General features: G+C 50.1%; 3 protein-coding genes and 1 long non-coding RNA gene across 5 annotated transcripts; 3 read left to right on the forward strand and 1 right to left on the reverse strand.

Annotated features, from left to right (window-relative positions):
• Positions 1–794: 794 nt before the first annotated feature.
• Positions 795–2,873, reverse strand: LOC141074956 (uncharacterized). Its single transcript, XR_012227244.1, has 2 exons — positions 2,749–2,873; positions 795–1,850 (listed from the first exon to the last, which is right to left on the reverse strand). It is a non-coding gene; the product is annotated as an uncharacterized lncRNA (long non-coding RNA).
• Positions 2,874–2,877: 4 nt separating this feature from the next.
• LOC141074932 (uncharacterized) lies at positions 2,878–97,207 on the forward strand. Of its 2 annotated transcripts, XM_073562257.1 has the most exons (9): positions 2,878–3,015; positions 4,666–4,810; positions 5,129–5,308; positions 47,277–47,400; positions 58,535–58,632; positions 64,125–64,203; positions 64,310–64,407; positions 64,530–64,647; positions 96,031–97,207. In XM_073562257.1, the coding sequence occupies exons 2-9, from the start codon at positions 4,733–4,735 to the stop codon at positions 97,152–97,154; spliced, it is 1,899 nt and encodes a 632-aa protein (XP_073418358.1). In that variant the 5' UTR covers positions 2,878–3,015; positions 4,666–4,732; the 3' UTR covers positions 97,155–97,207. The 2 variants fall into 2 exon arrangements, with proteins under 2 accessions (XP_073418358.1, XP_073418359.1); XM_073562258.1 differs by lacking the exons at positions 58,535–58,632; positions 64,125–64,203.
• A 34,741-nt stretch (positions 97,208–131,948) lies between these two features.
• Positions 131,949–386,078, forward strand: LOC141074920 (uncharacterized). The gene is made up of 11 exons (XM_073562232.1): positions 131,949–135,508; positions 137,126–137,273; positions 137,592–137,771; positions 159,923–160,046; positions 170,569–170,666; positions 172,575–172,653; positions 172,754–172,851; positions 353,714–353,792; positions 353,883–353,980; positions 354,102–354,219; positions 383,944–386,078. Exons 2-11 carry the CDS (start codon positions 137,196–137,198, stop codon positions 385,644–385,646), a joined length of 2,655 nt encoding a protein of 884 aa, XP_073418333.1. The 5' UTR covers positions 131,949–135,508; positions 137,126–137,195; the 3' UTR covers positions 385,647–386,078.
• A 128,991-nt stretch (positions 386,079–515,069) lies between these two features.
• On the forward strand, positions 515,070–571,514 carry LOC141074922 (uncharacterized). The gene is made up of 9 exons (XM_073562236.1): positions 515,070–515,240; positions 534,964–535,111; positions 535,430–535,609; positions 546,098–546,221; positions 558,061–558,158; positions 558,237–558,315; positions 558,418–558,515; positions 558,637–558,754; positions 569,605–571,514. The coding sequence occupies exons 2-9, from the start codon at positions 535,034–535,036 to the stop codon at positions 571,239–571,241; spliced, it is 2,412 nt and encodes an 803-aa protein (XP_073418337.1). The 5' UTR covers positions 515,070–515,240; positions 534,964–535,033; the 3' UTR covers positions 571,242–571,514.
• The last annotated feature ends 5,202 nt before the right edge of the window (positions 571,515–576,716 follow it).

Below are 576,716 nucleotides of genomic sequence, written 5' to 3' on the forward strand. Positions count from 1 at the left end.
CCCAACACACCCTAACCCTAATCTCAGCCCTAGCAGGAAAATGTAAATACATTTTTTTTATTTTATTATTTTTCCCTAACTAAGGGGGTGATAACGGGGGGTTTGATTTACTATTTATGGCGGTTTTTATGTTTGGCAGCTGTCACACGCTAAAAAACACTTTTTATTGTAAAAATAGTTTATGCATCACCACATATTGTGAGCTATAATTTTTCCGTATTTTGACCCACCGAGTCATGTGAGGTCTTATGTTTTGCGGGACGAGTTGACGTTTTTATTGGTACCATTTTCGGGCACGTGACATCTTTTGATCACTTTTTATTTCGCTTTTTGGGACGCAGAATGAACAAAAACCAGCGTTTCATGAATTTCTTTTGGGGGGGTGCGTTTACACCGTTCCGCGTGCGGTAAAACTGATAAAGCGGTTTTATTCTTCGGGTCAGTACGGTTACAGAGATACCTCATTTGTCTTTTTTATGTTTTGTCTGTTTTATGCAATGAAAACTATTTTATATAAAAAATAATTATTTTTGCATCGCTTTATTCTGCGAGCTATAACTTTTTTATTTTTTCGCTGATGATGCTGTGTGGCGGCTCGTTTTTTGCGGGACAAGATGACGTTTTCAGTGGTACCATGTATATTTATAGCCGTTTTTTTATCGTGCGTTATTACACTTTTTGTTCAGCGGTATGATTGTAAAGCATTGTTGTTTGCTTTGGTTTTTTTTTTAAGGGGTTGACTAAAGGGGTTAACTAGTGGGACAGTTTTATAGGGCGGGTCGTTACAGACGCGGCAATGCTAAATATATGTACTTTTATTGTTTTTTTTTTCAAAATAATGAATTTATTAGGGAATATCTTTTTTTATTTAGCGATTTTTTATAAATTATTTTTACACTTTTTTTTCCCTTACATTGTCCCGGGGGGGGGGGCATCACTCATGTGTCCGATCACTGATTTGACAGTATGGACAGCACTTTGTCAGATCAGCGATGTGACAGGCACTGCTGCAGGCTTCCTCCATGCCTGCTGGCACTCAGGAAGCCGCCTCCCTGCAGGCCCCCGCGGCCATATCGGATCTGGGGGCCTGCAGGGAGGAGGACCCTCGGAGCGACGCAGCACATCGCGTCGCTCCGGGGGTCTCAGGGAAGCATGGAGGGAGCCCCCTCCTTGCGCGCTTCTTTCCACTGTCCCCGGTACACTGTGATCATGTTTGATCGCAGTGTGCCAGGGGTTAATGTGCTGGGGTCCGTCCGTGACTGCCCCTGACACCAGGTGCCGGGTGTCAGCTGTGATAATCAGCTAACACCCGGCTGCGATCAGCGGCGCTCCCCCCGTGAGTGCTGCTGATCGCGTTAGATGTACTATTCCGTCCTTGGGACTTAGGTCCCATGGACGGAATAGTACGTCTAATGTAGGAAAGGGGTTAAGGCACATTAGAGATTAATGACAAAAAACAAAATAAAACACATTTTGTACCAAAGTCCCCTGTTCTTTAGCTGCACAAATTGTACTGAGGTACTTAACACAAAATTCATTTCTCATTGAATCAGAGAGGGTCGAAGGCAAATACGGTAAAGGTGAGAAATACTGGACAAAGGAAATGAAAAGGTGTTAGACCCCCACAGGACCCACCCTAGCAAGCCGTGGGAAGAGGGGAATATCGGAGATCTCAGACTCCTCTATTGGACATCGGAGGGGCGCTGGGTCACAGCTATTGTGGGAGAACCCGGATGGTGGAGGCTCCAGCGCTGCACTTGGTGGAGAGAGGACACATGATGAAATGGCATCCAAAGAGGTCTCCACTGTGGAGGGCCCGGCGAGAGAAGATGGAGGAAACCCCCCAACACCTAGAAGAAAACAAAGACATTTAAGAAAAATCCTGACACGGCCGCCCCCTCCCAATATTCACACCGTGATCTAATGCCCATCAGCTAAAATGTACAACCTGAACATGAGGCGATTACTTCACATTCTGATCAGACTGTATGGAGCCCACGACCACATCACAGCGACCAAAACAGGGGAACCCTAGCCTTAAAGGGAATCTGTCGCCCCATTGTTGGCCCATAAGCTGCGTCCACCGCCATCAGGGGCTGATCTACAGCGTTCTGTAATGCTGTAGATCAGCCCCCGATGTAAAATGAAAGAAGAAAAATGAGTTATATTATACTCACCCCGGGATTCGGTCCAATGGGTATTGCGGTCCGGCGCCTCCCATCTTCATGCAATAACGTCCTCCTTCTTACTTCTGCTGCGGCTCCTGCGCAGGCGTGCTATATCTGACCTGTTGAGGGCAGAGTAAAGTACTGCAGTGCGCAGGCGCCGGACCTCTGTGACCTTTCCCAGCGCCTGCGCACTGCAGTACTTTACTCTGCCCTCAACAGGTCAGATATAGCACGCCTGCGCAGGAGCCGCAGCAGAAGTAAGAAGGAGGACGTCATCGCATGAAGATGGGAGGCGCCGGACCGCGACACCCACCGCCTCCCCAGTGAGTATAATCTAACTTGGTTTTCTTATCTTTCAGGTTACATCGGGGGCTGATCTACAGCATTACGGAATCCCATTAAAGGTGCGACCTTGGTTACAGCGGCAGCGCACCCCCTTCCCTAGGCAGAGCCCTAGCACGCAGTCCCATGCAACCTACACCACTTCCCCATGAAGACTACCAGCACGCAGTTCTACATGTGCAACATCACCCTCTTCTCCCCAGGCAGACTCCCTGCTCGTGCATGAACATCCACTTACTTGACTTGTTACCCCCAAAACACTCCAAATCCCGAACAAAATGTCCCGCTATGACACCCACAGCTTCCTCCTCTCTGCTGTATGGAGGAAGATGCACCGCCCCTTCTGGTCACATGGCCATGACGTCACCACAGGTCCTTTAGCCGACTTGGATTTAGACTCTCCCAAAATCTCATCTTCTCCTAAATATCAACGAATCTCCAGAGAACTGCGGGAGCCAGCACAGTACTGAGCGTGTCCCAGCACCTGAGCGACGGCAGCACCGAGGTGAGGAGCCAGAGACCGCGGGACAGGATCCGTCATCACTGACGTCTTGTAGATGTGATCGGAGCCTTAGTTACAGGATCCATCGGTCGTGGTCGGTGACGTCTTGTAGATGTGATCGGAGCCTTAGTTACAGGATCCATCGGTCGTGGTCGGTGACGTCTTGTAGATGTGATCGGAGCCTTAGTTACAGGATCCATCGGTCGTGGTCGGTGACGTCTTGTAGATGTGATCGGAGCCTTAGTTACAGGATCCATCGGTCGTGGTCGGTGACGTCTTGTAGATGTGATCGGAGCCTTAGTTACAGGATCCGTCGGTCGTGGTCGGTGACGTCTTGTAGATGTGATCGGAGCCTTAGTTACAGGATCCATCGGTCGTGGTCGGTGACGTCTTGTAGATGTGATCGGAGCCTTAGTTACAGGATCCATCGGACGTGGTCGGTGACGTCTTGTAGATGTGATCGGAGCCTTAGTTACAGGATCCATCGGTCGTGGTCGGTGACGTCTTGTAGATGTGATCGGAGCCTTAATTACAGGATCCATCGGTCGTGGTCGGTGACGTCTTGTAGATGTGATCGGAGCCTTAATTACAGGATCCGTCGGTCGTGGTCGGTGACGTCTTGTAGATGTGATCGGAGCCTTAGTTACAGGATCCATCGGTCGTGGTCGGTGACGTCTTGTAGATGTGATCGGAGCCTTAATTACAGGATCCATCGGTCGTGGTCGGTGACGTCTTGTAGATGTGATCGGAGCCTTAATTACAGGATCCGTCGGTCGTGGTCGGTGACGTCTTGTAGATGTGATCGGAGCCTTAGTTACAGGATCCATCGGTCGTGGTCGGTGACGTCTTGTAGATGTGATCGGTGCCTTAATTACAGGATCCATCGGTCGTGGTCGGTGACGTCTTGTAGATGTGATCGGAGCCTTAGTTACATGATCCATCGGTCGTGGTCGGTGTCGTCTTGTAGATGTGATCGGAGCCTTAGTTACAGGATCCATCGGTCGTGGTCGGTGACGTCTTGTAGATGTGATCGGAGCCTTAGTTACAGGATCCATCGGTCGTGGTCGGTGACGTCTTGTAGATGTGATCGGTGCCTTAATTACAGGATCCATCGGTCGTGGTCGGTGTCGTCTTGTAGATGTGATCGGAGCCTTAGTTACATGATCCATCGGTCGTGGTCGGTGTCGTCTTGTAGATGTGATCGGAGCCTTAATTACAGGACCCATCGGTCGTGGTCGGTCACGTCTTGTAGATGTGATCGGAGCCTTAGTTACAGGATCCATCGGTCGTGGTCGGTCACGTCTTGTAGATGTGATCGGAGCCTTAGTTACAGGATCCATCGGTCGTGGTCGGTGACGTCTTGTAGATGTGATCGGAGCCTTAGTTACAGGATCCATCGGTCGTGGTCGGTGACGTCTAGTAGATGTGATCAGTGCTTTAGTCACATTGTCATATCCACTTCAGAATGAATGACAGAAAACTAGAAACTAGAGCAGCAGACGTCCTCCTTTTTTATTACTTTATTCGTCCATAAATATCAGCACGTTTTGGCCTCACAATGGCTTCATCTAGCCTTATAAATAAATAGATGTGCATTCTGGATCTCACATTATATTGTCTCTTATATTTTCCATCTTCTCCTTCATCATGAAGACGCCGTCAGGACGAGATCCCTCCAGCTGATCCAGTGCTCATCCCTCCTCCTGAATGACCCCCGAGGATGGACGAGGACAGGAATGAGACCACCAGGAGATTATTCCACTGCGCCCTGGAGATCATCTCCCTGCTGAGCGGAGAGGTAACTCCTCTACATTTCTATCAGCTTTATTGTGTGATGTGACGAGTCCGACACCGGGAAGAGGAAATCCAGAATAGGAGAGAAGGATTCTTTACTGTAAGAGCAGGGATTCTGTGGAGCTCTCTGCCCGGAGGAGTTGTCATGGGGATTCCCTATAAGAGCTGTAGAGGGGCCGGGATGTCTGTCCGGAGTGTAATAATATTCCCGATTATGGCCCCAGATTACTGGAGACGGTTATTGATCCCGGGATTTCCACTGATTGTCAGATCTGGGGTCGGGAAGGAATTCTTCTCCCTAAGTGTCTCTCTCCATACACAGGATTACACAATAGTGAGGAAGACACCGGGGGACTGTGTGACTCCCATCATCCATCTCCAAGAGTCAGGAGGGCGGAGCCCGGGCCCCATCACAGAGCCTCCCCCGCACTCCCCGATACATGAGAGGAACAAGAAGATCCTGGAGCTCAGCAACAAGATGATCGAGCTGCTGAGCGGAGAGGTGACTGCTGGGACATTATACAGGACTGGAGGATTCTGGGTGATGAGCGGAGAGGTGACTGCTGGGACATTATACAGGACGGCACTGGAGGATTCTGGGTGATAAGCGGAGAGGTGACTGCTGGGACATTATACAGGACGGCACTGGAGGATTCTGGGTGATGAGCGGAGAGGTGACTGCTGGAACATTATACAGGAGGGCACTGGAGGATTCTGGGTGATGAGCGGAGAGGTGACTGCTGGGACATTATACAGGACGGCACTGGAGGATTCTGGGTGATGAGCGGAGAGGTGACTGCTGGGACATTATACAGGACGGCACTGGAGGATTCTGGGTGATGAGCGGAGAGGTGACTGCTGGGACATTATACAGGACGGCACTGGAGGATTCTGGGTGATGAGGGGAGAGGTGACTGCTGGGACATTATACAGGACGGCACTGGAGGATTCTGGGTGATGAGGGGAGAGGAGACTGCTGGGACATTATGCAGGACGGCACTGGAGGATTCTGGGTGATGAGAGGAGAGGTGACTGCTGGGACATTATACAGGACGGCACTGGAGGATTCTGGGTGATGAGGGGAGAGGTGACTGCTGGGACATTATACAGGACGGCACTGGAGGATTCTGGGTGATGAGCGGAGAGGTGACTGCTGGGACATTATGCAGGACGGCACTGGAGGATTCTGGGTGATGAGAGGAGAGGTGACTGCTGGGACATTATACAGGACGGCACTGGAGGATTCTGGGTGATGAGGGGAGAGGTGACTGCTGGGACATTATACAGGACGGCACTGGAGGATTCTGGGTGATGAGCGGAGAGGTGACTGCTGGGACATTATACAGGACGGCACTGGAGGATTCTGGGTGATGAGCGGAGAGGTGACTGCTTGGACATTATACAGGAGAGCACTGGAGGATTCTGGGTGATGAGAGGAGAGGTGACTGCTGGGACATTATACAGGACGGCACTGGAGGATTCTGGGTGATGAGGGGAGAGGTGACTGCTGGGACATTATACAGGACGGCACTGGAGGATTCTGGGTGATGAGCGGAGAGGTGACTGCTGGGATATTATACAGGACGGCACTGGAGGATTCTGGGTGATGAGAGGAGAGGTGACTGCTGGGACATTATACAGGACGGCACTGGAGGATTCTGGGTGATGAGAGGAGAGGTGACTGCTGGGACATTATACAGGACGGCACTGGAGGATTCTGGGTGATGAGAGGAGAGGTGACTGCTGGGACATTATACAGGACGGCACTGGAGGATTCTGGGTGATGAGCGGAGAGGTGACTGCTGGGACATTATACAGGACGGCACTGGAGGATTCTGGGTGATGAGGGGAGAGGTGACTGCTGGGACATTATACAGGACGGCACTGGAGGATTCTGGGTGATGAGCGGAGAGGTGACTGCTGGGACATTATACAGGAGAGCACTGGAGGATTCTGGGTGATGAGCGGAGAGGTGACTGCTGGGACATTATACAGGACGGCACTGGAGGATTCTGGGTGATGAGGGGAGAGGTGACTGCTGGGACATTATACAGGACGGCACTGGAGGATTCTGGGTGATGAGGGGAGAGGTGACTGCTGGGACATTATACAGGACGGCACTGGAGGATTCTGGGTGATGAGGGCAGAGGTGACTGCTGGGACATTATACAGGAGGGCACTGGAGGATTCTGGGTGATGAGTGGAGAGGTGACTGCTGGGACATTATACAGGAGAGCACTGGAGGATTCTGGGTGATGAGGGGAGAGGTGACTGCTGGGACATTATACAGGAGGGCACTGGAGGATTCTGGGTGATGAGGGGAGAGGTGACTGCTGGGACATTATACAGGAGGGCACTGGAGGATTCTGGGTGATGAGGGGAGAGGTGACTGCTGGGACATTATACAGGACGGCACTGGAGGATTCTGGGTGATGAGGGGAGAGGTGACTGCTGGGACATTATACAGGACGGCACTGGAGGATTCTGGGTGATGAGCGGAGAGGTGACTGCTGGGACATTATACAGGACGGCACTGGAGGATTCTGGGTGATGAGGGGAGAGGTGACTGCTGGGACATTATACAGGAGGGCACTGGAGGATTCTGGGTGATGAGTGGAGAGGTGACTGCTGGGACATTATACAGGAGAGCACTGGAGGATTCTGGGTGATGAGCGGAGAGGTGACTGCTGGGACATTATACAGGACGGCACTGGAGGATTCTGGGTGATGAGGGGAGAGGTGACTGCTGGGACATTATACAGGACGGCTCTGGAGGATTCTGGGTGATGAGTGGAGAGGTGACTGCTGGGACATTATACAGGAGAGCACTGGAGGATTCTGGGTGATGAGCGGAGAGGTGACTGCTGGGACATTATACAGGAGAGCACTGGAGGATTCTGGGTGATGAGCGGAGAGGTGACTGCTGGGACATTATACAGGAGGGCACTGGAGGATTCTGGGTGATGAGCGGAGAGGTGACTGCTGGGACATTATACAGGACGGCACTGGAGGATTCTGGGTGATGAGGGGAGAGGTGACTGCTGGGACATTATACAGGACGGCACTGGAGGATTCTGGGTGATGAGGGGAGAGGTGACTGCTGGGACATTATACAGGACGGCACTGGAGGATTCTGGGTGATGAGCGGAGAGGTGACTGCTGGGACATTATACAGGAGAGCACTGGAGGATTCTGGGTGATGAGCGGAGAGGTGACTGCTGGGACATTATACAGGACGGCACTGGAGGATTCTGGGTGATGAGGGGAGAGGTGACTGCTGGGACATTATACAGGACGGCAGTGGAGGATTCTGGGTGATGAGTGGAGAGGTGACTGCTGGGACATTATACAGGAGGGCACTGGAGGTTTCTGGGTGATGAGTGGAGAGGTGACTGCTGGGACATTATACAGGAGAGCACTGAAGGATTCTGGGTGATGAGCGGAGAGGTGACTGCTGGGACATTATACAGGACGGCACTGGAGGATTCTGGGTGATGAGGGGAGAGGTGACTGCTGGGACATTATACAGGACGGCACTGGAGGATTCTGGGTGATGAGTGGAGAGGTGACTGCTGGGACATTATACAGGACGGCACTGGAGGATTCTGGGTGATGAGGGGAGAGGTGACTGCTGGGACATTATACAGGACGGCAGTGGAGGATTCTGGGTGATGAGCGGAGAGGTGACTGCTGGGACATTATACAGGACGGCACTGGAGGATTCTGGGTGATGAGCGGAGAGGTGACTGCTGGGACATTATACAGGACGGCACTGGAGGATTCTGGGTGATGAGGGGAGAGGTGACTGCTGGGACATTATACAGGACGGCAGTGGAGGATTCTGGGTGATGAGTGGAGAGGTGACTGCTGGGACATTATACAGGACGGCACTGGAGGATTCTGGGTGATGAGAGGAGAGGTGACTGCTGGGACATTATACAGGAGAGCACTGGAGGATTCTGGGTGATGAGCGGAGAGGTGACTGCTGGGACATTATACAGGACGGCACTGGAGGATTCTAGGTGATGAGGGGAGAGGTGACTGCTGGGACATTATACAGGACGGCACTGGAGGATTCTGGGTGATGAGTGGAGAGGTGACTGCTGGGACATTATACAGGAGAGCACTGGAGGATTCTGGGTGATGAGGGGAGAGGTGACTGCTGGGACATACAGGACGGCACTGGAGGATTCTGGGTGATGAGCGGAGAGGTGACTGCTGGGACATTATACAGGACGGCACTGGAGGATTCTGGGTGATGAGAGGAGAGGAGACTGCTGGGACATTATACAGGACGGCACTGGAGGATTCTGGGTGATGAGCGGAGAGGTGACTGCTGGGACATTGTACAGGACGGCACTGGAGGATTCTGGGTGATGAGCGGAGAGGTGACTGCTGGGACATTATACAGGACGGCACTGGAGGATTCTGGGTGATGAGGGGAGAGGTGACTGCTGGGACATTATACAGGACGGCACTGGAGGATTCTGGGTGATGAGCGGAGAGGTGACTGCTGGGACATTATACAGGACGGCACTGGAGGATTCTGGGTGATGAGGGGAGAGGTGACTGCTGGGACATTATACAGGACGGCTCTGGAGGATTCTGGGTGATGAGCGGAGAGGTGACTGCTGGGACATTATACAGGACGGCACTGGAGGATTCTGGGTGATGAGGGGAGAGGTGACTGCTGGGACATTATACAGGAGAGCACTGGAGGATTCTGGGTGATGAGCGGAGAGGTGACTGCTGGGACATTATACAGGACGGCACTGGAGGATTCTGGGTGATGAGGGGAGAGGTGACTGCTGGGACATTATACAGGACGGCTCTGGAGGATTCTGGGTGATGAGTGGAGAGGTGACTGCTGGGACATTATACAGGAGAGCACTGGAGGATTCTGGGTGATGAGCGGAGAGGTGACTGCTGGGACATTATACAGGACGGCACTGGAGGATTCTGGGTGATGAGGGGAGAGGTGACTGCTGGGACATTATACAGGACGGCACTGGAGGATTCTGGGTGATGAGGGGAGAGGTGACTGCTGGGACATTATACAGGAGAGCACTGGAGGATTCTGGGTGATGAGCGGAGAGGTGACTGCTGGGACATTATACAGGACGGCACTGGAGGATTCTGGGTGATGAGGGGAGAGGTGACTGCTGGGACATTATACAGGACGGCACTGGAGGATTCTGGGTGATGAGCGGAGAGGTGACTGCTGGAACATTATACAGGAGGGCACTGGAGGATTCTGGGTTATGAGCGGAGAGGTGACTGCTGGGACATTATGCAGGACGGCACTGGAGGATTCTGGGTGATGAGGGGAGAGGTGACTGCTGGGACATTATACAGGACGGCACTGGAGGATTCTGGGTGATGAGCGGAGAGGTTACTGCTGGGACATTATACAGGACGGCACTGGAGGATTCTGGGTGATGAGCGGAGACGTGACTGCTGGGACATTATACAGGACGGCACTGGAGGATTCTGGGTGATGAGCGGAGAGGTGACTGCTGGGACATTATACAGGACGGCACTGGAGGATTCTGGGTGATGAGAGGAGAGGTGACTGCTGGGACATTATACAGGACGGCACTGGAGGATTCTGGGTGATGAGCGGAGAGGTGACTGCTGGGACATTATACAGGACGGCACTGGAGGATTCTGGGTGATGAGGGGAGAGGTGACTGCTGGGACATTATACAGGACGGCACTGGAGGATTCTGGGTGATGAGCGGAGAGGTGACTGCTGGGACATTATACAGGAGAGCACTGGAGGATTCTGGGTGATGAGCGGAGAGGTGACTGCTGGGACATTATACAGGAGAGCACTGGAGGATTCTGGGTGATGAGCGGAGAGGTGACTGCTGGGACATTATACAGGACGGCACTGGAGGATTCTGGGTGATGAGCGGAGAGGTGACTGCTGGGACATTATACAGGACGGCACTGGAGGATTCTGGGTGATGAGCGGAGAGGAGACTGCTGGGACATTATACAGGACGGCACTGGAGGATTCTGGGTGATGAGAGGAGAGGTGACTGCTGGGACATTATACAGGACGGCACTGGAGGATTCTGGGTGATGAGTGGAGAGGTTACTGCTGGGACATTATACAGGACGGCACTGGAGGATTCTGGGTGATGAGCGGAGAGGTGACTGCTGGGACATTATACAGGACGGCACTGGAGGATTCTGGGTGATGAGCGGAGAGGTGACTGCTGGGACATTATACAGGACGGCACTGGAGGATTCTGGGTGATGAGGGGAGAGGTGACTGCTGGGACATTATACAGGACGGCACTGGAGGATTCTGGGTGATGAGCGGAGAGGTGACTGCTGGGACATTATACAGGAGAGCACTGGAGGATTCTGGGTGATGAGCGGAGAGGTGACTGCTGGGACATTATACAGGAGAGCACTGGAGGATTCTGGGTGATGAGCGGAGAGGTGACTGCTGGGACATTATACAGGACGGCACTGGAGGATTCTGGGTGATGAGCGGAGAGGTGACTGCTGGGACATTATACAGGACGGCACTGGAGGATTCTGGGTGATGAGCGGAGAGGAGACTGCTGGGACATTATACAGGACGGCACTGGAGGATTCTGGGTGATGAGAGGAGAGGTGACTGCTGGGACATTATACAGGAGGGCACTGGAGGATTCTGGGTGATGAGTGGAGAGGTGACTGCTGGGACATTATACAGGACGGCACTGGAGGATTCTGGGTGATGAGAGGAGAGGTGACTGCTGGGACATTATACAGGACGGCACTGGAGGATTCTGGGTGATGAGCGGAGAGGTGACTGCTGGGACATTATACAGGAGAGCACTGGAGGATTCTGGGTGATGAGCGGAGAGGTGACTGCTGGGACCTTATACAGGAGAGCACTGGAGGATTCTGGGTGATGAGCGGAGAGGTGACTGCTGGGACATTATACAGGATGGAACTGGAGGATTCTGGGTGATGAGAGGAGAGGAGACTGCTGGGACATTATACAGGACGGCACTGGAGGATTCTGGGTGATGAGCGGAGAGGTGACTGCTGGGACATTGTACAGGACGGCACTGGAGGATTCTGGGTGATGAGCGGAGAGGTGACTGCTGGGACATTATACAGGACGGCACTGGAGGATTCTGGGTGATGAGCGGAGAGGTGACTGCTGGGACATTATACAGGACGGCACTTGAGGATTCTGGGTGATGAGCGGAGAGGTGACTGCTGGGACATTATACAGGAGGGCACTGGAGGATTCTGGGTGATGAGCGGAGAGGTGACTGCTGGGACATTATACAGGACGGCACTGGAGGATTCTGGGTGATGAGCGGAGAGGAGACTGCTGGGACATTATACAGGACGGCACTGGAGGATTCTGGGTGATGAGCGGAGAGGAGACTGCTGGGACATTATACAGGAGGGCACTGGAGGATTCTGGGTGATGAGCGGAGAGGTGACTGCTGGGATATTATACAGGAGGGCACTGGATGATTCTGGGTGATGAGCGGAGAGGTGACTGCTGGGACATTATACAGGACGGCACTGGAGGATTCTGGGTGATGAGCGGAGAGGTGACTGCTGGGACATTATACAGGAGGGCACTGGAGGATTCTGGGTGATGAGAGGAGAGGTGACTGCTGGGACATTATACAGGACGGCACTGGAGGATTCTGGGTGATGAGCGGAGAGGTGACTGCTGGGACATTATACAGGAGGGCACTGGAGGATTCTGGGTGATGAGCGGAGAGGTGACTGCTGGGACATTATACAGGAGGGCACTGGAGGATTCTGGGTGATGAGCGGAGAGGTGACTGCTGGGACATTATACAGGACGGCACTGGAGGATTCTGGGTGATGAGAGGAGAGGTGACTGCTGGGACATTATACAGGACGGCACTGGAGGATTCTGGGTGATGAGCGGAGAGGAGACTGCTGGGACATTATACAGGAGGGCACTGGAGGATTCTGGGTGATGAGCGGAGAGGTGACTGCTGGGATATTATACAGGAGGGCACTGGAGGATTCTGGGTGATGAGCGGAGAGGTGACTGTCTTTGACATTATACAGGACGGCACTGGAGGATTCTGGGTGATGAGCGGAGAGGTGACTGCTGGGACATTATACAGGAGGGCACTGGAGGATTCTGGGTGATGAGAGGAGAGGAGACTGCTGGGACATTATACAGGACGGCACTGGAGGATTCTGGGTGATGAGCGGAGAGGTGACTGCTGGGACATTATACAGGAGGGCACTGGAGGATTCTGGGTGATGAGCGGAGAGGAGACTGCTGGGACATTATACAGGACGGCACTGGAGGATTCTGGGTGATGAGCGGAGAGGAGACTGCTGGGACATTATACAGGAGGGCACTGGAGGATTCTGGGTGATGAGCGGAGAGGTGACTGCTGGGATATTATACAGGAGGGCACTGGAGGATTCTGGGTGATGAGCGGAGAGGTGACTGTCTTTGACATTATACAGGACGGCACTGGAGGATTCTGGGTGATGAGCGGAGAGGTGACTGCTGGGACATTATACAGGAGGGCACTGGAGGATTCTGGGTGATGAGAGGAGAGGTGACTGCTGGGACATTATACAGGACGGCACTGGAGGATTCTGGGTGATGAGCGGAGAGGTGACTGCTGGGACATTATACAGGAGGGCACTGGAGGATTCTGAGTGATGAGCGGAGAGGTGACTGCTGGGACATTATACAGGAGGGCACTGGAGGATTCTGAGTGATGAGCGGAGAGGTGACTGCTGGGACATTATACAGGACGGCACTGGAGGATTCTGAGTGATGAGCGGAGAGGTGACTGCTGGGACATTATACAGGACGGCACTGGAGGATTCTGGGTGATGAGCGGAGAGGTGACTGCTGGGACATTATACAGGACGGCACTGGAGGATTCTGGGTGATGAGCGGAGAGGTGACTGCTGGGACATTATACAGGAGGGCACTGGAGGATTCTGAGTGATGAGCGGAGAGGTGACTTCTGGGACATTATACAGGACGGCACTGGAGGATTCTGAGTGATGAGCGGAGAGGTGACTGCTGGGACATTATACAGGACGGCACTGGAGGATTCTGGGTGATGAGCGGAGAGGTGACTGCTGGGACATTATACAGGACGGCACTGGAGGATTCTGGGTGATGAGCGGAGAGGAGACTGCTGGGACATTATACAGGACGGCACTGGAGGATTCTGGGTGATGAGCGGAGAGGTGACTGCTGGGACATTATACCGGACTGCACTGGAGGATTCTGGGTGATGAGCGGAGAGGTGACTGCTGGGACATTATACAGGACGGCACTGGAGGATTCTGGGTGATGAGCGGAGAGGTGACTGCTGGAACATTATACAGGACGGCACTGGAGGATTCTGGGTGATGAGCGGAGAGGTGACTGCTGGGACATTATACAGGACGGCACTGGAGGACTCTGGGTGATGAGGGGAGAGGTGACTGCTGGGACATTATACAGGACGGCACTGGAGGATTCTGGGTGATGAGCGGAGAGGTGACTGCTGGGACATTATACAGGAGAGCACTGGAGGATTCTGGGTGATGAGCGGAGAGGTGACTGCTGGGACATTATACAGGAGAGCACTGGAGGATTCTGGGAGATGAGCGGAGAGGTGACTGCTGGGACATTATACAGGACGGCACTGGAGGATTCTGGGTGATGAGCGGAGAGATGACTGCTGGGAGATTATACAGGACTGCACTGGAGGATTCTGGGTGATGAGAGGAGAGGTGACTGCTGGGACATTATACAGGACTGGAGGATTCTGGGTGATGAGAGGAGAGGTGACTGCTGGGACATTATACAGGACGGCACTGGAGGATTCTGGGTGATGAGCGGAGAGATGACTGCTGGGAGATTATACAGGACTGCACTGGAGGATTCTGGGTGATGAGAGGAGAGGTGACTGCTGGGACATTATACAGCACTGGAGGATTCTGGGTGATGAGCGGAGAGGTGACTGCTGGGACATTATACAGGACGGCACTGGAGGATTCTGGGAGATGAGCGGAGAGGTGACTGCTGGGACATTATACAGGACGGCACTGGAGGATTCTGGGTGATGAGCGGAGAGGTGACTGCTGGGACATTATACAGGAGGGCACTGGAGGATTCTGGGTGATGAGCGGAGAGGAGACTGCTGGGACATTATACAGGACGGCTCTGGAGGATTCTGGGTGATGAGCGGAGAGGTGACTGCTGGGACATTATACAGGACGGCACTGGAGGATTCTGGGTGATGAGCGGAGAGGTGACTGCTGGGACATTATACAGGAGGGCACTGGAGGATTCTGGGTGATGAGCGGAGAGGTGACTGCTAGGACATTATACAGGACGGCACTGGAGGATTCTGGGTGATGAGCGGAGAGGTGACTGCTGGGACATTATACAGGAGGGCACTGGAGGATTCTGGGTGATGAGCGGAGAGGTGACTGCTGGGACATTATACAGGACGGCACTGGAGGATTCTGGGTGATGAGCGGAGAGATGACTGCTGGGAGATTATACAGGACTGCACTGGAGGATTCTGGGTGATGAGAGGAGAGGTGACTGCTGGGACATTATACAGGACTGGAGGATTCTGGGTGATGAGAGGAGAGGTGACTGCTGGGACATTATACAGGACGGTACTGGAGGATTCTGGGTGATGAGCGGAGAGGTGACTGCTGGGACATTATACAGGACTGCACTGGAGAATTCTGGGTGATGAGCGGAGAGGTGACTGCTGGGACATTATACAGGACGGCACTGGAGGATTCTGGGTGATGAGAGGAGAGGTGACTGCTGGGACATTATACAGGACGGCACTGGAGGATTCTGGGTGATGAGCGGAGAGGTGACTGCTGGGACATTATACAGGAGGGTACTGGAGGATTCTGGGTGATGAGCGGAGAGGTGACTGCTGGGACATTATACAGGAGGGCACTGGAGGATTCTGGGTGATGAGGGGAGAGGTGACTTCTGGGACATTATACAGGACGGCACTGGAGGATTCTGGGTGATGAGCGGAGAGGTGACTGCTGGAACATTATACAGGACGGCACTGGAGGATTCTGGGTGATGAGCTTAGAGGTGACTGCTGGGACATTATACAGGACGGCACTGGAGGACTCTGGGTGATGAGGGGAGAGGTGACTGCTGGGACATTATACAGGACGGCACTGGAGGATTCTGGGTGATGAGCGGAGAGGTGACTGCTGGGACATTATACAGGACGGCACTGGAGGATTCTGGGTGATGAGCGGAGAGGTGACTGCTGGGACATTATACAGGAGAGCACTGGAGGATTCTGGGTGATGAGCGGAGAGGTGACTGCTGGGACATTATACAGGAGAACACTGGAGGATTCTGGGTGATGAGCGGAGAGGTGACTGCTGGGACATTATACAGGACGGCACTGGAGGATTCTGGGAGATGAGCGGAGAGGTGACTGCTGGGACATTATACAGGACGGCACTGGAGGATTCTGGGTGATGAGCGGAGAGGTGACTGCTGGGACATTATACAGGACGGCACTGGAGGATTCTGGGTAATGAGCGGAGAGGTGACTGCTGCGACATTATACAGGAGAGCACAGGAGGATTCTGGGTGATGATCGGAGAGGAGACTGCTGGGACATTATACAGGACAGCACTGGAGGATTCTGGGTGATGAGCGGAGAGGTGACTGCTGGGACATTATACAGGACTGCACTGGAGGATTCTGGGTGATGAGCGGAGAGGTGACTGCTGGGACATTATACAGGACGGCACTGGAGGATTCTGGGTGATGAGCGGAGAGGAGACTGCTGGGACATTATACAGGACGGCACTGGAGGATTCTGGGTGATGAGCGGAGAGGTGACTGCTGGGACATTATACAGGAGGGCACTGGAGGATTCTGGGTGATGAGCGGAGAGGAGACTGCTGGGACATTATACAGGACGGCTCTGGAGGATTCTGGGTGATGAGCGGAGAGGTGACTGCTGGGACATTATACAGGACGGCACTGGAGGATTCTGGGTGATGAGCGGAGAGGTGACTGCTGGGACATTATACAGGAGGGCACTGGAGGATTCTGGGTGATGAGCGGAGAGGTGACTGCTAGGACATTATACAGGACGGCACTGGAGGATTCTGGGTGATGAGCGGAGAGGTGACTGCTGGGACATTATACAGGAGGGCACTGGAGGATTCTGGGTGATGAGCGGAGAGGTGACTGCTGGGACATTATACAGGACGGCACTGGAGGATTCTGGGTGATGAGCGGAGAGATGACTGCTGGGACATTATACAGGACGGCACTGGAGGATTCTGGGTGATGAGCGGAGAGGTGACTGCTGGGACATTATACAGGACTGGAGGATTCTGGGTGATGAGAGGAGAGGTGACTGCTGGGACATTATACAGGACGGTACTGGAGGATTCTGGGTGATGAGCGGAGAGGTGACTGCTGGGACATTATACAGGACGGCACTGGAGGATTCTGGGTGATGAGCGGAGAGAGGACTGCTGGGACATTATACAGGACTGCACTGGAGGATTCTGGGTGATGAGAGGAGAGGTGACTGCTGGGACATTATACAGGACTGGAGGATTCTGGGTGATGAGAGGAGAGGTGACTGCTGGGACATTATACAGGACGGTACTGGAGGATTCTGGGTGATGAGCGGAGAGGTGACTGCTGGGACATTATACTGGACTGCACTGGAGGATTCTGGGTGATGAGCAGAGAGGTGACTGCTGGGACATTATACAGGACGGCACTGGAGGATTCTGGGTGATGAGCGGAGAGGTGACTGCTGGGACATTATACAGGACGGCATTGGAGGATTCTGGGTGATGAGCGGAGAGGTGACTGCTGGGACATTATACAGGAGGGCACTGGAGGATTCTGGGTGATGAGCGGAGAGGTGACTGCTGGGACATTATACAGGACGGCACTGGAGGATTCTGGGTGATGAGAGGAGAGGTGACTGCTGGGACATTATACAGGATGGCACTGGAGGATTCTGGGTGATGAGCGGAGAGGTGACTGCTGGGACATTATACAGGACGGTACTGGAGGATTCTGGGTGATGAGCGGAGAGGTGACTGCTGGGACATTATACAGGAGGGCACTGGAGGATTCTGGGTGATGAGCGGAGAGGTGACTGCTGGGACATTATACAGGAGGGCACTGGAGGATTCTGGGTGATGAGCGGAGAGGTCACTGCTTGGACATTATACAGGACGGCACTGGAGGATTCTGGGTGATGAGGGGAGAGGTGACTGCTGGGACATTATACAGGAGGGCACTGGAGGATTCTGGGTGATGAGCGGAGAGGTGACTGCTGGGACATTATACAGGACGGCACTGGAGGATTCTGGGTGATGAGCGGAGAGGTGACTGCTGGGACATTATACAGGACGGCACTGGAGGATTCTGGGTGATGAGCGGAGAGGTGACTGCTGGGACATTATACAGGACGGCACTGGAGGATTCTGGGTGATGAGAGGAGAGGTGACTGCTGGGACATTATACAGGACGGCACTGGAGGATTCTGGGTGATGAGCGGAGAGGTGACTGCTGGGACATTATACAGGACTGCACTGGAGGATTCTGGGTGATGAGCGGAGAGGTGACTGCTGGGACATTATACAGGAGGGCACTGGAGGATTCTGGGTGATGAGCAGAGAGGTGACTGCTGGGACATTATACAGGACGGCACTGGAGGATTCTGGGTGATGAGAGGAGAGGTGACTGCTGGGACATTATACAGGACGGCACTGGAGGATTCTGGGTGATGAGCGGAGAGGTGACTGCTGGGACATTATACAGGACTGCACTGGAGGATTCTGGGTGATGAGCAGAGAGGTGACTGCTGGGACATTATACAGGACTGGAGGATTCTGGGTGATGAGCGGAGAGGTGACTGCTTTGACATTATACTGGACGGCACTGGAGGATTCTGGGTGATGAGCGGAGAGGTGACTGCTGGGACATTATACAGGACTGGAGGATTCTGGGTGATGAGCGGAGAGGTGACTGCTGGGACATTATACAGGAGGGCACTGGAGGATTCTGGGTGATGAGCAGAGAGGTGACTGCTGGGACATTATACAGGACGGCACTGGAGGATTCTGGGTGATGAGAGGAGAGGTGACTGCTGGGACATTATACAGGAGGGCACTGGAGGATTCTGGGTGATGAGAGGAGAGGTGACTGCTGGGACATTATACAGGAGGGCACTGGAGGATTCTGGGTGATGAGCAGAGAGGTGACTGCTGGGACATTATGCAGGACTGCACTGGAGGATTCTGGGTGATGAGCAGAGAGGTGACTGCTGGGACATTATACAGGACGGCACTGGAGGATTCTGGGTGATGAGAGGAGAGGTGACTGCTGGGACATTATACAGGAGGGCACTGGAGGATTCTGGGTGATGAGCGTAGTGGAGACTGCTGGGACATTATACTGGACGGCACTGGAGGATTCTGGGTGATGAGCGGAGAGGTGACTGCTGGGACATTATACAGGACGGCACTGGAGGATTCTGGGTGATGAGCGGAGAGGTGACTCCTGGGACATTATACAGGACGTCACTGGAGGATTCTGGATGATGAGCGGAGAGGTGACTGCTGGGAGATTATACAGGACGGCACTAGAGGATTCTGGGTGATGAGAGGAGAGGAGACTGCTGGGACATTATACAGGACGGCACTGGAGGATTCTGGGTGTTGAGCGGAGAGGTGAGTGCTGGGAGATTATACAGGACGGCACTGGAGGATTCTGGGTGATGAGCGGAGAGGTGACTGCTGGGACATTATACAGGACGGCACTGGAGGATTCTGGGTGATGAGCGGAGAGGTGACTGCTGAGATATTATACAGGACGGCACTGGAGGATTCTGGGTGATGAGCGGAGAGGTGACTGCTGAGACATTATACAGGACGGCACTGGAGGATTCTGGGTGATGAGCGGAGAGGAGACTGCTGGGACATTATACAGGATGGCACTGGAGGATTCTGGGTGATGAGCGGAGAGGTGACTGCTGGGACATTATACAGGACAGCACTGGAGGATTCTGGGTGATGAGAGGAGAGGTGACTGCTGGGACATTATACAGGACGGCACTAGAGGATTCTGGGTGATGAGGGGAGAGGTGACTGCTGAGACATTATACAGGACGGCACTGGAGGATTCTGGGTGATGAGCGGAGAGGTGACTGCTGGGACATTATACAGGACGGCACTGGAGGATTCTGGGTGATGAGGGGAGAGGTGACTGCTGGGACATTATACAGGACGGCACTGGAGGATTCTGGGTGATGAGCGGAGAGGTGACTGCTGAGACATTATACAGAACGGCACTGGAGGATTCTGGGTGATGAGCGGAGAGGAGACTGCTGGGACATTATACAGGACGGCACTGGAGGATTCTGGGTGATGAGAGGAGAGGAGACTGCTGTGACATTATACAGGACGGCACTGGAGGATTCTGGGTGATGAGGGGAGAGGTGACTGCTGAGACATTATACAGGACGGCACTGGAGGATTCTGGGTGATGAGCGGAGAGGAGACTGCTGGGACATTATACAGGACGGCACTGGAGGATTCTGGGTGATGAGGGGAGAGGTGACTGCTGAGAAATTATACAGGACGGCACTGGAGGATTCTGGGTGATGAGCGGAGAGGTGACTGCTGGGACATTATACAGGACGGCACTGGAGGATTCTGGGTGATGAGCGGAGAGGTGACTGCTGAGACATTATACAGGACGGCACTGGAGGATTCTGGGTGATGAGCGGAGAGGTGACTGCTGGGACATTATACAGCACTGGAGGATTCTGGGTGATGAGCGGAGAGGTGACTGCTGGGACATTATACAGGACGGCACTGGAGGATTCTGGGTGATGAGCGGAGAGGTGACTGCTGAGACATTATACAGGACGGCACTGGAGAATTCTGGGTGATGAGCGGAGAGGAGACTGCTGGGACATTATACAGGAGGGCACTGGAGGATTCTGGGTGATGAGCAGAGAGGTGACTGCTGGGACATTATACAGGACGGCACTGGAGGATTCTGGGTGATGAGAGGAGAGGTGACTGCTGGGACATTATACAGGACGGCACTGGAGGATTCTGGGTGATGAGCGGAGAGGTGACTGCTGGGACATTATACAGGACTGCACTGGAGGATTCTGGGTGATGAGCAGAGAGGTGACTGCTGGGACATTATACAGGACTGGAGGATTCTGGGTGATGAGCGGAGAGGTGACTGCTTTGACATTATACTGGACGGCACTGGAGGATTCTGGGTGATGAGCGGAGAGGTGACTGCTGGGACATTATACAGGACTGGAGGATTCTGGGTGATGAGCGGAGAGGTGACTGCTGGGACATTATACAGGAGGGCACTGGAGGATTCTGGGTGATGAGCAGAGAGGTGACTGCTGGGACATTATACAGGACGGCACTGGAGGATTCTGGGTGATGAGAGGAGAGGTGACTGCTGGGACATTATACAGGAGGGCACTGGAGGATTCTGGGTGATGAGCGTAGTGGAGACTGCTGGGACATTATACTGGACGGCACTGGAGGATTCTGGGTGATGAGCGGAGAGGTGACTGCTGGGACATTATACAGGACGGCACTGGAGGATTCTGGGTGATGAGCGGAGAGGTGACTCCTGGGACATTATACAGGACGTCACTGGAGGATTCTGGATGATGAGCGGAGAGGTGACTGCTGGGAGATTATACAGGACGGCACTAGAGGATTCTGGGTGATGAGAGGAGAGGAGACTGCTGGGACATTATACAGGACGGCACTGGAGGATTCTGGGTGTTGAGCGGAGAGGTGAGTGCTGGGAGATTATACAGGACGGCACTGGAGGATTCTGGGTGATGAGCGGAGAGGTGACTGCTGGGACATTATACAGGACGGCACTGGAGGATTCTGGGTGATGAGCGGAGAGGTGACTGCTGAGATATTATACAGGACGGCACTGGAGGATTCTGGGTGATGAGCGGAGAGGTGACTGCTGAGACATTATACAGGACGGCACTGGAGGATTCTGGGTGATGAGCGGAGAGGAGACTGCTGGGACATTATACAGGATGGCACTGGAGGATTCTGGGTGATGAGCGGAGAGGTGACTGCTGGGACATTATACAGGACAGCACTGGAGGATTCTGGGTGATGAGAGGAGAGGTGACTGCTGGGACATTATACAGGACGGCACTAGAGGATTCTGGGTGATGAGGGGAGAGGTGACTGCTGAGACATTATACAGGACGGCACTGGAGGATTCTGGGTGATGAGCGGAGAGGTGACTGCTGGGACATTATACAGGACGGCACTGGAGGATTCTGGGTGATGAGGGGAGAGGTGACTGCTGGGACATTATACAGGACGGCACTGGAGGATTCTGGGTGATGAGCGGAGAGGTGACTGCTGAGACATTATACAGAACGGCACTGGAGGATTCTGGGTGATGAGCGGAGAGGAGACTGCTGGGACATTATACAGGACGGCACTGGAGGATTCTGGGTGATGAGAGGAGAGGAGACTGCTGTGACATTATACAGGACGGCACTGGAGGATTCTGGGTGATGAGGGGAGAGGTGACTGCTGAGACATTATACAGGACGGCACTGGAGGATTCTGGGTGATGAGCGGAGAGGAGACTGCTGGGACATTATACAGGACGGCACTGGAGGATTCTGGGTGATGAGGGGAGAGGTGACTGCTGAGAAATTATACAGGACGGCACTGGAGGATTCTGGGTGATGAGCGGAGAGGTGACTGCTGGGACATTATACAGGACGGCACTGGAGGATTCTGGGTGATGAGCGGAGAGGTGACTGCTGAGACATTATACAGGACAGCACTGGAGGATTCTGGGTGATGAGAGGAGAGGAGACTGCTGGGACATTATACAGCACTGGAGGATTCTGGGTGATGAGCGGAGAGGTGACTGCTGGGACATTATACAGGACGGCACTGGAGGATTCTGGGTGATGAGCGGAGAGGTGACTGCTGAGACATTATACAGGACGGCACTGGAGGATTCTGGGTGATGAGGGGAGAGGTGACTGCTGAGACATTATACAGGACGGCACTGGAGGATTCTGGGTGATGAGCGGAGAGGTGACTGCTGGGACATTATACAGGACGGCACTGGAGGATTCTGGGTGATGAGCGGAGAGGTGACTGCTGAGACATTATACAGGACAGCACTGGAGGATTCTGGGTGATGAGAGGAGAGGAGACTGCTGGGACATTATACAGCACTGGAGGATTCTGGGTGATGAGCGGAGAGGAGACTGCTGGGACATTATACAGGACGGCACTGGAGGATTCTGGGTGATGAGAGGAGAGGAGACTGCTGTGACATTATACAGGACGGCACTGGAGGATTCTGGGTGATGAGGGGAGAGGTGACTGCTGAGACATTATACAGGACGGCACTGGAGGATTCTGGGTGATGAGCGGAGAGGAGACTGCTGGGACATTATACAGGACGGCACTGGAGGATTCTGGGTGATGAGGGGAGAGGTGACTGCTGAGAAATTATACAGGACGGCACTGGAGGATTCTGGGTGATGAGCGGAGAGGTGACTGCTGGGACATTATACAGGACGGCACTGGAGGATTCTGGGTGATGAGCGGAGAGGTGACTGCTGAGACATTATACAGGACAGCACTGGAGGATTCTGGGTGATGAGCGGAGAGGTGACTGCTGGGACATTATACAGCACTGGAGGATTCTGGGTGATGAGCGGAGAGGTGACTGCTGGGACATTATACAGGACGGCACTGGAGGATTCTGGGTGATGAGCGGAGAGGTGACTGCTGAGACATTATACAGGACGGCACTGGAGAATTCTGGGTGATGAGCGGAGAGGAGACTGCTGGGACATTATACAGGACGGCACTGGAGGATTCTGGGTGATGAGCGGAGAGGTGACTGCTGAGACATTATACAGGAGGGCACTGGAGGATTCTGAGTGATGAGCGGAGAGGTGACTGCTGGGACATTATACAGGATGGCACTGGAGGATTCTGAGTGATGAGCGGAGAGGTGACTGCTGGGACATTATACAGGAGGGCACTGGAGGATTCTGGGTGATGAGGGGAGAGGTGACTGCTGGGACATTATACAGGAGGGCACTGGAGGATTCTGGGTGATGAGGGGAGAGGTGACTGCTGGGACATTATACAGGAGGGCACTGGAGGATTCTGGGTGATGAGCGGAGAGGTGACTGCTGGGACATTATACAGGAGGGCACTGGAGGATTCTGGGTGATGAGCGGAGAGGTGACTGCTGGGACATTATACAGGACGGCACTGGAGGATTCTGGGTGATGAGCGGAGAGGTGACTGCTGGGACATTATACAGGAGGGCACTGGAGAATTCTGGGTGATGAGCGGAGAGGTGACTGCTGGGACATTATACAGGACGGCACTGGAGGATTCTGGGTGATGAGAGGAGAGGTGACTGCTGGGACATTATACAGGACGGCACTGGAGGATTCTGGGTGATGAGCGGAGAGGTGACTGCTGGGACATTATACAGGACGGCACTGGAGGATTCTGGGTGATGAGCGGAGAGGAGACTGCTGGGACATTATACAGGACGGCACTGGAGGATTCTGGGTGATGAGCCGAGAGGTGACTGCTGGGACATTATACAGGACGGCACTGGAGGATTCTGGGTGATGAGCGGAGAGGAGACTGCTGGGACATTATACAGGATGGCACTGGAGGATTCTGGGTGATGAGAGGAGAGGTGACTGGGACATTATACAGGAGGGCACTGGAGGATTCTGGGTGATGAGCGGAGAGGTGACTGCTGGGACATTATACAGGACGGCACTGGAGGATTCTGGGTGATGAGCAGAGAGGTGACTGCTGGGACATTATACAGGACTGGAGGATTGTGGGTGATGAGCGGAGAGGTGACTGCTGGGACATTATACTGGACGGCACTGGAGGATTCTGGGTGATGAGCGGAGAGGTGACTGCTGGGACATTATACAGGACTGGAGGATTCTGTGTGATGAGAGGAGAGGTGACTGCTGGGACATTATACAGGAGAGCACCGGAGGATTCTGGGTGATGAGCGGAGAGGTGACTGCTGGGACATTATACAGGACGGCACTGGAGTATTCTGGGTGATGAGCGGAGAGGTGACTGCTGGGACATTATACAGGAGGGCACTGGAGGATTCTGGGTGATGAGGGGAGAGGTGACTGCTGGGACATTATACAGGAGGGTACTGGAGGATTCTGGGTGATGAGCGGAGAGGTGACTGCTGGGACATTATACAGGACGGCACTGGAGGATTCTGGGAGATGAGCGGAGAGGTGACTGCTGGGACATTATACAGGACGGCACTGGAGGATTCTGGGTGATGAGCAGAGAGGTGACTGCTGGGACATTATACAGGACGGCACTAGAGGATTCTGGGTGATGAGCAGAGAGGTGACTGCTGGGACATTATACAGGAGAGCACCGGAGGATTCTGGGTGATGAGCGGAGAGGAGACTGCTGGGACATTATACAGGACGGCACTGGAGGATTCTGGGTGATGAGCGGAGAGGTGACTGCTGCGACATTATACAGGAGAGCACCGGAGGATTCTGGGTGATGATCGGAGAGGAGACTGCTGGGACATTATACAGGACGGCACTGGAGGATTCTGGGTGATGAGCGGAGAGGTGACTGCTGGGACATTATACAGGACGGCACTGGAGGATTCTGGGTGATGAGCGGAGAGGTGACTGCTGGGACATTATACAGGACGGCACTGGAGGATTCTGGGTGATGAGCGGAGAGGTGACTGCTGGGATATTATACAGGACGGCACTGGAGGATTCTGGGTGATGAGCGGAGAGGTGACTGCTGGGACATTATACAGGACGGCACTGGAGGATTCTGGGTGATGAGCGGAGAGGTGACTGCTGGGACATTATACAGGACGGCACTGGAGGATTCTGGGTGATGAGCGGAGAGGTGACTGCTGGGACATTATACAGGACGGCACTGGAGGATTCTGGGTGATGAGCGGAGAGGTGACTGCTGGGACATTATACAGGACGGCACTGGAGGATTCTGGGTGATGAGCGGAGAGGTGACTGCTGGGACATACAGGACGGCACTGGAGGATTCTGGGTGATGAGAGGAGAGGTGACTGCTGGGACATTATACAGGACGGCACTGGAGGATTCTGGGTGATGAGCGGAGAGGTGACTGCTGGGACATTATACAGGACGGCACTGGAGGATTCTGGGTGATGAGCGGAGAGGAGACTGCTGGGACATTATACAGGAGGGCACTGGAGGATTCTGGGTGATGAGCGGAGAGGTGACTGCTGGGACATTATACAGGAGGGCACTGGAGGATTCTGGGTGATGAGCGGAGAGGTGACTGCTGGGACATTATACAGGACAGCACTGGAGGATTCTGGGTGATGAGCGGAGAGGTGACTGCTGGGACATTATACAGGACGGCACTGGAGGATTCTGGGTGATGAGCGGAGAGGAGACTGCTGGGACATTATACAGGACGGCACTGGAGGATTCTGGGTGATGAGCGGAGAGGTGACTGCTGGGACATTATACAGGAGGGCACTGGAGGATTCTGGGTGATGAGCGGAGAGGAGACTGCTGGGACATGATACAGGACGGCACTGGAGGATTCTGGGTGATGAGCGGAGAGGTGACTGCTGGGACATTATACAGGAGGGCACTGGAGGATTCTGGGTGATGAGCGGAGAGGTGACTGCTAGGACATTATACAGGACGGCACTGAAGGATTCTGGGTGATGAGCGGAGAGGTGACTGCTGGGACATTATACAGGACGGCACTGGAGGATTCTGGGTGATGAGCGGAGAGGTGACTGCTGAGACATTATACAGGACGGCACTGGAGGATTCTGGGTGATGAGCGGAGAGGTGACTGCTGGGACATTATACAGGACGGCACTGGAGGATTCTGGGTGATGAGCGGAGAGGAGACTGCTGGGACATTATACAGGACGGCACTGGAGGATTCTGGGTGATGAGCGGAGAGGTGACTGCTGAGACATTATACAGGACGGCACTGGAGGATTCTGGGTGATGAGCGGAGAGGTGACTGCTGGGACATTATACAGCACTGGAGGATTCTGGGTGATGAGCGGAGAGGTGACTGCTGGGACATTATACAGGACGGCACTGGAGGATTCTGGGTGATGAGCGGAGAGGTGACTGCTGAGACATTATACAGGACGGCACTGGAGAATTCTGGGTGATGAGCGGAGAGGAGACTGCTGGGACATTATACAGGACGGTACTGGAGGATTCTGAGTGATGAGCGGAGAGGTGACTGCTGGGACATTATACAGGAGGGCACTGGAGGATTCTGGGTGATGAGGGGAGAGGTGACTGCTGGGACATTATACAGGAGGGCACTGGAGGATTCTGGGTGATGAGGGGAGAGGTGACTGCTGGGACATTATACAGGAGGGCACTGGAGGATTCTGGGTGATGAGCGGAGAGGTGACTGCTGGGACATTATACAGGAGGGCACTGGAGGATTCTGGGTGATGAGCGGAGAGGTGACTGCTGGGACATTATACAGGACGGCACTGGAGGATTCTGGGTGATGAGCGGAGAGGTGACTGCTGGGACATTATACAGGAGGGCACTGGAGAATTCTGGGTGATGAGCGGAGAGGTGACTGCTGGGACATTATACAGGACGGCACTGGAGGATTCTGGGTGATGAGAGGAGAGGTGACTGCTGGGACATTATACAGGACGGCACTGGAGGATTCTGGGTGATGAGCGGAGAGGTGACTGCTGGGACATTATACAGGACGGCACTGGAGGATTCTGGGTGATGAGCCGAGAGGTGACTGCTGGGACATTATACAGGACGGCACTGGAGGATTCTGGGTGATGAGCGGAGAGGAGACTGCTGGGACATTATACAGGACGGCACTGGAGGATTCTGGGTGATGAGCCGAGAGGTGACTGCTGGGACATTATACAGGACGGCACTGGAGGATTCTGGGTGATGAGCGGAGAGGAGACTGCTGGGACATTATACAGGACGGCACTGGAGGATTCTGGGTGATGAGAGGAGAGGTGACTGGGACATTATACAGGAGGGCACTGGAGGATTCTGGGTGATGAGCGGAGAGGTGACTGCTGGGACATTATACAGGACGGCACTGGAGGATTCTGGGTGATGAGCAGAGAGGTGACTGCTGGGACATTATACAGGACTGGAGGATTGTGGGTGATGAGCGGAGAGGTGACTGCTGGGACATTATACTGGACGGCACTGGAGGATTCTGGGTGATGAGCGGAGAGGTGACTGCTGGGACATTATACAGGACGGCACTGGAGGATTCTGAGTGATGAGCGGAGAGGAGACTGCTGGGACATTATACAGGACGGCACTGGAGGATTCTGGGTGATGAGCGGAGAGGTGACTGCTGGGACATTATACAGGAAGGCACTGAAGGATTCTGGGTGATGAGCGGAGAGGTGACTGCTGGGACATTATACAGGACGGCACTGGAGGATTCTGGGTGATGAGCGGAGAGGTGACTGCTGGGACATTATACAGGACGGCACTGGAGGATTCTGAGTGATGAGCGGAGAGGTGACTGCTGGGACATTATACAGGACGGCACTGGAGGATTCTGGGTGATGAGCGTAGAGGTGACTGCTGGGACATTATACAGGATGGCACTGGAGGATTCTGGGTGATGAGCGGAGAGGTGACTGCTGGGACATTATACAGGACGACACTGGAGGATTCTGTGTGATGAGAGGAGAGGTGACTGCTGGGACATTATACAGGAGAGCACCGGAGGATTCTGGGTGATGAGCGGAGAGGTGACTGCTGGGACATTATACAGGACGGCACTGGAGGATTCTGGGTGATGAGCGGAGAGGTGACTGCTGGGACATTATACAGGACGGCACTGGAGGATTCTGGGTGATGAGCAGAGAGGTGACTGCTGGGACATTATACAGGAAGGCACTGGAGGATTCTGGGTGATGAGCGGAGAGGTGACTGCTGGGACATTATACAGGACGGCACTGAAGGATTCTGGGTGATGAGCGGAGAGGTGACTGCTGGGACATTATACAGGACGGCACTGGAGGATTCTGAGTGATGAGCGGAGAGGAGACTGCTGGGACATTATACAGGACGGCACTGAAGGATTCTGGGTGATGAGCGGAGAGGTGACTGCTGGGACATTATACAGGACGGCACTGGAGGATTCTGAGTGATGAGCGGAGAGGAGACTGCTGGGACATTATACAGGACGGCACTGGAGGATTCTGGGTGATGAGCGGAGAGGTGACTGCTGGGACATTATACAGGAAGGCACTGAAGGATTCTGGGTGATGAGCGGAGAGGTGACTGCTGGGACATTATACAGGACGGCACTGGAGGATTCTGGGTGATGAGCGGAGAGGTGACTGCTGGGACATTATACAGGACGGCACTGGAGGATTCTGAGTGATGAGCGGAGAGGTGACTGCTGGGACATTATACAGGACGGCACTGGAGGATTCTGGGTGATGAGCGTAGAGGTGACTGCTGGGACATTATACAGGATGGCACTGGAGTATTCTGGGTGATGAGCGGAGAGGTGACTGCTGGGACATTATACAGGACGGCACTGGAGGATTCTGGGTGATGAGCGGAGAGGTGACTGCTGGGACATTATACAGGAAGGCACTGAAGGATTCTGGGTGATGAGCGGAGAGGTGACTGCTGGGACATTATACAGGACGGCACTGGAGGATTCTGGGTGATGAGCGGAGAGGTGACTGCTGGGACATTATACAGGACGGCACTGGAGGATTCTGAGTGATGAGCGGAGAGGTGACTGCTGGGACATTATACAGGACGGCACTGGAGGATTCTGGGTGATGAGCGTAGAGGTGACTGCTGGGACATTATACAGGATGGCACTGGAGGATTCTGTGTGATGAGAGGAGAGGTGACTGCTGGGACATTATACAGGATGGCACTGGAGGATTCTGTGTGATGAGAGGAGAGGTGACTGCTGGGACATTATACAGGATGGCACTGGAGGATTCTGTGTGATGAGCGGAGAGGTGACTGCTGGGACATTATACAGGATGGCACTGGAGGATTCTGTGTGATGAGAGGAGAGGTGACTGCTGGGACATTATACAGGAGAGCACCGGAGGATTCTGGGTGATGAGCGGAGAGGTGACTGCTGGGACATTATACAGGACGGCACTGGAGGATTCTGGGTGATGAGCGTAGAGGTGACTGCTGGGACATTATACAGGATGGCACTGGAGGATTCTGTGTGATGAGAGGAGAGGTGACTGCTGGGACATTATACAGGACGGCACTGGAGGATTCTGTGTGATGAGAGGAGAGGTGACTGCTGGGACATTATACAGGAGAGCACCGGAGTATTCTGGGTGATGAGCGGAGAGGTGACTGCTGGGACATTATACAGGAGGGTACTGGAGGATTCTGGGTGATGAGCGGAGAGGTGACTGCTGGGACATTATACAGGACGGCACTGGAGGATTCTGGGAGATGAGCGGAGAGGTGACTGCTGGGACATTATACAGGACGGCACTGGAGGATTCTGGGTGATGAGCAGAGAGGTGACTGCTGGGACATTATACAGGAGAGCACCGGAGGATTCTGGGTGATGAGCGGAGAGGAGACTGCTGGGACATTATACAGGACGGCACTGGAGGATTCTGGGTGATGAGCGGAGAGGTGACTGCTGCGACATTATACAGGAGAGCACCGGAGGATTCTGGGTGATGATCGGAGAGGAGACTGCTGGGACATTATACAGGACGGCACTGGAGGATTCTGGGTGATGAGCGGAGAGGTGACTGCTGGGACATTATACAGGACGGCACTGGAGGATTCTGGGTGATGAGCGGAGAGGTGACTGCTGGGACATTATACAGGACGGCACTGGAGGATTCTGGGTGATGAGCGGAGAGGTGACTGCTGGGACATTATACAGGACGGCACTGGAGGATTCTGGGTGATGAGCGGAGAGGTGACTGCTGGGACATTATACAGGACGGCACTGGAGGATTCTGGGTGATGAGCGGAGAGGTGACTGCTGGGACATTATACAGGACGGCACTGGAGGATTCTGGGTGATGAGCGGAGAGGTGACTGCTGGGACATACAGGACGGCACTGGAGGATTCTGGGTGATGAGAGGAGAGGTGACTGCTGGGACATTATACAGGACGGCACTGGAGGATTCTGGGTGATGAGCGGAGAGGTGACTGCTGGGACATTATACAGGACGGCACTGGAGGATTCTGGGTGATGAGCGGAGAGGAGACTGCTGGGACATTATACAGGAGGGCACTGGAGGATTCTGGGTGATGAGCGGAGAGGTGACTGCTGGGACATTATACAGGAGGGCACTGGAGGATTCTGGGTGATGAGCGGAGAGGTGACTGCTGGGACATTATACAGGACAGCACTGGAGGATTCTGGGTGATGAGCGGAGAGGTGACTGCTGGGACATTATACAGGACGGCACTGGAGGATTCTGGGTGATGAGCGGAGAGGAGACTGCTGGGACATTATACAGGACGGCACTGGAGGATTCTGGGTGATGAGCGGAGAGGTGACTGCTGGGACATTATACAGGAGGGCACTGGAGGATTCTGGGTGATGAGCGGAGAGGAGACTGCTGGGACATTATACAGGACGGCACTGGAGGATTCTGGGTGATGAGCGGAGAGGTGACTGCTGGGACATTATACAGGATGGCACTGGAGGATTCTGGGTGATGAGCGGAGAGGTGACTGCTGGGACATTATACAGGACGGCACTGGAGGATTCTGGGTGATGAGCGGAGAGGTGACTGCTGGGACATTATACAGGACGGCACTGGAGGATTCTGAGTGATAAGAGGAGAGGTGACTGCTGGGACATTATACAGGACTGCACTGGAGGATTCTGGGTGTTGAGCGGAGAGGTGACTGCTAGGACATTATACAGGACGGCACTGAAGGATTCTGGGTGATGAGCGGAGAGGTGACTGCTGGGACATTATACAGGACGGCACTGGAGGATTCTGGGTGATGAGCGGAGAGGTGACTGCTGGGACATTATACAGGACGGCACTGGAGGATTCTGAGTGATAAGAGGAGAGGTGACTGCTGGGACATTATACAGGACTGCACTGGAGGATTCTGGGTGTTGAGCGGAGAGGTGACTGCTAGGACATTATACAGGACGGCACTGGAGGATTCTGGGTGATGAGCGGAGAGGTGACTGCTGGGACATTATACAGGAGGGCACTGGAGGATTCTGGGTGATGAGCGGGTGGAGACTGCTGGGACATTATACAGGACGGCACTGGAGGATTCTGGGTGATGAGCGGAGAGGTGACTGCTGGGACATTATACAGGACGGCACTGGAGGATTCTGGGTGATGAGCGGAGAGGTGACTGCTGGGACATTATACAGGAGGGCACTGAAGGATTCTGGGTGATGAGCGGAGAGGTGACTGCTAGGACATTATACAGGACGGCACTGAAGGATTCTGGGTGATGAGCGGAGAGGTGACTGCTGGGACATTATACAGGACGGCACTGGAGGATTCTGGGTGATGAGCGGAGAGGTGACTGCTGGGACATTATACAGGACGGCACTGGAGGATTCTGGGTGATGAGCGGAGAGGTGACTGCTGGGACATTATACAGGACGGCACTGGAGGATTCTGGGTGATGAGCGGAGAGATGACTGCTGGGACATTATACAGGACGGCACAGGAGGATTCTGGGTGATGAACGGAGAGGTGACTGCTGGGACATTATACAGGATGGCACTGGAGGATTCTGGGTGATGAGCGGAGAGGTGACTGCTGGGACATTATACAGGAGGGCACTGGAGGATTCTGGGTGATGAACGGAGAGGTGACTGCTGGGACATTATACAGGATGGCACTGGAGGATTCTGGGTGATGAGCGGAGAGGTGACTGCTGGGACATTATACAGGATGGCACTGGAGGATTCTGGGTGATGAGAGGAGAGGTGACTGCTGGGACATTATACAGGAGGGCACTGGAGGATTCTGGGTGATGAGCGGAGAGATGACTGCTGGGACATTATACAGGACGGCACTGTAGGATTCTGGGTGATGAGCGGAGAGGTGACTGCTGGGACATTATACAGGATGGCACTGGAGGATTCTGGGTGATGAGCGGAGAGGTGACTGCTGGGACATTATACAGGAGGGCACTGGAGGATTCTGGGTGATGAGCGGAGAGGTGACTGCTGGGACATTATACAGGACGGCACTGGAGGATTCTGGGTGATGAGCGGAGAGGTGACTGCTGGGACATTATACAGGATGGCACTGGAGGATTCTGGGTGATGAGCGGAGAGGTGACTGCTGGGACATTATACAGGAGGGCACTGGAGGATTCTGGGTGATGAGCGGAGAGGTGACTGCTAGGACATTATACAGGATGGCACTGGAGGATTCTGGGTGATGAGCGGAGAGGTGACTGCTGGGACATTATACAGGAGGGCACTGGAAGATTCTGGGTGATGAGCGGAGAGATGACTGCTGGGACATTATACAGGACGTCACTGGAGGATTCTGGGTGATGAACGGAGAGGTGACTGCTGGGACATTATACAGGACTGCACTGGAGGATTCTGGGTGATGAGAGGAGAGGTGACTGCTGGGATATTATACAGGACTGGAGGATTCTGGGTGATGAGAGGAGAGGTGACTGCTGGGACATTATACAGGACGGTACTGGAGGATTCTGGGTGATGAGCGGAGAGGTGACTGCTGGGACATTATACAGGACTGCACTGGAGGATTCTGGGTGATGAGCGGAGAGGTGACTGCTGGGACATTATACAGGACGGCACTGGAGGATTCTGGGTGATGAGCGGAGAGGTGACTGCTGGGACATTATACAGGACAGCACTGGAGGATTCTGGGTGATGAGCGGAGAGGTGACTGCTGGGACATTATACAGGAGGGCACTGGAGGATTCTGGGTGATGAGCGGAGAGGTGACTGCTGGGACATTATACAGGACAGCACTGGAGGATTCTGGGTGATGAGCGGAGAGGTGACTGCTGGGACATTATACAGGACGGCACTGGAGGATTCTGGGTGATGAGAGGAGAGGTGACTGCTGGGACATTATACAGGATGGCACTGGAGGATTCTGGGTGATGAGCGGAGAGGAGACTGCTGGGACATTATACAGGACGGCACTGGAGGATTCTGGGTGATGAGCGGAGAGGAGACTGCTGGGACATTATACAGGACTGCACTGGAGGATTCTGGGTGATGAGCAGAGAGGTGACTGCTGGGACATTATACAGGACTGGAGGATTCTGGGTGATGAGCGGAGAGGTGACTGCTGGGACATTATACTGGACGGCACTGGAGGATTCTGGGTGATGAGCGGAGAGGTGACTGCTGGGACATTATACAGGACTGGAGGATTCTGGGTGATGAGCGGAGAGGTGACTGCTGGGACATTATACTGGACGGCACTGGAGGATTCTGGGTGATGAGCGGAGAGGTGACTGCTGGGACATTATACAGGACGGCACTGTAGGATTCTGGGTGATGAGCGGAGAGGTGACTGCTGGGACATTATACAGGATGGCACTGGAGTATTCTGGGTGTTGAGCGGAGAGGTGACTGCTGGGACATTATACAGGACGTCACTGGAGGATTCTGGGTGATGAGCGGAGAGGTGACTGCTGGGAGATTATACAGGACGGCACTGGAGGATTCTGGGTGATGAGAGGAGAGGAGACTGCTGGGACATTATACAGGACGGCACTGGAGGATTCTGGGTGATGAGCGGAGAGGTGACTGCTGGGACATTATACAGGACGGCACTGGAGGATTCTGGGTGATGAGCGGAGAGGAGACTGCTGGGACATTATACAGGACGGCACTGGAGGATTCTGGGTGATGAGCCGAGAGGTGACTGCTGGGACATTATACAGGACGGCACTGGAGGATTCTGGGTGATGAGCGGAGAGGTGACTGCTGGGACATTATACAGGACGGCACTGGAGGATTCTGGGTGATGAGCGGAGAGGAGACTGCTGGGACATTATACAGGACGGCACTGGAGGATTCTGGGTGATGAGCCGAGAGGTGACTGCTGGGACATTATACAGGACGGCACTGGAGGATTCTGGGTGATGAGCGGAGAGGAGACTGCTGGGACATTATACAGGACGGCACTGGAGGATTCTGGGTGATGAGAGGAGAGGTGACTGGGACATTATACAGGAGGGCACTGGAGGATTCTGGGTGATGAGCGGAGAGGTGACTGCTGGGACATTATACAGGACGGCACTGGAGAATTCTGGGTGATGAGCAGAGAGGTGACTGCTGGGACATTATACAGGACGGCACTGGAGGATTCTGGGTGATGAGAGGAGAGGTGACTGCTGGGACATTATACAGGACGGCACTGGAGGATTCTGGGTGATGAGAGGAGAGGAGACTGCTGGGACATTATACAGGACTGCACTGGAGGATTCTGGGTGATGAGCGGAGAGGTGACTGCTGGGACATTATACAGGACGGCACTGGAGGATTCTGGGTGTTGAGCGGAGAGGTGACTGCTGGGACATTATACAGGACGGCACTGGAGGATTCTGGGTGATGAGCGGAGAGGTGACTGCTGGGACATTATACAGGACGGCACTGGAGGATTCTGGGTGATGAGCGGAGAGGTGACTGCTGGGACATTATACAGGACGTCACTGGAGGATTCTGGATGATGAGCGGAGAGGTGACTGCTGGGAGATTATACAGGACGGCACTGGAGGATTCTGGGTGATGAGAGGAGAGGAGACTGCTGGGACATTATACAGGACGGCACTGGAGGATTCTGGATGATGAGCGGAGAGGTGAGTGCTGGGAGATTATACAGGACGGCACTGGAGGATTCTGGGTGATGAGAGGAGAGGAGACTGCTGGGACATTATACAGGAGGGCACTGGAGGATTCTGGGTGATGAGCGGAGAGGTGACTGCTGGGACATTATACAGGACTGGAGGATTCTGGGTGATGAGCGGAGAGGTGACTGCTGGGACATTATACAGGACGTCACTGGAGGATTCTGGATGATGAGCGGAGAGGTGACTGCTGGGAGATTATACAGGACGGCACTGGAGGATTCTGGGTGATGAGAGGAGAGGAGACTGCTGGGACATTATACAGGACGTCACTGGAGGATTCTGGATGATGAGCGGAGAGGTGAGTGCTGGGAGATTATACAGGACGGCACTGGAGGATTCTGGGTGATGAGAGGAGAGGAGACTGCTGGGACATTATACAGGAGGGCACTGGAGGATTCTGGGTGATGAGCGGAGAGGTGACTGCTGGGACATTATACAGGACTGGAGGATTCTGGCTGATGAGCGGAGAGGTGACTGCTGGGAGATTATACAGGACGGCACTGGAGGATTCTGGATGATGAGCGGAGAGGTGACTGCTGGGAGATTATACAGGACGGCACTGGAGGATTCTGGGTGATGAGAGGAGAGGAGACTGCTGGGACATTATACAGGACGGCACTGGAGGATTCTGGATGATGAGCGGAGAGGTGAGTGCTGGGAGATTATACAGGACGGCACTGGAGGATTCTGGGTGATGAGAGGAGAGGAGACTGCTGGGACATTATACAGGAGGGCACTGGAGGATTCTGGGTGATGAGCGGAGAGGTGACTGCTGGGACATTATACAGGACTGGAGGATTCTGGGTGATGAGCGGAGAGGTGACTGCTGGGACATTATACAGGACGTCACTGGAGGATTCTGGATGATGAGCGGAGAGGTGACTGCTGGGAGATTATACAGGACGGCACTGGAGGATTCTGGGTGATGAGAGGAGAGGAGACTGCTGGGACATTATACAGGACGGCACTGGAGGATTCTGGGTGATGAGCGGAGAGGTGACTGCTGGGACATTATACAGGACGGCACTGGAGGATTCTGGGTGATGAGCGGAGAGGTGACTGCTGGGACATTATACAGGACGTCACTGGAGGATTCTGGATGATGAGCGGAGAGGTGACTGCTGGGATATTATACAGGACGGCACTGGAGGATTCTGGGTGATGAGCGGAGAGGTGACTGCTCGGACATTATACAGGACGGCACTGGAGGATTCTGGGTGATGAGCGGAGAGGTGACTGCTGGGACATTATACAGGACGTCACTGGAGGATTCTGGGTGATGAGCGGAGAGGAGACTGCTGGGACATTATACAGGAGGGCACTGGAGGATTCTGGATGATGAGCGGAGAGGTGACTGCTGGGACATTACACAGGAGGGCACTGGAGGATTCTGGGTGATGAGCGGAGAGGTGACTGCTGGGACGTTATATAGGAGGGCACTGGAGGATTCTGGATGATGAGCGGAGAGGTGACTACTGGGACATTATACAGGACGGCACTGGAGGATTCTGGGTGATGAGCGGAGAGGTGACTGCTGGGACATTATACAGGACGGCACTGGAGGATTCTGGGTGATGAGCGGAGAGGTGACTGCTGGGACATTATACAGGAGGGCACTGGAGGATTCTGGATGATGAGCGGAGAGGTGACTGCTGGGAGATTATACAGGACGGCACTGGAGGATTCTGGGTGATGAGCGGAGAGGTGACTGCTGGGACATTATACAGGACGGCACTGGAGGATTCTGGGTGATGAGCGGAGAGGTGACTGCTGGGACATTATACAGGACTGGAGGATTCTGGGTGATGAGCGGAGAGGTGACTGCTGGGACATTATACAGGACGGCACTGGAGGATTCTGGGTGATGAGCGGAGAGGTGACTGCTGGGACATTATACAGGACGGCACTGGAGGATTCTGGGTGATGAGCGGAGAGGTGACTGCTGGGACATTATACAGGACGGCACTGGAGTATTCTGGGTGATGAGCGGAGAGGTGACTGCTGGGACATTATACAGGACGGCACTGGAGTATTCTGGGTGATGAGCGGAGAGGTGACTGCTGGGACATTATACAGGACGGCACTGGAGGATTCTGGGTAATGAGCGGAGAGGTGACTGCTGGGACATTATACCGGACGGCACTGGAGTATTCTGGGTGATGAGCGGAGAGGTGACTGCTGGGACATTATACAGGACGGCACTGGAGGATTCTGGGTGATGAGCAGAGAGGTGACTGCTGGGACATTATACAGGACGTCACTGGAGGATTCTGGGAGATGAGCGGAGAGGTGACTGCTGGGACATTATACAGGACGGCACTGGAGAATTCTGGGTGATGAGCGGAGAGGTGACTGCTGGGACATTATACAGGACGACACTGGAGGATTCTGGGCGATGAGCAGAGAGGTGACTGCTGGGACATTATACAGGACGGCACTGGAGGATTCTGGGTGATTAGCAGAGAGGTGACTGCTGGGACATTATACAGGAGAGCACCGGAGGATTCTGGGTGATGAGCGGAGAGGTGACTGCTGGGACATTATACAGGACGGCACCGGAGGATTCTGGGTGATTAGCAGAGAGGTGACTGCTGGGACATTATATAGGAGAGCACCGGAGGATTCTGGGTGATGAGCGGAGAGGAGACTGCTGGGACATTATACAGGACGTCACTGGAGGATTCTGGGTGATGAGCAGAGAGGTGACTGCTGGGACATTATACAGGACGGCACTGGAGGATTCTGGGTGATGAGCGGAGAGGAGACTGCTGGGACATTATACAGGACAGCACTGGAGGATTCTGGGTGATGAGCGGAGAGGTGACTGCTGGGACATTATACAGGACGGCACCGGAGGATTCTGGGTGATTAGCAGAGAGGTGACTGCTGGGACATTATACAGGACGGCACTGGAGGATTCTGGGTGATTAGCAGAGAGGTGACTGCTGGGACATTATACAGGAGGGCACTGGAGAATTCTGGGTGATTAGCAGAGAGGTGACTGCTGGGACATTATACAGGACGGCACCGGAGGATTCTGGGTGATTAGCAGAGAGGTGACTGCTGGGACATTATACAGGACAGCACTGGAGGATTCTGGGTGATGAGCGGAGAGGTGACTGCTGGGACATTATACAGGACGCACTGGAGGATTCAGGGTGATGAGCGGAGAGGTGACTGCTAGGACATTATACAGGAGAGCACCGGAGGATTCTGGGTGATGAGCGGAGAGGAGACTGCTGGGACATTATACAGGAGGGCACTGGAGGATTCTGGGTGATGAGCGGAGATGTAACTGCTGGGACATTATACAGGACGGCACCGGAGGATTCTGGGTGATGAGCGGAGAGGTGACTGCTGGGACATTATACAGGAGAGCACCGGAGGATTCTGGGTGATGAGCGGAGAGGAGACTGCTGGGACATTAAATAGGACGGCACCGGAGGATTCTGGGTGATGAGCGGAGAGGTGACTGCTGGGACATTATACAGGACTGCACTGGAGGATTCTGGGTGATGAGCGGAGAGGTGACTTCTGGGACATTATACAGGACTGCACTGGAGGATTCTGGGTGATGAGCGGAGAGGAGACTGCTGGGACATTATACAGGTCGGCACCGGAGGATTCAGGGTGATGAGCGGAGAGGAGACTGCTGGGACATTATACAGGACAGCACTGGAGGATTCTGGGTGATGAGCGGAGAGGTGACTGCTGGGACATTATACAGGACGGCACTGGAGGATTCTGGGTGATGAGCGGAGAGGTGACTGCTGGGACATTATACAGGACGGCACTGGAGGATTCTGGGTGATTAGCAGAGAGGTGACTGCTGGGACATTATACAGGAGGGCACTGGAGGATTCTGGGTGATGAGCGGAGAGGTGACTGCTGGGACATTATACAGGACGGCACTGGAGGATTCTGGGTGATGAGTGGAGAGGTGACTGCTGGGACATTATACAGGATGGCACTGGAGGATTCTGGGTGATGAGAGGAGAGGTGACTGCTGGGACATTATACAGGAGGGCACTGGAGGATTCTGGGTGATGAACGGAGAGGTGACTGCTGGGACATTATACAGGAGGGCACTGGAGGATTCTGGGTGATGAACGGAGAGGTGACTGCTGGGACATTATACAGGAGGGCACTGGAGGATTGTGGGTGATGAACGGAGAGGTGACTGCTGGGACATTATACAGGACGGCACTGGAGGATTCTGGGTGATGAGAGGAGAGGTGACTGCTGGGACATTATACAGGAGGGCACTGGAGGATTCTGGGGAATGAGAGGAGAGGTGACTGCTGGGACATTATACAGGACGGTACTGAAGGATTCTGGGTGATGAGCGGAGAGGTGACTGCTGGGACATTATACAGGACGGCACTGGAGGATTCTGGGTGATGAGAGGAGAGGTGACTGCTGGGACATTATACAGGACTGCACTGGAGGATTCTGGGTGATGAGAGGAGAGGTGACTGCTGGGACATTATACAGGACTGGAGGATTCTGGGTGATGAGAGGAGAGGTGACTGCTGGGACATTATACAGGACGGCACTGGAGGATTCTGGGTGATGAGCGGAGAGGTGACTGCTGGGACATTATACAGGAGGGCACTGGAGGATTCTGGGGGATGAGAGGAGAGGTGACTGCTGGGACATTATACAGGACTGCACTGGAGGATTCTGGGTGATGAGAGGAGAGGTGACTGCTGGGACATTATACAGGACTGCACTGGAGGATTCTGGGTGATGAGCGGAGAGGTGACTGCTGGGACATTATACAGGACTGCACTGGAGGATTCTGGGTGATGAGCGGAGAGGTGACTGCTGGGACATTATACAGGAGGGCACTGGAGGATTCTGGGGGATGAGAGGAGAGGTGACTGCTGGGACATTATACAGGACTGCACTGGAGGATTCTGGGTGATGAGAGGAGAGGTGACTGCTGGGACATTATACAGGACTGGAGGATTCTGGGTGATGAGAGTAGAGGTGACTGCTGGGACATTATACAGGACTGCACTGGAGGATTCTGGGTGATGAGCGGAGAAGTGACTGCTGGGACATTATACAGGACGGCACTGGAGGATTCTGGGTGATGAGCGGAGAGGTGACTGCTGGGACATTATACAGGACGGCACTGGAGGATTCTGGGTGATGAGAGGAGAGGTGACTGCTGGGACATTATACAGTACGGCACTGGAGGATTCTGGGTGATGAGCGGAGAGGTGACTGCTGGGACATTATACAGGACTGCACTGGAGGATTCTGGGTGATGAGCGGAGAAGTGACTGCTGGGACATTATACAGGACGGCACTGGAGGATTCTGGGTGATGAGCGGAGAGGTGACTGCTGGGACATTATACAGGACGGCACTGGAGGATTCTGGGTGATGAGAGGAGAGGTGACTGCTGGGACATTATACAGGACGGCACTGGAGGATTCTGGGTGATGAGCGGAGAGGTGACTGCTGGGACATTATACAGGAGAGCACCGGAGGATTCTGGGTGATGAGCGGAGAGGAGACTGCTGGGACATTATATAGGACGGCACCGGAGGATTCTGGGTGATGAGCGGAGAGGTGACTGCTGGGACATTATACAGGACTGCACTGGAGGATTCTGGGTGATGAGCGGAGAGGTGACTGCTGGGACATTATACAGGACTGCACTGGAGGATTCTGGGTGATGAGCGGAGAGGAGACTGCTGGGACATTATACAGGACGGCACCGGAGGATTCTGGGTGATGAGCGGAGAGGTGACTGCTGGGACATTATACAGGACGGCACTGGAGGATTCTGGGTGATGAGCAGAGAGGTGACTGCTGGGACATTATACAGGAGGGCACTGGAGGATTCTGGGTGATGAGCGGAGAGGTGACTGCTGGGACATTATACAGGACGGCACTGGAGGATTCTGGGTGATGAGTGGAGAGGTGACTGCTGGGACATTATACAGGATGGCACTGGAGGATTCTGGGTGATGAGAGGAGAGGTGACTGCTGGGACATTATACAGGACGGCACTGGAGGATTCTGGGTGATGAGCGGAGAGGAGACTGCTGGGACATTATACAGGACAGCACTGGAGGATTCTGGGTGATGAGCGGAGAGGTGACTGCTGGGACATTATACAGGACGGCACTGGAGGATTCTGGGTGATGAGCGGAGAGGTGACTGCTGGGACATTATACAGGACGGCACTGGAGGATTCTGGGTGATGAGCAGAGAGGTGACTGCTGGGACATTATACAGGAGGGCACTGGAGGATTCTGGGTGATGAGCGGAGAGGTGACTGCTGGGACATTATACAGGACGGCACTGGAGGATTCTGGGTGATGAGCAGAGAGGTGACTGCTGGGACATTATACAGGAGGGCACTGGAGGATTCTGGGTGATGAGCGGAGAGGTGACTGCTGGGACATTATACAGGACGGCACCGGAGGATTCTGGGTGATGAGCGGAGAGGTGACTGCTGGGACATTATACAGGAGGGCACTGGAGGATTCTGGGTGATGAGCGGAGAGGTGACTGCTGGGACATTATACAGGACGGCACCGGAGGATTCTGGGTGATGAGGGGAGAGATGACTGCTGGGACATTATACAGGATGGCACTGGAGGATTCTTGGTGATGAGCGGAGAGGAGACTGCTGGGACATTATACAGGACAGCACTGGAGGATTCTGGGTGATGAGCGGAGAGGTGACTGCTGGGACATTATACAGGACGGCACTGGAGGATTCTGGGTGATGAGCGGAGAGGTGACTGCTGGGACATTATACAGGACGGCACTGGAGGATTCTGGGTGATGACCAGAGAGGTGACTGCTGGGACATTATACAGGAGGGCACTGGAGGATTCTGGGTGATGAGCGGAGAGGTGACTGCTGGGACATTATACAGGACGGCACTGGAGGATTCTGGGTGATGAGTGGAGAGGTGACTGCTGGGACATTATACAGGATGGCACTGGAGGATTCTGGGTGATGAGAGGAGAGGTGACTGCTGGGACATTATACAGAACGGCACTGGAGGATTCTGGGTGATGAGCGGAGAGGTGACTGCTGGGACATTATACAGGAGGGCACTGGAGGATTCTGGGTGATGAGCGGAGAGGTGACTGCTGGGACATTATACAGGATGGCACTGGAGGATTCTGGGTGATGAGAGGAGAGGTGACTGCTGGGACATTATACAGAACGGCACTGGAGGATTCTGGGTGATGAGCGGAGAGGTGACTGCTGGGACATTATACAGGAGGGCACTGGAGGATTCTGGGTGATGAGTGGAGAGGTGACTGCTGGGACATTATACAGGATGGCACTGGAGGATTCTGGGTGATGAGAGGAGAGGTGACTGCTGGGACATTATACAGAACGGCACTGGAGGATTCTGGGTGATGAGCGGAGAGGTGACTGCTGGGACATTATACAGGAGGGCACTGGAGGATTCTGGGTGATGAGTGGAGAGGTGACTGCTGGGACATTATACAGGATGGCACTGGAGGATTCTGGGTGATGAGAGGAGAGGTGACTGCTGGGACATTATACAGAACGGCACTGGAGGATTCTGGGTGATGAGAGGAGAGGTGACTGCTGGGACATTATACAGGACGGCACTGGAGGATTCTGGGTGATGAGCGGAGAGGTGACTGCTGGGACATTATACAGGAGGGCACTGGAGGATTCTGGGTGATGAACGGAGAGGTGACTGCTGGGACATTATACAGGAGGGCACTGGAGGATTCTGGGTGATGAACGGAGAGGTGACTGCTGGGACATTATACAGGAGGGCACTGGAGGATTCTGGGTGATGAACGGAGAGGTGACTGCTGGGACATTATACAGGAGGGCACTGGAGGATTCTGGGTGATGAACGGAGAGGTGACTGCTGGGACATTATACAGGACGGCACTGGAGGATTCTGGGTGATGAGAGGAGAGGTGACTGCTGGGACATTATACAGGAGGGCACTGGAGGATTCTGGGGGATGAGAGGAGAGGTGACTGCTGGGACATTATACAGGACTGCACTGGAGGATTCTGGGTGATGAGAGGAGAGGTGACTGCTGGGACATTATACAGGACTGGAGGATTCTGGGTGATGAGAGGAGAGGTGACTGCTGGGACATTATACAGGACGGCACTGGAGGATTCTGGGTGATGAGCGGAGAGGTGACTGCTGGGACATTATACAGGACGGCACTGGAGGATTCTGGGTGATGAGCGGAGAGGTGACTGCTGGGACATTATACAGGACGGCACTGGAGGATTCTGGGTGATGAGAGGAGAGGTGACTGCTGGGACATTATACAGGACGGCACTGGAGGATTCTGGGTGATGAGCGGAGAGGTGACTGCTGGGACATTATACAGGACTGCACTGGAGGATTCTGGGTGATGAGCGGAGAGGTGACTGCTGGGACATTATACAGGACGGCACTGGAGGATTCTGGGTGATGAGAGGAGAGGTGACTGCTGGGACATTATACAGGAGGGCACTGGAGGATTCTGGGTGATGAGCGGAGAGGTGACTGCTGGGACATTATACAGGACGGCACTGGAGGATTCTGGGTGATGAGCGGAGAGGTGACTGCTGGGACATTATACAGGACGGTACTGGAGGATTCTGGGTGATGAGCGGAGAGGTGACTGCTGGGACATTATACAGGACGGCACTGGAGGATTCTGGGTGATGAGCGGAGAGGTGACTGCTGGGACATTATACAGGAGGGCACTTGAGGATTCTGGGTGATGAGCGGAGAGGTGACTGCTGGGACATTATACAGGAGGGCACTGGAGGATTCTGGGTGATGAGCGGAGAGGTGACTGCTGGGACATTATACAGGATGGCACTGGAGGATTCTGGGTGATGAGCGGAGAGGTGACTGCTGGGATATTATACAGGACGGCACTGGAGGATTCTGGGTGATGAGAGGAGAGGTGACTGCTGGGACATTATACAGGAGGGCACTGGAGGATTCTGGGTGATGAGTGGAGAGGTGACTGCTGGGACATTATACAGGACGGCACTGGAGGATTCTGGGTGATGAGTGGAGAGGTGACTGCTGGGACATTATACAGGACGGTACTGGAGGATTCTGGGTGATGAGCGGAGAGGAGACTGCTGGGACATTATACAGTACAGCACTGGAGGATTCTGGGTGATGAGTGGAGAGGTGACTGCTGGGACATTATACAGGAGGGCACTGGAGGATTCTGGGTGATGAGCGGAGAGGTGACTGCTGGGACATTATACAGGACGGCACTGGAGGATTCTGGGTGATGAGTGGAGAGGTGACTGCTGGGACATTATACAGGACGGCACTGGAGGATTCTGGGTGATGAGGGGAGAGGTGACTGCTGGGACATTATACCGGACAGCACTGGAGGATTCTGGGTGATGAGCGGAGAGGTGACTGCTGGGACATTATACAAGATGGCACTGGAGGATTCTGGGTGATGAGAGGAGAGGTGACTGCTGGGACATTATACAGGAGGGCACTGGAGGATTCTGGGTGATGAGCGGAGAGGTGACTGCTGGGACATTATACAGGAAGGCACTGGAGGATTCTGGGTGATGAGTGGAGAGGTGACTGCTGGGACATTATACAGGACAGCACTGGAGGATTCTGGGTGATGAGTGGAGAGGTGACTGCTGGGACATTATACAGGACGGCACTGGAGGATTCTGGGTGATGAGGGGAGAGGTGACTGCTGGGACATTATACAGGACGGCACTGGAGGATTCTGGGTGATGAGTGGAGAGGTGACTGCTGGGACATTATACAGGACGGCACTGGAGGATTCTGGGTGATGAGGGGAGAGGTGACTGCTGGGACATTATACAGGACGGCACTGGAGGATTCTGGGTGATGAGCGGAAAGGTGACTGCTGGGAGATTATACAGGACGGCACTGGAGGATTCTGGGTGATGAGCGGAGAGGTGACTGCTGGGACATTATACAGGACTGGAGGATTCTGGGTGATGAGCGGAGAGGTGACTGCTGGGACATTATACAGGACGGCACTGGAGGATTCTGGGTGATGAGCGGAGAGGTGACTGCTGGGACATTATACAGGACGGCACTGGAGTATTCTGGGTGATGAGCGGAGAGGTGACTGCTGGGACATTATACAGGACAGCACTGGAGGATTCTTGGAGATGAGCGGAGAGGTGACTGCTGGGACATTATACAGGACAGCACTGGAGGATTCTGGGTGATGAGTGGAGAGGTGACTGATGGGACATTATACAGGACGGCACTGGAGGATTCTGGGTGATGAGCGGAGAGGTGACTGCTGGGACATTATACAGGAGGGCACTGGAGGATTCTGGGTGATGAGCGGAGAGGTGACTGCTGGGACATTATACAGGACGGCACTGGAGGATTCTTGGAGATGAGCGGAGAGGTGACTGCTGGGACATTATACAGGAGGGCACTGGAGGATTCTGGGTGATGAGCAGAGAGGTGACTGCTGGGACATTATACAGGACGGCACTGGAGGATTCTGGGTGATGAGCGGAGAGGTGACTGCTGGGACATTATACAGGAGAGCACCGGAGGATTCTGGGTGATGAGCGGAGAGGAGACTGCTGGGACATTATACAGGACGGCACTGGAGGATTCTGGGTGATGAGTGGAGAGGTGACTGCTGGGACATTATACAGGACAGCACTGGAGGATTCTGGGTGATGAGTGGAGAGGTGACTGCTGGGACATTATACAGGACGGCACTGGAGGATTCTGGGTGATGAGCGGAGAGGAGACTGCTGGGACATTATACAGGACAGCACTGGAGGATTCTGGGTGATGAGTGGAGAGGTGACTGCTGGGACATTATACAGGACGGCACTGGAGGATTCTGGGTGATGAGCGGAGAGGTGACTGCTGGGACATTATACAGGACGGTACTGGAGGATTCTGGGTGATGAGCGGAGAGGTGACTGCTGGGACATTATACAGGACGGCACTGGAGGATTCTGGGTGATGAGCGGAGAGGTGACTGCTGGGACATTATACAGGACGGCACTGGAGGATTCTGGGTGATGAGCGGAGAGGTGACTGCTGGGACATTATACAGGACGGTACTGGAGGATTCTGGGTGATGAGCGGAGAGGTGACTGCTGGGACATTATACAGGATGGCACTGGAGGATTCTGGGTGATGAGCGGAGAGGTGACTGCTGGGACATTATACAGGACGGCACTGGAGGATTCTGGGTGATGAGCGGAGAGGTGACTGCTGGGACATTATACAGGACGGCACTGGAGGATTCTGGGTGATGAGGGGAGAGGAGACTGCTGGGACATTATACAGGACGGCACTGGAGGATTCTGGGTGATGAGCGGAGAGGTGACTGCTGGGACATTATACAGGACGGCACTGGAGGATTCTGGGTGATGAGCGGAGAGGTGACTGCTGGGACATTATACAGCACTGGAGGATTCTGGGTGGTGACTGTGTCGTTGTTGTCAGGTTCCTATAAGATGTCAGGACGTCGCTGTCTATCTCTCCATGGAGGAGTGGGAGTATCTAGAAGGACACCAGGATCGGTACCAGGCGGTGATGATGGAGGAGCTCCGGCCTCTTACACCACGAGGTGAGCAGCGCGGCTCCTTGTTGGCTCCGGTGGATGTGATGACGTCTCTCCGGCGTCCTCCTATAATAGATGAGTTTTCTCCAGACTTGCTCTGGTTTTCTCTACATTTTCTCCGTCTGACAACAGCTTTCATTTCCCTGATTATTTTCTTCTGATCTGTGAGTTGCGGTTTCTCCGCTGTCGTCTCGTCTTCATCAGTCTTGAGTCTTCGTTCTCTTCTTTCAGAATCTTTCTCCTTCCTTAGAGCATCGGTCACATTTTCTCTGCAGATGTCTCGTCCTTCTGTCCGTTCTCTCCTGTTAGTTCTTTTGGTCCCGATGTCTGTTGTGGATTGTTACTCAGCAGAGTTGGGGTTAATTTACTGATGATTTTCCCCCTAATCCGCTGTCGCTCGTCCGTCCCTCAGAATCGGTGCAGGCTCAATGTCGTGGTCAGCGTCCGGCTCCTCCCTCTTGGCTTACACTTGTGTGCCCCATGGGAAATAACAATGTAAATTTCATCTACCCAGATACAGAGGACGGGGTCTCTAGCGCCTCCTATAGGACGCTGAAATCCTAGAAATCAATATCAATGTTTCTCCTTCCCCCATGACGGCACCACGGAGAGAGGGGATCCAACCCACGGGGACAGGAAACCTACCGATAAAAAGGTGGTACCTCTCTCCCGCATTAGTTGGTTTCCTGTCCCCATAGGGAACCTACAGACTTACCAGATGCCGGGGCCGACCACTCTGGATGATGGCAGCGGGAGGACCCTGTCCCAGCTGGGGAGGTTGCCCGAGGCACCACCGCTGGGATCAGTGGGCCTCCAGGGTGTGCGGGGGGAGAGGCGGCAGCATGAAGATCCGTACTCCCTCAGGATGGCGTCCTCCATGGCGGCCGGAGCGGCCTTGGGCCAGAGCAGGTACAGGGGTTGGAGAAGCGCCAGCGGGCGCAGGTATCCCCCACGCGCGCCGGCAGCCGGGGGAGACGCTTCCGCCCGTGCAATGCACCACTGGGAGCTGGCGGTGGTGGGCACGCGCGGGGCGGAGCGCGATGTCACACTTGCCGGCAGGCCGGGGTAGACGCCGCCGCCCGCGCAATGCACCACTTGGAGCGGCGGTGGTGTGCAGGAGCGGGGCGGAGCGCGCGACGTCACACGTCGCAAAGTAGCTGGGGGCCGGGTGCGCACAGGGAAAAGAAAAAAACCCACTTTGTTCTGAAACTGGCCCCTCACTTGGCTTAAAAGCGCACAGGGGGCATAGCGCAGCCGGTCACCTGGCACCATGAGCGAGCCAGAAGAGCAGCCGCTGTTGGACGCGTCCTCAGACACAGGACACCAGCAGCAGTCACGAAAGTCACCACAGCAGCACCGTAAGAAGGAGACCAAGGAGTAGTCATAGCGACACTGCAGCAGCAGCCATTCAGAGTCCTGACGCAGCAAGGAGTCCGGGGGGGCAAGGGTCCCAAAGGACAAGCCGCATGTAGATCTGGGGCACACGTCTGATTCGGTATCCTTCTTCAGTCTGGCGAGTAAGTGGACTACGTGAACGTATATGCTATAATTAGGGCCTGTCCTCTTATAGGGGAAGATTTGCAGACAGAAGGCCAACCACAAGATTTGCCCACTTTGTAAGGAGGAACTCCCCACGGCATGGGAAACAATGCTCTGCCAGTCCTGCATTGAACATACAATATGCAAGGAATCCCCAGGGTTCGCTTCTGACCTTAGAGCCCTAATTGCCCACCAGGTGGATAACACCTTCAAAACCCTTCAAGGAAAAAGCAAAAAGCATAAGAAACTCAAAAGAAAGGAACCCGAGTCAGATCCTAGTCATAGGGAGACATCGGACACAGATAGCCCGTCATCCGGCTCCTCGTCCTCTGCGGATGAAGGTCGCAGCTGCGTCCCTATAGAAGAGACGGATAACTTAATAAAGGCTATCAGAACCACTATGGGGCTAGTAGACACCAGGCCTAAAAGAACCATTCAGGACGCCATGTTTAGTGGGTTGGAGCAGAAGAAGAGGAGGTCTTTTCCCATGAACGATAAAATCCAGGCGCTCAAACAGTGGGAGTGGAAAAGGCCAGAGAAAAAGGGCCTCCTAGCACCAAAAAGGAAATACCCCTTTGAGGAGCCAAGCTGTTTGTTTTGGGACAAAGCGCCGAAAGTGGACGTAGCCATAGCAAAAGCCTCGAAAAAATTTTCTCTACCGTTCGAGGACATGGGGACGCTGAAAGACCCTATGGACAAAAAAACGGATACATTCCTAAAAGGAGCCTGGGAAGCAGCCGGAGGAGGACTAAAACCCGCTATAGCTGCCACTTGCATAGCCAGAGCCCTGATGGTGTGGCAGGACCAGCTGGACAACCATCTAAGGAACAAAACGCCAAGGGGAGCAATCCTGGACTCCGTCCAGTTAATGAAAGGAGCAGCGGCATTTCTAGCGGACGCATCCGCGGATTCAATCACGTTGACAGCCAGGGCAGCCTGATTCTCGAATGCAGCTAGAAGGGCTCTATGGCTCAAGTGCTGGACGGGAGACCTACAAACAAAAACAAAGTTGTGCTCCATCCCCTGTGAAAGCGAATTCCTTTTCGGGCCTACACTGGACGATATACTTGAGAAAGCAGGGGATAAAAAGAAGTCTTTCCCTAACCCATCCGATTTCCCCTTCAAACGTTTTCGGAGCAGGAAATTTATCCAAAGGAAGCCACCTAAAAACTCCCAGGATAAGTGGGAAGATAGAAGAGGCAAAGGGAAGGGGTTCATGTTCGGGAAACCGGCAGACAAGAAGCAACCCCAATGAAGGTGTCTTCCAGGTAGGGGGAAGATTGAGCCTCTTCTTCCCGACCTGTGAAAAGATATCGAGCAGTTCCTGGATCCTAAGCATCGTAGAAACTGGTCTCAAATTAAAATTCCAGAGCTCACCCAAACCCTCTTTCGTAGTGACCCCACAGAGGCAGTCATTATAAGAGCAAGTTACAGTACAACAGGAGATTCAGACCCTGGTGGAGAAATCGGTGTTGCAGGAGGTTTTCACCAAGAAAAAGGAGAAGGCTTCTATTCCCCGATCTTCTTCCGGAAGAAACCAGATGGGACATTCAGGACGATAGTGAACCTAAAAAGGTTAAACAAATGCCTAGTGATTCCTCCATTCAAGAAGGAAACAATAAAATCTGCAGTAAAGATGTTGTTTCCAGCTTGCTACATGACGGTACTCAACTTGAAAGACGCGTACTATCACGTCCCCATACACACGGACTACCGCCGGTTTCTCAGAATAGCAGTCGCGATAGGGGGAGAAATAAAGCATTACCAATTCAGAGCCCTCCCATTCGGGCTGGCCATTGCCCCGAGAGTATTCACGAAAATCATATCAGAGGTCATGGCACACTTGAGAGAACAGGACGTCCTAATAGTCCCATACTTGGACAGCTTCCTAGTAGTAGGCAACTCCCCTGGTCATTGCAGAGACCAGTTGAACCAGACTATGGAATCTTTGTCCAACCTAGGTTGGCTGCTGAACCTACCAAAATCTTGGTTAATTCCGAGCCAAGTGCTAGAATATTTGGGCATAACCATAGATTCCATCAGGCAGGAGTGCCGGCTCACCGAAGGGAAAAGGCTACACATAGAATAGCTAGCAACAGGAGCAATAACACGGACACTAATGACACTCAGGAAGGCCATGTCCTGGCTCAATGACAGCCTGCCTACCAGCTGTCCAGTGGGCCCATGCTCATACAAGAGATCTCCAGTGGAAGATACTAGAGGCAGAGATTTCTCTTCACGGGAATTTAGAAGGGCAGTTAAACATCTCACCCGTAACAGCTCGCTCTCTACAGTGGTGGACGAAACCATCCAACCTATCCAGGGGGGTTCCTTGGGTGATACCGGTCTCTCAGATCCTTACTACAGACGCAAGCCCCAGGGGGTGGGGGGCTCACTGGGACAACCAGGTAGCACAAGGAGCCTGGACAGGGAACGAAAAGACAGCCTCCTCGAATATGAAGGAGCTATTAGCGGTGAAGCTGCCCCTCCTGTATTTTCTAAACTCCCTCAGAGGCAACCACGTAAGAGTGTTCTCGGACAACAGCACTGTAGTGACTTACTTAAATCATCAGGGGGGCACGAGATCCCGTACCCTTATGGAGGTGACAAAGTCAATTTTCCACTTTGCAGAGGGGAACCTAGGCTCACTGATGGCATTACACATAAAAGGGTCAGACAATGTGATGGCGGACTTTCTAAGTCGCACACAGCTAAGACAGGGCGAGTGGGAGTTGAACCAGGAAGTTTTCAATCAGATCACAAAGCTATGGGGAAAACCCAACATAGACCTATTCGCCAACAAGACGAATCGGAAAGTGAAAACATTCTGTTCCATAGACCCATCTGGGGACCCGATAGCCCTGGACGCCCTTATGATCCCCTGACACTTTCCCCTTGCATATGCGTTCCCACCAATAGCCTTAATTCCATCAGTTCTGAAGAATATTCGGGAGGACAAAGCAAGGGTAATATTAATAGCCCCCTTCAGGCCGAGAAGGACGTGGTTCTCTTGGTTGAGGAGAATGTCCATCTCCGATCCTTGGGTCCTCCCGGATATCCCGAACTTACTCTCCCAATGCCCAGTACTGCACCCCCAGGTGGAGAACCTACATATGACGGCCTGGAATTTGAAAGGGCTCTATTAACCAACAGAGGCTTCTCCCAAAATTTAGTATCCACTTTACTACGAAGCAGGAAGCCGATAACCACTAAACAGTACGGGAGGGTATGGAGGAAGTTCCTTTCAGTATCAAGGGCTAGTCCAAAGGGGAAGGTACCCATATCAAAGATCTTAGAGTTCCTACAAAGGGGCTTAGAGCAAGGCCTAGCTACCAGCACACTAAACTAGAACAACATGGGAAGGGAAGCAAAAGACCAGAAAAAGCCATACACCTGACAAATGCTATTGAGAACTCTGCTATTAGAAGTGGAAAGGAAGAACAAAGACGAAAGAATCTAATTAATAAAAATATTGGAGAAAGAGAAACCAATCACAAACTAAAATGTTTCTATACTAATGCACAAAGCATGGGCAACAAACAAGGAGAATTGGAACTACTAACACAGGAAAAGAAATATGATGTAATTGGAATCACTGAAACTTGGTGGGACAATACACATGATTGGAATACAAGACTAGAAGGATACAACTTATTTGCAAGAAACAGACTTGATAAACGAGGAGGGGGGTGTCGCATTGTATGTTCGAAACGCGTATATCTGCACAGAGATTGAAGTTTCAGAGACTGGGAGTTCTGTGGAAACTGTTTGGGTAAGAATACAAGGACAGAACAATGGAAAGGACACCATTGTAGGCATTTACTACAGGCCGCCTGTGCAAGCCGAAGATATAGATGAACTCTTTATGCATCAGATGGCCAAGTTCTCCAAAAAATATGACATAGTTGTCATGGGAGATTTCAACTATCCAGACATTTGTTGGGAATCTCTCTCAGGCAAAACTAACAGGTCAAGGAAATTCTTATCCTCTCTTGCTGACAACTTTATCTTCCAAAAGGTAAGGGAGAAAACAAGGGGAACTGCTACCTTGGATCTAATCCTTATAAACAGGGAGGAAATGGTTGAGGAGGTAAAAGTGGCTGGGACCCTAGGAGGTAGCGACCATGCTATTTTAGAATTTTGGATAACTAGAGGTGGAAGACCTGTGAAGACTCAGACGTCAAGGTTAGATTTCAGAAAGGCAGATTTTAAGGGATTCAGAAAAAGAATTGGAGGGATCCAATGGCTGGATATCCTTAAAGACAAAAATGTCCAGGAAGGATGGGAAATCTTGAAAAATGAAATTCTCAAAGCACAGTTGTTAACAATTCCGAAAAGAGGGAAGAATAGGAAGCATTTAAGGAAACCAGGATGGATGAACACAGAACTTAAGCACATGCTAAAAAGGAAGAAAAAAATGTTTATAAAATGGAAAGAGGGAGGCATATCTAAAGAAGAATATAATGCTGTCTGCAGAACCTGCAGGGCACAAATCAGATTATCTAAAGCTGAAAATGAACTGAGGCTTGCAAGAGATGTCAAAAGCAATAATAAAGGATTTTGGGGATATGTCAAAAGTAAAAGAAAAGTCAAAGATGCTATAGGATTTTTACAGGATGAAAATGATGAAATGGTAAGACAGGATGTTGAGAAGGCTGAACTTTTAAATTCCTATTTTGCATCTGTTTTCTCTCAGAAAGGAAATGCAACATCAACTGTTATTCACTGTCCTATTAAGGGAATAGAAGAATCCAGGATATCTATAAACAGAAAGATAGTGAGGAAACACTTAGCTAACCTAAATGAATTCAAGTCTCCAGGTCCAGATGAATTACACCCCAGAGTACTGAAGGAGATAGCAGAAGAAATTTTTGAACCCCTCTCCATAATCTTTGAAAATTCTTGGAGAACAGGAGAAGTGCCAGAAGACTGGAGAAGAGCAAATGTTGTTCCTATCTTCAAAAAGGGGAAGAAGGTGGACCCAGGCAACTATAGGCCGGTGAGTCTGACTTCTATACCAGGAAAGATCTTTGAACAAATTATTAAACAACATGTATGTCAATACCTGGATAAGAATGAAGTGATTAAACAGAGTCAGCATGGGTTTCTAACTAATAAGTCATGTCAGACTAACTTAATTTCCTTCTATGACGGTATCACTGATTGGGTGGATCAAGGAAATGCTGTAGATATAGTATATCTTGACTTCAGCAAAGCATTTGACAAAGTCTCTCATACAATCCTTATTGAAAAAATGACTAAGTATGGAATGGACAAGGCAACTGTTAGGTGGATTCATAACTGGCTTAGTGATCGGACCCAAAGAGTAGTCGTAAATGGCTGCACATCCAGTTGGAAGAATGTCTCAAGTGGGGTACCACAGGGCTCTGTCCTGGGCCCTGTATTGTTCAACATCTTTATCAATGATTTAGATGAAGGAATTGAGGGTAAACTGATTAAATTTGCTGATGACACAAAGCTAGGAGGGATAGCTAATACTAGAGAAGAGAGAGAGAGGATTCAAAAAGATTTAAATAAACTGGAGAAGTGGGCAGCAACTAACAGAATGGTTTTTAACAGGGAGAAATGCAAAGTACTACATCTGGGCAATAAAAATGAAAAAAGCATATATAGAATGGGAGGAATAGGGCTAAGTGACAGCACATGTGAAAAAGACTTGGGTATACTAATAGATCACAGACTGAATATGAGTCAACAGTGTGATGCAGCAGCAAAAAAGGCAAATGCAATTCTAGGATGTATTAACAGAAGCATACAGTCTAGATCACGTGAAGTCATTATTTCCCTCTACTCCTCTTTGGTCAGACCTCATCTGGAATATTGTGTCCAGTTTTGGGCACCACATTTTAAAAAAGACATCAACAAACTGGAGCAAGTTCAGAAAAGAGCGACCAGAATGGTGACCGGTCTGCAAACCCTGTCTTATGAGGAAAGGTTGCAGGATTTGGGAATGTTTAGTTTGCAAAAGAGAAGACTGAGAGGAGACTTAATAGCTGTCTACAAATATCTAAAGGGCTGTCACATTGTAGAAGGATCAACTTTATTCTCATTTGCACAAGGAAAGACTAGAAGCAATGGGATGAAACTGAATGGGAAGAGACACAGATTAGATATTAGAAAAAACTTTTTGACAGAGTGATCAATGAGTGGAACAGGCTGCCACGAGAAGTGGTGAGTTCTCCTTCAATGGAAGTCTTCAAACAGAGGCTGGACAGACATCTGACTGGGATGATTTAGCGAATCCTGCTTTGAGCAGGGGGTTGGACCAGATGGCCCAGGAGGTCCCTTCCAACTCTACGATTCTATGATTCTATGATTCTAAACGTTCAAGTGGCAGCCCTGGGGGCCCTATACAACTGTGACTTGGCAGGGAATCGTTGGGTGTCCAGGTTCATTAAGGCAGTCAGTAGATCCAGGCCCGTGTCTTCCCTAAACACCCCTCCCTGGGATCTAAACTTGGTACTCTCAGCCCTGACCAAGCCGCCCTTTCAGCCTATGCAGGAAGCACTGCTAAAATTAATATCTCTCAAGACCTCCCTTTTGGTAGCCCTCACATCAGCCCGTAGAATTAGCGACATCCAGGCCCTGTCAGCCTTCCCTCCATTTACACAGATTCTGGATGACAGGGTGGTACTTAGGACAGACCCAGCCTATCTGCCGAAGGTAGCGTCCCGATTCCACAGAACTCAGGAAATCTCTCTCACCTCCTTTTGCCCCAATCCCAAAAGCAAGGGAGAAGAGACCTTGCACACATTTAGATGTCAGGAGATGCCTTAGCAGCCACCAGGGAGTGTAGGAAGGATAGGTCTCTTTTTGTCCACTTCCAGGGGCCAAAGAAAGGGCGAAAGGCATCAAAGAGCAAGCTTGCGAGGTGGATAAGGGACGCCATCACCTTGTCGTATTCGTCAGAAGGCGCAGACATCCCAGGCAGAATAACGGCCCATTCCACAAGAGCGGTGTCAACTTCCTGGGCAGAGAGAGCAGGCGTCTCCATTGAGCAGATATGTAGAGCCGCTACTTGGTCTTCTCCTTCAACTTTCTTCAACCACTATCGGCTGGACCTAGCCACCTCCTCAGATTTAACCTTTGGTAGAAGGGTGCTGGAGGCAGTGGTCCCCCCCTAATAGTAGTCTCTGCAATTCTCTCCGTGGTGCCGTCATGGGGGAAGGAGAAAATCGTAGTTACTTACCTTTAACGGTATTTCTCTGATCCCATGACGGCACCCGTATATTCCCTCCCTACACGCGTGGGGTGCGCACTTATTGTAAATACAGTTTAGTCAAAAAGTCACGTGGTGTCTCCTCTACGCAGTTTAATGATTATAGAAATTCCTTTTTCTTAGAGTGTTGTGTTGCGGGAGAGAGGTACCACCTTTTTATCGGTAGGTTTCCTGTCCCCGTGGGGCGGATCCCCTCTCTCCGTGGTGCCGTCATGGGATCAGAGAAATACCGTTAACGGTAAGTAACTACGATTTTCAATCACTTCCTGATGGGGCAAATTTCCATATTTGCATTTTTTTTCCTTCCCTTCTTCCATAAGACATAACAATTTTATTTTCCATCCACAGACATTTGAGACCTTGGGTTTTTTTTGCTTCTTGAATTTTTATTTTTACGGTATAATGTGCTGAAAAACAGGAAAAAAATTCCAGATGAGGTGAAACGAGTAATAAAAAAAAATTAATTTCCAGAATTATATTTTGGGTTTTGTTTCTTGACATTTTTTGGGCGGTAAGAACGACCTCACTGCAACTTTCCTGGTCAGTTATGGTGAAACCAATTTTGTGAAGTTTTTTTATAATATATTTCTGGATTATAATATCAGCCCTTTCCCTGAGACCGATCACTTTATCTGCCGTTATCGGCGCTGTGTGACGGCTTCTCCTCTTTAATGGCGGGCTGACATTTTATTGGTACCATTTTTGTGATCTTTTGATCGTTGTGTTTTTGTTACATTTTTGTGTTCTTTATGTTTTTGATGTTTTTTTTCTTATGGTGTTTACCATGTGAGATAAAACCTGACGTGACAATGACAAATATGTTTATTTATACTTTTTTTTTTTGTTCTCATTTTTGGAGACAAAGCAAAACTAATGAGGATTACAACCTGAGATCCTATTCATACCGGGCTTTATACTGAAACCTTGGTGGCAGAGACAGGGGTGTTCTGGAAGCCAAAGGCGGTCATAGCGGGCTCTAATGCTGAGCTGGCTGTCAGTCAGAGCCGGCGGCGTGGTACCAGCCGCCGCTCTCTGCACACTGATTGGTGACTGTAGCTGCTCCAGCGGAAACGCCATGACCAGAAGTCGAAAGCTGCCGAGTGTAACTAAAGTTCATTTCCTCCCAGCAGCGGGGCTCTCAGTGCTGACACCGGGCAGGTTCAATATGTTATTAATCTGCAGGTTAACCCTATGTCTGCAGGTTATTAGCATTGTTTTACATGACAGGTTCCCTTTAAATGGCACTGTCAGGCTGTCAGTGGCAGTAAACTGGTTAAACAGTAGGAATCAGAGTTTGAGCCACAGACCTGTGCATGGTATCCTCCATGATTGAACACTAGATATCAGGAAGGGGTTAATGGGCCTTATCACATGACGTCAGAATGCACGGGACAGGGTGTCCTAGACTCAGGGGCTCAATGACAGCAAAATGTCAGGGGGTCCGCTCTTTCTCTTCATGGGGTCTGATCAGTACGATACAAGTGGGATGGTGACGCAGGTGTTGGCCCTGCAGGGACATCGGGCCGCACAAGGGTGAAAATAATAAGTCCAAGTCTCCCGTTTGTTCAGTAGAATATGTATTACGGGGCTTTTCTGTGGAATCTGACCAGACAATCTCTCCTTGGCTCCCCGTGTACATCAGTCAGCGCCCATGACCCCGGTGCCTGCTCTATAGTTGTCATTTCTACACATTGATAGAAACTAACCACTGCGTACCGGGTGCTCCCCAGAACACCGTCGTCCCGTGCACTTGCTGACTATTTTTGTGTTTATATCGAGGCGGATGTTGAGATTTATCTCTCTTTAAAAATGAATAAAATACAGTAACTTGTGTTATAATAGGAGGGCGGCAGGTTCTCTCCTCTTAGAGGATCCTGTCCAGGAGGGAGACCGTGTCCTCATGGTGACCTCATGATCTCTCAGAAAACAATCACTGGTAAATGGTAACCGTCCTTACCCCAATCTCCATAACGGTGAATTAGGAGAGAAGAAACCGCTGGATAGAAATGTGGAGCTTTCTCCAGCTCCTCTGTGGTTCCATCCCTGGTGGATAGGATTCTTGGAGAAGTTGTGTTTCTTAGTGTGGCTCCTTCATCTGACTGACGAGGGTCTTCTCTGTCCCTCTCCTCAGGTTCCTCATCCTCCGAGTGCAGAGGAGAGAGCATTAGGCTTTGGCCTCGCTGATTATCACTTCATACTTGGGCCCCACAATGTGCTGGGACCTCGGTACCGGTGGTGAGGACCACAACAATGTAATTTAGTCCCTGATACATAAACATAGAATTACTGGTTCTGAGTGACGTGTCTCATATATAGATAGATACACGGCAGATCATGTATTCAGTCTGTGTGTCTCCACAGATGGATCCAGGGGGAGAAATCCACCAAAGAGATGTCCCCGTCCTCTGTATTCCCAGGACTGTCCAGAGGAGAATCACAACATCCTGGAGGATCATCAGGTAGAAGACACTGAAGCCCCCATAACATCTGACTGTAATGACTCAGGGCTGGTGTCACAGGGGATTACGTCTAGGGGGCGCTGCAGGGTTAACAGGGATGGAGCGGACAGCGGTTCACGCACACTGCTACTAGCGGGGAGAGCGGGAGCCTGAAACAAGCTGGGTGCGCGAAGCACGGAGAGCCGAGGGAGGCGGAGTTAACCTGCCGGGAGGACGGGAGCGTGGGATCCGAAGCATGAGACGATAGTGTAGTCGGAGGTGAGCCGAGGGGCGGAAGTTAGACGGGAGAGTAGTCACGGGTGAGCTGAGGGGTCAAGGAACGAGGAAAGATGGAACAGTACAGAAGCGGAGGACAGAAGCAATAGTCAGGGGACAAACCGGGTCATACACAGCAGAGCTCAGTCAAACAGAGGCACAACGATTACAGATGAGTAACTTGGGTCAGCTCCTCTAGCCGAGTAAACAGAAGTCTCACTGACACCGGACCCAGGAAACACCAGAATTAAATAGCTGCCCCAGAACAAAAGAGAGGTAAACTAAATTAACTCTGACCTGACCAGGACTGAGACAGAATCACCCCGTCCTGAGTCATGACAGTGTCCCCCTCTCAACGGGGGGCCACTGGACCCCCAGGCTTCCCAGGAAACCTGCAATGAAAGGATCGAACCAAATGATTGGCATGAACCGACCGCGCCGGAACCCAAGATGGGTCCTCCGGACTATAACCCTTCTAGTATACCAGATGCTGAAGGGCACTATGGACCATCCGAGTATCCATGATGCGCTGCACTTCGTACTCCATCTGGCCATCTACCAAAATGGGTGGCGAGGGAACCAATGACCCCTCCTTAACAGCCCCAATGGTTTCAACAGGGCCCTATGAAATACATTGGGGATCCTAAAGGACGGGAGGCGCAACCGAAACACCACCGAGTTAGCTCCTTCCGTGATTTCATAAGGGCCAATAAACTTAGGCCCCAGTTTCGCTGAAGGAACCTTAAGTTTAATATTCCTAGTAGAAAGCCAAACTTTATCCCCAACCCGGAGCGTAGGTCCCACTGCCTGTCTTTTGTCTGCAAAAACCTTAAACTTCCTCTGAGCCTCCCCAATATTTGTTTGGACCTCCTGCCATAATTCCCCCAACCGCTGTACCACCACATCAGCCCCTGGGCAACCAGAGTCCAAACGGGAAAACTCCCCGATTTGTGCTTTAAACCCTTAATTGCAGAAGAAAGGGGACATGCCTGTGGAGTGATCAACCCGGTTATTGAATGCAAACTCTGCTACTGGTAAAGCATCACACCAGTCATCCTGTCTAGTAGTAGAAAGACAGCGCAAAATTTGCTCCAAAGACTGGTTGGTCCGCTCAGTCTGACGATTGGACTCTGGATGGTATGCGGCGAAAAGGACAACACAACACCCAAACTTTTACAAAAGACCCTCCAAAACCTGGACACAAACTGCACTCCTTGATCAGACACCACACTCAAGGGCACACCATGCAGCCGAACCACATGCTGCACAAAGAACCTAGACAAGGTCTCTGCAGAGGGCAAAGCCACTGTGGGTACGAAGTGTGCTTGTTTAGAAAACCTGTCCACCACCACCCATATGACAGTATTCCCCTTGGAAGAGGGAAGATTGGTGATAAAATCCATAGACAAATGTGCCAAATGTCTATCAGGAATTAGCAAAAGCACCAATTCCCCGGCCGGCTGGCTATGGGAGCTCTTAGCACGGGCACAAACTTTACAAGCAGACACAAACTTCCTCACATCCAACGTAAGCGAGGACCACCAAAAGACCCTCACAATGGCCCCATGAGTAGCCAAGATTCCAGGATGTCCACTCAGAGCCGAGTCATGGAACTCCCAGAGAACCCCGAGATGAAACTGAATTGAAACAGTTTATCCACCGGTTTAGACGGAGGAGCCTGTGACTCAGCTTCTCGAATCTCCCGTTCCAATCCGACGACACATGAGCCACCACCACCCCGGGTTGAAGAATGGAGGATGGAGGTTCGGGGGGAGATACTGGATCCAGACTCTATGACAAGGCATCGGCCTTAACATTCTTGGACCCAGGACGAAAAGTGATCTAGAACTGGAACCGGGGAAAAAAAAGAGACCACCTTTCCTGCCTCTTGGTCAATCTTTTAGCAGACACAATGTATGCCAGGTTCTTGTGATCGGTAACCACAGTAATTGGATGCACCGCCCTCTCCAAAAAATGCCTCCATTCCTCAAAAGCCAAATTAACAGCCAGAAGTTCCCGATTGCCCACGTCATAGTTCCTCTCTGCCGGGGATAACTTCTTAGAAAAGAAGGCGCATGGCCTCAGATTGGTCAATGTGGCTGGCCCCTGAGACAACACCGCCCCCACCCCCACCGCTGAGGTGTCAACCTCTACCACAAAGTGTTCAGATGGATCTGGTTGAGCCAGGACCAGGGCAGTCATGAAGCATTTTTTCAAAGACAAAAACGCCGCTACAGCTGAGGCTGACCAGTTCTTCACATCAGCCCCTTTCTGCGGCAAATCAATGAGGGGCTTGACCACTTGAGAGAAGCCCCTAATAAACCCCCGATAATAATTGGCGAATCCCAAGAAGCTTTGAAGTCCTTTCAGGTCACGGGGCTGTACCCAATCCACAATGGCCTGAACCTTCTTGGGATCCATACGAAACATGAAAACCACAGAAAGAGGAAAAATCCTCCAATGTTTGAGGAAAAAAAAACAAGAACAGGCAGAGATGCTTACCTGTATGGACAGGCCTCAATACAAATACTAACAGGGTGCAGCGGACCCAAATGAGATGGCAACTGCACAGGTGCAATAATACCTAATAAAACAGTCAGCCTACAATCAGGGATTGGCCGTGTGGCACACCAGTGCAAAAAAGATAAAATCCATATGTGGCAATGTTCACACAGGGAATGCAGAGTATATGGTTCACAGCCTCTTAGTAACACCATATAGAGGGGCTGCCCAGTGCCGTCGGGCCCAAATGGTTCCGTAAACTGTGGCCTCTGTTCACACAGGATGCATTATAGTTGGCACGATGCGCTGCGCACAAAAGCGCTAATGTGAAACCAGCCTAAGCATCTCTGCCTGTTCTTGTTTTTTTTGATCCATACGAAACCCCTCGCCGGATACAATGAACCCCAAAAAAGACAGTTCCTGGACAAAAATGAGCATTTCTCTAACTTAGCAGAGAGCTTGTTCTCCTTGAGTTTCTGGAGAACTGCTAGAAGATGAGCAATATGGTCCTGCTTATCAGATGAATAAACCAGAATATCATGTAAATATATAAACACAAACCACACAATGAAATCAGAGAACACATAATTGATGAAGTTCTGGAAGACCGCTAGCGCATTGGTCAGACTGAATGGCATAACTAAATTTTCAAACAACCCCTCAGAAGTGAGAAACGCAGACTTCCACTCATCCCCTTCCCATACCCATATAATGTTATATGCCCCACGCAAGTCCAGCTTTGAAAGCCATTTGGCCCTTGACAATTGGTTACACAAATCGGGAATGAGTGGAAGAGGGTATGTGTTTCTTACAGTAATCTTTTTAAGTTCCCAAAAGTCGAGGCATGGGCGGAGACCACCGTCTTTTTTTAACAAAAAAGAATCCTGCAGCTATAGGAGACACAGAAGGGCAGATATGACCCTTGCGGAGGCGCTCAGATATATATTCCTTCATGGCGGCCAGAAAGGTTGAATAATCTGGCCTTAGGCAATTTAGCCCCAGGAATCAGGCCAATAGCACAATCAAAAGGGCGGTACGGTGGTAACCCCTCAGCTTCACTTTCGGAGAACACATCCTCGAAGTCCTTCAGGTACTCCGGAATACCCTCCAGACCGACGGACGACACAGATGCAGACATCAGACATTTATTTACACAATTTGGACCCCACTTAACAATCTCTTGGGCCTCCCAGTCAATGACTGGATTATGACATTGCAACCAAGGGAACCCCAGAACCAACCCAGCAGTGAGGTCCAGAACAAAACAGGCTATGTGCTCCAGATGAACAGCGCCCACCTTAAGGATGAATTCTTTATAAACGGAATGGATCCCGTCCTTGGTAAGAGGTGTAGAGTCAATAGCCACAACCTTCATGGGCGTCCCCAACCTGACTGTCCCTATCTCACAATGGGCCATCAATTTAGAGTCCATTAAATTCACTGAGGACCCGCAATCTACAAAAGCAGAAGAGGGAAAAAAACAATTGTTCACACCAATTTCTACTTTCAGCAAAAATTTGAAAACTGAGGAAAAAAGTACCTGAGGGTCGGGGTAGCTGCCATGGAGAGCCGAGGGAGACAGAGCTAACAACCCGATGGGAGCGCGGGATCCGAAGCACGAGACCATAGCGTAGTCAGAGATGAGCCGAGGGTCGGAAGCCAGACGGGAGGATTTGAACCAAAGGGCTAGACGGGAGAGTAGTCACGGGTGAGCCGGGTCTAGGAACCAGGAAAGATGGAACAGTACAGAAGCGTAAGACAGAAGCAATAGTCAGGGGACAAACCGGGTCATACACAGCAGAGCTCAGTCAAACAGAGGCACAACAATTACAGATAACCTGGGTCAGCTCCTCTAGCCGAGTAAACGGAAGTATCATCGATACCGGACCCAGAAAACACCAGAATTAAATTGGAGCCCCAGAACCAAAGAGAGGCGAACTAAATTAACCCTGACCTGTGTTATGGAACTGCAACACAGGACTAGGGTAGAAGGGTGAAAACTGACCCTGCACTTTGACTAGGCTGATACCCTACGATGGAGTGGGCGACCCATTTCTTGCGAATTGACCCACCGACGATTCTAGGTTAATCTCAAGCGAAGACCTAGAGATAGGGGGAGGGGGGTCCCTGAAGGATCTAAGGACTGGGTGCAAAAATGGGTCACCTAATAGAAAACACAGAGAAGGCTGCAGAAACCAACTGAAAACAGAAACTAAGACTTGCAGAACCAGAGGTCCCAGCACTGCACAAATTACACACACAGAAGGCAAAGCACCAAGGCGGAGCTCAAGCGGATTAACACTGTTGTCCAGCAAGGAGTGGGAGACAGATGCTGGTTAATAAAAAGTGATACAAACACTAACTTTTGCTCCTGAGGAAGTGTACAGTGTGTACACGAAACGCGTAGAGTTTATGGAATAAAAAGGAAGTTATAATCACTGCTTGGTCCTTGGATTAACTCCTTGTGAACTTTGGACTGGAACAGCGCGATCCTGAAAGCCGGATTTCTCTCCTTCCTATATATGCAAACACCTGACGGAAGACAAACCCAGCACCAGAGGAAAAAGACTAGCAGCCAGAACAACACAAGAAAATAGCGGATAGTCAAAAACTTAACAGATTCTAACAACCTAACCAGGACGGAGACAGAAACACCCCGTCCTGAGTCATGACACTGACCATGAAGTGATGGGACCTGAGCTCATCTTACATTTTTCTTACATTTTTCTTTTTAGGGTGAAGATCTGATTGATATCAAGGTTGAGGTTATACATGGAGCACAAGAGGCGATCGTAATATGGGCCGATCAGCAAGGTGAGGAGGGGAGACTGTCATGTTTGTTCTGTGATCACCTACTACAACGCCCATGATCTCATCATCACATGACACAATCTATTCCATCACTGTGTGTTTCCTACAGATGGATCCAGGAGGAGAAATCCACCAGAGAGATGTCCCCGTCCTCTGTATCCCCAGGACTGTCCAGAGGAGAATCACAACATCCAGGAGGATCATCAGGTAGACGGCGCTGAGCCCTGTACCAGATGTGTATATGGGGGGACATTTCTGATCGAGGTCATAGATGTCACAGATTTTGGTGGTTTCTTGCATTGTGCTGATTGTTACATCTGATATATCAGGGGGAAGATCCGACTAAGAATAAAGTGAAGGATGAGACAGAAGAAGAGGCGATGACGAGGGGGGATCAGCCGTGTGTGAGTGACGTGAAAGTGGAGATTACGGGAGATGTTTTCACAGGTATGTGATAATGGCCAGCGCATGATGATGATGACAGGTGTGCGATGATGATGATGAGCAGTATTTGATGATGATGTCTGGCATGTGATGATGACCGGTGTGTGATGATGATGACCGGCGTGTGAAAATGACGATGTCTGGTGCGTGATGATGTCCGGCGCATGATGATGATGATCACTGTGTGATGATGATGACTGGCGTGTGATGATGATGACCAGTGTGTGGTATCGTGTGGAGTCTCTGGAGCAGTGAAGTTTTATCCGCTGTCCACATGACAGCAGAAGCGTCTGGTGATGGTGCAGCTGCTCCTGTAGTGTCTGGCGGTGCACCAATGAATAACAGGGCCACCTTCACACCTCTTCTTAATGATTTAGAAAGCACAAATTTAGTTTTCCTTTACCTTTGTTAATATTCCTTCCATCCTTTCTTTCCATATTTTTCATCCCATGTTGCCATATAAATGACTGAGCTTGCGATTTAGATGGAACCTCTGGCAGATGATTCCCTGTAATGAGGCAGATGGAGACACTGTGGATGCCAACCGGTGGTTCCTCAGTGTCCATCTTTTCAAGTGTGCTTAAAAGTGCGGTCGGCCACAGTTTTGTGCATCTCTGAAAAGACAGACAACGCTGAACAAAGGCTAGACAGTAACTGTGCTGCCCCATTAGTGATTGAATCCCTCGAGGATTCATCTGGATCACGTATTTTGTATATTTAGATGGAAACCCCAATGTAAGTGCTCAGCGTAGAGCGCAGGATAAATGTGAATCAAAATGTTCTGTAAAATGTTCCCAATGAAAGCTTTATCTCAATTCACAAAAAAAGCAAGTTCCCAATCAGGTCCGTCATCTTTTATGGAAATATAGAGGCTTCCACATTACTGGTAGCACAAAGGATCTGGAAAAAGCTATATGGCTCCCACCAACAGAAATCCAGCAAAATCGACACATCCGAATTCAAATACCCCCTCCTCATGAGCCCCACATTGTGCCTAAACCGCAGTTAGCGTCCACATGTATGGCATTTCTGTAGCAAGTAGAGACCCCTTAATTTACAGGGTGGGCATCTCCTGAAACACAAGTTGGTTATAATGTATGGGCACTATAATGTACAGGCACTACAATGTACTAGTTACTACAGTCTACAGGGCATAATGTACTGGGCACTACAATATATAGACACTGCAATGTTCCGGACACTACAATGTGTGGGCATTACTTTAATTGGTGTGACAGAGTCACTGGTAATGTAATAGAGTGGAGATAACAGGATTTTGGTTGCTTACAGTAAAATCTGTTTCTCAGAGTCTTCATTGGGGGACACAGAAACCGTGGGTGTGTGCTGCTGCCTCTAGGAGGTTGACACTATGCCATGAAAAAAATGTTAACTCCATCTCCACAGTATACACCCCTCCGACAGGCTGTAGGACAATCAGTTAGTGTTAGCGTGGGTGGTCAGGAGCGGGAGCTCCGAGAGTGGACCCTCTGGACCGTGGCACCGAGGGACCCCGGGCGAGCTGCCAGGTGGAACCGACCCCTATACAGGGACCGTTAGGAGCAGGCCCAGGGGTTCGAGTACCACGGTAGCCGGTACCGAGAGGGGCGGCTCAGGATGGACCGGAGTAAGACTGAGACTGGAGTAGGACGGCAGGAGCACTGAAGCAGGACTGGAGTAGGACGGCAGGAACACAAGGCAGGACTGGAGTAGGACGGCAGGAACACAAGGCACGACTGGAGTAGGACGGCAGGAACAGTGAAGGCAGGACTGGAGAAGGACGACAGGAACACGGGTAGCAGGACTGAGAAGCTGCTGTGAGGAGCAGCCGAGACAGGAACTGCAGGAGCAGAGTGTGCACGATGGAGCGAGGCCAGAGTGTCAGGAAACACAACGATCAGGCGCCTCCCTCAGGGGGGAGCGGCCTGATATGGCCCCGTCTGGTCAGCCATTGGTCCAAATGTGCTTCCGGGTCAGGGCACAGCCGGAGCATAAGAAGCAGGAAGGAGGCGCGGCCGCGGCCTATGGCGCATGCGCATAGCATGCAGGGAAGGCATCGGTCGCGGGTCTGTCTCAGGTGACCGCCGCGGCCGTCGGGTGGAGAGAGGCTGCGGCGTGGGAGCGGAGGGCGACTGCGGCGTGGGAGCGGAGGCCGGGTGAGTATGGCGGAGCGGTGTAACAGTACCCCCTCCCCTAAGCCGCCCCCCCGGAGATTAACAAGAAACCTCTTGAGGATACGGGGAGCATTAATATTCTCCCGAGGCTCCCAGGATCTCTCCTCAGGACCAAAGCCCTTCCAATCAACGAGAAAGAAAGTCCTACCTCTAACCCTTTTCACAGCGAGGATGTCCTGCACTTCAAAAACGTTGTCGGCACCCACCGGCTGAGGACCAAGATCAAGCGAGGAATGGAAATGATTCAGCACCACAGGCTTCAGGAGAGAGACGTGAAAGGTGTTCGGGATCCGGAGCGAAGCAGGCAACCTCAATTTGTAGGCAACTTCGTTAATACGTCCCAGAATTTCAAACGGACCGATGTAGCGTGGACCCAACTTGTAGGAGGGCAGTTTTAGTCGGACGAATTTGGAGGAGAGCCAGACCTTGTCGCCAACACGATACGGAGGAGAATCCAACCTCTTTTTGTCTGCATAGTTCTTCATCTGATCAGCGGATCTCTTGAGTGATGTGTTGGTCTCAGCCCAAATCTTAGAAAATTCCGAGGACAAGGCATTGGCCGCGGGTACCTCAGAGGCAGGGGTTATCGGAAGAGGGACACCAGGATGTCTGCCAAAAACAATGAAAAACGGAGACTTGGCCGAAGACTCACCAGCATGGTTGTTATAAGCGAACTCTGCCCAGGGGAGTAAGCTAACCCAATCGTTCTGGTGGGCGTTAGAGAAGTGGCGTAAGTATCCCGTAAGCGTCTGGTTGGTACGCTCTACTTGTCCGTTGGACTGTGGATGGTAGGCCGAGGAGAAGTCGAGGGAAACGTTCATAAGCTTACAAAGCGAACGCCAGAACTTGGAGGTAAACTGAACCCCTCGGTCAGACACAATGCGTCGAGGTAGTCCATGAAGCCTGAAGACTTGATGAATGAAGATCTCGGCCAGCTCCGGCGCTGAGGGAAGACCGGGCAGAGGGATGAAGTGAGCCATCTTGGAAAAACGATCCACCACCACCAGAATGACTGAGCAGCCCGCAGAGCAGGGTAGGTCGGTGATGAAATCCATGGCGATGTTCTCCCAAGGAACCGTAGGGACAGGCAACGGAAGCAACAAGCCAGACGGAGATCTCCGTGGTACCTTGTTCTTTGCACAGGATGGACAAGAAGCCACAAAATCGAGTACATCTTGGCGAAGTGAGGGCCACCAGTAGTGACGTTTGATAAGATCAAGGGTCTTCTTAGTTCCGGCATGGCCGGCCAGTTTGGAGGAGTGCCCCCATAGAAGAACCTTTTGCTTGAGATTCTCTGGCACAAGCGTCTTGCCAGGCGGAGGAGTAAGCCAGTTCACTGGAGCCACGGTGATGATCCTAGTGGGATCAATGATATGTGACGGTTCCTCCGTGGATTCGTGTGGTTGGAAGACCCTGGACAGGGCGTCGGCTTTGGAATTCTTGCTGCCGGGACGGAATCGGAGCTCGAAATCAAATCGGGCAAAAAATAAAGACCATCTGGCCTGGCGAGGGTTTAGTCTCTGGGCAGACTGGAGATAGGCCAGATTCTTGTGGTCCGAGAAGATGACAAAAGGATGGACAGCTCCTTCCAGGAGGTGGCGCCATTCCTCCAAGGCCAACTTGATGGCCAAAAGTTCCCGGTCACCGATCGAGTAGTTACACTCGGATGGAGAAAAGGCCTTCGAGAAGAAGCCACAAGGGTGCAGGCGACCGGAGGCGGTTCTCTGGGACAGCACCGCCCCGGCACCAGTCGAGGAAGCGTCCACCTCGAGTACAAAAGGTCGATCGCTCTCAGGGCGATGCAGGACCGGAGCCGTGGAGAAAGCCCGTTTTAGGGACAGAAAGGCCTCCTCTGCCTCAGGAGACCAATCCTTGGAAGTAGACCCTTTACGGGTGAGCACAGAAATGGGTCTTGTGATCGCGGAGAAGTGGGAGACAAATTGCCGGTAATAGTTGGCGAACCCGAGGAATCGTTGTATCGCCTTTAATCCGACGGGGCGAGGCCATTTGAGGATGGCAGACAACTTCTCGGGATCCATCCTTAGACCTGCGTCGGAGATAATGTATCCCAGAAATGGCAGAGAGGTCTGTTCGAAGAGACATTTCTCGATCTTTGCATACAGACGGTTCTCCCGAAGACGCTGAAGCACCATGCGGACACTCTTTCTGTGGGACGAGAGGTCCGGCGAGAAGACGAGGATGTCGTCTAAGTACACGACCACACAGGAGTACAAGAGATCCCGGAAGATCTCGTTGACGAACTCTTGAAAGACTGCAGGAGCATTGCAAAGACCGAAGGGCATGACCAGGTACTCGTAATGGCCATCTCGAGTGTTGAAAGCGGTCTTCCACTCGTCACCTGCACGGATACGGACCAGATTGTAGGCTCCTCTGAGGTCCAGCTTGGTAAAGACCCGAGCCCCTCTGAGACGGTCAAACAGTTCCGGAATGAGTGGAAGAGGGTACCTGTTCTTGATGGTAATCTCATTCAAGCCCCTATAGTCAATGCATGGCCGTAGAGTCCCGTCCTTCTTTTTGACGAAGAAGAACCCGGCTCCCGCGGGCGAAGAGGATTTCCGTATAAAGCCTTTGGCGAGGTTCTCTTGGACGTACTCGGACATGGCGGTGGTCTCCATGGGAGACAGAGGGTAGATTCTGCCCCTTGGGGGGGTTGAACCAGAAACAAGTTCAATTGGGCAGTCAAACGGCCGGTGTGGAGGGAGGACCTCTGCTTCCTTCTTATCAAAAACATCGGCGTAGGAGCTGTAAGCTGGAGGAAGACCCGGGAGGTCTGGAGGTGACCGTGGAGCGGCCGCCAGGCGGACAGGAGTCAGACAGCGAGCTTGGCACGGGTGCCCCCAGCGGAGTATCTCCCCAGAAGACCAGTCGAGAACAGGCTGATGAGTCCTTAACCATGGAAGACCGAGTAGAATGGCGTGAGAGAGCTTAGGTAAAACGTAAAAGGCTATCTTCTCTCGATGTAAGGCTCCGATTTGCAATTCCACCTCTTCAGTGACCAAGGTGACGGTCACCTGTAGCGGTTTGCCATCCACGGTGGCAATCTGAATTGGGTTAGATAGAGTGACTACAGGAATTTGGTATTTGTCTACCTCTTCCGGCCGAATGAAGTTACCCGCTGAGCCCGAATCCACGTAGGCCACCTCGGAACCACGCCTCCCTCCTGAAACCAAAAGCACAGAAATCGTAAGGGGTTGAGAGGAATCATCATCATCACCTAGGAAGGCCTCTCTTACCTGACCTAGGTGGAGTCGTTTCCCTGTCTCTTAGGACAGGTGCGGATATAGTGTGACGAATGACCGCAATAGAGGCACAGACCTTGTGCCCGTCTCTCTCTCTGACGTAACTCGGCCAACCTGAGATGATCTATCTGCATGGGCTCACCCGAAGAGAGGGAAGAAGATACGACTGAACGTGAGCTGGCCGACTGAGCGAAAGGAGGAACTGACCTGGAGGAGCGCCTGTCTCTCACTGACTCCCGAGCGCGCTCCAGGAAGCGCAGGTCAATGCGGGTAGCCAGCGAGATAAGGTCCTCTAAGGTGGACGGGGTATCTCGACCAGCGAGTTCATCCTTTATTTTACTAGAAAGACCGCGCCAGAATGCCCCCACCAAAGCTGCGTTATTCCAGCCGAGCTCAGAGGAAATAGTGCGAAAGCGAATAGCGTACTGTCCGACCGTGAGAGAGCCCTGGTGTAAGTTAAAGAGTGACTCAGTGAGAGAGGCTAACCGGCCCGGCTCATCGAAAACCTTACGAAACGTATCCAGGAAAACCGGGAGACTCGAAACGACCAGGTCGTCACGTTCCCAGAGCGGGTTTACCCAAGAAAGGGCCTCTCCCTCCAGATGGGACATGATGAAGGCCACTTTGGCCCGGTCCGAGGGATATTGCTGCGGCAGCCATTCAAAGTGGAGACTACACTGATTTAAGAACCCCCTACAGAGCTTGGGATCCCCGGTGAAACGAGGCGGCTTGGCGAGGCGGGGCGTCGGATGAGCAGCAGACGCAGGGGGAGGAGTCGGCACTGCAGCGGCAGCCTGGAGGGCCGACAAGCGACTATCAAAGGAGGCCATGTAGGACAAAATGTGGGTTTGAGTATCTTGCTGCTGGCCCAGCTCCTGTTGGAGACTGGCCAGCTGAGTGGCATTTCCAGGATCGGCCACCTGTAAGGCCGACAAACGGGTGTCCATCGACTTCATGATTGACATAATGCGCCCCTGATTCTCCCGTAGGAATAGCAACTCTTTCTGGGTAGCAGCCGTAGTACCGGCGGAGTCCATGGCCTGATCGTACTGTTAGCGTGGGTGGTCAGGAGCGGGAGCTCCGAGAGTGGACCCTCTGGACCGTGGCACCGAGGGACCCCGGGCGAGCTGCCAGGTGGAACCGACCCCTATACAGGGACCGTTAGGAGCAGGCCCAGGGGTTCGAGTACCACGGTAGCCGGTACCGAGAGGGGCGGCTCAGGATGGACCGGAGTAAGACTGAGACTGGAGTAGGACGGCAGGAGCACTGAAGACAGGACTGGAGTAGGACGGCAGGAACACAAGGCAGGACTGGAGTAGGACGGCAGGAACACAAGGCAGGACTGGAGTAGGACGGCAGGAACAGTGAAGGCAGGACTGGAGAAGGACGACAGGAACACGGGTAGCAGGACTGAGAAGCTGCTGTGAGGAGCAGCCGAGACAGGAACTGCAGGAGCAGAGTGTGCACGATGGAGCGAGGCCAGAGTGTCAGGAAACACAACGATCAGGCGCCTCCCTCAGGGGGGAGCGGCCTGATATGGCCCCGTCTGGTCAGCCATTGGTCCAAATGTGCTTCCGGGTCAGGGCACAGCCGGAGCATAAGAAGCAGGAAGGAGGCGCGGCCGCGGCCTATGGCGCATGCGCATAGCATGCAGGGAAGGCATCGGTCGCGGGTCTGTCTCAGGTGACCGCCGCGGCCGTCGGGTGGAGAGAGGCTGCGGCGTGGGAGCGGAGGGCGACTGCGGCGTGGGAGCGGAGGCCGGGTGAGTATGGCGGAGCGGTGTAACAGTTAGTGAAAAAGCAGTAGGAGACATTGTCATGTAAGCCAATCATATAATCACTGTAAGTAACATAATCATGGGAGGGTGCTGTGTCCCCCAATGAAGACTCTGAGAAACAGATTTTATGGTAAGCAACCAAAATCCTGGTTTCTCTTCATCTCATTGGGGGTGTGAGAATCATGTGGGAATAGTGGATGAGGGCAGGTATATCTCGCCCAGATTCCTTTCCTATGTGGCCTAGTCTGGTCAGTATCACACCTGCTTACTAATGGATAATGGGAGGTGGATATAAAAGGATGCCAGGTGGTTGTGTGAGTGTCTCAGCCTGGGAACACAGAGAGCCTGTCTGTGTGAGAGACACACGTGAGTGGAAGCAGTGGCCACTGCAACTGTCGTTTGGCTGGACGGGAGAAGCCCGCCAGTTGGTAGTTAGGTTGTACTTTGTTTAGTTAGTGCTGGACAGGCAAGGATTTGTTTTATGTTTTATTTCCTTTTGCATTGCTTTCACCGTTAATAAACCTGACCCAGGGTCAGTTACACCCGAATCCCAGCTCTGCGCCTGAGTTTCATGCTGAACGCACGTGACCTTTGACCCCAGCAAAGGCGATCCCGGAGTGTTTTATCACATTGTGGTGGAGAACGCGGGCATCACTGTTATACTGTTAGAGTGTTAGCGACTCCTGGAGTGGACCCTCTGGGTCGCGGCACCAACCCTCCCAGGGCGAGCTAGCCTAGTGAGGACCACCCCCTATACAGGGAGTGTCAGGAGCAAGCCCCAGGGGATACGATACCACGACTGCTGGCACCAGGCGGCCGGCTCACAGGAGATACGAGACTGTGTGACTGGAGGGTGCAGGATACTAGGGAACACAGGAGAGTACACGGGAGTGCGCTGAGTACAGGGTAGTGCTAGACGGGTACACGTGGGCACATAAGGCGTGTAGCAAGTAACAGAACACAGGAATAGAGTGAATGCCAGGAGGCACGGCGGAGCAAGAAACAAGGGACAGGATACGAGAGGATGTGCCAGGAGGCACAACTGAGCATGAAGCAACAAGGGTTCAGAGCAAGTGCTAGGAGCACCACAGAATAGCAGACAGAGCAGAGGACCTGAGAACAGCGCACAGCCAGGCTGGGACACAGCTGACCCAGCCAGGAAGCACAACAATAATCAGGCACCTCCCCTAGGGGGAGGTCGTCTGATATAGCACATGACTACTACTGGTTCCGGGTCAGGACCTGGCCCGAAAGCACATGACCACTAGTGGTTCCGGGTCAGGTCCTCCAATACCATAGAGAGGACCGAGCCCTATACAGCACTGACAGGAACGCGCAAGCGCAAACGTGACATGGAGGAGGAGACCCGGGGACGAGAGTTGCGCGTGCGCACCCGACGGGGACCCCTGAGGGACCGCAGTACCGGAGGGAGTGACGTCGGGGCCGAAGCCCCGCCTCCTGGTGAGCGCGGCATAACAGTACCCCCTCCTTTAAGCCCCCTCTCTCTAGAACTGGAAAATAGCACCTTGACACTAGGAGCGGGATCCAGACACTTCCTAACTGCATGAGGACCAATGAGATCCAGAGTCTCAATACGAGAAAATTCGGTCTCCTGCCATACCCTGGAGAACTCCACGGACAGAGAGTCGGAGGCAGGTATCCCCGAGACAGGTCGAACCGGCAGAGGCACACAGACATGCTTGGAGGCCAAAGTGGTGGTGCAGTCATTGGAAGTCAATTCATCCTTAGGAGGCGAGCTGTCGGAGGATGGTTGCTTGGGAAGTCTCTTCTTGGCACACGATGGGCAAGCAGCCACGAAGTCTTTGACGTCCTGAGCAATAGACGGCCACTAGTAATCGTGGGATAAACGGGAGAGTGTCCTCTTGGCACCAACATGACCGGCAGCCGGAGAAGAATGTCCCCAGGATAACACACCTTTACGGTTACCTTTAGACACAAAGGTCTCCCCTGGACGCTGGGGCGTCAACTTGACGGAAGCCACGGTAATTACCTTGGGACGGTCACTTGACGGAGATGGGGACTGACTCTCAGCCCCCCTGTTGATAATGTTACAAGTCACAGACCGGTTGCTTGAAGGATGTGGAGACTGACTCTCAGCCTCCTTCTCGACAATGTCACAAGTCACAGACAGGATGCTTGACGGATGTGGAGACTGACTCTCAGCCTCCTTCTCGACAATGTCACAAGTCACAGACGGGATGCTTGACGGATGTGGAGACTGACTCTCAGCCTCCTTCTCGACAATGTCACAAGTCACAGACGGGATGCTTGACGGATGTGGAGACTGACTCTCAGCCTCCTTCTCGACAATGTCACAAGTCACAGACGGGATGGTGGACGGCGGACCTATAACCGTCGAAGACGAGCAAGCAGGGTTCTTCGGATGAATGAACAACAGGCAACTCTTTTGACAGGACGGTCCCCAACGGAGTATATCACCAGATTGCCAGTCCAGGGTCGGCCCATGAATACGTAACCAAGGAAGGCCAAGAAGAAGGGTATGAGGCGAAGTCGGCAATACGTAGAAGGAGATCCGCTCCCGATGACATGTGCCAATCTGCAACTCAACTTCCACAGTGACCTGGTTAACGGTGTCCTGCAAGGGCTTATCGTCGACCGGAACTACTGACCTAGGAGACTCCAGGGATCTGACAGGGATGCGAAACTTCTTAACTGCCTCGAGACTAATAAAGTTACCCATTGCGCCAGAGTCCACAATAGCTTTCACAGCAAAAGTCTCGAAACCAAAATTCAGGGAGACAGGCACGGTCAGGGGCAGAGAGGAATCACATACACTTGAGGAGACCTCACTTAACAGTCCCAGGCGGAGAGACTTCCCCGGTCTCTTGGGACATGAGCGTAGAAAGTGGGAGGCATCCCCACAATAGAAACAGAGCCCTTGTGCCTGCCTTTTCACATGACGCCGTTGAGCTATCTGGAGGCGATCCACCTGCATAGGCTTGGGTACCGGATCTGCCGCAGATAACTCGGGTAACGGATGAGAAAAACTGCGAGTGGACGAAGAGAGGCGAGAGGACCCTCTCTCTCTGGCTGACTCGCGGGTGCGCTCCTGGAAGCGCAAATCAATGCGTGTCGCGAGAGAGATAAGATCCTCCAAATTGGTAGGGGTATCTCGGCCCGCCAGTTCGTCTTTGATCCGACCGGACAGACCACGCCAAAAGGCCCCTACGAGGGCATCATTATTCCAACCTAGCTCAGAGGACAAAGTGCGAAAACATATCGCGTATTGTCCAACCGATAGAGAACCTTGACGAAGATTAAAGAGGGACTCGGTGGTGGAAGCAAGGCGACCCGGCTCGTCGAACACCTTACGGAAAGTGTCCAAAAAGATGGAAAGCTGAGCGACGAGCGGGTCATCACGCTCCCAAAGGGGATTCACCCACGCAAGCGCCTTACCCTCTAAGTGAGAAACAATAAATGCTATTTTAGCACGATCGGTGGGGTAATGCTGCGGCAAAAACTCAAAATGCAAACGACACTGGTTCAGGAATCCGCGACACAACACAGGGTCACCACTATACCGGGGTGGCTTACATAGGCGCGGAAGCGAGTGTAGAAGCATGGCCTGGGCAGATTGTATGGAAACGAGCCGATTATCTACCGACGCTATATAGTTGAGAATCTGAGCCTGGGAGTCACGTTGCTGCGCAAGTTCCTGCTGGAGACTAGCCAACTGGGCAGCATTCCCAGGCTCAGAGGACTGAGAGGCAGATAAACCGGACTCCATGGACTTGAGAAATGCCATAATCCTAATCTGGTTTTCCCGGAGGAACGTCAGCTCCTTTTGGACGGAAGCCGCAGTACCAGCGGGGTCCATGGCCTGATTATACTGTTATACTGTTAGAGTGTTAGAGTGTTAGCGACTCCTGGAGTGGACCCTCTGGGTCGCGGCACCAACCCTCCCAGGGCGAGCTAGCCTAGTGAGGACCACCCCCTATACAGGGAGTGTCAGGAGCAAGCCCCAGGGGATACGATACCACAACTGCTGGCACCAGGCGGCCGGCTCACAGGAGATACGAGACTGTGTGACTGGAGGGTGCAGGATACTAGGGAACACAGGAGAGTACACGGGAGTGCGCTGAGTACAGGGTAGTGCTAGACGGGTACACGTGGGCACATAAGGCGTGTAGCAAGTAACAGAACACAGGAATAGAGTGAATGCCAGGAGGCACGGCGGAGCAAGAAACAAGGGACAGGATACGAGAGGATGTGCCAGGAGGCACAACTGAGCATGAAGCAACAAGGGTTCAGAGCAAGTGCTAGGAGCACCACAGAATAGCAGACAGAGCAGAGGACCTGAGAACAGCGCACAGCCAGGCTGGGACACAGCTGACCCAGCCAGGAAGCACAACAATAATCAGGCACCTCCCCTAGGGGGAGGTCGTCTGATATAGCACATGACTACTACTGGTTCCGGGTCAGGACCTGGCCCGAAAGCACATGACCACTAGTGGTTCCGGGTCAGGTCCTCCAATACCATAGAGAGGACCGAGCCCTATACAGCACTGACAGGAACGCGCAAGCGCAAACGTGACATGGAGGAGGAGACCCGGGGACGAGAGTTGCGCGTGCGCACCCGACGGGGACCCCTGAGGGACCGCAGTACCGGAGGGAGTGACGTCGGGGCCGAAGCCCCGCCTCCTGGTGAGCGCGGCATAACAATCACGTTGCAAGCATGAGCATGGAGGACGTGGTGAAAGCGCTGGTACAGTCCACCGCCGTCCAGCAAGAAGCTAATCGGGTGATGATGGCCCAGCTGAAGGAGTTGGTGGACATGACAGCTACCGATCGTTCGCTTCTCCAGCAGGTGGCGCAGCGCCTGGCAAGCCTACAGGAGGTTAACCTGGAAGCCGAGTCGAGAGTGATTCACGTGAGTCGGTACTGGCAGAAGATGACGACCGAAGATGACGTCGAGGCATACCTGACCACGTTTGAACGGACGGCGGTGCGAGAAAAATGGCCGAAGGCACGATGGGCCGGCCTGATTGCCCCGTTTCTTTCCGGTGAGGCCCAAAAGGCGTATTATGACTTGGAACCTGAAGCTGCACAGGACTTTGACAAATTGAAATCCGAGATCTTGGCCTGGCTGGGAGTGACGACCGCTGTCCGTGCACAGAGAGTGCATCAATGGACTTATCAGCCGGATAAACCACCGCGGTCACAGATGTTCGACCTGATCCACGTGACGAAGAAGTGGCTACAACCCGAGGTGTTGACAGCGCCAGAGATAATTCAGAGAGTCGTCATGGACAAGTACCTGAGAGCTCTACCGCCAGCCCTGAGGAAGTGGGTAAGCCATGGAAATCCTACGACGGCAGATCAACTGGTGGATCTGGTTGAACGTTACTCCGTGGCGGAAGGACTCCGAGACGACGCTACCGCACCTCGTTCTTCATCATCTCCACGGGGAACTGGTAAGACTGTTCCAGGGAGTAGGGGAGATGGAAAAATCCCTAAGACAGTGGGGGAGGAAAACGGGACTGCCCGCACTGCGAGGCCGAGAGTAACGAACTATGGTCTAAGCAAGGGGCCCGTTAGGTGTTTCCGCTGCCAAGAGATGGGACATATTGCTGCGAACTGTCCGGTCACTACTGAACCCATGCAGTGCGACGTCACAGACTCTAAAAACCGCATGTCTATGGTGGCACGGGTAGTGAGTGTGAATGCCGGTCAAAAAGATGTGGAAAAACATTTGTGTGATTTAACTGTTGATGGCAAAAATGTGGTGGCATTGTTAGACTCGGGAAGTGTGGTGACTCTGGTGAAGGCCAGTCTGGTGTCAGCCCCGACTGGACCATCAGACAAATTTTCTGTAACGTGTGTGCATGGAGACACCTGTTCGTACCTCACCGCGGTCATATGCATTACTACTTCCTATGGGTCTGTGCAACATAAAGTGGGACTCGTCCCGGCGTTATTGCATGATGTTATCCTGGGCCGGGATTTTCCCCACTTCTGGCAATTGTGGGAGAATCAGTTGATGCCCTCGGGTAATAGTGTACATGATTCTTCTCCCAGGGCGCGTGTGGGTCCCGAACCCCTGGAAGAGGTCTCCCCGGAAGACTCGGGGGAAGAGTCTGCTGGAAATGACCTACAGTTCCCGTTTTCAGTCATGGCGGGTGATACGGAGGAGACCGGGGAAGAGGAGGAGGCCGACAGCCGTCCACCTCCCCGTTTGCCGGATTTGGAAGTTCAGAAAGATGACTTCCAAAGCGAGCAAATAAAGGATCCTACCCTTTCTCAGGCTAGGACAAATGTAAAAGTGATAAATGGGGTACCCGTTGAACCTGGCTCTAGGCTGGCATATCCTTACATGGTTCTGGAGAATGATTTACTCTATCAGATAGAGAAAAAGGGGGAAGATACGGTGCAACTATTAGTCGTGCCAAAACCCTACCGGCGGCAGGTGCTGGACCTGGCCCACGGACATGTGATGGGAGGTCACCTGGGAGTCCAGAAAACCACCGAAAGGATATTACACTGTTTTGTTTGGCCAGGCATGCATCACGATATTCGAGTATATTGTGAGTCTTGTCCTGACTGCCAAGCCTCAGCACCTAAGCCCCGGTTCTGTAGCCCTTTGGTACCCCTACCTATTATTGAAGTCCCGTTTGAGAGGATTGGGATGGATTTAGTTGGGCCCCTTCCACGGTCTGCACGTGGACACCAACATATCCTGGTCATCTTGGATTATGCCACTCGTTACCCGGAGGCCATCCGTTTGCGTAACACGGCCACCAAGACGATTGCCAAGGAACTGGTGCATGTGTTTAGTCGGGTCGGTATTCCAAAACAGATACTCACCGACCAGGGGACCCCCTTTATGTCCAGGGTAATGATGGAGCTCTGCCGGTTGTTACAAATCGAACCGTTACGCACTTCCGTGTATCATCCTCAAACAGACGGGTTGGTCGAACGGTTCAATAAAACTCTGAAGCAGATGCTGAGAAAGGTGATAGACAAGGATGGGAAGAACTGGGACTATTTACTTCCGTATTTGCTTTTTGCCATCAGGGAAGTACCCCAGTCTTCCACGGGATTCTCGCCTTTCGAGTTATTGTACGCCCGACGTCCTCGCGGACTGTTAGACGTTGCAAAAGAAACCTGGGAGGGTCAGGTCACTCCGTTTAAAACAGTGATAGATCACGTCACACAAATGCAGGACCGTATTGCGGCTGTTATGCCTATCGTCAAAGAACACATGATACAGGCTCAAGGAGCCCAAAAAAGAATCTATGATAGGGGCGCCAAGATCCGTACGTTTGCACCCGGAGATAGGGTGTTGATCCTGGTCCCCACGGTGGACAGTAAGTTCCTGGCAAAGTGGCAGGGCCCCTTTGAGATCAAGGAAAGAGTTGGTGAAGTAAACTACAAAGTATACCAGGCAGGTAAACGGAAACCTGAACAGATTTATCATGTAAATCTGATAAAGCCCTGGAAGGATCGGTCTGCCTTGTCAGCGGAGCTGGCCCGTCCTGTCTGCTCACATACCGTACCGGAGGTACGGGTTGCAGAGACTCTCTCGGAGTGGCAAAAGACGGAAGTCAGGCAGTTTCTACTTCACAACCAAAAGTTTTTCTCAGAAAAACCCGGGCAGACTATGCTACTGAAACATGACATCGTAACGGAACCTGGTGTCACAGTTCACGTAAAGCCCTACCGAATCCCAGAAGCGCGCCGTGAAGCCGTTTCCCGAGAAATGAAGGCAATGTTAGAGTTAGGAGTCATTGAGGAATCGCACAGTGCGTGGTCCAGCCCGATTGTACTAATTCCTAAACCGGACGGCACCATCCGGTTCTGCAATGACTTCAGGAAACTGAATGCGGTCTCAAAATTTGATGCCTACCCCATGCCCCGGGTCGACGAGTTAATAGATCGGTTAGGAAAAGCCCGGTATATTACGACCCTAGACCTAACAAAGGGGTATTGGCAGATCCCACTGGCGGAGGCTGCCAGAGAAAAGATGGCATTTGCTACGCCGGAAGGTTTATTTCAGTATGTGTATATGCCGTTTGGACTGCACGGAGCACCGGCGACCTTCCAGAGACTGATGGATCGAGTCCTGAGGCCGCATAGGCAGTACGCTTCGGCCTATTTGGATGACATTGTCATTTACAGCTTGGACTGGGAGACTCATCTCCAGAAAGTACAAGCTGTGATTGACGACCTGTGGGAGGCAGGTCTAACCGCGAACCCCAAGAAATGTCACATCGGGCTAGAAGAAGCCCGGTATTTGGGGTATGTAATTGGGAGGGGTGTTGTTAAACCCCAGGTTGATAAGATTCAGGCGGTTCAGGACTGGCCACAACCTGTCAACAAGAAGCAGGTGCAAGCCTTCCTGGGGATCGCCGGCTATTATCGCCGGTTCATACCCAATTTTGCAGCCATCGCTACCCCCCTGATGGATCTTACCAAAGGGAAAGACTCTGTCATGATTAAATGGAGTTTAGCGGCTGAAGAAGCCTTCCATAGCCTAAAACGGGCACTTTGCTCTCAGCCCGTACTGGTGACTCCGGACTTCCGCAGCGAGTTTGTGGTACAAACGGATGCCTCTGATACCGGTATCGGGGCCGTACTCTCACAAGTGAGGGATGGAGTGGAACACCCAGTCCTCTATCTCAGCAGGAAGCTGAATAAACACGAGCAAAGGTATGCAGTCGTAGAAAAAGAGTGCCTCGCCATTAAGTGGGCTCTAGAGGCCCTCAAATATTACCTGGTGGGCCGAAAGTTCAGGCTGATCACTGACCATGCCCCTCTCAAGTGGATGCACTTGAACAAGGAACGGAATAGCCGGGTGACCCGGTGGTTCCTTGCCCTGCAGGCCTACACTTTTACGGTGGAGCACCGCCCCGGGGTACAGATGGGGAATGCAGATGCCCTGTCCCGAGTGCACTGTTTGGCGGGTGTCATTGCTCGACCGGAGTGGTCTGAGCAGAGGGGGGGGATATGTGAGAATCATGTGGGAATAGTGGATGAGGGCAGGTATATCTCGCCCAGATTCCTTTCCTATGTGGCCTAGTCTGGTCAGTATCGCACCTGCTTACTATTGGATAATGGGAGGTGGATATAAAAGGATGCCAGGTGGTTGTGTGAGTGTCTCAGCCTGGGAACACAGACCTGTCTGTGTGAGAGACACACGTGAGTAGAAGCAGTGCCCACTGCAACTGTGGTTTGGCTGGACGGGAGAAGCCCGCCAGTTGGTAGTTAGGTTGTCCATTGTTTAGTTAGTGCCGGACAGGCAAGGATTTGTTTTATATTTTATTTCTTTATGCATTGCTTTCACCATTAATAAACCTGACCCAGTGTCAGTTATACCCGAATCCCAGCTCTGCGCCTGAGTTTCATGCTGAACGCACGTGACCTTTGACCCCAGCAAAGGCGATCCCGGAGTGTTTTATCACAGGGGACACAGAAACCGTGGGACGTACAAAAGCAGTCCCTGGGGAGGGAGAAGACAGAAACTTCCTTCAGGTCGGAGAACTCACCACTGCCGCCTGAAAAATTCTTCAGCCTAGGCTGGCGTCCGCTGAAGTATAGGTATGGACCTTATAGAACCTTGAAAAGATATGAATGGACGACCAGTTAGCTGCCTTGCACAATTGCATGGCTGCTGCCCTATGGTGTGCCGCCCAGGAGGCGCCCACCGCCCTGGTTGAGTGAGCCTTGACCCCAACAGGGGACACCCTGTTCTTCACCCGGTAGGCTTCCAGAATTGCCATTCTGATCCAGCGGGCGATTGTCGCCTTAGAGGCCAGCAGGCCTCTTCTCACCCCATTGGGAATCACAAAGAGCGAGTCTGTTTCACTGTAAGGAGCAGTCCTAGCCAGGTAGACCCTTATTGCCCTGACCCCCTGATCAGGTCCAGCTTATTGAAAGAGCGCTCCAGAGGATGTGTTGGGGCGGGCCAAAATGACGGAAAGATTATATCCTCGCTCAGGTGGAAGGCAGATACCACCTTGGGAAGGATGGAAGGGGGGGGCGCAAAACAACCTTGTCTTGGTGCATAGTTAAAAATGGAAGGCAAAAGGACAGGGCCCTCAACTCTGAAATCCGCCTAATAAAGGTGATGGCTACGAGAAATACCACCTTCCAGGACACAAAGGATATGGGAGCTTCCCGGAGGGGCTCCAAGGGTGAATCTGTCAAGGCTTCCAAGACCAGGTTAAGATTCCATGGATCCGCTAGGGAACTGTAAGGAGGAGCTGTATGTGCCACCCTTTGAAGAAAGGTCTTAACCTGCAGGCTAGAGGCCAAATTCCATTGGAAAAGAATAGAGAGAGCAGATACTTGGCCTTTCAGGGAACTTAGGGCAAGACCGGCATCTAATCCTGCCTGGAGGAAAGTTAGGACAGATGGTAGGGAACAGGTTATAGGTGAGATGTGATTAGACTCACACCAGCCAAAATAAGCCTTCCAGGCTATATAATAGACCCTGAAGAAGATGGCTTCCTAGCCTGGATGATTGTATTAATGACTCGGTCCGAAAAAACCCCCGCTGCTCTCAGTATTGTGGTTTCAATGGCCAAACCGTCAAATTGAGCAACCGAGAATTCGGGTGGTAAAACAGTCCCTGTGCCAGGAGCGATGGTCTGTCGGGGGGTCACCAGGGGTGCTTGCGAGAAGATTGATAATTTCTGCGAACCAGGCCCTCCTGGGCCAGTAAGGGGTGATCAATATGACCGGCCTGATCCTCTTTAGCAACCTTGGTAGGAGAGGAAGGGGACGGAACAGGTAAGGGAGTCTGAACTGTGACCAGGGAATAACCAGCGCGTCGACCCCCTATTGCCTGAGGATCGCGGCACCTGGATACAAACTATTGGACCCTTCTGTTCTGTCGAGATGCCAGAAGGTCCACATCCGGAGTTCCCCATACCCGGCAGATTTGATGGAACACGTCCTGATGTAAGGACTATTTTTCTGCTGTGAGCCACTCCCGACTGAGGAAGTCGGTGGCTGTGTTGTCTATCCCTGGGATGTAAACTGCCGATATTGCCGGAATCGCGGCTTCCGCCCGGCTGAAGATTTGGGGACCGGGGACTCCTGGTTCCCCCCTGGTGATTGATGTATGCCACCGCTGTGGCACAGACCGTTTGAATCCAGACTGGCTGATCCTTGAGGCATCCTTCGCAATGTAGAAGTGCTGGAAAGACCACCCTTGGTTCTAGAATGTTGATCGACAGGGAAGATTCTCGCCTCGACCATCGCCCCTGGACTGCTAGGTGACGGAATACCGCACCCCAGCCCAGGAGACTGGCATCTGTAATTATCACCTGCCAGTGGACAGGGGGAAAGGACCGTCCCAGATAAACAAGGGGGGGGGGGGTCAGTCACCACTTGAGGGACTGCCTGGCCTGACTGGAAGGGAGGAAGGGGCGATCCAGTGAAGAGATGGACCTGTACCACTTAATGAGGGTGTCCCTCTGAAGTATCCTGGAACGGAACAGGACAAAGGGCATCGCCTCTGAAGCTGCCACCATCCTCCCCAGGACCCTCATGGCAACGCGAAAAGATAGGAGTCGGGATTCTAGCAGAGAGTAGATTCCCTGCCGGAGAGTAATCCACTTCCTTTCGGGAAGAAAGACCTTGGAGCGGCGGGTGTCGATTAGCATTCCTAAGAACTCTAGGCGTTGTGTTGGCGTAATGCAGTATTTTTTCCCTGTTGAAGAGCCAACCAAAGCGGGACAGCATGATTAAAACCGCATATAGGATTTCCTGAGCCTGATCGAAGGAGGGTGCTTTGACAAGAATATCGTCGAGATTTGGGACTAATACTATACCTCTGACCCTTAATATAGCTACCATTGCTGCCATAATCTTCGTAGAAATTGTGGAAGTTGTTGCCAGCCCAAATGGTAGGGCTGAAAACTGGGAATGCTGCAGCTGGACAGCGAAGCGCAAAAATCTTTGATGTCCCTAAAAAATGGGGCCGTGCAGGTAGGCGTCCTGAATGTCTATGGAGCATAGGAATTCCTGATCCTCCATAGAGGCAATCACCGGCCGGATCGACTCCATCCTGAAGTGGCGTAGGTGGACCCAATTGTTTGACATTTTGAGGTCTAGTATGGGACGAACCGAGCCATCCTTTTTTGGTATTACAAACAGGTTTGAGTAAAAGCTTGTAGAATGCTCCTGCTCGGGAACAGGGATGATTACTCCTGCGCTGAGGAGAGAGTCGATTGCCGCACCAAAACCTGAGGCCATGGCAGCGTCTCTTGGTGGTTGGGATAGAAAAAAGGACAAATCAGCCTGCCAGGCCTTTAGCCAGACCGTTTGCCAGATGGCTACCCTGTTGCTGGATGCTTGGGCTGCGCAGGATGCGGCGTCCAAGGCTGCTGATACCATACACTTGCCGACCAGAGAGATTTGGTATGTGAACTCCGTTAGTTCTGCTGGTGGGGCCCCGGCCAATATGCCCTGTCTAAGCTGCTTGACCCATTCTGAAACAGACTCATCTACCCAAGCTGAGGCGGAGGCCTTACACAATATAGCGGCTGCTGCCTCTAACGGTGGATCTTGCCAGTTTTGGTAGAGAGTCTGGACACTGGTGGATCCACCGAAGGTAAGGCGGGCCAGTTGGCAGTGAAATCTGGATATGAGATCCCAAAATGGCTTCCCCTCTGAAACCGCCTGGTTGGGTTTTCCCTTTCCCTGGCCAACACCACCTCAAAATCCCTGTGGGAGGCGAAGACCCTGGAGGGGGACCTATGCCGTTTAAATGAGAGAGCCTGATCATCAGGCTTCAATGTGGCATCCTTAATGTTAAGGTCTCATTGACTGCAGCAATTAGGTCTTGGACCATATCTTTGACGCCCTGGGACTGTTCCGGCCCGTACTCAGAACCCTCCTCCAGGGGTGTCTCTAAAAATGCCTCCTGATTCTGGGGATGAGGACCGGGAGGAGGCAGACGGCCAGAGAAACTCTGGCAGTGAGATGGAGTGAGAAGGGGACCTGGGTTGGTGGTCCTGTCTCAACTTTTTACGGCCTCTAGAAGGTCCAAAAAGTGACTCCTTTGATGCACCTGTGTCCACTGAAGTCTGAAGTGGCAATCTGTCAAGCACCGTTACCAGGTTCTATGATACCTTGGTAAGGTTAGCCACGGATTTAGATAAGGAAGAGGCCCGTGCCGGACACTCACTGTCTCCTGCGGCAACGGCTGACCCCTGGGCGGCAGGCAGGACGGCCTCATCCAGCTCCTGGGATAATGCGGGAGCTCTGGCAGGAAAGATGGGAGGGGGGCTGCACCTGCTCTCTAGCATAGGAAATATAGTGGGTCTGCTGCGCTCTGAGCAGAGTGGGGAGGACTGACCCGAAGGAAGCTTGTTATTGAGTGAGGTACGTACAAAATGTTTAACAATGGTAGCTGGAGAGGATGAAGAGGAGCGGGACTGCTCTCCTTTGGGCATACTGATAGGCCCTTCTAACTGGCTGACCATCGGGGGGTAAAAAGCGGACTTAGGGAGCAACAACTGTAGTGCAGTACTCACATCCCACATCCTGTGTCCCCACTGTAGCTGTTGCCCGAAGGCAGAGGAGAGAGAGAGAGGTGAACAGCTCTGGCGCCCCCGGCCGGAATCGGAGGGCGGGTCCCAGCCTCGGACTCCCTGGAGCACCAAGATGGCGCTGGTCCCGGAATAGGACCCCGGAGGGCTGGATCTCCCCCGGAAGCCGGGATCTGACATCGGACACACGCTTGCTGGACTCTGAAGTCAGTGGGGAGCCCAGGAGCATAACGCCGCCACGGGAGGAAGGATTGGAGGCCGCGCCGCAAACTGCATTCCTGCATTGCTTGAAAGCAGGTACAGGCTCTTGACATATGTTGGAGCCACGGGCTGTATGCAAGGAAAAGAGCTTCTCTTTTTTTTTTTTTTTTTACTTTCAATAAAAAATGCTGCAGCCTGTCACGGCACCGCCAGACTCAGGGCCTGCTGTCCCGGCCTCGGCCAGTAGGAGGCGCCGGACTATCACATCACCATCAGACTCAGGGCCTGCTGTCCCAGCCTCGGCCAGTAGGAGGCGCCGGACTATCACATCACCGTCAGACTCAGGGCCTGCTGTCCCAGCCTCGACCACTAGGAGGCCCCGGACTGTCCTATCACCGGCTGACCCGTGGCCTGCAGTCTCGGCCTTGGTCTCTGGGAGGCGTTGTGCTTCAACCCCGAGTGATGGCGGCGATAGTCATGAGGCTCCTGCGCAGGCGTCCGCTGGACGCAGGCTTCGCTCCTCGATCAGTCATGAAGGGGCTGGTGCATTACCATCCAGCCTGGTCCTGGGGGCGGTCCGGATGACATCATCAGGCCACGGGCCTGTAAGGGATGACCTGATCCCTCAAATACCTTGGGACTGCTCTTGCAGGCCGCCGGATATATTCTTGGTTCCCCTGCGTGTTACTGTGTGAATTGCTGTTTTACTGACTCTGACTTTTGCCTGGACTTCTGACTCTGCTTCTGCCTAACGATTCTGTACCTCTGCGACTCTCCTGGTTTATGACACTGACTTCGGCCTGGAATCTGACTCTGCTACTGTCTACTGTTTTTATACCATTTCTGCCTGACTGGTTTAGTCTCGGATATCATTGCCTTTGTGTCCTGTGTTGGAACACCTTATTGGCGACCGTCCTGCTCTGGTCTTTGCTCCTATTCAGACAGCGCCTCCTGGGCTCTGCTATAAATCCAGATCCCTGTATTGGGGTAAAGGGTATCAGTGTTTCTCGGGGTGTTGTCTGGCTGCAGCCCAGACCGCAGGCAGACGTCACATTATATCCGGCCACAAAAATAAAACGGCTTTTTGTGTCTATACTTAACACATATAAAAGCAGTTTTCCTTACCTTTTTTTTTCCTTCCTCCTGACTGAGCTGATTCTGGGCCCAAACACCTGTTACATTGCACAGCCTGGAAGGTCACTCTCAGGCTCAAGCATGCTGCAGCCTGGAAGCTTCAAGGAAAATGCTGGGTGTTGGAAATCCACATTCCTGGATCATCGCCCCCTGGACAGCGCTGGGGGTCAGGTATTGCCCGCAAATGCGGCCAAACTATTGTTACCAGTTTCCCTTTCTTTTGCTAAGAAACGTCTGTGTGTGAAGGCTTATGTGGATTGTGGTGCTGCTGGCAACCTTATGGATTTTTCATTTGCTAAGAGCCTTGGTGTACCTCTGTCAAGGCTTAAAGCGCCTATTCAGACTACTGCGATTAATGGTACATCTATATTCCATGGAGGCGTGGAATTCGTTACTGCCGAAATTTCTATGTCAGTGGGGACATTACATAACGAGCAAATGTCATTTTTTGTTATATACAATTTATCCGATCCAGTTGTGTTAGGCATGCCATGGTTGCACCAACATAATCCGGTTATTGACTGGCGCATAGGTGACGTTGTGCGCTGGAGTCCACGGTGTCAGAGTAACTGTATGCCTTTTTCAGTAAACCAGATTAAAATTAAAACACCTTCTATTCCATATGCGTTTAGGGATTATGAAGATGTTTTCTCTATAGTGGAGTCGGAGAAACTACCTCCTCACAGAGAATACGATTGTCCTATTGAATTGGTCCCTGGTGCCCGTCTCCCTAAGGGGAGAATATTCAACCTCTCTGGTCCTGAGCGTGTAGCCATGAAGGAATACGTAGCAGATAGCCTTCGAAAAGGCTTCATTAGACCTTCCACCTCACCTGTAGGAGCTGGGTTTTTCTTTGTAGAGAAAAAAGATGGTGGACTTAGACCATGCATTGACTACCGTGAGCTGAACGCCATAACAGTAAAAAATCAATACCCGCTGCCACTCATTCCTGATCTGTTTAATCAGTTACTGGGAGCTCGCTGGTTTACTAAGCTTGACCTCCGGGGGGCATATAACCTGGTCCGCATAAGAGATGGGGACGAATGGAAAACGGCCTTTAATACACCCCTTGGCCATTTTGAGTACCTGGTAATGCCCTTCGGACTCAGTAACGCTCCTGCAGTATTTCAGCACTTCGTCAATGATATTTTCAGAGATATTTGTGGGGTGTATGTCGTCGTATATCTGGACGACATTTTGATTTATTCCGCTGACCCTGTGACGCATGCTCAACACGTCCGTTCAGTACTGCAGAGACTGCGCGAAAACTTTGTTCGCGAAATTTGAGAAATGTGGGTTTTTTGCCGAAGAGGTGCAGTTCTTAGGATACATGGTCTCAGGCAAGGGGTTCCGCATGGATCCCGCCAAGATTCAACCCATTAAGGATTGGGTACAACCCAAATCGCTGAAAGCACTACAGCGATTTTTGGGATTTGCGAATTATTATCGCAAGTTCATCCGGGGATTCTCAGAGATTGCCAAGCCACTCACGGACCTTACCCGGAAAGGGGCGGACGTGACTAATTGGAATCCTGAGGCAACCAGGGCTTTTTCTACACTAAAAGAGTGCTTCGTGGCCAACCCGGTGTTGATTCAACCAAACTTGGACCACCCGTTTATTGTGGAAGTAGATGCCTCCGAAGTCGGAGTGGGAGCAGTCCTCTCACAAGGCACTGCAGCCCTCACTCAGCTTCGCCCATGTGCCTTTTTCTCCCGCAAATTCTCTGCCACGGAGAGAAACTATGACATTGGCAACCGAGAATTATTGGCCATCAAGTGGGCCTTCGAGGAATGGCGCCACTTCCTTGAAGGCGCCAAACACAAAGTTACTGTTATTACCGATCACAAGAACCTAACCTACCTAGAGTCGGCTACAAGACTAAACCCTAGGCAGGCCAGGTGGGCCTTGTTTTTCTCCAGGTTCGATTTTTTTTAATCACCTTTCGCCCCGGAACCAAAAATGTGAGGGCAGATGCCCTCTCCCGCAGCTTTTGTCACACACACACCGAGGACTATGAACCAGCCCCCATATTGGCTAATGGCATTGTCGTGTCGGCAGTATCTCTGGACCTTCTGGAGGAGATCCGTAGGTCATCAGAACAAGCTCCTGACACTACGCCCCCAAAAAAATTATTCGTTCCAGCTACCTTTCGCTTACGAGTGTTAAAAGAATCTCACGACTCCGTCCTGGCAGGCCACCCTGGTCTCAATAATACCACTAGGCTGGTAACCAGGAACTTTTGGTGGCCAACGGTGGCCAAGGACTGTAAGGAGTACGTCTCAGCGTGTGAAGTCTGTGCCCGCGCCAAGTCCCCCCCATAACCGTCCTGCCGGCTGGCTTCAGCCCTTGCCCACCCCTGAAAGTCCATGGACCCACATCTCCATGGACTTCATTACAGACCTGCCACCCTCCGAGGGGAAAACTTGTATTTGGGTGGTGGTGGACAGGTTCAGTAAACAGTCTCACTTTGTTCCCCTGTCCGGCTTACCCAACTCTGAAACCTTAAGTAAGTTGTTTGTTCTTCACGTTGTACGTTTGCACGGCGTTCCGGCAAATATCGTATCCGACAGGGGTACCCAGTTCGTCTCGAAGTTCTGGAGGGCGTTCTGTAGACGTATTGGTGTTGAGTTGTCCTTTTCCTCGGCATACCATCCCGAGACGAATGCTCAAACTGAGCGTGCCAACCAAACGCTGGAGCAATATCTCCGCTGCTATGTCTCAGCACATCAGTCAGATTGGGTGGAACATTTGCCATTGGCAGAGTTCGCTCTCAACAATAGATACCAAGACTCCATCAAAACCACCCCCTTCTTCTGTAACCTTGGACTACATCCGCGCTTTGGATCATTTTCGGCCAAGATGTCGGAAATCCCAGGGGTTGAGCAAAATATACATCGTCTAAAGACTATTTGGTCCGAAGTAAACTCTAATTTAAAAGGGGCTCAAATTAGACAGACTTCGGCAGCTAATAGACGACGATCCCAGGGGCCGCACCTGGGAGTTGGTGACAAGGTTTGGCTCTCTACAAGAAACATCAAACTTAAGGTACCGTCGGCCAAACTGGGTCCCAGGTTCATCGGCCCATATGAAATATTAGAGGTAATTAACCCGGTAGCGTTTCGGTTAAAGCTCCCGCAGTCTTTTAAAATTCCTAACGTTTTTCATAAGTCCCTCCTCAAGGTATACCGCTCCCCAATTCGTCCCGTCCGGTCCCCTCCTCCTCCAGTTTTTGTCAAGGGCGCCTTGGAGTACGAGGTCCAGGGCATATTTGATTCCCGTCTAGTGAGAAACTCGGTACAATATTTGGTGCATTGGAAGGGCTACGGCCCAGAGGAGAGGTCCTAGGTCCCCGCTAGTGACATTCGTGCAAAGCGGTTGATTAGGAGGTTTCACCTCCTCCACCCTGACAAACCGGGTTTTGAGGGTCCGGAGGCCCCTCTTAGAGGGGGGGGTACTGTCACGGCACCGCCAGACTCAGGGCCTGCTGTCCCGGCCTCGGCCAGTAGGAGGCGCCGGACTATCACATCACCATCAGACTCAGGGCCTGCTGTCCCAGCCTCGGCCAGTAGGAGGCGCCGGACTATCACATCACCGTCAGACTCAGGGCCTGCTGTCCCAGCCTCGACCACTAGGAGGCCCCGGACTGTCCTATCACCGGCTGACCCGTGGCCTGCAGTCTCGGCCTTGGTCTCTGGGAGGCGTTGTGCTTCAACCCCGAGTGATGGCGGCGATAGTCATGAGGCTCCTGCTCAGGCGTCCGCTGGACGCAGGCTTCGCTCCTCGATCAGTCATGAAGGGGCTGGTGCATTACCATCCAGCCTGGTCCTGGGGGCGGTCCGGATGACATCATCAGGCCACGGGCCTGTAAGGGATGACCTGATCCCTCAAATACCTTGGGACTGCTCTTGCAGGCCGCCGGATATATTCTTGGTTCCCCTGCGTGTTACTGTGTGAATTGCTGTTTTACTGACTCTGACTTTTGCCTGGACTTCTGACTCTGCTTCTGCCTAACGATTCTGTACCTCTGCGACTCTCCTGGTTTATGACACTGACTTCGGCCTGGATTCTGACTCTGCTTCTGCCTAACGATTCTGTACTTCTGCTGCCCTCCTGGTTTATGACTCTGGCTTCGGCCTGGAATCTGACTCTGCTACTGTCTACTGTTTTTATACCATTTCTGCCTGACTGGTTTAGTCTCGGATATCATTGCCTCTGTGTCCTGTATTGGAACACCTTTCTGGCGACCGTCCTGCTCTGGTCATTGCTCCTATTCAGACAGCGCCTCCTGGGCTCTGCTATAAATCCAGATCCCTGTATAGGGGTAAAGGGTCTCAGTGTTTCTCGGGGTGCTGTCTGGCTGCAGTCCAGACCGCAGGCAGACGTCACACAGCCTCTTACATCCAGCTCCCCCCGTGACAGGGAGCAGTTACCTGACGAAAAGATTGCTGTCCCAAATCTTTTCTGCAGGGCGTCTCACTCGATCATCAGGCTCTGGAGGGCAAGTGATGGGAGACGAAGGTCAGGACCAGGTACGATCACCTGAACACGAGCGCGTGTTAGGGGCTAGGGTCCTGCCAATGGGATCTATGAGGATACGGGGTGGCAGTACACGCCATACTCATAAACCCGGTGTGGGAATACAGATGTAGCCGATCTACTCTGTATCCCTCCATGGTTACCTGAAAAGGAACAACGCACATTGAGGTAGGCCTGGGTCTGCGAGAGACCCCTGTCCACCTCCTGCTGACACTAAGCAAAACTGATTGTCCTACAGCCGGTCGGAGGGGTGTATACTGCGGAAGCGGAGTTAAGATTTTTTTCATGGCATAGTGTCAGCCTCCTAGAGGCAGCAGCACACACCCACGGTTTCTGTGTCCCCGAATGAGACGAAAGAGAAATGTTTCACTACACCTAATGGCGTCAGTGATATAAAATCCAGAGTTGTATTTCCTCCAGCACAGTAAGTGTTGCCAGGGTTAAGCTGTGGGCTGGTTTTTAGGGGAACATTCATAGAGTGGGTGGGAGAATGTCCCCGCATATCTCCCCCTACAGAGCTAGCACCACTGTGTGCTGAGAGCACCTGGGTGAGGTCACAGTCATATGATCAGTCGCGTGGTGGAGGAGTCACATGTCTGGGCTTAAATGACTGAAGGGAAAAACTCTCAGTGTTCAGTGTGTTCGCCTGGAGAAGGAGCACTGCAGGAGAGTGCTGCATGGACTAGAGAACCTGAACCGTGTGTGTTCTGTCAGCCACTCACAGGAGGACTGTGTTTGTTCTGCCGCCATTTTGTTTTGTTTTCCTGTTTTGCCCAGAGGGCTGTATTTTCTTTACCACACCTGGGTTTATGCTGCCTACAATAAACCAAAGGAAGTTCTTAAAGCTGCAGTGTACCCGTGTCTACCTGCGTGTGCAGCCAAGTGAGCCGATCTACCACAATGGGCACTACAATGTACTGGGCACGACAATGTACCGGACACTACAATGACTGGCACTGCAATGTACTGGGCACTATAATGTACTGGGCACTACAATGTACTGGGCACTACAATGGCATAGTTGTATTTTCACTTATCAATATCAACACTGCTTGTTTCTGGAGAACACCCATGGAGTCAAATACATCACTGAACCTGTGAATAAATTCCCAGAGGGGTGCAATTTCCAAAATGGGGTTTCTTGTGGGGGATTCTGCTTTTCTAACACTTAGGAGTTCTCTATATGGAGTCCGCAAATTATTCTACGAAAATTTGTTCCCCAAGAGTCAAATAGCGCTCCTTTCCTCCGAAGTCTCGCCGTGCGGATACGCAGTACTGCACAGCATCATATGTCGTATTTCCACGTCCAGCAGAAATTGTGTAACAAATTATGAGGTCATTTTTACCCATTTCGCCTTGTGAAAAAGTAAAATCTGGGGCTAAGACAACATTGTAGTGGTAAAAATGTAATTTTTTTTTCCCTCACAGTTCAATGGTATAGCATTTTGTGAAACCATACCTCAAGACATATTCCTTGAGGGGTCTAGTATCCAAAATAGGAGCAGTTGTGGGGGGGTTTCCACTGGTTAGACACAGCAGGGGCTCTGCAAAAGGCGACGTGGCATCCACTATATATGTCATCTGATTTTGCGCTCCAAAATTCAAATGGTTCTCCTTCCCTTCCGAGCTCTTCATGCACCCCCATACAGCAGTATTCCCAAACATATGGGGTATCGCTGTACTCAGGAGAAATCGCACAACAAATTGTATGGTCCATTTTATGCTTTTTCTTTTGTGAAAATTAAAAATTTGGAGCTAAAGCAACATTTTTGTGGTGGTAGAATTAAAATGTATTTTTTCCTTCCACATTCCATTAATTCCTGTGACGCAGTGGAAGGGTTAATAAACTTCTTGAATGTGGTTTTGAACACCTTGAGGGGTGCAGTTTTTCGACTGGTGTCAATTTTGGTATTTTCTGTCACATAGGCTCCTCAAAGTCCCTTCAAACGTGAAGTGGTCTCTAAATGAATAAAGTTTTGTAAATTTTGTTGGAAAAAAAGAGAAATTGCTGATAAATTTCTTAACAAAAAAATTATGTTTCAAAAATGATTCTGATGTAAAGTAGACATGTGGGAAATGTGATTTATTAACTATTTTTGGTTATTTACCTATATACTCGTGCATAAGCCGAGCTTTTCAGCACATTGTGCCCAAAACACCCCCCCCTCGGCTTATACATGAGTCATTGTCCCAGAAATACAGTGAGGGAGGGGGAGTGGCGGAGCAGCAGGTCACAGAGGCAGGAGACAGCGGATAAAGCCTGTGCCCAAAACACCCCCCTCAGCTTATACATGAGTCATTGTCCCAGAAATACAGTGGGGGAGGGGGAGTGGCGGAGCAGCGGGTCACAGAGGCAGGAGACGGCAGCTAAAGCCTGTGCCCAAAACACCCCCCTCAGCTTATACATGAGTCATTGTCCCAGAAATACAGTGGGGGAGGGGGAGTGGCGGAGCAGCGGGTCACAGAGGCAGGAGACGGCAGCTAAAGCCTGTGCCCAAAACACCCCCCTCAGCTTATACATGAGTCATTGTCCCAGAAATACAGTGGGGGAGGGGGAGTGGCGGAGCAGCGGGTCACAGAGGCAGGAGACTGCAGCTAAAGCCTGTGCCCGCTGCTAAGGAGAAATGATTATTCACTGCGCTGGCAGTAAATATTCATTTCTCTTATATCGTGCACAGTTACAGCCGCAGCCGCCGGCTTTCAGCACACATCCTACTTACCTTCCTGCGCGCCCTCGCTGCATCTCGTTCGTTCCGACGCCAGCAGCTCTTCCGGCCGAGCAATCACGTGGCTCCACTCATTAAGGTAATTAATATTCATGCCTCTCCACTCCCATTGGCGTAGAGTGAATATTCTTTACCTTAATGAGTGGGGCCACGTGATCGCTCGGCAGGAAGAGCTGCTGGCGCCAGAACGAGATGCGGCGAGGGCGCGCAGGAAGGTAAGTAGGATGTGTGTTTGTTTTGTTTTTAATAGGAACCATGCATACAAGGATAGGGATGGGGGAGCCATGTATTCAAGGACAGGGATGAGGAGACAATGCATACCAGGACAGGGATGAGGAGACAATGCATACCAGGACAGGGATGAGGAGACAATGCATACCAGGACAGGGATGAGGAGACAATGCATACCAGGACAGGGATGGGGAGACAATGCATACCAGGCTTACACTCGAGTCAATATGTTTACCCAGTTTTTTGAGGCAAAATTAGGTGCCTCGGCTTATACTCGGGTCGACTTATACAGTAACTATGTTGTTTAATCCCTTAACGACCAGAGGTATGTTTGATTTGCGTTTCTGTTTTTCGCTCCCCTTCTTCCCAGATCCATAATGTTTTTTTATTTTTAAGTCAATATGGCCATGTGAGGGCTTGTTTTTTGTGGGACGAGTTGCACTTTTGAACGACACTTTTGAAAAAAAATTCAGAGTGCGGTGAAGTTGCAAAAAAGTCCAATCCCACAGTTGTTGTTTTTTTTTTGTTTGTTTTTTTTAACCATGTTCACTAAATGCTAAAACTGCCCTGCCATTATGATTCTCCAGGTCATTGCGAGTTCATAGACACCAAACTCCAAAATACTCTTTATTTATGAAAATATCAAAAATTTTACAAAAAATTAACTCATAAAATGACAACCAAAATTTACAACAAACTTGAAGTACAATATGTCACTAAAATCTCAGAATCAGTGGAATGTGTGGAGGCTCCCTAGTTATCTAATATATAAAGCTCAAGTGTGTGCAAATTTGGCACAGTCACACGTCAGGACCCCGAGAGAGTCCTAGGCTATGTTGTGAGGTGAAATTTTAACCCTGCGCGTTCCAATTCACCAAACAATTTTGCCCCTATCTACATAATGGGGAAAAAGTGTGTATCAAGCCCCGCCCCTCATTATGATGTCACAATGGTTGCCATGGCGACGCTGATGTCATCATAGGTTACAAGCCCCGCTGCTCATTATGATGTCATAATGGTTGACTATGGGATGGAGGATGTGTGATGGTTATATGGGCATTGGACTATGGGATGGAGCATGTGTATGACGGGTATATGGGCACGGGACTATGGGATGGAGGATATGTATGACGGGTATATGGGCACGGGACTATGGGATGGAGGATATGTATGATGGGTATATTGGCACGGGACTATGGGATGGAGGATGTGTGATGGGTATATGGGCACGGGACTATGGGATGGAGGATATGTATGATGGGTATATGGGCACGGGACTATGGGATGGAGGATGTGTGATGGGTATATGGGCACGGGACTATGGGATGGAGGATAGGTATGTTGGGTATATGGGCACGGGACTATGGGATGGAGGATAATTATAATTTGTTATAACTATCCACAGTTAGTTACTATGCCCGGGGAGCGCCGGGCTCTTTATCTAGTTACCATATAAAGTGACAGTGGTCAGAATGAGGCTCGGTCATTAACGTACGTAACTTACAAAGTGGCTTGCTCCTAAGGAGTTAATGTGCCTTCAGAGCTATTTCAGTCTTCTAAGGTTTCCTATGATGCCCTGGGGCATACTGAGGACATGATTATGGTGTCTGACTTGTGCCAATGTCACCAGTTTATGTGTTCTTCACTTTACCCGTCATTGAGTTATTGTTATGGCATGTAGCTTTCTTCCTTATTACCGATACATTCACTGACGTGAGTCTTCATTGTGAGCTCCATAAAATATATTTAGAAATCCCTTTAGTGTAGTTAGAAAAAATTCACATCCAACCAATCTTTCTTCATTATAGGAAATCCTTGTGAGAATAACGGTTTATCACTAAATTATAAGAAAGAAGATATCAGGAAGCATTCTAATGGAGAAAACCTCATTCCCCTTCATGGACCTCCTGGACTTCACAGCACTTCACTTTCCTATACTCCTCCTAATCATGAGGAACCCTCTCCTGAGCAATCTCACATTGTTACCACAATTCCAGGTGACAAAGTGGATACAAGATTTCAGTGTGACAAGCAACTTACTAGAAGCTCATATTTTTTAACTCAAGGAAAACACAAAGGAGAGAAGCCATACTCCTGTTCAGAATGTGGGAAATGCTTTACAAATAAAACAAAATTTGTTACACATGAGAGAATTCACACAGGAGAAAAGCCATTTTCATGTTCAGAATGTGGGAAGGCCTTCACAGATAAAGGGAATCTTAATAAACATCAGAGAATTCATACAGGTGAGACTCCATATTCATGTTCAGAATGTGGGAAATCCTACACAGATAAAGGGAGTCTTTTTAGACATCAGAGAATTCATACAGGAGAAAGGCCAGTTTCATGTTTGGAATGTGGGAAGGCCTTCACAGATAAAGGGAATCTTATTAGACATCAGAGAATTCATACGGGAGAGAAGCCATTTTCATGTATGGAATGTGGGAAGGCCTTCACAATTAAAGGGAATCTTACTATACATCAGAGAATTCACACAGGAGAGAAGCCATACTCATGTTCAGAATGTGGAAAGTCCTTCGTAGATAAACGGAGTCTTATTACACATCAGGGAATTCACACAGGAGAAAAGCCATACTCATGTTCAGAATGTGGAAAGTCTTTCGTAGATAAACGGAGTCTTATTACACATCAGGGAATTCACACAGGAGAGAAGCCATACTCATGTTCAGAATGTGGAAAGGCCTTCGTAGATAAACGGAGTCTTATTGCACATCAGAGAATTCACAAAGGAGAGAAGCCATTTTCATGTTCAGAATGTGGGAAGGCCTTCTCAAATAAAGGGCATCTTACTCTACATCAGAGAATTCACACAGGAGAGAAGCCGTATTCATGTTCAGAATGTGGGAAATGTTTTAGAAATAAATCACATCTTGTAAAACATGAGAGAAGACATGCTGGAAAAAAACTATAATTATGTTCTGTGTTTTATAAATTTTAATAAACATTGCTCAGTATAAATGAGTACACCCCCTTTGATAAGATTTAATTAATATCTCACTGAACTTCAGAACCATTTTGCCAACACTAAGTTTCATAGAACATTTTGTTGGGGGGAATATAATGGAGCGGAGCTGTGTGTGGGGGGAATATAACAGAGGAACTGTGTGTGGGGAGAATATGCTAGAGAGAAGCTGCGTGGGGGAATATGATGAAGAGGAGCTGTTTGGGCGGAATATGACAGAGAGGAGCTGTGTGTGGGGGGTAATATAACAGGAGCTTTGTGGGGGAATATAACGGAGAGAAGCTCTGTGTGTGGGGAATATGACGGCGAGGAGTTGTATGTGTGTAGAGAATACAACAGAGTAGAGTAGTGTGTGGGGGTATATGATGGAGAGGAGCCGTGTGTGTATTAGCTTCAGTGATATCAACCTAGGAAAATGCCCCAGCACAAGAAGTGGTTAATCGGCCATGTTTAGTGCTAGGTTGGTAATCGGTAATCGGCCATGTTTAGTGCTAGGTTGGTAATCGGTAATCGGCCATGTTTAGTGGTAGGTTGGTAATTGGTAATCGGCCATGTTTAGTGCTAGGTTGGTAATTGGTAATCGGCCATGTTTAGTGCTAGGTTGGTAATCGGTAATCGGCCATGTTTAGTGGTAGGTTGGTAATTGGTAATCGGCCATGTTTAGTGCTAGGTTGGTAATTGGTAATCGGCCATGTTTAGTGCTAGGTTGGTAATCGGTAATCGGCCATGTTTAGTGCTAGGTTGGTAATCGGTAATCGGCCATGTTTAGTGCTAGGTTGGTAATCGGTAATCGGCCATGTTTAGTGCTAGGTCGGTAATCGGCCATGTTTAGTGCTAGGTCGGTAATCGGCCATGTTTAGTGCTAGGTTGGTAATTGGTAATCGGCCATGTTTAGTGCTAGGTTGGTAATTGGTAATCGGCCATGTTTAGTGCTAGGTTGGTAATTGGTAATCGGCCATGTTTAGTGCTAGGTTGGTAATTGGTAATCGGCCATGTTTAGTGCTAGGTTGGTAATTGGTAATCGGCCATGTTTAGTGCTAGGTTGGTAATTGGTAATCGGCCATGTTTAGTGCTAGGTTGATTGAACAGCTGTAGAGTGAGGAGTCCAGAGGATAAATACACAGCCTTAGAGCTCATACCCATATGTGTGAAAAAAAAAGTTCCGATATCAGGACAAAAAAAACAGATGAGTGTCATGTGAGTACAATCCGATTTTTCACACCTAGCATCCGATTTACATCCGAATGCAATGTGATTTTAAGATGAGCTTTTACATAGAGAAATTTTCTAAGTCTTTTACACATAGTTTTCAAAGGAAATATTCTTCAAAACACACATATATATATTAGATATAAATGAAAAGCTGGTAATTCAGCAACTGTGTACAGTAAAATCACAGCGTGACAGGTTAGAATAGATATATACACATAGAATAGATAGAAATATAGATGTCAGTGACACACACACATATATGTTTATATATTACATAGAAGGAAAGCCGGCAATTCAGCAGCCACGTACCGTAATATCACAATAGGAGCCGACGGCATAGAATAGATGGGTTACATACAGTAAATAGAATAGGTAGATATATAGATAACAGGGACAGATACACTTAGTACAGCGCGTGTCCAGCTTACTGTACATGTATTTAATTATTAAAAGTAGAGATGAGCGACTTTGCCTTTTTTCGGGTCAAGTCGGGTTTCGTGAAACCCGACTTTCGCAAAAGTCGGGTCGAACGAAATCGGCCGATTATCGTGAAAAGTCGAAGGCCGACTGAAACACGAAACCCAATGCAAGTCAATGGGGAATTATAGTCGGCAGTGAGAGGAGGACAGGAAACACACCTACAGTGCCCTTTTGAATGCCAAAAACATCAATTCTGATTACTGAAGCTTTTCATCATTAATTTACTTCATAATGCTAGTTACGCACTGAAAAATGGGGGTTATTTGGCTAAACTTGTGGGGGGGTAGGGCTGGCTCCAGGTTTTCATGTGCCCTGGGCCAAAGAGCGCCCCTTTAACACATAGCACAACTCATGATGCTCCGATACCGCAGCATAGTACAATAGCGGCATAGTACAATGAAAAATACTTCACTTTTTACATCTCATGACTGATAACCATTTTAAATTCTCCAATAGCTCCAAAAACGGACAGTATATTACTCCATAGGGTATTATGGACACCGCATAGTGCGCTATACAGAGTAATGAGGCACATATATTTCTCCATACAGAATCATTGGTCCCATATAATGTTCCATACAGTATATGATGAGCTCCACATAATGCTACAGTGTATGTTGGTCCCCATGGATGAAGCTGCACTGTCTTATGGGCCCAAATAATGCTCCATATATAATGGGCCCCATTTCTAATGCTCTAGTGTATAATGGGCCCTGTAAATGCTGCTCCAGTGTCTGATGTCCACCTTTGGAATGCTCCAGTGTATGGTGGGCCCCATATATCATTCTCCAGAGTACAGTGCTCCCCAAAAATTGATGTCCCAACATTGAAAACAATTAAATAAGTCTCCTCGCTAGGGAATCCCTGTACTAGTCTGGGCGTACAGACGTGATGTCATTGCGCTCTCTGATCAGAATATCACTGTCAGGAAACGCGGAAGACGTCATGGCAGTGGAGCAGGGAGACGTAAGTATTTCAAATTTGCAAGTGCTGTGATCCTGAGCAAGTAGGGGGGCCCACTCGTTGGCGACGGCACTGGCACAGGGCCCCTCATAGTACGGCGGTGTGTCTGACGGCGGGTGTGCACCCCCACCGTCAGAGACACTTGATTGCACCATGAGGGACCCTGTGCCCGCGCCTAAGAGTCGGCCCACCCACCTGTCCAGGGCAACGGCACTCGCACGGTTGCGTGCGCTAGGTGGTGACCCCGACCATGGGGGGAGGAGGCAGCCCAGTTAGGGAGGTTTACAAAATGGCATATGTTGATGTGGGACATTCACCTGCTGCTAAAGGCGAAATTGGTCAAGTCCCAGGAAGAGGAGGACCAAAGCAAGCCATTTTTCTGGCAACCTATGTGTCATCAGGGTAAGGTGTGACAAAATCCTTGGAAACCCATGCATGGTTCATTTTAATGAAGGTTAGATCATCCACATTTTGGGTCAAGAGACGGGTCCTTTTTTCTGTCAGGACTGATCCAGCAGCACTGAAGACTTTTTCCGATAGCACACTTGCAGCTGGGCAAGCGAGCTCTTGTAAGGCATATTGTGCCAATTCAGGCCAGGTGTCCAGTTTAACGGCCCAATAGTCAAATGGGAATGACCTGTGAGGGAGAACATCGATATGGGACGAGAAGTAGTTTGTAACCATAGTTGACAAGTGCCGTCTCCTGTCACTTTCAATCGATGCAGTATTTCCAGTCGTGTGAGCGGGACTTGAAAAATCAGTCCACAACATGGTCATGAAACCCCTGTCTCCAACGCCACTTCTGATGTGTGCACCACCAACACCTCTTCCAAGCTGCCCCCGGCCCCTACGGCTCGTGTGAGAACCATCACCACTGCTGTGTGCTAGGAATGCCTCAACCGGTTTACCAGAGTTGCTTGTTAGCCAATAGTAGGTCAAGGTTCTCCTGTGGCATGATGTTTTGGAATTTGCCTTTATAGCGTGGATCCAGGATGCTGGCTACCAGTAGTCATCATCGTTCATCATTTTGGCAATGCGGGGGTCCCTTTTTAGGATCTGCAAGGCATAATCTGACATGTGGGCCAATGATCCCGGTGTCAATGATGCACTGCGAGTGCTGGGTGGAGGAGCACTTTCTGGCAAATCCACATCCCTCCAGTCACGCACAAACTCTGTACCAGACCTTGCCACACCAACATTTTCTCTTGCCCCACGAGAAGCATCCTCCTCCCCTAAATAATCATCCCCATCATCATCCTCCTCTTCCTCTACCTCGTCCAGGAGAGTTCCCGGAGCAGACAATGGCTGACTGTCATCAAGGCTTGCCTCCTCCTCTTCCTCATCATCCTCGACTGCAGACGCCTGCTCCTTAATGTGCGTCAAAGTTTGCATGAGCAGACGCATAAGTGGGATGCTTATGATGGCGTCGTCTGCGCTTACCAGCCGTGTGCAATCCTCAAAACACTGAAGGACTTTACAGAGGTCTTTCAGCTTCGACCACTGCACACCTGTCAACTCCATGTCTGCCCTCAAAGTGCCTGCCCGTGTATCCTCCCACAAATGCATTACGGCCTGCCTCTGTTCGCACAGCCGCTCAACCATGTGCAGGGTGGGTGGAGTTCCACCTTGTTGCTACGTCGATAATTAGGCGGTGCTTGGGAAGGTGGAGCAATCGCTGCAGCTTCTGCATACGACTGGAGTGTACCGGCGACCGGCGGATGTGCGAGCACAGTCTTCGGACCTTCTGGAGCAGGCCTGTTAACTCCGGATAATTATTGAGGAAGCACTGCACCACCAGGTTCAAGGTGTGAGCCAAGCAAGGTATATGTCTGAGTTTTGAAAAGGCTAGGACTGCCACAAAATTCCGGCCGTTATCACTAACTACCTTGCCTGCCTCAAGATGTAGACTGCCCAGCCATGACTCAGTTTGTCACTGAAAGTACTCGGCCAGTACCTCCGCCGTGTGTCTGTCGCCCAAACACATCATCTTCAACACAGTCTGCTGCCGCTTTCCACTAGCTGATCGATAGGGGGACACCTTGTGTGCAACACTGGCAGCTGCGGATGATCATGCGACTGCGTTCTGTGGATGAGCTTTCGCTTCTGGAGGAGTAGGAGGAGGGTCGAATGCCTACAGCCAACTGTTTCCTATACCGTGGGCTAGGCAGCACTGTCCCACCACCGCTGTCCCCAGTGGACCCTGCATCCACCACATTAACCCAGTGCGCAGTGATGGACACGTAATGGCCCTGGTCATGCCTACTGGACCATGCATCAGTTGTGAGGTGCACCTTTCCACTCACTGATTGCTTGAGTGCATGTTCAATGCGGTCTTTCACATGAAGGTGGAGGGCTGGGATGGCTTTGCGAGAAAAGAAGTGGTGACTGGGTAGGTCATAGCGTGGTACTGCGTAGGCCATGAGTTCGCGGAAAGCTGCGCTTTCAACCAACCGATAGGGCATCATCTCTAACGAGATTAGTTTGGCAATGTGGGCATTCAAACCCAGTGCACGCAGATGAGAGGATGAGTACTTTCTTGTCCTACTCATAGTCTCTGGTAGGGTGAGCTGGACTTGAGAGCTGCATATGGTCGAACTAGCGGTGGACATGGCAGACTGAGAGAGGGTTGATGATGGTGATGGAGTTCTTTTTGATGGCCTAGATTCAGTCTTTCGTTGCTATAACAGTGTGATTCCCTGACTGCTTTGGCCTTGCGACGACAACTCAACATTTGCTGCTGGTGGTGTGCTAACCAGTGGGCTTACAGTGGGGGAAACAATGTAGCGTTGCTGACTACCTTCTTTGTGATCAGTTGCACATGTAGCACTTGAGGTTTGGTGTTGTGTCCACGCTTGCAAGTGCATGGTGGTTAAATGTCTTAGCATGCAACTGGTATTCAAATTTCTCAGATTTTTCCCTCGGCTAAAGGTCTTTGCGCACTTCTTACAGATAACCTTTGCCTGATCATTAGGATTTTGTTCAAAAAAGTGCCACACTGCACTCTTCCTACTAGGGAAGACATTTTGAGGCCTTGCACGCTGTGCTAATTTGACCGTCTGGCCAAGCTGTCCTGCAACTCTTTTGGTTTTTATAACCCGTTTTTGGACTGCTCCGGGCCTGCCAGATAACAGCTGTTGTGATGTTGATGCCCGCTGCGGATGCTCCTCCTCTTCTGAGCTATTGGCAGCGGCACCCTCTTCCCCCAATGGATGCCAATCTGGGTCAACAACTGGGTCATCCATCACCTCCTCTTCAATGTCATGTGCACTTTCCTCTGTGTCACCGTGTATGGTGATATAGTATGCGGGAAGGGGCACCTGAGTTTCATCAGGGTCAGAATCTGGCTCTGTACACTGCGAGGACAATGTAGTGCTCTGAGTGAATGTACCAGCAGAATCATCTATCAGTGGCTGTGCATCAGTGCACTCCATGTCAGATTCATCTTGGTCTGGGTAATTTACGATTTGACTTCATAACCAAGGCATGGTATGTGAAAACAGCTCCATGGAGTAATCTGTAGTGTGGCCTGCCGCATCCTTCAATTTTGGTTGGGGTGAAGGACACAAGGAAAGGTGTGGTTCATGACCATGAGCCTCCAATGACGACTCAGTGCTTTTATTTTTTAAAACTTCAGAAGAGGAGTCGATAGAGCTGGAGGCTGAGTCAGCAATGTAAGCCAAAACTTGTTCTTGAAGCTCCGGCTTTAAAAGCGGTTTACCTACTCCCAGAAAAGGGAGCCTTCGAGGCCTTGTGGAGCCAGACGATGACGCAGGCTCAACACCTCCTGCATTAGGTGCTATTTTGCTTTTGCCACTACCAGCAGATTCACCACCAACACCATCATTACCAGCTGCCAACCCCCGCCCACTTCCACGGACTCTTCCACCACACTTCCTCATTTTTGGGGAAAATGTACCCAAAAAACCACCAACTATATGGTACTGTAAAACAAGGTACAAGGTGTATATAGGAGTGGGTAGAATTTGAATCTCTCTAGACTTCAGGACACAGTTGGATTCTGTCAGGCCCTGTTTATATTACACCGCAATGTGACAGTCAGATTCTGGATGGTGTAAGAAAGGTGTATAGATGACTGTGGAGAATTGGAATCTCTCTAGACTTCAGGACACAGTTGGATTCTGTCAGGCCCTGTTTATATTACACCGCAATGTGACAGGCAGATTCTGGATGGTGTAAGAAAGGTGTAGAGGACTGTGGAGAATTGGAATCTCTCTAGACTTCAGGACACAGTTGGATTCTGTCAGGCCCTGTTTATATTACACCGCAATGTGACAGGCAGAAATTGCCTAGTGTATGACAAACTACAAGGTGTATATAGAATTGGGCAGAATTGGAATCTCCCTAGAGTGTAGGTCTGTAAGAACGGACAAACTCCTCAACTTTTCCTTACAGAGTCACACACGTAGATAGCTTCAATTTGGCCGTGATAACAGCCGTTACACGGTACTGAGAGAGGAGCGTGCACGTACACCGCTGTACGGTGTATGTAAAATTGTCAAGCTCTGTGTTTTGTATACGGACTGACACACGCTGTCTCTCTCTAGTTTTGAATGTAATCAAACAGCAAATATACTACACTATTTGAAAAACAGACAAAACTATAAGGTGTAGCTCTGTAAGAACGGACAAACTCCTCGACTTTTCCTTACAGAGTCACACACGTAGACAGCTTCAATTTGGCCATGATAACGGCCGTTACACGGTACTGTGTGAGGAGCGTACACCGCTGTACGGTGTGTGAAAAAATGAACGCTCACTACCTCACCAGGACAAAACAATACAATTTGGATTGCTTTTAAAAAAGCAGTTTGAACACCAGTGTGCACACAGCAATGCAGCTAGCCTTAAAAGGCAGGCTAATCACCACCAGCGCTGCTGCACAAAAGCAAACATCTTCACCTTTCACCGCACAGTAACTACAGTGAAAAGCGCTAGCAGCAGAAGCAGTTTTTTTTTCTTTTTGCCTTCCTAACGCTCTCCCTACAGAATCAGCAGCTGCAGCAGCTCTCCCTATTCTGAGATCAGCATGAGTAACATGGCGGTCGGCCTCCCCGCCCTTTTATACCCCCTGTGACGCCACACAAAGCAAGGCAATCACTTGCATGCCCTTCTCCAAGATGGTGGTGACCGCTGCCAATGTCATCACATTGGCTGAAAAAGGGCGCAAAAGCATCTTTTGAAACGCGACTTTGGCGCGATGGTCGCCGACCTCGTGGCCGACCTCATGCTAAGGTCGGGTTTCGTTTCATGAAACCCGACTTTGGCGAAAGTCGGCGACTTTTGAATTTTTTCGACCCGTTTCGCTCAACTCTAATTAAAAAATTACTTTTCTGGAAAAAAAATGACTTGAGCTTGAGCTACCATGCAGTTTTCTTAACCAGCAGAGGGAAAGTCGATGGCTGGGGGACGATGTTTATATCCTGGGAAGTGGGTAATACCCTTGGAGCTTCCCAGGCTATTAACATCAGCTCACAGTGGCTATTAAAATGGAGGACACCACAAAAAAAATGAAGAAGGGTCCCCCTATGATTAATAACCAGCAAAGGCTAGGCAGACAGCTTCGGGCTAATGTTAATAGCCTAGGAAGGGGACATGGATACTGCCCCCCACCCCACGCAAAAAACAGCAGCTCTCAGCTGCCCCAGAAAAGGCGCATCTATAAGATGCAGCAATTCTGGCACTTAGGCTCGTTCTTCCCACTTGCTTTGCAGCGGTGGCAAGTGGGTTGATAGTTGGTAGGTTGATGTCACCTTTGAATTGTTAGGTGACAGCAAGCCCAGAGGTTAGTAATGGAGAGGCGTCAATAAGACACCCCCATTACTAACCCGATAGTCACATAGTATAAAAACACAGACACCCTGAATAATGTCCTTTAATTGAAAGAATGACCAGACTCCTTCATTAAATCTTAATTAATCCATACTCACTGCAAAACTCATTTCACAGATGCCATTGTCTCCTGCAAAAGAGTTAAAGGAACAATATTTCTTACCTTTCTGCAGAGAAGATGATAATCCATTTGTCCCACAACGGCTCTAGCTCTGCTACATCTAGATGGCAGACTGCTTGATTGCATGATGCGACCATACAGCCTGCCATCCAGCAGAGACAATGAGCAGCATCTGCTCCGTGTCTCCCTGTGAACGCCTATTATCTATATGATGGCACCGCGAGTGTGAAAAAGTTCTTCTGCTCACGGTGCCGTCAGAAAGGTCCTGCGAGGTCACAGTCAATGAACTCGCTTCACCTTTCTGACATTAGCGCAAGGCCAGGGGTTGAGACCCTTCTCCAACACGCCTGTCCATATTCTGGTCAGGCTCCGTACATAACAACTGAAGAGTAGACATGGATGTCTGACATTTGTTTGGTTCTCCAAGAATTTGAAGACTCTACAAAGATGGTGAGCAACGATGACACTATAGTCAGAGCAATTATCTAGCTTCTGTGCCTACTTAAACAGTCGCTGCTCACAATTTAACATGAAGCTTTGCATGCGGACCACGTGGGGATGAAGGAAGAAATAACAGAGCGCTTGTAGCCAGCCCAGCCTCCTCTCATCTGATCAACATAGATTGGGTAGCAATGAGGAGATGGATACTGAGGAAGAGGAGGAACAGAAGCTGGTGGCTAGCGCAACAGAGGCTAGTAGCCACATAATCTTCGTCCCATCTCTCCTACGTGGCTGAGGATTGGAATGGGGAGGAAGAGAGGGAGGAGTTTTAGAGTCGTCATCATGGTGGAGACAGGGAAGTGTTCGCTACATGGAACTTAGCACATATGGCTGATTTCATTTATCGTTTACTTTTCTGTGACCCTCACGCTAAAATTAATCTTGGCAAAAAAAAGACTGCAGGTTGTTCACCCAGCCAGACCCACACTACAAGGAGAACTTTGCATCTCTTTTTCCTGAGGCGGAGAGGTCTACTAAAAAGTTGTGACCTGTATTACTGTAGCAGCTGTGTCCAGTCCTTCCCCTACATGAAACAATACTCTTCCCCTCGGCATACCTGCATCTCCAGATTCAGCTTCACCCGGGCACTTCCCAGGCAATAACGGTCCCCCTTCTAGGTGACCCCCATGAATGGAGACACAGTCCGAGTCAACTTTAACACTTTCTTTACTTAGGATTTCGCACGTTATATCCACAGTTGGTACATTATAACATTTGCTTGTTTCCTCATCTTTCCCTTGCTTGCTGTCACTTCTGTGCAGTACACGCCCGGACCGGACCGTCCTAGACTGCTTCCCAGTTCCTTCCTGGTCTGACCTCGCTATAATGACATTTCCTTCAGCCTGTTTCGCCCCAGACACAAATTCATAAGTCACTACGTTTGGTGGCCCATGGTGAAACATCCGGCCCGTCTGTATCAATCTCGTCGAAGCTTCAACTCCCTTTATTTCCTTATTCCAGCCAACTACTGCCCTGAAAGCATTGGCCCAGGTGATCAGACGCCACATCTCCCTTTTCCTGTACTGACCCACTGCTAAGACCCGCAGTGGCCGTGGGTAACGTGGGCTATAACGACTTAACGTTATGTGGCTGCCGAGCTATCTGGTCCTATAGCCCATGTGGACACTTGGGTGCCCTGGCCCCGTCTGACCAAACCACTCTTCAGCACTAACCTTAACTCTCAGCAGCCCCTCCTACAATTAACCCTCTGTGAACCTCTTATCAGGCCCCACTAGTATACCCCATCTAGTGGCCCACAACATAATTACATCTACCCGGTCTATGGGGAGACTATGTACTAAGAGTGCCCTCCTATTATCCCAAGGAAGGATGCACTAACGTTCCCTAACCATACATGTACAAAAGGCATATAATATTTGCAATACTATAATACAGGAATACAAGGCAATATATTACAGTTTTCTATAAAATGGTAACACATTCATGTGGCAATACCATAAACAATGAGCGGTAATACATAGTTATACATGAAGCAAGACTGCAGGCAATTATCATAAAACACATCTGTAAACACTAAGAACCGGAAGACAATCAGAGGGAAGGGAACCATGAAAGACATTATATCTCACCCCCTTACACATTCATAGGGTAATACATCTTCTTGGGTACATTTAGTTACTATCTAAGCCTCAAAAAAATTTTCCGCTGTAAGACACACAGACTGTTTAGCGAAAGCGTGGATTGTGGACCCCTGTGCCACAAACCAGACTGACCCCGGAGGCGCATGATTAAGCAGCTACCTTGGTGTTTGCTGGAGCCTCTAGTGGTGAAGTCAGGCTTGTGTCGCAGGTAGCTGCCAAGTACCACTCCAGGGCTGAGTCTGGCAGTAGTAGCTGACCCCCAAGGGGATAGGACACCGTTATGACAGGTGCAGGCAAGTACTGTAGATATACTGTCTGGCTGAGCTGATGCCTACTGGCGATGTACAGGCAGACACAGCTAGTATGCAGGCAGATTGGTGCAGGTGGGCACAGCTGATAATCTGGCAGGCACAGCTGATAATCTGGTAGGCAGTTTAGACTGGAGAAACAGGAACAGTTTCGGGAAGGACTGGTAGACAGGCAAGTAGACTGGGATAGAGGGACGGGTAAGACCCAGTTCAGACTAGGAACAGTTTCGGGAAGGACTGGGACACAAATACTCGAAAACTCACTTCAAACTAGACAAACAAGGACAAGCAGGTACTGTACAGGTGAAGAACCGCAGGTGAGGACAAGCAAGGAAACCACAGACGCGGTCAAGCAGGACAACAAGGAAAAGTACACAAAGGACAGACAGGCTAGAGTTTACACTAGACCAGTACCAGGACAGGTACGAACAGGACAGACAGGACTAAATTCACATAGATACTTACAATGAAGTAGCAAGTGTAGACGAAGACCAATAACGTTGTACAGAGCTAGGTGCTGGTTCAGATACTGCAGTTTTTTTTTAGATAAGTGTCAATACAGGCACTGCGGGTGTTTAGAGATGCAAGCAGGTTCAGACTTCAAGTATAAGGAATATGGACAGGGACAGATAGCAGGTTAGGGAAAAAGCCAGACTAGGATACAAACCGTTTCAGGGAAAGGTGCTAATTCAAACAAGGACAGACATAGGTACAGGATTCAGGAAAGGTCAGATACATGTAAAGACTCAGGGTAAAAGCCTGGGTATGCAGCCCCTAGGGTGACAGAAACAGGCAAGATCAGAGACAGGACCTGGCAACTCAGTAGTTGCACACAGACTGAAATAGAATGAGCAAATACCCATCGTCAAGGTGGCCTCAAAGTCTGATGGGTACCTACACTGTGTGAATACCTCTCTAAGGCTGATGCACCTATTCACACTAGTCTGGATGTACCAGTCAGTTTTTTGTCTTTTGTATATTAGCTTGCTGACCGAGCACTCCGCCCTCCACCAGGTGGTAATTTTAATTACAGCAGGTCCCTACTAACCCATAATTACAGACATTGCTGACAGAGGTGTCCACAATCACCCAGGAATTCAGACATTAGCCTTAGAGAGGTATTCACACAGTGTAGGTACCCATCAGACTTTGAGGCCACCTTGACGATGGTTGATGGGCAGATATAATTTGGCCAAGTTATATGCTAAGCGTCTCATATTTTTTATCAAGGTTGTTTTTGCAGCATGTGGTCTGATTGCATTGGGTACCCCTGAATGTTGTGTCTGACAGAGGTGTGCAGTTTGTGGACAAATTTTGGAGAGCATTCTGTATGAAGTTGGGCACCCCACTCTCCTTCTCGTCGGAATATCACCCGGAGAGTAATGGTCAGACAGAACACACCAATCAATCCCTGGAACAAATTCTCAGGTGTCTGACCTCCGCCAGACAGGAGGATTGGTGTGATGCGTTACCGTTGGCGGAATTCACTTTTAACAACCTGGTGAGTCAGTCCACCAACATGTCCCCATTCCTGATTAACTATGGGTTTAATCTGCATTTTGGGGAGTTTTCACGGGTGGATTTCAGTTGTCCAGGGGTAGAGGGGTCCGTTCAACGGTTAAAAAACCTCTGGGCTGAATTGCGGCGTAATATCTCTCGGGCCCAGGGGAGGTACAAATATTTTGCTGACAAAAAGAGAGCCTCGGGACACATGTTTCAGGTGGGAGAGGTTTGGCTTTCCACACGTAACATCAACTTAAAGGTACCATCAGCTAAGTTGGGACAAAAGTTCATTGGTCCGTACGAGGTTATGGAGATAGTCAACCCAGTGGCATATGGGTTGCATCTCCCCGCCTCCTTAAAAATATCCAATGTGTTCCATAAATCTGTTGAAATCCGTAGGGTCTGTCAAAGAGGACTCCGAGCCTGTTGTTCCTCCAGTGCTGGTGGAGGGTCAATTGGAGTATGAGGTCGGACATATTGTGGACTCTCGGCGGGTGCGCCGCTCTTTGCAGTACCTGGTCCACTGGAAGGGATATGGACCAGAGGAGCGCTCATGGGTCCCTGCTCGCTCGGTACATGCAGATCGCCTGGTTCGGGCTTTCCATGCCAAATACACGGGGAAGCCTGGGGGTCCAGAGGCCCCCCGTTGAGAAGGGGGTACTGTCATGATCCCAGTGCAGGTTTTTGAGCTGCACGTCAGGGGTTAATGTCTGGAGCTCAGTGCAGGTTTTGACCTGCACACCTGGGGTTAATGATTGTGGCCTCTTTCTGGTTCTGGGAGAGCTTTTTAAACCCCTGGGAAGCTCCAATCCCTGTCAGTTATACTTCTGCCTTTGGCCCAGTGTGCTGACCTCTGTGTGCGTGTTCGTTGTTATAAGTTGTTTATATGGTTCTGACCCAGTTCTGTTCCCCGTTGTGCGTTTGCCTGTTGATTCTGTACTGTGCTATCCTCTCTGTGTATGACTCATTGCCTGTGATCTGACTACTCTCTGCTCGCCCCTCTTGTACCTTGCAGCTATCTCTGTGTATGACTCATTGACTACGTCCTGACTATTCTCCCTGTCTATGACCCTTGGTAACTTTGTCTCGCAGTTACCCTGCTAGGAGTTCTCTTGCAGCTCCTAGCTCTCTGCAGTTTAGGCCACGCCCCTAGCAGTCACGTGCTTCAGGTCCTGCTGTTCTGAAGTACGCATCTACTCGGCTGCTGCCCGCTCCACAGGTATCTTTGAGCACAGTTCGCTTTACTCAGGACACGCGCACTGGCTCAGTGAGCAAGTTCAGTGCAGTGTTTCTGACACCAGACCTTTAAAAACTTGGACATGGGCCAACACTTGTATACCAATACTTTTAATTTCCCCCTCCAACGACCTCTTCCCAACACTGAAGGCCCGCCAATGCCATTTGTTGTGGTTGGGGGATGAGGCCTAGCAGATGTGTGGGAACCTACTGAAGCCATACTCCAGTCGGGACTTGAACCACATGAAAAGGATTTTTAATTACCAACTGACCAGGGCACGAAGAACTGTTGAGTGCGCCTTTGGTATGCTTGTCTCGAAATGGCGCATTCTAGGGACAGCAATTAATCTCAAAATTGAGACAGTGGATGAGGTGGTCAAGGCCTGTGTGGTTCTCCACAACTACATAATGGCTAAAGAGCGACCAACCTTCAAACCTGATGAACCTGTTTGTAGCCTGTTGCCAGATTACCAGCATCACCCTCTGAGCACAACAAGGGAAGTCCAAATGAGGGATACATTCCCAAACTACTTTGTTTCTGAGATTGGACGCCTGGCATGGCAAGATGCAATGGTTTAGAAAAACTTTGAAATGTTATGTAATGTTATGGCCTTTAAATGTTTTATGTAAAATAAAAAGATTTAGTACAACGCCTGTTTACTTTCTTTATGTCCCCCATGCTTTACACTTCACCTGTTATCAGGCCTCTCTGTTTTTTTGCCACCTCATAGCTCCATGACAGACACAAGAAAAGGAAGAGAAGATTGTGTTTCATGGAGCTATGAGGTGTCTGTGTGTATACGGTGATTTGTGTGTTGTTGGTGACGAAAGAGACAAAGAGCAAGCAGTGATAGGGGGCAAACACCACAATTTTATTTACAAAAAAAAATTTTTTTTCCACAAAATGAGGGGAAAATGTTACGGACCCCGAGGTGTGGAGACGGGAGGATTGGTTCAGGGTGGAAACTGAAGGGGTTCCAGGGGGAAGTGGCTAATAGATGTTTGGGGTCTGGGAGATCAAGGATGGAGGTTGACACATTAGGAGTGGAAACATGGGACGGGAGAGACATTAGAAGGGAGGGACAAACTGGACATAACAGACACATTGGGAGGTGAGGGTGGTGGAGGGAGCACACCTGTCCTTTCCCACCTCTGTTCTCATTTCCTCTTTTTCTGCTTCCCATGTGTTTGCTGGCTGCTTCTTCTTCTCCTTGGAAGGGTGGGAGTGGTGGGTTCAGAAGGCATGGTGGCGGTGGGAATCCGTGCAGGAGCAGGACTCAGTGTGGTGGTGGAGTGGCTCTCAACTGCACTCGGCATGGTGGAGTGGCTCTCAACTGCACTCGGCATGGTGGTGGCGGCGCTGTAGTGTAGTGCGGCAGGACTGGGCATGGTGGTGGCCATACAGGGGTATGCAGCAGACTCAGTAGAGACGTAAACCGGGTAACTGGTGGCACAGTTGGAAATACATGTGCCTGTGGGTATAATCGACTCTGCTGCATAGCCTGAACGTAAGCAGCATTGCAGGCCTGCATCACATTCAGCTGAAGTTCATGCGTCAGGCTTTCTGCCATGCCCCGTTCTATGGCCATAAAAAATGATGTGCTGGCCTCTGGATGTCGGCTTCTAGATGGTCAGCATGGTTCCTAACTAGTGTTGAGCGATACCGTTCGATACCCAAAAATATCGTATCGGATGGTATCGCCCGATACGAAAAAAATATCGGGTATCGCCGATTCCGATACCGGAAGTCCCCGATTCCGATACCGGAAGTCCCATTCAAGTCAATGGGACTTCCAGTATCGGAATTTAAAAAAGCCCTTTATTTCCTTGTTGGCTAATTCTACGTAATTGAAAACAAATAAGAATCATGTAGAATGTATTGTGGGAGGTGGAGGAGACATTAAAGGCATAGAGGTTTATTCAAATCACATGGCATAGCATTAATTCCAATTTTTTTTTTCAAGACGTTCGGAGTTAAAAAGATATTGACTATGTTAACTTTTTTATATTTTGTCAGATATGTATGTTTCACAACTTCCATGCCCTTCACCTTCTTTTGTACTTCTCCCACACTTTCTCCTTCATGATCCGCAGCAGTAGCATTTTTTTCATCAACTTTTTCTTCACCTTATTCATCTTCTTCCCATTAATTTTTTTTTTCCATTCTTCATATTCTTCTTATTCAGTTATTATTAATTTTCATATGCTATTTCTTCATCTTCCTATTCTTCTTTTTCTTCATTTTCTTATGGTGACAGGCATTCCTGTAGTACTTATCTATAAAAGTTATAAGATTACACCTTACGTTCTGCCTGTCACAAAAGATTTACAACAGGATTTGTCCGCGTTCAGTTTGGCCTGCAGCAGCAGGCATTTTCCAGGGGTACCACGAGGAGGAACGGACTCACCCCCATTTACTGCTTAGTCTTCTTCTGCTTATAATTTTGATTTCTTCTATGCTGATTTTTAGTCTTATGCTTAATGTTCTTCTGCTTTCTGTTCTTCTGCTTTTGCTTCTTCTGCTTCTTGTTCTTCTGTCTTTTGTTCTGTATCTTGGTGGTTGTCTTCATGTTCTTTGTCCTCTTGGTCTTATTATTTGGGTCATATTTCTGGTCTTCTTTGGTGTGGTCTTCAGGGTCGTCGTCATCAGGGTCGTCGTCATGGAGATCAATAAGGATTACCAAAGACAATTTCAAAAAGCTTGATCTTGGAAATGTAGCAGAAGGTACAAGAAGGCTGAGAAACTGGCGAGAACCAGCTGACAGTACTGGAACCCGTAGTGGCAGCAGAAGGAACAATAGCCAATGGCACTACTGAGGAACAGCTGACGGTGCTGGACCCTGGTTACTATGCAGGAGGTACCTGTGCTAGAAACCACTACCAAGGACGAGCTGACGTTGCTGGACCTCGGATACCGAGATGGAGGCACCTAGGCCAAAGGCTCTGGCGAGAACCAGCAGACAGTGCTGGAACCCGGATGGGTAGCAGAAGGAACAAGAGCCAATGGCACTACCGAGGACCAACTGACGGTGATGGACCACGGTTACTAAGCAGAAGGTACCTGTGCTAAAAAGCACTACCAAGGACCAGCTGACGGTGCTGGACTTCGGATACCGAGATGGAGGCACCTAGGCCAAAGGCTCTGGCGAGAACCAGCTGACAGTGCTGGAACCCAGATGGGTAGCAAAAGCTACAAGAGCCAATGGCACTACCGAGGAACAGCTGACGTTGCTGGACCACGGTTACTAGGCAGGAGGTACCTGTGCTAGAAAGCACTACCAAGGACCAGCTGACTGTGCTGGACCTTCGGATACCAAGATGGAGGCACCTAGGCCAAAGGCTCTGGCGAGAACCAGCTGACAGTGCTGGAACCCGGGTGGGTAGCAGAAGGTACCCATCCAAAGCAAAGTAGCCAGGCCGCAAGCCGGCCGCAGTTACCGAAACCCACAGTCCTACAGGGGGTCCATGTCCCATTGGCACTACGGATCCAGCCTTCGGTGCCAGTTCCCGCAGCCCACATAGGAGTCACCTAAACTGCAGGCACCGTAGAGTCGGCTAACCCGGCCGCAAGACGACAGGACAACGGATTGGTGGCATAGTGACCTTGACACTACCCGGAAACAGCTGGCGTGCTGGAACCAGGCTGGGCAACAGGGAGTACCCGTGCCAAAGACACTGCCGAGAACCAGCTGACAGTGCTGGAACCCAGATGGGTAGCAAAAGCTACAAGAGCCAATGGCACTACCGAGGAACAGCTGACGTTGCTGGACCACGGTTACTAGGCAGGAGGTACCTGTGCTAGAAAGCACTACCAAGGACCAGCTGACGGTGCTGGACCTTCGGATACCGAGATGGAGGCACCTAGGCCAAAGGCTCTGGCGAGAACCAGCTGACAGTGCTGGAACCCGGGTGGGTAGCAGAAGGTACCCATCCAAAGCAAAGTAGCCAGGCCGCAAGCCGGCCACAGTTACCGAAACTCACAGTCCTACAGGGGGTCCATGTCCCATTGGCACTACGGATCCAGCCTTCAGTGCCAGTTCCCGCAGCCCACATAGGAGTCACCTAAACTGCAGGCACCCTAGAGTCGGCTAACCCGGCCGCAAGACGACTGGACAACGGATTGGTGGCATAGTGACCTTGACACTACCCGGAAACAGCTGACGTGCTGGAACCAGGCTGGGCAACAGGGAGTACCCGTGCCAAAGACACTGCCGAGCACCAACTGGCGTTGTTGGAACCCAGGGACAATCATGGTGAAGGCCGAGGCCTACTTGGTGGTAGTTTTAGATTGTTTGTAGGCTACAACAGACTGTCAACGTGCTCCAATTAGGCATCTGTCTCCACTCTGTTTCCAGGATTTCACGTGACCACCAACACCGGCAGTTTATGCGTACAGTAGCCGTCTGCCCAATCCACACGTGTTCCTGTGTTACTGGGGTTCTGTAATGTCAGCAGATCCCCTGATGTGTGTCTGCCACTGTCTCCTGCTCTGTCCACATTCCCACCGCTTGCAGTGGGAAGGTGGACAGCGCAGGAGACAGTGCCGGACACACATTGGGGGATCTGCTCACGTAACAGAACACCAGGAACACAGGAACAAGTGTGGAATGCGTGGACGGCAACTGTGAGCAGGAACTGGCGGTGTTGGAGGTCAGGGGAAATACTAGAGACAGAGTGGAGACAGAGGCCAAATCAGAGAATGTTTAAATCTGAAGTAGTTACAATTTGGAGGCAGCAGCAGTTTGCCCTCCACACAGCAGGGGATCAGCTGACGTTACCGAACCCCTTTCACATGAACAAGTGTTTTTTTCTGTGTGGACAGCACTTCCGAGCACCAACTGGAGTTGTTGGAGCCCAGGGACAATAATGGTGCAGGCCGAGGCCTACTAGGAGCCAGGTGTAAATCGGAGGTATTTTGACTTTGGAGGGAGCAGGACACTTTGCCCTCCACACAGCAGGGGATCAGCTGACATTACCGAACCCCACTTTCACATGAACGAGTGTTTTTTTCTGTGTGGACAGCACTTCCGAGCACCAACTGGCGTTGTTGGAGCCCAGGGACAATCATGGTGCAGGCCGAGGCCTACTAGGAGCCAGGTGTAAATCGGAGGTATTTTGACTTTGGAGGGAGCAGGACACTTTGCCCTCCACACAGCAGGGGATCAGCTGACATTACCGAACCCCACTTTCACATGAACGAGTGTTTTTTTCTGTGTGGACAGCACTTCCGAGCACCAACTGGCGTTGTTGGAGCCCAGGGACAATCATGGTGCAGGCTGAGGCCTACTAGGAGCCAGGTGTAAATCGGAGGTATTTTGACTTTGGAGGGAGCAGGACACTTTGCCCTCCACACAGCAGGGGATAAGCTGACGTTACTGACCCCCACTTTCACATGAACGAGTGTTTTTTTCTGTGTGGACAGCACTTCCGAGCACCAACTGGCATTGTTGGAGCCCAGGGACAATCATGGTGCAGGCCGAGGCCTACTTGGTGGCAGTTTTAGATTGTTTGTAGGCTACAACAGACTGTCAACGTGCTCCAATTAGGCATCTGTCTCCACTCTGTTTCCAGGATTTCACGTGACAACCAACACCGCCAGTTTATGCGTACAGCAGCCGTCTGCCCAATCCACACGTGTTCCTGGGGTTCTGTAATGTCAGCAGATCCCCGATGTGTGTCTGCCACTGTCTCCTGCTCTGTCCACATTCCCACCACTTGTAGTGGGAAGGTGGACAGCGCAGGAGACAGTGCCGGACACACATTGGGGGATCTGCTCACGTAACAGACCAGGAACACAGGAACAAGTGTGGAATGCGCGGACGGCAACTGTGAGCAGGAACTGGCGGTGCTGGAGGTCAGGGGAAATACTAGAGACAGAGTGGAGACAGAGGCCAAATCAGAGAATGTTTAAATCTGAAGTAGTTACAATTTGGAGGCAGCAGCACTTTGCCCTCCACACAGCAGGGGATCAGCTGACGTTACCGACCCCCACTTTCACATGAACGAGTGTTTTTTTTCTGTGTGGACAGCACTTCTGAGCAACAACTGGCGGTGTCGGAGCCCAGGGAAAATCAGGTAGTAGGCCGAGGCCTACTTGGAGCCAGGTGTAAATCTGAGGTTGTTTGACTGTGGAGGGAGCAGGACACTTTGTCATACACACAGCAGGGTATCAGCTGACGTTACCGAACCCCACTTACACATGAGCGAGTGTTTTGTCTGTGTGGACAGCACTTCTGAGCAACAACGGGCGTTGCTGTAGCCCAGGAAATAAAGTTCAGGTCATAGAAACATGAACACAACAGGAGACCTGGATCCTGTTGCCAGCCAATTATTTATTCTGGAAGAGGACTGGCAAATTCAGGTGAGATCCAGGCCTTGTTCATTTTCAGAAAAGTAAGCCGGTCAACATTATCAGTGGATAGTCGCGTGCGACGGTCTGTTACCACACCACCTGCAGCACTAAAAACACGTTCCGATAATACACTGGCAGCAGGGCAAGCCAGCACCTCCAATGCATACTGGCTAAGCTCTGGCCATGTATCCAGCTTAGAGACCCAATACTTGAACGGGGAAGAGCCGTCTGGGAGTACACTCACAGGGCAAGACAAGTAGTCTGTCACCATCTGACGGAAACGTTGCCTCCTGCTGACTGGAGCCGTCTGTGATGGTGTAGCCATTTGTGGCGGTCCCACAAAACTTTTCCACATTTGGGCCATACTGGCCTTGCCTTGTCCTGCGGCACTGCCTCTGCTACCTCTTTGTGCAGAGCTTCCTCCACTGCCTCTACCCACATGGCTGCTTTGAAAAGCACTACCAGCAACACTTGCGGGGGGAATGGAGAACATGATGGCCTGCACAAGTGTTTCTTGGTACTCCCGCATTTTTCGCTCCCGGTTCAACTGTGGTATGAGGCTTTGTAAGTTGTCCCGGTAGCGAGGATCTAGGAGGGTGTACACCCAATAATCAGCCGTATGGAGAATGTTGGCGATGCGGCGGTCATTTAACAAGCACTGCAGCATGAAATCAACCATGTGCTGCAGACTGCCAACTGGACCGGAAACGCTGTCCCCAACTTGAGGCAGCATCTCAGCCTGCTCAGCATCACCCCACCCTCGCTGTACACACTGACTACTAGAGCCTTGTGTACCTCCCTCCTCTGGAGAGATGTGTTCCTCCTCCTCCATTGACTCCTCGTCATCCTCCTCACTAAGTGTCCCCTGCCTGGGCCTTTGTGTGGAGGCACGTTGCGCAGACTTGCCAGAAGCAGATGGCATTTCTGACTCCTCATCCTCTTCAAAAACCTCCTCACTTAGTGCTTGTAAGGTTTTTTGAAGCAGACAGATAAGGGGGACAGTCATGCTGACTAGTGCATCATCTGCACTGGCCATCCGCGTGGAGTCATCGAAGGCAAGCAAAACTTGGCAGATGTCCCTCATAGTGGCCCACTCAGTGGTGGTGAAGTGTGTGCGGCGCACAGTGTGACTTGTTTGCGCCTGATGCAGCTGGTACTCCATTACTGCTGCCTGCTGCTCACACAACCGCTCCAACATATGTAACGTTGAATTCCACCTGGTGGGGAGGTCACATATGATGCGATGTTCTGGCAGGCGGAATCGGCATTGCAGAGATGCAATGCGCGAACTTGCCATGCTGGAAAGCCGCAAGTGAGCACACTCTAGGCGAACCTTGTGCAGCAGTGCATCAAGATCCGGATAGTCCCTCAGAAAGCTCTGCACGACCAAATTGAGCATGTGTGCCAGACATGGTATGTGAGTGAGGTTGCCTAGGCCCAGAGCTGCCACTAGATTTCGGCCATTGTCACTCACTACCAAACCTGGCTGGAGATTCGCTGGCACAAACCACACGTCGCTCTCCTGCTTGATGGCATTCCAGAGCTCCTGTGCTGTGTGGCTCCGATTCCCCAAAGAAATTAATTTAAGGACGGCCTGTTGACGTTTGGCCACACCTGTGCTCATATCTGGCCTAACAGGCTCATGCAGTGCTGATTCCAAGGAACTAGAGTAGGAGGAGGACTCAATATGTACAGACTGCATTCCTGCAATCCTTGGAGTTGGCAAAATACGTATAGAGCCACTCTTCAGATCTGTACCCGGCTCCACAACATTGATACAATGGGCAGTGAGGGAAAGGTATCGTCCCTGTCCATGGCTACTGGTCCACGCAGCGGTGGTCAGGTGGACCTTGCTACTGATGGCGTTTTAGTAGCGCATTTTTAATTTTTACCTCCACATGCTTTTGCAGGGCAGGGACGGCTTGCCTGCTGAAATAAAAGCGGCTGGGCACATTGTATTGTGGAACTGCCAATGACATCAAGTTCCGGAAGGTGTCAGTCTCCACCAGCCTGAATGACAGCATCTCAAGGGCCAGTAGTTCGGCAATGCCGGCATTCAGAGCCAGTGCTCGGGAATGGTTTGCCGAGTATGGTCGCTTTTTCTCCCATGCCTGTGCTACCGATTGCTGGTGAGTGGCCTGGGAGTGTGCTGATGACTGAGAATGTGGTTCAGCAGGTGGAATTTCACTGGGTCTCTGGACAACAGTGGCAGTGGTTCTTCCATGGCGTTCCAGTGAGGAAGCCGAACCAGCTGTGTGTGAGCTGGAGGAAGAGGCCCCAACACGAGCTGAAGAGGTGGTAGGTGCTGCTGAAGGTTGGCCTACATCTTCAGTGTGTCTGTGTAACTCCACCTCGTGCTTGGTACGCACGTTTCCACATATTTGTGGTATTGAGGTTGCTCACATTTTTCCCTCGTTTAACTTTCTGATGACACAGCTTGCATTTGACAAAGCAAATGTCATCTGCAACTGTGTCAAAAAAAGACCACGCACTGCAAGTCCTGGGAGCTCCCGTTTTCTGTTTTGGAAGAGGATTGCTCCTCACGAGTGCCAAAGTGGAGGCTACAGGCAACCAAGTCTGCCCCCGCCCTCTCCCTCCTCTTTTGGCCGTTCGGGGAATCTCTTCCTCAGAGCTGCTCCCACCACCTTCCTGTTCCTCACGCCATGATGGGTCAAGGACCTCATCATCTCCACTCCCCTCTTCAAGCACCGGCTGGTCCTGGGTTGTCTCGCCAGCACCGTACGCACCAGAAATTGGCAACTGAGTCTCATCATCATCAGATGAGCACTGAGGTGTGCTGACAATAGGCACTGGCCCACCCGCCTCTTCAGATTCAGAGGGACACAGCAGTTGCGCATCACTGCATACTCCCTCTTCTTCACACTCTAGAATGCTGCTTGGCTGGCCACCTCTTTCCAAGCCAACAGATTCTGAGAACAGAAGTAAAGATTGAGATGGCCTGGGCAATTTGGCAGGTGGTGAAGAGACAGATGGTTGCTCTTCAGTGCTCTGGCCCTGAGAGGATGCGGAAGTCATTGAAGTGGATGCGATAGCTGCCATCCATCCGACAACGGCTTCAATTTGTTCGTCACGCAGCAGTGGGGTACGGCGAGGTCCTACAAAGCTGCGCATGATGGACTGTTGCCTGGTAAAAGTGGGGGATGCAGGGTCACTAGTGGCCGCAGGAGACACCGAATCCCCACGTCCTCTCCCTGCTGAAACTCCACGGCCACGTGCCTTACTCCCTGCCTTCTTCATCTTGGTAGACTGATAGGCAGAAAAGTAAAAGGGGGGGCTTAGTGTTCTTATTCCTGAACACCTGCTAACCAGTATAAGAAACACTAGTTTGGCTAAGAGTGTGAGTACTACACTTTAATATGATCTAATGTGGCCTACACAACTGTAAAGTGGAGTGTTTGGTGAACTTTATTTCCTTTTTTTTTTTGGGGGGGGGGGGAAAGAAAAGGATGTGACCAAAGTTTGAAAGCTATAGTATCACAAACTTTTTGGAGCGATTACAATGCAGGAAGCTAACCTACAATGCAATTGATGAGGCTCCAAAAAATAGGGTGATACTAGCCTGGCTGGCCCTGAAGGGCACAAGCCAGCAAAAAGGCTCCTCTATCTAATCCTATATAGTGTTTGCAACCAACCAAAGACAATGGATGCGGATGGAAGCACACTAATATAGGAGCAAAAATCTGGACAAATTAGCTGCAAAAAAAGGACTATGTATGAGGCAGTGACACACGCTGAGCCGACTACAACCAGCGGTGGCTGTAGAACACACTGCAACGTGAGCTGCACTCACACACAGAGAGACCTATCAGACAGCCAAAAACAGTGCAGAGAAATGGGCTATAGCACTGAAAGGCTGCGCTGTCCACTCCTTTAGTGTTTGCAACCAACGTATATGGATACGTATGGAAGCACACTATACAGGAGAAAAAAAAAGCAGCAATAAAAGAAAAATGTGTATGAGGCAGAGACACACGCTGGCCGGCCTACAAGCAGACGTGCCTGCAGGACACACTACACAGCGTGGGTCTGCACTCACACAGCCCTTGCAGACAGCTATTAAAACAGCGCTGCTGGGCTACAAAAATGCTACAGTGGTGGATTATGTAGCCTGGGTAGAGCAATAGATATGTTTGATCGCTATTTCTAACTGTCCCTCACAGTCTTCAACAGCAGCCTGTCCCTAACTGAATTCACAGCAGAGTGACCAGAAATGGCGGCTGCTGCGGTTTTTATAGTGCATCATGACATCATTTCAGCAGCCAATCACAGCCATGCCAGTAGTTAACATGCCTACATGCCTAACAGGATGTGACCACACTTCTGAGGATCCCCATTGGCTGAATCAAATTGAGCGGGCTCCTAGCATTATGGGAACTTCCGATTCCGGTATTTGATATGAAAAAAGTATCGGAACTAAGTATCGGAATTCCGATACAGCTAATATCGGCCGATACCCGATACTTGCGGTATCGGAATGCTCAACACTATTCAGTCTATCTACCATCGACTTCATGCCATCCTGGAAAACTGTGCTCAAGTGTAGAAACTCGGGCATGACTGTCCTTTCCGAGGCATTCTGCTGCTGTCGGGAAGACCCAACATAAACAGAGGCGGAGGAGGCCTGGGACAGGGGAAGACCTGACGGACCAGCTGCCTGTTCTCCTGCTTGTGACGCCGGCCTACTTGTGTCACGGCACCGCCAGACTCAGGGCCTGCTGTCCCGGCCTCAGCCAGTAGGAGGCGCCGGACTATCACATCACCATCTGACCCGTGGCCTGCAGTCCTGGCCTTGGTCTCTGGGAGGCGTTGTGCTTCAACCCCGAGTGATGGCGGCAATAGTCATGAGGCTCCTGCGCAGGCGTCCGCTGGACGCAGGCGTCGCTCCTTGGTCAGTTATGAAGGGGCTGGTGCATTACCATCCAGCCTGGTCCTGGGGGCGGTCCGGATGACATCCATCAGCCCACGGGCCTGTGAGGGATGACCTGATCCCTCAAATACCTTGGGACTGCTCTTGCAGGCCGCCGGATATATTCTTGGTTCCCCTGCGTGTTACTGTGTGAATTACTGTTGACTGACTCTGACTTTTGCCTGGACTTCTGACCCTTCCTCTGCCTAATGATTCTGTACCTCTGCGACTCTCCTGGTTTATGACTCTCGGCCTGAATCTGACTCTGCTACTGTCTACTGTTTTTGTACCATTTCTGCCTGACTGGTTTAGTCTCAGATATCATTACCTTTGTGTCCTGTGTTGGAACACCTTTCTGGCGACCGTCCTGCTCTGGTCATTGCTCCTATTCAGACAGCTGGGCTCTGCTATAAATCCAGATCCCTGTATAGGGGTAAAGGGTATCAGTGTTTCTCGGGGTGTTGTCTGGCTGCAGCCCAGACCGCAGGCAGACGTCACATTATATCCGGCCATAAAAAATAAAACGGCTTTTTGTGTCTATACTTAACACATATAAAAGCAGTTTTTCCTCACCTTTTTTTTTCCTTCCTCCTGACTGAGCTGATTCTTGGCCCAAACACCTGTTACATTGCACAGCCTGGAAGGTCACTCTCAGGCTCAAGCATGCTGCAGCCTGGAAGCTTCAAGGAAAATGCTGGGTGTTGGAAATCCACATTCCTGGATCATCGCCCCCTGGACAGCGCTGGGGGTCAGGTATTGCCCGCAAATGCGGCCAAACTGTTGTTACCAGTTTCCCTTTCTTTTGCTAAGAAACGTCTGTGTGTGAAGGCTTTTGTGGATTGTGGTGCTGCCGGCAACCTTATGGATTTTTTATTTGCTAAGAGCCTTGGTGTACCTCTGTCAAGGCTTAAAGCGCCTATTCAGACTACTACGATTAATGGTGCATCTATATTCCAGGGGGGCGTGGAATTCGTTACTGCCGAAATTTCTATGTCAGTGGGGACATTACATAACGAGCAAATGTCATTTTTTGTTATATACAATTTATCCGATCCAGTTGTGTTAGGCATGCCATGGTTGCACCAACATAATCCGGTTATTGACTGGTGCATAGGTGACGTTGTGCGCTGGAGTCCATGGTGTCAGAGTAACTGTATGTCTTTTTCAGTAAACCAGATTAAAATTAAAACACCTTCTATTCCATATGCGTTTAGGGATTATGAAGATGTTTTCTCTATAGTGGAGTCAGAGAAACTACCTCCTCACAGAGAATACGATTGTCCTATTGAATTGGTCCCTGGTGCCCATCTCCCTAAGGGGAGAATATTCAACCTCTCTGGTCCTGAGCGTGTAGCCATGAAGGAATACATAGCAGACAGCCTACGAAAAGGCTTCATTAGACCTTCCACCTCACCTGTAGGAGCTGGGTTTTTCTTTGTAGAGAAAAAAGATGGTGGACTTAGACCATGCATTGACTACCGTGAGTTGAACGCCATAACCGTAAAAAATCAATACCCGCTGCCACTCATTCCTGATCTGTTTAATCAGTTACTGGGAGCCCGCTGGTTTACTAAGCTTGACCTCCGGGGGCATATAACCTGGTCCGCATAAGAGATGGGGACGAATGGAAAACGGCCTTTAATACACCCCTTGGCCATTTTGAGTACCTGGTAATGCCCTTCGGACTCAGTAACGCTCCTGCAGTATTCCAGCACTTCGTCAATGATATTTTCAGAGATATTTGTGGGGTGTATGTCGTCGTATATCTGGACGACATTTTGATTTATTCTGCTGACCCTGTGACGCATGCTCAACACGTCCGTTCAGTACTGCAGAGACTGCGCGAAAACTCTTTGTTCACGAAATTTGAAAAATGTGTTTTTTTTGCCGAAGAGGTGCAGTTCTTAGGATACATGGTCTCAGGCAAGGGGTTCCGCATGGATCCCGCCAAGATTCAGCCCATTAAGGATTGGGTACAACCCAAATCGCTGAAAGCACTACAGCGATTTTTGGGATTTGCGAATTATTATCGCAAATTCATTAGGGGATTCTCAGAGATTGCCAAGCCACTCACGGACCTTACCCAGAAAGGGGCGGACGTGACTAATTGGAATCCTGAGGCAACCCGGGCTTTTTCTACACTAAAAGAGTGCTTCGTGGCCAACCCGGTGTTGATTCAACCAAAATTGGACCACCCGTTTATTATGGAGGTAGATGCCTCCGAAGTCGGAGTGGGAGCAGTGCTCTCACAAGGCACTGCATCCCTCACTCAGCTTCGTCCATGTGCCTTTTTCTCCCGCAAATTCTCTACCACGGAGAGAAACTATGACATCGGCAACCGAGAGTTATTGGCAATCAAGTGGGCCTTCGAGGAATGGCGCCACTTCCTCGAAGGCGCCAAACACAAAGTTACTGTTATTACCGATCACAAAAACCTAACCTACCTAGAGTCGGCTAAAAGACTAAACCCTAGGCAGGCCAGGTGGGCCTTGTTTTTCTCCAGGTTCGATTTTTTTAATCACCTTTCGCCCCGGAACCAAAAATGTGAGGGCAGATGCCCTCTCCCGCAGCTTTTGTCACACATACACCGAGGACTATGAACCAGCTCCCATATTGGCTAATGGCATTGTCGTGTCGGCAGTATCTCTGGACCTTCTGGAGGAGATCCGTAGGTCATCAGAACAAGCTCCTGACACTACGCCCCCCAAAAAATTATTCGTTCCAGCTACCTTTCGCTTATGAGTGTTAAAAGAATCTCACAACTCCGTCCTGGCAGGCCACCCTGGTGTCAATAATACCACTAGGCTGGTAACCAGGAACTTTTGGTGGCCAATGGTAGCCAAGGACTGTAAGGAGTACGTCTCAGCGTGTGAAGTCTGTGCCCGCGCCAAGTCCCCCCATAACCGTCCTGCCGGCTGGCTTCAGTCCTTGCCCACCCCTGAAAGTCCATGGACCCACATCTCCATGGACTTCATTACAGACCTGCCACCCTCCGAGGGGAAAACTTGTATTTGGGTGGTGGTGGACAGGTTCAGTAAACAGTCTCACTTTGTTCCCCTGTCCGGCTTACCCAACTCTGAAACCTTAAGTTGTTTGTTCTTCACGTTGTACGTTTGCACGGCGTTCTGGCAAATATCGTATCCGACAGGGGTACCCAGTTCGTCTCGAAGTTCTGGAGGGCGTTCTGTAGACTTATTGGTGTTGAGTTGTCCTTTTCCTCGGCATACCGTCCCGAGACGAATGGTCAAACTGAGCGTGCCAACCAAACACTGGAGCAATACCTCCGCTGCTATGTCTCAGCACATCAGTCAGATTGGGTGGAACATTTGCCATTGGCGGAGTTCGCTCTAAATAATAGATACCAAGACTCCATAAAGACCACCCCCTTCTTCTGTAACCTTGGACTACATCCGCGCTTTGGATCATTTTCGGCCAAGATGTCGGAAATCCCAGGGGTCGAGCAAAATATACATCGTCTGAAGACTATTTGGTCCGAAGTAAACTCTAATTTAAAAGGGGCTCAAATTAGACAGACTTCGGCGGCTAATAGACGACGATCCCAGGGGCCGCACCTGGGAGTTGGTGACAAGGTTTGGCTCTCTACAAGAAACATCAAACTTAAGGTACCGTCTGCCATACTGGGTCCCAGGTTCATCGGCCCATATGAAATATTAGAGGTAATTAACCCGGTAGCGTTTCGGTTAAAGCTCCCGCAGTCTTTTAAAATTCCTAACGTTTTTCATAAGTCCCTCCTCAAGGTATACCGCTCCCCAATTCGTCCCGTCCAGTCCCCTCCTCCTCCAGTTTTGGTCAAGGGCGCCTTGGAGTACGAGGTCCAGGGCATATTTGATTCCCATCTAGTGAGAAACTCGCTCCAAAATTTGGTGCATTGGAAGGGCTACGGCCCAGAGGAGAGGTCCTGGGTCCCCGCTAGTGACATTCGTGCAAAGCGGTTGATTAGGAGGTTTCACCTCCTCCACCCTGACAAACCGGGTTTTGAGGGTCCGGAGGCCCCTCTTGGAAGGGGGGGTACTGTCACGGCACCGCCAGACTCAGGGCCTGCTGTCCCGGCCTCGGCCAGTAGGAGGCGCCGGACTATCACATCACCATCAGACTCATGGCCTGCTGTCCCAGCCTCGGCCAGTAGGAGGCGCCGGACTATCACATCACCGTCAGACTCAGGGCCTGCTGTCCCAGCCTCGGCCAGTAGGAGGCGCCGGACTATCACATCACCGTCTGACCCGTGGCCTGCAGTCCCGGCCTTGGTCTCTGGGAGGCGTTGTGCTTCAACCCCGAGTGATGGCGGCAATAGTCATGAGGCTCCTGCGCAGGCGTCCGCTGGACGCAGGCTTCGATCCTCGGTCAGTCATGAAGGGGCTGGTGCATTACCATCCAGCCTGGTCCTGGGGGCGGTCCGGATGACATCATCAGCCCACGGGCCTGTGAGGGATGACCTGATCCCTCAAATACCTTGGGACTGCTCTTGCAGGTCGCCGGATATATTCTTGGTTCCCCTGCGTGTTACTGTGTGAATTACTGTTGACTGACTCTGACTTTTGCCTGGACTTCTGACCCTTCCTCTGCCTAACGATTCGGTACCTCTGTGACTCTCCTGGTTTATGACACTGACTTCGGCCTGAATCTGACTCTGCTTCTGCCTAACGATTCTGTACCTCTGCGACTCTCCTGGTTTATGACTCTGGCTTCGACCTGGTATCTGTCTTTGCTGCTGTCTACTGTTGTTAGACCATCTCTGCCTGACTGGTTTAGTCTCGGATATCATTACCTTTGTGTCCTGTGTTGGAACACCTTTCTGGCGACCGTCCTGCTCTGGTCATTGCTCCTATTCAGACAGCGCCTCCTGGGCTCTGCTATAAATCCAGATCCCTGTATAGGGGTAAAGGGTATCAGTGTTTCTCGGGGTGTTGTCTGGCTGCAGCCCAGACCGCAGGCAGACGTCACAACTTGCTGCTTCGCTGGTGGATGGCTGGGACTGCTCCGAGGCTGTTCGCTGAAGGACTGCTCCAGAGGAAGAACCAGGCTCCAGGTGCTGTGAAAAGAAAAACATTACTGCCAAAAAATAACAATTGTACAAGCGCCATCTCCTGTGGAATAGAAAAATTCAACACAATGGAAAACAACACAAATACTTACATTCTCCGAGCAAGGACAGGCCTCGGGAAAGCCAGCATCCGGTGATACTTGTACTTCCTGAGCCTTGCTGCACCACCACTGCAAGCCTGGTTCTCCAGTCTCAGGTCCTTGTTGAAGAGATCCTTCATTGAAAGCCAACGGGTTCTGCCTTTGTTCACTGTGAAAGGGGATAAAGAAAGGGTTAAACAATGCACTTTAGGCCGGGATCACACAACCAGGGGTTTATCGCATCACACACGGTTGTGTGCTCACGGCCTTTACAGGTTCACTGCTGCGTCAGACATTACAATACTTACGAAAGTCCTTTCTGGCTCTTGGCGTAGCGTTGTCCCAGTCATCCATCAGCTCTTGGGCCACCTCATTCCACAACCGCCGAAGCACCACCATGTCCGAGTGGTCTCGCTCCCAGGTGTCCCACAAGGCGACTCCTCAACAAGAGATATCAGGAGGTCATTATCGATGTAGTGATCCTCCCGTTGTGGAACATTTATGTTGGACATAAACATGGAAAAAACCCCGAAAAAAAAAAAAAACACCAAAAAGACCAGAAAAAATATTAACACTCAAATAAAACCTTACACGCCGTCTGCCCACCGGTCCTTGTGCCTCCCCCTGGTCACTTGATGAAGTGTTCTGTAAAAGATAAACATGATCTTGGCACAATGTCCGGTGATACCGATCAGCTGGAAGGTACGCACTTCAGAATCCTGTCCTGTGTGCTCCGGGCTAGAGGCCATGCTGAAGAGGAGACAGAGATAACTGCACACTGCAGGGAGTCACAATCCAGAGGTCACACAGACATTCCGTTGTGCTCTTACATTTGCCTGGAGCTCAGTGCTGCCTCCAGTGTGTGGAGAGTGATGGGCAGTGACTGTGCGCTCCCTCTTTTCATCTCTTTGTGGGCGGCTAATCAGTATCTAGACAGGTTTACTCTGGAAAAACACAGGCGTGAAAACCGCTAACAGCCGTGTGTACAGGCGTAAGCATGCGTCCTCATAGACTGTAATGCATTGTTTCATCGCATTCCTTCACAAGCGGCCGCATGCGTCTGGTGGCGCCAAATTGCCGCATGTTGCGTTAGCCGCGCCCCGCCGCAAAACCCCAGACGACGCATGCGTAGTGAAACGCGGCAGAAAGCAGACGAGCGCACGCAAAACCCCAGACGACGCATGCGTAGTGAAACGCGGCAGAAAGCAGACGAGCGCATGTACCTGCGTCCACAGCGTTATAGGTAGGAAAACACGACGCATGCGAATGAATGCGGCATAAACGCTGCGGACACAACCGCCAATGTGAGGCCTAAGACGCGTTCTCTCTGATCCAGTGCAGCCCCGTCTACGCTCCAAACACTGAAGAGAATCTGCAGCCCTTAAAGGGATTTTCAGAAAACGTCCCAAACAGGAGCAGTCTGCTTCATAAACCCAACAACTTGTGCTTTACTCACCGTCCCCAGGTCCGGCGCGGAGTCACTGCTGCTGCTCCTGGTGTCTGTTACTGTCTGCAGCAGTGACGCCACGTCTACAGCACTGCAGCCAGTCAGTGGGCTCAGCAGTTTGTTTGTCAAATAAGAGCTCACTGATGGGCTGCAGCGATGTCGAGGTGACGCCATCTCCGCAGTGTTCACACTGGACCAGGGGATGGTGAATAAAGCTCAGGAACACCCTGCAGCCGGAGACAGGGGCCCCGACACTGGAACCTGTAGAAAGAGAAGGTTTATATCACCGCAGTAAATAACCTCGTCTCCAGGAACGGGAGAGGCTGATCTGTGTGACTGACTGCAGCGGTCATCGCCTGCTGGCATGATCGGAGTCCTGGCTGATCTGTGTGACTGACTGCAGCGGTCATCGCCTGCTGGCATGATCGGAGTCCTGGCTCATCTGTGTGACTGACTGCAGCGGTCGTCCCCTGCTGCAGTGATCGGCGCCCTGGCTGATCTGTGTGACTGACTGCAGCGGTCGTCCCCTGCTGGAGTGATCGGAGTCCTGGCTGATCTGTGTGACTGACTGCAGCGGTCGTCCCCTGCTGCAGTGATCGGAGTCCTGGCTGATCTGTGTGACTGACTGCAGCGGTCGTCCCCTGCTGCAGTGATCGGAGTCCTGGCTGATCTGTGTGACTGACTGCAGCGGTCGTCACCTGCTGGAGTGATCGGAGTCCTGGATGATCTGTGTGACTGACTGCAGCGGTCGTCACCTGCTGGAGTGATCGGAGTCCTGGCTGATCAGTGTGACTGACTGCAGCGGTTGTCTCCTGCTGCAGTGATCGGAGTCCTGGCTGATCTGTGTGACTGACTGCAGCGGTCGTCCCCTGCTGCAGTGATCAGAGTCCTGGCTCATCTGTGTGACTGACTGCAGCGGTCGTCACCTGCTGCAGTGATCGGAGTCCTGGCTGATCTGTGTGACTGACTGCAGCGGTCGTCCCCTGCTGCAGTGATCGGAGTCCTGGCTGATCTGTGTGACTGACTGCAGCGGTCGTCTCCTGCTGGAGTGATCGGAGTCCTGGCTGATCTGTGTGACTGACTGCAGCGGTCGTCACCTGCTGGAGTGATCGGAGTCCTGGCTGATCTGTGTGACTGACTGCAGCGGTCGTCACCTTCTGCAGTGATCGGAGTCCTGGCTGATCTGTGTGACTGACTGCAGCGGTCGTCCCCTGCTGCAGTGATCGGAGTCCTGGCTGATCTGTGTGACTGACTGCAGCGGTCGTCTCCTGCTGCAGTGATCGGAGTCCTGGCGCTGCACACACCACACATCGCTGGGCGCCCCCGTCACTTCCCACTGACCCTCTATATAAGGCCCTCGCCGTCAGCCACACAGTGTGCACAGGGGCACAGACGGCACCGCAGGGGGTCACACAAGGGTTAACGGCTGCACTCTCTGATCTCACACTGCAGAGAGAGCGCCCCCATCAGGCTCCGACCCCTGCCCCGGTCACAGCAGTGGCCCACAGATGGTATCCCGGTACCTAGTGACGTCACCACAGGTCCTACATCCCTCACACTACTGAGCTCCGCCCCTGATCACATGACAGTGACGTCACCACAGGTCCTTCACCACTTCTCTCCTGAGCTCCGCCCCTGGTCACATGACTGTGACGTCACCACAGGTCCTTCACCACTTCTCTCCTGAGCTCCGCCCCCTGGTCACATGACCGTGACGTCACCACAGGTCCTTCTCATCATCCATCGCATCAGATTCGTCCTGGAAAAGAGAAAATCTCATCTTCTCCTAAATATCAACGAATCTACAGAGAACTGCGGGAGCCAGCACAGTACTGAGCGTGTACCAGCACCTGAGCGACGGCAGCACCGAGGTGAGGAGCCAGAGACCGCGGGACAGGATCCGTCATCACTGACGTCTTGTAGATGTGATCGGAGCCTTAGTTACAGGATCCATCGGTCGTGGTCGGTGACGTCTTGTAGATGTGATCGGAGCCTTAGTTACAGGATCCATCGGTCGTGGTCGGTGACGTCTTGTAGATGTGATCGGAGCCTTAGTTACAGGATCCATCGGTCGTGGTCGGTGACGTCTTGTAGATGTGATCGGAGCCTCAGTTACAGGATCCATCGGTCGTGGTCGGTGACGTCTTGTAGATGTGATCGGAGCCTTAGTTACAGGATCCATCGGTCGTGGTCGGTGACGTCCTGTAGATGTGATCGGAGCCTTAGTTACAGGATCCATCGGTCGTGGTCGGTGTCGTCTTGTAGATGTGATCGGAGCCTTAGTTACAGGATCCATCGGTCGTGGTCGGTGACGTCTTGTAGATGTGATCGGAGCCTTAGTTACAGGATCCATCGGTCGTGGTCGGTGACGTCTTGTAGATGTGATCGGAGCCTTAGTTACAGGATCCATCGGTCGTGGTCGGTGACGTCTTGTAGATGTGATCGGAGCCTCAGTTACAGGATCCATCGGTCGTGGTCGGTGACGTCTTGTAGATGTGATCGGAGCCTCAGTTACAGGATCCATCGGTCGTGGTCGGTGACGTCTTGTAGATGTGATCGGAGCCTTAGTTACAGGATCCATCGGTCGTGGTCGGTGACGTCTTGTAGATGTGATCGGAGCCTTAGTTACAGGATCCATCGGTCGTGGTCGGTGACGTCTTGTAGATGTGATCGGAGCCTTAGTTACAGGATCCATCGGTCGTGGTCGGTGACGTCTTGTAGATGTGATCGGAGCCTTAGTTACAGGATCCATCGGTCGTGGTCGGTGACGTCTTGTAGATGTGATCGGAGCCTTAGTTACAGGATCCATCGGTCGTGGTCGGTGACGTCTTGTAGATGTGATCGGAGCCTTAGTTACAGGATCCATCGGTCGTGGTCGGTGTCGTCTTGTAGATGTGATCGGAGCCTTAGTTACAGGATCCATCGGTCGTGGTCGGTGACGTCTTGTAGATGTGATCGGAGCCTTAGTTACAGGATCCATCGGTCGTGGTCGGTGACGTCTTGTAGATGTGATCGGAGCCTTAGTTACAGGATCCATCGGTCGTGGTCGGTGACGTCTTGTAGATGTGATCGGAGCCTTAGTTACAGGATCCATCGGTCGTGGTCGGTGACGTCTTGTAGATGTGATCGGAGCCTCAGTTACAGGATCCATCGGTCGTGGTCGGTGACGTCTTGTAGATGTGATCGGAGCCTCAGTTACAGGATCCATCGGTCGTGGTCGGTGACGTCTTGTAGATGTGATCGGAGCCTTAGTTACAGGATCCATCGGTCGTGGTCGGTGTCGTCTTGTAGATGTGATCGGAGCCTTAGTTACAGGGTCCATCGGTCGTGGTCGGTGTCGTCTTGTAGATGTGATCGGAGCCTTAGTTACAGGATCCATCGGTCGTGGTCGGTGACGTCTTGTAGATGTGATCGGAGCCTTAGTTACAGGTTCCATCGGTCGTGGTCGGTGACGTCTTGTAGATGTGATCGGAGCCTTAGTTACAGGATCCATCGGTCGTGGTCGGTGACGTCTTGTAGATGTGATCGGAGCCTTAGTTACAGGATCCATCGGTCGTGGTCGGTGACGTCTTGTAGATGTGATCGCAGCCTTAGTTACAGGATCCATCGGTCGTGATTGGTGACGGATTGGAGAAGCAGGAAGCTCATCTGCATATTTCCGGTGCATTCTGGGAAGAGGAGAAGAGTCGCCTTAAGCTGATCGATCGCTGGGACTTGCCGGGTCTCGCTGTTTGATGACATCGCAAAAGCGCGCGCCATCACCCATCATACACTGCATCAGCAATACGGAAGAGAAGAAAATCCACATGGTCACCTGCAGCACATGCTACATGTTTACGGATCTTCCAACCCAAAAACTAAACTTTACCTGTCAGAAGTGCAAACTTGTTGCCCTCTTAGAGGAAAAGGTGCAGGGACTGGAAGAAAGAATAGCAACATTAAAGGTAATTAAAGAACATGAGGACTTCTTGGATGAAGCAGAAGCAACCATTCAGGATACGGAAAGTGAGAAAAGCTTCAGAGCACATACAGAGGCTGAAAAGTGGAGCCATGTGACGAAAAGAAGCAAACGGATCAAGTGGTCATCACCACCCACACAGCTTAGCAACCAATATGAAGCCCTCATGCTGCAGAACGAAAATGGCACAGCTCAGGATGATACCGTATCTACAAGAGAAGACACACTATCAACAAAAGTTACTCTGTCAACAAAACTGGAAGCAAATGACACTCAAAAACACTCACGAGCAACAAGCAGTGCGTCCGGAAAGAAAAGAAGAGTGGTAGTTGTGGGCGACTCACTACTAAGAGGCACGGAGGCAACTATCTGCAGGCCGGACATAACCGCACGAGAAGTTTGCTGGCTCTCAGGAGCAAAAATCAAGGATGTGGCCAACAGGATACCAACTATCCTTAATCCAAGGACGACTACCCTTTCCTACTGATACATGTAGGCACAAACGACACGGCAAGAAATGACCTACCAACTATCTGCGAAGACTTTGAAATTCTGGGGAAGAAAATAAAGGAACGGAATGTACAGGTTGTTTTCTCATCAATCCTCCCTGTCGATGGTCATGGCATCAGAAGATGGAATAGGATACTACTTTAGGGGTGAACAACTGGCTACGACGGTGGTGCAGGCATCAAGGATTTGGATTCTTGGACCATGGTGTGAATCACCTCTACGATGGACTTCTCGCAAGAGACAGGATGCACCTCACAAAACCTGGGAAACACACATTCGCCAGAAGACATGCCACACTCATCAGGAGAGCTTTAAACTAGAAGAAGAGGGGATGGGAGGAACAACAGCCGACAAGAACATGCAGCAGAAGGACAAACTAATCAAGGATACTAGATGTGGTAAAGAGGACCCAAGACAGGGTACTCAGAAGGAAGCTAAGAAAAAGGAAGCAAAACTTCTTTCCTGCAAGCTGACCAACGCAAGGAGCCTGACCAATAAGATTGAAGATCTGGAGTTGGTAATGTATGAGGAAAAATACGACATAGTAGGAATAACTGAGACATGGTTAGACGACAGCTATGACTGGGCAGCTAACTTGCAAGGATATGATTTGTTTAGGAGGGATCGTAAAAAAAGGAAAGGGGTTGAGTCTGTCTATAGATAAAGTCTACACTAAGAGAAGATATACAAGAGGGAAATGAAGAGGTGGAGTCTCTATGGGTGGAGATACAAGGAGGGAAAAGTAATAAAATCCTCATAGGGGTTTGTTATAAGCCACCAAATATAACAGAAACCACTGAGAATGTATTATTGAAACAAAGAGACAAAGCAGCAAATCCCAATGAGGTGATTATTATGGGGGACTTCAACTACCCCGACATAGACCGGGAACCTGAAACCTGCGTATCTCAGAAAGGAAACCAATTTCTGTCAGTGACCAAGGATAATTATCTGTCACCACTTGTGCAGGGCCCAACTAGAGGGACGGCCCTTCTGGGGTTAATGTTAAGCCACAGGCCAGATAGAATGACAGAAGTCCGAGTCGATGGCACCGAGGGAACAGTGACCACAATATAACACAATGCCACTTGTCCTTCAGTAAGGTGCCCTGGAAGGGGGTCACAAAAACACTGAATTTCAGGAAAGCAAAGTTTGATCAGCTTAGAGAGGACCTTCGCCGAATTGATTGGGACAATGTCCTCAAAAATAGGAGCAAAGAAAATAAATGGGAAATATTTAAATCAGTTTTACACACCCACTGCGAGCTAGCCACACCGTACAGAAATAAGAGGGCTAGGAACAGGAGAACACCAATGTGGCTAAATAAGGAGGTAAAAAGGGCAATAAATAACAAGAACAAGGCATTTAGGAAGCTAAAACAAGAAGGCAATGAAGAAGCATTAAAAAGTTATAGAGAAAAAAATAAAATGTGTAATAAACAAATACATTTAGCAAAAGTGGAAACTGAGAGACTCATTGCTAAGGAAAGTAAAACAAACCCCAAACTATTCTTTAATGATATAAACAGTAAAAAGATTAAAATTGATGGTGTCGGCCCTTTAAAGAACAATGAGGGTGAAATCATAGAGAGCGATGTGGGAAAAGCAAATGTTTTAAATACTTTTTTCTCAACAGTGTTCACACAGGAAAAGGATTTGCCAGGGGAAATGCAGAGTGATCATGTAAACTCCCCATTAAGTATTACCTGCCTAACCCAGGAAGAAGTGCAGAACCGCCTTAGTAAGATGAAAAAGGACAAATCACCAGACCCTGATGGCATTCACCCTCGGGTATTAAGGGAGTTAAGTAATGTGATAGACAGGCCTCTATTCCTTATATTTAAAGACTCTATAGAAACAGGGTCTGTTCCTTTTGAATGGCGGCAAGCAAATGTGGTACCAATATTCAAAAAGGGGTGTAAAAAGGAACCTGGAAACTATCGGCCGGTAAGCTTAACATCTGTTGTGGGTACCATTTTTGAAGGGTTTCTAAGGGATACCATTATGAAATATCTCAATGTTAATAAATGTTTAACTCCATATCAACATGGATTTATGAAGGATCGCTCCTGTCAGACTAACCTGATCAGCTTCTATGAGGATGTAAGCTCTCAAATGGACCCAGGAGAATCATTGGATGTCATTTATCTCGACTTCTCTAAAGCATTTGACACTGTCCCACATAAAAGATTGGTAAGTAAGAGGAGAAAGCTTGGGCTAATGGAAAATGTGTGTAGATGGGTAGGTAGCTGGCTTAGTGATAGAAAACAAAGAGTGGTTATTAACGGGGCATCCTCAGATTGGGCCAGGGTTACTAGTGGGGGACCACAGGGGTCTGTATTGGGCCCCCTACTATTTAATATATTTATTAATGATCTAGTGCAGGGTTCCCCAACTCCAGTCCTCAAGGCCCACCAACAGATCATGTTTTCAGGATTTCCTTTGTATTGCTCAGGTGATATTTGCTTCACCTGTGCAATACAAAGGAAATCCTGAAAACATGACCTGTTGGTGGGTCTTGAGGACTGGTGTTGGGGAACCCTGATCTAGTGGATGGCTTACACAGGAAAATATCAGTATTTGCAGATGATACAAAACTATGGAAGGTAGTTACCACAAAGGAGGACAGTTTGCAACTACAGACAGATTTGAGTAAATTGGAGAATTCGGCTGAAAAATGGCAAATGAGGTTTAACACATAAGTGTAAGGTTATGCCCATGGGAAGGAAAAACAGATGCTACAATTACTTACTAAATGGGAAACTGCTGGGGAAATCAGACATGGAAAAAGACTTAGGCATCTTAGTCAATAAGAAGCTAAATTGGAGTGCCCAGTGTCAGGCAGCTGCCACCAAAGCAAATAGGGTGATGGGATGCATTAGAAGAGGTCTGGGGACACGAGATGAAAACATAATTCTCCCTCTGTACAAATCACTCGTCAGACCACACTTGGAGGATTGTGTGCAGTTTTGGACACCGGTGCTCAAGAAAGACATTACTGAACTTGAAAGGGTTCAAAGGCGGGCTACTAAAATGATAAATGGAGTTGGTTCACTACAATACCCAGAAAGGTTATCAAAATTAGGTCTATTTACTCTAGAAAAGAGAAGACTTAGGGGAGACTTAATATATATGTACAAGTATATCAGAGGGCAATACAGAGATCTCTCCAATGAACTGTTTGTACCAAGGACTGTGACAAGAACAAGGGGGCATTCTCTTCGTTTGGAGGAAAGACAATTTCTGCACCAGCATAGAAGAGGGTTCTTCACGGTAAGAGCAGTGAGGCTCTGGAATTCTCTTCCTGAGGAAGTGGTGATGGCCAACTCACTGAATGAATGTAAGAAAGGAATGGAGGCTTTTCTTGTAACAGTATAGAAGGTTACAAATAACAGAATATTATAGGTAGATGGTGACCCAGCTTAGGGGAAGGAATTTTTTTCCCTATGGAGAAAATTGGCTGCTACTCTGTGGGTTTTTTGCCTTCCCCAGGATCAACAATGCAGAACAGCTGCACTAAAAATAGGCTGAACTAGATGGACATAAGGTCTTCCTTCAGCCTTCAAAACTATGTTACTAGGTCTTGTAGATGTGATCGGAGCTTTAGTTACATTGTCATATTCACTTCAGAATGAGCGACAGCAAACCAGAGCAGCAGACGTCCTCCTTTTTGGTTACTTTATTAGTCCAGAAAAATCAGCATCTTTTGGCCTCACAATGCCTTTATCAAGCCATATAGATAGAGATATGCATTCTGGATCTCACATTATATTGTCCCTTATATTTTCCATCTTCTCCTTCATCATGAAGACGCCGGCAGGACGAGATCCCTCCAGCTGATCCAGTGCTCATCCCTCCTCCTCCTGAATGACCCCCGAGGATGGACGAGGACAGGGATGAGACCACCAGGAGATTATTCCACTGCGCCCTGGAGATCATCTCCCTGCTGAGCGGAGAGGTAACTCCTCTACATTTCTATCAGCTTTATTGTGTGATGTGACGAGTCCGACACCGGGAAGAGGAAATCCAGAATAGGAGAGAAGGATTCTTTACTGTAAGAGCAGGGATTCTGTGGAGCTCTCTGCCCGGAGGAGTTGTCATGGGGATTCCCTATAAGAGCTGTAGAGGGGCCGGGATGTCTGTCCGGAGTGTAATAATATTCCCGGTTATGGCCCCAGATTACTGGAGACGGTTATTGATCCCGGGATTTCTACTGATTATCAGATGTGGAGTCGGGAAGGAATTCTTCTCCCTAAGTGTCTCTCTCCATACACAGGATTACACAATAGTGAGGAAAACACCGGGGGACTGTGTGACTCCCATCATCCATCTCCAGGAGTCAGGAGGGCGGAGCCCGGGCCCCATCACAGAGCCTCCCCCGCACTCCCCGATACATGAGAGGAACAAGAAGATCCTGGAGCTCAGCAACAAGATGATCGAGCTGCTGAGCGGAGAGGTGACTGCTGGGACATTATACAGGACTGGAGGATTCTGGGTGATGAGTGGAGAGGCAACTGCTGGGACATTATACAGGAGAGCACTGGAGGATTCTGGGTGATGAGCGGAGAGGTGACTGCTGGGACATTATACAGGACGGCACTGGAGGATTCTGGGTGATGAGCGGAGAGGTGACTGCTGGGACATTATACAGGACGGCACTGGAGGATTCTGGGTGATGAGCGGAGAGGTGACTGCTGGGACATTATACAGGACGTCACTGGAGGATTCTGGGTGATGAGCGGAGAGGTGACTGCTGGGACATTATACAGGACGGCACTGGAGGATTCTGGGTGATGAGTGGAGAGGTGACTGCTGGGACATTATACAGGACGGCACTGGAGGATTCTGAGTGATGAGCGGAGAGGTGACTGCTGGGACATTATACAGGACTGGAGGATTCTGGGAGATGAGCGGAGAGGTGACTGCTGGGACATTATACAGGACGGCACTGGAGGATTCTGGGTGATGAGCGGAGAGGTGACTGCTGGGACATTATACAGGACGTCACTGGAGGATTCTGGGTGATGAGTGGAGAGGTGACTGCTGGGACATTATACAGGACTGGAGGATTCTGGGTGATGAGCGGAGAGGTGACTGCTGGGACATTATACAGGACGGCACTGGAGGATTCTGGGTGATGAGCGGAGAGGTGACTGCTGGGACATTATACAGGACTGGAGGATTCTGGGAGATGAGCGGAGAGGTGACTGCTGGGACATTATACAGGACGGCACTGGAGGATTCTGGGTGATGAGCGGAGAGGTGACTGCTGGGACATTATACAGGACGTCACTGGAGGATTCTGGGTGATGAGTGGAGAGGTGACTGCTGGGACATTATACAGGACTGGAGGATTCTGGGTGATGAGCGGAGAGGTGACTGCTGGGACATTATACAGGACGTCACTGGAGGATTCTGGGTGATGAGTGGAGAGGTGACTGCTGGGACATTATACAGGACTGGAGGATTCTGGGTGATGAGCGGAGAGGTGACTGCTGGGACTTTATACAGGACGGCACTGGAGGATTCTGGGTGATGAGCGGAGAGGTGACTGCTGGGACATTATTCAGGACGGCACTGGAGGATTCTGGGTGATGAGCGGAGAGGTGACTGCTGGGACATTATACAGGACGGCACTGGAGGATTCTGGGTGATGAGCGGAGAGGTGACTGCTGGGACATTATACAGGAGGGCACTGGAGGATTCTGGGTGATGAGCGGAGAGGTGACTGCTGGGACATTATACAGGACGGCACTGGAGGATTCTGGGTGATGAGCGGAGAGGTGACTGCTGGGACATTATACAGGACGGCACTGGAGGATTCTGGGTGAAGGGCGGAGAGGTGACTGCTGGGACATTATACAGGACGGTACTGGAGGATTCTGGGTGATGAGCAGAGAGGTGACTGCTGGGACATTATACAGGACGGTACTGGAGGATTCTGGGTGATGAGCGGAGAGGTGACTGCTGGGACATTATACAGGACGGCACTGGAGGATTCTGGGTGAAGGGCGGAGAGGTGACTGCTGGGACATTATACAGGACGGTACTGGAGGATTCTGGGTGATGAGCGGAGAGGTGACTGCTGGGACATTATACAGGACGGCACTGGAGGATTCTGGGTGAAGGGCGGAGAGGTGACTGCTGGGACATTATACAGGACGGTACTGGAGGATTCTGGGTGATGAGCGGAGAGGTGACTGCTGGGACATTATACAGGACGGCACTGGAGGATTCTGGGTGATGAGAGGAGAGGTGACTGCTGGGACATTATACAGGACGGCACTGGAGGATTCTGGGTGATGAGGGGAGAGGTGACTGCTGGGACATTATACAGGACGGCACTGGAGGATTCTGGGTGATGAGCGGAGAGGTGACTGCTGGGACATTATACAGGACGGCACTGGAGGATTCTGGGTGATGAGCGGAGAGGTGACTGCTGGGACATTATACAGGTGGGCACTGGAGGATTCTGGGTGATGAGCGGAGAGGAGACTGCTGGGACATTATACAGCACTGGAGGATTCTGGGTGATGAGCGGAGAGGTGACTGCTGGGACATTATACAGCACTGGAGGATTCTGGGTGATGAGCGGAGAGGTGACTGCTGGGACATTATACAGGAGAGCACTGGAGGATTCTGGGTGATGAGCGGAGAGGAGACTGCTGGGACATTATACAGCACTGGAGGATTCTGGGTGATGAGCGGAGAGGAGACTGCTGGGACATTATACAGGACGGCACTGGAGGATTCTGGGTGATGAGCGGAGAGGAGACTGCTGGGACATTATACAGCACTGGAGGATTCTGGGTGATGAGCGGAGAGGTGACTGCTGGGACATTATACAGCACTGGAGGATTCTGGGTGATGAGCGGAGAGGTGACTGCTGGGACGTTATACAGGACGGCACTGGAGGATTCTGGGTGATGAAGGGAGATGTGACTGCTGGGACATTATACAGGACGGCACTGGAGGATTCTGGGTGATGAGCGGAGAGGTGACTGCTGGGACATTATACAGGAGAGCACTGGAGGATTCTGGGTGATGAGCGGAGAGGTGACTGCTGGGACATTATACAGGACGGCACTGGAGGATTCTGGGTGATGAGCGGAGAGGTGACTGCTGGGACATTATACAGGAGGGCACTGGAGGATTCTGGGTGATGAGCGGAGAGGTGACTGCTGGGACATTATACAGGACGTCACTGGAGGATTCTGGGTGATGAGAGGAGAGGTGACTGCTGGGACATTATACAGGACTGCACTGGAGGATTCTGGGTGATGAGCAGAGATGTGACTGCTGGGACATTATACAGGACGGCACTGGAGGATTCTGGGTGATGAGCGGAGAGGTGACTGCTGGGACATTATACAGGACGTCACTGGAGGATTCTGGGTGATGAGAGGAGAGGTGACTGCTGGGACATTATACAGGACTGCACTGGAGGATTCTGGGTGATGAGCGGAGAGGTGACTGCTGGGACATTATACAGGACAGCACTGGAGGATTCTGGGTGATGAGAGGAGAGGTGACTGCTGGGACATTATACAGGACAGCACTGGAGGATTCTGGGTGATGAGCGGAGAGGTGACTGCTGGGACATTATACAGGACGGCACTGGAGGATTCTGGGTGATGAGCGGAGAGGTGACTGCTGGGACATTATACAGGACGGCACTGGAGGATTCTGGGTGATGAGCGGAGAGGTGACTGCTGGGACATTATACAGGACGGCACTGGAGGATTATGGGTGATGAGCGGAGAGGTGACTGCTGGGACATTATACAGGAGGGCACTGGAGGATTCTGGGTGATGAGCGGAGAGGTGACTGCTGGGACATTATACAGGACGGCACTGGAGGATTCTGGGTGATGAGCGGAGAGGTTACTGCTGGGACATTATACAGGACGGCACTGGAGGATTCTGGGTGATGAGCGGAGAGGTGACTGCTGGGACATTATACAGGACGGCACTGGAGGATTCTGGGTGATGAGCGGAGAGGTGACTGCTGGGACATTATACAGGACGGCACTGGAGGATTCTGGGTGATGAGCGGAGAGGTGACTGCTGGGACATTATACAGGACGGCACTGGAGGATTCTTGGTGATGAGCGGAGAGGTGACTGCTGGGACATTATACAGGACGGCACTGGAGGATTCTGGGTGATGAGCGGAGAGGAGACTGCTGGGACATTATACAGGACGGCACTGGAGGATTCTGGGTGATGAGCGGAGAGGAGACTGCTGGGACATTATACAGGACGGCACTGGAGGATTCTGGGTGATGAGGGGAGAGGTGACTGCTGGGACATTATACAGGACGGCACTGGAGGATTCTGGGTGATGAGCGGAGAGGTGACTGCTGGGACATTATACAGGACGGCACTGGAGGATTCTGGGTGATGAGCGGAGAGGTGACTGCTGGGACATTATACAGGAGAGCACTGGAGGATTCTGGGTGATGAGCGGAGAGGAGACTGCTGGGACATTATACAGCACTGGAGGATTCTGGGTGATGAGCGGAGAGGAGACTGCTGGGACATTATACAGGATGGTACTGGAGGATTCTGGGTGATGAGCGGAGAGGTGACTGCTGGGACATTATACAGGAGAGCACTGGAGGATTCTGGGTGATGAGCGGAGAGGTGACTGCTGGGACATTATACAGCACTGGAGGATTCTGGGTGATGAGCGGAGAGGAGACTGCTGGGACATTATACAGGATGGTACTGGAGGATTCTGGGTGATGAGAGGAGAGGTGACTGCTGGGACATTATACAGGAGAGCACTGGAGGATTCTGGGTGATGAGCGGAGAGGTGACTGCTGGGACATTATACAGGAGAGCACTGGAGGATTCTGGGTGATGAGCGGAGAGGTGACTGCTGGGACATTATACAGCACTGGAGGATTCTGGGTGATGAGCGGAGAGGAGACTGCTGGGACATTATACAGGACGGCACTGGAGGATTCTGGGTGATGAGCGGAGAGGTGACTGCTGGGACATTATACAGGATGGCACTGGAGGATTCTGGGTGATGAGGGGAGATGTGACTGCTGGGACATTATACAGCACTGGAGGATTCTGGGTGATGAGCGGAGAGGAGACTGCTGGGACATTATACAGGATGGTACTGGAGGATTCTGGGTGATGAGAGGAGAGGTGACTGCTGGGACATTATACAGGACGGCACTGGAGGATTCTGGGTGATGAGCGGAGAGGTGACTGCTGGGACATTATACAGGAGAGCACTGGAGGATTCTGGGTGATGAGCGGAGAGGTGACTGCTGGGACATTATACAGCACTGGAGGATTCTGGGTGATGAGCGGAGAGGAGACTGCTGGGACATTATACAGGATGGTACTGGAGGATTCTGGGTGATGAGAGGAGAGGTGACTGCTGGGACATTATACAGGATGGCACTGGAGGATTCTGGGTGATGAGGGGAGATGTGACTGCTGGGACATTATACAGGACGGCACTGGAGGATTCTGGGTGATGAGCGGAGAGGTGACTGCTGGGACATTATACAGGAGGGCACTGGAGGATTCTGGGTGATGAGAGGAGAGGTGACTGCTGGGACATTATACAGGATGGCACTGGAGGATTCTGGGTGATGAGAGGAGAGGTGACTGCTGGGACATTATACAGGACGGCACTGGAGGATTCTGGGTGATGAGCGGAGAGGAGACTGCTGGGACATTATACAGGAGGGCACTGGAGGATTCTGGGTGATGAGAGGAGAGGTGACTGCTGGGACATTATACAGGATGGCACTGGAGGATTCTGGGTGATGAGAGGAGAGGTGACTGCTGGGACATTATACAGGACGGCACTGGAGGATTCTGGGTGATGAGCGGAGAGGTGACTGCTGGGACATTATACAGGACGGCACTGGAGGATTCTGGGTGATGAGCGGAGAGGTGACTGCTGGGACATTATACAGGAGGGCACTGGAGGATTCTGGGTGATGAGCGGAGAGGAGACTGCTGGGACATTATACAGGACGGCACTGGAGGATTCTGGGTGATTAGAGGAGAGGTGACTGCTGGGACATTATACAGGAAGACACTGGAGGATTCTGGGTGATGAGCGGAGAGGAGACTGCTGGGACATTATACAGGAGGGCACTGGAGGATTCTGGGTGATTAGAGTAGAGGTGACTGCTGGGACATTATACAGGAAGACACTGGAGGATTCTGGGTGATGAGCGGAGAGGTGACTGCTGGGACATTATACAGGACGGCACTGGAGGATTCTGGATGATGAGAGGAGAGGTGACTGCTGGGACATTATACAGGACGGCACTGGAGGATTCTGGGTGATGAGCGGAGAGGTGACTGCTGGGACATTATACAGGACGGCACTGGAGGATTCTGGGTGATGAGCGGAGAGGTGACTGCTGGGACATTATACAGGACGGCACTGGAGGATTCTGGGTGATGAGCGGAGAGGTGACTGCTGGGACATTATACAGGACGGCACTGGAGGATTCTGGGTGATGACCGGAGAGGTGACTGCTGGGACATTATACAGGACGGCACTGGAGGATTCTGGGTGATGAGCGGAGAGGTGACTGCTGGGGCATTATACAGGACGGCACTGGAGGATTCTGGGTGATGAGCGGAGAGGTGACTGCTGGGACATTATACAGGACGGCACTGGAGGATTCTGGGTGATGAGCGGAGAGGTGACTGCTGGGACATTATACAGGATAGAACTGAAGGATTCTGGGTGATGAGCGGAGAGGTGACTGCTGGGACATTATACAGGACGGCACTGGAGGATTCTGGGTGATGAGCGGAGAGGTGACTGCTGGGACATTATACAGGACGGCACTGGAGGATTCTGGGTGATGAGCGGAAAGGTTACTGCTGGGACATTATACAGGACGGCACTGGAGGATTCTGGGTGATGAGCGGAGAGGTGACTGCTGGGACATTATACAGGACGGCACTGGAGGATTCTGGGTGATGAGCGGAGAGGAGACTGCTGGCACATTATACAGGACGGCACTGGAGGATTCTGGGTGATGAGCGGAGAGGTGACTGCTGGGACATTATACAGGAGGGCACTGGAGGATTCTGGGTGATGAGCGGAGAGGTGACTGCTGGGACATTATACAGGACGGCACTGGAGGATTCTGGTGGATGAGAGGAGAGGTGACTGCTGGGACATTATACAAGAGGGCACTGGAGGATTCTGGGTGATGAGCGGAGAGGTGACTGCTGGGACATTATACAGGACGGCACTGGAGGATTCTGGGTGATGAGCGGAGAGGAGACTGCTGGCACATTATACAGGACGGCACTGGAGGATTCTGGGTGATGAGCGGAGAGGTGACTGCTGGGACATTATACAGGACGGCACTGGAGGATTCTGGTGGATGAGAGGAGAGGTGACTGCTGGGACATTATACAAGAGGGCACTGGAGGATTCTGGGTGATGAGCGGAGAGGTGACTGCTGGGACATTATACAGGACGGCACTGGAGGATTCTGGTGGATGAGAGGAGAGGTGACTGCTGGGACATTATACAAGAGGGCACTGGAGGATTCTGGGTGATGAGCGGAGAGGTGACTGCTGGGACATTATACAGGACGGCACTGGAGGATTCTGGGTGATGAGAGGAGAGGAGACTGCTGGGACATTATACAGCACTGGAGGATTCTGGGTGATGAGCGGAGAGGAGACTGCTGAGACATTATACAGGACGGCACTGGAGGATTCTGGGTGATGAGCGGAGAGGTGACTGCTGGGACATTATACAGGACGGCACTGGAGGATTCTGGGTGATGAGGGGAGATGTGACTGCTGGGACATTATACAGGACGGCACTGGAGGATTCTGGGTGATGAGCGGAGAGGTGACTGCTGGGACATTACAGGATGGCACTGGAGGATTCTGGGTGATGAGCGGAGAGGTGACTGCTGGGACATTATACAGGACAGCACTGGAGGATTCTGGGTGATGAGCGGAGTGGTGACTGCTGGGACATTATACAGGACGGCACTGGAGGATTCTGGGTGATGAGGGGAGAGGTGACTGCTGGGACATTATACAGGATGGCACTGGAGGATTCTGAGTGATGAGCGGAGAGGTGACTGCTGGGACATTACAGGATGGCACTGGAGGATTCTGGGTGATGAGCGGAGAGGTGACTGCTGGGACATTATACAGGAGGGCACTGGAGGATTCTGGGTGACGAGCGGAGAGGTGACTGCTGGGACATTATACAGGACGGCACTGGAGGATTCTGGGTGATGAGCGGAGAGGTGACTGCTGGGACATTATACAGGACGGAACTGGAGGATTCTGAGTGATGAGCGGAGAGGTGACTGCTGGGACATTATACAGGACGGCACTGGAGGATTCTGAGTGATGAGCGGAGAGGTGACTGCTGGGACATTATACAGGACGGCACTGGAGGATTCTGGGTGATGAGCGGAGAGGTGACTGCTGGGACATTATACAGGACGGCACTGGAGGATTCTGGGTGATGAGCGGAGAGGTGACTGCTGGGACATTATACAGGATGGCACTGGAGGATTCTGGGTGATGAGCGGAGAGGTGACTGCTGGGACATTATACAGGACGGCACTGGAGGATTCTGGGTGATGAGCGGAGAGGTGACTGCTGGGACATTATACAGGACGGAACTGGAGGATTCTGAGTGATGAGCGGAGAGGTGGCTGCTGGGACATTATACAGGACGGCACTGGAGGATTCTGGGTGATGAGCGGAGAGGTGACTGCTGGGACATTATACAGGACGGAACTGGAGGATTCTGAGTGATGAGCGGAGAGGTGACTGCTGGGACATTATACAGGACGGCACTGGAGGATTCTGGGTGATGAGCGGAGAGGTGACTGCTGGGACATTATACAGGACGGCACTGGAGGATTCGGAGTGATGAGCGGAGAGGTGACTGCTGGGACATTATACAGGACGGCACTGGAGGATTCTGTGTGATGAGCGGAGAGGTGACTGCTGGGACATTATACAGGACGTCACTGGAGGATTCTGTGTGATGAGCGGAGAGGTGACTGCTGGGACATTATACAGGACGGAACTGGAGGATTCGGAGTGATGAGCGGAGATGTGACTGCTGGGACATTATACAGGATGGCACTGGAGGATTCTGGGTGATGAGCGGAGAGGTGACTGCTGGGACATTATACAGGACGGCACTGGAGGATTCTGTGTGATGAGCGGAGAGGTGACTGCTGGGACATTATACAGGACGGAACTGGAGGATTCTGTGTGATGAGCGGAGAGGTGACTGCTGGGACATTATACAGGACGGAACTGGAGGATTCTGAGTAATGAGCGGAGAGGTGACTGCTGGGACATTATACAGGACGGAACTGGAGGATTCTGAGTGATGAGCGGAGAGGTGACTGCTGGGACATTATACAGGACGGAACTGGAGGATTCTGAGTGATGAGAGGAGAGGTGACTGCTGGGACATTATACAGGACGGTACTGGAGGATTCTGGGTGATGAGAGGAGAGGTGACTGCTGGGACATTATACAGGACGGCACTGGAGGATTCTTGGTGATGAGCGGAGAGGTGACTGCTGGGACATTATACAGGACGGCACTGGAGGATTCTGGGTGATGAGCGGAGAGGTGACTGCTGGGACATTATACAGGACGGAACTGGAGGATTCTGAGTGATGAGCGGAGAGGTGACTGCTGGGACATTATACAGGACGGCACTGGAGGATTCTGAGTGATGAGCGGAGAGGTGACTGCTGGGACATTATACAGGACGGCACTGGAGGATTCTGGGTGATGAGCGGAGAGGTGACTGCTGGGACATTATACAGGACGGCACTGGAGGATTCTGGGTGATGAGCGGAGAGGTGACTGCTGGGACATTATACAGGACGGCACTGGAGGATTCTGGGTGATGAGCGGAGAGGTGACTGCTGGGACATTATACAGGACGGCACTGGAGGATTCTGGGTGATGAGCGGAGAGGTGACTGCTGGGACATTATACAGGACGGCACTGGAGGATTCTGGGTGATGAGCGGAGAGGTGACTGCTGGGACATTATACAGGACGGAACTGGAGGATTCTGAGTGATGAGCGGAGAGGTGACTGCTGGGACATTATACAGGACGGCACTGGAGGATTCTGGGTGATGAGCGGAGAGGTGACTGCTGGGACATTATACAGGACGGAACTGGAGGATTCTGAGTGATGAGCGGAGAGGTGACTGCTGGGACATTATACAGGACGGCACTGGAGGATTCTGGGTGATGAGCGGAGAGGTGACTGCTGGGACATTATACAGGACGGCACTGGAGGATTCTGAGTGATGAGCGGAGAGGTGACTGCTGGGACATTATACAGGACGGCACTGGAGGATTCTGTGTGATGAGCGGAGAGGTGACTGCTGGGACATTATACAGGACGGAACTGGAGGATTCTGTGTGATGAGCGGAGAGGTAACTGCTGGGACATTATACAGGACGGAACTGGAGGATTCGGAGTGATGAGGGGAGAGGTGACTGCTGGGACATTATACAGGATGGCACTGGAGGATTCTGGGTGATGAGCGGAGAGGTGACTGCTGGGACATTATACAGGACGGCACTGGAGGATTCTGTGTGATGAGCGGAGAGGTGACTGCTGGGACATTATACAGGACGGAACTGGAGGATTCTGTGTGATGAGCGGAGAGGTGACTGCTGGGACATTATACAGGATGGAACTGGAGGATTCGGAGTGATGAGGGGAGAGGTGACTGCTGGGACATTATACAGGATGGCACTGGAGGATTCTGGGTGATGAGCGGAGAGGTGACTGCTGGGACATTATACAGGAGGGCACTGGAGGATTCTGGGTGATGAGCGGAGAGGTGACTGCTGGGACATTATACAGGACGGCACTGGAGGATTCTGAGTGATGAGCGGAGAGGTGACTGCTGGGACATTATACAGGACGGCACTGGAGGATTCTGGGTGATGAGCGGAGAGGTGACTGCTGGGACATTATACAGGAGGGCACTGGAGGATTCTGGGTGATGAGCGGAGAGGAGACTGCTGGGACATTATACAGGACGGCACTGGAGGATTCTGGGTGATGAGAGGAGAGGAGACTGCTGGGACATTATACAGGACGGCACTGGAGGATTCTGGGTGATGAGCGGAGAGGTGACTGCTGGGACATTATACAGGAGGGGTCTGGAGGATTCTGGGTGATGAGCGGAGAGGAGACTGCTGGGACATTATACAGGACGGCACTGGAGGATTCTGGGTGATGAGAGGAGAGGTGACTGCTGGGACATTATACAGGACGGCACTGGAGGATTCTGAGTGATGAGCGGAGAGGAGACTGCTGGGACATTATAAAGGACGGCACTGGAGGATTCTGAGTGATGAGCGGAGAGGTGACTGCTGGGACATTATACAGGACGGCACTGGAGGATTCTGGGTGATGAGCGGAGAGGTGACTGCTGGGACATTATACAGGACGGCACTGGAGGATTCTGGGTGATGAGCGGAGAGGTGACTGCTGGGACATTATACAGGACGGCACTGGAGGATTCTGGGTGATGAGCGGAGAGGTGACTGCTGGGACATTATACAGGACGGCACTGGAGGATTCTGAGTGATGAGCGGAGAGGTGACTGCTGGGACATTATACAGGACGGCACTGGAGGATTCTGGGTGATGAGCGGAGAGGTGACTGCTGGGACATTATACAGGACGGCTCTGGAGGATTCTGGGTGATGAGCGGAGAGGAGACTGCTGGGACATTATACAGGACGGCTCTGGAGGATTCTGGGTGATGAGCGGAGAGGTGACTGCTGGGACTTTATACAGGAGGGCACTGGAGGATTCTGGGTGATGAGAGGAGAGGTGACTGCTGGGACATTATACAGGAGGGCACTGGAGGATTCTGGGTGATGAGTGGAGAGGTGACTGCTGGGACATTATACAGGACGGCATTGGAGGATTCTGGGTGATGAGAGGAGAGGTGACTGCTGGGACATTATACAGGACGGCACTGGAGGATTCTGGGTGATGAGCGGAGAGGTGACTGCTGGGACATTATACAGGAGGGCACTGGAGGATTCTGGGTGATCATAGAATCGTAGAGTTGGAAGGGACCTCCTGGGCCATCTGGTCCAACCCCCTGCTCAAAGCAGGATTCGCTAAATCATCCCAGTTAGATGTCTGTCCAGCCTCTGTTTGAAGACTTCCATTGAAGGAGAACTCACCACTTCTCGTGGCAGCCTGTTCCACTCATTGACCACTCTAACTGTCAATGAGGATTCTGGGTGATGAGTGGAGAGGTGACTGCTGGGACATTATACAGGAGGGCACTGGAGGATTCTGGGTGATGAGCGGAGAGGTGACTGCTGGGACATTATACAGGACGGCACTGGAGGATTCTGGGTGATGAGCGGAGAGGTGACTGCTGGGACATTATACAGGACGGCACTGGAGGATTCTGAGTGATGAGCGGAGAGGTGACTGCTGGGACATTATACAGGACGGCACTGGAGGATTCTGGGTGATGAGCGGAGAGATGACTGCTGGGACATTATACATGATGGCACTGGAGGATTCTGGGTGATGAGCGGTGAGGTGACTGCTGGGACATTATACAGGATGGCACTGGAGGATTCTGGGTGATGAGCGGAGAGGTGACTGCTGGGACATTATACATGATGGCACTGGAGGATTCTGGGTGATGAGCGGAGAGGTGACTGCTGGGACATTATACAGGAGGACTGGAGGATTCTGGGTGATGAGCGGTGAGGTGACTGCTGGGACATTATACAGGACGGCACTGGAGGATTCTGCGTGATGAGAGGAGAGGTGACTGCTGGGACATTATACAGGACGGCACTGGAGGATTCTGGGTGATGAGGGGAGAGGTGACTGCTGGGACATTATACAGGACGGCACTGGAGGATTCTGGGTGATGAGGGGAGAGGTGACTGCTGGGACATTATACAGGACGGCACTGGAGGATTCTGCGTGATGAGAGGAGAGGTGACTGCTGGGACATTATACAGGACGGCACTGGAGGATTCTGGGTGATGAGAGGAGAGATGACTGCTGGGACATTATACATGATGGCACTGGAGGATTCTGGGTGATGAGCGGTGAGGTGACTGCTGGGACATTATACAGGATGGCACTGGAGGATTCTGGGTGATGAGCGGAGAGGTGACTGCTGGGACATTATACAGGATGGCACTGGAGGATTCTGGGTGATGAGCGGAGAGGTGACTGCTGGGACATTATACAGGAGGACTGGAGGATTCTGGGTGATGAGCGGTGAGGTGACTGCTGGGACATTATACAGGACGGCACTGGAGGATTCTGCGTGATGAGAGGAGAGGTGACTGCTGGGACATTATACAGGACGGCACTGGAGGATTCTGGGTGATGAGGGGAGAGGTGACTGCTGGGACATTATACAGGGCTGCACTGGAGGATTCTGGGTGATGAGCGGAGAGGTGACTGCTGGGACATTATACAGGACGGCACTGGAGGATTCTGGGTGATGAGAGGAGAGGTGACTGCTGGGACATTATACAGGACGGCACTGGAGGATTCTGGGTGATGAGAGGAGAGGTGACTGCTGGGACATTATACAGGACGGCACTGGAGGATTCTGGGTAATGAGCGGAGAGGTGACTGCTGGGACATTATACAGGACGGCACTGGAGGATTCTGGGTGATGAGAGGAGAGGAGGCTGCTGGGACATTATACAGGACGGCACTGGAGGATTCTGGGTGATGAGAGGAGAGGTGACTGCTGGGACATTATACAGGACGGCACTGGAGGATTCTGGGTGATGAGAGGAGAGGAGGCTGCTGGGACATTATACAGGACGGCACTGGAGGATTCTGGGTGATGAGCGGAGAGGTGACTGCTGGGACATTATACAGGACGGCACTGGAGGATTCTGGGTGATGAGAGGAGAGGTGACTGCTGGGACATTATACAGGACGGCACTGGAGGATTCTGGGTGATGAGAGGAGAGGAGGCTGCTGGGACATTATACAGGATGGCACTGGAGGATTCTGGGTGATGAGCGGAGAGGTGACTGCTGGGACATTATACAGGAGGGCACTGGAGGATTCTGGGTGATGAGCGGAGAGGTGACTGCTGGGACATTATACAGGACGGCACTGGAGGATTCTGGGTGATGAGCGGAGAGGTGACTGCTGGGATATTATACAGGAGGGCACTGGAGGATTCTGGGTGATGAGAGGAGAGGTGACTGCTGGGACATTATACAGGAAGGCACTGGAGGATTCTGGGTGATGAGCGGAGAGGTGACTGCTGGGACATTATACAGGACGGCACTGGGGGATTCTGGGTAATGAGCGGAGAGGTGACTGCTGGGACATTATACAGGAGGGCACTGGAGGATTCTGGGTGATGAGAGGAGAGGTGACTGCTGGGACATTATACAGGAGGGCACTGGAGGATTCTGGGTGATGAGAGGAGAGGTGACTGCTGGGACATTATACAGGACGGCACTGGAGTTTTCTGGGTGATGAGCGGAGAGGTGACTGCTGGGACATTATACAGGACGGCACTGGAGGATTCTGGGTGATGAGCGGAGAGGTGACTGCTGGGACATTATACAGGACGGCACTGGAGGATTCTGGGTGATGAGCGGAGAGGTGACTGCTGGGACATTATACAGGTCGGCACTGGAGGATTCTGGGTGATGAGCGGAGAGGTGACTGCTGGGACATTATACAGGACGGCACTGGAGGATTCTGGGTGATGAGCGGAGAGGAGACTTCTGGGACATTATACAGGACGGCACTGGAGGATTCTGGGTGATGAGCGGAGAGGTGACTGCTGGGACATTATAGAGGTCGGCACTCGAGGATTCTGGGTGATGAGCGGAGAGGTGACTGCTGGGACATTATACAGGACGGCACTGGAGGATTCTGGGTGATGAGCGGAGAGGTGACTGCTGGGACATTATACAGGACGGCACTGGAGGATTCTGGGTGATGAGCGGAGATGTGACTGCTGGGACATTATACAGGACGGCACTGGAGGATTCTGGGTGATGAGAGGAGAGGAGACTGCTGGGACATTATACAGGACGGCACTGGAGGATTCTGGGTGATGAGCGGAGAGGTGACTGCTGGGACATTATACAGGACGGCACTGGAGGATTCTGGGTGATGAGCGGAGAGGTGACTGCTGGGACATTATACAGGACGGCACTGGAGGATTCTGGGTGATGAGCGGAGAGGTGACTGCTGGGACATTATACAGGACGGCACTGGAGGATTCTGGGTGATGAGCGGAGAGGTGACTGCTGGGACATTATACAGGACGGCACTGGAGGATTCTGGGTGATGAGCGGAGAGGTGACTGCTGGGACATTATACAGGACGGCACTGGAGGATTCTGGGTGATGAGCGGAGAGGTGACTGCGGGGACATTATACAGGACGGCACTGGAGGATTCTGGGTGATGAGCGGAGAGGTGACTGCTGGGACATTATACAGGACGGCACTGGAAGATTCTGGGTGAAGGGCGGAGAGGTGACTGCTGGGACATTATACCGGACGGTACTGGAGGATTCTGGGTGATGAGCGGAGAGGTGACTGCTGGGACATTATACAGGACGGCACTGGAGGATTCTGGATGATGAGGGGAGAGGTGACTGCTGGGACATTATACAGGACGGCACTGGAGGATTCTGGGTGATGAGCGGAGAGGTGACTGCTGGGACATTATACAGGACGGCACTGGAGGATTCTGGTTGAAGGGCGGAGAGGTGACTGCTGGGACATTATACAGGACGGCACTGGAGGATTCTGGGTGATGAGAGGAGAGGTGACTGCTGGGACATTATACAGGACGGCACTGGAGGATTCTGGGTGATGAGGGGAGAGGTGACTGCTGGGACATTATACAGGACGGCACTGGAGGATTCTGGGAGATGAGCGGAGAGGTGACTGCTGGGACATTATACAGGACGGCACTGGAGGATTCTGGGTGATGAGCGGAGAGGTGACTGCTGGGACATTATACAGGACCGCACTGGAGGATTCTGGGTGATGAGAGGAGAGGTGACTGCTGGGACATTATACAGGACGGCACTGGAGGATTCTGGGTGATGAGGGGAGAGGTGACTGCTGGGACATTATACAGGACGGCACTGGAGGATTCTGGGAGATGAGCGGAGAGGTGACTGCTGGGACATTATACAGGACGGCACTGGAGGATTCTGGGTGATAAGCGGAGAGGTGACTGCTGGGACATTATACAGGAGAGCACTGGAGGATTCTGGGTGATGAGCGGAGAGGAGACTGCTGGGACATTATACAGCACTGGAGGATTCTGGGTGATGAGCGGAGAGGAGACTGCTGGGACATTATACAGGACAGCACTGGAGGATTCTGGGTGATGAGCGGAGAGGAGACTGCTGGGACATTATACAGGACGGCACTGGAGGATTCTGGGTGATGAGCGGAGAGGTGACTGCTGGGACATTATACTGGACGGCACTGGAGGATTCTGGGTGATGAGGGGAGATGTGACTGCTGGGACATTATACAGGACGGCACTGGAGGATTCTGGGTGATGAGGGGAGATGTGACTGCTGGGACATTATACAGGACGGCACTGGAGGATTCTGGGTGATGAGCGGAGAGGTGACTGCTGGGACATTATACAGGACGGCACTGGAGGATTCTGGGTGATGAGCGGAGAGGTGACTGCTGGGACATTATACAGGACGGCACTGGAGGATTCTGGGTGATGAGAGGAGAGGTGACTGCTGGGACATTATACAGGACGGCACTGTAGGATTCTGGGTGATGAGCGGAGAGGTGACTGCTGGGACATTATACAGGAGAGCACTGGAGGATTCTGGGTGATGAGCGGAGAGGTGACTGCTGGGACATTATACAGGAGAGCACTGGAGGATTCTGGGTGATGAGCGGAGAGGTGACTGCTGGGACATTATACAGGAGAGCACTGGAGGATTCTGGGTGATGAGAGGAGAGGTGACTGCTGGGACTTTATACAGGACGGCACTGGAGGATTCTGGGTGATGAGCGGAGAGGTGACTGCTGGGACATTATACAGGAGAGCACTGGAGGATTCTGGGTGATGAGCGGAGAGGAGACTGCTGGGACATTATACAGCACTGGAGGATTCTGGGTGATGAGCGGAGAGGAGACTGCTGGGACATTATACACGACAGCACTGGAGGATTCTGGGTGATGAGCGGAGAGGTGACTGCTGGGACATTATACAGGACGGCACTGGAGGATTCTGGGTGATGAGCGGAGAGGTGACTGCTGGGACATTATACAGGACGGCACTGGAGGATTCTGGGTGATGAGCGGAGAGGTGACTGCTGGGACATTATACAGGACGGCACTGGAGGATTCTGGGTGATGAGGGGAGAGGTGACTGCTGGGACATTATACAGGACGGCACTGGAGGATTCTGGGAGATGAGCGGAGAGGTGACTGCTGGGACATTATACAGGACGGCACTGGAGGATTCTGGGTGATGAGCGGAGAGGAGACTGCTGGGACATTATACAGCACTGGAGGATTCTGGGTGATGAGCGGAGAGGTGACTGCTTGGACATTATACAGGACGGCACTGGAGGATTCTGGGTGATGAGAGGAGAGGTGACTGCTGGGACATTATACAGGACGGCACTGGAGGATTCTGGGTGATGAGCGGAGAGGTGACTGCTGGGACATTATACAGGACGGCACTGGAGGATTCTGGGTGATGAGAGGAGAGGTGACTGCTGGGACATTATACAGGACGGTACTGGAGGATTCTGGGTGATGAGCGGAGAGGTGACTGCTGAGACATTATACAGGACGGCACTGGAGGATTCTGGGTGATGAGCGGAGAGGTGACTGCTGGGACATTATACAGGAGGGGACTGGAGGATTCTGGGTGATGAGCGGAGAGGTGACTGCTGGGACATTATACAGGACGGCACTGGAGGATTCTGGGTGATGAGCGGAGAGGTGACTGCTGGGACATTATACAGGACGGCACTGGAGGATTCTGGGTGATGAGCGGAGAGGTGACTGCTGGGACATTATACAGGACGGCACTGGAGGATTCTGGGTGATGAGCGGAGAGGTGACTGCTGGGACATTATACAGGAGGGCACTGGAGGATTCTGGGTGATGAGAGGAGAGGTGACTGCTGGGACATTATACAGGAGGGCACTGGAGGATTCTGGGTGATGAGAGGAGAGGTGACTGCTGGGACATTATACAGGAGGGCACTGGAGGGTTCTGAGTGATGAGCGGAGAGGAGACTGCTGGGACATTATACAGGAGGGCACTGGAGGATTCTGGGTGATGAGAGGAGAGGTGACTGCTGGGACATTATACAGGACGGCACTGGAGGATTCTGGGTGATGAGCGGAGAGGTGACTGCTGGGACATTATACAGGACGGCACTGGAGGATTCTGGGTGATGAGCGGAGAGGTGACTGCTGGGACATTATACAGGACGGCACTGGAGGATTCTGGGTGATGAGAGGAGAGGTGACTGCTGGGACATTATACAGGACGGCACTGGAGGATTCTGGGTGATGAGCGGAGAGGTGACTGCTGGGACATTATACAGGACGGCACTGGAGGATTCTGAGTGATGAGCGGAGAGGTGACTGCTGGGACATTATACAGGACGGCACTGGAGGATTCTGGGTGATGAGCGGAGAGGTGACTGCTGGGACATTATACAGGACGGCACTGGAGGGTTCTGAGTGATGAGCGGAGAGGTGACTGCTGGGACATTATACAGGAGGGCACTGGAGGGTTCTGAGTGATGAGCGGAGAGGAGACTGCTGGGACATTATACAGGAGGGCACTGGAGGATTCTGGGTGATGAGAGGAGAGGTGACTGCTGGGACATTATACAGGACGGCACTGGAGGATTCTGGGTGATGAGCGGAGAGGTGACTGCTGGGACATTATACAGGACGGCACTGGAGGATTCTGGGTGATGAGCGGAGAGGTGACTGCTGGGACATTATACAGGACAGCACTGGAGGATTCTGGGTGATGAGCGGAGAGGTGACTGCTGGGACATTATACAGGACGGCACTGGAGGATTCTGAGTGATGAGCGGAGAGGTGACTGCTGGGACATTATACAGGACGGCACTGGAGGATTCTGGGTGATGAGAGGAGAGGTGACTGCTGGGACATTATACAGGACGGCACTGGAGGATTCTGGGTGATGAGCGGAGAGGTGACTGCTGGGACATTATACAGGACGGCACTGGAGGATTCTGGGTGATGAGAGGAGAGGTGACTGCTGGGACATTATACAGGACGGCACTGGAGGATTCTGGGTGATGAGAGGAGAGGTGACTGCTGGGACATTATACAGGACGGCACTGGAGGATTCTGAGTGATGAGCGGAGAGGTGACTGCTGGGACATTATACAGGACGGCACTGGAGGATTCTGGGTGATGAGCGGAGAGGTGACTGCTGGGACATTATACAGGACGGCACTGGAGGATTCTGGGTGATGAGAGGAGAGGTGACTGCTGGGACATTATACAGGACGGCACTGGAGGATTCTGGGTGATGAGCGGAGAGGTGACTGCTGGGACATTATACAGGACGGCACTGGAGGATTCTGAGTGATGAGCGGAGAGGTGACTGCTGGGACATTATACAGGACGGCACTGGAGGATTCTGGGTGATGAGCGGAGAGGTGACTGCTGGGACATTATACAGGACGGCACTGGAGGGTTCTGAGTGATGAGCGGAGAGGTGACTGCTGGGACATTATACAGGAGGGCACTGGAGGGTTCTGAGTGATGAGCGGAGAGGAGACTGCTGGGACATTATACAGGAGGGCACTGGAGGATTCTGGGTGATGAGAGGAGAGGTGACTGCTGGGACATTATACAGGACGGCACTGGAGGATTCTGGGTGATGAGCGGAGAGGTGACTGCTGGGACATTATACAGGACGGCACTGGAGGATTCTGGGTGATGAGCGGAGAGGTGACTGCTGGGACATTATACAGGACGGCACTGGAGGATTCTGGGTGATGAGAGGAGAGGTGACTGCTGGGACATTATACAGGACGGCACTGGAGGATTCTGAGTGATGAGCGGAGAGGTGACTGCTGGGACATTATACAGGACGGCACTGGAGGATTCTGGGTGATGAGAGGAGAGGTGACTGCTGGGACATTATACAGGACGGCACTGGAGGATTCTGAGTGATGAGCGGAGAGGTGACTGCTGGGACATTATACAGGACGGCACTGGAGGATTCTGGGTGATGAGCGGAGAGGTGACTGCTGGGACATTATACAGGACGGCACTGGAGGATTCTGGGTGATGAGAGGAGAGGTGACTGCTGGGACATTATACAGGACGGCACTGGAGGATTCTGGGTGATGAGCGGAGAGGTGACTGCTGGGACATTATACAGGACGGCACTGGAGGATTCTGAGTGATGAGCGGAGAGGTGACTGCTGGGACATTATACAGGACGGCACTGGAGGATTCTGGGTGATGAGCGGAGAGGTGACTGCTGGGACATTATACAGGACGGCACTGGAGGGTTCTGAGTGATGAGCGGAGAGGTGACTGCTGGGACATTATACAGGAGGGCACTGGAGGGTTCTGAGTGATGAGCGGAGAGGAGACTGCTGGGACATTATACAGGAGGGCACTGGAGGATTCTGGGTGATGAGAGGAGAGGTGACTGCTGGGACATTATACAGGACGGCACTGGAGGATTCTGGGTGATGAGTGGAGAGGTGACTGCTGGGACATTATACAGGACGGCACTGGAGGATTCTGGGTGATGAGCGGAGAGGTGACTGCTGGGACATTATACAGGACGGCACTGGAGGATTCTGGGTGATGAGCGGAGAGGTGACTGCTGGGACATTATACAGGACGGCACTGGAGGATTCTGGGTGATGAGAGGAGAGGTGACTGCTGGGACATTATACAGGACGGCACTGGAGGATTCTGAGTGATGAGCGGAGAGGTGACTGCTGGGACATTATACAGGACGGCACTGGAGGATTCTGGGTGATGAGCGGAGAGGTGACTGTGGGGACATTATACAGGACGGCACTGGAGGATTCTGGGTGATGAGCGGAGAGGTGACTGCTGGGACATTATACAGGACGGCACTGGAGGATTCTGGGTGATGAGCGGAGAGGTGACTGCTGGGACATTATACAGGACGGCACTGGAGGATTCTGGGTGATGAGCGGAGAGGTGACTGTGGGGACATTATACAGGATGGCACTGGAGGATTCTGGGTGATGAGCGGAGAGGTGACTGCTGGGACATTATACAGGACGGCACTGGAGGATTCTGGGTGATGAGCGGAGAGGTGACTGCTGGGACATTATACAGGACGGCACTGGAGGATTCTGGGTGATGAGCGGAGAAGTGACTGCTGGGACATTATACAGGACGGCACTGGAGGATTCTGGGTGATGAGCGGAGAGGTGACTGCTGGGACATTATACAGGTCGGCACTGGAGGACTCTGGGTGATGAGCGGAGAGGTGACTGCTGGGACATTATACAGGTCGGCACTGGAGGACTCTGGGTGATGAGCGGAGAGGTGACTGCTGGGACATTATACAGGTCGGCACTGGAGGACTCTGGGTGATGAGCGGAGAGGTGACTGCTGGGACATTATACAGGACGGCACTGGAGGACTCTGGGTGATGAGCGGAGAGGTGACTGCTGGGACATTATACAGGTCGGCACTGGAGGGTTCTGAGTGATGAGCGGGGAGGTGACTGCTGGGACATTATACAGGACTGGAGGATTCTGGGTGATGAGAGGAGAGGTGACTGCTGGGACATTATACAGGAGGGCACTGGAGGATTCTTGGTGATGAGCGGAGAGGTGACTGCTGGGACATTATACAGGAGGGCACTGGAGGATTCTGGGTGATGAGAGGAGAGGTGACTGCTGGGACATTATACAGGAGGGCACTGGAGGATTCTTGGTGATGAGCGGAGAGGTGACTGCTGGGACATTATACATGATGGCACTGGAGGATTCTGGGTGATGAGCGGAGAGGTGACTGCTGGGACATTATACAGGTCGGCACTGGAGGATTCTGGGTGATGAGTGGAGAGGTGACTGCTGGGACATTATACAGGAGGGCACTGGAGGATTCTTGGTGATGAGCGGAGAGGTGACTGCGGGGACATTATACAGGACGGCACTGGAGGATTCTGGGTGATGAGCGGAGAGGTGACTGCTGGGACATTATACAGGACGGCACTGGAGGATTCTGGGTGATGAGAGGAGAGGTGACTGCTGGGACATTATACAGGAGGGCACTGGAGGATTCTTGGTGATGAGCGGAGAGGTGACTGCGGGGACATTATACAGGACGGCACTGGAGGATTCTGGGTGATGAGCGGAGAGGTGACTGCTGGGACATTATACAGGACGGCACTGGAGGATTCTGGGTGATGAGCGGAGAGGTGACTGCTGGGATATTATACAGAACGGCACTGGAGGATTCTGGGAGATGAGCGGAGAGGTGACTGCTGGGACATTATACTGGAGGATTCTGGGTGATGACGGTGTCGTTGTCAGGTTCCTATAAGGTGTCAGGACGTCGCTGTCTATCTCTCCATGGAGGAGTGGGAGTATCTAGAAGGACACCAGGATCGGTACCAGGCCGTGATGATGGAGGAGCTCCGGCCTCTTACACCACGAGGTGAGCAGCGCGGCTCCTTGTTGGCTCCGGTGGATGTGATGATGTCTCTCCGGCGTCCTCCTATAATAGATGAGTTTTCTCCAGACTTTCTCTGGTTTTCTCTACATTTTCTCCGTCTGACAACAGCTTTCATTTCCCTGATTATTTTCTTCTGATCTGTGAGTCGCGGTTTCTCCGCTGTCGTCTCGTCTTCATCAGTCTTGAGTCTTCGTTCTCTTCTTTCAGAATCTTTTTCCTTCCTTAGAGCATCGGCCACATTTTCTCTGCAGATGTCTCGTCCTTCTCTCCGTTCTCTCCTGTGAGGTCTTTCGGCCTCTAAGTCTGTCGTGCATTGTTACTCAGCAGAGTCGGGGTTGTGAGGCAGCGCTGTTATTCAAGGTTGGGGGACACTCTCTTGGCAGCCACACAATCAGATCCAGCTCGGGTTTTCATAAGCCATAACAGTCCATGAGGTTTATTTGCCATCATAAACCACAGCAGCAATATACAACATCGCAGCGTCCATTATATAGCTTCACATGACAGCATAGCGTCCATTATACAGGCTATTTAGCCCCAGGGTTATCTCACCCATGTCAGGGTTCCCATATGGCTGTTTCTCCAGGCTGCAGACATCCACTCACTCCTCAGGGACTCTCAAACCCTGGCCGCCATTACCCACACAGCCGCTCCACAGGCTGTTAGTGAGGAGATCCTTCTCCTCACGGGACCAATCAGGTCCCAGCATTCACTCTTGTGACCTACCCTGGCTACGTTATATGGTCCGTAGCCACGCCCCCTGGGTCACATGGCTATGACCTCATCACAGGTCCTTCTCCTACTCACACAGCCTTTTACTATAGGTGTTATCAGACACACCCCTGGGTGGGTTTGTGGGCAGCTAGAACCCACCCATCCAGCTGCCTGAAGGCTTCTCCCTAACACATAGGCACGACAGATCAGCTCTGCTGATCAGCACATAACCAAGCCTTCATCTCAAAGCCACCCACTTTGAGACACACCACGGCCACTGCGTATTCTGCCACTCATCCTCTCTCTTGGGACATTCACACAGCGCCCCCTAGTGGACACAGTGGTCATTACACCACATACCCCGCCCCTCTGTTCAAACTTGTGGGGTTGAACACACAATCTTACACCAGGATCTCGAGACCGGGCACACATTACACCTTGCCCCACAGGTCGAGAGAACCGTCTCCATCTGTCATACGGCCTCATCTCTGCATTAGGCCTCCCCCGCCCCAAGCGGTCAGAATATCGGTCATTGTCTTTGACCCTCCATTTGCAGTCTGTCTGCATCATCAGACACTGTTTAGTCACCACCCTCCTAGAGTGCGCTTCGTCACCTGACCGTTCTCCCACTGACCGGCTCTCCCGGTTGGTACGGTCATCAGTCTTAATCGGTCCTACTGTCTGGCCTGAGTCTGACCCATTCAGCGTCTCACAGGAACTGCTGTCTTTCAGCCTCGCACGGCCCATCGTACTGCCACTTTCTGACATTCTTCAGCCACCTGCCATGTCACTACTTGGAGGAACCCTTCGGGTCCTTACATCTTGGGTTGGAGGCGGCCGCCACCTGGTATTCCGTACTTCTTTATTAATTCGCTGACGGTCCGGCCTCAACTGCTCAATTTCTTGCAGGTACCCCACCCGATACTCCACGAGCATCCGAAAGTCTCTCAGGCTCTCCATGGAGCCAACCACGATGATGGGAATTCTACCCACTTCACTGGATACCGGGTCTTCATCATCATGAGGGATCCTCACTCTCACCACTCCGGAGATATTCACGAGGTCTTGCATCACCTTCCCGGATCTTCCAATGATTCTTCCAATCAGAGCTTTGGGTACCGGAACCACGTCTTTCCGCAAACCCCGCCAATCCATAGCCTCCCTGACTAACTCCAGGCGTCGAGCAGCCTTCACATTACTCTGCCTAACCAATTGTTTGACACGTAGACACTGCAAATGCATCTCTTTCAGGACAGCTACTCGGTTTGATGTATCTTCTCTGGCTGATACTATCACTAACTGCCGAGTCTCAGGTGCCCAGTGCACCTTACAGGCTTTGACCGCCTCTTTTAAAGCCTCATGCACACCTTCCTCAGCACAGGCTTCTTGCATGTCCTCTGGTACATCAATCACAGACTGGAAGGTCATGGTCTTGCTCTCTTCTTGGACCAAAGGATCTGGCTTTACCACGGACACTTCCCTCACTACAGTTGCCCCGACCGGGTGACTGTCTTCTTTAGTTCTTAACCCACCAACTTCACACGATGGGATCACTTCATGTCCCTTTGCAACGATGGCTACTGGCAGTTCTGTCTTATTATCACTCGCGTTCACCCGCGGTAAGTCTTCGTCCAACTTCTCTCGCAGAAGACTTTTTACTACTCCTCTGAGTTCCTCCATCTCTTCCTTGAGGTTCTTGTTCACACTTTGCCAGGTGGACAGGTGACCTCTGATCTCCAAGACTTCTCTCTCGAGCTCCTCGACCCTGTGCTCGGCCATTTGTCTCAGTACGCTTTCTCGTTTGACATGTTCATCCACCTCTTCTCTGAGGGCCTGATTCAGTCCTTGCCACGTTACCATGTGACCTTTGAGCTCAGAGACTTCTTTCTCTAGCCCTGCTATTCTGTGCTCCCTGTCTCTCTCAGAGCCACAGTCACCCCCAGAGTCTGAGTCATCCCTCCAGTTACTCACTAACCGTGTGACTACTTCAGCCGTCTTATCCACCAGGTCAGTGCCAGTTTTGTCACGAGATGTCTGGTCCGTCCGTTGGGCTGACATACCCCTTTTCCCGGTCACTTCCACCTCTGACCTTTCCATGTCAGGAGCCATCACCGTCTTCGTATTGGTTAGCCCAACAGTAGGAATGTCTCCACCCTCCTGGCATATATCATCAAACCTGACAAAGTCCCGGCCCCACTCCAAGGCATACACTAAGTCTGATGGTATACTGCCCCCTTGGCACTCACTGCCTTCGAGACCCTCAAACATATTCTGTCTACCGCATAGTTCACTGTGACCCCATGTGCACAGCGAACCTGGACCATTTTCTCGGTCAGACAGAAAGTGAGAGGAGTTCCTACCAGCGTCACCTGACTCTTTGAGTCCAACCGTCCCGAGATCCCTTCCCGGTGTAGCATCACTGAACACACTTGCGGCCAGTCATCACTCGGAAAGAATATCCCACATTCTGGAAATGACATACATGAACACTGCAGTTTCCCAGACATACCCACTGAGCCAACCAGTGCTGCCATTTCATCAAACTCGTCCCCTTTCTGGACCACCACCCCAATTTGGGTTACCGCCTCCCTCTGAGACTCCACCCCTTTTTGGGTTACCACCCCAATTTGGGACTCCACCCCCTTTTGGGACTCCACTTCTTTTTTGGCTACCACCCCAATTTGGGACTCCACCCCTTTTTGGGCTACCACCCCGGTTTGGGTCACCGCCCCCTTTTGGGACTCCACCCCCTTTCGGGATCTCCCCATGTCTGTTATACCGGTCTTCTCAGACCACAGTTCACACCACACAGTTTGTGTCTTACGATACCACACAAGTCCTTGCTGGCACCACCACAGCTCCTGCTGTCACCGATCACCGGCACCACCGGCTGCTGTTCACACACACAGCGGCTGGAGTCACTGCAGCTCCTACTGCGCCGTCTTCGTGGACCCGCCGATCCACCGGAAGCCACTTGTCACCTTCGTGGCCCCACCGAGCCACATCAAGCCGCTTGTCACCTTCTTGACTCCCACTGAGCCACAGCAGGCTGAGTCGAGAAAAAAGAAGAGAAAAAAAAACACACCACAAAAAACTCCAAAACTCACGTGTCCTGACTGTGTGCTATTCAGGACGCTCCTGTCTCCACTTGAGACCGTCCAACACACAGGGCGCACCGGGTGCGATTCAGGGAGCGACCCTCCTCCCAGGGTCTCCCCACACACCGGCCTCACCAGGTTCAGGGGCTTGGCGGGTGCTCTTCAGGACATCTGTCTCCGCCTGAGACTGCCCAACACTCGCGCCTCACCAGGTCCAAGGTCACACCATGTGCTCCTGGGATCCGACTCTGCTCTCAGGGCTGACCCTCCAGGACCTTTCCTCACTGGACCCTCCAGGTACACTGTCTTCCTCACTGACCCAGGTCAGTACCACACGAACAGCTGTCCGATACCTGTGTCGGCCACACGGGTCACCGTTTTACTCATTGACCCAGGTCAGTACCACACGAACACCAGTCCGTTTCTCCTGTGTCGCCCACACAGGTCCTCGGGTACCTCTTCTCCACAGAGGCACACTAGCAATCACCAGTCTCTTTCTCCTGGGGAAGCAGCCGCACTGAGCTCACCGATCCGGACAGCGCCTTACTCACTAGGCCGCCCCACGGTTTCCATAACCACAGCCGGACAGTGGCTTCCCCACTTGCAGGCCGTCACAGACTCTGCTCACACGTGGCCGGTCAGCAGCACATCACACGGCTTCCACAACCGTCAGCCCTCCTGGCTCAGCGTTGCTCTTTGCCACCGAATTTTGCCGTCCTTATCCGTTGCTCACAGCAACAAGGCTACACCACTGCCCATAGCCTTCTCCACTAATTGTGAGGCAGCGCTGTTATTCAAGGTTGGGGGACACTCGCTTGGCAGCCACACAATCAGATCCAGCTCGGGTTTTCATAAGCCATAACAGTCCATGAGGTTTATTTGCCATCATAAACCACAGCAGCAATATACAACAGCGCAGCTTCCATTATATAGCTTCACATGACAGCATAGCGTCCATTATACAGGCTATTTAGCCCCAGGGTTATCTCACCCACGTCAGGGTTCCCATATGGCTGTTTCTCCAGGCTGCAGACATCCACTCACTCCTCAGGGACTCTCAGACCCTGGCCGCCATTACCCACACAGCCGCTCCACAGGCTGTTAGTGAGGAGATCCTTCTCCTCACGGGACCTTCCAAACTGGACCAATCAGGTCCCAGCATTCACTCTTGTGACCTACCCTGGCTACGTTATATGGTCCGTAGCCACGCCCCCTGGGTCACATGGCTATGACCTCATCACAGGTCCTTCACCTACTCACACAGCTTTTACTATAGGTGTTATCAGACACACCCCTGGGTGGGTTTGTGGGCAGCTAGAACCCACCCATCTCTCCAGCTGCCTGAATGCTTCTCCCTAACACATAGGCACGACAGATCAGCTCTGCTGATCAGCACATAACCAAGCCTTCATCTCAAAGCCACCCACTTTGAGACACACCACGGCCACTCCGTATTCTGCCACTCATCCTCTCTCTTGGGACATCCACACAGCGCCCCCTAGTGGACACAGTGGTCATTACACCACAGGGTTAATTTACTGATGATTTTCCCCCTAATCCGCTGTCGCTCGTCCGTCCTTCAGAATCGGTGCAGGCTCAATGTCGTCTTCAGTCGTGGTCGTCGTCCGGCTCCTCCCTCTTGGCTGACACTTGTGTGCCCCATGGGAAATAACATATGTAAATTTCCTCTCCCCAGATGCAGAGGACGGGGTCTCTAGCGCCTCCTATAGGACGCAGCAGTCCTAGAAATCAATATCAATGTTTCAACCTCTACCTGGTGGGGCAAATTTCCATTTTTGCATTTTTTCCTTCCCTTCTTCCATAAGACATAACAATTTTATTTCTCCTTCACCTCATTGGGGGACACAGAGACTGTGAGTGTATGCTACCGCCGCCTGGGGACTGACACTAAGTGAAAAAAATAGGTTAGCTCCTCCTCCGCCGTATACACCCTCGCCCCGTTTGCGGGCGGAAACCAGTTCATGCTTAGTGTCCTAGGAGGCACACATGTCTGGTCTTTTTCCCCAGACTCTTTTCATTTTTTTCTGTTTTTCCATGAAGATGAGACAGGGGCGATGGATCTTATTGAAAGGGTCCGATCTCCCCAAACCAAAACGGGTGAACACGTGAGAGTGTCACCTCCACGTATCCTCTCCCGCACCGTGGGACATGATGCTTGGCTTAGCCCTGACCACCCTAAGGTATTGAAACCCTAGGCTGTACAGAGGTACAAGCACAGTCCGTGCGGCCCTCACTCACTGCTCCACCAATGCTAGACTGCGGTGCTGCAAGGCGGCGGACGGTCCCTCTCTTCACCCCGGGAGGGAAAAATGGAGCTAGGGTGCCTGCACCGTCCTATATGTGGGCCCCCCCTCCCCTCTGCCTGAGCTGGAAAGCTGAAGCATCGTCACTGAGGGGGTTGGGCGGGGAGGGCTTCTGCAGCAGCGTCCACAGGGCTGGAGCCCTTAGCCTTTTTGTCGGGGGTCAGAGCGGCAGCATCCGAAGATAGCACCCCCCGTTGCGCACGGCGGTGAGTCCTGACGTCCAGCCATGTATGGTCGGTCTGGGAATCCGTGGGTAGGTGGGTCCCCCCCCATCCCCGTCGTGGGCAGGCGCTGTAAATCTAGCCCGTGGCTTCAGCCGGCGCTAGCCCGCGGGCGGAAGTCCCGCCTCCTCTGTGTCACTTCCGGCAACCCGCCCCCTGTGGGCTGGGCTCTAGGCCACCAATCGGAAGTACCGCCCCCAGGACTCCTCTTCTTCCGACGGCCCGCCCGCAGCTGTGGCGCACGCTTCTTTGAGCTGGAGCAACGCCCGGCACTTCCAGGACACAGGACTGGGGTAAGTGCTGCCCCCCAACCCGAGAGGCCATGCTACGGGAAAACGAGGAGTGCCCCCTCCCAGCGGTTTGCAGGGCTGATGCCTGGCAGATACAGCATGTCCGGAAAAGCGAAGACGCACACGTTTCTATACGCTGCATGCATCTCTTGTCGGGCCGCTTTTCCGCAGAGCAAGCGATTATGCAAAGCCTGCAATTCCGAACGTGCCCAGGAGCCCTCCCCTTCGAGCCTAGTATACCAAGTCCCCCGGAGTGGGCCCTATCACTGTCGCAGTCCATGGCTTCGCTTCCGAGAGCAATCGAGTCCCTTCGCGCCCCAGATAGGGGCAGGGACAGTGGCTCACCTGTCTTAGAGGGGTCCTCTACCTCATGGTTCCCCAACTCCAGTCCTCAAGGCCCACCAACAGATCATGTTTTCAGGATTTCCTTAGTATTGCTCAGGTGATAATTGCTTCACCTGTGCAATACAAAGGAAATCCTGAAAACATGATCTGTTGGTGGGCCTTGAGGACTGGAGTTGGGGAACCCTGCACTACCTCACGAGAGCCTCTGGCCTGCAGGGGCCACCCTCACTCCAGGCAGACGTGGGGGAAACAAACACACATGGCGTCTCCCGGTCCATCCGGTGCCTCGGCATCCGTGAGTTCCGCTTCTCGCTCGCCTTCACCAGTAGTCGATAGCGAGCAAATCTCAGATTTCGACTCGGACGAACCCCTTGGCCTAGATACTCCGGGGTGTCGTGAAACAGTGGACAGCCTCATCAAAGCCATCAACCAGACTTTGGGGATTGAGGATGATTCCACCTTGGCTTCGAGCCATAAGGTGTCATTTAAGCGAGTTAAGGGGCCGCGTAGAGTATTTTACACTCACCCAGAGTTCGAGGACACAGGACAGCGACACAGGGAACGGCCGGACAGACGCTTCTCGGGCCAGAAGGCGCTCGAAGCGAGGTATCCATTTGCCCCGGATCTCTGTAAAAAATGGTCAGAATCCCCAATGGTGGATCCACCCATGTCACGCTTGGCCTCTAAAACCCTGTTATCCATACCTAGTGGTCCTTCTATTACGGATCCCACGGATCGTCTCATAGAGAGCTTGGCTCGCTCAGTATTGAGGCATCAGGGTCAGCACTCTCTCCCTCGTTCGCGGCAACGTGGGTGGCCAAGGCCATGATTTCTTGGTCAGAATCATTAAACAAAGCCTTGCAGGATAGGGACCTACCTGCAGAAGTATCAGAGATCGCAAGTCAGATCGCTATGGCTGGGGACTACTTAATCAATGCATCTTTGGATGTAGCCAATTTCGTGGCACTTGCTGCCGCAAACGCAATTTCCATTAGGAGAGCTCTATGGTTAAGGTTATGGTTAAGCAAGGTAGGTGGCCACCTACTCTGGTTTCGCCACGTCTGGCTCACCGTCGCACATGACACATGGGTAAGAGAGCTGGTGTCCTCAGGGTACAAGATAGAGTTTGTCAGGTACCCGTCAAGACTGTTTTTTCTTTCCCGTCTTCCCAAGGTGGATACCCGGGCTAGGGCTTGTTTATGCATTGTCGCTTGATATTAGGGTGGTTTTTTTGGGGACACGTTGTTATCTGCATTAAGACTGATTTTGTTGTCCTACTACTGCTTTTGCACTAAACTGATATCCGCCCGCACTCGGGGCTAGGGTGTATACGGCGGAGGAGGAGCTAACCTCTTTTTTTCACCTAGTGTCAGCCTCCAGGCGGTAGTAGCATACATCCACAGTACCTGTGTCCCCCAATGAGCGTCGTTAAGAAAAGGATTTTAAGGTGAGTTTATCACAAAAATCCATATTTTCCATCCACAGGCGTTTGAGATCTTCTGTTTTTTTGCTTCATGAATTTTTAATTTTACCGCATAATGTGCTGAAAAACAGGAAAAAAAAATTCCAGATGAGGTGAAATGAGTAATGAAAAAAAATTAATTTCCAGAATTATATTTTAGGTTTTGTTTCTTGACATTTTTTGGGCGGTAAGAACAACCTCACTGCAACTTTACAGGTCAGTTACGGTGAAACCAATTTTGTGAGGTTTTTTATAATATATTTCTGGATTATAATATCAGCCCTTTCCCTGAGACCGATCACTTTATCTGCCGTTATCTCCGCTGTGTGACGGCTTCTCCTCTTCAGTGGCGCGCTGACCTTTTATTGGTATCATTTTTGTGATCTTTTGATCTTTGTGTTTTTATTGCATTTTTGGGGAGGTGTTCTTCATGTCTTTGATGTTTTTTTTCTTATGGCGTTTACCGTGTGAGATAAAACCTGACGTGACAATGACAAATATGTTTGTTTATGCTTTTTTTTTTGTTCTCATTTTTGGAGACAAAGCAAAACTAATGAGGATTACAACCTGAGATCCTATTCATACCGGGCTTTATACTGAAACCTTGGTAGCAGAGACAGGGGTGTTCTGGAAGCCAAAGGCGGTCATAGCGGGCTCTAATGCTGAGCTGGCTGTCAGTCAGTGCCGGCGGCGTGGTACCAGCCGCCGCTCTCTGCACACTGATTGGTGACTGTAGCTGCTCCGGCCGAATCGCCATGACCGGAAGTCGAAAGCTGCCGAGTGTGACTAAAGTTCATTTCCTCCTGGCAGCGGGGCTCTCAGTGCTGACACCGGGCAGGTTCAGTATGTTATTAATCTGCAGGTTAACCCCATGTCTGCAGGTTAATAGCATTGTTTTACATGACAGGTTCCCTTTAAATGGCACTGTCAGGCTGTCAGCGGCAGTGAACTGGTTAAACAGTAGGAATCAGAGTTTGAGCCACAGATCCGCGCATGGTATCCTCCATGATTGAACACCAGATATCAGGAAGGGGTTAATGGGCCTTATCACATGACGTCAGAATGCATGGGACAGGGTGTCCTAGACTCAGGGGCTCAATGACAGCAAAATGTCAGGGGGTCCGCTCTTTCTCTTCATGGGGTCTGATCAGTACGATACAAGTGGGATGGTGACGCAGGTGTTGGCCCTGCAGGGACATCAGGCCGCACAAGGGTGAAAATAATAAGTCCAAGTCTCCCGTTTGTTCAGTAGAATATGTATTATGGGGCTTTTCTGTGGAATCTGACCAGACAATCTCTCCTTGGCTCCCCGTGTACATCAGTCAGCGCCCCTGACCCCGGTGCCTGCTCTATAGTTGTCATTTCTACACATTGATAGGCACTAACCACTGCGTACCTGGTGCTCCTGACAACACCGTCCTCCAGTGCACTTGCTGACTATTTTTGTGTTTATATCGAGTCAGATGTTGAGATTTATCTCTCTTTAAAAATGAATAAAAACACAGTAATTCGTCTTATAATAGGAGGGCGGCAGGTTCTCTCCTCTTAGAGTGATCCCAGAGGATCCTGTCCAGGAGGGAGGCCGTGTCCTCATGGTGACCTCATGATCTCTCAGAAAACGATCACTGGTAAATGGTAACCGTCCTTCCCCCAATCTCCATAACGGTGAATTAGGAGAGAAGAAACCGCTGGATAGAATGTGGAGCTTTCTCCTGCTCTTCTGTGGTTCCATCCCTGGTGGAGGGATTCTTGGAGAAGTTGTGTTTCTTAGTGCGGCTCCTCCATCTGACTGACGAGGGTCTTCTCTGTCCCTCTCCTCAGGGTCCTCATCCTCCGGGTGCAGAGCAGAGAGCATTAGGCTTTGGCCTCGCTGATTATCACTTCATACTTGGGGCCACAATGTGCTGGGACCTCGGTATCGGTGGTGAGGACCACAACAATGTAATTTAGTCCCTGATACATAAACCTAGAATTACCGGTTCTGAGAGACGTGTCTCATATATAGACAGATACACGGCAGGTCATGTATTCAGTCTGTGTGTCTCCACAGATGGATCCAGGAGGAGAAATCCACCAGAGAGATGTCCCCGTCCTCTGTGTCCCCAGGACTGTCCAGAGGAGAATCACAACATCCCGGAGGATCATCAGGTAGATGAAGCTGAAGCCCCCACAACATCTGATTGTAATGACACAGGACTGGTGTCACAGGGGATTACACCTAGGGGGCGCTGCAGGGTTAACAGGGATTCAGCGTGGGCAGCGGTGCATGCACACCGCTACCAGTGGGGAGAGCGGGAGCCTGAAACAGGCTGGGTGCGCGAAGCACCGAGAGCCGAGGGAGGCGGAGCTAACAACCTGCCAGGAGGACGGGAGCGCGGGATCCAAAGCATGAGACAATAGCGTAGTCAGAGGTGAGCCGGGGGGTAGAAACCAGACAGGAGCATGGGAACCAAAGGGCTAGACAGGAGAGTAATAAAAAAAGAGAAGAGCCAGCACTGCTAGTGGTCAGAACGCATAACATGAGGTGCATATGCACATATCTTACTGCATTCAAAATGAGACATTTAGCAAAATATTGATCAATATATTGAGCCACCCCGCCACGCCAAGGCAATCTCATATGGGGGGTCCTACTCTACATTTTTATTATTCACTGTGCCATTGCGGCCTCCTAAATGTTTTAAAAGCAAGACCATATCAAATGCAATCCATACCTGAAGCATATCTGCATCACTCCCGTGCAGCCAGATGGAGCAGGTGCAGATAAAGGCCAACCAGGTCTGAACACAGACATCTCAGGTTTGATCTCCACACACTGCCTGACCAGCAAACACAGATGAAGGGCAATGCAGGCTCAGACATGGATGCAAAAATAGTGATGCAGATATGATGCAGATATGCTTCAGGTATGGATTGCATTTGATATGGTCTTGCTTATAAAACATTTAGGAGGCCGCAATGGCACAGTGAATAAATAAAAATGTAGAGTAGGACCCCCATATGAGATTGCCTTGGCGTGGCGGGGTGGCTCAATATATTGATCAATATTTTGCTAAATGTCTCATTTTGAATGCAGTAAGATATGTGCATATGCACCTCATGTTATGCGTTCTGACCACTGGCAGTGCTGGCTCTTCTCTCTTTTTATTGCAAATTGGTTTTGTGGCTGACCACCACTGTTGCCGTGCACGCTGGGTCATGTTCGCCATCTTTTCTGTGTTTATTGTGATTGATCTAGGCTGCTGTGCACACTCACGGCAGCCCCGCCCTGCCCCAGGCTTTATTTATTTTTGCATCCATGTCTGAGCCTGCATTGCCCTTCATCTGTGTTTGCTGGTCAGGCAGTGTGTGGAGGTCAAACCTGAGGTGTCTGTGTTCAGACCTGGTTGGCCTTCATCTGCACCTGCTCCATCTGGCTGCACGGGAGTGATGCAGATATGCTTCAGGTATGGATTGCATTTGATATGGTCTTGCTTTTAAAACATTTAGGAGGCCGCAATGGCACAGTGAATAAATAAAAATGTAGAGTAGGACCCCCCATATGAGATTGCCTTGGCGTGGCGGGGTGGCTCAATATATTGATCAATATTTTGCTAAATGTCTCATTTTGAATGCAGTAAGATATGTGCATATGCACCTCATGTTATGCGTTCTGACCACTGGCAGTGCTGGCTCTTCTCTCTTTTTCTAGACAGGAGAGTAGTCAGGGGTGAGCTGAGGGGTCAAGGAATCAGGAAAGACAGAACAGTACAGAAGTGTAAGACAGAAGCAATAGTCAGGGGACAAACTGGGTCATACACAGCAGAGCTCAGTCAAACAGAGGCACAACGATTACAGATGAGTATCCTGGGTCAGCTCCTCTAGCCAAGTAAACGGAAGTATCACCGACACTGGACCCAGGAAACACCAGAATTAAATAGCTGCCCCAGAACCAAAGAGAGGCAAACTAAATTAACCCTGACCTGACCAGAACGGAGACAGAAACACCCCGTCCTGAGTCATGACACTGACCATGAAGTGATGGGACCTGAGCTCATCTTACATTTTACTTTTCAGGGTGAAGATCTGATTCATATTAAGGTTGAGGTTCTACATGGAGCACAAGAGGCGATCGCAATATGGGCCGATCAGCAGGGTGAGGAGGGGAGACTGTCATGTCTGTTCTGTGGTCATCTACTACTACTCCCATCATCATCACATGAAACAATCTATTCCGTCACTCTGTGTCTCCACAGATGGATCCAGGAGGAGAAATCCACCAGAGAGATGTCCCCGTCCTCTGTGTCCCCAGGACTGTCCAGAGGAGAATCACAACATCCCGGAGGATCATCAGGTAGACGGCTCTGAGCCCTGTACCGGATCTGTATATGGGGAGCATTTCTGATCGAGGTCATAGATGTCAAAGATTTTGGTGGTTTCTTGTATTGTGCTGACTGTTACATCTGATATATCAGGAGGAAGATCTGACTAAGAATAAAGTGAAGGATGAGACAGAAGAAGCAATAACGAGGGGGGATCAGCCGTGTGTGAGTGACGGGAAGGAGGAGATTCCGGGAGATGTTTCCACAGGTATGTGATAATGGCCGGCGCATGATGATGATAACAGGCGTGCGATGATCAGCATTTGATGATGATGTCTGACGTGTGATGATGATGACCAGCGTGGGATGATGATGACCGGCATGTGATAATGATGTCCGTCGTGTGATGATGATGTCCGGAGCGTGATGATGATCACTGTGTGATGATGATGACCAGTGTGTGATATCGTGTGGCGTCTCTGGAGCAGTGAAGCTTTATCCGCTGTCCACATCACAGCAGTAGCGTCCGGTGATGGCGCGGCTGCTACTGTAGAATCCGTCGGTGCACCAATGAATAACAGGGCCGCCTTCACACCTCTTCTTAATGATTTAGGAAGCACATATTTTCCTTTACCTTTGTGAATTTTTCTTCCATCCTTTCCGCCCATATTTTTCTTCCACAAGTCCCGTGCTGCCATATAAATGACTGAGCTTGCGATTTAGATGGAACCTCTGGCAGATGATTCCCTATAATGAGGCAGATGGAGACACTGTGGACGCCATAGAACCGGTGGTCCGGCAGTGTACATCTTTTCAAGCGTGCATAAAAGTGCGGTCGGCCACAGTTTTGTGCATCTCTGAAAAGACAGACATCGCTGATCAAAGGCTAGACAGTAACTGTGCTGCCCCATTAGTGATTGAATCCCTCGAGGATTCATCTGGATCACGTATTTTGTATATTTAGATGGAAACCCCAATGTAAGTGCTCAGCTTAGAGCGCAGGATAAATGTGAATCAAAATGTTCCCAATGAAAGCTTTATCTCAAGTCCCCACTCAGGTCCTTCATCTTTTAATGGAAATATAGAGGCTTCCACATTACTGGTAGCACAAAGGATCTGGAAAAAGCAATATGGCTCCCACCCAAAGAAATCCAGCAACATCGGCACTCCTGAATTCAAATACCCCTTCCTCATGAGCCCCACAGTGTGCCTAAACCGCAGTTAGCATCCATATGTTTGGCATTTCTGTAGCAAATAGAGACCCCTTCATTTACAGGGTGGGCATCTCCTGAAGCACAAGCTGGTTATAATGTATGGGCACTATAATGTACAGGCACTACAATGTACTGGGTGCTATAATGTACGGGCACTACAATGTACTGGTTACCAGGGCTGTGGAGTCGGAGTCGTGGAGTCGAAGTTGGTGCTCATTTTGGTGGAGTCGGAGTTGGAGTCGGTATAAAATGGACCGACTCCGACGCCTAAAATATATAATAAATTGGGTACAGTAGTTCAATGCAGAATGTGCTGAATATTTTTTCATAGGAAATTGGGAAAGTTATGAAATGCCCTATAAATGGCTGTTCTATTCCTGATCTAAGGCTACATTCACACACAGCGTTTTTCCTGTGTTTTTTGTGGATACGTTTTTCAGCTGCAAATGCAGATCAGATTTTTAAAAAAACCGCATCACCTGAAAGGTTTTTGAGCTCATAGATAATGTTTTCAATAGCAAAAGCAGATTAGAAATCTGCTCTATCTATATATCCATTTATCCATATCTGTATCCATATCTTATCTGTACCAAAAAGAATGAAAGCCGGATCACACACAGACTAACACTTCCTGCCAGGCAAAGGAGGAGGAAAGAGCGTCTCAAACATCATTAACAAGATATTTTGTAAGTGACAAAGTTCCTGTAACAGTGACAGCAGATATGTCTAACAGACGGCTCCTCCAGCTTGTTGTGAAGGACGGTGTACCATTATCACTATTGGCACGACCAGCTTTTAAAGCTCTTAATGGAGAAATGGCCACAAACTTGGTGTTTCTCTGGAAAGAGAAAGTATTAGAAAATTAGTGATTGAAGAAGCCCTTAAACAAAAGGAAGATCTTAAAAAGACTCTCAAAAGACGCTTCATGTTTCTTACACTGGACGCCTGCACACGTCACAGAGTGAACTATTTTGCCATCAATATTTGATATGTTTGTGACAACAAAAATTGTTACCAACATGCTGGCAGTAAAAGATCCTAAAGCTCCTCACAGCAGCCGGTTTCTCCAGGCCTTAGTGGAAAAAGTTCTGCAAGATTACGAACTCAAAAAAGAACAGGTTCTTGCTATTGTAGCGGACAATGCTTCACACATGATAAGTGCAATTACACTGATGAATGAGAGTAATGAACAACAGCTAAAGGAACACTTAGGATTCAGTATGTTTGAGATGGAAGGCCACAGTGCTGTTCATGTAACTGAGGAACAAACATATATTACTACAGAAGAACAGCAACATTATACTGTAGAAATAGATGATCTTGTTGAAGCTGCTTCAAAACACTTTCCTATTCATCACATGCGCTGTGTTGTGCACACGCTGCAGCTGGCAATAAGAGAGAGTCTGCAAGAGGGACATGCTGGAAATCTGATTGGAAAAGTGAGGAAATTGGTTATTGCCGCCAGAACCCGTAAAATTGATTCCATCTTGAAGAGACGTGCTGGGAAAGGGCAATTGTTGATCAACTAAAACCGTTTCTTATAGATATGGTGAACCCTCAGGTACCCCTAAATGAAGGTCAATGGACACAGGTGGCTGAATTGAAGGAATTGCGTAATCACCCATTTACTGTGACTAAAAAATTACAAGCTGAGGATTTAACTCCTGGCATTTTAATGAGGGAGCGGAAGAACTTGCTATTTTGCTGTTTAATCGCAGATGGCATTTCTGCTTCAATGAAACGGAGAGAGACGCAGCTATTGGAAAATAACATTCTTCTGGCAGCTGTTTATGTGGACCCGAGTCATCGTATACTGCTTGATGATCAACAGCTTACTAAAGAAAAAGAAGCTCTGACTGAGGTAGCAGTTAGGAAGAGTGGCCTACAGGAGGACTGCCAGGTGCAAGAGGACTCGGGTCCTGACAGCGCTACTGCTGCCATATCTTCATCCTCATCAGATGAGGAGTTTGACTTTGACAAGTATTTGGATGATATGGCGCAGGCAAAGCGTTGCCGCAAGGAAAAACACTTCACTCCGTCTCCTATAGCAGCAGATTGGCCAGATTTCAGCCAAATATTTCCCTTGCTCTCAAAGAAATAGAAAAATGCAACCATTCATCAAAACTGACTGTACATGAGGCAATTCCTTTATACCCGGAAATTGTTAGAGATGTTCCCATGTGGTTACGGCTTTGCCTCCAACCCAAGTTACTGTAGAGAGGTTGTTCTCTGGCCTTAAAATTATTAGGTCAGATGTGAGGTCATCTATGAAGGAGGATCTGATGGAGGCAATTCTATTTCTTAGAACAAATTCATAGACTGCGCAAATGTTATTTAGTATGTTTTTGTTGAAAACTGTTTTTTGCCACTTATAGTTTATTACATAGTGTTATATATGTGATTGATATTACCCAGTGTATTACATGTCTACAATTTATTACAGCGGGTTTTTCGGGGAACATTCATAGAGTGGGTGGGAGAGTGTCCTCGCATATCTCCCCGTGTGCTGCCAGGACCTGGGTGAGGTCACAGTCATATGATCAGTCGCGTGGTGGAGGAGTCACATTTCTGGGTTTAAATGACTGAAGGGAAAAACTCTCAGTGTTCAGTGTGTTCGCCTGGAGAAGGAGCACTGCAGGAGAGTGCTGCATGGACTAGAGAACCTGAACCGTGTGTGTTCTGTCAGCCGTGAGCGGGAGGGACTGTGTTTGTTCTGCCGCCATTTTGTTTTGTTTTCCTGTTTGCCCAGAGGGCTGTATTTTCTTTACCACACCTGGGTTTATGCTGCCTACAATAAACCCAAGGAAGTCCTTAAAGCCGCAGTGTACCCGTGTCTACCTGCGTGTGCAGCCGAGTGAGCCGCTCTACCACAGGCGGTGTTAGAAGTGCGGGCAGCGTTTCCAGTGAACACATGGGACGGCCACAAGCCAGCGTATGATGTCAGGCAAGATGGAGAACCTGCTGAAACATCTGCTACAAGCACAGCAGCTACAGATGGCTCAGCAAGAGACAAGTAAGCTGCTTATGCAGCAGATGCAGCAACAGCATGAGCAGCACCAGCAGCAGATTGCCTTGCTGGCAGAGGCGGTTTGTGGAAGGCCGGCAGCTCATTCCCAAAGTCCAGGTGACGATTTTGTACGTCCGGAAGGTGGTAAGACGAGCTATGCAAAAATGACCCCAGAGGATGATGTGGAGGCATTTCTGACTGTATTTGAGCTGGTGGCGGAGCGTGAGAAGCTACCACCAGAGCAGTGGGTGGAGGTGCCAGCCCCCTATTTGACTGGTGAGCCCCAGAAGGCCTATTATAATCTGGCATTACAGGATGCGCAAGAGTATGCAAAGTTAAAAACTGATAGTCACTCCCGCACATGGCAAAATATGTCAGTGAGAGCACAAAGGGTTCACCACTGGGCATATTGTGGGGATAAACCGCCTCGGTCTCAAATGTTTGACCTACTGCATCTGGGGCAAAAATGGCTGCAGCCCGAATCCTCCACTCCAGCCCAGATGGTCTAGCTGGTTGTCGTGGACAGATTTGTGAACTCCCTTCCTAGGCCGGTGCAGACGTGGGTTGCCCAGGGAGAAAATGCTGACAAATTTGCGGGCCTAGTGGGACAATTCCAGGTGGTGAAAAGGTACCTGCGGAAACCAGGGGGTGGTGCATCCCCATAGTGGGGTACCCAGCGGGAATCTGAGCCCCAAAAGAAGGGTAGTAGAGCCACCACTGGGGGGAGTCCTAGATCCCCAGGGGTCGCTGAGGAGTTGTCAAAAGCCACGACGGGGAGAGACTTGCTTTGCTGGAAATGTCGCAGTCCAGGACATATAGCCGCCTGTTGTTCCTTGTCCCCCAAAGAGGTGGACTGCAGCCTAGGGAGGCGCTGCTCCTACTATGCAGATCTCGCCTGCAGTGTGGACTATCATCCCAGAGATGGGCCGCAGTCATGTCCTGTGACCATAAACGGAGTGCTGGTGTCAGGACTGTTAGACTCAGGGAGCTTGGTGACCCTGATAAGGGCCACACTCCCCCACCAGTTGGTCCCAGGGAAAAACATGGGTGTCCGCTGTATCCACAGTGTTGCTAAGGACTATCCCGTTGCCTGAGTGACTATAAAAACTAACTGTGAGGTTAAGTCGCTTGAGGTCGGGGTGGTTAAGGACTTGCTACACCCGGTGCTAATAGGGCAGGACTTTAGTCTGTTCTGGACTTGGGGGGGGGGGGGGGGGGGAGTCAGAGACACCAGGGGTCCCAGACAGAAGCCAGTTCAACCATCAGGAAACCACATCATAGTTGGAGGTGGATGAGTTCCCCTAGTGTGTCCTGGCTGGTGACAAGGACGAGACGGTAACCAGTGAGGCTGAGATTCCTGAACTTGGGGTTTCCGGTGGAAATTTTGGGACTGAGCAAATGCGGGATCTTGCTCTAATAGGGCCATTGGAAAATGTAGCTGTGATCAATGGGGTTGCCCAAGAGCCAGGGGCTAACATCAGGTTTCCACATGTGGCATTAAATGGAGAGCTGCTGTAATGGGTCACTAAGCTAAGAGAAGAAATGGTAGAGCATTTGTTAGTACCGGGTCCCTATAGGTGTAGATTTTTAGACCTGGCCCATTCCCATCTTTTGGGTGGACATCTCGGAGTTGACAAAACACAAGAGCGGGTCTTTAGGAGGTTCTTTTGGCCTGGGTGTCACCGGGAGATTGTTAACTAATGCCGGTCCTGTCCTACTTGTCATCTTACAGCCCATGTGTCCCATTTCCGAAGTCCCCTAGTGCCATTGCCCATTATAGAGGTCCCATTTGACAGGATTGCCATGGACCTTGTGGAGCCCCTGATTAAGTCCACCAGAGGGCACCAATACATTCTAGTGGTGATAGACTATGCAACACGATACCCGGAGGCAGTACCCCTTAGAAACTTCTCCACTAGGAGCATAGCCCGTGAGATAGTCCATATTTTTTCTCGAACGGGCCTGCTGAAAGAGATACTGACAGACCAAGGCACACCGTTTATGTCCAAAGTGATGAGGGAGTTGTGTAAGGCTCTTCAGGTTACACAACTCCGCAGGTCGGTGGGTTAGGGGCACACGAGATGCGTGCGTTCTCAATTGTCTGCTGCCAAATTGAATGTGAGAGGTTTACGGCCGGTGAAATCGGAGTACAAATGCAAGCAGTGGTGTCTCAAATGATTTCTGGTTTATTGGTTAAACAGCACAGTATTTATAGGGAAAAATTAGGTGGTTTCCACCTTCATTTATTTTTCTTTAATAATTATTGCAAGGTATTGCAGTTATCGCTTGCTGATTCCGCATGTTCTATGTCATTATCTTCATTGCTATCAGGAACATTACTGTATTGGTTAATCAGTTAGGTCGAGCTGACGTCTGTCTCTCATGCATCATATTGACCTTTTGGTTTTTATAGGGGATACTAAAAGTCATTTCCATGTTAATAAAAGCACAGTTATTTACTCTTGATAAGCTTAATGGGTTATACAATCATTTTATAGTCCATCTGGAGGTCGTTGTAACCTGGTGATAAGAGTGTACTTTGAGAGGAATCAGAGCCCATGAAACTGCATATTAAATACATATTCAGCAAAGCGTCCATTTGTAATATAAGCATGATTTGATTTACATACAGTATATCTTTATATAAGATAGATACCGTGTATGTATATATATATATATATATATATATATATATATATATATATATATATATATATATATATACATACAGTGGGGAAAAAAAGTATTTAGTCAGTCAGCAATAGTGCAAGTTCCACCACTTAAAAAGATGAGAGGCGTCTGTAATTTACATCATAGGTAGACCTCAACTATGGGAGACAAACTGAGAAAAAAAAATCCAGAAAATCACATTGTCTGTTTTTTTTTCATTTTATTTGCATATTATGGTGGAAAATAAGTATTTGGTCAGAAACAAGCAATCAAGATTTCTGGCTCTCACAGACCTGTAACTTCTTCTTTAAGAGTCTCCTCTTTCCTCCACTCATTACCTGTAGTAATGGCACCTGTTTAAACTTGTTATCAGTATAAAAAGACACCTGTGCACACCCTCAAACAGTCTGACTCCAAACTCCACTATGGTGAAGACCAAAGAGCTGTCAAAGGACACCAGAAACAAAATTGTAGCCCTGCACCAGGCTGGGAAGACTGAATCTGCAATAGCCAACCAGCTTGGAGTGAAGAAATCAACTGTGGGAGCAATAATTAGAAAATGGAAGACATACAAGACCACTGATAATCTCCCTCGATCTGGTGCTCCACGCAAAATCCCACCCCGTGGGGTCAGAATGATCACAAGAACGGTGAGCAAAAATCCCAGAACCACACGGGGGGACCTAGTGAATGAACTGCAGAGAGCTGGGACCAATGTAACAAGGCCTACCATAAGTAACACACTACGCCACCATGGACTCAGATCCTGCAGTGCCAGACGTGTCCCACTGCTTAAGCCTGTACATGTCCGGGCCCGTCTGAAGTTTGCTAGAGAGCATTTGGATGATCCAGAGGAGTTTTGGGAGAATGTCCTATGGTCTGATGAAACCAAACTGGAACTGTTTGGTAGAAACACAACTTGTCGTGTTTGGAGGAAAAAGAATACTGAGTTGCATCCATCAAACACCATACCTACTGTAAAGCATGGTGGTGGAAACATCATGCTTTGGGGCTGTTTCTCTGCAAAGGGGCCAGGACGACTGATCCGGGTACATGAAAGAATGAATGGGGCCATGTATCGTGAGATTTTGAGTGCAAACCTCCTTCCATCAGCAAGGGCATTGAAGATGAAACGTGGCTGGGTCTTTCAACATGACAATGATCCAAAGCACACCGCCAGGGCAACGAAGGAGTGGCTTCGTAAGAAGCATTTCAAGGTCCTGGAGTGGCCTAGCCAGTCTCCAGATCTCAACCCTATAGAAAACCTTTGGAGGGAGTTGAAAGTCCGTGTTGCCAAGCGAAAAGCCAAAAACATCACTGCTCTAGAGGAGATCTGCATGGAGGAATGGGCCAACATACCAACAACAGTGTGTGGCAACCTTGTGAAGACTTACAGAAAACGTTTGACCTCTGTCATTGCCAACAAAGGATATATCACAAAGTATTGAGATGAAATTTTGTTTCTGACCAAATACTTATTTTCCACCATAATATGCAAATAAAATGAAAAAAAAAACAGACAATGTGATTTTCTGGATTTTTTTTTCTTAGTTTGTCTCCCATAGTTGAGGTCTACCTATGATGTAAATTACAGACGCCTCTCATCTTTTTAAGTGGTGGAACTTGCACTATTGCTGACTGACTAAATACTTTTTTTCCCCACTGTATATATATAATATATTCTTAACAAGTGTACTATCCGCAGACAGATGGCCTGGTGGAGAGATTCAACGAGATGTTGAAGTCCATGCTTACGAAGATCATGGAGAGGGATGTATGAGGCAGGGATTGCCTACAGCCATATCTGTTGTTTTCTATCAGGGAAGTTCCTCAGTCCTCTACGGGATTCTCACCGTTCAAGCTGTTGTATGGACGACACTCCCTGTGGACTTCTAGATGTTGCAGAAGTTACACCCCACGAGAACATTATTGAGCATGTGGCCCAAATGCAGGACTGGATCAAAAGGGTGAAGCCGATTGTGAAGGAGAGCCTCCTTCAAGCACAAGAAGCCCAGGCGAGGGTCTACAATCGAGCCGCGAGGCTGAGACAGTTTAGGCCTGGAGACCGGGTGTTGGTGTTGATTCCCACCTTGGAAAGTAAATTCCTGGCCAAGTGGCAAGGGCCATATGAAGTGGTTGAGAAGTTGAGTGACTTCAACTACAAGGTCCACCAACCAGAGAGCAGGAAGCCGTACCAAGTGTAGCACATTAACCTGCTAAAACCATGGCGCGATAGGTATCCGGTACAAGCAACATGCCTAGGTGCCAATACTGAAGCCAGGGTCGAAGATGTCACAGTGGCAGAGACACTGTAACCGGCCCAGAAGCAACAGTATCTTGAGCTGCTTCAGCGGAACTGGGACCTGTTTACGAAGCTATTAGGTTGAAAGATTGTGGAGCACGAAATCCTGACTGAACCAGTTGTAATTGTGAATCAGAAGCTGTATCTATTCCCAAAGCCCGCCGCAAGGTGATCTCCAAGGAGGAGAGGAGGATGTTGAGCTTGGGAGTTATCGAGGAGTCAAAGAGCGGTTGGTCCAGCCCCATTGTCCTTGTGCTGCAGGAGAGTGACGCTTCCGTAACGATTGCAGGAAGCTGAATGAGGTGTCCAAGTTTGACGCGTATCCAATGCCATGGGTGGATGAGCTCATTGAGAGGCTAGGGTTGGCCAGATATATCACCGCCTAAGACCTAACGAAGGGGTACTAGCAGATTCTCCTGTCCCCAAGTGCAAAAGAGTTTATGGACTTCCATGCGCTGCTTGACAAAATACAGAATCCCACTTACGGTGAAAGATTAATCATTTATTCCCAACGCGTTTCGAAGTAGGGACTACTTCTTCCTCAGGGGATGACAAACATCCCCTGAGGAAGAAGTAGTCCCTACTTCGAAACGCGTTGGGAATAAATGATTAATCTTTCACCGTAAGTGGGATTCTGTATTTTGTCAAGCAGCGCATGGAAGTCCATAAATTATTTCCATAAGAATTGATGTATCAGCGGTCACTCGGTTTGACCTTTGGACGTGCAGCAGCTGACCAGAAATCCTATGTGCCTGATCTCTCCTACAAATAGGTGAGTGAATTTCTTTTAATCTTTTAATACTTACTCGGATAAGACCCTATTGCGCTTTTCTGTTCCTTTAGTATATTGCAAGTGCAAAAAACGGGAGCTTTCAATATACCCGGATGTCATTTTAACTACAAGGAGCCCCCGCCACCTTCCAGAGGGCTGTGGACGGGATTCTAGCCCCTCACATGAAGTACACCACTGCTTATTTGGACGACATCATTATGTTCAGCCCGGAGTGGGGAAGTCACCTGCAGAAGGTCCAGGCGGTACTGGATGCACTGAGGAAGCCAGGGTTTATCATAAATCCAAAGAAGTGCACCCTCGGGGCACTACAATGTACAGGCACTACAATGTACCGGGCACTACAATGTACAGGCACTACAATGTACAGGCACTACAATGGCATAGTTGTATTTTCACTTATCAATATCAACACTGCTTGTTTCTGGAGAACACCCATGGAGTCAAATACATCACTGAACCTGTGAATAAATTCCCAGAGGGGTGCAATTTCCAAAATGGGGTTTCTTGTGGGGGATTCTGCTTTTCTAACACTTAGGTGTTCTGTATATGGAGTCCGCAAATTAGTCTACGAAAATTTGTTCCCCAAGAGTCAAATGGCGCTCCTTTCCTCCGAAGTCTCGCCGTGCGGATACGCAGTACTGCACAGCATCATATGTCGTATTTCCACGTCCAGCAGAAATTGTGTAACAAATTATGAGGTCATTTTTACCCATTTCACCTTGTGAAAAAGTAAAAATCTGGGGCTAAGCCAACATTATAGTGGTAAAAATGTAATTTTTTTCCTCACAGTTCAATGGTATAACATTTTGTGAAACCATACCTCAAGACATATTCCTTGAGGGTCTAGTTTCCAAAATGGGGGCAGTTGTGGGGGGTTTCCACTGCTTAGACACAGCAGAGGCTCTGCAAAAGGCGACGTGGCATCCACTATATATGTCATCTGATTTTGCGCTCCAAAATTCAAATGGTTCTCCTTCCCTTCCGAGCTCTTCATGCACCTCCATACAGCAGTATTCCCAAACATATGGGGTATTGCTGTACTCAGGAGAGATTGCACAACAAATTGTATGGTGCATTTTATGCTTTTTCTTTTGTGAAAATTAAAAATTTGGAGCTAAAGCAACATTTTTGTGGTGGTAGAATTAAAATGTATTTTTTCCTTCCACATTGCATTAATTCCTGTGAAGCAGTGGAAGGGCTAATAAACTTCTTGTAATGGGGTCTACCAAGCTGGGGTACTTCTTTCAGTACCACCCCGTGTTTTCGGAGGTTCACTCTGCGTTGGCTGGAGTCTGAATGAATGACGCTGGCTGGAATTCCTTGTTTACATGGGCGCATATAAAAGATCACTGCTTCTCCATGTATTTCCAGTCTGACAACACTTTACTCACAGGACACAGAATATATCACACAGATACAGAGGGCAGGCCAATAGAAAAGCTGCGGGCCAGACATGCCTTACAAAAGCCGCAGGTGGCCGGAGCCTGCCGATGTTTACTGTGGTAATTACAAAGGTGGGGGGAGGGCGGACAAAAGGAGAATATCGTGTCCCCTCTGCTCAGGGGCACAACCTGTGGGCTGATGCATTAGGGACATGCATCTCACATAGAACCTATTATACATACATAAAACTGCACAACATATTCTGGGTGCTAAGTGGTTCTGTAACACGTAACACGGCTCCCCTTTTCAGCGACGCGATCGGCATACACAGTCTGATCCTCAACGGATCGGTTTGGGGATGACCGAAGTTTATGGGGTTGGTACAAGTTCCGTTTGTCAACTTAGTCCATCGGCATTACCGTTTTGTTTGCCAGGTCTGTGGTGGATGATGAAGTCCAGAGGTTGTAGGGCTAAACTCCACCGCAGCAATCTGGTGTTGTCTCCGGAGACCCGATTAAGCCAGACTAGGGGATTATGGCCCGTTAGGAGGGAAAACTGTCGTCCATACAAATATGGTTGCAACTTCTTGAGTGCCCATACTACCGCCAGGCACTCCTTCTCGATGGCCGCATAGCTTACTTCATGGGGCAGTAGTTTCCGACTCAGGTAAGCTATCGGGTGTTCTTGGCCGTCCGGCCCGACTTGGCTCAGTACTGCCCCCAATCCAAACATAGAAGCGTCTGTGTGAACCAGGAAACGTTTAGTTGGATCGGGTGCGGCCAATACAGGGGTATTGGTGAGGGCGTCCTTTAGTTAGCGGAAGGCTTCCTCACACTCTGAGGTCCAGGTTACCTGGCGGGGGAGATTCTTACGGGTCAAATCGGTGAGGGACTTGGCTACGCTGCTGTAATTGGGAACGAATTTCCTGTAATACCCCGCTGTCCTTAGAAACGCCATGACCTGGGTTTTAGTGCGTGGGATGGGCCATTTGGCTATGGCCTCAATCTTGGCTGGTTCTGGTCGCTGTTTCTCACTTCCCACCAAATGCCCTAAATACTGAACCTCTGCTTTGCCCACGTGACACTTGTTTGGGTTGAGGGTGATTCAGGCCTGGTGGATCCTGTCCAATACGGTCTCTAGGTGATTTAGATGCTCTTCCCATGTCGCAGTGTAGATGGTGATGTCATCCAGGTAGGCACAAGCATAGTCCTGGAGACCATCCAGAAGCCGGTCAGCCAGCCTTTGGAAGGTCGCCGGGGCATTCTTCATCCCGAATGGCATAATTCGAAACTAGAATAAGCCGAACAGGGTGACAAATGCCGACTTGGGAATAGTGTCAGGACTAAGGGGAATCTGCCAGTAGCCTTTGCATAGATCGATGGTGGTCAAATACTTTGCCCCCGCCAGCCGGTCTAACAACTCATCCACACGCGGCATGGGGTATGCATCAGTCACTATTTTCTCATTGAGCTTACGATAGTCTACACAAAACCGTATAGTCCCATCCTTCTTGGGCACTAACACTACGGGGGATGCCCAGGGACTATCTGACTCTTCAATGACCCCTAAACGCAACATCTCTTGTATCTCTTGTTGCATCCCCTCTCGTACAGGCTCAGGGACGCGGAAGGGGTTTTGTCGCAGGGGGGTCTGATCCTGGGTCTCAACCTTGTGTTGTGCCAGGCGAGTGTACCCCGGTCTCTCTGAAAACATCCTCTGTCGCAGCCTCAACAACGCCTCCGCCTGCTGTCTCTCCCGGGGGCCTAGGTCTTCACCCAAGTGTACCTGGTCCCATGTTTTAGACTGAGTCCTTTCCCCTAAGAAATCCGGCAAGGGAAGTCCGGCTAAATCCCCTGCTTCAGGTGCACAGATGACCAATACCTCTTCAGGGCGCTCCCGGTAGGGCTTCAGCATATTCACGTGGAACATGCGGATAACCCTGGGGTCGTCACAATCGGCGACATTATAGGTTGTGTCGGCTATTTTCCCCACTACCTGGTAGGGCCCCTGCCATGCAGCTTGAAACTTATTCTGCTTAGTGGGCTCTAACACCAGGACCTCCTGTCCTATTTCCAAAGTGCGCTCTCTGGCCCTCCGATCGTACCATACGCGCTGGCACCGCTGGGTCGCCTGCATGTTCTCACGTACAACCTGGGTCAGCTCTTGTAGGCGGTCCCGGAATTCCAGCACATAGGGTACAATAGGTACCCCTTCTATGAGGCTCTCCCCTTCCCAGTATTCCAGCACTAAGTCTAGGGGTCCCCTTACCCGTCTCCCGTATACCAGCTCGAACGGGGAGAACCCCGTGGATTCTTGGGGCACCTCCCGATAGGCAAACAGGAGGTGTGGCAAGAATTTTTCCCAGTCCCTGTAGGTCCTGGTAAAAGTCCCAATGAGCTGTTTTAATGTCCCGTTAAAGCATTCACACAACCCATTGGTTTGCGGGTGGTACGGGGCGCTTCTAATGGACTTTACGCCGCACAGCTTCCACAGTTGGTTGGTCACCTCTGCTGTAAACTGGGTACCGTGGTCCAAGATAATCTCCCGGGGAAATCCAACCCGTGAGAACACCTGGAGCAGGGCGGCCGCCACCGTCTCTGCCAGTATGTTAGGTAACGCAACCGCCTCTGGATACCGTGTGGCATAATCTACCACTGTCAATATATACTTTTTCCCGGTCTGATTGGGTTTGGCTAACGGCCCTATCAGATCGACCGCTACTCGGCTAAATGGTTCCTCCACAATGGGGAGGGGGCGTAATTTGGCCTTGCATCGATCTCCCCTCTTGCCAATGCGCTGACAACTGTCACAGGTCTGGCAGTACTGACGAACATCATAGGATACCCCCGGCCAAAAGAAGTTTTGTGTCAGACGATGCCTGGTGCGACTGACGGCGAAGTGCCCGGCCAAGGGTATATCATGAGAGATTCGCAGTAGCTCCTGCCTATACTTCTTGGGAACTACCAGCTGTTGTTTTATAGTGGGGCTCGTCCCTGTGTGGTGCTGCTCTGTGATCCGGTAGAGGAGTCCCTGCTTCCATACAAACTGTTCCCCTTCCAGTACTCCTCTCCTGTGCCTTCCCACGATATCCCTCTAATGAAGGATCCTCAAGTAACTCCCTCTTAAATTCATCTGGGGTGGCCCAAGAAATGTGTCTGGCTATGTGAATACGTGCAGGGCTGGGATGTCTTACCTGGGCCTCCTCTGAGTGTGATTCCACCTCCGCAGCTCGAGCTTGTCTCCGGGTGGTCACAGGATAGGTCTCAGCCAGAGGGGCCACCGAGAATGCAGACATCATGGGCCCCAAGTCATTTCCCAGCAAGACGTCTGCAGGCAAATCCTCCATCAAGCCGACCTCAACAAGGCCATCCCCGGCTCCCCAGTTCAGGTGAATCCTGGCAGTGGGTAGTCGATGTATAGCTCCCCCTGCTACACGGACTGCCACTGTCCGGTCCGTCTTCTCTTGGTCCCTGACGAGATGAGGCTTCACAAGGGTCAAAATTGCCCCGGAATCTCATAGTCCCTGCATATGTTTCCCATTAACCCACACGACCTGTCGATGCTGTTGTCGATTATCTGCCCGGGCTGCCTGCACGGGGTCTACTTCATGCAGCACTTCCTCCATCTCTTCCACCCCTTGGTTAGTCGTAGCCCCCAATGCCGGGTCAGCTTCACCTTGGTAGCAGTGTACAGCAGCCCGGCTGAAGGTAGCTATTCCCGCCTTTGGCCACTGGGTATGCTGAGTCCGGTTGGGGCATTGTCTTTGCAGGTGGCCCAGCTGACGGCAGGTGTGGCATCGCGCCCCAGGGGGACTGTGGTAGGCCGGGTTTCTAACTGGTCCCCCTACAATCTTCGGTGGTTTGGGGCCCTCCAGGTCCATGGGCGGGCCCCTAGTGACCACCTTTGATCCGGAGAACTGCGGTCTCCTGGCTTCATGATGTTCATCGGCCAGACGAGCGGCTTCCTCAAGAGTCGTTGGCCGCCTGTCCCGAAGCCATTCCTGTGTCTCGGGGTTTGGTCCATTAAAGAATCGTTCTAACAGGAAGAGCTGGAGGACGTCCTCCTTAGTGGTTGCTTGGCTCCCTTGTACCCACTGTAGCAGTGACCGCCGTAATTTACAGGCCCATTCAGCGTGGGTATCGGTTACGCGTTTTGTAAGTCCACGGAACTCTTGGCGGTAGGCCTCTGGTGTCAGCGCATACCGGGCCAAGATCACTTCTTTGATCCGCTCATAGTCCATACAGTCCTCATCAGGTACCGTGCGATAGGCGTCCGCTGCCCGGCCTGTCAGCTTGCTGGCCAGAATCTGAACCCGTTCCTCCGGCTTCACTTGATGAAGGGCACACTGCCGCTCAAAGTCCTGCAGAAAGCCATCAATGTCTTCCTCTGCCTCCCCCAACTGTCGGAAAGCATTATACTGGATCTTTTTGTGGCTTACTGTTGGAGGTACCTGGTCGAAGGCCAGAGCTCCCCCTGCTCGCTGACTCTCCTCTCTCCCCTCTGCCATCTCCATCTTGGCAAGCTCCACTTTGGTCCGCTCTGCCATCTCCATCTTGGCTAGCTCTATCCTGGTCCGCTCGGCCATCTTTTCCTTCAGATCAGTACGCACATCAGCCATCACCTCTCGTATGATCTCTACTGCAGGGTTTAGGCCATAGAACGCCAGTCTGTTCTTTACCTCCCTCTGGAATTCGGTCTCCTCCCCGTTCACATTGCGGGGCGCTGCACTGTCGTGTTCCATGATGGCTGCTATCAAATCCGCTTTTGTTTTGTTGCTGGCGATCAACCCTCGGGCTTCCACCAGATCTTTTAATGTAGTACTCTTTAACTTCTGGTAGTTATTTTCCATTCATTCCTTTCCTCCTGTAGAAGGGGTATCAAATTCCGCTGTCTGCCACCAGTGTAACGGGGTCTACCAAGCTGGAGTACCTCTTTCAGTACCACCCCGTGTTTTCGGAGGTCCACTCTGCGTTGGCTGGAGTCTGAATGAATGACGCTGGCTGGAATTCCTTGTTTACATGGGCACATATAAAAGATCACTGCTTCTCCATTTATTTCCAGTCTGACAACACTTTACTCACAGGACACAAAATATATCACACAGATACAGAGGGCAGGCCAATAGGAAAGCAGCAGGCCAGACATGCATTACAAAAGCTGCAGGTGGCCGGAGCCTGCCGATGTTTACTGTGGGAATTACAAAGGTGGGGGGAGGGCGGACAAAAGGAGAATATCGTGTCCCCTCTGCCCAGGGGCGCAGCCTGTGGGCTGATGCATTAGGGACATGCATCTCGCATAGAACCTATTATACATACATAAAACTGCACAACATATTCTGGGTGCTAAGTGGTTCTGTAACACGTAACACTTCTTGAATGTGGTTTTGAGCACCTTGAGGGGTGCAGTTTTTCGAATGGTGTCAATTTTGGTATTTTCTGTCACATAGGCCCCTCAAAGTCACTTCAAACGTGAAGTGGTCTCTAAATAAATAAAGTTTTGTAAATTTTGTTGGAAAAAAAGAGAAATTGCTGATAAATTTCTTAACAAAAAAATTATGTTTCAAAAATGATTCTGATGTAAAGTAGACATGTGGGAAATGTTATTTATTAACTATTTTTGGTTATTTACCTATATACTCGTGTATAAGCCAAGCTTTTCAGCACATTGTGCTGAAAACACCCCCCTCGACTTATCCATGAGTCATTGTCCCAGAAATACAGCGGGGGGAGGGGGTGTGGCGGAGCAGTGGGTCACAGAGGCAGGAGAGGGCGGCTAAAGCCTGTGCCCAAAACACCCCCCTCAGCTTATACAAGAGTCATTGTCTCAGAAATACAGTGGGGGAGGGGGAGTGGCAGAGCAGCTAAAGAGAAATGAATATTCACTGCGCTGGCAGTAAATATTCATTTCTCCTATATCGTGCACAGTTACAGCCGCAGCCGCCGGCTTTCAGCACACATCCTACTTACCTTCCTCGGTGCCCTTGCTGCATCTCGTTCGTTCCGGCGCTAGCAGCTCTTCCGGCCGAGCAATCACGTGGCTCCGCTCATTAAGGTAATTAATATTCATGCCTCTCCACTCCCATAGGTGTGGAGTGAATATTCTTTACCTTAATGAGTGGGCCACGTGATCGCTCGGCAGGAAGAGCTGCTGGCGCCAGAACGAGATGCGGCGAGGACGCACAGGAAGGTAAGTAGGATGTGTTTTTGTTTTCTTTTTAATAGGAACCATGCATACAAGGATAGGGATGGGGGAGCCATGTATTCAAGGACAGGGATTGGGGAGCCATGCATACCAGGACAGGGATGAGGAGACAATGCATACCAGGCTTACACTCGAGTCAATATGTTTACCCAGTTTTTTGAGGCAAAATTAGGTGCCTCGATTTATACTCAGGTCGACTTATACGGTAACTATGTTGTTTAATCCCTTAACGACCAGAGGTATGTTTGATTTGCGTTTCTGTTTTTCGCTCCCCTTCTTCCCAGATCCATAATGTTTTTATTTTTAAGTCAATATGGCCATGTGAGGGCTTGTTTTTTGTGGGACGAGTTGTACTTTTGAACGACACCATTGGTTTTAACATATCAAATACTGGAAAACGGGGAAAAAAATTCAGAGTGCGGTGAAATTGCAAAAAAGTCCAATCCCACAGTTGTTGTTTTTTTAACCATGTTCACTAAATGCTAAAACTGCTCTGCCATTATGATTCTTCATGTCATTGCGAGTTCATAGACACCAAACATGTCTAGGTTCTTTTTTATTTAAGTGGTGAAAAAAAATCCAAACTTTGTTAAAAAAAAAAGCGCCATTTTCCGAGACCTGTAACGTCTCCATTTTTTGTGATTTGGGGCTGGGTGAGGGCTTATTTTTTGTGTGCTGAGCTGAAGGTTTTATTGATACCACTTTGGTGTAGCTATGAACTTTTAATCGCCCATTATTGCATTTTATTGCAATGTAGCGGCGATCAAAAAAACGTAATTCTGATGTTTTTAGTTTTTTTTTCCTGTTACAACGTTTAGCGATTGGATTATTTATTTTTTATATTGATAGATCGGGCGATTCTGAACTCAGCGATACCAAATATGTGTATATTTGTTTTGTTTTTTATTTTATTTTGAATGGGGTGAAAGGGGGTGATTTGAACTTTTTATATTTTTTAAATACTTTTAAAAACTTTTTTTTTTTTTACTTTTTGCATGCTTTAAAAGTCTCCATGGGAGACTAGAAGCTGCACTTCTTTGATCGACTCTGATACATTCAGGTGATGATCAGATAGCAATCCGGTTATGCTGGAGACCTCTGATTGTCCTGCCTATCCATCGGTGACCCGCGATCATGTGACGGGGTAACTGATGGGCAGTATTTCTGGCGCACTTCCGGAAAGCGCAAGTTAAATGCCGCTGTCAGAGATTAACTAGTTAATAGCCGCGGGTGGATCGCGATTCCACCCGCAGCTGTTAGAGGCACATGTCAGCTGTTCAAAAGAGCTGACATGTGCTGGAAAGATGTGGGCTCAGTGCTGAAGTCCACATTAAAGGGAGGGATTCTGACACGGGCATATTATTACGCCCAACGTTGGCAAGGTGTTAAGGGGATAAAAATTTTAAATTTTTAAACTCCAAAATACTCTTTATGAAAATATCAAAAATTTGACAAAAAAATTAACGCAAATAATGACAACCAAAATTTACAACAAACTTGAAGTACAATATGTCATAAAAAAACTATCTCAGAATCAGTGGAATGTGTGGAGGCTCCAGAGTTATTACCATATAAAGTGACAGTGGTCAGAATGAGGCTCGGTCATTAACGTATGGAACTTACAAAGTGGTTTGGTCCTAAGGAGTTAATGTGCCTTCAGAGCTATTGCAGTCTTCTAAGGTTTCCTATGATGCCCTGGGGCATACTGAGGACATGATTATGGTGTCTGGCTTGTGCCAATGTCACCAGTTTATGTGTTCTTCACTTTACCCGTCATTGAGTTATTGTTATGGCATGTAGCTTTCTTCCTTATTACCGGTGCTTTCACTGACGTGAGTCTTCATTGTGAGCTCCATAAAATATATTTAGAAATCCATTAAGTGTAGTTAGAAAAAAATCACATCCAATCTATTTTTCTTCCTTATAGGAAATCCTTGTGAGAATAACAGTTTATCACTAAATTGTAAGAAAGAAGATATCGGGAAGCAGTCTAATGGAGAAAACCTCATTACCCTTCATGGACCTCCTGGACTTCACAGCACCTCACTTTCTTATACTCCTCCTAATCATGAGGAACCCTCTCCTGAGCAATCTCACATTGTTACCACAATTCCAGGTGACAAAGTGGATACAAGATTTCAGTGTGACAAGCAAATTACTACAAGCTCAGATTTTTTAACACAAGGAAAACACAAAGGAGAGAAGCCATACTCCTGTTCAGAATGTGGGAAATGCTTTACAAATAAAACAAAATTTGTTACACATGAGAGAATTCACACAGGAGAAAAGCCATTTTCATGTTCGGAATGTGGGAAGTCCTTCACAGATAAAGCGAATCATAATAGACATCAGAGAATTCATACAGGTGAGAATCCATATTCATGTTCAGAATGTGGGAAATGCTTTACAAAGAAATCACACTTTGTTATACATAAGAGAATACACACAGGAGAAAACCCATTTTCATGTTTGGAATGTGGGAAGGCCTTCGCAGATACAGGGAGTCTTATTACACATCAGAGAATTCACACAGGAGAGGCTCCATTTTCATGTTCAGAATGTGGAAAATGCTTTTTATATAAATCACAAGTTGCTGTACATGAGAGAATTCACACGGGAGAAAAGCCATTTTCATGTTCAAAATGTGGGAAGGCCTTTACAAAAAAAGGGAATCTTACTATACATCAGAGAATTCACACAGGAGAGAAGCCATATTCCTGTTCAGAATGTGGAAAGTCCTTCTTAGATAAACGGAGTCTTATTACACATCAGGGAAATCATACAGGAGAGAAGCCATATTCATGTTCAGAATGTGGAAAGTCCTTCTTAGATAAACGGAGTCTTATTACACATCAGAGAATTCATACAGGGCAGAAGCCATTTTCATGTTCAGAATGTGGGAAGGCCTTCACAATTAAAGGGAATCTTACTATACATCAGCGAATTCACACAGGAGAGAAGCCATATTCATGTTCAGAATGTGGAAAGTCCTTCTTAGATAAACGGAGTCTTATTACACATCAGGGAATTCACACAGGAGAAAAGCCATATTCATGTTCAGAATGTGGAAAGTCCTTCTTAGATAAACGGAGTCTTATTACACATCAGAGAATTCACACAGGAGAGAAGCCATATTCATGTTCAGAATGTGGGAAATGTTTTAGAAATAAATCACATGTTGTAAAACATGAGAGAAGACATGCTGGAAAAAAACTATAATTATGTTCTGTGTTTTATAAATTTTAATAAATATTGCTCAGTTTTAAATAAGTACACCCCCCTTTGATAAGATTTAATTAATATCTCACTGAACTTCAGAACCATTTTGCCAACACAGTTTCATAGAACATTTTGTTTGGGGGGAATATAATGGAGAGGAGTTGTGTTACAGAACCCCCCAGCACCCCAAATAGGAGATGCATGTATGATAGGTGCAATGTGAGATGTATACCCCTAATGCAGCAACCGACCGGCTGCGACCCCTGGGCAGAGGTAAATGAGATATCCCACTTTTGAGCTCCCCCCACCTTTGTAAATCCCACGGTAAATGATCGGGGGGTCGCTGGTCACCTGCGGCTATTGTAATGTACGTCTGGTGTCTTAATTGGAGCCTGTTATCTACTGGCCCGCCACATATTGATTGTCCTATCCTCTGTATGTATATATATTCTGAGACCGGTGAGTAAAATGTTGTCACACTGGAAATACGTGGAGAAGCAGTGATCTTTTATATGTTCCCATGTTACAAAGCCTTTCGAGCCAGCGTCCTTCATCCAGAAGTGAGGAAAAGCAGAGTGGACCTCCTGAAACACGGGGTGGTAATGTAAGAGGTATTACAGCACAGAAGACCCCGTTACAAGCTGTGTGTGGGTAATATTATGGATAGGAGCTGTTTGTGTGTTGGGGGGCAATATAACAGAGAGGAGCTGTGTGTGTGGGGAATATAACAGAGGAACTGTGTGTGGGGGGAATATGCTAGAGAGAAGCTGTGTGGGGGATATGATGAAGAGGAGCTGTTTGGGCGGAATATGACAGAGAGGAGCTGCATGTGGGTCTGAATATGACAGAAAGGAGCTGTGTGTGGGTGGAATATGATGCAGAGGAGTTGCATGTGTGGGGGAAATGTACCAGAGGATCTGTGGGGGGAGTATGACGGAGAGGAGCTGTGGGGAATATAACAAAGAGGAGTTGCGTGTGGGGGGGTAATGTAACAGAGGAGCTTTGTGGGGGAATATAACGGAGAGGAGCTGTGTCTGAGGAGAAATGTGACGGAGAAGAGCTGTGTGTGGGAGAGATATAACAGAGAGGAGCTCTGCATGTGGGGAATATGACGGAGAGGAGTTTGTGTGTAGGGAATACAACAGAGAAGAGCTGTTTGTGTGGAGGTATATGACGGAGAGGAGCCGTATGTGTATTAGCTTCAGTGATGTCAACCTAGAAAAATGCTCCAGCACAAGAAGCGGTTAAGCAGCCATGTTTAGTGCTAGGTTGATTGAACAGATGTGAGTGAGGAGTCCAGAGGATAAATTATCTTTCCTCCATCTCACGTATCTTCCCTACCCGATCTATCTATTATAGTAAACGGCATCACGCTCTCCCACACCTGAAATCCGCTGCCTCGGAGTAACTCTCGACTCTGCCCTGTCCTTCAAACCACACGTCCAAACTCTTGCCACCTCCTTTTGCCTCCAACTCAAAAATATTTCCAGAATCCATTCCTTCCTCAGCCCTCAATCTACTAAAACTCTTGTACACGCCCTCATCATCTCCCGCATTGACTACTGCAACACTCTCCTCTGTGTCCTGCTAACTCTCTTGCACCACTCTGCTGCCTGACTAATCCACCTCTCTCCTCGCTACTCCCCTGTCTCTCCCCTATGCAAATCCCTCCACTGGCTCCCAATTCCTTAACGAATCCTCTCCAATCCATCCTGTCCAGTCCCCTCCTCCCCCAGTTTTGGTCAGGGGTGCCTTGGAATACGAAGTCCAGGGTATCCTTGACTCCCGCTTAGGCTGGAGTCACACACAACGTAGAAAAATACGGACCGTATTGTACGGCCGTAATACGCATAAATGGTCCCTAAATAGTGCTCCGTATGTCATCCATTGTCAGGGTGTGACCGCGTATTTTTCTCATGTAAGCATCCGTATGAATCCGTATGTGATCCGAATAGCGGTTTTTTCTCGCAACCTTGCAAAATGGACATTTAACGGTTTTGAGGCCTGCACATAATTTAAATCATCAGCACCAACCCTATTGCCTCAACATCAGGTGGCAGCCTCCAATCTGCCCATTTTGGTGCTGTGCTTGTGTTGGTGTATTGGTGGCTGGTAGCAAACATGTCAGACACACTTCAGTTCACCCCAGCTGACCGTGTTCTTTTCAACTGGGTTTTGTCCCGCCGCTTTGGCCAGCCATACCCAGTGATTGTGGATCCGAGGAGGAGGAGACGCATGTGTGTCCATCCACTTTTAAGGCAACGACTCACAAGAGGTCATTTTCACCGCCTCTATTCTTCTCTGCGGGATCATCTGGAAAAATTTTACCAGTACTGTCGCATGAGCCTTGCAACATTTGATCTACTCTTGGAGACAGTACGCCCTGGGATAACCTTTCAGGACACAAGGATGCGCAAAGCCATATCTGCAGAGGAACGACTTCTACTCACATTACGGTATGTACTAGACAACCGCATTCTCTATGTTCATGATGTGTTGCCCAAAGTATGTTTTTTTTTTTTGTTTTTTTTTTTAATAAGTTTAATGCCCTCATCTTATTCCAGGTATATATAAACTTACACACCAGAATGTTATGTGTAATATGTCATACTTTTCTGTTGTATTGTTGGCTCTGGCCGACCCTCAGTACAAGTTTATAATTGTTGATATTGGGGCCTATGGAAGGATGGGAGACTCTAGAGTCTTCAATACTTCCATTATGGGTCGGCGGCTACGCACCAACCAGTTGGATCTACCACCACCACGCCAGATGTGGTAGATGAGGCGTTTCAGTTAACGCACAATGTCATGAGGCCATATCCCCAGCGCAACCTGGACCACCGGCGCAGAATTTTTAACTTGCGCCTATCACGTGCTCGGCGACTGGTGGAGTGTTCCTTTGGCATTCTTTGGGCCAAATGGCGGGTACTCCAGTCTGCCATTCAGCTGAGTGAACAAAATGTAAACGAAGTAATTAAAGCATGTGGCGATCTTCATAACTTCACCAGGATACATGATTGTTCCTCCTCTGCTGGTGTTGTGCGTGGGTCAGACAATGTACGTAGGGCGAGACCACCTATCAACAGTCAACGTAGACGGCTCTCTGGGCTCAAAGTGCTTGATATTTTCATAAATTACTTTGTCACCTGAGGGGGATACTTCTTGGCAAGAGCATGCTGTGTCTATGTTGTAAATTTTTCTTTTTGGCCTTTGAGAAACTATATATATTACAACCCGTTATGTGTTTTCTCTGTTTCTAAATCACTGTGTAAGCATATGGCAGCATGTTGTGATGTAAGTGCATCATTGATAAAGACAACAACAACTGAAAGTTAAAACTTTTTATGTATCCTTTTTTTCAAGGCCATGTGAAACCATATTCGAGCCATATGGTATTTAGCAAAATGGCCATAATTGGCCTTAGAACAAAAAAAAAAGATTAAATGTTACAATACAGCATTAACCACAAAAAAACACACAAACTTATAAATTGTAGTATGTAAGGGGCAGAGAAGGCGGCAGCCCAGCCTATGTTGCCTGATCGCTAGTTTGGCCAACTTGTCCCTCGGCCTGTGTGGGGGCATACTCTTGCCCATGATGGAGGTAGTGGGCCGGCTCATGGGTTTGAGGTGGATACTGGGCACTATGATATTGGAGATGACTCTCCTGTTGGGGCTGGTAGGGCCGTGAGTCTAAACCACCAAAATGGCCATGTCGTCCCCAACCAGATTGGGACCAGCCTCCAACATTGGCTGGGAATAAGTGGCCATATTGGTGTGCTGGGTTATACCCTGACATTTGGGAATGATGTTGCCAATGTTGGGTGGGGGGGGGGGAAGGGGGTGAGGTGTAGGCCCACATGTAGGAGGATCCTCAGACCCTGATTGAGCAAGCACTTGGGGGTGTGGGTTAAAACGCATGAGATTCCTGGGTGACAGCTGCCACCTCTCCAGAAACTCAAACACCTCATAAGGTGTATTGGGGGGTGTGCTTGCGTCAATTAGGATCTGAATGGATCCTCGCACACGTAGCCGCACCTCATGGGGAAGGGAACTAAGTTAATGGGCGAGGCTGCGTGAGTACTCCTCCCCATCATCAGTGGCAACTCTGGTAAGATAATTTTGGTCCCCTGTATCCACATTGGTCCTGGTATGAGTGGCAGGGATATGGCGCCTTCGTCTACCTCGCCGGTATGGCACAGCAGGCTGGGGGGAGCCCTCTAGCCGAACAGTTGGGCTGCTGCTGTTGCCCTGTTCATACTGGATGTCAGGTGGGGCTGCAGCTGACGGTCCTTGTAGTGGCTCTGTTCCTGGTGGTGGTATTTCTGGTGGCGGGCCAGGTTCTAGGGCAGGATCAGGTCGAGCAGGAGAAGTCACTTGGGCCTGGTTCCTTGGAAGGTCACAAAATGGGCCAGACACCTCAACCCCTCCACCTACAGGATCGAGGATGGCCTCTGAATCAGACCCTGTCTCCCTTTCAGTGAGGTTAGATTGAGTTCTGTGATTAAATATAAAATGTAGAAAAATTAAAATTTGGATCGGGCCCTATAAAGCACTTGTGTCATGTGGTGTTTTTGGTATACTTACGGTCTGAGATCCATAATTGGAGCAAGAAGCGGTCAAAATAAATATATTTCCGCTTTGTGGGGGCCGCAGAACCACTTCTTGCCCGCTGCTGGCACTCACGGCGATACTGGTCCAGCGTCTCATCACATCTTCGACTGCAATGTGACATAAAAGAATGAAAAATTACAAGTTTTTTAACTAGTATCAAAGTCATGTGGCCTACTAGTGTGTGAGTTCTACCCAGGGTGGCATATAGCATTGGTGCAACCAGGCCAGATGCACAGGGTCACAGTAGCTCATGTGGCAAGTAGCAACTCTTTCAACTGTTTTTGCTAGGCATTATGAGGAGCTTGGGGACAGAGTAACATTCTCTCAGGGTGAAACAGTGGGTCCAAAAATAATATACAAGCCACAAGAGCCCAATATCAGAAGCACAGGATGTGGGGGGCCTACTTGTAAAATAATTTTTTGATGGCAGGTAATTTGACATACATAATTTATGGGCACTTATGTGCTGCTGCTCCTCACGTGGTCGATTACCAAAATCAGGGAACATTTCGCGACATATGCCATATACTTTCTTGCCCGGTCGGCGTAATGTGCATCCCGTTGGTCCCATAATTCCAGGCGATCCTGCACAAGAACAATTAGCATCTCCACATTCAGATTCTGGTAGGGTGCCATGATGCTGTACTCCATGGAGGCGTACTTCCTGGATGTCTGGAGCGCTTTTTGAGCTCATTAGCATGTCTAAGCTTCCTGATAATTGCTTGGAACATTTCCTGTCACCAGGAGAAGTCCTGCGTATTTCTCGCAAGTCACACGTGTGGTCCATGTGTAATGCGTATTTTTTGCGCACCCATAGACTTGCATTGGCGTAATATGGTCATAGTACGCTGACAATCGCAGCATGCTGCGATTGGCACGGACCGTATAAAATACGCGACAAAAATACGGCTGATAGGAGCTACCCCATAGAGAATCATTGGTCCGTGTGCAATGCATTTTTTTAACGCCTCTCACTCGTCCGTATTCCTCTCTAGTGTGACGCCGGCCTTAGTGAGAGGATCCGTGCAGTATCTGGTGCACTGGAAGGGCTATGGTCTTCACCCTAACAAACCAGGTTTTGAGGGTCCGGAGGCCCCTCTTAGGAGGGGGGTAACATAGTAACATAGTTATGAAGGCTGAAGGAAGACCTTATGTCCATCTAGTTCAGCCTATTTTTAGTGCAGCTGTTCTGCATTGTTGATCCTGGGGAAGGTAAAAAACCCACAGAGTAGAAGCCAATTTTCTCCATAGGGAAAAAAATTCCTTCCCCTAAGCTGGGTCAACCATCTACCTATAATATTCTGTTATTCGTGACCTTCTATACTGTTACTCACAAGAAAAGCCTCCATTCCTTTCTTACATTCATTCAGTGAGTTGGCCATCACCACTTCCTCAGGAAGAGAATTCCAGAGCCTCACTGCTCTTACCGTGAAGAACCCTCTTCTACGCTGGTGCAGAAATTGTCTTTCCTCCAAACGAAGAGAATGCCCCCTTGTTCTTGTCACAGTCCTTGGTACAAACAGCTCATTGGAGAGATCTCTGTATTGCCCTCTGATACACTTGTACATATATATTAGGTCTCCCCTAAGTCTTCTCTTTTCTAGAGTAAATAGACCTAATGTTGATAACCTTTCTGGGTATTGTAGTGAACCAACTCCATTTATCATTTTAGTAGCCGCCTTTGAACCCTTTCAAGTTCAGTAATGTCTTTCTTGAGCACCGGCATCCAAAATTGCCCACAATCCTCCAAGTGTGGTCTGACGAGTGATTTGTACAGAGGGAGAATTATGTTTTCATCTCGTGTCCCCAGACCTCTTCTAATGCATCTCATGACCCTATTTGCTTTGGTGGCAGCTGCCTGACACTGGGCACTCCAATTGAGCTTCTTATTGACTAAGATGCCCAAGTCTTTTTCCATGTCTGATTTCCCCAGCAGTTTCCCATTTAGTAAGTAATTGTAGCATCTGTTTCTCCTTCCCATGTGCATAACCTTACACTTATCTGTGTTAAACCTCATTTGCCATTTTTCAGCCCAATTCTCCAATTTACTCAAATCTGTCTGTAGTTGCAAACTGTCCTCCTTTGTGGTAACTACCTTACATAGTTTTGTATCATCTGCAAATACTGATATTTTGCTGTGTAAGCCATCCACTAGATCATTAATAAATATATTAAATAGTAGAGGGCCCAATACAGACCCCTGTGGTCCCCCACTAGTAACCCTGGCCCAATCTGAGGATGCCCCATTAATAACCACTCTTTGTTTTCTATCACTAAGCCAGCTCCCTACCCATCTACACACATTTTCCCCTAGCCCAAGCTTTCTCCTCTTACTTACCAATCTTTTATGTGGGACAGTGTCACATGCTTTAGAGAAGTCGAGATAAATGACATCCAGTGATTCTCCTTGGTCCATTTGAGAGCTTACATCCTCATAGAAGCTGATCAGGTTAGTCTGACAGGAGCGATCCTTCATAAATCCATGTTGATATGGAGTTAAACATTTATTAACATTGAGATATTCCATAATGGTATCCCTTAGAAACCCTTCAAACATTTTACCCACAACAGATGTTAAGCTTACCGGCCTATAGTTTCCAGGTTCCCTTTTACACCCCTTTTTGAATATTGGTACCACATTTGCTTGCCGCCATTCAAAAGGAACAGACCCTGTTTCTATAGAGTCTTTAAATATAAGGAATAGAGGCCTGTCTATCACATTACTTAACTCCCTTAATGACCGGAGCTTTTTTTGATTTTTCGTATTCATTTTTCGCTCCCCTTCTTTCCAGAGCCATAACTTTTTTATTTTTCCGTCTATATGGCCATGTGAGGGCTTATTTTTTGCAGGACGAGTTGTACTTTTAAATGACACCATTGGTTATACCATGTCGGGAACTCGGAAACGGGAAAAAAATGACATGTCCCGGCTTTGATGCGGGCTCAGCGCCGGAGCCCTCATCAAAGCAGGGGATATGTCTAATGACGGACTGTGTCCGTCATTGGACATTAAGGGGTTAACTCCCTTAATACCCGAGGGTGAATGCCATCAGGGCCTGGTGATTTGTCAGTTTTCATCTTACTAAGGCGGTTCTGCACTTCTTCCTGGGTTAGGCCGGTAATACTTAATGGGGAGTTTACATTATCACTCTGCATTTCCCCTGGCAAATCCTTTTCCTGTGTGAACACTGTTGAGAAAAGTATTTAAAACATTTGCTTTTCCCACATCGCTCTCTATGATTTCACCCTCATTGTTCTTTAAAGTGCCGACACCATCAATTTTAATCATTTTACTGTTTATATCATTAAAGAATAGTTTGGGGTTTGTTTTACTTTCCTTAGCAATGAGTCTCTCAGTTTCCACTTTTGCTAAATGTATTTGTTTATTACACATTTTATTTTTTTCTCTATAACTTTTTAATGCTTCTTCATTGCCTTCTTGTTTTAGCTTCCTAAATGCCTTGCTCTTGTTATTGCCCTTTTTACATCCTTATTTAGCCACACTGGTGTTCTCCTGCTCCTAGCCCTTTTATTTCTGTACGGTATGGCTAGCTCGCAGTGGGGGTGTAAAACGGATTTACTGTATATATTTCCCATTTATTTTCTTTGCTCCTATTTTTGAGGACATTGTCCCAATCAATTCGGGGAAGGTCCTCTCTAAGCTGATCACACTTTGCTTTCCTGAAATTCAGGGTTTTCGTAACCCCCTTCCAGGGCACCTTACTGAAGGACAAGTGGAATTGTATTATATTGTGGTCACTGTTCCCTCGGTGCCATCGACTCGGACTTCTGTCATTCTATCTGGCCTGTGGCTTAACATTAAGTCCAGAAGGGCCGTCCCTCTAGTTGGGCCCTGCACAAGTGGTGACAGATAATTATCCTTGGTCACTGACAGAAATTGGTTTCCTTTCTGAGATACGCAGGTTTCAGGTTCCCGGTCTATGTCGGGGTAGTTGAAGTCCCCCATAATAATCACCTCATTGGGATTTGCTGCTTTGTCTATTTGTTTCAATAATACATTCTCAGTGGCTTCTGTTATATTTGGTGGCTTATAACAAACCCCTATGAGGATTTTATTACTTTTCCCTCCTTGTATCTCCACCCATAGAGACTCTGGGTCGCCCTCCCAGGGCTGTGGGGTACTCAGTACCGGGCCGGTGTCAGTGGGATGTGTTACAGCAGCAGTGACCCGGTCCGTGGCCCTGGGCACTCAAGTAATCAGGGGTGTTGAATGGTGGTTTGTAGTTAATGGAATAGTTTGTGACGCCACCTGTGGTGTTCGGCAAGTGGGATGTTGGGCCGACGCTGCATGCAGATCCTCTGGGGCTGGTGGTGTGTTGCAGCCAAGATGGTGAAGCTCCCCACAGGTGGAGCTGTTGTCCCAGGGCAGTGTAGATGTAGGGTCAGAGGAGAGGCGCAGGCGGTGTAGAAGCTGGTACCCAGATGTAGTGGTACAGGGTGTGTTGGTTTAGGAATAATTGGAGGACACCAGGGCGTGCAGTTCCAAAGCTTTACTCACAGTCTGTAGCACACACAGATGCCTGCCTCCGTGCTGCCGTGTCCTCCAGGTCAGAGACTCAGTCAACCTCCAGATCAGATGGAATGCTCCCTTCCAACACTCCTCCAACATATGTGCCTTTCTGATCGTCTCCTCTATAGCGCCTTTAAGTGTGAAGATCTCCTAGTACTGAGTTACACTGGAGTGCCTCCTGTCAGATGTTCCCAAGAACTCTACTTGCACGGCAGACAGCTGTAACCTGCTTCGGGGACTCTCTACTCCTAAGTCCCGGCTCTCTATCCGTGTTGCTGTTGTGCCCTCAAGTCTTAGATGGGAGTAGTGCATTTACAGCCCACTACTCCACCGGTGTCTGCTGCAGAACCATTAGTGTCCATACAACCTCAGGGACCGGGCCCCGGCCTTGCGCTTAGAACTTTTAGGCAGGGTTCTTCCTCTAACCCACGTCCTCTGTGTTCCCTTTTACTCCTACGTTCCGTACTTGTCTTTTCCCTTCTATGGAAGCTCAGGCTTCAGTTCAATGTCCTTCTCCTTCTTTCCTTTCCCATGCCAGCTGGCTCAGGTCACTGAGGCAGCTGCAGCACTCCTTCCTCCATCCCTCTTCCAGGGATCCCCACTCCTCCCGAGTGGCTTCCTCTCACTGACCTCCTGTCAGACTGACCTGTAATCCTAAACCATCCCGCTCATATATATATTCTGAACTCCACCCACCTCCTAGCACGTCTAGTGTTCCAAGCAGGGAACCACCAAAGGTGCTCTGCTTCTCTCTAAGCAAGGAGCCGCAATGTGGTTTTGCTGAACTACTCTATTGTGTGGGGTGCGAGTGTTGGAGCGTGGTCAGGAGCCCCCAACTTACCTGGATGGTGGGGCACTACACCTTAGGAGAAGGTGCAGTACCTCTGTGGCGACTGAGCCTCAGGGGCACCACATACCCCCCCGTTAAACACAGCACGTCCGCGGGCTGCAAGGTAAACAAAGTTGACAATACGGGAATATACAAATTTTTATAATGCTGAATAAACATTTCCTATACTAAACTTCCGAATGTGAGAGGCACTCAATCTTGAACGTTGCAAACAATTCTTAATTAACTATCTAAAATTCTAAGTTAAAAGTGCAATTTTCCCATATAATACTTAATTCAAAGTGCTATTATCTGTTACTCTCTATCACTTCAGTATTCTTCATCAGCACATTTCTTTTCTCTCTTTAGTGCACATTTTCTGCTTTCTTTCAACTCTGAGTGATAACCGTTATGCCTGGTTTACCATATACATTTTCAATTCTTTATTCAAATCTCTCATCTCTGTATCAAAACATTTCTAATTCTATATAAAAGCCATTTCTTAGTTACCAATACTTTTATAAAACACATCATCATCAAATACTTCACATTAAAACTTTTCAATAATTCTTGCAAGTGCTGGACACCGCTCCCAGCCGGGATCTCTTGCAGTGTCCTTTGATTGGAGTCATGCTCCAAATGAGGTACACGTAATCTTCGCAAAGTGTCTATATGTAAAACCAAGAGAGGGCACCTAAAGAGGCGCAACTATTTACAAACACAGTTTTTGGATCACTCCAAGTTCATGATCGCACACAGGGCAACTCTGGAAAAACAAAACTAAACCATGATGGTCAAAAATAGAACAAAAGTCACAACGGTGCAAATAAACCCTCCTGGGTAACGAGAGTTAGTGTAGGTTACTAGTGCTGGTCCCCTCCTGGGGTTCTGGAAGCTGCTGATTGGGAACTGCTACCAGATGTAATACTTTGTGTGTCTTCATCCTGTTGCTGGTTGCTTGCTAGTCGCATGTACTCTGCTTCCCACAGGGAGAGATAGGGACTGGTCGGGGTAATGGAAAGGGCCATAGAAACCTCCGATGGCGCTTCTGCTGCTGTTGGGGACTCAGCCAATGCTGCCGCGGGTTCCTCGGAATCTGATTCTTCAGTGTCCATCGGGACCTCGGGTGGCAGCACCGCAGCCTGGGGCTGCGGGCGGAGGTCAATTGGGCCATTCCTATCTGTGGGTCCCATTCCCAAGACTAGGGTCAGGTCGGGGGGCAGTGGTCGCACCTTGTGCCTCCAGTGTTGTGAATTCATTTTCTGCTCCTCCTTCCGTTCTCCCTCTGGTGGTGACAGGAGGTAGTGAGGTTGGTTTAATTGGTAGTGATCTGCCACCTGATGAGGAGGATAACGATTGGATCAGTGGCGTAACTACCGGGGTAGCAGCCGAAGCGGTTGCTTTGGGGCCCGGCCCATATAGGGGCCCGGGTCCCCGGCTCCGATTGGCGCTACCCAGTAGTGCAATGAAGTACAGCGGCGCTCCGTCGGGTGCTGTGGCCAACGGTGTCTTGGGGGCCCCCCGGCCCCCAGCGCCGACGCCCCCATCTGCCTGCCCCCCCAGCGCCGCCTGCAGCCGCCGTCGCAATGATGGAGGAGAGAGCATCAGCTGACGCTCCCTCTCCCATCATTCCCCGCTCTGCCTGTGACACAGCGGGTGCGCGATGACGTCTTCGCGCTCTCACTGAGTGCCAGGCAGAGGAGCAGGAGACAGGAGCTTGGAGCAGCGCAGGCACGAGGAGGATGTGAGGATAATGTTTGTTTTTTTAATTAATATATTGTGTGTGTGCTGGACTGTGGGGCCATTCTCTGCGGGGGGACTATATACCATGTGCTGGGCGCTATATACCATGTGGTGCTGGTTGCTATATATATCGTGGTGCTGGGCGCTATATACCATGTGCTGGGCACTATATACTATGTGGTGCTGGGTGCTATATATATCATGTGGTGCTGGGCGCTATATATACCATGTGGTGCTGGGCGCTATATATGCCAGGTGGTGCTGGGTGCTATATATACCATGTGGTGCTGGGCGCTATATATATCATGTGGTGCTGGGTGCTATATACCATGTGGTGCTGGGCGCTATATACCAGGTGGTGCAGGGTGCTATATATACCAGGTGGTGCTGGGTGCTATATACCATTTGGTGCTGGGTGCTATATATATCATATGGTGCTGGGTGCAATATATATCATGTGGTGCTGGGTAGCTATATACCATGTGGTGCTGGGTGCTATATACCAGGTGGTGATGGGCACTATATACCATGTGGTGCTGGGCGCTATATATATCATGTGCTGGGTGCTATATACCATGTGGTGCTGGGTGCTATATACCATGTGGTGCTGGGCGCTATATACCATGTGGTGCTGGGCGCTATATATATCGTATATATATCATATGGTGAAAACAAAAAACACAAATATCCTGAACTAAAAAGTAAAAAATATACTGCAAATAATGCATAAAGGTAATAATAAGGGTATTTAGTAAACATAATTTTGATCAAAATAATGTACAAGCCATCCCGCCACGTCACGGCAACCCTTGTGGGACAGTCCCTACTCTAGTATTTAAAACCTTTTCACTTGCCAAGTGGCGTGAATGTGAATAAGGGTCGAGCGGCTGAACCACTAGTAACAGTTTAGGCCAGACTGGATGGCTTTCCCAGCTCAGAAAGAGGGCGGTCACACCCATATATGCACTGAATGCACAATGTTTTTTATATATCATATGGTGCTGGGTGCTATATATACCATGTGGTGCTGGGCGCTATATGCCATGTGGTGCTGGGTGCTATATACCATGTGGTGCTGGGTGCTATATACCATGTGGTGCTGGGCGCTATATACCATGTGGTGCTGGGCGCTATATACCATGTGGTGCTGGGCGCTATATATACCATGTGGTGCTGGGTGCTATATACCATGTGGTGCTGGGTGCTATATATACCAGGTGGTGCTGGGCGCTATATGCCATGTGGTGCTGGGCGCTATATATACCATGTGGTGCTGGGCGCTATATATACCAGGTGGTGCTGGGCACTATATACCATGTGGTGCTAGGTGCTATATATATCATGTGGTGCTGGGCGCTATATATACCATGTGGTGCTGGGCGCTATATATATCATGTGGTGCTGCGCGCTATATATACCATGTGGTGCTGGGTGCTATATATATCATGTGGTGCTGGGTGCTGTATACCATGTGGTGCTGGGTGCTATATACCATGTGGTGCTGGGCGCTATATACCATGTGGTGCTGGGCGCTATATATATTGTATATATATCATATGGTGCTGGGTGCTATATATACCATGTGGTGCTGGGTGCTATATATATCATGTGGTGCTGGGTGCTATATATATCATGTGGTGCTGGGTGCTGTATACCATGTGGTGCTGGGTGCTATATACCATGTGGTGCTGGGCGCTATATACCATGTGGTGCTGGGCGCTATATATATTGTATATATATCATATGGTGCTGGGTGCTATATATACCATGTGGTGCTGGGTGCTATATATATCATGTGGTGCTGTATACCATGTGGTGCTGGGCGCTATATACCATGTGGTGCTGGGCGCTATATATATTGTATATATATCATATGGTGCTGGGTGCTATATATACCATGTGGTGCTGGGCGCTATATGCCATGTGGTGCTGGGTGCTATATACCATGTGGTGCTGGGCGCTATATACTATGTGGTGCTGGGCGCTATATACCATGTGGTGCTGGGCGCTATATATATCATGTGGTGCTGGGTGCTATATAACATGTGGTGCTGGGTGCTATATATACCAGGTGGTGCTGGGCGCTATATATACCAGGTGGTGCTGGGCGCTGTATACCATGTGCTGGGCGCTATATAACATGTGGTGCTGGGCGCTATATATATCATGTGGTGCTGGGTTTTATATATACCAGGTGGTGCTGGGCGCTATATACCATGTGGTGCTGGGTGCTATATATCATGTGGTGCTGGGCGCTATATACCATGTGGTGCTGGGCGCTATATACCATGTGGTGCTGGGCACTATATATACCAGGTGGTGCTGGGCGCTATATATACCATGTGGTGCTGCGCGCTATATATACCATGTGGTGCTGGGTGCTATATATACCATGTGGTGCTGGGTGCTATATATACCATGTGGTATTTGTTTTTTATTCATTTCATTGTGCATTCAGTGCATATATGGGTGTGACCGCCCTCTTTCTGAGCTGGGAAAGCCATCCAGTCTGGCCTAAACTGTTACTAGTGGTTCAGCCGCTCGACCCTTGTTCACATTCACGCCACTTGGCAAGTGAAAAGGTTTTAAATACTAGAGTAGGGACTGTCCCACAAGGGTTGCCGTGACGTGGCGGGATGGCTTGTACATTATTTTGATCAAAATTATGTTTACTAAATACCCTTATTATTACCTTTATGCATTATTTGCAGTATACATTTTTTACTTTTTAGTTCAGGATATTTGTGTTTTTTGCTTTTTGTTTTCTCTGGTTAATGGTCATGTGTTAATATGCACTTACATTGTGCATACACATTAACTTACTTTTCTCAGTTCAGATTTGTTTTTTATTTTTTTTTTTATTTTTTTATTTTTTTATTGTTTTTTATTTTTTTTATATACCATGTGGTGTTGGGTGCTATATATAACAGGTGGTGCTGGGCGCTATATACCATGTGGTGCTGGGTGCTATATATACCATGTGGTGCTGGGCGCTATATATACCAAGTGGTGCTGGGCACTATATACCATGTGGTGCTAGGTGCTATATATATCATGTGGTGCTGGGCGCTATATATACCATGTGGTGCTGGGCGCTATATATACCATGTGGTGCTGCGCGCTATATATACCATGTGGTGCTGGGTGCTATATATACCATGTGGTGCTGGGTGCTATATATACCATGTGGTGCTGGGTGCTATATATACCAGGTGGTGCTGGGCGCTATATATACCAGGTGGTGCTGAGCGCTGTATACCATGTGGTGCTGGGCGCTATATATATCATGTGGTGCTTGGTTTTACATATACCAGGTGGTGCTGGGCGCTATATACCATGTGGTGCTGGGTGCTATATACCATGTTGTGCTGGGCGCTATATACCATGCGGTGCTGGGTGCTGTATACCATGTGTGGCTGGGCTACATACTATGTGGTGCTGGGTGCTATATGCCATGTGGTGCTGGGTGCTGTATACCATGTGGTGCTGGGCGCTATATACCATGTGATGCTGGGTGCTGTATACCATGTGTGGCTGGGCTATATACCATGTGGTGCTGGGTCAGCAACTTTAAATATAAAATTATCAATGCTTAACTAATTTGATTGTATTGACTGAGTTACAGGATTAGGAATAATTGTGTTACATTATTTCTAATTCTGTTACTTAATGTGACTCTAGTATGCATTATCGGTAAGGGGGTGTGTCTTGAAGGGGGTGTGTCTTTGAGGGGGCCCCGTTTAAAAGTTTGCTATGGGGCCCAATCAGTTCTAGTTACGCCCCTGGATTGGATCTCTGGAGTATCAGACTGCATATAAGACAGCCGACGCCCTATCCTGGTGCTGGTGATTCAGTCTGCTTCTCAGGTCTTGGACTTCAGCTCTGTTCCAGTCTTCTCAAGTTAAGTTTGTTTTTGCTATTGTTCACACTTGTTCTTGTTGGTCAATTCAGTTTTTTGTGGTCAGCCAGCCCCTGCTGGGGTTGTGCTGAATTTCCACTCCTATTTATCTGTATTTGCCTTTTGGTCCCTTATTAGATTGGCCTCTTTTTTGCTCTGTCTCAGAATATTTCAGAGTGCTGATATAGTGGGAGAAGTCTAGTGACTTCAGGGTTAATTTTGCTATCAGAAATGTTGGACATTATTTTGGTAGGGTTTTTGGCAGATTGCAGACAGTGTCTTTCCTTTCCTGTCCTTTCTAGTTAGTCGGGCCCCATCATTTGCTCAGCCTATTTTTCTGTCTTTGTTTGTGTTTTCATCTTGTTTCACCATCAATACATGTGGGGGGCTGTCTTTCCTTTGGGGTCTGCTCTGGGGCAGTTAGTTTTCCTCTTTTCCTGCTTTAGGCTTATGTAGCTCTCCGGTTGTGACGAGGCGTCTAGGATCATTGTAGGTACGCTCCACAACTGCTGCTAGTTGTGTGGTAAGATCAGGGATCTGCAATCTGCATAGTTACCAACCCCTCTGGTTTTCTGAGACTTGGCTTGTGGTGTTTTTTCCTCCTCGGTGACCCATTCATAACAGAATCACCAGCCATATCGCAGATTCTAGGGTACTCAAAAGCAGGAGAAAGTTGTTTAAGAAGGGGGGGGAAGTGTCAGAATATCTTTTTTTTTATTATATTTTTTCCTCTTTTTCTCCTCTGGGGCCGTAGGAGGATTTTTTTTTTCCCTCTCCTAATGGAGATTAAGCAACTGTCTGATCGTGTGGAGCAGCTTGCTGCTGAAGTACAGGGAATTTCCACCTATCTCATTCAGTCACATGCTGCTGAACCCAAGATTCCCACTCCTGATGTGTTTTCTGGGGATCGGTCTAAATTTCTGAATTTTAAGAATAATTGTAAATTATTTCTTGCCTTGAAGCCTAACTCATCAGGGAGCTCTGTGCAGCCGGTTAAAATTGTCATCTCCTTGCTGCACGGCGATCCCCAGGATTGGGCTTTTTCTCTGAGTTGGGGTTGTCAGTGTGTTCTTAGGGACGCTCCTGTTTTCTCCACCTCTCCTCAGTCTCATTATATTCCTGATTATCTGGCTGATTTCTCTGATGTATTTAGTGAGAGTAAGTCTGCGTCTTTGCCTCCTCATAGGAGTTATGACTGTGCAATTGAGTTGATGCCTGAGTGTAAATTTCCCAAGGGTCGGCTTTTCAACTTATCTGTACCTGAATATGATGCTATGCGATCCTATATTAAGGAGTCATTGGAGAAGAGTCATATTAGACCATCCTCGTCACCTTTAGGCGCTGGGTTTTTTTTGTGGCAAAGAAAGATGGTTCATTAAAACCGTGTATTGATTATCGTTCCCTTAACAAAATGACGGTTAAATATCAGTATCCGTTACATCTGATGTCTGATTTATTCTCCAGAGTTAAGAGTGCCTGCTGGTTTACTAAGCTTGACCTCAGGGGGGCGTATAATCTTATTCGCATCAAGCACGGGGATGAATGGAAGACGGCGTTTAATACTCCGGAGGGACATTTTGAGTACCTGGTGATGCCTTTTGGGCTCACTAATCCCCCTTCTGTCTTTCAGTCCTTTATGAATGATATTTTCCGAGACTTTATGCCGAGACTTTATGGATAAGTTTTTGATCATCTATCTGGATGATATTTTGATCTTTTCTAGTGATTGGGATTCCCATGTGGAACATGTCCGGACTGTGTTCCGGATTTTGAGGGAGAATTCCCTGTGTGTTAAGTGATCGAAATGCCTCTTTGGTGTACAGAGGATTTCATTTTTGGGATTTATCTTATCTCCATCGACTAGTGAAATGGACCCGGCCAAGGTACAGGCCATTTATGATTGGGTTCAGCCTTCTTCTTTGAAGGCTCTCCAGAAGTTTTGGGGTTTTGCTAATTTCTATTGTAAATTTATAGGTAATTTTTCTAGTATTGTCAAACCACTGACTGATCTGACCAAGAAGGGAGCTGATGTGCTGAATTGGTCTCCTGAGGCTGTCTCAGCATTTCAGGAGCTTAAGCGGAGATTTACTTCAGCTCCAGTTTTACGGCAACCTGATGTCTCACTTCCATTTCAAGAGGAGGTAGACGCTTCTGAGATTGGTGCAGGAGCTGTTTTGTCCCAAAAAGACCCTGTGACTTCTAAGATGAATCCCTGTGCCTTCTTTTCTCGAAAGTTTTCCCCATCTGAACGAAACTATGACGTGGGGAATCGGGAATTGCTGGCCATGAAATGGGCATTTGAGGAGTGGAGACATTGGTTGGAGGGAGCTAGACATCAATTTGTGGTCCTCACCAATCACAAGAATTTGATTTATCTGGAGTCGGCCAAATGCTTGAATCCTAGACAGGCTAGATGGGCCTTGTTTTTCACACGTTTTAATTTTGTGGTCTCTTTTCTTCCGGGCACTAAGAATGTTAAGGCAGACACCCTTTCTAGGAGTTTCTTTGCTGATTCTCTTAATGTGACCGAGCCTACTACCATCCTAGGTGAGGGGGTAGTTCTTTCTGCCATTTCGCCCGATTTGAGACGCGCCCTGAAGGAATTTCAGGAGGATAGGCCTGAGCGTTGCCTTATGGGAATATTGTATGTTCCTGACCAGTGGAGAAAGGGAGTGATGTCTGAAGTCCATTGCTCCGCATTGGCTGGTCATCCAGGTATTTTTGGTACCAGAGATTTGGTGAGTCGGTCGTTTTGGTGGCCTGCCTTGTCTCGTGATGTCAGGAATTTTGTACAGTCCTGTGGAACTTGTTCTCGGTCTAAACCCTGTTCTGGTTTTAGTGGGTTGCTGATACCCCTGCCGGTGCCCAAGAGACCATGGACCCATATCTCAATGGATTTTATTTCTGATCTCCCTGTCTCTCAGAGAATGACTGTTATCTGGGTGATTTGTGTTAGATGGTCCATCTTGTACCACTCCCAAAGTTGCCATCTTCTGCTGAGTTGGTACCCTTGTTTTTACAACAGGTGGTTCGATTACACGGAATTCCTGAGAACATTGTGTCTGATAGAGGGGTCCAGTTTGTTTCCAGATTCTGGAAAGCCTTTTGTTCCAATCTGGGAATTCAGTTATCCTTCTCCTCCGCATTTCATCACCAGACCAATGGGCAGACTAAGAGAACAAACCAGACCCTGGAGTCTTATTTAAGATGTTTTATATCTGCTGATCAAGATGATTGGGTCTCATTTTTGCCCTTGGCCAAATTTGCGCTGAACAATAGAGCTAGTTCTGCCACTTTGATGTCACCCTTTTTCTGTAATTTTGGGTTTCATCCTCGATTCTCTTCAGGGCAAGTGGAATCTTCGTCCTGCCCAGGTGTGGACACTGTGGTTGTGAGAATGCAGCAGATATGGGACCAAGTGGTGGATAAGTTGTCACTCTCTCAGGAAAAGGCCCAGCGGTTTTCCAACTGGCATAGGACCATTGGTCCCCGGTTTAAAGTGGGTGATATGGTTTGGTTGTCGTCTAAGAATATTCCTATGAAGGTTGCATCTCCAAAATTTAAGCCAAGATTTATTGGACCTTATAAGATTTTGTAGATTCTTTATCCTGTTTCTTTTCGATTGGCTCTTCCAGTTATGTTCAAAATCCATAACGTATTTCACAAGTCACTGTTGAAGAGGTTTGTTGAGCCAGTAGTTCCTGTAGCAGCACCTCCTTACCCTGTATTGGTTAAAGGCAATGTGGAATATGAGGTAGAGAAAATATTGGATTCTCGTTTGGTTAGACGGAGACTCCAGTATTTCATAGAATCATAGAATCATAGAATCGTAGAGTTGGAAGGGACCTCCTGGGCCATCTGGTCCAACCCCCTGCTCAAAGCAGGATTCGCTAAATCATCCCAGTCAGATGTCTGTCCAGCCTCTGTTTGAAGACTTCCATTGAAGGAGAACTCACCACTTCTCGTGGCAGCCTGTTCCACTCATTGATCACTCTAACTGTCAAAAAGTTTTTTCTAATATCTAATCTGTGTCTCCTCCCATTCAGTTTCATCCCATTGCTTCTAGTCTTTCCTTGTGCAAATGAGAATAAAGTTGATCCTTCTACAATGTGACAGCCCTTGAGATATTTGTAGACAGCAATTAAGTCTCCTCTCAGTCTTCTCTTTTGCAAACTAAACATTCCCAAATCCTGCAACCTTTCCTCATAAGACAGGGTTTGCAGACCGGTCACCATTCTGGTCGCTCTTTTCTGAACTTGCTCCAGTTTGTTGATGTCTTTTTTAAAATGTGGTGCCCAAAACTGGACACAATATTCCAGATGAGGTCTGACCAAAGAGGAGTAGAGGGAAATAATGACTTCACGTGATCTAGACTGTATGCTTCTGTTAATACATCCTAGAACTGCATTTGCCTTTTTTGCTGCTGCATCACACTGTTGACTCATATTCTGTCTGTGATCTATTAGTATACCCAAGTCTTTTTCACATGTGCTGTCACTTAGCCCTATTCCTCCCATTCTATATATGCTTTTTTCATTTTTATTGCCCAGATGTAGTACTTTGCATTTCTCCCTGTTAAAAACCATTCTGTTAGTTACTGCCCACTTCTCCAGTTTATTTAAATCTTTTTGAATCCTCTCTCTCTCTTCTCTAGTATTAGCTATCCCTCCTAGCTTTGTGTCATCAGCAAATTTAATCAGTTTACCCTCAATTCCTTCATCTAAATCGTTGATAAAGATGTTGAACAATACAGGGCCCAGGACAGAGCCCTGTGGTACCCCACTTGAGACATTCTTCCAACTGGATGTGCAGCCATTTACGACCACTCTTTGGGTCCGATCACTAAGCCAGCTATGAATCCACCTAACAGTTGCCTTGTCCATTCCATACTTAGTCATTTTTTCAATAAGGATTGTATGAGAGACTTTGTCAAATGCTTTGCTGAAGTCAAGATATACTATATCTACAGCATTTCCTTTGGTCAAATGGAAGGGTTATGGCCAGGAGGATAATTCTTGGGTCTTTGCCTCTGATATTCATGCCAATAAATTGGTTCGTGCTTTTCACCGGGCCCATCCTGATTGGCCTGGTGGCATGGATGAAGGTTCGTTGACCCCTTTTCAAGGGGGGGTACTGTTGTGAACTCATTTTCTGCTCCTCCTTCCGTTCTCCCTCTGGTGGTGACAGGAGGTAGTGAGGTTGGTTTAATTGGTAGTGATCTGCCACCTGATGAGGAGGATAACGATTGGATCTCTGGAGTATCAGACTGGATGTAAGACAGCCGACGCCCTATCCTGGTGCTGGTGATTCAGTCTGCTTCTAAGGTCTTGGACTTCAGCTCTGTTCCAGTCTTCTCAAGTTAAGTTTGTTTTTGCTATTGTTCACACTTGCTCTTGTTGGTCAATTCAGTTTTTTGTGGTCAGCCAGCCCCTGCTGGGGTTGTGCTGAATTTCCACTCCTATTTATCTGTATTTGCCTTTTGGTCCCTTATTAGATTGGCCTCTTTTTGCTCTGTCTCAGATTATTTCAGAGTGCTGATATAGTGGGAGAAGTTTAGTGACTTCAGGGTTAATTTTGCTATCAGAAGTGTTGGACATTATTTTGGTAGGTTTTTTGGCAGATTGCAGACAGTGTCTTTCCTTTCCTGTCCTTTCTAGTTAGTCGGGCCCCATCGTTTGCTCAGCCTATTTTTCTGCCTTTGTTTGTGTTTTCATCTTGTTTTACCGTCAATACATGTGGGGGGCTGTCTTTCCTTTGGGGTCTGCTCTGTGGTAGTTAGTTTTCCTCTTTTCCTGTTTTAGGCTTATGTAGCTCTCTGGTTGTGACGAGGCGTCTAGGATCATCGTAGGTACGCTCCACGACTGCTGCTAGTTGTGTGGTAAGATCAGGGATCTGCAATCTGCATAATTACCAACCCCTCTGATTTTCTGAGACTTGGCTTGTGGTGTTTTTTCCTCCTCTGTGACCCATTCATAACACTCCAGGGGAGGTTCCAGTCCCGGCACCTGAGAGTGGTAAGCAGCAGCCGCAACTCCCGGAGTTGTTGATGGGGTGGACTGCAGCTGGATTCGAGCAGGAGCAAGGCCGGTTTCAGCCGGGGTCGTCGGTTGAGGCCGGTACAACCGCGCCTGGTCCAGACGGGGGCGCGGTCCCGGACCTCCGTTCTGTTCCAGAGCCCTCATATACCTCCTCCGGACGGGACTCACCCAATGGCAATATCGGTTGTAAGGTGGTGGTGGACGCTGCAGAGGATGCATCAGCGGTCGCAGCCTCCGCAGGGGTGGCCTGGGGGTGAGTGGCTTCTCCTCCCCCCGTTCTTCTGTCTTCTTTTCTCTTTCCATCATGGCATTCTGGCGTTCTTCTCCCTCCTCTCTCGGCCCCTTTCCCGCCACTGGCTTCTGCCCCTCCTTCTTGGGGGGGCGGCGTCTTCTTCCAGCTCCTCCATACCAAGCCAGTATACGAACCCCTCGGGGGGTGGGCCATGTTGCTGTTACATAGTAATTCAGGCAGGGGAGGCCCAAGACTGTTCGCGGTCTTTTCCTAGGACCTCCCATCTCGTCACGCCCTTCTCCATGCCAACGGCCATTTTTGATGTTCATTTCACAGTCTATTAAATTGGGTCTTCTGCACATTCTCAAAAGTTTTAAGTCCAACAAATCTTAGGTGCACAGAACCCGATGGCATCGGGTCTCGTCATCCTGTTCGTGACGCCAAGTTGGGTTGCCCTCCCAGGGCCATTGGGTACTCGGTACCGGGCCGGTATCAGTGGGATGTGTCACAAGGTGACCCGGACCGTGGCCCTGGGCGCCCAAGTAATGGGAAGATGTGAATGGTGGAATGTAGTTAAATGCATAGTTCGTGAAGACACCTGTGGTGTTCGGCAAGGGAGGTGTTAAGCCGACGCTGCAGACAGATCCTCCGGGACAGATGGTGTGGTGCAGCAATAATGTTATATCCCTCTGCAGGCAGGGCTGTTATCCTAGGGCAGTGTAGATGTGGGGACACTTAGATGGTGTAGTGTCCGGCGCAGGGGATGCAGCAGTGCCAGGCGGACGGACGCAGGAAGGAATGGAGGACATCAGGGCATGTAGTTCCAAAGCTTTACTCACAGTCTGTAGTGCCCGCTTCTGTGCCATGTCCTCCGGGTCAGGGACTCAGTCAACCTCCAGGTAAGATGGAATGCTCCCTTCCAAACTCCGCCAACTTATGTGCCTTTTCCTGAATGTCTCCTCTATAGCGCCTTTAAGTGTGAAGATCTCCTAGTACTGTGTTACACTGGAGTTCCTCCTGTCAGATGTTCCAAAGAACTCTACTTGCATGGCAGACAGCTGTAGCCTGCTTCGGGGACTCTCTACTCCTAGTCCCGGCTCTCTATCCATGTTGCTGTTGTGCCCTCAAGTCTTAGATGGGAGTAGTGCATTTACAGCCCACTACTCCACCGGTGTCTGCTGAAGAAACATTAGTGTCCATACAACCTTGGGGACCGGGCCCCGGCCTTGCGCTTAGAACTTCTAGGCAGGGTTCTTCCTCTAACCCACGTCCTCTGTGTTCCCTTTTACTCCTACGTTCCGTACTTTGTCTTTTCCCTTCTATGGAAGCTCAGGCTTCTGTTCAATGTCCTTCTTTCCTTTCCCGTGCCAGCTGGCTCAGGTCACTGAGGCAGCTGCAGCACTCCTTCCTCCTTCCTCCATCCCTCTTCCAGGGATCCCTGTTATAAGTTCATTTTTCCCTTCACCATTAAGGTCTGATGAACTCCCTCCTCTGGTGAAGGAAGTTAGTGAGACTGATTACTAAACACCTGGGCAGCTAGATGATAACTGGGTGGCTGGAATTGAGGACTGGATATAAGGCTGCCGACGCCCTTCTTCCTGGCTGGTGATTTTCCTGCTGGATTCTTGGAGACCAGTCTGATTCCTGCGTCTCAAAGCTAAGTTTTTCTGCTCTGCTTTGTACTCTTCAGTTTTGTTTTTGTTCTGCCTTGTTTTTTGGGAGTTCTGCCATCCCCGGCCGGGGGTGAGCTGAATTCCATTTTTGTCTCTGATCTGTTGATCTTTTGCTCTGTCTTCAGAATATACCTGAGTGCTGATATAGTCTTTTGAAGCCTAGCGACTTCAGGGCCTGTTTTTCCTATCAGTCGGTTGGCTCATTTTGATAGGGTTTTTGCGGATGGCAGACAGCAGCTTTCCTATCCTGTCCTATGTAGTTAGCTTGGGCCCCATCATTTGTTCAACCTATCTTTCTATCTGTGTTAGTGTTTTCATCTTGCTTCACCGTCATTATATGTTGGGGGCTGCCTATTGCTTTGGGGTCTGCTCTGGGGCAGTTTAGTTTTTCCCCTTTCTGTCTTTAGGCTATGTAGCTCTCCGGCTGTGATCGAGGGGTCTAGGGCACCGTAGGAACCCCCACGGCTACTGCTAGTTGTTGTGGATAGGTTCAGGGGTCTGCAATCCGATAGCTGCCAACCTCTCTGGTTTTTCTGGACTTAGCTGGTATTTTGTTTTTTCCTCCTTCGGTGACTCATCATAACAGATCCCCACTCCTCCAGAGTGGCTTCCTCTCTCGCTGACCTCCTGTCAGACTGACCTGTAATCCTAAACCATCCCGCTCATATATACAGTGGGGCAAAAAAGTATTTAGTCAGTCAGCAATAGTGCAAGTTCCACCACTTAAAAAGATGAGAGGCGTCTGTAATTTACATCATAGGTAGACCTCAACTATGGGAGACAAACTGAGAAAAAAAAAATCCAGAAAATCACATTGTCTGTTTTTTTTCATTTTATTTGCATATTATGGTGGAAAATAAGTATTTGGTCAGAAACAAGCAATCAAGATTTCTGGCTCTCACAGACCTGTAACTTCTTCTTTAAGAGTCTCCTCTTTCCTCCACTCATTACCTGTAGTAATGGCACCTGTTTAAACTTGTTATCAGTATAAAAAGACACCTGTGCACACTCTCAAACAGTCTGACTCCAAACTCCACTATGGTGAAGACCAAAGAGCTGTCAAAGGACACCAGAAACAAAATTGTAGCCCTGCACCAGGCTGGGAAGACTGAATCTGCAATAGCCAACCAGCTTGGAGTGAAGAAATCAACTGTGGGAGCAATAATTTGAAAATGGAAGACATACAAGACCACTGATAATCTCCCTCGATCTGGTGCTCCACGCAAAATCCCACCCCGTGGGGTCAGAATGATCACAAGAACGGTGAGCAAAAATCCCAGAACCACGCGGGGGGACCTAGTGAATGAACTGCAGAGAGCTGGGACCAATGTAACAAGGCCTACCATAAGTAACACACTACGCCACCATGGACTCAGATCCTGCAGTGCCAGACGTGTCCCACTGCTTAAGCCTGTACATGTCCGGGCCCGTCTGAAGTTTGCTAGAGAGCATTTGGATGATCCAGAGGAGTTTTGGGAGAATGTCCTATGGTCTGATGAAACCAAACTGGAACTGTTTGGTAGAAACACAACTTGTCGTGTTTGGAGGAAAAAGAATACTGAGTTGCATCCATCAAACACCATACCTACTGTAAAGCATGGTGGTGGAAACATCATGCTTTGGGGCTGTTTCTCTGCAAAGGGGCCAGGACGACTGATCCGGGTACATGAAAGAATGAATGGGGCCATGTATCGTGAGATTTTGAGTGCAAACCTCCTTCCATCAGCAAGGGCATTGAAGATGAAACGTGGCTGGGTCTTTCAACATGACAATGATCCAAAGCACACCGCCAGGGCAACGAAGGAGTGGCTTCGTAAGAAGCATTTCAAGGTCCTGGAGTGGCCTAGCCAGTCTCCAGATCTCAACCCTATAGAAAACCTTTGGAGGGAGTTGAAAGTCCGTGTTGCCAAGCGAAAAGCCAAAAACATCACTGCTCTAGAGGAGATCTGCATGGAGGAATGGGCCAACATACCAACAACAGTGTGTGGCAACCTTGTGAAGACTTACAGAAAACGTTTGACCTCTGTCATTGCCAACAAAGGATATATCACAAAGTATTGAGATGAAATTTTGTTTCTGACCAAATACTTATTTTCTACCATAATATGCAAATAAAATGAAAAGAAAACAGACAATGTGATTTTCTGGATTTTTTTTTCTCAGTTTGTCTCCCATAGTTGAGGTCTACCTATGATGTAAATTACAGACGCCTCTCATCTTTTTAAGTGGTGGAACTTGCACTATTGCTGACTGACTAAATACTTTTTTGCCCCACTGTATATCCTGAACTCCACCCACCTCCCAGCACGTCTAGTGTTCCAAGCAGGGAACCACCAAAGGTGCTCTGCTTCTCTCTAAGCAAGGAGCCGCAATGTGGTTTTGCTGAACTACTCTATTGTGTGGGGTGCGAGTGTTGGAGCGTGGTCAGGAGCCCCCAACTTGCCTGGATGGTGGGGCACTACACCTTAGGAGAAGGTGCAGTACCTCTGTGGCGACTGAGCCTCAGGGGTGCCACATACTGTCCTACGCCGCGCTGCAGTTGCAGCCCTGTTTGGCATCCGCAGTAGCGACGCCGCACGCACGGTAGGTCTAGACGGACGCAGCTCCTCTGTCTTGGGTCCTGCTCCTGTGACCAAATACCGTGTGTGCATTTACCTGAGGCCTGTGACACTAACAGGCTCAGCTTTTTGTATGTTTATGTTACAGCGCCTCTGTGAGTTAACAGAGTCCGCTTTGCGCACTTCGGGTGAAGTTGAACCCGTGCTCATTATACCGCCATATAGCACGTCTGCCATTACTCAGCAGCAGTTATAACACCTTCTGCACGGTGGACCCCGAGCGGCGAATGCACTTTATTATTTACTTATTTAGTGCGTTCCGCCGTTCCTAACATATATATATATATATATATATATATATATATATATATATATATATAAAATATATATAGACAAAAAGAATACAGCAGCACATATGCATGAATCTAGGCCATGTGACAACATAGAAAAACATTAAAACCATTCAATTTGAATAATAATCCTCAAAAATATTTTTTTCAAAAAAGTTTTTTTAAACTTACAGTAATAGATGAAAATGAAGGTTCTTTGTGCACAAATTGGCCAATTCATGTATGCCCATCAACCACAGCAAGGTGACCTCCCTCTGATGGGTCCCTGCTCTACACTACAATCCACTTCCGGGCCACCAGCCTACAATTTTGGACAAACATGTCACTACTGGGCTAAGCCTACAATTTATGAGCTGGTAGAGCTGATTGCGGCACCTGCAAGGCCAATGGGAGGGGTGCAAGATCAGACTGGAGGCAGCTAGCATCCAGTATAACTTAAATAAGCAAAAAAAAATCAATCAGCACCTCCTACTGTGAACACGTGCAAGCTGCAAAAACTGCACAATATAGACAAGAAGAATACAGCAGCACATGTTCATGAATCTAGGCCACGTGAAAACACAGAAAAACATTAAAACCGTTCAATTTGGATAATAATCCTCAAAAATATTTTTTTGTTCAAAATAGTTTTTTTTAAACTTACAGTGTTAGGTGTCGGGTTCCTGTCACTGCACAGCAGGAATCTCAAGCCTTGTCTTTGGCGGTCTCGCATTCCTCTTCGGCCGCAGAGGAGCCTGCTCAGCAGACTTGTGGATCCCGGCACTCTGCTCAGACTAGCACTGTGGGTTTGGTTGCTGCTGTCACCTCTGGTCCAGCTATAGCAGCGCATGCTGGTCAGCAGCGAGCTGCTCCAGGGACTAAGTCCTCCTTTCGGTCCACTGAGCATGCTCGTGGGACGATCTCTCATTGGAGATCGGAGATCACATGCTCATGTCCTTCTCCAGCTCAGATTGGACCATCTGGAAGGTCCCGGAAGGACGCTGCTATAAAAGTTTTGCATGGCCGCTCGGCCATGCGCTAATATAGACTCTTATGGTTAGTTGTGTGTGTGATGATGGATGCATGTATCTGGTGACTGACACATTAAAATTCCCCTCCCTTGGATACGCATGTTTTAGGGATTTAAAGTTAGAGTCAGCGCCTACTAGTGGCATAGTCTGGAGCCACTGTGCTATCACGTCACAGCACCACACTTAGCGCCATAAAGCGCCATCCAGCACAAGGCACGATTGTACTGCATCTACAGCAACGTCCATCAGAGCGGCGCCGTGCGCAAAATAGTGCACCTTCCTACCCCAAGCTTAGGGTGGTTGGTGGCGTCCGCCTGGACCGCGCTGTATGCACAAATAGTGCTTATCTTTAGTTGGGTCTGCTAGGCACTGCTGTTGCAGTGCCGAACACTAGGGGGTCTAGACGGACTCTATCTCCGTGTCTTTGGGGTAGGCTCCTGTGACCAAACCCTATCATTCATTCTGCGGTAATGCAGCCGTTTGCAAGTAACAGGGTTCACCTTCTAGTTCACCGGTGAAGTTAACCCGTGTGGATTTGCTATACCGCCAGTCTGTGTCCGCCTTTACCGAGCTGCAGTTTAACATCACTGCACGGTGGACCCCAGGCTGCGAACGCACATCATAATAATTTTATTATTTGGTGCGTTCCGCCAGCCTAACTTTATACTAGCGCCAGGGTCTGGCTAGTAATGGCGGACGAACAGCGACTCCTCCGGAACATCCAGCAGATGGAGGGCAAGTTGGCGGCTCTTGAGCACTCAGCCTCAGCTGTGGATCTTTCCGCGGTCGCTGTTCAGGGAGCCACAGAGACTGTCTCCCGTGTGTCCATTGCCATCCCTGCCTTGACTTTATCCCACCTCCCACTGCGCGAGAAGTTCTCAGGCGATAGTGCTTCTTGTAGGGGATTCATCAGCCAATGTACCATACAGCTAGAGCTGATGGCTGCACGATTCCTCTCCGAGCGGGCTAAAGTGGGATTTGTTATTTCCCTCCTGTCGGGCAGGGCTCTGGAGTGGGCCACACCGCTGTGGGAGACTGGTGATCATGTGGTGCAGAGTGCCTCGCAGTTCTTGGGCACTCTGAAGCAGGTCTTCTTAGGACCGCGAGTCACCCATGACACCGCTCTCCAGCTGCTGACGTTATCGCAGGGCTCGTCTCTGGTCAGCTATTATGCCATCCAGTTCCGGACGCTGGCTTCAGAACTGGAGTGGTCAGATAAGACCCTCATTCCAGTGTTCTGGAGAGGTCTGGCTGGCCATGTAAAAGACGCTCTGGCCACCAGGGAGATTCCCACCACACTGGAGGAGCTTATCATCATCTCCACCTGCATAGACCTTCGTTTTTCGGAGCGAAGGTTGGAGCGGTCCCTGTGTAGGCAGAGGTTTAGGTTGGCACCCAGTTTTGTTAAACCTCTGGAACCTCCCGATCAGGCGTCCGAGCTCCAAGAGGCCATGGGGGATTCTCGCGTGGGATCCAGATCCCGGTCTGTGAGAGTACCTGTGGTCTGTCACAGTTGCCGGCAGTCTGGTCACCCAGCCAACAGGTGCCCACAGCGGCCAGGAAAACACTCACGTCTAGTGGCCGTAGGAGGCGGCTCACTAGAATCTGCGGCGTTTTCCTCCAAGCTGTCCTTTAAGGGGACAATTGAGTTTTGTTCTTCCACTCTGGCGGTGGAGGTTTGCATGGATTCCGGAGCTGAGGGCAATTTTATTTCATCTGCCTTCGGTCAACGGCACGCAATACCACTGGTTATGATATATCTAAGTCAGTCACCGTTAGAGTAGTGAACGGCGCGACTCTGCCCTCACAGATTACCTACCAGACAGCTCCATAGATACTCTCGGTGTCTCCATCTCATCAGGAGACGACATCCCTCCTCGTCATGCCCGAGGGTATTGACCAGGTCCTTCTAGGGGTCCCTTGATTGCAGTATCATTCTTCCCATCCCCATATAGAGTGGTCCTTGGAGAAAATTCTTGATTGAAGTAAATCATGTGAGGGTAGATGTTTGAGGGAGCGCGTCCAGGTTGCCTCCACCGAAGTTCCTGCAGATCTTTCCCCTCTCCCCAAACACTATCGACAGTATGCGGACGTGTTCTCCAAAAAGGCGGCGAAAACCCTTCCACCCCATCGCCCCTATGACTGTCCTATTGACCTCTTGCCAGGTGCTGAACCCCACTCCCTCAAAGCGGTGCAGCGCTTTCTGGGGTTCGTGAACTACTACCGCCAGTTCATTCCCCACTTCTCCACCTTGGTAGCTCCCTTGGTTGCCCTCACCAAGAAGGGAGCTAACCCCAAGTTATGTTCGGAACAGGTCTCCAAGGCCTTTTCCTCCATCAAGTCCCACTTTGCTAGTGCTCCGATTCTACATCGCCCCGATGTAGATAGGCCATTCATCTTCTAATACCTGTTCTGGTTTTCTGATCTATTGCTACGTCCTGACTATTCTTTCTGTCTAAGCCCTTTGGTACTGTCCTGCTATCTCGTGCTTTGACCCGGCTTGATCTGGTGTCTGTCTCTGTCTATGCTCCTTGGTAACATTGTCCTGTAGTTACCCTTCTAGGAGTTTCCCTGCAGCTCCTAGCTCTGTGGAGCTTAGGCCACGCCCCCAGCAGTCACGTGATTCAGGTCCTGGAGCATGCATTGTCACCACTGCTGCTCGCTCCGCAGGTATCTTTGTGCACAGTCTTTGTACTCAGGACACGCAAACTGGCTCAGTGAGCAAGTGCAGTGCGGTGCTCCTGACATTATAACTGACCGTTTCAGTTTTTTTTTCCTCTGAAGGAAAAAAAAAAAAAGTGTGTGTTATCCTCATGGATCCCATACAAGCCTTGGCTGATCAGGTCAAGCACCTGACCCAAATGTTCTATAAACTCAATGTAGAACAGCGCACGATGGCCCATACCCAGCAACAGTTGGTGGTTACTGTGCAGGGGGCTGTCGATGCAGGGGCTTCTAGTTCTGGGGGTAGGGATGTGTCATTAGCGTCCCCCGAATCTCCAGTCAAATTGCCCGATCCCTTCTCAGGGGATAAAAAGGAGTTCAGGTCTTTCAGAGAAGGATGCAAGCTTTTTTTTTTCTCTAAGGCCCCGCTCCTCCGGGGATGAGTTCCAGAGGGTGGGGGTCATTATTTCCCTACTTCGGGGGGCTCCGCAAGCATGGGCTTTCTCTCTGTCTTCCTCTGCTCCTGAACGTATGTCAGTGAACTTGTTCTTTGAGGCTCTGGGGCACATTTATGACGAGCCTGATAGAGTGCGTCTGGCAGAGGATATGGTGATGAGTGTGACACAGGGAAGGCACTCTGCTGAATGGTTCTGCTCAGAGTTTAGACGTTTGACCGCCGAAGTATCCTGGAATGACGCCGCCCTGAGGGGATTGTTTCGCAGGGGCCTTTCTGACCATCTGCAGGACGCTCTGGCATTACATCCGCCTCCTGATACCCTGGAGGACGCCATGATGCAGGCGGTCCGTATGGACCGGAGACTCCATGCTAGAGGAATGATGCAACAAGAGTCTCCCTTGTACCCCAAATTGTGTGACACTTCACCCGTATCTGAGCCCATGAACGTTGGGTCAGTCTCGGTTAAGGAGAAAGAGAGAAGGCACCGCAGAGACAACCTACTATGTTTTTACTGTGGAGCCTCTGGACATTGGAAAAGGAATTGTCCCTCCTGCCCTTCTTCAGAGAAACCTTCAGAGAAACGACTGAGTCTGGGCAACAATCGAGGAGGTTGTCCAGACTCCCAGGTACATTTTTTCTCACGTATAAAAATGGTCCTCCAGGTTGAATTGAAAATTGCTGGCGGTCCTGTTATGACCACCGCCTTTGTTGACTGTGGTTCCTCCATTAATCTGATTGATGCCCAAGTTGTGACTCTTAATAAGATAGGGACAGTCAGGTTAAAAGACCCTGTTAAAATTGTGGCTGTGGATTCATCCCCTCTTACCCGGGATGGAATTTGTTTTATGTCTGAAGTTTTCTCCTTCGTCTCATTGGGGGACACAGAGACTGTGGGGACACAGAGACTGTGGGTGTGTGCTACTGCCGTCTGGAGGCTGACACTAGGCATACAAAAAAACAAGTTAGCTCCTCCTCCACCGCATACACCCTCGCCCCTATAGCGGGCGGAAACCAGTTTTTTGCTTAGTGTCTTTGGAGGCACACGCAGTCTGGTTTCTCCAGACTAGGTTTCTTTTTCGGTTCTCACTATGAAGAGGAGATAGGGGCGACGGATCCTATAGAAAGGGTCCGATCTCCCCAAACCATCAACGGGCGAGCACGCGTTGAGCATCGCTCCGCGTATCCTTTCCCGCACCGAGGGACACCTCTGGGACTTTTCCCCAGACATCTATTTTTCGTGTTTGTTATTTTTTGAAGACGAGAAGGGGCAACGCATCCTATAGAAAGGATTCGATTTCCCCAAACCAGCAACGGGCGACTACGTGTGAGAGTCCCTCCACGTCTCCTCTCCCGCGACGTGGGACACTATGCCAGACTTTGCCCTGTCCACCCCTAGGTATGGAAACCATGGGCTTGCACACGGGCACAAGACTAGTCTGTGCGCCCCCACTGCTCCACCAACGCTTGACGGCGGTGCTGCACGGCGGCGGACGGTCCCTCTCCTCGCCCCTACAGGGCAGACGGAGTTAGGGTGCCTGCACCGTCCAAGAAGGAGACTAGCAGGTGCGGAGGGCCCTGGGCGCAGAGTCAGGTGGACCACCCCCCCAATCCCCCCCCCCAATACCTGGGGCAGAGCGGGCAGTGGCTGCACAGGAGGTGGAGGAGAGGATGTCGCTGGGGCCCGGCGTTTGGACCCCAGGGGGTAGCGCCATTAATTTAGCCCGCGGCTTCGGCCTAGGCCGCGGGGCGGAAGTGGGCGGCAGCGCTCCGGCCGCGTCTTAGGCGGCGTCGCTTCGGCGCCCCCCGTCCCCGGTATCGGCGTTACAGGATCCGGGGCGGGGGGTATCGTAATTTAGGCCGCGGCTCCGGCCTGGTCCGCGGGCGGAAGTCCCGCCCTCAGCGCGGTGTCCGTCGGCGTCACTTCCGGCACCGCCCCCCTCCTGGCAGGGCGGGCGCCGGATAAAATGGAGTCCCCGACGGCAGTCCGGGGTAGGCCGCAAGAAGCGCAGCTTACTGCACAAAGCGCGGCAGTCCCCGGAGACCGCCGCCAACGCAGCTGGAGGGGCCTCCCACGGCAGGAGCCGGGAAAGGACTTACAGAGGGGTAGGTGTGACCCCGGCCTGAAGGCCACGCTAGGGCATATAGAGCTCCCCTCTCCTCCGCATTCGCCCTCCTTAAAAGAAAAAGAAAAAGAGATATATATATATATATATATATATATATATATATATATATATATATATATATATATATATATATGAGAATCTATTTATCTATTTATTTTTCTGGACTTTTCCAGCAGTATGTCTGGAAAAGGTAAAGCGCACACATCCTTCTATGCCGCATGCGTTTCCTGTGGGGTTAGATTCCCACGAGCGCAGACCAGTAAATTATGTGAAACCTGTGACACCGAACGCGCCCAGGAGCCCTCCCCCGCAGCAGAGCCCAGGGGTCCGGAACCCCCAGAGTGGGCGGTATCCCTCTCTCGGTCTATGGAATCATTACCAAAGGCAATTGAGACCCTTCAGGCCCCGGATAGGGGTAGAGATGACGGCTCGCCTGGTTGGGAGGGTTCTGCCTCCTCACATGAGCCGCTGGCCTGCAGGGGCCGCACTCTCTCTAGGCAGGCACATAGGAAGAGAACCCATACTGTGTCGCCAGGCCCCTCCGGTGCTTCAGCATCTGCGAGTGTGGCATCACGCTCGCCGTCACCCCTTTCAGGGAGCGAGCAGAGCTCAGTAGAGGATGTGAAAGAATCCTTGGACCTGGACACCCCAGGGTGCCGGGAGACGGTGGACAGTCTCATTGAGGCTGTCAACCAGACTCTGGGTATTGATGATGAGGTCACCCTAACCGCAGGGCATAGGGTGTCTTTTAAAAAGGCCCGGAAGCCGCGGAGAGTGTTCTGCACTCATCCTGAGTTCGAGGATATAGTGCAGCGGCACCGGGAACGGCCAGACAAGCGTTTTTCAGGACAGAAGACGCTAGGGTCAAGATATCCATTTGCGCCAGAGCTCTGTAAAAAATGGGCAGAGTCTCCGGCGGTGGATCCCCCGGTATCCCGCCTGGCCTCAAGATCCCTGTTATCAGTGCCTAGTGGTTCGGCCATCAAGGACCCCACGGATCGGCTCATAGAGGGATTAGCGCGCTCGGTGTACGAAGCATCAGGATCAGCGCTCTTCCCTTCCTTTGCGGCAACATGGGTAGCCAAAGCCATGATGTCCTGGTCGGACTCTTTAAATGAGATCCTGCAGGATAGGGAGTTGCCAGCAGAGGTGGCTGAGATAACGAGTCAGATCGCAATGGCGGGTGACTATCTAATTAATGCATCCTTGGATGCAGCTAATAGCGCAGCACTTGCAGCAGCAAACGCAATCGCCATTAGGAGAGCCTTGTGGTTAAGGCTGTGGCGGGCTGATTCGGTGTCTAAAAAATCCTTGACTTCCCTGCCCTTTCAGGGTAACCGACTATTTGGGGAAGAATTGGATAGACTCATTTCGGACGCAACAGGGGGTAAAAGTAGTTTTCTCCCACAACAGAAAACAAGGACGCCATTTCGTCAGCCTCAGGCGCGTTTTCGGGCATTTCGCGCCCCCGCGTGGACGGCAACGGCCAGTACCCCCGCTCCTGCGCGCTATAACCATGACAAAGAGCGTCAGGTCACCTACAGGACCAACCCGCTGGGTAGGATGCGAGGGCGTCCGCCCAGATCAAGGGGGGCCAGGTCCCAGAGGCCCTCTACAAAATGACTCGAGAAGTGCGGTACCCGAGGACAGCAGGATTGGCGGTCGTCTGCGCCGGTTCTGTCACATATGGGCTGCGGTGGCACGCGACGCATGGGTGACGGAGCTGATATCTTCCGGGTACAAGATAGAGTTTATAAAACGTCCGCCAACACGATTTTTTCCCTCCCGGCTTCCCAAGTCAAGGTCTCGGGCAGAGGCATTACGGGGGGCCATCGAAGTGCTGCAGCACAAAGGGGTCATCGTTCCGGTGCCAAGGAGCGAAAGAACCCAAGGGTTTTGTTCCAACCTGTTCGCAGTGCCCAAAAAGGATGGAGCGGTAAGGCCGGTTCTGGACCTAAAGCTACTAAACAGGTTCATCAGGGTCAGGCATTTTCGCATGGAGTCCCTCCGGTCGGTTATATCCTCCATGGAGAAGGGAGAATACCTGGCCTCAATCGATGTTCAGGATGCTTATTTACACATCCCTATTTTTCCCCCGCATCAGAGATTCCTACGGTTTGCGGTCGAGGGACGGCACTTCCAGTTTGTGGCGCTGCCTTTCGGTTTGGCCACGGCCCCCAGAATATTCACGAAGGTGATGGCGGTCGCATTGGCCACTCTTCATTCCCGGGGCATTGTGGTGTTGCCATACCTGGACGACCTTCTGGTAAAGGGCCCGTCCCGTCCAGCGTGCGAGGAGAGTGTCACCATCACACTGGATACCTTGTCTCGTCTAGGATGGATAATCAACAGGAAAAAATCATTCCTCACGCCGGCCCAGAGGATTGTTTTCCTAGGGATGATATTCGATACCTCCCAGGGATTGGTAATTCTCCCTCAGGACATGGCTCGGGCACTCCGACAGGGAGCTCGAAGACTTCAACAGCCAGGCCTCCATACTATCCGATTCGGGATGGGGGTCCTGGGCAGGATGGTGGCAGCGATGGAAGCAATCCCGTTTGCTCAGTTTCATCTCCGCCCCCTGCAGCATGCCCTGTTAGCGGCTTGGGACAGGAGCCCGTTCTCACTCGATCACCCGTGCAGGTTGTCCTCTCAGGTCCGACAGACTCTTAAATGGTGGACACGTGATCGGTCGCTTCTGCAGGGAAAGCCCTTTCCTCCGGATCATTGGTTAGTGATCACGACCGATGCGAGTCTCTCCGGTTGGGGGGCAATCTTCCGCCACCACACGGCACAGGGGCAGTGGTCGCCTCAGGAAGCTCGTCTCCCTATTAATCTGTTGGAGATTCGAGCAATACGGTTGGCCTTGCAGCAGTTCCAACACGTGCTAGCAGGATACCCGATTCGGATTGAGTGGGACAACGCCACTGCAGTGGCGTACGTGAATCACCAGGGGGGCACACGCAGCAGGGCAACCATGCGCGAGGTGGGACATGTGCTCCGCTGGGCCGAGAGGAGCCACTCGATGATCTCAGCGGTTCACATTCCAGGCGTCGAGAATTGGGCAGCGGATTTCCTAAGCCGCCAGGACATCACGGCCGGGGAGTGGTCACTACATCCTGAGGTGTTCCAGCAGATTTGCCAGCGCTGGGGAACACCAGACGTGGACTTGATGGCCTCCAGGAAGAACGCCAAAGTGGGCGTGTTTGTCGCCTGGTCTCAGGATCCGCAAGCAATCGCAGCGGACGCATTGGTGATACCCTGGAACCAATTTCGGCTCCCATACTTGTTCCCGCCGCTGCCACTTCTCCCCAGGGTTATCAGGAAGATCAAGACAGAGGGGGTTCCGGCAATTCTGCTGGCCCCGGATTGGCCCCGACGGGCATGGTACGCGGATCTGGTACAGCTCATCGCAGACGTACCATGGCGGCTACCGGAACAACCAGATTTACTGTCCCAGGGACCGATCTGCCACCCGAACTTAGGGGCCCTGCGTTTGACGGCGTGGCCATTGAATCTTGGGTGCTGACCCAGGCGGGGTTTGGGCGCGAGGTAGTCGCGACAATGGTAAGGGCCCGAAAGCCAGCCTCGGCAAGGATCTATTATAACACTTGGAAGGTTTTCTTGCAGTGGTGTCGGGAACACGGGGTTCCGCCATTGTCCTTCTCTGTGCCCAACATACTGGCTTTCCTTCAGTCTGGCCTAGACGCAGGTTTGGCGCCAAGTTCCCTTAGAAGACAGATATCGGCCCTGTCGGTCCTGTTTCAGCGAAAGATCGCTACCAATTTGCAGGTCAGAACGTTCCTGCAGGGGGTCGTTCATTTAGTACCTCCCTTCAGAGCACCATTGGAGGCCTGGGATCTTAATCTGGTCCTGTCTGTACTACAGGAGGCTCCGTTTGAGCCACTACAGGATGTTTCATTGGCATATCTATCCAGAAAGGTTGTGTTCCTGGTAGCCATAACATCCATTAGGCGAGTATCGGAGTTGGGAGCGTTATCTTGTAGAGCCCCTTTCCTGACCTTTTTTAAGGACAAGGTAGTCCTTAGGCCTCCGCCACCTTTTTTACCGAAGGTGGTGTCCTCGTTCCATATTAATGAGGACATTGTGCTGCCTTCTTTCTGTCCAGCGCCAGTTCACAGGGTGGAAAGGGCGCTCCACACATTGGATCTGGTAAGAGCTCTCAGGAGATGCGTGTCGAGGACAGCACCTTTCCGCCAGACGGATTCGTTGTTTGTGATCCCCGAAGGGCGCAGGAAGGGCCTCGCAGCCTCACGGTCAACCATAGCCAGATGGATTCGCCTAACCATTCAGGAGGCTTACCGTATTAGAGGCACGCCAGTTCCAGCTGGAGTAAGGGCGCACTCTACTCGGGCAGTGGGCGCCTTGTGGGCGCTTCGGCACCAGGCTTCGGCAGAACAGGTATGCAAGGCAGCAACCTGGGCCAGCCTGCACACTTTTTGTAAACATTACAGTGTGCATACTCAGGCTTCGTCAGATGCGAGCCTGGGCAGAAAAATTCTCCAAGCAGCAGTGGCACACCTTTAAACAGGAAAGCATGCGGCTTGGATCGGTGAGTGTTATCCCACCCAGGGACTGCTTTAGGACGTCCCACAGTCTCTGTGTCCCCCAATGAGATGAAGGAGAAACATGGATTTTTGTGAGTACTCACCGTAAAATCCTTTTCTCCGAGACGCTCATTGGGGGACACAGCACCCACCCTGATAGCCGGTTGGCTCATACTTATTATTTAACATATTTTCTTGTTTAAGACAGGGTGATCCCTTTTTCAGACATATGATTTATTGCATTAAGGCTAATTTTTGTATGTCCTCCTACTGCTTTTGCACTAAACTGGTTTCCGCCCGCTATAGGGGCGAGGGTGTATGCGGTGGAGGAGGAGCTAACTTGTTTTTTTGTATGCCTAGTGTCAGCCTCCAGACGGCAGTAGCACACACCCACAGTCTCTGTGTCCCCACAGTCTCTGTGTCCCCCAATGAGCGTCTCGGAGAAAAGGATTTTACGGTGAGTACACACAAAAATCCATGTTTTTCTATGAAAGTGGGTTCCACTCATGTGGAAAATTTAAGTTGTTTCGTTATGAATAATCTGCCTGCAGGACTGGTATTGGGAATGCCCTGGTTGCAACGCCACAATCCTCTTATTGAATGGGTGAAGGGGGAGATCACCTGTTGGGGATGTAATGATAATGGTCTGTGTTGTAACCCGGTTCCTTTTGTCAATCCGATAAAATCTGTATCTGTGTCATCTGTCGGTCTGGAGGGTATTCCGGAGTACCTGAGAGACCTTAAAGATGTGTTTTCCGAAAGCGAGGCCAAGGCGCTCCCACCACATAGACCATATGATTGTGCTATCGATTTAGTACCTGGAGCCAAATTACCCAAGGCTCGTTTGTTTAATTTGTCCGGGCCTGAGCGCCAAGCTATGAAAGAGTACATTAAAGAAAGCCTTCGCAAGGGGCATATTCGGCCCTCGGTCTCACCCGTGGCAGCGGGGTTTTTCTTTGTAAAGAAAAAAGATGGTGAGTTGCGACCGTGCCTCGACTTTCGAGAACTGAACAAAATTACTGTTAAGAACACGTACCCTCTCCCGTTGATTCCTGATCTATGCAATCAACTCACGGGGGCCAAATGGTTTTCTAAGCTCGATCTACGAGGGGCTTATAACCTTATAAGGATCCGGGAGGAGGACGAATGGAAAACAGCGTTCCTGACAACTGAGGGGCTGTTTGAAAACCTGGTTATGTCCTTCGGCCTCACTAATGCTCCTGCGGTTTTTCAGAACTTTATTAATGTTGTTTTTTCTGACTTGATTGGACGTTATGTAGTCATTTACCTGGATGACATCTTGATTTACTCTGAGGACAGTCAGTCACACTTGCATCATCTGCGTAAGGGGCTTATGAGACTCCGGGAGAACCATTTGTACGCTAAGCTGGAGAAGTGCTCATTTTTTATGCAAGAACTGTCTTTTCTGGGTGTAATTGTATCCGGGAGGGATTCCGCATGGATCCAGGGAAGGTTCAGGCCATTACAGATTGGGTGCAGCCTCATGACCTGAAGGGGTTGCAGCGATTTCTGGGCTTCTCTAATTATTATAGGAAGTTCATTAAAGGGTTCTCGCAGGTGGTAAAACCCTTGACGGACCTCACTCTTAAAGGGGCAGATGTAAAAAGTTGGTCTGTGGCCGCAAAAAATTCCTTCCTGGCATTAAAGAAGTGTTTTACTACAGCCCCTGTGTTGGTACAACCCGATTTGTCAAGACCTTTTATCGTCGAGGTCGACGCTTCGGAGGTGGGGGTGGGGGCAGTATTGTCACAGGGTCCCTCTACCCTGACTAACCTCAAACCCTGTGCCTTTTTCTCTAAGAAGTTCTCGTCGGCCGAGAGAAACTATGATGTCGGTAACAGGGAACTGTTAGCAGTTAAATTGGCCTTTGAAGAATGGAGGCATTTTTTGGAGGGGGCCGCTCATCCCATTACGGTCGTCACTGATCATAAAAACCTGGCCTATATCGAGTCTGCTAAGAGATTGACCCCCAGACAGGCTCGGTGGGCACTTTTTTTTTCTCGATTTCAATTTACCATCACGTTCCGACCAGGGTCTAAAAATGTAAAGGCAGATGCCTTATCCCGAAGTTTTGATTCTGTGTCCCCTCCAGAACCTCCTTCCTCCATTCTTCAACCAGGAGTGGTTGTAGCCAAAATCTCCTCTGAGTTACAGAGAGAGATTCTGGAAGCACAAGCTCCCAGGAATAAACCCCCAGGTAAGTTGTTTGTACCCGAACAATTCCGTCCCACACTCCTCCAAGAATTTCATGACTCTATGTTAAGTGCACACCGTGGTATTGCAGCTACCCGGGGGGCAGTAGCTAGGGGTTTTTGGTGGCCCTCTATGGGTACTGATATAAAAAGGTTTGTGAATACTTGTGGGGTGTGTGCGCGCTCTAAAAGCTCTCAGGTCCGGCCGGCCGGGGAATTAGGGCCTTTGCCAATTCCGGATAAACCATGGACACACCTGTCCATGGACTTTATCACTAACCTTCCACCTTCCAAGGGCAACTCAGTGGTATGGGTAGTGGTTGATAGATTTTCTAAGCAAGCCCACTTTGTGCCATTACCTGCGTTACCATCTGCTGATACCTTGGCTCGTTTGTTTATACAGCACATTGTTCGACTGCATGGAGTGCCTGTGAACGTGGTGTCGGACAGGGGTGTGCAATTTGTGGCCAGGTTTTGGAGAGCGTTTTGTATGAAGTTGGGGGTCAAGTTGTCATTCTCCTCTGCCTATCACCCGGAATCTAACGGACAAACGGAACGCACCAACCAGTCATTGGAGCAGATTCTGAGATGCCTGGCCTCCTCCAGACAGGAAGACTGGTGTGAGGTATTGCCCATGGCAGAATTTGCATTCAACTGTCGGGTTAATCAGTCTACCGGAAAGCCTCCCTTTCTGGTCAATTATGGGTTTGTTCCGCAGTTTGGGGAATTTTCCCGTATGGATTCGGATTGCCCTGGTGCCGAGGGGATGGTACAACAATTAAAAACCCTCTGGAACAGCGCACGATGGCCCATACCCAGCAACAGTTGGTGGTTACTGTGCAGGGGGCTGTCGATGCAGGGGCTTCTAGTTCTGGGGGTAGGGATGTGTCATTAGCGTCCCCCGAACATCTCCAAAGCCCAGAAGAAGTTCAAACATTTTGCAGACAGGAGGAGGGGGGTGGTTCCTGCGTTGACAGTGGGAGAAAAAGTCTGGTTGTCCACTCGTAACATCAAACTTAAAATACCCTCTATGAAGTTGGGCCCCAAATTTATTGGCCCATACAAGATTGTAGAGGTGATCAACCCGGTGGCATACAGATTACAGTTGCCCACCTCCTTCAAAATCTCTAACGTCTTCCACAGGTCCCTATTAAAACCTGTGGGGACAGTTAGAGAAGATCCCTCATCCGTGGCTCCACCAGTGTTGGTAGATGGTCAACTGGAGTACGAGGTAGGGCGCATCATTGATTCGCGGTGGGTGCGCCGGAGACTTCAGTACCTTATCCATTGGAAGGGATATTCCGTTGAGGATCGATCGTGGGTTCCGGCCAGTTCGGTGCACGCTGATCGACTGGTGCGGGCTTTTCATGCCAGGTAGAAGTGGAAAGGAAGAACAAAGACGAAAGAATCTAATTAATAAAAATATTGGAGAAAGAGAAACCAATCACAAACTAAAATGTTTCTATACTAATGCACAAAGCATGGGCAACAAACAAGGAGAATTGGAACTACTAACACAGGAAAAGAAATATGATGTCATTGGAATCACTGAAACTTGGTGGGACAATACACATGATTGGAATACAAGACTAGAAGGATACAACTTATTTGCAAGAAACAGACTTGATAAACGAGGAGGGGGTGTCGCATTGTATGTTAGAAATGCGTATATCTGCACAGAGATTGAAGCTTCAGAGACTGGGAGATCTGTGGAAACTGTTTGGGTAAGAATACAAGGACAGAACAATGGAAAGGACACCATTGTAGGCATTTACTACAGGCCGCCTGTGCAAGCTGAAGATATGGATGAACTCTTTATGCATCAAATGGCCAAGTTCTCCAAAAAATATGACATAGTTGTCATGGGAGATTTCAACTATCCAGACATTTGTTGGGAATCTCTCTCAGGCAAAACTAACAGGTCAAGGAAATTCTTATCCTCTCTTGCTGACAACTTTATCTTCCAAAAGGTAAAGGAGAAAACAAGGGGAACTGCTACCTTGGATCTAATCCTTATAAACAGGGAGGAAATGGTTGAGGAGGTAAAAGTGGCTGGGACCCTAGGAGGTAGCGACCATGCTATTTTAGAATTTTGGATAACTAGAGGCGGAAGACCTGTGAAGACTCAGACGTCAAGGTTAGATTTCAGAAAGGCAGATTTTAAGGGATTCAGAAAGAGAATTGGAGGGATCCAATGGCTGGATATCCTTAAAGACAAAAATGTCCAGGAAGGATGGGAAATCTTGAAAAGTGAAATTCTCAAAGCACAGTTGTTAACAATTCCGAAAAGAGGGAAGAATAGGAAGCATTTAAGGAAACCAGGATGGATGAACACAGAACTTAAGCACATGCTAAAAAGGAAGAAAAAAATGTTTATAAAATGGAAAGAGGGAGGCATATCTAAAGAAGAATATAATGCTGTCTGTAGAACCTGCAGGGCACAAATCAGATTAGCTAAAGCTGAAAATGAATTGAGGCTTGCAAGAGATGTCAAAAGCAATAATAAAGGATTTTGGGGATATGTCAAAAGTAAAAGAAAAGTCAAAGATGCTATAGGATTTTTACAGGATGAAAATGATGAAATGGTAAGACAGGATGTTGAGAAGGCTGAACTTTTAAATTCCTATTTTGCATCTGTTTTCTCTCAGAAAGGAAATGTAACATCAACTGTTATTCACTGTCCTATTAAGGGAATAGAAGAATCCAGGATATCTATAAACAGAAAGATAGTGAGGAAACACTTAGCTAACCTAAATGAATTCAAGTCTCCAGGTCCAGATGAATTACACCCCAGAGTACTGAAGGAGATAGCAGAAGAAATTTTTGAACCCCTCTCCATAATCTTTGAAAATTCTTGGAGAACAGGAGATGTGCCAGAAGACTGGAGAAGAGCAAATGTTGTTCCTATCTTCAAAAAGGGGAAGAAGGTGGACCCAGGCAACTATAGGCCAGTGAGTCTGACTTCTATACCAGGAAAGATCTTTGAACAAATTATTAAACAACATGTATGTCAATACCTGGATAAGAATGAAGTGATTAAACAGAGTCAGCATGGGTTTGTAACTAATAAGTCATGTCAGACTAATTTAATTTCCTTCTATGACGGTATTACTGATTGGGTGGATCAAGGAAATGCTGTAGATATAGTATATCTTGACTTCAGCAAAGCATTTGACAAAGTCTCTCATACAATCCTTATTGAAAAAATGACTAAGTATGGAATGGACAAGGCAACTGTTAGGTGGATTCATAACTGGCTTAGTGATCGGACCCAAAGAGTGGTCGTAAATGGCTGCACATCCAGTTGGAAGAATGTCTCAAGTGGGGTACCACAGGGCTCTGTCCTGGGCCCTGTATTGTTCAACATCTTTATCAACGATTTAGATGAAGGAATTGAGGGTAAACTGATTAAATTTGCTGATGACACAAAGCTAGGAGGGATAGCTATTACTAGAGAAGAGAGAGAGAGGATTCAAAAAGATTTAAATAAACTGGAGAAGTGGGCAGCAACTAACAGAATGGTTTTTAACAGGGAGAAATGCAAAGTACTACATCTGGGCAATAAAAATGAAAAAAGCATATATAGAATGGGAGGAATAGGGCTAAGTGACAGCACATGTGAAAAAGACTTGGGTATACTAATAGATCACAGACTGAATATGAGTCAACAGTGTGATGCAGCAGCAAAAAAGGCAAATGCAATTCTAGGATGTATTAACAGAAGCATACAGTCTAGATCACGTGAAGTCATTATTGCCCTCTACTCCTCTTTGGTCAGACCTCATCTGGAATATTGTGTCCAATTTTGGGCACCACATTTTAAAAAAGACATCAACAAACTGGAGCAAGTTCAGAAAAGAGCGACCAGAATGGTGACCGGTCTGCAAACCCTGTCTTATGAGGAAAGGTTGCAGGATTTGGGAATGTTTAGTTTGCAAAAGAGAAGACTGAGAGGAGACTTAATAGCTGTCTACAAATATCTAAAGGGCTGTCACATTGTAGAAGGATCAACTTTATTCTCATTTGCACAAGGAAAGACTAGAAGCAATGGGATGAAGCTGAATGGGAGGAGACACAGATTAGATATTAGAAAAAACTTTTTGACAGTTAGAGTGATCAATGAGTGGAACAGGCTGCCACGAGAAGTGGTGAGTTCTCCTTCCATGGAAGTCTTCAAACAGAGGCTGGACAGACATCTAACTGGGATGATTTAGCGAATCCTGCTTTGAGCAGGGGGTTGGACCAGATGGCCCAGGAGGTCCCTTCCAACTCTACGATTCTATGATTCTATGATTCTACCCTGAGAAACCTGGGGGTCCGGTGGCCCCCCATTAAGAGGTGGGTACTGTCATGGTTAGGACATGGTTAATGTCGTGTTCTGACAGGGTTAACATTGCCGGCCTCTCTTTGGATCTGGGAGGGGTATTTATGCTCACTCCATACTGGCATTCTCTGTCAGTTATACTGCTATTCTGGTGTGTCTGACCCCTGGTATGTGTGTACTCTGCATTGTTTGTTTGCTTCCCGTGTATGACCCGGCTTGTTCCTTCACTCTGTACTCCGTCTCTCGTTTTTGGTACCATTGTCTTTTCTGGTTCTGACCTCCTGGCTTGGCTATTGTTACTCCGTTACAGTTTACCCCTATTGTACCGTCTAATACCTGTTCTGGTTTTCTGATCTATTGCTACGTCCTGACTATTCTTTCTGTCTAAGCCCTTTGGTACTGTCCTGCTATCTCGTGCTTTGACCCGGCTTGATCTGGTGTCTGTCTCTGTCTATGCTCCTTGGTAACATTGTCCTGTAGTTACCCTTCTAGGAGTTTCCCTGCAGCTCCTAGCTCTGTGGAGCTTAGGCCACGCCCCCAGCAGTCACGTGATTCAGGTCCTGGAGCATGCATTGTCACCACTGCTGCTCGCTCCGCAGGTATCTTTGTGCACAGTCTTTGTACTCAGGACACGCGCCCTGGCTCAGTGAGCAAGTGCAGTGCGGTGTTCCTGACATACAGTATTCAGATGTACGGGACATCTTGTTCTCCAGACCTCCATTTTTGTGCTTGCGACGTCATCTTGTTGTTTACAAGAACATTTTTGTAACTTAACTAGGGTAAAGTTCACGGTTGTTATGAAACCAGACTGTTCAAACTTGCACAAGATATAAGATATGAGACCCTGATGAATGTGCTACTGTTCTATTCTCTAAGCCATGTAACTAGGGACATATTCCGATTTTCTTGCAATACTATTGGCTTATAAAGTAAATGTGTTACGACGATGCTATTGGTAGCTGGGTACTTTGCATAATTAAGCAAAATACTATAAAAAAGGTGACATAATAAACGGGGTTAGCGATCTGGCTTGATCCTCCCATACAGTGACACACGTCTCCGTCTGGTCATTCTCAGTTGCTAGCAACGCCCTGTGGATTAATTTGGAAATCTCTTGGTCAACCGTGAAGGGTCACTTGATCCTCCTTCAATAGCTACCTCAACAGCTGGCTGCCCAACGTGGGGACCCAGAATAGGGACGCCTCTGCCCCCGGAGAACAACAAGACAAAGGACCCTCTGACCGGACACAGGCACTGGAAAATTGGGACTGATCATCCCCCACGACAACCACGGTAAGTTGGCAGTTATACTGTTCAGACTAACCGTTTGGTGTAGGTTTTTCCTGTGCTTGTTACTGCAAAGAGGATCTGAGGTTTGTCCTTGATGGTGGGGTGATTCTTGGGTGGAATCATATAGAGGTGCAGTCCCGTTGGGGGCCCAGTGTTCGAACCGTACCTCATAAGGGACGGACACACCGTATTGACCAGTGATTGTGGCTCTCTTTAAAGTCAAAATATCCTGAAATCCTGATCACTGTTAGTATCAGGTGTGGTAAAGTGATCGAAGATTGGGTAGGATACGTAACTCGGGTATATACAGATATACATATATATAGCCAGAGGTGTCCAGAGGGATAGTCTGAAACGCCCTCCTCCTTTCACTGAGTACTGCGTTGGAATTTTGGTCATCCCAGAGGGGGATTGACCCAGTGGAACAGACTGAACAGCCGCTCCAGTACTGTGCACAACTGAAGTAAGGATATTTAGCTCTAAAGTAGAGAATCCTGTTTCCGTGGAAGAAAAAGAAGAATTTTGTGGCTTGGCACATAAATTGTGTGACGAAGGTGTAAGGAAGAACAAAGGATGTGAATTCTGATTGTTTCTGTTATTGCTATGTTGAAGAAGGAATTGAGAAAGTGATTCAGAAGGAACTGAGAGTAATGTGCCAGAAAGACTCCGGACGATGCATTAAAAGTAGAAAAAAAAAATTTTTCAGAAGAATTTAACCCGCTCTGTATCAGCAGGAAAAAAACAAGCCAGCAGCTGCTCCAGTTCCCCCTCCAATCTCAGCCCCCACTGCAGCTGCAAACACAGATTGTTCCTTATCAGTGGCACACACAGCAAACTCCAGCTCCCGTGCTCCAACCATACACAAATTCAGCTCTCTACTCCAATATCTCTCCCAATCCTATGACTGGGAACCTTACTCCCCAGATGCGCAGTGCCAATTCTCGTCTGTGATGCTGGCGCTGTGGCCGACTCGGTTACTTTCAGAGAGATTGTCATACCCCCGCTGTTTTAATCGGAGTAGATGGCAGACCCAATTAACATACTTTTACAAAACCCATCCCTGTGGGACCCTTTTCCCGAGGTTACTGTTCAGTTCGTAATCTCTCCCACATGTCCAGTAAATTTACTAGGGGCAGATTTAATATCACAGTTCCGCTCCAGAATACAATTTTAAAATGATGGTCAGATGGTTCTTGTGTTACATAATCCCTATGCAGATGAAGACAGTGAGGAAATCTGTAATTTGCATGCCCTTCCCACGGTTATGATGGCCCTGATAGGCTCAGATCCACCCCCAATATTGCTTGAGGATCAACGACTCACCCCATACCTCTCAGAGATACCATCTAAACTTTAGTCAAAAGGGCCAAATGATATAGGGGAAAATGCCTGTAGAACCAGAAAAAGTGTTTCTCAAACCTGGTGCCCCTTTTCCCAAAGTCCATCACTACCTTTTGAAACATGATCAGGAGTGGGGCCTCCAGGGACAAATACAAACGTTACTTGATAACTGTGCTCTGGTACCCTGTGCTTCTCCATGTAATACGCCCTTGTTTCCCGTTAAGAAAAAGACCCCGCCTGGCCCAGCCCCCTGTGTACTGGCTGGTATAAGATCTACGGCAGTTAATGCAGTTACTGTTCTGGAAACTCCAGTGGTGCCTAATCCACATACTCTTTTGTCCCAAATACCCCAGGATGTTGCTTGGTTTACAGTCATCGACCTTGCCAATGCCTTCTTTAGCATTCCGTTAAACCCAGATTGCCAGTTTCTGTTTGCATTCACTTATCAGGGACGACAGTTAACATGGACAGTTATGCCACAAGGGGCCCAGAATAGTCCCAATCAGTTTGCAAAAAAACATGGGCGAGTGTCTTTTGCCCTGGCAGTTAGATCACCCCCAGATCAAGCTGCTTCAGTATGTGGATGATATTTTGTTGTGTGCACGGACGGAGCAAGAAGCCATTGCTGCCACTTTTAGCCTCCTCAAGCATCTGGCAGCACTGAATTGTCGGGTTTTGGCCTCGAATCTTCAGTTCTGCCTTGGTCAAGTGATATTCTTGGGTCACTGTCTCATTCAGGGTGTCAGGCACCTCGCAGAAGAAAGAAAAATAGCTGTCAGCTCCCTTCCTTTCCCAAAAGATGAAACTGAACTCCAGCGTTTTCTTGGACTATGTACTTATTGTTGTCAGTGGATACCGGATGCATCCCGCATAATGAAACCCCTTTACAATGCCTTAAAAGATGGTATAATGCGCTATAAGGAAAGATCACCAGTTTGCATGGAAACCCTTTATCGTGCCTTCTCTGAATTGAGTTTGGTAGATTCCACACGGAATATGCTGTTACCACAGAGGCCACTGTAGTGCTCGCAGCTGCGCTCCCGCCCTCACAGTCAGTACAAGAAGCAGAACTTCAGGCTCTGTCTACTGCATGTACTTTGGCCAAGAACAGACGGGCTAATATATACACGGACTCACGGTATGCATTTGGTATTGCTCACGATTTTGAAGCTCTATGGGCCAATTGAGGGTTTATTACTACTGCCGGAACCTCAGTGAAAAATGCTGAAGCTGTTAAAACCCTCATGGACTCGATCAAATTACCTACTCAGGTGGCCATTATCAAAGTTAAGGCGCACGGTCCTAGGAACAGTCCACAGACTGTTGGCAACGCATTTGCGGATATGCAAGCAAAAGCCGCTGCTCTTTTACCCGTTGAACCAACCATACCAACTATAGTGACCACACGCTCTCAGCGTAAGCAGTTGCAAGAGATGCTGACTCTACAAGAACCTGATTATCTCCAACAGACTGAGATTTTCTGTCGGACCCCGCGAGACCGCTTAATGACGATGCAGAGAATGTCTCCAAAGGAAGAGGTGAAGCAATGAAAGACTAATGGGGCATGTATGGATAATGGTCTCTGGAAGAAGGACCAACTCGTGTGTCTCCCTAAGCGGATGTACCCTGCTATTGCCACATGGGCACATGGGCCTACACATCGAGGAAAGAATCAGGTCCTCGCACTGGTGCAAAAATTCTACTGGGCCCCGGGAATTTCCACAGTTTTGACAGCGCTCAACCGTGCCTGTAATATCTGTTAGACCTGCAATCCTGGTTAACTTCAACGTGTACCCCCGAAGCATCTTGCTAAGCCTGACTATCCTTTCCAAAGGCTCCAGGTGGACCATATTACGTTACCTAAGTCTGGAAGGTATGAATACTATTTGGTTGTTGTTGATATGTTCTCCATTTGGCCGGAAGCATTCCTTGTTGCCAACATGACTGCAAAAACCACAGCGAAGAAACTGGTGATGGAAGTTATATTCAGATATAGGGTTCCAGAAGTTGTTGAAAGTGATCAAGGTCCAGCCTTTTCTTCTCATGTGTACCAAGAAGTTCTGACAATGCTTGGATCTACTGTAGCCCTCCATACTCCGTACCATCCACAATCCAGTGGGAAAGTTGAGAGGCTGAACGGCACACTGAAGGGACAATTGACCAAAATGATGCAGGAGACTACGTCTCCATGGCCAGAGCTCCTACCCATTGTACTATACCACATTCGTACTACCCCTATTGTAAAACATGGCCTGTCCCCATATGAGATATTGTTTGGTGCTAGGCCCCCAGTTGCAAATTTCCAGCCTTAGCAGTTATCAGAAGAAGCTGACCGTGCTGTTCAATATGTTATTCAGCTTAGTAAAAATCTAGCTAACACCCATGCTCTAGTTTCTTCTTCTCTTCCAGATTCAGCAGAAACTGACACCTGTCATAACCTGAAGCCTGGCGATTTTGTAGTCATGAAAAGGCATGTCAGGAAGCACGGACTAGAACCCTTGTATGACGGTCCCTATCAAGTCCTCCTCATCACCCAACAAGCCAATAGCAAATAAAGGGGGCATAATGTTTTGGTTTTTCGCATTTTCCATATTATTATTGGTAGAAATTAAAGTTAGAAGATATTCAAAGACTCAGAGATCAATATGATAAAGACAATGATCGTAATAAGGACAGTTGGTGGTCAGACACCTTCTCCTTTCTCAATCCAGCCAATTGGTTTAAGGGAATTGGGGGCTGGATAGCTGGGATCTTACAAAGCTGGTTACACGTTGCTGCCTGTATCCTTGTTGTATATGTGATACTAAACCTTGTTCTTTGGTGTATTCCTGTATGTATTAGGAAATTCTGCACTAAGACAGCTAATGATGATACCAAAGGTGTCGTCACCCCTGCTCTTCTCTACACCGATCTCAAAAGGTTACGTGATGAAGATGTTGAAGCCAAGCGCATGGCTATCTACAAATGATCACCACTGTCATCAAAATTTGCTATTCGTAAATTGTAGCATACAGGGGGGATGGGTGCGCCGCAACAGCCATGACTGATAACACGGCATCAGCCATGTGAAGACCAGTACCCCTCAAACTGATAGCTTGGGATAGTACCTCTGCTATGTCTGTTATGTGTTAACAAAATTTATCTGGGGGGAATGTGAAGTACAGTATTCAGATGTATGGGACATCTTGTTCTCCAGACCTCCATTTTTGTGCTTGCGACGCCATCTTGTTGTTTACAAGAAAAATTTTGTAACTTAACTAGGGTAAAGTTCACGGTTGTTATGAAACCAGACTGTTACAGCTTGCACAAGATATAAGATATTAGACCCTGATGAATGTGCTATTGTTCTATTCTCTATGCCACGTAACTAGGGACATATTCCGATTTTCTTGCAATACTATTGGCTTAAAAAGTAAATGTGTTATGATGATGCTATTGGTAGCTGGGTACTTTGCACAATTAAGCAAAATACTGTAAAAAAGGTGACATAATAAACAGGGTTAGCGATCTGCCATGATCCTCCCATACAGAGACACACGTCTCCGTCTGGTCAATCTCAGTTGCTAGCAACGCCCTGTGGATTAATTTGGAAATCACTTGGTCAACCGTGAAGGGTCACTTGATCCTCCCTCAATAGCTACCTCAACAACCCCATTCCTCCTTAATTACGGCCAGCATCCGCGCGTCTCTGTCCCTATGCCCATGTCATCCACCGATTCCAGGGTGGTAGACTGAGCGGTGGAGGCACGTGACATTTGGGATCGCACTCAAGATGCCATCAGGGCCTCCAAGGAGAGCATGAGGGTCTCCGCTGACACGCACCGGCGCCCCGCTCGGCATGAATGTCAGAAGCAAACACCCAAGAATTATCCTCCTGACCATAACCTGTCCACTTGACCAAGTACTGGAGTCTCCGTCTAGCCAGACGAGAATCCAATACCTTTTCTACTTCATACTGCAGATTATCCTTAACCAATACAGGATCAGGGGGCGCAGCCATGGGAACTACTGGCTCCGCAATCCTTTTCAACAAAGATTTATGAAAGACGTTGTGAATCTTGAACGTTTCTGGAAGAGCCAAATGGAAAGAAACGGGATTAAGGATTTCCAAAATTTTACAAGGTCCAATGAACCATGGCTTAAATTTTGGAGAAGCAACTTTCATAGGAATATTTTTTTGAGGACACCTAAACCATGTCACCCACTTTAAACCGGGGACCAATAGTCCTATGCCGGTTGGCAAACCATTGGGCCTTCTCCTGAGAGTGAGACAACTTATCCACTACTTGATCCCAAATCTGCTGCATTCTCTCTACCACAGAATCAACACCTGGACAGGCCAAAGCCTCCACCTGCCCTGAAGAAAACCGAGGCTGAAACCCAAAATTGCAGAAAAAAGGAGACATCAAAGTGGCAGAACTAGCCTTATTATTAAGAGCAAATTCAGCCAAGGGCAGAAAAGAGACCCAGTCATCTTGATCAGCAGACACAAAACATCTCAAATAGGTTTCCAAAGTCTGGTTCGCTCTCTCAATCTGCCCATTGGTCTGAGGGTGAAACGCAGAGGAGAAGGACAACTGAATTCCCATTTTAGAACAAAAAGCTCTCCAAAATCTGGAAACAAACTGGACTCCTCTGTCAGACACAATGTTCTCCAGAATACCGTGTAAACAAACCACCTGCTATAAAAACAAGGGCACCAACTCAGAAGAGGATGGCAACTTCGGCAGTGGTACAAGATGGACCATCTTAGAAAATCTATCACAGATCACCCAAATAACAAAATAACAAAAAGTTAAACCACACGCTATAAGCGTCAAAGTCTTTAAGACAGATTTGTGAAGGCGCACGTCAAAACCAGGGAATCCATCCTGGAGCAAGTTCCATAGCAATAGATAAAAAAGACAGCGCCTCAGACAGTGGTGAAAAAAAGCCTTACATTTTATTCTGCCTCCTGTGGCGACGTTTCAGTCCAAAGACCTTTTTCAAGCACCCAAATAACAGTCATTCTCTGAGAAACAGGGAGGTCAGAAATAAAATCCATTGAAATATGGGTCCATGGCCTCCTGGGCACTGGCAGTGGCACTAACAATCCACTAGAACGAAAACAGGGTTTGGACCGAGAACAAGTCCCACAGGACTGCACAAAATTCCTGACATCACGAGATAAAGCAGGCCACCAAAAAGACCGACTTACTAAATCTCTGGTACCAAAAATATCGGGATGCCCAGCTAACGCATTTAGAATGCTAGTAGGCTCAGTCACAAGAGAATCATAGAATCATAGAGTTGGAAGGGACCTCCTGGGCCATCTGGTCCAACCCCCTGCTCAAAGTAGGATTCGCTAAATCATCCCAGACAGATGTCTGTCCAGCCTCTGTTTGAAGGCTTCTATTGAAGGAGAACTCACCACTTCTCGTGGCAGCCTGTTCCACTCATTGATCACGCTTACTGTCAAACAGTTTTTTCTAATATCTAATCTGTGTCTCCTCCCATTCAGTGTTATCCCATTGCTTCTATTCTTTCCTTGTGCAAATGAGAATAAAGATGATCTTTCTACAATGTGACAGCCCTTGAGATATTTGTTGACAGTTATTAAGTCTCCTCTCAGTCTTCTCTTCTGCAAACTAAACATTCCCAAATCCTGCAACCTTTCCTCATAAGACAGGGTTTGCAGACCAGTCACCATTCTGGTCGCTCTTTTCTGAACTTGCTCCAGTGTGTTGATATCTTTTTTAAAATGTGGCACCCAAAACTGGACACAATATTCCAGATGAGGTCTGACCAAAGAGGAGTAGAGGGCAATAATGACTTCACGTGATCTAGACTGTATGCTTCTGTTAATACATCCTAGAATTGCATTTGCCTTTTTTGTTGCTGCATCACACTGTTGATATTCAGTCTGTGATCTATTAGTATACCCAAATCTTTTTCACATGTGCTGTTGCTTAGCCCTATTCCTCCCATTCTATATATGCTTTTTTCATTTTTATTGCCCAGATGTAGTACTTTGCATTTTTCCCTGTTAAAAACCATTCTGTTAGTTGCTGCCCACTGCTCCAGTTTATTTATATCTTTTTGAATCCTCTCTCTCTTCTCTAGTATTAGCTATCCCTCCAAGCTTTGAGAATCCGCAAAGAAACTCAGAGAGGGCATCCACCTTAATATTCTTAGTGCCAGGAAGAAAGGAGACCACAAAATTAAAACGCGTGAAAAACAAGGCCCTACCTAGCCTGTCTAGGATTCAATCGCTTGGCTGATTCGAGATAGATCAAGTTTTTGTGGTCGGTGAGGACCACAACTTGATGTCTGGCCCCCTCCAACCAATGTCTCCACTCTTCAAACGCCCACTTCATAGCCAACAATTCTCGATTCCCCACATCCTAATTACGTTCAGATGGGGAAAATTTTTGAGAAAAGAAGGCACAAGGATTCATCTTTGAGGTTATCGGATCTCTTTGAGACAAAACGGCTCCTGCACCAATCTCAGAAGCATTTATCTCTACTTGAAATGGGAGAGAGACATCAGGTTGCCATAGAACAGGAGCAGAAGTGAATCTCCGTTTAAGCTCCTGAAACGCCGAAACTGCTTCTGGAGACCAATTCACCACATCAGCGCCCTTTTTGTTCAAATCCGTCAGTAGTTTAACAATATCAGAAAAATTACTTATGAGTTTACGGTAGAAATTAGCAAAACCCAAAAGTTTCTGGAAAGTGTTCAAGGAAATGGGCTGAACCCAATCATAAATGGCCTTGACCTTTACTGGGTCCATTTCAATAGCGGACAGGGACAAAATGAACCCCGATAACAAAATTTTTTTGTATGCCAAAGAGACATTTTGATCCCTTGACATACAGAGTATTTTCTCTCAAAATCTGGAATACAGCCCGAACATGTTCCACGTGAGAATCCCAATCATTGGAAAAAATCAAAATATCGTCCAAATAAATGATCAAAAACTTGTCCACAAAATCCCGGAAAATTAAGATGGAAGGGGCATTAGTGAGCCCAAAAGGCATCACCAGGTACTCAAAATGTCCCTCCAGGGTATTAAACGCCGTCTTCCATTCATCCTCGTGCTTGATGCGAATAAGATTGTACGCCCCCCTGAGGTCAAGCTTGGTAAACCAACTAGCACCTTACACTCTAGAGAATAAATCAGAAATCAGGGGTAACGGATACTGATATTTAACAGTGATTTTATTAAGGAAACGATAGTCAATACATGGCCTTAATGAACCATCTTTCTTGGCCACAAAGAAAAAGACGGCACCTAAAGATGAAGAGGACGGTCTGATATGACCCTTCTCCAATGACTCCTTAATATAGGATCGCATAGCATCATGTTCAGGTACAGATAAATTGAAGAGGCGACCCTTGAGAAACTTACAACCGGGCACTAACTCGATAGCGCAATCATAACTCCAATGAGGAGGCAAAGACGCAGACTTACTCTCACTAAACACATCAGAGAACTCAGCCAAATAGTCAGGGACATCAATGAGTGGAACAGGCTGCCACGAGAAGTGGTGAGTTCTCCTTCAATGGAAGTCTTCAAACAGAGGCTGGACAGACATCTAACTGGGATGATTTAGCGAATCCTGCTTTGAGCAGGGGGTTGGACCAGATGGCCCAGGAGGTCCCTTCCAACTCTACGATTCTATGATTCTATGATTCTATGAGTCTGGGGAGAGGTGGAGAAAACAAGAGTGTCCCTAAGAACACACTGACAACCCCAACTCACCACAGACAGATTTCCAATCCAGAACAGGATTATGGGTTTGCAACCAAGGAAAACCCAGTACAATAATGTCATGTAAATTATGCAACACCAAAAATTTACAATTCTCTTGGTGGTCCTTGGCGACCCGCATTATCACCTGGTCCAAAACTGGGGTTTATTCTCATCCAAAGGAGTAGCATCAATACCCCTCAAAGGAAAAGGAGTCCGCAGGGGTACCATGGGAAAACCACAACGTTTGGCAAAGTCAAAATCCATCAGGTTCAGGGCTGCTCCTGAATCAACAAAAGCCTTAGCAAAAAATGAAGATAAGGAGCAGATCAAGGTAATCACCAAAAGGAATTTAGGCTGTATATTGCCCAAAACAAATGAGTGAGCAAAACGTTTGTCTTGCTTAGGGCAGACAGAAATAGTATGAGAGGCGTCCCCACAAAAGAAGCACAACTTTTTACGCCTTCTAAACTCTTGTCGTTGAGCTCTAGGAAAATCCCTATCACACTGCATAGTCTTAGAAGTTTGTTCGAAAGGCAACACCGCCTATCACATAGTCTTACGTTCACGTAAACATCTATCAATTTGAATGGCTAGTGAGATAGAGTCGTTGAGACCGGAGGGGACAGGAAATCCCACCATAACATCTTTTACGGTCTCTGCCAGACCCTTCCGAAAAGAGTTGCTAGGGCATCATCGTTCCATTTAGTAAGGACCGCCCACTTTCGGAATTTCTGACAATACAACTCTGTCGATTCCTGACCCTGGTTCAATGCCAATAAGGTTTTCTCAGCTTGATATATAACATTAGGTTCATCATACAACAACCCCAGAGCCTGAAAATACGTATCCCCATCAGCCAGAACAGGATCCCCAGGTGTCAGAGAAAAAGCCCAGTCGTGAGGGTCGCCGCGCAGCAGGGAGATGACAGTTTTCACCTGCTGCACCGAGTTCCTCGAGGAATTAGGTTTCAAAGCAAAAAAAACAGTTTACAATTATTCTTAATTTAGACCGAGCCCCAGAAAATAAATCAGGAATAGGGACTTTAGGTTCCACAGCAGACAACTGAGTGAGATAGGCAGAAATTCTCCGAACTTCAGCAGCGAGCTGCTCAACACGATCAGACAATTGCTTAGCATCCATTAAAGAAAAAATCCTCCTACGGCCCCCAGAGAAAAAGAGGAAAAAATATATAAAAAAATTCTAACACACCCTTTTTTTTTACTATTATTTTTTTTTTTTTTACTATTCTTTCCTTCTTTAGAGTACCCTAGAATCTGCAATCAGGCCGCTGATTCTGTTGTGATTAGGTAACCGAGGAGGATAGCAAGGGAATAGGCTAGGTAACCAGATAACCAGAGAGGTTGGTGTAATGGGGTCTTCTGTGCTGTAATACCTCTTACATTACCACCCCGTATTTCAGGAGGTCTATAACGGGGTCTACCCAGGCTGAGGTACCTCTTTCAGTACCACCTTGTGTTTTCGGAGGTCCGCTCTGCGTTGACTGGAGTCTGAATGAATGACGCTGGCTGGAATTCCTTGGTTACATGGGCGCATATAAAAGATCACTGCTTCTCCACGTATTACCAGTCTGACAACACTTTACTCACAGGACACAGAATATATCACACAGATACAGAGGGCCGGCCAATAGAAAAGTGGCAGGTCAGACATGCATTACAAAAGCCGCAAGTGGCCGGAGCCTGCGGATGTGTACTGTGGGAATTACAAAGGTGGGGGAGGGCGGACAAAAGGAGAATATTGTGTCCCCTCTGCCCAGGGGCGCAGCCTGTGGGCTGATGCATTAGGAACATGCATCTCACATGGAACCTATTATACATACATATAACTGCACAACATATTCTGGGTGCTGAGTGGTTCTGTAACACGTAACACGGCTCCCGTTTTCAGCGACCTGATCGGCATACACAGTCTGATCCTCAACGGATCGGTTTGGGGATGACAGAAGTTTATGGGGTTGGTACAAGTTCCGTTTGTCGACTTAGTCCATCGGCGTTACCATTTTGTTTGCCGGGTCTGTGGTGGATGGTGAAGTCCAGAGGTTGTAGGGCTAAACTCCACCGCAGCAATCTGGCGTTGTCTCCGGAGACCCGATTAAGCCAGACTAGGGGATTATGGTCCCTTAGGAGGGAAAACTGTCGTCCATACAAATATGGTTGCAACTTCTTGAGTGCCCATACTACCGCCAGGCACTCCTTCTCGATGGCCGCATAGCTTACTTCACGGGGCAGTAGTTTCCGACTCAGGTAAGCTACCGGGTGTTCTTGGCCGTCCGGCCCGACTTGGCTCAGTACTGCCCCCAATCCAAACATAGAAGCGTCTGTGTGAACAAGGAAACGTTTAGTTGGATCGGGTGCGGCCAATACAGGGGTATTGGTGAGGGCGTCCTTTAGTTGGCGGAAGGCTTCCTCACACTCTGAGGTCCAGGTTACCTGGCGGGGTTGGTTCTTATTGGTCAGATCAGTGAGAGGCTTGGCTACGCTGCTGTAATTGGGAACGAATTTCCTGTAATACCCCGCTGTCCCTAGAAACGCCATGACCTGGGTTTTAGTGCGTGGGTTTGGCCATTTGGCTATTGCCTCAATCTTGGCTGGTTCTGGTCGCTGTTTCCCACTTCCCACCCAATGCCCTAAATACTGAACCTCTGCTTTGCCCACGTGACACTTGTTTGGGTTCAGGGTGATTCCGACCTGGAGGATCCTGTCCAATACTGTCTCTAGGTGATTTAGATGCTCTTCCCATGTCGCACTGTAGATGGCGATGTCGTCCAGGTAGGCACAAGCATAGTCCTGGAGACCATCCAGAAGCTGGTCAGCCAGCCTTTGGAAGGTAGCCGGGGCATTCTTCATCCCGAATGGCATAATTCGAAACTGGAATAAGCCGAACGGGGTGACAAATGCCGACTTGGGAATAGCGTCAGGACTAAGGGGAGTCTGCCAGTAGCCTTTGCATAGATCGATGGTGGTCAAATACTTTGCCCCCGCCAGCCGGTCTAACAACTCATCCACACGCGGCATGGGGTATGCATCCGTCACTGTTTTCTCATTGAGCTTACGATAGTCTACACAAAACCGTGTAGTCCCATCCTTCTTGGGCACTAACACTACGGGGGATGCCCAGGGACTATCTGACTCTTCAATGACCCCTAAACGCAACATCTCTTGTATCTCTTGTCGCATCCCCTCTCGTACAGACTCAGGGACGCGGAAGGGGTTTTGTCGCAGGGGGGTCTGATCCTGGGTCTCAACCTTGTGTTGTGCCAGGCGAGTGTACCCCGGTCTCTCTGAAAACATCCTCGTCGCAGCCTCAACAACGCCTCCGCCTGCTGTCTCTCCCGGGGGCCTAGGTCTTCACCCAAGTGTACCTGGTCCCATGTTTTAGACTGAGTACTTTCCCCTAAGACATCCGGCAAGGGAAGTCCAGCTAAATCCTCTGCTTCAGGTGCACAGATGGCCACTACCTCTTCAGGGCGCTCCTGGTAGGGCTTCAGCATATTCACGTGGAACATGCGGATAACCCTGGGGTCGTCACAATCGGCGACATTATAGGTTGTGTCGGCTATTTTCCCCACTACCTGGTAGGGTCCCTGCCATGCAGCTTGAAACTTATTCTGCTTAGTGGGCTCTAACACCAGGACCTTCTGTCCTATTTCCAAAGTGCGCTCTCTGGCCCTCCGATCGTACCATACGCGGTGGCGCCGCTGTGTCGCCTGCAGGTTCTCACGTACAACCTGGGTCAGCTCCTGTAGGCGGTCCCGGAATTCCAGCACATAGGGTACAATAGGTACCCCTTCTATGAGGCCCTCCCCTTCCCAGTGTTCCAGCACTAAGTCTAGGGGTCCCCTTACCCGTCTCCCGTATACCAGCTCAAACAGGGAGAACCCCGTGGATTCTTGGGGCACCTCCCGATAGGCAAACAGGAGGTGTGGCAAGAATTTCTCCCAGTCCCTGTATGTCCTGGTAAAAGTCCCAATGAGCTGTTTTAATGTCCCGTTAAAGCGTTCACACAACCCATTGGTTTGCGGGTGGTACGGGGTGCTTCTAATGGACTTTACGCCGCACAGCTTCCACAGTTGGTTGGTCACCTCTGCTGTAAACTGGGTACCCTGGTCCGAGATAATCTCCCGGGGAAATCCAACCCGTGAGAAAACCTGGAGCAGGGCGGCCACCACCGTCTCTGCCAGTATGTTAGGTAACGCAACCGCCTCTGGATACCATGTGGCATAATCTACCACTGTCAATATATACTTTTTCCCTGACGGACTGAGTTTGGCTAACGGCCCTATCAGATCGACCGCTACTCGGCTAAATGGTTCCTCCACAATGGGGAGGGGGCGTAATTTGGCCTTGCATCGATCCCCCCTCTTGCCAATGCGCTGACAACTGTCACAGGTCTAGCAGTACTGACGAACATCATAGGTTACCCCCGGCCAAAAGAAGTTTTGTGTCAGACAATGCCTGGTGCGACTGATGCCGAAGTGCCCGGCCAAGGGTATATCATGAGAGATTTGCAGTAACTCCTGCCTGTACTTCTTGGGAGCTACCAGCTGTTGTTTTATAGTGGGGCTCGTCCCTGTGTGGTGCTGCTCTGTGATCCGGTAGAGGAGTCCCTGCTTCCATACAAACTGTTCCCCTTCCAGTACTCCTCTCCCTTCCTGTGCCTTCCCACGATATCCCTCTAATGAAGGATCCTCAAGTAACTCCCTCTTAAATTCATCTGGGGTGGCCCAAGAAATGTGTCTGGCTATGGGAATACGTGCAGGGCTGGGATGTCTTACCTGGGCCTCCTCTGAGTGTGATTCCGCCTCCGCATCTCGAGCTTGTCTCCGGGTGGTCACAGGATAGGTCTCAGCCAGAGGGGCCACCGACAATGCAGACAACATGGGCCCCAAGTCATTTCCCAGCAAGACGTCTGCAGGCAAATCCTCCATCAAGCCGACCTCAACAAGGCCATCCCCGACTCCCCAGTTCAGGTGAATCCTGGCAGTGGGTAGTTGATGTATAGCTCCCCCTGCTACACGGACTGCCACTGTCCGATCTGCCTTCTCTTGGTCCCGGATGAGATGAGGCTTCACAAGGGTCAAAGTTGCCCCGGAATCTCTTAGTCCCTGCATATGTTTCCCATTAACCCACACGACCTGTCGATGCTGTTGTCGATTATCTGCCCGGGCTGCCTGCACGGGGTCTACTTCATTCAGCACTTCCTCCATCTCTTCCACCCCTTGGTTAGTCGTAGCCCCCAATTCCGGGTCAGCTTCACTTTGGTAGCAGTGTACAGCAGCCCGGCTGAAGGTAGCTGTTCCCGCCTTTGGCCACTGGGTATGCTGAGTCCGGTTGGGACATTGCCTTTGCAGTTCGCCCAACTGATGACAGGTGTGGCATCGCGCCCCAGGGGGACTGTGGTAGGCCGGGTTTCTAGCTGGTCCCCCTCCAATCTTCGGTGGTTTGGGGCCCTCCAGGTCCATAGGCAGGCCCCTAGTGACCACCTTTGATCCGGACAACTGCGGCCTCCTGGCATCATGATGTTCATCGGCCAGACGAGCGGCTTCCTCAAGAGTTGTTGGCCGCCTGTCCCGAAGCCATTCCTGTGTCTCGGGGTTTAGTCCATTAAAGATAGTGAGGAAACACTTAGCTAACCTAAATGAATTCAAGTCTCCAGGTCCAGATGAATTACACCCCAGAGTACTGAAGGAGATAGCAGAAGAAATTTTTGAACCCCTCTCCATAATCTTTGAAAATTCTTGGAGAACAGGAGAAGTCCCAGAAGACTGGAGAAGAGCAAATGTTGTTCCTATCTTCAAAAAGGGGAAGAAGGTGGACCCAGGCAACTATAGGCCGGTGAGCCTGACTTCTATACCAGGAAAGATCTTTGAACAAATTATTAAACAACATGTATGTCAGTACCTAGATTGAAAAAATGACTAAGTATGGAATAGACAAGGCAACTGTTAGATGGATTCACAACTGGCTTAGTGATCGGACCCAAAGAATTGCTCTAACAAGAACAGCTGGAGGACATCCTCCTTAGTGGTTGCTTGGCTCCCTTGTACCCACTGTAGCGGTGACCACCGTAGTTTACAGGCCCATTCATCGTGGGTATCTGTTACCTGTTTTATAAGTCCACGGAACTTTTGGCGGTATGCCTCTGGTGTCAGCGCTTACTGGGCCAAGATCACTTCTTTGACCCGCTCATAGTCCATGCACTTCTCATCAGGTACTGTGCGATAGGCGTCCGCTGCCCGGCCTGTCAGCTTGCTGGCCAGAACCTGAACCCAATCCTCCGACTTCACTTGATGAAGGGCATACTGCCGCTCAAAGTGTCAACTGTCGAAAGGCATTATACTGGATATTTTTGCGGCTTACTGCTGACGGTACCTGGGCGGAGGCCAGAGCTCCCCCTGCTCGCTGACTCTCCTCTCTCCGCTCTGCCATCTCCATCTTGGCTAGCTCTATTTTGGTCTACTCTGCCATCTCCATCTTGGCTAGCTCTATCCTGGTCCGCTCTGCCATCTTTTCCTTCAGATCTGTACGCACATCAGCCATCACCTCTCATACGATCTCTACTGCAGGGTTTGGGCCATAGAACGACAGTCTGCTCTTTACCTCCCTTTGGAATTCAGTCTCTTCCATGTTCACATTGGGAGGCGCTGCACTGTCGAGTTCCGTGATGGCTGCTATCAAATCCGCTTTTGGTTTGTTGCTGACGATTAACCCTTTCACCAGGTCTTTCAACGTATTCCTCTTTAACTTCTGGTAGTTGTTTTACATTCAGTCCTTAATCCTATAGACGGGGTATCATATCCCGCCGCTGCCACCAGTGTAACGAGGTCTTCTGTGCTGTAATACCTCTTACATTACCACCCCGTGTTTCAGGAGGTCCACTCTGCTTTTCCTCACTTCTGGATGAAGGACGCTGGCTCGAAAGGCTTTGTAACATGGGAACATATAAAAGATCACTGCTTCTCCACGTATTTCCAGTGTGACAACATTCTACTCACTGGTCTCAGAATATATATACATACAGAGGACAGGACAATCAATATGTGGTGGGCCAGTAGATAACAGGCTCCAATTAAGATGCCAGACGTCCATTACAATAGCCGCAGGTGGCCCGCGACCCCCAATCATTTACCATGGGATTTACAAAGGTGGGGAGAGGTCAGAAGTGGGATATCTCGTTTACCTCTGCCCAGGGGTCGCAGCCGGTCGGTTGCTGCATTAGGGGTATGCATCTCACATTACACCTATCATACATGCATCTCCTATTCGGGGTGCTGGGGGTTTCTTTAACAGTTGTTAACTTAGCGGATTGCAGACCCCTAAGCTGACGACACTACTAGACTTAGCAGTGAGACGTACCTATGATGCCCTAGACACCTCGGCACAGCCAAAGAATTAACTAAGCTTAAAGAGAGAAATAGGGACTCTAAACTTCCCCGAAGTAGAACCCCAAAAGAATAGATAGCCCCCGAACATATATTGCTGGTGAGACAAGATGAGGCACAAAACACAGGCAGAGAATAGAGTAAGCAAATGATGGGGCCCAAACTGTCTAGATAGAACAGGACAGGAAAGACACTGTCTGCAATCATGCAAAAAACCCTAAGAAAAGTCCAACACGTCTGATATGCAAAAATACTGAGGCCACACGACCTCTCCCCCACTAGATCAGAACTCTGGTGTGAACTGGATGCAAAACTAAGATACTGATATAACAGGGGATTAGAGATACAGAAAAGACTAACATACACTGTGGCATATGAAACAGAGTCCAGCACGGGTCCCAACAGGGAACCCGTCTGAACTCACACCAGCAGAGCAAAAATCAGAGACAAGCAAGAATGAATCAAAATGCAAAAAAGATTCACGCAGACAAATAACTTATCTGAAAGATGCAGGAGGCAAGCAGACTTCCAAAATGCTCAGGAAGCAAATCAAATCACAGGCAACAACTGAGGGAAGGTTGCTCACTTAAATCTCTCCAGTCTGTAACACCTGACCTCCAATCATCATTCTCAGGTGATTGACTTCTGTCAGCTAGACCAGCTCCATTACCAGCAGCAACCACCAGTGGGAGCCCAAACTCAGAAGCCAGGTCAAAGGTGTTCATAACACTTAGGGTGGTTGGTGGCGTCCGCCTGGACCGCGCTGTATGCACACCTAGAGCTTATCTTTAATTGGGTCTCCTAGGCACTGCTGTTGCAGTGCCGAACGCTAGGGGGTCTAGACTGACTCTAACCCCGTGTCTTTGGGGTAGGCTCCTGTGACCAAACCCTAGTGTTCATTCTGCGGTAATGCGGCCCTGTGAAGTAACAGGGTTCGCCTTCTAGTTCACCCATGTGGATTTGCTATACCACCAGTCTGTGTCCACCTTTACCGAGCTGCAGTTTAACATCTCTGCACGGTGGACCCCAGGGTGCGAACACACGTTATTATCATTTTATTATTTGGTGCGCTCTGCCAGCCTGACATACAGTAATAGATGAAAATGAAGGTTCTTAGTGCACAAGTTGGCCAAATCATGTAAGCCCATCAACCATGGCAAGGTGACCTCACTCTGATGGGTCTCTGCCCTACACTACAAACAATTTACCCGGCGTCTCCTTGCCGGCCACCCCAGACTCTAAGGATTCCATATCTGCCCATGAGGGCTCACAGTCTACAGTGTACCAGAGAGAGGACCCTGCCCACGAGGGCTCACAGTCTACAGTGTACCGTAAAGAGGACCCTGCCCACGAGGGCTCACAGTCTACAGTGTACCGGAGAGAGGACTCTGCCCGCGAGGGTTCACAGTCTACAGTGTACCGGAGAGAGGACCCTGCCCGCGAGGGACCACAGTCTACAGTGTACCGGAGAGAGGACCCTGCCCGTGAGGGTTCAGTCTACAGTGTACCGTAGAGAGGATCCTGCCCGCGAGGGCTCACAGGCTACAGTGTACCAGAGAGAGGACCCTGCCCGCGAGGGCTCACAGTCTACAGTGTACCGGGGAGAGGACCCTGCCCGCGAGGGCACAGTCTACAGTGTACCGGAGAGAAGATCCTGCCCGCAAGGGCTCACAGTCTACAGTGTTCTGGAGAGAGGATTCTGCCCGTGAGGGCTCACAGTCTAGTGTACCGGAGAGAGCACCCTGCCCGCGAGGGCTCACAGTCTACAGTGTACCAGAGAGAGGACCCTGCCCACGAGGGCTCACAGTCTACAGTGTACAGGAGAGAGCACCCTGCCCGCAAGGGCTCACAGTCATAGTGTACCAGAGAGAGCACCCTGCCTACGAGGGCTCACAGTCTACAGTGTACCAGAGAGAGCACCCTGCCCGCGAGGTTTCACAGTCTACAGTGTACCGTAGAGGACCCTGCCTGTGAGGGCTCACAGGCTACAGTGTACCGGAGAGAGCACCCTGCCCGCGAGGGCTCACTGTTATGAATGAGTCACCGTAGGAGGCAAAAACAGAAATGCTACCTAAGTCCAGAAAACCAGAGAGGTTGGCAGCTATCGGATTGCAGACCCCTGATCCTATCACAACAACTAACAGTAGCCGTGGGGGGTTCCTACGATGCCCTAGACCCCTCGATCACAGCCGGAGAATTAAATAGGCCTAAAGAAAGAAAGGGGAAATCTAAACTGCCCCAGAGCAGACCCCAAAGCAATAGGCAGCCCCCAACATATAATGACGGTGAAGCAAGATGAAAACACTAACACAGACAGAAAGATAGACTGAGCAAAGACGGGGCCCAAACTACCTAGATAGCAAAGGACAGGAAGGCTGCTGTCTGCAATCCGTGAAAAACCCTATGAAAATAAGAGCCAACAGACTGACAGTGAAAAAGGCCCTGAAGACGCTAGGCTTCAAAAAAGCTATGTCAGTACTCAGGAATATTCTGAAGACAGAGCAACCGGCAAAAGGAGATTCAGCTCATCCCAGCAGGGAATGGCAGAATCCAGAAAAGCAAGGAAAACAAAAACAAAACATAAATGCAAACAGGCAAAGCAGAAAACTTAGCTTTAGGGAAGCAGGAATCAGACTGGAGTCCTAGAAGTCCACAGAGAAATCACCCGCAGGGCAGAAGGGCGTCGGCAGCCTTATATCCAGTCAGTGACTCCACTCAGCCAGTCATCCTCATTAGACTCAGGTGCCTGATAATCAGGCTCATTACCTTCCTTTACCAGAATAGGGGGTTCACCAGACCTCAGTGACAAAGGGGAAAATGAACTCACAACAGTACCTCCCCCTTGAGGAGGGGTCACCGAACCCTTAACCACGCCACCAGGGCGATCAGGGTGAGCCCGATGAAAGGCACGCACCAATCTTTTGGCATGAATATCAGAGGCAGAGACCCAGGAATTATCCTCCTGACCATAACCCTTCCACTTAACCAAATACTGGAGTCTCCGTCTAGCCAGACGGGAATCCAGTATTTTCTCTACCTCATATTCCATGTTACCTTCAACCAATACAGGGTCTGGAGGTGCCACCCCAGGAACAACTGGATCAACAAACCTCTTCAACAAGGACTTATGGAACACATTATGGACTTTAAATGTGACAGGAAGAGCCAAACGAAAAGAGACCGGATTAATAATCTCCAAAATCTTGTAAGGTCCAATAAATCTAGGCTTAAACTTAGGAGAAGCCACCTTCATAGCAATATTTTTTGATGATAACCACACCATATCACCAATCTTAAACTGGGGACCAATGGTCCTATGTCGATTGGAAAACCGCTGGGCCTTTTCCTGGGAGAGAGATAACTTATCCACCACTTGGTCCCAGATCTGGTGCATTCTCTCCACCACAGTGTCAACACCTGGGCAGGCAGAAGGCTTCACCTGCCCTGAAGAAAATCGAGGATGAAACCCAAAGTTACAAAAAAAAGGTGACATCAAAGTGGCAGAACTAGCTCTATTATTTAAAGCAAATTCGGCCAAGGGCAAAAATGAAACCCAATCATCCTGATCAGCGGAAATAAAACATCTCAAATACGACTCCAAGGTCTGGTTTGTTCTCTCTGTCTGCCCATTGGTCTGAGGGTGAAAAGCAGAGGAGAAGGACAACTGAATTCCCAGCTTGGAACAGAAAGTCCTCCAAAATCTAGACACAAACTGAACTCCTCTGTCAGATACAATGTTTTCAGGAATCCCGTGCAAGCGAACCACCTGTTGCAAAAACAGGGGCACCAACTCAGAGGAAGATGGCAACTTAGGGAGTGGTACAAGATGAACCAACTTAGAGAACCTATCACAAATCACCCAAATAACAGTCATTCTTTGAGAGACCGGCATATCAGAGATGAAATCCATTGAAATATGGGTCCATGGCCTCCTGGGGACCGGCAAAGGCATCAACAACCCACTAGAGCGAGAACAAGATTTAGACCGGGAGCAAGTCCCACAGGACTGCACAAAATTCCTGACATCATGAGACAAGGTGGGCCACCAAAAAGAGCGACTCACCAGATCTCTAGTACCAAAAATACCTGGATGACGAGCCAATGCAGAGCAATAAACTTCAGACATCACTCTCTTCTTCCACTGGTCAGGAACATACAACTTTCCACTGGGACAACGCTCAGGTTTGTCCTCCTGGAACTCTTGCAGAGCAAGTCTCAAATCGGGCGAGATGGCAGAAAGAACTACCCCTTCGCCTAAGATGGTAGCAGGTTTGGTCACCACAGGAGAATCAGCAAAGAAACTCCTAGAGAGGGCGTCTGCCTTGACATTCTTAGTTCCAGGAAGAAAAGAGACCACAAAATCAAAACGTGTAAAAAACAAGGCCCACCTAGCCTGTCTAGGGTTCAAGCGTTTAGCCGACTCTAGGTAAATCAAATTCTTGTGGTCAGTGAGGACCACAACTTGATGTTTAGCTCCCTCCAACCAATGTCTCCACTCCTCAAATGCCCATTTCATGGCCAACAGTTCCCGATTCCCCACATCATAGTTACGTTCAGATGGAGAGAACTTTCGGGAAAAGAAAGCACAGGGATTCATTTTAGATGTTACAGGATCCTTTGGGACAAAACAGCTCCTGCACCAATCTCAGAAGCATCCACCTCTACCTGGAACGGGAGTGAGACATCAGGTTGCCGCAAAACCGGGGCGGAGGTAAATCTTCGCTTCAGCTCCTGAAAGGAAGCAACAGCCTCCGGAGACCAATTCAACACATCAGCACCCTTCTTAGTCAGATCAGTCAATGGCTTGGCAATACTAGAAAATTTTGCTATAAATTTCCGATAAAAATTAGCAAAACCCAAAAACTTCTGGAGGGCCTTCAAAGAAGTGGGCTGAACCCAATCATAAATGGCCTGTACCTTGGCCGGGTCCATTTCAATAGTTGACGGAGACAAAATAAATCCCAAAAATGAAATCCTCTGTACTCCAAAAAGGCATTTCGATCCCTTAACATACAGGGAATTCTCCCTCAAAATCCGGAACACAGTCCGAACATGTTCCACATGAGAATCCCAATCCTTGGAGAAGATCAAAATATCATCCAGATAGATAATCAAAAATTTATCGACAAAGTCTCGGAAAATATCGTTCATGAAGCACTGGAAGACAGAAGGGGCATTAGTGAGCCCAAAAGGCATCACCAGGTACTCAAAATGTCCCTCTGGAGTATTAAACGCCGTCTTCCATTCATCCCCCTGCTTAATGCGGATAAGATTATACGCCCCCCTGAGGTCAAGCTTGGTAAACCAGCAAGCACCTCTAACTCTAGAGAATAGATCCGAAATCAGGGGTAACGGATACTGATATTTAATAGTAATTTTATTGAGGGCACGATAATCAATACAAGGCCTTAAAGAACCATCCTTTTTGGCCACAAAAAAAAAACCGGCACCTAAGGGTGAAGAGGATGGTCTAATATGACCCTTCTCCAACGCCTCCTTAATATAGGACCGCATAGCCTCGTGCTCGGGTACAGATAAATTGAAGAGCCGACCCTTGGGAAATTTACACCCCGGGCTTAGTTCAATTGCACAGTCATAACTACTATGAGGAGGCAAGGACGCAGACTCATTCTCACTAAATACATCATAAAAGTCCGCCAAATAGTCAGGAACATCATGCGACTGAGGAGAGGTGGAAAAAACCGGAGCCTCACTAAAGGCACACCGACAACCCCAACTCACCACAGACACAGACTTCCAATCCAAAACTGGATTATGAATTTGCAACCAGGGAAACCCCAGAACAACGGCATCATGCAGACCATGCAACACCAAAAATCTGCAATTTTCTTGATGGTCTGGGGCAACCCGCATGACCACCTGGGTCCAAAACTGAGGTTTATTTTTAGCCAAAGGAGTAGCATCAATCCCCTTCAAAGGGATAGGCGTCTGCAGAGGTGTCATCGGAAATCCACAACGTTTAGCAAAATCCAAGTCCATTAGGTTTAGCGCTGCTCCCGAATCCACAAAAGCCTTGGCGGAAAATGTGGACAGGGAGCAGATCAGAGTAATTGCCAGAAGAAACTTAGGTTGAACACCACCAACAGAAAACGTGTGTGCAAAGCGTTTCTCTCGTTTAGGACAAACAGAAATAATATGCGAGGCATCTCCACAGAAAAAACACAGGTTATTACGCCTTCTGAACTCCTGACGTTGCGCCTTAGACAAAACTCTATCACATTGCATAGGTTCAGACGTCTGTTCAACCGGTGGCAACACCTCTCATGCAATCCTGCATTCACGTAAACGCCGATCAACCTGAATGGCTAATGACATAGAATCGTCCAGACCAGAGGGAACAGGAAATCACACCATAGTATCTTTTACGGCTTCTGACAAACCCTTCCGAAAGAGAGCAGCCAAGGCATTATCATTCCAGGTAGTAAGGACCGCCCACTTTCGGAACTTTTGACAGTACAACTCTGCAGAATCTCGACCCTGGTTTAATGCCAACAGGGTCTTTTCAGCCTGATCAATAGCATTAGGTTCGTCATACAACAACCCCAAAGCTTGAAAGAATGCGTTCACATTAGTCAGAATAGGATCATCTGGTTTCAAAGAAAACGCCCAATCCTGGGGATCGCCACGCAGCAAAGAGATGACAATTTTAACCTGCTGCGCCGAGCTCCCTGACGAGTTAGGCTTCAAGGCAAAAAATAATTTACAATTATTTTTGAAACTCAAAAATTTAGATCGATCCCCAAAAAACACATCAGGTGTAGGGATCTTTGGTTCAACAGCATGCGAACGAGCAAGGTAGACGGAATTTCCCCGCACTTCCGCAGCGAGCTGCTCCACACGATCAGACAATTGCTTTATCTCCATTGAGAGAAAAAAAAATTCCCCCTACGGCCTCAGAGATATAGAGGAAAGAATATACACACACCTTTTTTTTTTTTTTTTTTTTTAAACACAATTCTTTCCTGCTATTGAGTACCCTAGGATCTGCGGTATGGTGGGTGATTCTGTTATGATTGAGTCACCGTAGGAGGCAAAAACAGAAATGCTAGCTAAGTCCAGAAAACCAGAGAGGTTGGCAGCTATCGGATTGCAGACCCCTGATCCTATCACAACAACTAACAGTAGCCGTGGGGGGTTCCTACGATGCCCTAGACCCCTCGATCACAGCCGGAGGATTAAATAGGCCGAAAGAAAGAAAGGGGAAATCTAAACTGCCCCAGAGCAGACCCCAAAGCAATAGGCAGCCCCCAACATATAATGACGGTGAAGCAAGATGAAAACACTAACACAGACAGAAAGATAGACTGAGCAAAGACGGGGCCCAAACTACCTAGACAGGAAAAGACAGGAAGGCTGCTGTCTGCAATCCATGAAAAACCCTATGAAAATAAGAGCCAACAGACTGACAGTGAAAAAGGCCCTGAAGACGCTAGGCTTCAAAAAAGCTATGTCAGTACTCAGGAATATTCTGAAGACAGAGCAACCGGCAAAAGGAGATTCAGCTCATCCCAGCAGGGAATGGCAGAATCCAGAAAAGCAAGGAAAGCAAAAACAAAACATAAATGCAAACAGGCAAAGCAGAAAACTTAGCTTTAGGGAAGCAGGAATCAGACTGGAGTCCTAGAAGTCCACAGAGAAATCACCCGCAGGGCAGAAGGGCGTCGGCAGCCTTATATCCAGTCAGTGACTCCACTCAGCCAGTCATCCTCATTAGACTCAGGTGCCTGATAATCAGGCTTATTACCTTCCTTTACCAGAATAGGGAGTTCACCAGACCTCAGTGACGAAGGGGAAAATGAACTCACAACAGCCAGCTAAGTCCAGAAAACCAGAGAAGTTGGCAGCTATCGGATTGCAGACCCCTGAACCTAACAACAACTAGCAGTAGCCATGCGGGGTTCCTACGGTGCCCTAGACCCCTCGATCACAGCCGGAGAACTACATAGCCTAAAGACAGAAAGGGAAATCTAAACTGCCCCAGAGCAGACCCCAAAGCAATAGGCAGCCCCCAACATATAATGATGGTGAAGCAAGATGAAAAAACACTCACACAGATTGAAAGATAGGCTGAGCAAATGATGGGGCCCAAGCTAACTACATAGGACAGGACAGAAAAGCTGCTGTCTGCAATCCGCCAAAACCCTCTCAAAAACAAGAGCCAACAGACTGATAGGGAAAAAAGCCCTGAAGACGCTAGGCTTCAAAAAGACTATATCAGTACTCAGGTATCTTCTGAAGACAGAGCAAAAAGGAATTCAGCTCACCCACCAGGGAAAGGCAGAAATCAGAAAAACAAGGCAAAACAAAACCAAAACACAAATGCAAAAAGCAGAGCAGAAAAACTTAGCTTTTGAAGAGCAGGAATCAGACTGGTCTCCAAGAATCCCTCAGAGAAATCACCCGCAAGGCAGAAGGGCATTGGCTGCCTTATATCCAGTCAGCAATTCCAGTCACCCAGACATCATCATTCTGCTCAGGTGCTTTGTAATCAGCCTTACTACCTTCCTTCACCAGAAGAGGGAGTTCATCAGACTTCAATGGTGAAGGGGAAAATGAACTCACAACAGCTCACAGTCTATAGTGTACCGGAGAGAGGACCCTGCCCGCGAGGGCTCACAGTCTATAGTGTACAGGAGAGAGGACCCTGCCCACGAGGGCTCACAGTCTACACTGTACCAGAGAGAGGACCCTGCCCGCGAGGGCACACAGTATACAGTGTACCAGAGAGAGGACCTTGCCCGCAAGGGCTCACAGGCTACAGTGTACCGGAGAGAGGACCCTGCCCGCGAGGGTTCACAGTCTATAGTGTACCGGAGAGAGGACCCTGCCCGCGAGGGTTCACAGTCTATAGTGTACCGGAGAGAGGACCCTGCCCACGAGGGTTCACAGTCTACAGTGTACCGGAGAGAGGACCCTGCCTGCGAGGGCTCACAGGCTACAGTGTACCGGAGAGAGCACCCTGCCCGCGAGGGTTCACAGTCTACAGTGTACCGGAGAGAGGACCCTGCCCGCGAGGGTTCACAGTCTACAGTGTACCGGAGAGAGGATCCTGCCCGCGAGGGCTCACAGTCTACAGTGTACCGGAGAGGGGACACTGCCCCCGAGGGCTCACAGTCTACAGTGTATCGGAGAGAGGACCCTGCCCGCGAGGGCTCACAGTCTACAGTGTACCGGAGAGAGGATCCTGCCCGCGAGGGCTCACAGTCTACAGTGTATCGGAGGGAGGACCCTGCCCGCGAGGGCTCACAGTCTACATTATACTGGAGAGAGGATCCTGCCCGCGAGGGCTCACAGTCTACAGTGTACTGGAGAGAGGACCCTGCCCGCGAGGGTTCACAGTCTACAGTGTACCGGAGAGAGGACCCTGCCCGCGAGGGCTCACAGTCTACAGTGTACCGGAGAGAGGACCCTGCCCGCGAGGGCTCACAGTCTACAGTGTACCGGAGAGAGGATCCTGCCCGCGAGGGCTCACAGTCTACAGTGTACTGGAGAGAGGACCCTGCCCGCGAGGGCTCACAGTCTGCAGTGTACTGGAGAGAGGATCCTGCCCGCGAGGGCTCACAGTCTACAGTATACTGGAGAGAGGATCCTGCCCGCGAGGGCTCACAGTCTACAGTGTACTGGAGAGAGGACCCTGCCCGCGAGGGTTCACAGTCTACAGTGTACCGGAGAGAGGACCCTGCCCGCGAGGGCTCACAGTCTATAGTGTACCGGAGAGAGGACCCTGCCCGCGAGGGCTCACAGTCTACAGTGTACCGGAGAGAGGATCCTGCCCGCGAGGGCTCACAGTCTACAGTGTACCGGAGAGAGGACCCTGCCCGCGAGGGCTCACAGTCTACAGTGTACCGGAGAGAGGACCCTGGCCGCGAGGGCTCACAGTCTACAGTGTACCGGAGAGAGGACCCTGCCCACGAGGGCTCACAGTCTACAGTGTACCGGAGAGAGGACCCTGCCCGCGAGGGCTCACAGTCTACAGTGAACCTGAGAGAGGACCCTGCCCGCGAGGGCTCACAGTCTACAGTGTACCGGAGAGAGGACCCTGCCTGCGAGGGCTCACAGTCTACAGTGTACCGGAGAGAGGACCCTGCCCGCGAGGGCTCACAGTCTACAGTATACTGGAGAGAGGACCCTGCCCGCGAGGGCTCACAGTCTACAGTATACCGGAGAGAGGACCCTGCCCGCGAGGGCTCACAGTCTACAGTGTACCGGAGAGAGGATCCTGCCCGCGAGGGCTCACAGTCTACAGTGTACCGGAGAGAGGACCCTGCCCGCGAGGGCTCACAGTCTACAGTGTACCAGAGAGAGGACCCTGCCCGCGAGGGCTCACAGTCTACAGTTTACCGGAGAGAGGACCTTGCCCGCGAGGGCTCACAGTCTACAGTGTACCGGAGAGAGGACCCTGCCCGCGAGGGCTCACAGTCTACAGTATACCGGAGAGAGGACCCTGCCCGCGAGGGCTCACAGTCTACAGTGTACCTGAGAGAGGATCCTGCCCGCGAGGGCTCACAGTCTACAGTGTACCGGAGAGAGGATCCTGCCCGCGAGGGCTCACAGTCTACAGTGTACCGGAGGGAGGACCCTGCCCGCGAGGGCTCACAGTCTACAGTGTACCGGAGAGAGGACCTTGCCCGCGAGGGCTCACAGTCTACAGTGTACCGGAGAGAGGACCCTGCCCGCGAGGGTTCACAGTCTACAGTATACTGGAGAGAGGACCCTGCCCGCGAGGGTTCACAGTCTACAGTGTACCGGAGAGAGGATCCTGCCCGTGAGGTCTCACAGTCTGCAGTGTACCGGAGAGAGGACCCTGCCCGCGAGGGCTCACAGTCTACAGTGTACCGGAGAGAGGACCCTGCCCGCGAGGGCTCACAGTCTACAGTGTACCGGAGAGAGGACCCTGCCCGCGAGGGCTCACAGTCTACAGTGTACTGGAGAGAGGACCCTGCCCGCGAGGGCTCACAGTCTACAGTGTACCGGAGAGAGGACCCTGCCCGCGAGGGCTCACAGTCTACAGTGTACCGGAGAGAGGACCCTGCCCGCGAGGGCTCACAGTCTACAGTGTACTGGAGAGAGGACCTTGCCCGCGAGGGCTCACAGTCTACAGTGTACCGGAGAGAGGACCCTGCCCGCGAGGGCTCACAGTCTACAGTATACCGGAGAGAGGACCCTGCCCGCGAGGGCTCACAGTCTACAGTGTACCTGAGAGAGGATCCTGCCCGCGAGGGCTCACAGTCTACAGTGTACCGGAGAGAGGATCCTGCCCGCGAGGGCTCACAGTCTACAGTGTACCGGAGGGAGGACCCTGCCCGCGAGGGCTCACAGTCTACAGTGTACCGGAGAGAGGACCTTGCCCGCGAGGGCTCACAGTCTACAGTGTACCGGAGAGAGGACCTTGCCCGCGAGGGCTCACAGTCTACAGTGTACCGGAGAGAGGACCCTGCCCGCGAGGGTTCACAGTCTACAGTATACTGGAGAGAGGACCCTGCCCGCGAGGGTTCACAGTCTACAGTGTACCGGAGAGAGGATCCTGCCCGTGAGGTCTCACAGTCTGCAGTGTACCGGAGAGAGGACCCTGCCCGCGAGGGCTCACAGTCTACAGTGTACTGGAGAGAGGACCCTGCCCGCGAGGGCTCACAGTCTACAGTGTACCGGAGAGAGGACCCTGCCCGCGAGGGCTCACAGTCTACAGTATACTGGAGAGAGGACCCTGCCCGCGAGGGCTCACAGTCTACAGTGTACTGGAGAGGACCCTGCCCGCGAGGGCTCACAGTCTACAGTGTACCGGAGAGAGGACCTTGCCCGCGAGGGCTCACAGTCTACAGTGTACCGGAGAGAGGACCCTGCCCGCGAGGGTTCACAGTCTACAGTATACTGGAGAGAGGACCCTGCCCGCGAGGGTTCACAGTCTACAGTGTACCAGAGAGAGGATCCTGCCCGTGAGGTCTCACAGTCTGCAGTGTACCGGAGAGAGGACCCTGCCCGCGAGGGCTCACAGTCTACTGTGTACCGGAGAGAGGACCCTGCCCGCGAGGGCTCACAGTCTACAGTGTACTGGAGAGAGGACCCTGCCCGCGAGGGCTCACAGTCTACAGTGTACCGGAGAGAGGACCCTGCCCGCGAGGGCTCACAGTCTACAGTGTACTGGAGAGAGGACCCTGCCCGCGAGGGCTCACAGTCTACAGTGTACCGGAGAGAGGACCCTGCCCGCGAGGGCTCACAGTCTACAGTATACCGGAGAGAGGACCCTGCCCACGAGGGCTCACAGTCTACAGTGTACTGGAGAGAGGACCCTGCCCGCGAGGGCTCACAGTCTACAGTGTACTGGAGAGAGGACCCTGCCTGCGAGGGCTCACAGTCTACAGTGTACCGGAGAGAGGACCCTGCCCGCGAGGGCTCACAGTCTACAGTGTACCGGAGAGAGGACCCTGCCTGCGAGGGCTCACAGTCTACAATGTATCGGAGAGAGGACCCTGCCCGCGAGGGCTCACAGTCTACAGTGTACTGGAGAGAGGATCCTGCCCGCGAGGGCTCACAGTCTACAGTGTACTGGAGAGAGGATCCTGCCCGCGAGGGCTCACAGTCTATAGTGTACCGGAGAGAGGACCCTGCCTGCGAGGGCTCACAGTCTACAGTGTACCGGAGAGAGGACCCTGCCTGCGAGGGCTCACAGTCTACAGTGTACCGGAGAGAGGACCCTGCCTGCGAGGGCTCACAGTCTACAGTGTACTGGAGAGAGGACCCTGCCCGCGAGGGCTCACAGTCTACAGTGTACTGGAGAGAGGAACCTGGCCCGCGAGGGCTCACAGTATACAGTGTACCGGAGAGAGGACCCTGCCTGCGAGGGCTCACAGTCTACAGTGTACCGGAGAGAGCACCCTGCCCGCGAGGGCTCACAGTCTACAGTGTACTGGAGAGAGGACCCTGCCCGCGAGGGCTCACAGTCTACAGTGTACCGGAGAGAGGACCCTGCCCGCGAGGGCTCACAGTCTACAGTGTACCGGAGAGAGGACCCTGCCCGCGAGGGCTCACAGTCTACAGTGTACCGGAGAGAGGACCCTGCCCGCGAGGGCTCACAGTCTACAGTGTACCGGAGAGAGGACCCTGCCCGCGAGGGCTCACAGTCTACAGTGTACCGGAGAGAGGACCCTGCCCGCGAGGGCTCACAGTCTACAGTATACTGGAGAGAGGACCCTGCCCGCGAGGGCTCACAGTCTACAGTGTACTGGAGAGAGGACCCTGCCCGCGAGGGCTCACAGTCTACAGTGTACTGGAGAGAGGACCCTGCCCGCGAGGGCTCACAGTCTACAGTGTACCGGAGAGAGGACCCTGCCCGCGAGGGCTCACAGTCTACAGTGTACCGGAGAGAGGACCCTGCCCGCGAGGGCTCACAGTCTACAGTGTACCGGAGAGAGGACCCTGCCCGCGAGGGCTCACAGTCTACAGTGTACCGGAGAGAGGACCCTGCCTGCGAGGGCTCACAGTCTACAATGTATCGGAGAGAGGACCCTGCCCACGAGGGCTCACAGTCTACAGTGTACTGGAGAGAGGATCCTGCCCGCGAGGGCTCACAGTCTACAGTGTACTGGAGAGAGGATCCTGCCCGCGAGGGCTCACAGTCTATAGTGTACCGGAGAGAGGACCCTGCCTGCGAGGGCTCACAGTCTACAGTGTACCGGAGAGAGGACCCTGCCTGCGAGGGCTCACAGTCTACAGTGTACCGGAGAGAGGACCCTGCCTGCGAGGGCTCACAGTCTACAGTGTACCGGAGAGAGGACCCTGCCTGCGAGGGCTCACAGTCTACAGTGTACTGGAGAGAGGACCCTGCCCGCGAGGGCTCACAGTCTACAGTGTACTGGAGAGAGGAACCTGGCCCGCGAGGGCTCACAGTCTACAGTGTACCGGAGAGAGGACCCTGCCTGCGAGGGCTCACAGTCTACAGTGTACCGGAGAGAGGACCCTGCCTGCGAGGGCTCACAGTCTACAGTGTACCGGAGAGAGGACCCTGCCTGCGAGGGCTCACAGTCTACAGTGTACCGGAGAGAGGACCCTGCCCGCGAGGGCTCACAGTCTACAGTGTACTGGAGAGAGGACCCTGCCCGCGAGGGCTCACAGTCTACAGTGTACTGGAGAGAGGACCCTACCCTGCTCTCTCTTTCTCATTACAACTGATCTGAAAAACGGAGGTGTGAAACAGGCGTAAGCGGAAATTAATGAACTTGCTGCGTTTTTTACCGCTAAGCGTTTCCTTAGTGGTAAAAAAAAACGCATCCATTGGCACAAAAAATGGGATGCTTCTTTTATGCGTTTTGACCCCGAAAAACGCAACAAAAACGCTTAAAAAACCGCAACGTGGCCATACAGCCTAACAGTTAGTCTATGTGCACGTGTATGCAGAAATGTCTGCAGAAAAACTGGACTCCTTCCCAGAAAACGCGCGGTTTTTATGCGTTTTTTTTCCGTGCGTTTCCAGACCCATAGAAAACAGCTAGAAACGCGGAATTTTCCGTAAAATTAATGAGCAGGCTGCGTTCTTCACCGCGAAGCGGTTTTTTCACGGTAAAAAACGCATCAATGTGCACAAAAAGTGCAAAATGCAGAGAAGCTTCTTTTAAGCGTTTTTTGAGTGGATTTTTTGGCAACTCTGCGTAATAAACACTACGTGTGAACACAGCCTGACACATAAACCACGGCTGCAGCACGAATCCCACACGGCGTGTATGTGCACGGTCACCGTGATGGAGAAGCGACGACAGAAAACATGTAAAGGAAGAAGCGACATCTCTGCCGGAAAACGTGGAGCCGGCGCTGTGTATAGCTCTAGGTAATGGCTGATAACAGCGACAGCAAGACAATGAAGACAGCTACACTGCAGGATCTACTGGTCAAATGACAGTGACTTCACCACTGGAACTTCATCCCACCACCACTGAGCCCCGCCCCTGATCACATGACTGTGACGTCACCACAGGGCCTTCATCAAAACACCACTGAGCCCCGCCCCTGATCACATGACTGTGACGTCACCACAGGTCCTTCATCAAAGCACCACTGAGCCCCGCCCCTGATCACATGACTGTGACGTCACCACAGGGCCTTCATCCCAACACCACTGAGCCCCGCCCCTGATCACATGACTGTGACGTCACCACAGGTCCTTCATCCCACCACCACTGAGCCCCGCCCCTGATCACATGACTGTGACGTCACCACAGGTCCTTCATCCCACCACCACTGAGCCCCGCCCCTGATCACATGACTGTGACGTCACCACAGGACCTTCATCAAAACACCACTGAGCCCCGCCCCTGATCACATGACTGTGACGTCACCGCATGTCCTTCATCCCAACACCACTGAGCCCCGCCCCTGATCACATGACTGTGACGTCACCACAGGTCCTTCATCAAAACACCACTGAGCCCCGCCCCTGATCACATGACTGTGACGTCACCGCATGTCCTTCATCCCACCACCACTGAGCCCCGCCCCTGATCACATGACTGTGACGTCACCACAGGTCCTTCATCCCACCACCACTGAGCCCCGCCCCTGATCACATGACTGTGACGTCAACACAGGACCTTCATCAAAACACCACTGAGCCCCGCCCCTGATCACATGACTGTGACGTCACCGCATGTCCTTCATCCCAACACCACTGAGCCCCGCCCCTGATCACATGACTGTGACGTCACCACAGGTCCTTCATCCCAACACCACTGAGCCCCGCCCCTGATCACATGACTGTGACGTCACCACAGGTCCTTCATCCCAACACCACTGAGCCCCGCCCCTGATCACATGACTGTGACGTCACCACAGGTCCTTCACATCATCCACCGCAACAGATTCGTCCTGGAAAAGAGAAAATCTCATCTTCTAAATATCAACTAATATACAGAGAACTCCAGGAGCCGGCACAGTACTGAGCGTGTACCAGCACCTGAGCGACGGCAGCACCGAGGTGAGGAGCCAGAGACCGCGGGACAGGATCCGTCATCACTGACGTCTTGTAGATGTGATCGGAGCCTTAGTTACAGGATCCATCGGTCGTGGTCGGTGACGTCTTGTAGATGTGATCGGAGCCTTAGTTACAGGATCCATCGGTCGTGGTCGGTGACGTCTTGTAGATGTGATCGGAGCCTTAGTTACAGGATCCATCGGTCGTGGTCGGTGTCATCTTGTAGATGTGATCGGAGCCTTAGTTATAGGATCCATCGGTCGTGGTCGGTGTCATCTTGTAGATGTGATCGGATCCTCAGTTACAGCATCCATCGGTCGTGGTCGGTGACGTCTTGTAGATGTGATCGGGGCCTTAGTTACAGGATCCATCGGTCGTGGTCGGTGACGTCTTGTAGATGTGATCGGAGCCTCAGTTACAGGATCCATCGGTCGTGGTCGGTGACATCTTGTAGATGTGATCGGAGCCTTAGTTACAGGATCCATCGGTCGTGGTCGGTGACGTCTTGTAGATGTGATCGGAGCCTTAGTTACAGGATCCATCGGTCGTGGTCGGTGACGTCTTGTAGATGTGATCGGTGCCTTAGTTACAGGATCCATCGGTCGTGGTCGGTGACGTCTTGTAGATGTGATCGGTGCCTTAGTTACAGGATCCATCGGTCGTGGTCGGTGACGTCTTGTAGATGTGATCGGAGCCTTAGTTACAGGATCCATCGGTCGTGGTCGGTGACGTCTTGTAGATGTGATCGGTGCCTTAGTTACAGGATCCATCGGTCGTGGTCGGTGACGTCTTGTAGATGTGATCGGTGCCTTAGTTACAGGATCCATCGGTCGTGGTCGGTGACGTCTTGTAGATGTGATCGGACCCTTAGTTACAGGATCCATCGGTCGTGGTCGGTGACGTCTTGTAGATGTGATCGGAGCCTTAGTTACAGGATCCATCGGTCGTGGTCGGTGACGTCTTGTAGATGTGATCGGTGCCTTAGTTACAGGATCCATCGGTCGTGGTCGGTGACGTCTTGTAGATGTGATCGGTGCCTTAGTTACAGGATCCATCGGCCGTGGTCGGTGACGTCTTGTAGATGTGATCGGAGCCTTAGTTACAGGATCCATCGGTCGTGGTCGGTGACGTCTTGTAGATGTGATCGGAGCCTTAGTTACAGGATCCATCGGTCGTGGTCGGTGACATCTTGTAGATGTGATCGGAGCCTTAGTTACAGGATCCATCGGTCGTGGTCGGTGACGTCTTGTAGATGTGATCGGTGCCTTAGTTACAGGATCCATCGGTCGTGGTCGGTGACGTCTTGTAGATGTGATCGGTGCCTTAGTTACAGGATCCATCGGTCGTGGTCGGTGACGTCTTGTAGATGTGATCGGTGCCTTAGTTACAGGATCCATCGGTCGTGGTCGGTGACGTCTTGTAGATGTGATCGGGGCCTTAGTTACAGGATCCATCGGTCGTGGTCGGTGACGTCTTGTAGATGTGATCGGTGCCTTAGTTACAGGATCCATCGGTCGTGGTCGGTGACGTCTTGTAGATGTGATCGGGGCCTTAGTTACAGGATCCATCGGTCGTGGTCGGTGACGTCTTGTAGATGTGATCGGAGCCTTAGTTACAGGATCCATCGGTCGTGGTCGGTGTCGTCTTGTAGATGTGATCGGAGCCTTAGTTACAGGATCCATCGGTCGTGGTCGGTGACGTCTTGTAGATGTGATCGGAGCCTTAGTTACAGGATCCATCGGTCGTGGTCGGTGACGTCTTGTAGATGTGATCGGAGCCTTAGTTACAGGATCCATCGGTCGTGGTCGGTGACGTCTTGTAGATGTGATCGGATCCTTAGTTACAGGATCCATCGGTCGTGGTCGGTGACGTCTTGTAGGTGTGATCGGACCCTTAGTTACAGGATCCATCGGTCGTGATCGGTGACGTCTTGTAGGTGTGATCGGAGCCTTAGTTACAGGATCCATCGGTCGTGGTCGGTGACGTCTAGTAGATGTGATTGGAGCCTTAGTTACAGGATCCATCGGTCGTCGTCGGTGTCGTCTTGTAGATGTGATCGGAGCCATAGTTACAGGATCCATCGATCGTGGTCGGTGACGTCTTGTAGATGTGATCGGAGCCTTAGTTACAGGATCCATCGGTCGTCGTCGGTGTCGTCTTGTAGATGTGATCGGAGCCATAGTTACAGGATCCATCGATCGTGGTCGGTGACGTCTTGTAGATGTGATCGGAGCCTTAGTTACAGGATCTATCGGTCGTGGTCGGTGACGTCTTGTAGATGTGATCGGAGCCTTAGTTACAGAATCCATCGGTCGTGGTCGGTGACGTCTTGTAGATGTGATCAGAGCCTTAGTTACAGGATCCATCGGTCATGGTCGGTGACGTCTTGTAGATGTGATCGGAGCCTTAGTTACAGGATCCATCGGTCGTGGTCGGTGACGTCTTGTAAATGTGATCGGAGCCTTAGTTACAGGATCCATCGGTCGTGGTCGGTGACGTCTTGTAGATGTGATCGGAGCCTTAGTTACAGGATCCATCGGTCGTGGTCGGTGACGTCTTGTAGATGTGATCACAGCCTTAGTTACAGGATCCATCGGTCGTGGTCGGTGACGTCCTGTAGGTGTGATCGGAGCCTTAGTTACAGGATCCATCGGTCGTGGTCGGTGTCGTCTTGTAGATGTGATCGCAGCCTTAGTTACAGGATCCATCGGTCGTGGTCGGTGACGTCCTGTAGGTGTGATCGGAGCCTTAGTTACATGATCCATCGGTCGTGGTCGGTGACGTCTTGTAGATGTGATCGGAGCCTTAGTTACAGGATCCATCGGTCGTGGTCGGTGACGTCTTGTAGGTGTGATCGCAGCCTTAGTTACAGGATCTATCGGTCGTGGTCGGTGACGTCTTGTAGATGTGATCGGAGCCTTAGTTACAGGATCCATCGGTCGTGGTCGGTGACGTCTTGTAGGTGTGATCGCAGCCTTAGTTACAGGATCCATCGGTCGTGGTCGGTGACGTCCTGTAGATGTGATCGGAGCCTTAGTTACAGGATCCATCGGTCGTGGTCGGTGATGTCTTGTAGATGTGATCGGACCCTTAGTTACAGGATCCATCGGTCGTGGTCGGTGACGTCTTGTAGATGTTATCGGATCCTTAGTTACAGGATCCATCGGTCGTGGTCGGTGACGTCTTGTAGGTGTGATCGGACCCTTAGTTACAGGATCCATCGGTCGTGGTCGGTGACGTCTTATAGGTGTGATCGGAGCCTTAGTTACAGGATCCATCGGTCGTGGTCGGTGACGTCTAGTAGATGTGATTGGAGCCTTAGTTACAGGATCCATCGGTCGTGGTCGGTGTCGTCTTGTAGATGTGATCGGAGCCTTAGTTACAGGATCCTTCGGTCGTCGTCGGTGTCGTCTTGTAGATGTGATCGGAGCCTTAGTTACAGGATCCATCGATCGTGGTCGGTGACGTCTCGTAGATGTGATCGGAGCCTTAGTTACAGGATCTATCGGTCGTGGTCGGTGACGTCTTGTAGATGTGATCGGAGCGTTAGTTACAGGATATATCGGTCGTGGTCGGTGACGTCTTGTAGATGTGATCGGAACCTTAGTTACAGAATCCATCGGTCGTGGTCAGTGACGTCTTGTAGATGTGATCGGAGCCTTAGTTACAGGATCCATCGGTCGTGGTCGGTGACGTCTTGTAGATGTGATCGGAGCCTTAGTTACAGGATCCATCGGTCGTGGTCGGTGACGTCTTGTAAATGTGATCGGAGCCTTAGTTACAGGATCCATCGGTCGTGGTCGGTGACGTCTTGTAGATGTGATCGGAGCCTTAGTTACAGGATCCATCGGTCGTGGTCGGTGACGTCTTGTAGATATGATCGGAGCCTTAGTTACAGGATCCATCGGTCGTGGTCGGTGACGTCTTGTAAATGTGATCGAAGCCTTAGTTACAGGATCCATCGGTCGTGATCGGTGACGTCTTGTAGATGTGATCGGAGCCTTAGTTACAGGATCCATCGGTCGTGGTCGGTGTCGTCTTGTAGATGTGATCGGAGCCTTAGTTACAGGATCCATCGGTCGTGGTCGGTGACGTCTTGTAGATGTGATCGGAGCCTTAGTTACAGGATCCATCGGTCGTGGTCGGTGACGTCTTGTAGATGTGATCGGAGCCTTAGTTACAGGATCCATCGGTCGTGGTCGGTGACGTCTTGTAGATGTGATCGGAGCCTTAGTTACAGGATCCATCGGTCGTGGTCTGTGACGTCTTGTAGATGTGATCGGAGCCTTAGTTACAGGATCCATCGGTCGTGGTCGGTGTCGTCTTGTAGATGTGATCGGAGCCTTAGTTACAGGATCCATCGGTCGTGGTCGGTGACGTCTTGTAGATGTGATCGGAGCCTTAGTTACAGGATCCATCGGTCGTGGTCGGTGACGTCTTGTAGATGTGATCGGAGCCTTAGTTACAGGATCCATCGGTCGTGGTCGGTGACGTCTTGTAGATGTGATCGGAGCCTTAGTTACAGGATCCATCGGTCGTGGTCTGTGACGTCTTGTAGATGTGATCGGAGCCTTAGTTACAGGATCCATCGGTCGTGGTCGGTGACGTCTTGTAGATGTGATCGGAGCCTTAGTTACAGGATCCATTGGTCGTGGTCGGTGACGTCCTGTAGATGTGATCGGAGCCTTAGTTCCAGGATCCATCGGTCGTGGTCGGTGACGTCTTGTAGATGTGATCGGAGCCTTAGTTACAGGATCCATCGGTCGTGGTCTGTGACGTCTTGTAGATGTGATCGGAGCCTTAGTTACAGGATCTATCGGTCGTGGTCGGTGACGTCTTGTAGATGTGATCGGAGCCTTAGTTACAGGATCCATCGGTCGTGGTCGGTGACGTCTTGTAGATGTGATCGGAGCCTTAGTTACAGGATCTATCGGTCGTGGTCGGTGACGTCTTGTAGATGTGATCGGAGGCTTAGTTACAGGATCCATCGGTCGTGGTCGGTGACGTCTTGTAGATGTGATCGGAGCCTTAGTTACAGGATCCATCGGTCGTGGTCGGTGACGTCTTGTAGATGTGATCGGAGCCGTAGTTACAGGATCTATCGGTCGTGGTCGGTGACGTCTTGTAGATGTGATCGGAGCTTTAGTTACAGGATCCATCGGTCGTGGTCGGTGACGTCTTGTAAATGTGATCGGAACCTTAGTTACAGGATCCATCGGTCGTGGTCGGTGACGTCTTGTAGATGTGATCGGAGCCTTAGTTACAGGATCCATCGGTCGTTGTCGGTGACGTCTTGTAGATGTGATCGGAGCCTTAGTTACAGGACCCATCGCTCGTGGTCGGTGACGTCTTGTAAATGTGATCGGAACCTTAGTTACAGGATCCATCGGTCGTGGTCGGTGACGTCTTGTAGGTGTGATCGGAGCCTTAGTTACAGGATCCATCGGTCGTGGTCGGTGACGTCTTGTAGATGTGATCGGATCCTTAGTTACAGGATCCATCGGTCGTGGTCGGTGACGTCTTGTAGGTGTGATCGGACCCTTAGTTACAGGATCCATCGGTCGTGGTCGGTGACGTCTTGTAGGTGTGATCGGAGCCTTAGTTACAGGATCCATCGGTCGTGGTCGGTGACGTCTAGTAGATGTGATCGGAGCCTTAGTTACAGGATCCATCGGTCGTGGTCGGTGTCGTCTTGTAGATGTGATCGGAGCCTTAGTTACAGGATCCATCGGTCGTCGTCGGTGTCGTCTTGTAGATGTGATCGGAGCCTTAGTTACAGGATCCATCGATCGTGGTCGGTGACGTCTTGTAGATGTGATCGGAGCCTTAGTTACAGGATCTATCGGTCGTGGTCGGTGACGTCTTGTAGATGTGATCGGAGCGTTAGTTACAGGATCTATCGGTCGTGGTCGGTGACGTCTTGTAGATGTGATCGGAGCCTTAGTTACAGGATCCATCGGTCGTGGTCGGTGTCGTCTTGTAGATGTGATCGGAGCCTTAGTTACAGGATCCATCGGTCGTGGTCGGTGATGTCTTGTAGGTGTGATCGCAGCCTTAGTTACAGGATCCATCGGTCGTGGTCGGTGACGTCCTGTAGATGTGATCGGAGCCTTAGTTACAGGATCCATCGGTCGTGGTCGGTGACGTCTTGTAGATGTGATCGGACCCTTAGTTACAGGATCCATCGGTCATGGTCGGTGACGTCTTGTAGGTGTGATCGGAGCCTTAGTTACAGGATCCTTCGGTCGTCGTCGGTGTCGTCTTGTAGATGTGATCGGAGCCTTAGTTACAGGATCCATCGGTCGTGGTCGGTGACGTCTTGTAGATGTGATCGGATCCTTAGTTACAGGATCCATCGGTCGTGGTCGGTGACGTCTTGTAGGTGTGATCGGACCCTTAGTTACAGGATCCATCGGTCGTGGTCGGTGACGTCTTGTAGGTGTGATCGGAGCCTTAGTTACAGGATCCATCGGTCGTGGTCGGTGACGTCTAGTAGATGTGATCGGAGCCTTAGTTACAGGATCCATCGGTCGTGGTCGGTGTCGTCTTGTAGATGTGATCGGAGCCTTAGTTACAGGATCCATCGGTCGTCGTCGGTGTCGTCTTGTAGATGTGATCGGAGCCTTAGTTACAGGATCCATCGATCGTGGTCGGTGACGTCTTGTAGATGTGATCGGAGCCTTAGTTACAGGATCTATCGGTCGTGGTCGGTGACGTCTTGTAGATGTGATCGGAGCGTTGGTTACAGGATCTATCGGTCGTGGTCGGTGACGTCTTGTAGATGTGATCGGAGCCTTAGTTACAGGATCCATCGGTCGTGGTCGGTGACGTCTTGTAGATGTGATCGGAGCCTTAGTTACAGAATCCATCGGTCGTGGTCGGTGACGTCTTGTAGATGTGATCGGAGCCTTAGTTACAGGATCTATCAGTCGTGGTCGGTGACGTCTTGTAGATGTGATCGGAGCCTTAGTTACAGGATCTATCGGTCTTGGTCGGTGACGTCTTGTAGATGTGATCGGAGCCTTAGTTACAGGATCCATCGGTCGTGGTCGGTGACGTCTTGTAGATGTGATCGGAGCCTTATTTACAGGATCCATCGGTCGTGGTCGGTGACGTCTTGTAGATGTGATCGGAGCCTTAGTTACAGGATCTATCGGTCGTGGTCGGTGACGTCTTGTAGATGTGATCGGAGGCTTAGTTACAGGATCCATCGGTCGTGGTCGGTGACGTCTTGTAGATGTGATCGGAGGCTTAGTTACAGGATCCATCGGTCGTGGTCGGTGACGTCTTGTAGATGTGATCGGAGCCTTAGTTACAGGATCCATCGGTCGTGGTCGGTGACGTCTTGTAGATGTGATCGGAGCCTTAGTTACAGGATGCATCGGTCGTGGTCGGTGACGTCTTGTAAATGTGATCGGAACCTTAGTTACAGGATCCATCGGTCGTGGTCGGTGACGTCTTGTAGATGTGATCGGAGCCTTAGTTACAGGATCCATCGGACGTGGTCGGTGACGTCTTGTAGATGTGATCGGAGCCTCAGTTACAGGATCCATCGGTCGTGGTCGGTGACGTCTTGTAGATGTGATCGGAGCCTTAGTTACAGGATCCATCGGTCGTGGTCGGTGACGTCTTGTAGATGTGATCGGAGCCTTAGTTACAGGATCCATCGGTCGTGGTCGGTGACGTCTTGTAGGTGTGATCGGAGCCTTAGTTACAGGATCCATCGGTCGTGGTCGGTGACGTCTTGTAGATGTGATCGGAGCCTTAGTTACAGGATCCATCGGTCGTGGTCGGTGTCGTCTTGTAGATGTGATCGGAGCCTTAGTTACAGGATCCATCGCTCGTGGTCGGTGACGTCTTGTAGATGTGATCGGAGCCTTAGTTACAGGATCCATCGGTCGTGGTCGGTGTCGTCTTGTAGATGTGATCGGAGCCTTAGTTACAGGATCCATCGGTCGTGGTCGGTGACGTCCTGTAGATGTGATCGGAGCCTTAGTTACAGGATCCATCGGTCGTGGTCGGTGTCGTCTTGTAGATGTGATCGGAGCCTTAGTTACATTGTCAATTTCACTTCAGAATGAGTGACAGAAATCCATAAACCATTGCAGGAGACAGCACGTTTTGGCCTCACAATGGCTTCATCTAAGCATATAAATAAATAGATGTGCATTTTGGATCTCACATTATATTGTCTCTTATATTTTTAATCTTCTCCTTCATCATGAAGACGCCGGCAGGACGAGATCCCTCCAGCTGATCCAGTGCTCATCCCTCCTCCTCCTGAATGACCCCCGAGGATGGACGAGGACAGGAATGAGACCACCAGGAGATTATTCCACTGCGCGCTGGAGATCATCTCCCTGCTGAGCGGAGAGGTAACTCCTCTACATTTCTATCAGCTTTATTGTGTGATGTGACGAGTCCGACACCGGGAGGAGGAAATCCAGAATAGAAGAGAAGGATTCTCTACTGTAAGAGCAGGGATTCTGTGGAGCTCTCTTCCCGGATGAGTTGTCATGGGGATTCCCTATAAGAGCTGTAGAGGGGCCGGGATGTCTGTCCGGAGTGTAATAATATTCCCGGTTATGGCCCCAGATTACTGGAGACGGTTATTGATCCCGGGATTTCTACTGTCAGATCTGGAGTCGGGAAGGAATTCTTCTCCCTAAGTGTCTCTCTCCATACACAGGATTACACCATAGTGAGGAAGACACCGGGGGACTGTGTGACTCCCATCATCCATCTCCAGGAGTCAGGAGAGCGGAGCCCGGGCCCCATCACAGAGCCTCCCCCGCACTCCCCGATACATGAGAGGAACAAGAAGATCCTGGAGCTCAGCAACAAGATGATCGAGCTGCTGAGCGGAGAGGTGACTGCTGGGACATTATACAGGACGGCACTGGAGGATTCTGGGTGATGAGCGGAGAGGTGACTGCTGGGACATTATACAGGACGGCACTAGAGGATTCTGGGTGATGAGCGGAGAGGTGACTGCTGGGACATTATACAGGACGGCACTGGAGGATTCTGGGTGATGAGCGGAGAGGTGACTGCTGGGACATTATATAGGACGGCACTGGAGGATTCTGGGTGATGAGCGGAGAGGTGACTGCTGGGACATTATACAGGACGGCACTAGAGGATTCTGGGTGATGAGCGGAGAGGTGACTGCTGGGACATTATACAGGACGGCACTAGAGGATTCTGGGTAATGAGCGGAGAGGTGACTGCTGGGACATTATACAGGACGGCACTGGGGGATTCTGGGTGATGAGTGGAGAGGTGACTGCTGGGACATTATATAGGACGGCACTGGAGGATTCTGGGTGATGAGCGGAGAGGTGACTGCTGGGACATTATACAGGACGGCACTAGAGGATTCTGGGTGATGAGCGGAGAGGTGACTGCTGGGACATTATACAGGACGGCACTGGAGGATTCTGGGTGATGAGCGGAGAGGTGACTGCTGGGACATTATACAGGACGGCACTGGAGGATTCTGGGTGATGAGCGGAGAGGTGACTGCTGGGACATTATACAGGACGGCACTGGGGGATTCTGGGTGATGACCGGAGAGGTGACTGCTGGGACATTATACAGGAGGGCACTGGAGGATTCTGGGTGATGAGCGGAGAGGTGACTGCTGGGACATTATACAGGACGGCACTAGAGGATTCTGGGTGATGAGCGGAGAGGTGACTGCTGGGACATTATTCAGGACGGCACTAGAGGATTCTGGGTGATGAGCGGAGAGGTGACTGCTGGGACATGATACAGGACGGCACTGGAGGATTCTGGGTGATGAGCGGAGAGGTGACTGCTGGGACATTATTCAGGACGGCACTGGAGGATTCTGGGTGATGAGCGGAGAGGTGACTGCTGGGACATTATACAGGACGGCACTGGAGGATTCTGGGTGATGACCGGAGAGGTGACTGCTGGGACATTATACAGGAGGGCACTGGAGGATTCTGGGTGATGAGCGGAGAGGTGACTGCTGGGACATTATACAGGACGGCACTAGAGGATTCTGGGTGATGAGCGGAGAGGTGACTGCTGGGACATTATACAGGACGGCACTGGAGGATTCTGGGTGATGAGCGGAGAGGTGAGTGCTGGGACATTATACAGGACGGCACTGGGGGATTCTGGGTGATGACCGGAGAGGTGACTGCTGGGACATTATACAGGAGGGCACTGGAGGATTCTGGGTGATGAGCGGAGAGGTGAGTGCTGGGACATTATACAGGACGGCACTGGGGGATTCTGGGTGATGACCGGAGAGGTGAGTGCTGGGACATTATACAGGACGGCACTGGGGGATTCTGGGTGATGACCGGAGAGGTGACTGCTGGGACATTATACAGGAGGGCACTTGAGGATTCTGGGTGATGAGCGGAGAGGTGACTGCTGGGACATTATACAGGACGTCACTGGAGGATTCTGGGTGATGAGCGGAGATGTGACTGCTGGAACGTTATACAGGACGGCACTGGAGGATTCTGGGTGATGAGCGGAGATGTGACTGCTGGGACATTATACAGGACGTCACTGGAGGATTCTGGGTGATGAGCGGAGATGTGACTGCTGGAACGTTATACAGGACGGCACTGGAGGATTCTGGGTGATGAGCGGAGAGGTGACTGCTGGGACATTATACAGGACGTCACTGGAGGATTCTGGGTGATGAGCGGAGATGTGACTGCTGGGACATTATACAGGACGGCACTGGAGGATTCTGGGTGATGAGCGGAGAGGTGACTGCTGGGACATTATACAGGACGGCACTGGAGGATTCTGGGTGATGAGCGGAGAGGTGACTGCTGGGACATTATACAGGACGTCACTGGAGGATTCTGGGTGATGAGCGGAGATGTGACTGCTGGAACGTTATACAGGACGGCACTGGAGGATTCTGGGTGATGAGCGGAGAGGTGACTGCTGGGACATTATACAGGACGTCACTGGAGGATTCTGGGTGATGAGCGGAGATGTGACTGCTGGGACATTATACAGGACGGCACTGGAGGATTCTGGGTGATGAGCGGAGAGGTGACTGCTGGGACATTATACAGGACGGCACTGGAGGATTCTGGGTGATGAGCGGAGATGTGACTGCTGGAACGTTATACAGGAGGGCACTGGAGGATTCTGGGTGATGAGAGGAGAGGTGACTGCTGGGACATTATACAGGACGGCACTGGAGGATTCTGGGTGATGAGCGGAGATGTGACTGCTGGAACGTTATACAGGAGGGCACTGGAGGATTCTGGGTGATGAGCGGAGAGGTGACTGCTGGGACATTATACAGGACGGCACTGGAGGATTCTGGGTGATGAGCGGAGATGTGACTGCTGGAACGTTATACAGGAGGGCACTGGAGGATTCTGGGTGATGAGAGGAGAGGTGACTGCTGGGACATTATACAGGACGTCACTGGAGGATTCTGGGTGATGAGCGGAGATGTGACTGCTGGAACGTTATACAGGAGGGCACTGGAGGATTCTGGGTGATGAGAGGAGAGGTGACTGCTGGGACATTATACAGGACGGCACTTGAGGATTCTGGGTGATGAGCGGAGAGGTGACTGCTGGGACATTATACAGGACGTCACTGGAGGATTCTGGGTGATGAGCGGAGATGTGACTGCTGGAACGTTATACAGGAGGGCACTGGAGGATTCTGGGTGATGAGCGGAGAGGTGACTGCTGGGACATTATATAGGACGGCACTGGAGGATTCTGGGTGATGAGCGGAGAGGTGACTGCTGGGACATTATACAGGACGGCACTAGAGGATTCTGGGTGATGAGAGGAGAGGTGACTGCTGGGACATTATACAGGACTGCACTGGAGGATTCTGGGTGATGAGCGGAGATGTGACTGCTGGAACGTTATACAGGAGGGCACTGGAGGATTCTGGGTGATGAGCGGAGAGGTGACTGCTGGGACATTATATAGGACGGCACTGGAGGATTCTGGGTGATGAGCGGAGAGGTGACTGCTGGGACATTATACAGGACGGCACTTGAGGATTCTGGGTGATGAGAGGAGAGGTGACTGCTGGGACATTATACAGGACTGCACTGGAGGATTCTGGGTGATGAGCGGAGATGTGACTGCTGGAACGTTATACAGGAGGGCACTGGAGGATTCTGGGTGATGAGCGGAGAGGTGACTGCTGGGACATTATATAGGACGGCACTGGAGGATTCTGGGTGATGAGCGGAGAGGTGACTGCTGGGACATTATACAGGACGGCACTAGAGGATTCTGGGTGATGAGCGGAGAGGTGACTGCTGGGACATTATACAGGACGGCACTAGAGGATTCTGGGTAATGAGCGGAGAGGTGACTGCTGGGACATTATACAGGACGGCACTGGGGGATTCTGGGTGATGAGTGGAGAGGTGACTGCTGGGACATTATATAGGACGGCACTGGAGGATTCTGGGTGATGAGCGGAGAGGTGACTGCTGGGACATTATACAGGACGGCACTAGAGGATTCTGGGTGATGAGCGGAGAGGTGACTGCTGGGACATTATACAGGACGGCACTGGAGGATTCTGGGTGATGAGCGGAGAGGTGACTGCTGGGACATTATACAGGACGGCACTAGAGGATTCTGGGTAATGAGCGGAGAGGTGACTGCTGGGACATTATACAGGACGGCACTGGGGGATTCTGGGTGATGACCGGAGAGGTGACTGCTGGGACATTATACAGGAGGGCACTGGAGGATTCTGGGTGATGAGCGGAGAGGTGACTGCTGGGACATTATACAGGACGGCACTAGAGGATTCTGGGTGATGAGCGGAGAGGTGACTGCTGGGACATTATTCAGGACGGCACTGGAGGATTCTGGGTGATGAGCGGAGAGGTGACTGCTGGGACATGATACAGGACGGCACTGGAGGATTCTGGGTGATGAGCGGAGAGGTGACTGCTGGGACATTATTCAGGACGGCACTGGAGGATTCTGGGTGATGAGCGGAGAGGTGACTGCTGGGACATTATACAGGACGGCACTGGAGGATTCTGGGTGATGACCGGAGAGGTGACTGCTGGGACATTATACAGGAGGGCACTGGAGGATTCTGGGTGATGAGCGGAGAGGTGACTGCTGGGACATTATACAGGACGGCACTAGAGGATTCTGGGTGATGAGCGGAGAGGTGACTGCTGGGACATTATACAGGACGGCACTGGAGGATTCTGGGTGATGAGCGGAGAGGTGAGTGCTGGGACATTATACAGGACGGCACTGGGGGATTCTGGGTGATGACCGGAGAGGTGACTGCTGGGACATTATACAGGAGGGCACTGGAGGATTCTGGGTGATGAGCGGAGAGGTGAGTGCTGGGACATTATACAGGACGGCACTGGGGGATTCTGGGTGATGACCGGAGAGGTGAGTGCTGGGACATTATACAGGACGGCACTGGGGGATTCTGGGTGATGACCGGAGAGGTGACTGCTGGGACATTATACAGGAGGGCACTTGAGGATTCTGGGTGATGAGCGGAGAGGTGACTGCTGGGACATTATACAGGAGGGCACTTGAGGATTCTGGGTGATGAGCGGAGAGGTGACTGCTGGGACATTATACAGGACGTCACTGGAGGATTCTGGGTGATGAGCGGAGATGTGACTGCTGGAACGTTATACAGGAGGGCACTGGAGGATTCTGGGTGATGAGCGGAGAGGTGACTGCTGGGACATTATACAGGAGGGCACTTGAGGATTCTGGGTGATGAGCGGAGAGGTGACTGCTGGGACATTATACAGGACGTCACTGGAGGATTCTGGGTGATGAGCGGAGATGTGACTGCTGGAACGTTATACAGGAGGGCACTTGAGGATTCTGGGTGATGAGAGGAGAGGTGACTGCTGGGACATTATACAGGACGGCACTGGAGGATTCTGGGTGATGAGCGGAGAGGTGACTGCTGGGACATTATTCAGGACGGCACTGGAGGATTCTGGGTGATGAGCGGAGAGGTGACTGCTGGGACATTATACAGGACGGCACTGGAGGATTCTGGGTGATGACCGGAGAGGTGACTGCTGGGACATTATACAGGAGGGCACTGGAGGATTCTGGTTGATGAGCGGAGAGGTGACTGCTGGGACATTATACAGGACGGCACTAGGGGATTCTGGGTGATGAGCGGAGAGGTGACTGCTGGGACATTATACAGGACGGCACTGGAGGATTCTGGGTGATGAGCGGAGAGGTGAGTGCTGGGACATTATACAGGACGGCACTGGGGGATTCTGGGTGATGACCGGAGAGGTGACTGCTGGGACATTATACAGGAGGGCACTGGAGGATTCTGGGTGATGAGCGGAGAGGTGAGTGCTGGGACATTATACAGGACGGCACTGGGGGATTCTGGGTGATGACCGGAGAGGTGAGTGCTGGGACATTATACAGGACGGCACTGGGGGATTCTGGGTGATGACCGGAGAGGTGACTGCTGGGACATTATACAGGAGGGCACTTGAGGATTCTGGGTGATGAGCGGAGAGGTGACTGCTGGGACATTATACAGGAGGGCACTTGAGGATTCTGGGTGATGAGCGGAGAGGTGACTGCTGGGACATTATACAGGACGTCACTGGAGGATTCTGGGTGATGAGCGGAGATGTGACTGCTGGAACGTTATACAGGAGGGCACTTGAGGATTCTGGGTGATGAGAGGAGAGGTGACTGCTGGGACATTATACAGGACTGCACTGGAGGATTCTGGGTGATGAGCGGAGATGTGACTGCTGGAACGTTATACAGGAGGGCACTGGAGGATTCTGGGTGATGAGCGGAGAGGTGACTGCTGGGACATTATACAGGACGGCACTTGAGGATTCTGGGTGATGAGATGAGAGGTGACTGCTGGGACATTATACAGGACGGCACTGGAGGATTCTGGGTGATGAGCGGAGAGGTGACTGCTGGGACATTATACAGGACGGCACTGGAGGATTCTGGGTGATGAGCGGAGAGGTGGCTGCTGGGACATTATACAGGAGGGCACTGGAGGATTCTGGGTGATGAGCGGAGAGGTGACTGCTGGGACATTATACAGGACGGCACTGGAGGATTCTGGGTAATGAGCGGAGAGGTGACTGCTGGGACATTATACAGGACGACACTGTAGGATTCTGGGTGATGAGCGGAGAGGTGACTGCTGGGACATTATACAGGAGGGCACTGGAGGATTCTGGGTGATGAGAGGAGAGGTGACTGCTGGGACATTATACAGGATGGCACTGGAGGATTCTGGGTGATGAGCGGAGAGGAGACTGCTGGGACATTATACAGGACGGCACTGGAGGATTCTGGGTGATGAGGGGAGAGGTGACTGCTGGGACATTATACAGGACGGCACTGGAGGATTCTGGGTGATGAGCGGAGAGGTGGCTGCTGGGACATTATACAGGAGGGCACTGGAGGATTCTGGGTGATGAGCGGAGAGGTGACTGCTGGGACATTATACAGGACGGCACTGGAGGATTCTGGGTAATGAGCGGAGAGGTGACTGCTGGGACATTATACAGGACGACACTGTAGGATTCTGGGTGATGAGCGGAGAGGTGACTGCTGGGACATTATACAGGAGGGCACTGGAGGATTCTGGGTGATGAGAGGAGAGGTGACTGCTGGGACATTATACAGGATGGCACTGGAGGATTCTGGGTGATGAGCGGAGAGGAGACTGCTGGGACATTATACAGGACGGCACTGGAGGATTCTGGGTGATGAGCGGAGAGGTGACTGCTGGGACATTATACAGGACGGCACTGGAGGATTCTGGGTGAAGAGCGGAGAGGTGACTGCTGGGACATTATACAGGACGGCACTTGAGGATTCTGGGTGATGAGCGGAGAGGTGACTGCTGGGACATTATACAGGACGGCACTGGAGGAATCTGGGTGATGAGAGGAGAGGTGACTGCTGGGACATTATACGAGACGGCACTGGATGATTCTGGGTGATGAGCGGAGAGGTGACTGCTGGGACATTATACGGGACGGCACTGGAGGATTCTGGGTGATGAGAGGAGAGGTGACTGCTGGGACATTATACAGGACGGCACTGGAGGATTCTGGGTGATGAGGGGAGAGGTGACTGCTGGGACATTATACAGGACGGCACTGGAGGATTCTGGGTGATGAGGGGAGAGGTGACTGCTGGGACATTATACAGGACGGCACTGGAGGATTCTGGGTGATGAGGGGAGAGGTGACTGCTGGGACATTATACAGGACGGCACTGGAGGATTCTGGGTGATGAGGGGAGAGGTGACTGCTGGGACATTATACAGGACGGCACTGGAGGATTCTGGGTGATGAGGGGAGAGGTGACTGCTGGGACATTATACAGGACGGCACTGGAGGATTCTGGGTGATGAGCGGAGAGGTGACTGCTGGGACATTATACAGGACGGCACTGGAGGATTCTGGTTGACGAGCGGAGAGGAGACTGCTGGGACATTATACAGGACGGCACTGGAGGATTCTGGGTGATGAGCGGAGAGGTGACTGCTGGGACATTATACAGGACAGCACTGGAGGATTCTGGGTGATGAGCGGAGAGGTGACTGCTGGGACATTATACAGGACGGCACTGGAGGATTCTGGGTGATGAGGGGAGAGGTGACTGCTGGGACATTATACAGGACGGCACTGGAGGATTCTGGGTGATGAGGGGAGAGGTGACTGCTGGGACATTATACAGGACGGCACTGGAGGATTCTGGGTGATGAGCGGAGAGGTGACTGCTGGGACAATATACAGGACGGCACTGGAGGATTCTGGTTGACGAGCGGAGAGGAGACTGCTGGGACATTATACAGGACGGCACTGGAGGATTCTGGGTGATGAGCGGAGAGGTGACTGCTGGGACATTATACAGGACGGCACTGGAGGATTCTGGGTGATGAGCGGAGAGGTGACTGCTGGGACATTATACAGGACGGCACTGGAGGATTCTGGGTGATGAGCGGAGAGGTGACTGCTGGGACATTATACATGACGGCACTGGAGGATTCTGGGTGATGAGCGGAGAGGTGACTGCTGGGACATTATACAGGACGGCACTGGAGGATTCTGGGTGATGAGCGGAGAGGTGACTGCTGGGACATTATACAGCACTGGAGGATTCTGGGTGATGAGCGGAGAGGTGACTCCTGGGACATTATACAGGACGGCACTGGAGGATTCTGGGTGATGAGCGGAGAGGTGACTGCTGGGACATTATACAGCACTGGAGGATTCTGGGTGATGAGCGGAGAGGTGACTGCTGGGACATTATACATGACGGCACTGGAGGATTCTGGGTGATGAGCGGAGAGGTGACTGCTGGGACATTATACAGCACTGGAGGATTCTGGGTGATGAGCGGAGAGGTGACTGCTGGGACATTATACAGTACGGCACTGGAGGATTCTGGGTGATGAGCGGAGAGGTGACTGCTGGGACATTATACAGCACTGGAGGATTCTGGGTGATGAGCGGAGAGGTGACTGCTGGGACATTATACAGGACGGCACTGGAGGATTCTGGGTGATGACCGGAGAGGTGACTGCTGGGACATTATTCAGCACTGGAGGATTCTGGGTGATGAGCGGAGAGGTGACTGCTGGGACATTATACAGGACAGCACTGGAGGATTCTGGGTGATGAGCGGAGAGGTGACTGCTGGGACATTATACAGGACGGCACTGGAGGATTCTGGGTGATGAGCGGAGAGGTGACTGCTGGGACATTATACAGGACAGCACTGGAGGATTCTGGGTGATGAGCGGAGAGGTGACTGCTGGGACATTATACAGGACAGCACTGGAGGATTCTGGGTGATGAGCGGAGAGGTGACTGCTGGGACATTATACAGGACAGCACTGGAGGATTCTGGGTGATGAGCGGAGAGGTGACTGCTGGAACATTACACAGGACGGCACTGGAGGATTCTGGGTGATGAGCGGAGAGGTGACTGCTGGGACATACAGGACAGCACTGGAGGATTCTGGGTGATGAGCGGAGAGGTGACTTCTGGGACATTATACAGGACAGCACTGGAGGATTCTGGGTGATGAGCGGAGAGGTGACTGCTGGGACATTATACAGGATGGCACTGGAGGATTCTGGGTGATGAGCGGAGAGGTGACTGCTGGGACATTATACAGGACAGCACTGGAGGATTCTGGGTGATGAGCGGAGAGGTGACTGCTGGGACATTATACAGGATGGCACTGGAGGATTCTGGGTGATGAGCGGAGAGGTGACTGCTGGGACATTATACAGGACGGCACTGGAGGATTCTGAGTGATGAGAGGAGAGGTGACTGCTGGGACATTATACAGGATGGCACTGGAGGATTCTGGGTGATGAGCGGAGAGGTGACTGCTGGGACATTATACAGGACAGCACTGGAGGATTCTGGGTGATGAGCGGAGAGGTGACTGCTGGGACATTATACAGGACGGCACTGGAGGATTCTGGGTGATGAGCGGAGAGGTGACTGCTGGGACATTATACAGGATGGCACTGGAGGATTCTGGGTGATGAGCGGAGAGGTGACTGCTGGGACATTATACAGGACAGCACTGGAGGATTCTGGGTGATGAGCGGAGAGGTGACTGCTGGGACATTACACAGGACGGCACTGGAGGATTCTGGGTGATGAGCGGAGAGGTGACTGCTGGGACATACAGGACAGCACTGGAGGATTCTGGGTGATGAGCGGAGAGTTGACTACTGGGACATTATACAGGACGGCACTGGAGGATTCTGGGTGATGAGCGGAGAGGTGACTGCTGGGACATACAGGACAGCACTGGAGGATTCTGGGTGATGAGCGGAGAGGTGACTGCTGGGACATTATACAGGACAGCACTGGAGGATTCTGAGTGATGAGAGGAGAGGTGACTGCTGGGACATTATACAGGACAGCACTGGAGGATTCTGGGTGATGAGCGGAGAGGTGACTGCTGGGACATTATACAGGACGGCACTGGAGGATTCTGGGTGATGAGCGGAGAAGTGACTGCTGGGACATTATACAGGACAGCACTGGAGGATTCTGGGTGATGAGCGGAGAGGTTACTGCTGGGACATTATACAGGACAGCACTGGAGGATTCTGGGTGATGAGCGGAGAGGTGACTGCTGGGACATTATACAGGACAGCACTGGAGGATTCTGGGTGATGAGAGGAGAGGTGACTGCTGGGACATTATACAGGACAGCACTGGAGGATTCTGGGTGATGAGAGGAGAGGTGACTGCTGGGACATTATACAGGACAGCACTGGAGGATTCTGGGTGATGAGCGGAGAGGTGACTGCTGGGACATTATACAGGACAGCACTGGAGGATTCTGGGTGATGAGAGGAGAGGTGACTGCTGGGACATTATACTGGACGGCACTGGAGGATTCTGGGTGATGAGCGGAGAGGTTACTGCTGGGACATTATACAGGACAGCACTGGAGGATTCTGGGTGATGAGCGGAGAGGTGACTGCTGGGACATTATACAGGACGGCACTGGAGGATTCTGGGTGATGAGCGGAGAGGTGACTGCTGGGACATTATACAGGACGGCACTGGAGGATTCTGGGTGATGAGCGGAGAGGTGACTGCTGGGACATTATACAGGACGGCACTGGAGGATTCTGAGTGATGAGAGGAGAGGTGACTGCTGGGACATTATACAGGACGGCACTGGAGGATTCTGGGTGATGAGCGGAGAGGTGACTGCTGGGACATTATACAGGACGGCACTGGAGGATTCTGGGTGATGAGAGTAGAGGTCACTGCTGGGACATTATACAGGACGGCACTGGAGGATTCTGGGTGATGAGCGGAGAGGTGACTGCTGGGACATTATACAGGACGGCTCTGGAGGATTCTGAGTGATGAGCGGAGAGGTGACTGCTGGGACATTATACAGGACGGCACTGGAGGATTCTGGGTGATGGGTGGAGAGGTGACTGCTGGGACATTATACAGGACGGCACTGGAGGATTCTGGGTGATGAGAGGAGAGGTGACTGCTGGAACATTATACAGGACGTCACTGGAGGATTCTGGGTGATGAGCGGAGAGGTGACTGCTGGGACATTATACAGGACGGCACTGGAGGATTCTGGGTGATGAGAGTAGAGGTCACTGCTGGGACATTATACAGGACGGCACTGGAGGATTCTGGGTGATGAGCGGAGAGGTGACTGCTGGGACATTATACAGGACGGCACTGGAGGATTCTGGGTGATGAGCGGAGAGGAGACTGCTGGGACATTATACAGGACGGCTCTGGAGGATTCTGAGTGATGAGCGGAGAGGTGACTGCTGGGACATTATACAGGACGGCACTGGAGGATTCTGGGTGATGGGTGGAGAGGTGACTGCTGGGACATTATACAGGACGGCACTGGAGGATTCTGGGTGATGAGAGGAGAGGTGACTGCTGGGACATTATACAGGACGGCACTGGAGGATTCTGGGTGATGAGCGGAGAGGTGACTGCTGGAACATTATACAGGACGTCACTGGAGGATTCTGGGTGATGAGCGGAGAGGTGACTGCTGGGACATTATACAGGACCGCACTGGAGGATTCTGGGTGATGAGTGGAGAGGTGACTGCTGGGACATTATACAGGACGGCACTGGAGGATTCTGGGTGATGAGCGGAGAGGTGACTGCTGGGACATTATACAGGACGGCACTGGAGGATTCTGGGTGATGAGCGGAGAGGTGACTGCTGGGACATTATACAGGACGGCACTGGAGGATTCTGGGTGATGAGCGGAGAGGTGACTGCTGGGACATTATACAGGAGGGCACTGGAGGATTCTGGGTGATGAGCGGATAGGAGACTGCTGGGACATTATACAGGACGGCACTGGAGGATTCTGGGTGATGAGAGTAGAGGTGACTGCTGGGACATTATACAGGAGGGCACTGGAGGATTCTGGGTGATGAGCGGAGAGGTGACTGCTGGGACATTATACAGGACTGGAGGATTCTGGGTGATGGGTGGAGAGGTGACTGCTGGGACATTATACAGGACGGCACTGGAGGATTCTGGGTGATGAGAGGAGAGGTGACTGCTGGGACATTATACAGGACGGCACTGGAGGATTCTGGGTGATGAGAGGAGAGGTGATTGCTGGGACATTATACAGGACGGCACTGGAGGATTCTGGGTGATGAGCGGAGAGGTGACTGCTGGAACATTATACAGGAGGGCACTGGAGGATTCTGGGTGATGAGCGGAGAGGTGACTGCTGGGACATTATATAGGACGGCACTGGAGGATTCTGGGTGATGAGCGGAGAGGTGACTGCTGGGACATTATACAGGACGGCACTAGAGGATTCTGGGTGATGAGCGGAGAGGTGACTGCTGGGACATTATACAGGACGGCACTAGAGGATTCTGGGTAATGAGCGGAGAGGTGACTGCTGGGACATTATACAGGACGGCACTGGGGGATTCTGGGTGATGAGTGGAGAGGTGACTGCTGGGACATTATATAGGACGGCACTGGAGGATTCTGGGTGATGAGCGGAGAGGTGACTGCTGGGACATTATACAGGACGGCACTAGAGGATTCTGGGTGATGAGCGGAGAGGTGACTGCTGGGACATTATACAGGACGGCACTGGAGGATTCTGGGTGATGAGCGGAGAGGTGACTGCTGGGACATTATACAGGACGGCACTGGAGGATTCTGGGTGATGAGCGGAGAGGTGACTGCTGGGACATTATACAGGACGGCACTGGGGGATTCTGGGTGATGACCGGAGAGGTGACTGCTGGGACATTATACAGGAGGGCACTGGAGGATTCTGGGTGATGAGCGGAGAGGTGACTGCTGGGACATTATACAGGACGGCACTAGAGGATTCTGGGTGATGAGCGGAGAGGTGACTGCTGGGACATTATTCAGGACGGCACTAGAGGATTCTGGGTGATGAGCGGAGAGGTGACTGCTGGGACATGATACAGGACGGCACTGGAGGATTCTGGGTGATGAGCGGAGAGGTGACTGCTGGGATATTATTCAGGACGGCACTGGAGGATTCTGGGTGATGAGCGGAGAGGTGACTGCTGGGACATTATACAGGACGGCACTGGAGGATTCTGGGTGATGACCGGAGAGGTGACTGCTGGGACATTATACAGGAGGGCACTGGAGGATTCTGGGTGATGAGCGGAGAGGTGACTGCTGGGACATTATACAGGACGGCACTAGAGGATTCTGGGTGATGAGCGGAGAGGTGACTGCTGGGACATTATACAGGACGGCACTGGAGGATTCTGGGTGATGAGCGGAGAGGTGAGTGCTGGGACATTATACAGGACGGCACTGGGGGATTCTGGGTGATGACCGGAGAGGTGACTGCTGGGACATTATACAGGAGGGCACTGGAGGATTCTGGGTGATGAGCGGAGAGGTGAGTGCTGGGACATTATACAGGATGGCACTGGGGGATTCTGGGTGATGACCGGAGAGGTGAGTGCTGGGACATTATACAGGACGGCACTGGGGGATTCTGGGTGATGACCGGAGAGGTGACTGCTGGGACATTATACAGGAGGGCACTTGAGGATTCTGGGTGATGAGCGGAGAGGTGACTGCTGGGACATTATACAGGAGGGCACTTGAGGATTCTGGGTGATGAGCGGAGAGGTGACTGCTGGGACATTATACAGGACGTCACTGGAGGATTCTGGGTGATGAGCGGAGATGTGACTGCTGGAACGTTATACAGGAGGGCACTGGAGGATTCTGGGTGATGAGCGGAGAGGTGACTGCTGGGACATTATACAGGAGGGCACTTGAGGATTCTGGGTGATGAGCGGAGAGGTGACTGCTGGTACATTATACAGGACGTCACTGGAGGATTCTGGGTGATGAGCGGAGATGTGACTGCTGGAACGTTATACAGGAGGGCACTTGAGGATTCTGGGTGATGAGAGGAGAGGTGACTGCTGGGACATTATACAGGACTGCACTGGAGGATTCTGGGTGATGAGCGGAGATGTGACTGCTGGAACGTTATACAGGAGGGCACTGGAGGATTCTGGGTGATGAGCGGAGAGGTGACTGCTGGGACATTATATAGGACGGCACTGGAGGATTCTGGGTGATGAGCGGAGAGGTGACTGCTGGGACATTATACAGGACGGCACTAGAGGATTCTGGGTGATGAGCGGAGAGGTGACTGCTGGGACATTATACAGGACGGCACTAGAGGATTCTGGGTAATGAGCGGAGAGGTGACTGCTGGGACATTATACAGGACGGCACTGGGGGATTCTGGGTGATGAGTGGAGAGGTGACTGCTGGGACATTATATAGGACGGCACTGGAGGATTCTGGGTGATGAGCGGAGAGGTGACTGCTGGGACATTATACAGGACGGCACTAGAGGATTCTGGGTGATGAGCGGAGAGGTGACTGCTGGGACATTATACAGGACGGCACTGGAGGATTCTGGGTGATGAGCGGAGAGGTGACTGCTGGGACATTATACAGGACGGCACTAGAGGATTCTGGGTAATGAGCGGAGAGGTGACTGCTGGGACATTATACAGGACGGCACTGGGGGATTCTGGGTGATGACCGGAGAGGTGACTGCTGGGACATTATACAGGAGGGCACTGGAGGATTCTGGGTGATGAGCGGAGAGGTGACTGCTGGGACATTATACAGGACGGCACTAGAGGATTCTGGGTGATGAGCGGAGAGGTGACTGCTGGGACATTATTCAGGACGGCACTAGAGGATTCTGGGTGATGAGCGGAGAGGTGACTGCTGGGACATGATACAGGACGGCACTGGAGGATTCTGGGTGATGAGCGGAGAGGTGACTGCTGGGACATTATTCAGGACGGCACTGGAGGATTCTGGGTGATGAGCGGAGAGGTGACTGCTGGGACATTATACAGGACGGCACTGGAGGATTCTGGGTGATGACCGGAGAGGTGACTGCTGGGACATTATACAGGAGGGCACTGGAGGATTCTGGGTGATGAGCGGAGAGGTGACTGCTGGGACATTATACAGGACGGCACTAGAGGATTCTGGGTGATGAGCGGAGAGGTGACTGCTGGGACATTATACAGGACGGCACTGGAGGATTCTGGGTGATGAGCGGAGAGGTGAGTGCTGGGACATTATACAGGACGGCACTGGGGGATTCTGGGTGATGACCGGAGAGGTGACTGCTGGGACATTATACAGGAGGGCACTGGAGGATTCTGGGTGATGAGCGGAGAGGTGAGTGCTGGGACATTATACAGGACGGCACTGGGGGATTCTGGGTGATGACCGGAGAGGTGAGTGCTGGGACATTATACAGGACGTCACTGGAGGATTCTGGGTGATGAGCGGAGATGTGACTGCTGGAACGTTATACAGGAGGGCACTGGAGGATTCTGGGTGATGAGCGGAGAGGTGACTGCTGGGACATTATACAGGACGGCACTAGAGGATTCTGGGTGATGAGCGGAGAGGTGACTGCTGGGACATTATACAGGACGGCACTGGAGGATTCTGGGTGATGAGCGGAGAGGTGAGTGCTGGGACATTATACAGGACGGCACTGGGGGATTCTGGGTGATGACCGGAGAGGTGACTGCTGGGACATTATACAGGAGGGCACTGGAGGATTCTGGGTGATGAGCGGAGAGGTGAGTGCTGGGACATTATACAGGACGGCACTGGGGGATTCTGGGTGATGACCGGAGAGGTGAGTGCTGGGACATTATACAGGACGTCACTGGAGGATTCTGGGTGATGAGCGGAGATGTGACTGCTGGAACGTTATACAGGAGGGCACTGGAGGATTCTGGGTGATGAGCGGAGAGGTGACTGCTGGGACATTATACAGGAGGGCACTTGAGGATTCTGGGTGATGAGCGGAGAGGTGACTGCTGGGACATTATACAGGACGTCACTGGAGGATTCTGGGTGATGAGCGGAGATGTGACTGCTGGAACGTTATACAGGAGGGCACTTGAGGATTCTGGGTGATGAGAGGAGAGGTGACTGCTGGGACATTATACAGGACTGCACTGGAGGATTCTGGGTGATGAGCGGAGATGTGACTGCTGGAACGTTATACAGGAGGGCACTGGAGGATTCTGGGTGATGAGCGGAGAGGTGACTGCTGGGACATTATACAGGACGGCACTTGAGGATTCTGGGTGATGAGATGAGAGGTGACTGCTGGGACATTATACAGGATGGCACTGGAGGATTCTGGGTGATGAGGGGAGAGGTGACTGCTGGGACATTATACAGGACGGCACTGGAGGATTCTGGGTGATGAGCGGAGAGGTGACTGCTGGGACATTATACAGGAGGGCACTGGAGGATTCTGGGTGATGAGCGGAGAGGTGACTGCTGGGACATTATACAGGACGGCACTGGAGGATTCTGGGTAATGAGCGGAGAGGTGACTGCTGGGACATTATACAGGACGACACTGTAGGATTCTGGGTGATGAGCGGAGAGGTGACTGCTGGGACATTATACAGGAGGGCACTGGAGGATTCTGGGTGATGAGAGGAGAGGTGACTGCTGGGACATTATACAGGATGGCACTGGAGGATTCTGGGTGATGAGCGGAGAGGAGACTGCTGGGACATTATACAGGACGGCACTGGAGGATTCTGGGTGATGAGCGGAGAGGAGACTGCTGGGACATTATACAGGACGGCACTGGAGGATTCTGGGTGAAGAGCGGAGAGGTGACTGCTGGGACATTATACAGGACGGCACTTGAGGATTCTGGGTGATGAGCGGAGAGGTGACTGCTGGGACATTATACAGGACGGCACTGGAGGAATCTGGGTGATGAGAGGAGAGGTGACTGCTGGGACATTATACAGGACGGCACTGGAGGAATCTGGGTGATGAGCGGAGAGGTGACTGCTGGGACATTATACGGGACGGCACTGGATGATTCTGGGTGATGAGCGGAGAGGTGACTGCTGGGACATTATACAGGACGGCACTGGAGGATTCTGGGTGATGAGGGGAGAGGTGACTGCTGGGACATTATACAGGACGGCACTGGAGGATTCTGGGTGATGAGGGGAGAGGTGACTGCTGGGACATTATACAGGACGGCACTGGAGGATTCTGGGTGATGAGGGGAGAGGTGACTGCTGGGACATTATACAGGACGGCACTGGAGGATTCTGGGTGATGAGGGGAGAGGTGACTGCTGGGACATTATACAGGACGGCACTGGAGGATTCTGGGTGATGAGGGGAGAGGTGACTGCTGGGACATTATACAGGACGGCACTGGAGGATTCTGGGTGATGAGCGGAGAGGTGACTGCTGGGACATTATACAGGACGGCACTGGAGGATTCTGGTTGACGAGCGGAGAGGAGACTGCTGGGACATTATACAGGACGGCACTGGAGGATTCTGGGTGATGAGCGGAGAGGTGACTGCTGGGACATTATACAGGACAGCACTGGAGGATTCTGGGTGATGAGCGGAGAGGTGACTGCTGGGACATTATACAGGACGGCACTGGAGGATTCTGGGTGATGAGGGGAGAGGTGACTGCTGGGACATTATACAGGACGGCACTGGAGGATTCTGGGTGATGAGGGGAGAGGTGACTGCTGGGACATTATACAGGACGGCACTGGAGGATTCTGGGTGATGAGCGGAGAGGTGACTGCTGGGACAATATACAGGACGGCACTGGAGGATTCTGGTTGACGAGCGGAGAGGAGACTGCTGGGACATTATACAGGACGGCACTGGAGGATTCTGGGTGATGAGCGGAGAGGTGACTGCTGGGACATTATACAGGACGGCACTGGAGGATTCTGGGTGATGAGCGGAGAGGTGACTGCTGGGACAATATACAGGACGGCACTGGAGGATTCTGGGTGATGAGCGGAGAGGTGACTGCTGGGACATTATACAGGACGGCACTGGAGGATTCTGGGTGATGAGCGGAGAGGTGACTGCTGGGACATTATACAGGACGGCACTGGAGGATTCTGGGTGATGAGCGGAGAGGTGACTGCTGGGACATTATACATGACGGCACTGGAGGATTCTGGGTGATGAGCGGAGAGGTGACTGCTGGGACATTATACAGGACGGCACTGGAGGATTCTGGGTGATGAGCGGAGAGGTGACTGCTGGGACATTATACAGCACTGGAGGATTCTGGGTGATGAGCGGAGAGGTGACTCCTGGGACATTATACAGGACGGCACTGGAGGATTCTGGGTGATGAGCGGAGAGGTGACTGCTGGGACATTATACAGCACTGGAGGATTCTGGGTGATGAGCGGAGAGGTGACTGCTGGGACATTATACATGACGGCACTGGAGGATTCTGGGTGATGAGCGGAGAGGTGACTGCTGGGACATTATACAGCACTGGAGGATTCTGGGTGATGAGCGGAGAGGTGACTGCTGGGACATTATACAGTACGGCACTGGAGGATTCTGGGTGATGAGCGGAGAGGTGACTGCTGGGACATTATACAGCACTGGAGGATTCTGGGTGATGAGCGGAGAGGTGACTGCTGGGACATTATACAGGACGGCACTGGAGGATTCTGGGTGATGACCGGAGAGGTGACTGCTGGGACATTATTCAGCACTGGAGGATTCTGGGTGATGAGCGGAGAGGTGACTGCTGGGACATTATACAGGACAGCACTGGAGGATTCTGGGTGATGAGCGGAGAGGTGACTGCTGGGACATTATACAGGACGGCACTGGAGGATTCTGGGTGATGAGCGGAGAGGTGACTGCTGGGACATTATACAGGACAGCACTGGAGGATTCTGGGTGATGAGCGGAGAGGTGACTGCTGGGACATTATACAGGACAGCACTGGAGGATTCTGGGTGATGAGCGGAGAGGTGACTGCTGGGACATTATACAGGACGGCACTGGAGGATTCTGGGTGATGAGCGGAGAGGTGACTGCTGGGACATTATACAGGACAGCACTGGAGGATTCTGGGTGATGAGCGGAGAGGTGACTGCTGGGACATTATACAGGACAGCACTGGAGGATTCTGGGTGATGAGCGGAGAGGTGACTGCTGGGACATTATACAGGACAGCACTGGAGGATTCTGGGTGATGAGCGGAGAGGTGACTGCTGGGACATTATACAGGACGGCACTGGAGGATTCTGGGTGATGAGAGGAGAGGTGACTGCTGGAACATTACACAGGACGGCACTGGAGGATTCTGGGTGATGAGCGGAGAGGTGACTGCTGGGACATACAGGACAGCACTGGAGGATTCTGGGTGATGAGCGGAGAGGTGACTGCTGGGACATTATACAGGACAGCACTGGAGGATTCTGGGTGATGAGCGGAGAGGTGACTGCTGGGACATTATACAGGACAGCACTGGAGGATTCTGAGTGATGAGAGGAGAGGTGACTGCTGGGACATTATACAGGATGGCACTGGAGGATTCTGGGTGATGAGCGGAGAGGTGACTGCTGGGACATTATACAGGACAGCACTGGAGGATTCTGGGTGATGAGCGGAGAGGTGACTGCTGGGACATTATACAGGACGGCACTGGAGGATTCTGGGTGATGAGCGGAGAGGTGACTGCTGGGACATTATACAGGATGGCACTGGAGGATTCTGGGTGATGAGCGGAGAGGTGACTGCTGGGACATTATACAGGACAGCACTGGAGGATTCTGGGTGATGAGCGGAGAGGTGACTGCTGGGACATTACACAGGACGGCACTGGAGGATTCTGGGTGATGAGCGGAGAGGTGACTGCTGGGACATACAGGACAGCACTGGAGGATTCTGGGTGATGAGCGGAGAGGTGACTGCTGGGACATTATACAGGACAGCACTGGAGGATTCTGGGTGATGAGCGGAGAGGTGACTGCTGGGACATTATACAGGACAGCACTGGAGGATTCTGAGTGATGAGAGGAGAGGTGACTGCTGGGACATTATACAGGACAGCACTGGAGGATTCTGGGTGATGAGCGGAGAGGTGACTGCTGGGACATTATACAGGACGGCACTGGAGGATTCTGGGTGATGAGCGGAGAAGTGACTGCTGGGACATTATACAGGACAGCACTGGAGGATTCTGGGTGATGAGCGGAGAGGTTACTGCTGGGACATTATACAGGACAGCACTGGAGGATTCTGGGTGATGAGCGGAGAGGTGACTGCTGGGACATTATACAGGACAGCACTGGAGGATTCTGGGTGATGAGAGGAGAGGTGACTGCTGGGACATTATACAGGACAGCACTGGAGGATTCTGGGTGATGAGAGGAGAGGTGACTGCTGGGACATTATACAGGACAGCACTGGAGGATTCTGGGTGATGAGCGGAGAGGTGACTGCTGGGACATTATACAGGACAGCACTGGAGGATTCTGGGTGATGAGAGGAGAGGTGACTGCTGGGACATTATACTGGACGGCACTGGAGGATTCTGGGTGATGAGCGGAGAGGTTACTGCTGGGACATTATACAGGACAGCACTGGAGGATTCTGGGTGATGAGCGGAGAGGTGACTGCTGGGACATTATACAGGACGGCACTGGAGGATTCTGGGTGATGAGCGGAGAGGTGACTGCTGGGACATTATACAGGACGGCACTGGAGGATTCTGGGTGATGAGCGGAGAGGTGACTGCTGGGACATTATACAGGACGGCACTGGAGGATTCTGAGTGATGAGAGGAGAGGTGACTGCTGGGACATTATACAGGACGGCACTGGAGGATTCTGGGTGATGAGCGGAGAGGTGACTGCTGGGACATTATACAGGACGGCACTGGAGGATTCTGGGTGATGAGAGTAGAGGTCACTGCTGGGACATTATACAGGACGGCACTGGAGGATTCTGGGTGATGAGCGGAGAGGTGACTGCTGGGACATTATACAGGACGGCACTGGAGGATTCTGAGTGATGAGCGGAGAGGAGACTGCTGGGACATTATACAGGACGGCTCTGGAGGATTCTGAGTGATGAGCGGAGAGGTGACTGCTGGGACATTATACAGGACGGCACTGGAGGATTCTGGGTGATGGGTGGAGAGGTGACTGCTGGGACATTATACAGGACGGCACTGGAGGATTCTGGGTGATGAGAGTAGAGGTGACTGCTGGAACATTATACAGGACGTCACTGGAGGATTCTGGGTGATGAGCGGAGAGGTGACTGCTGGGACATTATACAGGACGGCACTGGAGGATTCTGGGTGATGAGAGTAGAGGTCACTGCTGGGACATTATATAGGACGGCACTGGAGGATTCTGGGTGATGAGCGGAGAGGTGACTGCTGGGACATTATACAGGACGGCACTGGAGGATTCTGGGTGATGAGCGGAGAGGAGACTGCTGGGACATTATACAGGACGGCTCTGGAGGATTCTGAGTGATGAGCGGAGAGGTGACTGCTGGGACATTATACAGGACGGCACTGGAGGATTCTGGGTGATGGGTGGAGAGGTGACTGCTGGGACATTATACAGGACGGCACTGGAGGATTCTGGGTGATGAGAGGAGAGGTGACTGCTGGGACATTATACAGGACGGCACTGGAGGATTCTGGGTGATGAGCGGAGAGGTGACTGCTGGAACATTATACAGGACGTCACTGGAGGATTCTGGGTGATGAGCGGAGAGGTGACTGCTGGGACATTATACAGGACCGCACTGGAGGATTCTGGGTGATGAGCGGAGAGGTGACTGCTGGGACATTATACAGGACGGCACTGGAGGATTCTGGGTGATGAGCGGAGAGGTGACTGCTGGGACATTATACAGGACGGCACTGGAGGATTCTGGGTGATGAGCGGAGAGGTGACTGCTGGGACATTATACAGGACGGCACTGGAGGATTCTGGGTGATGAGCGGAGAGGTGACTGCTGGGACATTATACAGGACGGCACTGGAGGATTCTGGGTGATGAGAGGAGAGGTGACTGCTGGGACATTATACAGGACGGCACTGGAGGATTCTGGGTGATGAGCGGAGAGGTGACTGCTGGGACATTATACAGGACGGCACTGGAGGATTCTGGGTGATGAGCGGAGAGGTGACTGCTGGGACATTATACAGGACGGCACTGGAGGATTCTGGGTGATGAGCGGAGAGGTGACTGCTGGGACATTATACAGGAGGGCACTGGAGGATTCTGGGTGATGAGCGGATAGGAGACTGCTGGGACATTATACAGGACGGCACTGGAGGATTCTGGGTGATGAGAGTAGAGGTGACTGCTGGGACATTATACAGGAGGGCACTGGAGGATTCTGGGTGATGAGCGGAGAGGTGACTGCTGGGACATTATACAGGACTGGAGGATTCTGGGTGATGGGTGGAGAGGTGACTGCTGGGACATTATACAGGACGGCACTGGAGGATTCTGGGTGATGAGAGGAGAGGTGACTGCTGGGACATTATACAGGACGGCACTGGAGGATTCTGGGTGATGAGAGGAGAGGTGATTGCTGGGACATTATACAGGACGGCACTGGAGGATTCTGGGTGATGAGAGGAGAGGTGACTGCTGGGACATTATACAGGACGGCACTGGAGGATTCTGGGTGATGAGGGGAGAGGTGACTGCTGGGACATTATACATTACGGCACTGGAGGATTCTGGGTGATGAGAGGAGAGGTGACTGCTGGGACATTATACAGGACGGCACTGGAGGATTCTGAGTGATGAGCGGAGAGGTGACTGCTGGGACATTATACAGGACGGCACTGGAGGATTCTGGGTGATGAGCGGAGAGGTGACTGCTGGGACATTATACAGGAGGGCACTGGAGGATTCTGGGTGATGAGCGGAGAGGTGACTGCTGGGACATTATACAGGACGGCACTGGAGGTTTCTGGGTGATGAGCGGAGAGGTGACTGCTGGGACATTATACAGGACGGCACTGGAGGATTCTGGGTGATGAGCGGAGAGGTGACTGCTGGGACATTATACAGGACGGCACTGGAGGATTCTGGGTGATGAGCGGAGAGGTGACTGCTGGGACATTATACAGGACGGCACTGGAGGATTCTGAGTGATGAGCGGAGAGGTGACTGCTGGGACATTATACAGGAGGGCACTGTAGGATTCTGGGTGATGAGAGGAGAGGTGACTGCTGGGACATTATACAGGAAGGCACTGGAGGATTCTGGGTGATGAGCGGAGAGGTGACTGCTGGGACATTATACAGGACGGCACTGGAGGATTCTGGGTGATGAGAGGAGAGGTGACTGCTGGGACATTATACAGGACGGCACTGGAGGATTCTGGGTGATGAGAGGAGAGGTGACTGCTGGGACATTATACAGGAAGGCACTGGAGGATTCTGGGTGATGAGAGGAGAGGTGACTGCTGGGACATTATACAGGACGGCACTGGAGGATTCTGGGTGATGAGAGGAGAGGTGACTGCTGGGACATTATACAGGACGGCACTGGAGGATTCTGGGTGATGAGCGGAGAGGTGACTGCTGGGACATTATACAGGACGGCACTGGAGGATTCTGGGTGATGAGAGGAGAGGTGACTGCTGGGACATTATACAGGAAGGCACTGGAGGATTCTGGGTGATGAGAGGAGAGGTGACTGCTGGGACATTATACAGGACGGCACTGGAGGATTCTGGGTGATGAGCGGAGAGGTGACTGCTGGGACATTATACAGGACGGCACTGGAGGATTCTGGGTGATGAGGGGAGAGGTGACTGCTGGGACATTATACAGGAGGGCACTGGAGGATTCTGGGTGATGTGCGGAGAGGTGACTGCTGGGACATTATACAGGACGGCACTGGAGGATTCTGGGTGATGAGCGGAGAGGTGACTGCTGGGACATTATACAGGACAGCACTGGAGGATTCTGGGTGATGAGAGGAGAGGTGACTGCTGGGACATTATACAGGACGGCACTGGAGGATTCTGGGTGATGAGCGGAGAGGTGACTGCTGGGACATTATACAGGATGGCACTGGAGGATTCTGGGAGATGAGCGGAGAGGTGACTGCTGGGACATTATACAGGAGGGCACTGGAGGATTCTGGGTGATGAGCGGAGAGGTGACTGCTGGGACATTATACAGGAGGGCACTGGAGGATTCTGGGTGATGAGCGGAGAGGTGACTGCTGGGACATTATACAGGACGGCACTGGAGGATTCTGGGTGATGAGCGGAGAGGTGACTGCTGGGACATTATACAGGACGGCACTGGAGGATTCTGGGTGATGAGAGGAGAGGTGACTGCTGGGACATTATACAGGATGGCACTGGAGGATTCTGGGTGATGAGTGGAGAGGTGACTGCTGGGACATTATACAGGATGGCACTGGAGGATTCTGGGTGATGAGAGGAGAGGTGACTGCTGGGACATTATACAGGATGGCACTGGAGGATTCTGGGTGATGAGTGGAGAGGTGACTGCTGGGACATTATACAGGACGGCACTGGAGGATTCTGAGTGATGAGCGGAGAGGTGACTGCTGGGACATTATACAGGACGGCACTGGAGGATTCTGGGTGATGAGCGGAGAGGTGACTGCTGGGACATTATACAGGACGGCACTGGAGGATTCTGAGTGATGAGCGGAGAGGTGACTGCTGGGACATTATACAGGACGGCACTGGAGGATTCTGGGTGATGAGCGGAGAGGTGACTGCTGGGACATTATACCGGACGACACTGGAGGATTCTGGGTGATGAGCGGAGAGGTGGCTGCTGGGACATTATACAGGATGTCACTGGAGGATTCTGGGTGATGAGCGGAGAGGTGACTGCTGGGACATTATACAGGACGGCACTGGAGGATTCTGGGTGATGAGGGGAGAGGTGACTGCTGGGACATTTTACAGGATGTCACTGGAGGATTCTGGGTGATGAGCGGAGAGGTGACTGCTGGGACATTATACAGGATGTCACTGGAGGATTCTGGGTGATGAGCGGAGAGGTGACTGCTGGGACATTTTACAGGATGTCACTGGAGGATTCTGGGTGATGAGCGGAGAGGTGACTGCTGGGACATTATACAGGAGGGCACTGGAGGATTCTGGGTGATGAGCGGAGAGGTGACTGCTGGGACATTATACAGGATGTCACTGGAGGATTCTGGGTGATGAGCGGAGAGGTGACTACTGGGACATTATACAGGATGGCACTGGAGGATTCTGGGTGATGAGTGGAGAGGTGACTGCTGGGACATTATACAGGATGTCACTGGAGGATTCTGGGTGATGAGCGGAGAGGTGACTGCTGGGACATTATACAGGACAGCACTGGAGGATTCTGGGTGTTGAGAGGAGAGGTGACTGCTGGGACATTATACAGGACAACACTGGAGGATTCTGGGTGTTGAGAGGAGAGGTGACTGCTGGGACATTATACAGGAGGACACTGGAGGATTCTGGGTGATGAGGGGAGAGGTGACTGCTGGGACATTATACAGGAGGACACTGGAGGATTCTTGGTGATGAGGGGAGAGGTGACTGCTGGGACATTATACAGGAGGACACTGGAGGATTCTGGGTGATGAGCGGAGAGGTGACTGCTGGGACATTATACAGGATGTCACTGGAGGATTCTGGGTGATGAGCGGAGAGGTGACTGCTGGGACATTATACAGGACGGCACTGGAGGATTCTGGGTGATGAGAGGAGAGATGACTGCTGGGACATTATACAGGATGTCACTGGAGGATTCTGGGTGATGAGCGGAGAGGTGACTGCTGGGACATTATACAGGACGGCTCTGGAGGATTCTGGGTGAGGAGAGGAGAGGTGACTGCTGGGACATTATACAGGACGGCACTGGAGGATTCTGGGTGATGAGCGGAGAGGTGACTGCTGGGACATTATACAGGAGGACACTGGAGGATTCTGGGTGATGAGGGGAGAGGTGACTGCTGGGACATTATACAGGAGGACACTGGAGGATTCTGGGTGATGAGCGGAGAGGTGACTGTTGGGACATTATACAGGAGGACACTGGAGGATTCTGGGTGATGAGGGGAGAGGTGACTGCTGGGACATTATACAGGAGGACACTGGAGGATTCTGGGTGATGAGCGGAGAGGTGACTGCTGGGACATTATACAGGATGTCACTGGAGGATTCTGGGTGATGAGCGGAGAGGTGACTGCTGGGACATTATACAGGACGGCACTGGAGGATTCTGGGTGATGAGCGGAGAGGTGACTGCTGGGACATTATACAGGACGGCACTGGAGGATTCTGGGTGATGAGCGGAGAGGTGACTGCTGGGACATTATACAGGACAACACTGGAGGATTCTGGGTGATGAGCGGAGAGGTGACTGCTGGGACATTATACAGGATGTCACTGGAGGATTCTGGGTGATGAGCGGAGAGGTGACTGCTGGGACATTATACAGGATGTCACTGGAGGATTCTGGGTGATGAGCGGAGAGGTGACTGCTGGGACATTATACAGGACGGCACTGGAGGATTCTGGATGATGAGCGGAGAGGTGACTGCTGGGACATTATGCAGGACGGCACTGGAGGATTCTGGGTGATGAGCGGAGAGGTGACTGCTGGGACATTATACAGGACGGCACTGGAGGATTCTGGGTGATGAGAGGAGAGGTGACTGCTGGGACATTATACAGGACGGCACTGGAGGATTCTGGGTGATGAGCGGAGAGGTGACTGCTGGGACATTATACAGGACGGCACTGGAGGATTCTGGATGATGAGCGGAGAGGTGACTGCTGGGACATTATGCAGGACGGCACTGGAGGATTCTGGGTGATGAGCGGAGAGGTGACTGCTGGGACATTATACAGGACGGCACTGGAGGATTCTGGGTGATGAGAGGAGAGGTGACTGCTGGGACATTATACAGGACGGCACTGGAGGATTCTGGGTGATGAGCGGAGAGGTGACTGCTGGGACATTTTACAGGATGTCACTGGAGGATTCTGGGTGATGAGCGGAGAGGTGACTGCTGGGACATTATACAGGATGTCACTGGAGGATTCTGGGTGATGAGTGGAGAGGTGACTGCTGGGACATTATACAGGAGGGCACTGGAGGATTCTGGGTGATGAGCGGAGAGGTGACTGCTGGGACATTATACAGGATGTCACTGGAGGATTCTGGGTGATGAGCGGAGAGGTGACTGCTGGGACATTATACAGGACGGCACTGGAGGATTCTGGGTGATGAGAGGAGAGGTGACTGCTGGGACATTATACAGGATGTCACTGGAGGATTCTGGGTGATGAGCGGAGAGGTGACTGCTGGGACATTATACAGGATGTCACTGGAGGATTCTGGGTGATGAGCGGAGAGGTGACTGCTGGGACATTATACAGGACGGCACTGGAGGATTCTGGGTGATGAGCGGAGAGGTGAATGCTGGGACATTATACAGGATGTCACTGGAGGATTCTGGGTGATGAGCGGAGAGGTGACTGCTGGGACATTATACAGGAGGGCACTGGAGGATTCTGGGTGATGAGCGGAGAGGTGACTGCTGGGACATTATACAGGATGTCACTGGAGGATTCTGGGTGATGAGCGGAGAGGAGATTGCTGGGACATTATACAGGACGGCACTGGAGGATTCTGGGTGATGAGCAGAGAGGTGACTGCTGGGACATTATACAGGATGTCACTGGAGGATTCTGGGTGATGAGCGGAGAGGTGACTGCTGGGACATTATACAGGAGGGCACTGGAGGATTCTGGGTGATGAGCAGAGAGGTGACTGCTGGGACATTATACAGGACGGCACTGGAGGATTCTGGGTGATGAGCAGAGAGGTGACTGCTGGGACATTATACAGGAGGGCACTGGAGGATTCTGGGTGATGAGCGGAGAGGAGATTGCTGGGACATTATACAGGACGGCACTGGAGGATTCTGGGTGATGAGCAGAGAGGTGACAGCTGGGACATTATACAGGATGTCACTGGAGGATTCTGGGAGATGAGCGGAGAGGTGACTGCTGGGACATTATACAGGAGGGCACTGGAGGATTCTGGGTGATGAGCGGAGAGGTGACTGCTGGGACATTATACAGGATGTCACTGGAGGATTCTGGGTGATGAGCGGAGAGGTGACTGCTGGGACATTATACAGGAGGGCACTGGAGGATTCTGGGTGATGAGCGGAGAGGTGACTGCTGGGACATTATACAGGATGTCACTGGAGGATTCTGGGTGATGAGCGGAGAGGTGACTGCTGGGACATTATACAGGAGGGCACTGGAGGATTCTGGGTGATGAGCGGAGAGGAGACTGCTGGGACATTATACAGGACGGCACTGGAGAATTCTGGGTGATGAGCGGAGAGGTGACTGCTGGGACATTATACAGGACGGCATTGGAGGATTCTGGGTGATGAGCGGAGAGGTGACTGCTGGGACATTATACAGGATGTCACTGGAGGATTCTGGGTGATGAGCGGAGAGGTGACTGCTGGGACATTATACAGGAGGGCACTGGAGGATTCTGGGTGATGAGCGGAGAGGAGACTGCTGGGACATTATACAGGACGGCACTGGAGAATTCTGGGTGATGAGCGGAGAGGTGACTGCTGGGACATTATACAGGATGTCACTGGAGGATTCTGGGTGATGAGCGGAGAGGTGACTGCTGGGACATTATACAGGAGGGCACTGGAGGATTCTGGGTGGTGAGCGGAGAGGTGACTGCTGGGACATTATACAGGATGTCACTGGAGGATTCTGGGTGATGAGCGGAGAGGTGACTGCTGGGACATTATACAGGATGTCACTGGAGGATTCTGGGTGATGAGCGGAGAGGTGACTGCTGGGACATTATACAGGAGGGCACTGGAGGATTCTGGGTGATGAGAGGAGAGGTGACTGCTGGGACATTATACAGGACGGCACTGGAGGACTCTGGGTGATGAGCGGAGAGGTGACTGCTGGGACATTATACAGGAGGGCACTGGAGGATTCTGGGTGATGAGAGGAGAGGTGACTGCTGGGACATTATACAGGACGGCACTGGAGGATTCTGGGTGATGAGCGGAGAGGTGACTGCTGGGACATTATACAGGATGTCACTGGAGGATTCTGGGTGATGAGCGGAGAGGTGACTGCTGGGACATTATACATGAGGGCACTGGAGGATTCTGGGTGATGAGCGGAGAGGTGACTGCTGGGACATTATACAGGACGGCACTGGAGGATTCTGAGTGATGAGCGGAGAGGTGACTGCTGGGACATTATACAGGACGGCACTGGAGGATTCTGAGTGATGAGTGGAGAGGTGACTGCTGGGACATTATACAGGACGGCACTGGGGGATTCTGGGTGATGAGCGGAGAGGTGACTGCTGGGACATTATACAGGACGGCACTGGAGGATTCTGGGTGATGAGCGGAGAGGTGACTGCTGGGACATTATACAGGACGGCACTGGAGGATTCTGAGTGATGAGTGGAGAGGTGACTGCTGGGACATTATACAGGACGGCACTGGAGGATTCTGGGTGATGAGCGGAGAGGTGACTGCTGGGACATTATACAGGACGGCACTGGAGGATTCTGGGTGATGAGCGGAGAGGTGACTGCTGGGACATTATACAGGACGGCACTGGAGGATTCTGGGTGATGAGCGGAGAGGTGACTGCTGGGACATTACACAGGACGGCACTGGAGCATTCTGAGTGATGAGCGGAGAGGTGACTGCTGGGACATTATACAGGACGGCACTGGAGGTTTCTGGGTGATGAGCGGAGAGGTGACTGCTGGGACATTACACAGGACGGCACTGGAGGTTTCTGGGTGATGAGCGGAGAGGTGACTGCTGGGACATTACACAGGACGGCACTGGAGCATTCTGAGTGATGAGCGGAGAGGTGACTGCTGGGACATTATACAGGACGGCACTGGAGGATTCTGGGTGATGAGCGGAGAGGTGACTGCTGGGACATTATACAGGACGGCACTGGAGGTTTCTGGGTGATGAGCGGAGAGGTGACTGCTGGGACATTACACAGGACGGCACTGGAGCATTCTGAGTGATGAGCGGAGAGGTGACTGCTGGGACATTATACAGGACGGCACTGGAGGATTCTGGGTGATGAGCGGAGAGGTGACTGCTGGGACATTATACAGGACGGCACTGGAGGATTCTGAGTGATGAGTGGAGAGGTGACTGCTGGGACATTACACAGGACGGCACTGGAGCATTCTGAGTGATGAGCGGAGAGGTGACTGCTGGGACATTATACAGGACGGCACTGGAGGATTCTGAGTGATGAGCGGAGAGGTGACTGCTGGGACATTATACAGGAGGGCACTGGAGCATTCTGAGTGATGAGCGGAGAGGTGACTGCTGGGACATTATACAGGACGGCACTGGAGGATTCTGGGTGATGAGCGGAGAGGTGACTGCTGGGACATTATACAGGACGGCACTGGAGGTTTCTGGGTGATGAGTGGAGAGGTGACTGCTTGGACATTATACAGGACGGCACTGGAGGTTTCTGGGTGATGAGCGGAGAGGTGACTGCTGGGACATTATACAGGACGGCACTGGAGGTTTCTGGGTGATGAGCGGAGAGGTGACTGCTGGGACATTATACAGGACGGCACTGGAGGATTCTGGGTGATGAGCGGAGAGGTGACTGCTGGGACATTATACAGGACGACACTGGAGGATTCTGGGTGATGAGCGGAGAGGTGACTGCTGGGACATTATACAGGACGGCACTGGAGGATTCTGGGTGATGAGTGGAGAGGTGACTGCTGGGATATTATACAGGACGGCACTGGAGGTTTCTGGGTGATGAGCGGAGAGGTGACTGCTGGGACATTATACAGGAGGGCACTGGAGGATTCTGGGTGATGAGAGGAGAGGTGACTGCTGGGACATTATACAGGACGACACTGGAGGATTCTGGGTGATGAGCGGAGAGGTGACTGCTGGTTCATTATACAGGACGGCACTGGAGGTTTCTGGGTGATGAGTGGAGAGGTGACTGCTGGGACATTATACAGGACGGCACTGGAGGTTTCTGGGTGATGAGCGGAGAGGTGACTGCTGGGACATTATACAGGAGGGCACTGGAGGATTCTGGGTGATGAGAGGAGAGGTGACTGCTGGGACATTATACAGGAGGGCACTGGAGGATTCTGGGTGATGAGAGGAGAGGTGACTGCTGGGACATTATACAGGATGGCACTGGAGGATTCTGGGTGATGATAGGAGAGGTGACTGCTGGGACATTATACAGGACGGCACTGGAGGATTCTGGGTGATGAGCGGAGAGGAGACTGCTGGGACATTATACAGGACGGCACTGGAGGATTCTGAGTGATGAGCGGAGAGGTGACTGCTGGGACATTATACAGGAGGGCACTGGAGGATTCTGGGTGATGAGAGGAGAGGTGACTGCTGGGACATTATACAGGACGGCACTGGAGGATTCTGAGTGATGAGCGGAGAGGTGACTGCTGGGACATTATACAGGACTGCACTGGAGGACTCTGGGTGATGTGCGGAGAGGTGACTGCTGGGACATTATACAGGATGTCACTGGAGGATTCTGGGTGATGAGCGGAGAGGTGACTGCTGGGACATTATACAGGACGGCACTGGAGGATTCTGAGTGATGAGGGGAGAGGTGACTGCTGGGACATTATACAGGACGGCACTGGAGGATTCTGAGTGATGAGGGGAGAGGTGAATGCTGGGACATTATACAGGACGGCACTGGAGGATTCTGGGTGATGAGCGGAGAGGTGACTGCTGGGACATTATACAGGACGGCACTGGAGGATTCTGAGTGATGAGGGGAGAGGTGACTGCTGGGACATTATACAGGACGGCACTGGAGGATTCTGGGTGATGAGCGGAGAGGTGACTGCTGGGACATTATACAGGACGGCACTGGAGGATTCTGAGTGATGAGGGGAGAGGTGACTGCTGGGACATTATACAGGATGGCACTGGAGGATTCTTAGTGATGAGGGGAGAGGTGAATGCTGGGACATTATACAGGACGGCACTGGAGGATTCTGGGTGATGAGCGGAGAGGTGACTGCTGGGACATTATACAGGACGGCACTGGAGGATTCTGGGTGATGAGCGGAGAGGTGACTGCTGGGACATTATACAGGACGGCACTGGAGGATTCTGAGTGATGAGGGGAGAGGTGACTGCTGGGACATTATACAGGACGGCACTGGAGGATTCTGAGTGATGAGCGGAGAGGTGACTGCTGGGACATTATACAGGAGGGCACTGAAGGATTCTGGGTGATGAGCGGAGAGGTGACTGCTGGGACATTATACAGGACGGCACTGGAGGATTCCGGGTGATGAGCGGAGAGGTGACTGCTGGGACATTATACAGGAGGGCACTGAAGGATTCTGGGTGATGAGCGGAGAGGTGACTGCTGGGACATTATACAGGAGGGCACTGAAGGATTCTGGGTGATGAGCGGAGAGGTGACTGCTGGGACATTATACAGGAGGGCACTGAAGGATTCTGGGTGATGAGCGGAGTGGAGACTGCTGGGTCATTATACAGGAGGGCACTGAAGGATTCTGGGTGATGAGCGGAGAGGTGACTGCTGGGACATTATACAGGACGGCACTGGAGGATTCCGGGTGATGAGCGGAGAGGTGACTGCTGGGACATTATACAGGACGGCACTGGAGGATTCTGGGTGATGAGCGGAGAGGTGACTGCTGGGACATTATTCAGGACGGCACTGGAGGATTCTGGGTGATGAGCGGAGAGGAGACTGCTGGGACATTATTCAGGACGGCACTAGAGGATTCCGGGTGATGAGCGGAGAGGTGACTGCTGGGACATTATACAGGACGGCACTGGAGGATTCTGGGTGATGAGCGGAGAGGTGACTGCTGGGACATTATACAGGACGGCACTGGAGGATTCTGGGTGATGAGCGGAGAGGTGACTGCTGGGACATTATACAGGACGGCACTGGAGGATTCTGAGTGATGAGCGGAGAGGTGACTGCTGGGACATTATACAGGACGGAACTGGAGGATTCTGAGTGATGAGCGGAGAGGTGACTGCTGGGACATTATACAGGACGGAACTGGAGGATTCTGAGTGATGAGGGGAGAGGTGACTGCTGGGACATTATACAGGACGGCACTGGAGGATTCTGAGTGAAGAGCGGAGAGGTGACTGCTGGGACATTATACAGGACGGAACTGGAGGATTCTGAGTGATGAGGGGAGAGGTGACTGCTGGGACATACAGGACGGCACTGGAGGATTCTGGGTGATGAGCGGAGAGGTGACTGCTGGGACATTATACAGGACGGCACTGGAGGATTCTGGGTGATGAGCGGAGAGGTGACTGCTGGGACATTATACAGGACGGCACTGGAGGATTCTGAGTGATGAGCGGAGAGGTGACTGCTGGGACATTATACAGGACGGCACTGGAGGATTCTGGGTGATGAGCGGAGAGGTGACTGCTGGGACATTATACAGGAGGGCACTGGAGCATTCTGAGTGATGAGCGCAGAGGTGACTGCTGGGACATTCTACAGGACGGCACTGGAGGATTCTGGGTGATGAGCGGAGAGGTGACTGCTGGGACATTATACAGGAGGGCACTGGAGCATTCTGAGTGATGAGCGGAGAGGTGACTGCTGGGACATTATACAGGAGGGCACTGGAGCATTCTGAGTGATGAGCGGAGAGGTGACTGCTGGGACATTATACAGGACGGCACTGGAGGATTCTGGGTGATGAGAGGAGAGGTGACTGATGGGACATTATACAGGACGGCACTGGAGGATTCTGGGTGATGAGCGGAGAGGTGACTGCTGGGACATTATACAGGACGGCACTGGAGCATTCTGAGTGATGAGCGGAGAGGTGACTGCTGGGACATTATACAGGACGGCACTGGAGCATTCTGAGTGATGAGCGGAGAGGAGACTGCTGGGACATTATACAGGACGGCACTGGAGCATTCTGAGTGATGAGCGGAGAGGAGACTGCTGGGACATTATACAGGACGGCACTGGAGGATTCTGGGTGATGAGTGGAGAGGAGACTGCTGGGACATTATACAGGACGGCACTGGAGGATTCTGGGTGATGAGCGGAGAGGTGACTGCTGGGACATTATACAGGACGGCACTGGAGGATTCTGAGTGATGAGCGGAGAGGTGACTGCTGGGACATTATACAGGACGGCACTGGAGGATTCTGGGTGATGAGCGGAGAGGTGACTGCTGGGACATTATACAGGAGGGCACTGGAGCATTCTGAGTGATGAGCGCAGAGGTGACTGCTGGGACATTCTACAGGACGGCACTGGAGGATTCTGGGTGATGAGCGGAGAGGTGACTGCTGGGACATTATACAGGAGGGCACTGGAGCATTCTGAGTGATGAGCGGAGAGGTGACTGCTGGGACATTATACAGGAGGGCACTGGAGCATTCTGAGTGATGAGCGGAGAGGTGACTGCTGGGACATTATACAGGACGGCACTGGAGGATTCTGGGTGATGAGAGGAGAGGTGACTGATGGGACATTATACAGGACGGCACTGGAGGATTCTGGGTGATGAGCGGAGAGGTGACTGCTGGGACATTATACAGGACGGCACTGGAGCATTCTGAGTGATGAGCGGAGAGGTGACTGCTGGGACATTATACAGGACGGCACTGGAGGACTCTGGGTGATGAGCGGAGAGGTGACTGCTGGGACATTATACAGGACGGCACTGGAGCATTCTGAGTGATGAGCGGAGAGGTGACTGCTGGGACATTATACAGGACGGCACTGGAGCATTCTGAGTGATGAGCGGAGAGGTGACTGCTGGGACATTATACAGGACTTCTCTGGAGGATTCTGAGTGATGAGCGGAGAGGAGACTGCTGGGACATTATACAGGACGGCACTGGAGCATTCTGAGTGATGAGTGGAGAGGAGACTGCTGGGACATTATACAGGACGGCACTGGAGGATTCTGGGTGATGAGTGGAGAGGAGACTGCTGGGACATTATACAGGACGGCACTGGAGGATTCTGAGTGATGAGTGGAGAGGTGACTGCTGGGACATTATACAGGACGGCACTGGAGGATTCTGAGTGATGAGTGGAGAGGAGACTGCTGGGACATTATACAGGAGGGCACTGGAGGATTCTGGGTGATGAGGGGAGAGGTGACTGCTGGGACATTATACAGGACGGCACTGGAGGATTCTGGGTGATGAGCAGAGAGGTGACTGCTGGGACATTATACAGGACGGCACTGGAGGATTCTGGGTGATGAGGGGAGAGGTGACTGCTGGGACATTATACAGGACGGCACTGGAGGATTCTGAGTGATGAGCGGAGAGGTGACTGCTGGGACATTATACAGGACGGCACTGGAGGATTCTGAGTGATGAGCGGAGAGGTGACTACTGGGACATTATACAGGACGGCACTGGAGGATTCTGGGTGATGAGCGGAGAGGTGACTGCTGGGACATTATACAGGACGGCACTGGAGGATTCTGGGTGATGAGCGGAGAGGTGACTGCTGGGACATTATACATGACGGCACTGGAGGATTCTGAGTGATGAGCGGAGAGGTGACTGCTGGGACATTATACAGGACGGCACTGGAGGATTCTGGGTGATGAGCGGAGAGGTGACTGCTGGGACATTATACAGGACGGCACTGGAGGATTCTGGGTGATGAGCGGAGAGGTGACTGCTGGGACATTATACAGGACGGCACTGGAGGATTCTGGGTGATGAGCGGAGAGGTGACTGCTGGGACATTATACAGGACGGCACTGGAGGATTCTGAGTGATGAGCGGAGAGGTGACTGCTGGGACATTATACAGGACGGCACTGGAGGATTCTGGGTGATGAGCGGAGAGGTGACTGCTGGGACATTATACTGGACGGCACTGGAGGATTCTGGGTGATGAGCGGAGAGGTGACTGCTGGGACATTATACAGGACGGCACTGGAGGATTCTGGGTGATGAGCGGAGAGGTGACTGCTGGGACATTATACAGGACGGCACTGGAGGATTCTGGGTGATGAGCGGAGAGGTGACTGCTGGGACATTATACAGGACGGCACTGGAGGATTCTGAGTGATGAGCGGAGAGGTGACTGCTGGGACATTATACAGGACGGCACTGGAGGATTCTGGGTGATGAGCGGAGAGGTGACTGCTGGGACATTATACATGACGGCACTGGAGGATTCTGAGTGATGAGCGGAGAGGTGACTGCTGGGACATTATACAGGACGGCACTGGAGGATTCTGGGTGATGAGCTGAGAGGTGACTGCTGGGACATTATACAGGACGGCACTGGAGGATTCTGGGTGATGAGCGGAGAGGTGACTGCTGGGACATTATACAGGACGGCACTGGAGGATTCTGGGTGATGAGCGGAGAGGTGACTGCTGGGACATTATAAAGGACGGCACTGGAGGATTCTGGGTGATGAGCGGAGAGGTGACTGCTGGGACATTATACAGGACGGCACTGGAGGATTCTGGGTGATGAGCGGAGAGGTGACTGCTGGGACATTATACAGGACGGCACTGGAGGATTCTGGGTGATGAGCGGAGAGGTGACTGCTGGGACATTATACAGGACGGCACTGGAGGATTCTGGGTGATGAGCGGAGAGGTGACTGCTGGGACATTATACAGAATGACACTGGAGGATTCTGAGTGATGAGCGGAGAGGTGACTGCTGGGACATTATACAGGAGGACACTGGAGGATTCTGGGTGATGAGCGGAGAGGTGACTGCTGGGACATTATACAGGACGGCACTGGAGGATTCTGGGTGATGAGCGGAGAGGTGACTGCTGGGACATTATACAGGACGGCACTGGAGGATTCTGGGTGATGAGCGGAGAGGTGACTGCTGGGACATTATACAGGACGGCACTGGAGGATTCTGGGTGATGAGCGGAGAGGTGACTGCTGGGACATTATACAGGACGGCACTGGAGGATTCTGGGTGATGAGCGGAGAGGTGACTGCTGGGACATTATACAGGACGGCACTGGAGGATTCTGAGTGATGAGCGGAGAGGTGACTGCTGGGACATTATACAGGACGGCACTGGAGGATTCTGGGTGATGAGCGGAGAGGTGACTGCTGGGACATTATACAGGACGGCACTGGAGGATTCTGAGTGATGAGCGGAGAGGTGACTGCTGGGACATTATACAGGACGGCACTGGAGGATTCTGGGTGATGAGCGGAGAGGTGACTGCTGGGACATTATACAGGAGGGCACTGGAGCATTCTGAGTGATGAGCGGAGAGGTGACTGCTGGGACATTATACAGGACGGCACTGGAGGATTCTGGGTGATGAGCGGAGAGGTGACTGCTGGGACATTATACAGGACGGCACTGGAGGATTCTGGGTGATGAGCGGAGAGGTGACTGCTGGGACATTATACAGGAGGTCACTGGAGCATTCTGAGTGATGAGCGGAGAGGTGACTGCTGGGACATTATACAGGACGGCACTGGAGGATTCTGGGTGATGAGAGGAGAGGTGACTGCTGGGACATTATACAGGACGGCACTGGAGGATTCTGGGTGATGAGCGGAGAGGTGACTGCTGGGACATTATACAGGAGGGCACTGGAGCATTCTGAGTGATGAGCGGAGAGGTGACTGCTGGGACATTATACAGGACGGCACTGGAGCATTCTGAGTGATGAGCGGAGAGGTGACTGCTGGGACATTATACAGGACGGCACTGGAGGATTCTGGGTGATGAGAGGAGAGGTGACTGCTGGGACATTATACAGGACGGCACTGGAGGATTCTGGGTGATGAGCGGAGAGGTGACTGCTGGGACATTATTCAGGACGGCACTGGAGCATTCTGAGTGATGAGAGGAGAGGTGACTGCTGGGACATTATACAGGACGGCACTGGAGGATTCTGAGTGATGAGCGGAGAGGTGACTGCTGGGACATTATACAGGAGGGCACTGGAGGATTCTGGGTGATGAGCGGAGAGGTGACTGCTGGGACATTATACAGGAGGGCACTGGAGGATTCTGGTGATGGGTGGAGAGGTGACTGCTGGGACATTATACAGGACGGCACTGGAGGATTCTGGGTGATGAGCGGAGAGGTGACTGCTGGGACATTATACAGGACGGCACTGGAGCATTCTGAGTGATGAGCGGAGAGGTGACTGCTGGGACATTATACAGGACGGCACTGGAGGATTCTGGGTGATGAGAGGAGAGGTGACTGCTGGGACATTATACAGGACGGCACTGGAGGATTCTGGGTGATGAGCGGAGAGGTGACTGCTGGGACATTATTCAGGACAGCACTGGAGCATTCTGAGTGATGAGAGGAGAGGTGACTGCTGGGACATTATACAGGACGGCACTGGAGGATTCTGAGTGATGAGCGGAGAGGTGACTGCTGGGACATTATACAGGAGGGCACTGGAGGATTCTGGGTGATGAGCGGAGAGGTGACTGCTGGGACATTATACAGGAGGGCACTGGAGGATTCTGGTGATGGGTGGAGAGGTGACTGCTGGGACATTATACAGGACGGCACTGGAGGATTCTGGGTGATGAGCGGAGAGGTGACTGCTGGGACATTATACAGGACGGCACTGGAGGATTCCAGGTGATGAGCGGAGAGGTGACTGCTGGGACATTATACAGGACGGCACTGGAGGATTCTGAGTGATGAGCGGAGAGGTGACTGCTGGGACATTATACAGGAGGGCACTGGAGGATTCTGGGTGATGAGCGGAGAGGTGACTGCTGGGACATTATACAGGACGGCACTGGAGGATTCTGGGTGATGAGCGGAGAGGTGACTGCTGGGACATTATACAGGACGGCACTGGAGGATTCTGGGTGATGAGCGGAGAGGTGACTGCTGGGACATTATACAGGACAGCACTGGAGGATTCTGGGTGATGAGCGGAGAGGTGACTGCTGGGACATTATACAGGACGGCACTGGAGGATTCTGAGTGATGAGCGGAGAGGTGACTGTTGGGACATTATACAGGACGGCACTGGAGGATTCTGGGTGATGAGCGGAGAGGTGACTGCTGGGACATTATACAGGACAGCACTGGAGGATTCTGGGTGATGAGCGGAGAGGTGACTGCTGGGACATTATACAGGACGACACTGGAGGATTCTGAGTGATGAGCGGAGAGGTGACTGCTGGGACATTATACAGGATGGCACTGGAGGATTCTGGGTGATGAGCGGAGAGGTGACTGCTGGGACATTATACAGGACGGCACTGGAGGATTCTGGGTGATGAGCGGAGAGGTGACTGCTGGGACATTATACAGGACGGCACTGGAGGATTCTGGATGATGAGCGGAGAGGTGACTGCTGGGACATTATACAGGACAGCACTGGAGGATTCTGGGTGATGAGCGGAGAGGTGACTGCTGGAACATTATACAGGACGACACTGGAGGATTCTGGGTGATGAGCGGAGAGGTGACTGCTGGGACATTATACAGGACAGCACTGGAGGATTCTGGGTGATGAGCGGAGAGGTGACTGCTGGGACATTATACAGGACGGCACTGGAGGATTCTGGGTGATGAGCGGAGAGGAGACTGCTGGGACATTATACAGGACGACACTGGAGGATTCTGGGTGATGAGCGGAGAGGTGACTGCTGGGACATTATACAGGACGGCACTGGAGGATTCTGGGTGATGAGCGGAGAGGAGACTGCTGGGACATTATACAGGATGGCACTGGAGGATTCTGGGTGATGAGCGGAGAGGTGACTGCTGGGACATTATACAGGACGGCACTGGAGGATTCTGGGTGATGAGCGGAGAGAAGACTGCTGGGACATTATACAGGATGGCACTGGAGGATTCTGGGTGATGAGCGGAGAGGTGACTGCTGGGACATTATACAGGATGGCACTGGAGGATTCTGGGTGATGAGCGGAGAGGTGACTGCTGGGACATTATACAGGATGGCACTGGAGGATTCTGGGTGATGAGCGGAGAGGTGACTGCTGGGACATTATACAGGATGGCACTGGAGGATTCTGAGTGATGAGCGGAGAGGTGACTGCTGGGACATTATACAGGATGGCACTGGAGGATTCTGGGTGATGAGCGGAGAGGTGACTGCTGGGACATTATACAGGATGGCACTGGAGGATTCTGGGTGATGAGCGGAGAGGTGACTGCTGGGACATTATACAGGACGGCACTGGAGGATTCTGAGTGATGAGTGGAGAGGTGACTGCTGGGACATTATACAGGACGGCACTGGAGGATTCTGGGTGATGAGCGGAGAGGTGACTGCTGGGACATTATACAGGACGGCACTGGAGGATTCTGAGTGATGAGCGGAGAGGTGACTGCTGGGACATTATACAGGACGGCACTGGAGGATTCTGGGTGATGAGCGGCGAGGTGACTGCTGGGACATTATACAGGACGGCACTGGAGGATTCTGGGTGATGAGCGGAGAGGTGACTGCTGGGACATTATACAGGAGGGCACTGGAGGATTCTGGGTGATGATCGGAGAGGAGACTGCTGGGACATTATACAGGACGGCACTGGAGGATTCTGGGTGATGAGCGGAGAGGTGACTGCTGGGACATTATACAGGAGGGCACTGGAGGATTCTGGGTGATGATCGGAGAGGAGACTGCTGGGACATTATACAGGACGGCACTGGAGGATTCTGGGTGATGAGCGGAGAGGTGACTGCTGGGACATTATACAGGACGGCACTGGAGGATTCTGGGTGATGAGTGGAGAGGTGACTGCTGGGACATTATACAGGAGGGCACTGGAGGATTCTGGGTGATGAGCGGAGAGGAGACTGCTGGGACATTATACAGGACGGCACTGGAGGATTCTGGGTGATGAGCGGAGAGGTGACTGCTGGGACATTATACAGGAGGGCACTGGAGGATTCTGGGTGATGAGCGGAGAGGTGACTGCTGGGACATTATACAGGACGGCACTGGAGGATTCTGGATGATGAACGGAGAGGTGACTGCTGGGACATTATACAGGAGGGCACTGGAGGATTCTGGGTGATGAGCGGAGAGGAGACTGCTGGGACATTATACAGGACGGCACTGGAGGATTCTGGGTGATGAGCGGAGAGGTGACTGCTTGGACATTATACAGGAGGGCACTGGAGGATTCTGGGTGATGAGTGGAGAGGTGACTGCTGGGACATTATACAGGACGGCACTGGAGGATTCTGGGTGATGAGCGGAGAGGAGACTGCTGGGACATTATACAGGACGACACTGGAGGATTCTGGGTGATGAGCGGAGAGGTGACTGCTGGGACATTATACAGGACGGCACTGGAGGATTCTGGGTGATGAGCGGAGAGGAGACTGCTGGGACATTATACAGGATGGCACTGGAGGATTCTGGGTGATGAGCGGAGAGGTGACTGCTGGGACATTATACAGGATGTCACTGGAGGATTCTGGGTGATGAGCGGAGAGGTGACTGCTGGGACATTATACAGGATGGCACTGGAGGATTCTGGGTGATGAGCGGAGAGGTGACTGCTGGGACATTATACAGGACGGCACTGGAGGATTCTGGGTGATGAGAGGAGAGATGACTGCTGGGACATACAGGACGGCACTGGAGGATTCTGGGTGATGAGCGGAGAGGTGACTGCTGGGACATACAGGACGGCACTGGAGGATTCTGAGTGATGAGCGGAGAGGTGACTGCTGGGACATTATACAGGATGGCACTGGAGGATTCTGGGTGATGAGCGGAGAGGTGACTGCTGGGACATTATACAGGACGGCACTGGGGGATTCTGGGTGATGAGCGGAGAGGTGACTGCTGGGACATACAGGACGGCACTGGAGGATTCTGAGTGATGAGTGGAGAGGTGACTGCTGGGACATTATACAGGAGGGCACTGGAGGATTCTTGGTGATGAGAGGAGAGGTGACTGCTGGGACATACAGGACGGCACTGGAGGATTCTGAGTGATGAGTGGAGAGGTGACTGCTGGGACATACAGGACGGCACTGGAGGATTCTGGGTGATGAGCGGAGAGGTGACTGCTGGGACATTATACAGGATGGCACTGGAGGATTCTGGGTGATGAGCGGAGAGGTGACTGCTGGGACATTATACAGGACGGCACTGGGGGATTCTGGGTGATGAGCGGAGAGGTGACTGCTGGGACATTATACAGGACGGCACTGGGGGATTCTGGGTGATGAGCGGAGAGGTGACTGCTGGGACATTATACAGGACGGCACTGGAGGATTCTGAGTGATGAGTGGAGAGGTGACTGCTGGGACATTATACAGGACGGCACTGGAGGATTCTGGGTGATGAGCGGAGAGGTGACTGCTGGGACATTATACAGGACGGCACTGGAGGATTCTGGGTGATAAGCGGAGAGGTGACTGCTGGGACATTATACAGGACGGCACTGGAGGATTCTGGGTGATGAGCGGAGAGGTGACTGCTGGGACATTATACAGGACGACACTGGAGGATTCTGAGTGATGAGGGGAGAGGTGACTGCTGGGACATTATACAGGACGGCACTGGAGGATTCTGGGTGATGAGCGGAGAGGTGACTGCTGGGACATTATACAGGACAGCACTGGAGGATTCTGGGTGATGAGCGGAGAGGTGACTGCTGGGACATTATACAGGACAGCACTGGAGGATTCTGGGTGATGAGAGGAGAGGTGACTGCTGGGACATTATACAGGACGGCACTGGAGGATTCTGGGTGATGAGAGGAGAGGAGACTGCTGGGACATTATACAGGACGGCACTGGAGGATTCTGGGTGATGAGCGGAGAGGTGACTTCTGGGACGTTATACAGGACGGCACTGGAGGATTCTGGGTGATGAGAGGAGAGGTGACTGCTGGGACATTATACAGGACGGCACTGGAGGATTCTGAGTGATGAGCGGAGAGGTGACTGCTGGGACATTATACAGGACGGCACTGGAGGATTCTGGGTGATGAGCGGAGAGGTGACTGCTGGGACATTATACAGGACGGCACTGGAGGATTCTGAGTGATGAGCGGAGAGGTGACTGCTGGGACATTATACAGGACAGCACTGGAGGATTCTGAGTGATGAGCGGAGAGGAGACTGCTGGGACATTATACAGGACGGCACTGGAGGATTCTGGGTGATGAGAGGAGAGGTGACTGCTGGGACATTATACAGGACGGCACTGGAGGATTCTGGGTGATGAGCGGAGAGGTGACTGCTGGGACATTATACAGGACGGCACTGGAGGATTCTTGGTGATCAGCGGAGAGGTGACTGCTGGGACATTATACAGGACGGCACTGGAGGATTCTGGGTGATGAGAGGAGAGGTGACTGCTGGGACATTATACAGGACGGCACTGGAGGATTGTGGGTGATGAGAGGAGAGGTGACTGCTGGGACATTATACAGGACGGCACTGGAGGATTCTGGGTGATGAGAGGAGAGGTGACTGCTGGGACATTATACAGGACGGCACTGGAGGATTCTGGGTGATGAGCGGAGAGGTGACTGCTGGGACATTATACAGGACGGCACTGGAGGATTCTGGGTGATGAGCGGAGAGGTGACTGCTGGGACATTATACAGGACGGCACTGGAGGATTCTGGGTGATGAGCGGAGAGGTGACTGCTGGGACATTATACAGGACGGCACTGGAGGATTCTGGGTGATGAGAGGAGAGGTGACTGCTGGGACATTATACAGGACGGCACTGGAGGATTGTGGGTGATGAGAGGAGAGGTGACTGCTGGGACATTATACAGGACGGCACTGGAGGATTCTGGGTGATGAGCGGAGAGGTGACTTCTGGGACATTATACAGGACGGCACTGGAGGATTCTGGGTGATGAGCGGAGAGGTGACTGCTGGGACATTATACAGGACGACACTGGAGGATTCTGAGTGATGAGGGGAGAGGTGACTGCTGGGACATTATACAGGACGGCACTGGAGGATTCTGGGTGATGAGTGGAGAGGTGACTGCTGGGACATTATACAGGACGGCACTGGAGGATTCTGGGTGATGAGCGGAGAGGTGACTGCTGGGACATTATACAGGACGGCACTGGAGGATTCTGGGTGATGAGCGGAGAGGTGACTGCTGGGACATTATACAGGACAGCACTGGAGGATTCTGGGTGATGAGCGGAGAGGTGACTGCTGGGACATTATACAGGACAGCACTGGAGGATTCTGGGTGATGAGGGGAGAGGTGACTGCTGGGACATTATACAGGACGGCACTGGAGGATTCTGGGTGATGAGTGGAGAGGTGACTGCTGGGACATTATACAGGACGGCACTGGAGGATTCTGGGTGATGAGCGGAGAGGTGACTGCTGGGACATTATACAGGACGGCACTGGAGGATTCTGGGTGATGAGTGGAGAGGTGACTGCTGGGACATTATACATGAGGGCACTGGAGGATTCTGAGTGATGAGGGGAGAGGTGACTGCTGGGACATTATACAGGACAGCACTGGAGGATTCTGGGTGATGAGCGGAGAGGTGACTGCTGGGACATTATACAGGACGACACTGGAGGATTCTGAGTGATGAGGGGAGAGGTGACTGCTGGGACTTCATACAGGACAGCACTGGAGGATTCTGGGTGATGAGCGGAGAGGTGACTGCTGGGACATTATACAGGACAGCACTGGAGGATTCTGGGTGATGAGGGGAGAGGTGACTGCTGGGACATTATACAGGACGGCACTGGAGGATTCTGGGTGATGAGAGGAGAGGTGACTGCTGGGACATTATACAGGACGGCACTGGAGGATTCTGGGTGATGAGCGGAGAGGTGACTGCTGGGACATTATACAGGACGGCACTGGAGGATTCTGGGTGATGAGAGGAGAGGTGACTGCTGGGACATTATACAGGACAGCACTGGAGGATTCTGGGTGATGAGGGGAGAGGTGACTGCTGGGACATTATACAGGACGGCACTGGAGGATTCTGGGTGATGAGAGGAGAGGTGACTGCTGGGACATTATACAGGAGGGCACTGGAGGATTCTGGGTGATGAGCGCAGAGGAGACTGCTGGGACATTATACAGGACGGCACTGGAGGATTCTGGGTGATGAGAGGAGAGGTGACTGCTGGGACATTATACAGGACGGCACTGGAGGATTCTGGGTGATGAGCGGAGAGGTGACTGCTGGGACATTATACAGGACGGCACTGGAGGATTCTGGGTGATGAGCGGAGAGGTGACTGCTGGGACATTATACAGGACGGCACTGGAGGATTCTGGGTGATGAGCGGAGAGGTGACTGCTGGGACATTATACGGGACTGCACTGGAGGATTCTGGGTGATGAGAGGAGAGGTGACTGCTGGGACATTATACAGGACGGCACTGGAGGATTCTGGGTGATGAGAGGAGAGGTGACTGCTGGGACATTATACAGGACAGCACTGGAGGATTCTGGGTGATGAGAGGAGAGGTGACTGCTGGGACATTATACAGGAGGGCACTGGAGGATTCTGGGTGATGAGCGGAGAGGTGACTGCTGGGACATTATACAGGACGGCACTGGAGGATTCTGAGTGATGAGCGGAGAGATGACTGCTGGGACATTATACAGGACGGCACTGGAGGATTCTGGGTGATGAGCGGAGAGGTGACTGCTGGGACATTATACAGGACAGCACTGGAGGATTCTGGGTGATGAGCGGAGAGGTGACTGCTGGGACATTATACAGGACGGCACTGGAGGATTCTGGGTGATGAGCGGAGAGGTGACTGCTGGGACATTATACAGGACGACACTGGAGGATTCTGGGTGATGAGGGGAGAGGTGACTGCTGGGACATTATACAGGACGGCACTGGAGGATTCTGGGTGATGAGAGGAGAGGTGACTGCTGGGACATTATACAGGACAGCACTGGAGGATTCTGGGTGATGAGAGGAGAGGTGACTGCTGGGACATTATACAGGACGGCACTGGAGGATTCTGGGTGATGACCGGAGAGGTGACTGCTGGGACATTATACAGGACAGCACTGGAGGATTCTGGGTGATGAGAGGAGAGGTGACTGCTGGGACATTATACAGGATGACACTGGAGGATTCTGGGTGATGAGCGGAGAGGTGACTGCTGGGACATTATACAGGATGGCACTGGAGGATTCTGGGTGATGAGCGGAGAGGTGACTGCTGGGACATTATACAGGACGGCACTGGAGGATTCTGGGTGATGAGCGGAGAGGAGACTGCTGGGACATTATACAGGACGGCACTGGAGGATTCTGGGTGATGAGCGGAGAGGTGACTGCTGGGACATTATACAGGACGGCACTGGAGGATTCTGGGTGATGACCGGATAGGTGACTGCTGGGACTTTATACAGGACAGCACTGGAGGATTCTGGGTGATGAGAGGAGAGGTGACTGCTGGGACATTATACAGGACGGCACTGGAGGATTCTGGGTGATGAGCGGAGAGGTGACTGCTGGGACATTATACAGGACGGCACTGGAGGATTCTGGGTGATGAGCGGAGAGGAGACTGCTAGGACATTATACAGGACGGCACTGGAGGATTCTGGGTGATGAGCGGAGAGGTGACTGCTGGGACATTATACAGGACAGCACTGGAGGATTCTGGGTGATGAGTGGAGAGGTGACTGCTGGGACATTATACAGGACGGCACTGGAGGATTCTGGGTGATGAGAGGAGAGGTGACTGCTGGGACATTATACAGGACGACACTGGAGGATTCTGGGTGATGAGCGGAGAGGTGACTGCTGGGACATTATACAGCACTGGAGTATTCTGAGTGATGAGCGGAGAGATGACTGCTGGGACATTATACAGGACGGCACTGGAGGATTCTGGGTGATGAGCGGAGAGGTGACTGCTGGGACATTATACAGGACAGCACTGGAGGATTCTGGGTGATGAGCGGAGAGGTGACTGCTGGGACATTATACAGGACGGCACTGGAGGATTCTGGGTGATGAGCGGAGAGGTGACTGCTGGGACATTATACAGGACGACACTGGAGGATTCTGGGTGATGAGGGGAGAGGTGACTGCTGGGACATTATACAGGACGGCACTGGAGGATTCTGGGTGATGAGAGGAGAGGTGACTGCTGGGACATTATACAGGACAGCACTGGAGGATTCTGGGTGATGAGAGGAGAGGTGACTGCTGGGACATTATACAGGACGGCACTGGAGGATTCTGGGTGATGACCGGAGAGGTGACTGCTGGGACATTTTACAGGACAGCACTGGAGGATTCTGGGTGATGAGAGGAGAGGTGACTGCTGGGACATTATACAGGATGACACTGGAGGATTCTGGGTGATGAGCGGAGAGGTGACTGCTGGGACATTATACAGGACGACACTGGAGGATTCTGGGTGATGAGGGGAGAGGTGACTGCTGGGACATTATACAGGACAGCACTGGAGGATTCTGGGTGATGAGCGGAGAGGTGACTGCTGGGACATTATACAGGACGGCACTGGAGGATTCTGGGTGATGAGCGGAGAGGTGACTGCTGGGACATTATACAGGACGACACTGGAGGATTCTGGGTGATGAGGGGAGAGGTGACTGCTGGGACATTATACAGGACGGCACTGGAGGATTCTGGGTGATGAGAGGAGAGGTGACTGCTGGGACATTATACAGGACAGCACTGGAGGATTCTGGGTGATGAGAGGAGAGGTGACTGCTGGGACATTATACAGGACGTCACTGGAGGATTCTGGGTGATGACCGGAGAGGTGACTGCTGGGACATTATACAGGACAGCACTGGAGGATTCTGGGTGAAGAGAGGAGAGGTGACTGCTGGGACATAATACAGGATGACACTGGAGGATTCTGGGTGATGAGCGGAGAGGTGACTGCTGGGACATTATACAGGATGGCACTGGAGGATTCTGGGTGATGAGCGGAGAGGTGACTGCTGGGACATTATACAGGACGGCACTGGAGGATTCTGGGTGATGAGCGGAGAGGAGACTGCTGGGACATTATACAGGACGGCACTGGAGGATTCTGGGTGATGAGCGGAGAGGTGACTGCTGGGACATTATACAGGACGGCACTGGAGGATTCTGGGTGATGACCGGAGAGGTGACTGCTGGGACATTATACAGGACAGCACTGGAGGATTCTGGGTGATGAGAGGAGAGGTGACTGCTGGGACATTATACAGGACGGCACTGGAGGATTCTGGGTGATGAGAGGAGAGGTGACTGCTGGGACATTATACAGGACGGCACTGGAGGATTCTGGGTGATGAGCGGAGAGGTGACTGCTGGGACATTATACAGGACGGCACTGGAGGATTCTGGGTGATGAGCGGAGAGGTGACTGCTGGGACATTATACAGGACGGCACTGGAGGATTCTGGGTGATGAGCGGAGAGGTGACTGCTGGGACATTATACAGGACGACACTGGAGGATTCTGAGTGATGAGCGGAGAGGTGACTGCTGGGACATTATACAGGACAGCACTGGAGGATTCTGGGTGATGAGCGGAGAGGTGACTGCTGGGACATTATACAGGACAGCACTGGAGGATTCTGGGTGATGAGCGGAGAGGTGACTGCTGGGACATTATACAGGACAGCACTGGAGGATTCTGGGTGATGAGGGGAGAGGTGACTGCTGGGACATTATACAGGACAGCACTGGAGGATTCTGGGTGATGAGCGGAGAGGTGACTGCTGGGACATTATACAGGACGGCACTGGAGGATTCTGGGTGATGAGCGGAGAGGTGACTGCTGGGACATTATACAGGACGGCACTGGAGGATTCTGGGTGATGAGCGGAGAGGTGACTGCTGGGACATTATACAGGACAGCACTGGAGGATTCTGGGTGATGAGGGGAGAGGTGACTGCTGGGACATTATACAGGACGGCACTGGAGGATTCTGGGTGATGAGTGGAGAGGTGACTGCTGGGACATTATACAGGACGGCACTGGAGGATTCTGGGTGATGAGCGGAGAGGTGACTGCTGGGACATTATACAGGACGGCACTGGAGGATTCTGAGTGATGAGCGGAGAGGTGACTGCTGGGACATTATACAGGACGGCACTGGAGGATTCTGGGTGATGAGCGGAGAGGTGACTGCTGGGACATTATACAGGACGGCACTGGAGGATTCTGAGTGATGAGCGGAGAGGTGACTGCTGGGACATTATACAGGACAGCACTGGAGGATTCTGGGTGATGAGCGGAGAGGTGACTGCTGGGACATTATACAGGACAGCACTGGAGGATTCTGGGTGATGAGGGGAGAGGTGACTGCTGGGACATTATACAGGACAGCACTGGAGGATTCTGGGTGATGAGCGGAGAGGTGACTGCTGGGACATTATACAGGACGGCACTGGAGGATTCTGGGTGATGAGCGGAGAGGTGACTGCTGGGACATTATACAGGACGGCACTGGAGGATTCTGGGTGATGAGCGGAGAGGTGACTGCTGGGACATTATACAGGACAGCACTGGAGGATTCTGGGTGATGAGGGGAGAGGTGACTGCTGGGACATTATACAGGACGGCACTGGAGGATTCTGGGTGATGAGTGGAGAGGTGACTGCTGGGACATTATACAGGACGGCACTGGAGGATTCTGGGTGATGAGCGGAGAGGTGACTGCTGGGACATTATACAGGACGGCACTGGAGGATTCTGGGTGATGAGCGGAGAGGTGACTGCTGGGACATTATACAGGACGGCACTGGAGGATTCTGGGTGATGAGCGGAGAGGTGACTGCTGGGACATTATACAGGACGGCACTGGAGGATTCTGGGTGATGAGTGGAGAGGTGACTGCTGGGACATTATACAGGACGGCACTGGAGGATTCTGGGTGATGAGCGGAGAGGTGACTGCTGGGACATTATACAGTACGGCACTGGAGGATTCTGGGTGATGAGTGGAGAGGAGACTGCTGGGACATTATACAGGACGGCACTGGAGGATTCTGGGTGATGAGCGGAGAGGTGACTGCTGGGACATTATACAGGACGGTACTGGAGGATTCTGGGTGATGAGCGGAGAGGTGACTGCTGGGACATTATACAGGACGACACTGGAGGATTCTGGGTGATGAGCGGAGAGGTGACTGCTGGGACATTATACAGGACGGCACTGGAGGATTCTGGGTGATGAGTGGAGAGGTGACTGCTGGGACATTATACAGGACGGCACTGGAGGATTCTGGGTGATGAGCGGAGAGGTGACTGCTGGGACATTATACAGGACGGCACTGGAGGATTCTGGGTGATGAGCGGAGAGGTGACTGCTGGGACATTATACAGGACGACACTGGAGGATTCTGGTTGATGAGCGGAGAGGTGACTGCTGGGACATTATACAGGACGACACTGGAGGATTCTGGGTGATGAGCGGAGAGGTGACTGCTGGGACATTATGCAGGACGACACTGGAGGATTCTGGGTGATGAGCGGAGAGGTGACTGCTGGGACATTATACAGGACGGCACTGGAGGATTCTGGGTGATGAGTGGAGAGGTGACTGCTGGGACATTATACAGGACGACACTGGAGGATTCTGGGTGATGAGCGGAGAGGTGACTGCTGGGACATTATACAGGACGACACTGGAGGATTCTGGGTGATGAGCGGAGAGGTGACTGCTGGGACATTATACAGGACGGCACTGGAGGATTCTGGGTGATGAGCGGAGAGGTGACTGCTGGGACATTATACAGGAGGGCACTGGAGGATTCTGAGTGATGAGCGGAGAGATGACTGCTGGGACATTATACAGGACGGCACTGGAGGATTCTGAGTGATGAGGGGAGAGGTGACTGCTGGGACATTATACAGGATGGCACTGGAGGATTCTGGGTGATGAGGGGAGAGGTGACTGCTGGGACATTATACAGGACGGCACTGGAGGATTCTGGGTGATGAGCGGAGAGGTGACTGCTGGGACATTATACAGGACGGCACTGGAGGATTCTGGGTGATGAGGGGAGAGGTGACTGCTGGGACATTATACAGGATGGCACTGGAGGATTCTGGGTGATGAGGGGAGAGGTGACTGCTGGGACATTATACAGGACGGCACTGGAGGATTCTGGGTGATGAGCGGAGAGATGACTGCTGGGACATTATACAGGACTGCACTGGAGGATTCTGAGTGATGAGCGGAGAGATGACTGCTGGGACATTATACAGGACGGCACTGGAGGATTCTGGGTGATGAGCGGAGAGGTGACTGCTGGGATATTATACAGGACGACACTGGAGGATTCTGAGTGATGAGCGGAGAGGTGACTGCTGGGACATTATACAGGACGGCACTGGAGGATTCTGGGTGATGAGCGGAGAGGTGACTGCTGGGATATTATACAGGACGACACTGGAGGATTCTGAGTGATGAGCGGAGAGGTGACTGCTGGGACATTATACAGGACGACACTGGAGGATTCTGAGTGATGAGCGGAGAGGTGACTGCTGGGACATTATACAGGACGGCACTGGAGGATTCTGGGTGATGAGCGGAGAGGTGACTGCTGGGACATTATACAGGACGACACTGGAGGATTCTGAGTGATGAGCGGAGAGGTGACTGCTGGGACATTATACAGGACGACACTGGAGGATTCTGAGTGATGAGCGGAGAGGTGACTGCTGGGACATTATACAGGACGGCACTGGAGGATTCTGGGTGATGAGCGGAGAGGTGACTGCTGGGACATTATACAGGACAGCACTGGAGGATTCTGGGTGATGAGGGGAGAGGTGACTGCTGGGACATTATACAGGACGGCACTGGAGGATTCTGGGTGATGAGCGGAGAGGTGACTGCTGGGACATTATACAGGACGGCACTGGAGGATTCTGGGTGATGAGCGGAGAGGTGACTGCTGGGACATTATACAGGACGGCACTGGAGGATTCTGGGTGATGAGAGGAGAGGTGACTGCTGGGACATTATACAGGACGGCACTGGAGGATTCTGGGTGATGAGAGGAGAGGTGACTGCTGGGACATTATACAGGACGGCACTGGGGGATTCTGGGTGATGAGAGGAGAGGTGACTGCTGGGACATTATACAGGACAGCACTGGAGGATTCTGGGTGATGAGAGGAGAGGTGACTGCTGGGACATTATACAGGACGGCACTGGAGGATTCTGGGTGATGAGCGGAGAGGTGACTGCTGGGACATTATACAGGACGGCACTGGAGGATTCTGGGTGATGAGCGGAGAGGTGACTGCTGGGACATTATACAGGACGGCACTGGAGGATTCTGGGTGATGAGCGGAGAGGTGACTGCTGGGACATTATACGGGACGGCACTGGAGGATTCTGGGTGATGAGAGGAGAGGTGACTGCTGGGACATTATACAGGACGGCACTGGAGGATTCTGGGTGATGAGAGGAGAGGTGACTGCTGGGACATTATACAGGACAGCACTGGAGGATTCTGGGTGATGAGAGGAGAGGTGACTGCTGGGACATTATACAGGAGGGCACTGGAGGATTCTGGGTGATGAGCGGAGAGGTGACTGCTGGGACATTATACAGGACGGCACTGGAGGATTCTGGGTGATGAGAGGAGAGGTGACTGCTGGGACATTATACAGGACAGCACTGGAGGATTCTGGGTGATGAGCGGAGAGGTGACTGCTGGGACATTATACAGGACAGCACTGGAGGATTCTGGGTGATGAGGGGAGAGATGACTGCTGGGACATTACACAGGACGGCACTGGAGGATTCTGGGTGATGAGCGGAGAGGTGACTGCTGGGACATTATACAGGATGGCACTGGAGGATTCTGGGTGATGAGCGGAGAGGTGACTGCTGGGACATTATACAGGACGGCACTGGAGGATTCTGGGTGATGAGCGGAGAGGTGACTGCTGGGACATTATACGGGACGGCACTGGAGGATTCTGGGTGATGAGAGGAGAGGTGACTGCTGGGACATTATACAGGACGGCACTGGAGGATTCTGGGTGATGAGAGGAGAGGTGACTGCTGGGACATTATACAGGACAGCACTGGAGGATTCTGGGTGATGAGAGGAGAGGTGACTGCTGGGACATTATACAGGAGGGCACTGGAGGATTCTGGGTGATGAGCGGAGAGGTGACTGCTGGGACATTATACAGGAGGGCACTGGAGGATTCTGGGTGATGAGAGGAGAGGTGACTGCTGGGACATTATACAGGAGGGCACTGGAGGATTCTGGGTGATGAGCGGAGAGGAGACTGCTGGGACATTATACAGGACGGCACTGGAGGATTCTGAGTGATGAGCGGAGAGGTGACTGCTGGGACATTATACAGGACGGCACTGGAGGATTCTGGGTGATGAGCGGAGAGGTGACTGCTGGGACATTATACAGGACAGCACTGGAGGATTCTGGGTGATGAGCGGAGAGGTGACTGCTGGGACATTATACAGGACGGCACTGGAGGATTCTGGGTGATGAGCGGAGAGGTGACTGCTGGGACATTATACAGGACGGCACTGGAGGATTCTGAGTGATGAGCGGAGAGGTGACTGCTGGGACATTATACAGGACGGTACTGGAGGATTCTGGGTGATGAGCGGAGAGGTGACTGCTGGGACATTATACAGGACGGCACTGGAGGATTCTGGGTGATGAGCGGAGAGGTGACTGCTGGGACATTATACAGGACGGCACTGGAGGATTCTGAGTGATGAGCGGAGAGGTGACTGCTGGGACATTATACAGGACGGCACTGGAGGATTCTGGGTGATGAGAGGAGAGGTGACTGCTGGGACATTATACAGGACGGCACTGGAGGATTCTGGGTGATGAGAGGAGAGGTGACTGCTGAGACATTATACAGGAAGGCACTGGAGGATTCTGAGTGATGAGCGGAGAGGTGACTGCTGGGACATTATACAGGACGGCACTGGAGGATTCTGGGTGATGAGAGGAGAGGTGACTGCTGGGACATTATACAGGACGGCACTGGAGGATTCCGGGTGATGAGAGGAGAGGTGACTGCTGGGACATTATACAGGACGGCACTGGAGGATTCTGAGTGATGAGCGGAGAGGTGACTGCTGGGACATTATACAGGACGGCACTGGAGGATTCTGAGTGATGAGCGGAGAGGAGACTGCTGGGACATTATACAGGACGGCACTGGAGGATTCTGGGTGATGAGCGGAGAGGTGACTGCTGGCACATTATACAGGACGGTACTGGAGGATTCTGGGTGATGAGCGGAGAGGTGACTGCTGGGACATTATACTGGAGGATTCTGGGTGATGACTGTGTCGTTGTTGTCAGGTTCCTATAAGGTGTCAGGACGTCGCTGTCTATCTCTCCATGGAGGAGTGGGAGTATCTAGAAGGACACCAGGATCGGTACCAGGCCGTGATGATGGAGGAGCTCCGGCCTCTTACACCACGAGGTGAGCAGCGAGGCTCCTTGTTGGCTCCGGTGGATGTGTTGATGTCTCTCCAGCGTCCTCCTATAATAGATGAGTTTTCTCCAGACTTGCTCTGGTTTTCTCTACATTTTCTCCGTCTGACAACAGCTTTCATTTCCCTGATTGTTTTCTTCTGATCTGTGAGTCGCGGTTTCTCCGCTGTCGTCTCGTCTTCATCAGTCTTGAGTCTTCGTTCTCTTCTTTCAGAATCTTTCTCCTTCCTTAGAGCATCGGTCACATTTTCTCTGCAGATGTCTCGTCCTTCTGTCCGTTCTCTCCTGTCAGTTGTTTTGGTCCCGATGTCTGTTGTCGATTGTTACTCGGCAGAGTCGGGGTTAATGTATGGGTGATTTTCCCCCTAATCCGCTGTCGCTCGTCCGTCCATCAGAATCGGTGCAGGCTCAGTGTCGTCATCAGTCGTGGTCGGCGTCCGGCTCCTCCCTCTTGGCTGACACTTGTGTCACCTTCCTTGGACTCCTCCTTCAATCTCTCTTCTTCTTTGTGACAAATCACTTTCTCCGTTCTGTGCACAAAGTCCTGGATAAATATCGGCCCCGGACGTCCCTCAGACCTCGGGACACGAGTCGCTGTCCTGACATACAGATGGAGCGTGGTGGAGCCGATCACCGTCAGAGTCTGACATGGAGGCTTTCCAGCCGTTCTCCAGCCTCCACGTCATTTTATTTTGATCTTTGTGATATACCCCTATAACAGTTATCAAAATAAATAAAAAAAATGTAAATCATCCCCCCCCCTTTGTCACCCCCTTATAGTTAGGCAAAAATAATAAAAAAAAAAAAATTTTTAAATTTCCATTCTTTGCAGTTCGGGTTGTGCTCGGTGTTTGGGCTGTGGTTAGGATTAGGCTATGTTCACACAGTGCATTTTTAATGTGTTTTTGCTGCGTTTTTTGCGCTCAGAAACGGGTCAGAAACGCTATGGAATCATTATGCCATCTTACTCAGTGACAATGCTGACGCGCTGTGCACATGATCAGTCATTTTTCTTGAGTATTTGCAGTCCTTTTTTTCTGCAGCATGTTAATTCTTTGTGCGGCTTTATAGCGTTTTTCACCCATTGACTTCAATTGAGTCATTCAAAACTGCAAAAACGCAGGTATAAAAATGTTTGTGGATTTGCTGTGGATTTCCTGAGTTTCTGATTGCGTTTTTACTGACTTCCTATGTTCTTTTCCATGCTGTCATCTGTGTGACATTGTGGGAAACACTGGCGCAGTGGTTCTTATCAGCAGTAATGCTACTGCTCGTATGACCATTGGTCAGAGCACTGCAGGGTCATGATGTCAGATGTCAGCGTTACCCCGCAGAGATTCTGTGACCCACAGCGGTGACCTGCAGTTAAACGCTTTCCTTAGGTCAGCAGGCGTGGGCTGATGACACTACTGCTTTCATTGGGCTACGTTTGCAGTCACTGATAACAGTGATAGCAGGAGCCGCTGATGGGAGACGTAGTCTCATCACCCGGTGTCTGTGCTCACACTTTCAAAAAACACAACACGTAAAATAATTGCATACATATTGAAATAAAAAATTAAAAAAACATTATACTCGCCTAACACCAATTCCCCGATGCCCTTGTCTCCTATAAAAAATGTAAAATAATAAACCACCATATACTCACCTGTCCACCATAGTCCACGTAATCCCAATTGTCCCACGGCGATCTCACGTGTAGAACAGTCACAATGGCAGATGTGTCTGCTCTACCCGACTGCCTGACGATAAACTTACAGTAGTTAATCGCTCTCCCAGTGTGAAGCGCTGAGCTGCTGTGAGAGAGGTCACATGAGTTCATGATGAACTTGGTGAATTTTCTCACACAGCAGCGGTGCCGTAAGTGAGAGCACTGGAGCCAATCAGCTGATGAATTCGTGACCTCTCTCACGGCAGTTCAGTGCTATACACTGCAACGTCTGTCTTTGAGAGCAGGAATGCCGTGAGACATTATGGATTATCTTCTCTACGTACAAGTGAGGAATATTGTGGTTTATTATTTTATTTTTGTTGCAGGAGATGTTGGCATCAATGGATTAGGCATTTGGCGAGTATGGTTTAATTTAGATACATTAAAAGAGTGTCAGAGACGGGATTTCTACTCCTTCTCAGGCTTTCTCTGTCCTATGTACCCAAGCTATGGAGAATCAAACAGCGAGACACTCTTCGTTGTCAATCTGAATAATCTCTGTTTATTTTTGGATATGGTGATCTTTTATAGTACAAGATTAAAGGTAATTGACGCATTACACAATAATCTTGTAGAAATTTGAGTTATACAATTGGTTGTCAAACACATCCTGGGATACAAAATATATTACATGAGAGAATGCAGGGGAACTTTCCTTATGTCAGTGTACCCTGGTTCAAAAGTTGAAGCTGTCAAGAAAAATTGGGCTGAATCCACAGAATTTTGGGTGGTTGTCCTATATCATCATAGAATTTGGAAACCAGAATGTGTCCTTGACAATTTATGGGAATTGTAAGAAAAACCATCAGACTCTAAAAATGTCTTTGTGGAGACAGATGATAACTGGAACATAGGCCATTCCTGCGTATGACTATTTTCTTGTATTTTATTCAGTTTAAGGAAAAGAACAGAAATTAACCATTTCTTTAACAGAAGTCTTTGTCATTATTTCAAATAAAGGACTTTATTCTAGATGTGTCATGATCCCAGTGCAGGTTTTTGAGCTGCACATCAGGGGTTAATGTCTGGAGCTCAGTGCAGGTTTTGACCTGCACACCTGGGGTTAATGATTGTGGCCTCTTTCTGGTTCTGGGAGAGCTTCTTAAACCCCTGGGAAGCTCCAATCCCTGCCATTTATACTTTTGCCTTTGGCCTAGTGTGCTGACCCCTGTGTGCCTGTTTGTTGCTATAGCTTGTTTATATGGTTCTGACCCGGTTCTGTTCCCCGTTGTGAGTTTGCCTGTTGATTCTGTACTTCGCTACCCTCCCTGTGTATGACGCATTGCCTGTGATCTGACTACTCTCTGCTCGCCCCTCTTGTACCTTGCAGCTATCTCTGTGTATGACTCATTGGCTACGTCCTGACTATCCTCCCTGTCTATGCCCCTTGGTAACTTTGTCTCGCAGTTACCCTGCTAGGAGTTCTCTTGCAGCTCCTAGCTCTCTGGAGTTTAGGCCACGCCCCCAGCAGTCACGTGCTTCAGGTCCTGCTGTTCTGAAGTACGCACCTACTCGGCTGCTACCCGCTCCACAGGTATCGTTGAGCACAGTTCGCTTTACTCAGGACACGCGCACTGGCTCAGTGAGCAAGTGCAGTGTGATGTGCCTGACATTATAACTGACCGTGAACTTTTTTTTTTTTCTCTCCTCACTTCTGCAGCATGGACCCTATGCATGCCTTATCTGAGCAGGTGAAATGCTTGACTCAGTCACTGCAGAAGCTTAGTTTGGAACCCCAAGCTCTGGCCTAGTCCCAGTGGCAGGTTGCGGACTCTGTTCAGGGGGTGCTTTCCGCAGGCTTTCAGCAGGTGGGGAATAGAGATCTCATTTTAGTCCCACCCGAATCCCCGGTTAAATTGCCAGATACATATTCTGGTAACAAGGATGATTTCAGGGCATTTAAGGAGGGCTGTAAGCTTTTTTTTTTCTTTGAGACCCCGCTCCTCTGGGGATGAGAAACAGAGGGTGGGGGTGGTTATGTCCCTGCTTAGGGGGTCCCCACAAGTCTGGGCATTTTCGCTTTCCTCTTCTGCCCCTGAGAGAATGTTTGTGGATGCGTTTTTTGAAGCCTTAGGGCTTATTTATGATGAGCCTGATAGAGTGCGTTTGGCTGAGGACAAGGTGATGAGTGTCTGTCAGGGGGAGCACTCGGCCGAGTGGTTCTGTACTGAATTCAGACGTTGGGCAGCCGAGATTTCTTGGAGTGATGCCGCCCTTCGGGGGCTGTTCCGTAGAGGCCTGTGTGAACGTCTGAAGGATGCCCTGGCACTCCATCCTCCACCTGAGTTCGCATGGATCGCAGACTGCGGGATAGAGGCGTTATGCAACTGGAAACACCTTTATTCTTCAGTGGAGATGAGACCCAGACTCTTCCTGTGGCTATGGAGGTGAGCGCTGTCACCTGTGAGGAAAAGGAAAGAAGACGCAGCCGGGAGAAGCAGTTGTGCTTCTATTGTGGGGAATCTGGACTGTTATGAATGAGTCACCGTAGGAGGCAAAAACAGAAATACAAGCTAAGTCCAGAAAACAAGAGAAGTTGGCAACTATCAGATTGCAGATCCCTGAACCTATCAACACAACTAGCAGCAGCCGTGGGGGGTTCCTACGATGCCCTAGACCCCTCGATCACAGCCGGAGAATTAAATAGGCCTAAACAAAGAAAGGGGAAATCTAAACTGCCCCAGAGCAGACCCCAAAGCAATAGGCAGCCCCCAACATATAATGACGGTGAAGCAAGATGAAAACACTAACACAGACAGAAAGATAGACTGAGCAAAGACGGGGCCCAAAACTACCTAGATAGGAAAGGACAGGAAGGCTGCTGTCTGCAATCTGCCAAAACCCTATCAAAGACATAAGCCAACAAGCTGATATGAAAAAGGCCCTGAAGCAGCTAGGCTTCAAAAACTAAATCAGCACTCAGGTATTTTCAGAAGACAGAGCTAAAGGAATTCAGCACACCTCAGCAGGGAATGGCAGAAATCCAGAAAAACAAAGCAAAACAAAGTCAAAGCACCAATGCAAAAGGCCGAGCAGCAAACTTAGCTTTAGAGGAGCAGGAATTCAGACTGGTCTCCAAGGATCCCACAGAGAAATCACCCGCAGGGCAGAAGGGCGTCGGCAGCCTTATATCCAGTCAGTAACTCCACTCAGCCAGTCATCATCATCAGCCTCAGGTGTTTGATAATCAGGCTCACTACCTTTCTTTACCAGAAGAGGGAATTCCTCGGGCCTCAGTAATGAAGGGGAAAATGAACTCACAACAGTACCTCCCCCTTGAGGAGGGGTCACCGAACCCTCAACTACGCCACCAGGGCGATCAGGGTGAGCCCGATGAAAGGCACGCACCAATCTTTTGGCATGAATATCAGAGGCAGAGACCCAGGAATTATCCTCCTGACCATAACCCTTCCACTTAACCAAATACTGGAGTCTCCGTCTAGCCAGACGGGAATCCAGTACTTTCTCTACCTCATATTCCATGTTACCTTCAACCAATACAGGGTCTGGAGGTGCCACCCCCGGAACAACAGGTTCAACAAACCTCTTCAACAAAGATTTATGGAACACATTATGGATTTTAAAAGTGACAGGAAGAGCCAAACGAAAAGAGACCGGATTAATAATCTCCACAATCTTGTAAGGTCCAATAAATCTAGGCTTAAACTTAGGAAAAGCCACCTTCATAGCAATATTTTTTGATGATAACCACACCATATCACCAACCTTAAACTGGGGACCAATGGTCCTATGTCGGTTGGAAAACCGCTGGGCCTTTTCCTGGGAGAGAGATAACTTATCCACCACTTGGTCCCAGATCTGGTGCATTCTCTCCACCACAGTGTCAACACCTGGGCAGGCAGAGGGCTCCACCTGCCCTGAAGAAAATCGAGGATGAAACCCAAAGTTACAAAAAAAAGTGACATCAAAGTGGCGGAACTAGCTCTATTATTTAAAGCAAATTCGGCCAAGGGCAAAAATGTAACCCAATCATCCTGATCAGCGGAAATAACACATCTCAAATACGACTCCAAGGTCTGGTTTGTTCTCTCTGTCTGCCCATTGGTCAGAGGGTGAAAAGCAGAGGAGAAGGACAACTGAATTCCCAACTTGGAACAGAACGTCCTCCAAAATTTAGACACAAATTGAACTCCTCTGTCAGATACAATGTTCTCAGGAATCCCGTGCAAGCGAACCACCTGTTGTAAAAACAGGGGCACCAACTCAGAGGAAGACGGCAACTTAGGGAGTGGTACAAGATGAACCATCTTAGAGAACCTATCACAAATCACCCAAATAACAGTCATCCTTTGAGAGACAGGCATATCAGAGATGAAATCCATTGAAATATGGGTCCATGGCCTCTTGAGGACAGGCAAAGGCATCAACAACCCACTAGAGCGAGAACACGATTTAGACCGGGAGCACGTCCCACAGGACTGCACAAAATTCCTGACATCACGAGACAAGGAGGGCCACCAAAAAAAACGACTCACCAGATCTCTAGTACCAAAAATACCTGGATGACCAGCCAAAGCAGAGCAATGAACTTCAGACATCACTCTCTTCTTCCACTGGTCAGGAACATACAACTTTCCACTGGGACAACGCTCAGGTTTGTCCTCCTGGAACTCTTCCAGAGCACGTCTCAAATCGGGCGAGATGGCAGAAAGAACTACCCCTTCGCCTAAGATGGTAGCAGGCTTGGTCACCACAGGAGAATCAGCAAAGAAGCTCCTAGAGAGGGCGTCTGCCTTGACATTCTTCGTTCCAGGAAGAAAAGAAACCACAAAATCAAAACGTGTAAAAAACAAGGCCCACCTAGCCTGTCTAGGGTTCAAGCGCTTAGCCGACTCTAGGTAAATCAAATTCTTGTGGTCAGTGAGGACCACGACTTGATGCTTAGCTCCCTCCAACCAATGTCTCCACTCCTCAAATGCCCATTTCATGGCCAACAGTTCCCGATTCCCCACATCATAGTTACGTTCAGATGGAGAGAACTTTCGGGAAAAGAAAGCACAGGGATTAATTTTAGATGATACAGGATCCTTTTGGGACAAAACAGCTCCTGCACCAATCTCAGAAGCATCCACCTCTACCTGGAATGGAAGTGAGACATCAGGTTGCCGCAAAACCGGGGCGGAGGTGAATCTTCGCTTCATCTCCTGAAAGGAAGAAACAGCCTCCGGAGACCAGTTTAACACATCAGCACCCTTCTTAGTCAAATCAGTCAATGGCTTGGCAATACTAGAAAATTTTGCTATAAATTTCCGATAAAAATTAGCAAAACCCAAAAACTTCTGGAGGGCCTTCAAAGAAGTGGGCTGAACCCAATCGTAAATGGCCTGTACCTTGGCCGGGTCCATTTCAATAGTTGACGGGGACAAAATAAATCCCAAAAAAGAAATCCTCTGTACTCCAAAAAGGCATTTAGATCCTTTGACATACAGGGAATTCTCCCTCAAGATCCGGAACACAGTCCGAATATGTTCCACATGAGAATCCCAATCCTTGGAGAAGATCAAAATATCATCCAGATTTTCTCTCGTTTAGGACAGACAGAAATAATATGCGAGGCATCTCCACAGAAAAAACACAACTTATTATGCCTTCTGAACTCCTGACGCTGCTCTCTGGAAAAAACTCTATCACATTGCATAGGTTCAGAAATTTGTTCAACAGGTGGCAACACCTCTCGTGCAGCTTTGCGTTCGCGCAAACGCCGATCAACCTGAATGGCTAATGACATAGAATCGTCAAGACCAGAGGGAACAGGAAATCCCACCATAGTATCTTTTACGGCTTCTGACAATCCCTTCCGAAAGAGAGCAGCCAAGGCATTATCATTCCAGGTAGTAAGTACTGCCCACTTTTGGAATTTTTGACAGTACAATTCTGCAGAATCACGACCCTGGTTCAATGCCAACAGGGTCTTTTCAGCCTGATCTATGGCATTAGGTTCGTCATACAACAACCCCAAGGCCTGAAAAAATGCGTTCACATTAGTCAGAATAGGATCATCTGGTTTCAAAGAAAACGCCCAATCCTGGGGATCGCCACGCAGCAAAGAGATGACAATTTTAACCTGCTGTGCGGAGCTCCCTGACGAGTTAGGCTTCAAGGCAAAAAATAATTTACAATTATTTTTGAAATTCAAAAATTTAGACCGATCCCCAAAAAATACATCAGGTGTAGGAATCTTTGGTTCAGCAGCATGTGAATGAGCAAGGTAGGCGGAAATTCCCCGCACTTCCGCAGCGAGCTGCTCCACACGATCAGACAATTGCTTTATCTCCATTGAGAGAAAAAAAAATTCCCCCTACGGCCTCAGAGATATAGAGGAAAAAATATACACACTTTTTTTTTTTTTTTTTTTTACAATTCTTTCCTGCTATTGAGTACCCTAGGATCTGCGATATGGGGGGTGATTTTGTTATGAATGAGTCACCGTAGGAGGCAAAAACAGAAATACAAGCTAAGTCCAGAAAACCAGAGAAGTTGGCAACTATCAGATTGCAGACCCCTGAACCTATCAACACAACTAGCAGCAGCCGTGGGGGGTTCCTACGATGCCCTAGACCCCTCGATCACAGCCGGAGAATTAAATAGGCCTAAAGAAAGAAAGGGGAAATCTAAACTGCCCCAGAGCAGACCCCAAAGCAATAGGCAGCCCCCAACATATAATGACGGTGAAGCAAGATGAAAACACTAACACAGACAGAAAGATAGACTGAGCAAAGACGGGGCCCAAAACTACCTAGATAGGAAAGGACAGGAAGGCTGCTGTCTGCAATCTGCCAAAACCCTGTCAAAGACATAAGCCAACAAGCTGATATGAAAAAGGCCCTGAAGCAGCTAGGCTTCAAAAACTAAATCAGTACTCAGGTATTTTCAGAAGTCAGAGCTAAAGGAATTCAGCACACCCCAGCAGGGAATGGCAGAAATCCAGAAAAAAAAAGCAAAACAAAGTCAAAGCACCAATGCAAAAGGCCGAGCAGCAAACTTAGCTTTAGAGGAGCAGGAATTCAGACTGGTCTCCAAGGATCCCACAGAGAAATCACCCGCAGGGCAGAAGGGCGTCGGCAGCCTTATATCCAGTCAGTAACTCCACTCAGCCAGTCATCATCATCAGCCTCAGGTGTTTGATAATCAGGCTCGCTACCTTTCTTTACCAGAAGAGGGAGTTCCTCGGGCCTCAGTAATGAAGGGGAAAATGAACTCACAACACTGGACATTGGAAGAAGGACTGCCCCTCCTGTCCGTCAGCCTCCAAAATGGCGGGAAACGACTAGGTCTGGGTAGTAGTCGAGGAGGCTACCCAGACCTTCAGGTGCAATTTTCCTCACGTGCAAAAATGGTGCTGCAGGTGGAACTGGAACTTGGTAATGGTCCGGTTCAAACTACTGCTTTTGTTGACTGTGGTTCTGCCGTGAACCTGATTGATACCAAAATTATGACTCTTAATAAGATAGGGACAGTCAGGCTTCAGGATCCTGTTAAACTTGTGGCAATTGACTCGTCCCCTCTTACCCAGGACGGTATCTGCTGCAAGTCTGAACTTTTTTCTCTAAAAGTGGGTTCCACTCATGTGGAAAAACTAAGTTGTCTTGTGCTAGATAACTTGCCTGCAGGACTGGTACTGGGGATGCCTTGGCTTCAACGCCATAATCCTACCATTGATTGGGTGACAGGGGAGATCAATCAATGGGGATGTAAAGATAAATGTGGTAACCTGGGACATCTTGTTAACGCTGTTAAATCCGTATCTGTGTCGTCTGTCGGTCTGGAAGGTATTCCGGAGTACCTGAAGGATTTCAAAGACGTTTTTTCCGAAAGTGAGGCTGAGGCGCTGCCACCACATAGACCCTACGATTGTGCCATTGATTTAGTACCCGGAGCCAAGTTACCTAAGGCTCGATTGTTCAATTTGTCTGGGCCTGAGCGCCAAGCCATGAAGGAGTACATAGCTGAGAGTCTCCGCAAAGGGCATATCAGGCCTTCTGTGTCACCTGTGGCAGCAGGATTCTTCTTTGTGAAGAAGAAAGATGGTGGTTTGCGGCCGTGCCTCGACTTTCGGGAACTGAACAAGATAACGGTTAGGAACACTTACCTGCTTCCCCTCATCCCAGACTTATGTAACCAGTTAGCTGGGGCCCAATGGTTCTCCAAGTTAGATCTCTGATGGCCTACAATCTGATAAGGGTTCGGGAAGGGGACGAGTGGAAAACTGCGTTCCTCACATCAGAAGGACTCTTTGAAAACCTGGTAATGCCGTTTGGGTTAACTAATGCCCCCACTATTTTCCAGAATTTCATCAATGTTGTGTTCTCTGATCTGATAGGCCGTTTTGCTATTATTTATTTGGATGACATTTTTGTGTATTCCCCGGACAGCCAGTCTCACTTGCAACATCTACAGACAGTTCTGCAGAGACTCAGGGAGAACCAAATGTTTGCTAAATTGGAAAAATGTTCGTTTTTTGTTCAGGAACTGTCTTTTTTGGGGTTGATTGTGTCCTGTGAGGGGTTTCGTATGGATCCTAAGAAGGTGCTGGCGATCGCTGACTGGGTTCAGCCTCGAGATCTGAAGGGGCTCCATCGCTCCTTAGGATTTGCGAACTATTATCAGAGATTCATTAAAGGTTTCTCACAAGTGGTTAAACCACTCACAGATCTTACCCAGAAGGGCGCTGATGTAAAAAATTGGTCTGTGCTCGCTAAGGAGTCCTTCTCAGCTATTAAGAAATGTTTCATGTCCGCCCCGGTGTTGGTACAACCAGACCCGTCCAAACCATTCATTGTGGAGGTGGATACTTCTGAAGTGGGGGTGGGGGCTGTGCTGTCCCAGGGTCCGGCCACCCTTACCAATCTCAGACCCTGTGCCTTCTTCTCCAAGAAGTTCTCTTCAGCCGAGAGAAACTATGACGTAGGTAATAGAGAACTTCTTGCGGTCAAGCTGGCGTTTGAGGAATGGAGGCACTTTTTGGAAGGGGTGGCTCACCTTATCACGGTTGTCACGGATCACAAAAGTTTGGCATACCTTGAATCTGCTAAGAGGCTTACTTCTAGACAAGCCCGTTGGTCACTTTTTTTTTCACGATTTCAATTCTCCATTACTTTTCGACCGGGGTCCAAAAATGTTAAAGCGGATGCCCTGTCCAGAAGTTTTGACCGGTGTCTCCCCTCGAGCAGCCATCCTCCGTTCTTCCCCCAGGGGTGGTAGTGGTGGGGGTCTCATCTGAGTAGGAACAAGAAATTCTAAGGGCTCAGGCCCTAGCTCCGGCAACCAGGCCAGGGGATAAATTGTTTGTTCCAGATTTATTGCAGCCTAGACTTCTGCAGGAGTTTCATGAGTCTAGGTTGAGTGCTCATCCAGGTATCACGGCCACTGGAGAGGCAGTAGCCAGGGGTTTTTGGTGGCCTTCACTAAGGTACGATGTCAAGAAATTTCTTTCTGCTTGTGGTGTGTGTGCCCGTTCCAAAAGCTCGCATAACCGGCCGGCTGGGGAACTCATACCGGTTCCTGATAGGCCATGGACTCATCTAATCCATGGATTTTATTACTGGCCTTCCACCTTCCAGGGGCAATACCGTGATCTGGGTGGTGGTGGATAGGTTTTCTAAACAGGCCCATTTCATTCCCTTGGCAGCATTACCCTCAGCAGAAACATTGTCTAGGTTGTTTGTGCAGCATGTGGTCTGATTGCATGGGGTACCCCTGAATGTTGTGTCTGACAGAGGTGTGCAGTTTGTGGCCAAATTTTGGAGGGCGTTCTGTATGAAATTGGGCATCTCACTCTCCTTCTCATCGGCATATCACCCGGAAAGTAATGGTCAGACAGAACGCACCAATCAATCCCTGGAACAAATTCTCAGGTGTCTGACCTCCGCCAGACAGGAGGATTGGTGTGATGCGTTACCGTTGGTGGAATTCGCTTTTAACAACCGGGTGAGTCAGTCCACCAACATGTCCCCATTCCTGATTAGCTATGGGTTCAATCCGCATTCTGGGGAGTTTTCACGGGTGGATTCCGGTTGTCCAGAGGGGTCCGTTCAACAGTTAAAATCCTCTGGGCTGAAGTCCAGCGTAATATCTCTCGGGCCCAGGGGAGGTACAAATATTTTGCTGACAAAAAGAGAGCCTCGGGAGACGTTTCAGGTGGGAGAGAAGGTTTGGCTTTCCACACGTAGCATCAACTTGAAGGTACCATCAGCTAAATTGGGACCAAAGTTCATTGGTCCGTACGAGATTATGGAGATAGTCAACCCAGTGGCATATAGGTTGCGTCTCCCCGCCTCCTTAAAAATATCCAATGTGTTCCATAAATCTCTGTTGAAATCCGTAGGGTCTGTCAAAGAGGACTCCGAGCCTGTTGTTCCTCCAGTGCTGGTAAGGGTCAGTTGGAGTATGAGGTAGGACATATTGTGGACTCTCGGCGGGTGCACCGCTCTTTGCAGTACCTGGTCCACTGGAAGGGATATGGATCAGAGGAGCGCTCATGGGTCCCTGCTTGCTCTGTACATGCAGATCGCCTGGTTCGGGCTTTCCATGCCAAGTACCCGGGGAAGCCTGGGGGTCCAGAGGACCCCCCGTTGAGAGGGGGGTACTGTCATGATCCCAGTGAAGGTTTTTGAGCTGCACGTCGGGTTAATGTCTGGAGCTCAGTGCAGGTTTTGACCTGCCCACCTGGGGTTAATGATTGTGGCCTCTTTTTGGTTCTGGGAGAGCTTCTTAAACCCCTGGGAAGCTCCAATCCCTGTCAGTTATACTTTTGCCTTTGGCCGAGTGTGGTGACCTCTGTGTGCCTGTGCCTGTTCGTTGTTATAGCTTGTTTATATGGTTCTGACCCGGTTCTGTTCCCTGTTGTGAGTTTGCCTGTTGATTCTGTACTTCGCTACTCTTCCTATGTATGACTAATTGCCTGTGATCTGACTACTCTCTGCTCGACCCTCTTGTACCTTGCAGCTATCTCTGTGTATGACTCATTGGCTACGTCCTGACTATCCTCCCTGTCTATGCCCCTTGGTAACTTTGTCTCGCAGTTACCCTGCTAGGAGTTCTCTTGCAGCTCCTAGCTCTCTGGAGTTTAGGCCACGCCCCCAGCAGTCACGTGCTTCAGGTCCTGCTGTTCTGAAGTACGCACCTACTCGGCTGCTGTCCGCTCCACAGGTATCTTTGAGCACAGTTCGCTTTACTCAGGACACACGCACTGGCTCAGTGAGCAAGTGCAGTGCAGTGTGCCTGACAGGATGTCTGTATTTTTATAATATCACTATGGCATTAGTAATGGGGGCAATATCTATGGCCCCTTCCTAGGCTATTAATATCAGCCCTCAGCGGGCTGCCTAGCCTTTGCTGGTTAGATTTTTTTTGGGGGGGACCTTTTTCTGGAGGTTCCTCTGTAAACTAGCCAGTAAAGGCTAAGCAAACAGCTGTGAGCTGATATTAATAGCTTGGGAACCTTTATGGCTATTGGCTCCTTCCCAGAATATTAACATCAGCCATCGGCTTTCCCTCTGCTGGTTCTGAAAATTACTCAGAAGCCCACGTAATTTTTTTTCATTTTTTTCCTTTAAATTAAGAGTTGCTATTTGGTTACAGCCTATGTATGTTCATTCTGTTAATGCTCCTACATAGGCAGGTGACAATGTATGTGTGGGTTTGTGTATGTGTTTGTGTTTACTTATTGACTTAGTAATGAGAGTGTCGGGGTGACACCTTTTCATTACTAATCCTAGGGCTAGGTGTCAATGACAGCTCTTGACACCAAGCACTAATCCCATTACCCTGATGTTGCTGCATCAGTGTGAAAAAGGTGGTGTTGAACCAAGAAATTATAGCACAAAATTTTAAAAAAAATATATTTAGCTCAAAAATGTATTCATTGTTGTACAAAATTGCATGCAAAAACGTACCCAAAATCGCAGTAAAATGTGTTTTTTTAATCTGTTTTTGCTGCCAAGAGATGCAGAAACCTTGCAGAAATTTCTGCAAGCAGATACTCAACGTGCGCAAATAGCCTTAGGGTTAGGGGTGTGTTGGGGTTAGGTGTTATGTTTGGGTCACCGAGGAGGAGGAAAGCAAGACCAAACTAAGCCACAGAAAACCAGAGAGGTTGGTAACTTTGCGGATTGCAGACCCCTGATCCTATCCACACAACTAGCAGTAGCCGTGGAGCGTACCTACGATGATGCTAGACGCCTCAACACAGCCGGAGAGCTAACTAAACCTAAAGCAAGAAAGGGGAAATCTAAACTGCCCCAGAGCAGACCCCAAAGCAATAGGCAGCCCCCAACATATATTGTCGGTGAGACAAGATGAAAACACAAACGCAGGTAGGAAAATAGGCTGAGCAAACGATGGAGCCCACACTGACTAGACAAGGCAGGAAAGGAGAGACACTGTCTGCAATCACGCAAAAAACCCTGCAAAAAATGCCCAGCACGTCTGATAGAAGAAATACTGAAGTCACTAGACTTCGCCCACTATATCAGCACTCTGGTATATTCTGAAAACAGAGCAAAGAGAGGCCAATCTAATAAGGGACAAAAACAAACTGGCACAAACAGTAACATACGGATGGAAATTCAACAGCCCCAGCCGGGGCTGGCTGACCACACAAAACTGAAATAGACAAAACCAAATCAAATGTGAACAATAGCCTAAGAACACTTAGCTTGAGCATGCAGGGACTGAGCTGGAAACTAAGACCTCAGGAGGCAGGAAAAAATCACCAGCAGGGCTAGAGGGAGTCGGCTGTCTTAAATCCAGTCAGAAACTCCCAATGTCCAATCGTCCTCCTCATTATCAGGTGTTAATTAGATCAGCTCCATTACCTCCTGTAACCACCAGAGGGAGCCCAGAAAGAGAACTCGCGACCCCTCTGTCAATACAACCATCTCCACTACCTTCACCAGCAACCAGAGGTAGGCCAGAAAGTGAATTCACAACAGTTAGGATTGCGTTTAGGGCTGTGTTAGGGTTGGAGTTATAATTGGGGGGTTTCCACTGTTTAGGTACATGAGGGGGTCTCCAAATACGATATGGTGCCCGCCATTGATTCCAGCCAATTTTGTGTTCAAAAAGTCAAAACGGTGCTTCCTCCCTTCTGAGCCTTGCCATGCACCTAAACAGTGCATTTCCCCCACATAAGGGATATCTTTGTACTCAGGAGAAATCGCACAATGAATTTTGTGGTCAATTTTCACGATACCCTTGTGAAAATAAAGTTTTAGTCTAAAGTAAATTTTTTGTGAAAAAAGTGAAATGTTACCATATTTTTTCAGACTATAAGACGCACCCCAAATTTTCAGAAGGAAAATAAGGCAAAAAAAATATTGTATCAAATGGGGGTCCATCTTACAGTCTGAATTCAGCTTACCCCGGGGGGGATCGGCGCAGGTGGAGGAATGGTCACAGGAGAGCGTGGTCACAGGGGTTGTTCGGTGGTCCAGGCTGGTGCAGTGGCCTCTGGAAAATCCCGGCGATGGTGCTCTGTGTTTCGGGGGGCTCCGCCGGCATTTTGAGATAGGTTCGGCAACGGGGCTCTGCCGGCATTTTGCGACAAGTGTGGTGGTGATGCGGCGGGGCTCCGCTGGCATTTTGCAACCAATTCGACGGTGGTGCAGCGGTGGTGCGGCGGGGCTCCACCGGCATTTGTGAAAGCCTGGAAGCCCCCGCAGATCCAATGCTGCGATGCGGTGGCCTCCGGGAAAATGGGGGCGGCACATGCTCAGATTCAGTTCTCAGCAGCGAGATCTCGTCTTCCGAGATCTCGGTGCCGAGATCTCGATCTGAGCATGCGCCGCCCCCAGTGGCCATTTTCCCGGAGGCCACCGAATTGCAGCAATGGATCTGTGGGGGCCTCTGGGCTTTCACAAATTGCCAGCTGAGCCCCCCACACCACAGAGCACAACCGCCGCACCAGCTTGGGTCAACTTTTAACCCTTTTAACTTCATAATCAAAAATATTATCTATTTATATAATTGCCTTGTAATGTTTTAATTTCCTCTTCTGTCCAGATGTCACCATATCCCAGAATTCCAAGCGGAGGAAGTTCACCGACCGCCATATTAGGACACCCAAGTGATGGGTGTCTCAATATGGAAACTGCTGCTAGTACCAACCTATTGCGCGGTACCACTAGCGGAACACCGTCGCACCACACACACTTTATACACCGTACGCACCACACAAACACTCCCACACTCACGCAGCCTCTTGTGCGGTACCACTAGCGGAACACCGTCGCACTGCGCCTGCGCGAATTCCGTGCATGCGCAGTGAATCCTTTGGCTGATCCCGGCGGCAGATGCGCAACGTGTCTACAGGCAGAGGAAGCCGATCACATTAAAGGGGTTTTCCCACAAACGAAAGTTCATTTTAATAATTGTCTGTGTCTGACCTTGTATGGAGCATACCACATCTCCTGGGCAGGGGAGGAAGCAAATAACAATACTGACATTACAGCAGGGGATCATAGAGGATTCATTTTGTGAGGTAAAAGATTTCACTGACTGTTTTTAAACAATATTTTACCTCACAAAATGTATCCTCTGTGATCCCTGCTGTAATGTCAGTTGTGGGAAAACCCCTTTAAATAGAAATTCCTCCTGACATGCTGTGCACTGACTGTTTAGTGATGGGGTACACAGGTCAAACAAGAGATGACATGAGAGGAGGAGACTGCAGACGGGGGAGAGAGAAAGCGCACAGGGGTGAGACAGACAGAACAAAGGGGGAGACAGCTCAAACGGGACAGCACATGAGGGGAGAACACAGCACAGGAGGGAGAGAGACAGCAGACAAGGGGGACAGCACATGGGGTAGACAGGTCAAAGAAGAGAGCACAGACGGGAGAAGTCAGCACATGGGGAGAGAGAGAGAGTGGATAGGTGGGTGGGCACATGGGGGGAGAGAGAGAGGATAGGTGGGTGAGCACATGGGGGGCGAGATTCTCAACGCTGCAAAGCCTGCCCCCATCGTGACATTGCTGCATCCATCTAGTGTTTCCATGATTGAGCTGATGTAAAGTAGACATGTGGGAAATGTTATTTATTAACTATTTTGTGTGATCTGACTCTGATTTAAGGGTACAAAAATTAAAAGTTTGAAAATTGCTAAATTTCAAATTTTTTTCCAAATTTACTTTTTTTAATGAATAAACGCAAGTTATATCGAATATATTTCAGCACTGACATGAAGCCCAATATGTCACGAGAAAAACAATCTCAGAATCACCGGGATCCATGGAAGCTCCAGAGTTGTTACCTCATAAAGGGACAGTGGTCAGAATTGTAAACATTGTCTTGTCACTAAGGGGTTCTAATGTCAGGCCTTTCCCTGCCAGCCATCACTTCATCTTCTGTTACCTGCCTGTGTGACGGCTTCTCTTCTAGAACAGCGCGCTGACCTTTTATGGGACCATTTTGGGGCACCTGTGATCTTTTGATCGTTGTGTTTTTGTTACATTTTTATGTTCTTCATGTCTTTGATGTTTTTTTTCTTTTGTCGTTTACCGTGTGAGATAAAACCTGACGTGACAATGACAAATGTGTTTATACTTTTTTTTTTTCTCATTTTTGGAGACAAATAAAACTAATGAGGATTACACCTGAGATCCTATTCATACCGGGCTTTATAGTGAAACCTTGGTGGCAGAGACAGGGGTGTTCTGGAAGCCAAAGGCGGTCATAGCCGGCTCTAATGCTGAGCTGGCTGTCAGTCAGTGCCGGGGCCGTGTTAACAGCCGCTGCTCTCTGTACACTGATTGGTGACTGTAGCTGCTCCGGCCGAAAAGCCATGACCAGAAGTCGAAAGCTGCCGAGTGGGACTAAAGTTCATTTCCTCCTGGCAGCGGGGCTCTCAGTGCTGACACCGGGCAGGTTCAGTATGTTATTAATCTGCAGGTTAACCCCATATCTGCAGTTAATAGTGTTGTTTTATATGACAGGTTCCCTTTAACCACTTCACTGCTGCTGACAGCCTGATAGTTCCATTTAAACAGCAGCAATCAAAGCTCTCGCCTCATAGGCGCACCTGGCATCCTCCATGCATGAACACGAGATATCAGGAAGGGGTTAATGAGCCTTATCACATGACGTCAGAATGCATGGGACGGGGGTCCTAGCCTCAAGGGCTTAATGACAGCAAAATGTCAGGGGGTCCGCTCTTCCTCTACATGGGGTCTGATCAGTACGATATAGGTGGGATGGTGACGCAGGTGTTGGCCCTGCAGGGACATCGGGCCGCACAATGATGGTAATAATCAGTGTAAGTCTCCCGTAAAGGGATGTTTGTTCAGTAGAATATGTGTTATGGGGCTTTTCTGTGGAATCTGCCCAGACAATCTCTCCTTGGCTCCCCGTGTACATCAGTCAGCGCCCATGACCCCGGCTCCTGCTCTTTATATGTCCTTTCTACACATTGATAGGCACTAACCGCTGCACACCAGGTGCTCCCCAGAACACCGTCCTCCCGAACGCTGTGACTGCATCCATTATCTGTACGTGCACTCTCCTCCTTCAGAGACAAATTGAGAACTTTCCGCACACTTTCTGCTTATCTTTGTGTTTATATTGAGATTTATCTCTCTTTAAAGAGGAATAAAAGCACAGTAACTCGTCTTCTAATAGGAGGACGGCAGGTTCTCTCCTCTTAGTGATCCCAGAGGATCCTGTCCAGGAGGGAGGCCGTGTCCTCATGGTGACCTCATGATCTCTCAGAAAACGATCACTGGTAAATGGTAACCGTCCTTCCCCAAATCTCCATAACGTGGTGAATTAGGAGAGAAGAAACCGCTGGCTAGAAATGTGGAGCTTTCTCCCGCTCCTCTGTGGTTCCATTCCTGGTGGAGGGAAACTTGGAGAAGTTGTGTTTCTTAGTGTGGCTCTTCCATCTGACTGACGAGGGTCTTCTCTGTCCCTCTCCTCAGGGTCCTCATCCTCCGAGTGCAGAGCAGAGAGCATTAGGCTTTGGTCTCACTGATTATCACTTCATACTTGGGGCTCACAATGTGCTGGGACCTCGGTACCAGTGGTGAGGACCACAACAATGTAATTTAGTCCCTGATACATAAACCTAGAATTACCGGATCTGAGAGACGTGTCTCATATATAGACAGATACACGGCAGGTCATGTATTCAGTCTGTGTGTCTCCACAGATGGATCCAGGAGGAGAAATCCACCAGAGAGATGTCCCCGTCCTCTGTGTCCCCAGGACTGTCCAGAGGAGAATCACAACATCCAAGGGGATCATCAGGTAGATGACACTGAAGCCCCCACAACATCTGACCATGAAGTGATGGGACCTGAGCTCATCTTACATTTTTCTTTTTAGGGTGAAGATCTGATTGATATTAAGGTTGAGGTTATACATGGAGCAGAAGAGGCGATCGCTATATGGGCCGGTCAGCAGGGTGAGGAGGGGAGACTGTCATGTCTGTTCTGTGGTCACCTTCTACTACTCCCATCATCTCATCATCACATGACACAATCTATTCCTACAGATGAATCCAGGAGGAGAAATCCACCAGAGAGATGTCCCCGCCCTCTGTATTCCCAGGACTGTCCAGAGGAGAAGCACAACATCCCGGAGGATCATCAGGTAGACGGCGCTTAGCCCTGTGCCGGATCTGTATATGGGGGACATTTCTGATCGAGGTCATAGATGTCACAGATTTTGGTGGTTTCTTGTATTGTGCTGATTGTTACATCTGATATATCAGGAGGAAGATCCAACTAAGAATAAAGTGAAGGATGAGACAGAAGAAGAAGAGATGACGAGGGGGGATCAGCCATGTGTGGGTGATGGGAAGGAGGAGATTCCGGTAGATGTTTCCACAGGTATGTAATAATTACTGGTGTGATGATGATGGCCGGCGTGTGATGGAGATGATCGGCGCAAAATGATGATGATGACTGATGCATGATGATGATGATGACCTGTGTGTCATGATGATGATGACCTGCGTGTCATGATGATGACCGGCGTGTCATGATGATGACGACGACGACCAGCGTGTCATGATGATAATGATCACCGGCGTGTCATGATAATGATGATGACTGATGTGTGATATCGTGGAGTCTCTGGTGCAGTGAAGCTTTATCCGCTGTCCACATCACAGCAGAAGCGTCCGGTGATGGTGCGGCTGCTCCTGTACAGAGTCTGGCGGTGCATTGATGAATAACAGGGCCGCCTTCACACCTCTTCTTAATGATTTAGGAAGCACAGATTTAGTTTTCCTTTACCTTTGTTAATATTCGTTCCATCCTTCCATGTTTTTCTTACACAAGTCCCGTGCTGCCATGTAAATGACTGAGCTAGTGATTCAGACGGAACCTGAGGTGGAAAATTCCCTGTAATGAGGCAGATGGAGACACTGTGGGCGCCGCCTGTGCTTTTGATCCGGCAGTGTCCAGCGTGTATAAAAGCGCAGTTTTGTGCACTTCTGAAAAGGACACTGCTGAACAAAGGCCAGACTGAGTCCAGAGTCACTCTGCTGCCTCATTATAGTGAATGGATCCCACAGGGGTTTCATCTGAATGTCATTCAGCGATTTCGATGGAAACCCCTTAGTAAGTGCTCAGCGTAGAGTGCAGGATAACTGTGATCTCAAATGTTATGTAAAATGTTCCCAATAAAAGCTTCATCTCAATTCACAAAATAATGCAAGTCCCCAATCAGGTCCGTCATCTGTTAATTGAACTATAGAGGCTTCCACATTGCTGGTAGCACAAAGGATCTTGAAAAGTGGCGTGGCTCCTACCAAAAGAAATTAATCAAAGTCTGCACTCCCAGATCCAAATACCCCCTCCTCCTTAGCCCCACAATGTGCCTAAACCGCAGTTTGCGTCCAAATGTTTGGCATTTTCTGTACCAAGTAGAGACTCCTTAAATTACAGGGTGTTTATTTCCAAAAGCACAAACTGGGCATAATGTACGGGCACTACAATGTACAGGCACTACAAGGTACTGGGCATAATTTACTGGGTACTACAGTTTATGAGCCCTACAATGTACTGAGCCCTACAATGTACTGGGCAATACAGTGTACGGTCACTGCAGTGTACTGGACACTACAACGAACAGGGCACTAAAACGTACTGGGCACTGCAATATATGGGGCACTAGAATGTACAGGGCACTACAGTGTAGTGGCCACTGCAATGTACGGGGCTCTACAATATATGGGCACTACTTCATCTATGTCCAAAAGTCAGTAATTGTTAGACACTTCAAGAACCCAAATACATCAGCCTGGTCTTTTGAGGTTAGTAGCCTCTAGACGAGAAGTGATTCAAAATCGAAATGATTAATTTTAAAAAATAAATATTTATTTATAAACAATAAAATAAAAGACAGTGATAAGATGAAAAAAAAGACAGGGCAATGAACCTCCAAAAAAGGAGGGAAATGCATAGTATGAATGCATTAAAGATGTGAAGAGACCAAAATTATATACCTTGGTTAGAACAACCACTAAAAAAATATACTTAATAATTGAAATTTACTGGCACTGAAATTTATCTGTTTTCATAGGTGGTGTAGAGTTTAAAATCTAATTTTTTATTGCTAATACTGAGCTCCTACCACACAACCTGAGCAACATGACTGGGAAAAAGCGAGGCCGTGGTGGAAGGGGAGTTAGGCTTGGTGTTCAAGGTGTACATGGGGCAGGTGGTAATGTTTGTGAAAGCACCAGTGAAGTAACGTCACGTCCTATCCTCTCCTCCTCTTCTTCCACCTCAACATCACACCCAGTACAGGCCACAAATGTGGCACCCAAATTCCCCTTGCTTTCCCCCCGCGTCCCAACGCTCCATCCATACAACTGACTGTACGGAACCCCAGATGGGTCAGTCTGAAGAGCTGTTCACACATTCTATGCCATGGTCATCATAAGTGTACTCAAAAGCTTCACAGAGTCAAGAGGAGGAAATCTGCACTGATGCCCAAAATTTTTTTAGCTTTTATTCGGGGCAGGACGAAGTACTGTCCGAACAGCATCCTGACCCTCGTCATCAGACATTAACCCCTGGGGGGAGGTGATCCTGATGAGACTCAGATATCTGATGCTCACGCAGACTGTACTGTGCTGTCAGGGCAAGAAGATGAGGAGGGTTACTCCAAGGGTGAGGAATGTGATAACACAGAGGATGATGAGGACGAAGTGTTAGATCCCAGTTGGCATGAACATAGAGGCACACAGCTGAGTAGGTCATCTGAGGAGGAAGACGAGGAGGTTATGTTGCGCCGTATGTCACAGACACAGTGATGCAGCTACAACGAGCAATACATCCTCAGCTACAACTATACCTCTGACCAGCAGTGTCCGCGGGTCTGCAGCTCGCAGGGATGACGATGACAAGGGTTGCCTAGCCTGGGCCTTTTTTGACCTCAAAGGATGAGTCAATTCACGTAATCTGCCAACTATGAAAAAGTACTGAGCCGAGGTAAAAAGTGCAATAATTTGACTACTACATATATGAACCTTCACATGCGCAATCAACATGCTTTAGGCTGTGTGCCCACGTTGCATTTTTGTAAGCGTTTCCGCAGCGTTTGTGCCGGCTCAGAAGCTGCAGAAATGCTTACAAGATGCTTCTAATTCATTTGCATGCGTTTTTGGCTTTTTGTGCCAATGCATGCGTTTTTAACCGCTCAGGAATCGCTTAGCGGCTAAAAACGCAGCATGCACATTATTTTCTGCATAGCTGAGCGTTTTTAGCCATCCCCAATGTTCCCAGAAATCGCGTGTCAAAAAACGCGTCAAAAACGTGTCAAAAAACGCGCAAGAAACGCGCGTCTTTTTCCGCGCGTTTTCTGGGAAAGGGGATCCTTTTCCTGAGCGTTTAAAAACGCTAGCGTGGGCACATAGCCTTAGTGTGGGAATCCCACTGTGCAAAAATGCAGACCAGTGGACCCCAACCACCATCAGTCGCCCCATCAATCGCATCTCCTGCTTCTTCCTCCTCCTCTGTTACCGTGCCAACTATTGAGGTGCAGGTCTTTGACCGCAGAACCTCGGGTTCTTTACCCACTCTAGTCACGCTAAGAACCCGCCATCAGCTGTAACGGAAGCGGACATGCCTGCTGTTTTGACCGATCTCAGAGAACGAGCACACCACAACTTTCTCAATTCACTGTAACATCTCCGCCTGCACCTCTCTCATGGTTCAGCAGGTTGTCCGGTTCACTGTACTCCGCCCTCTCTCAGCCTTGAAGTCAGCCCAAGATTCCACAGTTTTGGTCACGTAAACGATTGTTTCCTCCTATGCACGACAAAGCTAAGAGGTTGAACTCCATCAACTCCAATCTGTTGGCCACGGAAATGCCGCCTTTCCGCCTGGAAGATACAGATGGTTTCTGAAAGTTGATGGCCGTCGCAGTCCCCAGTACCAATTACCCAGTCGCCATTACTTTTCTAAGAAAGTCTTCAGCGCAGCTGGTGGTGTCCTGACGGATAAGCGCATACGGCTGTCCCCTGAAAGTGTTGACCGCCTAACTTTCATCAAGATGAACAAGTCATGGATCTCCAAGGTCTTTTGCACCCCAATCGCAGACTGTACAGACTCGGTGATATTGCATTGTTTAGTGTGATAATGTCACATCACTGCACTCTGTGATAACTTTAGTGTTGCTTCTGCTGCTGATGTGAACACAAATTTGTGGAAATGTGAACAGTCAGGGTTGGTCTACATCTGCTGGGTTAGCTGTAGTGGAAGATGTGTCAGTCCCAATTATACTATTTCTACTCATGTGACAGTTATTCCATTTCTGTGGTGTCAGGCCCTCAATTTTTAAAATGTGAACACTCCTGGTTGGGTGTCCATCTGCTGGATTGGGTGTCGTGGGAGAGCTGTCGGTCCCTATTATACTATCTATACTGTGGTGAAATTGATGCCACTTCGGTGGGGTCAGGCCCTCATTTGTTTAAATGTGAACACTCCTGGTTGGGTGTCCATCTGCTTGATTGGGCATAGTGTAAGACTTTTCGGTCCCTATTATAATATTTCTACTGTGGTGAAATTGATGCCACTTTGTTGGTGTCTGCCAATAATTTTTGGAAATGTGAACACTCCTGGTTGGTCTCCTTCATGCGTGTTGCCTGTAGCAGTAGGCCTCTGAGAACGTCAGGCATCCACTTCCTTGGACTCAACTACCCGTGTTACTTTCCTTACATTTTTCTGACAATAATAGTCTACAAAACTGATATTTGTGCCACCTGAGTGTGGCTCAGCATTAAAGTAGGTAGAGGTGATGCATGTGGTATCAGGGCTCTCAGCACACGAGGCCTACACCGATCCCTCACCCACCTCGTCTTACTGTGACGTTCAATTGAAAGCTGTAAATGCCGTCCCAGACCCCGATACCTCATGCCTGGCTGATTGATGCTAAAATTTGTACTGTGGGTGAATTGAGGCCACTTTCCTGGTGTCTGCTCCTAATTTGATGTGTTTTGGCAGCATTTGGGGCCGTTATAAGATGTTGTGCATGCGTTTGTTTTTGCCTCCCATTGACATGAATGGTGTTCGGCGAATGTTTGACGAATTAATCAGCGAATATTGCAAATTCGGCGATCGTAATCCGAACAGAACATTGAAATATTTGCTCATCGCTAGTAAAATTTTATTTTTTTTCCTCACAGTTCAATGGTATAACATTTTTGTGAAACCATACCTCTAGAAAAATTCCATGAGGGATATAGTTTCCAAAGTGGGGTCAGTGGTGGGGGCTTCCGCTGCTTAGGCACAACAGGGGGCTCTGCAAACGCGACCTGACGTCTGCTATCTATTTTTTCTGATTTTGCTCTGCAAAAGTCTAATGGTTCTCGTTCCTTTCCGATCACTGCCATGCGCCCATACAGTAGTTTTCCCACATATGGGGTATTGGCATTCTCAGGAGAAATTGCACAACAAATTGTATGGTGCATTGACTTTTGCGAAAATTAAAAATTTGGAGCTAAAGCAACATTTTTGTGGTGAGAAAATTAAAATATTTAGTTTTTCCTTCCACATTGCTTTAATTCCTGTGAAGATCCTAAAGTGATAATAAACTTCTTCAATGTGGTTTTAACCCCTTCGCGACCCAGCCTGTTTTCACCTTTCTCACCTGGCCAATTTTTACAATTCTGACCACTGTCCCTTTATGAGGTAATAACTCTGGAGCTTCAACAAATCCCACTGAGTCTGAGAATGTTTTCTCGTGACATATTGTACTTTATGATAGCAGTAAAATTTATTCGATATGATAGAAAATACCCAAAAGTGACACCATTCTAAAAACTGCACCCCTCAAGGTGCTCAAAACCACATTGAAGAAGTTTATTAACCCTTCAGGTGCTTCACAGGAATTTTTGGAATGTTTAAAAAAAAAAATAAACATTTAACTTTTTTTCACAAAAAATTAACTTCAGATCCAATTGCATAGCGTTGTTCCGGTTAGGATGCTTTGTGGTCCTTTCTGTCTCCTGTATTTCCCTACTTCTTATACCAAGTTCAGATCACGTGTTGTCACGTAACCCCCCGTGTCATCACGTAATCCCCCGTGTTGTCACGTAACCCCCCGTGTCATGCCAGGTCCTGCTCCTAACAGCGCACATCAGCGAGGACGCAGCAGCTGACCACGGCTGCCGGGATTCTATCACTGCGGTTGCACTGCCATTGCAGTTGAATTTACCAGTTGCCTTGAGCTCTCAGGACTTTGCTGCGGCCAGCAGCGGTAATGTACTGCGCCTCATCACGTGACCATTGACGTCATGCCAGGTCCTGCTCTCCTCTACGCTCACAAACAGGGGCGCAGTTACCGACCACAGCTACCAGGATCTTCTGGATCACCTATTCCTGCACGGACTTCCACCGGGAGGAAACGCTCTTACATCGGGTCAGGTAAACCAGCTAAGTTACTCCCTCGGGACCAAGCCTCTACTAGTTTTATATTTTTAATATTTTTATATATATTTTTTTGGACAATTTGGAGCTGCCACCGGCCGGGGCATGTTCCATTAGACTATACTAGTTGGTGGATGGGCACATGTTCAGTGGTGCACACAGGTTCCACACCTTCATGTGAGCTTTCTTACGGTACTTGTAACCCCTTAACTTTTTTTTTTCCTATTACAGGTGTTTTTTTGCAGAGTTTAATACAGGAGCATTTTCTGTAGTGATTAATTACTCCATTCTATTTTTTTCTCCACAGTTCCTTTCAGGCTCAGATTTCACTATTGCTGCATCTCACCCTACCATACACAATCTTTTGCAGTGTTTATTTCTATAGTATACTAGCTGAAGAGCCCGGCGCTGCCCAGGCATAGTAAATAACTACAGTTAGTTATAGCAAATTATAATGATTATATCTATATATATATATATATATATATATATAAAGCTGAGTGTATAGCCCCGGCCACTCCGCATAGCCACATTCACTATAATATCCCACATCATCCCGTCAGCCAGAGCCACCGTACTACTACCCCTAATATCCCACATCATCCCATCAGCCAGAGCCACCGGACTACTACCCCTAATATCCCACATCATCCCGTCAGTCAGAGCCATCGGACTACTACCCCTAATATCCCACATCATCCCGTCAGCCAGAGCCACCGGACTACTACCCCTAATATCCCACATCATCCCATCAGCCAGAGCCACCGGACTACTACCCCTAATATCCCACATCATCCCATCAGCCAGAGCCACCGGACTACTACCCCTAATATCCCACATCATCCCATCAGTCAGAGCCACCGGACTACTACCCCTTATATCCCACATCATCCCATCAGCCAGAGCCACCGGACTACTACCCCTAATATCCCACATCATCCCGTCAGTCAGAGCCACCGTACTACTACCCCTAATATCCCACATCATCCCGTCAGCCAGAGCCACCGGACTGCTACCACTAATATCCCACATCATCCCGTCAGCCAGAGCCACCGGACTACTACCACTAATATCCCACATCATCCCATCAGCCAGAGACACCGGACTACTACCACTAATATCCCACATCATCCCATCAGCCAGAGCCACCGGACTACTACCCCTTATATCCCACATCATCCCGTCAGTCAGAGCCACCGGACTACTACCCCTTATATCCCACATCATCCCATCAGCCAGAGCCACCGGACTACTACCCCTAATATCCCACATCATCCCGTCAGCCAGAGACACCGGACTACTACCCCTTATATCCCACATCATCCCATCAGCCAGAGCCACCGGACTACTACCCCTAATATCCCACATCATCCCGTCAGTCAGAGCCACCGTACTGCTACCCCTAATATCCCACATCATCCCGTCAGCCAGAGCCACCGGACTACTACCCCTAATATCCCACATCATCCCGTCAGCCAGAGCCACCGGACTACTACCCCTAATATCCCACATCATCCCGTCAGCCAGAGCCACCGGACTACTACCCCTAATATCCCACATCATCCCGTCAGCCAGAGCCACCGGACTACTACCCCTAATATCCCACATCATCCCGTCAGCCAGAGCCACCGGACTACTACCACTAATATCCCACATCATCCCATCAGCCAGAGCCACCGGACTACTACCCCTAATATCCCACATCATCCCATCAGCCAGAGCCACCGTACTACTACCCCTAATATCCCACATCATCCCGTCAGTCAGAGCCACCGTACTACTACCCCTAATATCCCACATCATCCCGTCAGCCAGAGCCACCGGACTACTACCCCTAATATCCCACATCATCCCGTCAGCAAGAGCCACCGGACTACTACCCCTAATATCCCACATCATCCCATCAGCCAGAGCCACCGGACTACTACCCCTAATATCCCACATCATCCCGTCAGCCAGAGGTACTGGACTACTACCCATAATATCCCACATCATCCCGTCAGCCAGAGCCACCGGACTACTACCCCTAATATCCCACATCATCCCGTCAGCCAGAGCCATCGGACTACTACCCCTAATATCCCACATCATCCCGTCAGCCAGAGCCACCGTACTACTACCCCTAATATCCCACATCATCCCGTCAGCCAGAGCCATCGGACTACTACCCCTAATATCCCACATCATCCCGTCAGCCAGAGACACCGGACTACTACCCCTTATATCCCACATCATCCCATCAGCCAGAGCCACCGGACTACTACCCCTAATATCCCACATCATCCCGTCAGTCAGAGCCACCGTACTACTACCCCTAATATCCCACATCATCCCGTCAGCCAGAGCCACCGGACTGCTACCACTAATATCCCACATCATCCCGTCAGCCAGAGCCACCGGACTACTCCCACTAATATCCCACATCATCCCGTCAGTCAGAGCCACCGGACTACTACCCCTAATATCCCACATCATCCCGTCAGTCAGAGCCACCGTACTACTACCCCTAATATCCCACATCATCCCGTCAGCCAGAGCCACCGGACTGCTACCACTAATATCCCACATCATCCCGTCAGCCAGAGCCACCGGACTACTACCACTAATATCCCACATCATCCCATCAGCCAGAGCCACCGGACTACTACCCCTAATATCCCACATCATCCCGTCAGTCAGAGCCACCGGACTACTACCCCTAATATCCCACATCATCCCGTCAGTCAGAGCCACCGGACTACTACCCCTAATATCCCACATCATCCCATCAGCCAGAGCCACCGGACTACTACCCCTAATATCCCACATCATCCCGTCAGCCAGAGACACCGGACTACTACCCCTAATATCCCACATCATCCCGTCAGTCAGAGCCACCGGACTACTACCCCTAATATCCCACATCATCCCATCAGCCAGAGCCACCGGACTACTACCCCTAATATCCCACATCATCCCGTCAGCAAGAGCCACCGGACTACTACCCCTAATATCCCACATCATCCCGTCAGTCAGAGCCACCGTACTACTACCCCTAATATCCCACATCATCCCGTCAGCCAGAGCCACCGGACTACTACCACTAATATCCCACATCATCCCATCAGCCAGAGACACCGGACTACTACCACTAATATCCCACATCATCCCATCAGCCAGAGCCACCGGACTACTACCCCTTATATCCCACATCATCCCATCAGCCAGAGCCACCGGACTACTACCCCTAATATCCCACATCATCCCGTCAGCCAGAGCCACCGGACTACTACCCCTAATATCCCACATCATCCCGTCAGCCAGAGCCACCGGACTACTACCCCTAATATCCCACATCATCCCGTCAGTCAGAGCCACCGTACTACTACCCCTAATATCCCACATCATCCCGTCAGCCAGAGCCACCGGACTACTACCACTAATATCCCACATCATCCCATCAGCCAGAGACACCGGACTACTACCACTAATATCCCACATCATCCCATCAGCCAGAGCCACCGGACTACTACCCCTTATATCCCACATCATCCCATCAGCCAGAGCCACCGGACTACTACCCCTAATATCCCACATCATCCCGTCAGCCAGAGCCACCGGACTACTACCCCTAATATCCCACATCATCCCATCAGCCAGAGCCACCGGACTACTCCCCCTAATATCCCACATCATCCCGTCAGCCAGAGCTACCGTACTACTACCCCTAATATCCCACATCATCCCGTCAGTCAGAGCCACCGTACTACTACCCCTAATATCCCACATCATCCCGTCAGCCAGAGCCACCGGACTACTACCCCTAATATCCCACATCATCCCGTCAGCAAGAGCCACCGGACTACTACCCCTAATATCCCACATCATCCCATCAGCCAGAGCCACCGGACTACTACCCCTAATATCCCACATCATCCCGTCAGCCAGAGGTACTGGACTACTACCCATAATATCCCACATCATCCCGTCAGCCAGAGCCACCGGACTACTACCCCTAATATCCCACATCATCCCGTCAGCCAGAGCCACCGGACTACTCCCCCTAATATCCCACATCATCCCATCAGCCGGAGCCACCGGACTACTACCCCTAATATCCCACATCATCCCGTCAGCCAGAGCTACCGGACTACTACCCCTAATATCCCACATCATCCTGTCAGCCAGAGCCACCGGACTACTACCCCTAATATCCCACATCATCCCGTCAGCCAGAGCTACCGGACTACTACCCCTAATATCCCGCATCATCCCGTCAGCCAGAGCCACCGGACTACTACCCCTAATATCCCGCATCATCCCGTCAGCCAGAGCCACCGGACTACTACCCCTAATATCCCACATCATCCCGTCAGCCAGAGCCACCGGACTACTACCCCTAATATCCCACATCATCCCGTCAGCCAGAGCCACCGGACTACTACCCCTAATATCCCACATCATCCCGTCAGCCAGAGCCACCGGACTACTACCCCTAATATCCCACATCATCCCGTCAGCAAGAGCCACCGGACTACTACCCCTAATATCCCACATCATCCCGTCAGCCAGAGCCACCGGACTACTACCACTAATATCCCACATCATCCCGTCAGCCAGAGCCACCGGACTACTACCACTAATATCCCACATCAGCCAGAGCCACCGGACTACTACCCCTAATATCCCACATCGTCCCGTCAGCCAGAGCCACTGGACTACTACCCCTAATATCCCACATCATCCCGTCAGCCAAAGCCACCGGACTACTACCACTAATATCCCACATCATCCCATCAGCCAGAGCCACCGGACTACTACCCCTAATATCCCACATCATCCCATCAGCCAGAGCCACCGGACTACTACCCCTAATATCCCACATCATCCCATCAGCCAGAGCCACCGGACTACTACCCCTAATATCCCACATCATCCCATCAGCCAGAGCCACCGGACTACTACCACTAATATCCCACATCATCCCATCAGCCAGAGCCACCGGACTACTACCCCTAATATCCCACATCATCCCATCAGCCAGAGCCACCGGACTACTACCACTAATATCCCACATCATCCCGTCAGTCAGAGCCACCGGACTACTACCACTAATATCCCACATCATCCCATCAGCCAGAGCCACCGGACTACTACCCCTAATATCCCACATCATCCCATCAGCCAGAGCCACCGGACTACTACCACTAATATCCCACATCATCCCGTCAGTCAGAGCCACCGGACTACTACCCCTAATATCCCACATCATCCCATCAGCCAGAGCCACCGGACTACTACCCCTAATATCCCACATCATCCCATCAGCCGGAGCCACCGGACTACTCCCCCTAATATCCCACATCATCCCATCAGCCAGAGCCACCGGACTACTACCCCTAATATCCCACATCATCCCATCAGCCAGAGCCACCGGACTACTACCGCTAATATCCCACATCATCCCATCAGCCAGAGCCACCGGACTACTACCCCTAATATCCCACATCATCCCATCAGCCAGAGCCACCGGACTACTACCCCTAATATCCCACATCATCCCATCAGCCAGAGCCACCGGACTACTACCCCTAATATCCCACATCATCCCATCAGCCAGAGCCACCGGACTACTACCCCTAATATCCCACATCATCCCATCAGCCGGAGCCACCGGACTACTCCCCCTAATATCCCACATCATCCCATCAGCCAGAGCCACCGGACTACTCCCCCTAATATCCCACATCACCCCATCAGCCAGAGCCACCGGACTACTACCCCTAATATCCCACATCAGCCAGAGCCACCGGATTGCTACCCCTAATATCCCACATCATCCCATCAGCCAGAGCCACCGGACTACTACCCCTAATATCCCACATCAGCCAGAGCCACCGGATTGCTACCCCTAATATCCCACATCATCCCATCAGCCAGAGCCACCGGACTACTACCCCTAATATCCCACATCAGCCAGAGCCACCGGACTACTCCCCCTAATATCCCACATCATCCCATCAGCCAAAGCCACCGGACTACTACCTCTAATATCCCACATCGTCCCGTCAGCCAGAGCCACCGGACTACTACCCCTAATATCCCACATCATCCCGTCAGTCAGAGCCACCGTACTACTACCCCTAATATCCCACATCATCCCGTCAGCCAGAGCCATCAGACTACTACCCCTAATATCCCTCATCATCCCGTCAGCCAGAGACACCGGACTACTACCCCTTATATCCCACATCATCCCATCAGCCAGAGCCACCGGACTACTACCCCTAATATCCCACATCATCCCGTCAGTCAGAGCCACCGTACTACTACCCCTAATATCCCACATCATCCCGTCAGCCAGAGCCACCGGACTACTACCCCTAATATCCCACATCATCCCATCAGCCAGAGCCACCGGACTACTACCCCTAATATCCCACATCATCCCATCAGTCAGAGCCACCGGACTACTACCCCTTATATCCCACATCATCCCATCAGCCAGAGCCACCGGACTACTACCCCTAATATCCCACATCATCCCGTCAGTCAGAGCCACCGTACTACTACCCCTAATATCCCTCATCATCCCGTCAGCCAGAGCCACCGGACTGCTACCACTAATATCCCACATCATCCCGTCAGCCAGAGCCACCGGACTACTACCACTAATATCCCACATCATCCCATCAGCCAGAGACACCGGACTACTACCACTAATATCCCACATCATCCCATCAGCCAGAGCCACCGGACTACTACCCCTTATATCCCACATCATCCCGTCAGTCAGAGCCACCGGACTACTACCCCTTATATCCCACATCATCCCATCAGCCAGAGCCACCGGACTACTACCCCTAATATCCCACATCATCCCGTCAGCCAGAGACACCGGACTACTACCCCTTATATCCCACATCATCCCATCAGCCAGAGCCACCGGACTACTACCCCTAATATCCCACATCATCCCGTCAGTCAGAGCCACCGTACTGCTACCCCTAATATCCCACATCATCCCGTCAGCCAGAGCCACCGGACTACTACCCCTAATATCCCACATCATCCCGTCAGCCAGAGCCACCGGACTACTACCCCTAATATCCCACATCATCCCGTCAGCCAGAGCCACCGGACTACTACCCCTAATATCCCACATCATCCCGTCAGCCAGAGCCACCGGACTACTACCCCTAATATCCCACATCATCCCGTCAGCCAGAGCCACCGGACTACTACCACTAATATCCCACATCATCCCATCAGCCAGAGCCACCGGACTACTACCCCTAATATCCCACATCATCCCATCAGCCAGAGCCACCGTACTACTACCCCTAATATCCCACATCATCCCGTCAGTCAGAGCCACCGTACTACTACCCCTAATATCCCACATCATCCCGTCAGCCAGAGCCACCGGACTACTACCCCTAATATCCCACATCATCCCGTCAGCAAGAGCCACCGGACTACTACCCCTAATATCCCACATCATCCCATCAGCCAGAGCCACCGGACTACTACCCCTAATATCCCACATCATCCCGTCAGCCAGAGGTACTGGACTACTACCCATAATATCCCACATCATCCCGTCAGCCAGAGCCACCGGACTACTACCCCTAATATCCCACATCATCCCGTCAGCCAGAGCCATCGGACTACTACCCCTAATATCCCACATCATCCCGTCAGCCAGAGCCACCGTACTACTACCCCTAATATCCCACATCATCCCGTCAGCCAGAGCCATCGGACTACTACCCCTAATATCCCACATCATCCCGTCAGCCAGAGACACCGGACTACTACCCCTTATATCCCACATCATCCCATCAGCCAGAGCCACCGGACTACTACCCCTAATATCCCACATCATCCCGTCAGTCAGAGCCACCGTACTACTACCCCTAATATCCCACATCATCCCGTCAGCCAGAGCCACCGGACTGCTACCACTAATATCCCACATCATCCCGTCAGCCAGAGCCACCGGACTACTCCCACTAATATCCCACATCATCCCGTCAGTCAGAGCCACCGGACTACTACCCCTAATATCCCACATCATCCCGTCAGTCAGAGCCACCGTACTACTACCCCTAATATCCCACATCATCCCGTCAGCCAGAGCCACCGGACTGCTACCACTAATATCCCACATCATCCCGTCAGCCAGAGCCACCGGACTACTCCCACTAATATCCCACATCATCCCGTCAGCCAGAGACACCGGACTACTACCCCTAATATCCCACATCATCCCGTCAGTCAGAGCCACCGGACTACTACCCCTAATATCCCACATCATCCCATCAGCCAGAGCCACCGGACTACTACCCCTAATATCCCACATCATCCCGTCAGCAAGAGCCACCGGACTACTACCCCTAATATCCCACATCATCCCGTCAGTCAGAGCCACCGTACTACTACCCCTAATATCCCACATCATCCCGTCAGCCAGAGCCACCGGACTACTACCACTAATATCCCACATCATCCCATCAGCCAGAGACACCGGACTACTACCACTAATATCCCACATCATCCCATCAGCCAGAGCCACCGGACTACTACCCCTTATATCCCACATCATCCCATCAGCCAGAGCCACCGGACTACTACCCCTAATATCCCACATCATCCCGTCAGCCAGAGCCACCGGACTACTACCCCTAATATCCCACATCATCCCGTCAGCCAGAGCCACCGGACTACTACCCCTAATATCCCACATCATCCCGTCAGTCAGAGCCACCGTACTACTACCCCTAATATCCCACATCATCCCGTCAGCCAGAGCCACCGGACTACTACCACTAATATCCCACATCATCCCATCAGCCAGAGACACCGGACTACTACCACTAATATCCCACATCATCCCATCAGCCAGAGCCACCGGACTACTACCCCTTATATCCCACATCATCCCATCAGCCAGAGCCACCGGACTACTACCCCTAATATCCCACATCATCCCGTCAGCCAGAGCCACCGGACTACTACCCCTAATATCCCACATCATCCCATCAGCCAGAGCCACCGGACTACTCCCCCTAATATCCCACATCATCCCGTCAGCCAGAGCTACCGTACTACTACCCCTAATATCCCACATCATCCCGTCAGTCAGAGCCACCGTACTACTACCCCTAATATCCCACATCATCCCGTCAGCCAGAGCCACCGGACTACTACCCCTAATATCCCACATCATCCCGTCAGCAAGAGCCACCGGACTACTACCCCTAATATCCCACATCATCCCATCAGCCAGAGCCACCGGACTACTACCCCTAATATCCCACATCATCCCGTCAGCCAGAGGTACTGGACTACTACCCATAATATCCCACATCATCCCGTCAGCCAGAGCCACCGGACTACTACCCCTAATATCCCACATCATCCCGTCAGCCAGAGCCACCGGACTACTCCCCCTAATATCCCACATCATCCCATCAGCCGGAGCCACCGGACTACTACCCCTAATATCCCACATCATCCCGTCAGCCAGAGCTACCGGACTACTACCCCTAATATCCCACATCATCCTGTCAGCCAGAGCCACCGGACTACTACCCCTAATATCCCACATCATCCCGTCAGCCAGAGCTACCGGACTACTACCCCTAATATCCCGCATCATCCCGTCAGCCAGAGCCACCGGACTACTACCCCTAATATCCCGCATCATCCCGTCAGCCAGAGCCACCGGACTACTACCCCTAATATCCCACATCATCCCGTCAGCCAGAGCCACCGGACTACTACCCCTAATATCCCACATCATCCCGTCAGCCAGAGCCACCGGACTACTACCCCTAATATCCCACATCATCCCGTCAGCCAGAGCCACCGGACTACTACCCCTAATATCCCACATCATCCCGTCAGCAAGAGCCACCGGACTACTACCCCTAATATCCCACATCATCCCGTCAGCCAGAGCCACCGGACTACTACCACTAATATCCCACATCATCCCGTCAGCCAGAGCCACCGGACTACTACCACTAATATCCCACATCAGCCAGAGCCACCGGACTACTACCCCTAATATCCCACATCGTCCCGTCAGCCAGAGCCACTGGACTACTACCCCTAATATCCCACATCATCCCGTCAGCCAAAGCCACCGGACTACTACCACTAATATCCCACATCATCCCATCAGCCAGAGCCACCGGACTACTACCCCTAATATCCCACATCATCCCATCAGCCAGAGCCACCGGACTACTACCCCTAATATCCCACATCATCCCATCAGCCAGAGCCACCGGACTACTACCCCTAATATCCCACATCATCCCATCAGCCAGAGCCACCGGACTACTACCACTAATATCCCACATCATCCCATCAGCCAGAGCCACCGGACTACTACCCCTAATATCCCACATCATCCCATCAGCCAGAGCCACCGGACTACTACCACTAATATCCCACATCATCCCGTCAGTCAGAGCCACCGGACTACTACCACTAATATCCCACATCATCCCATCAGCCAGAGCCACCGGACTACTACCCCTAATATCCCACATCATCCCATCAGCCAGAGCCACCGGACTACTACCACTAATATCCCACATCATCCCGTCAGTCAGAGCCACCGGACTACTACCCCTAATATCCCACATCATCCCATCAGCCAGAGCCACCGGACTACTACCCCTAATATCCCACATCATCCCATCAGCCGGAGCCACCGGACTACTCCCCCTAATATCCCACATCATCCCATCAGCCAGAGCCACCGGACTACTACCCCTAATATCCCACATCATCCCATCAGCCAGAGCCACCGGACTACTACCGCTAATATCCCACATCATCCCATCAGCCAGAGCCACCGGACTACTACCCCTAATATCCCACATCATCCCATCAGCCAGAGCCACCGGACTACTACCCCTAATATCCCACATCATCCCATCAGCCAGAGCCACCGGACTACTACCACTAATATCCCACATCATCCCGTCAGTCAGAGCCACCGGACTACTACCCCTAATATCCCACATCATCCCATCAGCCAGAGCCACCGGACTACTACCCCTAATATCCCACATCATCCCATCAGCCGGAGCCACCGGACTACTCCCCCTAATATCCCACATCATCCCATCAGCCAGAGCCACCGGACTACTCCCCCTAATATCCCACATCACCCCATCAGCCAGAGCCACCGGACTACTACCCCTAATATCCCACATCAGCCAGAGCCACCGGATTGCTACCCCTAATATCCCACATCATCCCATCAGCCAGAGCCACCGGACTACTACCCCTAATATCCCACATCAGCCAGAGCCACCGGATTGCTACCCCTAATATCCCACATCATCCCATCAGCCAGAGCCACCGGACTACTACCCCTAATATCCCACATCAGCCAGAGCCACCGGACTACTCCCCCTAATATCCCACATCATCCCATCAGCCAAAGCCACCGGACTACTACCTCTAATATCCCACATCGTCCCGTCAGCCAGAGCCACCGGACTACTACCCCTAATATCCCACATCATCCCGTCAGTCAGAGCCACCGTACTACTACCCCTAATATCCCACATCATCCCGTCAGCCAGAGCCATCAGACTACTACCCCTAATATCCCACATCATCCCGTCAGCCAGAGACACCGGACTACTACCCCTTATATCCCACATCATCCCATCAGCCAGAGCCACCGGACTACTACCCCTAATATCCCACATCATCCCGTCAGTCAGAGCCACCGTACTACTACCCCTAATATCCCACATCATCCCGTCAGCCAGAGCCACCGGACTACTACCACTAATATCCCACATCATCCCGTCAGCCAGAGCCACCGGACTACTACCCCTAATATCCCACATCATCCCATCAGCCAGAGCCACCGGACTACTACCCCTAATATCCCACATCATCCCGTCAGTCAGAGCCACCGTACTACTACCCCTAATATCCCACATCATCCCGTCAGCCAGAGCCACCGGACTACTACCCCTAATATCCCACATCATCCCGTCAGCCAGAGCCACCGGACTACTACCACTAATATCCCACATCATCCCATCAGCCAGAGACACCGGACTACTACCACTAATATCCCACATCATCCCGTCAGCCAGAGCCACCGGACTACTACCCCTTATATCCCACATCATCCCATCAGCCAGAGCCACCGGACTACTACCCCTAATATCCCACATCATCCCATCAGCCAGAGCCACCGTACTACTACCCCTAATATCCCACATCATCCCGTCAGTCAGAGCCACCGTACTACTACCCCTAATATCCCACATCATCCCGTCAGCCAGAGCCACCGGACTACTACCCCTAATATCCCACATCATCCCGTCACAGCCGCCGGACTACTACCCCTAATATCCCACATCATCCCATCAGCCAGAGCCACCGGACTACTACCCCTAATATCCCACATCATCCCGTCAGCAAGAGCCACCGGACTACTACCCCTAATATCCCACATCATCCCATCAGCCAGAGCCACCGGACTACTACCCCTAATATCCCACATCATCCCGTCAGCCAGAGGTACTGGACTACTACCCATAATATCCCACATCATCCCGTCAGCCAGAGCCACCGGACTACTACCCCTAATATCCCACATCATCCCGTCAGCCAGAGCCACCGGACTACTACCCCTAATATCCCACATCATCCCGTCAGCCAGAGCCACCGGACTACTACCACTAATATCCCACATCATCCCATCAGCCAGAGACACCGGACTACTACCACTAATATCCCACATCATCCCGTCAGCCAGAGCCACCGGACTACTACCCCTTATATCCCACATCATCCCATCAGCCAGAGCCACCGGACTACTACCACTAATATCCCACATCATCCCATCAGCCAGAGACACCGGACTACTACCCCTAATATCCCACATCATCCCATCAGCCGGAGCCACCGGACTACTACCCCTAATATCCCACATCATCCCGTCAGCCAGAGCCACCGGACTACTACCACTAATATCCCACATCATCCCATCAGCCAGAGACACCGGACTACTACCACTAATATCCCACATCATCCCGTCAGCCAGAGCCACCGGACTACTACCCCTTATATCCCACATCATCCCATCAGCCAGAGACACCGGACTACTACCCCTAATATCCCACATCATCCCATCAGCCGGAGCCACCGGACTACTACCCCTAATATCCCACATCATCCCGTCAGCCAGAGCCACCGGACTACTACCACTAATATCCCACATCATCCCATCAGCCAGAGACACCGGACTACTACCACTAATATCCCACATCATCCCGTCAGCCAGAGCCACCGGACTACTACCCCTTATATCCCACATCATCCCATCAGCCAGAGCCACCGGACTACTACCCCTAATATCCCACATCATCCCATCAGCCAGAGCCACCGTACTACTACCCCTAATATCCCACATCATCCCGTCAGTCAGAGCCACCGTACTACTACCCCTAATATCCCACATCATCCCGTCAGCCAGAGCCACCGGACTACTACCCCTAATATCCCACATCATCCCGTCAGCAAGAGCCACCGGACTACTACCCCTAATATCCCACATCATCCCATCAGCCAGAGCCACCGGACTACTACCCCTAATATCCCACATCATCCCGTCAGCCAGAGGTACTGGACTACTACCCATAATATCCCACATCATCCCGTCAGCCAGAGCCACCGGACTACTACCCCTAATATCCCACATCATCCCGTCAGCCAGAGCCACCGGACTACTCCCCCTAATATCCCACATCATCCCGTCAGCCAGAGCTACCGGACTACTACCCCTAATATCCCACATCATCCTGTCAGCCAGAGCCACCGGACTACTACCCCTAATATCCCACATCATCCCGTCAGCCAGAGCTACCGGACTACTACCCCTAATATCCCGCATCATCCCGTCAGCCAGAGCCACCGGACTACTACCCCTAATATCCCGCATCATCCCGTCAGCCAGAGCCACCGGACTACTACCCCTAATATCCCACATCATCCCGTCAGCTAGAGCCACCGGACTAATACCCCTAATATCCCACATCATCCCGTCAGCCAGAGCCACCGGACTACTACCCCTAATATCCCACATCATCCCGTCAGCAAGAGCCACCGGACTACTACCCCTAATATCCCACATCATCCCGTCAGCCAGAGCCACCGGACTACTACCCCTAATATCCCACATCATCCCGTCAGCCAGAGCCACCGGACTACTACCCCTAATATCCCACATCATCCCGTCAGCAAGAGCCACCGGACTACTACCCCTAATATCCCACATCATCCCGTCAGCCAGAGCTACCGGACTACTACCCCTAATATCCCACATCATCCCATCAGCCAGAGCTACCCGACTACTACCCCTAATATCCCACATCATCCCGTCAGCCAGAGCCAACGGACTACTACCACTAATATCCCACATCAGCCAGAGCCACCGGACTACTACCACTAATATCCCACATCATCCCATCAGCCAGAGCTACCGGACTACTACCCCTAATTTCCCACATCAGCCAGAGCCACCGGACTACTACCACTAATATCCCACATCATCCCATCAGCCAGAGCCACCGGACTACTACACCTAATTTCCCACATCAGCCAGAGCCACCGGACTACTACCACTAATATCCCACATCATCCCATCAGCCAGAGCTACCGGACTACTACCCCTAATATCCCACACCATCCTGTCAGCCAGAGCCACCGGACTACTACCCCTAATATCCCACATCATCCCGTCAGCAAGAGCCACCGGACTACTACCCCTAATATCCCACTTCATCCCGTCAGCCAGAGCCACCGGACTACTACCACTAATATCCCACATCATCCCGTCAGCCAGAGCCACCGGACTTCTACCACTAATATCCCACATCAGCCAGAGCCACCGGACTACTACCCCTAATATCCCACATCGTCCCGTCAACCAGAGCCACTGGACTACTACCCCTAATATCCCACATCATCCCGTCAGCCAAAGCCACCGGACTACTACCCCTAATATCCCACATCATCCCGTCAGCCAGAGCTACCGGACTACTACCCCTAATATCCCGCATCATCCCGTCAGCCAGAGCCACCGGACTACTACCCCTAATATCCCGCATCATCCCGTCAGCCAGAGCCACCGGACTACTACCCCTAATATCCCACATCATCCCGTCAGCCAGAGCCACCGGACTACTACCCCTAATATCCCACATCATCCCGTCAGCCAGAGCCACCGGACTACTACCCCTAATATCCCACATCATCCCGTCAGCCAGAGCCACCGGACTACTACCCCTAATATCCCACATCATCCCGTCAGCAAGAGCCACCGGACTACTACCCCTAATATCCCACATCATCCCGTCAGCCAGAGCCACCGGACTACTACCTCTAATATCCCACATCATCCCATCAGCCAGAGCCACCGGACTACTACCCCTAATATCCCACATCATCCCGTCAGTCAGAGCCACCGGACTACTACCCCTAATATCCCACATCATCCCATCAGCCGGAGCCACCGGACTACTCCCCCTAATATCCCACATCATCCCATCAGCCAGAGCCACCGGACTACTACCCCTAATATCCCACATCAGCCAGAGCCACCGGACTACTCCCCCTAATATCCCACATCATCCCATCAGCCAAAGCCACCGGACTACTACCCCTAATATCCCACATCATCCCATCAGCCAGAGCCACCGGACTACTACCACTAATATCCCACATCATCCCGTCAGTCAGAGCCACCGGACTACTACCCCTAATATCCCACATCATCCCATCAGCCGGAGCCACCGGACTACTCCCCCTAATATCCCACATCATCCCATCAGCCAGAGCCACCGGACTACTCCCCCTAATATCCCACATCATCCCATCAGCCAGAGCCACCGGACTACTACCTCTAATATCCCACATCAGCCAGAGCCACCGGATTGCTACCCCTAATATCCCACATCGTCCCATCAGCCAGAGCCACCGGACTACTACCCCTAATATCCCACATCATCCCATCAGCCAGAGCCACCGGACTACTACCACTAATATCCCACATCATCCCGTCAGTCAGAGCCACCGGACTACTACCCCTAATATCCCACATCATCCCATCAGCCGGAGCCACCGGACTACTCCCCCTAATATCCCACATCATCCCGTCAGCCAGAGCTACCGGACTACTACCCCTAATATCCCACATCATCCCATCAGCCAGAGCTACCGGACTACTACCCCTAATATCCCACATCATCCCGTCAGCCAGAGCCACCAGACTACTACCTCTAATATCCCACATCATCCCGTCAGCCAGAGCCACCGGACTACTACCCCTAATATCCCACATCATCCCATCAGCCGGAGCCACCGGACTACTACCCCTAATATCCCACATCATCCCGTCAGCCAGAGCCACCGGACTACTACCCCTAATATCCCACATCATCCCATCAGCCGGAGCCACCGGACTACTACCCCTAATATCCCACATCATCCCGTCAGCCAGAGCTACCGGACTACTACCCCTAATATCCCACATCATCCCATCAGCCAGAGCTACCGGACTACTACCCCTAATATCCCACATCATCCCGTCAGCCAGAGCCACCAGACTACTACCTCTAATATCCCACATCATCCCGTCAGCCAGAGCCACCGGACTACTACCACTAATATCCCACATCATCCCGTCAGTCAGAGCCACCGGACTACTACCCCTAATATCCCACATCATCCCATCAGCCGGAGCCACCGGACTACTCCCCCTAATATCCCACATCATCCCATCAGCCAGAGCCACCGGACTACTCCCCCTAATATCCCACATCACCCCATCAGCCAGAGCCACCGGACTACTACCCCTAATATCCCACATCAGCCAGAGCCACCGGATTGCTACCCCTAATATCCCACATCATCCCATCAGCCAGAGCCACCGGACTACTACCCCTAATATCCCACATCAGCCAGAGCCACCGGACTACTCCCCCTAATATCCCACATCATCCCATCAGCCAAAGCCACCGGACTACTACCTCTAATATCCCACATCAGCCAGAGCCACCGGACTACTACCCCTAATATCCCACATCATCCCATCAGCCAGAGCCACCGGACTACTACCACTAATATCCCACATCATCCCGTCAGTCAGAGCCACCGGACTACTACCCCTAATATCCCACATCATCCCGTCAGCCAGAGCCACCGGACTACTACCTCTAATATCCCACATCATCCCATCAGCCGGAGCCACCGGACTACTCCCCCTAATATCCCACATCATCCCATCAGCCAGAGCCACCGGACTACTCCCCCTAATATCCCACATCATCCCATCAGCCAGAGCCACCGGACTACTACCTCTAATATCCCACATCAGCCAGAGCCACCGGATTGCTACCCCTAATATCCCACATCGTCCCATCAGCCAGAGCCACCGGACTACTACCCCTAATATCCCACATCATCCCGTCAGCCAGAGCCACCGGACTACTACCACTAATATCCCACATCATCCTGTCAGTCAGAGCCACCGGACTACTACCCCTAATATCCCACATCATCCCATCAGCCGGAGCCACCGGACTACTCCCCCTAATATCCCACATCATCCCATCAGCCAGAGCTACCGGACTACTACCCCTAATATCCCACATCATCCCGTCAGCCAGAGCCACCAGACTACTACCTCTAATATCCCACATCATCCCGTCAGCCAGAGCCACCGGACTACTACCCCTAATATCCCACATCATCCCATCAGCCGGAGCCACCGGACTACTACCCCTAATATCCCACATCATCCCGTCAGTCAGAGCCACCGGACTACTACCCCTAATATCCCACATCATCCCATCAGCCGGAGCCACCGGACTACTACCCCTAATATCCCACATCATCCCGTCAGCCAGAGCTACCGGACTACTACCCCTAATATCCCACATCATCCCATCAGCCAGAGCTACCCGACTACTACCCCTAATATCCCACATCATCCCGTCAGCCAGAGCCACCAGACTACTACCTCTAATATCCCACATCATCCCGTCAGCCAGAGCCACCGGACTACTACCCCTAATATCCCACATCATCCCGTCAGCCAGAGCCACCGGACTACTACCCCTAATATCCCACATCATCCCGTCAGCCAGAGCTGCCGGACTACTACCCCTAATATCCCACATCATCCCGTCAGCCAGAGCTACCGGACTACTACCCCTTATATCCCACATCATCCCGTCAGCCAGAGCCACCGGACTACTACCCCTTATATCCCACATCATCCCGTCAGCCAGAGCCACCGGACTACTACCCCTTATATCCCACATCATCCCGTCAGCCAGAGCCACCGGACTACTACCCCTAATATCCCACATCATCCCGTCAGCCAGAGCCACCGGACTACTACCCCTAATATCCCACATCATCCCGTCAGCCAGAGCTGCCGGATTACTACCCCTAATATCCCACATCATCCCGTCAGCCAGAGCTACCGGACTACTACCCCTTAAATCCCACATCATCCCGTCAGCCAGAGCCACCGGACTACTACCCCTTATATCCCACATCATCCCGTCAGCCAGAGCCACCGGACTACTACCCCTAATATCCCACATCATCCCGTCAGCCAGAGCCACCGGACTACTACCCCTAATATCCCACATCATCCCATCAGCCAGAGCCACCGGACTACTACCTCTAATATCCCACATCATCCCGTCAGCCAGAGCCACCGGACTACTACCCCTAATATCCCACATCATCCTGTCAGCCAGAGCCACCGGACTACTACCCCTAATATCCCACATCATCCCGTCAGCCAGAGCCACCGGACTACTACCTCTAATATCCCACATCATCCCGTCAAAGCCAGTAAAAGTAGAATAGTGAAATTGCACAGAAACATAGTTCACTAAGATCCCAGGTTTTCTACTGATCAGGCTGATATTCTCACTTATCTGCCACCATAAATATCAGTCATGCTTTTCACCAATGGAAAGGCACAAACCTTATACATTAGTACAGTAGAGAAACCTTCACACACATTTTCATGCACCGTCAACTTGTAATTTGCCCGGCTGAGTTGCTCATGGATGGACAGCATCTGTATGCAGTATAGTATCATATTTAATGGGTTGTTATGGGAAAAGCATTACGTGTTATTCGGGTATATTTAGGTGAATTATGGGGAAAGTAGCACTTTAAAAAAACTCACAGCATCAGAGCACAGTAACACATCAATAATGCATAAAAGTGTCTGTGAGAAAATATTAAATCCACATGACATTTAATATGTGCACTTTCCTACATTCATGTGTGTCACTTAATGATACCACATGGGAGGGGGGGATTCATTTCTGTCATGTACTCAGTGCTCCTTTCTGGGGGACAGACGATGGCTGGGAGCTTATGTTCCCGGGGATGCTAGATTTCTCCCACCATGTCAATGTCTGCTGAGGTGTTGTCAAGTGGGAAAACTTGCGCATAGCAACCAATCACAGCTCAGCTACTTTTAACCATCTCTGGTGAAATGAGAGATGCTTGAAAGATGCTTCGTGATTGGTTGGTGATACACACACACACACACACATTGATTTTTATCTCCATTTGCAGCAATTAATATCCATTGGGGCTCAGTGCAATAATAATTGGGGGCCATTACCATTGATGGTCAATATACTTAGAGGGTCCTATGCATTTTATTCTGCTTGTTAGTGTGTCACTATTTGTAATAAATTTAAATAATCAGGGTTTGTGCGTGAATCTATTTACTTTTATTTTTAGGATTTCTCATTTTTACAAAACTTTTTTTTTTTTTAGCGACCACATCACATTTGTAGTGACTTTGAGGGGTCTATATGATAGAAAATACCCCAAAGTGACACCATTCTAAAAACTGCACCCCTCAAGGTGCTCAAAACCACATGCAAGAAGTTTATTAACCCTTCAGGTGCTTCACAGGAATTTTTTTATTTTTTTAAAAATGAACATTTAACTTTTTTTCACAAAAAATGTACTTCAGATCCGATTGCATAGCATTGTTCCGGTGGGAGAGCGCAGGGAGCCCCCTCCCTGCGCGATTCTTCTCTATGGGGTGGGGTTAAATGCCCATGATCGATGCTAGCACCGATCGTGGGCGTTGTTGCGGGGTGTCAGTTGTCACAGCTGACACCCGCACCCGATCACTGCGGTGCTCAACGTGAGGCCGCGGTGATCGTGCCGCCGTACTAGTACTGCTGCGGGCAGAAATGCAGTTCCCGCAGAGCAGTACTAATACGGCGAAGGTCGGGAAGGGGTTAAGCACCTTGAGGGGTTGCAGTTTTTCGAATGGTGTCACTTTTGGTATTTTCTGTCACATAGGCCCTTCAAAGTCACTTCAAACATGAAGTGGTCTCTAAATAAATAAGGTTTTGTAAATTTTGTTGGAAAAAAGAGAAATTGCTGATAAATTTTTAACCCTTCTAACTTCCTAACAAAAAAAATATTTTTCAAAAATGATTTTGATGTAAAGTAGATATGTGAAAATTGTTATTTATTAAGTATTTTTCATGATTTAACTATATGGTTTAAGGCAGGGTTCCCTAACTCCAGTCCTCAAGGCCCACCAACAGATCATGTTTTCGGGATTTCCCTTGTATTGTACAGGTGATGAATCATAGAATCATAGAATCGTAGAGTTGGAAGGGACCTCCTGGGCCATCTGGTCCAACCCCCTGCTCAAAGCAGGATTCGCTAAATCATCCCAGTCAGATGTCTGTCCAGCCTCTGTTTGAAGACATCCATTGAAGGAGAACTCACCACTTCTCGTGGCAGCTTGTTCCACTCATTGATCACTCTAACTGTCAAAAAGTTTTTTCTAATATCTAATCTGTGTCTCCTCCCATTCAGTTTCATCCCATTGCTTCTAGTCTTTCCTTGTGCAAATGAGAATAAAGATGATCCTTCTACAATGTGACAGCCCTTGAGATATTTGTAGACAGCTATTAAGTCTCCTCTCAGTCTTCTCTTTTGCAAACTAAACAATCCCAAATCCTGCAACCTTTCCTCATAAGACAGGGTTTGCAGACCGGTCACCATTCTGGTTGCTCTTTTCTGAACTTGCTCCAGTTTGTTGATGTCTTTTTTAAAATGTGGTGCCCAAAACTGGACACAATATTCCAGATGAGGTCTGACCAAAGAGGAGTAGAGGGAAATAATGACTTCACGTGATCTAGACTGTATGCTTCTGTTAATACATCCTAGAATTGCATTTGCTTTTTTTGCTGCTGCATCACACTGTTGACTCATATTCAGTTTGTGATCTATTAGTATACCCAAGTCTTTTTCACATGTGCTGTCACTTAGCCCTATTCCTCCCATTCTGTATATTCTTTTTTCATTTTTATTGCCCAGATGTAGTACTTTGCATTTGTCCCTGTTAAAAACCATTCTGTTAGTTGCTGCCCAGTTCTCCAGTTTATTTACATCTTTTTGAATCCTCTCTCTCTCTTCTCTAGTATTAGCTATCCCTCCTAGCTTTGTGTCATCAGCAAATTTAATCAGTTTACCCTCAATTCCTTCATCTAAATCGTTGATAAAGATGTTGAACAATACAGGGCCCAGGACAGAGCCCTGTGGTACCCCACTTGAGACATTCTTCCAACTGGATGTGCAGCCATTTACGACCACTCTTTGGGTCCGATCACTAAGCCAGTTATGAATCCACCTAACAGTTGCCTTGTCCATTCCATACTTAGTCATTTTTTCAATAAGGATTGTATGAGATACTTTGTCAGATGCTTTGCTGAAGTCAAGATATACTATATCTACAGCATTTCCTTGATCCACCCAATCAGTGATTCCGTCATAGATGGAAATTAAGTTAGTCTGACATGACTTATTAGTTACAAACCCATGCTGACTCTGTTTAATCACTTCATTCTTATCCAGGTACTGACATACATGTTGTTTAATAATTTGTTCAAAGATCTTTCCTGGTATAGAAGTCAGACTCACCGGCCTATAGTTGCCTGGGTCCACCTTCTTCCCCTTTTTGAAGATAGGAACAACATTTGCTCTTCTCCAGTCTTCTGGGACTTCTGTTCTCCAAGAATTTTCAAATATTATGGAGAGGGGTTCAAAAATTTCTTCTGCTATCTCCTTCAGTACTCTGGGGTGTAATTCATCTGGACCTGGAGACTTGAATTCATTTAGGTTAGCTAAGTGTTTCCTCACTATCTTTCTGTTTATAGATATCCTGGATTCTTCTATTCCCTTAATAGGACAGTGAAGAACAGTTGATGTCACATTTCCTTTCTGAGAGAAAACAGATGCAAAATAGGAATTTAAAAGTTCGGCCTTCTCAACATCCTGTCTTAGCATTTCATCATTTTCATCCTGTAAAAATCCTATAGCATCTTTGACTTTTCTTTTACTTTTGACATATCCCCAAAATCCTTTATTATTGCTTTTGACATCTCTTGCAAGCCTCAATTCATTGTCAGCTTTAGATAATCTGATTTGTGCCCTGCAGGTTCTACAGACAGCATTATATTCTTCTTTAGATATGCCTCCCTCTTTCCATTTTATAAACATTTTTTCTTCCTTTTTAGCATGTGCTTAAGTTCTGTGTTCATCCATCCTGGTTTCCTTAAATGCTTCCTATTCTTCCCTCTTTTCGGAATTGTTAACAATTGTGCTTTGAGAATTTCATTTTTCAAGATTTCCCATCCTTCCTGGACATTTTTGTCTTTAAGGATATCCAGCCATTGGATCCCTCCAATTTTCTTTCTGAATCCCTTAAAATCTGCCTTTCTGAAATCTAACCTTGACGTCTGAGTCTTCACAGAAATTTTCACCTGAGCTATTAATACTAAGGAAATCCTGAAAACATGATCTGTTGGTGGGCCTTGAGGACTGGAGTTGGGGAACCCTGGTTTAAGGGGATAAAAATTAAAAAAAAAATTTTTTTTTGATATTTTCATAAATGAATGCAAATAATGGCAACCACAATTTCCCACAAACATGAAGTACAATATGTCACAAAAACTATCTCAGAATCAGTGGGATGTGTGGAAGCTCCAGAGTTATTACCACATAAAGTGACATTAGTAAGAACGTACGGAAATTACAGAGTGGCTTGGTCCTAAGGAGTTAATGTGCCTTCAGAGCTATTGCCGTCTTCTAAGGTTTCCTATGATGCCCTGGGGCATACTGAAGACATGATTAAGGTGCCCTGAGCTCGGCTACTCGCGGATGTAGGGCCACCTTTGTGACTAATCAATCTTATTTACATACGGTAATGAAATATTGAAACTCCATTTTTAATTGCGTGGACACTTTTCTACACTAAGGCCATGATAGGAGGCTGTAGAGAGTGAAATGGCACTGGTGGTACATTAGGGGATAAACCCTTATGGCAGGTTCCATTTAAGAACTGTCTATTTGCTGTCTAATCTCTGCCACCCCTGACTTGTGCCAATGTCACCAGTTTATAAGTGTTATTCACTTTACCCGTCATTGTGTTAATGTTACGGCATCTAGTTGTTTTTCTTATTACCGGTTCTTGCACTGACGAGGGTCTTCATTGTCACCTCCATGAAATAAATGTAGAAATCCCTTTTGTGTTTAAAGAAGTTACATCCAATCTATCTTTCTTCCTTATAGGAAATCCCTGTGAGAATAACGGTTTATCACTTAATTGTAAAAAAGAAGATATCAGGAAGCACTCTAATGGAGAAAACCTCATTACCCTTCATGGACCTCCTGGACTTCACAGCACTTCACTTTCTTATACTCCTCCTAATCATAAGGAACCCTCTCCTGAGCAATCTCACATTGTTACCACAATTCCAGGTGAAAAAGTGGATACAAGATTTCAGTGTGACAAGCAACTTACTACAAGCTCACATTTTTTAACACAAGGGAAACACAAAGGAGAGAAGCCATACTCCTGTTCAGAATGTGGGAAATGCTTTAGAAAGAAATCACACTTTGTTAGACATGAGAGAAGTCACACAGGAGAAAAGCCATTTTCATGTTTGGAATGTGAGAAGTCCTTCACAGATAAATGGAGTCTTATTATTCATCAGAGAATTCATACAGGTGAGAAGCCATATTCGTGTTCGGAATGTGGGAAATGCTTTGCTGATAAAGGGCATCTTACTAAACATCAGAGAATTCATACAGGAGAGAAGCCATTTTCATGTTCCGAATGTGTGAAGGCCTTCACAGATAAAGGTGATCTTATCAGACATCAGAGAATTCATACAGGAGAAAAGCCATACTACTGTTCGTTATGTGGGAAATGCTTTACAGATAAAGGGCATCTTACTAAACATGAGAGAATTCACACAGGAGAAAAGCCATTTTCATGTTTGGAATGTGAAAAGTCCTTCACAGATAAAGGCGGTCTTCTTAGACATCAGATAATTCATACAGGAGAGAAGCCATACTCCTGTTCAGAATGTGGGAAATGCTTTACAAATAAATCAAAATTTGTTATACATCAGAGAATTCACAAAGGAGAAAAGCCATTTTCATGTTCGGAATGTGGGAAATCCTACACAGATAAAGGGAGTTTTATTACACATCAGAGAATTCACGCAGGAGAGAAGCCATACTCATGTTCAGAATGTGGGAAGTTCTTCACAGGTAGTAGGAGTCTTATTAAACATCAGAGAATTCACGCAGGAGAGGCTCCATATTCATGTGTAGAATGTGGAAAATGTTTTTTATATAAATCAGAAATTGCAATGCATGAGAGAATTCACACGGGAGAAAAGCCATATTTATGTTCAGATTGTGGGAAGGCCTTCACAGATAAAGGGAGTCTTATTAAACATCAGAGAATTCACAAAGGAGAGCAGCCATATTCATGTTCAGAATGTGGGAATTTCTTCACAGCTAAAAGGAGTCTTATTAAACATCAGAGAATTCATGCAGGAGAGAAGCCATTTTCATGTTCAGAATGTGGGAAATGTTTTTTATATAAGTCACAAGTTGCTGTGCATGAGAGAATTCACACAGGAGAGAAGCCATTTTCATGTTCAGAATGTGGGAAGGCCTTCACAGACAAAGGGAGTCTTATTAAACATCAGAGAACTCACACAGGGGAGAAGCCATTTTCATGTTCAGAATGTGGGAAATGCTTTTTATATAAATCACAAGTTGATGTGCATGAGAGAATTCACACAGGAGAAAAGCCATTTTCATGTGCGGAATGTGGGAAATCCTTCACGTATAAAGGGTATCTTATTATACATCAGAGAATTCACACAGGGGAGAAGCCATATTCATGTTCAGTATGTGGGAAGTCCTTTAGAGATAAAGGGAGTCTTAGTAGACATCAGAGCATTCATACTGGATAGACCCCATATTCATGTTCAGAATGCGGGAAATGTTTTAGAGATAAATCACATTTTGTTAGACATCAAAGAATTCACACAGGGGATAAACCATTTTCATGTTTACAATGTGGAAAATGCTTTACAAAAAAATGAGAAAATGGAAAACGGTCTTAGGAGCGCAGGAAAGAGTCTCAGACGAGAGGTGGGGTTAAACCACAACGCGTTTCGACGGAGGATCCGTCTTCATCAGGTGGATTTTTAAAAAAAAAAAAATCAAGTCTTGTAAGCCACGAGAGAAGTCACGCATTGAAGCATGTTCAGAATGGTGGAAATCTTTCATACATAAATCATATCTTGTAAAACATGAGAGAAGACATGCAGGAAAGAAACTGTAATTATGTTCCCTGTTTATAAATTTTAATAAACATTGCTCATTATAAATGAGTACACCCACTTGGATAAGATTTAATTAATATCTTACAGAACTTCAGAGCAATTTCTAATATTTTGTCAACACTAAGTTTCATAGAACATTTTGTGTGGAGGGAATATGATGGATATGAGCTGTGTGGGGGGAATATAACAGAGGAGCTGTGTGGGGGAAATATAATGGAGAGGAGCTGCGTGAGAGGGGGTATGTAACAGAGGAGCTTTATGTGTGGGGGAATATAACAGAGGAGCCATGTGTGTGGAATAGGATGGAGAGGACCAGTGTGTGGGGGGGCTATAGCAGAGAGGAGCTGTGTGGGCGGAAATATAACAGGAGCTGTGTGGGGGGAATATAACAGAGAGGAGCCATGTGGGGAATATGATGGAGAGGAGCTCTGTATAGGGTGAATATAACAGAAAGGAACTGTGTGTGTGGAATATGACAGGGAGGAGCCATATGTGAGGGGAATTTGACAGAGAGGAGCTGGTGTGTGGGGAGAATATGACAGGAACTGCATTTGGTGGGGAATATGACAGCGAGGAGCTGTGTGTGGGTGGAATATGACAAAGATTAGCTGTGTGTGGGGAAATATAACAGGAGCTGTGGGGGAAATAAAACAGGAGCTGTTTGTGGGGTGGAATGTGACAGAGAGGAGCTTGGTGTATGGGGGAAATGACGGAGAGGAGCTTTGTGTCTGTGTGTGGGGATATAATAGAGAGGAGCTCTGTGTGTGGTGAATATGACAGGAGCTGTATGTGTGGGGGGAATACTACAGAGAAGAGCTGTGGGGGGGCATATGATGGAGAGGAGCTGTGTGTGTTCGCTTTAATGATAGCAACCTAGGAAAATACTCCAGCACAAGAAGTGCTGAGAGGGGTTAATCAGCCATATTTAGTGCTAGGTTGATTGAACAGCTGTAGAGTGAGAAGATTCAAGAGGATAAATACACAGCCTTAGGCCGGCATCACACTACCGTAAAATACAGGCGAGTGCTATGCAAGAAAACATTGCATAGCACTTGGACCAGTGTAAATCTATGGGACATCTCACATCAGCGTTCCTGATTTGGCTCATCTTGGAGATGCGCCTTTTCTGGGGTGTCTGAGAGCTGAGGTTTTTAGCCTGGGCGGTGGCAGTATCCATGGCCCCTTCCTAGGCTATTAATATCAGCCCACAGCTGTATGCATAGCCTTTGCTGGTTATTAATTATAGAGGGAACCTACATAATTTTTTTTTAGGGTCCCCCATTGTAATAGCCAGTAAAGGCTAAGTATACATTTGATAAACATCGACCCCCAGCTGTCAGCTTTCTTCACTGGTTACGAAAATTGTGCTGGCGCCCACGCCATTTTTTTTTCAGAAAAATAATCTTTTATTAATTAAATACATGTACAGTAATTTGCACACACACTTCACTAATTGTATTTGTCACTGACATATTCTATGTGTATTTACTGTATGTAATCCATCTCTTCTATCCTGTCGGCTAGTGCAGTGATTTTACTGTACATGGCAGATGTATTGCCAGCTTTTCTTCTATGTAATATATATATATATATATATATATATATATATATATATATATATACAGTATATATATACTGTATATATATAATATGCGTGTCACTGACATCTACTGTATTTTTCTGGATTATAAGACACACCCCAAATTGTGAGGAGAAAAATAAGAAAAATATATTTTTTTAATAAAATGGTGGTGCTTCTTATAATCCATGTGTCTTATTGCTAACCGGTGGTGGCTGCGGTGAAGCGGGGTCGATGCTGGAGGAGGCAGGAGTGGTGTGATGCTGCAGTCCGCAGACTGGGATGAGGGGGTGTTCCGATGAGCACTGCCCCCATCTTTAGCGCCTGTTTTGCAGCCAATAGGCATGCGGGGATTGCCTGTGAGTCACTGTAATGCCGTAGCCATCTTAGTAGTGGCTTTATTGTGATTGACTGGCTGTGTGACTGCATCAGGAGTTATAAAAGAACAGGCTCTGTGACACTTCGTATTGGAGGGAGAGAATGCTTGTCTAGGCCTGTGTGTGCACAGGATAACGGATCAGAGACCTGTAGTAGAGGCCAGATACTGGTGCTGAAGCTGATCCATCATACTAACAGCCCTGCTAAGGGCTAATCGTCTGTATCACATACAATCTGCTGAATACAGTCTGTAGACAGGGATTAGGCATGAGGAGTCCATTGGCCAATATATAGCTGCATTTTTAGTGGGAGCTCAAATTTTGCTATATATTTTAATCCATCAAGTATCACCCACTTTGAAGTCCATTTTTGTGTTATATAACACACCCAAAAATTGTTGAAACCTTTTCCTGGGCTACATTACTCAACCATACACTATTCTGTACTGTGGAGTCAATTTCTGGGATCTCTAAAACTGAGAAAATGCTTTAAAAAATTTGCAGGCCTCCATTTTTCAGACATACTATATTACTTTGAATATTTCTGTGATCTCAAAGTGAACGAAAGCTTTTAAAAATTTTGTAGGGTTCCATTTGTCAGATATACAGTGTTACATCCCCGCCTTGCATCAGCACGTGTCCAGGAGTGCACACTTACTGGCATTGTTCACTTAACGACCTACACGTGAACAAGTTCTTGTGGCCAGAAATGCTACATTTCCCTGATAGCACATTGGGTGAACATTGTGGAAGCTGCGGCCGAGTCACACCCTGGCATGGAGCATTTGCTCCTGACGTTGAAGATTGCTGGCTCTACTTCTATCAGGGTTTTCTCCATCTACAGCATTTCCTGCACCTCCTCCTGCTCCTTCTCATCCTCTATCTCCGATGTGGTATCTCAGAGCACGTCATCCACATCAGCCGGAAGCTGTAAGCTCTGCAGCATGACCTCAACAAAGCGGCAGCAGGCTCTGCTGAACATAATTTGTCTAGGAGAGAAAATGCACACTACAATAGAGTTACTTAAAGGAATAATTGACCAGACAGATCTGTGGATTTTGCTACTGAAACTCCAACCAGGCATGGTCGTATGTGATAATGGGAGTAATCTGGTGGCAGCTGTGAAGCTTGGCAAGCTCATGCACATACCATGCTTGGCATAGGTGCTAATGTTGATAGTTCAGTGTTTTCTGAAAACACCCAGATTTGCCAGAGCTTCTGGTCAAGGTACGCTGCGTCATTTCCTAAGGTCGGCTACAGCTGCGTCCGCTCTGGCAGTGCTGCAGCAGCGCATGCAAATACCAGCTCACCGACTGGTATGTGACGTCGCCATGTGCTGGAACTGTACACTGCACATGCTGGCAAACCTTTGAGGGTGGGAGAGGCCAGTGGTTGTGTACTAGCTCCAAAACGCCAGCCCGTATTCTGGTCAGTCTTCGCACATAACTGAAGAGTAGATATGGATGTCTGACATTTGTTTGGTTCTCCAAGACTTTGAGGACTCCACAGAGATGGTGAGCGGCTATGACGTCGTAGTCAGCGCAATTATCTCACTTATGAGCCTACTTAGACAGTTGCTGCAAACAATTTAACATGTGCAGTTAGGCCCAGATGGCTCTGTAAACTGGCCTCTGTTAAAACAGGATGAATTATAGTTAGCACTGGGCAGACCACCATAGGGCATCATTAATAGACTGTAAGCCAGATGCTCTGCATCCTCTGTGTGTGAACAGTGACTCATACAGAATATATTTGCACTGGTGTATCAAATGGCCAATCCCTGATTGCAGGCTGGCTGTCTTATGGGTATTACTGCACCTGTGTAGCTGCCATCTTTATTTGGGTCCGCTGCACCCTGGTAGTGCATTTCATAGAATCATAGAATTGTAGAATTGGAAGGGACCTCCTGGGCCATCTGGTCCAACCCCCTGCTCAAAAGCAGGATTCGCTAAATCATCCCAGTCAGATGTCTGTCCAGCCTCTGTTTGAAGACTCCAATTGAAGGAGACTTCACTACCTCTCGTGGCAGCCTGTTCCAATCATTGATCACTCTAACTGTCAAAAAGTTTTTTCTAATATTTTATCTGTGTCTCCTCCCATTCAGTTTCATCCCATTGCTTCTAGTCTTTCCTTGTGCAAATGGGAATAAAGATGATCTCTCTACAATGTGACAGCCCTTTAGATATTTGTAGACAGCTATTAAGTCTCCTCTCAGTCTTCTCTTCTGCAAGCTAAACATTCCCAAATGTTCCCATTTGTCTTGAGGCCTAGACAGTTAAGCATCTCTGCCTGTTTTTTGGTGTGTTTTTTTCTAAATGTTCGCTCTTTACAATGTGACCTTCGCGTTAAATTAATCTTGGCCAACAAAAGAGTACTGTTTGTTCACCCTGATAGAAGGCCATTGTTGAAAAAATTCCCAGCAGACCACACTAGCGGCAGGGGGCAAGCTTCCTTGCTCAACCAAGGCGGAGTGGCCAAAGAGACACATAGCAGACCCAGGAGTACACTCTCAAAGACATGGGCCAATGTCATAATACCAGCCCAGCTCCCAAGGCCTTTGGATATTTTTGACAAGGAGGGAAAAGTTTTTGAAGATGGTCAAGCAATACCTAGCCGACCAAACCAGCATACTCCCTAATTCCACTGCGGCTTTCAACTATTGGGTCATCTGACATGAGCTGTCCCTCTTTGCTTTGGTGGTGTTGCGCTGCCCTGCTGCTAGTGTCTTGTCTGGGCAGGTTTTTAGTGCCGTTTGGGGGGGTCATAACAGACAAGCACTTTCGCCTGTCAACAAAGAATTTAGACAGGCTCACTCTCATAAAAATGAACAAAGACTGGATTAGGAATAGCCCACACTTTTCCACAGCTGGACGAGAGCAACACACACAGTGTTTGTAATATTCAATATTTTAATGATGAACGCCAGTTGTTGCTTTTTAGGGATCTATGGAGACCCTCATAATTTCTGTCTGGCTTTGCAGTTTATGCAAAGATTTTATGACTGTATAAGTACATCAATTATATTTTCAAAATATTTTCATTCAAAATTTTATGGATTCAATGACTCATCCATAAAGTTTAACATGGTTATTATTGCATTTCGGTGTGTTGCGAACTCTCTTAATCCGACATTTGAGGTAAGGCTCCCTCTGGTGGATACTGCTGGTAGTGGAGCTGGTCAACATGATGTTAACCCAACAGCTGCAGAAGATAATTGGAGGAGTGGGGGTAGTGACTAGGACTACATAAGTGAGCAGACTTCTCAGTGGCTGCCGGTGATACTCCTTTCTTTGCTTATTGAGGATTTCTGTCTCCTGCCTGATCCTGCATTTTTCAGCTAATTGTCATTTGCTAAACCCTTTGCATCTGATTTTGCCTTGCTGTCAGGAGTCAGCTGGCTCCTGCCCTGTATTTTTGTATCTTGTGTTTGTTTGCTCAGTCCCCTGCTGTATTAGCCTGTTACTAGCCGCCAGTTCACACCTGAGTGCTGATATAGTGGGGGTGAGGTTGTGCTAACCTCAGTATTTTTGTACAACAGTTGTGTTGGAATTGTTAGGGTTTTTGTGTGATTGCAGACAGTGCCTTTTCTGTCCTGTCCTATCTAGTCAGTGTGGGCTCCATCAATTGCTCAGGCTATTTTCTGTCTGTGTTTGCGCTTCATCTTGTCTCACCGACAATATATGTTTGAGGACTGTCTATTCCTTTGGGGATCTGCTCCGGGGCAGTTTAGATTTCACCTTTCTGTCTTTAGGCTTAGTTAGTCCTCCGGCTGTGACATAGCGTCTAGGGCAACGTAGTAACGCTCCACGGCTACTGCTAGTTGTGTTGTTAAGATCAGGGGTCTGCAATCCGCTGAGCGACCAACCTCTCTGGTGTTCTGGTGGCATAGCCTATTGCGCTTTCCTCCTCGGTGACCCATTCATAACGGTGGTATGTAAAACATACAAAAAGGGTAGAAAAATAGTTCGGGATTAGATCACTCATTTATACACTATTATGTGCTCTATGTTACATTTAGTGGTATAAAAAAAGTTGAAAAAAGCATTTGAAAATTTTGCTGGTTTCTTCACATTTCTTACCCATACACTAGTCCATGTTCTGGGGTACACTATTGTGATATATAAGACTCCAAAAAAAGTTTAAAAATGTTGCTGTGTTACATTTCTCAGCCATATAGTATTACGTGTTCTTGGGTATATTTTGTTGTTATATAGCCCTCAAAAACTTTTTCAAAATTGTATTATTATATTGCTCACACATAGACTACTCTGTTTCTGAAAGTACATTTACTTGGTATGTAACAATAAAAAAAACCTGTTCAAAATGTATCTGTATTATATTGTTTATCCATAGAATTGCTATATAAGCCTCAAGAAACTTGTTCAAAAGTTATCGGCTGTAACGCTCACGCCCAGACTGTATAGAGCGAGCGTGGATTGTGACCCCACTGTGCCAGAAACCACACTTGCCCCGGAAGGGTGTGACTAAGCAGCTACCTTGGTGTTTTCTGGAACCTCTAGAGGTGAGGTCAGGCTTGTGCAGCAGGTAGCTGCCAGGTACCACTCCATGGTGGTGTCTGGCACTAGCAGCTGAACCCCAAGGGGACAGGACACTGTAACGACAGGTGCAGGCAAGTACTGTAGATATGCTGTCTGGCAGAGCTAATCAATAGACACGCAGTTACTGGCGATGTACAGGTGGACACAACTGGTATACACTCAAATCAGTGCAGGCGGGCACAGCTGATACTCTAGCAGGCGGGCATGGCTGATACTCTTGCAGGTTGGCACGGCTGACACTCTGGCAGGCAAGCGGCCACTAGTTCAGACTGAAGGGACAGGAACAGTTTTGGGAAGATCATTAACGTCGTACAGAATAGAGATAGTTACTGGTTTCGATACTGCAGGTTTTTTGAGATAAGTGTCAGTACAGACACTGTGAGTCCTTAGAGGCAGATGCAGGTTCAGATACTGCGAGTGTAAGGAACAGGAACAGAGAGCAGGTTAGGGAAATATCCAGACTAGGATACAAAGGTTCAGGGCAAGGTGCTAATTCGGACAAGAACAGATGCAGGGTAGTGGAAACAGGAAAGGTCAGATACAGGTACAGACCTGGGTATACAGCCCCCAGGGTGACAGAACAGGAACTGGCAAGTCAGAGACCATACCTGACAACTCAGTAGTTGCACACAGACCGAAAGATTTTGTTGCTCAGGCACCTTCCCTTTTGTGGACGTGCCTTAATTAACCATGTGCCTCATAGCAATAGGCTTGGAACACATTAGGAATGCGCGCACTGTCTCTTTAAGAATCAGGAAGGGCAAGTATGACTGTCCTAAGCAAATTTCCAGAAAGTATGCACACAGCAAGCAGAGGGCATGGAACACATAGCAAACGGTAAGCAAAGGGCAGAACTTGCTGCATGGCCAGGAGTGGTAAGTCAGTGTATCTATCTGGTGGGGGATGGGAAGCCATGCAGTGATGCCGGCAGGGATGTTACATCAGCATCTTATTGCTCATAGAGTATTACAGCTTCTTGAATACAGTTACAGTTGTGGCCAAAAGTATTGACACCCCTGCAATTCTGTCAGATAATACTCAGTTTCTTCCTGAAAATGATTGCAAACACAAATTCTTTGGTATTATTATCTTCATTTAATTTGTCTTAAATGAAAAAACACAAAAGAGAATGAAGCAAAAATCAAAACATTGATCATTTCACACAAAACTCCAAAATGGGCCAGACAAAAAAGTATTGGCACCCTCAGCCTAATACTTGGTTGCACAACCTTTAGCTAAAATAACTGCGACCAACCGCTTCCAGTAACCATCAATGAGTTTCTTACCATGCTCTGCTAGAATTTTAGACCATTCTTCTTTGGCAAACTGCTCCAGGTCCCTGATATTTGAAGGGTGCCTTCTCCAAACTGCCATTTTTAGATCTCTCCACAGGTGTTCTATGGTATTCAGGTCTGGACTCATTGCTGGCCAACTTAGAAGTCTCCAGTGCTTTCTCTCAAACCATTTTCTAGTGCTTTTTGAAGTGTGTTTTGGGTCATTGTCCTGCTGGAAGACCCATGACCTCTGAGGGAGACCCAGCTTTCTCACACTGGGCCCTACATTATGTTGCAAAATTTGTTGGTAGTCTTCAGACTTCATAATGACATGCACACGGTCAAGCAGTCCAGTGCCAGAGGCAGCAAAGCAACCCCAAAACATCAGAGAACCTCCGCCATGTTTGACTGTAGGGACGGTGTTCTTTTTTTTTGAATGCCTCTTTTTTTCTCCTGTAAACTCTATGTTGATGCCTTTGCCCAAAAAGCTTTACTTTTGTCTCATCTGACCAGAGAACATTCTTCCAAAACATTTTAGGCTTTTTCAGGTAAGTTTTGGCAAACTCCAGCCTGGCTTTTTTATGTCTCGGGGTAAGAAGTGGGGTCTTCCTGGGTCTCCTACCATACAGTCCCTTTTCATTCAGATGCCGACGGATAGTACGGGTTGACACTGTTGTACCCTCGGACTGCAGGGCAGCTTGAACTTGTTTGGATGTTAGTCGAGGTTCTTTATCCAACATCCGCACAATCTTGCATTGAAATCTCTTGTCAATTTTTCTTTTCCGTCCACATCTAGGGAGGTTAGCCACAGTGCCATGGGCTTTACACTTCTTGATGACACTGCGCACGGTAGACACAGGAACATTCAGGTCTTTGGAGATGGACTTGTAGCCTTGAGATTGCTCATGCTTCCTCACAATTTGGATTCTCAAGTCCTCAGACAGTTCTTTGGTCTTCTTTCTTTTCTCCATGCTCAATGTGGTACACGCAAGGACACAGGACAGAGGTTGAGTCAACTTTAATCCATGTCAACTGGCTGCAAGTGTGATATAGTTATTGCCAACACCTGTTAGGTGCCACAGGTAAGTTACAGGTGCTGTTAATTACACAAATTAGAGAAGCATCACATGATTTTTCGAACAGTGCCAATACTTTTGTCCACCCTCTTTTTTATGTTTGGTGTGGAATTATATCCAATTTGGCTTTAGGACAATTCTTTTTGTGTTTTTTCATTTAAGACAAATTAAATTAAGATAATAATACCAAAGAATTTGTGTTTGCAATCATTTCCAGGAAGAAACAGAGTATTATCTGACAGAATTGCAGGGGTGTCAATACTTTTGGCCATAACTGTAGTTGCTATATAAGCCTCAAAAACGCATTCAAAACTTTAGACTGTGTGCACATGTTGCAGTTTGGGTGCATTTTTGTCTTGTTTTTTACGGAGTGGATTTGAGACAAAACCTGAATCAAAACCTGATTCCAGCAAAGTGAATGAGAATCCTGACGTGTAATGCACACATTAAGTATTTTTGACTTCAGAAAATAATCTGCTGCATGTCAATTCTCTGCGGTTTTGCCCTGCATTTTTCACTATTGACTTCACTCAAATAAACCAAAATCACAGGTTAAAAAAACAGCAAAAAAGCACAAAAAACATACGTTTTTCAGCTGAGTTTTTTCCTGCCAAGAGATGCAGAAATGGTGCATAAATTTTACTCACCGTGTGCACATTCCCTTATCAGTTTATATTGCTCACCCATAGACTAGTCCGTGGTCTGGAGGACATTTCCTTGATATATAACCCTCAGATGTGCATAGTGTCACAGTTCCACCCCTCAGGGTGTCTGGGATGCAGTTACTCACAGCTCGTCCGTCCAATCCAGTACAGGGACGTGCTGAAGCTGTCAGTACTTTAATTGACAGCCTGGCCATCCAGTCTGGTTCAGGGGCGTGTTGAGCGGTCAGTGTGTTTCTATTCACAGCTTGACTAGCCAATCTGTGACTGGGAAGCATCAGGAGTCTCCAGATGTTCACTATCCGGGGTAAATGCCATGCCTACTTAACTGAGCAGCTTCTCCCAGACCTCTGCCAGACGTACATTCATGGACGTTTCTGCAAAATATTCACTTCCTGTAATGCCGCCCTATTCTGTTTGAGTAAAAATATATATTATAAAAAAAAAAGAAAACCCAGCTAGCCCAAAGCCCAGTCCTGACTGCTCCTGACTTCCGCCGTCGGTTCATTGTTCAAACAGACGCATCAGACGCTGGATTGGGAGCCGTACTCAGTCAAGTGGGGGACGATAGTCAGGAACACCCGGTAGCTTACATTTCTCGGAAGCTGTTGGACCGGGAGAATGCATACGCCACAATAGAAAAAGAATGCTTAGCCATAGTGTGGCGCCCCTGAGGATTCAATTGCCACAGAGGTACTGCACCTACTCCTGAGGTGTGGTACCCCACTATCCAGGTGAGTTGGAGGCTCCAAACCACGCTCCAACACTCGCATTCATAGAATCATAGAATCATAGAATGGTAGAGTTGGAAGGGACCTCCTGGGCCATCTGGTCCAACCCCCTGCTCAAAGCAGGATTCGCTAAATCATCCCAGTCAGATGTCTGTCCAGCCTCTGTTTGAAGACTTCCATTGAAGGAGAACTCACCACTTCTCGTGGCAGCCTGTTCCACTCATTGATCACTCTAACTGTCAAAAAGTTTTTTCTAATATCTAATCTGTGTCTCCTCCCATTCCACACAACATGGTAGTTCAGCAAAGCCACATTGCGACTCCCTGCTTGGAGTGCAGCAGAGCACCTTTGGTGGCTCCCTGCTTGGAACACGAAACGTGGCGGGTGGAGTTTAGAATACATAAAGAGCGGGAAGGTTTAGGATTTCAGTCAGTCAGTGAGTGAGTCAGGGAGAGTCACTCAGAGAAGAGTGAGGAAAGGAGATCCCTGGAAGAGGGATGGAGGAAGGAGTGCTGCAGCTGCCTCAGTGATCTGAGCCAGCGGGCACAGGAAAGGAAAGGAGAAAGACATTGGACTGAAACCTGATCTTCTATGAGAGAGAGAGATTAGTATGGAACGAAGGAGTAAAAGGGAACAAAGAGGACGTGGGTTAGAGGAGAACCCTGCCTAGAAGTTCTAAGCGCAAGGCCGGGGCCCGGTCCCCGAGGTTGTATGGATACTAAAGGTCCTGCAGCAGACACCTGTCGAGTAGTGGGCAGTAAATGCACTACTCCCATCTAAGACTTGGGGGCACAACATCAACTTGGATAGTGAGCCGGGTCTCAGGAGAGAGGAGTCCCCGAAGCAGGCTACAACTCTCTGCCGTACAATAGAGTTCTTGAGTACATCTGTCAGGAGGAACTCCAGTGTAACTCAGTACTAGGAGTACTTCACACTTAAAGGCGCTATAAGAGGAGACATTCAGAAAGGCACATGTAGGCGGAGTGTGGGAAGGGAGCATTCCATCTGATCCGGAGGTTGACTGAATCCCTGACCCGGAGGACACAGCACGGAGGCAGGCACCTGTGTGTACTACAGACTGTGAGTAAAGCTTTGGAACTGCACGCCCTGGTGTCCTCCAATTATTCCTGCGCCAACACACCCTGCACATCTGGGTACCAGCTTCTACACCGCCTGCACCTCTCCTCTGCCCCTAAATCTACACTGCCCTGGGCTACAGCTCCACCTGTGGGGAGCTTCACCATCTTGGCTGCAACACACCACCAGCCCCAGAGGATCTGCATGCAGCGTCGGCCCAACATCCCACTTGCCGAACACCACAGGTGGCGTCACAAACTATTCCATTAACTACAAACCACCATTCAACACCCCTGATTACTTGGGCGCCCAGGGCCACGGACCGGGTCACTGCTGCTGTGACACATCCCCCTGACACCGGCTCGGTACCGAGTACCCCACAGCCCTGGGAGGGCGACCCAACTGTCTGGGCCTTAAAGAAATTGCAGCCCTATCTCTACAGCAGGGAATTCACGGTCATAACCGATCATAACCCTTTAAGTTGGTTAAATCGGACTGCTGGGGACAACGGACGTTTACTCAGATGGAGTCTGGCCTTACAGTCCTACAATTTTTCTGTCTCCCATAAAATGGGCAAAGATCACGGAAATGCCGATGGACTGTCCCGACAAGTAGAGAAGGATGACCGGAAGCCTATCACGTCTGGTTAATTAAGATGGGGGAGCAATGTGAAGAAACCAGAGTATATCTTAATTGCCCAGACGGCTATGTTTTACCAGGCCTGGAGGAATTGACTTTGTCTGTATATTTGGCTTGTGGATTTAAGTGTGGATTCTGGTGGGTCAAGAAGGCTGACTTGCACAATGATATACCATGTAACATAGTGTGTGCTTATCTGATGGTTGTTTATATTCTGGAATCAGTTTGTTGACTTGAATGTAGATAGGGAAAGGCTGTGAGGGTGTACTGAAGGACACTGGGTAATTCTACCAATAGCTTACCTGCCTTGGGTATAAAAGACCCTGAGACAGAGAGATGGTGTCTCATCTCACCACCTGGAGCTACTAAGCCGGGCCTCCTGCTAAACACCCAACGGACAAGAAACTCTTCAGGATCCCAGTGGAGGGTACGTCAGATCCGGCTGAAAGAACACTGGACTGCTCTCGGTCATCTCCCTACGCTTGTCGTGACCTCCTCGCATAACATCCACTAGCATCTCGGTGAGTCAGCGGAGGGGTGAGGCCGTGTGGTGTGCACCATTTTGGGTAATTGCTGGAATTGTTCTGTTTGCTAATGGGTGTTGTGGTTCAATAAAGCTTGGCCACACTGTTGTACCCTAACCGTGCGTTGTCTGTGTAGTGTTCTGCCCACAAGGAGATAGAGCGGGCGTTCAGTGGTATGAGCCCTGGTCCATGCAGTCTTTCTAGAGGCAGCCAGGCCAGCGGACGAGAGCCCCCACTGACCCCGTTTCTCCACACCTTCGCATCCCTAATGTGTTCCATAAATCCCTATTAAAGGAGTATGTCCCTTCTGCATTGTCTTTCTCATCCCCGCCTCCTCCGAGTGAATTATAAAAACGGATGCATTCCTGGCCCGATGCTGCGCCCTTAGTCAAAGGCATATCAAGAAAAACAACTAGACAAATATATATATAGTAAATGCTGACCAATCAACAAGGACAACTTATAATAAGTTTCTCTATGCACCATGTGTGCAGACATACCGACGGACAATGAGATCTGTAGAAAAACCAATCAGGAATGTAAACCAATAATGGCAGATTGGAGATGGTTTATATCTCAGCCGAAATTAGGTCTCATTGGAAGGGGCGACCGCAAAAGGTTAAATCACTTCTATCCTCTGATTGGATACTGCATGGCGGTGAGGATCCCTGCCCCCTACCATGCGACATCAGCGACCCACAGAGATCAACCTTCAGCGCCCGTCATTATAGGACACATTCTGCTCCAAATCAGGAGAAAAACTAACAACAGCTCAGAATCAGCACAGGAAAGGGAAAAGAATCCAGAAGAGGCTCCTGTATATATAATAATAATCTTTATATAGCGCTAACATATTCCGCAGCGCTTTACAGTTTGCACACAGTATCATCACTGTCCCCGATGGGGCTCACAATCTAAATTCCCTATCAGTATGTCTTTGGAATGTGGGAGGAAACCGGAGAACCCGGAAGAAACCCACACAAACACGGGGAGAACATACAAACTCCTTGCAGACGTTGTCCTTGGTGGGATTCAAACCCAGGACTCCAGCGCTGCAAGGCTGCAGCTAACCACTGAGCCACCATGCTGCTATATATATATATATATATATATATATATATATATATATCACCTGTGTAATGGATGATGGAGGACAACCTTCCAGTAAAGTGTAAGGGTGAGGACAGTCCCTCCAGAGACAGGGTCAGTCTCCTCCAGGACTGCTGGGCACAGAGAAAACAGCCGGTGACAGAGGACACAGAGCAGGCAACATGCCCCATAACAATACTTCCCAACCGTCCCGGATACAGCAGAACAGTCCTGTTTTCTGTCCGGCGATCGCGGACAGTGACAGCAGAGTACACGGCGGAAACCCCGGGGACTGGGAGCATTGCTGCTTGCTGTCTCATCTGCTGCCTCTCACCCTGCAACATATTTAATCCCATCGTCCTAGGGTACCGCCAGGCATAGTGCACTTCAAAATACTAGCCAACATACACACGGTTATGATGGAGTGCCATAACAGTAAAGAAGCGGCAAGAGAGAAAAGAGTGAAATTAAAATTATATCTTTATTCAATACAAAATTTAAATGGATGTGTTAAAAAGAGAGGGGGAAAAAGGGAAAACCTCCAATGACAAAGGGAGGGAGAACAGCAAGTCACTCGTGTAAGCACCTGCACGGCAAACCAGAGGTGTTAGAACAAACCTAGCATGCATTATAGATCACAATATGGAAATAAATTATGAAAACCCATAGAGATATAATGTCTGACAGACTAAGATTCAAGTGGGCACCAAAATAGTAATTTAAAAGGAAAAAATGTATACTGCTAGTGAAACCACATGAATCAGTTGCAATCCCAATGAGTGAATAAATGCTCCTATTGCAATGCTAGTTCTAAAGTGTGTGTATGGCAACTCGATAAAGCAAAAAGGATCCCATGTATGAGGATCAATGGGGCATTGATTTCCCTGATATAAAGCCCCCAGAAGAAGCTCAATTGCGAAACGGCGCTCGTCGGGCGCAGGGTGGACACAGCTCGTCATTCAGCTGCACTGTACCTTGGCAACATCACACCTATACCAGGTAAAGCTGTGCCACATTCATGTGTGGTATGCACACAGAGAGGAGGTAAGGACAAGCGTAGGAGATGACCGAGAGCAGTCCTGTGTTCTCTCAGCTGGGTCCGATGTGCCCGCAGCTGAGATCCTGGAGAATGACACCACTCAGAAGAAAAAAGTCTCTTTTATACCCAAGTAATGTGATGTATTTTTAGATTTACCCAGTGTCCTTGAGTCCAGCATCACAGCCTTTCCCTATCTACTCTCAAAGTCACAAACGGTTTTCAGAATACACCATTAGCGTATCAGCAGATATCAATAGCCAAAGACAAACCCACATATGTTATATGGTCCATCAGCTCACAAGTCTGTCTTCTTGACCCACCAGAACCAACACTTAAATCCACAAGCCACTATACAGAAAAAAAGTCAATTCTCCTTGACTTTCAAAACATAGTTGTCTGGGAAATTAAGATACAATCTGGTTTCTTCACACGTGGCTTCTTCACTTTCTTTCCACTGACACCCCCACTATCATCATGGGTGACTTCAACATCCCCACTGATACCCTTCAGTCAGCAGCCTCCAAACTCCTGTCCCTTACTTCATCCTTTGGACTTACTCAGTGGTCCTCCTCAGCCACCCACACAGACGGACACACATTAGACCTGGTCTTCACCCGTCTCTGCTCCCTATCTAACTTCACCACCTCCCCTTTCCCTCTGTCCGACCACCATCTACTCTACTCACTTCTCATCCCTGTCCACACCTATCACCCATGTCCAGCAACATGCGCACCCCTGCAGAAACCTCGCACATCTAGACACTCACACACTCTCTGACTCTATTCTACCACTAGCATCCATATCCTCACTCCACGACACAGACGGTGCCACTGCTTTCTACATGCCACTCTCGTATCATCTATTGACACGGTTGCCCCTCTCATTCATGGCAGAGTGTGACGTATCAACAGACAACGCTGGCACAATAACATCACTAAAAAGCTCCGGCAAGTGTCCAGGATTGAAGAGCTGTGTTGGAAGAAAACAAATTCGCAAGACGATTTCACTGCATTCAAAAGGCAACACTCACTTTCAAATCAGCCCTCACCTCTGCTAAACAGGCCTACTTCACAACCCTCATGTCTTCCCTATCCTACAATCCCAAACAGCTATTCAAAACTTTTAACTCCCTCCTCCGCCCACCACTGCCCCCTCGAACCTCCCTCATCTCTGCCGAGGACTTTGCCACACACTTCAAAAATGAGATCGACCAAACAATTCAAGTCTTTATTGTTCAACCACCACAACTGCTTTGTATACCAGACCAATGCCCAAACTCCATAACCTCCCTCTCCAGCATCACTGAAGGGGAGCTTAATCGCCTCTTCTCCAAATCACACCTCACCACTTGTGCACTTGACCCCATCCCATCCCACCTCCTCCCTAACCTCACCACCACTCTTATCCCATCCCTAACCCACCTCTTCAACCTATCACAAACTTCTGGTACCTTCCCTTCTGCTTTCAAACATGCCACAATCCACCTATCCTTAAAAAGCCAAACCTCGACCCAACCGCTATGTCCAGCTATCTCCCAATATCGCTGCTCCCATTCGCTTCCAAACTCCTGGAGGAGCACGTCCATGCTGAACTTTTCTCCCACCTCTCCTCTAACTTGCTCTTTGACAATCTACAATCTGGTTTCCTCCACCATCATTCCACTAAGACAACCCTGAACAAAATTACTAATGACCTACTTACAGCCAAAGCTAACGGACAATACTTTATACTCCTGCTTCTAGACCTGTCCTCTGCTTTTGACACAGTTGACCACTGCCTCCTACTACAGATCCTGTCCTCCTTTGGCATCAAAGACCTCGCCCTATCCTGGATCTCCTCATACCTTTCCAACCGCACATTCAGCGTCTCTCACTCCCACACCACCTCCTCATCCCACCCTCTCTCTGTTGGAGTCCACCAACGCTCTGTTCTAGGACACCTACTCTTCTCAATCTATACATTTGGCCTGGGGCAATTCATAAAGTCCCATGGATTCCAGTATCACCTTTATGCCAATGACACTCAGATTTACCTCTCTGGCCCAGATGTCACCTATCTACTCTCCAGAATCCTGGAGTGTCTTTCAGTCAAATCCTCCTTCTTCTCCTCTCACTTCCTCAAACTCAATGTGGATGTCATGATACAGGCCGAGTTTTTGTCTTGTCTCTCCTTTCCCAGTCTGGTTATGTCAGGGGTTAATTTTCCCTGCCTCGTTCCTGTGTCCGGTCTGCTTTATCTCTGTGCTGCAAACTGTGTGCAGTGCTAGTTATATTGCTTACCTTTGGGGTGTTTAGCTGGCACTGGTGAATTCCTGGTCTGTGCTGCTGCATTCATCGTACCCTACCCATGTCTGTTGACCTTCCTTCTACCATACCTTGCTCCTTATTTCCCTGTGTGTTTGGATTCCCCAGTATTAGACCATAGCTCATCCCTGGCCTGATCCTGCCTCTCCCATCTATTAACTCTGCTATTGACCGGCACTGACCTCTTGCTCTCTCCTGACTCTGTGTTTTGGATTTCCCCTTTCTACTGCACTATTCTCTGGTATCGACTCGGCTCTCTGACTATTCCGCTGCCACCTAGTGGTTGCTTCGCTGTATTTCTGCTGGTCTGGTTCACTGCAGCATATTTAGCTCATTCTCCACTCTGCTGCCATCTAGTGGAGTTTGTGTTACTCTGCAGTAACCCTCAGTAATACAGCGCGACAGTAGACAAATGTGAACTCATCATCTTTCCTTCATCTCACAGATCTTCCTTATCTGATCTATCTATCACTATTAACGACATCACGCTTTCCCCAGTACCGGAAGTCCGCTGCCTCGGAGTAACCCATTACTCTGCCCTGTTCTTCAAACCGCACATCCAAGCTCTCTCCACCTCCTGCCGCCTCCAGCTCAAAAATATTTCCAGAATCCATCCTTTCCTCAACCCTCAGTCTTCTAAAATGCTTGTGCACGCCCTCATCATCTCCAGCCTCGACTACTGCAACATCCTTTTCTGTGGCCTCCTTGCTAACACCCTTGCACCTCTCCAGTCCATCCTTAACTCTGCCGCCCGACTAATTCATCTCCTCGCTACTCCTCCGCTTCTCCCCTCTGCAAATCTCTTCACTGGCTCCCATTCCCTCAGCGCATCCAGTTCAAATTACTAATACTGACCTACAAGGCCATCTATAACCTGTCTCCCCCATATGTCTCTGAGCTAATCTCCTAATACCTCCCCTCACGTAATCTCCGGTCCTCCCAAGACCTCCTTCTCTCCTCCACACTTATTTGCTCCTCACCCAACCGCCTCCAAGACTTCTCCTGAATATCCCCCATCCTCTGGAATTCCCTGCCCAACACGTCTGACTATCAACCACATTCTGATCCTTCAGACGGAACCTGAAAACCAAAACCCACCTCTTCAAGAAAGCCTACAGCCTGCAATGACCCCGCTACCTCCTCACCACTACTGGAGCTACCGCCTCACCATCACTGGAGCTGCTGCAACCCCCCAACCTACTGTCTCCTTCCCCACCATCCTGTAGCATGTAAGCCCGAAAGGGCAGGGTCCTCTCCCCTCTGTATCAGTCTGTGATTAAAAACAAAAAAAATCTGAACTGGAGTAGACTTGAATGACATGCATGATGTAAAAGCATGTTCACACTGGCCACAAAAGCAAGCAAAACTAAAGGAAAAAGCAATGTGTGTATATACCCTAGTGAAAATAAATAAGTAAAAAAGCAAGTGCATTAAATAACATAGGGTACTTGGTAAACACTGTTTTGATCAAAAAAGTATGAAGCTGTCCCACCACGGCAAGGTGTACCCATTTGAGACAGTAACTACACTAACGGTAAAACCTACCTAGTGTGAATAGTGGCAGAGCCTCTGGGTCCCAAACGGACACCCAGCTTCAGAGGGACTATAAGTGAACTACACAGCTCAGTAGAAAGGAGGCCGCACCTCCTGAGGTTTTGCTTGCTTTTGTGGCCAGTGTGAACTTGCTTTTACATCATACATGTCATTCAAGTCTACTCCAGTTCAGTTTTTTTTTTTTTTCTTCAGCATTTTTGTATTCAGTACAAATAGGGTGCGGCCTCCTTTCTACTGAGCAGGTTTCCATGCGAGAGACTCACACGAGAATCACGCGAGTCTCTCGCAAGTGAGTATGAGCCCTAAGGGTAGGGGAAGTAATGTAAAGTGATTTTAGGTAAAACCTGTGGAGAGATCAGGTCCAGCTCCAATCATTATATAGGGTTAAGCTGGTCTCACACTTGCATATTTTGGATGCACATGGATCGGTTTTCGTCTCCATTGACTTTCAGTGGTGACGGATTGGACTGTGCATCCAGTTGTCACCGTTTTCCCACAGATCCGCATGTCTGCATATTTTATCAGATGCACAAAAACTTGTTGCTGTTTTGTGTCATCTGAAAAACACGAGGCGCAGGGAGACGCACGGATCCGCGGCTACACGTCTGGAATTAACATGGAGCTCTATGGAGCACAGATCCAGGACAACACGGGTCCGTGTGCAGGAATCCGTTTTGCGGCACTGATGCTCGGAAGCGAGGGATGTGCTGTATGGGACCAGTCTGTAGACATAATCTAGACTATGTCCGCACGCTGCTCTGTCACACAGTGATCTCTCCCGCCTCACTAGAAGGGCTTGTGCCCTGTGTTACAGTGTGGTAATGATAATAAAATGTATTGGGAGCCTGTATATGACATGGGGGCTCCTGGTTAGGGGCTGCACGAGTGGGGCTGCGTTCACACTAGCGCTGTGGTACGGTGCGTTGTGATGTGTAGCAATCCTGATCCAGATTAGATCCCTATACTAACATAGGGAGGCACGGACCTGCGTTTCCATCAGGATCAGGATGCATCATGTGCACCAACACATATCACAGCACTTACTAATTCACAAAGCACATGAACAAAAAATGCCACAATACATAGTAAGAGACTGCAACCGAGGAGCCGGGGCCTGATCACAAGAGCTGACAATCTGAGGACACAGCAATGCTGAATAACAGTCTACACTGCGTCACTAGATCCTTATACAGGGGTATAATGAGGCCTCACTGTACAGGAGAGACCGGAGCGAGGAGCAGAGGCCTGATCACAAGAGCTGACAAACTGAGGAGACAGCAATGCTGAATAACAGACTACACTGCGTCACTAGATCCTTATACAGGGGTATAATGAGGCCTCACTGTACAGGAGAGACCGGAGCGAGGAGCAGGGTCCTGATCACAAGAGCTGACAATCTGAGGAAACAGCAATGCTGAATAACAGTCTACACTGCGTCACTAGATCCTTATACAGGGGTATAATGAGGCCTCACTGTACAGGAGAGACCGGAGCGAGGAGCAGGGTCCTGATCACAAGAGCTGACAATCTGAGGAAACAGCAATGCTGAATAACAGTCTACACTGCGTCACTAGATCCTTATACAGGGGTATAATGAGGCCTAGCTGTACAGGAGAGACCGGAGCGAGGAGCAGGAGCCTGATCACAAGAGCTGACAATCTGAGGAAACAGCAATGCTGAATAACAGTCTACACTGCGTCACTAGATCCTTATACAGGAGTATAATGAGGCCTCACTGTACAGGAGAGACCGGAGCGAGGAGCTGGGGCCTGATCACAAGAGCTGACAATCTGAGGACACAGCAATGCTGAATAACAGTCTACACTGCGTCACTAGATCCTTATACAGGGGTATAATGAGGCCTCACTGTACAGGAGAGACCGGAGCGAGGAGCTGGGGCCTGATCACAAGAGCTGACAATCTGAGGAAACAGCAATGCTGAATAACAGTCTACACTGCGTCACTAGATCCTTATACAGGGGTATAATGAGGCCTCACTGTACAGGAGAGACCGGAGCGAGGAACAGAGGCCTGATCACAAGAGCTGACTATCTGAGGAGACAGCAATGCTGAATAACAGTCTACACTGCGTCACTAGATCCTTATACAGGGGTATAATGAGGCCTCACTGTACAGGAGAGACCGGAGAGAGGAGCGGGGGCCTGATCACAAGAGCTGACAATCTGAGGACGGAGCAATGCTGAATAACAGTCTACACTGCGTCACTAGATCCTTATACAGGGGTATAATGAGGTCTCACTGTACAGGAGAGACCGGAGCGAGGAGCAGGGTCCTGGTCACAAGAGCTGACAATCTGAGGAGACAGCAATGCTGAATAACAGTCTACACTGCGTCACTAGATCCTTATACAGGGGTATAATGAGGCCTCACTGTACAGGAGAGACCGGAGCGAGGAGCAGGGGCCTGATCACAAGAGCTGACAATCTGAGGAGACAGCAATGCTGAATAACAGTCTACACTGCATCACTAGATCCTTATACAGGGGTATAATGAGGCCTCACTGTACAGGAGAGACCGGAGCGAGGAGCAGGGGCCTGATCACAAGAGCTGACAATCTGAGGACACAGCAATGCTGAATAACAGTCTACACTGCGTCACTAGATCCTTATACAGGGGTATAATGAGACCTCACTGTACAGGAGAGACCGGAGCAAGGAGCAGGGTCCTGGTCACAAGAGCTGACAATCTGAGGAAGCAGCAATGCTGAATAACAGTCTACACTGTGTCACTAGATCCTTATACAGGGGTATAATGAGGCCTCACTGTACAGGAGAGACCGGAGCGAGGAGCAGGAGCCTGATCACAAGAGCTGACAATCTGAGGAGACAGCAATGCTGAATAACAGTCTACACTGCGTCACTAGATCCTTATACAGGGGTATAATGAGGCCTCACTGCACAGGAGAGACCGGAGCAAGGAGCAGGGTCCTGGTCACAAGAGCTGACAATCTGAGGAGACAGCAATGCTGAATAACAGTCTACACTGCATCACTAGATCCTTATACAGGGGTATAATGAGGCCACACTGTACAGGAGAGACCGGAGCAAGGAGCAGGGTCCTGGTCACAAGAGCTGACAGTCTGAGGACACAGCAATGCTGAATAACAGTCTACAATGCGTCACTAGATCCTTATACAGGGGTATAATGAGGCCTCACTGTACAGGAGAGACCGGAGCGAGGAGCCGGGGCCTGATCACAAGAGCTGACAATCTGAGGACACAGCAATGCTGAATAACAGTCTACACTGCATCACTAGATCCTTATACAGGGGTATAATAAGGCCTCACTGCACAGGAGAGACCGGAGCGAGGAGTCGGGGCCTGATCACAAGAGCTGACAATCTGAGGACACAGCAATGCTGAATAACAGTCTACACTGCGTCACTAGATCCTTATACAGGGGTATAATGAGGCCTCACTGTACAGGAGAGACCGGAGCAAGGAGCAGGGTCCTGGTCACAAGAGCTGACAGTCTGAGGACACAGCAATGCTGAATAACAGTCTACACTGCGTCACTAGATCCTTATACAGGGGTATAATAAGGCCTCACTGCACAGGAGAGACCGGAGCGAGGAGTCGGGGCCTGATCACAAGAGCTGACAATCTGAGGAGACAACAATGCTGAATAACAGTCTACACTGCGTCACTAGATCCTTATACAGGGGTATAATGAGACCTCACTGTACAGGAGAGACCGGAGCGAGGAGCAGGGGCCTGATCACAAGAGCTGACAATCTGAGGACACAGCAATGCTGAATAACAGTCTACACTGCGTCACTAGATCCTTATACAGGGGTATAATGAGACCTCACTGTACAGGAGAGACCGGAGCAAGGAGCAGGGTCCTGGTCACAAGAGCTGACAATCTGAGGAAGCAGCAATGCTGAATAACAGTCTACACTGTGTCACTAGATCCTTATACAGGGGTATAATGAGGCCTCACTGTACAGGAGAGACCGGAGCGAGGAGCAGGAGCCTGATCACAAGAGCTGACAATCTGAGGAGACAGCAATGCTGAATAACAGTCTACACTGCGTCACTAGATCCTTATACAGGGGTATAATGAGGCCTCACTGCACAGGAGAGACCGGAGCAAGGAGCAGGGTCCTGGTCACAAGAGCTGACAATCTGAGGAGACAGCAATGCTGAATAACAGTCTACACTGCATCACTAGATCCTTATACAGGGGTATAATGAGGCCACACTGTACAGGAGAGACCGGAGCAAGGAGCAGGGTCCTGGTCACAAGAGCTGACAGTCTGAGGACACAGCAATGCTGAATAACAGTCTACACTGCATCACTAGATCCTTATACAGGGGTATAATAAGGCCTCACTGCACAGGAGAGACCGGAGCGAGGAGTCGGGGCCTGATCACAAGAGCTGACAATCTGAGGAGACAACAATGCTGAATAACAGTCTACACTGCGTCACTAGATCCTTATACAGGGGTATAATGAGACCTCACTGTACAGGAGAGACCGGAGCGAAGAGCAGGGGCCTGATCACAAGAGCTGACAATCTGAGGACACAGCAATGCTGAATAACAGTCTACACTGCGTCACTAGATCCTTATACAGGGGTATAATGAGGCCTCACTGCACAGGAGAGACCGGAGCGAGGAGCAGGAGCCTGATCACAAGAGCTGACAATCTGAGGAGACAGTAATGCTGAATAACAGTCTACACTGCGTCACTAGATCCTTATACAGGGGTATAATGAGGCCTCACTGTACAGGACAGACCGGAGCGAGGAGCAGAGGCCTGATCACAAGAGCTGACAATCTGAGGACACAGCAATGCTGAATAACAGTCTACACTGCGTCATTAGATCCTTATACAGGGGTATAATGAGGCCTCACTGCACAGGAGAGACCGGAGCGAGGAGCAGGAGCCTGATCACAAGAGCTGACAATCTGAGGACACAGCAATGCTGAATAACAGTCTACACTGCGTCACTAGATCCTTATACAGGGGTATAATGAGACCTCACTGTACAGGAGAGACCGGAGCGAGGAGCAGAGGCCTGATCTCAAGAGCTGACAATCTGAGGAGACAGTAATGCTGAATAACAGTCTACACTGCGTCACTAGATCCTTATACAGGGGTATAATGAGGCCTCACTGTACAGGACAGACCGGAGCGAGGAGCAGAGGCCTGATCACAAGAGCTGACAATCTGAGGACACAGCAATGCTGAATAACAGTCTACACTGCGTCACTAGATCCTTATACAGGGGTATAATGAGGCCTCACTGTACAGGAGAGACCGGAGCGAGGAGTCGGGGCCTGATCTCAAGAGCTGACAATCTGAGGATACAACAATGCTGAATAACAGTCTACACTGCGTCACTAGATCCTTATACAGGGGTATAATGAGGCCTCACTGTACAGGAGAGACCGGAGCGAGGAGCAGGGGCCTGATCACAAGAGCTGACAATCTGAGGATACAACAATGCTGAATAACAGTCTACACTGCGTCACTAGATCCTTATACAGGGGTATAATGAGGCCTCACTGTACAGGAGAGACCGGAGCGAGGAGTCGGGGCCTGATCTCAAGAGCTGACAATCTGAGGATACAACAATGCTGAATAACAGTCTACACTGCGTCACTAGATCCTTATACAGGGGTATAATGAGGCCTCACTGTACAGGAGAGACCGGAGCGAGGAGCAGGGGCCTGATCACAAGAGCTGACAATCTGAGGACACAGCAATGCTGAATAACAGTCTACACTGTGTCACTAGATCCTTATACAGGGGTATAATGAGGCCTCACTGTACAGGAGAGACCGGAGCGAGGAGTCGGGGCCTGATCTCAAGAGCTGACAATCTGAGGATACAACAATGCTGAATAACAGTCTACACTGTGTCACTAGATCCTTATACAGGAGTATAATGAGACCTCACTGTACAGGAGAGACCGGAGCGAGGAGCAGGGGCCTGATCACAAGAGCTGACAATCTGAGGATACAACAATGCTGAATAACAGTCTACACTGCGTCACTAGATCCTTATACAGGGGTATAATGAGGCCTCACTGTACAGGAGAGACCGGAGCGAGGAGCAGGGGCCTGATCACAAGAGCTGACAATCTGAGGAGACAGCAATGCTGAAAAACAGTCTACACTGCGTCACTAGATCCTTATACAGGGGTATAATGAGGCCTCACTGTACAGGAGAGACCGGAGCGAGGAGCAGGGGCCTGATCACAAGAGCTGACAATCTGAGGACACAGCAATGCTGAATAACAGTCTACACTGCGTCACTAGATCCTTATACAGGGGTATAATGAGGCCTCACTGTACAGGAGAGACCGGAGCGAGGAGCAGGGGCCTGATCACAAGAGCTGACAATCTGAGGACACAGCAATGCTGAATAACAGTCTACACTGCGTCACTAGATCCTTATACAGGGGTATAATGAGGCCTCACTGTACAGGAGAGACCGGAGCGAGGAGCAGGGGCCTGATCACAAGAGCTGACAATCTGAGGATACAACAATGCTGAATAACAGTCTACACTGCGTCACTAGATCCTTATACAGGGGTATAATGAGGCCTCACTGTACAGGAGAGACCGGAGCGAGGAGCAGGGGCCTGATCACAAGAGCTGACAATCTGAGGACACAGCAATGCTGAATAACAGTCTACACTGCGTCACTAGATCCTTATACAGGGGTATAATGAGGCCTCACTGTACAGGAGAGACCGGAGCGAGGAGCTGGGGCCTGATCACAAGAGCTGACAATCTGAGGATACAACAATGCTGAATAACAGTCTACACTGCGTCACTAGATCCTTATACAGGGGTATAATGAGGCCTCACTGTACAGGAGAGACCGGAGCGAGGAGCAGAGGCATGATCACAAGAGCTGACAATCTGAGGATACAACAATGCTGAATAACAGTCTACACTGCGTCATTAGATCCTTATACAGGGGTATAATGAGGCCTCACTGCACAGGAGAGACCGGAGCGAGGAGCAGGAGCCTGATCACAAGAGCTGACAATCTGAGGAAACAGCAATGCTGAATAACAGACTACACTGCGTCACTAGATCCTTATACAGGGGTATAATGAGGCCTCACTGTACAGGAGAGAGCGGAGCGAGGAGCGGGGGCCTGATCACAAGAGCTGACAATCTGAGGACACAGCAATGCTGAATAACAGTCTACACTGCATCACTAGATCCTTATACAGGGGTATAATGAGGCCTCACTGTACAGGAGAGACCGGAGCGAGGAACAGAGGCATGATCACAAGAGCTGACAATCTGAGGACACAGCAATGCTGAATAACAGTCTACACTGCGTCACTAGATCCTTATACAGGGGTATAATGAGGCCTCACTGTACAGGAGAGACCGGAGCGAGGAGCCGGGGCCTGATCACAAGAGCTGACAATCTGAGGACGGAGCAATGCTGAATAACAGTCTACACTGCGTCACTAGATCCTTATACAGGGGTATAATGAGGCCTCACTGTACAGGAGAGACCGGAGCAAGGAGCAGGGTCCTGGTCACAAGAGCTGACAATCTGAGGAGACAGCAATGCTGAATAACAGTCTACACTGCATCACTAGATCCTTATACAGGGGTATAATGAGGCCTCACTGTACAGGAGAGACCGGAGCGAGGAGCAGGGTCCTGGTCACAAGAGCTGACAGTCTGAGGACACAGCAATGCTGAATAACAGTCTACACTGCGTCACTAGATCCTTATACAGGGGTATAATGAGACCTCACTGTACAGGAGAGACCGGAGCGAGGAGCAGGGGCCTGGTCACAAGAGCTGACAGTCTGAGGACACAGCAATGCTGAATAACAGTCTACACTGCGTCACTAGATCCTTATACAGGGGTATAATGAGACCTCACTGTACAGGAGAGACCGGAGCGAGGAGCAGGGGCCTGATCACAAGAGCTGACAATCTGAGGACACAGCAATGCTGAATAACAGTCTACACTGCGTCACTAGATCCTTATACAGGGGTATAATGAGGCCTCACTGTACAGGAGAGACCGGAGCGAGGAACCGGGGCCTGATCACAAGAGCTGACAATCTGAGGAGACAGCAATGCTGAATAACAGTCTACACTGCGTCACTAGATCCTTATACAGGGGTATAATGAGGCCTCACTGTACAGGAGAGACCGGAGCGAGGAGCAGGAGCCTGATCACAAGAGCTGACAATCTGAGGACACAGCAATGCTGAATAACAGTCTACACTGCGTCACTAGATCCTTATACAGGGGTATAATGAGACCTCACTGTACAGGAGAGACCGGAGCGAGGAGCAGGGGCCTGATCACAAGAGCTGACAATCTGAGGACACAGCAATGCTGAATAACAGTCTACACTGCGTCACTAGATCCTTATACAGGGGTATAATGAGACCTCACTGTACAGGAGAGACCGGAGCGAGGAGCAGGAGCCTGATCACAAGAGCTGACAATCTGAGGACACAGCAATGCTGAATAACAGTTTACACTGCGTCACTAGATCCTTATACAGGGGTATAATGAGGCCTCACTGTACAGGAGAGACCGGAGCGAGGAGCAGGAGCCTGATCACAAGAGCTGACAATCTGAGGACACAGCAATGCTGAATAACAGTCTACACTGCGTCATTAGATCCTTATACAGGGGTATAATGAGGCCTCACTGCACAGGAGAGAACGGAGCGAGGAGCAGGGGCCTGATCACAAGAGCTGACAATCTGAGGAGACAGCAATGCTGAATAACAGTCTACACTGCGTCACTAGATCCTTATACAGGGGTATAATGAGGCCTCACTGTACAGGAGAGACTGGAGCGAGGAGCAGGGGCCTGATCACAAGAGCTGACAATCTGAGGAGACAGCAATGCTGAATAACAGTCTACACTGCGTCACTAGATCCTTATACAGGGGTATAATGAGGCCTCACTGTACAGGAGAGACCGGAGCGAGGAGCAGGGGCCTGATCACAAGAGCTGACAATCTGAGGACACAGCAATGCTGAATAACAGTCTACACTGCGTCACTAGATCCTTATACAGGGGTATAATGAGGCCTCACTGTACAGGAGAGACAGGAGCGAGGAGCAGTGGCCTGATCACAAGAGCTGACAATCTGAGGAGACAGCAATGCTGAATAACAGTCTACACTGCGTCACTAGATCCTTATACAGGGGTATAATGAGGCCTCACTGTACAGGAGAGACCGGAGCGAGGAGCAGAGGACTGATCACAAGAGCTGACAATCTGAGGACACAGCAATGCTGAATAACAGTCTACACTGCGTCACTAGATCCTTATACAGGGGTATAATGAGGCCTCACTGTACAGGAGAGACCGGAGCGAGGAGCAGAGGCCTGATCACAAGAGCTGACAATCTGAGGACACAGCAATGCTGAATAACAGTCTACACTGCGTCACTAGATCCTTATACAGGGGTATAATGAGGCCTCACTGTACAGGAGAGACCGGAGCGAGGAGCAGGGGCCTGATCACAAGAGCTGACAATCTGAGGATACAACAATGCTGAATAACAGTCTACACTGCATCACTAGATCCTTATACAGGGGTATAATGAGGCCTCACTGTACAGGAGAGACCGGAGCGAGGAGCAGGGGCCTGATCACAAGAGCTGACAATCTGAGGACACAGCAATGCTGAATAACAGTCTACACTGCGTCACTAGATCCTTATACAGGGGTATAATGAGGCCTCACTGTACAGGAGAGACCGGAGCGAGGAGCAGGGGCCTGATCACAAGAGCTGACAATCTGAGGACACAGCAATGCTGAATAACAGTCTACACTGCGTCACTAGATCCTTATACAGGGGTATAATGAGGCCTCACTGTACAGGAGAGACCGGAGCGAGGAGCAGAGGCCTGATCACAAGAGCTGACAATCTGAGGACACAGCAATGCTGAATAACAGTCTACACTGCGTCACTAGATCCTTATACAGGGGTATAATGAGGCCTCACTGTACAGGAGAGACCGGAGCGAGGAGCAGGGGCCTGATCACAAGAGCTGACAATCTGAGGATACAACAATGCTGAATAACAGTCTACACTGCGTCACTAGATCCTTATACAGGGGTATAATGAGGCCTCACTGTACAGGAGAGACCGGAGCGAGGAGCAGGGGCCTGATCACAAGAGCTGACAATCTGAGGACACAGCAATGCTGAATAACAGTCTACACTGCGTCACTAGATCCTTATACAGGGGTATAATGAGGCCTCACTGTACAGGAGAGACCGGAGCGAGGAGCTGGGGCCTGATCACAAGAGCTGACAATCTGAGGATACAACAATGCTGAATAACAGTCTACACTGCGTCACTAGATCCTTATACAGGGGTATAATGAGACCTCACTGTACAGGAGAGACCGGAGCGAGGAGCCGGGGCCTGATCACAAGAGCTGACAACCTGAGGAGACAGCAATGCTGAATAACAGTCTACACTGCGTCACTAGATCCTTATACAGGGGTATAATGAGGCCTCACTGTACAGGAGAGACCGGAGCGAGGAGCAGGGGCCTGATCACAAGAGCTGACAATCTGAGGAGACAGCAATGCTGAATAACAGTCTACACTGCATCACTAGATCCATATACAGGGGTATAATGAGACCTCACTGTACAGGAGAGACCGGAGCGAGGAGCCGGGGCCTGATCACAAGAGCTGACAATCTGAGGATACAACAATGCTGAATAACAGTCTACACTGCGTCACTAGATCCTTATACAGGGGTATAATGAGGCCTCACTGTACAGGAGAGACCGGAGCGAGGAGCAGAGGCCTGATCACAAGAACTGACAATCTGAGGATACAACAATGCTGAATAACAGTCTACACTGCGTCACTAGATCCTTATACAGGGGTATAATGAGGCCTCACTGTACAGGAGAGACCGGAGCGAGGAGCAGGGGCCTGATCACAAGAGCTGACAATCTGAGGACACAGCAATGCTGAATAACAGTCTACACTGCGTCACTAGATCCTTATACAGGGGTATAATGAGGCCTCACTGTACAGGAGAGACCGGAGCGAGGAGCAGAGGCCTGATCACAAGAGCTGACAATCTGAGGAGACAGCAATGCTGAATAACAGTCTACACTGCGTCACTAGATCCTTATACAGGGGTATAATGAGGCCTCACTGTACAGGAGAGACCGGAGAGAGGAGCAGGGGCCTGATCACAAGAGCTGACAATCTGAGGAGACAGCAATGCTGAATAACAGTCTACACTGCGTCACTAGATCCTTATACAGGGGTATAATGAGGCCTCACTGTACAGGAGAGACCGGAGCGAGGAGCCGGGGCCTGATCACAAGAGCTGACAATCTGAGGATACAACAATGCTGAATAACAGTCTACACTGCGTCACTAGATCCTTATACAGGGGTATAATGAGGCCTCACTGTACAGGAGAGACCGGAGCGAGGAGCCGGGGCCTGATCACAAGAGCTGACAATCTGAGGATACAACAATGCTGAATAACAGTCTACACTGCGTCACTAGATCCTTATACAGGGGAATAATGAGGCCTCACTGTACAGGAGAGACCGGAGCGAGGAGCAGAGGCCTGATCACAAGAACTGACAATCTGAGGATACAACAATGCTGAATAACAGTCTACACTGCGTCACTAGATCCTTATACAGGGGTATAATGAGGCCTCACTGTACAGGAGAGACCGGAGAGAGGAGCAGGGGCCTGATCACAAGAGCTGACAATCTGAGGATACAACAATGCTGAATAACAGTCTACACTGCGTCACTAGATCCTTATACAGGGGTATAATGAGGCCTCACTGTACAGGAGAGACCGGAGCGAGGAGCCGGGGCCTGATCACAAGAGCTGACAATCTGAGGATACAACAATGCTGAATAACAGTCTACACTGCGTCACTAGATCCTTATACAGGGGAATAATGAGGCCTCACTGTACAGGAGAGACCGGAGCGAGGAGCAGAGGCCTGATCACAAGAACTGACAATCTGAGGATACAACAATGCTGAATAACAGTCTACACTGCGTCACTAGATCCTTATACAGGGGTATAATGAGGCCTCACTGTACAGGAGAGACCGGAGAGAGGAGCAGGGGCCTGATCACAAGAGCTGACAATCTGAGGACACAGCAATGCTGAATAACAGTCTACACTGCGTCACTAGATCCTTATACAGGGGTATAATGAGGCCTCACTGTACAGGAGAGACCGGAGCGAGGAGCAGAGGCCTGATCACAAGAGCTGACAATCTGAGGACACAGCAATGCTGAATAACAGTCTACACTGCGTCACTAGATCCTTATACAGGGGTATAATGAGGCCTCACTGTACAGGAGAGACCGGAGCGAGGAGCAGAGGCCTGATCACAAGAGCTGACAATCTGAGAAAACAGCAATGCTGAATAACAGTCTACACTGCGTCACTAGATCCTTATACAGGGGTATAATGAGGCCTCACTGTACAGGAGAGACCGGAGAGAGGAGCAGGGGCCTGATCACAAGAGCTGACAATCTGAGGAGACAGCAATGCTGAATAACAGTCTACACTGCGTCACTAGATCCTTATACAGGGGTATAATGAGGCCTCACTGTACAGGAGAGACCGGAGCGAGGAGCAGAGGCCTGATCACAAGAGCTGACAATCTGAGGAGACAGCAATGCTGAATAACAGTCTACACTGCGTCACTAGATCCTTATACAGGGGTATAATGAGGCCTCACTGTACAGGAGAGACCGGAGCGAGGAGCAGAGGCCTGATCACAAGAGCTGACAATCTGAGGAGACAGCAATGCTGAATAACAGTCTACACTGCGTCACTAGATCCTTATACAGGGGTATAATGAGGCCTCACTGGACAGGAGAGACCGGAGCGAGGAGCAGAGGCCTGATCACAAGAGCTGACAATCTGAGAAAACAGCAATGCTGAATAACAGTCTACACTGCGTCACTAGATCCTTATACAGGGGTATAATGAGGCCTCACTGTACAGGAGAGACCGGAGAGAGGAGCAGGGGCCTGATCACAAGAGCTGACAATCTGAGGAGACAGCAATGCTGAATAACAGTCTACACTGCGTCACTAGATCCTTATACAGGGGTATAATGAGGCCTCACTGTACAGGAGAGACCGGAGCGAGGAGCAGAGGCCTGATCACAAGAGCTGACAATCTGAGGAGACAGCAATGCTGAATAACAGTCTACACTGCGTCACTAGATCCTTATACAGGGGTATAATGAGGCCTCACTGTACAGGAGAGACCGGAGAGAGGAGCAGGGGCCTGATCACAAGAGCTGACAATCTGAGGAGACAGCAATGCTGAATAACAGTCTACACTGCGTCACTAGATCCTTATACAGGGTATAATGAGGCCTCACTGTACAGGAGAGACCGGAGCGAGGAGCAGGGGCCTGATCACAAGAGCTGACAATCTGAGGAAACAGCAATGCTGAATAACAGTCTACACTGCGTCACTAGATCCTTATACAGGGGTATAATGAGGCCTCACTGTACAGGAGAGACCGGAGAGAGGAGCAGGGGCCTGATCACAAGAGCTGACAATCTGAGGAAACAGCAATGCTGAATAACAGTCTACACTGCGTCACTAGATCCTTATACAGGGGTATAATGAGGCCTCACTGTACAGGAGAGACCGGAGAGAGGAGCAGGGGCCTGATCACAAGAGCTGACAATCTGAGGAGACAGCAATGCTGAATAACAGTCTACACTGCGTCACTAGATCCTTATACAGGGTATAATGAGGCCTCACTGTACAGGAGAGACCGGAGAGAGGAGCAGGGGCCTGATCACAAGAGCTGACAATCTGAGGAGACAGCAATGCTGAATAACAGTCTACACTGCGTCACTAGATCCTTATACAGGGGTATAATGAGGCCTCACTGTACAGGAGAGACCGGAGCGAGGAGCAGAGGCCTGATCACAAGAGCTGACAATCTGAGGAAACAGCAATGCTGAATAACAGTCTACACTGCGTCACTAGATCCTTATACAGGGTATAATGAGGCCTCACTGTACAGGAGAGACCGGAGCGAGGAGCAGAGGCCTGATCACAAGAGCTGACAATCTGAGGAGACAGCAATGCTGAATAACAGTCTACACTGCGTCACTAGATCCTTATACAGGGTATAATGAGGCCTCACTGTACAGGAGAGACCGGAGCGAGGAGCCGGGGCCTGATCACAAGAGCTGACAATCTGAGGACACAGCAGTGCTGAATAACAGTCTACACTGCGTCACTAGATCCTTATACAGGGGTATAATGAGACCTCACTGTACAGGAGAGACTGGAGCGAGGAGCCGGGGACTGATCACAAGAGCTGACAATCTGAGGAGACAGCAATGCTGAATAACAGTCTACACTGCGTCACTAGATCCTTATACAGGGGTATAATGAGGCATCACTGCACAGGAGAGACCGGAGCGAGGAGCGGGGGCCTGATCACAAGAGCTGACAATCTGAGGAAACAGCAATGCTGAATAACAGTCTACACTGCGTCACTAGATCCTTATACAGGGGTATAATGAGACCTCACTGTACAGGAGAGACCGGAGCGAGGAGCCGGGGCCTGATCACAAGAGCTGACAATCTGAGGACACAGCAATGCTGAATAACAGTCTACACTGCATCACTAGATCCTTATACAGGGGTATAATGAGACCTCACTGTACAGGAGAGACCGGAGCGAGGAGCAGGAGCCTGATCACAAGAGCTGACAATCTGAGGACACAGCAATGCTGAATAACAGTCTACACTGCGTCACTAGATACTTATACAGGGGTATAATGAGGCATCACTGCACAGGAGAGACCGGAGCGAGGAGCCGGGGCCTGATCACAAGAGCTGACAATCTGAGGACACAGCAATGCTGAATAACAGCCTACACTGTGTCACTAGATCCTTATACAGGGGTATAATGAGGCCTCACTGTACAGGAGAGACCGGAGCGAGGAGCAGGGGCCTGATCACAAGAGCTGACAATCTGAGGACACAGCAATGCTGAATAACAGTCTACAATGTGTCACTAGATCCCTATACAGGGGTATAATGAGGCCTCACTGCACAGGAGAGACCGGAGCGAGGAGCAGAGGCATGATCACAAGAGCTGACAATCTGAGGATACAACAATGCTGAATAACAGTCTACACTGCGTCACTAGATCCTTATACAGGGGTATAATGAGGCCTCACTGTACAGGAGAGACCGGAGCGAGGAGCAGGGGCCTGATCACAAGAGCTGACAATCTGAGGAAACAGCAATGCTGAATAACAGTCTACACTGTGTCACTAGATCCTTATACAGGGGTATAATGAGGCCTCACTGTACAGGAGAGACCGGAGCGAGGAGCAGAGGCCTGATCACAGGAGCTGACAATCTGAGGACACAGCAATGCTGAATAACAGTCTACACTGCGTCACTAGATCCTTATACAGGGGTATAATGAGACCTCACTGTACAGGAGAGACCGGAGCGAGGAGCAGGGGCCTGATCACTAGAGCTGACAATCTGAGGACACAGCAATGCTGAATAACAGTCTACACTGCGTCACTAGATCCTTATACAGGGGTATAATGAGGCATCACTGCACAGGAGAGACCGGAGCGAGGAGCGGGGGCCTGATCACAAGAGCTGACAATCTGAGGACACAGCAATGCTGAATAACAGTCTACACTGCGTCACTAGATCCTTATACAGGGGTATAATGAGACCTCACTGTACAGGAGAGACCGGAGCGAGGAGCCGGGGCCTGATCACAAGAGCTGACAATCTGAGGACACAGCAATGCTGAATAACAGTCTACACTGTGTCACTAGATCCTTATACAGGGGTATAATGAGGCCTCACTGTACAGGAGAGACCGGAGCGAGGAGCAGAGGCCTGATCACAAGAGCTGACAATCTGAGGAGACAGCAATGCTGAATAACAGTCTACACTGCGTCACTAGATCCTTATACAGGGGTATAATGAGACCTCACTGTACAGGAGAGACCGGAGCGAGGAGCCGGGGCCTGATCACTAGAGCTGACAATCTGAGGACACAGCAATGCTGAATAACAGTCTACACTGCGTCACTAGATCCTTATACAGGGTATAATGAGGCCTCACTGTACAGGAGAGACCGGAGCGAGGAGCAGGGGCCTGATCACAAGAGCTGACAATCTGAGGAAACAGCAATGCTGAATAACAATCTACACTGTGTCACTAGATCCTTATACAGGGGTATAATGAGGCCTCACTGTACAGGAGAGACCGGAGCGAGGAGCAGGGGCCTGATCACAAGAGCTGACAATCTGAGGACACAGCAATGCTGAATAACAGTCTACACTGTGTCACTAGATCATTATACAGGGGTATAATGAGACCTCACTGTACAGGAGAGACCGGAGCGAGGAGCAGGGGCCTGATCACAAGAGCTGACAATCTGAGGAAACAGCAATGCTGAATAACAGTCTACACTGCGTCACTAGATCCTTATACAGGGGTATAATGAGGCCTCACTGTACAGGAGAGACCGGAGCGAGGAGCAGGGGCCTGATCACAAGAGCTGACAATCTGAGGACACAGCAATGCTGAATAACAGTCTACACTGTGTCACTAGATCCTTATACAGGGGTATAATGAGACCTCACTGTACAGGAGAGACCGGAGCGAGGAGCAGGGGCCTGATCACAAGAGCCGACAATCTGAGGAAACAGCAATGCTGAATAACAGTCTACACTGTGTCACTAGATCCTTATACAGGGGTATAATGAGACCTCACTGTACAGGAGAGACCGGAGCGAGGAGCAGGGGCCTGATCACAAGAGCTGACAATCTGAGGAAACAGCAATGCTGAATAACAGTCTACACTGCGTCACTAGATCCTTATACAGGGGTATAATGAGGCCTCATTGTACAGGAGAGACCGGAGGGAGGAGCAGGGGCCTGATCACAAGAGCTGACAATCTGAGGAAACAGCAATGCTGAATAACAGTCTACACTGCGTCACTAGATCCTTATACAGGGGTATAATGAGGCCTCACTGTACAGGAGAGACCGGAGCGAGGAGCAGAGGTCTGATCACAAGAGCTGACAATCTGAGGAAACAGCAATGCTGAATAACAGTCTACACTGCGTCACTAGATCCTTATACAGGGGTATAATGAGGCCTCACTGTACAGGAGAGACCGGAGCGAGGAGCAGAGGCCTGATCACAAGAGCTGACAATCTGAGGGCACAGCAATGCTGAATAACAGTCTACACTGCGTCACTAGATCCTTATACAGGAGTATAATGAGGCCTCACTGTACAGGAGAGACCGGAGCGAGGAGCAGAGGCCTGATCACAAGAGCTGACAATCTGAGGAAACAGCAATGCTGAATAACAGTCTACACTGCGTCACTAGATCCTTATACAGGGGTATAATGAGGCCTCACTGCACAGGAGAGACCGGAGCGAGGAGCAGGGGCCTGATCACAAGAGCTGACAATCTGAGGAGACAGCAATGCTGAATAACAGTCTACACTGCATCACTAGATCCTTATACAGGGGTATAATGAGGCCTCACTGCACAGGAGAGACCGGAGCGAGGAGCAGGGGCCTGATCACAAGAGCTGACAATCTGAGGAAACAGCAATGCTGAATAACAGTCTACACTGCGTCACTAGATCCTTATACAGGGGTATAATGAGACCTCACTGTACAGGAGAGACCGGAGCGAGGAGCAGAGGCCTGATCACAAGAGCTGACAATCTGAGGAGACAGCAATGCTGAATAACAGTCTACACTGCGTCACTAGATCCTTATACAGGAGTATAATGAGACCTCACTGTACTGGAGAGACCGGAGCGAGGAGCAGGGGCCTGATCACAAGAGCTGACAATCTGAGGAGACAGCAATGCTGAATAACAGTCTACACTGCGTCACTAGATCCTTATACAGGGGTATAATGAGACCTCACTGTACAGGAGAGACCGGAGCGAGGAGCAGGGGCCTGATCACAAGAGCTGACAATCTGAGGAGACAGCAGTGCTGAATAACAGTCTACACTGCGTCACTAGATCCTTATACAGGGGTATAATGAGACCTCACTGTACAGGAGAGACCGGAGCGAGGAGCAGGGGCCTGATCACAAGAGCTGACAATCTGAGGACACAGCAATGCTGAATAACAGTCTACACTGCGTCACTAGATCCTTATACAGGGGTATAATGAGGCCTCACTGCACAGGAGAGACCGGAGCGAGGAGCAGGGGCCTGATCACAAGAGCTGACAATCTGAGGACACAGCAATGCTGAATAACAGTCTACACTGCGTCACTAGATCCTTATACAGGGGTATAATGAGGCCTCACTGTACAGGAGAGACCGGAGCGAGGAGCAGGGGCCTGATCACAAGAGCTGACAATCTGAGGACACAGCAATGCTGAATAACAGTCTACACTGCGTCACTAGATCCTTATACAGGGGTATAATGAGGCCTCACTGTACAGGAGAGACCGGAGCGAGGAGCAGGGGCCTGATCACAAGAGCTGACAATCTGAGGAAACAGCAATGCTGAATAACAGTCTACACTGCGTCACTAGATCCTTATACAGGGGTATAATGAGACCTCACTGTACTGGAGAGACCGGAGCGAGGAGCAGGGGCCTGATCACAAGAGCTGACAATCTGAGGACACAGCAATGCTGAATAACAGTCTACACTGTGTCACTAGATCCTTATACAGGGGTATAATGAGGCCACACTGTACAGGAGAGACCGGAGCGAGGAGCAGGGGCCTGATCACAAGAGCTGACAATCTGAGGAGACAGCAGTGCTGAATAACAGTCTACACTGCGTCACTAGATCCTTATACAGGGGTATAATGAGACCTCACTGTACAGGAGAGACCGGAGCGAAGAGCAGGGGCCTGATCACAAGAGCTGACAATCTGAGGAGACAGCAGTGCTGAATAACAGTCTACACTGCGTCACTAGATCCTTATACAGGGGTATAATGAGGCCTCACTGTACAGGAGAGACCGGAGCGAGGAGCAGGGGCCTGATCACAAGAGCTGACAATCTGAGGAGACAGCAATGCTGAATAACAGTCTACACTGCGTCACTAGATCCTTATACAGGGGTATAATGAGACCTCACTGTACAGGAGAGACCGGAGCGAGGAGCAGAGGCCTGATCACAAGAGCTGACAATCTGAGGAGACAGCAATGCTGAATAACAGTCTACACTGCGTCACTAGATCCTTATACAGGGGTATAATGAGGCCTCACTGTACAGGAGAGACCGGAGCGAGGAGCAGGGGCCTGATCACAAGAGCTGACAATCTGAGGAGACAGCAGTGCTGAATAACAGTCTACACTGCGTCACTAGATCCTTATACAGGGGTATAATGAGACCTCACTGTACAGGAGAGACCGGAGCGAGGAGCAGGGGCCTGATCACAAGAGCTGACAATCTGAGGACACAGCAATGCTGAATAACAGTCTACACTGCGTCACTAGATCCTTATACAGGGGTATAATGAGGCCTCACTGCACAGGAGAGACCGGAGCGAGGAGCAGGGGCCTGATCACAAGAGCTGACAATCTGAGGACACAGCAATGCTGAATAACAGTCTACACTGCGTCACTAGATCCTTATACAGGGGTATAATGAGGCCTCACTGTACAGGAGAGACCGGAGCGAGGAGCAGGGGCCTGATCACAAGAGCTGACAATCTGAGGACACAGCAATGCTGAATAACAGTCTACACTGCGTCACTAGATCCTTATACAGGGGTATAATGAGGCCTCACTGTACAGGAGAGACCGGAGCGAGGAGCAGGGGCCTGATCACAAGAGCTGACAATCTGAGGACACAGCAATGCTGAATAACAGTCTACACTGCGTCACTAGATCCTTATACAGGGGTATAATGAGGCCTCACTGTACAGGAGAGACCGGAGCGAGGAGCAGGGGCCTGATCACAAGAGCTGACAATCTGAGGACACAGCAATGCTGAATAACAGTCTACACTGCGTCACTAGATCCTTATACAGGGGTATAATGAGGCCTCACTGTACAGGAGAGACCGGAGCGAGGAGCAGGGGCCTGATCACAAGAGCTGACAATCTGAGGACACAGCAATGCTGAATAACAGAATACACTGCGTCACTAGATCCTTATACAGGGGTATAATGAGGCCTCACTGTACAGGAGAGACCGGAGCGAGGAGCAGGGGCCTGATCACAAGAGCTGACAATCTGAGGAAACAGCAATGCTGAATAACAGAATACACTGCGTCACTAGATCCTTATACAGGGGTATAATGAGGCCTCACTGTACAGGAGAGACCGGAGCGAGGAGCAGGGGCCTGATCACAAGAGCTGACAATCTGAGGAAACAGCAATGCTGAATAACAGAATACACTGCGTCACTAGATCCTTATACAGGGGTATAATGAGACCTCACTGTACAGGAGAGACCGGAGAGAGGAGCAGGGGCCTGATCACAAGAGCTGACAATCTGAGGAAACAGCAATGCTGAATAACAGTCTACACTGCGTCACTAGATCCTTATACAGGGGTATAATGAGGCCTCACTGTACAGGAGAGACCGGAGCGAGGAGCAGGGGCCTGATCACAAGAGCTGACAATCTGAGGAAACAGCAGTGCTGAATAACAGTCTACACTGCGTCACTAGATCCTTATACAGGGGTATAATGAGACCTCACTGTACAGGAGAGACCGGAGCGAGGAGCAGGGGCCTGATCACAAGAGCTGACAATCTGAGGAGACAGCAGTGCTGAATAACAGTCTACACTGCGTCACTAGATCCTTATACAGGGGTATAATGAGGCCTCACTGTACAGGAGAGACCGGAGCGAGGAGCAGGGGCCTGATCACAAGAGCTGACAATCTGAGGACACAGCAATGCTGAATAACAGTCTACACTGCGTCACTAGATCCTTATACAGGGGTATAATGAGGCCTCACTGTACAGGAGAGACCGGAGCGAGGAGCAGGGGCCTGATCACAAGAGCTGACAATCTGAGGACACAGCAATGCTGAATAACAGTCTACACTGCGTCACTAGATCCTTATACAGGGGTATAATGAGGCCTCACTGTACAGGAGAGACCGGAGCGAGGAGCAGGGGCCTGATCACAAGAGCTGACAATCTGAGGACACAGCAATGCTGAATAACAGTCTACACTGCGTCACTAGATCCTTATACAGGGGTATAATGAGGCCTCACTGTACAGGAGAGACCGGAGCGAGGAGCAGGGGCCTGATCACAAGAGCTGACAATCTGAGGACACAGCAATGCTGAATAACAGAATACACTGCGTCACTAGATCCTTATACAGGGGTATAATGAGGCCTCACTGTACAGGAGAGACCGGAGCGAGGAGCAGGGGCCTGATCACAAGAGCTGACAATCTGAGGAAACAGCAATGCTGAATAACAGAATACACTGCGTCACTAGATCCTTATACAGGGGTATAATGAGGCCTCACTGTACAGGAGAGACCGGAGCGAGGAGCAGGGGCCTGATCACAAGAGCTGACAATCTGAGGAAACAGCAATGCTGAATAACAGAATACACTGCGTCACTAGATCCTTATACAGGGGTATAATGAGACCTCACTGTACAGGAGAGACCGGAGCGAGGAGCAGGAGCCTGATCACAAGAGCTGACAATCTGAGGAAACAGCAATGCTGAATAACAGTCTACACTGCGTCACTAGATCCTTATACAGGGGTATAATGAGGCCTCACTGTACAGGAGAGACCGGAGCGAGGAGCAGGGGCCTGATCACAAGAGCTGACAATCTGAGGAGACAGCAATGCTGAATAACAGTCTACACTGCGTCACTAGATCCTTATACAGGGGTATAATGAGACCTCACTGTACAGGAGAGACCGGAGCGAGGAGCAGGGGCCTGATCACAAGAGCTGACAATCTGAGGAGACAGCAGTGCTGAATAACAGTCTACACTGCGTCACTAGATCCTTATACAGGGGTATAATGAGGCCTCACTGTACAGGAGAGACTGGAGCGAGGAGCAGGGGCCTGATCACAAGAGCTGACAATCTGAGGACACAGCAATGCTGAATAACAGTCTACACTGCGTCACTAGATCCTTATACAGGGGTATAATGAGGCCTCACTGTACAGGAGAGACCGGAGCGAGGAGCAGGGGCCTGATCACAAGAGCTGACAATCTGAGGACACAGCAATGCTGAATAACAGTCTACACTGCGTCACTAGATCCTTATACAGGGGTATAATGAGGCCTCACTGTACAGGAGAGACCGGAGCGAGGAGCAGGGGCCTGATCACAAGAGCTGACAATCTGAGGACACAGCAATGCTGAATAACAGTCTACACTGCGTCACTAGATCCTTATACAGGGGTATAATGAGGCCTCACTGTACAGGAGAGACCGGAGCGAGGAGCAGGGGCCTGATCACAAGAGCTGACAATCTGAGGACACAGCAATGCTGAATAACAGAATACACTGCGTCACTAGATCCTTATACAGGGGTATAATGAGGCCTCACTGTACAGGAGAGACCGGAGCGAGGAGCAGGGGCCTGATCACAAGAGCTGACAATCTGAGGAAACAGCAATGCTGAATAACAGAATACACTGCGTCACTAGATCCTTATACAGGGGTATAATGAGGCCTCACTGTACAGGAGAGACCGGAGCGAGGAGCAGGGGCCTGATCACAAGAGCTGACAATCTGAGGAAACAGCAATGCTGAATAACAGAATACACTGCGTCACTAGATCCTTATACAGGGGTATAATGAGACCTCACTGTACAGGAGAGACCGGAGCGAGGAGCAGGAGCCTGATCACAAGAGCTGACAATCTGAGGAAACAGCAATGCTGAATAACAGTCTACACTGCGTCACTAGATCCTTATACAGGGGTATAATGAGGCCTCACTGTACAGGAGAGACCGGAGCGAGGAGCAGGGGCCTGATCACAAGAGCTGACAATCTGAGGAGACAGCAATGCTGAATAACAGTCTACACTGTGTCACTAGATCCTTATACAGGGGTATAATGAGGCCTCACTGTACAGGAGAGACCGGAGCGAGGAGCAGGGGCCTGATCACAAGAGCTGACAATCTGAGGAGACAGCAGTGCTGAATAACAGTCTACACTGCGTCACTAGATCCTTATACAGGGGTATAATGAGACCTCACTGTACAGGAGAGACCGGAGCGAGGAGCAGGGGCCTGATCACAAGAGCTGACAATCTGAGGAGACAGCAGTGCTGAATAACAGTCTACACTGCGTCACTAGATCCTTATACAGGGGTATAATGAGGCCTCACTGTACAGGAGAGACCGGAGCGAGGAGCAGGGGCCTGATCAATAGAGCTGACAATCTGAGGAGACAGCAATGCTGAATAACAGTCTACACTGCGTCACTAGATCCTTATACAGGGGTATAATGAGGCCTCACTGTACAGGAGAGACCGGAGCGAGGAGCAGGGGCCTGATCAATAGAGCTGACAATCTGAGGAGACAGCAATGCTGAATAACAGTCTACACTGCGTCACTAGATCCTTATACAGGGGTATAATGAGACCTCACTGTACAGGAGAGACCGGAGCGAGGAGCAGAGGCCTGATCACAAGAGCTGACAATCTGAGGAGACAGCAGTGCTGAATAACAGTCTACACTGCGTCACTAGATCCTTATACAGGGGTATAATGAGACCTCACTGTACAGGAGAGACCGGAGCGAGGAGCAGGGGCCTGATCACAAGAGCTGACAATCTGAGGACACAGCAATGCTGAATAACAGTCTACACTGCGTCACTAGATCCTTATACAGGGGTATAATGAGGCCTCACTGCACAGGAGAGACCGGAGCGAGGAGCAGGGGCCTGATCACAAGAGCTGACAATCTGAGGACACAGCAATGCTGAATAACAGTCTACACTGCGTCACTAGATCCTTATACAGGGGTATAATGAGGCCTCACTGTACAGGAGAGACCGGAGCGAGGAGCAGGGGCCTGATCACAAGAGCTGACAATCTGAGGACACAGCAATGCTGAATAACAGTCTACACTGCGTCACTAGATCCTTATACAGGGGTATAATGAGGCCTCACTGTACAGGAGAGACCGGAGCGAGGAGCAGGGGCCTGATCACAAGAGCTGACAATCTGAGGACACAGCAATGCTGAATAACAGTCTACACTGCGTCACTAGATCCTTATACAGGGGTATAATGAGGCCTCACTGTACAGGAGAGACCGGAGCGAGGAGCAGGGGCCTGATCACAAGAGCTGACAATCTGAGGACACAGCAATGCTGAATAACAGTCTACACTGCGTCACTAGATCCTTATACAGGGGTATAATGAGGCCTCACTGTACAGGAGAGACCGGAGCGAGGAGCAGGGGCCTGATCACAAGAGCTGACAATCTGAGGACACAGCAATGCTGAATAACAGTCTACACTGCGTCACTAGATCCTTATACAGGGGTATAATGAGGCCTCACTGTACAGGAGAGACCGGAGCGAGGAGCAGGGGCCTGATCACAAGAGCTGACAATCTGAGGACACAGCAATGCTGAATAACAGTCTACACTGCGTCACTAGATCCTTATACAGGGGTATAATGAGGCCTCACTGTACAGGAGAGACCGGAGCGAGGAGCAGGGGCCTGATCACAAGAGCTGACAATCTGAGGACACAGCAATGCTGAATAACAGAATACACTGCGTCACTAGATCCTTATACAGGGGTATAATGAGGCCTCACTGTACAGGAGAGACCGGAGCGAGGAGCAGGGGCCTGATCACAAGAGCTGACAATCTGAGGAAACAGCAATGCTGAATAACAGAATACACTGCGTCACTAGATCCTTATACAGGGGTATAATGAGGCCTCACTGTACAGGAGAGACCGGAGCGAGGAGCAGAGGCCTGATCACAAGAGCTGACAATCTGAGGAAACAGCAATGCTGAATAACAGAATACACTGCGTCACTAGATCCTTATACAGGGGTATAATGAGACCTCACTGTACAGGAGAGACCGGAGCGAGGAGCAGGAGCCTGATCACAAGAGCTGACAATCTGAGGAAACAGCAATTCTGAATAACAGAATACACTGCGTCACTAGATCCTTATACAGGGGTATAATGAGGCCTCACTGTACAGGAGAGACCGGAGCGAGGAGCAGGGGCCTGATCACAAGAGCTGACAATCTGAGGAAACAGCAATGCTGAATAACAGAATACACTGCGTCACTAGATCCTTATACAGGGGTATAATGAGACCTCACTGTACAGGAGAGACCGGAGCGAGGAGCAGGAGCCTGATCACAAGAGCTGACAATCTGAGGAAACAGCAATGCTGAATAACAGTCTACACTGCGTCACTAGATCCTTATACAGGGGTATAATGAGGCCTCACTGTACAGGAGAGACCGGAGCGAGGAGCAGGGGCCTGATCACAAGAGCTGACAATCTGAGGAGACAGCAATGCTGAATAACAGTCTACACTGCGTCACTAGATCCTTATACAGGGGTATAATGAGACCTCACTGTACAGGAGAGACCGAAGCGAGGAGCGGGGGCCTGATCACAAGAGCTGACAATCTGAGGAAACAGCAATGCTGAATAACAGTCTACACTGCGTCACTAGATCCTTATACAGGGGTATAATGAGGCCTCACTGTACAGGAGAGACCGGAGCGAGGAGCAGGGGCCTGATCACAAGAGCTGACAATCTGAGGAGACAGCAATGCTGATAACAGTCTACACTGCGTCACTAGATCCTTATACAGGGGTATAATGAGGCCTCACTGCACAGGAGAGACCGGAGCGAGGAGCAGGGGCCTGATCACAAGAGCTGACAATCTGAGGACACAGCAATGCTGAATAACAGTCTACACTGCGTCACTAGATCCTTATACAGGGGTATAATGAGGCCTCACTGTACAGGAGAGACCGGAGCAAGGAGCAGAGGCCTGATCACAAGAGCTGACAATCTGAGGAGACAACAATGCTGAATAACAGTCTACACTGCGTCACTAGATCCTTATAAAGGGGTATAATGAGACCTCACTGTACAGGAGAGACCGGAGCGAGGAGCCGGGGCCTAATCACAAGAGCTGACAATCTGAGGACACAGCAATGCTGAAAAACAGTCTACACTGCGTCACTAGATCCTTATACAGGGGTATAATGAGGCCTGACTGTACAGGAGAGACCGGAGCGAGGAGCAGGGGCCTGATCACAAGAGCTGACAATCTGAGGAGACAGCAATGCTGAATAACAGTCTACACTGCGTCACTAGATCCTTATACAGGGGTATAATGAGGCCTCACTGTACAGGAGAGACCGGAGCGAGGAGCAGAGGCCTGATCACAAGAGCTGACAATCTGAGGAGACAGCAATGCTGAATAACAGTCTACACTGCGTCACTAGATCCTTATACAGGGGTATAATGAGGCCTCACTGTACAGGAGAGACCGGAGCGAGGAGCAGGGGCCTGATCACAAGAGCTGACAATCTGAGGAGACAGCAATGCTGAATAACAGTCTACACTGCGTCACTAGATCCTTATACAGGGGTATAATGAGGCCTCACTGCACAGGAGAGACCGGAGCGAGGAGCAGGGGCCTGATCACAAGAGCTGACAATCTGAGGACACAGCAATGCTGAATAACAGTCTACACTGCGTCACTAGATCCTTATACAGGGGTATAATGAGGCCTCACTGTACAGGAGAGACCGGAGCAAGGAGCAGAGGCCTGATCACAAGAGCTGACAATCTGAGGAGACAACAATGCTGAATAACAGTCTACACTGCGTCACTAGATCCTTATAAAGGGGTATAATGAGACCTCACTGTACAGGAGAGACCGGAGCGAGGAGCCGGGGCCTAATCACAAGAGCTGACAATCTGAGGACACAGCAATGCTGAAAAACAGTCTACACTGCGTCACTAGATCCTTATACAGGGGTATAATGAGGCCTGACTGTACAGGAGAGACCGGAGCGAGGAGCAGGGGCCTGATCACAAGAGCTGACAATCTGAGGAGACAGCAATGCTGAATAACAGTCTACACTGCGTCACTAGATCCTTATACAGGGGTATAATGAGGCCTCACTGTACAGGAGAGACCGGAGCGAGGAGCAGAGGCCTGATCACAAGAGCTGACAATCTGAGGAGACAGCAATGCTGAATAACAGTCTACACTGCGTCACTAGATCCTTATAAAGGGGTATAATGAGACCTCACTGTACAGGAGAGACCGGAGCGAGGAGCAGGGGCCTGATCACAAGAGCTGACAATCTGAGGAGACAGCAATGCTGAATAACAGTCTACACTGTGTCACTAGATCCTTATACAGGGGTATAATGAGGCCTCACTGTACAGGAGAGACCGGAGCGAGGAGCAGAGGCCTGATCACAAGAGCTGACAATCTGAGGACACAGCAATGCTGAATAACAGTCTACACTGCGTCACTAGATCCTTATACAGGGGTATAATGAGGCCTCACTGTACAGGAGAGACCAGAGCGAGGAGCAGGGGCCTGATCACAAGAGCTGACAATCTGAGGAAACAGCAATGCTGAATAACAGTCTACACTGCGTCACTAGATCCTTATACAGGGGTATAATGAGGCCTCACTGTACAGGAGAGACCGGAGCGAGGAGCAGAGGCCTGATCACAAGAGCTGACAATCTGAGGACACAGCAATGCTGAATAACAGTCTACACTGCGTCACTAGATCCTTATACAGGGGTATAATGAGGCCTCACTGTACAGGAGAGACCGGAGCGAGGAGCCGGGGCCTGATCACAAGAGCTGACAATCTGAGGACACAGCAATGCTGAATAACAGTCTACACTGCGTCACTAGATCCTTATACAGGGGTATAATGAGGCCTCACTGTACAGGAGAGACCGGAGCGAGGAGCAGGGGCCTGATCACAAGAGCTGACAGCCTGAAGAGACAGCAATGCTGAATAACAGTCTACACTGTGTCACTAGATCGTTATACAGGGGTATAATTGTTAAATATTAATAATCCGTTAATTTCTTATAAGACTCAGTTCTGTAGAATGCTTTAGCTTACACGACATAGGCTATTTTTAAGCTTGGCTCATGGTAGAAAGACAGCTCCATATATGTAGAGACCACGTGCTTTAGGAGACGTATATAATTCATGGCTAACTGTAGAGGTCGCTCTTGCTCCCTCCCCATCATGAGACACAGACGCGAGGATGACAGCTCGGCACGGATATAGCATTGAATGGACAGACAGCTGGGATATTACTTGACGGCTATGTGAGAAGCCAAACTGAGAGACAGCAGCCATTTGCTATTCAGAATCCCGGAGAGAAGAAGAATACATGTCGTTTTGCAATAACTAATGAACAATTTCTCTTTCATCTATTTTTATGTTTTTCTGTAATAATCTTTTACTTTGATGGAAGAATCCAAATAAACCACTACATTTTTATCTGGTAACTAGTCCTGAGTATTTTACAGGATAAGCATTAAATTACATTGGAGAGCCAGCCAGATCTGAATTTTTGTATTTTTTTTGTGGATTTCCCTCCACTTGCCCACAAGGGGGATTGAACTTTGCTCATATGTGCAAGTAATCAGGAATTCCACTATTCACAAAAATCAGACAGAATCTAGAAGTGACGACTAAGAATTGCCAGATGGATTGAGAAGTACTACAAGTGCCAAAGTGCCAGACGTGCTGAAGCCAGAACGTGTGAAGACAGGAGCCCAGCGTTGTCCATCAAAGGAACAAGCTGAGAAATTTCAAGGTAAGAGAAATGGATGTAATTAATTCTTATGCTAAGCAGAGTAGATTGAAATTTAAGTCTGTAGACAAGTCTAATCCAGAAGTATTATGGCTAGAGTTGAGCGATACCGTACGATACTTCAAAATATCGGATCGGAATGGATCGGCCGATCTTTAAAAAAAGTATCGGTATCGCCGATGCCGATACCGGAAGTCCCATTCAAGTCTATGAGACTTCCGGTATCGGAATTGGAAAAACCCTTTCCTGCCCTTGTACAGCCTCTCGGGGGGTCTGTACGGGCCTTCCGGGGGTCTCTGCCGGCCTGCCGGGGGTCTGTGCACCCTGTGGGGGTCTGTACCGGCCTGTCGGGGGGCTGTGCCGGCCTGCCGGTGGGCTGTGCGGACTGCCCGGGGTCTGTGCACCCTGTGGGGGTCTGTACCGGCCTGCCGGGGGGCTGTGCCGGCCTGCCGGGGGGCTGTGCTGATGTCCGGGGGTCTGTGCAGGCATCGTCCGATGGGACTACAAGTCCCATCGGGCGATGCCTGCTACCATGACAGTGATTGACACATTAGCCAATGATGGGACAGTAGTAGTCCCATCATCCGGCTAATGTGTTAAATGTAAAAAAAAAAAAAAAAATACTACATACATACATACTACATGCTACATACATACTACATACTACATATATACTACATGCATGCTACATACATGCTACATGCTACATACATACTACATACATACTACATGCTACATACATGCTACATACATACTACATACTACATGCTACATACATACTACATACATGCATCATACATACTACATGCTACATACATACTACATACTACATATATGCATCATACATACTACATGCTACATACATACTACATACATACTACATATATGCTACATGCATGCTACATACATACTGCATGCATGCTACATACATACTACATGCATGCTACATACATACTACATACATGCTACATACATACTACATGCTACATATATACTACATACATACTACATATATACTACATGCATGCTACATACATACTACATGCTACATGCATGCTACATACATACTACATGCATGCTACATACATACTACATGCTACATACATACTACATACATACTACATGCATTCTACATACAATACATTCATACAATACATACATAGACATACAGTACATATAACATAGAGTAACATACTTACCAATACTTGTCACATTGTTCCCCGAAGCCATTGTCGTCTACGGAATAAATATTAACATAACAAACCACAAAAATACTCACCCATGATCCGAAGCAGTCCACGAGTGTGTCCCACGACGATCTTGGGTAGAGAACTGCAGCATCAGCTGATGCTGCCGCTCTCTATGGGCTGCAGGAATCCAATGACGGAAGGTAGGTATCCTTCCGCACTGTGTTCCTCCGCCACTTAAAAAAAAAAAAAAGTCCCTAGTCTCACTTTATGGTAAAAGCTGTGTGGGAAATTCCCACACAGCTTTTACCATAAAGTGAGACTAGGGACTTTTTTTTTTTTAAGTGGCGGAGGAATACAGTGCGGAAGGATACCTACCTTCCGTCATTGGATTCCTGCAGCCCGTAGAGAGCGGCAGCATCAGCTGATGCTGCAGTTCTCTACCCAAGATCGTCGTGGGACACACTCGTGGACTGCTTCGGATCATGGGTGAGTATTTTTGTGGTTTGTTATGTTAATATTTATTCCGTAGACGACAATGGCTTCGGGGAACAATGTGACAAGTATTGGTAAGTATGTTACTCTATGTTATATGTACTGTATGTCTATGTATGTATTGTATGAATGTATTGTATGTAGCATGCATGTAGTATGTATGTAGTATGTATGTAGCATGTAGTATGTATGTAGCATGCATGTAGTATGCATGTAGTATGTATGTAGCATGTAGTATGTATGTAGCATGCATGTAGTATATATGTAGTATGTATGTAGTATATATGTAGCATGTAGTATGTATGTAGCATGCATGTAGTATGTATGTAGTATGTATGTAGCATGCATGTAGTATGTATGCAGCATGCATGTAGTATGTATGTAGCATGTATGTAGCATGCATGTAGTATATATGTAGTATGTATGTAGCATGCATGTAGTATGTATGTAGTATGTATGTAGCATGCATGTAGTATGTATGTAGCATGTAGTATGTATGTAGCATGCATGTAGTATATATGTAGTATGTATGTAGTATATATGTAGCATGTAGTATGTATGTAGTATGTATGTAGCATGCATGTAGTATGTATGTAGCATGCATGTAGTATGTATGTAGCATGTATGTAGCATGCATGTAGTATATATGTAGTATGTATGTAGCATGCATGTAGTATATATGTAGTATGTATGTAGCATGCATGTAGTATGTATGTAGTATGTATGTAGCATGCATGTAGTATGTATGTAGTATATATGTAGTATGTATGTAGTATATATGTAGCATGTAGTATGTATGTAGCATGCATGTAGTATGTATGTAGTATGTATGTAGCATGCATGTAGTATGTATGTAGCATGCATGTAGTATGTATGTAGCATGTATGTAGTATGTATGTAGTATGCATGTAGTATGTATGTAGTATGTATGTAGCATGTAGTATGTATGTAGCATGCATGTTGTATATATGTAGTATGTATGTAGTATATATGTAGCATGTAGTATGTATGTAGCATGCATGTAGTATGTATGTAGTATACTGTATATGTGGTATGTATGTAGCATGTAGTATGTAGCATGCATGTAGTATGTATGTAGTATATATGTGGTATGTATGTAGCATGTAGTATGTATGTAGCATGCATGTAGTATGTATGTAGTATGTATGTAGCATGTAGTATGTATGTAGCATGTAGTATGTATGTAGCATGCATGTAGTATGTATGTAGTATGTATGTAGTATGTATGTAGCATGTATGTAGCATGTAGTATGTATGTAGCATGCATGTAGTATGTATGTAGTATGTATGTAGCATGCATGTAGTATGTATGTAGTATGTATGTAGCATGTAGTATGTATGTAGTATGTATGTAGCATGCATGTAGTATGTATGTAGTATGTATGTAGCATGTAGTATGTATGTGGCATGTAGTATGTATGTAGTATGTAGTATGTATGTAGTATGTATGTAGCATGCATGTAGTATGTATGTAGTATGTATGTAGCATGTAGTATGTATGTAGCATGTATGTAGCATGTAGTATGTATGTAGTATGTATGTAGTATGTATGTAGCATGCATGTAGTATGTATGTAGCATGCATGTAGTATGTATGTAGCATGCATGTAGTATGTATGTAGTATGTATGTAGCATGCATGTAGTATGTATGTAGCATGTATGTAGCATGCATGTAGTATATATGTAGTATGTATGTAGCATGTAGTATGTATGTAGCATGCATGTAGTATGTATGTAGTATGTATGTAGCATGCATGTAGTATGTATGTAGTATGTATGTAGCATGTAGTATGTATGTAGCATGCATGTTGTATATATGTATGTATGTAGTATATATGTAGCATATAGTATGTATGTAGCATGCATGTAGTATGTATGTAGTATATATGTGGTATGTATGTAGCATGTAGTATGTAGCATGCATGTAGTATGTATGTAGTATATATGTGGTATGTATGTAGCATGTAGTATTTATGTAGCATGCATGTAGTATGTATGTAGTATGTATGTAGCATGTAGTATGTATTTAGCATGTAGTATGTATGTAGCATGCATGTAGTATGCATGTAGTATGTATGTAGTATGTATGTAGCATGTATGTAGCATGTAGTATGTATGAAGCATGCATGTAGTATGTATGTAGTATGTATGTAGCATGCATGTAGTATGTATGTAGCATGTATGTAGCATGTAGTATGTATGTAGTATGTATGTAGCATGCATGTAGTATGTATGTAGTATGTATGTAGCATGTAGTATGTATGTAGCATGCATGTAGTATGTATGTAGTATGTATGTAGCATGTAGTATGTATGTAGTATGTATGTAGCATGCATGTAGTATGTATGTAGTATGTATGTAGCATGTAGTATGTATGTAGCATGTAGTATGTATGTAGTATGTATGTAGCATGCATGTAGTATGTATGTAGCATGCATGTAGTATGTATGTAGCATGTAGTATGTATGTAGCATGTATGTAGCATGTAGTATGTATGTAGTATGTATGTAGCATGCATGTAGTATGTATGTAGCATGCATGTAGTATGTATGTAGCATGCATGTAGCATGCATGTAGTATGTATGTAGCATGCATGTAGTATGTATGTAGCATGCATGTAGTATGTATGTAGTATGTATGTAGTATTTTTTTTTTTTTTTTAAACATTTAACACATTAGCCGGATGATGGGACTACTACTGTCCCATCATTGGCTAATGTGTCAATCACTGTCATGGTAGCAGGCATCGCCAGATGGGACTTGTAGTCCCATCGGACGATGCTTGCACAGACTCCCGGACATCAGCACAGCCCCCCGGCAGGCCGGTACAGACCCCCACAGGGTGCACAGCCCCCCGGCAGGCCGGTACAGACCCCGGGCAGTCCACACAGCCCCCCGGCAGGCCGGCAGAGACCCCCGGAAGGCTCGAAATGACGGCGCATCATGATGCGCACACACCGCGCATCATGATGACGTCATTTCGGCTGTCAATCAACTTTGAACTTCCGATTCCGATGCCGATGCCCGATATTGAAAAAATATCGGATGTCGGTATCGGAATTCCGATACAGCAAGTATCGGCCAATAGCCGATACTTGCGGTATCGGAATGCTCAACACTAATTATGGCTTAGATTATATGCTGAGTGCGAACTGGCGAATCAGAAGTTAGACTGTAAGTTTTTCAATAGAGAAAGAGAGAGATTAAAAAATATTTTACTGATGGTAGATATATTTCATAGATCTGTGTCAGAGAAATCCAAAAATGATTGTGTGAAGGAAAATAGTGATGTTCCCGAGATTCACTGTAATGTGGAGAAACAGTTACAAGTAGCAGCAGCTATTGAAGGTGACCTTGCAGACGTGGAACAAGATGGAGAAGTAGGAGGAGACCTGACGTAGAGGACGTACAAGGGAAAGACGTGCCACTAAAAATAGACGACTCAGAGGCCCAAATCCGAAGTAAAGTTGTCACGTCTCCGTCAGATTTGGGGCCTGCTGTTCCGGTCGCAGCCACTAGGAGGCGCCGGGCCGCCACTTCGCCGTCAGACTCGGGAACGGCTGTTCCTGCCTCGGCCACTGGGAGGCGCCGTGGTTCTATTACGTCGCCGTCAGACTCAGGGCCTATGGTCCCAGCTTTAGCCACTAGGAGGCGCCGGTCTGTCACGTCACCGTTGGATTCGAGGCCTGCTGTTCCGGTCACGGCCACTAGGAGGCGCCAGACCGCCACTTCACTGTCAGACTCGGGGACGGCTGTTCCTGCCTCGGCCACTGGGAGGCGCCGTGGTCCGCTCGTGAGTTATGGTGGTGACAGAGAAGTGGCTCCTGCGCAGGCATCTGGTGGGCGCAGGCTCCGCCCCTCTGTCAGTCATCAGGGGGTTACTGCAACTCCATCTGGCCTGGTCCTGGGGGTGGCCCTAATGACATCACCAGTCCAGGAACCTGTGAGGGATGACCTGATCCCTCAAATACCTTGGGACTGGTCTTGCAAGCCGCCGGATATATTCTTGGTTCCCCTGTGTGTTACTTAGTGATTGATTTCTGTTTGACTCTGACCTCAGCCTGGATTTCTGACCCCTCTATTGCCTGACGATTCTGTACTTCTGCTACTCTCCTGGTTTGTGACCTTGGCCTGGATATTCGGACTCTGCTACTTCCTAACGATTCTGTACCTCTGCCGCCCTCCTGGTTTTTGACTCTGACCTTGGCCTGAAATTGACTCTGCTATTGCCTGCCGTTTTTGTACTTCACTCTGACGACCGTCCTGCTCTGGCCGCTGCTCCTATTCAGACAGCGCCTCCTGGGCTCTGTTGTAAATCCAGATCCCTGTATAGGGGTAAAGGGTATCAGTGTTTCTCGGGGTGTTGCCTGGCTGCAGCCCAGAACCGCAGACGGACGTTACATTATATCCGGCCCTAAAATTAACTGCTTCTTGTGTATATACCCAACATATACAAAAGCAGTCTCCCTGAACTTTTTTTTTTCTTCTTCTGACTGAGCTGATTTTTAGCCTGAACACCTGTTGCAGTGCACAGCCTGGAAGATCTCTTTCATTTTCTTGGACAACTATGCGGCAGTCTGGAGTCTTCAGGGAGAGCTGCACCTCAGAGATCCATGCTCCTGGCACGTCGACCTCTGGGCAGCCACTCTGGCTATGGTTGCCCAGGGGCTCAGGTATTGCCCGCAGATGCGGCTAAAGTTTTATTACCCATTTCAGTTTCATGTGGTCAGAAATCGCTGTGTTTAAACGCGTATGTGGATAGTGGCTCTGAAGGAAATTTTATGGATTCCTTGACTGCTAGGAATCTGGGTGTAACTCTACTAACACTTAATGCCCCTATTAAAATCACGGCTATTAATGGCACGTCCATTATTCAGGAGGGGGTTAAGTTTGTTACTGCCAAGGTTGCTATGTCTGTGGGAGCTTTACACACTGAGCTGGTGTCATTTTTTGTGATGGACAATTTAACCTCTGCAGTTATTCTGGGTATGCCATGGCTACGCCAGCACAATCCTGTCATCGACTGGCACTTGGGTGACGTTGTACGCTGGAGCTCACAGTGTCAGAGAAATTGCATGTCCTTGGCAGTAAACCAAGTTAAGGTCAAAACCCCCCACATACCGTTTGCTTTCAGAGATTTTGAGGATGTCCTTTCTATTGTAGAATCTGAAAAGCTACCCCCTCACAGAGAGTATGATTGCCCTATTGATCTGATTCCGGATGACCGTCTCCCTAAGGGAAGAATATTTAATCTCTCTGGCCCAGAGCGTCAGGCCATGAATGACTATATTGCAGATAGCCTAAGAAAAGGGTTTATCAGACCGTCCATTTCTCCAGTTGGGGCCGGGTTCTTCTTTGTGGAGAAGAAAGATGGTGGTCTCAGACCCTGCATTGATTATCGGGAGTTGAATGCAATCACTATAAAAAACCAGTATCCGCTTCCACTCATCCCTGATCTTTTTAATCAGCTAACAGGAGCCCGTTGGTTTACTAAACTTGACCTCCGGGGGGCATATAATCTGGTCCGCATAAGAGACGGGGATGAGTGGAAAACGGCCTTCAATACACCCCTTGGCCATTTTGAGTACCTGGTTATGCCGTTCGGACTCAGCAACGCACCTGCCGTATTTCAGCACTTTGTTAATGATATTTTTAGAGACATTTGTGGGGTGTATGTCGTGGTGTATTTAGATGACATTCTGATTTACTCTGCTGACCCTGTGACACACTCTCAACACGTCTGTTCTGTGCTACAAAGACTACGTGAACACTCCTTGTTTGCTAAACTGGAGAAATGTGTCTTTTTTGCTGAGGAGGTACAGTTTTTAGGATACATGGTTTCAGGTAAAGGCTTCCGCATGGATCCTGCCAAGGTCCAGCCTATTAAGGCTTGGGTGCAACCAAAATCGCTGAAAGCGCTGCAGCGATTTTTGGGGTTCGCTAATTATTACCGCAAGTTTATTAGAGGTTTCTCAGAGATTGCCAAGCCACTCACGGATCTGACCCGGAAAGGGGCGGACGTGGCCAACTGGAATCCTGAGGCAATTCAGGCGTTTTCTACGTTAAAAGAGAGTTTTGTGGCCAACCCAGTTTTGGTTCAGCCGGATCTGGACCGTCCATTTATTGTGGAGATGGATGCCTCTGAAGTCGGAGTGGGAGCAGTGCTATCACAAGGCACTACATCCCTCACTCAGCTTCGTCCATGTGCGTTTTTTTCCCGCAAATTCTCTCCCACGGAGAAAAACTATGATATTGGGAATCGGGAACTATTGGCAATTAAATGGGCCTTCGAGGAATGGCGTCACTTCCTCGAGGGCGCCAAACACAAGATCACGGTAATTACCGATCATAAGAATCTGACATACCTAGAATCAGCAAAAAGGTTAAATCCTAGACAAGCAAGGCGGGCATTGTTTTTCTCTAGGTTTAATTTTATAATCACCTTCCGCCCTGGTACAAAAAATGTGAGGGCCGATGCCCTCTCTCGCAGTTTCTGCCCCTCACAAGCCGAGGACTGTGAACCAGTTCCGATATTGGCCACTGGGATCATTGTGTCCGCAGTGTCATTGGACCTTCTGGAGGAGATCCGTAAATCCCCAGAACAAGCCCCTGACACTACGCCACCCAACAAATTGTTCGTTCCGCCTGCGTTTCGCCTACAAGTGCTTAGAGAATCACATGACTCTGTCTTGGCAGGCCATCCTGGTCTCAATAATACCGCCAGATTGATAACTAGGAATTTTTGGTGGCCGACGGTGGTTAAGGACTGCAAAGAATATGTCTTAGCATGTGAGGTCTGTGCCCGCGCCAAGTCCTCCCATACTCGCCCTGCCGGCTGGCTCCAGTCCTTGCCCACCCCCGAGAGTCCATGGACCCACATCTCCATGGACTTCATTACGGACCTACCGTCCTCAGATGGAAAGACGTGTATCTGGGTGGTGGTGGACAGGTTCAGTAAACAATGTCATTTTGTCCCCCTGTCGGGGTTACCTAACTCGGAAACGTTGAGTAAACTGTTTATTGTACATGTGGTACGTTTACACGGTGCCCCGGTCAATATTGTGTCTGACAGGGGTACCCAATTCGTGTCAAAGTTCTGGAGGGCATTCTGTAAACGCATTGGTATTGAGCTATCTTTTTACTCGGCTTACCACCCTGAAACCAATGGGCAAACCGAACGTGTCAACCAGGCTCTGGAGCAATACCTTCGTTGCTACGTCTCAGAACACCAGTCCGATTGGGCAGAACATCTGCCACTAGCCGAGTTTGCCCTAAACAATCAGTATCAGGACTCCATTAAGTCTACCCCCTTTTTCTGCAACCACGGGCTGCATCCGCGCTTTGGCTCATTCTCGGCCAGAATGTCAGAGCTTCCTGGGGTAGAGAAAAATATACATCGTTTAAAAACCATTTGGTCTGAGGTAAACTCTAACTTGAAAGGGGCCCGGGTTAGACAGACCTCGGCAGCGAACAAACGGCGATCCAAAGGACCGCACCTGGGAGTTGGAGACAAGGTTTGGCTCTCCACCAAAAACATCAAGCTTAAAGTACCGTCTGCCAAACTGGGTCCCAGATTTATTGGTCCATACGAGATTATAGAGGTGATTAACCCGGTGGCCTTCCGTTTAAAACTCCCTCAGTCTTTCAAATTACCCAATGTCTTCCACAAGTCTCTCCTCAAGTTGTATCGCTCCCCAATTCACCCTGTCCCGTCCCCTCCTCCTCCCGTTTCGGTCGGAGGGTCCTTGGAGTATGAAGTCCAGGGTGTCCTTGACTCCCGCCTTGTAAGAGGGTCCGTACAGTATCTGGTACACTGGAGGGGCTACGGCCCGGAGGAGAGGTCCTGGGTCCCTGCGCGGGACATCCATGCAAAAGCACTAATTAGAAGGTTTCACCTCCTTCACCCTGACAAACCAGGTTTTGAGGGTCCGGAGGCCCCTCTTGGAAGGGGGGGTACTGTCACGTCTCCGTCAGATTTGGGGCCTGCTGTTCCGGTCGCAGCCACTAGGAGGCGCCGGGCCGCCACTTCGCCGTCAGACTCGGGGACGGCTGTTCCTGCCTCGGCCACTGGGAGGCGCCGTGGTTCTATTACGTCGCCGTCAGACTCAGGGCCTATGGTCCCAGCTTTAGCCACTAGGAGGCGCCGGTCTGTCACGCCACCGTTGGATTCGAGGCCTGCTGTTCCGGTCACGGCCACTAGGAGGCGCCAGACCGCCACTTCACTGTCAGACTCGGGGACGGCTGTTCCTGCCTCGGCCACTGGGAGGCACCGTGGTCCGCCCGTGAGTTATGGTGGTGACAGAGAAGTGGCTCCTGCGCAGGCATCTGGTGGGCGCAGGCTCCGCCCCTCTGTCAGTCATCAGGGGGTTGCTGCAACTCCATCTGGCCTGGTCCTGGGGGCGGCCCTAATGACATCACCAGTCCAGGAACCTGTGAGGGATGACCTGATCCCTCAAATACCTTGGGACTGGTCTTGCAAGCCGCCGGATATATTCTTGGTTCCCCTGTGTGTTACTTAGTGATTGATTTCTGTTTGACTCTGACCCCAGCCTGGATTTCTGACCCCTCTATTGCCTGACGATTCTGTACTTCTGCTACTCTCCTGGTTTGTGACCTTGGCCTGGATATTCTGACTCTGCTACTTCCTAACGATTCTGTACTTCTGCCGCCCTCCTGGTTTTTGACTCTGACCTTGGCCTGAAATTGACTCTGCTATTGCCTGCCGTTTTTGTACTTCACTCTGACGACCGTCCAGCTCTGGCCGCTGCTCCTATTCAGACAGCGCCTCCTGGGCTCTGTTGTAAATCCAGATCCCTGTATAGGGGTAAAGGGTATCAGTGTTTCTCGGGGTGTTGCCTGGCTGCAGCCCAGAACCGCAGACGGACGTTACAAAAGTAAGGAAAAGTTTGCTAAAGATATGCAAAATAATTCCCGCATATGACAATACAATCCATGTTTGTAGAAACTCTGAGGTTTTTGAAAGTTGTGTTGATAAATTTGATTTATCTAACGAGGAGAAGAATCAGTTGTTCAAAATGTGGAACCCTGTAAACTTTGCTAGGAGATTGTCTTTAAAGTTATCTGGTGAAACACATGAGAATTTAACTGATAAGGACAGGTTACAAATTCTCATTTTTTGTTCATCAAATGAAAATCATCCAGATATTGATATTCTTCAAAAATTAAGGATTGGTCGGAAGGAATGTACCTACACATTCATGTCTATATTTCACCGCTTGTATAGAACGGTCATGGAGAATGTCAAAACACCGTCCCTCATAAGGAGTTTTGTAAGCAAATTTTGGTTTCTAAATCCTGCATCTCGTGTTATTGCGTCACAAAAAGATTCTTTATTGGAATGTGCGCAATCCCTTGATTTTGCCAGAAAACACGAGAATCGTGAAAGGAAAGTAAATTGTGCTAATTTTGTGAAGACAGGCAGAGTAAAATCTTATCAGAAGCCTGTATTAGCAAAGCCTTCTAAAATGAGTTTTCCTCAAAATCAAATCTATGAAGAACGAAGAAAATTACATATTTGTTATAAGCCATATGGAATGATGCAAAGGATCACCGAAAAAACTTCACAGTTTAAGCCCTATAAAATTCCAAGTTCTGATCTTCTTTCTGTAACAAAGATGGCCGAATTTGACAGACAGAAGCAGGTGGTGAGTGACATCATGGCCTGTAAACTGAATACTCTGCTCCAAGAATCTATCAGCTTTAAAATGGCAAGAACTTTTCAGGATATTTTTTGCAGAGAAATAAGTATGGGATTAGGAATTGGCTAGGAAAAGTAATTATATATATTGTGTAAAAGTGTTATACAATTAGTGAGTTATATGTAATTATTTTATAGAGTATAATCCTGTAGTTCTATAGTTTGTATATACATATTCATACAGTATATATAGAGTGTTTGTAGAAGTAGAAATAGTAGAACTGTATTTTTTAGTGAAAATTAAAATCTACTCCAGTAATAAAATTTAGAATTATGAATATGATATTAACCTTATCTTTTATGTTTCCTTAGAATTTTCATTTCAAAGCAGGACTTAATCGGGAAAAATTATCTTCCAAGGATTTATGCCTTTATTTACACAGGAAGTTGCAATAATTGCATGATTTTATATATCTAACCCTTAAAAGGAAATAACTAATTGCATTTTAAAATGTGTGTGTGTGCTTTTCCTGCATGGCTTGAATGACAACCACAGCATGTGAAATTTGAACCTTGTTCTAATAATAAGTAAAAGAATTTTTAAGGGGGTCTCAACTTTTGCAAACCAATGGAATTTTTTTTCCAGGTCTAAATGTCAAGTATAGCTATACATATACATATATTTATGTCATGTGTATTTGGGGAATATTCTAAGAAATATTAAGAGACTAAATTTAAATAGTTTACAATGCATTGATAATTAGGATAATTTGGGTTAAAATACGTGTATTCATCACAACTTCGTATGTGAGGTATTTGGTTTAAACTTAAATATGTGACACAGTCTGAGTGACAGTGACTGAGTGTATGAGCAGCTGCTGAGCGAGTGATGTGATACGTTTGTTGTATGTGTGAAGCCTCAGGATTCTGAATGCAAGAAAAAAAAACAAAAAACTGTCTTTAGGAGAAATATGCAAATCAGTTAAATTATTAGAATATTAAGATACATAATGAAATATTATCTACACAACATATATTTCTATAGTTCTTTAGTAATTATTTCTTGATTTAGTTAATTGTGGATAAGTGCAATCGCACATCAAAATGGTTTAAGGAAATCTACATTTAAATTAATTTTTCCAAAGGATAATTTTATGATATTCAAATTAATTTTGATGGTTACACATCTTCAGACAAATAAGCAAGTATAAATTCACATAATTTATAAATTAATTATTTTTCATTTTGGTTTTGATAAATGAATTATTTTATGAAACAATATTTTTTGGTATTAAGGGGGAAATATGTTTTTGATCCTGACTACATCGTCACATCTGATTAATACCTCTTCTTCACACATTTTAATAAAGAATAAATAGAAATAAGGTACAATGGTATAAGTATTGGGGATAATAACATTAAGTATTATAAAGAGTCATTTCTTTACAGTAAGAGGAGTATTACATGCAAAGTTGCATAATTTGAATATTTTGATAAAACAAGTTTATGACAATTATGAAATAATCCAGATCATGGAAATATTAAGGGTATATGTCACTGAAGACATAACTACTCTGCATCAACATAAAGGCCTTATTCTTATTTTTATTTTTATTCTTATTTTTCATTATTTTTAATTCTTTCACCAATATTTAGTAAAGTAATGTCTACTGAGAATATTGCTTCATTAAATATAGCAATGATATGGTTTTATTACAAAGGAAATGTTTCACTTCTGAGTTATATGCAACAATTCTTTTATTCATTCATTCGCTCACTCATATATTCTTATTTTGGTTCATGGCTTTACATTCCTACATATTATTAGTATAATAAATAGATTCCTTATTAATAAAGATGAAAACACTGGTTACATAAAACACAGTGACACCTATGGGTTGAAAAAGGTAATTACACCTATGACATAAAAAAATGTTCTATCACATGAAAAAAATATGGATAATAATGTATTATCACTTATTATTGGTTTATTATTTCAAACATTAAAATCCATATATGGTACAAATTCTGATAATAATTATATGGATATTACTGATTGCTATGGTACGCTGTGATATTATAGGATAGGAAAATTACCAGATTTGGTATACAATAGGGAATGAAGACTTCAAGCAAGATACTGAAATTACGTTAAGACTTTTCATATTTCTAAACTTTATTGATTCTTATCAGTTGCAAGAAGAAGAATGTCGCTATCCAGAAGTCCCAGAAGGTAACAAAGCTATGATTACTGAGTAATAGACTGTGTTACTTACAAGTGCAGTATCCACCACTGACAGCCACAAGTGCAATATCCACCACTGACAGTCACAAGTGCAATATCCACCACTGACAGTCACAAGTGCAGTATCCACCACTGACAGTCACAAGTGAAGAATCCACCACTGACAGCCACAAGTGCAGTATCCACCACTGACAGTCACAAGTGCAGTATCCACCACTGACAGCCACAAGTGCAGTATCCACCACTGACAGCCACAAGTGCAGTATCCACCACTGACAGCCACAAGTGCAGTATCCGCCACTGACAGTCACAAGTGCAGTATCCACCACTGACAGTCACAAGTGCAGTATCCACCACTGACAGTCACAAGTGCAGTATCCACCACTGACAGTCACAAGTGCAGTATCCACCACTGACAGCCACAAGTGCAGTATCCACCACTGACAGCCACAAGTGCAGTATCCACCACTGACAGTCACAAGTGCAGTATCCACCACTGACAGTCACAAGTGCAGTATCCACCACTGACAGCCACAAGTGCAATATCCACCACTGACAGTCACAAGTGCAGTATCCACCACTGACAGCCACAAGTGCAATATCCACCACTGACAGCCACAAGTGCAGTATATCCACCACTGACAGCCACAAGTGCAGTATCCACCACTGACAGTCACAAGTGCAGTATCCACCACTGACAGTCACAAGTGCAGTATCCACCACTGACAGCCACAAGTGCAGTATTCACCACTGACAGTCACAAGTGCAGTATCCACCACTGACAGTCACAAGTGCAGTATCCACCAGACAGTCACAAGTACAGTATCCACCACTGACAGTCACAAGTGCAATATCCACACTGACAGTCACAAGTGCAGTATCCACCACTGACAGTCACAAGTGCAGTATCCACCACTGACAGCCACAAGTGCAGTATCCACCACTGACAGTCACAAGTGCAGTATCCACCACTGACAGCCACAAGTGCAGTATCCACCACTGACAGCCACAAGTGCAATATCCACCACTGACAGTCACAAGTGCAATATCCACCACTGACAGTCACAAGTGCAGTATCCACCACTGACAGTCACAAGTGCAGTATCCACCACTGACGGCCACAAGTGCAATATCCACCACTGACGGCCACAAGTGCAGTATCCACCACTGACGGCCACAAGTGCAATATCCACCACTGACGGCCACAAGTGCAATATCCACCACTGACGGCCACAAGTGCAATATCCACCACTGACGGTCACAAGTGCAGTATCCACCACTGACGGCCACAAGTGCAGTATCCACCACTGACGGTCACAAGTGCAGTATCCACCACTGACGGTCACAAGTGCAATATCCACCACTGACGGCCACAAGTGCAATATCCACCACTGACAGTCACAAGTGCAGTATCCACCACTGACAGTCACAAGTGCAGTATCCACCACTGACAGTCACAAGTGCAATATCCACCACTGACAGCCACAAGTGCAGTATCCACCACTGACAGCCACAAGTGCAGTATCCACCACTGACAGTCAAAAGTGCAGTATCCACCACTGACAGCCACAAGTGCAATATCCACCACTGACAGTCACAAGTGCAATATCCACCACTGACAGTCACAAGTGCAGTATCCACCACTGACAGTCACAAGTGCAATATCCACCACTGACAGCCACAAGTGCAATATCCACCACTGACAGTCACAAGTGCAGTATCCACCACTGACAGTCACAAGTGCAGTATCCACCACTGACAGTCACAAGTGCAGAATCCACCACTGACAGTCACAAGTGCAGTATCCACCACTGACAGTCACAAGTGCAGTATCCACCAATGACAGTCACAAGTGCAGTATCCACCACTGACAGCCACAAGTGCAGTATCCACCACTGACAGTCACAAGTGCAGTATCCACCACTGACAGTCACAAGTGCAGTATCCACCACTGACAGTCACAAGTGCAATATCCACCACTGACAGCCACAAGTGCAATATCCACCACTGACAGTCACAAGTGCAGTATCCACCACTGACAGTCACAAGTGCAGTATCCACCACTGACAGTCACAAGTGCAGAATCCACCACTGACAGTCACAAGTGCAGTATCCACCACTGACAGTCACAAGTGCAGTATCCACCAATGACAGTCACAAGTGCAGTATCCACCACTGACAGTCACAAGTGCAGTATCCACCACTGACAGCCACAAGTGCAGTATCCACCACTGACAGCCACAAGTGCAGTATCCACCACTGACAGTCACAAGTGCAGTATCCACCACTGACAGCCACAAGTGCAATATCCACCACTGACAGTCACAAGTGCAATATCCACCACTGACAGTCACAAGTGCAGTATCCACCACTGACAGCCACAAGTGAAGAATCCTCCACTGACAGCCACAAGTGCAGTATACTCCACTGACAGTCACAAGTGCAGTATCCACCACTGACAGTCACAAGTGCAGTATCCACCACTGACAGTCACAAGTGCAGTATCCACCACTGACTGTCACAAGTGCAGTATCCACCACTGACTGTCACAAGTGCAGTATCCACCACTGACAGTCACAAGTGCAGTATCCACCACTGACAGTCACAAGTGAAGAATCCACCACTGACAGCCACAAGTGCAATATCCACCACTGACAGTCACAAGTGCAATATCCACCACTGACAGCCACAAGTGCAATATCCACCACTGACAGTCACAAGTGCAGTATCCACCACTGACAGTCACAAGTGCAGTATCCACCACTGACAGTCACAAGTGAAGAATCCTCCACTGACAGCCACAAGTGCAGTATCCTCCACTGACAGTCACAAGTGCAGTATCCACCACTGACAGTCATAAGTGCAGTATCCACCACTGACAGTCACAAGTGCAATATCCACCACTGACAGTCACAAGTGCAGTATCCACCACTGACAGTCACAAGTGAAGAATCCACCACTGACAGCCACAAGTGCAGTATCCACCAATGACAGTCACAAGTGCAGTATCCACCACTGACAGTCACAAGTGCAGTATCCACCACTGACAGTCACAAGTGCAGTATCCACCACTGACAGTCACAAGTGAAGAATCCACCACTGACAGCCACAAGTGCAGTATCCTCCACTGACAGTCACAAGTGCAGTATCCACCACTGACAGTCACAAGTGCAATATCCACCACTGACAGCCACAAGTGCAGTATCCACCACTGACAGTCACAAGTGCAGTATCCACCACTGACAGCCACAAGTGCAATATCCACCACTGACAGTCACAAGTGCAATATCCACCACTGACAGTCACAAGTGCAGTATCCACCACTGACAGCCACAAGTGAAGAATCCTCCACTGACAGCCACAAGTGCAGTATCCTCCACTGACAGTCACAAGTGCAGTATCCACCACTGACAGTCACAAGTGCAGTATCCACCACTGACAGCCACAAGTGCAATATCCACCACTGACAGTCACAAGTGCAGTATCCACCACTGACAGTCACAAGTGCAGTATCCACCACTGACAGTCACAAGTGAAGAATCCTCCACTGACAGCCACAAGTGCAGTATCCACCACTGACAGCCACAAGTGCAGTATCCTCCACTGACAGTCACAAGTGCAGTATCCACCACCGACAGCCACAAGTGCAGTATCCACCACCGACAGCCACAAGTGCAGTATCCACCACCGACAGCCACAAGTGCAGTATCCACCACCGACAGCCACAAGTGCAGTATCCACCACCGACAGCCACAAGTGCAGTATCCACCACTGACAGTCACAATTAAAGTGTCTAACCTGACAACCAGAGGACGATGCTCCTATGATGCTGATGTGAACTGTGTTATCACGCTCTTACCAAGTTCCAGAGGTTTCTAATCACCTGTAAAGCTTCGATGAAGGCTGGTGAACAATAAGGTAATTATCAGGAAGATACAACCCTGACATGTGTCCTGTGCATTAGGACAAGGACTGGTTATGGTGCTATGTTTAGCAAGGAAGAGTCATTTTAACCCTTGCTTTGCTGACCAAAGACGTCACACCTGTTCAAAGACCAGTGCCGATGGAGGATTCCAGAATATCCAAGGCGAGCCAATGTAAGCCCAGGTTTTTAAAGGTGACACTGCACAGATATTAAAGCTGCATTTCATTGATAGACTTTGTTTCTTATCAAAATTTGAATTTATAAACTTTGATTTTATACACAACACGATTTCTACAACATCTATATGCTAGAGAAAAACTGTGTTTTTAAAAGAACCAAGAAGAAGACAGAAGACATCAAAATGAAGACCAGATGACACCAGATGATAATGACTGGACCTGAGATGCTTCAATTTAGACTTAGGGAAGTATAATTATACATATTGTATATGAATATTATTCACGGCTTACCATAACATGAATTCACATGAATTATGTCATTGAGTACTTATAATGGTAATCTGATATTATTATTATTATTATTGATATTAAATTATTTTGTCAAAGAAGAAGAAAAGAAGAAAAAAGATCTCATTATATTTTGAGGGTTCCAATTAATGTCTGTCTCCCTCAAAAGGGGGAATTATTAAATATTAATAATCCGATAATTTCTTATAAGACTCAGTTCTGTACATTGCTTTAGCTTACACGACATAGGCTATTTTTAAGCTTGGCTCATGGTAGAAAGACAGCTCTATATATGTAGAGACCACGTGCTTTAGGAGACGTATATAATTCATGGCTAACTGTAGAGGTCGCGCTTACTCCCTCCCCATCATGAGACACAGACGCGAGGATGACAGCTCGGCACGGATATAGCATTGAATGGACAGACAGCTGGGATATTACTTGACGGCTATGTGAGAAGCCGAACTGAGAGACAGCAGCCATTTGCTATTCAGGATCCCGGAGAGAAGAAGAATACATGTCGTTTTGCAATAACTAATGAACAATTTCTCTTTCATCTATTTTTATGTTTTTCTGTAATAATCTTTTACTTTGAAGAATCCAAATAAACCACTACAATTTTATCTGGTAACTAGTCCTGAGTATTTTACAGGATAAGCATTATTTTACAAGGGGTATAATGAGGCCTCACTGTACAGGAGAGACCGGAGCGAGGAGCAGGGGCCTGATCACAAGAGCTGACAATCTGAGGAGACAGCAATGCTGAATAACAGTCTACACTGCGTCACTAGATCCTTATACAGGGGTATAATGAGGCCTCACTGTACAGGAGAGACCGGAGCGAGGAGCGGGGGCCTGATCACAAGAGCTGACAATCTGAGGAGACAGCAATGCTGAATAACAGTCTACACTGCGTCACTAGATCCTTATACAGGGGTATAATGAGACCTCACTGTACAGGAGAGACCGGAGCGAGGAGCAGGGGCCTGATCACAAGAGCTGACAATCTGCGGAAACAGCAATGCTGAATAACAGTCTACACTGCGTCACTAGATCCTTATACAGGGGTATAATGAGACCTCACTGTACAGGAGAGACCGGAGCGAGGAGCGGGGGCCTGATCACAAGAGCTGACAATCTGAGGAGACAGCAATGCTGAATAACAGTCTACACTGCGTCACTAGATCCTTATACAGGGGTATAATGAGACCTCACTGTACAGGAGAGACCGGAGCGAGGAGCAGGGGCCTGATCACAAGAGCTGACAATCTGAGGAAACAGCAATGCTGAATAACAGTCTACACTGCATCACTAGATCCTTATACAGGGGTATAATGAGGCCTCACTGTACAGGAGAGACCGGAGCGAGGAGCAGAGTCCTGATCACAAGAGCTGACAATCTGAGGAGACAGCAATGCTGAATAACAGTCTACACTGCGTCACTAGATCCTTATACAGGGGTATAATGAGGCCTCACTGTACAGGAGAGACCGGAGCGAGGAGCAAGGGCCTGATCACAAGAGTTGACAATCTGAGGAGACAGCAATGCTGAATAACAGTCTACACTGCGTCACTAGATCCTTATACAGGGGTATAATGAGACCTCACTGTACAGGAGAGACCGGAGCGAGGAGCAGGGGCCTGATCACAAGAGCTGACAATCTGAGGAAACAGCAATGCTGAATAACAGTCTACACTGCGTCACTAGATCCTTATACAGGGGTATAATGAGACCTCACTGTACAGGAGAGACCGGAGAGAGGAGCAGGGGCCTGATCACAAGAGCTGACAATCTGAGGAGACAGCAATGCTGAATAACAGTCTACACTGCATCACTAGATCCTTATACAGGGGTATAATGAGGCCTCACTGTACAGGAGAGACCGGAGCGAGGAGCAGGGGCCTGATCACAAGAGCTGACAATCTGAGGGAGCAGCAATGCTGAATAACAGTCTACACTGCGTCACTAGATCCTTATACAGGGGTATAATGAGGCCTCACTGTACAGGAGAGACCGGAGCGAGGAGCAGAGGCCTGATCACAAGAGCTGACAATCTGAGGAAGCAGCAATGCTGAATAAGTCTACACTGCGTCACTAGATCCTTATACAGGGGTATAATGAGGCCTCACTGTACTGGAGAGACCGGAGCGAGGAGCAGGGGCCTGATCACAAGAGCTGACAATCTGAGGAGACAGCAATGCTGAATAACAGTCTACACTGCGTCACTAGATTCTTATACAGGGGTATAATGAGGCCTCACTGTACAGGAGAGACCGGAGCGAGGAGCCGGGGCCTGATCACAAGAGCTGACAATCTGAGGACACAGCAATGCTGAATAACAGTCTACACTGCGTCACTAGATCCTTATACAGGAGTATAATGAGGCCTCACTGTACAGGAGAGGCCGGAGCGAGGAGCAGGGGCCTGATCACAAGAGCTGACAGTCTGAGGACACAGCAATGCTGAATAACAGTCTACACTGCGTCACTAGATCCTTATACAGGGGTATAATGAGACCTCACTGTACAGGAGAGACCGGAGCGAGGAGCAGGGGCCTGATCACAAGAGCTGACAGTCTGAGGACACAGCAATGCTGAATAACAGTCTACACTGAGTCACTAGATCCTTATACAGGAGTATAATGAGGCCTCACTGTACAGGAGAGACCGGAGCGAGGAGCAGAGGCCTGATCACAAGAGCTGACAATCTGAGGAGACAGCAATGCTGAATAACAGTCTACACTGCGTCACTAGATCCTTATACAGGGGTATAATGAGACCTCACTGTACAGGAGAGACCGGAGCGAGGAGCCGGGGCCTGATCACAAGATCTGACAATCTGAGGAGACAGCAATGCTGAATAACAGTCTACACTGCGTCACTAGATCCTTATACAGTGGTATAATGAGGCCTCACTGTACAGGAGAGACCGGAGCGAGGAGCAGAGGCCTGATCACAAGAGCTGACAATCTGAGGACACAGCAATGCTGAATAACAGTCTACACTGCGTCACTAGATCCTTATACAGGGGTATAATGAGGCCTCACTGTACAGGAGAGACCAAAGCGAGGAGCGGGGGCCTGATCACAAGAGCTGACAATCTGAGGACACAGCAATGCTGAATAACAGTCTACACTGTGTCACTACATCCTTATACAGGGGTATAATGAGGCCTCACTGTACAGGAGAGACCAGAGCGAGGAGCCGGGGCCTGATCACAAGAGCTGACAATCTGAGGAGACAGCAATGCTGAATAACAGTCTACACTGCGTCACTAGATCCTTATACAGGAGTATAATGAGGCCTCACTGTACAGGAGAGACCGGAGCGAGGAGCAGGGGCCTGATCACAAGAGCTGACAATCTGAGGAGACAGCAATGCTGAATAACAGTCTACACTGCGTCACTAGATCCTTATACAGGGGTATAATGAGGCCTCACTGTACAGGAGAGACCGGAGCGAGGAGCAGGGGCCTGATCACAAGAGCTGACAATCTGAGGACACAGCAATGCTGAATAACAGTCTACACTGCGTCACTAGATCCTTATACAGGGGTATAATGAGGCCTCACTGTACAGGAGAGACCAAAGCGAGGAGCCGGGGCCTGATCACAAGAGCTGACAATCTGAGGACACAGCAATGCTGAATAACAGTCTACACTGCGTCACTAGATCCTAATACAGGGGTATAATGAGACCTCACTGTACAGGAGAGACCGGAGCGAGGAGCAGGGGCCTGATCACAAGAGCTGACAATCTGAGGAGACAGCAATGCTGAATAACAGTCTACACTGCGTCACTAGATCCTTATACAGGGGTATAATTAGACCTCACTGTACAGGAGAGACCGGAGCGAGGAGCAGGGCCCTGATCACAAGAGCTGACAATCTGAGGACACAGCAATGCTGAATAACAGTCTACACTGCGTCACTAGATCGTTATACAGGAGTATAATGAGGCCTCACAGTACAGGAGAGGCCGGAGCGAGGAGCAGGGGCCTGATCACAAGAGCTGACAATCTGAGGACACAGCAATGCTGAATAACAGTCTACACTGCGTCACTAGATCGTTATACAGGAGTATAATGAGGCCTCACAGTACAGGAGAGGCCGGAGCGAGGAGCAGGGGCCTGATCACAAGAGCTGACAGTCTGAGGACACAGCAATGCTGAATAACAGTCTACACTGCGTCACTAGATCCTTATACAGGAGTATAATGAGGCCTCACTGTACAGGAGAGACCGGAGCGAGGAGCCGGGGCCTGATCACAAGAGCTGACAATCTGAGGACACAGCAATGCTGAATAACAGTCTACACTGCATCACTAGATCCTTATACAGGAGTATAATGAGGCCTCACTGTACAGGAGAGACCGGAGCGAGGAGCAGAGGCCTGATCACAAGAGCTGACAATCTGAGGAGACAGCAATGCTGAATAACAGTCTACACTGCGTCACTAGATCCTTATACAGGGGTATAATGAGGCCTCACTGTACAGGAGAGACCGGAGCGAGGAGCAGAGGCCTGATCACAAGAGCTGACAATCTGAGGAGACAGCAATGCTGAATAACAGTCTACACTGAGTCACTAGATCCTTATACAGGGGTATAATGAGACCTCACTGTACAGGAGAGACCGGAGCGAGGAGCCGGGGCCTGATCACAAGAGCTGACAATCTGAGGAAACAGCAATGCTGAATAACAGTTTACACTGCGTCACTAGATCGTTATACAGGAGTATAATGAGGCCTCACTGTACAGGAGAGGCCGGAGCGAGGAGCAGGGGCCTGATCACAAGAGCTGACAATCTGAGGACACAGCAATGCTGAATAACAGTCTACACTGCGTCACTAGATCCTTATACAGGAGTATAATGAGGCCTCACTGTACAGGAGAGACCGGAGCGAGGAGCAGGGGCCTGATCACAAGAGCTGACAGTCTGAGGACACAGCAATGCTGAATAACAGTCTACACTGCGTCACTAGATCCTTATACAGGGGTATAATGAGGCCTCACTGTACAGGAGAGACCGGAGCGAGGAGCGGGGGCCTGATCACAAGAGCTGACAATCTCAGGACACAGCAATGCTGAATAACAGTCTACACTGCGTCACTAGATCCTCATACAGGGGTAAAATGAGGCCTCACTGTACAGGAGAGACCGGAGCGAGGAGCAGAGGCCTGATCACAAGAGCTGACAATCTGAGGAGACAGCAATGCTGAATAACAGTCTACACTGCGTCACTAGATCCTTATACAGGGGTATAATGAGGCCTCAATGTACAGGAGAGACCGGAGCGAGGAGCAGAGGCCTGATCACAAGAGCTGACAATCTGAGGAGACAGCAATGCTGAATAACAGTCTACACTGAGTCACTAGATCCTTATACAGGGGTATAATGAGGCCTCACTGTACAGGAGAGACCGGAGAGAGGAGCAGGGGCCTGATCACAAGAGCTGACAATCTGAGGAGACAGCAATGCTGAATAACAGTCTACACTGAGTCACTAGATCCTTATACAGGGGTATAATGAGGCCTCACTGTACAGGAGAGACCGGAGCGAGGAGCAGAGGCCTGATCACAAGAGCTGACAATCTGAGGAGACAGCAATGCTGAATAACAGTCTACACTGAGTCACTAGATCCTTATACAGGGGTATAATGAGGCTTCACTGTACAGGAGAGACCGGAGAGAGGAGCAGGGGCCTGATCACAAGAGCTGACAATCTGAGGACACAGCAATGCTGAATAACAGTCTACACTGCGTCACTAGATCCTTATACAGGGGTATAATGAGGCCTCACTGTACAGGAGAGACCGGAGCGAGGAGCGGGGGCCTGATCACAAGAGCTGACAATCTGAGGAGACAGCAATGCTGAATAACAGTCTACACTGCGTCACTAGATCCTTATACAGGGGTATAATGAGACCTCACTGTACAGGAGAGACCGGAGCGAGGAGCAGGGGCCTGATCACAAGAGCTGACAATCTGAGGAAACAGCAATGCTGAATAACAGTCTACACTGCGTCACTAGATCCTTATACAGGGGTATAATGAGACCTCACTGTACAGGAGAGACCGGAGCGAGGAGCGGGGGCCTGATCACAAGAGCTGACAATCTGAGGAGACAGCAATGCTGAATAACAGTCTACACTGCGTCACTAGATCCTTATACAGGGGTATAATGAGACCTCACTGTACAGGAGAGACCGGAGCGAGGAGCAGGGGCCTGATCACAAGAGCTGACAATCTGAGGAAACAGCAATGCTGAATAACAGTCTACACTGCGTCACTAGATCCTTATACAGGGGTATAATGAGGCCTCACTGTACAGGAGAGACCGGAGCGAGGAGCAGAGTCCTGATCACAAGAGCTGACAATCTGAGGAGACAGCAATGCTGAATAACAGTCTACACTGCGTCACTAGATCCTTATACAGGGGTATAATGAGGCCTCACTGTACAGGAGAGACCGGAGCGAGGAGCAAGGGCCTGATCACAAGAGTTGACAATCTGAGGAGACAGCAATGCTGAATAACAGTCTACACTGCGTCACTAGATCCTTATACAGGGGTATAATGAGACCTCACTGTACAGGAGAGACCGGAGAGAGGAGCAGGGGCCTGATCACAAGAGCTGACAATCTGAGGAGACAGCAATGCTGAATAACAGTCTACACTGCATCACTAGATCCTTATACAGGGGTATAATGAGGCCTCACTGTACAGGAGAGACCGGAGCGAGGAGCAGGGGCCTGATCACAAGAGCTGACAATCTGAGGGAGCAGCAATGCTGAATAACAGTCTACACTGCGTCACTAGATCCTTATACAGGGGTATAATGAGGCCTCACTGTACAGGAGAGACCGGAGCGAGGAGCAGAGGCCTGATCACAAGAGCTGACAATCTGAGGAAGCAGCAATGCTGAATAAGTCTACACTGCGTCACTAGATCCTTATACAGGGGTATAATGAGGCCTCACTGTACTGGAGAGACCGGAGCGAGGAGCAGGGGCCTGATCACAAGAGCTGACAATCTGAGGAGACAGCAATGCTGAATAACAGTCTACACTGCGTCACTAGATTCTTATACAGGGGTATAATGAGGCCTCACTGTACAGGAGAGACCGGAGCGAGGAGCCGGGGCCTGATCACAAGAGCTGACAATCTGAGGACACAGCAATGCTGAATAACAGTCTACACTGCGTCACTAGATCCTTATACAGGAGTATAATGAGGCCTCACTGTACAGGAGAGGCCGGAGCGAGGAGCAGGGGCCTGATCACAAGAGCTGACAGTCTGAGGACACAGCAATGCTGAATAACAGTCTACACTGCGTCACTAGATCCTTATACAGGGGTATAATGAGACCTCACTGTACAGGAGAGACCGGAGCGAGGAGCAGGGGCCTGATCACAAGAGCTGACAGTCTGAGGACACAGCAATGCTGAATAACAGTCTACACTGAGTCACTAGATCCTTATACAGGAGTATAATGAGGCCTCACTGTACAGGAGAGACCGGAGCGAGGAGCAGAGGCCTGATCACAAGAGCTGACAATCTGAGGAGACAGCAATGCTGAATAACAGTCTACACTGCGTCACTAGATCCTTATACAGGGGTATAATGAGACCTCACTGTACAGGAGAGACCGGAGCGAGGAGCCGGGGCCTGATCACAAGATCTGACAATCTGAGGAGACAGCAATGCTGAATAACAGTCTACACTGCGTCACTAGATCCTTATACAGTGGTATAATGAGGCCTCACTGTACAGGAGAGACCGGAGCGAGGAGCAGAGGCCTGATCACAAGAGCTGACAATCTGAGGACACAGCAATGCTGAATAACAGTCTACACTGCGTCACTAGATCCTTATACAGGGGTATAATGAGGCCTCACTGTACAGGAGAGACCAAAGCGAGGAGCGGGGGCCTGATCACAAGAGCTGACAATCTGAGGACACAGCAATGCTGAATAACAGTCTACACTGTGTCACTACATCCTTATACAGGGGTATAATGAGGCCTCACTGTACAGGAGAGACCAGAGCGAGGAGCGGGGGCCTGATCACAAGAGCTGACAATCTGAGGAGACAGCAATGCTGAATAACAGTCTACACTGCGTCACTAGATCCTTATACAGGGGTATAATGAGCCCTCACTGTACAGGAGAGGCCGGAGCGAGGAGCAGGGGCCTGATCACAAGAGCTGACAGTCTGAGGACACAGCAATGCTGAATAACAGTCTACACTGAGTCACTAGATCCTTATACAGGAGTATAATGAGGCCTCACTGTACAGGAGAGACCGGAGCGAGGAGCAGAGGCCTGATCACAAGAGCTGACAATCTGAGGAGACAGCAATGCTGAATAACAGTCTACACTGCGTCACTAGATCCTTATACAGGGGTATAATGAGACCTCACTGTACAGGAGAGACCGGAGCGAGGAGCCGGGGCCTGATCACAAGATCTGACAATCTGAGGAGACAGCAATGCTGAATAACAGTCTACACTGCGTCACTAGATCCTTATACAGTGGTATAATGAGGCCTCACTGTACAGGAGAGACCGGAGCGAGGAGCAGAGGCCTGATCACAAGAGCTGACAATCTGAGGACACAGCAATGCTGAATAACAGTCTACACTGCGTCACTAGATCCTTATACAGGGGTATAATGAGGCCTCACTGTACAGGAGAGACCAAAGCGAGGAGCGGGGGCCTGATCACAAGAGCTGACAATCTGAGGACACAGCAATGCTGAATAACAGTCTACACTGTGTCACTACATCCTTATACAGGGGTATAATGAGGCCTCACTGTACAGGAGAGACCAGAGCGAGGAGCCGGGGCCTGATCACAAGAGCTGACAATCTGAGGAGACAGCAATGCTGAATAACAGTCTACACTGCGTCACTAGATCCTTATACAGGAGTATAATGAGGCCTCACTGTACAGGAGAGACCGGAGCGAGGAGCAGGGGCCTGATCACAAGAGCTGACAATCTGAGGAGACAGCAATGCTGAATAACAGTCTACACTGCGTCACTAGATCCTTATACAGGGGTATAATGAGGCCTCACTGTACAGGAGAGACCGGAGCGAGGAGCAGGGGCCTGATCACAAGAGCTGACAATCTGAGGACACAGCAATGCTGAATAACAGTCTACACTGCGTCACTAGATCCTTATACAGGGGTATAATGAGGCCTCACTGTACAGGAGAGACCAAAGCGAGGAGCCGGGGCCTGATCACAAGAGCTGACAATCTGAGGACACAGCAATGCTGAATAACAGTCTACACTGCGTCACTAGATCCTAATACAGGGGTATAATGAGACCTCACTGTACAGGAGAGACCGGAGCGAGGAGCAGGGGCCTGATCACAAGAGCTGACAATCTGAGGAGACAGCAATGCTGAATAACAGTCTACACTGCGTCACTAGATCCTTATACAGGGGTATAATTAGACCTCACTGTACAGGAGAGACCGGAGCGAGGAGCAGGGCCCTGATCACAAGAGCTGACAATCTGAGGACACAGCAATGCTGAATAACAGTCTACACTGCGTCACTAGATCGTTATACAGGAGTATAATGAGGCCTCACAGTACAGGAGAGGCCGGAGCGAGGAGCAGGGGCCTGATCACAAGAGCTGACAATCTGAGGACACAGCAATGCTGAATAACAGTCTACACTGCGTCACTAGATCGTTATACAGGAGTATAATGAGGCCTCACAGTACAGGAGAGGCCGGAGCGAGGAGCAGGGGCCTGATCACAAGAGCTGACCGTCTGAGGACACAGCAATGCTGAATAACAGTCTACACTGCGTCACTAGATCCTTATACAGGAGTATAATGAGGCCTCACTGTACAGGAGAGACCGGAGCGAGGAGCCGGGGCCTGATCACAAGAGCTGACAATCTGAGGACACAGCAATGCTGAATAACAGTCTACACTGTGTCACTACATCCTTATACAGGGGTATAATGAGGCCTCACTGTACAGGAGAGACCAGAGCGAGGAGCCGGGGCCTGATCACAAGAGCTGACAATCTGAGGAGACAGCAATGCTGAATAACAGTCTACACTGCGTCACTAGATCCTTATACAGGAGTATAATGAGGCCTCACTGTACAGGAGAGACCGGAGCGAGGAGCAGGGGCCTGATCACAAGAGCTGACAATCTGAGGAGACAGCAATGCTGAATAACAGTCTACACTGCGTCACTAGATCCTTATACAGGGGTATAATGAGGCCTCACTGTACAGGAGAGACCGGAGCGAGGAGCAGGGGCCTGATCACAAGAGCTGACAATCTGAGGACACAGCAATGCTGAATAACAGTCTACACTGCGTCACTAGATCCTTATACAGGGGTATAATGAGGCCTCACTGTACAGGAGAGACCAAAGCGAGGAGCCGGGGCCTGATCACAAGAGCTGACAATCTGAGGACACAGCAATGCTGAATAACAGTCTACACTGCGTCACTAGATCCTAATACAGGGGTATAATGAGACCTCACTGTACAGGAGAGACCGGAGCGAGGAGCAGGGGCCTGATCACAAGAGCTGACAATCTGAGGAGACAGCAATGCTGAATAACAGTCTACACTGCGTCACTAGATCCTTATACAGGGGTATAATTAGACCTCACTGTACAGGAGAGACCGGAGCGAGGAGCAGGGCCCTGATCACAAGAGCTGACAATCTGAGGACACAGCAATGCTGAATAACAGTCTACACTGCGTCACTAGATCGTTATACAGGAGTATAATGAGGCCTCACAGTACAGGAGAGGCCGGAGCGAGGAGCAGGGGCCTGATCACAAGAGCTGACAATCTGAGGACACAGCAATGCTGAATAACAGTCTACACTGCGTCACTAGATCGTTATACAGGAGTATAATGAGGCCTCACAGTACAGGAGAGGCCGGAGCGAGGAGCAGGGGCCTGATCACAAGAGCTGACCGTCTGAGGACACAGCAATGCTGAATAACAGTCTACACTGCGTCACTAGATCCTTATACAGGAGTATAATGAGGCCTCACTGTACAGGAGAGACCGGAGCGAGGAGCCGGGGCCTGATCACAAGAGCTGACAATCTGAGGACACAGCAATGCTGAATAACAGTCTACACTGCATCACTAGATCCTTATACAGGAGTATAATGAGGCCTCACTGTACAGGAGAGACCGGAGCGAGGAGCAGAGGCCTGATCACAAGAGCTGACAATCTGAGGAGACAGCAATGCTGAATAACAGTCTACACTGCGTCACTAGATCCTTATACAGGGGTATAATGAGGCCTCACTGTACAGGAGAGACCGGAGCGAGGAGCAGAGGCCTGATCACAAGAGCTGACAATCTGAGGAGACAGCAATGCTGAATAACAGTCTACACTGAGTCACTAGATCCTTATACAGGGGTATAATGAGACCTCACTGTACAGGAGAGACCGGAGCGAGGAGCCGGGGCCTGATCACAAGAGCTGACAATCTGAGGAAACAGCAATGCTGAATAACAGTTTACACTGCGTCACTAGATCGTTATACAGGAGTATAATGAGGCCTCACTGTACAGGAGAGACCGGAGCGAGGAGCAGGGGCCTGATCACAAGAGCTGACAATCTGAGGAGACAGCAATGCTGAATAACAGTTTACACTGCGTCACTAGATCGTTATACAGGAGTATAATGAGGCCTCACTGTACAGGAGAGGCCGGAGCGAGGAGCAGGGGCCTGATCACAAGAGCTGACAATCTGAGGAGACAGCAATGCTGAATAACAGTCTACACTGCGTCACTAGATCCTTATACAGGGGTATAATGAGGCCTCACTGTACAGGAGAGACCGGAGCGAGGAGCGGGGGCCTGATCACAAGAGCTGACAGTCTGAGGACACAGCAATGCTGAATAACAGTCTACACTGCGTCACTAGATCCTTATACAGGAGTATAATGAGGCCTCACTGTACAGGAGAGACCGGAGCGAGGAGCAGGGGCCTGATCACAAGAGCTGACAGTCTGAGGACACAGAAATGCTGAATAACAGTCTACACTGCGTCACTAGATCCTTATACAGGGGTATAATGAGGCCTCACTGTACAGGAGAGACCGGAGCGAGGAGCAGAGGCCTGATCACAAGAGCTGACAATCTCAGGACACAGCAATGCTGAATAACAGTCTACACTGCGTCACTAGATCCTCATACAGGGGTAAAATGAGGCCTCACTGTACAGGAGAGACCGGAGCGAGGAGCAGAGGCCTGATCACAAGAGCTGACAATCTGAGGAGACAGCAATGCTGAATAACAGTCTACACTGCGTCACTAGATCCTTATACAGGGGTATAATGAGGCCTCAATGTACAGGAGAGACCGGAGCGAGGAGCAGAGGCCTGATCACAAGAGCTGACAATCTGAGGAGACAGCAATGCTGAATAACAGTCTACACTGAGTCACTAGATCCTTATACAGGGGTATAATGAGGCCTCACTGTACAGGAGAGACCGGAGAGAGGAGCAGGGGCCTGATCACAAGAGCTGACAATCTGAGGAGACAGCAATGCTGAATAACAGTCTACACTGAGTCACTAGATCCTTATACAGGGGTATAATGAGGCCTCACTGTACAGGAGAGACCGGAGCGAGGAGCAGAGGCCTGATCACAAGAGCTGACAATCTGAGGAGACAGCAATGCTGAATAACAGTCTACACTGAGTCACTAGATCCTTATACAGGGGTATAATGAGGCTTCACTGTACAGGAGAGACCGGAGAGAGGAGCAGGGGCCTGATCACAAGAGCTGACAATCTGAGGACACAGCAATGCTGAATAACAGTCTACACTGCGTCACTAGATCCTTATACAGGGGTATAATGAGGCTTCACTGTACAGGAGAGACCGGAGAGAGGAGCAGGGGCCTGATCACAAGAGCTGACAATCTGAGGAGACAGCAATGCTGAATAACAGTCTACACTGCGTCACTAGATCCTTATACAGGGGTATAATGAGGCCTCACTGTACAGGAGAGACCGGAGCGAGGAGCAGGTGCCTGATCACAAGAGCTGACAATCTGAGGAAACAGCAATGCTGAATAACAGTCTACACTGCATCACTAGATCCTTATACAGGGGTATAATGAGGCCTCACTGTACAGGAGAGACCGGAGCGAGGAGCAGAGGCCTGATCACAAGAGCTGACAATCTGAGGACACAGCAATGCTGAATAACAGTCTACACTGCGTCACTAGATCCTTATACAGGGGTATAATGAGGCCTCACTGTACAGGAGAGACCGGAGCGAGGAGCAGGGGCCTGATCACAAGAGCTGACAATCTGAGGAAACAGCAATGCTGAATAACAGTCTACACTGCGTCACTAGATCCTTATACAGGGGTATAATGAGGCCTCACTGTCCAGGAGAGACCGGAGCGAGGAGCAGAGGCCTGATCACAAGAGCTGACAATCTGAGGATACAACAATGCTGAATAATAGTCTACACTGCGTCACTAGATCCTTATACAGGGGTATAATGAGGCCTCACTGTACAGGAGAGGCCGGAGCGAGGAGCAGGGGCCTGATCACAAGAGCTGACAATCTGAGGACACAGCAATGCTGAATAACAGTCTACACTGCGTCACTAGATCCTTATACAGGGGTATAATGAGGCCTTACTGTACAGGAGAGACCGGAGAGAGGAGCGGGGGCCTGATCACAAGAGCTGACAATCTGAGGAGACAGCAATGCTGAATGACAGTCTACACTGCGTCACTAGATCCTTATACAGGGGTATAATGAGGCCTCACTGTACAGGAGAGAGCGGAGCGAGGAGCAGGGGCCTGATCACAAGAGCTGACAATCTGAGGACACAGCAATGCTGAATAACAGTCTACACTGCGTCACTAGATCCTTATACAGGGGTATAATGAGACCTCACTGTACAGGAGAGACCGGAGCGAGGAGCCGGGGCCTGATCACAAGAGCTGACAATCTGAGGAAACAGCAATGCTGAATAACAGTCTACACTGCGTCACTAGATCCTTATACAGGGGTATAATGAGACCTCACTGTACAGGAGAGACCGGAGCGAGGAGCAGAGGCCTGATCACAAGAGCTGACAATCTGAGGAAGCAACAATGCTGAATAACAGTCTACACTGCGTCACTAGATCCTTATACAGGGGTATAATGAGACCTCACTGTACAGGAGAGACCGGAGCGAGGAGCCGGGGCCTGATCACAAGAGCTGACAATCTGAGGAAGCAGCAATGCTGAATAACAGTCTACACTGCGTCACTAGATCCTTATACAGGGGTATAATGAGGCCTCACTGTACAGGAGAGACCGGAGCGAGGAGTCGGGGCCTGATCACAAGAGCTGACAATCTGAGGAAGCAGCAATGCTGAATAACAGTCTACACTGCGTCACTAGATCCTTATACAGGGGTATAATGAGGCCTCACTGTACAGGAGAGACCGGAGCGAGGAGCAGAGGCCTGATCACAAGAGCTGACAATCTGAGGAAACAGCAATGCTGAATAACAGTCTACACTGCGTCACTAGATCCTTATTCAGGGGTATAATGAGACCTCACTGTACAGGAGAGACTGGAGCGAGGAGCCGGGGCCTGATCACAAGAGCTGACAATCTGAGGACACAGCAATGCTGAATAACAGTCTACACTGCGTCACTAGATCCTTATACAGGGGTATAATGAGACCTCACTGTACAGGAGAGACTGGAGCGAGGAGCCGGGGCCTGATCACAAGAGCTGACAATCTGAGGACACAGCAATGCTGAATAACAGTCTACACTGCGTCACTAGATCCTTATACAGGGGTATAATGAGACCTCACTGTACAGGAGAGACCGGAGCGAGGAGCGGGGGCCTGATCACAAGAGCTGACAATCTGAGGACACAGCAATGCTGAATAACAGTCTACACTGCGTCACTAGATCCTTATACAGGGGTATAATGAGGCCTCACTGTACAGGAGAGAGCGGAGCGAGGAGCAGGGGCCTGATCACAAGAGCTGACAATCTGAGGACACAGCAATGCTGAATAACAGTCTACACTGCGTCACTAGATCCTTATACAGGGGTATAATGAGACCTCACTGTACAGGAGAGACCGGAGCGAGGAGCCGGGGCCTGATCACAAGAGATGACAATCTGAGGAAACAGCAATGCCGAATAACAGTCTACACTGCGTCACTAGATCCTTATACAGGGGTATAATGAGACCTCACTGTACAGGAGAGACCGGAGCGAGGAGCAGAGGCCTGATCACAAGAGCTGACAATCTGAGGAAGCAACAATGCTGAATAACAGTCTACACTGCGTCACTAGATCCTTATACAGGGGTATAATGAGACCTCACTGTACAGGAGAGACCGGAGCGAGGAGCAGAGGCCTGATCACAAGAGCTGACAATCTGAGGAAGCAGCAATGCTGAATAACAGTCTACACTGCGTCACTAGATCCTTATACAGGGGTATAATGAGGCCTCACTGTACAGGAGAGACCGGAGCGAGGAGTCGGGGCCTGATCACAAGAGCTGACAATCTGAGGAAGCAGCAATGCTGAATAACAGTCTACACTGCGTCACTAGATCCTTATACAGGGGTATAATGAGGCCTCACTGTACAGGAGAGACCGGAGCGAGGAGCAGAGGCCTGATCACAAAAGCTGACAATCTGAGGAAACAGCAATGCTGAATAACAGTCTACACTGCGTCACTAGATCATTAAACAGGGGTATAATGAGACCTCACTGTACAGGAGAGACTGGAGCGAGGAGTCGGGGCCTGATCACAAGAGCTGACAATCTGAGGACACAGCAATGCTGAATAACAGTCTACACTGCGTCACTAGATCCTTATACAGGGGTACAATGAGACCTCACTGTACAGGAGAGACCGGAGCGAGGAGCGGGGGCCTGATCACAAGAGCTGACAATCTGAGGACACAGCAATGCTGAATAACAGTCTACACTGTGTCACTAGATCCTTATACAGGGGTATAATGAGGCATCACTGCACAGGAGAGACCGGAGCGAGGAGCGGGGGCCTGATCACAAGAGCTGACAATCTGAGGAAACAGCAATGCTGAATAACAGTCTACACTGCGTCACTAGATCCTTATACAGGGGTATAATGAGGCCTCACTGTACAGGAGAGACCGGAGCGAGGAGCACGGGCCTGATCACAAAAGCTGACAATCTGAGGAGACAGCAATGCTGAATAACAGTCTACACTGCGTCACTAGATCCTTATACAGGGGTATAATGGGGCCTCACTGTACAGGAGAGACCGGAGCGAGGAGCGGGGGCCTGATCACAAGAGCTGACAATCTGAGGACACAGCAATGCTGAATAACAGTCTACACTGCGTCACTAGATCCTTATACAGGGGTATAATGAGACCTCACTGTACAGGAGAGACCGGAGCGAGGAGCCGGGGCCTGATCACAAGAGCTGACAATCTGAGGACACAGCAATGCTGAATAACAGTCTACACTGCATCACTAGATCCTTATACAGGGGTATAATGAGACCTCACTGTACAGGAGAGACCGGAGCGAGGAGCAGAGGCCTGATCACAAGAGCTGACAATCTGAGGACACAGCAATGCTGAATAACAGTCTACACTGCGTCACTAGATCCTTATACAGGGGTATAATGAGGCATCACTGCACAGGAGAGACCGGAGCGAGGAGCCGGGGCCTGATCACAAGAGCTGACAATCTGAGGACACAGCAATGCTGAATAACAGCCTACACTGTGTCACTAGATCCTTATACAGGGGTATAATGAGGCCTCACTGTACAGGAGAGACCGGAGCGAGGAGCCGGGGCCTGATCACAAGAGCTGACAATCTGAGGACACAGCAATGCTGAATAACAGTCTACAATGTGTCACTAGATCCTTATACAGGGGTATAATGAGGCCTCACTGCACAGGAGAGACCGGAGCGAGGAGCAGAGGCATGACCACAAGAGCTGACAATCTGAGGATACAACAATGCTGAATAACAGTCTACACTGCGTCACTAGATCCTTATACAGGGGTATAATGAGACCTCACTGTACAGGAGAGACCGGAGCGAGGAGCCGGGGCCTGATCACAAGAGCTGACAATCTGAGGAAACAGCAATGCTGAATAACAATCTACACTGCGTCACTAGAGCCTTATACAGGGGTATAATGAGGCCTCACTGTACAGGAGAGACCGGAGCGAGGAGCAGGGGCCTGATCACAAGAGCTGACAATCTGAGGAAACAGCAATGCTGAATAACAGTCTACACTGCGTCACTAGATCCTTATACAGGGGTATAATGAGGCCTCACTGTACAGGAGAGACCAGAGCGAGGAGCAGGGGCATGATCACAAGAGCTGACAATCTGAGGAAACAGCAATGCTGAATAACAATCTACACTGTGTCACTAGAGCCTTATACAGGGGTATAATGAGGCCTCACTGTACAGGAGAGACCGGAGCGAGGAGCAGGGGCCTGATCACAAGAGCTGACAATCTGAGGACACAGCAATGCTGAATAACAGTCTACACTGCATCACTAGATCCTTATACAGGGGTATAATGAGACCTCACTGTACAGGAGAGACCGGAGCGAGGAGCAGGGGCCTGATCACAAGAGCTGACAATCTGAGGAAACAGCAATGCTGAATAACAGTCTACACTGCGTCACTAGATCCTTATACAGGGGTATAATGAGGCCTCACTGTACAGGAGAGACCGGAGGGAGGAGCAGGGGCCTGATCACAAGAGCTGACAATCTGAGGAGACAGCAATGCTGAATAACAGTCTACACTGCGTCACTAGATCCTTATACAGGGGTATAATGAGACCTCACTGTACAGGAGAGACCGGAGCAAGGAGCAGAGGCCTGATCACAAGAGCTGACAATCTGAGGAGACAGCAATGCTGAATAACAGTCTACACTGTGTCACTAGATCCTTATACAGGGGTATAATGAGACCTCACTGTACAGGAGAGACCGGAGCAAGGAGCAGAGGCCTGATCACAAGAGCTGACAATCTGAGGAGACAGCAATGCTGAATAACAGTCTACACTGTGTCACTAGATACTTATACAGGGGTATAATGAGACCTCACTGTACAGGAGAGACCGGAGCGAGGAGCAGGGGCCTGATCACAAGAGCTGACAATCTGAGGAAACAGCAATGCTGAATAACAATCTACACTGCGTCACTAGATCCTTATACAGGGGTATAATGAGGCCTCACTGTACAGGAGAGACCGGAGCGAGGAGCAGGGGCCTGATCACAAGAGCTGACAATCTGAGGACACAGCAATGCTGAATAACAGTCTACACTGCGTCACTAGATCCTTATACAGGGGTATAATGAGACCTCACTGTACAGGAGAGACCGGAGCGAGGAGCAGGGGCCTGATCACAAGAGCTGACAATCTGAGGAAACAGCAATGCTGAATAACAGTCTACACTGCGTCACTAGATCCTTATACAGGGGTATAATGAGGCCTCACTGTACAGGAGAGACCGGAGCGAGGAGCCGGGGACTGATCACAAGAGCTGACAATCTGAGGACACAGCAATGCTGAATAACAGTCTACACTGCGTCACTAGATCCTTATACAGGGGTATAATGAGACCTCACTGTACAGGAGAGACCGGAGCGAGGAGCAGGGGCCTGATCACAAGAGCTGACAATCTGAGGACACAGCAATGCTGAATAACAGTCTACACTGCGTCACTAGATCCTTATACAGGGGTATAATGAGACCTCACTGTACAGGAGAGACCGGAGCGAGGAGCAGGGGCCTGATCACAAGAGCTGACAATCTGAGGACACAGCAATGTTGAATAACAGTCTACACTGCTTCACTAGATCCTTATACAGGGGTATAATGAGACCTCACTGTACAGGAGAGACCGGAGCGAGGAGCCGGGGCCTGATCACAAGAGCTGACAATCTGAGGACACAGCAATGCTGAATAACAGTCTACACTGCGTCACTAGATCCTTATACAGGGGTATAATGAGACCTCACTGTACAGGAGAGACCGGAGCGAGGAGCCAGGACCTGATCACAAGAGCTGACAATCTGAGGACACAGCAATGTTGAATAACAGTCTACACTGCGTCACTAGATCCTTATACAGGGGTATAATGAGACCTCACTGCACAGGAGAGACCGGAGCGAGGAGCAGAGGCCTGATCACAAGAGCTGACAATCTGAGGACACAGCAATGCTGAATAACAGTCTACACTGCGTCACTAGATCCTTATACAGGGGTATAATGAGACCTCACTGTACAGGAGAGACCGGAGCGAGGAGCAGGGGCCTGATCACAACAGCTGACAATCTGAGGACACAGCAATGCTGAATAACAGTCTACACTGCGTCACTAGATCCTTATACAGGGGTATAATGAGACCTCACTGTACAGGAGAGACCGGAGCGAGGAGCAGAGGCCTGATCACAAGAGCTGACAATCTGAGGAGACAGCAATGCTGAATAACAGTCTACACTGCGTCACTAGATCCTTATACAGGGGTATAATGAGACCTCACTGTACAGGAGAGACCGGAGCGAGGAGCAGGGGCCTGATCACAAGAGCTGACAATCTGAGGACACAGCAATGCTGAATAACAGTCTACACTGCGTCACTAGATCCTTATGCAGGAGTATAATGAGGCCTCACTGTACAGGAGAGACCGGAGCGAGGAGCAGAGGCCTGATCACAAGAGCTGACAATCTGAGGAGACAGCAATGCTGAATAACAGTCTACACTGCGTCACTAGATCCTTATAAAAGGGTATAATGAGACCTCACTGTACAGGAGAGACCGGAGCGAGGAGCAGGGGCCTGATCACAAGAACTGACAATCTGAGGAGACAGCAATGCTGAATAACAGTCTACACTGCATCACTAGATCCTTATACAGGGGTATAATGAGGCATCACTGCACAGGAGAGACCGGAGCGAGGAGCCGGGGCCTGATCACAAGAGCTGACAATCTGAGGACGGAGCAATGCTGAATAACAGTCTACACTGCGTCACTAGATCCTTATACAGGGGTATAATGAGGCCTCACTGTACAGGAGAGACCGGAGCGAGGAGCCGGGGCCTGATCACAAGAGCTGACAATCTGAGGACACAGCAATGCTGAATAACAGTCTACACTGCGTCACTAGATCCTTATACAGGGGTATAATGAGTCCTCACTGTACAGGAGAGACCGGAGCGAGGAGCAGGGGCCTGATCACAAGAGCTGACAATCTGAGGAGACAGCAATGCTGAATAACAGTCTACACTGCGTCACTAGATCCATATACAGGGGTATAATGAGGCCTCACTGTAGAGGAGAGACCGGAGCGAGGAGCAGAGGCCTGATCACAAGAGCTGACAATCTGAGGAAACAGCAATGCTGAATAACAATCTACACTGCGTCACTAGAGCCTTATACAGGGGTATAATGAGGCCTCACTGTACAGGAGAGACCGGAGCGAGGAGTCGGGGCCTGATCACAAGAGCTGACAATCTGAGGAAACAGCAATGCTGAATAACAGTCTACACTGCGTCACTAGATCCATATACAGGGGTATAATGAGGCTTCACTGTACAGGAGAGACCGGAGCGAGGAGCAGAGGCCTGATCACAAGAGCTGACAATCTGAGGAAACAGCAATGCTGAATAACAATCTACACTGCGTCACTAGAGCCTTATACAGGGGTATAATGAGGCCTCACTGTACAGGAGAGACCGGAGCGAGGAGCCGGGGCCTGATCACAAGAGCTGACAATCTGAGGAGACAGCAATGCTGAATAACAGTCTACACTGCGTCACTAGATCCATATACAGGGGTATAATGAGGCCTCACTGTACAGGAGAGACCGGAGCGAGGAGCAGAGGCCTGATCACAAGAGCTGACAATCTGAGGAAACAGCAATGCTGAATAACAGTCTACACTGCGTCACTAGAGCCTTATACAGGGGTATAATGAGGCCTCACTGTACAGGAGAGACCGGAGCGAGGAGCAGGGGCCTGATCACAAGAGCTGACAATCTGAGGAAACAGCAATGCTGAATAACAGTCTACACTGCGTCACTAGATCCATATACAGGGGTATAATGAGGCCTCACTGTACAGGAGAGACCGGAGCGAGGAGCAGGGGCCTGATCACAAGAGCTGACAATCTGAGGAAACAGCAATGCTGAATAACAATCTACACTGCGTCACTAGAGCCTTATACAGGGGTGTAATGAGGCCTCACTGTACAGGAGAGACCGGAGCGAGGAGCCGGGGCCTGATCACAAGAGCTGACAATCTGAGGAAGCAGCAATGCTGAATAGCAGTCTACACTGCGTCACTAGATCCTTATACAGGGGTATAATGAGGCCTCACTGTACAGGAGAGACCGGAGCGAGGAGCAGAGGCCTGATCACAAGAGCTGACAATCTGAGGACACAGCAATGCTGAATGACAGTCTACACTGCGTCACTAGATCCTTATACAGGGGTATAATGAGGCCTCACTGTACAGGAGAGACCGGAGCGAGGAGCAGGGGCCTGATCACAAGAGCTGACAATCTGAGGAAACAGCAATGCTGAATAACAGTCTACACTGCGTCACTTGATCCTTATACAGGGGTATAATGAGGCCTCACTGTACAGGAGAGACCGGAGCGAGGAGCAGAGGCCTGATCACAAGAGCTTACAATTTGAGGAAGCAGCAATGCTGAATAACAGTCTACACTGCGTCACTAGATCCTTATACAGGGGTATAATGAGGCCTCACTGTACAGGAGAGACCGGAGCGAGGAGCAGAGGCCTGATCACAAGAGCTGACAATCTGAGGACACAGCAATGCTGAATAACAGTCTACACTGCGTCACTAGATCCTTATACAGGGGTATAATGAGGCCTCACTGTACAGGAGAGACCGGAGCGAGGAGCAGAGGCCTGATCACAAGAGCTGACAATCTGAGGAAGCAGCAATGCTGAATAACAGTCTACACTGCGTCACTAGATCCTTATACAGGGGTATAATGAGGCCTCACTGTACAGGAGAGACCGGAGCGAGGAGCAGGGGCCTGATCACAAGAGCTGACAATCTGAGGAAGCAGCAATGCTGAATAACAGTCTACACTGCGTCACTAGATCCTTATACAGGGGTATAATGAGGCCTCACTGTACAGGAGAGACCGGAGCGAGGAGCAGGGGCCTGATCACAAGAGCTGACAATCTGAGGAGACAGCAATGCTGAATAACAGTCTACACTGCGTCACTAGATCCTTATACAGGGGTATAATGAGGCCTCACTGTACAGGAGAGACTGGAGCGAGGAGCAGGGGCCTGATCACAAGAGCTGACAATCTGAGGAAGCAGCAATGCTGAATAACAGTCTACACTGCGTCACTAGATCCTTATACAGGGGTATAATGAGGCCTCACTGTACAGGAGACCGGAGCGAGGAGCAGAGGCCTGATAACAAGAGCTGACAATCTGAGGACACAGCAATGCTGAATAACAGTCTACACTGCGTCACTAGATCCTTATACAGGGGTATAATGAGGCCTCACTGTACAGGAGAGACCGGAGCGAGGAGCAGAGGCCTGATCACAAGAGCTGACAATCTGAGGAAGCAGCAATGCTGAATAACAGTCTACACTGCATCACTAGATCCTTATACAGGGGTATAATGAGGCCTCACTGTACAGAAGAGACCGGAGCGAGGAGCAGGGGCCTGATCACAAGAGCTGACAATCTGAGGAAGCAGCAATGCTGAATAACAGTCTACACTGCGTCACTAGATCCTTATACAGGGGTATAATGAGGCCTCACTGTACAGGAGAGACCGGAGCGAGGAGCCGGGGCCTGATCACAAGAGCTGACAATCTGAGGAAGCAGCAATGCTGAATAACAGTCTACACTGCGTCACTAGATCCTTATACAGGGGTATAATGAGGCCTCACTGTACAGGAGAGACCGGAGCGAGGATCAGAGGCCTGATCACAAGAGCTGACAATCTGAGGACACAGCAATGCTGAATAACAGTCTACACTGCGTCACTAGATCCTTATACAGGGGTATAATGAGGCCTCACTGTACAGGAGAGACCGGAGCGAGGAGCAGAGGCCTGATCACTAGAGCTGACAATCTGAGGAAGCAGCATTGCTGAATAACAGTCTACACTGCGTCACTAGATCCTTATACAGGGGTATAATGAGGCCTCACTGTACAGGAGAGACCGGAGCGAGGAGCAGGGGCCTGATCACAAGAGCTGACAATCTGAGGAAGCAGCAATGCTGAATAACAGTCTACACTGCGTCACTAGATCCTTATACAGGGGTATAATGAGGCCTCATTGTACAGGAGAGACCGGAGCGAGGAGCAGAGGCCTGATCACAAGAGCTGACAATCTGAGGACACAGCAATGCTGAATAACAGTCTACACTGAGTCACTAGATCCTTATACAGGGGTATAATGAGGCCTCACTGTACAGGAGAGACCGGAGCGAGGAGCAGAGGCCTGATCACAAGAGCTGACAATCTGAGAAAGCAGCAATGCTGAATAACAGTCTACACTGCGTCACTAGATCCTTATACAGGGGTATAATGAGGCCTCACTGTACAGGAGAGACCGGAGCGAGGAGCAGGGGCCTGATCACAAGAGCTGACAATCTGAGGAGACAGCAATGCTGAATAACAGTCTACACTGCGTCACTAGATCCTTATACAGGGGTATAATGAGGCCTCACTGTACAGGAGAGACCGGAGCGAGGAGCAGAGGCCTGATCACAAGAGCTGACAATCTGAGGAGACAGCAATGCTGAATAACAGTCTACACTGCGTCACTAGATCCTTATACAGGGGTATAATGAGGCCTCACTGTACAGGAGAGACCGGAGCGAGGAGCAGGGGCCTGATCACAAGAGCTGACAATCTGAGGACACAGCAATGCTGTATAACAGTCTACACTGCATCACTAGATCCTTATACAGGAGTATAATGAGGCCTCACTGTACAGGAGAGACCGGAGCGAGGAGCAGGGGCCTGATCACAAGAGCTGACAATCTGAGGAAACAGCAATGCTGAATAACAGTCTACACTGCGTCACTAGATCCTTATACAGGGGTATAATGAGACCTCACTGTACAGGAGAGACCGGAGCGAGGAGCCGGGGCCTGATCACAAGAGCTGACAATCTGAGGAAACAGCAATGCTGAATAACAGTCTACACTGCGTCACTAGATCCTTATAAAGGGGTATAATGAGGCCTCACTGTACAGGAGAGACCGGAGCGAGGAGCCGGGGCCTGATCACAAGAGCTGACAATCTGAGGAAACAGCAATGCTGAATAACAGTCTACACTGCGTCACTAGATCCTTATACAGGGGTATAATGAGGCCTCACTGTACAGGAGAGACCGGAGTGAGGAGCAGGGGCCTGATCACAAGAGCTGACAATCTGAGGACACAGCAATGCTGAATAACAGTCTACACTGCATCCCTAGATCCTTATACAGGAGTATAATGAGGCCTCACTGTACAGGAGAGACCGGAGCGAGGAGCAGGGGCCTGATCACAAGAGCTGACAATCTGAGGAAACAGCAATGCTGAATAACAGTCTACACTGCGTCACTAGATCCATATACAGGGGTATAATGAGGCCTCACTGTACAGGAGAGACCGGAGCGAGGAGCAGAGGCCTGATCACAAGAGCTGACAATCTGAGGAAACAGCAATGCTGAATAACAATCTACACTGCGTCACTAGAGCCTTATACAGGGGTATAATGAGGCCTCACTGTACAGGAGAGACCGGAGCGAGGAGCCGGGGCCTGATCACAAGAGCTGACAATCTGAGGAGACAGCAATGCTGAATAACAGTCTACACTGCGTCACTAGATCCTTATACAGGGGTATAATGAGGCCTCACTGTACAGGAGAGACCGGAGTGAGGAGCAGGGGCCTGATCACAAGAGCTGACAATCTGAGGACACAGCAATGCTGAATAACAGTCTACACTGCATCCCTAGATCCTTATACAGGAGTATAATGAGGCCTCACTGTACAGGAGAGACCGGAGCGAGGAGCAGGGGCCTGATCACAAGAGCTGACAATCTGAGGAAACAGCAATGCTGAATAACAGTCTACACTGCGTCACTAGATCCATATACAGGGGTATAATGAGGCCTCACTGTACAGGAGAGACCGGAGCGAGGAGCAGAGGCCTGATCACAAGAGCTGACAATCTGAGGAAACAGCAATGCTGAATAACAATCTACACTGCGTCACTAGAGCCTTATACAGGGGTATAATGAGGCCTCACTGTACAGGAGAGACCGGAGCGAGGAGCCGGGGCCTGATCACAAGAGCTGACAATCTGAGGAGACAGCAATGCTGAATAACAGTCTACACTGCGTCACTAGATCCATATACAGGGGTATAATGAGGCCTCACTGTACAGGAGAGACCGGAGCGAGGAGCAGAGCCCTGATCACAAGAGCTGACAATCTGAGGAAACAGCAATGCTGAATAACAGTCTACACTGCGTCACTAGAGCCTTATACAGGGGTATAATGAGGCCTCACTGTACAGGAGAGACCGGAGCGAGGAGCAGGGGCCTGATCACAAGAGCTGTCAATCTGAGGAAACAGCAATGCTGAATAACAGTCTACACTGCGTCACTAGATCCATATACAGGGGTATAATGAGGCCTCACTGTACAGTAGAGACCGGAGCGAGGAGCAGGGGCCTGATCACAAGAGCTGACAATCTGAGGAAACAGCAATGCTGAATAACAATCTACACTGCGTCACTAGAGCCTTATACAGGGGTATAATGAGGCCTCACTGTACAGGAGAGACCGGAGCGAGGAGCCGGGGCCTGATCACAAGAGCTGACAATCTGAGGAAGCAGCAATGCTGAATAACAGTCTACACTGCGTCACTAGATCCTTATACAGGGGTATAATGAGGCCTCACTGTACAGGAGAGACCGGAGCGAGGAGCAGAGGCCTGATCACAAGAGCTGACAATCTGAGGACACAGCAATGCTGAATGACAGTCTACACTGCGTCACTAGATCCTTATACAGGGGTATAATGAGGCCTCACTGTACAGGAGAGACCGGAGCGAGGAGCAGGGGCCTGATCACAAGAGCTGACAATCTGAGGAAACAGCAATGCTGAATAACAGTCTACACTGCGTCACTAGATCCTTATACAGGGGTATAATGAGACCTCACTGTACAGGAGAGACCGGAGCGAGGAGCAGGGGACTGATCACAAGAGCTGACAATCTGAGGAAACAGTAATGCTGAATAACAGTCTACACTGCGTCACTAGATCCTTATACAGGGGTATAATGAGACCTCACTGTACAGGAGAGACCGGAGCGAGGAGCAGGGGCCTGATCACAAGAGCTGACAATCTGAGGAAACAGCAATGCTGAATAACAGTCTACACTGCGTCACTGGATCCTTATACAGGGGTATAATGAGGCCTCACTGTACAGGAGAGTCCGGAGCGAGGAGCAGGGGCCTGATCACAAGAGCTGACAATCTGAGGAAACAGCAATGCTGAATAACAGTCTACACTGCGTCACTAGATCCTTATACAGGGGTATAATGAGGCCTCACTGTACAGGAGAGACCGGAGCGAGGAGCCGGGGCCTGATCACAAGAGCTGACAATCTGAGGACACAGCAATGCTGAATAACAGTCTACACTGCGTCACTAGATCCTTATACAGGGGTATAATGAGGCCTCACTGTACAGGAGAGACCGGAGCGAGGAGCAGGGGCCTGATCACAAGAGCTGACAATCTGAGGAAGCAGCAATGCTGAATAACAGTCTACACTGCGTCACTAGATCCTTATACAGGGGTATAATGAGACCTCACTGTACAGGAGAGACCGGAGCGAGGAGCCGGGGCCTGATCACAAGAGCTGACAATCTGAGGACACAGCAATGCTGAATAACAGTCTACACTGCGTCACTAGATCCTTATACAGGGGTATAATGAGGCCTCACTGTACAGGAGAGACCGGAGCGAGGAGCCGGGGCCTGATCACAAGAGCTGACAATCTGAGGATACAGCAATGCTGAATAACAGTCTACACTGCGTCACTGGATCCTTATACAGGGGTATAATGAGGCCTCACTGTACAGGAGAGTCCGGAGCGAGGAGCAGGGTCCTGATCACAAGAGCTGACAATCTGAGGAAACAGCAATGCTGAATAACAGTCTACACTGCGTCACTAGATCCTTATACAGGGGTATAATGAGACCTCACTGTACAGGAGAGACCGGAGCGAGGAGCAGGGGACTGATCACAAGAGCGGACAATCTGAGGAAACAGCAATGCTGAATAACAGTCTACACTGCGTCACTAGATCCTTATACAGGGGTATAATGAGACCTCACTGTACAGGAGAGACCGGAGCGAGGAGCAGGGGACTGATCACAAGAGCTGACAATCTGAGGAAACAGCAATGCTGAATAACAGTCTACACTGCGTCACTGGATCCTTATACAGGGGTATAATGAGGCCTCACTGTACAGGAGAGTCCGGAGCGAGGAGCAGTGGCCTGATCACAAGAGCTGACAATCTGAGGAAACAGCAATGCTGAATAACAGTCTACACTGCGTCACTGGATCCTTATACAGGGGTATAATGAGGCCTCACTGTACAGGAGAGACCGGAGCGAGGAGCAGGGGCCTGATCACAAGAGCTGACAATCTGAGGAAACAGCAATGCTGAATAACAGTCTACACTGCGTCACTAGATCCTTATACAGGGGTATAATGAAGCCTCACTGTACAGGAGAGTCCGGAGCGAGGAGCAGGGGCCTGATCACAAGAGCTGACAATCTGAGGAAACAGCAATGCTGAATAACAGTCTACACTGCGTCACTAGATCCTTATACAGGGGTATAATGAGACCTCACTGTACAGGAGAGACCGGAGCGAGGAGCCGGGGCCTGATCACAAGAGCTGACAATCTGAGGAAACAGCAATGCTGAATAACAGTCTACACTGCGGCACTAGATCCTTATACAGGGGTATAATGAGGCCTCACTGTACAGGAGAGACCGGAGCGAGGAGCCGGGGCCTGATCATAAGAGCTGACAATCTGAGGAAACAGCAATGCTGAATAACAGTCTACACTGCGTCACTAGATCCTTATACAGGGGTATAATGAGGCCTCACTGTACAGGAGAGACCGGAGCGAGGATCAGGGGCCTGATCACAAGAGCTGACAATCTGAGGACACAGCAATGCTGAATAACAGTCTACACTGCATCACTAGATCCTTATACAGGAGTATAATGAGGCCTCACTGTACAGGAGAGACCGGAGCGAGGAGCAGGGGCCTGATCACAAGAGCTGACAATCTGAGGAAACAGCAATGCTGAATAACAGTCTACACTGCGTCACTAGATCCTTATACAGGGGTATAATGAGACCTCACTGTACAGGAGAGACCGGAGCGAGGAGCCGCGGCCTGATCACAAGAGCTGACAATCTGAGGACACAGCAATGCTGAATAACAGTCTACACTGCGTCACTAGATCCTTATACAGGGGTATAATGAGGCCTCACTGTACAGGAGAGACCGGAGCGAGGAGCCGGGGCCTGATCACAAGAGCTGACAATCTGAGGAAACAGCAATGCTGAATGACAGTCTACACTGCGTCACTAGATCCTTATACAGGGGTATGATGAGGCCTCACTGTACAGGAGAGACCGGAGCGAGGAGCAGAGGCCTGATCACAAGAGCTGACAATCTGAGGACACAGCAATGCTGAATAACAGTCTACACTGCGTCACTAGATCCATATACAGGGGTATAATGAGGCCTCACTGTACAGGAGAGACCGGAGCGAGGAGCAGAGGCCTGATCACAAGAGCTGACAATCTGAGGAAACAGCAATGCTGAATAACAGTCTACACTGCGTCACTAGATCCATATACAGGGGTATAATGAGGCCTCACTGTACAGGAGAGACCGGAGCGAGGAGCAGGGGCCTGATCACAAGAGCTGACAATCTGAGGAAACAGCAATGCTGAATAACAATCTACACTGCGTCACTAGAGCCTTATACAGGGGTATAATGAGGCCTCACTGTACAGGAGAGACCGGAGCGAGGAGTCGGGGCCTGATCACAAGAGCTGACAATCTGAGGAAGCAGCAATGCTGAATAACAGTCTACACTGCGTCACTAGATCCTTATACAGGGGTATAATGAGGCCTCACTGTACAGGAGAGACCGGAGCGAGGAGCAGAGGCCTGATCACAAGAGCTGACAATCTGAGGACACAGCAATGCTGAATGACAGTCTACACTGCGTCACTAGATCCTTATACAGGGGTATAATGAGGCCTCACTGTACAGGAGAGACCGGAGCGAGGAGCAGAGGCCTGATCACAAGAGCTGACAATCTGAGGAAGCAGCAATGCTGAATAACAGTCTACACTGCGTCACTAGATCCTTATACAGGGGTATAATGAGGCCTCACTGTACAGGAGAGACCGGAGCGAGGAGCAGAGGCCTGATCACAAGAGCTGACAATCTGAGGACACAGCAATGCTGAATAACAGTCTACACTGCGTCACTAGATCCTTATACAGGGGTATAATGAGGCCTCACTGTACAGGAGAGACCGGAGCGAGGAGCAGAGGCCTGATCACAAGAGCTGACAATCTGAGGAAGCAGCAATGCTGAATAACAGTCTACACTGCGTCACTAGATCCTTATACAGGGGTATAATGAGGCCTCACTGTACAGGAGAGACCGGAGCGAGGAGCAGGGGCCTGATCACAAGAGCTGACAATCTGAGGAAGCAGCAATGCTGAATAACAGTCTACACTGCGTCACTAGATCCTTATACAGGGGTATAATGAGGCCTCACTGTACAGGAGAGACCGGAGCGAGGAGCAGAGGCCTGATCACAAGAGCTGACAATCTGAGGACACAGCAATGCTGAATAACAGTCTACACTGCGTCACTAGATCCTTATACAGGGGTATAATGAGGCCTCACTGTACAGGAGAGACCGGAGCGAGGAGCAGGGGCCTGATCACAAGAGCTGACAATCTGAGGAAACAGCAATGCTGAATAACAGTCTACACTGCGTCACTAGATCATTATACAGGGGTATAATGAGGCCTCACTGTACAGGAGAGACCGGAGCGAGGAGCAGAGGCCTGATCACAAGAGCTGACAATCTGAGGAAGCAGCAATGCTGAATAACAGTCTACACTGCGTCACTAGATCCTTATACAGGGGTATAATGAGGCCTCACTGTACAGGAGAGACCGGAGCGAGGAGCAGGGGCCTGATCACAAGAGCTGACAATCTGAGGAAGCAGCAATGCTGAATAACAGTCTACACTGCGTCACTAGATCCTTATACAGGGGTATAATGAGGCCTCACTGTACAGGAGAGACCGGAGCGAGGAGCCGGGGCCTCATCACAAGAGCTGACAATCTGAGGAAGCAGTAATGCTGAATAACAGTCTACACTGCGTCACTAGATCCTTATACAGGGGTATAATGAGGCCTCACTGTACAGGAGAGACCGGAGCGAGGAGCAGAGGCCTGATCACAAGAGCTGACAATCTGAGGACACAGCAATGCTGAATAACAGTCTACACTGCGTCACTAGATCCTTATACAGGGGTATAATGAGGCCTCACTGTACAGGAGAGACCGGAGCGAGGAGCAGAGGCCTGATCACAAGAGATGACAATCTGAGGAAGCAGCATTGCTGAATAACAGTCTACACTGCGTCACTAGATCCTTATACAGGGGTATAATGAGGCCTCACTGTACAGGAGAGACCGGAGCGAGGAGCAGGAGCCTGATCACAAGAGCTGACAATCTGAGGAAGCAGCAATGCTGAATAACAGTCTACACTGCGTCACTAGATCCTTATACAGGGGTATAATGAGGCCTCACTGTACAGGAGAGACCGGAGCGAGGAGCAGGGGCCTGATCACAAGAGCTGACAATCTGAGGAAGCAGCAATGCTGAATAACAGTCTACACTGCGTCACTAGATCCTTATACAGGGGTATAATGAGACCTCACTGTACAGGAGAGACCGGAGCGAGGAGCCGGGGCCTGATCACAAGAGCTGACAATCTGAGGACACAGCAATGCTGAATAACCGTCTACACTGCGTCACTAGATCCTTATACAGGGGTATAATGAGGCCTCACTGTACAGGAGAGACCGGAGCGAGGAGCCGGGGCCTGATCACAAGAGCTGACAATCTGAGGACACAGCAATGCTGAATAACAGTCTACACTGCATCACTGGATCCTTATACAGGGGTATAATGAGGCCTCACTGTAAAGGAGAGTCCGGAGCGAGGAGCAGGGTCCTGATCACAAGAGCTGACAATCTGAGGAAACAGCAATGCTGAATAACAGTCTGCACTGCGTCACTAGATCCTTATACAGGGGTATAATGAGACCTCACTGTACAGGAGAGACCGGAGCGAGGAGCAGGGGACTGATCACAAGAGCTGACAATCTGAGGAAACAGCAATGCTGAATAACAGTCTACACTGCGTCACTAGATCCTTATACAGGGGTATAATGAGACCTCACTGTACAGGAGAGACCGGAGCGAGGAGCAGGGGCCTAATCACAAGAGCTGACAATCTGAGGAAACAGCAATGCTGAATAACAGTCTACACTGCGTCACTGGATCCTTATACAGGGGTATAATGAGGCCTCACTGTACAGGAGAGACCGGAGCGAGGAGCCGGGGCCTGATCACAAGAGCTGACAATCTGAGGAAACAGCAATGCTGAATAACAGTCTACACTGCGTCACTAGATCCTTATACAGGGGTATAATGAGACCTCACTGTACAGGAGAGACCGGAGCGAGGAGCAGGGGCCTGATCACAAGAGCTGACAATCTGAGGAAACAGCAATGCTGAATAACAGTCTACACTGCGTCACTGGATCCTTATACAGGGGTATAATGAGGCCTCACTGTACAGGAGAGTCCGGAGCGAGGAGCAGGGGCCTGATCACAAGAGCTGACAATCTGAGGAAACAGCAATGCTGAATAACAGTCTACACTGCGTCACTAGATCCTTATACAGGGGTATAATGAGACCTCACTGTACAGGAGAGACCGGAGCGAGGAGCAGGGGCCTGATCACAAGAGCTGACAATCTGAGGAAACAGCAATGCTGAATAACAGTCTACACTGCGTCACTGGATCCTTATACAGGGGTATAATGAGGCCTCACTGTACAGGAGAGACCGGAGCGAGGAGCCGGGGCCTGATCACAAGAGCTGACAATCTGAGGAAACAGCAATGCTGAATAACAGTCTACACTGCGTCACTAGATCCTTATACAGGGGTATAATGAGACCTCACTGTACAGGAGAGACCGGAGCGAGGATCAGGGGCCTGATCACAAGAGCTGACAATCTGAGGAAACAGCAATGCTGAATAACAGTCTACACTGCGTCACTGGATCCTTATACAGGGGTATAATGAGGCCTCACTGTACAGGAGAGACCGGAGCGAGGAGCAGGGGCCTGATCACAAGAGCTGACAATCTGAGGACACAGCAATGCTGAATAACAGTCTACACTGCGTCACTAGATCCTTATACAGGGGTATAGTGAGGCCTCACTGTACAGGAGAGACCGGAGCGAGGAGCAGAGGCCTGATCACAAGAGCTGACAATCTGAGGAAACAGCAATGCTGAATAACAGTCTACACTGCGTCACTAGATCCATATACAGGGGTATAATGAGACCTCACTGTACAGGAGAGTCCGGAGCGAGGAGCAGGGGCCTGATCACAAGAGCTGACAATCTGAGGAAACAGCAATGCTGAATAACAGTCTACACTGCGTCACTAGATCCTTATACAGGGGTATAATGAGACCTCACTGTACAGGAGAGACCGGAGCGAGGAGCAGGGGCCTGATCACAAGAGCTGACAATCTGAGGAAACAGCAATGCTGAATAACAGTCTACACTGCGTCACTGGATCCTTATACAGGGGTATAATGAGGCCTCACTGTACAGGAGAGACCGGAGCGAGGAGCAGGGGCCTGATCACAAGAGCTGACAATCTGAGGACACAGCAATGCTGAATAACAGTCTACACTGCGTCACTAGATCCTTATACAGGGGTATAGTGAGGCCTCACTGTACAGGAGAGACCGGAGCGAGGAGCAGAGGCCTGATCACAAGAGCTGACAATCTGAGGAAACAGCAATGCTGAATAACAGTCTACACTGCGTCACTAGATCCATATACAGGGGTATAATGAGACCTCACTGTACAGGAGAGTCCGGAGCGAGGAGCAGGGGCCTGATCACAAGAGCTGACAATCTGAGGAAACAGCAATGCTGAATAACAGTCTACACTGCGTCACTAGATCCTTATACAGGGGTATAATGAGGCCTCACTGTACAGGAAAGACCGGAGCGAGGAGCCGGGGCCTGATCACAAGAGCTGACAATCTGAGGACACAGCAATGCTGAATAACAGTCTACACTGCGTCACTAGATCCTTATACAGGGGTATAATGAGGCCTCACTGTACAGGAGAGACCGGAGCGAGGAGCAGGGGCCTGATCACAAGAGCTGACAATCTGAGGAAGCAGCAATGCTGAATAACAGTCTACACTGCGTCACTAGATCCTTATACAGGGGTATAATGAGACCTCACTGTACAGGAGAGACCGGAGCGAGGAGCCGGGGCCTGATCACAAGAGCTGACAATCTGAGGACACAGCAATGCTGAATAACAGTCTACACTGCGTCACTAGATCCTTATACAGGGGTATAATGAGGCCTCACTGTACAGGAGAGACCGGAGCGAGGAGCCGGGGCCTGATCACAAGAGCTGACAATCTGAGGACACAGCAATGCTGAATAACAGTCTACACTGCGTCACTGGATCCTTATACAGGGGTATAATGAGGCCTCACTGTACAGGAGAGTCCGGAGCGAGGAGCAGGGTCCTGATCACAAGAGCTGACAATCTGAGGAAACAGCAATGCTGAATAACAGTCTACACTGCGTCACTAGATCCTTATACAGGGGTATAATGAGACCTCACTGTACAGGAGAGACCGGAGCGAGGAGCAGGGGACTGATCACAAGAGCTGACAATCTGAGGAAACAGCAATGCTGAATAACAGTCTACACTGCGTCACTAGATCCTTATACAGGGGTATAATGAGACCTCACTGTACAGGAGAGACCGGAGCGAGGAGCAGGGGCCTGATCACAAGAGCTGACAATCTGAGGAAACAGCAATGCTGAATAACAGTCTACACTGTGTCACTGGATCCTTATACAGGGGTATAATGAGGCCTCACTGTACAGGAGAGACCGGAGCGAGGAGCCGGGGCCTGATCACAAGAGCTGACAATCTGAGGAAACAGCAATGCTGAATAACAGTCTACACTGCGTCACTAGATCCTTATACAGGGGTATAATGAGACCTCACTGTACAGGAGAGACCGGAGCGAGGAGCAGGGGCCTGATCACAAGAGCTGACAATCTGAGGAAACAGCAATGCTGAATAACAGTCTACACTGCGTCACTGGATCCTTATACAGGGGTATAATGAGGCCTCACTGTACAGGAGAGTCCGGAGCGAGGAGCAGGGGCCTGATCACAAGAGCTGACAATCTGAGGAAACAGCAATGCTGAATAACAGTCTACACTGCGTCACTAGATCCTTATACAGGGGTATAATGAGACCTCACTGTACAGGAGAGACCGGAGCGAGGAGCAGGGGCCTGATCACAAGAGCTGACAATCTGAGGAAACAGCAATGCTGAATAACAGTCTACACTGCGTCACTGGATCCTTATACAGGGGTATAATGAGGCCTCACTGTACAGGAGAGACCGGAGCGAGGAGCCGGGGCCTGATCACAAGAGCTGACAATCTGAGGAAACAGCAATGCTGAATAACAGTCTACACTGCGTCACTAGATCCTTATACAGGGGTATAATGAGACCTCACTGTACAGGAGAGACCGGAGCGAGGAGCAGGGGCCTGATCACAAGAGCTGACAATCTGAGGACACAGCAATGCTGAATAACAGTCTACACTGCGTCACTAGATCCTTATACAGGGGTATAGTGAGGCCTCACTGTACAGGAGAGACCGGAGCGAGGAGCAGGGGCCTGATCACAAGAGCTGACAATCTGAGGACACAGCAATGCTGAATAACAGTCTACACTGCGTCACTAGATCCTTATACAGGGGTATAATGAGACCTCACTGTACAGGAGAGACCGGAGCGAGGAGCAGAGGCCTGATCACAAGAGCTGACAATCTGAGGAAACAGCAATGCTGAATAACAGTCTACACTGCGTCACTAGATCCTTATACAGGGGTATAATGAGGCCTCACTGTACAGGAGAGACCGGAGCGAGGAGCAGAGGCCTGATCACAAGAGCTGACAATCTGAGGAGACAGCAATGCTGAATAACAGTCTACACTGCGTCACTAGATCCTTATACAGGGGTATAATGAGGCCTCACTGTACAGGAGAGACCGGAGCGAGGAGCAGAGGCCTGATCACAAGAGCTGACAATCTGAGGAGACAGCAATGCTGAATAACAGTCTACACTGCGTCACTAGATCCTTATACAGGGGTATAATGAGGCCTCACTGTACAGGAGAGACCGGAGCGAGGAGCAGGGGCCTGATCACAAGAGCTGACAATCTGAGGAAACAGCAATGCTGAATAACAGTCTACACTGCGTCACTAGATCCTTATACAGGGGTATAATGAGACCTCACTGTACAGGAGAGACCGGAGCGAGGAGCAGGGGCCTGATCACAAGAGCTGACAATCTGAGGAAACAGCAATGCTGAATAACAGTCTACACTGCGTCACTACATCCTTATACAGGGGTATAATGAGGCCTCACTGTACAGGAGAGACCGGAGCGAGGAGCAGGGGCCTGATCACAAGAGCTGACAATCTGAGGAAACAGCAATGCTGAATAACAGTATACACTGCGTCACTAGATCCTTATACAGGGGTATAATGAGGCCTCACTGTACAGGAGAGACCAAAGCGAGGAGCTGGGGCCTGATCACAAGAGCTGACAATCTGAGGAAACAGCAATGCTGAATAACAGTCTACACTGCGTCACTAGATCCTTATACAGGGGTATAATGAGGCCTCACTGTACAGGAGAGACCGGAGCGAGGAGCAGGGGCCTGATCACAAGAGCTGACAATCTGAGGAGACAGCAATGCTGAATAACAGTCTACACTGCGTCACTAGATCCTTATACAGGGGTATAATGAGGCCTCACTGTACAGGAGAGACCGGAGCGAGGAGCAGGGGCCTGATCACAAGAGCTGACAATCTGAGGAGACAGCAATGCTGAATAACAGTCTACACTGCGTCACTGGATCCTTATACAGGGGTATAATGAGGCCTCACTGTACAGGAGAGACCGGAGCGAGGAGCAGGGGCCTGATCACAAGAGCTGACAATCTGAGGACACAGCAATGCTGAATAACAGTCTACACTGCGTCACTAGATCCTTATACAGGGGTATAATGAGGCCTCACTGTACAGGAGAGACCGGAGCGAGGAGCCGGGGCCTGATCACAAGAGCTGACAATCTGAGGACACAGCAATGCTGAATAACAGTCTACACTGCGTCACTAGATCCTTATACAGGGGTATAATGAGGCCTCACTGTATAGGAGAGACCGGAGTGAGGAGCAGAGGCCTGATCACAAGAGCTGACAATGTGAGGAGACAGCAATGCTGAATAACAGTCTACACTGCATCACTAGATCCTTATACAGGGGTATAATGAGGCCTCACTGTACAGGAGAGACTGGAGCGAGGAGCAGGGGCCTGATCACAAGAGCTGACAATCTGAGGAGACAGCAATGCTGAATAACAGTCTACACTGCGTCACTAGATCCTTATACAGGGGTATAATGAGGCCTCACTGTACAGGAGAGACCGGAGCGAGGAGCGGGGGCCTGATCACAAGAGCTGACAATCTGAGGACACAGCAATGCTGAATAACAGTCTACCCTGCGTCACTAGATCCTTATACAGGGGTATAATGAGGCCTCACTGTACAGGAGAGACCGGAGCGAGGAGCCGGGGCCTGATCACAAGAGCTGACAATCTGAGGACACAGCAATGCTGAATAACAGTCTACACTGCGTCACTAGATCCTTATACAGGGGTATAATGAGGCCTCACTGTACAGGAGAGACCGGAGCGAGGAGCAGGGGCCTGATCACAAGAGCTGACAATCTGAGGAGACAGCAATGCTGAATAACAGTCTACACTGCGTCACTGGATCCTTATACAGGGGTATAATGAGGCCTCACTGTACAGGAGAGACCGGAGCGAGGAGCAGGGGCCTGATCACAAGAGCTGACAATCTGAGGACACAGCAATGCTGAATAACAGTCTACACTGCGTCACTAGATCCTTATACAGGGGTATAATGAGGCCTCACTGTACAGGAGAGACCGGAGCGAGGAGCCGGGGCCTGATCACAAGAGCTGACAATCTGAGGACACAGCAATGCTGAATAACAGTCTACACTGCGTCACTAGATCCTTATACAGGGGTATAATGAGGCCTCACTGTACAGGAGAGACCGGAGCGAGGAGCAGAGGCCTGATCACAAGAGCTGACAATGTGAGGAGACAGCAATGCTGAATAACAGTCTACACTGCATCACTAGATCCTTATACAGGGGTATAATGAGGCCTCACTGTACAGGAGAGACCGGAGCGAGGAGCAGGGGCCTGATCACAAGAGCTGACAATCTGAGGACACAGCAATGCTGAATAACAGTCTACACTGCGTCACTAGATCCTTATACAGGGGTATAATGAGGCCTCACTGTACAGGAGAGACCGGAGCGAGGAGCCGGGGCCTGATCACAAGAGCTGACAATCTGAGGACACAGCAATGCTGAATAACAGTCTACACTGCGTCACTAGATCCTTATACAGGGGTATAATGAGGCCTCACTGTACAGGAGAGACCGGAGCGAGGAGCAGAGGCCTGATCACAAGAGCTGACAATGTGAGGAGACAGCAATGCTGAATAACAGTCTACACTGCATCACTAGATCCTTATACAGGGGTATAATGAGGCCTCACTGTACAGGAGAGACCGGAGCGAGGAGCAGGGGCCTGATCAGAAGAGCTGACAATCTGAGGACACAGCAATGCTGAATAACAGTCTACACTGCGTCACTAGATCCTTATACAGGGGTATAATGAGGCCTCACTGTACAGGAGAGACCGGAGCGAGGAGCAGAGGCCTGATCACAAGAGCTGACAATGTGAGGAGACAGCAATGCTGAATAACAGTCTACACTGCGTCACTAGATCCTTATACAGGGGTATAATGAGGCCTCACTGTACAGGAGAGACCGGAGCGAGGAGCAGAGGCCTGATCACAAGAGCTGACAATCTGAGGAGACAGCAATGCTGAATAACAGTCTACACTGCGTCACTAGATCCTTATACAGGGGTATAATGAGGCCTCACTGTACAGGAGAGACCGGAGCGAGGAGCAGAGGCCTGATCACAAGAGCTGACAATGTGAGGAGACAGCAATGCTGAATAACAGTCTACACTGCGTCACTAGATCCTTATACAGGAGTATAATGAGACCTCACTGTACAGGAGAGACCGGAGCGAGGAGCAGAGGCCTGATCACAAGAGCTGACAATCTGAGGAGACAGCAATGCTGAATAACAGTCTACACTGCGTCACTAGATCCTTATACAGGGGTATAATGAGGCCTCACTGTACAGGAGAGACCGGAGCGAGGAGCCGGGGCCTGATCACAAGAGCTGACAATCTGAGGAGACAGCAATGCTGAATAACAGTCTACACTGCGTCACTAGATCCTTATACAGGGGTATAATGAGGCCTCACTGTACAGGAGAGACCGGAGCGAGGAGCAGGGGCCTCATCACAAGAGCTGACAATCTGAGGAGACAGCAATGCTGAATAACAGTCTACACTGCGTCACTAGATCCTTATACAGGGGTATAATGAGGCCTCACTGTACAGGAGAGACCGGAGCGAGGAGCAGGGGTCTGATCACAAGAGCTGACAATCTGAGGAGACAGCAATGCTGAATAACAGTCTACACTGCGTCACTAGATCCTTATACAGGGGTATAATGAGGCCTCACTGTACAGGAGAGACTGGAGCGAGGAGCAGGGGCCTGATCACAAGAGCTGACAATCTGAGGAGACAGCAATGCTGAATAACAGTCTACACTGCGTCACTAGATCCTTATACAGGAGTATAATGAGACCTCACTGTACAGGAGAGACCGGAGCGAGGAGCAGAGGCCTGATCACAAGAGCTGACAATCTGAGGAGACAACAATGCTGAATAACAGTCTACACTGCGTCACTAGATCCTTATACAGGGGTATAATGAGGCCTCACTGTACAGGAGAGACCGGAGCGAGGAGCCGGGGCCTGATCACAAGAGCTGACAATCTGAGGAGACAACAATGCTGAATAACAGTCTACACTGCGTCACTAGATCCTTATACAGGGGTATAATGAGGCCTCACTGTACAGGAGAGACCGGAGCGAGGAGCCGGGGCCTGATCACAAGAGCTGACAATCTGAGGAGACAGCAATGCTGAATAACAGTCTACACTGCGTCACTAGACCCTTATACAGGGGTATAATGAGACCTCACTGTACAGGAGAGACCGGAGCGAGGAGCAGGGGCCTGATCACAAGAGCTGACAATCTGAGGACACAGCAATGCTGAATAACAGTCTACACTGCGTCACTAGATCCTTATGCAGGAGTATAATGAGGCCTCACTGTACAGGAGAGACCGGAGCGAGGAGCAGAGGCCTGATCACAAGAGCTGACAATCTGAGGAGACAGCAATGCTGAATAACAGTCTACACTGCGTCACTAGATCCTTATACAGGGGTATAATGAGACCTCACTGTACAGGAGAGACCGGAGCGAGGAGCAGAGGCCTGATCACAAGAGCTGACAATCTGAGGAGACAGCAATGCTGAATAACAGTCTACACTGCGTCACTAGATCCTTATACAGGGGTATAATGAGACCTCACTGTACAGGAGAGACCGGAGCGAGGAGCAGGGGCCTGATCACAAGAGCTGACAATCTGAGGACACAGCAATGCTGAATAACAGTCTACACTGCGTCACTAGATCCTTATGCAGGAGTATAATGAGGCCTCACTGTACAGGAGAGACCGGAGCGAGGAGCAGAGGCCTGATCACAAGAGCTGACAATCTGAGGAGACAGCAATGCTGAATAACAGTCTACACTGCGTCACTAGATCCTTATAAAAGGGTATAATGAGACCTCACTGTACAGGAGAGACCGGAGCGAGGAGCAGGGGCCTGATCACAAGAACTGACAATCTGAGGAGACAGCAATGCTGAATAACAGTCTACACTGCATCACTAGATCCTTATACAGGGGTATAATGAGGCATCACTGCACAGGAGAGACCGGAGCGAGGAGCCGGGGCCTGATCACAAGAGCTGACAATCTGAGGACGGAGCAATGCTGAATAACAGTCTACACTGCGTCACTAGATCCTTATACAGGGGTATAATGAGGCCTCACTGTACAGGAGAGACCGGAGCGAGGAGCCGGGGCCTGATCACAAGAGCTGACAATCTGAGGACACAGCAATGCTGAATAACAGTCTACACTGCGTCACTAGATCCTTATACAGGGGTATAATGAGTCCTCACTGTACAGGAGAGACCGGAGCGAGGAGCAGGGGCCTGATCACAAGAGCTGACAATCTGAGGAGACAGCAATGCTGAATAACAGTCTACACTGCGTCACTAGATCCATATACAGGGGTATAATGAGGCCTCACTGTAGAGGAGAGACCGGAGCGAGGAGCAGAGGCCTGATCACAAGAGCTGACAATCTGAGGAAACAGCAATGCTGAATAACAATCTACACTGCGTCACTAGAGCCTTATACAGGGGTATAATGAGGCCTCACTGTACAGGAGAGACCGGAGCGAGGAGTCGGGGCCTGATCACAAGAGCTGACAATCTGAGGAAACAGCAATGCTGAATAACAGTCTACACTGCGTCACTAGATCCATATACAGGGGTATAATGAGGCTTCACTGTACAGGAGAGACCGGAGCGAGGAGCAGAGGCCTGATCACAAGAGCTGACAATCTGAGGAAACAGCAATGCTGAATAACAGTCTACACTGCGTCACTAGAGCCTTATACAGGGGTATAATGAGGCCTCACTGTACAGGAGAGACCGGAGCGAGGAGCAGGGGCCTGATCACAAGAGCTGACAATCTGAGGAAACAGCAATGCTGAATAACAGTCTACACTGCGTCACTAGATCCATATACAGGGGTATAATGAGGCCTCACTGTACAGGAGAGACCGGAGCGAGGAGCAGGGGCCTGATCACAAGAGCTGACAATCTGAGGAAACAGCAATGCTGAATAACAATCTACACTGCGTCACTAGAGCCTTATACAGGGGTGTAATGAGGCCTCACTGTACAGGAGAGACCGGAGCGAGGAGCCGGGGCCTGATCACAAGAGCTGACAATCTGAGGAAGCAGCAATGCTGAATAGCAGTCTACACTGCGTCACTAGATCCTTATACAGGGGTATAATGAGGCCTCACTGTACAGGAGAGACCGGAGCGAGGAGCAGAGGCCTGATCACAAGAGCTGACAATCTGAGGACACAGCAATGCTGAATGACAGTCTACACTGCGTCACTAGATCCTTATACAGGGGTATAATGAGGCCTCACTGTACAGGAGAGACCGGAGCGAGGAGCAGGGGCCTGATCACAAGAGCTGACAATCTGAGGAAACAGCAATGCTGAATAACAGTCTACACTGCGTCACTTGATCCTTATACAGGGGTATAATGAGGCCTCACTGTACAGGAGAGACCGGAGCGAGGAGCAGAGGCCTGATCACAAGAGCTGACAATTTGAGGAAGCAGCAATGCTGAATAACAGTCTACACTGCGTCACTAGATCCTTATACAGGGGTATAATGAGGCCTCACTGTACAGGAGAGACCGGAGCGAGGAGCAGAGGCCTGATCACAAGAGCTGACAATCTGAGGACACAGCAATGCTGAATAACAGTCTACACTGCGTCACTAGATCCTTATACAGGGGTATAATGAGGCCTCACTGTACAGGAGAGACCGGAGCGAGGAGCAGAGGCCTGATCACAAGAGCTGACAATCTGAGGAAGCAGCAATGCTGAATAACAGTCTACACTGCGTCACTAGATCCTTATACAGGGGTATAATGAGGCCTCACTGTACAGGAGAGACCGGAGCGAGGAGCAGGGGCCTGATCACAAGAGCTGACAATCTGAGGAAGCAGCAATGCTGAATAACAGTCTACACTGCGTCACTAGATCCTTATACAGGGGTATAATGAGGCCTCACTGTACAGGAGAGACCGGAGCGAGGAGCAGGGGCCTGATCACAAGAGCTGACAATCTGAGGAGACAGCAATGCTGAATAACAGTCTACACTGCGTCACTAGATCCTTATACAGGGGTATAATGAGGCCTCACTGTACAGGAGAGACCGGAGCGAGGAGCAGGGGCCTGATCACAAGAGCTGACAATCTGAGGAAGCAGCAATGCTGAATAACAGTCTACACTGCGTCACTAGATCCTTATACAGGGGTATAATGAGGCCTCACTGTACAGGAGAGACCGGAGCGAGGAGCAGAGGCCTGATAACAAGAGCTGACAATCTGAGGACACAGCAATGCTGAATAACAGTCTACACTGCGTCACTAGATCCTTATACAGGGGTATAATGAGGCCTCACTGTACAGGAGAGACCGGAGCGAGGAGCAGAGGCCTGATCACAAGAGCTGACAATCTGAGGAAGCAGCAATGCTGAATAACAGTCTACACTGCATCACTAGATCCTTATACAGGGGTATAATGAGGCCTCACTGTACAGAAGAGACCGGAGCGAGGAGCAGGGGCCTGATCACAAGAGCTGACAATCTGAGGAAGCAGCAATGCTGAATAACAGTCTACACTGCGTCACTAGATCCTTATACAGGGGTATAATGAGGCCTCACTGTACAGGAGAGACCGGAGCGAGGAGCCGGGGCCTGATCACAAGAGCTGACAATCTGAGGAAGCAGCAATGCTGAATAACAGTCTACACTGCGTCACTAGATCCTTATACAGGGGTATAATGAGGCCTCACTGTACAGGAGAGACCGGAGCGAGGATCAGAGGCCTGATCACAAGAGCTGACAATCTGAGGACACAGCAATGCTGAATAACAGTCTACACTGCGTCACTAGATCCTTATACAGGGGTATAATGAGGCCTCACTGTACAGGAGAGACCGGAGCGAGGAGCAGAGGCCTGATCACTAGAGCTGACAATCTGAGGAAGCAGCATTGCTGAATAACAGTCTACACTGCGTCACTAGATCCTTATACAGGGGTATAATGAGGCCTCACTGTACAGGAGAGACCGGAGCGAGGAGCAGGGGCCTGATCACAAGAGCTGACAATCTGAGGAAGCAGCAATGCTGAATAACAGTCTACACTGCGTCACTAGATCCTTATACAGGGGTATAATGAGGCCTCAGTGTACAGGAGAGACCGGAGCGAGGAGCAGAGGCCTGATCACAAGAGCTGACAATCTGAGGACACAGCAATGCTGAATAACAGTCTACACTGAGTCACTAGATCCTTATACAGGGGTATAATGAGGCCTCACTGTACAGGAGAGACCGGAGCGAGGAGCAGAGGCCTGATCACAAGAGCTGACAATCTGAGAAAGCAGCAATGCTGAATAACAGTCTACACTGCGTCACTAGATCCTTATACAGGGGTATAATGAGGCCTCACTGTACAGGAGAGACCGGAGCGAGGAGCAGGGGCCTGATCACAAGAGCTGACAATCTGAGGAGACAGCAATGCTGAATAACAGTCTACACTGCGTCACTAGATCCTTATACAGGGGTATAATGAGGCCTCACTGTACAGGAGAGACCGGAGCGAGGAGCAGAGGCCTGATCACAAGAGCTGACAATCTGAGGAGACAGCAATGCTGAATAACAGTCTACACTGCGTCACTAGATCCTTATACAGGGGTATAATGAGGCCTCACTGTACAGGAGAGACCGGAGCGAGGAGCAGGGGCCTGATCACAAGAGCTGACAATCTGAGGACACAGCAATGCTGAATAACAGTCTACACTGCATCACTAGATCCTTATACAGGAGTATAATGAGGCCTCACTGTACAGGAGAGACCGGAGCGAGGAGCAGGGGCCTGATCACAAGAGCTGACAATCTGAGGAAACAGCAATGCTGAATAACAGTCTACACTGCGTCACTAGATCCTTATACAGGGGTATAATGAGACCTCACTGTACAGGAGAGACCGGAGCGAGGAGCCGGGGCCTGATCACAAGAGCTGACAATCTGAGGAAACAGCAATGCTGAATAACAGTCTACACTGCGTCACTAGATCCTTATAAAGGGGTATAATGAGGCCTCACTGTACAGGAGAGACCGGAGCGAGGAGCCGGGGCCTGATCACAAGAGCTGACAATCTGAGGAAACAGCAATGCTGAATAACAGTCTACACTGCGTCACTAGATCCTTATACAGGGGTATAATGAGGCCTCACTGTACAGGAGAGACCGGAGTGAGGAGCAGGGGCCTGATCACAAGAGCTGACAATCTGAGGACACAGCAATGCTGAATAACAGTCTACACTGCATCCCTAGATCCTTATACAGGAGTATAATGAGGCCTCACTGTACAGGAGAGACCGGAGCGAGGAGCAGGGGCCTGATCACAAGAGCTGACAATCTGAGGAAACAGCAATGCTGAATAACAGTCTACACTGCGTCACTAGATCCATATACAGGGGTATAATGAGGCCTCACTGTACAGGAGAGACCGGAGCGAGGAGCAGAGGCCTGATCACAAGAGCTGACAATCTGAGGAAACAGCAATGCTGAATAACAATCTACACTGCGTCACTAGAGCCTTATACAGGGGTATAATGAGGCCTCACTGTACAGGAGAGACCGGAGCGAGGAGCCGGGGCCTGATCACAAGAGCTGACAATCTGAGGAGACAGCAATGCTGAATAACAGTCTACACTGCGTCACTAGATCCATATACAGGGGTATAATGAGGCCTCACTGTACAGGAGAGACCGGAGCGAGGAGCAGAGCCCTGATCACAAGAGCTGACAATCTGAGGAAACAGCAATGCTGAATAACAGTCTACACTGCGTCACTAGAGCCTTATACAGGGGTATAATGAGGCCTCACTGTACAGGAGAGACCGGAGCGAGGAGCAGGGGCCTGATCACAAGAGCTGTCAATCTGAGGAAACAGCAATGCTGAATAACAGTCTACACTGCGTCACTAGATCCATATACAGGGGTATAATGAGGCCTCACTGTACAGTAGAGACCGGAGCGAGGAGCAGGGGCCTGATCACAAGAGCTGACAATCTGAGGAAACAGCAATGCTGAATAACAATCTACACTGCGTCACTAGAGCCTTATACAGGGGTATAATGAGGCCTCACTGTACAGGAGAGACCGGAGCGAGGAGCCGGGGCCTGATCACAAGAGCTGACAATCTGAGGAAGCAGCAATGCTGAATAACAGTCTACACTGCGTCACTAGATCCTTATACAGGGGTATAATGAGGCCTCACTGTACAGGAGAGACCGGAGCGAGGAGCAGAGGCCTGATCACAAGAGCTGACAATCTGAGGACACAGCAATGCTGAATGACAGTCTACACTGCGTCACTAGATCCTTATACAGGGGTATAATGAGGCCTCACTGTACAGGAGAGACCGGAGCGAGGAGCAGGGGCCTGATCACAAGAGCTGACAATCTGAGGAAACAGCAATGCTGAATAACAGTCTACACTGCGTCACTAGATCCTTATACAGGGGTATAATGAGACCTCACTGTACAGGAGAGACCGGAGCGAGGAGCAGGGGACTGATCACAAGAGCTGACAATCTGAGGAAACAGCAATGCTGAATAACAGTCTACACTGCGTCACTAGATCCTTATACAGGGGTATAATGAGACCTCACTGTACAGGAGAGACCGGAGCGAGGAGCAGGGGCCTGATCACAAGAGCTGACAATCTGAGGAAACAGCAATGCTGAATAACAGTCTACACTGCGTCACTGGATCCTTATACAGGGGTATAATGAGGCCTCACTGTACAGGAGAGTCCGGAGCGAGGAGCAGGGGCCTGATCACAAGAGCTGACAATCTGAGGAAACAGCAATGCTGAATAACAGTCTACACTGCGTCACTAGATCCTTATACAGGGGTATAATGAGGCCTCACTGTACAGGAGAGACCGGAGCGAGGAGCCGGGGCCTGATCACAAGAGCTGACAATCTGAGGACACAGCAATGCTGAATAACAGTCTACACTGCGTCACTAGATCCTTATACAGGGGTATAATGAGGCCTCACTGTACAGGAGAGACCGGAGCGAGGAGCAGGGGCCTGATCACAAGAGCTGACAATCTGAGGAAGCAGCAATGCTGAATAACAGTCTACACTGCGTCACTAGATCCTTATACAGGGGTATAATGAGACCTCACTGTACAGGAGAGACCGGAGCGAGGAGCCGGGGCCTGATCACAAGAGCTGACAATCTGAGGACACAGCAATGCTGAATAACAGTCTACACTGCGTCACTAGATCCTTATACAGGGGTATAATGAGGCCTCACTGTACAGGAGAGACCGGAGCGAGGAGCCGGGGCCTGATCACAAGAGCTGACAATCTGAGGACACAGCAATGCTGAATAACAGTCTACACTGCTTCACTGGATCCTTATACAGGGGTATAATGAGGCCTCACTGTACAGGAGAGTCCGGAGCGAGGAGCAGGGTCCTGATCACAAGAGCTGACAATCTGAGGAAACAGCAATGCTGAATAACAGTCTACACTGCGTCACTAGATCCTTATACAGGGGTATAATGAGACCTCACTGTACAGGAGAGACCGGAGCGAGGAGCAGGGGACTGATCACAAGAGCGGACAATCTGAGGAAACAGCAATGCTGAATAACAGTCTACACTGCGTCACTAGATCCTTATACAGGGGTATAATGAGACCTCACTGTACAGGAGAGACCGGAGCGAGGAGCAGGGGACTGATCACAAGAGCTGACAATCTGAGGAAACAGCAATGCTGAATAACAGTCTACACTGCGTCACTGGATCCTTATACAGGGGTATAATGAGGCCTCACTGTACAGGAGAGTCCGGAGCGAGGAGCAGTGGCCTGATCACAAGAGCTGACAATCTGAGGAAACAGCAATGCTGAATAACAGTCTACACTGCGTCACTGGATCCTTATACAGGGGTATAATGAGGCCTCACTGTACAGGAGAGACCGGAGCGAGGAGCAGGGGCCTGATCACAAGAGCTGACAATCTGAGGAAACAGCAATGCTGAATAACAGTCTACACTGCGTCACTAGATCCTTATACAGGGGTATAATGAAGCCTCACTGTACAGGAGAGTCCGGAGCGAGGAGCAGGGGCCTGATCACAAGAGCTGACAATCTGAGGAAACAGCAATGCTGAATAACAGTCTACACTGCGTCACTAGATCCTTATACAGGGGTATAATGAGTCCTCACTGTACAGGAGAGACCGGAGCGAGGAGCCGGGGCCTGATCACAAGAGCTGACAATCTGAGGAAACAGCAATGCTGAATAACAGTCTACACTGCGGCACTAGATCCTTATACAGGGGTATAATGAGGCCTCACTGTACAGGAGAGACCGGAGCGAGGAGCCGGGGCCTGATCACAAGAGCTGACAATCTGAGGAAACAGCAATGCTGAATAACAGTCTACACTGCGTCACTAGATCCTTATACAGGGGTATAATGAGGCCTCACTGTACAGGAGAGACCGGAGCGAGGATCAGGGGCCTGATCACAAGAGCTGACAATCTGAGGACACAGCAATGCTGAATAACAGTCTACACTGCATCACTAGATCCTTATACAGGAGTATAATGAGGCCTCACTGTACAGGAGAGACCGGAGCGAGGAGCAGGGGCCTGATCACAAGAGCTGACAATCTGAGGAAACAACAATGCTGAATAACAGTCTACACTGCGTCACTAGATCCTTATACAGGGGTATAATGAGACCTCACTGTACAGGAGAGACCGGAGCGAGGAGCCGCGGCCTGATCACAAGAGCTGACAATCTGAGGACACAGCAATGCTGAATAACAGTCTACACTGCGTCACTAGATCCTTATACAGGGGTATAATGAGGCCTCACTGTACAGGAGAGACCGGAGCGAGGAGCCGGGGCCTGATCACAAGAGCTGACAATCTGAGGAAACAGCAATGCTGAATAACAGTCTACACTGCGTCACTAGATCCTTATACAGGGGTATGATGAGGCCTCACTGTACAGGAGAGACCGGAGCGAGGAGCAGAGGCCTGATCACAAGAGCTGACAATCTGAGGACACAGCAATGCTGAATAACAGTCTACACTGCGTCACTAGATCCATATACAGGGGTATAATGAGGCCTCACTGTACAGGAGAGACCGGAGCGAGGAGCAGAGGCCTGATCACAAGAGCTGACAATCTGAGGAAACAGCAATGCTGAATAACAGTCTACACTGCGTCACTAGATCCATATACAGGGGTATAATGAGGCCTCACTGTACAGGAGAGACCGGAGCGAGGAGCAGGGGCCTGATCACAAGAGCTGACAATCTGAGGAAACAGCAATGCTGAATAACAATCTACACTGCGTCACTAGAGCCTTATACAGGGGTATAATGAGGCCTCACTGTACAGGAGAGACCGGAGCGAGGAGCCGGGGCCTGATCACAAGAGCTGACAATCTGAGGAAGCAGCAATGCTGAATAACAGTCTACACTGCGTCACTAGATCCTTATACAGGGGTATAATGAGGCCTCACTGTACAGGAGAGACCGGAGCGAGGAGCAGAGGCCTGATCACAAGAGCTGACAATCTGAGGACACAGCAATGCTGAATGACAGTCTACACTGCGTCACTAGATCCTTATACAGGGGTATAATGAGGCCTCACTGTACAGGAGAGACCGGAGCGAGGAGCAGAGGCCTGATCACAAGAGCTGACAATCTGAGGAAGCAGCAATGCTGAATAACAGTCTACACTGCGTCACTAGATCCTTATACAGGGGTATAATGAGGCCTCACTGTACAGGAGAGACCGGAGCGAGGAGCAGAGGCCTGATCACAAGAGCTGACAATCTGAGGACACAGCAATGCTGAATAACAGTCTACACTGCGTCACTAGATCCTTATACAGGGGTATAATGAGGCCTCACTGTACAGGAGAGACCGGAGCGAGGAGCAGAGGCCTGATCACAAGAGCTGACAATCTGAGGAAGCAGCAATGCTGAATAACAGTCTACACTGCGTCACTAGATCCTTATACAGGGGTATAATGAGGCCTCACTGTACAGGAGAGACCGGAGCGAGGAGCAGGGGCCTGATCACAAGAGCTGACAATCTGAGGAAGCAGCAATGCTGAATAACAGTCTACACTGCGTCACTAGATCCTTATACAGGGGTATAATGAGGCCTCACTGTACAGGAGAGACCGGAGCGAGGAGCAGAGGCCTGATCACAAGAGCTGACAATCTGAGGACACAGCAATGCTGAATAACAGTCTACACTGCGTCACTAGATCCTTATACAGGGGTATAATGAGGCCTCACTGTACAGGAGAGACCGGAGCGAGGAGCAGGGGCCTGATCACAAGAGCTGACAATCTGAGGAAACAGCAATGCTGAATAACAGTCTACACTGCGTCACTAGATCATTATACAGGGGTATAATGAGGCCTCACTGTACAGGAGAGACCGGAGCGAGGAGCAGAGGCCTGATCACAAGAGCTGACAATCTGAGGAAGCAGCAATGCTGAATAACAGTCTACACTGCGTCACTAGATCCTTATACAGGGGTATAATGAGGCCTCACTGTACAGGAGAGACCGGAGCGAGGAGCAGGGGCCTGATCACAAGAGCTGACAATCTGAGGAAGCAGCAATGCTGAATAACAGTCTACACTGCGTCACTAGATCCTTATACAGGGGTATAATGAGGCCTCACTGTACAGGAGAGACCGGAGCGAGGAGCCGGGGCCTCATCACAAGAGCTGACAATCTGAGGAAGCAGTAATGCTGAATAACAGTCTACACTGCGTCACTAGATCCTTATACAGGGGTATAATGAGGCCTCACTGTACAGGAGAGACCGGAGCGAGGAGCAGAGGCCTGATCACAAGAGCTGACAATCTGAGGACACAGCAATGCTGAATAACAGTCTACACTGCGTCACTAGATCCTTATACAGGGGTATAATGAGGCCTCACTGTACAGGAGAGACCGGAGCGAGGAGCAGAGGCCTGATCACAAGAGCTGACAATCTGAGGAAGCAGCATTGCTGAATAACAGTCTACACTGCGTCACTAGATCCTTATACAGGGGTATAATGAGGCCTCACTGTACAGGAGAGACCGGAGCGAGGAGCAGGAGCCTGATCACAAGAGCTGACAATCTGAGGAAGCAGCAATGCTGAATAACAGTCTACACTGCGTCACTAGATCCTTATACAGGGGTATAATGAGGCCTCACTGTACAGGAGAGACCGGAGCGAGGAGCAGGGGCCTGATCACAAGAGCTGACAATCTGAGGAAGCAGCAATGCTGAATAACAGTCTACACTGCGTCACTAGATCCTTATACAGGGGTATAATGAGACCTCACTGTACAGGAGAGACCGGAGCGAGGAGCCGGGGCCTGATCACAAGAGCTGACAATCTGAGGACACAGCAATGCTGAATAACAGTCTACACTGCGTCACTAGATCCTTATACAGGGGTATAATGAGGCCTCACTGTACAGGAGAGACCGGAGCGAGGAGCCGGGGCCTGATCACAAGAGCTGACAATCTGAGGACACAGCAATGCTGAATAACAGTCTACACTGCATCACTGGATCCTTATACAGGGGTATAATGAGGCCTCACTGTACAGGAGAGTCCGGAGCGAGGAGCAGGGTCCTGATCACAAGAGCTGACAATCTGAGGAAACAGCAATGCTGAATAACAGTCTGCACTGCGTCACTAGATCCTTATACAGGGGTATAATGAGACCTCACTGTACAGGAGAGACCGGAGCGAGGAGCAGGGGACTGATCACAAGAGCTGACAATCTGAGGAAACAGCAATGCTGAATAACAGTCTACACTGCGTCACTAGATCCTTATACAGGGGTATAATGAGACCTCACTGTACAGGAGAGACCGGAGCGAGGAGCAGGGGCCTAATCACAAGAGCTGACAATCTGAGGAAACAGCAATGCTGAATAACAGTCTACACTGCGTCACTGGATCCTTATACAGGGGTATAATGAGGCCTCACTGTACAGGAGAGACCGGAGCGAGGAGCCGGGGCCTGATCACAAGAGCTGACAATCTGAGGAAACAGCAATGCTGAATAACAGTCTACACTGCGTCACTAGATCCTTATACAGGGGTATAATGAGACCTCACTGTACAGGAGAGACCGGAGCGAGGAGCAGGGGCCTGATCACAAGAGCTGACAATCTGAGGAAACAGCAATGCTGAATAACAGTCTACACTGCGTCACTGGATCCTTATACAGGGGTATAATGAGGCCTCACTGTACAGGAGAGTCCGGAGCGAGGAGCAGGGGCCTGATCACAAGAGCTGACAATCTGAGGAAACAGCAATGCTGAATAACAGTCTACACTGCGTCACTAGATCCTTATACAGGGGTATAATGAGACCTCACTGTACAGGAGAGACCGGAGCGAGGAGCAGGGGCCTGATCACAAGAGCTGACAATCTGAGGAAACAGCAATGCTGAATAACAGTCTACACTGCGTCACTGGATCCTTATACAGGGGTATAATGAGGCCTCACTGTACAGGAGAGACCGGAGCGAGGAGCCGGGGCCTGATCACAAGAGCTGACAATCTGAGGAAACAGCAATGCTGAATAACAGTCTACACTGCGTCACTAGATCCTTATACAGGGGTATAATGAGACCTCACTGTACAGGAGAGACCGGAGCGAGGATCAGGGGCCTGATCACAAGAGCTGACAATCTGAGGAAACAGCAATGCTGAATAACAGTCTACACTGCGTCACTGGATCCTTATACAGGGGTATAATGAGGCCTCACTGTACAGGAGAGACCGGAGCGAGGAGCAGGGGCCTGATCACAAGAGCTGACAATCTGAGGACACAGCAATGCTGAATAACAGTCTACACTGCGTCACTAGATCCTTATACAGGGGTATAGTGAGGCCTCACTGTACAGGAGAGACCGGAGCGAGGAGCAGAGGCCTGATCACAAGAGCTGACAATCTGAGGAAACAGCAATGCTGAATAACAGTCTACACTGCGTCACTAGATCCATATACAGGGGTATAATGAGACCTCACTGTACAGGAGAGTCCGGAGCGAGGAGCAGGGGCCTGATCACAAGAGCTGACAATCTGAGGAAACAGCAATGCTGAATAACAGTCTACACTGCGTCACTAGATCCTTATACAGGGGTATAATGAGACCTCACTGTACAGGAGAGACCGGAGCGAGGAGCAGGGGCCTGATCACAAGAGCTGACAATCTGAGGAAACAGCAATGCTGAATAACAGTCTACACTGCGTCACTGGATCCTTATACAGGGGTATAATGAGGCCTCACTGTACAGGAGAGACCGGAGCGAGGAGCAGGGGCCTGATCACAAGAGCTGACAATCTGAGGACACAGCAATGCTGAATAACAGTCTACACTGCGTCACTAGATCCTTATACAGGGGTATAGTGAGGCCTCACTGTACAGGAGAGACCGGAGCGAGGAGCAGAGGCCTGATCACAAGAGCTGACAATCTGAGGAAACAGCAATGCTGAATAACAGTCTACACTGCGTCACTAGATCCATATACAGGGGTATAATGAGACCTCACTGTACAGGAGAGTCCGGAGCGAGGAGCAGGGGCCTGATCACAAGAGCTGACAATCTGAGGAAACAGCAATGCTGAATAACAGTCTACACTGCGTCACTAGATCCTTATACAGGGGTATAATGAGGCCTCACTGTACAGGAAAGACCGGAGCGAGGAGCCGGGGCCTGATCACAAGAGCTGACAATCTGAGGACACAGCAATGCTGAATAACAGTCTACACTGCGTCACTAGATCCTTATACAGGGGTATAATGAGGCCTCACTGTACAGGAGAGACCGGAGCGAGGAGCAGGGGCCTGATCACAAGAGCTGACAATCTGAGGAAGCAGCAATGCTGAATAACAGTCTACACTGCGTCACTAGATCCTTATACAGGGGTATAATGAGACCTCACTGTACAGGAGAGACCGGAGCGAGGAGCCGGGGCCTGATCACAAGAGCTGACAATCTGAGGACACAGCAATGCTGAATAACAGTCTACACTGCGTCACTAGATCCTTATACAGGGGTATAATGAGGCCTCACTGTACAGGAGAGACCGGAGCGAGGAGCCGGGGCCTGATCACAAGAGCTGACAATCTGAGGACACAGCAATGCTGAATAACAGTCTACACTGCGTCACTGGATCCTTATACAGGGGTATAATGAGGCCTCACTGTACAGGAGAGTCCGGAGCGAGGAGCAGGGTCCTGATCACAAGAGCTGACAATCTGAGGAAACAGCAATGCTGAATAACAGTCTACACTGCGTCACTAGATCCTTATACAGGGGTATAATGAGACCTCACTGTACAGGAGAGACCGGAGCGAGGAGCAGGGGACTGATCACAAGAGCTGACAATCTGAGGAAACAGCAATGCTGAATAACAGTCTACACTGCGTCACTAGATCCTTATACAGGGGTATAATGAGACCTCACTGTACAGGAGAGACCGGAGCGAGGAGCAGGGGCCTGATCACAAGAGCTGACAATCTGAGGAAACAGCAATGCTGAATAACAGTCTACACTGTGTCACTGGATCCTTATACAGGGGTATAATGAGGCCTCACTGTACAGGAGAGACCGGAGCGAGGAGCCGGGGCCTGATCACAAGAGCTGACAATCTGAGGAGACAGCAATGCTGAATAACAGTCTACACTGTGTCACTAGATCCTTATACAGGGGTATAATGAGACCTCACTGTACAGGAGAGACCGGAGCGAGGAGCCGGGGCCTGATCACAAGAGCTGACAATCTGAGGAAACAGCAATGCTGAATAACAGTCTACACTGCGTCACTAGATCCTTATACAGGGGTATAATGAGACCTCACTGTACAGGAGAGACCGGAGCGAGGAGCAGGGGCCTGATCACAAGAGCTGACAATCTGAGGAAACAGCAATGCTGAATAACAGTCTACACTGCGTCACTGGATCCTTATACAGGGGTATAATGAGGCCTCACTGTACAGGAGAGTCCGGAGCGAGGAGCAGGGGCCTGATCACAAGAGCTGACAATCTGAGGAAACAGCAATGCTGAATAACAGTCTACACTGCGTCACTAGATCCTTATACAGGGGTATAATGAGACCTCACTGTACAAGAGAGACCGGAGCGAGGAGCAGGGGCCTGATCACAAGAGCTGACAATCTGAGGAAACAGCAATGCTGAATAACAGTCTACACTGCGTCACTGGATCCTTATACAGGGGTATAATGAGGCCTCACTGTACAGGAGAGACCGGAGCGAGGAGCCGGGGCCTGATCACAAGAGCTGACAATCTGAGGAAACAGCAATGCTGAATAACAGTCTACACTGCGTCACTAGATCCTTATACAGGGGTATAATGAGACCTCACTGTACAGGAGAGACCGGAGCGAGGAGCAGGGGCCTGATCACAAGAGCTGACAATCTGAGGACACAGCAATGCTGAATAACAGTCTACACTGCGTCACTAGATCCTTATACAGGGGTATAGTGAGGCCTCACTGTACAGGAGAGACCGGAGCGAGGAGCAGGGGCCTGATCACAAGAGCTGACAATCTGAGGACACAGCAATGCTGAATAACAGTCTACACTGCGTCACTAGATCCTTATACAGGGGTATAATGAGACCTCACTGTACAGGAGAGACCGGAGCGAGGAGCAGAGGCCTGATCACAAGAGCTGACAATCTGAGGAAACAGCAATGCTGAATAACAGTCTACACTGCGTCACTAGATCCTTATACAGGGGTATAATGAGGCCTCACTGTACAGGAGAGACCGGAGCGAGGAGCAGAGGCCTGATCACAAGAGCTGACAATCTGAGGAGACAGCAATGCTGAATAACAGTCTACACTGCGTCACTAGATCCTTATACAGGGGTATAATGAGGCCTCACTGTACAGGAGAGACCGGAGCGAGGAGTAGAGGCCTGATCACAAGAGCTGACAATCTGAGGAGACAGCAATGCTGAATAACAGTCTACACTGCGTCACTAGATCCTTATACAGGGGTATAATGAGGCCTCACTGTACAGGAGAGACCGGAGCGAGGAGCAGGGGCCTGATCACAAGAGCTGACAATCTGAGGAAACAGCAATGCTGAATAACAGTCTACACTGCGTCACTAGATCCTTATACAGGGGTATAATGAGACCTCACTGTACAGGAGAGACCGGAGCGAGGAGCAGGGGCCTGATCACAAGAGCTGACAATCTGAGGAAACAGCAATGCTGAATAACAGTCTACACTGCGTCACTACATCCTTATACAGGGGTATAATGAGGCCTCACTGTACAGGAGAGACCGGAGCGAGGAGCAGGGGCCTGATCACAAGAGCTGACAATCTGAGGAAACAGCAATGCTGAATAACAGTATACACTGCGTCACTAGATCCTTATACAGGGGTATAATGAGGCCTCACTGTACAGGAGAGACCAAAGCGAGGAGCTGGGGCCTGATCACAAGAGCTGACAATCTGAGGAAACAGCAATGCTGAATAACAGTCTACACTGCGTCACTAGATCCTTATACAGGGGTATAATGAGGCCTCACTGTACAGGAGAGACCGGAGCGAGGAGCAGGGGCCTGATCACAAGAGCTGACAATCTGAGGAGACAGCAATGCTGAATAACAGTCTACACTGCGTCACTAGATCCTTATACAGGGGTATAATGAGGCCTCACTGTACAGGAGAGACCGGAGCGAGGAGCAGGGGCCTGATCACAAGAGCTGACAATCTGAGGAGACAGCAATGCTGAATAACAGTCTACACTGCGTCACTGGATCCTTATACAGGGGTATAATGAGGCCTCACTGTACAGGAGAGACCGGAGCGAGGAGCAGGGGCCTGATCACAAGAGCTGACAATCTGAGGACACAGCAATGCTGAATAACAGTCTACACTGCGTCACTAGATCCTTATACAGGGGTATAATGAGGCCTCACTGTACAGGAGAGACCGGAGCGAGGAGCCGGGGCCTGATCACAAGAGCTGACAATCTGAGGACACAGCAATGCTGAATAACAGTCTACACTGCGTCACTAGATCCTTATACAGGGGTATAATGAGGCCTCACTGTATAGGAGAGACCGGAGTGAGGAGCAGAGGCCTGATCACAAGAGCTGACAATGTGAGGAGACAGCAATGCTGAATAACAGTCTACACTGCATCACTAGATCCTTATACAGGGGTATAATGAGGCCTCACTGTACAGGAGAGACTGGAGCGAGGAGCAGGGGCCTGATCACAAGAGCTGACAATCTGAGGAGACAGCAATGCTGAATAACAGTCTACACTGCGTCACTAGATCCTTATACAGGGGTATAATGAGGCCTCACTGTACAGGAGAGACCGGAGCGAGGAGCGGGGGCCTGATCACAAGAGCTGACAATCTGAGGACACAGCAATGCTGAATAACAGTCTACACTGCGTCACTAGATCCTTATACAGGGGTATAATGAGGCCTCACTGTACAGGAGAGACCGGAGCGAGGAGCCGGGGCCTGATCACAAGAGCTGACAATCTGAGGACACAGCAATGCTGAATAACAGTCTACACTGCGTCACTAGATCCTTATACAGGGGTATAATGAGGCCTCACTGTACAGGAGAGACCGGAGCGAGGAGCAGGGGCCTGATCACAAGAGCTGACAATCTGAGGAGACAGCAATGCTGAATAACAGTCTACACTGCGTCACTGGATCCTTATACAGGGGTATAATGAGGCCTCACTGTACAGGAGAGACCGGAGCGAGGAGCAGGGGCCTGATCACAAGAGCTGACAATCTGAGGACACAGCAATGCTGAATAACAGTCTACACTGCGTCACTAGATCCTTATACAGGGGTATAATGAGGCCTCACTGTACAGGAGAGACCGGAGCGAGGAGCCGGGGCCTGATCACAAGAGCTGACAATCTGAGGACACAGCAATGCTGAATAACAGTCTACACTGCGTCACTAGATCCTTATACAGGGGTATAATGAGGCCTCACTGTACAGGAGAGACCGGAGCGAGGAGCAGAGGCCTGATCACAAGAGCTGACAATGTGAGGAGACAGCAATGCTGAATAACAGTCTACACTGCATCACTAGATCCTTATACAGGGGTATAATGAGGCCTCACTGTACAGGAGAGACCGGAGCGAGGAGCAGGGGCCTGATCACAAGAGCTGACAATCTGAGGACACAGCAATGCTGAATAACAGTCTACACTGCGTCACTAGATCCTTATACAGGGGTATAATGAGGCCTCACTGTACAGGAGAGACCGGAGCGAGGAGCCGGGGCCTGATCACAAGAGCTGACAATCTGAGGACACAGCAATGCTGAATAACAGTCTACACTGCGTCACTAGATCCTTATACAGGGGTATAATGAGGCCTCACTGTACAGGAGAGACCGGAGCGAGGAGCAGAGGCCTGATCACAAGAGCTGACAATGTGAGGAGACAGCAATGCTGAATAACAGTCTACACTGCATCACTAGATCCTTATACAGGGGTATAATGAGGCCTCACTGTACAGGAGAGACCGGAGCGAGGAGCAGGGGCCTGATCAGAAGAGCTGACAATCTGAGGACACAGCAATGCTGAATAACAGTCTACACTGCGTCACTAGATCCTTATACAGGGGTATAATGAGGCCTCACTGTACAGGAGAGACCGGAGCGAGGAGCAGAGGCCTGATCACAAGAGCTGACAATGTGAGGAGACAGCAATGCTGAATAACAGTCTACACTGCGTCACTAGATCCTTATACAGGGGTATAATGAGGCCTCACTGTACAGGAGAGACCGGAGCGAGGAGCAGAGGCCTGATCACAAGAGCTGACAATCTGAGGAGACAGCAATGCTGAATAACAGTCTACACTGCGTCACTAGATCCTTATACAGGGGTATAATGAGGCCTCACTGTACAGGAGAGACCGGAGCGAGGAGCAGAGGCCTGATCACAAGAGCTGACAATGTGAGGAGACAGCAATGCTGAATAACAGTCTACACTGCGTCACTAGATCCTTATACAGGAGTATAATGAGACCTCACTGTACAGGAGAGACCGGAGCGAGGAGCAGAGGCCTGATCACAAGAGCTGACAATCTGAGGAGACAGCAATGCTGAATAACAGTCTACACTGCGTCACTAGATCCTTATACAGGGGTATAATGAGGCCTCACTGTACAGGAGAGACTGGAGCGAGGAGCCGGGGCCTGATCACAAGAGCTGACAATCTGAGGAGACAGCAATGCTGAATAACAGTCTACACTGCGTCACTAGATCCTTATACAGGGGTATAATGAGGCCTCACTGTACAGGAGAGACCGGAGCGAGGAGCAGGGGCCTGATCACAAGAGCTGACAATCTGAGGAGACAGCAATGCTGAATAACAGTCTACACTGCGTCACTAGATCCTTATACAGGGGTATAATGAGGCCTCACTGTACAGGAGAGACCGGAGCGAGGAGCAGGGGCCTGATCACAAGAGCTGACAATCTGAGGAGACAGCAATGCTGAATAACAGTCTACACTGCGTCACTAGATCCTTATACAGGGGTATAATGAGGCCTCACTGTACAGGAGAGACTGGAGCGAGGAGCAGGGGCCTGATCACAAGAGCTGACAATCTGAGGAGACAGCAATGCTGAATAACAGTCTACACTGCGTCACTAGATCCTTATACAGGAGTATAATGAGACCTCACTGTACAGGAGAGACCGGAGCGAGGAGCAGAGGCCTGATCACAAGAGCTGACAATCTGAGGAGACAACAATGCTGAATAACAGTCTACACTGCGTCACTAGATCCTTATACAGGGGTATAATGAGGCCTCACTGTACAGGAGAGACCGGAGCGAGGAGCCGGGGCCTGATCACAAGAGCTGACAATCTGAGGAGACAGCAATGCTGAATAACAGTCTACACTGCGTCACTAGATCCTTATACAGGGGTATAATGAGGCCTCACTGTACAGGAGAGACCGGAGCGAGGAGCAGGGGCCTGATCACAAGAGCTGACAATCTGAGGAGACAGCAATGCTGAATAACAGTCTACACTGCGTCACTAGATCCTTATACAGGGGTATAATTAGGCCTCACTGTACAGGAGAGACCGGAGCGAGGAGCAGGGGCCTGATCACAAGAGCTGACAATCTGAGGAGACAGCAATGCTGAATAACAGTCTACACTGCGTCACTAGATCCTTATACAGGAGTATAATGAGACCTCACTGTACAGGAGAGACCGGAGCGAGGAGCAGGGGCCTGATCACAAGAGCTGACAATCTGAGGACACAGCAATGCTGAATAACAGTCTACACTGCGTCACTAGATCCTTATACAGGGGTATAATGAGGCCTCACTGTACAGGAGAGACCGGAGCGAGGAGCAGAGGCCTGATCACAAGAGCTGACAATCTGAGGAGACAACAATGCTGAATAACAGTCTACACTGCGTCACTAGATCCTTATACAGGGGTATAATGAGGCCTCACTGTACAGGAGAGTCCGGAGCGAGGAGCCGGGGCCTGATCACAAGAGCTGACAATCTGAGGAGACAGCAATGCTGAATAACAGTCTACACTGCGTCACTAGATCCTTATACAGGGGTATAATGAGGCCTCACTGTACAGGAGAGACTGGAGCGAGGAGCAGGGGCCTGATCACAAGAGCTGACAATCTGAGGAAACAGCAATGCTGAATAACAGTCTACACTGCGTCACTAGATCCTTATACAGGGGTATAATGAGGCCTCACTGTACAGGAGAGACCGGAGCGAGGAGCAGGGGCCTGATCACAAGAGCTGACAATCTGAGGAGACAGCAATGCTGAATAACAATCTACACTGCGTCACTAGATCCTTATACAGGGGTATAATGAGGCCTCACTGTACAGGAGAGACCGGAGCGAGGAGCAGAGGCCTGATCACAAGAGCTGACAATGTGAGGAGACAGCAATGCTGAATAACAGTCTACACTGCATCACTAGATCCTTATACAGGGGTATAATGAGGCCTCACTGTACAGGAGAGACCGGAGCGAGGAGCAGGGGCCTGATCACAAGAGCTGACAATCTGAGGACACAGCAATGCTGAATAACAGTCTACACTGCGTCACTAGATCCTTATACAGGGGTATAATGAGGCCTCACTGTACAGGAGAGACCGGAGCGAGGAGCCGGGGCCTGATCACAAGAGCTGACAATCTGAGGACACAGCAATGCTGAATAACAGTCTACACTGCGTCACTAGATCCTTATACAGGGGTATAATGAGGCCTCACTGTACAGGAGAGACCGGAGCGAGGAGCAGAGGCCTGATCACAAGAGCTGACAATGTGAGGAGACAGCAATGCTGAATAACAGTCTACACTGCATCACTAGATCCTTATACAGGGGTATAATGAGGCCTCACTGTACAGGAGAGACCGGAGCGAGGAGCAGGGGCCTGATCAGAAGAGCTGACAATCTGAGGACACAGCAATGCTGAATAACAGTCTACACTGCGTCACTAGATCCTTATACAGGGGTATAATGAGGCCTCACTGTACAGGAGAGACCGGAGCGAGGAGCAGAGGCCTGATCACAAGAGCTGACAATGTGAGGAGACAGCAATGCTGAATAACAGTCTACACTGCGTCACTAGATCCTTATACAGGGGTATAATGAGGCCTCACTGTACAGGAGAGACCGGAGCGAGGAGCAGAGGCCTGATCACAAGAGCTGACAATCTGAGGAGACAGCAATGCTGAATAACAGTCTACACTGCGTCACTAGATCCTTATACAGGGGTATAATGAGGCCTCACTGTACAGGAGAGACCGGAGCGAGGAGCAGAGGCCTGATCACAAGAGCTGACAATGTGAGGAGACAGCAATGCTGAATAACAGTCTACACTGCGTCACTAGATCCTTATACAGGAGTATAATGAGACCTCACTGTACAGGAGAGACCGGAGCGAGGAGCAGAGGCCTGATCACAAGAGCTGACAATCTGAGGAGACAGCAATGCTGAATAACAGTCTACACTGCGTCACTAGATCCTTATACAGGGGTATAATGAGGCCTCACTGTACAGGAGAGACCGGAGCGAGGAGCCGGGGCCTGATCACAAGAGCTGACAATCTGAGGAGACAGCAATGCTGAATAACAGTCTACACTGCGTCACTAGATCCTTATACAGGGGTATAATGAGGCCTCACTGTACAGGAGAGACCGGAGCGAGGAGCAGGGGCCTGATCACAAGAGCTGACAATCTGAGGAGACAGCAATGCTGAATAACAGTCTACACTGCGTCACTAGATCCTTATACAGGGGTATAATGAGGCCTCACTGTACAGGAGAGACCGGAGCGAGGAGCAGGGGCCTGATCACAAGAGCTGACAATCTGAGGAGACAGCAATGCTGAATAACAGTCTACACTGCGTCACTAGATCCTTATACAGGAGTATAATGAGGCCTCACTGTACAGGAGAGACTGGAGCGAGGAGCAGGGGCCTGATCACAAGAGCTGACAATCTGAGGAGACAGCAATGCTGAATAACAGTCTACACTGCGTCACTAGATTCTTATACAGGAGTATAATGAGACCTCACTGTACAGGAGAGACCGGAGCGAGGAGCAGAGGCCTGATCACAAGAGCTGACAATCTGAGGAGACAACAATGCTGAATAACAGTCTACACTGCGTCACTAGATCCTTATACAGGGGTATAATGAGGCCTCACTGTACAGGAGAGACCGGAGCGAGGAGCCGGGGCCTGATCACAAGAGCTGACAATCTGAGGAGACAGCAATGCTGAATAACAGTCTACACTGCGTCACTAGATCCTTATACAGGGGTATAATGAGGCCTCACTGTACAGGAGAGACCGGAGCGAGGAGCAGGGGCCTGATCACAAGAGCTGACAATCTGAGGAGACAGCAATGCTGAATAACAGTCTACACTGCGTCACTAGATCCTTATACAGGGGTATAATGAGGCCTCACTGTACAGGAGAGACCGGAGCGAGGAGCAGGGGCCTGATCACAAGAGCTGACAATCTGAGGAGACAGCAATGCTGAATAACAGTCTACACTGCGTCACTAGATCCTTATACAGGAGTATAATGAGACCTCACTGTACAGGAGAGACCGGAGCGAGGAGCAGAGGCCTGATCACAAGAGCTGACAATCTGAGGAGACAACAATGCTGAATAACAGTCTACACTGCGTCACTAGATCCTTATACAGGGGTATAATGAGGCCTCACTGTACAGGAGAGACCGGAGCGAGGAGCCGGGGCCTGATCACAAGAGCTGACAATCTGAGGAGACAGCAATGCTGAATAACAGTCTACACTGCGTCACTAGATCCTTATACAGGGGTATAATGAGGCCTCACTGTACAGGAGAGACTGGAGCGAGGAGCAGGGGCCTGATCACAAGAGCTGACAATCTGAGGAAACAGCAATGCTGAATAACAGTCTACACTGCGTCACTAGATCCTTATACAGGGGTATAATGAGGCCTCACTGTACAGGAGAGACCGGAGCGAGGAGCAGGGGCCTGATCACAAGAGCTGACAATCTGAGGAGACAACAATGCTGAATAACAGTCTACACTGCATCACTAGATCCTTATACAGGGGTATAATGAGGCCTCACTGTACAGGAGAGACCGGAGCGAGGAGCAGGGGCCTGATCACAAGAGCTGACAATCTGAGGAGACAGCAATGCTGAATAACAGTCTACACTGCGTCACTAGATCCTTATACAGGGGTATAATGAGGCCTCACTGTACAGGAGAGACCGGAGCGAGGAGCAGGGGCCTGATCACAAGAGCTGACAATCTGAGGACACAGCAATGCTGAATAACAGTCTACACTGCGTCACTAGATCCTTATACAGGAGTATAATGAGGCCTCACTGTACAGGAGAGACAGGAGCGAGGAGCAGTGGCCTGATCACAAGAGCTGACAATCTGAGGAGACAGCAATGCTGAATAACAGTCTACACTGCGTCACTAGATCCTTATACAGGGGTATAATGAGGCCTCACTGTACAGGAGAGACCGGAGCGAGGACTGTGGAAAACGGATTTCTATTTCAAAAAAGAGCCGAACTTCCCATCACTACAAGGCAAAGTAGTACTACTAGTCACATGACAGTGACATCACCACAGGTCCTGCACCACACATTACTGAGTCCCGCCCCCTGATCACATGAATGTGACGTCATCACAGGTCCTTCAGCCCATTCACAGCAATAGATTCGTTATGAAATAGCAAACAATAAATCTCCCAGATATCAACCAATAAGCTCAGAGCTGCGCCCAGTACAGGCCGAATGTAGAGAGAGCGGGAGGAGGCTCAGTACTGAGCGTGTACCAGCACCTGAGCGACGGCAGCACCGAGGTGAGGAGCCAGAGACCGCGGGACAGGATCCGTCATCACTGACGTCTTGTAGATGTGATCGGAGCCTTAGTTACAGGATCCATCGGTCGTGGTCGGTGACGTCTTGTAGATGTGATCGGAGCCTTAGTTACAGGATCCATCGGTCGTGGTCGGTGACGTCTAGTAGATGTGATCGGAGCCTTAGTTACAGGATCCATCGGTCGTGGTCGGTGACGTCTTGTAGATGTGATCGGAGCCTTAGTTACAGAATCCATCGGTCGTGGTCGGTGACGTCTTGTAGATATGATCGGAGCCTTAGTTACAGGATCCATCGGTCGTGGTCGGTGACGTCTTGTAGATATGATCGGAGCCTTAGTTACAGGATCCATCGGTCGTGGTCGGTGACGTCTTGTAGATGTGATCGGAGCCTTAGTTACAGGATCCATCGGTCGTGGTCGGTGACGTCTTGTAGATGTGATCGGAGCCTTAGTTACAGGATCCATCGGTCGTGGTCGGTGACGTCTTGTAGATGTGATCGGAGCCTTAGTTACAGGATCCATCGGTCGTGGTCGGTGACGTCTTGTAGATGTGATCGGAGCCTTAGTTACAGGATCCATCGGTCGTGGTCGGTGACGTCTTGTAGATGTGATCGGAGCCTTAGTTACAGGATCCATCGGTCGTGGTTGGTGACGTCTTGTAGATATGATCGGAGCCTTAGTTACAGGATCCATCGGTCGTGGTCGGTGACGTCTTGTAGATGTGATCGGAGCCTTAGTTACAGGATCCATCGGTCGTGGTCGGTGACGTCTTGTAAATGTGATCGGAGCCTTAGTTACAGGATCCATCGGTCGTGGTCGGTGACGTCTTGTAGATGTGATCGGAGCCTTAGTTACAGCATCCATCGGTCGTGGTCGGTGACGTCTTGTAGATGTGATCGGAGCCTTAGTTACAGGATCCATCGGTCGTGGTCGGTGTCGTCTTGTAGATGTGATCGGAGCCTTAGTTACAGGATCCATCGGTCGTGGTCGGTGACGTCTTGTATATGTGATCGGAGCCTCAGTTACAGGATCCATCGGTCGTGGTCGGTGTCATCTTGTAGATGTGATCGGAGCCTTAGTTACAGAATCCATCGGTCGTGGTCGGTGACGTCTTGTAGATGTGATCGGAGCCTTAGTTACAGAATCCATCGGTCGTGGTCGGTGTCATCTTGTAGATGTGATCGGAGCCTTAGTTACAGGATCCATCGGTCGTGGTCGGTGTCATCTTGTAGATGTGATCGGAGCCTTAGTTACAGGATCCATCGGTCGTGATCGGTGTCATCTTGTAGATGTGATCGGAGCCTTAGTTACAGGATCCATCGGTCGTGGTCGGTGTCATCTTGTAGATGTGATCGGAGCCTTAGTTACAGGATCCATCGGTCGTGGTCGGTGTCATCTTGTAGATGTGATCGGAGCCTTAGTTACAGGATCCATCGGTCGTGGTCGGTGACGTCTTGTAAATGTGATCGGAGCCTTAGTTACAGGATCCATCGGTCGTGGTCGGTGACGTCTTGTAGATATGATCGGAGCCTTAGTTACAGGATCCATCGGTCGTGGTCGGTGACGTCTTGTAAATGTGATCGGAGCCTTAGTTACAGGATCCATCGGTCGTGGTCGGTGACGTCTTGTAGATGTGATCGGAGCCTTAGTTACAGGATCCATCGGTCGTGGTCGGTGACGTCTTGTAGATGTGATCGGAGCCTTAGTTACAGGATCCATCGGTCGTGGTCGGTGACGTCTTGTAGATGTGATCGGAGCCTTAGTTACAGGATCCATCGGTCGTGGTCGGTGACGTCTTGTATATGTGATCGGAGCCTCAGTTACAGGATCCATCGGTCGTGGTCGGTGTCGTCTTGTAGATGTGATCGGAGCCTTAGTTACAGAATCCATCGGTCGTGGTCGGTGACGTCTTGTAGATATGATCGGAGCCTTAGTTACAGGATCCATCGGTCGTGGTCGGTGACGTCTTGTAAATGTGATCGGAGCCTTAGTTACAGGATCCATCGGTCGTGGTCGGTGACGTCTTGTAGATGTGATCGGAGCCTTAGTTACAGGATCCATCGGTCGTGGTCGGTGACGTCTTGTAGATGTGATCGGAGCCTTAGTTACAGGATCTATCGGTCGTGGTCGGTGACGTCTTGTAGATGTGATCGGAGCCTTAGTTACAGGATCTATCGGTCGTGGTCGGTGACGTCTTGTAGATGTGATCGGAGCCTTAGTTACAGGATCCATCGGTCGTGGTCGGTGACGTCTTGTAGATGTGATCGGAGCCTTAGTTACAGGATCCATCGGTCGTGGTCGGTGACGTCTTGTAGATGTGATCGGAGCCTTAGTTACAGGATCCGTCGGTCGTGGTCGGTGACGTCTTGTAGATGTGATCGGGGCCTTAGTTACAGGATCCGTCGGTCGTGGTCGGTGACGTCTTGTAGATGTGATCGGAGCCTTAGTTACAGGATCCATCGGTCGTGGTCGGTGACGTCTTGTAGATGCGATTGGAGCCTCAGTTACAGGATCCATCGGTCGTGGTCGGTGACGTCTTGTAGATGCGATCGGAGCCTCAGTTACAGGATCCATCGGTCGTGGTCGGTGTCGTCTTGTAGATGCGATCGGAGCCTTAGTTACAGGATCCATCGGTCGTGGTCGGTGTCGTCTTGTAGATGTGATCGGAGCCTTAGTTACAGGATCCATCGGTCGTGGTCGGTGACGTCTTGTAGATGTGATCGGAGCCTTAGTTACAGGATCCATCGGTCGTGGTCGGTGACGTCTTGTAGATGTGATCGGAGCCTTAGTTACAGGATCCATCGGTCGTGGTCGGTGACGTCTTGTAGATGTGATCGGAGCCTTAGTTACAGGATCCATCGGTCGTGGTCGGTGACGTCTTGTAGATGTGATCGGAGCCTTAGTTACAGGATCCATCGGTCGTGGTCGGTGACGTCTTGTAGATGTGATCGGAGCCTTAGTTACAGGATCCATCGGTCGTGGTCGGTGACGTCTTATAGATGTGATCGGAGCCTTAGTTACAGGATCCATCGGTCGTGATCGGTGATGTCTTGTAGATGTGATCGGAGCCTTAGTTACAGGATCCATCGGTCGTGGTCGGTGTCGTCTTGTAGTTGTGATCAGAGCCTTAGTTACAGGATCCATCGGTCTTGGTCAGTGACGTCATGTAGATGTGATCAGTGTTAGGCGTCGTGTTCCTGCCACTGCACAGCAGGAATCCAGAGCCTTGCACCCAGCAGTCTCCCATTCCTCTTCGGCCACAGTGGAGCCTGCTCAGCAGATTCGTCGGTCCCGGCGCTATGCCCAGGCCAACTCCGTGGGTTTGCTTGCTGCTGCCACCTCTGGCAGAGCTATGACAATGCAGGCTGCTCAGCAGCGAGATTCTCCATGGACTAAGTCCTCATGTCGGGCCAATGAGCATGCCCGTGGAGTGATCTCCCATTGGACATCGATGGTCACGTGCTCAGGTCCTGCTCGTGTTCGGATTGGCCCATCCGAGAAGCCAGGAAGGTCCCGGACTCCCGAAGCTATAAAAGGTTCGCATGGCCGCTCGCCCATGCGCTACGATAGACTGTATTTACAGACTATAAGGTGTGAGAGATGTATGCACGTATGAATGTATCTGGTGACTGACTCATTATGAAACTCTTACCCTTGGTACGCATGTGTTGTGTAGCCTAGCCTGCTAGCTCCCAGGCTTAAGTGTAGGTAGTTCAGGGTTTGAGTCAGACATTGGTCTTCACCAGTGATCCAGCACGCCTCAGTGTTATGATTGAGTCACCGTAGGAGGCAAAAACAAAAATGCTAGCTAAGTCCAGAAAACCAGAGAGGTTGGCAGCTATCGGATTGCAGACCCCTGATCCTATCACAACAAGTAACAGTAGCCGTGGGGGGTTCCTACGATGCCCTAGACCCCTCAATCACAGCCGGAGAATTAAATAGGCCGAAAGAAAGGGGAAATCTAAACTGCCCCAGAGCAGACCCCAAAGCAATAGGCAGCCCCCAACATATAATGACGGTGAAGCAAGATGAAAACACTAACACAGACAGAAAGATAGACTGAGCAAAGAGGGGCCCAAAACTACCTAGATAGGAAAGGACAGGAAGGCTGCTGTCTGCATTCGGTGAAAAACCCTATGAAAATAAGAGCCAACAGGCTAACAGTAAAAAAGGCCCTGAAGACGCTAGGCTTCAAAAAAGCTATGTCAGTACTCAGGAATATTCTGAAGACAGAGCTACCGGCAAAAGGAGATTCAGCTCATCCCAGCAGGGAATGGCAGAATCCAGAAAAGCAAGGAAAACAAACACAAAACACAAATGCAATCAGGCAAAGCAGAAACTTAGCTTTAGGGAAGCAGGAATCAGACTGGTGTCCTAGAAGTCCACAGAGAAATCACCCGCAGGGCAGGAGGGCATCGGCATCCTTATATCCAGTCAGTGACTCCACTCAGCCAGTCATCCTCATTAGACTCAGGTGCCTGATAATCAGGCTCATTACCTTACTTTACCAGAATAGGGAGTTCCCCAGACCTCAGTGAAGAAGGGGAAAATGAACTCACAACAGTACCTCCCCCTTGAGGAGGGATCACCGAACCCTCAACCACGCCACCAGGGCGATCAGGGTGAGCCTGATGAAAGGCACGCACCAGTCTTTTGGCCTGAATATCAGAAGCAGAGACCCAGGAATTATCCTCCTGACCATAACCCTTCCACTTAACCAAATACTGGAGTCTCCGTCTAGCCAGACGGGAATCCAGTATTTTCTCTACCTCATATTCCATGTTACCTTCAACCAATACAGGGTCTGGAGGTGCCACCCCAGGAACAACTGGTTCAACAAACCTCTTCAACAAAGATTTATGGAACACATTATGGATTTTAAATGTGACAGGAAGAGCCAAACGAAAAGAGACCGGATTAATAATCTCCAAAATCTTGTAAGGTCCAATAAATCTAGGCTTAAACTTAGGAGAAGCCAACTTCATAGCAATATTTTTTGAAGATAACCACACCATATCACCAATCTTAAACTGGGGACCAATGGTCCTATGTCGATTGGAAAACCGCTGGGCCTTTTCCTGGGAGAGAGATAACTTATCCACCACTTGGTCCCAGATCTGGTGCATTCTCTCCACCACAGTGTCAACACCTGGGCAGGCAGAAGGCTCCACCTGCCCTGAAGAAAATCGAGGATGAAACCCAAAGTTACAAAAAAAAGGTGACATCAAAGTGGCAGAACTAGCTCTATTACTTAAAGCAAATTCGGCCAAGGGCAAAAATGAAACCCAATCATCCTGATCAGCGGAAATAAAACATCTCAAATACGACTCCAAGGTCTGGTTTGTTCTCTCTGTCTGCCCATTGGTCTGAGGGTGAAAAGCAGAGGAGAAGGACAACTGAATTCCCAGCTTGGAACAGAAAGTCCTCCAAAATCTAGACACAAACTGAACTCCTCTGTCAGATACAATGTTCTCAGGAATCCCGTGCAAGCGAACCACCTGTTGCAAAAACAGGGGCACCAACTCAGAGGAAGATGGCAACTTAGGGAGTGGTACAAGATGAACCATCTTAGGCTAGTTTCACACTAGCGTTTATGAGCCGCCGCTAAGCCCCGCCCCCTGCCGCGCCTCCGCCGGTAGCTCCGCCCACCGGCGCATGACGCTGCATGCGCCCTTCGTCCCCTATCTTTATCACTGCGCAGTATGCGTTTGGCGGCGCATGCGCCTTTTTGACGGTGCGCCGACGCAACCAAACTGCTGCAGGTTGCGTTTGGCGCAGGTTGGCACACCGTCAAAAGGACGCATGCGCCGCCAAACGCATACTGCGCACGGCCTGCGCCCCCAGTGATAAAGATAGGGGACGCAGGGCGCATGCAGCGTCATGCGCCGGTGGGCGGAGCTACCGGCAGAGGCGCGGCAGGGGGTGGGGCTTAGTGGCGGCCGTGCGCAGGCCGTCGCTGCGCTCATAAACGCTAGTGTGAAACTAGCCTTAGAGAACCTATCACAAATCGCCCAAATAACAGTCATTCTTTGAGAGACCGGCATATCAGAGATGAAATCCATTGAAATATGGGTCCATGGCCTCCTGGGGACCGGCAAAGACATCAACAACCCACTAGAGCGAGAACAAGATTTAGACCGGGAGCAAGTCCCACAGGACTGCACAAAATTCCTGAATTCATGAGACAAGGTGGGCCACCAAAAAGAGCGACTCACCAGATCTCTAGTACCAAAAATACCTGGATGACCAGCCAATGCAGAGCAATGAACTTCAGACATCACTCTCTTCTTCCACTGGTTAGGAACATACAACTTTCCACTGGGACAACGCTCAGGTTTGTCCTCCTGGAACTCTTGCAGAGCAAGTCTCAAATCGGGCGAGATGGCAGAAAGAACTACCCCTTCGCCTAAGATGGTAGCAGGCTTGGTCACCACAGGAGAATAAGCAAAGAAACTCCTAGAGAGGGCATCTGCCTTGACATTCTTAGTTCCAGGAAGAAAAGAAACCACAAAATCAAAACGTGTAAAAAACAAGGCCCACCTAGCCTGTCTAGGGTTCAAGCGTTTAGCCGACTCTAGGTAAATCAAATTCTTGTGGTCAGTGAGGATCACAACTTGATGTTTAGCTCCCTCCAACCAATGTCTCCACTCCTCAAATGCCCATTTCATGGCCAACAGTTCCCGATTCCCCACATCATAGTTACGTTCAGATGGAGAGAACTTTCGGGAAAAGAAAGCACAGGGATTCATTTTAGATGTTACAGGATCCTTTTGGGACAAAACAGCTCCTGCACCAATCTCAGAAGCATCCACCTCTACCTGGAACGGGAGTGAGACATCCGGTTGCCGCAAAACCGGGGCGGAGGTAAATCTTCGCTACAGCTCCTGAAAGGAAGCAACAGCCTCCGGAGACCAATTCAACACATCAGCACCCTTAGTCAGATCAGTTAATGGCTTGGCAATACTAGAAAATTTTGCTATAAATTTCCGATAAAAATTAGCAAACCCAAAAACTTCTGGAGGGCCTTCAAAGAAGTGGGCTGAACCCAATCATAAATGGCCTGTACCTTGGCCAGGTCCATTTCAATAGTTGACGGAGACAAAATAAATCCCAAAAATGAAATCCTCTGTACTCCAAAAAGGCATTTCGATCCTTTGACATACAGGGAATTCTCCCTCAAGATCCGGAACACAGTCCGAATATGTTCCACATGAGAATCCCAATCCTTGGAGAAGATCAAAATATCATCCAGATAGATAATCAAAAATTTATCGACAAAGTCTCGGAAAATATCGTTCATGAAGCACTGGAAGACAGAAAGGGCATTAGTGAGCCCAAAAGGCATCACCAGGTACTCAAAATTTCCCTCCGGAGTATTAAACGCCGTCTTCCATTCATCCCCCTGTTTAATGCGGATAAGATTATACGCCCCCCGAGGTCAAGCTTGGTAAACCAGCAAGCACCTCTAACTCTAGAGAATAGATCCGAAATCAGGGGTAACGGATACTGATATTTAATAGTAATTTTATTGAGGGCACGATAATCAATACAAGGCCTTAAAGAACCATCCTTTTTGGCCACAAAAAAAACAAAAACGGCACCTAAGGGTGAAGAGGATGGTCGAATATGACCCTTCTCCAACGCCTCCTTAATATAGGACCGCATAGCCTCGTGCTCGGGTACAGATAAATTGAAGAGCCGACCCTTGGGAAATTTACACCCCGGGCTTAGTTCAATTGCACAGTCATAACTCCTATGAGGAGGCAAGGACGCAGACTCATTCTCACTAAATACATCATAAAAGTCCGCCAAATAGTCAGGAACATTATGCGACTGAGGAGAGGTGGAAAAAACCGGAGCCTCACTAAAGGCACACCGACAACCCCAACTCACCACAGACACAGACTTCCAATCCCAAACTGGATTATGAATTTGCAACCAGGGAAACCCCAGAACAACGGCATTATGCAGACCATGCAACACCAAAAATCTGCAATTTTCTTGATGGTCTGGGGCGACCCGCTTGACCACCTGGGTCCAAAACTGAGGTTTATTTTTAGCCAAAGGAGTAGCATCAATCCCCCTCAAAGGGATAGGCGTCTGCAGAGGTGTCATCGGAAATCCACAACGTTTAGCAAAATCCAAGTCCATTAGCTTTAGCGCTGCTCCCGAATCCACAAAAGCCTTGGCGGAAAATGTGGACAGGGAGCAGATCAGAGTAATTGCCAGAAGAAACTTAGGTTGAACACCACCAACAGAAAACGTGTGTGCAAAGCGTTTCTCTCGTTTAGGACAAACAGAAATAATATGCGAGGCATCTCCACAGAAAAAACACAGCTTATTACGCCTTCTGAACACCTGACGTTGCGCCTTAGACAAAACTCTATCACATTGCATAGGTTCAGACGTCAGTTCAACCGGTGGCAACACCTCTCGTGCAATCCTGCGTTCACGTAAACGCCGATCAACCTGAATGGCTAATGACATAGAATCGTCCAGACCAGAGGGAACAGGAAATCCCACCATAGTATCTTTTACGGCTTCTGACAAACCCTTCAGAAAGAGAGCAGCCAAGGCATTATCATTCCAGGTAGTAAGGACCGCCCACTTTCGGAACTTTTGACAGTACAACTCTGCAGAATCTCGACCCTGGTTTAATGCCAACAGGGTCTTTTCAGCCTGATCCATAGCATTAGGTTCGTCATACAACAACCCCAAAGCTTGAAAGAATGCGTTCAAATTAGTCAGAATAGGATCATCTGGTTTCAAAGAAAACGCCCAATCCTGGGGATCGCCACGCAGCAAAGAGATGACAATTTTAACCTGCTGCGAGGAGCTCCCTGACGAGTTAGGCTTCAAGGCAAAAAATAATTTACAATTATTTTTGAAACTCAAAAATTTAGATCGATTCCCAAAAAATACATCAGGTGTAGGGATCTTTGGTTCAACAGCATGCGAACGAGCAAGGTAGGCGGAAACTCCCAGCACTTCCGCAGCGAGCTGCTCCACATGATCAGACAATTGCTTTATCTCCATTGAGAGAAAAAAAAAATTCCCCCTACGGCCTCAGAGATATAGAGGAAAGAATATACACACTTTTTTTTTTTTTTTTTAAACACAATTCTTTCCTGCTATTGAGTACCCTAGGATCTGCGGTATGGCGGGTGATTCTGTTATGATTGAGTCACCGTAGGAGGCAAAAACAGAAATGCTAGCTAAGTTCAGAAAACCAGAGAGGTTGGCAGCTATCGGATTGCAGACCCCTGATCCTATCCACAACAACTAACAGTAGCCGTGGGGGGTTCCTACGATGCCCTAGACCACTCGATCACAGCCGGAGAACTAAATAGGCCTAAAGAAAGAAAGGGGAAATCTAAACTGCCCCAGAGCAGACCCCAAAGCAATAGGCAGCCCCCAACATATAATGACGGTGAAGCAAGATGAAAACACTAACACAGATAGAAAGATAGGTGGAGCAAACGATGGGGCCCAAGCTAACTAAAAAGGACAGGATAGAAAAGCTGCTGTCTGCAATCCGTAAAAATCCCTACCAAAAAATGTCCCAACCGTCTGATAGGAAAAACAGGCCCTGAAGTCGCTAGGACTTCAAAAAGACTATATCAGCACTCAGGTAAATTCTGAAGACAGAGCAAAGAGACAAACTGATCAGAGACAAAAATAGAACTCAGCACACCCCCGACCGGGGATGGCTGAACTCCAAAAAACAAGGTAAGGAAAACAAAACTAATAAGTTTTTGCTCTGCTCTTGAACTTATCTTTGGGAAGCAGGAATCAGACCGGTCTCAAAGAATAAGCAAAACCAAAGAAAAAACAATGTATGTATATACCCTAATGAAAATCAATAAGTAAAAAAGCAAGTGCATTAAGTAACATAGGGTACTTGGTCTCAAAGAATCCAGCAGAGAAATCACCAGCGACTCAGAAGGGCGTCGGCTGCCTTATATCCAGTCAGAATTTCCTGTTACCCAGTCATCATCTACCAGATCAAGTGTTTGGTAATCAGCCTCACTACCTTCCTTCACCAGAAGAGGGAGTTCATCAGACATCGACGGTGAAGGGGAAAATGAACTCACAACACAACAGAGCCTGCCCCCGTACACACCAGGTGACGATAACCCGCGTGTGTTTTTTATAGTATACCGCCATATAGCATCCGCCATTACTGAGCAGCAGGTAACCACCCCTGCACGGTGGATCCCGGGCTGAGAACGCACCTTATTACCATCTTTATTATTTGGTGCGTTCTGCCAGCCCTAACATTATCCTAGCACCAGGGTCTGGCTAGTAATGGCGGATGAACAGCGACAGCTGCACTACATCTGGCAGCTGCAGGGCAGGTTGGCAGCTCTCGAGCGTTCAGCCTCAGCTGCGGATGTTACTGCGGTCGCTGTTCAGGCAGCCACAGAGGCTGTGTCCCGTGTGACCACAGCCATCCCTGCCCCGACTTTGTCCCGCCTCCCGCTGCCCGAGAAGTTCTCAGGTGATAGTGCTTCTTGTAGGGGTTTCGTAAGCCAGTGCTCTATACAGTTGGAGCTGCTGGCCGCACGATTCCCCTCTGAGCAGGCTAAAGTGAGATTTATTATTTCCCTCTTGTCAGGCAGGGCTCTGGAGTGGGCCACACTGCTGTGGGAGCGTGGTGATCATGTTGTGCAGAGTGTCTCGCAGTTCTTGGGCACTCTGAAGCAGGTCTTCCTGGGACCACGAGTCACCAATGACACCACGCTCCAGCTGTTGGCATTGTCACAGGGCTCATCCATGGTCAGCCACTTTGCCATCCAGTTCCGAACGCTGGCCTCAGAGTTAGAGTGGCCAGATAAGGTCCTCATTCCGGCATTCTGGAGAAGTTTGGCTGGCCATGTGAAGGACGCTTTGGCCACCAGGGAGATTCCCGCTACACTGGAGGAGCTTATCACTGTCTCCACCCGTATTGATCTTCGCTTCTCCGAGCGAAGGTTGGAGCGGGCCCAGTGTAGGCAGAGGATTAGGTTGGCACCTAGTTTTGCTAAACTTCTGGAATCTTCCGATCGGGCGTCTGAGCGTCAGGGGGCTTCCCGTGAGGGATCCAGGCCCCGGTCCTCTCGAGCTCCTGTGAGCTGTCATGTTTGCCGGCAGTCCGGTCACCTTGCCAACCGGTGCCCACAGCAGCTGGGAGAATGCTCGCGCCTAGTGGCCGTAGGAGGCGGCGCACTAGAATCAGCGGCGTTTTCCTCCAAGCTGTCCTTTAAGGGGACACTTGAGTTTGATTCTTCCTTTCTGGCGGTGGAGGATTGCGTGGATTCCGGGGCAGAGGGCAATTTTATGCCGTCAGCCTTCGCTCAATGGCACGCTATACCCCTGGTTATGATGTCTACACCAGTCACCGTCAGAGTGGTGAATGGCGCCACTCTACCCTCACAGATAACCCAGCAGACCGCCCCCTTGTTACTCTCAGTGGCTCCATCTAATCAGGAAACGATATCCCTCCTCGTCATGCCTGAGGGTATTGACCAGGTACTTTTAGGGGTCCCCTGGTTGCGGTACCACTCCCCACATATAGAGTGGTCCTCAGGGAGGATTATTGGGTGGAGTAAATCATGTGAGGGTAGATGTCTGAGGGAGTGCGTTCAGGTTGCCTCCACCGAGGTTCCCGCAGATCTCTCCTCGCTCCCCAAACAATATCGACAGTATGCGGACCTGTTGTCCAAAAAGGCTGCGGAGACCCTTCCACCGCATCTCCCCTATGACTGTCCTATTGACCTCTTGCCTGGTGCTGAGCCTCCCCGGGGTCGAGTCTATCCCCTATCTCTCCCGGAGACAGAGGCCATGTCTCAATACATCAGGGAGAATCTGGCAAGAGGATTCATTACGAAGTCAGTGTCACCAGCAGGGTTGGGATTCTTCTTCGTCCAGAAGAAGAGTGGGGAACTACGTCCTTGCATTGATTACAGGGGTCTTAACGCCATCATCGTTAAGAATAGGTATCCTCTGCCCCTTATATCTGAGCTGTTTGATAGGCTACGGGGAGCGAGGCTGTTTTCCAAACTTGATCTGCGGGGGGCTTACAACCTGATTCGCATCCGTGATGGGGACGAATGGAAGACGGCATTTAACACCAGGGATGGGCACTATGAATACCTGGTAATGCCCCGGCCATCTTCCAAGACTTTGTGAACGATATCTTCCGAGATAGACTACAACCGAGGTGGTAAGCATATCTGGATGAGATTCTCATCTACTCTCCAGATATTGACTCCCACCGGAGAGATGTTTGCAAAGTTTTCGATCGCCTGCGGGCAAACTCCCTCTATGCCAAGTTGAAGAAGTGTGTGTTTAAGCAGGAGTCCTTGCCTTTCCTGGGCTATATCATCTCCACCCGGGGATTGGCCATGGATCCTGCCAAGCTACCATGCAGGCTGCTCAGCAGCGAGATTCTCCAGGGACTAAGTCCTCATGTCGGGCCACTGAGCATGCCCGTAGAGTGATCTCCCATTGGAGATCGAGGGTCACGTGCTCAGGTCCTGCTGGTGTTCGGATTGGCCCATCCGAGAAGCCAGGAAGGTCCCTGACGCCCGTGGCTATAAAAGGTTTGCATGGCCGCTCGCCCATGCGCTAGGATACACTGTATTTACAGACTATAAGGTGTGAGAGATGTATGAATGTATCTGGTGACTGACTCATTATGAAACCTCTACCCTTGGTACGCATGTGTTGTGCAGCCTAGCCTGCTAGCGCCCAGGCTTAGGTGTAGGTAGCTCAGGGTTTCAGTCAGACATTGTCCTCACCAGTGATCCAGCACGCCTCAGTGCACGTGCTGCACACTCCACTGCCAGCGTCTTTAGCGGCGCTTGTGGCAGCGACGCCGCACACTCAGTGGGCCTAGAAGGACTCTAACCCCGTGTCCTTGGGGTAGTGTTCTGTGGCCGTACACTGTGCGCTCTTTTATCCGAGCTCTGTGAGCACAAACAGGCTCCGGAATTTATGTTCAGCGGTAGTGCGGCTCTGTGAAGCAACAGAGTCTGCCCCCGTACACACCGGGTGACGATAACCCGCGTGTGTTTTTATAGTATACCGCCATATAGCATCCGCCATTACTGAGCAGCAGGTAACCACCCCTGCACGGTGGACCACGGGCTGCGAACGCACCTTATTACCATCTTTATTATTTGGTGCGTTCCGCCAGACCTAACATTATCCTAGCAACAGGGTCTGGCTAGTAATGGCGGATGAACAGCGACAGCTGCACTACATCCGGCAGGTTGGCAGCTCTCGAGCGTTCAGCCTCAGCTGCGGATGTTACTGCGGTCGCTGTTCAGGCAGCCACAGAGGCTGTGTCCCGTGTGACCACAGCCATCCCTGCCCCGACTTTGTCCCGCATCCCGCTGCCCGAGAAGTTCTCGGGTGATAGTGCTTCTTATACGGGTTTCGTAAGCCAGTGCTCTATACAGCTGGAGCTGCTGGCCGCACGATTCCCCTTTGAGCGGGCTAAAGTGAGATTTATTATTTCCCTCTTGTCGGGCAGGGCTCTGGAGTGGGCCACACCGCTGTGGGAGCGTGGTGATCATGTGGTGCAGAGTGTCTCGCGGTTCTTGGGCACTCTGAAGCAGGTCTTCCTGGGACCACGAGTCACCCATGACACCGCGCTCAAGCTGTTGGCATTGTCACAGGGCACGTCCATGGTCAGCCACTTTGCCATACAGTTCCGAACGCTGGCCTCAGTGTTAGAGTGGCCAGATAAGGTCCTCATTCCGGCATTCTGGAGAGGTTTGGCTGGCCATGTGAAGGACGCTTTGGCCACCAGGGAGATTCCCGCTACACTGGAGGAGCTTATCACTGTCTCCACCCGTATTGATCTTTGCTTCGCCGAGCGAAGGTTGGAGCGGGCCCAGTGTAGGCAGAGGATTAGGTTGGCACCTAGTTTTGCTAAACCTCTGGAATCTTCCGATCGAACGTCCGAGCATCAGGGGGCTTCCCGTGAGGGATCCAGGCCCCGGTCCGCTCGAGCTCCTGTGAGCTGTCATGTTTGCCGGCAGTCCGGTCACCTTGCCAACCGGTGCCCACAGCAGCTGGGAGAACGCTCGCGCCTAGTGGCCGTAGGAGGTGGCGCACTAGAATCAGCGGCGTTTTCCTCCAAGCTGTCCTTTAAGGGGACACTTGAGTTTGATTCTTCCTCTCTGGCGGTGGAGGTTTGCGTGGATTCCGGGGCAGAGGGCAATTTTATGCCGTCAGCCTTCGCTCAATGGCACGCTATACCCCTGGTTATGATGTCTACACCAGTCACCGTCAGAGTGGTGAACGGCGCCACTCTACCCTCACAGGTAACCCAGCAGACCGCCCCCTTGTTACTCTCAGTGGCTCCATCTAATCAGGAGACGATATCCCTCCTCGTCATGCCCAAGGGTATTGACCAGGTACTTCTAGGGGTCCCCTGGTTGCGGTACCACTCCCCACATACAGAGTGGTCCTCAGGGAGGATTATTGGGTGAAGTAAATCATGTGAGGGTAGATGTCTGAGGGAGTGCGTTCAGGTTGCCTCCACCGAGGTTCCCGCAGATCTCCCCTCGCTCCCCAAACACTATCGACAGTATGCGGACCTGTTCTCCAAAAAGGCTGCGGAGACCCTTCCACCGTATCTCCCCTATGACTGTCCTATTGACCTCTTGCCTGGTGCTGAGCCTCCCCGGGGTCGAGTCTATCCCCTATCTCTCCCGGAGACAGAGGCCATGTCTCAATACATCAGGGAGAATCTGGCAAGAGGATTCATTAGGAAGTCAGTGTCACCAGCAGGGGTAGGATTCTTCTTCGTCCAGAAGAAGAGTGGGGAACTACGTCCTTTCATTGATTACAGGGGTCTTAACGCCATCACCATTAAGAATAAGTATCCTCTGCCCCTTATATTAGAGCTGTTTGATAGGCTACGGGGAGCGAGGCTGTTTTCCAAACTTGATCTGCGGGGGGCTTACAACCTGATTCGCATCCGTGATGGGGACGAATGGAAGACGGCATTTAACACCAGGGATGGGCACTATGAATACCTGGTAATGCCCAGGCCGTCTTCCAAGACTTTGTGAACGATATCTTCCGAGATATGCTTACCATCTCGGTTGTAGTCTATCTGGATGATATTCTCATCTACTCTCCAGATATTGACTCCCACCGGAGAGATGTTTGCAAAGTTTTCGATCGCCTGCGGGCAAACTCCCTCTATGCCAAGTTGGAGAAGTGTGTCTTTAAGCAGGAGTCCTTGCCTTTCCTGGGCTATATCATCTCCGCCCGGGGATTGGCCATGGATCCTGCCAAGCTACAGGCGGTGATGGATTGGCAGGAACCTCATTCTCTCAAAGCGGTGCAGCGCTTTATGGGGTTCATAAATTACTATCGCCAATTCATCCCCCACTTCTCGACTTTGGTAGCACCCTTGGTAGCCCTCACCAAGAAGGGTGCAAATCCCAAGTTATGGTCGGAACCGGTCTCCAAGGCCTTCTCCATTAAGTCCCATTTCGCTAGTGCTCTCATTCTACATAGCCCCGATGTAGATAAGCCCTTCATTCTTGAAGTGGATGCCTCTTCTTTCGGTGCTGGAGCGGTCCTGTTTCAGAAGGACACGCAAGGTCGGAAGCACCCATGCTTATTTTTCTCCAAGACCTTCACACCGGCGGAGAGGAATTATGCCATCGGGGAAAGGGCGTTGCTAGCGATGAAGTTGGCCTTCTCGGAGTGGAGATACCTCCTGGAGGGGGCTCGCCACCCTTTCCAGGTGTTCACCGACCACAAAAACTTGGTGTATTTGCTAACAGCCCAGCGGCTAAATTCTCACCAGGCCAGATGGTCTTTGTTCTTTTCCCGGTTCCACTTCACCCTCCATTTTCTCTCCAGGGAGAACGTCCGGGCCGATGCTCTCTCCCTCTCCGTGGTGTCATCGGAGGAAGAAGAGGAGGAGCCTCGGCTGATCGTCCCATCCGAGAGCCTGAGGACTGTGGCTCCGATTGCCCTTGAGTCAGTACCTCCGGGCAGGACATTTGTCCCTGCCCGTCTGCGACCGGAGGTCCTCTCTTGGGCTCATTCATCCAGAGTGGGTGGACATTTCGGGACAAAACGGACCTCTGAGCTTCTGGCGCGGACGTACTGGTGGCCGCATATGGCCCGTGATGTCAGGGACTATATTCAGGCGTGCGTCTCTTGCACCCAAAATAGGTACTCTCGGCAGCGGCCCGCTGGGCTTCTTTATCCTCTGCCGGTAGCGGACAGGCCCTGGGAGATGGTCAGTATGGACTTTGTGGTGGGGCTACGCAAGTCCAGTGGCATCACGGTCATTTGGGTTGTCACCGACCATTTCTCTAAGATGGTGCACCTGGTACCTCTCTTTCGGTTACCTTCTGTGCGGGGCCTGGCAGTGTTGTTCATTAAGCACGTTTTCCGCCTGCATGGCATGCCGGACAAGATTGTCAGTGACCGGGGTCCTCAGTTTGTGTCCCGGTTTTGGTGAGAGCTTTGTTCCCTGCTCTGCACTGAGCTGAATCTCTCCTCGGCCTATCATCCCGAGATGAACGGGTTGGTAGAGAGAGCCAACCAGTCCCTGATCACATATCTTCGACATCTTGTCTCGGTCAGGCAGGACGACTGGGCATCCTTGCTGCTGTGGGCAGAGTTCGCTTTGAACAATGCTGTGGCCGACTCCACCGGTCAGACCCCATTCCTCCTAAATTACGGCCAGCATCCACGCGTCCCTGTGCCCATGCCCGTGTCATCCACCAACTCCAGGGTGGCAGACTGGGTGGTGGAGGCACGTGACATTTGGGATGGCACACAGGATGCTATCCGGGCGTCCAAGGAGAGAATGAGGACCTCCGATGACGCACACCGGCGCCCTGCTCCGACTTTTCCCCCTGGCGACTTGGTGTGGCTCTCTGCCCGAAACATCAGGCTGCGGGTAGAGTCCGCTAAGTTCACTCCGCGCTACATTGGCCCCTTCAAGGTCCTCGAGCAGATCAGCTCTGTGGTCTACTGTCTGGCCCTTCCACCACACTTGGTTGTCTCTGATACATTCCACGTGTCCCTCTTTAAGCCTGTTCACTTGTCCCGGTTCTCCAAGTCATCTGCCGGGACATCAGACTTGCCTTCGGACGAGTTTGAGGTCAATGCCATCTTGGGATGCAAGGTGATGCGGGGCAAAAAGTTTTATTTGGTGGATTGGAAGGGTCATGGTCCAGAGGCTCGGACCCGGGAGCCAGTGGAGAGCATCCATGCTCTGCTCCTCATTGCGGCATTTGAGCGTAGCGAGGCTCAGAGGGGAGGGGGCCCTAGGAGGGGGGGTAATGTTAGGCGTCGGGTTCCTGCCACTGCACAGCAGGAATCCAGAGCCTTGCACCCAGCGGTCTCCCATTCTTCTTCGGCCGCAGTGGAGCCTGCTCAGCAGATTCGTCCGTCCCGGCGCTCTGCCCAGGCCAACTCCGTGGGTTTGCTTGCTGCTGCCACTCCTGGCACAGCTATGACAATGCAGGCTGCTCAGCAGCGAGATTCTCCAGGGTCTAAGTCCTCATGTCTGGCCACTGAGCATGCCCGTGGAGTGATCTCCCATTGGAGATCGAGGGTCACGTGCTCAGGTCCTGCTCATGTTCGGATTGGCCCATCCGAGAAACCAGGAAGGTCCTTGACGCCCGTGGCTATAAAAGGTTTGCATGGCCGCTCGCCCATACGCTAGGATAGACTGTATTTACAGACTATAAGGTGTGAGAGATGTATGCACGTATGAATGTATCTGGTGACTGACTCATTATGAAACCTCTACCCTTGGTACGCATGTGTTGTGCAGCCTAGCCTGCTAGCGCCCAGGCTTAGGTGTAGGTAGCTCAGGGTTTGAGTCAGACATTGGTCCTCACCAGTGATCTAGCACGCTTCATTGCACGTGCTCAACATTCCACTTTAGTCTTTAGCGGCGCTCGTGGCAGCGACGCCGTGCACTCAGTGGGCCTAGAAGGACTCTAACCCCGTGTCCTTGGGGTAGTGTTCTGTGGCCGTACACTGTGCGCTCTTTTAGCCGAGCTCTGGGAGCACAAACAGGCTCCGGCATTTATGTTCAGCGGTAGTGCGGCTCTGTGAAGCAACAGAGTCCGCCCCCGTACACACCGGGTGACGATAACCCGTGTGTGTTTTTATAGTATACCGCCATATAGCATCCGCCATTACTGAACAGCAGGTTACCACCCCTGCACGGTGGACCCCGGGCTGCGAACGCACCTTATTGCCATCTTTATTATTTGGAGCGTTCCGCCAGCCCTAACAATCAGAACCTTAGTTACAGGATCCATTGGTCGTGGTCGGTGAAGTCTTCTAGTTGTGATTGGAGCCTTAGTTACAGGATCCATGGGTCGAGGTCGGTGACGTCTTGTAGATGTGATCGGAGCCTTAGTTACAGGATACAGCTGTCGTGGTTGATGTTATCTTGTAGATGTGATCGGAGCCTTAGTTACAGGATCCATTGGTCGTGGTCGGTGATGTCTTGTAGATGTGATCGGAGCCTTAGTTACAGGATCCATCGATCGTGGTCGGTGTCGTCTTGTAGATGTGATCGGAGCCTTAGTTACAGGATCCATCGGTCGTGGTCGGTGTTGTCTTGTAGATGTGATCGGAGCCTTAGTTACAGGATCCATCGGTCGTGGTCGGTGACGTCTTGTAGATGTGATCGGAGCCTTAGTTACAGGATCCATCGGTCGTGGTCGGTGACGTCTTGTAGATGTGATCGGAGCCTTAGTTACAGGATCCATCGGTCGTGGTTGGTGTCGTCTTGTAGATGTGATCTGAGCCTTAGTTACAGGATCCATCGGTCGTGGTCGGTGTCTTCTTGTAGATGTGATCGGAGCCTTAGTTACAGGATCCATCGGTCGTGGTCGGTGTCGTCTTGTAGATGTGATCGGAGCCTTAGTTACAGGATCCATCGGTCGTGGTCGGTGTCGTCTTGTAGATGTGATCGCAGCCTTAGTTACAGGATCCATCGGCCGTGGTCAGTGACGTCTTGTAGATGTGATCTGAGCCTCAGTTACAGGATCCATCGGTCGTGGTCACTGACGTTTTGTAGATGTGATCGTAGCCTTAGTTACAGGATCCATCGGCCGTGGTCAGTGACGTCTTGTAGATGTGATCTGAGCCTCAGTTACAGGATCCATCGGTCGTGGTCACTGACGTTTTGTAGATGTGATCGGAGCCTTAGTTACAGGATCCATCGGTCGTGGTCAGTGACGTCTTGTAGATGTGATCGTAGCCTTAGTTACAGGATCCATCGGTCGTGGTCGGTGAAGTCTTGTAGATGTGATCTGAGCCTTAGTTACAGGATCCATCAGTCGTGGTCACTGACGTTTTGTAGATGTGATCGTAGCCTTAGTTACAGGATCCATCGGTTGTGGTCGGTGATAATTTGTAGATGTAGTCGGAGGCTTAATTAACGGATCCATCGGTCGTGGTCGGTGACGTCTTGTAGATGTGATCAGTGCTTTAGTTATATTGTCATATTCACTTCAGAATGACGATGGCTTATAGAAATCCAGAAACTAGGTCAGCAGACTTCCTTTTTTTTTTAGTAACTTTATTAGTCCAGAAGAATCAACACTTTTTGACATCGCAATTTATCAAGCCATATAAATAAAGAAATATATATCCTGGATCTCAAGTTTTATCGTCCCCAATATTTTACATCTTCTCCTTTTATCACACAGACGCCGGCAGGCATAGATCCACCCAGCTGATCCAGTGTTCATCCCTCCTTCTCCTGAATGACCCCCGAGGATGGACGAGGACAGGAATGAGACCACCAGGAGATTATTCCACTGCGCCCTGGAGATCATCTCCCTGCTGAGCGGAGAGGTAACTCCTCTACATTTCTATCAGCTTTATTGTGTGATGTGACGAGTCCGACATCGGGAAGAGGAAATCCAGAATAGGAGAGAAGGATTCTTTACTGTAAGAGCAGGGATTCTGTGGAGCTCTCTGCCCGGAGGAGTTGTCATGGGGATTCCCTATAAGAGCTGTAGAGGGGCCGGGATGTCTGTCCGGAGTATAATAATATTCCCGGTTATGGCCCCAGATTACTGGAGACGGTTATTGATCCCGGGATTTCTACTGATTGTCAGATCTGGAGTCGGGAAGGAATTCTTCTCCCTAAGTGTCTCTCTCCATACACAGGATTACACAATAGTGAGGAAGACACCGGGGGACTGTGTGACTCCCATCATCCATCTCCAGGAGTCAGGAGGGCGGAGCCCGGGCCCCATCACAGAGCCTCCCCTGCACACCCCGATACATGAGAGGAACAAGAAGATCCTGGAGCTCAGCAACAAGATGATCGAGCTGCTGAGCGGAGAGGTGACTGCTGGGACATTATACCGGACGGCACTGGAGGATTCTGGGTGATGACCGGAGAAGTGACTGCTGGGACATTATACAGGAGAGCACTGGAGGATTCTGGGTGATGACCGGAGAGGTGACTGCTGGGACATTATACAGGACTGGAGGATTCTGGGTGATGACCGGAGAGGTGACTGCTGGGACATTATACAGGACGGCACTGGAGGATTCTGGGTGATGACCGGAGAGGTGACTGCTGGGACATTATACAGGAGAGCACTGGAGGATTCTGGGTGATGACAGGAGAGGTGACTGCTGGGACATTATACAGGACGGCACTGGAGGATTCTGGGTGATGAGCGGAGAGGTGACTGCTGGGACATTATACAGGACGGCACTGGAGGATTCTGGGTGATGAGCAGAGAGGTGACTGCTGGGACATTATACAGGAGGGCACTGGAGGATTCTGGGTGATGAGCGGAGAGGTGACTACTGGGACATTATACAGGACGGCACTGGAGGATTCTGGGTGATGAGCGGAGAGGTGACTGCTGGGACATTATACAGGACGGCACTGGAGGATTCTGGGTGATGAGCGGAGAGGTGACTGCTGGGACATTATACAGGACGGCACTGGAGGATTCTGGGTGATGAGCGGAGAGGTGACTGCTGGGACATTATACAGGACGGCACTGGAGGATTCTGGGTGATGAGCGGAGAGGTGACTGCTGGGACATTATACAGGAGGGCACTGGAGGATTCTGGGGGATGAGCGGAGAGGAGACTGCTGGGACATTATACAGGACGGCACTGGAGGATTCTGGGAGATGAACTGAGAGGTGACTGCTGGGACATTATACAGGACGGCACTGGAGGATTCTGTGTGATGAGCGGAGAGGAGACTGCTGGGACATTATACAGGACGGCACTGGAGGATTCTGGGTGATGAGAGGAGAGGTGACTGCTGGGACATTATACAGGAGAGCACTGGAGGATTCTGGGTGATGAGCGGAGAGGTGACTGCTGGGACATTATACAGGACGGCACTGGAGGATTCTGGGTGATGAGAGGAGAGGTGACTGCTGGGACATTATACAGGAGAGCACTGGAGGATTCTGGGTGATGAGCGGAGAGGTGACTGCTGGGACATTATACAGGACGGCACTGGAGGATTCTGGGTGATGAGAGGAGAGGTGACTGCTGGGACATTATACAGGAGAGCACTGGAGGATTCTGGGTGATGAGAGGAGAGGTGACTGCTGGGACATTATACAGGAGAGCACTGGAGGATTCTGGGTGATGAGCGGAGAGGTGACTGCTGGGACATTATACGGGACGGCACTGGAGGATTCTGGGTGATGAGCGGAGAGGTGACTGCTGGGACATTATACAGGACGGCACTGGAGGATTCTGAGTGATGAGAGGAGAGGTGACTGCTGGGACATTATACAGGACGGCACTGGAGGATTCTGGGTGATGAGAGGAGAGGTGACTGCTGGGACATTATACAGGACGGCACTGGAGGATTCTGGGTGATGAGAGGAGAGGTGACTGCTGGGACATTATACAGGAGAGCACTGGAGGATTCTGGGTGATGAGAGGAGAGGTGACTGCTGGGACATTATACAGGAGGGCACTGGAGGATTCTGGGTGATGAGAGGAGAGGTGACTGCTGGTACATTATACAGGAGAGCACTGGAGGATTCTGGGTGATGAGAGGAGAGGTGACTGCTGGGACATTATACAGGAGAGCACTGGAGGATTCTGGGTGATGAGAGGAGAGGTGACTGCTGGGACATTATACAGGAGAGCACTGGAGGATTCTGGGTGATGAGAGGAGAGGTGACTGCTGGGACATTATACAGGACGGCACTGGAGGATTCTGGGTGATGAGCGGAGAGGTGACTGCTGGGACATTATACAGGACGGCACTAGAGGATTCTGGGTGATGAGAGGAGAGGTGACTGCTGGGACATTATACAGGACGGCACTGGAGGATTCAAGGGTGATGAGAGGAGAGGTGACTGCTGGGACATTATACAGGACGGCACTGGAGGATTCTGTGTGATGAGAGGAGAGGTGACTGCTGGGACATTATACAGGAGAGCACTGGAGGATTCTGGGTGATGAGAGGAGAGGTGACTGCTGGGACATTATACAGGACGGCACTGGAGGATTCTGAGTGATGAGAGGAGAGGTGACTGCTGGGACATTATACAGGACGGCACTGGAGGATTCTGGGTGATGAGAGGAGAGGTGACTGCTGGGACATTATACAGGACGGCACTGGAGGATTCTGAGTGATGAGAGGAGAGGTGACTGCTGGGACATTATACAGGACTGCACTGGAGTATTCTGGGTGATGAGCGGAGAGGTGACTGCTGGGACATTATACAGGACGGCACTGGAGGATTCTGGGTGATGACCGGAGAGGTGACTGCTGGGACATTATACAGGAGGGCACTGGAGGATTCTGTGTGATGAGAGGAGAGGTGACTGCTGGGACATTATACAGGAGAGCACTGGAGGATTCTGGGTGATGAGAGGAGAGGTGACTGCTGGGACATTATACAGGACGGCACTGGAGGATTCTGGGTGATGAGCGGAGAGGTGACTGCTGGGACATTATACAGGAGGGCACTGGAGGATTCTGTGTGATGAGAGGAGAGGTGACTGCTGGGACATTATACAGGAGAGCACTGGAGGATTCTGGGTGATGAGAGGAGAGGTGACTGCTGGGACATTATACAGGACGGCACTGGAGGATTCTGGGTGATGAGCGGAGAGGTGACTGCTGGGACATTATACAGGAGGGCACTGGAGGATTCTGGGTGATGAGCGGAGAGGTGACTGCTGGGACATTATACAGGAGAGCACTGGAGGATTCTGTGTGATGAGAGGAGAGGTGACTGCTGGGACATTATACAGGAGAGCACTGGAGGATTCTGGGTGATGAGAGGAGAGGTGACTGCTGGGACATTATACAGGACGGCACTGGAGGATTCTGGGTGATGAGCGGAGAGGTGACTGCTGGGACATTATACAGGACGGCACTGGAGGATTCTGGGTGATGAGCGGAGAGGTGACTGCTGGGACATTATACAAGAGAGCACTGGAGGATTCTGGGTGATGAGAGGAGAGGTGACTGCTGGGACATTATACAGGAGAGCACTGGAGGATTCTGGGTGATGAGAGGAGAGGTGACTGCTGGGACATTATACAGGACGGCACTGGAGGATTCTGGGTGATGAGCGGAGAGGTGACTGCTGGGACATTATACAGGACGGCACTGGAGGATTCTGTGTGATGAGAGGAGAGGTGACTGCTGGGACATTATACAGGAGAGCACTGGAGGATTCTGGGTGATGAGAGGAGAGGTGACTGCTGGGACATTATACAGGACGGCACTGGAGGATTCTGAGTGATGAGAGGAGAGGTGACTGCTGGGACATTATACAGGACGGCACTGGAGTATTCTGGGTGATGAGCGGAGAGGTGACTGCTGGGACATTATACAGGACGGCACTGGAGGATTCTGAGTGATGAGAGGAGAGGTGACTGCTGGGACATTATACAGGACGGCACTGGAGTATTCTGGGTGATGAGCGGAGAGGTGACTGCTGGGACATTATACAGGACGGCACTGGAGGATTCTGTGTGATGAGAGGAGAGGTGACTGCTGGGACATTATACAGGAGAGCACTGGAGGATTCTGGGTGATGAGAGGAGAGGTGACTGCTGGGACATTATACAGGACGGCACTGGAGGATTCTGGGTGATGAGCGGAGAGGTGACTGCTGGGACATTATACAGGACGGCACTGGAGGATTCTGTGTGATGAGAGGAGAGGTGACTGCTGGGACATTATACAGGAGAGCACTGGAGGATTCTGGGTGATGAGAGGAGAGGTGACTGCTGGGACATTATACAGGACGGCACTGGAGGATTCTGGGTGATGAGCGGAGAGGTGACTGCTGGGACATTATACAGGACGGCACTGGAGGATTCTGGGTGATGAGAGGAGAGGTGACTGCTGGGACATTATACAGGAGAGCACTGGAGGATTCTGGGTGATGAGAGGAGAGGTGACTGCTGGGACATTATACAGGAGAGCACTGGAGGATTCTGGGTGATGAGCGGAGAGGTGACTGCTGGGACATTATACAGGAGAGCACTGGAGGATTCTGGGTGATGAGAGGAGAGGTGACTGCTGGGACATTATACAGGAGAGCACTGGAGGATTCTGAGTGATGAGAGGAGAGGTGACTGCTGGGACATTATACAGGAGAGCACTGGAGGATTCTGGGTGATGAGAGGAGAGGTGACTGCTGGGACATTATACAGGAGAGCACTGGAGGATTCTGGGTGATGAGAGGAGAGGTGACTGCTGGGACATTATACAGGAGAGCACTGGAGGATTCTGAGTGATGAGAGGAGAGGTGACTGCTGGGACATTATACAGGACGGCACTGGAGTATTCTGGGTGATGAGCGGAGAGGTGACTGCTGGGACATTATACAGGACGGCACTGGAGGATTCTGTGTGATGAGAGGAGAGGTGACTGCTGGGACATTATACAGGAGAGCACTGGAGGATTCTGGGTGATGAGTGGAGAGGTGACTGCTGGGACATTATACAGGAGAGCACTGGAGGATTCTGGGTGATGAGAGGAGAGGTGACTGCTGGGACATTATACAGGACGGCACTGGAGGATTCTGGGTGATGAGCGGAGAGGTGACTGCTGGGACATTATACATGACGGCACTGGAGGATTCTGGGTGATGAGCGGAGAGGTGACTGCTGGGACATTACACAGGACGGCACTGAAGGATTCTGAGTGATGAGCGGAGAGGTGACTGCTGGGACATTATACAGGAGGGCACTGGAGGATTCTGTGTGATGAGCGGAGAGGAGACTGCTGGGACATTATACAGGAGGGCACTGGAGGATTCTGGGTGATGAGCGGAGAGGTGACTGCTGGGACATTATACAGGACGGCACTGGAGGATTCTGGGTGATGAGCGGAGAGGAGACTGCTGGGACATTATACAGGAGGGCACTGGAGGATTCTGGGTGATGAGCAGAGAGGTGACTGCTGGGACATTATACAGGACGGCACTGGAGGATTCTGGGTGATGAGCGGAGAGGTGACTGCTGGGACATTATACAGGACGGCACTGGAGGATTCTGGGTGATGAGCAGAGAGGTGACTGCTGGGACATTATACAGGACGGCACTGGAGGATTCTGGGTGATGAGCGGAGAGGTGACTGCTGAGACATTATACAGGACGGCACTGGAGGATTCTGGGTGATGAGCGGAGAGGTGACTGCTGGGACATTATACAGGACGGCACTGGAGGATTCTGGGTGATGAGCGGAGAGGTGACTGCTGGGACATTATACAGGACGGCACTGGAGGATTCTGGGTGATGAGCGGAGAGGTGACTGCTGGGACATTATACAGGACGGCACTGGAGGATTCTGGGTGATGAGCGGAGAGGTGATTGCTGGGACATTATACAGGACGGCACTGGAGGATTCTGGGTGATGAGCGGAGAGATGACTGCTGGGACATTATACAGGACGGCACTGGAGGATTCTGGGTGATGAGCGGAGAGGTGACTGCTGGGACATTATACAGGACGGCACTGGAGGATTCTGGGTGATGAGCGGAGAGGTGACTGCTGAGACATTATACAGGACGGCACTGGAGGATTCTGGGTGATGAGCGGAGAGGTGACTGCTGGGACATTATACAGGACGGCACTGGAGGATTCTGGGTGATGAGAGGAGAGGTGACTGCTGGAACATTATACAGGACTGGAGGATTCTGGGTGATGAGCGGAGAGGTGACTGCTGGGACATTATACAGGACGGCACTGGAGGATTCTGGGTGATGAGAGGAGAGGTGACTGCTGGGACATTATACAGGACGGCTCTGGAGGATTCTGGGTGATGAGCGGAGAGGTGACTGCTGGGACATTATACAGGACGGCTCTGGAGGATTCTGGGTGATGAGCGGAGAGGTGACTGCTGGGACATTATACAGGAGGGCACTGGAGGATTCTGGGTGATGAGTGGAGAGGTGACTGCTGGGACATTATACAGGACGGCACTGGAGGATTCTGGGTGATGAGAGGAGAGGTGACTGCTGGGACATTATACAGGACGGCACTGGAGGATTCTGGGTGATGAGAGGAGAGGTGACTGCTGGGACATTATACAGGAGGGCACTGGAGGATTCTGGGTGATGAGTGGAGTGGTGACTGCTGGGACATTATACAGGACGGCACTGGAGGATTCTGGGTGATGAGCGGAGAGGTGACTGCTGGGACATTATACAGGACGGCACTGGAGGATTCTGGGTGATGAGAGGAGAGGTGACTGCTGGGACATTATACAGGACAGCACTGGAGGATTCTGGGTGATGAGAGGAGAGGTGACTGCTGGGACATTATACAGGAAGGCACTGGAGGATTCTGGGTGATGAGCGGAGAGGTGACTGCTGGGACATTATACAGGAGGGCACTGGAGGATTCTGGGTGATGAGTGGAGAGGTGACTGCTGGGACATTATACAGGACGGCACTGGAGGATTCTGGGTGATGAGCGGAGAGGTGACTGCTGGGACATTATACAGGACGGCACTGGAGGATTCTGGGTGATGAGAGGAGAGGTGACTGCTGGGACATTATACAGGACGGCACTGGAGGATTCTGGGTGATGAGAGGAGAGGTGACTGCTGGGACATTATACAGGAGGGCACTGGAGGATTCTGGGTGATGAGTGGAGAGGTGACTGCTGGGACATTATACAGGACGGCACTGGAGGATTCTGGGTGATGAGCGGAGAGGTGACTGCTGGGACATTATACAGGACGGCACTGGAGGATTCTGGGTGATGAGAGGAGAGGTGACTGCTGGGACATTATACAGGACGGCACTGGAGGATTCTGGGTGATGAGCGGAGAGGTGACTGCTGGGACATTATACAGGACGGCACTGGAGGATTCTGGGTGATGAGCGGAGAGGTGACTGCTGGGACATTATACAGGACGGCACTGGAGGATTCTGGGTGATGAGAGGAGAGGTGACTGCTGGGACATTATACAGGAGGGCACTGGAGGATTCTGGGTGATGAGTGGAGAGGTGACTGCTGGGACATTATACAGGACAGCACTGGAGGATTCTGGGTGATGAGAGGAGAGGTGACTGCTGGGACATTATACAGGACGGCACTGGAGGATTCTGGGTGATGAGCGGAGAAGTGACTGCTCGGACATTATACAGGACGGCACTGGAGGATTCTGGGTGATGAGCGGAGAGGTGACTGCTGCGACATTATACAGGACGGCACTGGAGGATTCTGGGTGATGAGCGGAGAGGAGACTGCTGGGACATTATACAGGACGGCACTGGAGGATTCTGGGTGATGAGCGGAGAGGTGACTGCTGGGACATTATACAGGACGGCACTGGAGGATTCTGGGTGATGAGCGGGGAGGTGACTGCTGGGACATTATACAGGACGGCACTGGAGGATTCTGGGTGAAGGGCGGAGAGGTGACTGCTGGGACATTATACAGGACGGCACTGGAGGATTCTGGGTGATGAGCGGGGAGGTGACTGCTGGGACATTATACAGGATGGCACTGGAGGATTCTGGGTGAAGGGCGGAGAGGTGACTGCTGGGACATTATACAGGACGGCACTGGAGGATTCTGGGTGATGAGCGGAGAGGTGACTGCTGGGACATTATACAGGACGGCACTGGAGGATTCTGGGTGATGAGCGGAGAGGTGACTTCTGGGACATTATTCATGACGGCACTGGAGGATTCTGGGTGATGAGCGGAGAGGTGACTGCTGGGACATTATACAGGACGGCACTGGAGGATTCTGGGTGATGAGCGGAGAGGTGACTGCTGGGACATTATACAGGACGGCACTGGAGGATTCTGGGTGATCAGCGGAGAGGTGACTGCTGGGACATTATACAGGACGGCACTGGAGGATTCTGGGTGATGAGCGGAGAGGTGACTACTGGGACATTATACAGGACGGCACTGGAGGATTCTGGGTGATGAGCGGAGAGGTGACTGCTGGGACATTATACAGGACGGCACTGGAGGATTCTGGGTGATGAGCGGAGAGGTGACTGCTGGGACATTATACAGGACGGCACTGGAGGATTCTGGGTGATCAGCGGAGAGGTGACTGCTGGGACATTATACAGGACGGCACTGGAGGATTCTGGGTGATGAGCGGAGAGGTGACTGCTGGGACATTATACAGGACGGCACTGGAGGATTCTGGGTGATGAGCGGAGAGGTGACTGCTGGGACATTATACAGGACGGCACTGGAGGATTCTGGGTGATCAGCGGAGAGGTGACTGCTGGGACATTATACAGGACGGCACTGGAGGATTCTGGGTGATGAGCGGAGAGGTGACTGCTGGGACATTATACAGGACGGCACTGGAGGATTCTGGGTGATGAGCGGAGAGGTGACTGCTGGGACATTATACAGGACGGCACTGGAGGATTCTGGGTGATGAGAGGAGAGGTGACTGCTGGGACATTATACAGGACGGCACTGGAGGATTCTGAGTGATGAGCGGAGAGGAGACTGCTGGGACATTATACAGGACGGCACTGGAGGATTCTGGGTGATGAGCGGAGAGGTGACTGCTGGGACATTATACAGGACGGCACTGGAGGATTCTGGGTGATGAGCGGAGAGGTGACTGCTGGGACATTATACAGGACGGCACTGGAGGATTCTGGGTGATGAGCGGAGAGGTGACTGCTGGGACATTATACAGGACGGCACTGGAGGATTCTGGGTGATGAGCGGAGAGGTGACTGCTGGGACATTATACAGGACGGCACTGGAGGATTCTGAGTGATGAGCGGAGAGGTGACTGCTGGGACATTATACAGGACGGCACTGGAGGATTCTGGGTGATGAGCGGAGAGGTGACTGCTGGGACATTATACAGGACGGCACTGGAGGATTCTGGGTGATGAGCGGAGAAGTGACTGCTGGGACATTATACAGGACGGCACTGGAGGATTCTGGGTGATGAGCGGAGAGGTGACTGCTGGGACATTATACAGGACGGCACTGGAGGATTCTGGGTGATGAGCGGAGAAGTGACTGCAGGGACATTATACAGGACGGCACTGGAGGATTCTGGGTGATGAGCGGAGAGGTGACTGCTGGGACATTATACAGGACGGCACTGGAGGATTCTGAGTGATGAGCGGAGAGGTGACTGCTGGGACATTATACAGGACGGCACTGGAGGATTCTGGGTGATGAGCGGAGAAGTGACTGCTGGGACATTATACAGGACGGCACTGGAGGATTCTGGGTGATGAGCGGAGAGGTGACTGCTGCGACATTATACAGGACGGCACTGGAGGATTCTGGGTGATGAGCGGAGAGGTGACTGCTGGGACATTATACAGGACGGCACTGGAGGATTCTGAGTGATGAGCGGAGAGGTGACTGCTGCGACATTATACAGGACGGCACTGGAGGATTCTGGGTGATGAGCGGAGAGGTGACTGCTGGGATATTATACAGGAGGGCACTGGAGGATTCTGGGTGATGAGCGGAGAGGTGACTGCAGGGACATTATACAGGACGGCACTGGAGGATTCTGGGTGATGAGCGGAGAGGTGACTGCTGGGACATTATACAGGACGGCACTGGAGGATTCTGGGTGATGAGAGGAGAGGTGACTGCTGGGACATTATACAGGACGGCACTGGAGGATTCTGGGTGATGAGCGGAGAAGTGACTGCTGGGAAATTATACAGGACGGCACTGGAGGATTCTGGGTGATGAGCGGAGAGGTGACTGCAGGGACATTATACAGGACGGCACTGGAGGATTCTGGGTGATGAGCGGAGAGGTGACTGCTGGGACATTATACAGGAGGGCACTGGAGGATTCTGAGTGATGAGCGGAGAGGTGACTGCTGCGACATTATACAGGACGGCACTGGAGGATTCTGGGTGATGAGCGGAGAGGTGACTGCTGGGACATTATACAGCACTGGAGGATTCTGGGTGATGAGCGGAGAGGTGACTGCTGGGACATTATACAGGACGGTACTTGAGGATTCTGGGTGATGAGCGGAGAGGTGACTGCTGGGACATTATACAGGACGGCACTGGAGGATTCTGGGTGATGAGCGGAAAGGAGACTGCTGGGATATTATACAGGACGGCACTGGAGGATTCTGGGTGATGAGAGGAGAGGTGACTGCTGGGACATTATACAGGACGGTACTGGAGGATTCTGGGTGATGAGCGGAGAGGAGACTGCTGGGATATTATACAGGACTGGAGGATTCTGGGTGATGAGCGGAGAGGTGACTGCTGGGACATTACACAGGACGGCACTGGAGGATTCTGGGTGATGAGAGGAGAGGGGACTGCTGGGACATTATATAGCACTGGAGGATTCTGGGTGGTGACGGTGTCGTTGTTGTCAGGTTCCTATAAGGTGTCAGGACGTCGCTGTCTATCTCTCCATGGAGGAGTGGGAGTATCTAGAAGGACACCAGGATCGGTACCAGGCCGTGATGATGGAGGAGCTCCGGCCTCTTACACCACGAGGTGAGCAGCGCGGCTCCTTGTTGGCTCCGGTGGATGTGATGACGTCTCTCCGGCGTCCTCCTATAATAGATGAGTTTTCTCCAGACTTTCTCTGGTTTTCTCTACATTTTCTCCGTCTGACAACAGCTTTCATTTCCCTGATTATTTTCTTCTGATCTGTGAGTCGCGGTTTCTCCGCTGTCGTCTCGTCTTCATCAGTCTTGAGTCTTCGTTCTCTTCTTTCAGAATCTTTCTCCTTCCTTAGAGCATCGGTCACATTTTCTCTGCAGATGTCTCGTCCTTCTCTCCGTTCTCTCCTGTCAGTTCTTTCGGTCTCTAAGTCTGTTGTGGATTGTTACTCAAAGCGGCGTGAAAGTGCAATGAGGACTGCGCTTGCTTCTGGTGGAGTACAAAGTTCTTTATTTAGCCAACGCGTTTCCTGAGCCTACTGGCTCACTTCATCAGGGCAGAATCTGCCCTGATGAAGTGAGCCAGTAGGCTCAGGAAACGCGTTGGCTAAATAAAGAACTTTGTACTCCACCAGAAGCAAGCGCAGTCCTCATTGCACTTTCACGCCGCTTTTTGCAAATTTGTCCTAGGACCCTGTGCAGACTTGCTGCTGCTTCTCATGCGTTTATGGGTGTTGTGAGTTCTTCACAACCCCAATAGGTGAGCACCTTCCTTTTTTCTCTGTTAATGTGTTTTTTGATACTGATTTTACACAGTGGATGCGCCCTGTATTTTTCCTTTCAGTGGATTGTTACTCAGCAGAGTCGGGGTTAATTTACTGATGATTTTCCCCCTAATCCGCTGTCGCTCGTCCATCCATCAGAATCGGTGCAGGCTCAGTGTCGTCATCAGTCGTGGTCAGCGTCCGGCTCCTCCCTCTTGGCTGACACTTGTGTCACCTTCCTTGGACTCCTCCTTCATTCTCTCTTTCTCCGTTCTGTGCACAAAGTCCTGGATAAATATCGGCCCCGGACTGTCCCTCAGACCTCGGGACACGGGTCGCTGTCCTGACATAAAGATGGAGCGTGGTGGAGCCGATCACCCGTCAGTCTGATATGGAGGCTTTCCAGCTGTTCTCCGGCCCCGCGTCTATTCACCACGCGCTCTGCAGGCGTAGAAGTGTAGAACTTCCCGTACTGGAGGAGGTCGGATCGTAATGTTTCTGATTGGGGAGAGCGTAAATTCTGAGAACGGAGAGTTATAGGCCATGCAATTCCCCATGGGAAATAATATATGCAGATTTCCTCTTACCAGATGCAGAGGACGGGGTATCTAGCGCCATCTATAGGAGGCAGAATTTCTAGGTGTCAGTATTAATTTGTCCACCTCATCCTGATGGGGCAAATTTCCATTTTTGCATTTTTTTCCTTCCCTTCTTCCATAAGACATTTTTTTTTCGATCCACAGATGTTTGAGATCTTGTGTTTTTTTGCATCATGAACTTTGCATTTTACCGTATAATGTGCTGAAAAACAGAAATAAAATTCCGGATGAGGAGAAACAGTTAATAAAAATGCTAATGTTTTGATGGTTTTTTTTTTCTTGTAGTGTCTCTTCAGGATAAAACCTGACATGACAATGGCAAATGTTTATTTATACTTTTTTTTTCTCATTTTTGGAGACAAAGCAAAACTAATGGGGACTTCAACCTGAGATTCTATTCATACCGGGCTTCATAGGAAATCCATGGAGGCAGAAACTGGGGTCTTCGTGCGGCCACAGTCAGTCATAGCCGATTCTAATGCTGAGCCGGCTGTCAGTCAGTGCCAGGGCCACGGTAACAGCCGCCTCTCTCTATACACCGAGCGGAGACTGTAGCTGCTCCGGCCAAAACTCTATGACTGGAAGCCGAACACTGCCGAATGGCACTATAGTTCATTTCCTCCTGGCAGCGGGGCGCTCAGTGCTGACACCAGGCAGGTCAATGCAGGTTCAATATGTTATTAATCTGCAGGTTAACCCCATATCTGCAAATTAATAGCATTGGTTTATATGACAGGTTCCCTGGTTAAACAGTAGGATTCGGAGTTTGCGCCACAGACGCACACCTGGCATCCTCCATGCATGAACACCAGATATCAGGAAGGGGTCAACGAGCCTTATCACATGACATCAGAATTCATGGGACGGGGTGTTACGTGTTACAGAACCTCTCAGCACCCAGAATATGTTGTGCAGTTATATGTATGTATAATAGGTTCTATGTGAGATGCATGTCCCTAATGCATCAGCCCACAGGCTGCGTCCCTGGGCAGAGGGGACACGATATTCTCCTTTTGTCCGCCCTTCCCCCACCTTTGTAATTCCCACAGTAAACATCGGCAGGCTCCGGCCACCTACGGCTTTTGTAATGTATGTCTGGCCTGCCGCTTTTCTTTTGGCCTACCCTCTGTATCTGTGTGATATATTCTGTGTCTTGTGAGTAAAGTGTTGTCAGACTGGAAATACATGGAGAAGCAGTGATCTTTTATATGCGCCCATGTAACCATGAAATTCCAGCCAGCGTCATTCATTCAGACACCAGCCAACGCAGAGCGGACCTCCGAAAACACAGGGTGGTACTGAAAGAGGTACCCCAGCTTGGTAGACCCCGTTACACTGGTGGCAGCGGCGGGATATGATACCCCTTCTACAGGAGGAAAGGAATGAATGGAAAACAACTACCAGAAGTTAAAGAGGACTACATTAAAAGATCTGGTGGAAGCCCGAGGGTTGATCGCCAGCAACAAAACAAAAGCGGATTTGATAGCCATCATGGATCACGACAGTGCAGCGCCCCCCAATGTGAATGTGGAGGAGACCGATTTCCAGAGGGAGGTAAAGAACAGACTGGCGTTCTATGGCCTAAACCCTGCAGTAGAGATCATACGAGAGGTGATGGCTGATGTGCGTACTGATCTGAAGGAAAAGATGGCCGAGTGGACCAGGATAGAGCTATCCAAGATGGAGATGGCAGAGCAGACCAAAGTGGAGCTGGCCAAGATGGAGATGGCAGAGCGGAGAGAGGAGAGTCAGCGAGCAGGGGGAGCTCTGGCCTTCGACCAGGAACCTTCAACAGTAAGCCACAAAAAGATCCAGTATAATGCCTTTCCGACAGTTGGGGGAGGCAGAAGAAGACATTGATGGCTTTCTGCAGGACTTTGAGCGGCAGTGTGCCCTTCATCAAGCTGACTGGCCGGGCAGCGGACGCCTGTCGCACGGTACCTGATGAGGACTGTATGGACTATGAGCGGATCAAAGAAGTGTTCTTGGCCCGGTATGCGCTGACACCAGAGGCCTACCGCCAAAAGTTCTGCGGACTTATAAAACGCGTAACCGATACCCACGCTGAATGGGCCTGTAAATTACGGCGGTCACTGCTACAGTGGGTACAAGGGAGCCAAGCACCCACTAATGAGGACGTCCTCCAGCTCTATAGAAGTCGCCTTGCTACACTTGTAAGGAGAGCTTTAAACTAGAACAACATGGGAAGGGAAGCAAAAGACCAGAAAAAGCCATACACCTGAGAAATGCTACTGAGAACTCTGCTATTAGAAGTGGAAAGGAAGAACAAAGACGAAAGAATCTAATTAAAAAAAATATTGGAGAAAGAGAAACCAATCACAAACTAAAATGTTTCTATACTAATGCACAACGCATGGGCAACAAACAAGGAGAATTGGAACTACTAACACAGGAAAAGAAATATGATGTCATTGGAATCACTGAAACTTGGTGGGACAATACACATGATTGGAATACAAGACTAGAAGGATACAACTTATTTGCAAGAAACAGACTTGATAAACGAGGAGGGGGTGTCGCATTGTATGTTAGAAATGCGTATATCTGCACAGAGATTGAAGCTTCAGAGACTGGGAGTTCTGTGGAAACTGTTTGGGTAAGAATACAAGGACAGAACAATGGAAAGGACACCATTGTAGGCATTTACTACAGGCCGCCTGTGCAAGCTGAAGATATGGATGAACTCTTTATGCATCAAATGGCCAAGTTCTCCAAAAAATATGACATAGTTGTCATGGGATATTTCAACTATCCAGACATTTGTTGGGAATCTCTCTCAGGCAAAACTAACAGGTCAAGGAAATTCTTATCCTCTCTTGCTGACAACTTTATCTTCCAAAAGGTAAAGGAGAAAACAAGGGGAACTGCTACCTTGGATCTAATCCTTATAAACAGGGAGGAAATGGTTGAGGAGGTAAAAGTGGCTGGGACCCTAGGAGGTAGCGACCATGCTATTTTAGAATTTTGGATAACTAGAGGCGGAAGACCTGTGAAGACTCAGACGTCAAGGTTAGATTTCAGAAAGGCAGATTTTAAGGGATTCAGAAAGAGAATTGGAGGGATCCAATGGCTGGATATCCTTAAAGACAAAAATGTTCAGGAAGGATGGGAAATCTTGAAAAATGAAATTCTCAAAGCACAGTTGTTAACAATTCCGAAAAGAGGGAAGAATAGGAAGCATTTAAGGAAACCAGGGTGGATGAACACAGAACTTAAGCACATGCTAAAAAGGAAGCAAAAAATGTTTATAAAATGGAAAGAAGGAGGCATATCTAAAGAAGAATATAATGCTGTCTGCAGAACCTGCAAGGCACAAATCAGATTAGCTAAAGCTGAAAATGAATTGAGGCTTGCAAGAGATGTCAAAAGCAATAATAAAGGATTTTGGGGATATGTCAAAAGTAAAAGAAAAGTCAAAGATGCTATAGGATTTTTACAGGATGAAAATGATGAAATGGTAAGACAGGATGTTGAGAAGGCTGAACTTTTAAATTCCTATTTTGCATCTGTTTTCTCTCAGAAAGGAAATGTAACATCAACTGTTATTCACTGTCCTATTAAGGGAATAGAAGAATCCAGGATATCTATAAACAGAAAGATAGTGAGGAAACACTTAGCTAACCTAAATGTATTCAAGCCTCCAGGTCCAGATGAATTACACCCCAGAGTACTGAAGGAGATAGCAGAAGAAATTTTTGAACCCCTCTCCATAATCTTTGAAAATTCTTGGAGAACAGGAGAAGTGCCAGAAGACTGGAGAAGAGCAAATGTTGTTCCTATCTTCAAAAAGGGGAAGAAGGTGGACCCAGGCAACTATAGGCCGGTGAGTCTGACTTCTATACCAGGAAAGATCTTTGAACAAATTATTAAACAACATGTATGTCAATACCTGGATAAGAATGAAGTGATTAAACAGAGTCAGCATGGGTTTGTAACTAATAAGTCATGTCAGACTAATTTAATTTCCTTCTATGATGGTATTACTGATTGGGTGGATCAAGGAAATGCTGTAGATATAGTATATCTTGACTTCAGCAAAGCATTTGACAAAGTCTCTCATACAATCCTTATTGAAAAAATGACTAAGTATGGAATGGACAAGGCAACTGTTAGGTGGATTCATAGCTGGCTTAGTGATCGGACCCAAAGAGTGGTCGTAAATGGCTGCACATCCAGTTGGAAGAATGTCTCAAGTGGGGTACCACAGGGCTCTGTCCTGGGCCCTGTATTGTTCAACATCTTTATCAACGATTTAGATGAAGGAATTGAGGGTAAACTGATTAAATTTGCTGATGACACAAAGATAGGAGGGATAGCTAATACTAGAGAAGAGAGAGAGAGGATTCAAAAAGATTTAAATAAACGGGAGAAGTGGGCAGCAACTAACAGAATGGTTTTTAACAGGGAGAAATGCAAAGTACTACATCTGGGCAATAAAAATGAAAAAAGCATATATAGAATGGGAGGAATAGGGCTAAGTGACAGCACATGTGAAAAAGACTTGGGTATACTAATAGATCACAGACTGAATATGAGTCAACAGTGTGATGCAGCAGCAAAAAAGGCAAATGCAATTCTAGGATGTATTAACAGAAGCATACAGTCTAGATCATGTGAAGTAATTATTTCCCTCTACTCCTCTTTGGTCAGACCTCATCTGGAATATTGTGTCCAATTTTGGGCACCACATTTTAAAAAAGACATCAACAAACTGGAGCAAGTTCAGAAAAGAGCGACCAGAATGGTGACCGGTCTGCAAACCCTGTCTTATGAGGAAAGGTTGCAGGATTTGGGAATGTTTAGTTTGCAAAAGAGAAGACTGAGAGGAGACTTAATAGCTGTCTACAAATGTAGAAGGATCAACTTTATTCTCATTTGCACAAGGAAAGACTAGAAGCAATGGGATGAAGCTGAATGGGAGGAGACACAGATTAGATATTAGAAAAAACTTTTTGACAGTTAGAGTGATCAATGAGTGGAACAGGCTGCCACGAGAAGTGGTGAGTTCTCCTTCAAGGGAAGTCTTCAAACAGAGGCTGGACAGACATCTAACTGGGATGATTTAGCGAATCCTGCTTTGAGCAGGGGGTTGGACCAGATGGCCCAGGAGGTCCCTTCCAACTCTACGATTCTATGATTCTATGATTCTATGATTCCTGTTAGAACGATTCTTTAATGGACTAAACCCCGAGACACAGGAATGGCTTCGGGACAGGCGGCCAACGACTCTTGAGGAAGCCGCTCGTCTGGCCGATGAACATCATGATGCTAGGAGGCCGCAGTTGTCCGGATCAAAGGTGGTCACTAGGGGCCCGCCCATGGACCTGGCGGGCCCCAAACCACCGAAGATTGTAGGGGGACCAGCTAGAAACCCAGCCTACCACAGTCCCCCTGGGGCGTGATGCCACACCTGTCGTTAGCTGGGCCACCTGCAAAGACAATGTCCCAACCGGACTCCGCATACCCAGTGGCCAAAGGCGGGAACAGCTACCTTCAGCCGGGCTGCTGTACACTGCTACCAAGGCGAAGCAGACCCTGCATTGGGGGCTACGACTAACTAAGGGGTGGAAGAAATGGAGGAAGTGCTGCATGAAGTATACCCCGTGCAGGCAGCCCGGGCAGATAATCGACAACAGCATCGACAGGTCGTGTGGGTTAATGAGAAACGTATGCAGGGACTAAGAGATTCCGGGGCAACTTTGACCCTTGTGAAGCCTCATCTCGTCCGGGACCAAGAGAAGACAGACCGGACAGTGGCAGTCCGTGTAGCAGGGGGAGCCGTACATCGACTACCCACTGCCAGGATTCACCTGAACTGGGGAGTCGGGGATGGCCTTGTTGAGGTCGGCTTGATGGAGGATTTGCCTGCAGACGTCTTGCTGGGAAATGACTTGGGGCCCATGTTGTCTGCATTCTTGGTGGCCCCTCTGGCTGAGACCTATCCTGTGACCACCCGGAGACAAGCTCGAGCTGCGGAGGCGGAATCACACTCAGAGGAGGCCCAGGTAAGACATCCCAGCCCTGCACGTATTCCCATAGCCAGGCACATTTCTTGGGCCACCCCAGATGAATTTAAGAGGGAGTTACTTGAGGATCCTTCATTAGAGGGATATCGTGGGAAGGCACAGGAGGGGAGAGGAGTACTGGAATGGGAACAGTTTCTATGGAAGCAGGGACTCCTCTACCGGATCACATAGCAGCACCACACAGGGATGAGCCCCACTATAAAACAGCAGCTGGTAGTTCCCAAGAAGTATAGGCAGGAGTTACTGCGAATCTCTCATGATATACCCTTGGCCGGGCACTTCGGCGTCAGTCGCACCAGGCATCGTCTGACACAAAACTTCTTTTGGCCGGCGGTAACCTATGATATTCGTCAGTACTGCCAGACCTGTGACAGTTGTCAGCGCATTGGCAAGAGGGGGCATCGATGCAAGGCCAAATTACGCCCCCTCCCCATTGTGGAGCACCCATTTAGCCGAGTAGCGGTCGATCTGATAGGGCCGTTAGCCAAACCCAGTCCGTCCGGGAAAAAGTATATATTGACAGTGGTAGATTATGCCACACGGTATCCTGAGGCGGTTGCGTTACCTAACATACTGGCAGAGACGGTGGCGGTCGCCCTGCTCCAGGTTTTCTCACGGGTTGGATTTCCCCGGGAGATTATCTCGGACCAGGGTACCCAGTTTACAGCAGAGGTGACCAACAAACTGTGGAAGCTGTGCGGCGTAAAGTCCATTAGAAGCGCCCCATACCGGCCTCAAACCAATGGGTTGTGTGAACCCTTTAACGGGACATTAAAACAGCTCATTGGGACTTTTACCAGGACCTACAGGTACTGGGAGAAATTCTTGCCACACCTCCTGTTTGCCTATCAGGAGGTGCCCCAAGAATCCATGGGGTTCTCATATTCGAGCTGGTATACGGGAGACGGGTAAGGGGACCCCTAGACTTAGTGCTGGAACACTGGGAAGGGGAGGGCCTCATAGAAGGGGTACCTATTGTACCCTATGTGCTGGAATTCCGGGACCGCCTACAGGAGCTGACCCAGGTTATACGTGAGAACCTGCAGGCGACACAGCGGCGCCAGCGCGTATGGTACGATCGGAGGGCCAGAGAGCGCACTTTGGAAATAGGACAGAAGGTCCTGGTGTTAGAGCCCACTAAGCAGAATAAGTTTCAAGCTGCATGGCAGGGGCCCTACCAGGTAGTGGGGAAAATAGCCGACACAACCTATAATGTCGCCGATAGTGACGGCCCCAGGGTTATCCGCATGTTCCATGTGAATATGCTGAAGCCCTACCGTGAGCGCCCCCTGAAGAGGTAGCGGCCATCTGTGCACCTGAAGTAGAGGATTTAGCCGGACTTTCCTTGCCGGATGTCTTAGGGGAAAGGACTCAGTCTAAAACATGGGACCAGGTACACTTGGGTGAAGACCTAGGCCCCCGGGAGAGACAGCAGGCGGAGGCGTTGTTGAGGCTGCGACTGAGGATGTTCTCAGAGAGACCGGGGTACACTCGCCTGGCACAACACAAGGTTGAGACCCAGGATCAGACCCCCCTGCGTCAAAACCCCTTCCGCGTCCCTGAGTCTGTACAAGAGGGGATGCGACAAGAGATACAAGAGATGTTGCGTTTAGGGGTCATTGAAGAGTCAGTCCCTGGGCATCCCCCGTAGTGTTAGTGCCCAAGGAGGATGGGAGTGCACGGTTTTGTGTAGACTATCGTAAGCTCAATGAGAAAACAGTGATGGATGCCTACCCCATGCCGCGTGTGGATGAGTTGTTAGACCGGCTGGCGGGGGCAAAGTATTTGACCACCATCGATCTATGCAAAGGCTACTGGCAGATTCCCCTTAGTCCTGACGCTATTCCCAAGTCGGCGTTTGTCACCCCGTTTGGCTTATTCCAGTTTCGAGTTATGCCATTCGGGACGAAGAATGCCCCGGCGACCTTCCAAAGGCTGGCTGACCGGCTTCTGGATTATCTCCAGGACTATGCTTGTGCCTACCTGGACGACATCGCCATCTACAGTGCGACATGGGTAGAGCATCTAAATCACCTAGAGACAGTATTGGACAGAATCCACCAGGCCGGAATCACCCTGAACCCAAACAAGTGTCACATGGGCAAAGCAGAGCTTCAGTATTTAGGGCATTGGGTGGGAAGTGGGAAACAGCGACCAGAACCAGCCAAGATTGAGGCCATAGCCAAATGGCCCATCCCACGCACTAAAACCCAGGTCATAGCGTTTCTAGGGACAGCGGCGTATTACAGGAAATTCGTTCCCAATTACAGCAGTGTAGCCAAGCCCCTCACTGATTTGACCCGTAAGAACCAACCCCGCCAGGTAACCTGGACCTCAGAGTGTGAGAAAGCCTTCCGCCAACTAAAGGACGCCCTCACCAATACCCATGTATTGGCCGCACCCGATCCAACTAAACGTTTCCTTGTTCACACAGACGCTTCTATGTTTGGATTGGGGGCAGTACTGAGCCAAGTCGGGCCGGACGGCCAAGAACACCCGGTAGCTTACCTGAGTCGGAAACTACTGCCCCGTGAAGTAAGCTATGCGGCCATCGAGAAGGAGTGCCTGGCGGTAGTATGGGCACTCAAGAAGTTGCAACCATATTTGTATGAATGACAGTTTTCCCTCCTAACGGACCATAATCCCCTAGTCTGGCTTAATCGGGTCTCCGGAGACAACGCCAGATTGCTGTGGTGGAGTTTAGCCCTACAACCTCTGGACTTCACCATCCACCACAGACCCGGCAAACAAAACGGTAACGCCGATGGACTAAGTCGACCAACGGAACTTGTACCAACCCCATAAACTTCGGTCATCCCCAAACCGATCCGTTGAGGATCAGACTGTGTATGCCGATCGCGTCGCTGAAAAGGCGAGCCATGTTACGTGTTACAGAACCACTCAGCACCCAGTATATGTTGTGCAGTTATATGTATGTATAATAGGTTCTATGTGAGATGCATGTCCCTAATGCATCAGCCCACAGGCTGCGCCCCTGGGCAGAGGGGACACGATATTCTCCTTTTGTCCGCCCTCCCCCCACCTTTGTAATTCCCACAGTAAACATCGCCGCTTTTCTATTGGCCTGCCCTCTGTATCTGTGTGATACATTCTGTGTCCTGTGAGTAAAGTGTTGTCAGATTGGAAATATGTGGAGAAGCAGTGATCTTTTATATGCGCCCATGTAACCAAGGAATTCCAGCCAGCGTCATTAATTCAGACTCCAGCCAACGCAGAGCAGACCTCCGAAAACACGGGGTGGTACTGAAAGAGGTACCCAAGCTTGGGTAGACCCCGTTACACGGGGGTTCTAGCCTCAGGGGCTCAATGAGAGCAAAATGTCAGGTGGTCTGCTCTTCCTCTTCATGGGGTCTGATCAGAACGATAGAAGGGGGATGGTGACACAGGTGTTGGCCCTGCAGGGACATCGGGCCGCACAATGATGGTAATAATCAGTGTAAGTCTCCCTTAGGCCTAGGTCAGACTTGCGAGTGTGATGCGAGAATCTCGCATCAACACCCGGCACTCGGACCGGAGTGTGCGGCTGCATGGAAATGCATGCAGCCACACACTCCGGTCCCAAGTGCTGGCGGCAGTGCCGGGTCTTGATGCGAGACACTCGCATCACACTCGCAAGTCTGACCCCGGCCTTAAAAGAATGTTCTTCAGAAGAATTATGTATTATGGGGCTTTTCTGTGGAGTCTGGCTAAACAATCTCTCCATGGCTCCCCGTGTACATAAGTAAGCGCCCATGACCCAGATGTCTGCTCTCTAGTGTCCTCTTATATTACACATTGATAGGCTTTAATCGCTGTGTACCGGGGGCTCCCACAACACCGTCCTCGCTGGCTATGTGACTACATCTGTTAGCTGTATATTTACCCTTTATTCCTGCTTCAAAGTCAAACTTTCCGCGCATTTGCTGCCTATTTTAGTGTTTATATCGAGGCGAATGGTGAGATTTTTCTCTATTTAAAGAAGAATAAAAATGCAGTAAGTCGTCTTTTTAATAAGAGGACAGCAGATTCTCTCCTCTTAGTGATCCCAGAGGATCCTGTCCAGGAGGGAGGCCGTGTCCTCGTGGTGACATCCTGAGTTCTCCGAAAACAATCCCTGGTAGATGGTATCCGTCCTTCCCCCAATCTCCATAACGGTGAATTAGGAGAGAAGAAACCGCTGGATAGAAATGTGGAGCTTTCTCCACCTCCTCTGTGGTTCCATCCCTGGTGGAGAGGAAACTTGGAGAAGTTGTGTTTCTTAGTACGGCTCCTACATCTGACTGACGAGGGTCTTCTCTGTCCCTCTCCTCAGGGTCCTCATCCTCCGAGTGCAGAGCAGAGAGCATTAGGCTTTGGCCTCGCTGATTATCTCTTCATACTTGGGGCCACAATGTGCTGGGACCTCGGTACCGGTGGTGAGGACCGCAACAATGTAATTTAGTCCCTGATCCATAAACCCAAAATTACCGGATCTAAGAGACGTGTCTCATATATAGACAGATACACGGCAGGTCATGTATTCAGTCTGTGTGTCTCCACAGATGGATCCAGGAGGAGAAATCCACCAGGGAGATGTCCCCGTCCTCTGTGTCCCCAGGACTGCCCAGAGGAGAATCGCAACATCCGGGAGGATCATCAGGTAGATGACACTGAAGCCCCCACAACATCTGACCATGAAGAGATGGGACCTGAGCTCATCTTACATTTTACTTTTTAGGGTGAAGATCTGATTGATATTCAGGTTGAGGTTATACATGGAGCACAAGAGGCGATCGCAATATGGGCCGATCAGCAGGGTGAGGAGGGAAGACTGTCATGTCTGTTCTGTGGTCACCTACTACTCCTGTCATTTTATCATCACATGACACAATCTATTCCCTCACTCTGTGTCTCCACAGATGGATCCAGGAGGATGAATCCACCAGAGAGATGTCCCCGTCCTCTGTGTCCTCAGGACTGTCCAGAGAAGAATCACAACATCCCGGAGGATCATCAGGTAGACAGTGCTGAGTCCTGTACCGGGTCTGTATATGGGGGACATTTCTGATCGAGGTCATAGATGTCACAGATTTTGGTGGTTTCTTGTATTGTGCTGATTGTTACATCTGATATATCAGGAGGAAGATCCGACTAAGAATAAAGTGAAGGATGAGACAGAAAAAGAAGTGATGACGAGGGGGGATCAGCCGCGTGTGAGTGACGGGAAGGAGGAGATTTCAGCAGATGTTTCCACAGGTATGTGATAATGACTGGCACATGATAGTGATGATTATGACCGGTGTGTGATGATGATGATGACTGGTATGTGATGAAAATGACCTGCGTGTGATGATAATGATTTCCGACGTGTGATGATGATGCCCGGTGCATGATGATGATCGGCTTGTGATGATGATGCCCAGCGCATGATGATGACCTGCGTGTTATGATGATGATCGGCATGTGATGATGATGTCCGGTGCGTGATAATGATGTCTGGTGCGTGATGATGTCCGGCGTGTGATAATGATGATCGGCGCTTGATGATGATGTCTGGCGCGTGATGATGACGACCGGCGCATGTTGATGATGATCATGTCCGGAGCGTGATGACCAAAGCAAAGCACAATCGTTAACAATTCCAAAAAGAGGGAAGAATAGGAAGCATTTAAGGAAATCAAGATGGATGAACACAGAACTTAAACACATGCTAAAACGAAGAAAGAAATGTTTATAAAATGGAAAGAAGGAGGCATATCTAAAGTAGAATATAATGCTGTCTGCAGAACCTTCAGGGCACAAATCAGATTTTCTAAGACTGACAATGAATTGAGGCTTGCAAGAGAAGTCAAAAGCAAAAAAAAAATGCATTTTGGGAATATGTCAAAAGTAGAAGAAAAGTCAAAGATGCTATAGGGTTTTTACAGGATGAAAATGATGAAATGGTAAGACAGGATGTTGAGAAGGCCGAACTTTTGAATTTCTATTTTGCATCTGTTTTCTCTCAGAAAGGAAATGTAACATCAACTGATCTTCACTGTCCTATTAAAGGAATAGAAGTATCCAGGTTATCTATAAACAGAAAGATAGTGAGGAAACACTTAACTAACATAAATGAATTCAAGTCTCCAGGTCCAGATGAATTAAACCCCAGAGTACTGAAGGAGATAACAAAAAGCAAAAAACACAAATATCCTAAAATAAAAAAGTAAACTGCAAATAATGCATAAAGGTAATAATAATAAGCGTATTTAGTAAACATAATTTTGATCAAAATAGTGTACAAGCCATCCCGCCACGTCAAGGCAACCCCTATGGGACAGTCCTACTCTAGTATTTAAAACCTTTTCACTTGCCTAGTGACGTGAATGTGAACAAGGGTCGAGGGACTGAACCACTAGTAAAAGCATTGTGCATACACATTAACTTACTTTCTCAGTTCAGACTCCAGTTTTTTACTGAATGAGATAGCAGAAGAAATTTTTGAACCACTCTCCATAATCTTTGAAAATTCTTGGAGAACAGAAGTCCCAGAAGACTGGAGAAGAGCAAATGTTGTTCCTATCTTCAAAAAGGGGAAGAAGATGGACCCAGGGAAGGCTGGTGAGTCTGACTTCTATACCAGGAAAGATCTTTGAAAAAATTATTAAACAACATGTATGTAAGTACCTGGATAAGAATGAAGTGATTTAATGAGAGTCAGCATGGGTTTGTAACTAATAAGTCATGTCAGACTAAATTAATTTCCTTCTATGACAGAATCACTGACTGGGTGGATCAGGGAAATGCTGTAGATATAATATATCTTGACGTCAGCAAAGCATTTGACAAAGTATCTCACACCATCCTTATTGAAAAAATGACTAAGTATTTAATGGACAAGGCAACTGTTAGGTGGATTCATAACTGGCTTAGTGATCGGACCCAAAGAGTGGTCGTAAGTGGCTGCACATCCAGTTGGAAGACGGTCTCAAGTGGGGTACCACAGGGCTCTGTCCTGGGCCCTGTATTGTTCAACATCTTTAGCAATGATTTAGATAAAGGAATTGAGGGTAAACTGATTAAATTTGCTGATGACACAAAGCTAGGAGGGATAGCTAATACTAGAGAAGAGAGAGAGGATTCAAAAAGATATAAATAAACTTGAGAAGTGGGCAGCAACTAACAGAATGGTTTTTAATATGGAAAAATGCAAAGTACTACATCTGGGCAATAAAAATGAAAAAAGCATATATAGAATGGGAGGAATAGGGCTAAGTGACAGCACATGTGAAAAAGACTTGGGTATACTAATAGATCACAGACTGAATATGAGTCAACAGTGTGATGCAGCAGCAAAAAAGGCAAATGCAATTCTAGGATGTATTAACAGAAGCATACAGTCTAGATCACGTGAAGTCATTATTGCCCTCTACTCCTCTTTGGTCAGACCTCATCTGGAATAATGTGTCCAGTTTTGGGTGCCACATTTAAAAAAAAAACATCAACAAACTGTAGCAAGTTCAGAAAAGAGCGACCAGAATGGTGACCGGTCTGCAAACCCTGTCTTATGAGGAAAGGTTGCAGGATTTGGGAATGTTTAGCTTGCAGAAAAGAAGACTGAGAGGAGACTTAATAGCTGTCTACAAATATCTAAAGGGCTGTCACATTGTAGAAGGATCATCTTTATTCTCATTTGCACAAGGAAAGACTAGAAGCAATGGGATTAAACTGAATGGGAGGAGACACAGATTAGATATTAGAAAAAACTTTTTGACAGTTAGAGTGATCAATGAGTGGAACAGGCTGCCACGAGAAGTGGTGAGTTCTCCTTCAATGGAAGTCTTCAAACAGAGGCTGGACAGACATCTGTCTGGGATGATTTAGTGAATCCTGCTTTGAGCAGGACGCTGGACCAGATGGCCCAGGAGGTCCCTTCCAACTCTACCATTCTATGATGATGATGACCTGCATGTGATGATGATTATATTCGGCGTGTGGTGATGTCCAGTGTATGATGATGGCGACATGCATGTGATGATGATTGGCGCGTGATGATGTCCGGCACATGATTATGATGATGTCCAGCTCGTGATGATGATGACCGGCGCTTGATGATGATGATGATGTCCAGTACGTGGTGGTGATGATGATGTCATGTGCATGATGAAGATGACCTGCATGTGATAATGATGACATGCTTGTGATGATGATGATGACCGACGTGTGATGATGATAATGGTGACCGGCGCATAATGATGATGGCGATGTCCGGCGTGTGATGATGATGAAGACCGGCACGTGATGATGATGACCAGCGCATGATGATGACTGGCGCATGATGATTATTATGATGACTGGCGCATTATGATGACAATGTCCAGTGTGTGGTAATGATCATGATTATGTCCAGCACATGATGATGTCCGGCGTGTGATGATGATGATGACTGGTGCATGATGATTATTATGATGACTGGCGCATTATGATGACGATGTCCAGCGCGTGGTGATGATGATGATAATGATTATGTCCAGCGCATGATGATGATGTCCGGCATGTGATTATGATGATGATGTCTGGCACGTGATGATAATGATGTCCGACGTGTGATGATGACCGGCATGTGATGATGACGATGAGCGGTATGTGATGATGATGACCGTCCTGTGTATGATGATGATGATGACCGGCATGTAATGATGATATTTTTCTTACACTAGTCCGATGCTGCCATGTAAATGACTGAGCTTCTGAATCATGTACAAATATGTATATGGTACTCTTTTGGTTGGAGTGGATGGTGCTCAAGTAGGGTTTCCAACCTGTATGTACCAACAAATTGAAGACCTAGGCACTCAAATGGAGATTTGGTGAAATAGAGTTACTTTTATTATTGCATTCAAAGTCTTGCATCAGACCTTCAACAGAACTGAATGTATTAGAGGAAGAACCACAGAACCAGCGCTTGTGGAATCCGATCTGTGCTTTCACAAGTGACGGCTTCAACTGGATCACGCATTTTGTTGATTTAGATGGAAACCCCGATATAAGTGATCAGCGTAGAGCACAGGATTAATGTGAAATAAAATATTCTGTAAAAAGGTTCCCAATAAAAGCTTCATCTCAATTTGCAAAAAAAAGCAAGTCCCCACTCAGGTCCTTCATCTGTTAATGAAAATATAGGGGGCTCCCATGTTATTGGTAGTACAAAGGCTCTGGAAAAGCTACATGGCTGCCACCAAAAGAAATCCAGCAAAATCTGCACTCCCAAATCCAAATAACCACTCCTCCTGAGCCTCATAGTGTACCAAAACCGCAGTTAGCGTCCATATGTTTAGCATTTCTGTACCAAGTAGATTTACAGGGTGCGTGTCTTCATAAGCACATGCTGGGCATAATGTACTGGGCACTACAATGTACTGAACACTACAATGTACGGGCTTTATAATACATGGGTACTACAGTGTACTGGGCAATACAATATGTGGTCACTGCAGTGTACTGGGCCCTATAATGAACTGGACACAAAAACATACTGGGCACTGAAATGTATGGGGCACTACAGTTTAGTGGCCACTGCGATGTACGGGCACTGCAATGTAATGGGTGCAATATATTGGGCACGACAATGTATGGGCACTACATCGTACTGGGCACTGCGGAATACTGGGCACTACAATGTACTGGGCACTACAATGTACAGGCACTAGAATGGCTTATTTGCATTTTCACTTAGCAACATCCACTGCTGCTTGTTTATGGAGAACACCCATGCAGTCAAACACATCACTACACCTGTAGATAAATTCTCAGAGGGGTGAAATTTCCAAAATGGGGTTACTTGAGGAGGATTCTGCTCTTCTAGCACTTATGGATTCTGTAAATGGAGTTCGCAAACTATTCTAGGAAAATTTGTTCCCCAAGAGTCAAATAGTGCTCCTTTCCTCCCAAGTCTCGCCATGTGGATGCGCAGTACTGCCCAGTATCATATTGGGTGTTTCCACATTCAGCATAAATTGTGTAGCAAATTATGTTTTTTTTTACTCATTTCCATTTGTAAAAATGTAAAATCTGGGGCTAAAACAGCATTATAGTGGTAAAAATGTATTTTTTTCCTCACAGTTCAATGATACAACATTTTGTGAAGCCATACCTCTAGAAAAATTCTTTGAGGGGTCTAATTTCCCAAATGGGGTCAGTTGTGAGGGTTTTTACTGCTTAGGCACAGCAGGGGCTCCTCATACGCGACGTGGCGTCAGCTATCTTTTTCATCTAATTTTGCGCTCCAAAAGTCAAATGGTACTTTTTTCTTTCCCGAGCACAGCCATGCGCCCATACAGTAGTTTTCCTCACACATGGGATATTGGCATGCTCAGGAGAAATTGCACAACAAATTGTATCATGCATTTTCTGCTTTTAATTTTTTGAAAATTAAAACTTTGGCGCTACAGCAACATTTTTGTGGTGGAAAAATTTAAGGCTATGTGCACACGTTGATTTTTTTAGCGTTTTCGCTGTGTTTTTCTGCTGCAAAAATGCTAAGAAAACGCATCCCATGCAATCCTATGGGATTCCGCATTGCATAGCAGAAAAATATGCAGCATGTTCATTCTTTATGCGGAATGCGGCGATTCCTCACCCATAGGATTGCATTGAAACGCTTACTTTACACATGTGGCTATGCCCACCATGCGTAAAGTGAGCGCTCAATGTGCGGATGGTACCCAGGGTCTGGAGGAGAGGAGACTGTCCTCCATGCCCTGGGTACCATAATCCTGTACAAAATAGATTTAAAATAAAAAATCAGGATATACTCACCCTCTGATGGCCCCCGGAGTCTTTCCCGCCTCTAACCACGCTGCCAGCATCTTCCGGTCCCAGTGATGCTTTGCACGAATCACTTGAGATGACGTCGCGCTCTCGCAAGCGTGACGTCACAAAGGTTCTTCGCGCAAAGCATCACCGGGGACCAGAACATGCCGGGAGCTCCGCTGAGGAGATCGGGGGCCGTCGGTTGGTGAGAATAACCATTTTTTTAAATTTTTTAAATTATTTTTAACATCCTGTCTTTTACTATTGATGCTGCATGGGCAGCATTAATAGTAAAAAGTTGGTCACACTTGTCAAGCGCTATGCTTGTGTGTGACCAACCTGTCAATCACCTTTCCAAGCGATGCTTCAAATCGCTTGGAAAGCGCAAGCATTCTGCAAGCTAAATATGCTTGCAAAACGCTTGTGTTTAGCGGGAAAAAGCATGCGAATTCCGCATGCGTTTTACCCGCGGCGGGAGTTGTGGAAATTTCCGCAGCATTTCCGAACACGTGCACATAGCCTAAATGTTTATTTTTTCCTTCCACATTGGTTTAATTCCTGTGACGCACTGGAAGGGTTAATAAACTTCTTGAATGTGGTTTTGAGTGCCCTGAGGGGTGCAGTTTTTTGAATGGTGTCACTTTTGTAATTTCTGTCACATAGGCCCCTCAAAGTCACTTCAAATGTGAAGTGGTCTCTAGAGAAGTATAGTTTGGTTGGAAAAAAGAGAAATTGCTGATAAATTTTTAATCCTTTTAACTTCCTAACAAAAAAAAGTGTTTCAAAAATGATTCTCATGTAAAGTAGACATGTGGGAAATGATATTCCTTAAACATTTTTTGATTATTTAACTTTATGGTTTAAGGGGATAAAAATTAAAAATTTGTAAACTGCGAAATACAAACATGAAGTACAATATGTCACAAAAACCAATCTCAGAATCTGTGGGATGTGTGGAGGCTCCAGAGTTATTACCACATAAAGTGACAGGGGTCAGAATGAGGCTCGGTCATTAACGTACGGAACTTACAAAGTGGCTTGCTCCTAAGGAGTTAATGTGCCTTCAGAGCTATTTCAGTCTTCTAAGGTTTCCTAAGATGCCCTGGGGCATACTGAGGACATGATTATGGTGTCTGGAGCTCGGCTACTCGCGAATGGGGATAAAAATAAAAAAAAAGTCAAATTTTTGATATTTTCATAGATGAATGCAAATAATGGCAACCACAATTTACCACAAACATGAAGTACAATATGTCACAAAAACTATCTCAGAATCAGTGGGATGTGTGGAAGCTCCAGAGTTATTACCACATAAAGTGACAATAGTAAGAACGTACGGAACTTACAAAGTGGCTTGGTCCAGTGGCGTAACTACCGGGGTAGCAGCCAAAGCGGTTGCTTTGGGGCCCTGCCCATATAGGGGCCCGGGGCCCCGGCTCCAATCAGCGCTACCTGGGTAGTGCAATTAACTACAGCTCCTCCCCTAGCATTTCTCTTGCACTTGCAGGCAGCCCCGGGCCCCGTGCTTATTCCATCTTCAGTTCTCAGCGCAGTTCTTCCTGCTTTCAGCATCCGCTAATTACCTATGTACATAAGTAATGAGTGGCTCATTACATATGCGCATATGTAATGAGCGGCACCACGTGGACGCTGAAAGCAGGAAGAAGTAGAACAGCGCTGAGATTAGAATGGATTGAGAAGATGGAACAAGCACCAGCCGGGGGGCTGCAAGAGACAGAGACAGGAGAGAGGTGACTGAGTATAACGGAGGGGAGGGAGGCTCAGGGGCAGGATCGGTCTGGCCTAGCGGGCTACCTGGTAAATGCCCGGTGCCGGTGGGCCCCGAGGGTCGCGGGGGGCCCTTTAGATTTCTGAATCCTGCCCCTTTAAATGTAAGAGCGCGCGTGCACTTTTAGGTTGTGCGCGCGGTCGGGTGGCGGCTCCCTGGCTGGCTGTCTCCAGCGGCGGCGGCTCCTGACAGTCACTGTTTGTGTCTGGTCAGTCACGTGACAGTGAGTCACTCTCCTGGGCCCTGACCGTCGCGTGACCTGGTCCTTCTGCTGTCTGCAGTGGTTCGCGCGGCGGTGAGTCACCGCCCCGCGCTATTTCCTCTCCTGTAGCTGGCTGCTGCCTGGCTAATAGCAGCGCCAGCACACAGAGCAGAGGACGTCGTCGGCGCTCATCCTGTGCTGCTGCTCCCGCTTGTGTCTGTCTGACTGTAGTGTTGCCGCAATCCCTGAGCCCTCCTGTCAGCGGGTCCGGTGAGTGAGTCACACTAGTGACTAGTCAGTCGATCAATGTATAAAATAGCAGGGAAAGGGTCCAGCAGGGGACACTAGGGCCGGGACTCAGGAGACAGTCACACAGTGACACAGACTAGTCCAATGTCCTCGGCTGATGGCTGTGTCTGTGTGGTGGTGGGTGGGGGACTCTCTCTGCTCTGCCGGCTGTGTGGTGGTGGTGGTGGATGGTGGTGGTGGACTCTCTGCTGGGCTCCCTGTCTGACTCCTGCAGGCAGCCCTGCTCAGTGCGTCCAGTGTCCTCCTCCTCGGTCATGCAGCTCTGCCGGCTCCCGACTACCGCTGTCCTGCAGTGCCGGCCCGGCTGTGTGGTGGTGGTGCTGTTGTGTGCTCTCTGCCAGGCTCCCTGTCTGACTCCTGCAGCCCTGCGGCCTGCTCAGTGTGTCCAGTGTCCTCCTCGGTCATGCAGCTCTGCCGGCTCACGACTACCACTGTCCTGCAGTGCCGGCCCGGCTGTGTGGTGGTGGTGGTGGTAATGTTGTGTGCTCTCTGCCGGGCTCCCTGTCTGACTCCTGCAGCCCTGCGGCCTGCTCAGTGTGTCCAGTGTCCTCCTCCTCCTCCTCGGTCATACAGCTCTGCCGGCTCCCGACTACCGCTGTCCTGCAGTGCCGGCCCGGGCCCCGCTCTGTGGTGGTGTGTGATTGTGTGCTCTCCGCCGGGCTCCCTCTGTCTGACTCCTGCCCTGTGGCCTGCCCTGTGTAGAGCTGGCTAGCCTGGTGTGGTGAACTGCTCTGCTGTCTCTGCACCCTCCCTGGTGATGGGGCCCCAATGAGAGGAAAAATAGGTTTCTGGGGCCCCACGCAATGGTGGTCGCCCCTATGCTGTGTTAATAGTACGTCACCATCCTCCCTGGAAGTGCCGGCTACCTGATGGGGTCCCACTGAGAGGAAAAATAGCTTTCTGGGGGCCCATGGTTGTCGCCTACGCAGTTTAATAGTATATCATTCTCGTCACCATGCTCGCTGGAAGCTGTTCCGGAGCAGAGGAGGCCATGGTATGCTGCATGGAGGAGCACGGGGGCCATAATGTGCTGCATGGAGGAGCAGGGGAGGCCATAATGTGCTGCATGGAGGAGCAGGGGGGCCATAATGTCCTGCAGTGAGGAGCAGGGGGGCCATAATGTGCTCCATGGAGGAGCAGGGGGCCCATAATACTGTATGAAGGAGCAGGTGCCCCATAATACTGTATGGAGTAGCATTATATGGGGCACATAATACTGTATGGCGGACTATGTGGTTGCACATAATACTGTATGGCAGACTATGTGGGTGCTCATAATACTGTATGGAGGACTATGTGTTGCCCATAATACTGTATGGTGGACTATGTGGTGCCCATAATACTGTATACTGGACTATGAGGTGCCCATAATACTGTATGGCGGACTATGTGGTTGCCCATAATACTGTATGGTGGACTATGTGGTGCCCATAATACTGTATACTGGACTATGAGGTGCCCATAATACTGTATACTGGACTATGAGGTGCCCATAATACTGTATGGCGGACTATGTGGTTGCCCATAATATTGTATGGTTGACTATGTGGTTGCCCATAATACTGTATGGCGGACTATGTGGTTGCACATAATACTGTATGGCGGACTATGTGGTTGCACATAATACTGTATGGCGGACTATGTGGATGCTCATAATACTGTATGGAGGACTATGTGGTTTCCCATAATACTGTATGGTGGACTATGTGGTGCCCATAATACTGTATGGTGGACTATGTGGTGCCCATAATACTGTATGGCGGACTATGTGGTTGCACATAATACTGTATGGCGGACTATGTGGTTGCACATAATACTGTATGGCGGACTATGTGGATGCTCATAATACTGTATGGAAGACTATGTGGTTTCCCATAATACTGTATGGTGGACTATGTGGTTTCCCATAATACTGTATGGTGGACTATGTGGTGCCCATAATACTGTATGGCGGACTATGTGGTGACCATAATACTGTATGGTGGACTTTGTGGTTGCCCATAATACTGTATGGCGGACTATGTGGTTGCCCATAATATATTATGGTTGACTATGTGGTTGCCCATAATATTGTATGGCGGACTATGTGGACCCAGTCGGCAGAATGTGGAGCTTTTATCCTCATTAGACTGGAGTGGCATGTCTGACTTGATCACTGATCCATTCATTCCCTCAGTGGCTGAACTTGTTTTTTTATAAAAGCCCCAAAGAGAATGAATGGAGCTTCGGTCAGATATCCCACCTGCCATTCCATTTTAAAATGGGGATAAGTGTCCTATCAGGGATAAAACATCCTCACTCTACCAATCGGTGCAGTGTCTAATGGTCGGACCTAAGCGATCACCTATCCTGTGGATAATGTGACTTAATGTGACTCTAGTATGCATTATCGGGAAGGGTGTGTGTGTCTTGAAGGGGGTGTGTCTTGAAGGGGCCCCGTTTAAAAGTTTGCTATGGGGCCCAATCAGTTCTAGTTACGCCCCTGGCTGGGTCCTAAGGAGTTAATGTGCCTTCAGAGCTATTGCCGTCTTCTAAAGTTTCCTATGATGCCCTGGGTCATACTGAGGACATGATTACGGTGCCCTGAGCTCGGCTACTCGCGGATGTAGGGCCACCTTTGTGACTAATCAATCTCATTTGCATACGGTACTGAAATATTAAAACTCTATTTTTAATTGTCTGGACACTTTTCTATACTAAGGGCATGATAGGAAGCTTGAGAGAGTGAAATGGCACTGGTGGTACATTAGGGGGGTAAATCCTGATGGCAGGTTCCCTTTAAGAACTGTCTATTTGCTGTCTAATCTCTGCCACCCCTGACTTGTGCCAATGTCACCAGTTTATAATTGTTATTCATTTTACCCATCATTGTGTTAATGTTATGACATGTAGTTGTTTTTCTTATTACTTTCACTGACGAGGGTCTTCATTGGGCGCTGCATAAAATAAATTTAGTAATCCCTTTTGTGTTGTAGATTGGATGTGAATTTTTTCTATCTTTCATCCTTATAGGAAATTCTTGTGAGAATAACAGTTTTTCACTAATTTGTAAAAAAGAAGATATCAGGAAGCAGTCTAATGGAGAAAACCTCATTCCCCTTCATGGATCTCCTGGACTTCACAGCACTTCACGTTCTTATACTCCTCCTAATCATGAGGAACCCTCTCCTGAGCAATCTCACATTGTTACCACAATTCCAGGTGACAAAGTGGATACAAGATTTCAGGGTGACAAGCAACTTACTGGAAACTCAGATGTTTTAACACAAGGGAAACACAAAGGAGAGAAGCCATACTCCTGTTCAGAATGTGGGAAATGCTTTACAAAGAAATCAAAATTTGTTAGACATGAGAGAAGTCACACAGGAGAAAAGTCATTTTCATGTTCGGAATGTGGGAAATGCTTCACAGATAAAGGGAGTCTTATTACACATCAGAGAATTCATACAGTAGAGAAGCCATTTTCATGTTCGGAATGTGTGAAGTCCTTCACAGATAAAAGCGGTCTTATTAGACATCAGAGAATTCATACAGGAGAAAAGCCATACTCCTGTTCGGCTTGTGGAAAATGCTTTACAGATAAAGGGAATCTTACTAAACATCAAAGAATTCACAAAGGAGAGAAGCCATTTTCATGTTTGGAATGTGAAAAGTCCTTCACAGATAAAGGCGGTCTTATTAGACATCAGAGAATACATACAGGAGAGAAGCTATATTCATGTTCAGAATGTGAGAAATCTTTCACAGATAAAGGGAATTTTATTATGCATCAGAGAATTCACACAGGAGAGAAGCCATATTCATGTTCAGAATGTGGGAAGTTCTTCACAGGTAAAGGGAGTCTTATAAAACATCAGAGAATTCACAAAGGAGAGAAGCCATATTCATGTTCTGAATGTGGGAAATGTTTTTTATATAAATCACAAGTTGCTATGCATGAGAGAATTCACACGGGAGAAAAGCCATTTTCATGTTCAGAATGTGGGAAGGCCTTCACAGATAAATGGAGTCTTATTAAACATCAGAAAATTCACAAGGGAGAGAAACCATATTCATGTTCTGAATGTGGGAAATCTTACACAGAAAAAGGGAATTTAATTGCACATCAGAGAATTCACGCAGGAGAGAAGCCATGTTCTTGTTCAGAATGTGGGAAGCTCTTCACAGCTAAAAGGAGTCTTATTAAACATCAGAGAATTCATGCAGGAGAGGCTCCATATTCATGTTTAGAATGCGGGAAATGTTTTTTATATAAATCACATGTCGCTATGCATGAGAGAATTCACACAGGAGAAAAGCCATTTTCATGTTCGGAATGTGGGAAGTTCTTCACAGCTAAAAGGAGTCTTATTAAACATCAGAGAATCCACACAGGGGAGAAGCCATTTTCATGTTCAGAATGTGGGAAATGCTTTTTATATAAATCACAAGTTGATGTGCATGAGAGAATTCACACTGGAGAAAATCCATTTTCATGTGCGGAATGTGGGAAGTCCTTCACATATAAAAGGTATCTTATTATACATCAGAGAATTCACACAGGGGAGAATCCTTATTCATGCTCAGTATGTGGGAAGTCTTTTAGAGTTAAAGGGAGTCTTAGTAGACATCAGAGCATTCATACTGGAGAGACCCCATATTCATCTTAAGAATGTGGAAAATGTTTTAGAGATAAATCATGTCTTGTTAGACATCAAAGAATTCACACAGGGGAGAAACCATTTTCATGTTTACAATGTGGAAAATGCTTTACAAAAAATGAAATCTAGTGAGCCACGAGAGAAGTCACGCATTGAAAAATGTTCAGAATGTGAGAAATCGTTCATACATAAATCATATCTTGTAATGAGAGAAAGTATGCAGGAAATAAACTGTAATTATTTGCCCTCTTGTTTATAAATTTTAATAAACATTGCTCAGTATAAATGAGTACACCCCCTTGGATAAGATTTAATTATATCTCACTGAACTTAAAAACAATTTCTAATATTTTGCCAACACTGTTTCATAGAACATTTTGTGGGGGGAATATAATGGAGAGGAGTTGTGTGAGGGGGAATATGACAGAGAGGAGCTGTGAGTGTGGGAACATAACAGAGAGGAGCTGTGCATGGTAATATGCTGGATATGAGCTGTGTGTTGGGGGACTATAACCGGACCTCTGTGGGGGGAATATAAGGGAGAAGAGCTGTGTGGGGGGTATATAACAGAGAGGAGCTGTGTTTGTGGGGAGATATAACAGAGAGGAGCCATGTGTGGGGGGAATATGATGGATATGAGCTGTGTGTTGGGGAATATAACAAAAGTGCTGTGTGTGGGGGGATATAACAGAGAGGAGCCATGTGTGGGAGGAATATGATGGATATGAGCTGTGTGTTGGGGAATATAACAAAAGTGCTGTGTGTGGGGGGATATAACAGAGGAGCCATGTGTTGGAGGAATATGATGGATATGAGCTGTGTGTTGGGGGAATATAGCAGAGAAGCTGTGCGTGGGGGATATAAGAAAGAGTAGCTGTGTGGGGGAATATAACGGAGAGGAGCTGTGTGAGGGGGGATATAATGGAGAGGAGTTGTGTGGGGGAATATAACAGGAGCTGTGTGTTGGGTAATATGATGAGTATGAGCTGTTTGAGAGGGAATATAACAGGAGCTGTGTGTGGTGGGATATAACTGAGGAACTATGTGGGGGATATAATGGACAGGAGCGGTGTGGGGGGGAGTATGATGGATATGAGTAGTGTCTTGGGGAACATAAGCTGTTTGTGTGGGGTGATATAACAGGTGCTGGGTGGGGGGAATATAATGGAGAAAAGCTGTGTGTGGGGGGATATAATAGAGGAGCTGTGGGGGGGAATATGACAGATAAGCTATGTGTGGGGGCAATATAACAGGAGTTGTGTGTGGGAGGGATATAACTGAAAGGAGGTGTGTGCGGGGGATATGAGCTGTGTGTGGGGAATATAACAGGAGCTGTGTGTGGGTGGAATATAATGGAGAGGAGCTGCATGTGTGTTGGGGCAAATATATTGGAGATTTGCTGTGTATGTGTGGAGGAATATAACAATGGAGCTGTGTGTGAGAGGAGTAATATAACAGGAGCTGTGGGGAATATGACAGGAGCTGTGTATAGGGGGAATATAAAAGAAAGGAACTGCGTGTGTGCGTGGGGATATGACGGAGAGGAGCTGTGTGTGGGGAGAATATGACAGAGAGGAGCCGTGTGTGGGGATATGATAAAGAGCTGTGTAGGGGGGAATATAATGGATATGAGCTGAGTGGTGGGGGACATAACAGAAGAGCTGTTTGTGGGGTGGAATGTGACGAAGAGGAGCTGTGTGTATGGGTTGATACAACAGGAGTTGTGTTGGGGGATATGACAGAGAGGAGATGTGTGTGGGGTGTAATGTGAGTGGAGATGCTCTGTGGGGGGGTATAATAGGAGCTCTGTGGGGGAAATATGGCAGAAAGGAGCTGTTTGTAGGGGGGAAATACAACAAAGAAAACCAGTGCGTGGGGGGTATATGATGGAGAGGTCCTGTGGGTGTGTTAGCTTCAGTGATAGCAACCTAGGAAAATGTTCCAGCACAAGAAGTATTGAGATGGGTTAATCGGCCATGTTTAGTGGTAGGTTGATTGAACAGCTATAGAGTGGGAGGAGTCCACAGGATAAATACACAGCCTTAGGGCTCATACCCATATGTGTGAAAAAAAAGTTCCGATATCAGGACATGCGCGTAAAATCAGATTTTTCACAGCTAGCATTCGATTGACAGCCGAATGCAGTGCGATTTTAACATGAACTTTTATAATTTTAACATGAGCTTTTACATAGTTCATGCAAGACAGCCCAGGAATTTACAGGAACTGTAGGCTTTTTGCCGAGATTCGGCAGCTTTACTATCTGAGAAAATAAACAAACTCATCCAAAACTACCACAAAAGACTTCAAGCTGTCATTGATGTTAGAGGGAGCAATACACGGTATTAAGAAATGGGGTATGTGAACTTTTAAATCATGGTCATTTGGATGTTTTGGGTTGTCATTATGATTTGGCTTCTTTTAATTGTGCCCTCTGGAATCCACGGTCTGTATGTAATAAGCTTTCTTTCCTGCACAATTACTTTCCGAACAACTCTCTTAATCAGCTGGCCCTCACTGAAACCTGTATTCAAGATTCTGACACTGTCTCCCCTGCTGCCATTTCCCATGGTGGCTTACAATTCTCCCATTCCTCGAGACCCACAAACAGACTTGGTGGTGTAGTCGGCATACTCCTGTCCCACAATGTACTTTCCAGGTCATCACCCCAGTTCCATCACTCTCATTCCCTTTTGAGGTTCACACCATCAGGCTCTTCTGTCCCCTCTCCCTCTGAGTAGCGGTCATATACCGGCCCCCAGGCTCACCCACCCACTTCCTTGACTATTTCTCTGGCAGTCGCACTTCATGTCCTCAGAACTCCCAACCCTTATCTGGGGAGACTTCAACATCCCCATTAACAGCTCCATCTCCAGATCTGCATCCCAGCTTCTATCACTAACCACTTCTCTTGGCCACTCACATCTCTCAAACTCTGTAACACACAAAGACGGTAACACCCTTGACCTGGTCTTTGGCTCTGTTCAATTTCCTACCTAGATAACGCACCGCTTCCCCTCTTTGACCACAACATTCTCTCCTTCACGGTCACAAATCCTCGCCCACCCCAGCACACTCCTACCTACCACACATTCAGAAATCTACATACCATTAACCCTCATACACTTTTAGGCTCCATACACTCATCACTGTCCCCAATCGCCTCTTTTTCCTGTCCTGATCTGGCTGTTCATCACTACAATGACACTCTTAGAAGCACCCTTGACCAAGTAGCTCCCCTCACCCTCAGAACCTCCAAGCACAGAGTAAAACAGCCCTGGCTCACATCGCAAACTCGACTTCTCCAGCGATGCTTAGGAGTGCTGAACGCCAATGGAGAAAAACCCACACACCAGAAGACTTCATCCACTTCAAATTTAAGTTAAGAACCTATAACGCTGCCCTTCACCTCGCCAAACAGACCTACTTCCCCACCCTGATCTCCTCACTATCCAACAACCCCAAGAAACTTTTTGACACCTTTCACTCCCTCCTCAGGGTGAAAGCACAAGCCCCTATCACAGATATTTGTGCTGATGACCTGGCCTCCCACTTTCTAGAGAAAATAGATAATATCCGCCAGGAAATCCGCTCCCAACCACCAGGTGCCGTGACTACCATCCCTCCCTGCATTTCCCCTGGCTCACTCTCCACATTTGATCCCATCACATAGGAAGAAGTCTCCAGGCTACTCTCCTAATAAGACTACATGCACTACTGACCCCATTCCCTCACATCTCCAGTCTCTCCAGTCGTCACAACGCTCCTAACTACAATCTTTAATCTCTCCCTCCCCTCGGGCATTTTCCCCTCCTTCAAACACGCCATCGTTACTCCATTATTAAAGAAACCCGCTCTTGACCCATCCTGCACAAACAACTACAGACCAGTCTCCAATCTCCCCTTCATCTCTAAACTGTTGGAGTGCCTAGTCTACTTCCGCCTTACCCGTTACCTCTCCACTCACTCCCTCCTAGACCCTTCACACTCCGGCTTCCGCCCCCTACATTTGACAGAACTTCACCTATTAAAGTGATCAATGACTTTCTGACACCAAAATGTAATGGTGACCACTCTCTGCTCATTCTTCTCGACCTTTCTGCAGCTTTCAACACTGTTGACCACCATCTCCTACTCTCTAGGCTCCAGCCACTAGGCATTAAGGACACTGCTCTGTCCTGGTTCTCTTCCTATCTTTCTGACCGCTCCTTCAGTGTTTTGCGCCGGCTCCACTTCGTCTCCTCTTCCTCTCACTGTTAGGGTCCCTCAGGCCTCAGTCCTTGGCCCCCTTCTCTTCTCGCTCTATACGGCCCCAATTGGACAGACCAGCAGATTTGGCTTTCAGTACCAATGCTGATGACACACAACTATACACATCATCTCCTGACCTTATCCCCGCTGTACTACAGAACGCCAGTGACTGTCTCTCCGCAGTCTCCAATATAATGTCCGCTCTCTATCTGAAACTCAACCTTTCCAAAACTGAACTTCTTAAGCTCCCGCCGTCTACTATCCTTCCTAAATCTGACATTTCCCTCTCGTGGGTGGCACCATAATTACACCCCGGCAGCAGGTGCAATGTCTGGGTGTTATGTTTGACACCAGTCTCCTTCACCTCCCATGTACAATCTCTTGCCCGCTCTTGCCGCTTACATCTAAATAACATCTCCAGAATCCGCCCTTTTCTTACCATGGAGACAACAAAACCCTCACTGTTTCCCTGATCCACTCCCGCCTGGACTGCTGTAATGCTCTTATATGGCCTCCCACTCACTCGACTTTTCCCTCTCCAGTCCATCTTTAATGCAGCAGCCAGGGTCGTCCATCTGGCAAATCGGTACTCGGACGCATCCGCTCTTCTCCAGTTGTTACACTGGCTGCCCATTCATTATAGGATCCAAAGTACTTGTTCTCAGCCACAAAGCTCTCCACAATGCGGCACCCCCCTACATCTCCTCCCTCATTTCTGTCTATCAGCCTAGCCGATCGCTGCGCTCTGTAAACGACTTTCGACTAACCTCTGCACTAATCCGTACCTCCCGACTCCAAGACTTCTCTTGTGTTGTGCCAATCCTCTGGAATGCTCTACCCAAGAAATTAGGACCAGCCACAACTTGCACTGTTTTAGGCGCTCCCTCAAAACACATTTGTTTACCTATGTTTTGTTTTTTTTGTTTTTTTCTTTTTCTTTTCCTTTGTTTTTACCCCTTTTTATTTTTTGGTTCTTTTTACTCTGTCCAGCATACATTAAGAGTCTCCCCCCGATGTGACTACATACTTGTCCTTCCCCTTTCTTCCCTCCAGGTTTTTTCTCTCCAAATCCCCAGGCATTCTCTGTCTATATTGATTTTTGATTGCTATTATGGAACTGGCAGTCATTTGTATGTAAATTTCAGCACACCATTGGTGGGGTCACTGGATAATACTGGCAGTATAGACTTTAGTATAATGGTACCATGAGTTTACAAATTCTTTCTTTGAATG

The sequence above is a fragment of the Dendrobates tinctorius genome, unplaced genomic scaffold, assembly GCF_039654945.1.
Source record: "Dendrobates tinctorius isolate UK_male_01 unplaced genomic scaffold, ASM3965494v1 ptg000342l, whole genome shotgun sequence".
Taxonomy (NCBI): Eukaryota; Metazoa; Chordata; class Amphibia; order Anura; family Dendrobatidae; genus Dendrobates; species Dendrobates tinctorius.

What these genes read in the sequence shown, in the direction of transcription:
- LOC141074932 (XM_073562257.1), top strand. Translation starts at nt 4,733, where the DNA reads ATGGACGAGGACAGGAATGAGACCACCAGGAGATTATTCCACTGCGCC. An exon ending in TCGAGCTGCTGAGCGGAGAG is followed by an intron (nt 5,309 to 47,276) that starts GTGACTGCTGGG and finishes CGTTGTTGTCAG; the next exon opens with GTTCCTATAAGATGTCAGGA. An exon ending in ACATCCTGGAGGATCATCAG is followed by an intron (nt 58,633 to 64,124) that starts GTAGAAGACACT and finishes TTTTCTTTTTAG; the next exon opens with GGTGAAGATCTGATTGATAT.
- LOC141074920 (XM_073562232.1), top strand. Translation starts at nt 137,196, where the DNA reads ATGGACGAGGACAGGGATGAGACCACCAGGAGATTATTCCACTGCGCC. An exon ending in ACATCCCGGAGGATCATCAG is followed by an intron (nt 172,852 to 353,713) that starts GTAGACGGCTCT and finishes TTTTCTTTTTAG; the next exon opens with GGTGAAGATCTGATTGATAT. An exon ending in ACATCCCGGAGGATCATCAG is followed by an intron (nt 353,981 to 354,101) that starts GTAGACGGCGCT and finishes CTGATATATCAG; the next exon opens with GAGGAAGATCCAACTAAGAA.
- LOC141074922 (XM_073562236.1), top strand. Translation starts at nt 535,034, where the DNA reads ATGGACGAGGACAGGAATGAGACCACCAGGAGATTATTCCACTGCGCC. An exon ending in TCGAGCTGCTGAGCGGAGAG is followed by an intron (nt 535,610 to 546,097) that starts GTGACTGCTGGG and finishes CGTTGTTGTCAG; the next exon opens with GTTCCTATAAGGTGTCAGGA. An exon ending in AATATGGGCCGATCAGCAGG is followed by an intron (nt 558,316 to 558,417) that starts GTGAGGAGGGAA and finishes GTGTCTCCACAG; the next exon opens with ATGGATCCAGGAGGATGAAT.